This window comes from Scatophagus argus, chromosome 3 (assembly GCF_020382885.2).
Source record: "Scatophagus argus isolate fScaArg1 chromosome 3, fScaArg1.pri, whole genome shotgun sequence".
Classification (NCBI taxonomy): Eukaryota; Metazoa; Chordata; class Actinopteri; family Scatophagidae; genus Scatophagus; species Scatophagus argus.
This window is the reverse complement of record NC_058495.1, coordinates 16,750,715-17,283,398: the sequence shown is the minus strand read 5'-3', so window position 1 is coordinate 17,283,398 and position 532,684 is coordinate 16,750,715. Positions and strand designations below refer to the sequence as shown.

Genomic DNA, 532,684 nt, shown 5'->3' with positions numbered 1-532,684 from the left:
ACACAAATACAAAAAAACTTTATTGTCCGCTTATGGAAATTTGCCTTTTATTTCACCATACAACATGCTATAAAAAACATAAGGACATAAGACATAAAACATACTGTCATCATAGGACATACTGTACACAAAATGCATTTGATGGTATATGCAAAAAGGAAAAAAAATATAAAACTATATTAAATAAGTACAAAAAATAAATACATAACACATGTTCAAAGAATTAACCTGCTGTGTCAGAGTCTTACAGCATCCACCCTGCATCAGGTGCAGATCCTATTTTCATTTATTACCTAAATAATGCTAGTGACAGAAGACTTAAAGATATTTCTATTAGCCATCGGTAGTCTACAGTTTCCTTGTGCAGTGGATGAGAAGGGTCATATACCCATAAACTAGAGAGAAAATGTCATATACAGCTGAAACAAAGGAAAAAGAAAGTACTTCCATGAACATGTCATGGCCTATATTGCACTGCACAGAAAGGTGCATCATAAATGCTAGACTACAAACCTCACCACCTTTTCTATTTATTTATTAACATAGACATAGTTCAGTATTTGTGGGTGTAATCTATGCCTTTTTTGACAACAAGAAGGAAATGAGGGGACAGGCAGAGAGAGAGAGAGAGAGAGAGAGAAGATAACATTTCTGTTCTTGTCTTTAGTACATCTGCTTCATATAACACACAACTTGTATTTATTCTCTGGATTTGTTTCACTCATGAATACCCTTTCCTTAAAATTTTCTCCTTTTGAGTTTTGTAATTTGGTCTTCGTTAACAAATTGAAAATATTTTGCATGCAATCATTGGGCCACCAGATGGCGCTGTCTCGTTACATGCCTGCATGCCTTCACTGACCTAATGACCTCTCTGATAAACTCTGAGGTCAGCCTGAAACAGTTGAGACCGTTTTGGTTGTACTGGACAGCCTCACCACAAAGTTGTGGTGGTGTGTCTGGAAACGCAACAGTGCTGGTGAACACACACACACACACACACACACACACACATACGAAGCAGGCCTGTATGTAGAAATATCTGATACAGCTACAATATGTCGGAAGAGATTTGAACTCACCTCCGTTCACATCTCTCTTGCTGATCATGCATGAAGCAAGATTGCTCGGTTGGCGATGTGCAGGAGGAACAAATAAAAGGTTATCAGAGAAATCCAGTCATTGCGCGACAGTTAATTGTCAACCCTGGTACGAAGCAGAGGCACTTCTTTTGCCTGCTGATAAGGTTGCACTCCTGCGGTCTGCTGAGCCGTTGGGTCTGTGCACGAGGTTTGATGAAGGAAGAAAAGAAAGGCTCTGGTTCCAGCAACATCCCTTAGGTGAGGCCTTTCTGGCTGCATTATCTCACAATGGAGGGACGAAAAAGTGCACACACTGTGCTTTTCCACAGGGGACACATTTCTGTCTGCACACACTTAATAATAAGAAAATAAGATAATAAGCATTACTGTGAAGTAGCAGCCTTGTGCATCATTCAGGTGTGTAAAGGTGAACCAGCGATGGTACAATTTTAGGATCTCCAATGGTTCTACGAAGAGAACAGCCAAACTGCATTCATTTTATCAGACAGTTTAATCAAATGGCACCATTTGTTGTGATTACATGTGCTTAATACATTGAGACATGATGACCTTTACAGTGAGCTGTCGAGTAGAGACAGTCTCTACAGTTTTCTTTCTACTGACAGAAATCAGTTCCACTCGGATTGTTTCTGAGAAAATCCAATTAATTCGACACGTCCCTTAAAGCTGCACTAATCAATACTTTTACACAAACAACTGGTTAGATCACATGCGTAATATGTGAGGGGTCACTCGTTGTACAAACCCGCCCATGCATTCGGTTCCCCTCATGTCTCTCATCGGCATCCCTTTGACTTTAAAAGCAACTCTTTTGTGAATAAAGTACCCAGCGCCAGACTGCAGATCAAGTTAGCCAACAGTGGGTCAACACTGGGGAGCGTATAGCTGGCAACGAGTGAGATATTTTCCTCAGGAGTTAGCAGACAACTAAAATGAGAGTCAGTACCGGACTTATGTTCTCACACGGACAGAAACACGTCGCTAAATGAATAATAACGAATGCTCTGTGTCTCATGTATCTGTGAACAGGCAGCTGTTGGCGGACACTCTTGCCACAGTAATTTTATAAGGTGATAATATGTCACAGTTTGGTTTACCGTTTGGTTTTCAATTAATGCAGCTTTAAAGTTCTTGCTCAGCAAATTCAGCCTGATGCTTAAAACTTGGGACACGGTGTAAAATGTAAATAAAATGTTCATATGAAAACACACTGTGTTTACTGACAACAGTTTTAAGAGGTTTTACTGCAGTAATATCTTTTATATGGTCATGTTTCACAAAGTGGTGAACCTTTCATGCTCCTCTAATCATGATACTATCACCAGTTAAGCAGCTCACCTGTGGAGTGTTTCAGACTGGTGTTTTCTGAACATTCAACAACTTTCCTGGTCTTTTGTTGCCCCTGTCCCAAGTTGTTTGAAAAGTGTTGGCGGAATTAAATTCAGAATAAGCATATATTTACAAAAAAATAAATAAATAAATCACAATTTGTTAAATATATTGTTTTTATACTGTTTTCAATGATATGCAAATGATCCCGCTGCTATTTGATTTATATGCTTTTTGGAATCACAGCTGCAATTTGAGTTTAAGCCTTTAATTTAATTTATTTATGAATTTAAGCCTGTCAAGGGCGTTCATTTTTCTCTTTGAGGTACAATTACATTTTAAATAATGTTACAGAGGTGTGATTAAAAATAATACGCAACCAAAATCTCAAAATATGATCTCATCTCTGGCTTTTCTGTGCACCTTCTGAGGACATCAAAACTGTGCACTCGGGGACCAGGTTCGCACCAGGACAGTTTCCTGGAACGGCACTACGCAATGTGACTTCGTTAGGTTTTTGGGTGAGGCGCAGACTGGTCACGGGTACCAGATAAAGATGGACACACACACACACACACACACACACACACACACACACACACAGAGTGGCTTCAATGTACAAGCACAACAGGGTGGTCCAAAAAGGCATTTATTTCTGTCTATGGGGGTATAAATACTAACGGGTGGTGCCCTCGTGTTATCAGAGACTGATACTCCGAGCAGCACGTGTGCTCGCTGATAGTCCACTGCCTCTACGTGAAATGTAACTGCACATTTTGCTCAGAATGTCAGAACGCCGTGGCATAATAAGGAGTGTTTTATTTTTTGCGCCCCAGCTTGAGATACGACTGTTCAGTTGGCACATAGTCGCCTGCAGGGGGATGTCAGTTGTGTCTTTCCAGTAATAACAAGGGTGTGTTGTTTTCAGTGTGCATATCTCTTCTGCGAGTGTGTGTGTGTGTGAGAGAGAGAAAGAGAGAGTTTTATTTCAAACTAAACAGCGAGTCACAATGAGAAGACAAAGAAAAAAAAAGATGCAGTCGGATCAGTAATGTGAAGCTTATGTTATGAATTGAATATCTGTGTGCGAGCCCTCGGGGTGAAAGAGAGAGGACCTTTTTTCTCTCTCTCTCACTCTTTTCTATTGATTCTGTGCCCACTTATCTATATTGGATGTTCGATGCCCTTTATGCAAGTCATCCAAATATCATTAGGGCTAAACCCACCATGTGGTTTTAGTTCAGAATGTGAGGAACGCATGCATGGCCCGTGGATGTTTCTCTACTCTCAGGCCCTCCATGGGGCAAAATAACATTCTCTGCTCTCACAGAGCCCAAGGTGGAGACAGACAGAAAATACATACATACATCCAGAACATCAATAAACCTGCATTTTATGAGCCACTCGGAGGAGGCATAAATCGCTCCTTCACAGTTAACAGTGGCACAACAACACATTTTTGCACATTTTTAAGAGGAAAAAAAAATTGCTGGGAACAATACCTCCCCCTGAGGTGAACGCTGTTCCGTTGAGGAAAGAAAAACATCTTGGCTTTTGTATATTTCTGTTGTTCTTGTGCCCTTCTTACTTTCCAGGGAAAAAGGAAGAGGGCAGCACTGGAAGAAGCAGTCTGTATGTAAGGAAGTGTTCGTCTTGGAAAATAATGGCTGCAAAGTCACATTAATGGCCAACATTTCCTCCGTGTTTTCCCATGCCCTATATTTATACTTTCAGTGCAGAACACACACACACACACACACACACACACACACACACACACACAACACACACAGCATGCCACTGTGTTTATTCACTTTTTAGTCACCTCAGTCATGTGGTTTCTATAATGGCCCTGATTTCATTATACATGGAGTTTAGGTGGAAAGTTGGAAGACATGCCGATTTATTTCTAAGGTGTGTTCAATAAACATAGAATTTAGCTTAAACTGCGGTTTCCGTCCATAGAAATATAGAAATATTTAAGTTACAGTATTTAAGTCAAATATGTGCTTATGTGGTGGCCAAACTTGGCCCAGAAGTCACATCCAAGTCTTCGTTATTGCTGTTATTGCTTCACAGTTGTATTTGTTGTAAATCTTCAAGCTAGGTTGACTTCCCGGAGTCCAGCAAGCAACACGTGTTCTTACTGTAAAAGTCGACTGAAAGTGAAAGACATGAATCTGATGAGGATTTTGCTCTGCTTGGTTCAAAGGATTTTTGTGCTTATGTTGCTTATGTCCTAAAATGGCATCGCTGCATACAAAATGCCTGTGTTTCCATTCTAAGAAGTGGGGAAGTTTGACAGTGAAAGTGAACAAACTGCTGCCAGTGTGCTCTTGAATGAGAAATTTAAGAGCCGAGATGCTCCAGCATGGGACTGTTTGCACCAGACTTAACATGTGCATATTTATGAGAATTAGAAGAGGGATGTTGCTGTTAAAATAATCCTGCACGCACAGAAGAACATTTCTGGATAAATAATCGTAGGCAAAAGGATCTGCTCTTATCCCAAAATCAACCGCCTCATTAACGTTTCCTAGTTAAAATTCTACTTAAGTGGAAAAACAAACTTGTGCACGTGTGTGATACTCTGAGAGGTTTCAGTTGATTTTTCTTATGACATGAGTGCATTTATGGGAATAAGTGAACAAAATCAACATATTTTTGACAGTTTTCTCAGTATTGCCTTCTGCAGTTTGTTGTTTACTGGCAGTTCATGTAGCCCATGGTTGAAATATTCCCCGTGGTACCAATATGAGTTGTTACGTAGTCTGAGAACCAGGACATGTCTCGCACCTTTATGATGTTTAGAAAAAGACTGAAAGTTCTCAGTGTTGAGTTATGAAACTGAGAACAAGAATCTTTGTAGGTTTCAATAAAGTTCACCAGTTTCATGATTCACACGGTTTCCAACCCTGATTTACATGATACTTAATGTTGATTGTACCATACAGTCAGTATCTCAAGCTGGTAAACTGTCTCGCAACAAACACCCAACAGTCGATCAGTCAGTTTACTTTTCTTTCTTTGTTTTTCTTTGGGTTTTTTTGTCCACTCTGTCTGTGAGTTTTTGCTTGTCCAAGTCTAAGTATAGATGGTGTCCTGTTGTTGTAAATCCCTTTAAGGCACTTTTAGCCACAAAGCAGCTATGCTTAAGGAATGGCAGCGTGAGTCAGTCCACCACTTTGGTGCTGACTGAAATATCGCAACAGTATTGGATGGATTACCATGAAGTTTTGTGCTGACATTTATGGTCTCCAGAAGAGGCATCCTTCTGACATTTGTGAACCACTGACTTTTTTCTCTACATGCCATTGGCAGGTCAAATATCTCATTGTCTACTTGATGGATTTGTGCAAAATTTTCATGGCATCCATGTTCCCCTCAGGCAGTAACTTTGATGTCATGAACAATCATCCAGCACCATTATGGGCTCAAAATTTCTTTTTTAAAATTAATGACATTCCCATTAGCTTTGACGAGCTTCTGAGTCCGAAAAGCGAAACCAATGCCAAAGCGCCTTAAACCTGCATTCTTTGGAGTGGCCAGTTGGGGGCAACTCCTCTGGCTTTAAAAAAAAAAAGAGAGAGAAAATGATCCTTCTTCTTCCTTGATTTTTTTCTTCATGCGTTTATGGCCTCAGTTGCTCGTTTCAAGGCTTCTCCAGCATATCTTGATGTTCATTTTGAAATTTCTGGTCCAGTTTAGAGTTAAACAGACGATAAAGCAGGGCACGCATTAGGGGATGGCCACCTCGTGATTGACGAGTCGCAACCACGGTGTGTCCACAGGTTCACAGTCAGATCCAATCAAAATGTCCTTCCCATTTCCACCCTCTTGTCCAAATGCGGTCACTTCTAGCACCAAAAAACAAACAGCCTTATCTTAAGCTTTCAAAACAGTAGTCAACAAACTTGTTATAACTGCCAGTATTACTTGCCTGCATTTTACGTGTCCTACTTTTGCACGATGCTGCCTCACTCCTCTAAGCTCCTCATCTTGTTCAGCTACTTCAAATTTTGTTTATTTTAACTTGTTTTAGTGTTGTTTTCTGGCTAATTTAGCTTCAAGCCTCACAGCACAACCACATAACAAACACAGAACCAGGGAAACAGCCTTACTGGTGTTTACACTACAGCAAACACTTTGAATGAAATCGAATGTGCAGCGTGAGAAAAACAAGCAAAAAAAATGAAAAAAGAAAGAAAAACAATAACAGTAAATCAGTTGGGGCGCTTGTTTAGACATGTTGTACTGCAGTAAATATCAAAGTTTAAACACTGAGGTGAAAGTTAGTCACCTGACTAGTATGCACTCATTACGTGTGTGTGTGTGTGTGTGTGTGTGTGCATGTGAATAAAAGCGTAAATGTCACTGTGTGGTGCCTGAGTGCGTTTGTGGCTTCCTGAACATTTAACATCTCGGGCTTGTTAGAGATCACACAAACATACGCAGACTCACACACACACAGAACAGAGAAAACTTTGCCGTAAGACGAGCCACATATCAGATGAACAGGTCTGTGGATAAACCAAAATACAAGTTTCATATTAAAGTGTGTTACGAGGTGTACGAGTGTGTCTGTGCTTTTCTGGGTTTTTCTACAAAGGGGACAGTGGCCGTGCAAACCAGGTCACAGTGGTAACATTGAGTGTATGCATGTTGTGATGGTTATATGCATTTGTGGGGGTTACACTGTGTAGCCAGTCAGATGAAGTTTGAATGTCCAGGTTCATATATAGTTTAAACTAGGCGTGCAAAGTGAGTAACTTTTTTGGTTAAAAGTTGTGTGTTTACGGCAGTGAGGCATTTTCTCAGTATAAACCACAGCCAGTTTCTGATCACAGCTGGAGGCAGAGGGGGACACCTGTCGACCTCCTCATCCCTGTGTTCACCGTGACCTACATGCAACAGAGACACAGACAGAAAACAGATCTGTCTGTGTCACACGGGGCTACCAACAACAGGGTAGAAGAAAAGATTGACTATAAAAGGTCCATATTATAGACAAATTCTGCTTATTTTTAAATTGAAAATTTCAAATAGGGGAGGGCAGGATACATTTATAAAATACATCCTTGTATATTTCAATTTAAATTTCACTTGCAGTACGTAGCATGTAAAGACCTGAAGGCAGCTAATTTTTTGTACCAAAAGTAACACAAAGTATGACGACGTCGTCTTCCTCAATCCAGACCTTTCTCTCACTGTCTTCTGAAGTTTCTAATTGCAAACACACACACAGGCTGGAAGTTTTATTTCGATTAATACTGTATTCTTACTTATTTTCATATCAAAGAGTGAGAGAAGGACGCAAATTTACTGTTAATTTACTGCTACTGATTCATTTTAAGTGAAGCACCGACTTCAAACATATGTGCCTGTGTGTATGTCTCCTTCAGTGTCTGTGACTGTGTGTATACACTGCAAGACAATATGGTGGCGTACTACTGTGGCGTACAAGCAAACAGTAACTGATTTATAGATACAGAGCAGCATTCATTTGGAGCAGCTAATGAGTGTCCAATATTCTCTTCTGCACCATTTTACTTTTCCCCACTAAGTCCTGAGTCAAATACTTGGCTCTTTACCTGCTAAATGCTCCACTATGTTCACCAGCTAGTTGCTAACTTTGTCTTTTTGCTGTTTGGTGCTTGGAAGCGGATTACCGGAGCTTTTTCGCTGAGAGAGCAATCAATCAGAACGGTAAAAGTGCAGGCTGTAAAACCAAAAGGATGTGTTAAATTTGCTGAGGAGAACTGCAAAATTGGTGATAACTCTCCCTGGAATCATCTCCGTAAGAGACACATGTACTGTTGTTTCATCTATTGTTAATTTAAACTAGTATTTGTTATAGCAGCTTATAAAGGAAAAGTTCCTACTCATTCATTTGCACAGATTTGCACAGTTGTCCTGTCTAGGCTACACCCTGCTTCTGATTAATTCCACCTTGAGATACACTCAGTTAACCCTGAACGTTCATTTAACAATATGAGACATAAAACGGATTTTGTTAACCTAACTATTATTGCAGTGAGAACCTCTTCAACAACTCAAACACTATGGTTACAAGACACACAATAGACAGTACAGGTGGCAAACGAGTGTGTGTGTGTATGTATTGTGGTGGGGTGTGGGGGGCAGCACTTCCGCCATCACACAGGTGCATCATGACATGTAGCCCCTGCACAACCTTGATCTCTCTCTCTCTCTCTCTCTCTCTCTCTCTCACACACACACACACACACACACAGACTTCAGATGCGGTGATAAGTGTCATCTCCAACCATGGCGACAGTGGTATTTTCAGTAGCGATAGGTGGAGGGGATTTCACAAGAAGTGAAGCCTTGGAGGTAAAAAAAAAACAAAAAAAAAACCCAAACTCTCGAAACAAAGTGTGCAAGTGAGATCCAGGTGTGCGCTGAAAATGTAATCAAAATTTCAGGAGCAACAAAAACGAGAGGAAATTAATTTCATGTTGAATGATCCCTAAATCTCACATCTGTGTTGTGTGTTTGCTTGTGTCTCCGTGTGCACGCATGATTCTGCATATTTGACTTCTGACTGTAACTCGAGATTGTGGTTTTGCAGTGCTGATTTTTTTTTCAAGCTATTTTCTCTCCCCTCACGGCATTTACGCAGAACAAAAATGTAGCTCATCTTCTGAAAAATGGGAGTGGCACAACAAACCACATGCAGATGCTTTCTAGCATAAAAATACAGACAGCGACAGAGACGCAGAAACATAACGTACAGATGTTTATCTTGGTCAGGTTTTACCTCAGAAAGGTGGTTAACAGTTCGTAAAGGAGTACGTACATGCAAATTTATATAGTTAGTAAATGCACACCAACATATTTCTGTGGTCCAGCTTTAACATGTGAGGGGGGCCCAAACCAAAAAGCCGGTACCCCTTCAGCCGGAATGACCTCATGTTATTTCCAGTACCTCACACACACAGGATCGACAGTTTGTCGTCCTTCTTGTGTGGGTCTTGTTCAAGTTCCCAAGGCTGTTTCATTACAGAGAACCCATCCATCCAGAGTCACATCCACCCAACAGTGGATCAGCTCTGCAACAGCTGAGCAAAACATCTGCTGGGCTCCCAGTCCCAGCCAGGGCGTTCTGGGGTTGATTTAAACCAACGTTTGACATAAACCGATAAATTTGTTGATTCCACTTCCAGAAACGTCCACCCTCTCCACATACTGTTACTCTTAGTAACACCCCACCACCACCATCGCACACACACACGCCCCCTTTTCATCATCTCTGCTGTGGCTGTGCCTTAACCCTCTTCGACGAACCCCCCCCCCACAAAAAAACACCACCACAACACCACCACCACCCTCCAGCCCCCCCACCCCTCTATACAGCTGTTCCCTTGCCTCATGTTGCACATTCTTTCATTCTTCAGGACTGTGGCTGTCAGGGACCCATTACTTTCCTTCCTGCTGTGTGTGTGTGTGTGTGTGTGTGTGTGTAAGAGAGAGAGAGAGAGAGAGAGAGACAGAGAGAGAGAGGAGTGAGAGAAAGAGGCATTGTAACAATTTAAGAGGGACCTCAAGCCTGAAAGACAGAGTACTGCTGCATGAAGTACACACACACACACACACACACACACACAGAAACTCCCCCAGCTGTTTGTCTCTTGCCAATTACTGCAGTCCTTGCTCGTCCTGTCCCCTCCAGTCCCCCCCCCGGTCCCATAACCACCTTCCTGCTCTGCTCCTGATATTTTTAGCTTCAGAGACAAAGAGAGATGTGTGTGTGTGTGTGTCTGTGTTGGGGGGGTCCATGGTCTAATCACGACATCCACCGAGCAACCGCTGCTTTCATATTTTCAGCGCTCAACCTCCCCCTCCTTTGTCTCCCACTCTACAAAACTCCCCACTCCATCCTCCCCATCTTTGGCCCACAGACTCAGGTAATATACTTGAGAATGCTAAACAAAGGAGAAGTGCAACACAAAAACAGGCACCGACCCAACAAACAACAAAGTAATTAGCCAATGTTTGGTCTGCTGGAACAACCGTGACCTTTTGGGAAACTCCCCCTTCCTGTGAGAGAAGGTTCGGCTCGCCGCTCAGGCTGATTAAAGGCTGAGAGGCACAACAGCCGCAATTCTTGTGAACGCGTTTGACACAGTTTTTGAGTGTATTTCTTAAAGACACAACCTATTTATGAGTACTCAACTTGTAATAATAAATAATTTTTAAAATAATCGAAAAGTGTCAACACTGAATGCAGTCTTTTTTATGTAAAGGAATAGTCTGGAAGCATTCCATATTTTTGTTATTGCCAACAAATCCCATGACAGACCAAAACCTTTGTGTTGTCGAGTCCTGATATGGAATCCTCTTCGCCACAGACCTCTATTGTTGTCTGAAAAGCATGTTCCTTCATAACACAATTAACACCAGTTTATTTCATGTAAATCCCACATGCATCGTCCTGCTGCTGTAAATACTCACGATATCACCAAATGTGTACTTTGAATTTATATTTCAATTATTACCCAGGACTAACAACATGCAAACACAATGTGAAAGAACTTTTGGAGGCAACAAACAGAGGCTTTGAAGCTCTGTTCACAATGCAGAAATTTTCTTGCAAAAGCCAAGAAGACCAATCATAAAGTAGATAAGCTAAAACCCATAATGGGAAAAAATATGGTCACTCACATGCTGATAAGACATTTCCAGTATTTTCCTATTCTTGTGATCTGTCTCGACTGTTCAGGCAGATAAAGGCCCCCCCACCCCCTTCCTACTCCACCTCCCAGCGCTGATCTTTAGGGACTTTTAACAGTCTGTGTGCACCTCACGTTTCCAGATGATGCAGATCCCATTGTATTCCTCAAGGACTCCTAACCTGCCTCTTATCAGCAGCTCCTTTTCCTCTCTGTGCTCCAAAAGGAACAGGTTAGCTACAGCTACAGCCTCCCTCTGATCACACCAGTTTGTGAGGGGTTTGTGCTCACAGGGCTCGAAAAGTACGGACAGTTGCATTTCTTTAAATTTACGACTGCTCGTTCTAATGAGGCAGAATCTGCATCCGCCGTAGTTTCAGGTTTTGTGCTTTTTATGCTCTTGTATGTATAGATTCAAAAGTCACAATCTTCCTCTATTCGAATGGTTTGTTTGAGGAGAAACTGAGACCAGGGCAAGCCGACCTCAGAATCCCTCTCACTTGCCATGAGGACAAAGGGTCATAATCTCCAAACATGAATTTCCTTTGGTCAGTATGTTTTCCCAACGGATGAAGTTACATTTGAACCAGAAAGCTAATCCATAGCTGCTAGCACACTACTGGAAGGATCCAGACCACACAGCAGCTGAGGTCAGGAAGGTCGTCGACCTTTTGAGCTGCACATCTCTTCCACAGACAGAGAAAATCAAGGAGCAACTCAGGTTGATTCAACTCAACGGTGCTAAAGTGTGTTGCCTGAGCCGCCGTATGCGACTACTCACTTGTGATCATTACGTCTGCTGAGAAGTTTGTGGTCAAGAGAAAGACGGCTCAAATCAAAAATGATGTTGATTGTTGTCTATGAGCAGGAATCTTGGCATCTCACAGAAAAAACTGGAGAGAAATTCAGTATTTTGACAATTAAATAATTGCTTAATTTATTTTTCAAACAAAAATGCCCAACATCCATTGGTTCCAGCTGCACAGACGTGAGGATTTGCAGATTTCTTTGTCATGTATGATCTGTCACATCGCTGAACATTTTGGGGATTTGGACTGCTGGTCAGACAATCAAGATCTCTGACACTCAACTAAGGGAACAATAAGCAGCACATGCATTGATTTTTATTGTTGAGTTTCTTAAAAACCTTCAGTAGCTTAGAGAAAACCACATTTCTTCTCAAATTGTTTTCTGTTAAACACAGGTTCAGCCTTTCTGAGCTTGCTGACGTTGTAGTTTTACATGAATGAATCTCCAGCTCCTCACAGATCTCACCGGTGACAAATCTGTGAGAAAACCACATAGTGTTTTTTCCCGCCCGGAAATGTGCATTTACAAGAATGACTGAGGCTTAGAATGCGTGTTTATACACAAACACACACATATATATATATATTCGCAGAGATAAGATCACAACAAAACAAACTATTATAATTAGCTAAACGTTCACAGCGCTGCTGAATGTTAATGTAACTGTAAATCTCCGACATCTTGGCTGTTAATGCCATTCAGGCTGAAATATCATCGCTGTGTGCAAAAATAGACTGTGTGGATTGTCACAGACATCTTTCCTGTTGAAAGAATTTACAAACAGAAATATAAATACACATTTTCAGCTACACAGGATTATTAATTACATCAGTTTTTCTTTATTTGTTTGTTTGTTTTTTAAGTAATTGGTCTATCTGGCAACAAAACTTATTAAATTACTTAATGATTATGCTATAATGTCAAATAAATGATGAAAGCAACACACACTCTTTTCTTAACTTTTAACAAGCACAGTATAATAAGGCTATGGTATTATAGTCTTTAATACTTTAATTCGCAAAGCAGCTTTCTTTTTTTCAGCACCATGCATCCTTAAGCAACACTTCCTGCTATTGTCTGTCAGAGGCAAGCGACAATCTGTTGCCCTCTCTCTCTCTTTCTCTGTCTCTCCAACACACACACACACACACACACACACACACACACACACACATACACACACAGAGAGATACACACATACACAACATGCAAACCCCTCTCCCTCCCTACATGCCCAGAGCTTCTGGTGCAGGGGCAGCACTGACAAAAAGTTACAGGAGGCCTGATAGGGCAAAGCAACTGTGTCTTCTTTGAAAAAAAAAATTAGGGGGAGTGATTAAGTGAAAGGGGGAGAGAGAGAGAGAGAGAGAGAGAGTTAAGCTCACATGAGAGGAAGTACAAGACACAGAAAAGTCAGAGGGAGCCTGTTGTGTCAAACAGTTGAGTGTGACTCTCCGTGTGTCAGTGCACAGCCGGGTTTTCGCTGCAGCACCACTCCCCTGTCAGAGCAGGATCTATCTTCTCCCCGAGCCTCCCAGCCTGTCTGACTGCTGCCTCACTGATTGACTTGACTGCTGTGGGAGCACGGAGCGACCTCTCACTGGATGTCAGCACCCAAAACCGGTAGGAAAAATGCCCATGAGTGACTATATATCAACCGTTTATGTATTACACACTGAAGAGAGGGATTTTAGTTGTTTTTGGCAGATTTGTACTGCAGTTGTGGATACAGTTTTTCTCAGATGAAAAATTGTAGGTGCAGCTGTAACTTTGGTTCATCTTCACTGTTACTGGCAAACGGTCAGCTGTGGTTGGCTTCAGCTGTGAGAAATTTGGGATTTGTTCTGGATTCAGTGCAGCAGCTGCCCTATACATCGATATCAGTACAAAATCATGTCACATAAAACCTCCAAGACAAGCATTGTGGCATGCAACAGTGAAAATAAAAAACAATTGCACTTTATTTTTTTATCATTTATTTTTTGGAGTTTTATTTGTTTGGTTTTGGAAGTGTCGTTTCTCAGGACAGAGAAGAGGGAGCAAAATTGGAAACAGACCCAACCACCCTGGAGAGCTAGTCTGTCCACGAAAAGTATTAGAGTACAAAGAATGAGGAGATACACAACAACAGTCCCTCATTGCACTGCTGACGGAGTCGAGCACAGGGAGATGAGGGAGGAGGGCGAGAACTTGCTCAGAAAAAAAAAAAAAAACGCTGGAAAGATTTGGGTGACAGTGAGAGTTAATTAAGTTGTCACAACGCTGACTGCTGCGAATACAGCAGGGAGCAAACATCTAAAAAATGTTGTATGAATCTTGGTTGTACACCACATCACCACTGCCACAACATTAATATTACATTAGAAATTATTAGAGAGTGGAAAATCAAACTTAGCAGCATCTGCTTGGTAGAAAGTGTTGCTTTTCATGTCCTTCTTCCTCCTTCTTGTGCGCTCTGCATAAATCTTGCTTCATAAGATGAAATGCTGGGCTCAGCCTTTGCTTGCTCTCTCACCCAAAACACTAAACTTTCACTCTATTTTTACTCTCCCGTGCTGCTCCATTTTTAGAGACTTGTCTACGTGGTTTGTTTGGCTATAAATCAGACAGTAACTCCTCTGTGTTCTTGCTAGAAAATAATGGGGGTATGATGACATTCGTGGTTCATTTGACCTTATCCCTGCAGTGATGAACACAAATTATTGTTTTAGGCAGTTTAATACTGATTAAAACTTGTTCTTAAAGACTTGCCTTGGATGGATCCCATCCTGTTCAAACTTACATGCAATGCTTTTATAATTTCTATTCAGCAAGACCACTCAGCTGTGCTTCAGATAATCAGATCAATACTTTCAATGTGTCCCAGAATCAATTCACAATTGAGATTAGGTTCACTCAAAATTTGAAAAAGTGATCAATTGAACTAAAGCCTTTACAATGAGACCTTTAGCAAAATGTACCTTGGTGTCACATTGTAAGATTCACACATTCACAGTTAGAGCTAAAATTATTAGTCCAATGATCATTTAGTTGATTGACAGAAAATTAACACACAACAAACTAACTGATCAATTGGAATGCATTCCTAATGAATACACAGCTTTTTTTCCGTTTCTGACCATCTTTGGACTTGGGAAAATTGCAAATGACAAAAAAAACAAACAAAAAAAACCTAAGAAAAAACTGGTGTATCAATCAGTAATGAAAAGTGAGAATATACTGAAAACTTTCGTCGTAATTGATTTTACTGGGCAAGAACAAAGAAATGTCCCAGTCTGTGTTCCCGTTGTGATAAATCATCAAACTCTGAGTTTGTTTGGTTTGAGGGGCAGCAGGTTAAGAGGCAACAGACAGCTGGAAGTGGCCCTCAGGGACTCTCCGACTCACTGAATCAGGCTACACTGTGAGGGAGTCACTAGTCACGAGTGGCTATCGACTGATGGCAAAGGAGGAGGATTGGTAACATATGTTTTTATATATACACATATATGCATCCGTCCTATTCAAATTTCATGTTTACAGTTACCAAAGTAGACAGTACAGTAACTTGTCAACACGGTAGGCCAACAGCATAGCAATTCGAAGCAGATGACCTCTCATTTAGTCCTTTCTGATATTCAGGGTTCACACGGCAGAGGTCAAGTGAACGCTGATGAGGACAGAAGAAGGAACTTGAGATTAGCAGTTGATGTGCGCAATACTGTGACCAATAGTAGGTTCGCTTCCATTTCTTACCTCTGAACAGGCTGTTGTTTGTGTTTAGATGACAAAAAATAGATGCATGTCATTTATTTAAGTACCACCCCCTTGTGTTAAAGAATTTTTACTGCAACAATTAGATCTGATTTTAATGCAGGCACTTGAAAGTGTACAGTGTAAAACTATCAGAAAGATTTTGTCATGGAGGAAGTGGTTTGACTGGGTAGCTTCAGAATGTATAGAGATGGAAAGCACTTTTAGCAGGATATATAAATGTTTATGATACCTTTATTGCTTTTTCCACATTCCTCTGTTAGAATTATTAGTCGGGCCAAGGATTTTTGAAAAGATTTTGTGTCTCTCATTATATTTGGCTATGGGACATTTTACCCAATCAAAGTTCATAATTTCTGTGATAAACAACAGAACTCAATGCTTTCAAATTTAGCACTGAGTTCACAAGAGTTTTCACTCTGCAGGTTTGTTCGGTTTGACGTGTACAGCACTTTCACTGGCATGATACAAAACCTTTTCAAAGGGAGTACACACTGTTCTCAACTCCGTGTTTTGACCTTTTTCAACGTGTGTGCACGCAGGAGTGTGAAGGCGTCGTACAGCAACACTTTCCAGCATCACAACGAGTTTCCAGAAAAACTAGGTGAGCGCTGTCTGTCTATCCCCACTGTGGGTTGACTTTGCTTTGCTGTTGGGAATGGAAAGGCTTTAGAGGCTACCCACTGCTCTGAGCAACATCCATCGCCTTCTGGGTTCAAAGTCACCACACAGCTGCTAGCGAGAGCTGAGCGAGGCCTACCTCAACACGTGCAATGGTCTTTATTATACAGGATTGAGGTGCACGAAAACTTGAGTAATGATGCATTTCCACAACCGCTGTTTTACATGCGTAACGGAACATTTTTCCTTCTTGTACACAATAAGACAATGATCTGTATATTCTTAGTTTAGCTGAAATTCTCTTTTCCTCTCTGTATTCCACATTAACTGGTTATTTAAAGCAGCATTAACAGATTTTTTGTGGCCTCTTTGGGGCAGTTGAACAAGCTGTAAACACAACACTGACACCTTATAAAGTTGTTGTGGCAAACATGTTTTGGTCTCCACCAACTCCTGAGGGTTCTAGCTCTTTTACTGCTAAATGCTCCACTATGATTAGCACCTAGTTGCTGCTGTAACTTTGTCCGGTGCTTGGTGCCAAGCAGGAGATGTTTTTTTCTCTAAATAATGAGCTAAAACATCATTTTCAGATAGAGGTCAAGAGATAGAGATTGAAATTTTTCTGTTAATTATACTGTTATTATTATGTGGAATGATGATCCGTTTCACGTACCACTGTAGTATTTGATCCAGTTTCAATTTAAAAATACTGATTACTGCAGCTGATTACTGCATACACACAGTATGTGGTTTAAAGCCAGACGGTCCCCTAGTAAAAACAAAACAAAGGACTTACATAGTGTGGGATCATGGCAGTTGTTGTTTTCACTGTTAAAAAAACCACCATATGCTGATGAAAATCTATCTTATGAGGTTTAGGCAGACATGTTTAAAGACGAGATAATGTTTTAAAGTGTTATGTAAGTTGCCTTTAGTCACATTTACAGACTCCCTTCCTCACTGTTACCTTCATTAAAATATGGATTATGGATTTGAATGTTGCCTGAAACATTTGGAATAATGTGAGTACACAACTCAACAAAAGTTAACAAAGGTAGTCATTTTAGACATTTTATTGTGGAAATGCTATGTTTGTCCAATCTATTTCTTCTACTACTACTAATTCTTTTAGGTCTGTCTATAAAACACCTATTTTATGTCTGCCAGTCTTGGAAGATGTATTTATCTTCTATTGATTTTCCTGTTCATTCTTCCCTTTTTCCCTTCTTTTAAAGGGTTTTAAAGCAAAATTTCTACATCTGAAACATGAGCCTTTGGATAGGTGGTTTGGTATGCTGCACATATTGTGAAGACAAATTTGTGATTTTGACAACAAACAGCAAAAAAGGCAACAACTGATGCAATAGTATGACAGAGTGTGCTGTCCATGTTGAGACATGGACATTCATGCATGTGTGTGTGTGTACGACTGTGTGTGTGTGTGTGTGTAAGGTAGAAAGACTCCCCTGGATGGTAAAAAACAGATTTTTGTTTGCAGACCCTCAGCTTCCACCCCTCACCAGGAAATCTGTTTGTCTGATAACTTCACACACGGTGCAGGTCACTGTGGATTTCCTTCAGAAACTCCTATAACATCATGCACGTCAAACTGTCACTATCAGAGAGAACAATTACACCTGCACCCAATGAAACTTCAAAAGCCGCTGCTAGCCTTTTGTTTTGGTATGTGAGAGGGTCTATGTGATGTCCCCCGGCTGTTGCCTGGTTGTGGATCTTAATTATTTGCACCCCAGTCTTTTCCACTTTTTAATCACTCTCTCACGCTCCCTATCTTTTCCCCCAACTCCCTCCATTTCTTCACTTTTTTTGGCAATCTGCCCTGCAACTGCTGCTCCCTCCATCAACGTATTGCCAGACTGCATTCCTCTCATTCCTACTTGCTTCCTGTGACTGGAAGAGCAGTGAGCCCTACTGGCCACAAAACTCCACCTTGGAGTACTACCCGTGTATGCCATATGTGTCTTTTTCCCTTCTTTACTCTTCTGGCTTATAGTTTAAAAACAACAAAAAAAAGTCTCTTGGGCATTCTGCAAAAAACTGCATCTCAGTGACCATCTGACAAGATTTTGAGGATGGCTTTTCCACAGCTGGGGGATGGGGGGATGTAAGGGATGTTGTTACTGAGGGGTCCCATGACTGTCTCTCTCTCTCTCTGTGATCCAGTGAGTCACACATGCAGAAAGGTTGGCTGACACACCCACATTGAAACCAAATACTCAGATGCTAGCCAACAGTGGCACTGCCCTTATGACGGCAGAGAGAGTGTAGAAATTGTGTGTGTGTGTCGGGGGGATAAGAACGGACAGCTCTGTTGATGTGTTAGTGACGCAACATTAAGTGAGGTTCAAATGTTGGTGCCGACTTCACCAGTCCTGTTTGTAAAACCTGAGAGATGACAGAATGTCCTTATCACATGAAACTTGTGTAACTGTGTAATTTTGCATTGAAATGCCATCAATGGTGTATTTACTGTTCACAATCAGCTATCACACATTGAATATTTACGTCCACATGAGTTCTAAGAGATATATCAATAACATGAAAGACCGGCAAGTTTCAAGTTTGGAATCCTGGGTGGAAAGCGGCAATTTACAGCTGCTCTAACGGTTGTTCTTGTGTAATTTCTGAGTACTATGCAAAATCTATGCTTAGCTCCTACATGTATCATTCTATATAATGATTGTATATAATGTGAAGAACATTCGGCATAATATTAACGTAGCAATTCAGAGACCTATGTCAATATTTGTGCAGGTCGTATCAAAACACTGAATAAATAAATACATATGCTTAAATACAACAATCAGAAATTCTTTTAAATAAGGGAATTTCTGTGAAAATGCAACCCAAGTGGTCACAGCTAACAAGCACATCTGCAAATAGAATAAGCTCTGTCTCAAGTATGTGCTGTTCAAAATGGAAGATCTGCTATGAAATTAAATTTGCTTGTGTGTATCTCAAATCATTGAGGCCACAGTAACCCCGTGACAGTGGGGTGGACGCTATGTCTTGCCAACGGCACAGGGGAAAAGACACACTGTTGTTGAAATTATACTGTTGATGATTACACTTTTTTTAAGCCCAGGCCATAATTTTCCTCTTGAGTACACAATTTATCTGAACAACGGCAAACCTATTGACTATCGCATTGGACCAGGCCCAGCCTGGGTCACATGAAATGAAAGATTGGCTCAGCTCACCATGCTTTAATAGTTAGTCTGGCTTAGGCCAGTTTATCTTAATGGATCCAGTGATGTTGACTGTTTTTGGCAGAGGGTGGATTTGGCCACAAGCAGAATGAGGAAAGAGAGAGAAATAGTGAGAGTTCAGTTTGGGGGAGGGCATGTGAGTACTGTGTAAATTAACAGTGACTTGGATTTTGTGTGTTGGTATACCTATGTAAAAAGGTGAGATACCAAAATAAAAAAACAATAAAATCAACAAAGTATCAACAGTAGAATAAACACTTTGGCCTCTTGTTAAGTTAGCAGCACACATAAAGACACTCCCACAATAAACTGTTGCAGGAGAGGTGCAAACTGGTGCATAAAAATATATACTATACACTATAATGCGGGAAGTTAAGTTAATATCAGGTCTCAACAAAAGGAATTGTATGCTTTCCCAGGCCAAGTAAAATGCCATCTCGGGGTGGTGAATCTAGCCACTCACTTGCGCCCTTGCCTCCCATTTTGAGAGCTGATGATGGAAGTACTTAAGGAGTGAGCCATCTCACTTCGTTCTCATCTCTGTTGAGAAATGTCCACGTGTAGTGGGTAAGGACGTTTATGAGGTGAAGTGCAAGTGAAGATTTTAGTTATCCTGGGAAAAGGAGTTTATTTAGGTGCTGTTGAGGATGAGGGCAGTTTGCCAGAAGTTTTACAGCTTTGCGGATAAGATTAAACTTGATAATTAACTTACTTTGAAAAAATTGATCAATTTGTAAAAAACAATCAATAAAACCTCAAAACATTAAAGTTGAATATGAATAAATTGCATATGCGCCCCCCTCCCCCTCCCCAGATGTTGAAACAATGTCTACGCCCTTGGTTGAGCCTTTATATTTACACACACACACACACACACACAGGGCATCCTTACCCAGCTGAGTTCAGCAGATGGAGCCCTCACGCCAGCAGCACACACACGGATGAAAGTGAGACTCCGGGCAGGTTTTATCAGCAGCTTCACCACCCCACAGTCGGACTCAGCGAGGAGGAGACCGATAAGTGGAGAGCGGCTTTTTGTGACGGTGAACGGTCCTTTCCTCACATATTCACGTTTCTGAAGTGCTGAGCTGCATGTACGGCGGTCAGTCGTGACGGCGGCGCGTGCCGACGGTTGGAACCAACGTTTTTCATTCCACTACAGAAAACGGACAGCTAACTAGAGACAGAAACGACCAGTTCACCGTCCCTTTCTGTCAGACAATAACCTAGATGACAAGGGCAGACAGTCGGAAGTTTTTAACCATCTTTTTCCTTTTTTTTCTGGCTTGCTATTGCTGCTTTAAACCCGACTGTAAGCCGCTCCGGTGTCGCAGGAAATTGAAAATGTGTCGCATTTGAACTTCACCTCCAAAAGGTAGGCGATGGTTATTTGCTAACGGTCAGTGTAAAACAGCTAGTAAAAACGCACTTTAAAGTGTGACTAGTATTTTTAAACGGCCATAACTTTATTTAAAAAAATATCTTGCTTTACACCTGTGTACAAGACCCCATGTCAGCAGAAACACTCAGCACTGTTTGCTTTTTTTGTGGTAAAAAGTGTGCGCTAGCTAATTTTCAACTGCCTACTGTAAACTGTGTTAAGACTGAATTCACGTTATCCCTCCTCTGGCATGCGTCCAGACTCAACAGGTGCAAAAGCTCACCTGGCTGAGGCTTTCAATTATAAGAAATCCAGTTCAGGATTGGAAACAATGGCAATAATAATTTCCAAAATTAGAGGAAGTGAACATGTCATGAGGACATCACCCAGAGTCAGCTGCTGCAGTTTGAATGAGTAAATACCTCACAACCTGATTTATTGCCTATATGTTGATTGAGTGTAATGCAACGTGCTCTGGTAATTATCCTAATCTGGCAGGCATCAAGACCATTTAGATGTGATAAAGAGGGCAAATAATTGTGTAATTATGGCATTAAGGTCTCATTGTGAGTGCAAGTGTAAAATTTCCTATTGAATGTTTTTCTGCCCATAACGTCATTGAAAGTTTGACTCACTACTAGGCAACAAATGTTTGGTTGTTTGATGGACCGTGGGGTGGGCAGCTGGGTTTGAAAATGTGTGCTGTATTATGACAGAAGTCATAAAAATTGTTAGATCCCACCCAAGTCCCTTCAGACAATAAAAAAAACACACACATACACATACACACACACAAGGAAGCCATGCGTGGAATAATGTTCTCATGTGTCCAGGTTCTCTCTTCGGACAGGATGAGGTCATAGCCTCAGCGTTGTTGCGGGGATACAGTTACATTAGTTTCATGTGGGCCATGCCAAAGGAATCGACACCACCTACACTCCTCTTCCCCCTTTCTGATGCCATTTAAATCCCTCCCTCACTCCTTCATTTTTTCCTCTCATCATCTCAGATAGCTGGCAGTGATCACTATTGCTTTGAATAGGTGCATGTCTACCTATGAGCATGTACTGTTGTCTCTGCAGCTTGCAAATACTGTATCCAGGTGTGTGTGTGTGTGTGTGTTTACACAAGTGTATCACTGAATAAAGACTTAGATCATAATAAGCAGCCCTTTATGCTACTTGATCTGTGTCAAACTGCTATTCACAAAGGCCCTTTTGCTCCACAAGTTGTGACAGCCTGTGGGTTTGGCTTTGCCATGGTCACAAACAATGAACAGGCCTCGTATGGCTGAAGGTTCAAGTGAAACCTGACCACCATCATCTTATAGAAAAGGTCAGATATTCTTACTTTCACTGAAGATGTTTGCAGAAATTCTTGATTTCTGTTTGTCTCTCTGTCTGAGGCATTTTTCCTACTTTTTGCACACCAAGACATTTTGATGTCAAATTGTTTGTCTTTTCCCCTCCAGTTGGCATCAGCTGTGAGTTGTGCTTTGGCAAAACTAGTTGTAAGGTAATGCTTGCAATTCATGCAACTCCTATTCATGTAACTTATTAGTTACACCGCATTGTGGTTGCCAGCAGTCAGTGTTGTTGAGGTATGAAGCTTCCGCAAGTTCAGTTATTTAAAACCCATTAAATGATCATGTTTATTTTGAAGCCTTTTCATTCAGCTCACTGTGTGGTTTAATGCACACAATTGTAAAAGAGATGTACTAGTTGTTTTTGTTAGTTTTTGAGTTTACTTGAGTTGCCTAAGAAATGAAAGTACATTTATTCAGAAAAAAAATCACTAGATCCAAAATTAAGAATCCTGATTAATTGACTAATCAGCTCAGCTCTAGGAGACACATTCACAATGTCTTTAATGTCTTCTGCTTGACAAGTTCAACAGATTAAAAGTTCAGTGTGTCATTTCATTTTTACTTTCTATGCTGCTTGGATGACTAAGATGACCACTGAGGGGCCTTCCACCACCAGTGGATTATTCACTTGCTTTTCAGTGCTTTGTTCACAACTCTAGCCATGCAAGCAGTGGTGCAGAGGCTTGAGACTGGCTTCTTTATTTACCCCTCTACTGAACCCTGATAGGTCATCACATGAAGAGTAAGAAGTACAACAAAGCCAATGTCATATTTAGTGATCAGACCATCATCAGATATTGATTTTGGGTACACTGCAGGCTAGTTGTGGAAGTGAATATCAACCTTTTCCCAGGACAGATAACCTTTAAAAGTCCCCAGTGTTTTCCCAGTGTGAGACACAGCAGTGCACTGACAATAGGGACAGTGTTCTGGACCAGCCAGAGCCCCAGATCACATTTCCTGTTCCTGATTTAAGATCAGCTCAGCTGACTACTGATACACTCCACTCCTCAAAAACACACAGCAACAGGACCATTTCTCTGCTTGTGTATCATGCATGTGTGTGTGTGTGTGTGAGAGAGTGAGAGCATGAGTGGAAAAGATGGAGAGTATTAGGGAAATCAACAAAGTTCAAACAAAGACAGTGACTTTATCAAAACCAGCAGTAAAAGCAGGCTAGTACCAGAAGACAGTAACCTTATTCTTACTGACTGCAGGGTGTATTTGAAAGAAATAAACTCTTTTGTGTGCATGGCTGTCTACCCTGGTGTGCAACAGCAGACAGTTAAACTGCAGTATACTACAGGCACATGGGCAACTTATAGTAGGAAGTGGGCATCAGAACCTGTTCTCACAGTCAAATCATCCTTAGACCAGGTGTTGGATTTTTACATGTAAAGTACAGATATTCAGTTTTACTGTCTGTGAGGGAGGGTGTGTAAAGGCCAGCAGTGGTGGATATGTGGAGGTGAGATGTCCACACCACTGCCCTCAATCAATTCATGTTTTAGATATCAGTCACTGTTTTTTTCTGAAGCACAGAAAGGAAAAAAGCTGGTGTTTCCATAAGGTCACATGGTGGCTCATGTCTCGTTTTGCATAATCGAGGGCTATGTTAGTGTGATAATTTGTGTGTGGTATGTCTGAATGAGGGTGTGTATGTGTACTAATGTACACTGTTAACTCTTATGAGCACATGCTAGGTCATGAAAGTATCTGTTCTTTTAGCAGGAGCACATGTTGTGCGTGTGCTCGGCTAAGACAGCGTTTCAGTCTCATGCCAACCTTATGACAGCACACTGGCCAAATTTAGCTTTGTTTTCCCCTTGTGAAAAATATCACCCTTTTGAGCCCACATGAGAAAAAAAAAAAGAATCCATTTCAACAATTGTCACTCTGTTTTGGTTATGAGAAATCAAGCTCCAGAATCACCCTAAAGAGCACACCAGCTTGTGACACTGTAATATACACACAACTCTACAGTGAGCTGGCGACCCCTCATCTTTTTCCTGTGCCGCCTCAGGGACACAACATCAAGTGAAGTCTGTCTCTGTCCGACCTCTGAACTTCTGGTTGAAGAGGGAGGCAGGGACAGTACAAAAGGGTTACAAATTACTATGAGAGAGGGAAGGAAAAGGCTGAGCATTCAAAGAATTTAAATCACCAATTGCTTGTGCTATTATACTGTTGACAGTCAAGTGTAGGAACGCATGGCTTACGTTGTGTTATAATAGGTTGTTACTTGATGAGCCTCAGGGGGTGGGCGGGCGCAAATGAGCTGTGCGTTATGCTTTACACTGCAGAGTTTGTTGCAATGTTTTTTGTTTTTTGTTTTCTCTAAAATATTGTATTATTATTAATAACTTCAGATGGTAGCAAATAAAAATATTAGGCATGAATCAAGACAGGTGAGATTCAAATGCACTAAAAAAAATGTAGTCTGTTAAACATTTATGTGCTGCAATTTCTGTTCACGTCTCCCAACAATATATCAATACTGAGATGGGTCAATATCATCAACTCATTCAGAGCAGTTGGCTGTAGTAAATTCATTCTCTATCCCCGTCTATGTGTAGTAGACTTGATGCACATATATGCTTTAGGTTCTCTGTACAGCACCTTGAATCTACCTCTGTGTATGAAACGTGCTTTATAAATAAAACTACCTGATCTTGCCCATTAATCGAGAAATACAAATGTACAAACTCAGTGTCATCAGACATGTGTGCAGTTACACACGATAACACAAGTGTTTACTGACAGGTGACACTAAAAATAAACCAGCATGGTTACATATCCTGAAACTTGCACAAAGAGCCACAGTGTTCTTCTAAAAGAAACAAATGGGCGCTATTAATACACTGGCACCAACACACCCGAGCACTGATGCACTGATACACGTGTACATGCACCCTCAACTGTCGCACAAGCAGATCCTACTTATGCAAACACAAAGACCTGTTGTGTACACTCAAAAGAAACAGCTGCTAGCTATTAATACCTTGGCACTTATAGGATGGACACACACAAGCAAACACACATATGGATGCACACATAAGGAGATTGATACTCCAGCTGCTCGGAAGCAGAGGGACAGAATGTCCCCAACAGCTGTGGATTCCTCTAAACGTGTGTGTGTGTGTGTGTGTGTGTGTGTGTGTTGGTTGGGGGGGAGATAGGTGGTGGACTGCAGGAGCTGCTGAAGGTGGCCAGCATGGTGAAGTCACGGTCATGAAATTGTGATCATGTGTGTGAGGCAGTCTCTAAACATAACAAATTTACACTCAGTAAATGTTGGCATACTTAATATCTTATTTTATTTATTTAGTTTTTGCAAGATAATGAAATTTTTATGGTTTAATGTATGCATAATTGCACCATTATTTTTAACATTATCAGTTACAGTGACCTCACTGTGCTGCAACCATATAAAATTTGTTTGTATTTCAAATTACATTTGGTCTGTGAACTCCTGCTCTTTCTGCTTTGTTGCTCATCTAACCAGGCATAAACCTCAAGTCTGCTGTCTGTGTTTATGTATACAAATAGCAACTAGCACTTGACCTGATGTGCGATTTCCAGACATAACTCCATCCAGTACCACTGCAGAGTTCACTCTTGTCCAACAATAAACAAAGTACATTTTATGGCTGCAGTGTGGAAATAAATACTGCTGAAAGACATCTGCAATACTCACGCTGTTGAAATGAGCCAGTGAAGCCCTTCAACCAAAATAGAAGCTTCTTCTTGCCTAAACGAACCAAGAGGATGTTATGGTGCAGACTAACTTTAGAAACAGGAAGTCACTGTTTCTCTGTAAGTGTGGGTTTGCGTATGTGTGTGTGCATTCGCCAGTAAAGCCTGTGCATGTGTGCAGGTGTGTGTATGTGTGTGTCAGTGATTCAGTGTGTTGTTGCAGAAGGCACACAGAAAGAGGATGATGGTTGTGAAACGAATATGCTATTACAGAAACCAGAAGTTTGTCTCCTGTCTATTTTTAGCAACGCTCAAATGAGAGACAGAGAAGCACGCACACAGATCTTATCTAGATGCAGTTCTCCTTATTTTTAAAACAGATTTTATCTTACAAATAGCATCTCTTCTCACTTTTAAAATATATATCTGCATTTTTAGAGGACATTTGATGAATACCAGGTCTTGCAACACAATAGTTGTCTAAAAATACCTAAAGAGTTGCAGCATTTTTTCTTTCAATATAAGGTTGAAAGTTGTGCATGCTGTACTATTGCAATGAGCTCTTGGTAAGATAATGAAAAGTGATAAGCAGCTTTTTAAATCTTTCAGGATTATTAAACCCTGTTTGGCTCTTTGAACACATTGTGTCGTAACTGGGCTGCTTTTTGTCCGGTGATATAATAACTCACAATGTAAGTCTGTGTAAAGTTACAGCTTCAGTGTCAGTGCAAAAGCTAGTGATACATTGTTGTAGAATACACTTACGTTTGCTGCAGCCTGGTTGTTGCTGCATTTTCAGGGTAAAAATGTACCACAGGTGTTTCTTTTCTGCTCAGATGAGAGAGCTGACTTCCTGATTGTTTCCTTTCTCTCAGGGGAGCTGACTTACTTAGTAATCGAGCCTGTTTGTGTGTATGCTGTATGTGAGTGTGACAGAGCACGTACATATTATTTGAGTCCCCACAAAATACCACGGTGCCACCACTCCTATGTTTGTCTAATTTCCTTTGAAAACACACAGTATTGCCAGTTTTCTTAAGGTTAAGACTAACTTTACCATTTTTACCACAGTTGTTCTGGTAATACTGTTTTGCAGTTCTGCATACATCCTGTTTCACCTTTCACTTTTTTTTCAACAACAGCAAAAAGAATCCAAAGCTTAAAGCAACAAGCCCTGTCAACTTCAGTAATGACATAAAGCCATGACTGAACCAGCTGAAAGTGGAACAGGTTGAAATATTTCTGAGTCTCTGAGATTTGTCTGACACGTCTTGGCATCCTTGAGTTACCTGGCAAGGTAAGATTCCAGTGAAGCAGTTGGACTGTGCAGAGCGCAACGCGTGTAAATTTCTGGCATAATTTTTTAGAGGAGACATGTCATCCTGTGTTTTCTTGTCTCAGTGATGAGCTACAAAACAATCATGCATCAGATTTTCAGATTTCACATAAAAGCTTGTTTATTATTTTTTTGTTTTTTTTGTCTAACACATACAGAAACATGAAAACACAGAGATGTCCCCATGGACCAACAGTGTTATTATGAACTCTATTGGGCTGTTAAGTAGAGCAACAGAACTGAAACCACTTGGCTTAAACTATACAATATTATCATGTACTGTAAATAGTTCTGGTCTTATTAACTCCCTGTCTGTTTTTTCATGTTCTGCTGTGTGTGAGTTTCACTTGAACTGCAGTAATAACAAGGAGTGTTTTCTTCGTAAGAGGAATTCTGTCAACCTGAAACACCTTCACAGACAGGATTATTTCTCTCTCTAAGTAATTCTTGCTGTTGGACAAAAGGGCCAGCTAATTTTGCCTAGGTCTTTACAACCTACTGCATGGCTTTTGCGGGATGGCAGTTCATGGAAGTATGTGGAGGTTTGTTTGCTGAAAGTTAGATCTGATAATGTTGCCTCTGTAACTTCTGGAAGTGTTGTGGGCTTCATTTAAGCCTAATGCATCATTTTGGGACCCTGAGACCAAGCCTACAAAACGTTGTATTTAATTAGAAACAACATCTACTTGATTAATCTACATCTGATTTGGCATTTAAGTTTTTTTCTTTTCTTAGTGTATCTTATCAGTGTAGTTGGTTTGAGAATGCAGTCTCCTGTTGTTAACTCCTGGATAACTCCCAAAACAAACAAATAATTGCAATGCAAGTATGTTTTTCAGAGATACTGGCGTGAGAGGTAGTGTTACACTGCACAGTGAGCAGCGTAATTCAGCAGTGCTTGCCAGCAAAGAAGTGCCTACTCATAGGAATTATGTGAGTAATGTTGAGTAATATTTTGAGTTTCGGTAATTCCGGCAAACGGATTCAGTAAATTTCCAAGTCCTTCCCTCCCTTCTTCTGTTCCTCTACCCCAGAGGCAGCAAGGTATCTCCTTCCATACTGTACTTGTCCACACTTTTGTATCAGCACAGAAACATTCCTCACCATGTTTGTTGGTGTCTGGTATCGGTTGAATTGACACGTGAAAACAGTATTAGGTTATCAGTGAGTTTGCCTATGTTTTTATCTTCTTGTTATGATGTGTCACAAAATTGGAGAGAAGGCCAGTGTTTCCTCACTACCAGTTATCACTGACTGATGTTTCATGTCATACCATCAATCCTGTATTATGCCACACATGCTGTAATGGAATCATTTGAAGTGAAAAGTAAGGATTTAGAGGATTAGGTTTGGATTGCATGAATGGATCATAATGGATCATAATCTTTTTACACTCCTCTGGTCTTATGAAAAATTATCTGTCTTTCATTAGGGCACTGAAGCTTGGTTCAGTTGTCTCACTTGTGCTAAATTTAGTCTTTCGTTTTTGTAAAGCCTGGAAGGGAGATGACAAATTGATGTACCTGACCCACATGCTTTGACCCAAAAACCTTGACCACAAATCCAACACCCCACCCTGTTTCCTTCATTACTTGGTTCTTTTGTGCCCTTCCAACCTCAACACACACAATTATCCCTCTATTTTGTTTTCCTGAACACATTGTTGGACAATGGCCCGTTCACTTGAAGCAGGAAGACGTGAATGAAATGAAATATGTGCAGAGTTCAAGTACAGCTACCCATCTGGGCATACACATGCCAAGTATACTGAGGGTATGTAAAGCACAAGCAGTAAACAAATTTTTCTTTCTGAATCTGTTAAAAACATGTTTCATCAGGTGACTTTTTTGTGATTAACTGGACATCTAGGATGCACTACTTTTGATGTCTATGTTGATGAACTGTCTTTACTAGATATTGAAAAAAGTCACAAATAAGATAAAGTAGACTGTGATTTACAAAGCTGTGTTCCGAGTGACAAAATGATTTTTCAGTTCACGAATAATCCCCACCCCACACTGACACCCATAATCACAGACTGCATTGCCATTCAACTTATGCATGTGGGGGCTTTTGTCCCTCTTTCTTCTTCTGTAGTGGATGTGATCATCAGCAATCAGGTTTCATTATCCACAAATGGGGAACACCCCATGGACCTGAGTGTGACCCAAAGGTTATTGCATCCAGGCCCAGATTTGGCCATGCTGGCTCCCGGCTCTCCCTTCTTCCTGGGACATCTCAGCTCTCAGCATTGCTCCCAGTTTTCTCAGCAGCACTTGAAGGTAAGTACAAACTTCAGCCTTGAGCAAGTTTTAGGCTGGCAGTGACTAAGGAAATCTTCAGCAGCAGCAAACATAACCAGCATCAAAATGTGAAATACTGATAAGTCAAATTAAGGACTTACTGTTGAGCAAATACATTGGCTAAACTGATGACAACTTGACTGCTTTTGCCACACATGATTAAGAAGCGCGATAGATTACAGTAGACAGACCACCTTCTTTGCACTGGATTCTTATGGATGCTGATCTTGGTTCTGCTGACTGGGGCTGCACCACTAGTGCTGTATTCCATTAGTTCAACATGAAGTCTCATGTGGAGATGTTTGTTTTTTGTCAGAAAATGTGTCAGACGCAATGTTTGTCTCTACTGGGCACAACTGATATGTAGAGTTCCAGCGGTCTAGACTGGTCAGTGTTAATAGTGCTTTATTTTTTTTCTCAGTATAACATTGAACATAGGCAAAGAGAGATGGAGGAAGAGAAGAGTGAAGAGCTACAACAGCTGATACGAAAGAAAAAAGACGAACAGAGTGAGTATCACATGTCACGTATTTCTCCATACTCTAATGTGTTTTTGCAGGTTCCCTGAAGATCATTTGTTGACGTTCTCTTCATCTGAGTCATAGCACACTGTAGGTTTCAATGAAAAAGAGGGGGATTTCCAACAGTACTGTGATGCATTTTCAGATTCCAAGGAAATTTGTACACACATTAGAAAAAAAAAATCACTTCATTCAGGAAATACTTGCTGTTTTTATCTTTAACATGTAGAGGAAATGAAGAGAGCATACAGGAAAGTCACAGATATCCTAGATCAGACTTCAGAGGTCTCCTGGCTTCTTATTTATGCTGCTTTCATGCTACAGTAATATAAATTTGTTGTGGTGAACTTTGTGGGGAAAAAACTATTTTCATTATCGAAAACATTTGGTCATAATTTTATATTATCTGTTCTACTGTTGGCTGTAGGTATGCCTCTTGTATGGAAATTCATGACCCAAATCACAGTCTTTTTCCTGATGAAGTGACTTTATTTACTGGTAGGTGCTGTAGCCAGTCCTCTTGTAAAGCAGAAACTCCGGGAACACATAATTATGAAGAGCCAGCCCACCCATGACAGAGTTACTCCCAACCACTGGAGTCATAAACTGGGATACAGGTAAGTCAGACAAACAACCAGTTTTTGACAAAAAATACAACTAACAGTTTATTGTTGTTGTTCCTTTCAGATTTTAATTAATACATAGAATGCTAAATTAAAATTAGGATAATATTAAATTTAAAATTAGAAAATAGGGCAAATCTATTTATACCCATTCATGAGTGAAGCAGTCTGTCCACTATTATTTTGGTTACCCAGGCTCCCTGTTCCTGACATGTCCCCGAAGCCTCCACTCTGTGACCAGCGTAAAGACCTCCCCCTGCGCAGGACAGGTGAGATACCTCCAGTTGTTTGCGTCTGTGATGGGGCTTCCCACACTGAGGTTAAAACTGTGAAGGTCACGGGTGATTTTCCATTACAGGTCTGTTGCGGTGCATTCTGTGTAATTTGAGTTCATCTAGCTCAATGTCTCAGCAAACTGGACTAGAAAATAAGAAAGTGAGGTAAAGGATGAATGTACCCAGGAGTGTCCTTTCCAGTGAGACGAAGGAAACTCATTAAGCATCAGGCCTGCAGGGCCAGAGAGAGACCGAGCAGTCATAAAAACAACAGTCACAGCGAGACCAAAGCAGTTACATAACTTTAACTAAGGTATGTGTAAAATGAACTGCGTGAGAGTCCAGAGCAGGTCTTACTCACCAAGTGAATGAAAGTAGGAGTGGTTTTGTCTTCTGTACATATCTGCAAGTACACTAACCATTCAAAAGGCCATTATTTATTTTCATTACCCTAGAACCCTTAGGTGCCAGTAGGCACACACCCTCCTGCGCATTGTAGGCTCAGTGACAACACAAAGGTGCCTTTTATCTGCTCCGAGTCAGCCACTGATTGATTGTTTTGTTTGGGCTTATTAGAGCCTGACCAACATGGAACATTTTTATACTTTAGATCAGGGTTGAGCTATTGGCTTGGTTCAGCTGTGCTACAGATTGCTTTAACTTGGTTTTGTTATGGAAATTCAGTGCATCGTTATGCTGATAATATTTGCATTATTGAGTGAGAGAATACTAAGATAGAAAATGTCTGACATCAGTCAGTTTATTATCTGTGAGTGTGACAGCCAAAAGTATTTTTCCTTCTCTCTCTTCCCTGCTTCTTCACATATTCATTTTTGTACATTTGTATGTTTGTGCAGTCTCTGAGCCCACTCTGAAGTGCAAGATAAAGAAGCTCATCAGTACAAGGCCAAACCCGCTGCGGCGTAAGATCAGTGCCCCTCCAGCTGTCAAGCACAGGACAGAAACCTTGGGTAGTGTATCTATATTTAGCTGGGAGACCTTCTTGATGTCATGCCTCTGTTTTATTTTCACTGCTCTTTGTTAATGCTAACCTAATGCTACTTTGATCAATAATTTCTGTCTCTGTTCCTTTTCAAAAGGAGACACTTGAAAGATCTTTTAAGCAAAACACATCATATAATTTCAACACATACTGTGCAGGCACACTTTGATTAATTTTCTGATTTGTCATGTTCATCTGTTAATGCTGTATGAACAAGTCTGTTCTGACAGTTTTGGCTATCATGAGTTGAAAGGTATGTCTCAATTCTGTTACCCAGACTCCTCTCCCAGCAGCAGCAGCACTCCAGCATCAGGGTGCAGCTCACCAAACGACAACCACCATTCGGATAATGGCTCAGTGGTTCATGAGGTGAGCCCTTCTTTTAAATAGCATATATATATATATATATATGTGTGTGTGTGTGTGTCTGTGTGTACTGTATAGATCATGCCGGATGATATGATCCTTTGTGATTATTTGTATGGATAATGTCTCTAATTAATATTTCTGTTTCATTCAGGCACAGAGGTTGCTGCTGAAGGATGGTAGTTTGGCTCATTTCACCATGCCCCCCAACCCCACTGCCATGCCCAACATTACTGCTGGACTTCCTGCACAGGTGAGAAATAGTACCTTCTAGGGTTCCCTTCAGAATCCATGTTTGAACTGGTAATGTTTTTATTTCACAGCGAAAGCTCTAAATATGTTTCTGAGCCACAAATTAATTTAAAGGATGACCTAAGTAAATTTGTAGATCACAGAGATACACATTCAGACTATAAAAGAATGTGTATCTTAAGACTGAATTTCTCAAATAGTGCCTGCACACTCGAACACATATAGAAACATGTGGTATTTTCAGGCTTTCACTTCCCTCTTGATCTTTGTGGTGCTTTCATATCTTGTGGATCAGTCATGTGGCAGTTTGCTCACTTCATGACATTGTGAATGTGTTTTTTAATGAGTCTGCCACCACACTGCCGACAGCCCATTAAGCCGTGAAGGCTGTGCACCATTTTGTCTCTAATTCATAGTAACTGCTGTCCCCTCTCCTGTGCTCTCTTTCCAGGCTGACCTCCGAGTAGCAAGGCCATTGCCAGTATCTGGACTGCATCAGGTCTACATGCCTCTGGAAGGAAACAGTCCAGCCATGGCTCAGCACATGCAACCTGTGCTCATACTGGAGCCACGTACCGGTCTGGTGCATTCTCAGCTTGTCTCTTGTGAGTTACGTTAGTCTAAATCTGTTGTAAATCTCTAAAGTCTGTTGTACAGCAGAAAGAGAATCACCTCTATATAGGACACAGGCACTTGGACATGCAAGTAACAACACAAGAAAACATCGTCATATATATATATAACATCCACATTTGAAGAGTCTTAATTTTAATGCTTAATTTTAGTGCTTAACCATAAAAAATCACAGGACTTTATTGTGAAGCCACCTGTTGGGATTACAGATGATGCAGGTGACTGGAAGTCCTACCTTTTTGTCAGCCAAGAAAATTCATTCAAAACAATCGACAGTGTGCATAACCACTGATGCCACTGCATTGTAATTATTAAAGGCAAACTAACATGAAAGATCACTTGGAACTCACACAAGAGATTGCAGATAAAATTAAGCTGAACTGGCGTCACCTGGATTGGGACACACATCTGCCCACATAGAAAACTCATAGAAGAAGAGAGATTGCAGGTCTCCAGGAGCTCAGCTGTACCTTTTTAACCTTAAAACAACTTCTTCAGAGGGTCCCACCAAGGTCAGTTTAGTTCTTGGCAAAACCAAATTAGTTTGGCATTTGGCAGAGTCGCCATCTATAGATTTATGCTGCAAATCAGGCAGTCCAACCACCTTGAACAGTGTAGATATGTTCGCACAGAGAACAATCCTAAGTACTACCTGTGCTTCATGAATAGAGGGTGTGAAGGGAGTGTTTATAAAAGTGTGATATGTAAGAACCCTTCTCAAGGTAGAGCAGCAACAGATGTGTGTCTTCCCCCAAAGTGTTTTTGACAGGAACCTACCCTTAAGTATGTATGGTTGGATAGTTATAGTAAGTCATCACCGGTGGACTATAGCAGCAGCAGCACTGTTAACCTATATGTCCTGAAGAGCTGTTCATATCAAGTTGTAGAAATGCACTGGCCAGATTTTTTTAAATTAAGGGACTGGCAAATTATCAGCTTGTGTCCAAGTCCATTGGTTCTTTCAAATATTTGAAGCTAGCACTCAGATATATGAGAACTACCTTCTCACTGTAAATCATCTTTAGAAATAGACACATTCTGGCCAAGGTGGCTCAGAGAATATTTGATTACTGCACAAAGCAGGTAAATGTTAAAGGTGTGTTGTTGCTAAAAGATAAATAATCCAGAAGGAATGGGTTGTCCATAGGAAGGGCAATTAAGACAGTAGCTGGGATGTTTTAGTTAGGATATTGGTAAAAGTGACATCCAAACCTCCAGCGCTTACCTCAGATCAGTGTGATGATGTCAGTATAGTATCTGTGTAGTATCGTTACACAGAAAGTGGTGGGGAGTGTGCTGCAACCTAAATATCCAAAATTGGGTCCCTTGATTTTGGATATTTATGTTGCACCACTCCACTATTGTAGAGTGGAAGCTTTTATTTTGTTGAAATGTAAATGGGAAGTGATGATATGCTGAGTGATGGAAATTTTTCACCTTACATTTTATGTTTTGACAGTCTGTTACCATCCTTCTTGAGTTATCTTGCTGTGCCAATGGCGGAGAGTACATTTTGTTTTTTAAACACATTGATTAATATTTGATCTATCTATTAAAGAAATACTGTTAGAGAAGCATTACCGTTTATTTTAATTTATTTTTGGGATTTTCCGTTGCAGTCTCACCATTTTCACAGCAAACCTTCTGACTTGTATTTTCCAGGGAAAGCACAAGTGTAACGAATGACATCAGTAAGAGCTGCATTCCATTTAGCTGTGCTGTCTCAGGGTTGTAGTGTTGTGTATCCTGGTTCGCTGGGCTAAAACAGATCAAAATGTCTACTGTGAAAAAAGGCAATTCATTTAAACTGCTGACTACAGGAACACTTACTACTACTACTACTACTATTACGTTTCTTCTGCCTGAATATTATATTCAGCACAAGGGTGCCCTCTACCAGGCTTTTGTTGCTGATGCAGTTTTCTGTGTAATTTTTACTTTCTTTTATGTATTTTATTTCTGGGTGTTTCTTCTGCTTTTATTTATGTAAAGCTCATTGAATTGCCCCTGCTAACAATATAGAAACACATTGTAAGTGCAAGAACATGCAATAGAATTTGCTGCTTTTATTTTTCCTTTTCCTTTCATTTACATCCTATAATTCTGCTGTAATTCTTTACATACTTCTCCCCTTTTCATCTTTATTTCCTGCCTATTTTTTTCCTCATGTATATCCCTTCTTATTATGCTTCTTTGTTTTTTTCTCAGGCTTCACATGTATCCTTACCCTCCTGACTTATCTCATCATTGTCAACTGTCATCTTAATTAATCTGTTCTCTCTCTGTTCCTCTCTGCAGTTCATGGTTTGAGCTCTGTTCCTCTGCAGCAGCAGCAGCAGCAGCAGCAGCAGTCTCACTTGTCCAGAAGAGAAGGTGTAGTCACCATGCCATCGCACAGACCCCTGGAGCGAACACGTTCAGAGCCTCCACCCTACAGCCACTCACCCCTTGCTCTGCATGCCACTCATCACTCACACACCCAGCACCACCTGCCCCAGCAATACCTCAAGAGCGGGCTGGAGAGGTTCAAGCAGAATGCACTCCCAAGCAAGGTGAAAGGACACAGGCGTAGCACAAGCATGTCACATACAAATAAATAAACTAGTCAGATATCATACTGACAGTGCCAGGTATTTATAAGTTGATTATGAGATAGTCTTTTGTGTACTTGTGCCTGGAAATCCTTCATTAAAATAAGATAAAATTTGAGTTCGACCTAACATAGAAATCATTTTCATAATCAGTTGTAAAGAAGAACATTAGCATTTTGAGACTTCTAAACACTTTATGCCTTATATTAGCTGTCAAGCAAGTCCATTGAGAAGCCTCGTCTGACACAGATCCCATTGGAGGACATGGACCTGGAGGAGATTGGTTCAGGATCTGGTTCAGGACCAGGGTCTGTGTGTGGCTCAGAACCGGGCTCCGTGTGTGAGGACAGCTACCGCAGGAGACAAAGCACTGCCAGCTCAGACTCAGTTTACGAGACAGAGTCCATTACCTCCTCACGGGAGAGCTTGCTCGAGCCCTCGCATTCTCTCAGTCAGGTATTAAATTGCAGAACAATTATATTTATAATTAGCATTCAGTTTGTGAAAAAAGAAAAAAATTGTATTTAAAATTTTTATTCCTTGTGTTTCTGTATATGCACTTACTTGTTTGAGTCATGACATGAGAGGGCGCTGTAGCTTTACTTATACAAGATGAAAAGAGTGAGAGTCACAGTGTTGTGGCAGCATGCTTGGCAATGCTGACTTTTCTTCATCACTTGCTTGTTCTAGACAAGCAGTATTAAATTGACCAAATAATGAGTAGCTGCAGTGTACAACAGAGAGGCATTTGGCTAATGAGTATGTGGAAGTTTAATCCAGGCAGTCTTTGCCTTGGGCTGCTGTTGATAAAAGCTCTTTCGTTCCCTGTTCTTCTTTTCACCCACTGTCCTGGAAACCACAGAGGCAGGTGATGCTTAGACCAAGTCTCCAACTGGACCGCCTTGGTGTGCCGACCCTGATTTGGCCTCACCAGCCTCTTGTTCGGACCCAGTCCTCCCCGGCCTCCACCTCCCTACCTCCTGCTCCACATCCACCCACCACTATACCTTCCCTGTCATTGTCCAGCCCTGCTGCAGCAGAGCTCCAGCTGCGCTTCACTACAGGTAAAGGACACTTTTTTGATAAGGAAACTTAGAAAGATAAGGCATGAATTGCATTACCTGGTGACGTAGCTTAGTTAAAGTACATGCACAACTGGATCATGAACCACTGAAGAGGGATAATAAGGTTAAGAGATGATGTGTGTTTGTGTGTGTGTGTGCATGTAGGTCTGGTTTATGATGCTCAGATGCAGAAGCACCAGTGTACCTGCGGGGACAACAGTCGTCACCCTGAGCATGCTGGAAGGGTACAGAGCATCTGGTCCAGACTGCACGAAAGAGGTCTCAGGAGCCAGTGTGAGGTATGCCGTGGCACACACACTGCACATGGACATGTAACCAGAATTAAAATTGTATGCCGTATGTGCCATATACTTTTGTTTCTTTCTGTGTGTATAGCGCATCCGTAGTAGGAAGGCCACTCCAGAGGAACTGCAGTCAGTCCATTCAGAAAAACATGTACTTCTGTTCGGCACCAACCCACTTAACCGCCTCAAGCTGGATAACCGCAAGCTGGCTGGTAATATCAATAATAATGGTGAAAAATATGAATATTAAGTTAATGTTAAGTGAATGTTAAGTTGTTAAGAAGAAGAAGAATGATCATTGAATACCATAAATGATCTTTTGCAGGAATCTTGTCTGAACGGATGTTTGTGATGTTACCGTGTGGAGGAGTTGGGGTGAGTGCCACACACACATATATCGCAGACTTCTTTATAACACAAGTCGTGTGGAAATCTTACCACTTATCTAATTGCATTACTGAACAGCAAACATTACATGGCTGATTATGCCTCATTACAGAATTAAACTAATAATACTGCTACAAATTGCTAATGTGATTGTTTTTGGTTAAGACAGCTTTGAAACCCTATTGGAAGTCAAAGGCTGTACAAAGGTGAGATGTAGAAGAAAGAGAGGAGAAGAAGGAGGGAAAAAAGAGGGTATACAGAGAGAGACTGCAGCTTGGAGGTTGCATGCCAGTGAAATTGGACTTTATTTAGAGGGAATGTGTGTGGGCAAACAAGGAATGAAAACAGAAGAGAAGAAAAAGAACATAAGATGTGAAGGTAGGAAAGCTTAAATTCAGAAGATTAAAGAAGATTAAATTCAACAATTGACTATGAGAGAAGGAACAATGAAGAGGAAGGACATCTGTTTACTCTGATAATCCAAAACTGCCCATAAGAAACTGTTGTAAAGCACAGTAAGAGGGTAGGAGAGTTGAGGAGAAGAGGTAGGAAAAGAAGAAGGGGGCAGGGTGTCAGTTGATAAGACGACTGATCCGCCTGGATTTCCGGGCCTTTGGCTGCTCTGGTGAAGAGGGGTGATTGGAACAAGATGGCAGTCTGTGATAAAAGAAATTCCTCTGATTTCATTGTTCCTCTGCAGCACAACACCAAAGTGAGTTTCTGAAACATGGAGTAACATTGAAAAGATCAGTTGTCACACATTTTTCATGTTTTTTAGATACACAGCACTGACAGGATAGACGAAGCAAATAACTAGACTACAACTAACTCCATGTTGCTTATCATTTCAAAATAAAGGAAGAACAGTAAAAAATGAACTTCAGTTAGCTGATGAATGTATTGATAGAAATGTCAGTATTTGACTCCATGCTGACCGAAAGCAGCTTTTCTAAATGCATCAGTGGTAAACGATGGACTTCACTAAATGTTGCCAAGAAGTCTGAAAAGAATTGTTAAAAAAAAGAAAGATCTTTTTAAGAAACATGCAGCGACTTTCAAAACCTTTCAAAGCGAAGTCGTTTTTAATGGCAACTTCAGTTAACATCTGTGGCTGACCTTTGAACTGACTTTACGTGTCTCTTGTGTATTTTTGCTGACAGGTAGATATCGATACTGTCTGGAATGAACTTCACACATCAGCAGCTTCCCGCATTGCTGCAGGATGTGTCACAGACCTGGCACTGAAGGTGGCGCAAGGAGAGCTGAAGGTGTGTCTTTTTCTGCCAAGTACTTTATCAGCAGCATGTATTACAGTGCAGCATAGCTTCGGTAACACCCCCTGTTGTCTACAGTGTTTAACATCAATAACAGCACAACTTAAAAGCTTAAAGATGTGAACTGTGATGATTGGCCTACTGAAAGAAGCAAGGTGTTACAGTTTTTGTTCTCCTCTCACAGAATGGCTTTGCAGTAGTGAGGCCCCCTGGACACCATGCAAACCACTCCTCCCCTCTGTAAGTACAGCATGGACACAGTCACACACACACATACCAGGAGCCAGGAGGTCTTTGCAAAGTGTTTCAAAAGATTTACTACAGATCACCTACACTCCTAAGCAAGAGAGTGTGTGTGAGAGAGCCTGTGTCTCTCTGTCTTAATATGTATGTGTGTGTGTTTCTGAGTTTGGGTGATGTGTGTTACCTGCCTGATGCCCGAGGCAAAATACCTCCTCCACTCAGTTTCTTTTAAACTTTCAAGACACAGAGCAAGGCATGTCAAAAAGAACAGTGCATGTGTGTGTGCATGCGCATGTGTGCGTGCATGGATTATGTCTGTCTTTGATAGGAGACTGTCGCCAAGTAACCACATTCAGCTGGGCCTTTGTGTGCTCAGCAGTGCTTGTCACTGGTTATTTATGGGATGATAATGACTTTTCTTGATGAGTAGATTGGACAGCATATATGATATACTGTCCACACGCACACACACACACACACACACACACACACCGAAGCACTCACAGTTTATGACCCATGCTAACACTGCTTCTTCCAACATTCTTTCATTGTTTTTAATACATCAACACTTTTTTGCATACCTTTAGTCAGTGTGTGTTGAGGGAACTGCTGCGAGTTCATTTCTTTAAAATCATCTCACACGTCCCGCCAGCACTTCATGCTGTTATCATTTGGAATGTGAAGTGAATTTTAGGATGAGCTTGGTTTTCTGTTTGTCACAAAATCTGTGGGTTCTGCATTCCTGAAAAGTCATTTTTGTTTGTCAGCAGTGGAAGATGAGATACAAAACAGCTTAAGATGAAACATCCTTCTTTCTCAAATAATTTCTCAAATATTGCCTGGCAAGAATTTCCGTTTATGACTTTCACATTAGATTCAGTGCTGTCACAACCTGGAATAAATAGCCACCACAGACCAGGGGACATGTCTCAAAGGTTCCTCAGGTCCATATGGTGTTTCTTTTTTATTGATTTGCTAAAGATGTCCTGATAAACACATGTGGCTGCTCTCTTCTTTTACGTTTGTCCACAGGGGCTTCTGTTTCTTCAACTCTGTGGCCATCGCTGCCAAGCAGCTCCAACAGAAACTCAACGTCAGCAAGATCCTCATCGTGGACTGGGTGAGGACCATCCGTGTGACCACTGTGACCAAACAGACAAGAACACACATTTGCAAACACCATACAAGCGTACGGCATTTGCAAACAAGGTCTCAGAAGCAGAGCAGTCGTCTACAGAAGCACTCCTATCTATCATTTAGTTCATTTAGACACTATTATTGCTGATCTCCGTGTGGAATCTGAGCTGTCACGTATGCTTAGAGTAGACGCAGAGTCACACGTATTAATATGAATATACACCCACACACACACGTGCAGATCTGCAGCCAGGTGGTCGCCTCTGCTCACCATGTGTGTGTGTATGAGTCTGCACCATATCTATATACTGTCCTCTCTGACATATTGCTGCATCAAACATTAATTACTAGCTGCTTTATGTAAAACACATTTGCCATCGACAGGGAAAACCCTTGCAGGTTTTACAGATCTTCCTCCCTCTCTTTTGAGTTGTGTGTTTTATGTATACGTAAGAGAAATGACAAATACGTTCTTTTAATGTTTTTGTAATATGTGATCATGTAGATTTATTTAGTTTTGAAAAATATGTGAATGAGTGATTAAGTGAAATACCTTCTTTGATCCTTAGCAGCTTCTTAACCTGTCGTCCAATCACTGTCTAGGACATTCACCATGGCAACGGTACCCAGGAAGCCTTTTATAAGGACCCGAGTGTACTGTACATTTCTTTACATCGATATGATGATGCCAACTTCTTTCCTGGGAGTGGACATCCCAGTGAGGTAGGCGGTCCTGTGTGTTTGTCTGCTTTTGTTTGTGTTGTCATGGTGATGTCTGGGTGTTTGTGTGTGTTGGTGTGTTTCTGCATTTATTTGCCTTGATTTTTGTGTACACAACAGCTTAAGAACAATACATGAGAAACATTTCTACTTAAAACACAGCACAGGAAGTCTTTGTAGAGTACATGATCTGAGTGAATTTATAATATATTCTTTACAACACAGTCATTTTTCATTATGCTTTATGCTGTATTCCAGAAGGAATACAGATTTCTACCAGCCATGTTTCTTGAAGATAGACGTGTTGGCATAGAAGTATTCTGTAATTATGTGATTCCTGTGGGACATTAGGGAGCTCAAGAGCCTTGTGTTAAGCATATACTTGTCCAAAACAGGAAAAATTATTGTAACTATAAATCCAGGAATAACCTACATGATTTAAAGCCCCATTACAATTGTGATTTGGTCATAATGACTGATTTTTCATGATTGTGGAAGAAATTGAAGCAGGTTAGTGTGCAGGGATTCAGGATTATTTAGGATATCCTGCCTACGATGGGCCTCAGACCAGTCAAAGCTGTCACAATTAGACCAAACGTATTGTAGTTATACCACTGGAAACTATTTGCCTAGTTTTAGTTTATATAAGAAACTTCAGGGCTTTTGGATGTCAGAACCTCACAACAGGATGTGTACAGTTGAATTGCATGCCTATGTTTGAGTACAGGAAATTGAGATGAATATGAATACTGCCTGCGGTCTTACCAGAGACCAAGTGTGATGACTATCCCCAGTCAGACGAATTGACCCGAACCCACGGTGGCATTCACCACCCATTTCAATCCCCCACTTCCCCGCCTCTTACTCTCCCATCCTCCCCCACAATAATGAGGCTAAAATAGTCAATGTTTTCCCATAAAATCCCCCGATGAGGGACGGTACATAAAACGCTCTGCTGGCTTGGATGTGGCTTTGCCTCAAGTGGCCCCTCAACCTCTTTTGAGCTGTGCGGTAAACCTCTGGAGTCTCGCTGTCCCCCGTGTAGGTATATAACGCACCATGGGGTAGGGGTGTGATGTCATAGCCATAACAGAGAGTGCCGAGTACCACACAGAAATCAGCAAAGGCCTAATCCAGTCCAGCAACTCTTGAAACATGAAAGAGAGAAAGAGACAGAAGAGAAGACTTGGAGCAATAATGTGTGTGCGTCCGCATGTGTGTGTGTCCATGTGCATGTGCGTGTGCATGCGGGTACATTACTAGTTGGCAGAGGACAGGAGGCCTCATGTGTTTTTGGTTTTGCCCTGTGAACATCCCGTCCACTGAGAGAAGAATGGAGACAGGCGCTCTGCAATGCTCATCAGCATTCTTTCAAACATCCTCTCACACCCATGCACACAGATACACACACACACACACACACATTTATACACACACACAAAGGAAATTACCACGCCTTGTTGCCAAGAGTATGTCAATCAACCTCCTCATTCTGCCCTCAAAATGACACATTGACTGATGGTGAAGGGCTTAGAGAACAGCTAAATGGCTGCTAGCAGGACTACAAAGAGAGAGGCAGGAATGTTTAAACTTTCTTTCCAAGACCCGGGCCTCAGTTCAGTTTCTGCCCCAAATATGTGAGGTCAAACTGAGAGAACCCCTAGCGACTCTGCCTGGCATTTTGGAAGTACACGCCAATCTCAATCGAGCTGAAAATCCACTAAAAAAAATTTGCAGTATGTAGTCTGAGTTGTATACCGTCTTAGTTTTATTTGACGTGTCATATATACAAAAACCCACTAAACTTCCACATACAGAACGCATAGTTTACATTAGTCATTCCAATTATATGCAAATAATATATTTTCAGCTTATAAACAGAACATTTTATATCTTCCAGAGTATGATTGTAATGCATGTTTTTTATATATCATACAGCAGTCGCCAAATGTGAAATATTTCCCATTTTAACTGTAGCCTAAAGTTTGGATCATAAACGGGTGTAGCTCTGTTGTGGCTCAGCGTGATTTATAAGACCGTTTGACAAATTGTATCAAAATCAAAATGGAGGGACAGGGGTGTTGAATTAATAGCCATCCGTCTTTCATTTAGGAATCATAATCACTCCCTGGTGTTGCCTTATAGAGATTCAGTCACTTTTCCTTGCATGCTGCAATGCAAGGTTTTGCAACAGTTGTGCTGATTTTGCAAACATTTGACACAAATCTGCCATCCTCGCACAGTTTCTCAACTTGCACTGGGACTCATAAACTTTATTGACATTTACGGAGGTTTTCTCTCTCTCTCTCTCTCCCGCTCTCTATCTATCTATCTTCATCATCTCTCTCCCTCCGCCCAGGTGGGTGCAGGTGCAGGCAAGGGCTTCAATGTGAACGTAGCATGGACAGGGGGGTTGAACCCTCCAATGGGTGATGCTGAGTACCTGGCTGCATTCAGGTAAAGAGTGAGCTCGAACTGTCTCTGTCTTACATGTCTGTCCATACTCCAGTCCTCAACAGTTTAGATGTACTAGCATATGTTACTTTACAAAAAAATTACATTGTTCTCTCATTGGTGAGTATGTTTCCCTGCCTTCCCTGAGAACATTGTGCTGTTGTCAGTTACACTGCACGCTGTGACATAAAGTGTTGGTTTCCGGGTGCATTCACTCAAATTCTGGTTTGAAGCTCTTTGAGTGAAGAGTCAGCTGCTGATCATCAACAATTTAATGCAATTATTTGACAGTATCCCTTTCATGACAACAGTTTGCATGCTGCAGGAGTCTCCATCACATTGCTAGAAAGCTTCTAGGTCGCTGCCTGTTTTTGAGTTGTTCTCTTAAAGGTTAAAAGAACACAACTTAAAGTCTGACAGAAACAAATGCACCCGGCAAACATGCCATTTCCAGTTCAATCAAAAACACAGATGTCTCTCTTCATTTCCACGCAAAATGATTATCTGCCAATCAGCTTTGAATCATATGCATTGCAACATGGTCAAGGCTGATACTCATATCATGTCAGGGATGTTGTCAGAAAAGACAGAAAACATATATTTTTATTAGGAAAAGGAGTTTATTTTCATGCCTGTTTGAATTACACTTGTGTGTGTGCCAAGAGGACAGTAACAAGACTATTTTCTCATCCCGGTGGAAGCACACCCTTAAATTGTGGAGGTCAGAACTTTCCGTCTGCACTGGAATGCAACACCTGTAAGACATACAGCACTTTTGATTGTATTATCATGCTGTTATACAGTAATGTTGGGTCTTGTTCGGTTTGATGGATTATCTGTAGTCTCTCAATCAGGTTTCATAACTGATTTCCTTATTTCCTCCTAAGAAATGGTTGGCAGTTACCAATGTCTACACAGTTTGTGGTAAATGGACAAAACACTGATATCTATACCATATGTTCATGTGTTAGTGAAACACACCTTTGCTGTCACTACGCTTTTGATTTTGTACTAGCTGTTTTTCCTGAGTGAATATAGTTTGCTTCTGCTTTCCACAGTAATGAACTCAGAGTGTGTCTATCAGCAACATTGGCTCGCCACCAGATGATTAAACAGTATGTGAGCTCTACACAGTTCTGCGTGCAGCAAACACAGTGGGTGGGCGTCTCGTCAAAGGAAGGGATGCTAATGAGCTAACCCATACTGGTAAAATCCATAGAGCCAATAGGCTGTCCAGTGTTTGCTGTAGCTCTGGATGCTAATTAAGAAACAACTGGTCTTTTCCTGAGCAGGCGTCTGGTTTTGGTATTTTTCATCCAGTTTGGGAAATGTTTTCCTGTGTAAAACTCCCTCAGTTAACCACACTGTAGTACTGTACCGTATTGTGTGTTACCCCTAGAAACTTGCCCTGTATCAAAGCTTTGCGGAGAATGGTGTCCTGGTGGTCCAGTGGTTTGAGGCACATACCATTTAACTCTGATGCCCAGAATGCATATCCGCCCGAAGACCTTTGTCACATGTCATCACGAGGAACAACCCTGTATTTACTGCCACTGCCAACTATTTGATTAAGGCAGAACATAAAGAAAATTAGCAAAATTGTAGCAAAATTTACACAGTACATGAAACAACATGGAAGGAATTTCAGTAAAAACACACCACACAAATGTTTAAATAGATTTTTTTAGTGCACTTTACAATTTTGTGGATTAACTGGTGTGAATAAGTGCATAACACTCCATACAGACAAAATTTAATGCATCATGAATTCATGCTTATGCAATTAGGTATCTAGCCTGGTGCCAGTTGTGTAATTCAATTTGAATACATGATTTAGACGACTGGGTGTTCCAGACTGTGTGTTTCTCTCCAGAATGGAACAGAAAACTAACCGGAGTGCGGTTGTTGATGATGTGTCTCTGTTTCTGGGTGTGTGTTACTGACAGGGGAAATATTGTGGTCAAGAGTGCTGGTGGCTCTCTTGTACAAGAGAGAAAGCTCAGCTGCGTGGAGATTAAGTGTCCTGACGTAGTATGCGTACGTGTTTGTGTATGTATGTAGAGGATCACTGAGGTGGTCACAATTCAAGGTCATTATAATCACCAGTAGCACACATGTAACATCCAGTATCTTTTGGCCTGTGCATGTCATGTATGCGTGCGTGCACACATTTTCATGTGCATTTCTAGGTGGCTACTGGCGAATAACAATCTTAAGGGGGAGAGGAGAGCAGAAGAGAGGAGAAGTGGGGGGTGCATTGTTAGGGAATCCAAAGGCGGCGTAATTAGGCCCAATGGATCCCAGATGGCTGGCTGTCAGTGACGTGAGAAGAGGGACGAGCTCCTAATAGGAACCAGACGCACACAAACGCCTTTGAACTGCCGCTGAGAGAGAGAGTGAGAGAGAGAGAATCAAACGCGGCATGGGCTGTGCGCTCTTGCTAAATAACTGGCAGCGGGAGAGGAAAGGAAGTGAGGAGGACAGCAGAGAAACGAGGAAAGTGTTCTCCCCCGAGTAGGGTATACAGTATGTGGGCGTCTCTGTCCAGATATGTCAGCCGTCTCATTTTTATCTGTTTGTGTCACAAAAAAAAAAAACCAAACTGTTCAGGGTTTGCCACCTGCCTGAAGTTGTATGTGAATCTTTGCATTAACCAGGAAAGGTTTGCACAGCTCTCATGTTTCTTTTTTATTAAGCAATGATCTGTTTCACATTTAAACAGTTGCACACATTCACACCTGGGAGCTACTCCACCTTCTAATGCTGGCTTTTTACCAGAAGTGGATCAAGAACAGAGATCAAGCGCTTGGAACATGGCCTTTGATAATTTATGTTTCATCATTTTCAAATGGATGGAGTTTACGATGAAGTAAATGTTTGGAGTTAACAATCCAGAAAAAAATGCATAAGTATTCCACTCACAGATCAATCGCTTCAATTATGCTGTGATTTTAGTTTGATGTTATTTGATTTACTTTACAGGCAACTTAAAATTCTTTTAATTAAAATAAGTAATTGTTTTCAGTCTATTCTGATGTCAAATCAATCCCACAATGACTTCCTCTCTCACGTTATTACGTTGTTTTCACTTCTCATTTTTCTCAAATTATGAACACCTGTTGAAAACACGATTATTTTTTTTTAAAACGTACATCCTAATTTCAGCCGGGCCACAGGGCTTGAATGAATGTAACATACAAACCTCTTCCTCTTCAGGACTGTGGTGATGCCCATCGCTCACCAGTTTTCGCCCGATGTGGTGCTGGTGTCAGCTGGCTTTGATGCTGTCGAAGGACATTCGCCATCGCTGGGAGGCTACAAGGTCACGGCTAAGTGTAAGGCCTCTCATTTACATGCGGCACGTTCACATAAACGCGACAGATAGGGCACACCAGGCCACACTGTGTTAAGGCAGCAACTGTGTTGTAAGGCAAATTGCAGAATTATGAAGCGTGGCCATTCCTCACAGACCATTTTCAGGTAGATAAACACTCATTCACAGCTATACAGCCTTATCAATGTCAGTCGTTAGCACCACTCAGACGACACTGTGTAGTGAAAGAGTTTGGATCAAAACTAACCAAACCTTCCCGTATGCACCTACGAAGACAAAATTTGTTTGCGCGATTATTCGGGAAAATCTTTTGGGAACTGCCTTTTCATTTTTAAATAAAATGTAGACTCATAACTCTTACTGTTATGAGCACTGATCTGAATAGAAGTGAACAGCATCTACGAGGCACGGGGCGCCGCTCTGTACGAAAGATGATGACACCAACGCGTAAACACTCGCCACAAGTTTGAGGCTTAGAGGCTGCTGTGGAAAATGACGTAAACTGTCACCGAACGAATCCTTTAATGGTGTTGATCAGTGTGTGTAGAGAGAAACCCCAACCTGCCATTACCTGGTTCAGCCTGTGTAATGTGTGTGTCTGTGTGTTTTCCTCTACCAGGTTTTGGCTTTCTGACCCGTCAGCTGATGTCACTAGCCGGGGGTCGGGTGGTCCTGGCTCTGGAGGGGGGACATGACCTCAAGGCCATTTGTGATGCTTCTGAAGCTTGTGTCAGTGCCTTGCTGGGCATGGAGGTAGGTGTGTGTGTGTGTGTGTGTGTGCATATACAGTAAAGAAGATGTTCCATCCCCTAACCACTTGTTGCAATCCAGGTGGAGCCTCTGTCTCAGTCCGTGTTGGACCAGAAGCCCTGTGAAAATGCCGTCCAGTCGCTGCAGACAGTCATCCAGGTTCAAGGTGAGACCTGACACCCACCGTGAACAATATCAACATGCGTGTTCTTGAATGTTTTCCTTTGAATGTTGTTGTGGCAAGTCTTTCATCAACAAAGAAATTCCAACAGCGAGTGGAACAACCGACAACACAATGTGCTGATTAGTGAGTGAAAACCCCAGTCAGAGGGGAGAATGTGAGGGTTAGGTGTTAAATAAATAATTTTTTTGAAAAAAGAAATTTGTTTTAGTGAAAATATATAATTATTTTTACCTGTGATTCCTCAGCAGACCAACTAAATTATGTTTGTTTATGTCTCTCAAAGTTTACTTAAACGCCCTCAGGGTCGGTCAGAATCTGCTTCAGTCGACAAAGAAATGTCACAGTTTTAAAATATAACAATAAATTTGAGAGAATAATCGGCTTGTGGCCAGGTTGATGGTTTCTCAGGAACTGATTTATGTTGGCCAAAGAAACACACCTCTTACTGGTGCACCAGGTGAGGTCATACCACCATATAGGATTTCACATCATGTCAGCGCAGTCCCAAATGACGATGAGGCATCTGTGGGACCTGTACAGCATACAACATGCTCAGTCTTTGCACCTTAAGTTAATTCTGGACAAGGAAGACGTTTCAACGTCAACATCATTTCATGACGTCCGAATAAATGTTTTTACAAAAAGCTTTTTGTATTTGAAACCAAATCTTGTTTGCTTCTGATGCCACTTACTTGTTCTACTTTACATGAAAAACATTCTTGGTTTGAGAACAATTTTTAAAAAATGTTTTTCAAGTTAGGCACAACACTTTCTGTTTCACTCTCTGTTACTTTTATGTCTGTTTCTCCACGTAGCAGCAGCTCGCTGCGTCTCCTCATCACTCCTGCTCTCTCTGGCCACCTCTCCTCCTTTACATCCCTGTCTCCCATCCCTCCCTCCAGCCGTCCCACACACAGACAGACAGACAGACACACACACACGCACACACATGCAGGCACACATATACACACTCAGCTGCCCTGGCTCTAATTATCTTCAAACACTTCTCTGGCACACGACCTTCGCAACATCCCCTCCTGATTGCACACAAATGTTATCCCAACCAAATTAGATTAATTAAAAATATTTGCAAAGCCACAAGAATGTTAAGCCTGTGATTTAGGACCGGGGTGAAATATATGTGAGTTGCATTGCACAGCCAGAACACACACGCTCATAGATGAACACATTTGCAAACACTGATTGATTTTACTTCCACTGTGTGTCACAAGACTCCGGCCTGGAGACCTTGAGAGAACAGATTGAACTTGAGTTTACATTTCTGAAATGATCAAAATGGACATTTAGCCCGGGGGCTGTTTATAACACAGTCAATGCTCATATTCAGATCAAACAGCTACAACTGGTGGATCAAACACCAAGTGCTGCTTTTTAATAATACAATGCAGACACTTTGCCCAAAGAACCATTCAGGATGAAAACAGCATTGAAATACAGACATGTGAGGCCATTAATCTCTCTCTCTCTCTCTCTTTCTCTCTCTCTCTTTCTCTCTCTCTCTCTCCCTCCCTCCTTCTCACATCTTCTTGCCTTCTGCAGGTAAGCACTGGCAGAGTGTGAAGGACTCGGCCACCACAGTGGATCTGTCCTACCTGCAGGCGCAGAGACGACGACTGAGACGAGACTCGGACAGTGAAGCTGTCACCTACATCGCCTCACTGTCCATGGGAGCTGTCACCTCCGACAGGTAAGTACGATGTCACTTTTAATATCTTCTGCTGTAGCACCAGTTTATCTAATATAAAATCTTTTTCTTTCTCTTGTTATTTAAGGAAACAGTCAGAAAAACTGACAGAGCAAGGTGATTCTCTCTGAAGAAACGCTCATGAGAGTTGCCTTCAGCCAAGTCTTAGTGAAAAAACACACACACACACACACACACACACACACACACACACAGCTATGCATTTGGACCATCACTGGAAGTAGATGTCCTCCTCCTCAGTTTGACCACTGTATTCATTACCTCACAAAAACTCCATTACAGCTGGCTGCTGTCAGACCACTTCGATTCAGACACACAACATTCACCTGGACAACATTTGTGTTGTCACGACGCCTCTACACGTCACCGAGCTGAGAAAAAAATTCCAAAGAAAGATGGCCAGGGACCGATTAATGAAGACTTTCTCATATCTTACTTTCTCTAAATTCTCTTATGGCATTGGGAGCATTGCGAGCACGACGTAGCATGAACACACACTTGACAAAGCACAGGTCTGCGACTTTAAACATTCACCTCGCAAATGACTCACACAGGACCCGCAAGAGACCGCTTGGACTGCCGTAACCTTGAAGGAGGGGGTCAAAGGTCACCTCGACTTAACTGGAGCCAATCAGTCAGTGCGGAAGGAGTCGTCCCTGCTGAACGTGCCGGTGAAGGAGAGCAGAGCAGACTCGTCCCGCTGCAATGATGTCATTTGTCTGTATGTGACAAAGATCCCATGAAGGAAAAGATCAGGAGTCTCTGATCGATTTGCACTGTACAGTTCTGTAATGTGAAGTGGATGAGACGCATCAGCTCTGTTGACTATCAGACATCTTGTTCGTTCATACTTTTAGTTTATTTGAATATTCATTCATTTGACCTATGGCATACGTTTTTGTGAATGTCAGCGCGAGATTTATTATTATATATTTTCTTTCTTTTTTTAAAAAAAAAAAAAAAATCCAGTAAGAGTGAAGCTACAGTAAAGAGATGAGATACATATGTTTTGTATTGTTTTGTATGTCCACATATTTTCTTAAATCTTTTTTTTTTTCCTTTCTTCTTTCTTGGCTGGTTGGGCGAGCACATGCAGCAAGACTCAGATCACTGCAGTTATTGTTATGGCTCCCCAGCAGATAAAAGAAGACACGACAGTCTTTGTAGAAGTGCATCTCAAATGTGTAGACATACTGTAGTGTGTATCGGTGGCGTGAGTCACAGTGTAGAGTTTATACCTCTCACACGCAGAAGCGATTGTATATGAGACCACAAAGATCAATTATTGTCTTTCAGGAAATGGATTTAAACATTTTTGGATGAGACTCATTGAACGACTTCATGAGAGTCAGAAGTTTCAAGCGCACTCGCAGTGCCCTCAGGATGGGCGGATCAAAAAGACTTGGGTCTTAAAATTAGAACTTATCAAATGTTTGTTAAGTGGACCAGAGTGTCTACCTGTGGATGAGCATTCCTGCTGTATTTTGTACATTTATTTTATTCTTGTATTTCTTTCATTACAAGGACGAGTTTCATCTTTCTTTGTTCGTCACCGATGTAGCTGCGTTATGTTTACCGTCAGCATCGGGGATGTTTTGCTTCCCCGGACCAAACAACGACATTTTAGCAGTTAAGGCGGAGCAGTAAGACTGAGATAGCCGAATGTCCTCACAGTGCAATTGGACACAGGTTAAGTGCAACCAAAGTTTATGAGAACAATGTGCCGTCTCTGGACTGGCATGGCTTAAAGAACTTCAAAGACTGTGGAGAATTTGTGAATGTTTCTCTTTTTTTCTTTCCAAACAGTTGAACAGCACCAAAAGCACAGGATGGACACGTAAACAAATTCATTTCTCAAGAGAAAAAAATAAATAACTACGTGACTTCTATTTATACATTCAAATTCTGTGCACTTTGCATGTCTAACACAATTTTGACGGTGCTATGGACAACATTTTTTAAGTGGAGTATGTCTGTAGATTTTGTTTCTTTCTTTGTGTTTTTAACGTAATGAAAATGTGAAAGCAAGTTATGAGAGTGTGGAGCAGTTTTAGCTTCATTTTATGCAGGACAGTCGGACAGTGTAGCTTTACTCGGTTTCAACGTTCATGACAGTGACCTGACGTATCTGATGTCTTATGTTTTGTCTTAATTCATGCAAATGACTTATTTTTGTATTTCAAAATCTTAAAAAAATGAACCCTGTGCATACTTGGAGACCAAATTAATTAATTATGTGCCTTGAAGTATCATGCTGACCAACCTGTATGGAGCCTCAACAAACTGGATCAAAATTAAAACTGCAGGCACAGTCCAGTTTTGTCATAACTGACTCTCTGATTTTATTTCTGTACAGTGTACATAATGACTTTGTTTTGGGGGTTTTTTATTGTTTGCCTCTGACATTTTACTATTTTTGTCTTCAAAAACATCCTTAATAAAGGTAAATTATGTACATTTGAGCGAGTCATTTATTTCTATCAGCCTGCTCCTTTCAACTTTGTTCATTCTGTAACATTGTATCTTAACAAATTCACCACGACTTCCTCTCATGTCTGAAATGCTACAGAACACTGCACTTTATTCTTTTGATTATTAAAATACTGCACTCATATACAGCATCGAGAAAAGTTTTATTGTCCACAGGAGCTGACACAGTAACGGTTATCAAAAGCAAATGCAAAACAGCACAAAAGAAACACGATCAAGCATTAATTAGGCTATTTATGGTTTCAAATGAATCTTCTGCGGTATGGATGGATTCACTTCATGATTTTCGACATTTTGTAAGAAACTTCACACTTTTACTTCTGCATTATTCAGCGAAAGCACTCCGAGCAGGTTTGCAAAGATATCTCTTAAAGCTGCAGGAGAAACACAAACAATCAGATTTTCTTGCATTTTAAAATAAAATTTTTCTGCAACCCTCACCAATAATAGAAACACTGAAGTGAACGTAAACAAAAGCGGATTAGTTGCTGATTTGTAATGAGTGGTTTAAGACATTTTCCCATGGACATTTTTCATTAAAGGCGAGTGTAATGCACGAGCAGAGTTAAAATAATACAGTGTGAGTACACCAAATTCACAAACAGATACACTTTGAACCCCCCCCTCCCCAAATACACAAAAAGCTATCAAGTTACTACAGCACAACAAAGTAGAAGATCTGTGTCAGATTCCTCGTGCTTTTCTTTTTCCCACAAGACGGGGCTTTGAGAGCCAGCGCCATTAGCTTATTAGCATTTTAGCTGTAAACATTCATTGGCTGTGACCGCCCTCTAACCATCACTGTGCCATTATCGTTAGTCATCCTAATGTCTGTCTGGCAGTGAGTCACCCAACGCGAAGAGTCGGAGTGGATGATGGTTACCACGGTGTTACCCAAGGCACTCAAACCAGCAGCCATTTTGTTTCATTGTCAACGCAGGCCAGCTGTTTTGTTTTGTTTTGTTTCCATCACTCAAAGTGTTCGTCGCTTGACTGTCGTGTCTCCTCACCAGTGTTTCAGAAACACAAAGTGAAAAGTCAAGCTGCATGAATACATCTCAGTGTCCTGAGTCAAGCACGTATCCAGAAAGAGATAAAAAAGTTTTGGTTTTTTTTTTTTTTTTTTTTTTTTTAGAGGATTAAAAAAAACGGGCGGCGGGGGGGTCGTCTGGTGAGGCAGCAACACATTTCGTCTTTGAGCGGAGAGAATTTTCCATTTGTCGGTTTTCTGCAGAGACCAAAAAAAAAAAAAACAGATATGACACAGTTAGATAAGTAGACTTTTCATGCTTCATGCTGTGTCTGAAAGTGGTGGCACACAGAAAAATATCTTTGAGAAGCGTGCTGAGGTTTTAAGTTGTGTCTACAAACAAACAAACACTTTGGTGGAAAAATCCCTACAGCTCTTTCACTTCTCCTCTCTTGTTTTAACAAGCAAACATTTCGTCTGGAGCGTTCTCAGTTCTCCCTAATTACAGTGTGCCTTTCCATGCTTCAAGGAAGACACACAGAGAGAGAGAGAGAGAAGACGTCCAGCGAGAAAGGGTCAGGTTTAAAGTATGTTTGTGGGTGTCGTCCCATCACATGACTTCCATTATCCCGTAAAAGCGTGAATGTGTAAATTGTCATGAAACGTAACAAAGTGCGGGGAAACCTCTGTTCTGTTCTCATTTTATCTTTCTATTTAAAGTTACAGTGCTAAAGATTTTAAAGAAATCAAACATGCATTTGCAGTAGCAGCAGCCATTTAATGTAACAACTCTATATTGTAGTTTTTAACAGCAGTGGCCAGTGGAGTCCGCCACACCTGCTCTGGATTCATGCTGAGAGCTTCATAAGAGACAGCAAACCTTTAAAAGATGCCACTGGAGGTTTGGATTTCTTTTTTACTTTACGCGTGAGAAAATTGAAATAATAATCGAAACCTTTACTTTAAATCACATATAAATGTTTGTGTTTCCGTGAATTGTGGGTGCATGCAAACGTCTGACAGATCCCGCTGCTTTTTGGACCGGATTTATGTGGCGTTTTGTTGCCTACGTGTCAAACCAGAAGTCGTTCTTCTGGCTTTGTGTCCCCTGCAGCTGTCTGAGCAAGGTCAGCACACATACAGATGAACGCACGAGCACATGTGCAGCCGTCAAATGTACACACACACACACACACACACACACACACACAGGAAGAGAGACAACCCTCCCACCTGTGTTCGAGTCACACTTTGGCTCTCTAAAAATAAAGATGACTATCAGAAGCCACAACTTCTGGATGAGGCTTTTAAAATGCAAATGAGCCACAGAGGACTTTATATCTGGTCCCAGATCAGTCCGGAGTGACAGCCAGAGATTTATTATGCACAGAGGAGCATCCAACAGCTGGTCAGCCCAAACTGTAAAACCCGCCCACACACACACACACACACATGTATGAATGCAGCAGAGGTTCCAGCAGAGGAAAAAGCAGTGACAGGCATTTTGATTGTAGTATAAACAGTATAAACATAAGAGAGATTATTGTTTTTTGGGGGTTTTTTTCCCAACTCTCACACAGAACAATCCTCTTTCTTCTCAAAGTCTCATTCTGAGCCAAACACCCACACTGCCTAAAATCGTGCTCATCAAAAAGCACAAAACTGTTCAATGTTCATTCAGGTTCACATGTGTGTGTGCGTTATACCCTCAAGAAACATATTAAAGGCTTTTCTACAATATCGAGGATATTTTTCATGAATATGCTGATGGCGTAAACCCGAATCAAACCAATGATCTGGTTACTTTCTTATTAAAGAGCTGTGTAGTGGAACACCTTAAAGTTTACCGCAATCTAATACATCGACACGAATTACAGCCTCACAAAATGAGATCTTTCTGGTTCAGTCTGAAAACAACAACAACAACAAAAAAAAAACAAAACAAAAAAAAAACAACTGATCCACTTTCCGCCGTTCAATTACTGTGTCCACATGAGAGGACACAGAGGACAGGACAAAGAGAAGCAGGATTTTTAAGCTTTTAGAAAACTCAAAAATAGGCTGCAATTTAGTATTTGGACATTCTGTAGGTATAATCTGATACACATCATTTGATGCATTTATAAACCCTATTTTAAATTTCACCACACACACACACACACACACACACACACACACATACGCACGCATGCATACACACTCTGTCTTTAATGTTTCTCAGATTCCTTCTAACGTCATATGAGCATTCAGGTCAGTTTCAGGCCTTGAATTTCTTTGTGTTTTGATGGCAGCCCCTGCAGAGCTGATGACCACAGGCAGTGCAGGCAGAGTGGTAGGCAATAACTACTGCGCTGCGTTCAAGGACACTTCGCTCCACGTGCAGGGGCCTTGGCATTCAGCGACTGGAGCCCTCGACGTCTGCTGCAGAGGCCACTGGAGGTTTGGTAATAACGCAGAGTGGAACACCTGCAGTGTGCACATGGCCGGAGGCTGTGTGTGTGTGTGTGTGTGTGTGTGTGTGTGTCTGGACAGTGTAATGTATGTGTTGCATGTAGCCTGTGGAGTATTACTGGTGATATCATTTGTGATTCACTGATTCCTGCGTGGTGAATAATGTGTTACCCTGTGCAATCATTTTTATGCCTGTTCAAAAATCCGCAGCGGCGTGTGTGCCTGTTTGAAATGTGTTTACCTCGACCTGACATCAAGCTCGCGACAAAGTGTGTGTGCGTCAACGCGGACTCATCTCCACACAGCCTCTGCACCTCAGCCTGTCGCTCTGTTTTCATTTCAAATCTTATCTTGTATGTTGTCATTTTATTTTGAAGTTTTGAGTCCCTGGCTGCCCTTTCGCAACAACAACAACAACAACAACAAAAAATATACATGAAACTTTAAGTCTTTTAAAACTAAACGCAGGAGACAGGAGAGATAAAATCACTGAAACACCCTCTGCAAGTGTATTCCTGTTTACTAATCTGCAGATGTGCTCATATATACACACACACACACTGGTGCACACTGCTGCACAGGTAATTAAAGCTCAGCACACACACACACACACACACACACACACACACACACACACACACAGGCCCTCATGTGCCTGACCCCAACCCTGGTGAGCACACCTTCCTAATACCTCACAACTGTTTCCAATCTAAAGGTTCCTGCTAGTCTGGGCCCCGGCGGGGCCTGATTGCACGATACAAGATCCTGAGGAAAGAGGGCAAGGCTGAGAGAGAGAGAGAGAGAGAGAGAGGGAGATGTGCCTCCACTTATTTCTCTTTCTTCACCCTCTCTTTCTTCTTTTCATGCTGTACCTGTGCTGGAATGTGGCGTCTGTTAAAATGGCAGGAAAAAACAGACCCCCGTGGGAAGCTGATCCTACAGATTCTGGAGGACAACATTTGTCTTAAACACATCAGAGGTGTGTCAGACACCGGAGGGGTTAGATTATGGTGATGATAACGTGCTGTTGGTTCATTTTGAAACGATTAAATCAGCCTTTAATTAAATTCTGCCTAAGTTATCTTTAATGCGACTTATTGTGTTTATTAATTGTTAGTCAAGCTAACATGTGGCTGCTGATCCCAATGTTTTTTATTTCTTATTTATTTTTACTTTGTCATCACATTTTTAATTTATCATTTAACTTTAATCTCATCTTTTTTTGTATCCCATTTTGTTTTTATTTTTCTAATTTCATGTGAAACATTTTGTATTCCTGTTGTTGGCTGGGATCTGGTTTTTGCTTTTGTTTTGTGCATATTTTTTCAAAATGACTTTATTTGACAGGAGCAGTCTCTTGACAGCATTTTGTTTACTTTTTTTTTTGTATGATTGAAAATGAATATTTTAACTTTCTTGATGTATTCAGCCAAATCAGCTTTATGTATCAATAAAGAACCAAATAGGCAAAAATTAACATATCATAACAATATTTCATTTTACCAAATCAGTAATAAAATATTTTCAGCGGTTATTTTGATTATATTTTTTATGTAACTATTGAAGATAGCGTATTCAGTTGTTTGAACAAAACATTTTTTCCATAAGAATTTCAGAATTACATAATAAATAATGTGTATTATATTACAGCTGTGATGATCTTTTTCCAAAATATTATCATACATTTGGAGGTATAATTTTTAGAAATTTACATAAAATTTTAAAAAAGTTTAAAATATACAAAGTTCATGGTTTATCTGTATATCTAAATGCAAGGATAAACACGAGGGCGGCCACCATGTGACGTGTGATCACACACATTTTAACCAATCATTTCATAAATGCATCTGCTTTATAGAACATGTTTACCGTAAATCTCTAAAGTCTCCTTTAGTCTGAATGCATCTGTGACTGAGTCTTCCACAGAAAGTCTTTTCATAACGGGCTGCATGCCTCACAATGATTTATAAAATCAAAGTTTAGAACATACTGATGTTTTTATTTCATCTTTTATTCTTTTATTTTAACAGGATACTTGAAGAGATCCTTTGAAGCACAGATTTGTAGAACGTTTTAGCGGCTCTTTGTGATATTTATCTGTCGAGTTGTGGTGAAACACTAATGAATCCACTCGTGTCCATGTGCAGATGTCACGATGAGCGTGTGCACACGTGTGCATGTTTGTATGATTTCAGTGTGTGTGTCTGTGTGCCATGTGTGCGTTTGTATATTTTGTCCATACCTGAGGGGCTGCAGCGGAGCGTCTTGTTGCGCTGGACTAAAGTGTAGGACAGAAAAGGGACAGTAGTGGAAGCAGAAAAAAATGAAGTGGAAAAAGGTGAGCTGAGAGAGGTTTTAGTTGCAAGGAGGAGACGGAGTGAACCATTATGGTGCACAAAGATCGAGAACTAGAAGGTTTGGTGTGAGAAGATCAAGATCAGCCTGGAAAGGAAGAATTCAGAGGTTCAGGAAATGGGTGCTGACACAGACAAAGGCGGTGGGATGAAGATGTGGACACGAGGGGGTTTAGGAGAGAAGTCTGAAGGGATCCTAGTGGCTGGTGGACATGGCCCAGGCCCCCTCCATCCTCCAGACGGAGAAGGCGTAGCTCAGTCTTTCGTGGGCCAGGTAGTTGCAGCTGGCCAGCTTGGCGTCCATCTCGTCGCTCTGCAGCACTTGGTAGAGGAAGTCGATGTAGCGCGAGGCCAGCTTCAGGATCTGGATCTTGCTCAGTTTGTCTGAAGGTAGCGTGGGGATGATCTTGCGTAGAGAAGCAAAGGCGTCGTTCAGAGACTGAGTGCGCTGGCGCTCCCTCACGTTGGCAATGATGCGTTGAGAGTGGAGGTCCTCAAAGGGCTGATCCAGCCTGGGGGCCAGCGACGTTGGGGCCAGTGACACAACTGTGGAAGGGCTTTTCTTCGGCCTCTTTGGCCCTGACGGCAGTAGGCTGTTTGGGCTGCCGGTGCTACTCTCCTCTGCCTGACCAAGGCTGTCCTTCTTGGGGTAAGGGGAACGTTTTCGATTTCCTGACTGGTGGGTCTTCTTCGATCCTCTTTCCAGTTCCTCTTCGCTGGCCCCGAGACCTCCTTCAGGGGAGTTGGTGCAGGACACCTCTTCTCTCATTGTACTGTCCACCAGCAACCGATTAACCTCCAACGGATGCTGTGATGCTCTTATCAGGCCACAGCAAATCTAAACTTGACGAGCTTGTTTGACCAAAATCTTCTCTATTGTCAAAGAAACTTACGGCTTCTGAAGCTCCATTGGGTTGGGCGTCGCTCTGGCTGTCCTATTTCCTGGTTACCTTGTTGAATCTCTCACTTTCACATTCCCCTCTCAACCTGGCAGACAGAACAACAACAAACCATCTGACAGGCAGGTCCACCTCTGCCTCTTTTATACCCAAACGCTAGCCCGGGGCCTGCGGGCAGTTCTCTTTGGCTCAGCGGACTTCCAGTGGGCGTGGTTGGCCGGGGCCAGGCCGAGAAGCAGGAAGTGTGCGTTAGCTGGGCGGGCGAAAGAAGAAAGGGGTAAGTGGCTCTCCCAGCCAATAAGAAGAGCTGTGTCTAATGTTGCAGGGATGTCTGAGGCTTTATGGGTTCCAGATTCGGGCTGGAGCGTCAGTCTACATGCACCCTTGTGTCTGCATGCTCGTTCATCTATTCATCATAAGGACAGAAGTCATTCAAAAGCTTTATTTTCCACCAGTAATCAGTGTAAACTTTAAAACTAAATATTTATTGTGAAATATTTTAATAAACACACATTCTTTAATGTTTTTTAACTGCAACGATTTTGCAACATAAAAGTGGCAAATCATTTGTATTGATGTAGTGCTAAAAGTTTTTCATTTTGGCCTTTAAAATGAGAACAAGAGTGACAAACTTGTCTGCTATGATTTTTAGCATACTGACAAAACAAATCTGTTAAACCAATGAAAATACTGCAGAATAAAAGGCTTATTGAATTATATGTGCTATAGATTGAACAATGTACTTCACGATGTGGAATTTATATTTAAAAATAGCACATGTTATAAATTTTGCATGACAGACCATAAAGTCTTGAAAAAATGAAAATGATAAAGATTTTTCATAACACTGTTTGGCTGTATCGGTCTTGAGTGGATCTGTGAGATTGTGCAAGCGTACATCCTGGAAACAATTTCCCAAGATGAGCTTTTCCCTGACATATGATTGTCTCTGTCCCTCATTCACGTCCACTGACATCAGCTATCCAACACCTGAAAAATGGAAAAACTGACCTGCATACAAGATAATGAAGGAGGACGTCACATGGTGCTTTATAAATAAAAGTTCATGGAAGCATTGCCTAGTGTGCGGGCTCCTTCCTCGCATTTATCACCTTTGAATGTGCGTGTTTTTGTAAACTTTTGGTGCTTGCATGGTTTAGAAACGTCCCAAACAAATAAACACCCCTAACATCGCCGCTGAAGTCAGCTGTCCCAGCCGTCCACGTTGGGTCGGGGAAAGGAGCACAGACAGGACCCTAAATAACCCCTGACCTCAGTGGCCCGGTGACCTCAGTCTGCAGAGGTGAGCGAGCACCTAATTGTGCCATCCACGGCCTCGAGGCAGAGCCGACACATGTTCCTCCACACCGCAAAGCCATGTGGGTCTGCAGCCACTTAAACACATTTTCTACACGCTGGCAGTCATGACGCAGCGCGTGGGTCTTCCTGAGAAAATGACAAGACAGGAGTCCATGGGGACTTATGTTTGTCCAAGCTGTGTTTTGTCACTAACGTGAAGTTACTTAAAATTTGAACAAATGACTAAATCTCTTAGAATCCGGATCAGTTTCCCAACATCGTGTCTGTTTATACCTTCATGCGTCACGACATGAGTGACTCATGTGTGCATCACTGCAGAGAAATCTTGCACGGAGTTTTCCTCATCTCCAGGCTGTAGAAATTTGGTACTTTTTGATGACAACATGCTTAATGATAGCCTTTACGTTTAAACACCTCCAAGCATTTATTTTGAATTTTTTTTTTTTTTTTTTACAAGAGTTGTCCCCTCTTTTCAGTTTCCAAAAACTGATTATAATTTGGTGTCCAGAGATGTTACATGAGGACGCAGAGACAAGATGTTCGGAAACTTGTATTATTTACTAACAGAAGTTTCCTGGGTTGCAACTAAACCTCATATCATTCTTGACACGCTGCTTGACAACTTCTAGCCAACAATTTGGGTGTGATTACCACAGCATTTGAAGGAGCGTATGTGCAGAGAGCAGTTCAGAAGATTTTTGATGAGCCCCATGATTGCACTGGTTTACATTTCATTCAGAGAGGGATGTTGAAGGAAAAGTAGCTTGATCCCAGTTGGGTTCAATCAACTTGGAAGGAAAAAAAATACTCATCTGGCCATCAAAGCAAGGCCGTGGACAGAGACAGTGAATTATATGAGGTTGTATTTACATAACAGGCCAAGTCATTCCAAGGATTAACTGGTATTAGAAGCGGGACTCACTGGGAGCTCTGGTGGAGACGGAGGAGGGACAGGAAAGTCACTGTTGCTGAGGCTAATCGCGGGGGAACCGCTGCTTACCTTTAGTGAAAGCGTGGCTTCAAGCCACCATCATGGAAAAAATGATCTAACAAAGCGAGTAGGCCTGCAGGAATGTCGTGGCGCGTAGAAGAATAGAAAGGGAGAGAAAAGAGAGAAGAATAAGAAAAACAGGGGGAAAAGAAAAGGAGAAGAAAGGAGAGGGAGAAGGGGGGAGAAAAGTGAGGCTGTCCAAACAGAACCAGATGCAGGAGTGTGGAGGCTCGTTTGATCTCTGTCCTCGTAGGCTGATTGATGTTGCACATTTCATTTCCTTGTCAGAGTCTTGACATAATGTTTCACTAAGCACTCAAGTCCTGCTCTCATCTTCGTTTTATTTCCATGGGGGTCATAATTAACTGTTTCTGGAGCTGAAAATAGATCATGCACATATCAGTATATATCAACATATATTGACTTACACACACATACGTGGTGGGGGTGGGGGTGGGGTGGCTTGGATATCAAAGTAGACTTATGTATTGTCTGTTTCTGTTTCTGCAACATATGGTTTGCTCCTGACTGAAACACTGCACTGAAGAGCGGCCATCTTTGTGCTTTTGAAGTTCTCCAGAAATAAAATAAAGTTTCTTTAAGTTTGTAATGCAGTCAATTCAATTACCGTCACACACCGAAAGGTCGAAACGCTGCGGTGACGTACCGAGCTGGTAGGAACGACGGGTGGTGTGACCAATCATAAATGATGTGTTTGGAAATCCACACCGGCTTGACAAAACGAACTAATCATTAGAGTCCCCCACACCTTCACCCTGGCAGTTCCTTCACCCTCCTTGCTGCTGTTATTGATGTTCACCCAGAGCACACTACACCCTCCTACACCCAATACACCACCCTCCTACGGCTCCATGTCTCCCTAGGAGCCTGTAGTGGCACAAAGACAGACATCTGGGACCCATTTCCCCCCCTGGAGAAGCCCTTCCTGTGGGGTATCCACTTAGAGGGGTTCTGCAGGAGCGGGGGTGTGGCTGGGGGCTGAAAGGGTGAAGGTGCATGTTATGTGGGGGATGGTGGTGATGGGACTGGGTGAATGGCGGTGGAGAGGTGTGGATGATTAGCAGATCTAATGCAAAGTGTGCAGGGGTGCAGTTACTGTGGAAATGTTTGACCGTCAGTGAACACTGAGTGAAGAGTCGAGTCTTCACCTTAGCCTGATTTTTGTCACTGATGACCTGTTGAACAAAAGGAGAAGTTCAGCATACGGTCTGGCTCTGTGCAATGATACACATCAGCCATCCAGCACATCCAAAGCTCACTGATTAACACAAAAATAAAAGAGGAAAAAAAGACAAATTGTACATGAGAGCCATGCTAGCTGTTTCTCTCTGTTTATAGTGTTTGTGCTAAGCTAAGCTAAACTAAGCTGTAAAACACAAAGGTGTTCTTAATTTCCTTGTGTTTTGTCTGTCCGTATGTGTTTTCTCAAGCTGCGGTGCATTGAGCTGTCTCAGCCACCGTAGAGAAGGAGTGGTGGGTGTGGGGGGGATGTTTGTTCATGCTAGACCTGTCAAAATCAAATCTGATCAAACATAACCCACACAGTCCTAATGAAGCAGATCTTCTTAGCGCTAGCCTCTCAGTAAATGAAAACTTTCTATGCTCGTTGCTCTTTCAGTCACGAACATTTGATGTTGCAGGGATTTAGATTTGAGCTTTCAGGGTCTTGAAACTGCTCAGTAAATCAAAATTCAAACAGCCACGACAACATAACAACTGGCAACCTCCATCAGCTGATGAAGATCGTGTGACACAAGTGAAAACTACAGGACAGCAACTAAATGGGCCATGAGTTGAGACTGTCAAACGTGTATAAACACCAAAAAACAAAAAAGTGCAAAAGTCTGCGTTAAAAACACTTGCTTTCCCTCGCTGCGTGTAAGCCTGTATTATTCTTGTTTCGCTGTGACTTATCGTCTTGTATTAGACCGTAATTTATCATAATATTTAGTGCTCAAGCTTCCTTCAAATGTCTCTGCTTTCATGTGTAATTTAGCCAATATCCTGCTCTGGCTCTGATTACAGTGTTTAAATGCTGGGGTTCGTCCATGGCACATTACAAACAGTCCCAGTGGAGCTCACAGCTGAGCCGGGGATACAGCATGCTGGGCTGCTTTACGCCGAGCAACAGGTTACACTAATTCTGGGCTTCATCTGGGACATCCAGGGAAGAAGCAGTGCATGATGGTTACGAGCAGGCAGCCACTATGTGCCACCGAGACAAAGTCAAGTTTCAACTTTCTTTACAAAGAGCTTTTAGGTTAGTTGTAATAGCCATCAATGGGAGCACATTTAGGGTTGCCATGTTGTTAAAAAAAACAAACCTTTAAATACAGATTTCAACTGTGGTATTAGTTATTAATACACAGCAGCCCTTTTCCAGAGGATTTGGTGATTGTATGTCACAACATGACAGGTCAAAAATAGTTAATTCTAGCTGCTTTAAACTTTGAGGCACCGGTAAATGAACTGTTAATGAAGTTATTAGCCACAAGAAGTAAAGTCTTTGTAACAGGTGCCTCATCGCAATCCAGGTTTGCTGGGCACAGAAACAAATGACATATATTAAATATACAGTTAAAGGCACACATAAACTTTTAAAGATTGGAGGCTAGATGTTTGTGTGCGTGTGTGTGTGTGTGTGTGTGTGTGTGATATAGGAAGATAAGAATAAGTCCTTCTATCAGAGTTGTTGCTGTACATCACAGGCAGAAGAAAACCACCGCTTATTTTCAGATAATGCTGACTCTGATGTGCTGGGCAGAAAGATGCTGACGTGATCAAGCGCCACATATCGCACATCATCACATGAAAGTCATTTTCGCTGCTGAGTCAGCCGTTCAAATTCGACATGTTAGGTTCACTTTCTTTGTAAACACCATTAAGACTCCCAGTGAGTCAGCAGATCAGAGCTGACCATGTGGCCGCTCGGGTTGGAAAATCCTGCTTCAGTGTGAACTGAATACTGTTGCTTTTTTTTTTTAACTAAACTTGTGCACCTGAACACTGACAACAAAACAGAGGCAAAGTCATGATGAACAATAACAATGTAAAATGCAACAAAAGGTCACGGATAAAAAGGAAATCAAAACCACCATTATGTTCCCTTGTTGTGATTGAACGTTAGGCACAATGTGCTCTCTGCTGCAGTGCATCTGAATACATCAATATTGGAAGGCCAAAAAAAAAAAACCAAAAAGTTTTGGACTTTCTGAAAGCATGGCTCCAAAAAGGCCCACATCATAAATCAATCTGAACATAATTTCTTCAGATAAAGAAGCCTGTCAGATAAAGAAGGGCGTCAAACACTGCTGTCTCCAATCTCGCACTTCAAACACTGGTTACTGGAAGCAGTGTCAACCTGGGATCTCCAGGATTAGGTGCTATCACGCATCCACTCCTGTCAAACGTACAGTGAAGCACTGTCTGCAAGGTAGAGAGGAATGCTGCGTTTCTGCAACAGAGCTATTGCATTAGAAACATCAACAGAGCCGGCTTCAAAGGGGCGCGCCTTCACATTGAATCAATCCCCACTTCCATTAGATTAGATGAATGTACCAAAGTTACATTGCGCTAATGTTTCTTTATGGTTTCTCAAATCCCTCGCTCTGGTTCTGGTTCCCCCCGTGAAGCCACTTCAAACGGCCTCTGCCATGGCATATCCCTTTGTGCTCTAAAACAGCAAATATGTGTCTCTCTAAAATGTTTCAGATGCGAGTTCGCAGTGGTCCCAGAGACACAGACAGCATCGCACACAGAAACACACACACACACACACACACACCAAAAATAGCTGAGTGTGAAGTTAGGACATCTAATGTGCTGTTAACAGGCAGCTCTGGAGGGAGAGTCTGACTGACTGACTGACTGATGGGTGATGGGAGAAGCTGGCAAAGGAAGACAAATGTGGGGGGAAAAGGGGGGAAATGAAAGGCAAGTAAAAAGCAGATAATGTGGGAGAAAGTTGCAGCAGTAAATCAGTGTGGTAATAAGGAGAGATGGGAAAAGAACGGGGCTGCAAAGGTCTAGGAACATGTGTTTCAGTTTGTAAATAAAACAGTAAATTGCTATGGATATTGCTTAAATATCTGTGGGCTTTGTACCACGCTTTGCGGAAGTTCCTCGGAAATCATTCTGGGACTGCCTTCTTAAAATGCCAAAGCGGCTTCTTAATGTCAAAGAGGCCATCTGGTTCTTGACCAATTCAAGATGTTTTCTTTTCATTTAGTGTTTTTTTTTTTTTCCACCCTCCTGATGCTTCTTTTTTTAGATCAAATGATTCACTTTTTGTATTAATGTTCATATTTCACGATGGGACTGTTAGCCAGCTCACATCACAGGCAAAGCTGTGAATCCCAGTTCACCTTTCATTACCGATGGAAAGCAATGAAGTACTTTTACGCAAGAACAACTTCAAGGAACCAGAAGGAGATGCGAAAGATTTTATTCCACTGCGTTTATCAAACAAATACAAATACTTTGAAGATCAACAACATAATCAACTTACAGAATATGACGCACTGGTGTTGCAGGTTGAACGGCCCAGTAGTATATATAAAGCAGCTAAAATTAGCTTCACAATCACAATTACTAAAATGTTGCTTATGCATCAGTAATATTAACTGAGTACTACAGTGAAAATGAGCTGTTTTGCCACCCAACATGTACTTTTCATTTTGATACTTTTAATAAATTTTGTTGCAAACACACTTCAACTGAATTAAAATTATGACAGCAGATCTTTCTATTTTAATTAAGAATTTATTAATGAAAACCAAACGTAAAAGATGTCAGTGCTTCTTCCACAACTGGTTTTGGTAAATCAGTAAAACAAACAAACAACACAAACAAAAAACTACAAATACCCAACACAGGGAATACTGTGGAGGAAATACTCAAATTAATTACTCCACTTCCAACTTAAAGCCTTATATTTACAGAATTATTACCAAAAACAAACAGACAACTTCAAGTCAGAGCCTGCATCAGTGTTGCAATATCATGTAACTCGATTGTGGTGGTTTATGCATTAATACGTCAGCAGTACTTCAATACTGCAGTTGCAGAGCTAATTTTAACTACATTCACTGTTGGGTGCTTTAATCTATAATACAAATGAAACTATAATCTAATGGTAAGAAAATAAAAATTCATCTGAAAGGTAACTAAATCTGTCAAGTAAATGTGAAGAGTCCGGCTTTCGCGTCTGAGCTGTAGTGGACAGAAATACCCAAGTGAAGTACATTAAAACTGTACTTTCTACCACTGATTGACAGACAAAGTCGACGTGTCCCTGATAAAAGAGCGTGAAAATCTGCTGCGACTTCTCATGTTGGTGTCAGCAGGTCACAGAACGCGCAGGTGGACGCTTTGTTCTGACATCCTGTGCTGAAAAGGTGTACATGTGTGCACTGCAAGAGGACTAATCTCGCCTGAAGGTTGTTTGTTACAGATCTGGATTCAGCTGCTGCCGCTCTTTAGTATGTGATTATGCAGGATGTTTAGGATAGTTGTGTTGTTTGAACGTATAAACTCTTGTTTCCAGGCTCACCGCACACCGCCAGACTGCCAGTCAACACTGCGGACAACTTCCTTCCTTGATTTGGGTAGAGAGGAGTCCCATAATTTAATAAAACGAGACCCCTCCCTTTCTTTACATACCGCACACACTCACACACTCACACACACACACACACACATTTTACAAGCTGGTGTATAAAGTTAATAGGACGCATTTGGTTCCAAAGCCCCCAGCTCGCTCAGTGGAAAGTGAACCGGATTGTTTTTCAGTTTCTTAATGTCGAAGTTTATAACAGCCAGATAAAAAAAAACGTTGCCATGGTGATTTAACCACAACATTGCAATTACCTTGATGCAATGAGACTCTGGGGGCTTACAAGCAAGCCAGTGTAATGCAATTAAGATATAAGTACCACCAAAAATGTCCTTAAAACACAGAGGAAGGATGCAGGAAAGCAGCACAGAGTGAAATAATGATAGTGAATTTTTAAGGATCAAAGTTGCCGATACTTCTAGTAAATATTAAACACTGTGCCAGATTCACTTTCCTTTATACTTTGCTTAGTAGGAGTTTTTTCCTTTAACAGCTGCAGGGTGGGTTCAAGAGTCACATTTTTCCACCAGATATTGTCCTGGTAAATGAACAACTTCATGAGTTATAAAGCACCAAACAACTGATTGCAAAGGAACAATTCGGTGACATATTTTTCACATCAACTTCAAAGTCTTTCTATCAGGCAGCTGCTTTTTTTAAAAAAAAAAAGACCAGAAATTCTCTGTGCCCACCAACATCTTTCCCTTCGAGGGACAAAATAAAAGTGTGGATGTGTGGAACAATTGCCTGACTTCAAAGTTCAGCTTTCTGACCTCCGTTTACTGTTGTAATTGTGCAGTGCTGTGGTGCGTTTTTCTCTTTATAAACGTGGCTCAGGTGGGTGGGAAAGGCGGTTCATTCCTTTCATGGCGCAAATCTCTCTCTAATGGCCAACAGTGACCCTCCAGCCCCAGGCTAAGTTGGAAGAAGAAGGTGTAGCACCTTCAATCTGCCTCTGTGACACTTTCACACCAAAGTCACAAAGCTTATGAAAAAAAAAGCTCACCAATGCACAGGGGAGGTCAAAAAACAATTTATTAATATGACTGTCAGGTACACTCTTACACAAACACACACTCCTACATTCAGTCAAGTGATACGTGTGTACGCGTCATGTCTTTCTTCACATGTAACATGAGAACACTTAAAGGAAATAAGAGACAATAATCTCACGAAGCAACAATAAAATGAATGGTTACGATGAGGTCAACACAAAGCAACATGAATGCACATTTGTGGTATCACTACTGTCAGGAATTAAAGCCCACACTTATTCCCTTTGAGTGTTTTACCACACGAATAAAAATAATTCAAAAAAAATATATCATTCTTAACATTAAAAATGCCCCTTCAAGGTTCAGAAGTACATCCAACCAGGACGTGTGTCTGCATATGTGTGAAAAATTGCACATGAAAGCCTTCATATTGATGCTGCGGGACTGGATGACCTGCCCACGTAAATGACCCTGTGGGACATCAACTTTAAAGTGCCGTGTTCACCGCAGCGCTGTTATATGCATATTTTATCACCTGACTACTGTGTGTGCAGCTGGCGATGGAAAAAAAAAATCTCTTCACTGAACCAGAAAAAAAACCCAGAATACATAGGATGTAAACTGGGATGTCAAGTAGACATGCTGTACACTGTGTTTAATTGTTGAAAGGGTTGCACCCTCTAGTGGCTACCATGTGACATTGCAAGTGTTGAAATGCAGCAAGTCTCCCCACTGAGTCATGGTTAAAAATGACAATATTTTGGTTTTATTTTGTCAGGAGGAAATTGTGCAAATGCATGACTAAGCAGAATATGAAGGAAGTGAAAATGCATCAAGGACCATAGAAAATAGGGCCAGATTACAGAAAACAGAAAACCCTGCATTAAAAAGGAAAAAGGGAGGAGGTCTGGGAGTCAGCAGGAGAGTAACCAAGATCAGACTGCTCACCCGCAACATAAGGTATTTCATCTTATCTTGGGATTCCTCTGCATATCTGCTCCGCCATGGACTGTGACACTCTCAGGCTGGGAAGCCAGCACAGAGCGTGAGCTCCAAAGTCTGTGCAGTTACTGATTGAACTCAAAGTGCTCTTAGAAGTCACTGAGGATGCTAATATCGGCAAACTCCTTGCGGTAGCGGTGAGAGCACAGGGAGAGCAGGAAGGACCACTTGAGGCTCATGAAGCTCCACACACAGGACAGGTAGAGACTCTGAGGGTCAGTCAGGGCTGTGGGAGGGAGAGACACAGATCAGCCTTCAGTGCTTCAGTGCCCCTGCCCAAACATGCAGTGAAATGCACCGCAAAGATCTGTGCAGAATCCCTATGCTACATGGCTAAAGAGCATGAAGACATCCAAACAAAGTCTGTGGGCTTTACACCTAAGTGTGAGTGCTCAACATCTTGATCTCAAACCACAGCCATTACTCTGCTGCTTATAACAGCTTCAAAGTTGTCTGTGAAAGCTTTCCACAAGCGTGAAGTTGGGAATCTTTGAGAGCTGCTCTTGAGAGACCCCATGATTGATCATGTGGTTGGGTGCTCTGAGAAGGAAATGAGGATTTTACCCTGCGTCTGAAATAATAGTCAGTCATGAAAATGGAAAACAGAAAAACAGAGACAGATGACAGAAACTTTCCTGCTGGGAGTCTGAATGAAGATGTGCTGATGTTGCCTTTCAGTTATTTTGTCCTAACTTGTCCTGAATCTTTCACTATGTTCGCTCATTGTGACCATTTACAGCATTGCATGCTTTGTTGCAAAACACTTCAGCATTTAGCATGTGTAGCAGTGAACATCCGCTGTAAGATATAAATCAGCTTCTGAGTGAAACAGAAAACTGATAAAGAACTTACACTCCTTGTTGTTGATGGCAATGGACAGAAAAGTGATGAAGGCCACGACTGCCAGCAGAGAGAAGAAAACCCCGATGAAGAAGAAGAACTTCAGTCCCTTCAGCCATGTTCTCCAGTAGTCCTGCAGATACATGATGTGAGTGATCAGGGTCCAAAGTGCCAGCACACCTGAGGGACAAACAAAGCCTACGAGTTAGCTTGCAGTGGTTGGGCGAAGAGCTCTTTGGTTCCCAGTCATCGAGGTCTGCTCGTCGGTGTTGCCCTCAGCTCAGTGTTGATAAGGGTCCCTCCCTCTGCCAAGAAGGTGGACGACATTTTAAGCCTTGTTTCTCGTTTCAGGAGAGGCACAGAGCCAACATATGGCCTCCGGCTGCTGGGTGCACTGACATCAGCAACAGCAACCGTTCCTCTGGAGTAACCCTTTAATTGTGCGCCTCTGCAGACTCTGAATCAACAGTTTGAGCCTTTGCAACAAGAGGCACCAAAGAAGAATCCTAATCTCTGAGGCCAGTTTCTCTGGGCTCTAGAACCCTGGAGAAACAGGGCTTATCAAATCTGATGGCATGCTTCTCCTAAACTGAGCGCGAGTGAAAGTGTACAAGGAGCTACAACATCCAAAACCACAGTTTAAAAACAACACACTCGCAGCTGATATTAACTGATCATATGTAACAGCCCCTGATCATGACTCAAGTGGGGTGAGTGACAAAGCAATTTACCAGCTGCTGAGTCAATAAATCACACTTCTGCCTTCATGTTCCTTTTTTTCCCCTCCCCTGCACCCACAGTGTCGTGAATCTCCGCCACATGTAAGACTTAATAAGACTTTTCACCAAACAGTAACAGCCCTCACTGAGTCTGACACTTTTGGCTTATTTTGTTAGAGGGAAGAAAGGATAAAATCATTTATCTTTATTTGAACAGATTGCAGCCAGAAAATGAAAACATAACCCCGGGAGTGTTGAGTTCAAGTTGGGTAACACTTATGTTTAACAACCAACCGATCACAGTACATCCTGTGAACCAACGGGTGCAGAAGCCACAGATATGACGAACTAAACGATGGCTCATAGGTCAGATCTAAGGACACCCATTACATAATTGTCCTGAAGGTCAACCGTTTCTTCGACTGCACAAGACCAAAACCTTTCATTTAATTTCTCCACTGTGGGACGATTCTTATCTTATAAATCACAAACCTGTGCCCATTGTCATGTGTAATACTGCTGTCTTACCACAGCAACGTTTAGTCTCCACTAATAACAACCAGCAACTTGTAGTATTTATACAATACAGTTGTATGCATTTTTGTACCTTCCAAGTAAACTGCAGTTTCTATTCATCCAAGTACAATATGAAAATTGTAACTGAAAGATTGACTGTAAAGGTGATTTATGTCTGCAAAGAATGTACAAAACACTGCTATTGTCCTTTATATAATTTCTATTTTAACATGGGAAAACGCTAAATATGTAGTGTGTGGCCAATGCTTTTTATCTCTACTATTATTCTAACTAATATAATGGCTATTTTTCTTTCATTTCTAAAACAGAATTTGGTCATTTTAAAGTCAAAACCGGACATTTGTGCGCGAGAAAAGTTGAAACCAGTCAGTTGAGAATGAGACGGTGCAGAATATCCCTTAAAAACAACAACAACAACAATAATCATAATGATAACTTGACTTAATTGCATGACATTTGAAGATCAGTTGACATCTTTGCGCTTCAAAAAACAGTTTGAGCTGTGAACTCTGTCTAAGAATAGGCTCATTGTGCAACCAGTAGGTGCAGTAAATGGGGCACCTTCAGCCCGAGGAGGCGGAGGTTTGGTGGCGGCGGCGGTGGTCGCCGTCACGGGTGTTTAAACTGAAATACAAACACGCACACGACGGGACACCTCTGGCTTACTGTCACACACACACGCTGAGCGGGGAAACGCGCTGTCGCAGGTACACACAGTGTTTACTTTACCTGACAGTCCTCCCATGGCTGCAGTCCACGGCTGTGTGAACGCGATGTTCCACACCAGGAAAGAAGAAAATCCAATGAGCACACCAAACGAGGCATAACCGATGCTGATGTATGTTTTATTGACACCCATTATCACAAAAAAAACATAAAACAAACATAAAAAAGGGTGACAAAGTAAAGGTGAGCACAAAGCGTGCACACCAGCACAAGACTGAGTGAGAGTGTGTGTGTGTGTGTGTGTCAGAGAAAAAGCAGCGAGCTGCTAATTTCAAAACAACTGCATCCGGTTAATCTTCAAACTGGCCAAAGAGGACAAAATGTGTCAAACTGTGTGTATCCTGCTGACTAATGATTACTGTCACACACACACACGCGTGGTAGGCGTGAAACATGACTAAGCGTTTCTAATGAGAAATGTTGTCTTTTTATTCAGTCCAGTTGGGAGAAAAACATGCTCCACGGTACGTCACCTGATATTAACCAACGAGATCCCGCCCAGTCGTGCAGTTTATGTCGGGAATGAGCGACCACAGCGCCCCCTACAGGAGAAGAGGAAAAACAACTTAGTTACAAAATATAGACAGAAGTATTGGTACACCTGACCATTACACCAACAGGGACTTTAATGACATCACATTCTGAATACACAGACAGCTTTCCACTCTTCTGGGAAGGCTTTCCACAGGATTTTGGAGGGTTTCTGTGGGAATTTTTGCCCATTCATGCAGTAGAACATTTGTGAGGTCACACACTGATCTCGGACCAAAAGGCCTGGCTCACAGTCTCTGTTCCAGTTCATCCCAAAGGTGTTGGATGGGGTTGAGGTCAGGGCCCTCTTGTGTGTGATTCTAACACCTTTTCCAAATTTATATAATTCTCACGGATTCTGATTTATAATTACAGTTTGAGCAGTGTTAACTCTTTAATAGTGTTGAATATTTGACACCCTCGGTCTTGTCTTGTGACACCACATAAGTGCACTTTTAACTTGAAATTGTGTTTTTCCCATTCACCGTTAGTGTTAATTTTTAACATACGCCATGTTATTTTATGACACATTAAAGTGTATTGTTAACCCTAAAATTGTGTTATTTCCTTTCACTAGAGCGTTAATTAACATTCATTGTTTTGTTTTACATTAAAAGGGCAATTGTGTGTTTACTAGCCTAACATACAAGTCACCAAATCTGAAAGTCACCTGCAAGGCTACAGGAAGTTAACATAAACACACACTCTCTTTACTGTTACATCATAAGTTCAGTTTTATTCAAAAAATAAATAACTTCCTAGCACCATAGGAATCAGCACAATAATACGATCAGGCACAACTTAAACATTTACAAATAATGGCACAACATATTGGCTCTCATCTCCACCACAAGCACTTTGTAAGTCGAAAGGCTTATAAATCGCAAGACTGTCTGCTTTAACAACATCTTCCCAAGTGAAGCACAAATATTTTCTGTATTTTCTTTGTTTCTTTGACCTGATCCATCGTCCTCAAAACACTCAGACTCTGGGTTCTGCATGACACTTGTTCCGGCAACGTCTGAGGTGTCTTGGAGCATGCGGAAAACAGTTTGAAAAGACTCTGGCCTTGCTGCATCTCCACTTTGACAAGAATCCTTCTCATGAGAACTAATTAAATGTTTTTTTTTTGAAAACTGAATATGTTGAAAACTGAGGCCTACAACAATCTTGTGCACAAACTAACTGTGATCGAGTCTTAGATGAGAGATCAAGGACTGGCAGGGAACATGCACAGCTTGACAAATGAAACACTTAAACATTTAAGTACTTTAGTTGAAGATTTTTGCACGAAACTCACGAACTCTAGGAGACTCATTTGTTGTTGCTACATCAATATTGTAAACTGTTGTTTGCACAAAGGTGAAGAGCTGGCCCAGGTACTCATCGTACGACAGGTTGAACACGTAGTGGGATTTAAACAGTTCATCAAATGCACCCAGTGAGCTAGTGGCTTGGCAGGGGATGAGCTGTTTGTCCACAACAATGTAGAAAGTGTCAATCCTGTTCCTGGTTCGACCAACAGCAAGGATGTATGGTTGTCTACCTTCTCTTCTCTGAAGGTGTTCATCCAGGCTGCAGGATGACTAAAAACAGAAGGGTAACATCAACACCTTACACTATCAAGTTTTCAACAGCTCACTTGGGTCTATACACCAGAAAAACTGAGTTGTTAAACAAGCCAAGACACACTCTGTGTGTGTGTGTGTGTGTGTGTCCATCCCAATGAAGTCCTCGCTGTTGAAGACTTGTTAGAACTGTAGCCAACGTGAAGACATTCAGTTAATCCTTTTGTCTGACTATGCCTTTCCAAGTAATTTCAAATTGAGTTAAAACATATAAAATACTGGCTGATTGGATAATAAAAAAAAGACATGCATACCTTGTGAAAGTGCAACATTTTGTCCACTGCATCGCTGGGGCTTATCTTGGTCCTCCTCCATCCAGCTGTGGGTGGCAGAAGATGGAGAAGGAGCAGCAGAGAAGCCATGTCACTGTCCCAGGCTATCAGGAGGGAAATGAGGTGAAACAAGCCATTAGTATCAAGCTGGAAAGCCCAAAGTAACCAGCACTTGCTGTTAGGAATAAAAATCAATCATGTCGATTAGCTTACTGGTGTCATCGTTCTCTGTCAGTTTCTCAGCAGCTTTTAGAAGTCGGCACAGCTCAACTGACTGAGTCATGTGTTTGGCCTCATCGATAACCTTGGGCCTGAAAGTTGTGTCCCACCTCTCAAGCATCTTTGAGGCTGTTTCGGCTCCAAACAGCAGAAGGAAGTCTTGATTCAGCTGTTGATCATATAAGCATATGAATACACAAGATTCAAAAAGGTCAGAGTATTGTACTTACATGCAAGCAACAAAACAATGAAGTGGAAATAAATGAAATGAACAACTCACCAGCCCCTTGACATCCAAAAACCGTGGAAATGTTTTAAAGACATCTGTGGCTCTCTGTGGGTCATGCACTAGGTCTTGGCGATATTGAAAGGTTATCTTCATCTTCTGAAACACACTTGCTTCATCATGAGAGTGAATGAGAAATGATATGGCTTCCCTGCAGGCGCCTCCATCAAGCTGCTCAGGCAAAGTGGCTGCCAATCTTCGGCGCTTTGGTCCTTGTGCTTGAGCCACCGTAGCCGTCTTGGCTGGTCTTTTTGCTGTATTCCTGGACATGGTCTTAAGGCGCCATGCTAAATATCCAGTGCCTTTCTCTGCATCATAGAAGTGCTCCTGTTAAATTATTCATAAAAGATCATTACAAAAGTCTTATCATTCATTGATTTTACTACTGACCAAATTTATTCTGATTCCAAGACGAAGCATTTCACTCATTTGATGTCATTTTGCATCCTAATGACAATCTTTGAACTTTGTAGCACACTCATGTTTCAACTATTTTGTCAGACTTAACGTCAATACTATTTTGATAAGTAGCTGCGATGCAGCAATCATTTTAACATAAATCCCAAAACCATTGTCAGTAAACTAGAGTGTTTTCTGGAAATAATCATTTTTTTAAACTTACATAGCCCTTTGGAGAAAAAGGATCCTTTAGTGAAGGAAAGAGTGCTATAATTCCCAGGGCATACCTCTCCTTATGTCTACGGGAAGGCATCCTCCTTTAGAAACAACATTCCAAATCAGTTTATACTGAGTCAAACCCCCATAGATGTTATCTGATCTGATACTGCTCATATAAAACAGGTAAAGACCATATTCTTAAAATACAAGAACATACAACTAAAAAATGCCCCACTTGCTTTGTTAATTCAATGCGACGTATTTTGAAAATTCATTATAATCTTTCTTAATATGATATTTACAATCTAACAATTCACTTAACACTCACCCATGGCTCTCAGTCATATGGCCAGCCAGTATGTTGACAAGCTGTCTCCGGGTGCGGTGAGTGAGTGACTTTTCTGCCTTGTACTCTTTGATGACATCCTCACCCCCAGGTTTGCAAAGCAAAGCATTTTTTACCATCTATTCGAGTGAGAGAAAATAAAGTTTTCAGTGTACAAGTCAGTCTTTTATGATAAAATCATTTTAACAATATACCACGAGATTAAGAGTAAAATCACTGAATCAGGAGGGTTTCTCACACAGAAACTGGAGCAGCAATTTCAGCAAACAAAAAAAAATAGTTTGACACTTTATAATTGCCAAAAATGTAAATTACATCTGCTGCCCTTGAGCACCTCTTTTGCAGCCTCTGATTCAGAAGCCTCTGTGGCAGGCCTGGGTGTGACTTCAGAGCTGGATGTACGTCTGCCTATGGGAATCCTGTTTTCTATTCGACTGGAGCGGTCGTTGTCACTTGCAGAAAGTGATGTGTTGGTATCCGTGAGGGAGGATGCTGAATGATCTAAAGGGGAGAAGTCTAACAAGAAATACAACGCAACTGTGACATGCCTGAAATGTAGCATTTGCCCAGACACTGGTTCAAAATCACACCTGATCCCACATTTTCAAACTGTTTCATTTTTGATAATCTACTTTGTTAAAGTAGTCAAGGCAGAGACATGAGATCTCAACTGATATTTGTGAAGCAGAAAAACCCAGAACATTGATTACAACTGATTTTACAATGAGACATACCTTCCTCTGAAATGTCGTCTTGTGTTGTTGGACTTGGACCAGAATCGATCTGTACCTCAAGAATGATGTCTTCCTCCAGTGTCTGAGCTGGGTAGTTAATATATTACATGTGATCAGAATCAGGTTACTTTTTCAAATAGAAGATGGAGTAAAGAATACAGTTAGAATATAAAGGATTACACTTAAGTGTTTAAAACACAGCTATTGTCAAGAAATGAAACAGTATGATCATACACTTTTAGCAGTTGTTTTTTTCACAGCCCATTGATTTGGCTAATTCTAAATGATGATTTCATTCTAATGAACATCAAAGTAAGTTACTCCTCACTTTTCACTGATGGTGACTTAACCAATATCTGATTTTCTAACAATTTATGGATCACAGAGGAATGTACCTACCTGCATGAGGAATTCTGTCACGTACTGTCAGGCATAGATCTGGACTGGCCTCTATCAGCTCAGAAAAAATGTCTTCCTCAACTACTGTGCTGGTTTCATCAAAAGCATCAAGTTCAGTAGCATCAGGAAGCCCAAACTTGTACTTGACTGTAGGAAGAACATCATGAAAACAGATTGAAAATACATGACGCTGATTTTAAGGTGCAGTAGGTGATTTGCATTTGTGAATATAAGTGTTGAATAGCTCTACTTTTCAACAGCTGTCAATGCTTTAGGGTGTTTGTCAGTAACATAGACCTCTCAGTCTCTCTGCTCTGCAGTAAATGGAGAATAAGTTCCTACTAGTTTGCTCCTGATTGGCTGAAAGAGGGTGTAGGATAGCAGAAAATGTCTTTTCTGTTTATTGCAGAGTGGAGAACCCATGTTTCTGACATAACACTCCGAGATAGTGATGGCTGTCACAATGTAGACCAATTTAACACTTTGAGGGGACAGATGCAATTACTTACATCACCTTTAAACTGCACTTAAAGGATGACTGATCAAACTTCTCTCTTCAACATCTCTGAAGCTACATAATGCTTTTATTTGTGCAGTAACCGCAGCCCCAGAATTTTGGTAATTACCAACACCAGTGTGTACAATGCAAAAAGCTTTTATTAACAAATTGATACCCAAATAGCCATCCTAAATACATATATCCTTGTGTATATTTGTTGTGAGGCCAACTATGAGATGGCTACTCACCTTGAGCGATGAAATCCAAAAAGGAGAACCCTGACAGTAATCTGATGTACTTCTTGGTATTTTGGTACTTCACTTTGAGCAAGATTGCCACATCTTTCGACTGCACCTTGCATAGTAAGTGGAGAAATATGCACAGACTTAATTTTTGAGACTGAGATGAAGGGAGGGAGCAGGTGGCGAGATGTCTGCTGCACAATTTCTGCATCCTCTTTGGTATGAACAAGTGGAACCGATTTATTAAAAAGCAGACAGTTTGAACAGTACTTCTAATCACAAATTACCACAGCCAAAAGTGATCTCTTAAAATGCTTACTTGCCCTGAACATCATCTGAAAAACCCATTCAGTTTGTAGTAACAGACTCGAGAAAACAACACACAAGTCTTCACATCATTTCGGTGGTTGTTACCAGGAAATGTCCGCTTGTAAACCTTTAAGCGAATATTTTCACATAACAATAACCCCAATACCTTACCATCTGTGTAGCCGTTTGTTGTGTTGCATGTTACAGTCGGATTTATTCATCAAATACTTTTGATCGATGAAGTTTAAGGGCATCTAAACAAACTTACCTTTTTTGTTGACTTTTTCTTGTGTTTCTGAGGTTCCTGACATTCACTTGTGTCTTCTTCGCTCCTGGATAGGACTGCATCTGTGCCCAGTGATAAATGGTCCTTATAATCGTCCTCCACTTCATCAGCCAAGAGTGTGGCTGAACAGCAGGGGTTCCGCTCCACCACTTCAACATTGAAAGAGTCAGTGATGGGGGGCATGACTGAGTCTTGGTTTTCTTCTGGGTCATTTTTCACACAGTCTGGAATAATTAATTTATCGCTTTCCCCCAGCCTTTGCTGTTGTCCTGATCCACAGCTTATGTCATATTCAACTCTTTCTTCTCTAGATTTTTTAGGCAGCAGCTTTGACATTTGCAGGTCCATCTGGAGATTAAACTCTGGAGGCTGCTCTCTGACACCAGTGTTTGCTCCAGTGTATTGACCAATACCTGTATATATCATGGGAGAAAATAAAAACACAGATAGTTATCAGTCTATAACCAAAGTACTGACCCCTTAAAGTTGTAATTGCTTTAGCACAACGCAGAACAAAACTTTTCTGTTAGATGCTTAGCATTAGTGGGACCAAAATAAAAACAGAACTCACTGTGCAAAACGCCAGGCTTTAGAGTGATACATACACTCACGTGACTTGTAAAATTACTGATAATTAATGAGTAAGGTCTCGGGGTAAATCGCAGAAGAGAGGGGACTTCGCCTCTCTGTTGCACTCGTAAACTCTTAATGTTTTGTGTTTTGTTGTAAGTCAGGCTCTGTGTCTTTACCATTTGTTTAAAAAAACCACAACAAGCTACATTTAGATCTAAGATCCTACTAGCTAGCTAGCTAGTTCATTCCCTGGTCGTTGCAGACGCACTTTAACTTTGCCATACCGAGATTTAACAACCCAAGTTAAGTTGTAGTAATTAACAAATAGTCAGCTGTAATGTGTAAGTTAACCTAAAGTGACACACCGATCCTCGGTAACTTCATCTCGGGGCTGAGCACCATGTGAAGTATGTTCCGCAGACGTTTGTTTTCCTCGTAGTATGACTCCACAATAGTTTCAAGTTCTCCGAAAACCTCCACAGCCACGGCGGTAAAACGTTCAGTCAAAAAGTTCCGAAAATCCCGGTGCCTGTTGCTGTTCGACATATTGAACACCGTTTAAGTCTTTGGTCAGTTTTTCAGGTTGACTTCTCGACTGCTGCAAACGTACGCGCGCGGAACCTCCTTAAAATCACAACCGGAACATGAAACACGGCACTTCCGCTGAGAAAATTCCTCTCCTTTAGGATTTGCAAACCAGTTTGTCGATTGACGTCCAAGTGGATTTAAATATAATGTCATATAAACACGTACCAGATTGCTACTCTATTGATAACATGTAAAAGTAAGGATAGCAATAAGTGCGTGAATAGTAAAACAGGGTTTAAATACAAAATAATAATCAAAACATTTCTGAAAGATTATGTTTTCAGTGACTCTCATAGATTATATTTGAGACAGGTGGGGCTAAAATGGGATGAATTAGTCAATAAATTATCACACCACGTTACAAAGAGGATTAACTTGAATGTATAGTGTGGGAATAGTGAAAAGGAAAAAAAAATCAAGCACAGATTGAAGAACAAGAGAGCAGGCTGGGCATGGCTGGATTAACCTGTTTTGGATGGTGTGTGGGGAAAAAAATAAGTGTGGGCCTTTAACTGACCAGTGCATGCCGTTTTTCTCTCAGCAGTATTCCGTTTTCTTCATACGAATACAAAGTTATTATTTAGTTTTGTGCACTACGTGATTACAGACTCAAATGACAAAGGTTTGGTGGAAATTCTAGTCCTGCTTGATGGTTTTGTAAAATAAATGTCATTTGTCATGAGATGCGCTACCTACAAAGAAATGAAATGGGACATTGCCAAGAGAGTTTCAACTGTAAGTTTTATCCATCTTTTTTCTTGAATTTCCCTCGGGATCAATAAAGTATCTATCTATCTATCTGACTGAGAGTTTTTAGTACCCCCCTGCATTCAGAAATGTATTTTCCTTATTCTTGCTTCACTTGGATGTTTGACCCTCATTGTGCAAAGTTATGCAGATACAACTATACAAATATTTTTCAAATCAGTGTTTTTACATTTCTTTGATTATGTCCTGGGAGGACCATTAAATAGTTGAGCCACGACACCGACCGGAAGATGGCGACAACGCACCGTTTCGCTCAATAGCAGCCACACATAACAAAAAGATGAAGAAGAAGAAGCAAGCAGCTGGTGACAGCCGAAGTGAACCGCTCCCCCAGCAGTCAGTAAACTAGATCAAACGAAGACATTACTGGACAGCACTGTGGAAGTACAGTAGGAACATTTACTAACGTTTACTGTTCACGGGAGGCGCGTTTGACAACTTCATGTCGACTAGTGGATTGGCTGGCTCCAGTAGGCCAAGTAACATTATTGCTGGAAGTGATGGCATATTGAGTGAACACTGTTGCTTCGAGTATTAGCATAAGTAACGTTGACGTTAGCTATAACGATAGGTAGCTATCTAGCAAGCAAAAGCTAGGTAACCTCAGTGTTTACGGACGCGTCGAGTCGCCCGTTGCTCTAGTCTGTCACGTTATTGACAAAACGCCAGGTGGTCTGGTGCTTACTAAGGATGGGTGACATAAACCCATCGACATCCCATGCATTTCAATCTGAGGTAAGTGTTTTGTGCAACTGTTTTACAGTGAGTAGTTTGCAATCACGGCTAACGACGTTAGCGAACGTCAACTTGATCGAGATTGCACACGATGTAGCAGCTGCTGATTAGTTAGCGTTAGCTTACGGTGTTACTGTTGACATAATGTTAGCTACTGGTGCAGAAATTAGACAAGTTATACGAGCTAAGCATTCAAAGACAAGCTCAGGGAAACTGTCAACTTTCACGACTAAAACTTGACGTTGCGTATGAGAATCAGTCATTAACGTAACTTCAGATGGCACTGATGTCGTTGATGCTAACTTAACGTTTCATCGAAAAGAAAACATTCCATCATCATTGTGGAGCATGCTAACACAAACCTTGGCTAAACATGTTTAGCATCATATTCACGTAATCCACCTTTGTCGTCAGTTAACAGTTGGCCAACACCGATGCTTTTATGATTCAGTGTGATTATTTGTTCGCCCTTAATGCGAATTCATTAATGGCTTCAATGTTTTGTTTGTCGTTCGAAGATAAACTCAGCCTACACTATCCAGCAGCTAGCTTTTTAGCATTAGTTACTTAATTTCTGTGTTTTGCTAACCATCCTAGCTAACATTAGCTGTCGTTTTAGCTGGGTTAATCAGTGGGGGGTTGGAAAGAAGGTTCGCCGACGATTTCAGGTAGAAATGTGTCCATGCGATCAATCAAACTTTCGTTCGTGTTTGTCAACATGTTGGCGCTAGTTTCGTTCAGTTTTGTTACGTCGCATCAAGCCAACCCTCAGTGGTAGTGTGTACAGAGCAGCGTTACGGTTGAGTGCCGATCAGCTCGCTCGTGTCAACGCCATGTCGGATTGTGTATGTTTGATGCAGCTAATGTTTCATTGACGTGACTGTCTTCCAGGGTTTCAGTCCGCCATACAGGAGGAGGAGGACAGTAGAAGATTTTAACAAGTTTTGCACTTTTGTCTTGGCCTATGCTGGTTACATCCCATACCCTCAGGAGGTGAGTTGAGGCAGTCAGTCAGTGCCTGTATACACATCTCGATTTAAACACCTGTATTATTGTATTAAATGTTAAAGAAGTTAATATAAAATGTGGATAACAGGGTTCAAAAATGTAATACCTTTTATTAAATTCCTTCACAGTCTGTATGTATTATTAGGACTAATCTGAAGCGCTTCAAAGCCTCAGCAGTGCAATGGTAATCGAAGTCCATAAAAATGCTTTTTTCTTTCTTTCTTTTTTTGTTTCTAAGAGAAAGGAGAAATAGTATAGTCTAATAGAAATAGTCTCAAGACTGACAAAGAGCTAGAGATTGAGCTCCATTATGGCGTTTAGTCTCCACATACATAATAAACAAGCACGCCAAGTTAAATTGATGTGCTAGCCTGCAGTGCATCTCTTACTTGTTTGTTTGTTTGTTTGACTTGCTATACCATTTTGATGGCTGCGTTTTGGAACTTTTACCTGTCAAATATTAGAGTGAACTACAACAAATTTTCAGTGAGAACAGTTTTTATAACTGCAGCTCAGCAAAGGTAACTGTGTCTCATGTGAACATGTGTTCATAGGCGCATGCACGTCTGTGGGAACCTTTCCAGACAATATGTGTGTGTGTGTTTGCACTCCTTATAGGTGCACCTAATATTTAAACCATTATTATTTAGTATCTTAGTCAGCGTTTGGTTAGAACCGAGTCAGCCCTGGAGGATGTGATTGCCATGAGGGCAACAACCAGTGGCAAGGCGGCCCAGTTAGAGAAGAAGAGCATACTGTTTAGGAACACCCACACAATCGTTTCATCAGTTCGTATGTGTGAGAGTGAGAGGGAATGTCAATATTTCCAGTAAGAGTTTAAATATTAACTAATATTAATCTTGTTTTATTATTTGTCACATGCAGTTACACAAGGCCACCAGTTAAAACAAGAAATTGTCTGTGAGTGGCTGGTAGATAATATCACAATCATGATCCACTATCTAAACTGTGATGTTTGTTTTGATTTTTGAATCAACTGTATACTGTAACCTGTGATTCCATTCATTTGCACCTTTTAACACACAATAGTCCACCATGCTGCTAGCTGTAACTCACACTGCATGATTTACAATATGCCACCCAAAAAGAGACACATGAAATGATTTATTTGTTCACATAGTGTGAAGGTTAGGTGAAATTAGAGGACAATAAATACCACAGTTTCTATGATGTGCTTGAAAATTAGATTGCAGATGCACACATGATGATCTAAAGTCATCAGATTGCCTACACAGAGGTGACATCCTGCTATTCTGCATCCCTGGCAAAACACTGCTTGAAAACAAGCGCTTGACTGTTGTCGCTTTCTTCGAAACCCCCCAAAAAAAGACGAAGAAGGGTGACACCCTTTTTTCAGTATGAGCACAAGTGATGTGAACTGATGTTTGACAGATTAACTTCCTCTTCCTCCCTGCCAGCGTGGGAGTGGGGGGGGGGGGTGTCTTGATTTTGACCCATTTTGTTCAAACTGTGGTTGTTCCGTTTTTCCATCTCTTTTTCTTCTGTCTCTCTCTGTAACACATGCTATGTTTGTTTTCATTTCCGCTCCCTCTGCCTGTGTACATTTTGTCACATGGTACAAAGCTCTCTTGTCATTTGTTGACAATATGATGAGTTTTACGCAGGAGATCTCCTTGCTCGTGCAGATTTTTTTTCACATAAAAATGAGAGCTCACAAAGGTCTGAATTTGAATTAAAAAAAATGATATAAATTGTGCAGTACCAACAAACAAGGTGAAAGGACAATACATAAGCAATGCCAGTCTCATAGCTGATCGCTTTTTTATTTTTTGGATGGATTCACAACACCAGCCATGCTGTATTGTTAAACAAGAGACTTTATGAAAATGAGAGCTGAATAGTCTGAAGCTGCACGGACCTTTGAATTTGCACTTTATATCATGCACAACCTGGCAATTGCCATGATTGGTAATTGGGAATGTTATACATATGCATATTTTGAATCTTTGAGTCACCAGCCTTTTCTCCTGACCTGTACTTCTGCATTTATTGTTGCAGGACTCCCCACTCCGCAGTAGTTCCAGCCCCCCCAACAGTACAGGCAGCACAGCTGACAGTGATGGTTGGACTCCTGGACCCCCAACCTCTTGTCCCCAACGCCCTCCCAAAGTGCCCCAGGACAGGAGTAGGAAACGTCCACAGTCAGGAGCCCCACTGTCCAGTCACACCAAGAAGGATGTGAGTTGAGCTGATGTGACATCATTAGCCTCATGTGTTCATCTTCATCGCTTTTTGACACGCTTTTTTTCCCCCTCTTCTGCAGCACACAATCCCCAGCCTGCACCCAGATGAACACAGGAAAGCTGACAAGCTGAAAAAGAAGAAAAGGAGAAAGGAGAGGGAACATTCGGCTGGGGAAGAGAGCGAAGTTCAGCGGGCCCACTCAAGAGAGCTGCAGTACCCTGTCTCATTTGGCGGCCGAACAATCAAAGAAGAGCCTGATGATGATATCAGCATTCCCCTCCACCCCCAGCATTTGCCCAGTGGAGGGCCCTGCAAGGAGGAACCCAAGGAGGAGCGTCAACACTGGGATGGCCAAGAGCTTGAGGAAGGGGTGGTAAGAATACAGAAGGTGGAGGGCTTTTCAGGAAACAGAACGGTGTTCCGCCAGGGGAAACAGGTGGTGTTCAGAGACGAGGATGGATCAGGAGAGGATGAAGACATCATGGTAGACTCAGGTAAGGCTTTTCATATTGCTGCATGTATTAAATAATTACAGGTTTGACAAAGTGACTAACCTTAACATATGCATATGCTCTCTGCTACGTTCTCAGATGACGACTCGTGGGATCTGGTGACGTGTTTCTGCATGAAGCCTTTCGCCGGCCGGGCTATGATCGAGTGCAACAAGTGTCACACCTGGATCCACCTGTCGTGTGCTAAGATCCGCAAGAGCCACGTGCCAGAGACATATGTGTGCCAGAGCTGCCGAGAGACACACGGACCCCCAGACACCCGCCGCTCCCACCGCTCGCGCGTAGCTCCCAGCAAACATCTGCTAGACTGACCCCCCCACCCCCAGACTGAACACTGAACTCTGACCCCTTCCACTCCTGCCTTCCCCTGCACCTGCTGGACTGACCCTTCCTCAAATTCAGGTCTTTCACCCTTCACTGTCTGTCCGTCATGGTCAGCCGGGAACCCATATTTTCTATGAACACTTTGTTGGACCTATCCCAAGCCTGTTATCCCATTTGAAAACAGTATGAGTGCTATTTTAGATTTAATAAGGTTTGGTTCTGCTTCCCTACAGATTCTGTGCGTAAGGCAATCACTGAATGGATGTCCGTCTGTAGATGACATTAGCATAGCAGCAAACCGCTACTGTTGGGACTTGGTGAATCGTGAACACTGGAAACGTTTGAACTGCCATATAAAGATAATACCTTCACAACTGCCACCCACTAAGGTGCATGCTGGGATTTGTGGGAAAGACAGTTTGCACTTGTCTCACCTTTTTTTTTCTGTCAGATGGACAGCTGTGTCATTCTGATTAAACTGGATTTGATTTCTCTTAGATGCCTCTATTACAATTAACCGTTTAAAATGAGAAAACAAGATAAGCCTTGTGTTAATTGCTTCAGATGGTGCTATAGTATTAAGCTGAGGTATATTCCAATAGAACAAAGATGTAGGATGAGAGAGTAGCATCTGCATCTGCTTCACCTGTTTGTTGTTCTGTTTTGTTATTTAAGACATCGTGAACGAATATCACTGAGGCTTTAAGCCCATGCAGTGGAACCAAGCCCTCGTTCCTCTTCCTTCTACTTCACAAACTGTCTTCCAGCCTCGGCTACCCCACCGAATCAGTATGTTACTTGGCCACACATGGAGCTTTTCACACACTTTGCTTTTTGCAGAAGTGTTCTTATTTCATTCTGTGTCTGAGGCGGGGTTTTTTTTGTTGTTTGTTGGTTTTTTTGGGTCATTATGCATAACTTAAAAAAAACAAACAAAAAAAAGCCAGATAACTGACAGGATTCAGAAAACATGTTTTCAGTAAAGGTGTTTTTGCTGCATTTCATGACCTGATCAAACGTTGGTATTGTTCATGAATACTTTAATTTTCCAAACCATTATTAAAATGTATGTTTTTGTTTTCAGCTGTTTAATGCTGATGACAACGTTTTCAGAGACAAGTATATTTATAGAAGGGAATTCCTGAGGCCGTCCTGTTTAAGTATCAACAGATAAAAAAAAAAAAAGCTATCTAACCTAACCGGAATAGTGTTAGAACGATTCTCTCGAGAGTCCAGTTGAAATTTTGCATGTAAGTGTGTGTTTGTTTGAGTGGTTAACACTACGTGAGAGTGTTGGCAATGCATGTGCTGCTATGAGTTGATCTCAGCTAAGCTCCATGGTTTTTGGTCTTTTCTAAGATGGTGAAATGGATGCCTTCATAAAGGACCACAGCCAAGGTTGGGTTTTGTTGTTTGTCTCTGAAGGGACAGATCAGAAGAACAGATCTCAGTCTCTTATCACCCCCTCACTAACATTTTCACAGCAGTATTCAGTTGCTTCCATATGCAGCAGGTTTAAAATATATATTTTTAGGGCTTTTATCCCCTGAAATTTGCAATTTGGATGAAAGATTTTAAACTTATTCATGTGCCATCTGCTGTTTCTGATTATATAAAAGCCATACTGTAGAGTGACAGATTTTAGACTCAGAGCTTTGGATATTAGTCCAGGATGGGGTTTTACAATGCAGAATCAATGACTTGACCAGGGAACGACTAACACACACAATGAATGTTTGGTTTATAAAGAACACTTTTCCAAGAGTTTAAAAGTGGTTAAGCCCATCTCTGCACTCTTGTCTTCTGGTATTGACAAAAGTTGGTTAACTGGTTCGTTCCCAGCAGTCACCCAGGTGGTGATGGGTTTTCAAGACGCACACAGACCTATCAGCGCTGCTGTTTCTCGGGACATTCATGTCTCGATGAGAACCTGAAGACAAACTTCTAATTTTAGTCTGCATCTTTAAGACATCATTGTAATTAATGTTAACAATGCTCATTGTGCTACGGCTCGTTTATTCCGATCCTGGGTTGTCCTATCCCCTTATTGAGAAAGCGTTGTCTGTACTGTGGTGCAAACCGTTTCTGTGAAACTGTTGTAAACTATTGTAAATAAAGAGTTACCATTTTAACTTGCTGCTTTTTGTCTTTTACAAAAGTGCACAGTGCACTTTTTTTTTAAACTTTAAGACACGTGTATATTGCCTTTGAAATGAAACAGGAATTCAACTCGGCTCATATTTATTGTAGTCTTAACAAGACAGAGAACACAGGCTCCTCAACCATACAGTACATTTACCTACTAATGTGAGTCAGTTTGGGTGATGGACTGGAGTGGAACAGCAGGGAGCAGTCTTTCTGCTGGCCTCATGGTGGCACTAGAGCAGATGTGAACAGCTGACCTGTCAAAATACCTTACAGCACACAAAACAAGAGAGAAGACAAACTACGAACAAAATCAGTGCAAAAACGGCTGCTGTGATCGTGGGCCAAATGCCAGACCACCGAAGAGACGGTCACAGTAACGTGTACAGCTTTAATTAGAGGTTTCAGCACCACTTTCATGACAACTAGCCTCTAATGTTTGTGTGAAATACTGTACATTTTGTGCAAAATATTACCTTTGTATTCAATAAAATACAATTTGCATCCTACAGTAGTGGTTTTGTTTCCAGGGAATCCCAGTGGCTCATTGCAAGACATAATTTTATGTTTCCCTTTGTAGTTGGTATCAATCCACATTTATGTCTAATGAGACACAAACAGATTTGGATAAAGAATAATGTCTGACCAAACAGGAGTAGCTGTACTGTGCATTTGATATTAAAAACTCTGGGACTTCTGTACAACAACACCTGTCTACATCTTAACACAAAGTGCATCATAGGATAGCAGATTTCTCCATGCTATAGCAGAGGTAAGTTAGTGTGTAGATCATCATGTAAAATAAGCCCTGGCTGACAAGTATGGTTGTAGCATCTACATTACGATGTATAAGACATTACATGGTATTAGCTCAATAATTCAGTATTTTTTAATTAAATAAAAATTAGAATGGCAAAATAGATGGCACAGTACAACTGAAAAGTGAGTAAAACAAATGAAAGTTGTCATGTAAATGTGCATGTAAATCAGTAAAATATTTTTAGTGTGGCTCAGGTCAGCTCTGGTAACAAGTTATTGTCTGTCACAGTGACCACCTCAGCAGCACACACAATGTGCATGAGGAAGAGCGTCGACCTGTGCCCCCTACTGGTAGCACCCCAGCCACAGCATGCCTTAAGAATTATAGCAAAAAAAAGAAAAAAACAGCTTGGGCTGCAACTGCACAGAGGTAATCAATAAGCACTGACGCAAATCAAATCGAAGTGGAATTTCTGCCCTTAAATTGCTGTCTAGCCTGGGATATTAAAAAATCTGTATGGAGAATTCAAGCCTGCCTCTCCTTGGTTGAATCACTACCATCAAAGGGCATCTCTATCACTTTCCCTCCCTGTACAGTTCCTCCCCCCAACTTCTGTATCACAACCTCTTCACATATATATGTTTTGAGCACCAGTTTACAACTGCTGACAGGCACCCCAATGAGCAGCAGACACGTCACTAAAAGGCATAATAAATTAGGGTGAGACATTTCAACAAGTAAACAAAAACATGAATTACGCACTCAATCCCAGTCAAGGCCAGCCTCAGGGTCACTGAGACATGAGCCTGCAAAGTGTTACTCTAAACATTTGCATGAGTTAGTGAGATAGCCGGCATGTTTTAACATTGTCAGATTCAAAAAACATACAGGACAAAGGACTACGATGATATGGGGTAAATCTACGGCTCATCTGTAAATACTCGACATAACAAATGTCAAGACACATTGTTAAATACATCACTTTTAGCTCATCATTGATAGGAATGGTTACCACGTCCGCAGTGACCTTCAGCCCCCCACGTGTAGTGCATATATAAAACTATGTTCAGGGCCAGTGTCTGATCTCCCGCAGCAGGCAGGTATTTGTTCAGCCCCGTCAAGTGTGGCAGACTACAGAGACACAAAGGCGTGACACCTTGTAGAAGCTGACTCCTGTATTCTGCTGAACCTCAGAGATAGCCCACAGGAAAAGGAGGAGTGAAGGAACTCAATAAACAGATTCACTAATACCATGACAGAGGAGGACCAAAGGAGAGGAACAGACTTATTGTTGATGTGCCCCCTCTGTTCTAGGGTTCCTCTGTTTACACAAAGTCTGTTTTTCTTTTCTGCATTTTCCCTCTGGTGCCCCAACAGTGCTGGGTTCCTAGGACTCAGACTCTATTCTGTGAGCTGAAAATACAAAAAGAAAATAGAATTCCAACATGAATACGTGCATGGACTGTAGGCTGTGGTGATGCTGCAATTAGTGTGCAGCTACATTATAATAATGATGAACCTTAGGTAAAGCGGCTGCATACTAACATTGCTTGGGTATCCGTAGCGGATCAGTGTCTGCAGAGATGACTTGGTGCATGACACCTCTGAACTGGTACAGTAATTTAAGACTCTTCTCCTCTCCCACACAGGGGTCATAGAAGCCCGGCAATCCAGCCTGCACACAGAGACACAATTGAATGTATGGAAAGCAAATGAGACCATTATTCATCTTCTTTTCCATGCTGTTTAGTCTGTTATATTGTTAATACATACAACCAATAATAAATTGTTAAGGTAGTTTTATATCACCAGCTGGTCTATAAATGTCAATGCAAATGGAAATCTGTGTTGGTGAACCCAGGTCTATGCTCCTGCACACATGTGCCAGCCAAAGGCTCACTACAGGACCACAGCTGTTGACTGCTGCTTATTCATTGATTTGCATATTTGAACACTGTCCTATACTGCGACTATGCCAGTGTGCATCTGTTTAAGCTGCTGAAATGTAAGGAAATAATGTGAGAAACACATGCCGAGTAGTAAACAGCAGTCGGCAGCAGGGGTTCTAGCGTGCCATCCACGCGTATGCAGGTGCATAGAGCGGCGTTCACAAACACGCCTATATAAAACCATAGTAACAGATGTATAAAACAGCAAGCAAAAGGAGGTGAATAATGATCTCACTGGTCTTCCATAGCTGTAGATAATCAAATGGACACACTGACATGTAAACACACAAACACACACACACACCTTAGAAGACTCTGTGAGGATGAGTTTGGAGTCTTTGACCAGGCACTGCAGAGGCACAGTGACGTCAATCACCTTTGCTTTCTCCTGCTTCTGGCTAGTGTCTGACACAAACTTTCCATACCAGGCATTCAGGATGATTAGACCTAGACAGTAACATATAATTTAAGTGTTAAGTACTTTCATGTAACTTCGAATGTGTGCATTTAGAAACAGAGACCGAATACCAGTTGCACTTGATATGAGGAGAGGAAATTTATTGTGTTACTGTGTGAATTCTTCCTGCAGCTGTGCAAACACAGAAACTATGCCAGCTATGTCACGCTGTAGCATGGCAACAACACTCCTCCTTCTATGTTATCAATTTCTATCTCTATTTCTTAGACAGTGCATCTAGAGGGTGCTGTGAACACATTCCAAAGGGTGACAGATCCATGCTGATAACCACATGCACTCTCTACACAAACCCAACAGAAAATCCATCAGCACACTGATATCGCAGTTTTGATTTAGGCCAGTGTACAGTGTTCACTGGTGTTCTGTGCACAGACTTATGAGCAGCATGAAGATGAACTACTTCATCATCACTTGCTCCATGGCAGTAGATGATGGAAGTCAGACTTAGAAAAACAGGATCCTGGAGCTACAATACACAGTCTTACACAGCTAACAGCAACCATGAGATATGTGTTTGAGTTACACACTTGGATTTTTACCAAGTTCTGATTGCTGGCTGCAAACTAAAAGAAAGTTCTCAGTGTCTCACCCTCCTGTAGCAGCTGTGTGCAAGTGTGTGTATGAGTGTGTATGAGTGACTGAGTGTGTGTGTGTTGTTCACTCACCCATCTTGGATTCTTCCGCCTCTATGATTCTCCTCACAGACTCCTGCATCAGCAGAACCTGCAGAGGAGCCAAGGGAGAAAGACGAGGAGAGAGACGAGGAGGAGGAGGAGGAGGAGGAGGAGGGGTGGAGAAGAGCAAAATAGAATAGCATAGGAGAGAAGTTTTCAGACAAAATGAGGAAAGCTGAACCTAGAAACAATGATCAATGATCCCCCACACACAACGAATAACTGTGTGGTTGCATGTGAGTGCGAGTACTCACGGCAGACTCTGCCTCCTGCTTCTTCTTGGCGATGTCTGTGGCTGAGCTCTTCCGCTGCAGCTCCAGCTCTCTGAGAGGCACAGAGATACAAAAAGGAGACATCAACACTAGGATTCACTGTGGAGGCTCTCTATGATGACAGTGTAAGTGTGAAAGAAGCCCTGATAGTATGAACAACACCCATGCTCAATTTATGGCGGTGTACTTGCCTCAAAAACTATTCCTCACACATAAAAAAACAAATATAATAAATTAAAATGTTCTACTACTGTGGCTGCAGATTAAAATGGGAGGTAATGAGGACAGGAGGTGTACTGACTGCTCTTTTTGTGCTCGTGTATATGGGATGATGATCAGTCGGTGAAGGGCCATGTAGACCAGAAGGGGTCCCACAGTAGCATAGAAGACAGCACTGGGCAGAAGCTGATCTGTCAGGTGGACTGGAAACAGGTATGTTTGACTGGCACGTGACAACCTGCACAGAGACATCAGCACAAACATACACACACATTGGAAAATAATTCATAGGGAGACAAGGACTCGCGAGAGAGTGAGATCATCTTTTGGATTGGCCAGTACTTGATTTTGAGTGTGACTCCCTGAGGGACCCCGATGCTGACAGTGGCTGACAGGACACTGTGTCGGCTGATCTTCCTCTCTGCTCCGTATTCCACCACAGTACCAAACCAGCCCGTCCTGGAAAGGGAGGAAGACAAAAATGAACAGAGACCATCGGTGGACTAAAGTCGGACAGAGTGAATGATACAGCCAGGAGATTAAAATATTCACATGCTGTTGTTGTTCACTCAAGATCACATGTGTGTGGCCAATGGCTTTCTTCTTCCCTTTGTATTAAATTTTCTTTTATTTCAAGTTTATGTATTTTTTCCTACATTGTTGCATAACTGTGTAGTGCTTCTTACCTCCTACAGTGATTTTAATGCTGCATATTGTCCTAACTCTGTTCCTGCATAGGTATAATTTCGTGTTCCTTTGTTGAATTAAGTTAATGAAATATGTGGTTTGCAGACCACATAATTACGTGATTTACTCGACACATAGGACGTTTGATACGTAATGTTTTGTTCATTAATGATCACAAAACAATTATTTTTTATCTTGACATAACAAGGATTATGAGACAATCTTGGCAACACCAAGGAAAAGAAAGCTTGTTATGTAACAGGCATGTACAATTTTCTTGCAATAACAAGAATATTAAATTAAAAACCACTTTAAATCCTTCTAGTCACTTAAAGAAACTTAATACCAGGCAGAAAGGCAGTATTTTCAGCTGGTGTTAAGTTGCTCTTTAACAAGGAAATTCCACCAACTAATCAAAGTGAACTAATCAACAGAATCTTTTTCATATAGCTGAATTTTTTCACATCACCTGCCTGGTAAACCAGCTGATTTAGAGAGAGGATCTTTGAGAAAGGATAAGTAGTCAGACGTACTTAACAGAGCCTTTAACTTTAGTCTGGTCCTCATCCTGGAACTTGTACTGGTAGCTCATCATTAGGTAGGAGTGAGGCACACCCAGCTGGAAGATTCGGGGACATTACAAGCAGTAATAAAGTATATAAAGTGGAAAAAAATCTAAGGGTTAAGTAAGTCACACGTCAGTTACAGTAAAGACGGAACTGTAGAGCACCTGCAGAGCCAGAGTAAAGTGGCTGCTCTTCGTGTCTCGGACAAGGCTGGTGGTCATGGCGCTGTTGGGCCCCCAGCGCCACTGCAGATAACCCATGGTGTTCTGGTCCAGGTGGCGTGCTGTCATCAGAGAACAGCTCGGCCTCAGACCTCGAGGAGAGAACTGCAAACCGCACTGGGCAGTCAAGAAACTGGACAGAGAGAGTAGATAAAATTGGAAAACCTCCAACAGACTCACAATGGTGTCCATATGTGAATAAAGTACATATTAATCCCCAATATCAATCTGTTCAGCCTTACCACCGTGGAGTGACGTTACGAAACACCTTTAACCCAATGAGAGGTCCAAGTATGTCTCCTGCGCCAAATTCCACCTGCAGAGGCGAATGCACAGAAACCAAGTGATTGTAGACGGGAAGGTTGTGCCAAAATGACTTAAAATTTTTATTATATTATCACATTCCAACTTCACTTCTAACTCTCTATGTCTGCCCCACCTCTGGTTTTAACATGGTGGCCTTGTAAGAAACTTTCTCATACTGTAGCGAAACAGTACACTAAAATATAGTTCTGAAAACATTTTAATTTTATTTTATGTATTTGACCTTTAACAAAGCACACTCAAAATCCCTCTTAAAAAAATATCTCTGTAGGCTGCAGCTCATATTTGTGCTTTGTATGATGTATTGTGCAATGCCGTTCAGGTGTGTCTGTGCGTGTGCGTGGATGCAATTGTATGTACCTCTCCCCAGCCCTTGGCTGAAGTAACTCTTCGTACAGTCATGTTAATGTTGCCTCCTCCAGTCCCATTGTGTGTAGAGAGGGAACCAGACAGAACTGCTGTGTCAGAGTTTGTCAAAGGAGCCTGAAGAAAGACAGGAAAGTTGCGCCTGATAAAACAGAGAATAACACGGTGACCCTGGCCCAGATAAGTAGCTGTGTGGAGGGTAAATGCTAAGTGTGTGTATGTTTTGTTGTACCTCTATGGACTGGGAAATGTGCATCTTGTTGATTTCAATATGGGGAAACCCTCCTCCTGGAATCTCTTCAAAATCCTCTTCGTAGCGGTCAAACAGGTCTGTTGCATCCACACCCACGCTGATGGTGCCCTGAATGATGAGGGAGTGAAGGGACGAGATTGACAGCATCAAATGAGAGAAGAAGGAAAAAAGGAAAAGGGTGAAGGATTATCATGAAATGAATGTAAAAACCATCCGCGGTCAAAACCAAGTTGTGCTACACAATTTATTGAGCACATCTGCATAAAAGTGGTGGCCCAAACAAAGACACAGTGAAAGTAGTGAAGCTGACAAAGGGATGAGGTTTAGTTGTGACTGAGAAAACCTTGGGGTTAGTTCTTTGCTGCAGTCTCCTCTCTTCTCTTTCTCTCTGCAGCCTTTCGTACTCCTCTCGAATTTCTGCTGGAGTTCTCTTCCTCTCCACCACCTACAGAGAATCACCACCGTAAGTTATCAGTAGTGAAATTATGTTAACACTGTATGTCTAATACAGCAACAAACCACTCAATTTTAAGACCAAAACATTATGTTAGACAGAACACATACCTCCCAGCCTTCCACCTCAAGCCCTTTCTTCCCAAATATGTCATAGATGGCTCTGGAGTGATCATCACTCAGCACTGAGGAGAAAGAGGGAAACAGTGGTTCTGTTTATGTAGGTGTTTATATGTTTTGTAAGGAATTTTGTCCATTTTCATGCCCTGGTCCTGAAGAAACACTTCTTAATTTCACCTGTGCTGTTGAAATAAATGGTTTGAATTTCAGCTGGTGTATGTCTGCAAGCATCCTTTACCTTCGTATGCCTGGTGCACCTGGTTAAAAAGCCGTTCAGCCTGACTTTTCAGCTCAGGGTCTCGATGTTTGTCAGGATGGTAGAGCATACACAGCCTCCGATATGATGCCTTCAGCTCCTCCAACGTAGCCTGTGACAAGAGAGGAAACAGGTCTAACTCCTGTAGAGGGCTGAAAATAACAATTATTTTCTTAATTAATTAAACTGCCAAATACTTTTGAAAGGGAACCAGCAATTTAGTGGCATTTTGCCTTGTAAATGATCGACAAAAACTGTTGCATATTAAATTTTTACAAGAGGTCATTTCAGCGTCGCTCCTGAGTACTGAACCCAATGCAGCTACATTTGAGGATTTTTTTTCTTAAAAGAAATTGGAAAAACAGTGCATTACATTAAGCAAGGGATTAAAGGTGTGACAGTATGCTTCCTGTTAGACGACCCGATGTTACCTAGCGTTATCCGGTTGAACGTCCCAACATAAGTCCTAATCGGGCCTCTCAGTCTGCCTACTGTATTGCAAACTGTGATTTGAGAAAGTGCTCCTCGATGCAGACACATGTCTATTTTTTTGCAAATAGCAATCTTAAACTTCAAACAATGCATGAACTCTAGTTAAGATGAAACGTCCTGCTCGTTCATGCTTTTGCATCATCAACCGGTCTTAACCTCCACGTATGATGGTGCTGATGAAGACCGTTCTGAACTGATGGTTGATGCACCGACTGCAGACCACTTCCTCAATGGAAATCGACCCGGTAGTCACGGCGAAAGGTCCGTCACCATTCACTGTCAGTATAAAACTGAATTAACCGTACCTCTTTCCTGACGTTGAGTAGAGAATAGTAGTCCTGGTTATTAAACTCAAAATCATCATCTAAGGACGCCGCCATGTTTGCGTTTTTGTCCCGTCCCGCCCACCCCACCAGTGTTCTGGAAGCTCATTGGCCAGAAGGAGAGCCGCTTGGTCGAGGAGCGGAAGTCGTTCTGTCGCTCTCTGCTGGCTGTGATTGAACTCAATGAGAATGAGGTTTGACACTTTCATACAAAAAGAGAAAGTATTGCCAGGAGCGGCTTTTTTCATTCAGAGGATGTTGGATTTGTCACTGAGTGAAAAAAACAACACACTGTCTTTTCCTCTCCTCTGTTTCTCGGGGAAAGCAATCGGTAGGTTATCCTTTCACGGCTAATGCTAACTGGACAAACACCATCGACTCACAAGAACAGGGGTGCCTAAAGCAAACGCGTGTTGTTTGGTGTCGATAATACGCAAAATTATATTAGGATCCTCATAAAGTGCAACTCTAGAGCTGCCATATCATGAAACATAATTAATAAATATGTGACTGCATATTGACAGTTGCCCACTTTGCCCAGTTGGTAACCTTGAACCTTTAGGTAAGTGAACGTATTTGCATTTTATGCTGCTTTATATTTCTACTGCACCATACTTCTATAGGAAACATCGTACTGTTTATTATGCTGCATTTGTTTGACAGCCATATTTCTTTTGCAAATTAAACAAAACATGTCAGTTTATTATCGGTTGACAGAATAATATGCATTGCTATGGGTTGATCTACCAAACATAAAGCCATTAACATGCGCTTCCTCACAACCAGCTTTGAAATGCTGCTCATATATTAATGTATCATTAAAAATAATTCAGAAACATGGTCAGGAGAAACAGCAGATGTGCAGGTAAGTAGCCTACTTTTTTCTGATAATTAATTAATAAGTTTTGAATGCAGGACTTTTACATGTAAAGAAAATCCTATTTTTAGTACTTAAGTTTTAGGATCTGAAAACATCTTCCCCCTTTATACATCACATAAATTGAACATTATTACTAATGCATCAAGATATAGGAGAGAGTAAATTTTTGATGTTGCATAGTGGTCCTCATTTTTATTACAAATGACGTGTATAGCTGTCAGACAACTGTAATGGGGTAAAAGGTACAGTGTTGTTATGAATAAGACTCAGCTCCACATTAACTGCAGAGCAAAAATGACATACAGTGATGCTTATTAGATCATTCTTTATTGATTACTTGTCAGAAATTGGATACTTAAGTATGGATGACTAAAAATTAGACTGAAGTAGTGTAGTACTTGAGTAAATATGATTACTCTCCACCAATACTCGTACTCATGTGAGTTATAAGAATATTTTTTTGTTATTATTTGTCACACTCTCCATTTAAAAGTTGTACACACCAACCTCAGTGTTGTGCACTGCTGTGCTCAGACATGACAATTATATGAAATGTCTTTTGTACGTTTTTGCATGCAGCATCACTCCTTTCAGCAGACAAGAACACGCGGTTTTGATAGTTTAAGATATTTTTTTTGTGACTACATATCTCATATATCTGTTTCATTTATTGTCATTCATCTTGCTTGCAAGAATCGTGTGTCCCTCTGCACTTTAGAGACGACGCAAAACATACGTCGCTGTAGATGAACCAGTTCAAAACCTCACATTTTCGTGAAGCGTGTCAACGGAGAGGATCGTCTCTGTCAAGCACAAGTCTTTGGTGCAAAGGCGATATTCTACCCCGAGGCACACAGTGACAGTGTGGGTTTGAAACGAGAACACAATGGTCTCAGTTAAGCTCCTCTGTTTAGAGGGGATAGCATCTGGTTTGGAACGGTAGTATCAGTGAGAATGGTGCGATAGAGTCGTTACAAACTTAACTTCCCGTTGGGAATACTAGTCCAGCAAAAAATTCAACCATTTCCTTCCGGAACCAAAAGAGATAACAACAACAAGAGGAGACGGGTGGGTCATATTTTTCAATTCACCCTGTAAGTTTTCACCTGAACTGTCACCACTTCAGCTCAATAACACGGCTCAAAGGAGGCAGGTAGTGAGTGCGCACTGACTGTGTGGGCGCGCGGAGCTGTCCTTTCAGCACCGCGAGCTTCAGCACCACAGCGAGTGACAGCAACCCTCCACCAGCCCGTCTAAAAACCCAGAACCCTGATGGAGAGTTTTTAGGTGCGCGGTTTAGGTTTTGCGCTATTGAGATTCAAGGTTTTTTTTTCTTTTAGGTAATTTATGGCTACATGCGACCTTACATCGCATGGCTTTGCGTGTAAAGAAATGAGCGCGCGTGTTTGTATGTGTGCTGTGTATGCGCATGTTGGCGTACGCTGTGTGTGTGTGTGAGAGAGAGAGAGAACGAGAGAAGACGATGATGAGCATGATGATGATGCTGTGGGAGGCTGTCAAGGTGTCCTCGAATACAGACGTCGTTCAGTGACGTGAGAGGAGAGAGAGCGAGAGAGCGAGAGAGAGGAACAGTGCGCGTGTACGCCAGGGGGCGGGGCCAACGAGAATAAACTGGGGGGGATGGAGAATTCCGCGAGTCACCATCACGGATCCCCGCTGTCAGTCCTCACCGTTTGGTCCAATAGTCTCGCTGAACGCGGCAGGCTCGCCCCGCCACCCCTTCTTCTCAGCCCCGCCCCCCTCCTTGAGCTGTCCTCTCTGTGCACGCGCGTGCCCCCCTCCCCTCCCCTTCACACCCACCACCACCACCACCTCCACCACCACTAGGTCGAGTCGAGGAGGAGGAGGAGGAGGAAGAGGAGGAGGAGGAGGAGGGATGAGGCGCGCGGCGGAGGGGAAATGGCTGCCGAAAACAAGCCGGAAGGTAAGAGAGAAATAATGGTTTTTATTTGAGGTGGCAGAGTCCTGCTATTCGGGGTTCAGACGAGGCGATGAAGGGACGACGCTTCAGAGGGGGAGAGAGATAACGACAGGGCTTTCCCTTTCTTCTAGCCCGTCCCGAAAACACGGACGCTGGTGCTGAACCAGCGACTGTGTGGAGCACGGTTAACCGACAGCAAATAAATAACGGAAGGAGAGTTGTCCTGTCGGTAGGCTCTGAGTCAGTCGGGATAGGGTAGTTTTTCACCGTCCAGTGCTCGCCAGCGTTTCCCCTGAGTTGCTGTTTTATGAGTGCTTTTGATGCGTTTAGGATGAAAGGGATGGGATGAGAGGGGGTGAGAGTGGTTCACGCTGAAGGAATTCAGATGCTTTCTGTCCGTGCATAAGTGCGTGTGTGTTGGCGCGCGCACGCGCCTGTGTTTATCTGTCTCTGTGTCTTTCATTAAGCACAAAACAGACCGATGAATCATAGGTTTCATTTCCTGACAGGTATGACACCTCCCTGACCAGCTGTGCATGTATTTATTCTCAGTTCAGTGTTGGTGTGTGTGTGTGTGTGTGTGTGCGCGCGCGCTTGTGTATTTACATGCGCGCTTATATTTGTGTTCATTTGGTGTTGATGTGTAGGCTATCCGTGTGTGTCGGGTGGTGGGGGGATGTGTGTCAGTTTTAGGTCATATCTGGTAAGAATCGAGTTTAAATTTTCACTCACTCAACTCAACTTATTATTGTCACAAAGACTCTCTCTCTCTCACACACACACACACACGTGCACGCACGCAGGCACACGTACGCACGGTTAACATTCATGCATTAATTATTAAAATAATGATCAAAATCTCAATGGCAGTATTATTTCCATTTCAGCTTGTAGGTTAATGAAATCTTCTTCGTACTCAGTGTGTTTAGCATTTGTTTATAAACATCCCCTGGTCGTAAGTCTGCACTAAGTATGGCTTTCTTTTCTAGTGAGTACTGACATCACACATCCCTAAGCCAATATAACAGCTGAACAGCTGTGTTGTTATGGATGACACAGTTCCTCAGCAGCAGCCTGAGAGCCAGAATGACCTACAGCACTTAAACTATACCCATAGACATCAGATTTGTTTTTTTTTTTCCTGAATTGATTCCTCTGATTGCTTCCTCAGCAAAGTGATTCTGAAAATGGCAGAAGGTGTCACTATTTCTCTCTCCGCTAGGGGGCGATGCTGAGCAAGATTTTTCTGACACGTAATTACTGAAAAACTTGAACCAAACAAGTAGTATCATATATCTGTGAAGCACATTTTCAGGTGTACAGCACTCACACATATATATACGAGTGTGCAGGCGAGCATGCGGAGGGTAGCCAGAGGCAAAGGGAAGGCCGTGGGTTGAGAGTCCCATTGCGTGAAAACACTAGAACTGTAGATGAGACAGATGGCCCATGGGCCGATCAGCAGGCACTGTACCACATCAATTTAAAACCATCCCCCTGCCTCTACTGTACAGTACCTTCACTCACACGCAAACAGACTCACACATTCAGAGGGGTTTTCGGCCATTGCCCCCTCAGTGTTGTGTAGAGAGGACGTAATAATTTACGAGCCTCAGCCATGCTGAATGAAAGCCAGATGAATCGCAGGGAGCTTTTCCACTCTTTCCATTGCCTGGCAGTTGTGCGTGGCGCTGATCAACAGAGTACACTAGTGGGCATGAGAACAACATCCACCATATAGCGTGGAAGACCATCTCCCTCTGTGCTGGTTGGTCTACTTTGTATCATAGCAACAGTGGTCAGGGAAACAGAGAAATGATGAGAGAAGAGAAACTAAAGCTGGATACAAGTTAGTCACACACATGGAGGCAGTGCATCTACTGTGGCCAATCGATCAGGGGACACAATGGATGCAAGTTAGTGGATCAGAAAATGGATCAGCCCGCATGCATATCACTTGGAGTTTTGTTTCTGGGCTTTAGAGGAGGAAGAATGAGGTGAGGTGTGCGACTGCCAAGGAAACCGAAGTCTGGAGCATCTTCTAAATATGTCTCTCTTTTTGTCTGTTCGTAGGACTGAAGAAGATAAGAAATCCAGAGCGAATGGTCAGGATTGCTGTGGGTTACACAGGACACGCCCCTCCCAAGAGTGACGACACTGACGCCAACAGTAAGAGACACACAAACACTCCTCACACTGTTTGTGCGTGCGAGCATGCATTTGTCTGTAGCACAGGGTGACTCTGGGAGCAAGTATAAAAGCCTTCTGGCAGGATGATGTGATGCGGGAGCTGAGGTCTCCTTCTCATCTGCTCTGTAACAGATCACACTTACACGTACACACGCACACACTGAACAAGCACACACACACGCTTTGCTGAGACGTCATTCCTATTCAGCTCTGTTACACATCATGTTTATTCATGCATGCCAGTACAGTATTAGTGGGCACACACACACACGCACACATTCACGGCTGCTCATAGCCATAGAGTGGCAGAGCTTACTTTGGCTATCAGTAGTTTATTGTCACACCTAATCTGTACACATGGCATTATGTATCTATAATCCTCAATGGGCCTGGTTAAACTAGAAGTGAGATGGAGTGTGTAATCTGGGGTCGCCGCATGGTCGTGTATGCGTGAGAGCGTGTCCTGGGCATGTGTGTCATCTCTGTGGTGTGTTAGTTGGGCTATAAAGACAATGATTGCTTTGATTGGTTATTGATTTTCGAGGACACAATGGAGATGTATGTTTCTGCCTCCTTGTGTGTGTGTGTGTGTGGGAGGGGGGCAAATTGGCAAATTGGAGGAAAATAAACAGATGTGAGGAGGAGCAGACAGCACACATGCTGCTTAGTGAGGTGGTGATGCAGGTGGGGGTTATGGGTATAGCGAGGGAAGGTATGTCAGAACACCCAAACACCCCTCCACCACCGCACGCACACACACACACACACACACACACACACACACACACACCAATCCCCTTTTCATTTCAAAAGGAGCAGATGGCCTCGTACCTGCACCAGACTCTCTTATTTTGTTAAGAGTGATGGGAGGCGCCGAGACCGCCACAAAATAGCAAATAAAGAATTAAGAGAAAATCTGAAAAAACAACAGAAAAGAATAGAACAGAGAGTTCTGTTTGGGGTGGCTGTTTAATATGAGCTGAGACTTCCTGAGCCTATCCCTGTCTCCTATCTGTTCTCACGTCCCAGCTGGAGGATTACTGGAGGAAAAGTTTATCAGCAGAATGATAAAATTAGCATGCACGCCCATCTCTCTACCCCCCCCCCCCCTTTTCTCTCGCCTCTCCCTCCCTCTTCCTGCACTCTCGCTCATCCCATGTTATGCTCCCCTCCTTTCTTCTCCCTGCCCCGGCTCTCCCTCCTGCCCTCCCACCCCTCTATCTAGACGCTGTGCAATGAGCCTTTCTTTCTGTCACATTAATTTCATCCCGAAAAGGGGGAAAATGTGAAAATTTCCCCCGACGCCTCCTAATATCAGTAGGGGGAGAGTTAAGAGTTGCATTTGGAGCATTTTTCTCTCTCTTTACTGAGGAGAGTTTTATAATTAACTGACAGCCATCTCACAAGGGCATTGGCTTGTTTCTGTGTTAAATATGGAGATGGCAGTTTTATGAGGTAAAATATTCATCAGTTGGAGGCCTCTCTTCTGCGTGATTCCAGTCTACATTATGGTATTTGATAGGCTACCAAAGCAATGTTTCACTTTGGTTGAACATTTTAACTTTTTTTTTTTACCTCTACATGACTAAATGAGCCAGCAGTTCCACATTAGCATTGAGGCTTTGTGTCACTGCTTTGGACTTTATTTTTTTTTTTATCATTTTCTTTTTCTTTTTAATACTACATTAGCAAGTGAGTGAGTGATATATGAATTTGTGGCTGACTGCCGAGTGACTCACATGAAGCAATGCAGGTTTTGAAACAGTTTTATTATTTCAGATATAAATACAAATGTGAACAGCACAGAATTTCCATATTCATATGTGATTCCCCCCCCACACACACACACACAGACACACACGTCCCAGGATGATTCATTTTCCTGGGTAACTGGAAACAAAAGAGAAGTTTTTGCCCCATGTCACACCACAGTACAGCTCCACCGAGAGCCATTTGGAACAGATGGAAAAGACGATTGCGACAGTACCCAGGCTGAATTTTTTAAAGCAGGGACACATTCTCTGGTTCGGGATTGTTAGAAATACAAGATACAACCCTTTGGGGTGTAAAAGCTCATCAGCATTCAACAAATCTGTAAAGTTGGTCTTCCATCCTACGTCGGTGGGGGAGAGTAAATGTGAGGATGGGTTAAGATGATGGTCGTGTCCGTGAAGGTGTGCTTTGAAAGGGATTTCGGTACCAAGGTCACCGGCAAAAAACGCCACTCTGGGACAAATACTGTGATGTTTGTCCTTTCATCGGCAGGCAGTGTGTGTGTGTTTGCATGTATGAGTGTGCGTGTGTGTGTGTGTGTGTGAGAGAGTGCGTGCATGTGTGCGGGTGTTTGTGTGTGTGCCTACGCATGTGCAATGGGCTTGTTTGATGTGGTGGTTCTGGTACATTTCAAAGGCGAGGCTCTGATGAGAATTCTTCAGAACAGCAGGGGGAGGGGAGGGGGTTATAGCCGGGAGGGGTGGGGTTTAAACACTGATTGGCATTCATAGCAGAGAGGCTGGAGTGCTGCTAAAAAAGAAATTAGGCTTTAACTAAGCTGCACCATTCAGCTGTTTAACTAAGCTGCTGCACCGTTCAGCTGTTTGAAATTTTGTCTTCTCAGGCCTTCTATTAATAAATGCATAATTGATTAGGGGGGAGCATACGTGCCTGAACACTCTTCCTACTGACACAAACAGACTTGTGCTCAGACACCTACATACTCCCACAGACCCCACTCATGTCTCTACTTTTCCGTCTTTGTGTTACCTTGTTCCAGGTCTTGTCCTTGCAAATTTCTCACTTTCTAAATCTTGTCTCTTGCTGTTCTTTTTTTCCTTCATTAGCTGTCTGTCTGTCTGTCTGTCTCTCTCTCTGGCTCATTGTCTCTCTGCGTCTTTCTCTCTCTCCCGCTCTGACCCTCCCACCCCACCTATCTCTCTTTTTCTCTCGCTCTGTCATCTACCCTCAGGTAGAGTATAATTCCTGTCTTCCCAGGGGAGTCATGAATGGACGCCCTCTACTCAAATGCTTATCAATAACCTTTGAGTGCTTGCTCTCTTTGACTTCTGAGCAGCACACCCGTTGGGCACGAACTCACAAACAGGCACACACACGCACACACACACACACACACACCAGGGGCTCTATCTTTGTATGGATGCTATGAGCCGGTGAAGTGGTATTTTCCTGAGGCTCAGTAGGATTTTTTTTCCCCCCTCGCGTTCACCTATCCTGTATCTGTTTGGCATTTTGGTGATTCTCTGCACACAGAAGTGGGAGGAGAGGAGCAGTAGGGCCAGTTTCACTGGTAATCCAGTACCAACGTGTTGTTTTGGTGGTGGTCCACTCTTATATCAGAACTACACAAACCTCATATTTTTCTTGCCTGCCTTATACCAGTGGTCACGTCATATTATGCTGAAAAAGGACAAGACAGGCTATATTTTCGTTATTATCAACAAATCTCATGAAAAGACCAAAACCAGCGATGTGTTTGTCCATCTCTCAAAACTTCCCTGTCTTAATGACTCAAATCTGAATGGGTCACGAATATGTAGTTAAAAATGCTACATTTTAAAAATGCTAAACATTTCCCACAACAGCTGGGTGGTGTGGTTTCTAGCAACTGTTACTTAAGCAGGAGTAAATATTGCATTTATTGGAGTGTTCAGCTGTGGTCTTTACAGCAGTGTGTGTCAAATAAACTACTACCCATGTTCATCATAAGACAGGAATATGTCACCTAGTGCTTGCGTGGATCACTGATGTGAAAAGCTAATAGTTTTGGACAACAGCAGAGGTCTATTTTCAGGGAGTACTAGGCTGCATCAGACTCTGACTACACAGACAACACTTGCTGTACTTAAATCCAACTGAGGCGTTGTGGTTTCTGATTGTGAACTGAAATGATTGCTGACTTGTTATTGGGAACAATTCATTTATGATTTTGATTTTGATTGAAAACCTCCCACCCCCTCCCCCCACTTTGCCCTTTAAGGCAATAATGCCAACAGGGTAAAAGTAGATCGTTGTTATTCTAAATAAAATGTTCCATCATTACACAGAAAACATTAAGCTCCCAGGACTTTGAGTATTTCCAGAAACATAATTTAAATCTCAGATTAAACATCACCTGCTTGTAGCAACATTTGGACTTCTGTGTGTTTGCACTTGCAACTCTCCTGTCCCCCCTACAGGAATATTAGTTTCCTCTCAGGAGGAGCTAGTCTGGAGTCTCTACCCCATTACCATCCTGTCTGTCTGACGCTGTGGGGAGAGTGTTGCTTTTAAAGGGGATAAAAGATTCCCATGCTATTGGCCATGATTGTTACCAACCCCAAATGCACTGATAATGTGTGATAATGGATTCTTCTTAATCCAAAACGGGTTTCCGGGTGGACCTCAGGTGTGCTGTGCATGTCCACCTGCTGTCCAAAAATAAGTGTACTGCTGCTCCCGTTGCACCCTGCACACTTGAGTCAGAATAACATACAAAGGAACAACCTAACACTTTTTTGCTCTACTATGCCAAAAATTCTCCGCTGTATTTCTGATAAATCCCAGAAATCCCAGAAAATTATCACTGATCATGTACTGAACTGACCAAAATTTCTTTCAGCAAAATTAATTAAAGCTTACTGTATGTCCTTCATAGAGCTGAATAAGTTTACTTGCTGTAGGCCACATAAAGCCATTAAAAATGCTGCACAGTATTAGTTTGTTATGATTTTATTCATCAAGACCACTGAGATGCGGCCTTTTGGTATTCTCCTCTCGCTGGTGTGTCTGTGTCTGATGAGAAATTTCTCCCCCCTTTCTGCACATCCCTCATTTATCTTCCTTTATCTGCACCCCCTCTCCACCTCACCTCCCCTTCTGCTCCAGATGAGCCAGGCCAGTTGAAGATCTACCTTCCTAAGAAGCTGCTAGAGTGTCTACCCAAATGTTCCTCTCTGCCCAAGGAGCGCCATCGCTGGAACACCAATGAGGTGAGAATGAGACACACACACACACACACACACACACACACACACACACAAGGGGGGAATATCCGTGATATAGTGAGACAAACTTTTGGCTGTTGACTCGTCTCTAGCTAATGTCACATTGAGAGATGAAGAGGAGGCAAACAAACACAACGACAGCTTTTCATTATGGGACCCTAAAACTCTGACACCAAGAAATAAAAGAAGAAATAGCAACCTGAGCTCACAGCAAAAAAAAAAGAAAAAAAATCCCACAGACTGTATATTCCAGTTTGGGTGTTGCTGTCTATTTCACTTTGTAATCCAAACAGCTCTGGGTTAAGGTGCGGGATTGGGGCTCCTGGGTTTAAAACTATATAGGGCTTACAGGCTATGAAACAAGAAATGAGGCTACAGATTGAATGTTTCCACTCCTGATTGTTACAGGGTTCAAAAGCCCTGTGGTCAGTCGGATAAAGATTTTTATCTGAACCTAACGTTGTTGCTATGCAACTATAGAAAGCTGTTAAACGCGTGGCGCATTTCTGCTCCTAGGTACCTTTTCTGTTTTGTCTTGTGTGTGAAAGTGATGCTCTAGTTACATTGTGTAACGTTGTCCTCCAAAACAACAACAACAAAAAGAAAAAGAAGAAGAAGAAAAAAATAGAGGAATAAAGACAAGCTGTCTGTGAGGTATAAAAAGCAAAATCAGTGATCATGTACCCAGAGGATTTGATCATAAAAACATGTTAACTTACCTTAAGGAAACTTAAGGGCTTTTTGCACTTCATTTTGCTCAACGCTAACCTCATTTTAGAAACTTTATTATGCTTTGCCTGTTGAAGGTTTAACACAAGCTCGTTGCTACCACTCATTAATATAGGGTTGAGTGTGCCCTGTTCTGTGCCAAAATTAGCATCTTACTGCATTTGCAGCATGAACAATAGATAACTTCAGTTGTGCTCCTGGCTAAGTGGTACAGTGGAAAAAGGAGGCCAAATTAGGTTGGGACAACGCTTTACTCAGGGCCAAAGATAATCCTGAGCTAAACATGTTGGGTGTGAAAAGCTTTTCAGAGTTGCATGTTGTTCCAGACTCAAGCTGTTAGCTTAGGGAAGTGTTTGATGGGTGGAAATGGATGCAGACGTTTATCGTCAATAGCTCCTTGTTTATGCAATGCACAGCTCTCCACTGGTGGTTTGCTCCATCCATTGTGATGTGGTTGGCCTCTGCTGAGACATTTTCTCCATGTGCAGGCTGTGCACTCCATTACAGATGTGTGTTTGTGTGTTTGTGTTATTGATTACCAAGTCCAGCATTATTATGCAATGCAAAGCTGATTTGGCCTGTGGTTTTTCTCTCAGGAAAGTCATTACATTTTTCATGCAATCCATCTCAATGAAGGTCATACTGGGAGTTAAGCACGGTGCCTACTGAACAGCGTGCTCACATGAATAGGCAGTCTGTGTGTGTGTGTGTGTGTGTGTGTGTAGGGTTCAGAACAACATGACCGCTGCCGGTTAGGGACTTCCACACATCATCCTAACCAAGAGCAATTGTGCACAGGGCGCAGAAACTAGACCAAAGCACCTTGTTGCTGCCCCCTTTCCTGTCCTGTCCCCCTCTTTCATTCCATCACTCTCCCTCCCAGCTTACCATCTAGTCCTCTCTATCTGTGTCTTTCATTTCCTCTCCTCCTTCCCACTCTCTCTCTTTCTCTCCGTGGCTCTCTCTCTTTCTCTTTCTCTCTCTGATGAGGAGGTACAGGCTCAGTTCAGGGGGAGGTTGGGTGTCCCTCAGCGGATTCCTTCAAAGCTCCTCTTCCACCCAGGCATAAAGTTTCCTGCATACTTAAACACTCCATTGTGTCTGCTGCTCCTCTTGCTCGGTGCTTTCACAGAGGGAGTGGTGTGTGTGTGTGTTTGCGTGTGCTCGCTGTGCGTCTAGTGCATGTATGCATTCCAGTCTGCGTCTGTGTGTTTCTGCCGTCATGAGTGAGTGTCTGTTAGGGATGTGTACATCTCCACGTTATTGCAGTCAATTATTTTGTAGCTGCTGCTGTAAAAGAATTGATTTTTTTTTTCTGTGTTTGTTGATTTTTATCTGTCTGTACTGCAGACATTGCAAGAAGTGTAGTAGTTTTCGTCAGGAGTGTATTGAAAATTGAAATCATCATTGATCATCAGATGTAGAATTTGTACATCCACCACAGATTGCAGTGTAACACAGTTTTATAGCTGGGATTCCAGACCCAGCAGCTGTCTGATTTGAAGCTTTCAGTTTAGTTGTTCAGTCACATTCCTTCAGTTTGAGTGTGTTTTTGTTATGAATAGACAAAATAACAGCAATTTTTGGGCTGATATTCATCATTCAGAATTTCATGTCTTACTGCCAATAATACAAATTAACTTTAAAATTTTCTACTTTAGCACTGATGCAGCATCATCTGTCTATAATATTCCTCCCACAACACTACTGTTGGTGACACATCACAAGTAATAACTTATAAACGCTGAATAATATGAATCTGAAAAGTAATCAATAAGTTATCAAATAAATGTAGTACAATATACACATATATGCCCAAAAATGTAGCAGATAATTGAAATGCAAAATTGCACTTAAGTAGAGCACTTGAGTAAATTGTACTTAGTCACACTCCTTCACTGGATATTCAAAATTTTGAAAATGTATATCAGGTTCCAGATGTCAGTTCTCAGTCTCTTCTATTACTAATAATCGTTATCGTACAAGCCCTGAAATACACACATGCCTAGTTTGTGTGTGTGTGTGCATTAGACTGTAATAGAGTTCTGGTCGAGATATTGCCCATATTGTGTGGTGATGTGTTATCGACAAACATGTGTTGAAAACGCCCAGTAATTATTCGGTGTGTAGACATGCGTGCATGTATGTGTATGCTTTAGTGGGTTTTCATAGAATTCTTCATTTCCATACGCTTACGCGTAAAGAACTCAAAAATTGGTTGTGGTTTTCCTGATCCTCGCTGTTTAAGTGCTGAGTTTCCACATGCTGTTTATGTGCATGTAGAATTAGGATTATCCTTAGTGTGTTTGTGTGTGTGTGTGTGAATAAGAAGAGAGCGTGATGTATAAAGAGATTTCCTTTCTGTATTTGGATGAGAATGTTTCTGATTTAGTCAGACCAAATCTTTACAAGTCTTCATCTGATATGCCCTTATTCTCACCTTTGTCTTGGCATGTGTGTGTGTGTGTGTGTGGTGGTGGTGGTGGTGGTGGTGGGGGGGGTAACTGTGTGTGTTGGTGTGTGCAATTGCATATGATCCTCTGATCTCTGTTTTGTCACGCATGGCTCCCCACGACACCTTGGCCTCCCACAAGCACTGAGCTGTGACCCCATACATTTTTACCCCGTGCACTCCTCATCCTCCTACTCCTCTCTGTCCTTTCCTCTCCTCCTTCTCTCTCTTCCTTTCTCTCTCCCTCCCTCTCTCTCTTTTGTGTATCTACTGATGTGTGAAATTATTCTGGGATGGAGGGATGGATTCCTCCCTGAAGGGCTGAGCGGAGGCGTGAGCCTTTTGTTCAATAATAGATTGGGGGTGTATGTGTATCTGTCCATTGTAATAGACTATAGACTAGTTTTAGATAACAAACCACACTCAGGTGGACAGACTGAGAGCCTGTTTTATCCACCTATCGGGAATGATTTGTTGTTTGGATTCAGCAAATTCTATGGAGCACTGAAATAAGGAGACTATCAAACTTTTTGTAGACAGAGAAACTTTAGAGTCTGGTCCTGGGACTCCAGCTCATGAACAGATATGATTACTCTTGTCTGGATCCTTGACATACAACTCATATTTTCAAAAGCCAGACTGAGTTGAATACTGAGTAAAAATTCCCCTTCAAAGGTTAAATTAAAACAATGAAACATGCTCACCAACACCATGCGGATGTGCAAGTCATTGCATGAGCTAATGTGCATTTTAAAGGCTTCTACTTCATAGCAAAGCCCCCCCACTATGATTCAAATGATGCAACTGTCAGACGGGTTTTTGCAGACTTCAGTACATCACACAGACGACAGCCGTCTGTGCCACAATGCATGTGAGTCTCCTCTGTGTCACTCAACTGTAGAAAGCAAGTGTTAGAGGATGCCGTTATTTTGATGTTAACGATATGAAATAACGTGATATGAAACATTGTTTTATTGTAGAACTCTGTCTGTCATGTAGTGATAATATTGGTAGCTGTTTGGCATTAAGGCAGCTAGTTGGCAGTTCACACACGCTCATGTCTGGCTGTGCCGCTGCGTGGCACTAACATGATTGCTTGAATGAGAGGCAGATCAAAAAGCGGCATATACATTTTAGGCCACTGCCCCATCTGCCTCCTCTGTCTGTGTGTGTGTGTGCGTGCGTGTGTGTGTGGGTGTGTTCATGCATCCAGGGTTAGTGTTGCCATGGTAACAGATTGGGTGTGGGTGCACGCGCGTTTTTGTGTGCAGATTCCTGCTAATGGTGTGATCGATGCGTGTGTGACACGAATGCCGTGCGTTAATGTTCAGTACATCAGAGGTGATAAGAGAGACGTGGCACAGTCAGTACGTCTGCTTGTGATGCCAAAACGTGTACGATGGACGAAAACAACAACAGAAAAAAGCAGGGCAAAAGCTCAAGCTCACGGTAAAAATGTCAGATAGACACCCAGTCACACTCACCTGTGTGTGTGTGTGTGTGTGTGTGTGTGTGGATGTGAGGCTCCAATTCCTAGCCTAAACAAATGTCTGTGTGTCTCTGTCTATGACTGTGTTTAAGTGTGTGTACATGTTATTATTCATACCGTCATTGTTGTTTGTGAGCCATTAAATAGATACATTGAATTAAATACACATGCATCATATTTCTACATTTCTTCATACAGATATTTCCCATTTTCCATTTCCCTGGAGGTAAAACATGAGGTAGCAGAAGTGTCTGCAGAGGAGGTTACTCCGAATCAGAATCAGAATCAGAATCGTCTTTATTGCCATGTAAGTGTAGAGGTTTCACATTACTAGGAATTTGTCTTGGTGATTGGTGCATACATAGAACGTAAGAACGAGTAACATATAATAATAGGATAAAATAAAATAAAGTATAATAAGGTAAAACAAAATAAAATAAGTAAAATAAATATGGTTCTGGAGGTAGTACAAAAGTGAGGTTGTACAGAGTGGAAGTAGGTGAGGTACACAGGAGGGAAAATATTAATGTCACCTACCAGACTATATGAAAAAAATACTATGGATTCATTATGGCAACCCAGAGTTAGCTGGCAGCCAGTATCAGGCATCTGCGTTCCATTTATACTGTTGTGAAGGGTGTCCTTGATTTGTGAATTTGATGTGTGAACTGCCGATGTCCAGCTCACACTGGCACAGGGCCAGGAGAGGCTGACACTCTCCATTTTGTCTGCGGTGTCAGAACAAAGGCAAAAGTAACGCGCCTTTGGAAACTTACCGAAAGTTTCATTTTTAAAATGAAATGGGTGTGCTGTGCATGCATTTGTCAGATAACATGTTATAAGAGAGCTGTATTATCCGTGTCATTGAGTGGGTGTGTGTGTGTGTGTGTGTGCACGCGTGTCTGAGTCTGTCTGTCCCAGAGCCTGCCTATGGCTGTAACCTCTCCAGTTGACATTGAGCTCTATGCTGTTGCCGTTTACCAGAGTAAAGCATGGTTTAATGAGGGGGCAAAAAAGCCAGCACACATGCATGCTTGCACATGTGTATATGCATGCACACGCACACACATACACACACACACACACAATACCAGAGGGTTGTTTCACAGCTTCTTATATTTGATTCCTATTCTTTTATCTTTAATCATTCCTCTGTCTTTTGGGTTGAGAGATATTTTATGTTTGGAGAGCGCCAAGTTATAATCACTAATTAGTCCTCCAGGCTCTTTCTCCCTCCCTCTCTCTTTTTTTCTCCTCCTGTTTGTCTATCTCTCCATCTCTCTCTGAGCCAAGCCTAGCCCAATTAACACCCAACGTCATTTTGTGACTGTTGTGACTTCCATTTCCGCTCAAATTCCAGATGTCTATACATATCCTGATGACCTAACCGGCATTATGAACCAAATGTGCAGCAATGCAAAGAATTAATTAGATCCCCTCTGTTCATGACTGTAATTTCCTTGTTGATTCATTTAATTATCCTGCAAGCTTTTCATTGGCAAATGAGACTGCGTGTGATAAATTGGACGTGTACATGCGTAGATGCTTCATACGTTGTTGGCATCAGTATTTCAGTGGTTTTAAGTCACGCAGGTATGTCACCTCACACGGGTTCCCAAAGAGCTGAGATTAACCAGGTTTTACAGGTCTAGTCAGGGAAAGCCAGGTGTCTGAGATAGGAGTTAGTGTTGTCTCTCCCCTCCTCTCCTCTCCTCTTTGCTCTCCTCCTACCCAACTAGAAGCTTCATATTTTCATCCTGTTCTATTTTCTCCATGTCACACAGACCCACTATTTATCTTGCCCACTATAATTTGACACAAAATATTGTTAACTGGAGACACAGAAATATATTAAACAGCGGGAATGTGTGACTGTGAGTGTGGGGGTGTTGTGTATGTGCCAGAGCTTGTTTATGTGTGCCTGTGTGTGTGTGTGTGTGCGTTTCAGTGTGTCTTTGTATTTTAACTTCCTGTTCAATTCCGAGCCCGACCAAAAAGAACTGAATGACCAGCAGTGTCTGCTGCAATAAGAAGCCCGGCTGTGCAGTGGAGACAATACATTTTGGATCCTTAAATGTCCCCACATAGAACCTCTGTAATATCTGAGTCCTGTGTAAATTAGATTTAATTCATTGGAGACAGATAAAGCATGAAAATGTGTTTTTGTGTGAGTGTGCACGCACACACGGACGGTCCTTGTACTCCTATTTTGGGTGCTCGTATTGCATGTGTAGAGCTTTGTCTAAATAACTTTCTATAACTTTGATAACTTTCTTCTCCTCGGTTATAGTAAGGGTTTTAGGAGTCAGATATATTTTACAGCAGCACAAGGCAATTTTGCATGCTTACATCCCAAATAACAAAGAGGTGTCGGAACCCTATCGATTCTAACCAAAGTTTTTCTTCAGCATTTTCTGACTTAATCATATCTGGTACTTAGAGATATATAAAGGAAAATACCTAGTTCATGATTCCTGAATTCAATACATATTTTATACACTCTGCCCATAATGTTGAAAGGTAGGTTTCAGTAAAACATCTTTTTTTTTCATACCACAAAAGCAGTTCCAGCTTCTCGTCTTGGATTTGATGCAAATAATGGGACACAACTCCAACAATACTGAACAAGAAAAAAATAAAATCAAAATATCTTCTCCTTCTCACAATATCTGTGCTTTTTTTGTTTCTGAAGTTCAGGTACTTATTTGTATAGTCTGCAGGCAGCATTACCACCATGGCCACTTTTTCTACTAATGCTCATTTTCTGGTGCTCACACTGTGGCAGTCCCCAGACACACATAATTACTTAGAAATATTTGAGTGTAAATTCATATGATCAGTACGCACTGATTGCGTCTGGCATGAGATTTTATATGAGTCATTTGATAGGTTATTATTCATTGTTGTGTAAGGGTTATTGAGTTGTCCATCAACAATAGTGGGCGGGAGCTGCCACAACAGCTTTTCTTATGTCATAAATATATATATATATATTTTCTCTCCTATTTTTTGGATATATTTATATCTTTCTGACCACTCAGCTAAGTCTTTCTGAAAACAAACCAGACAAGTGCACGATACCAGAATCCTTCCAAAACATTGATCAGCAACTTGTGAGTGGTAGTCTCGTCCACTTGATTTACACCAGCAAGAATTTATGGTTTTCATTGGTTTCATTTTGCATCGATAGCATTTATCTGTTTTACTTTTTTCTTTTTTTTTTTTGCTGTTGCTGGCATAATATTAATTCAGTCTCTACTGAATTTTTCCACACTGCTTATGGCTCTCTTATTTCTGCTGCAACACAATATTTATTCACTTGAAGTTGGAGAAAAACCCAATTTGCACAAACATTTGGGGTGCTCTCTTGTGTTTTTCATGCAGAGTTGCCACTTTAAACTTTACGCACAGCATTATTAACTGCCTACCTCATAGCTAATCCAGACAGTTAAGACATGCAAACATTGGAACAAGCTGGCAGAGAAGAATATATGCAAAAACAAATATTTAGTGCTAAAGCAATCAGACTTCACAGACAAATTTGCAGAAGGGCTGCAAAGTGTATCATACCAAACTTGTTTGGGTTCTGTAAAGTTGCTGTGGGGTCAAATTGTCAGTTTTGTTGATGGGATATGGATCTGAGCATGTTGGCCTCATATTAGGACTCAACCCACTAATGGCCACTTGCAGGCTGCAGTTTTATTTTTAATTAAAATCGGTAAGATTATGTGGTTATTTAATTGCAAAATCAATGTTGTTTATTGCTGAGCAAAAAATACAATAAAAGAATAAACAATGTCAGCCGTTGCTCTTTCAGAATACTTTAATTTATTTCCACTCATTAACAATTTACTGTCTGTACATTTGATTTGATAACAGTGTACAGGAAAATATGAATATTTGTTAGTAAATGTGAGCTGTCACCCACAAAGTTGATTAATGTTTAGCATTCATCGGTAACATTTCTCAAGGTAAATCTGTTAATGTCTGTGTTTCTCTGTTAACGGGTTGAAGAGTCATATTATTATGGAGCTCTCCTGCAGTGTTTACTGCACACTGTGAACAGTGTTCATCATCCACTGGCTTTTGGCCTCATGGAGTTTTGTCTCACAATTAAAGACTTTAATTTTGAGGCGGCCTTGCTTATATGCACGTTTTTATACATGTAAGGGCTTTGAATGTTTTTCAAATATCTAAAATAAATGAGGTATGAATTTCTTGGTCATATGCCACGTGCTGATAATTTAAAGTACATCTCATCTGCCAGTTAGATGTTAAGAGGCATAAGAGTTATAAAATTTCATCAAATCACCCCCGTCCTCATACAATGATCTCACTGTGCTGGCATGTGTTAACACATTCCAAAGATACGTTTTTAACTTTTTGGCCGTTTTTCTGATGCTTTAATGTTACACAGTTGGATCTCCCGTGCTTCACAGATCTCATTTTATTACAGGACTCTAGCCAAAGGGGTAACTACATAATATCAACAAAAAAAGCCACTGAGAGAACTGTGAATATCATGGTGCTGTGATTAGCATTTTCCACTAACATTATCCTGGCTTACCCTGGGAGATGTATACATTTACTGGTAAATATACCATTTCCCACGTTTGCCATAATAGACGCAGGGCATGGACACAGTGTGCGTGCAGTATGTGTGTGTGTTGCATTCCACTCAAGAGACCACAGTATGTATCCAGTGTTTTTCCTCTCAAACTGCAGTTCTACGCAGCATTGTGTACTTCTCCGTCTCCCTGTCTCTACCCTCGTCTTCCTCGCACTCCCTCCGCCCTCCTGCTGATGTATGGAATGTCTACTCTCATATGGAGTGTGTTTGTAAAAGTCACGGTAATCAAATTTCACTGATTCCTCGGGGATTAAACAAGGTGGCATTTGTGTGCGTGTGTGTGTGTGAGGGAGAGAGTGTGTGTTCTGTGTCTGTGCATACACAATATTAGCTGTGTACAAAGTTGTGTATTGTAATGCAGCTGTGTCATTAGTCTAAACCAGCTCAGCTGTAGTATATCATCCATCACCTTGTACTCTAAGGAGACAATATGAGGGATACTGATGCCACATTTGCATACTGACAGTGCATATATTTAATTGTTTGGATGTACAGTATAAAGCGGTGGGTGGGTGGGGGACGATAAACACTCCACACGGACAGGAGAGCACCTCACTTGTTTCTCAGCCAAGTGACACACAGAGATCAAGAATAGTGTTCATTATTCAGTTTAGTTCAGTTCACTTTATTTATATAGTGCCAATCCACAACAAAAGTTATCTCATGACACTTTCCAATTAGAGCAGGTCTCGACCAAACTCTTTTATTAAATTTTGTAATACATGTCTCTCGGTCTTTAGCAGTGAAAGTTTTTGATGACAGCATCACCGTTTTCTTTAAAGCTCCTCCGTAATACATGGAGTAAAACCACCACAAAAATTAGATTGTCTTCCAGAGGAAGTGTTGGCTCACTACATCAGCAAACAGAAGAAACATGGCAACAGCAAAGTTTCCCAGCCCGAAAATAGGTATTATCCAGTGTTAAGCCTAACTGCATGGTCGCCTCCTGCCTGTTGGCAGCATATATGCTCTGGCAGTATGTTTGTATAGCTTGCCAGCACACAAATCTTAACACTGTCCAGCACAAAACATCAGCATTGGTTTCTTCCTGAGGCTTTAAGCCCCAGTCTCTGTCTGCTCAAAGGTGTCATTGCATGTTGAACTACAAAGTCACGGTCCATTACAGTTCATATGAGGTGGAGAGTTACCAGGACAGCATGGCAGGCAATGACTGATGTCTGTCTCCTCCAAAGTTTCTAAAAGTGCATTCAATTAGAGCAGTTATTAAATGACTTTGTCAGAACCGTGTGTGTTAATGGATGGAAAGCAACCAGATTCAAACAAACAAAACATCTCCCAAAGGTCACGATAGCTTCCATAGGCAGCGATAGTGTAAATGGTAATGGCTGATGTCTTTGTCTAAACAGTAAAATGTTGGTTGTATTTCTCATCTCACCCCGTTATTTATTTATATACATGTATTGCACTCTATATACGAGTTTAAAGATAGCTAACATACTTTTGCGCCCACTGCATGAGTCACAGTGCTTGAAGAGAGGGTGATGACAGATGCTGGGTTCTACCTCGTACAGTGCATCATCACTGTAAATATGGTGTAGCCTCAGTGAAGAGGAGCCCCTTTGGATCTATTGATACACTGTAGCATACGCTTATAAACTATTAATGGCATGTGTTCATCAGATATTATCTCTTGCAGCTTCTCACTACTCATGGATTTTGTTAGCAATGGATGAGTACAGGCTGTCCTTCATGCAGTGGTTTGCAGTGGCCAAGTGAAAGCCATGGAGAAATTTCAAGACGGATTGGGCTACATCAAGCTGAATTAAAAATGAAACAAATCCATACTTTTTTACCACAAGATGCAATGAAGAAGTTCCAGACACTGCCTAAATTCTGCGGACTCCTCATTTATATAGTATTCGGCCAAAGAAAAAAATAACATCATTTTAATCAAGTGCAGTCAAAGAAAAAGTGAATTCTGTGAAGAAAGGGTTAAATTAGATTCTACATATTTTTCTGTTGCTTGCTGTATTGTTTAATTGTCCGTAATCAATGGCAGTCGGCCAAGTAAAGCCGTATCATTTTGTTAGCTTAAAAAAAGTGCTGTTTTTGAGCTACAAGTGAATTTTTGCTCCTTCACTCCTTGGCCCCTTGAAGCTCAAGCTGGTAATCATCAGAATTGGGAATGCATCTGGGACTCTTTTATTAAACCACGTGAAGGGTGTATCGCATTTTGCAATACCCTGAAAGAGTGAGTGCAAGGCCCATTGTAACAGTCTGTTCAGGTCTACAGCCCAGGGCTTCGTCCCAGGCACAGGCAGATCAAACAATGGAAGCCAGTCACTGGAGCATGGTTGATAACCTTTAATGTTTACTTTTTCTTGTGATTGCTTTAACTCCTCCACCTGCCCGTCTCCATGTGTCTACAGGTCTGACATCGGTAGAAAAGATGAACCTGAGATTGCAGACAATTTGCACATCTGTAAATTGATGCTTGTCTTTGGCAGTTTGTTTTTGAGGCTTGAGCGGAGTTAAATATGCATGACTTCAACATGGGTGGCTCCAGTTTTTTTTTTTTTTCTTCTTCCCAAAACAACAAACAAATGACATGAAATCTTTATTTGGTAGAGACAAACAGAATTCTGAATTGATTTTCTTTAGAGAGAGTGCTCCATGTGAGCTCCAGCAGTTAACTAGATTTGTTTGTTTCTTCTGAAAAGGAGCTACAGTGATATTTACTGAGAGCACACTCACCAAACAGGTGCATAACCTCTTACACACACACACACACACACTTGCTCCCATCTTCAGCTGGCTGAGGAGGAGACAAACCTAAAGATCGCCACGGAGACCCATCTTTCAAATTTATTCATTAAACTCCCAAATGCTCCCCTTAACGAATGTAATTAGAATATGGTAATGAGAGAGGGCTGAACCAGGGAGTGTTGTAATACGCTTAGCAGCACAGAGGGAGAGAGGAAGAGAGAGAGAAGACAGACAGATCGAGACAGAGCGGGAACGAGAGTAAGGGAGTTAAAGGAGAGAGAAATAGAGAGACTGACTGACAGGGTGCCAATTTATGTCTTGTTGTAAACAAGTATTTATGCCAATGAGAGGTGGCACACACTATTTCTCTCTCTCTCTCTCTCTCTCTCTGTCTCCCACTACATCTCTCTCTCGCTCTCTCGCTCTCTCCCTCCTTCTCTCTGTGTCTCTTAGCATACCAAACCTCCTCAATAACAATAACATCAACAACAGCACAACAGCAGAGCAGAGACGAGCCTCTGAGGGCAGAGTAACTCACAGTGAGATGAGGCATCAGGGGTTAACACAACCACTGGAGACTCCTTCATTGAGGACCCCCCCACCACCACCACCCTTCTTCTTTCTCTTTCACTGTCTTCTTTCACCTCCCACTGGCGCACACACACACACACACACACATATTCATCATTAGAGATTTCAAATATCCGTCTGTGTGCGTGTGTGTGTGTGCACCCTTTCCTGGTTAACTTTGTGGGAGTTTTTGAGGACTCTGACAGGCTTTATCCGAGGCACCCTAGCACAATGGGGGTCCTGGCATTGTGTTTGACACCACACACCTGTTGCCGTCTTTGATGTGTTCAACCCCCTGCTGAGAGAGAGGGGGCCGTCTCCTCAAATGCAAATACAAGGCAGGAGGAAGAGGACAGGTAAAGTGCTCAAGAGAGAAGTCTTAAAAAAATATGATTGATGTTCCTTCAGTGGATTGGGGCTGACTTTTCCTTGCTCTCAGGTCTCTGCTAAAAAAGTTTGTGCTACTTTAAATACTGTGAGAGAGTGTGTGACTGTGTGTGTATGTCAATGTGTGTATGTGTATACCTTTCACTATTTGGACTTCTATATATCAGCGAAAGGGAGATGAGAGGGAAATAAGATAGAAAAAAGAGGGAAGTGGATGAACTGGAAGGAGGAGAGAGGGGCCGAGAAAGTGAAGAGGTCAAACTGAAAGGAGAGGGAGTGAGGGAGTGAAGGAAAGGGAAGAGTGACTGTTTCATTATAAAGCCGTCACTCACATGGGCAGCAGCCACCACATAGACTCTTCTGAGACCAAGCCTCTCTGGGTCTGTAAGTGTGTGTGTGTGTGTGTGTGTTTACATGCATATCGCTCCTTCTTGCCTGTGCATCCTACCATGCATTTGTTTTGACATGGAAGGTGTTTTTTGTGTCCACGCATGTCTGAGTGTGTGTGTGTGTGTGTATGTGTGTGTGTGTGTCTGTGTGTGTGTTTCTGTGTGTGAACACAGTGAGAATTGCAGTACGACAGAGATGGATGTAACACACATGTCTCTCTCCGAACCAGGTGACAGGGCGGGTTCTCTCTGAAGGTCAGACCTCGTCCTCCAATGATAGACCAGCACTAAAGTGTGCGCGTGCGTGTGTGTGCGTGCGCCCCAATGCGTTGTCCATGCAGTGTGTGTCAGTAAGAGAACAAGAAGAGAGAAAGCCAGAACAAGTTTGCTTTTAATTTATTTATTTCCTCACACTAGCAGCGTTTTTGTATTAATAGACCTCCCATTTGTATGCATGTGTGTACAAGTCTTTTATGTCCATGGGCGTGCATGTGTGTGTTGCCCAGTGTGTGATGAGGTGTTTATATGATAAACACAAGGCAAGCTTGAGAGGAATTCTGATCAGGGGCTTTGCAACAGTTGTTATGGAAACAGCATTAAGCAGTTGTATTAGCCAGTGGAGGTAATATAAAGGCTGTTGAAAGTAACACACAGCAGGGAGGGAGGCAGTTTGGGAATATAATACAAACTTCACATTATTGCTCTGGTTTACAATAGACTTGATGAAATTTTATTGTGTGGCTAGAGCAGAACAAAATTATCCTTGTCGTACCTCATTGTCGGGCTCCCTTTCTGGTCAGAGCTACACATTTTAATTAGCCTGGTCAGATCATTCACGTCAGCTTAAGGCTGAATACAACTCTTTATTCAGCTTTCTCACTGCAACATGGTCTTAAGTTCAGAAGAAAAACAGCCATCGCTCGGTGACATTGGTGATTTTGAAGGTCACGCGGGGCTGCTCAAATATTACAGGATTTCTGAAAGACTGGCCACGTCACATGACTGTGAACAACTGTGGATAATGACATGCCCGAAGGCACCTCTCAGTTATAATGAATTATTGATTATTGCGGTTCAGATCGAATTGTATAACGATATAGGTTTAATGTTAAATTTATTTTTGTTCTTCTTAATTTACATGATGAGCCGTTGATGGAGGCATGCTTAACAATAGACTGCGATCAATAAAATGTGGGTTGGACAAATGTCTGAGATAGTACTTCTGATCAAAATAAAAAAAGTTAGTTTAGTCTGCAGTCTTTAGTCCTTTAGTCTGCAAATAATAATATGAAGAATAATGATAATAATTACAATAAACACAAGGCAATTTTTGATAGTGTCTGTCAATGTCAGACACTGACAGGGTTGTTTAGGGAAGGAGCAAACTGGTGGATGTGCTCAGGAACAAATTACAGCATCAGCAGACCTCCCCTGGTAATGCTAATGCAGTTCTTTCTCCCATAAATGTATACATAAGACTTATCATGGAAAGAGGAAGGCAGAAACAGGCTCTGTAGTTGAAAAGGACGCATCAGTTTGCTGCCTCCCTGTACCACCAAAATAAACTGTTCAATGCCAAATGATTTCTGTGGTGAGGACCAGAGGCAGCCTTCATTTGAGGCACTTCGAATGGATGTGACAGTTCCAGTTTACAGACAACTCTGTTTTCCCCAGATCTCTGTCGGGGTGATGCTCATCATTAGACTTCAATCGTGCGCGCACACACACACACAAGCCTGTGGCTAGACCCTATAACGGAGTCTCCCTGGGGAAAGCTCCTGGATAAGTCAGTTGTATTGTAGGCGACCCCCCCCCCCACACACACACACATACACACACCCTTCCTCTCCCCTCCCCTCCCTCCTCTGGAAATCTCCCTGAGGCTTGCAAGTGTATGTGAATGTGTGTGTGTGTTTGGGTTTGTGTGTGCATGTGTGTGTGTTTGTCTGTCTGCTTTTCTGTACATGCCACCAGTTTCTTGGAGGGAGATGGTCTCAGTGATGCGTGAGTGGGAGGCTGATTTCCCCAACTGCATCGCTCGCTCCAGTCTAACTTCCCACACATGCGCTCTGCTTTGTTAGATATTTCTTAAGTAACTCTCTTTCTTTCTCACACTCAGACAGACAGGAATAGGTGTGTGTGTGTGTGTGTGTGTGTGCGTGTGTGTGCACTCAGCTGGGCCTGTCATAATGTATTATTACGTAGACCCACGCAGACATGCAGAACGTCTGGGTTTCTAGAGTAGATCCCTGGAGAAAGATATTTGTCCCTGTCCCTGTCCCTGCGTCTGGTGCAGCTAACACACACACACACACACTCGCAGTATTCCTGAAGGGTCAGTGTGTTGCCAGGCATGCTCAAAGCGCTCCATCACTGGTTTCCACTGGGACAATAACTGTGACTTCCTGAGGATCGACCTTCACCATCTCACTCCTGTCACTCTTCACATGGGTGTGTGTATGTGTGTGCTGGTAAGGGAGTGAGCAGCAGTGTGCGTCTGCAGCGAGAATGTGTGTGTGTGGGTGTGTTTTAGAGTGTGTGTCAGGCTGCCGTTTCAGCTGACTCTTCTGTTTCTGGCTTTTTAATGGCTCTTATGGGGCAGGCCTTTAATTGCAAGTCTCTCTCCCTCCTTCTTAATCCTCCCATCCTTCTGTCTCTCCCAGCCCTTCGTCTCTCTCTCTTCTTCTCCTCTCTCCTCCCGCCTCCCACTGGCTGACAGTCACTAGGGGAGCCCGAGCGCCTGGCCGGGGCTGTAGAGGCCGTATAGGATATTGACTTGCTGCGGAGTGGTTTGGGAGGAGGAGAGGTGGCTGCCTGTCACAGCTAATGAATAGATGCATAAGTGAATGAGGTGCTCCCTGTGTGAGTGCGTGTGTGTGTGTGTCTGTGTGTGTGTGTGTGTTGTGCCTAGCTTTGGCTAAAAAGTTTTATATGCCTCAGACAGACATTACAGACATTAACAGTGGCCAGCTTGATAATGATAATTATTAAGAGTGTGATGACAGTCCCCCACTCTCTCTCTCTCTCTCTCTCTCTCTCTCTCTCTCTCTCTGTCTCTCTCTCTCACACACACACACAACATATATGCAAACACACATATAAATGCAGCACAAGTCAGTGGGGGGTTGGGATGTGTGGATTGAATGAGGGATACTAAAAAAAAAAAAAACAATCCAGTTAAGTGCCAGCATCCTCCAGCTGAGCTCTTTTTCCGTCTCTCCCTGCCTTTCTTTCCCTCTCCCTCTTTGTCCCTCCATCTTGTCTGATCACTTCGGAGCTGGAGTGCTCTCAAGCCAAAATGGGACAAATACCTAAACACACGAACACACACACAGACACACACACAGAGAAAGAAACAGAGAGGAAGAGGAGGTCTGGAGAGGAGGCTGTTGATCTGAGGGGGCAGATGAAGGAGTGCTGGAGTGTTGATGTCTTCTTCACTATTGCTTTGTGGCACATTTCAAACACTGATTGCCTTAAGAGAACAATTTACATTTCATAGTTGTTCACAACAAGTGGCTGAGATGGGAGTCAGAAATAGGGAGGGAGAGAGAGAGAGAAAGAGAATGATGTTTCAAGGAGGAAGCCAGGGGTTAGAGAGTTCACCGAGCAAAGGGAAAAGGCGGTGTTGCATGTGCAACTAAAAAGCAGGAGGTATAAACAATAGTTTCTTTTGGCTGCGTCTCTGTGTGTCTCTGTCTGTGTGTATGGACGTTTTGTTTTGCCTTACTCTCGGTAGAATGCACCTGTATGATTTGAACTTTCTTTTTTCCTTATTGGATTCATGTGAGTGTGGAAGAAGAATAGAAACAGTGTGGAGAGTAGAGCTGAGGAGATGAAAAGAGAGCCGGAGGTATTAGGAATCAAGTTAGGAGCAGGCTTTATCTGACGGGAAACTGTGAAACTGCAAAGTACAAGAAAACTTTTCCTATCAGCACACTCTCTCAGCTAGTGTATAGGTCTGCACCCCCAGTGTGTGTACTTGTGTGTGTTTATGTGGCATGTGTGTGTGTATTTAGGAGATAGCTTTTCCTCCCCAGTGGAGGGAGACATCGGTGTGTCGGTGAGCGTGATTGGTTGTTGGCCCCTAGGGTCTGTCCTCTATATCTGTCTCCTGACTGGCTGCTCTGTGACCAATCAGCCACCCAGACCTCACTGTGGCAATCAGATAGTGACACACTCTCTGTGGGCATCGGCAGGTCATCTGGAAATACCTGTTATGTTTTATCTCCCTGTGACACACACGCACACACACTCATGCGCACACTCCAATATAACCTTTCTGTCTTGTCTTTGTCTCTAGGAGATTGCTGCATATCTCATCACTTTTGAGAAACATGATGAGTGGCTGACGACATCGCCAAAAACCAGGTGAGTAGAGCACAGACAGTGGTTTCCACACACACACACACTCAGATGTGTTTCTCAAACTTTTAGGGATATTACATAGACTTGCATTCATTTCCTGGAGGATTAACCACCAACTGACCATAACAATAAGCATTACTTGCCTGATCTTAACCCTAACCTCAAACTAAAATTAAAGCCAGTCTTCACCCTCATATTTAATGATTTACGTTGTGTGAACTTGCATTTTGTCCCCATAAGTAAGGCGAGTCTAACAATGTGACTGTGTACCCACAACTACTGGAATACACACACACACACGTACAAACACAGCATCACTCAATCAGCCAGTGACTCACATTAGTTTGATCCCAATGACTGAGTGCCTGTGTTTGATTAAAACATTAGTGATGTACATCGACTGTCTCCAAAGAGTCCTGCTGATGGCCTACTCTACATGTAGAGAACGCTCCAGAACATGGCCGGACTGTAAAGCACCTAGTCAGCTGGAAATGGAGTATTAATGAATGTAAATGTATTATGAGAAGTGATGTATAATTCAGACATAGGAGGGTTGGGGGGAGGGTTTAAAGGGAGGGGGAGTATGTGTTTATAAGATGGGGTGTGAACAGGGATTCACATGCCAGATCTGAATATTCATCGATCTGAATGAACCCTGGGTAGCTCTTTTCCTAGAGCGGGGAGAGATTATAGTCAGGAGGAAAGGAAGCAAAGAGTGGAAACTGAAAAAGAACGATTGAAACAAAAGGGCAGCTTGAATTATTGATAAATCACCTTATTGACATTTACTTTAGTTAATACCAATGTAGGTATGTTAAAAATAGAAAGAGAGAAGTACAGAGGTGCGAAAGAAAAGAAAAGAAGAAATAACAAGTAAAGAAAGTGAAGAGGTCATCTCGTGGCATCATTTCTGATTACTGACGGCGCTGAAAGCCTGAGGTGATGCCTCTGCGCTCCCTTTGTGCGAGCTGAAGGACTCTTCTCAGGAGCAGCCTGAGGACAGCAGCACAGTTTATGTTGTGGATGGATTTCTCATTGATTGGTTGTGCCGCCGTATAGCCTGAGCCTCCCGGCAGCAACAGCAGCAGCAGCAGTCATATTGGTGTTATTGAGCAGCAGTTAGATATAATCCCATTTACACATGACATGAAGCACGATTAGAACAGATTACACCTAATCCCATCAGATGGAAAGGAGCTCAGCTAACAGAGCCAGTGACATTTATGTGCGCATGTGGCTGTGCAGGTATGTGTGTGTGTTCATCTATATGTGCATTTGCACACATGCGTGGGGAGGGGGCAACATTAAGATAACAATCAACAACCTTCAATTCTCCCCTCACTGAAATACCTCATCAGTTCAAGCTAATGACTATTACCTCCTCTCTCCCTTTCCTCTCACTTTTCTCATCTACTCCTCCTCCTCCTCTCCTCCCTTTACCGGACTCACTCACTCGCCCACTCTGTCTCTTTATCTTGCTGTCTTTTTTTTTTCTCTCCTCCCTTTGCCTTCTCTGCTTTCGCTCTGCTACACTGTGGAACAGTGGAAAAGCTTTTTATATCCCACACATCACAGCCCAGTTACAATCAATAGCATTTATGTCTGCTTGAATCGGAGGGTTTGTGAGGAACACGGGCATCGTCCACTAGCACGCACCTCTGTGCACGCACACATGCATATAAACACACACACACACACACACACGCACACATCTGATCTCATCCATCTTCTCCATAATATAATTAGAATCAGCAGCTCTGAGATGACTCACACTGCTTGAGACAGAGAATAAACTCGGCTTTGATCGGAGGGTGGGGGTCTCCACTCCGCTAAGAAACTGGCAGGCTCACCCCAAAACAGAACAGATTTAAGGTGTCAAAGAAAATCAGCTCAAAGTAAATTCAATTTCACTACACACAGTGTTCTGAGTAAATTGCAATCATCTCAGTTCATATAGATGTGTCTACATTGAATTCTAGCAGGGAGGAGAGCAGAGGAGACAGTCAATAAAAGTGCAGAAACAGAGGTTAGGGCAGAAGTAGAAGGTATAGATGAGATGAGAACATGAGAATAAGTGTGAAGGAGTGGCAGATGGAGGGACTGAAGAAGCAGTAAAGAGAAAATGAAGAGATACTCTGATAAGAGGGATAAAGACTCGAGGTTGATATAGCAGAAGAGGACAGGGAAGAAAGACAGGATGTGTGTAAATGTGTGTGTGGTCGTGTGCTTACGTGCACGTAACTGTGTGTGTGAGAGAGAGAGAGAGAGAGCACTTGTGAGTATGTGTTAGTTTATTGATTGTTAACGGGCCTGTTCTCATTCTGTTGTCATGAGATAAGGCAGAGAAGCATTTTTCTTCCACCTACACGCACACACACACACACGCGCGCGCACACACCTGTCCTTAACGTTGTAGAAGTGTAATGATTGATTGCTGAGCAGCAGGTTTGACATTGAGCCCAAAGAGCACACGGCAGTAGGTCCTGCCATCTCTGATATCACTATGGTATCTCTGTCTTTCATGTATGTATGACTCCTGGTGTGTGTGTGTGTGTGTGTGTGTTTGTGTGTGCACATGTTCATCCCACCAGGTGTATATAGAATGGGAGCTTAGAGGCCAATGTTCCTGCTGTGCAGAAAAATCACCCTGCTAAAATATTAACACGCAGGAGTATGAGTCGACATATAGGAGGGAGGGGCAGCATGGGATCAGCTAACCTGACTGTGGGAGATTAACATCACTGTGTAAACCAAGAACCAAGATGTTTTTGTTTGTTTCAGTTGGTATTTTTGAATCAGAATTTTGATCAGGTTGAAATTACAGCATAAAAATGATTTCGTCCAGTTAAAGTGCTCTCAGTGTCCATCTGTCTCTCTAACTCTTATTACTTATTTTACCCTCCATCAGGCCTCAGAATGGCTCTATGATCCTCTACAACCGTAAGAAGGTGAAGTACAGGAAAGATGGCTACTGCTGGAAGAAAAGGAAAGACGGGAAGACCACCCGAGAGGATCATATGAAGCTCAAAGTCCAGGGTGTAGAGGTGAGAGGCTGCGATGATCACACTTGACATTGAGCATCGTTTCACTGCCAATCATGTCCTGAACTTACTTCCTTTCGCTCCAGGGAGATGCACAGTGTAGCACAAATGTATACACAAGCACACATGTTGAACCCACAGTGGAACGTGTTACCTGAGAGAGAACGGTCCTGCTCTTTCTTTACCTCCCTCCCAGCTCGTGCCCCTGTCTCCCTTCCTCTCTCTCTCTCTTTCTGAAGGATAAGAGTGTGTTTGGCCTGAGGCCAGGAATGATGTCAATGCCTCCTTCAGCAGAACAGAGAGGGTTATCGATCCAGTCTCAAGGCAGCGTCTGTGCGTGTGTGTGTGTGTGCGTGTGTGTGTTCAAGTCACATCAGCCAGCTCAAAAATTGATTATTCAGCAGGAATATACCAAGAGGTGAGAGGAGTGAGCATGCATGTGTCAGAAGCAGAAAGAATGAGGTAGGAGAGAGAGTGAAGGAGAGACAGCAAGGAGGCACATGGATGTTTGCAGAGGGCTCAATAGTTTTGCATTAAAGGTGAGCAGGAGACAGGCAAAAGAGACACAGAGGTAGAGGGAATAATTGAGATCAAGTATTCCCATCTGCACCTCTATTATTTACAACCCCACACATTGACATTCATCTCATATGCATTTTCCTGCAATTGTGTATGAATACATACACTCTCTCTCTCTCTCTCTATCTCACACACACACACGCACACACATAAAGGCAAGTGTTTCTCTCCCTGGTAGTTGCTCAGTAATTGTTTGTGTCACGTCTTCCCAGGACCCCCCCAAGCAAGCAAGCAAGCAACAAGCAGAGTGTAGAGCAGGGGACGGGAATGAGCCGAGCAGAGAGATGAGCAGAGGGAGAGAAGGAGGATGGGGAGAGGCAGGAAGCAGGAGAGAAAAACATAACCCTGGATGGAGAGTCTCCTCATATCGAATGGAAATATATGGAAATGCACTCTGCCTTTGGCAAGGCACACTTTAGATAGAGGGCGGGCTACTTCTGAGAAGAGGCAAAATGGCGAGAAAATATAAGTGTGTGTGAGTGTGCATGAGAACAAAAACAGGACGAGTTGTAAGTGCTGATTATATACGGCCTGATTGCTGAGTATTTGTGTGCAATTTTGTCTTTAAACACAACCAGTTTATTTGTATGTGTGTGAAAAAGCAGCAGTGGCGACCTTGATGGAAAGCGTTCTGTCATCATTTCACCTTCCTTTCGTCAAACACACTCTCATTAAGGCTGCCGATTGAACCTCAGTGCTTTCTGAGTACTGACCGAAATGTGTCCACAGGACGGAATATCAATGAAACTTCAGGAAGCTGGAACCTGGAATTCTTTGATCAGATGTTTTCTCCACCGTACTTTGTTAAATGAACTGTGTGTAAAATGAAAAAGAGGTTTGGTACAAAATCGAGAAGATAACAGTATTGCTTAACCATAAATTGGAATTATTCATGTCACGCTGGGAAAACTGTGTGAGCTAGGTAATGCTACATGGACCAGACAAATCTGTGTTATCTGTCTGTAATCTGTCTTATATCATAAAGAAAAGATCGACACTGTTTTTGTTTTATTTTTTTCCTGTGGTTATCACAAATCTCAAAATGGGGCATTTCACACAAACATGGACGAGGTGTGCATATGATATTTTAAACTCATTTTATGCAAATGTGTTTCACATAGTCATAGCTGTTTGTATATTATGTTTGATGAGGACTCTCAATAACAAGACTTAAGGCTTAAAAACATAATTTTTGGTATTTGGCACAATGACACACCCATCACTTCACAACACACAAAATCTTATAGACACTCTGAAGTAATCTTAAATCTGTAAATTCAACCTTAGCTTTCATAGTCACACATATCTACAGTGTTTTGTATGTAAGTATGCTGGATGGAGTCCATACTGAACTTCCTCTTGATCTTGGCTACCTTGACACTCCACTCTCACTTTCTTCCTCCTATCCTTTGTCCTCTTCACTGTTACTGATCGCTCTTGCAGTGTCTGCAAGCTGACAACATTGTGACTTTTTGTGAATTCCAAGTGGGTTATGTCTAGTCTTGCTGAGGCAGTAAATTTCACAATCTCTTGTGCTGTAATTGTCAACATCAGATTTATGGTATTTTAGAAAAGACATTAGGGGAAAAAACGCATACAGCATGTTTGCAATTTAGTTTTATCACCGCAATCAATACAACCTAAGTGGGTATAACCTAAGTTCTCCTCTCCTGTTCTCTCATTTCCTCTCCTCTCCTCCTCTTCTCCTTTTTCACTTTTTTGTCTTGCTTCCTACCTTTTTCTTTTCCTGTTTCCTTGCGTAATCTCCTCTCCTCTCCTCTCCTCTCCTCTCCTTTCCTCTCCTCTAGTGTCTGTATGGCTGCTACGTCCACTCCTCAATCATCCCCACCTTCCATCGTAGATGCTATTGGCTGCTGCAGGTAAGCCCACCCCCTTCCCCCACCTTGCCTTTTTTCACACATTTACACACTTACAAAACACAGTTTTGACATTTACACTATTGTTATCATTTGTTATCAGCTGTCATTTATAGCCATTTAGTTTTATCCTTCCAGGCCTCACATTATGACATGTCACGTAACATTTATTCCAGCTATGTTCAGCCTGTATTCGCTGTTTGACACAAAACTGGACAGAAATTATGTAGTAAATGATTTTACACAAAGTTTGCTCTGTTAAACTGTCCATTGCATTTTCCAAACAGAACACTAAGCTAAACCATAAACCAGCAATAAACATCCTCCTCCTCTGAAATAATGAGACAGACTATCACAAAGCCTGGGTCATAATAAAACTGGGTGCTGTTTGGCCGAGTGGACACACACACACACTTAGACCAGGAGAATATGCCATTCCTTGTATAATCTTGTATTATTCTTACCGATGGTGCAGAGTTAGAAAAACATTTCTTTGCCAGAAGTTCTGAACTAACTTCTCGAGCACAGTGTGTTATCAAGCCTTCATTCGGTGAGCATCAAGTACTCGGGCACTACTCTCCATGTGGTCCTCTCCAAGAAAACACCCTGGAGCTACAAACAACACACACTACATGCTCACACCAACACACGCGTGCACAGGTGTCCCCTGTGTGTAAAAGCATGTTGTTTTTCATAGAGATGTTGGACTCACCCTACTGCTTGCGTGACAGACAGGATAGAGCAGCAGTTACACTCACACGCACACGCATAGACATCTCTCTGTCTATTGGACACGCAAGAGATCGTCACCAGGACATCACCTTCTTTAGGCGAGCCTTTACATGACTAATCTTAAACATGGCGGCATACATTTACACTGCTCCTCTCTTCATCTTTCTGTCCATTTCAAAGGAAATATTGAATATCCAGCGATGTTCATTTAAAATATGGAAATGCATACATATTTATGCATTCTTCGCCAGAATTTCCTGCATAATTTGTCACATGAAATTCACAAGGACATTCCAGCCAACGGCCGTAAATTGAATATGCTCTAACCCAATATATTTTCTTTTTCAGCATGCCCGTAGCCTGATTCCTGCAGTCTGAAATTATGAGGGGAAATTCTACTTGCTTTATCCGTAAAGTGCCGTTTTTTTCTGCTCTTTGTGCAGATATCACAACACATCAGCGAATATGATCATAAATCAGTCTGTGAGTGCTGTTGCATTGCACAGTGTGGTGCTGTAGCAGCCCACTGTGCCGTCCTCTTCTGGAGAGAAAAGTGTTCCACCTCAGCAGGTCCTCCCCCTCACCTGAGTCTGTCTACTGAATCTTTCATCAAGAAGAGCCCCTCTCTGTCTCGCTCTCTCTCTCTCTCTCTCTCTCTCCCTCTCTCTCTCATATACACACACACACACACACACTCATGGATGCATGTGAACGCACCTGTTGAATCATTCATGTAGTAGAAATTCCATAGGTCTGCTAACCCTAACCCTCTGCCGCCAGTATAGTGAGAACTACTCTGAGACGCTCTCCCTCTCCCTCTGTTTCTCTCTGTATACGTATTACACACACGCACACACAAACACACATGTAGACATTTCCACAGCCTCTGCACGGTCAGAGAGAGTGATGAGTGGGCTTGAGTTGTTAAATCTTTTATGGGCAGGTGAGAGAATCTTATCTGACACGCTATGTTCGACCTCCTCACTGACCTCCACGTTCTCTCCCGCCTTCCTTCTCCATTTCCCCTCCTTCCTCCCCCTCTGTAAATACACTCTATCGTTTTATTCTCTCCCTCCCATATGCCGGTAAGAACATGACAATGAATTAATGAATAAAGGCCACACTAAACTAACACCATATGTGTGAATTTCCCTGTGTGTTTGTGCATGCAGAACCCAGACATTGTGCTGGTGCACTACCTGAATGTACCAGCAGTGGACGATAGCGGGAAGCCGTGCGGTCCTGTCCTCTGCTCCATCAACACAGACAGGAAGGAGTGGGCCAAGTGGAGCAAGGAGGAGCTCATTGGACAACTCAAACCCATGTGTGAGTTAGCTTTACCATCATTTCTGCACTCGCCTCCCTCCTACACTCAAGCTCTCATGTTTCAGCCCTCACTCTTTTGCTAAACCAGGGGCTATGAGTCACCTTGGGTCAATAACAATACCCCTTGTCATGGAACGGTCATAATGAAAAAGATGGTGACGTACCCCAGCCAAGCCACAAAATTAATCTGTAGGAAACCAGTGTTGTAAACCTAAAACACAGATGATTTGGTTCATTGGCTCGCTTGTAGGTTTTGTAAACAAATTGGCAGCAAAATGGGACGCAGTCTGGAGCTGTGCCACTGCTTATCAGATGGGACAACAGGTGATTTCAGCAGCTCAGCGGAGATGATATGAAAATTTCTCTTATGCATCAAAGAAAAATATCTAATCTTGGCAGTGTGAATAATTTAGCACAAACATCTTGCAGGTATGTTGCTGAAGGTTAAGATAAATCAGTAAGCCAAAAGGCAACAACTGGCCTTGCCAAGGGAAGTCTTCAGGCATTAACAGTGGCCTTACTTGTGTTTAAATTTTGATTAATCAAAATTCAGAACACCATGTTCTTCCTGTCAACATGACAACATTTGACAAAGTAGTTCTATATTTAAAGACAACATTGTCTTCCAAAAGGTCGCCTTATTAAGAAACATTCGACACATGCATACCATTCAAGCTGAGCTTTATACAGATTTAGATTTTTATTTTTGATGATTCCATTAGTCAGTGCCATGCTGCCACCTACAGGCAGATACTCATTTCAACCCATGAAAGGGAGAGATAGAGGGAAAGAAGACAGAGGTGCCCGAAATATCCAACATGTATTATTCATAAATGAGCATCAGGGAGTAAATAACTCCAGTACACACACTAATACACGCGCGCACACAGAAACACACACCCTTACCTCACCTCGCCCATCTTTTGATCTGGTTTGGAAGGGCAAATAAGGACAGATGCCCAGAACTAAACGGCTTGTTGACTTAAGTAGCACCTCATTTCTTGCTCTCCCAACTGATTCATATCCCATCTTGCTCTTCTGCCTGCCCTAATTTGCTCATACAAAATAGCTTTAAGCTTTATTCTTTTGTCACACTTTCCCCTTGGTTCACCAGCTTGATCCTTCTGTGGTCTTAGGGGTTTTGTATGGACATTAGGTCTGTGACACTTAAATTGTTTGTTATTCATTATTTTGTTCTGAGAATGAATCGGGTAAATCCCAAAAATGCAAATGAAGACCTCTAATTTGGAGACTGGAAATACCCTGGATATTAAATAACTGGATATTAGAATTGCGTCTAGTGAAAGAAGCTTACTGCACATTTTTTATATATCTATGTAAAGTTGTTCAACACTCAACCAGCTTAATGGGGTATGCAGGATCACATTTCTCATTTTACATTCTGAACACTTGAGGGCGCCATTACCCACTGTCAATGTGATGTGAGGTAATGCTACATTCTTGTAAAGACTTGAGTAAACGAATGGAGAGGAAATGAAGATAGCACACATTGTCTCTAAAGCTGTTTCCTTTGTTTGGCTGTCTTGTCTGCCAGGTGCTGGAAGCAGCCTGCATCAGAAATGTTCCAGTGTCAAGCAGCGCATAATCTCATCCAAGCAGGAGTCAGGGGCAGCAGCAGGAGGTGGAGCTGCAGTGGGTACCGGCGTAGCAGCAGGCCAGAGAGCTGAGGAAGTAGATGGCACAGAGGTCCAGAACAGTGATGTGTCAGAGGGCCAGACAGAACCCAGTCCTGGAGGGGGGCGAAGCAGAGCAGGTGCAGGAGAGAGGAGGAATGGCAGGATTACCAAACCCTCCCTACTCCCACAAAGCAGCATGGAAGTGTCCTCATCTACATCCACCAACCAGGTGGAGGTCCCTGACACCACCCAGAGCTCCCCGTTATCAATCACCAGCGACATGGCTGACAGTCCTGCTCTCACCATCGGGGCTGGCTTGTCACAGAGCACAGCTGTGTTCATGTCTGAAGTCACCACACTGACTGGGGATTCGGTTTACTCTGCCGGCCACACCCACCTGCTGACATCTGCCCACGAAAGCACTACTGCTGGCATCTTGTTGGCTGTTGCCCCTGAAAACCAGAGGTTTGCCTCGTTTCCCGGTGGCGTGGGCTTAGGGGAGGGAGGAGAATTGGTTCTATCCAGCACTCTAGACTCAGGTGGAGGAGTCAGCCTTCCTGAGACCACCATGACTTTTGACCCTGATTGCTTCCTCAACAATCCCAAGCAGGGCCAGACGTATGGAGGAGGTGGAGGGAAGACAGAGGGCTGTAATGGTGATGATGGAGGACTCCACTGTTCTTCTAACGGTTTTGTCTACAACCCAGCTCTTGTCAACAACATTAAAACAGAAACTACACCCCTCGAGCAGCCACTGGCCGCTCAGAGTAGCTATGTAGGAGAAGGGACAGGTCTCAGCCCCAGCACCACCCTGGAGCAGATGGACTTCAGCGCTGTCATGTCGTCAGCCTGCGTCCCGAGTCTGACCCAGCCTGCACACCACCCCTCCCCCAGCCTCTTCCTCCAGGCCTCGCCCCAGACGAGCCAGCCCTCCCAACTCCAGACCAATGGTGCTGAGGCGGCCCAGGAATCAGGCGAGGCCCAGGCTTACATAGGCCTGGCCACAGTGTCAACAGACTCTCCGGTCACCAATGGAGACCCACATACACACCTCCACCAAGCCAGCCCAGAACATCAGGGCCTGTGTGGAAGGAATGGACAAGGAGCAGCAGTGGGCTCTTTTCCTTTAACACCACAGGATACGGCCGTCGACCAGTCAGGCAGCAGGAGACATCGAGAGGTCGCGGGCTTAGACAAGGCTTCTGAAAATGGAGGGGAGTTACTACTCAAGCCTGGGGATCCTCATGAGGCCTACACAAGTGTTGACGCCGAGCGCTACCTGCAACCCACAGATGACAATGAAGGAGGAGAGGAAGGTGGGGGAGGTGGTGCAGCAGCAGCAGCAGCAGGGGCAGGAGGAGGAGGCGGAGGAGGTGGAGGAGGGGAAAATGAGATTCTCTGTAATGGTGTAAGCTTATCAGGGGCCAGCAGTTCAGTGGTGGCCAGTCCTCAATCTATAGCTGCTGGTGCAAGTATCGAGGGGGCGCTCTACAGCTCACCTCTTCCTCAGCAAGGAGGGGGGGTGTCAGCTACAACAGCTGGGGCAGGAGCAGCCATCAGCCTGGAAGGCTTTGAGGCCTCATTTGGAAGCCAGTTCTCTGATCTCATCAATGATTTCATCTCAGTTGAGGGGTCAGGAGGTGGGGTGGGTTCAGCTGTCACTGGGGTTCTAATGCCCCAGGAAGGGGCAGCGGGAGAGGAGCAGGGTGCAGGACCAGGCCACCTGCCAGGCTCTGAGGTGGAGCAGGGAGCTCTGGGACTACTCCAGGAGACTGGGAGGCTGTTTGGTGTGACAGACTACTCCCCAGAGTGGTCTTATCCGGAGGTTAGTAAACTCAACGTGATTATCATTTATTATTTATTTGCCATTGTTCCCCACAGGAAAATCAGTCCTTCCACCACATGATTGACATCATTAACAGCTTGTACTGATGTTAAACACTGAAATCAAGCTTGGAACAATTTGTACCGCGGCTGCCATCCTGGCTGTGTGGTCATTAAGGAGTCTGAATATCTCAGAGTCAGATGATTGGAATTTTGATGAAATTTCAGTGTTACACTGACTCCCCTGGGTGGCTTCATTAATTTACCCATGTACCACTTATAATATCACAGACACCAGGACTGTCCTTGAATTATGATGAAACTTGTGGTAACATAGCATCTTACAACTATCGTTTTCAAAAACACAGTTACTTGCCAAAGGTGATTAATACCATTGGTGGAAAAAACTGTTGAAAAGAACTATATTAACTAACCAAATCTCCAGCGTCTGCACATGGTTAGCTGATATTTTTCTGCAGCTTTCTCCGAGGTTCATCAGTGTTACATCACGCCGATTATTCCACACTTTTTAGTTTCTTGAAAAAACAATGCAGTTTTTCTCCAAAGGCTGAAACAGTGATAGTATAATATTTAGAATGAACTAAATATGAGCACTACAATTTCCAAAAAAAAAAAAAAAAAATCCAACTAAATTCTTGTAAATGGCTGTAAAAAAATCATACATTTATCATTTTTGTATACGCTAACTTAATGAAATTTTTGGAGGACAATATGATGTTTATCCATTATTTTTAGCTACACTAGATAAAACATAAGGCAGTGCCGTTCAGATGGTTCAAACTGCGTCTTTCCACTTAGATGTGAGGCGCAAAACACAGCCTCTGGGGGCTGCTAACAGGCCTTTTACGCCCATAGATTTGTCATTAGCAGAAGAATAACCACTTTGTAAATGAGGTAACTTATAATATCTACCACTTTAGATTTATTTATAATAGAAAACAAAAATTTATGTCTCTGAGGCTTTTAGTGACAGATGAAATGTAAAGATAGAAACACACTTACAAGACAGTCTGTGTATGCAAATACATGACGGCACAAATAAATTACGTGAACATGAAACGCACATACATGCAGTAATATGTCTCATCCTCACACAGACACTCACATTGTGCCTTATTCTCTCACAGAAGCCACACTGTGTCATATTAGACTGAGGCGTCTGTTTGTGTGCCGCAGGGTGGAGTCAAGGTGCTGATCACAGGTCCGTGGTTGGAGTCGAGCAGCGAGTACAGCTGTCTCTTTGACCACATCAGTGTCCCTGCTGCTCTCATCCAGCCCGGGGTGCTGCGCTGCTACTGCCCAGGTAACGCCGCTGTGTGTGTGTGTGTGTGTGCACGTACACACTCTCACACAACACACACTCCTTATCACTGCCTCATACCAGGAAAAACACCTTCCTTTATTTTTGGATGTAAACTGTACCCCTGGGTGTCACCCCACCAGTCCCTATAACAAGCACTTTGTAGAAAAACTGTTTTCCTTCAGTGCTCAAAGAAAGGGTCTAACAATGGTGGCTGTACACCCTTCTTGACAGAGAAGGACACTGAGGAGAAACGCAGGAGGGACAATGTGTAGTAGGAACTCAGTGAAACACAGTTGTGTGTTTTGGGATGGTGCAGTAAGTGTCACATCCTGCTACATTAAGTGTGATCAAGGGAAAACTCCAGTGCAAATAGTGTTGTGCAGGCACACGTTGTGAAAAAGCGACCTAGACATTCACTGCATATAATGACTAACACACTGCCCTGAAATTACGGCTCTGACTTCTCTCTAACGCCTTACCTGATGTCTGTTTCCAGCCCATGACACTGGACTGGTGATGCTTCAGGTTGCTATGGGTGGCGAGGTCATCTCTTCCTCTGTGGTGTTTGAATACAAGGCGCGTGACCTGCCCGCTCTGCCGTCTTCTCAGCATGACTGGCTGTCCCTTGATGGTGAGAGTATTTGTTTCTGGGTTTTTTGTTGTTGTGTTTTTTAAGCACACCGGAATGCACAGCTACACTCTTATTGTCTGGTGTTATTTACTCAACAAAGAGCAAAAACCATCAACAAAATGCGTGTCTGGAGAATTGCGTGTGTGCGATTTATTGTTTTTAGTTTAAGTATAGTTTAGTATTTTCTATTTTTACTTTTTTGTACCACCTTAACACCCAGCCCCCTGTCATTTTTGATCTGCTAAAACTTTGAGAAAACCTGTCAAAGTGAGTGTGGCTGTCACTGTGCTGCCTTTTCATGTTATGAGATGTTTTGACTACAGCCCCAGATTTACTAACCAGCATGGGGTTTAGCTGAATTTTGCTGAACTGTGCTGTTCTGTGCCTGGATGCAGCTGTCTTTTTTTCTGTTGATGCTCTTAGCCCACAAGCACATAATTCAAGTAGGAATCCAAGCTCTGAAACAGTTGTGACACCTGTTCAGTGAAAGGTGTGAGCGTATACATGCACCTGCCATCCTCCTCATCTCGGCTTTGACTTATTGGACTAATTTGGGGCACAGTCATCTATTATGGAGTCCGTAGTGAATGTTTGTATATTGAATAGAATTCTATTTAATCTACTAGTTTATTTTGTTAGAGCTTTAAATGTGGTTCCAGAGAGATTTCAGTGATGCTGAATCAAATTAAAACATGCTGTAGGTTGTTAGAGGACAATTAAATGTTCTTTGAGTCAGCTCTGGGGGATTGGTTGCAGATATGTGCACAGCACCGGAGGAGGATTTATTTGAGTGTGTGTGTAAATATATCTCCTGATGCAACTGCAGCTGGGAAACACGCGGGTCTCCTCAGCAGGCATGTCCCGTGTTGCTGTGTTCGCCCCCGTCTCTGCGTTGCGCAATGCGGCAATGCGGCTCTCCAGTCACAGCAGGCTGGCTGTGAGCTGGAGTGAAGGGCAAGGACATCACTGGCACAATCGCGGTCCGCTTGACGGTAAAAACGTTGGACACCACTGTCAGTGTGCCGTGCAGCCTCACAGTCGCTATATTTAGGCTCTCCCTTTGACTTTCAGTGGTGATACCGAGACCTGGATGTGTATGCGCTCTGGTTATTATTATTATTATTATTATTATTATTATTATTATTATTATTATTATTATTATTTTCGCTCACGTCCTTTGTTTGGATTTAAATGTACGCCAAAGCCTCACTGCCTGGCAAAAAAACAACAACATAGACACAGATAATAGATAAGATAAGATGAGTTTGTGCCGATGACTGCGCCTCCCGCAGCTCCGAGTCTGGCGGGCCGATTTGAAGCGCGTCTGCTCTGCCAGACACAACGTGGAGACTGGATCCCCCTCCCCTCCCCTCTCTCTTTCTCTCTCTTCCTCTCTCCGTCTCCCTCTCCCCCTTTCTCTCCCTCTCTCTGCACTTACACTAGTTGTATTTTGCTCGCTTGGAGTAGCAATGAGGGAGTCGCACACTTCAAACTAACGCGGTTGCGCCGAAGCGGGAACAAAGAGCGCAGCAGGTAGAGAGACAGAGAGAGAGACAGAGAGAGAGAGAGAGAGAGAGAGAGAGTCGCCGCTCGGGTTCGTAGCCTGTTTGATTTTAAACTGATCTTAACTTCAAAACGCGCTCTTGTACTGGACTTCAGGTCTGTGTGTTGTCTGTAGCTGAATGTTTTTTTGTTTGTGTGTTTGTTAGTTTGTTGTTGTCATGGTGCTGTAGCCATAAAGGTGACTGCTGGCTAAATTCATAGCTGTAAAGCCTTGGACTACTCTCGCCTTTCACGTTTCAGTGTAGATGTTTGTGGTATACATGTGGTAGCCCAGACTCTGTCGCTTGTAGACAAAGAAAATGCTGCAAGTCCTCAGCCTGGTTTGCACGCTACATGTTTGTTTTCATCGATTCATGTTGCAGACCTGATGCTTTAAAAGCTTGTTTAGCCTTACTGGTCGACCTGTTCAGGTTCAGCACCATCAGGAACGGACAGCGCCGCTGGACTCTTGTAACAACTAACGCTAATGTGGTTCCTGCACGGGCCCTGATAACAACAGGCCTGCAACCACTGACAGGTTGTTGTTGATCACCCAAAGTCTTAATACCCAAATGTTCTTTATGTGCACTTTACGTGTTTAACTTTCACTGAAGGTTTCTCTATGTGGACCCTGTGCTAATAGTGTTTGTTTGTCTGATGAATCATTTTCCAGTTAGGTTTGACTAAGGGGCTTTTTTCTTTTTAATTTGGAGTAACAAAAATGTGAATGATTTTTCAATATACAGAGTATTATTAGTGTGCATGTGACAAAAAAAGATAAAAAGCTGTAGTAGAAAACAGAAATGTACATTTAAAAAAAAAATCAATGTTAAGAATTTAACCAGTGGTTTGATTTAAATTAAAGGCAAAGCAACAGCATCAATTATTGTTAGCTTTGCAAACACAAACTTGTGTCCTCAGCCTGTTTTAAAAAACGTGGTTTGCAATGCAATCGTGTGTTGGTTTGTTTCACTTCAATCTGTGAGAGGATTGGTCAGTGGTCAGAACACGTGCAGAACTGAATCCACTGAAATTAATCATTGTTCAATTAAAAAATAATTAAAATAAACCTTGAATAGGACAAGTGTCAGCTGAAACTGTTCGGTAAATTAATGGATACCAAGTACACAACTACAAGTACTCATCAACTTAACTTTGAAAAGTGAACAGTAAGTGATGTGTAATCCAAAGAGGCTATGCTTTAATAGAAGTGTGTCACATGACCACAAAAACTTTTTTTTTAACTGGTTAATTATAATCCATTTCTTTTAATTGATAAATAAATAACAATTTATAAAATACTATATATTACACGTGTATTTAAATTTACTTTTAAAGGAGGGGTTACCAGTCTTCTAGTGGCCTTTCTTATATTCCTTTTCATCCTTGACAGTATTGACCTTCCAGCATCCAGACTCATGTAGCACGCATGGCAGGCAGAGAAATGCATTTTGAAAACCTCTTTGAAAGTCAGTTTACAAGCATATTTCAAATTAGTTTTGTTCCCTTGTCAGTAAAGGAGGGTAATTGAATGACCATGTCATCCCTCTTTAATTGCCTAATTTAAATGAAAGTTTGTCATCTTTAGAATGAAATTTTAATGTATTAGTTTAAAGGTTTTCAATGCAGGATTTGTTGGCTGCATTTAAATGTGCCGTAAGCATAAAGATAGTTGATTGCTCATTACTCATTACGACCTTGGAACGAGACGAAGCAATTAGCCATCTTCACAGCAAAAATAATAAGAAAGCAATATTGGTAAAGGGCAGGGTCTTTGTAGATACAGGCACCACCAAACGTTTCTAGTGGATCATAAGTGATGATTGAAAGGGATTATTTTTTATTTTCTATGACTGTTTGACTTCCAGATATCATAATGTCCACATCATTTTAACCCCAAGCATTTGCCAGCTGTGGTCTTCTCAATCATGCTTTTCTGTTTTTAAAGTGCCATGTTCCTGTAAGAAATGCTTGCTGGTTGTGTGACCAGAAATCTACGTTACTTGGCAGTCATGAAGGATGCCCACAGCTTTTGTAGTGGAGTGTTTTTGTTTTTATTCAAAGAAGCTGCGTTTCCAGAGAACTCTGCTCTTCTCCTGATTGGAAAAGTGGAGAGGGAGGAGCCTGAGCCTTTGTGTCACTCTCATGATGGCTTCACCCTTTCAGCTCAGTTTGTGTGCTGCAGGCAGCAGAAAGAAAAGTAGAGGAGTGAAATGAGAGAAGAGAAAAACAGGGAGACTGAGTGAGAGAGTTGCAGGTGGGATGACATAATGTGCACTGCAGCAAAACTGCAGCAGCGCTGAAACAAAGGGTCACATTCACACACAGACACACAAAACCTACATTTATTGTTAGAGGCACTGCATGCTTTCACATTCGCAGAAAAACACTTGGTTTTGAACTTTCCATTATTTGTAAGGGGATTTATTGGATTTCGGTCCTGATTTATTCTACGGAGAGCCTCTCTCTCTCTCTCTCTAAGCCTGTCTAAGTAGGATTTACTAAAACATAATACTTATTTGCTTAAATGTAGCTAACAACTAGCCAGTGCTAAGAACCCCATGTGTCCCACCTTCATTTCTGTAGATACCCAATTCAGGATGTCCATCTTGGAGCGCCTGGAGCAGATGGAACAGAGAATGGCTGAGATAACCAATCAGAACTCCAGCTCAGAAACCATGGCAACCAAGGGCGGTGGAGTGGAAGGAGGAGGGACCTCTGATCAGCAGTCTCAAGTAAGGCAATAGGAAGTGATTTAGTGTGGGTGAAAATTTCCTTTTCACAAAACAGAAATTGTGTTTGTTCTATAAAATTAAACAAAAGCAAGTCTTTAAAACAATGTTGAGTCACTGAGATTCCGTTTGAAGAAAAAAAAATGGTCTAAGGGTTTAAACTCCCACAGTAAATGTGGCCTTACCACTTTTTTTTTTAGCTCAAACAGAATTGCCCTTTAGAACAAACTTTACATCATTTAATTCAATAATTGCAAAATCTATCATTTTTGTAACAAAAGCACCCCCAGCTTCAAATTATGAGATCTGTTAAATATTTTCTCGTGTGGTCTTTATAAAAAACAAATCCATGTACAGTATAGTAAGCATCGCAAAACTGGATGTTTTTTTTGCAGGGTTACTGTACTAGATTGCATTATATTACAAACCTGTTTAGTTTATTAGATCGCCCCTTGAAAGTGTTACCTTTATGACTTCATAGCAGCCTGAGCATGTTACGGTTCAGTTTAGCTCTTAAGGAGTCAGACACTCTGCAATGTGTTTAGCACTAAACTGTTTCTTGGTAAAACAAACCTTTGTGACGCTTTGAAAAACATTTGAAGACAAAACTGGAAACTCATTCAGCCCTTTTTGTCTCTACGTTCTTCTAGATTTCCCCTGATCAGGGCTCATTCGAGGGTCGTGTGGTGGTGGTGTGTGAGAAGATGATGTCTCAGCCCTGCTGGGCTTCATCTAATCAGCTGGTCCACAGTAAAAACTCCAGAGGAATGACCTTACTGCATCTGGCTGCAGCTCAGGGCTATGCAGGGCTCATTCAAACGCTCATTCGGTGGCGGTGAGTAACACACAGACACAACACACCATTGTGAACGTGCAGACTGTGCCAGTTAATTTAATTTTCACTGTCTCTGCAGCACAAAGCATGCTGACAGTATTGACCTCGAGCTGGAAGTGGATCCACTCAATGTAGACCACTTCTCCTGCACTCCACTGGTGAGTGATCAATATTTCTGAATGGCATTTTGAGTGTTTGTGTTCTTATTTTCATGTCTGCACATGATCTGAGTATTCCTTTGGTCTCCCCAGATGTGGGCTTGTGCTCTGGGTCATACCGAGGCAGCGCTGGTGCTCTACCAGTGGGACCCAAGAGCTCTGGCTATTCCTGATTCGCTGGGACGCTTGCCGCTGAACATTGCTCGATCCCGGGGACACACTCGATTGGCTGAGCTCTTAGAGCAGCTGCAACAGTCACCTCAAGCTCATGGCCAGCCTGCTGACACTTGGATGGACAGGTGGAGAGGAGAGTCACAGACCAGCGGGATAAGCAACAACCCTTCCTCAAACCCCAACTCAGGTGCTTTATCACCTCCAGGGAAGCTTTTGTCTCAGGGTAAAGGCTCAGTTCATTAAAAATGCAAAAAAGAGTTTCTTACTTAGCCCTACTGGTATGTAATTTGTTAGTGGTTTGCTTGCTGTAGCCAGAGGCATCATGTTTTCAGGTTGTCCATCTGTGTGCTTCAACATTTCATTCTGGTCAAAGTCATACCTCAGAAATGCCTCAGGAGAATTTCTTCAAATTTGGCACGAATGTCAACTTGGATTCAACGATTTGACATATTTTGAGTTCAACAATATTTGAATCATTGTAGTCCACCGTGAGCTCATTGAGTTAGCTGATTTTGACCTTCATGGTGATACCATGTGACATTTCTGTCAGTCAGTACATGTATTATAGGAGTCTGGACATACATGGATATAAACCGCAGCTTTACTGGTGCACAGAGGTATACAATCATGAGACAGTAATTCTAGTTTTTGAAGGTTTAAAAACTCCACCATTGAGATTTGGCACATAAATGATTAACTTAGCTTAGTATGAAGATTTCCTTGAATCTCAGCTGAATGCCTGGCAACCCGGGTCAAGAAGTAATCTGCATGATTACCCCCATCAAACAGCAACTTGACGTTTTTACAGTTCGGGTATCGTACAGGTTAAACAAACAAGATTAGAAAAGCTATTAATGATATTAAGTGTTAATTAGTGAGCTTTAGAGGTGCTGGTAGGCGGATTTTGTTCCCTTTGGGCGGGCCCTGTTTCCACTGTTTGTGCTGACCTAAGCCAACCAGCTGCTAATGCACATGTGATTGAGGTGATCTGACCCTTTAATAAGTTAGTGTACTAGGAACTGATGTTTTCATTATAAGACTTGCTGTTATTTTACACCATCCTTATTTCTTTTCAGAGCTGAGAAGAGCCAGGGCAGAGAGCCAGACAGACAACCAGAACCAGAGCTGGAGCCAAGCAGGACACAGAGCCCAACAGGGAACCCAGGGAGAACAGGGAGGCCCGCCCCCAGCCAAGAGACTCAAGCCCAACCCAGACACCCAGCAACAGCTCGCTAACTCACCCTCTGGAACCAATACCCTCAACTCCCTCCTCAACTTGTCCCCCGGTCCTAACCCTCAAAATCATCCCCCCAACACCCTACAAACTCAACCCTCCAACCTCAGCTGTCAGAGCACACCTCCTGCCAGCTCCAGCCCTAACTGGCCTCAGCTCCCCAGCGCTGTATTCTCCCACCTGCAGGCCAGGATAGGGAGGTCTGGAGGGGGCACTAGGTGGAGTCTGAGACAGACTGTGGGGCAGCGTAGCCTAGCCAGGAGGATTCTAGGAAAAGAACGACTGGCCATGCACCTGCGCCAAAGAGTGCTGTCTGACAGGGGAGAGGAGACCGAGCTGCTCACCTATCAGGATAGCACAGAGGACCTGCAGGTAAGGGGGAATATTGCATGGGAGAGTTTGGTATGGATGTAATGGATGTATACAGGATACATAAAGAATGAACACTGAGATTTTACATGATATAGGAAGATAATTAGCCACTACTGGAAGACATGTGGTTGTATTCCCTATGATGCAATGAAATCTGGTAAAAAAGAGCAGTGCAAGTTCATACAGCTGTTAGGAGTTCCCCAATGTGACGCCTTGAGGTTTGACAAGGCACTCATGAAGAGAGGACAGAAGATGTAAAACATGATCACAGTGTGTCATTATGGTCAAGACTTTGGCCAAACAGTCTCATGAGCTGCACGCATTTAACGTGAGCATACAGAGTTAACTTGAAATATAGGTATGAAAACAAATGCCAACATGAAAGATATTTTTTAATCTTAAAGACAGCAGGTGGTAGGAATAATATAAGTAACGCCTGTGCTGCATGTCTTGCAGATGGACATAACCATGCTAGCTGATCACATCATGGAGGTTTCAACTGGCAGGCTTAAGCAGGAGGCTGTGGATGCCGAAACAGACTCCGGGAGGGTGGGGATCAGCAGTGATGTCAGATTACTGTCTGGTTATCTTGGTGAGGTGGAGAGGTGAGTCAAAGAATTTCCAAATTCACCACAATTACTTCACCTAACTCATGAAAACATTTAAATCTTTTCTTTTACTGTAAAACTTTTGCTTTGCTCCCTGCTTTTCTCCAGGTTTCTGAACTCCAAGCCACAGACTCCTAGCCCCAAACCAAACGCTCTCTCAGGGCCAGAGGATCCGCAGAATCCTCAGGCTAAGCAAGCCCTGTCCTCCCCCTTTGACTGGAGCTCCTTCCTCTGTGCAGCTATGAAAGAGGAGAGGTTGAAAACTGACTCATCCTGTCTAGCCATGACTGAGGCAGAACAGCGAGAACTATATGAAACCATCAGGCATGCTCTGCACTCCCTCAGAAAACACAAGGTATACTTACTTCAAACTTTATTCATCAGTATATTTTTACATACACCGAAATTCTTCTCTGCATTTAACCCATCACTGATTGAACACGCACATGCAGTGAAACACACAGGAGCAGTGGGCTGCCATTGTCAGGTGCCCAGGGAGCAATTGGGTGGTAAGTGCCTTGCTCAAGGGAACATCAGATGGCAAATGGAGGGGTCACCCTCCAGTCACAAGGCGCTTCTCCAACCTCTAGGCCACAGCTGCCCCCATAACATGTATAAAGAGGTGCATTGGCCGGGAATTGAACCCAGGCCTCCCACCTGGCAGGCGAGAATTTTACCACTGAACCACCAATGCCTGTACTTATGTGTAAAAATGCAAAGTTTGCCGCACACATAAAAGCATAATCTGATTTTTCTCTGTCATAAATCACAATCAGATCTGAAAAGGTTTAAGATGACCATGAGCATTCAACATATGTGATGTTTAAGCAAACTCGTCACTCCCCTTAGGGTCCCATTCAGGAACAACGCAAAGAGATTGCAGCAGTGATTCAGCGCTGCTATAAGAGATACAAGCAGGTAAGACATCACGCAGCGAACATCTGTCTCCCCATTACTTTCTATTATGTCAAGCTGACCTACAGCTCAAGTACTAAATTACATTTAACAAAAATATAAAGGCAAGACAAGTGTTTTTGCTCCCATTTGTTGTGAAAACATTTTGGATTGGCCCTTTATAGTGACTAGTACAAAGCACAACTGTGTAGATGACCAAAATTAATAGCATCATGTTCCCCCATATGAAGCAATTGTATTTTTATTTAGACTCTCTCTCTTTTTAAAAAAAAATAAACCTCTTGTCTTTCTCAAAGCGTGGATGCACTAATTTACTGTATAATGAAGTCTTACTACTTCATGTCATTTTGTGGTTCACGCCATGAATTCTGTTCATTAGGAAAGTTTAATTCACACTGAAATCAGTTTTATCACACTTTTCTGTGCTTTGACAGTTTAACTTTATATATTATGCCCATTTATTAACAAAATTATGAAGTGTACAAGTTCTTGAGCTGTTATTAGTCATGATGTGAGGTTGCTCAGGGAAACACTTATAACCACAAAACTTGGCATCACGTCAAAATGTGTTCACAAGCTGTTGTACCAGATTCTGAGCATTTTAGAAGAGGATGTTTTTTACAAACATGCTTCGAAAGGACACACACACACACACACACACACACACACACGTACGTCTGGTTTAGGCTAGGGCTGTATTCTCAGTTATGTACTGCAGACTTTACTGTATCTTCAGTGTATCATTGAGTTTACCTCAAGTCTGTCTCATTTTGTCTCAAGATTTTGTTTTTGTCCAGAGCCTTGTTCTGGAAGCACAACTCATGTGTATTCAAAGCTGCACATCTCATGATAGAGGGGTTTACATCACGCTGCCGTCTTGTCTCTCAGTATGCACTTTATAAAAGGATGACCTTGGCAGCCATCCTGATCCAGAGTCGTTTCCGGAGTTTCCATGAGCAGAGGAAGTTCCAACAAAGTCGAAGAGCAGCAGTCCTCATCCAGCAATACTACCGCTCCTATAGACACTCCCTCAGGTATTTCACTCACTCACACACACACACACACACACACATACACAGGGTATAGTTATGTTAAAAATTGTTTTTCTTACTCCTGTGTCTTTGCATACAGCAGCCTCCTAACAAAAAAACAAAACCAGGCTGCTCGCAAGATACTGAGGTTCCTGCTCCGATGCCGCCACAGGTGAGGCACGAAACTTTTCACACACCCCCCCCCCCATACACTCATCCAAGGACATACAACCATACACATTACACACACACACACACACACACTTAGAACCCACTGCCCCCATTACACCGGTGCTAATAGTTGGTGTTGTTTTGCTGTTCCTGTGAAGCCCCTTGATGGACCATAGGCCTCTGAAACGGGTGAGTCTTCTCTCTCTCCCTCCCTCTCTCCTGGTGGCTGATGCCTGTTTGCATGTCAGCGGAGGCAGGGGGAGAGGAGATTCTGGATGATCATCCTTCCCTCTCACTCTCTCCCTCTCGCTCTTCTTCCCTCCCTAGCTCCCTCTCACACTCTCTCTCTCCCTCTCTCTCTCTCTCTCTCTCTCTCTCTCTTGCTGTGTCTCCAAGGACTGCTGAATGATGTCGGTACTTCTGCATGACTGACAGATAGATAGAAGAGCGATTCTTTTTGCATATGGTTTTCATGGGGGCATGTTCTGACTGACATCACTAGGGGACTCAAAGTGTCTTGCTTGGCCTGCCGGTCTCTTTCTTGTGTCTTGATGGGTGGGGAGGATAACAGGTTAGAGTGTGTGTGTGTGTGGTGTGTGCGTGTGTGTGTGTGTGTGTGTGTGTGTGTGTGTGTATGGTGAACAGGAATTGCTGGGGGGGGTTGTTGAATAACTTGCCCTTTTGCTCTGAATATGGATTTTGAATATGAAAGTTGAAAAAGACATGCACAGTCTCACACACATTTAAAAAAACCCTCTCTGAGTGTCTCTGATGTGTATCTGTTTTCTTTTCCCAGGGCCAGAGAGCAGAGAAAGGCCAGGGGTCCTGAGAGCCCAACGTCAGGCCCCACACACAGCCCCCTCAGCCTGTGAGCAATCTATCAACCCTCCCCTCCTTCCATTTTCTCCTTTTTCCCTTTCATCCATCCTCCCAATAAAGTCTTTCCCTTTGCGATTCCCCAACCCCTTCTCCTGCCTTTCCGTTTCCCTTGTCCCTTTTTCTCTCTCATTCTCTCTCCCCTCTTATCTCAAGAGGGAAAAAAAAACTCTTCCCAGACAGACTGAGGACAGGATAGGTGTCCATCATGGCAGCTCAGACAGACAGACTGCTGGGTAGAGCCCAGGGACCTGGCTCTGCCCACAGCACTGATCCTCCTCCACAGTTTCACTGGGAGGCCATCACATTAACCTCATGGCATTCTTTGCACTCTTCATGGGTATGTTTCTTTGCAAGAGCAAGTCAACGAGTCAGAGGAGAGGACTCAAGGAAGCACCCAATGCAGACGTCCTGCAGTTCGTGTCAGCGACGGGATGCGCTGAAAGAGGAACAGCTGGCTCAAGATAAAAGCTACTTTGACATGCAGAAAATATACAAAACCTTTTGTGTTTTGTATCCAAACAGTGATCCATGAAAGAATAAGAAAACATAAACCAAAAAACTCACTTCTGTGTTGCATTTGCATGCAAGGTTTTTTTTTTTTTCGCTTATTCCTCCTCTCCATCATCCTGAAGAGCTATAGTGACAAGTCATTCAGCTGATTCAGTATATCACAGCACCACCAACCACTCTGACTCACAGGCTTATAAACCTACTAATCAGTCACCCGAACAAAAGGGGAGGAACTGCACTTGAATGTAAGAGGGGCATTGTTAGATAAGGGTTGGGGTCTGAATAACGATGTCTTAATTTGTTACATGGACTTTGTATGGAGTCGTTCTCAGAGGCAGCACTTTGCTTGCCTGACGTGGTGTGTCTGTGTTTGTTCAATTCAATGCATGTGTTTGAGCTACGAGCTCCTGCATGCTTGCCAAACTGCTTTAGTGTTGTTTCTTTTGTATTTCTATGTGTAGTTGTGTCTCACTTACGTCCTCATCAACTTATCCTTGCCCTGTGTAATGTGAACTGTGTAAGGACAAATGACTTATTTTGGGTGCTTTGTTTTTTTTTACTCTATTTATTTAAGGGTCTAATTATTTATTTAATTGGCTCAAGAGTGGTTTAACTTGAGACTGGTTTCCCCCCCTGTGTGGTAAAATATGACATGTTCCAATGGTTAAATGTCTCTGTTAGTTTGTTCTTCACGTGAACCTCTAAATCCTAACTGTGGTTTTGAGGAGAGAGTCACATACCATTGCCTTGACTTCTTCTTGACTCTGAGAGGTCTCTATGCTTGCTCTGTACAGGACATGGGTCCTATACCTGCCCCAATCCAGGGCACTGGTCCCCATATTAGCCCATACGGGCAATCAAATCCATATTTTGGACTATTGCATATTCCTGTATATAAACTGACGAGGTAAGGGGATACGAGGACCCTGAAACTTTTTCATAAGAGGACTGTATTTAAGATTATAAATTATTTTACTCCCATAATGAGAACTTGAGACAGAGACCTGGGTGCACAGGATGGCTGTATTGCTTGTAAATAATGTAGATAATCCAAACGGAGTAATGTGCATGAGATTTAAGACAAAGAAACAGCAAAAAGAACATGTTAGTGGCTATGGACTGTGAGAGGATTTTAATTGCTTCACTTTAAGAGTATCCAGTATAAGTGTTACTGAAAAGAACATTTTGTTAAAGCATGCAACTGAAAAATTTAATGTTAGAATTATAAGTGGGAAAACAAAGTTAGCTGAAACAATGATCTTTCAGACAAAACATTTACACTTTGTGCTTTTGTTTCTTGGCTAGCAAAAATTAAACCCTTTTTGCCAGTAGTGCCAATTATTATGAATGCTATTTTGCCTAACAATATGTTATGTTGGGGAAACCAACACCCAAAAGATATCAGTAAGATCCACAGAGGCAACACACACAGACAATAAACAGTAGAAGAGATCTAGTTCTAGCTCAACCGTAGACCAACAAGTTCTGAGGTTTGTCTAAGGCAGACTTTCATGTAGATGATGATGGTGATGATGCAAGTGTGGTGATGATACTGGTGATGATGAAGACGATGATGGTCGTTTAAATATGAATGCAATGAATGATGATCCAAAAAAAAGTTAAGAGGGCGCTACATTCTTTACAATGTGGTTGTGCTTCAGCAAAATACTAGCTTTTATTAAGACCATTAATCACACCTACAGCGGATCCAGCCCGACCTCCAGTCAAAGCTTTCCATTTTCCAAACAGAATGTCTCCTCCCCACTTTTTACATATCATTTGATTTCTTTTTCTCTTCTCCTCATTGTCACTGCCATTAATGTACAAAGTCTACTTTAGACATCTGGAAAGCTCTGTTTAGAAAGTGCCTGCTCAATAACAGAAAAGTGCAACCTAATATCAGGAAATATCTATTGTATGTCCTCTGACAGGTTGCCAGTCACCTGTTTATTTTCCTAAATTGTGTGTCAAAGATGACAGTGTTAAACTTGACCCGAGTCCAAGTTGAAACCTCTAATTTGTCAGTGGTATGAATGGATGCTCATGGCCTAATTGATTCTGTGTGTCGCTTTATGAGAGAAACCAGTAATTACAGTATCACTTTATTACCCCACTTGTTTGTGTCAGTTTTGCAGTATTAGAATAAGGAAACCCTCGAATCTGGCGTCTGTGTATGAAAGACGCTGTCAGGGAGTCTATTGGAAGATGTGTTCTTCTCGCATGGACTCGCTTTGCCTGTCTTTCCTCAGACACGATGTCGCAGCATTTAGACAAAAAAAAAAACAGTTTTCCAGAGGACAAAATAGCTGTCATACACGTTTTCATTCTTTGTCCTTTTCTTTCACTCACTCACTCTCATACAAATGTGCACGCACACATGCAAACACATGTATGCACAAATGTACACAATCAGACACACACACACAAAAAAAAATGTGCCGCACTCTTTCTCTCTGTGCTTATGTCTTTGGGAACAATTAAATCTCTCCCTTAGATTTTACTCAGGGTTGAAGAACAGGGAGATGGTATGTGGAGTTTAATGACTGCTGACACGGAGTTGAACCACCACTGATGACTGTGTACATTTGTGTGTGCATATGTATGTGTACATATTTGTGTACGTTAGGGATACTCCAGTTGTTCATTCACAAATTCTGCAAATTACGATTCAAGTCACGTTCTTGATTGACGCATCCCTCTTGATATTCCAGTCTGATGTTGTGAAGCAGCAAATGTGATCTGTTTAGTTCATCCAAGCTGTATTTGCATCACTTTTTCTATGAGGACAAAAATCCCCAAATCCTGCATTTTATAGTTTGTTTTTTTAAAATATAAACTAAATTCAAATCATATAAGAAACAATATTTCTATTTATACACTTTCTCTTGTCTTAAACGCACAAAATTCTTAAAACAAGCAATTCTTAAATAATACAAAAATAGGTAAAGGCCATGTATCACCTTAGTTTTTTTTAATCAAAAAAAATAAAGTTGTAAGAGATGATATATTCAAAGATTTACAATTGGAAGATCTCTACTATATATGTTTCACATGTTTCCACACTGAGAGACAGCCACACTGTCAGGAGCATTCATGCTACGGTATCACTTGAACCTCCTCTTAAACTGCCCCTCCTCTCACATCAGCACAACTAAAGTCACAAAGAACACTGCTTTGGACTCCTATATATTGTATGCGCACAGAGACAAATATACACACACTCCAACAGCCTATTGCTTGCACTTACACACACACGTACACAAAAATAGAATCACAGATTGCAGAAAATCCATCAATATGTTCATGTTTCTGGAGAGGACGGTGACTGTAAAAAAAAAAAAAACACAAAGAACGAAAAAAATATGTAGAGTAGAAGCAGATTTTAAAAAAAATAAATAAAGTAATATTGCCATAGTAGACAGCTGGTAGACATGCGCAGAGATGGCCTCTGTTCTCATAAGTCCGCCTAGAAGTGAATGATATAACCTTTCAGGCGCTGTTTTGAGAGGGCGTGGCCAAAAACACCACATTGCATGCTAGAATGGTAGACCCTTATAGATAATCTATGGCTAGACCTCTCCTTGCCTTCCTCTTCTTTCACCCCGTCTTCCCTCTCTCATTTCCTGCTGTATTCCCACCTTGCCTGCTGTTGTGTTCTCCATGCCTATCTCAGTCTTTCATTCCTCCTTTTTTTGTAGCCTAGTTTTTACTTTGTTTGTTTTACAAACGTGCATGCACAAGCATCACTAAATTGTTGATGTTTTTAAAAGAGTATTTTGTTGCTGAGGCCATGCAAAGTGTTTTGAATATTGCCCTTATATGTGGAAAATGTCTTCTGAATGCTTTACATAATTTCTGCTGTAAAATGAAATCAGAATAAAAAGAAAATTTGCACTTTAACTTATTTATTTATTGCCTGATGTTCATTTCTGTGATGGTTCTTAAAGAAAAGGCTGCAATATGTCTTCTTCGGTATCTCAAATGCAGGAGACTGCAGGGATAAAAACATGACAAGACTTTATCAAAATTTAGTTTAAAAAGCTGTCATATACTTGCACTTTCTCCAAACACTTAATATTTCCGGATTGAAATGTGGACCAGAAATCAAGGTGAACCTGGATGAGGTGCTTAAAATTGAGAAGTAGTTATGCATTAGTAATATTTAGGCATGTTCATCTGGACTGTACTTAGAAGTATTCGTGCAGTTCGGTTCTTGTGGTCAAAACATTTTGAATAGTTCGTTGACAACAAATAAAACAGGGAGGTGAGAACAGAGAAGCTGACAACTACCATGTGCTCAAACTATCCACAATGAGATAAAGCCAAACTGTTTATGCCAACATTATGAATATGTACCATTTATACACACTGTGCCTGTGAGCTTGAGGGTAACAGGATGTGTCCATGGAAGAAGTAGTCATGAGTTATTAATGGATTTTTCCTAAGGTCTTTTATAAATAATTTAAATTCCTGGGGCCGCATACAAAAACATTCTCTCAGAGAGCTCCAAACATTTCTAGCAAGGAGTTCTAGCTTAGTAGTGATTTAGGAAGGTTCTCAGGCAAGCTCTGAGCGAGGAAGAGACGGAAACTTCTGTCTTAATGACTGACGGTGGCTGACACTGTTGGAAAATGTGACATATTCTTTTAAATGCTGTGATTTGATTAGCCTGTTCCAGTGTTGATAGGCATGAATGTGTCATGCCTATATGCTATATACAGACATACACAAATGATACATTTTACAAGGACGCACTGGGTATGTGCAGGGGGGACATAATAAATACAAGGAGGACAAAGTGTATATAAAACAGCGTACTTGCTCCGTGTAGACATATTATTCATAGACACACGAGACAATAAAACAAGGAAAGTACAGACTATGTGCAGGACGAACAACGTATACGAGGTACATTGATGGAAAAAGGCACAGACGGTTATCTGTTATTTGTGAAGGTAATAGCGATAAGGAAGAAACTGTTCCTATGTGGTTCTCATGTGTATGGATCTGTACCATCTGCCAGAGAGGGGGGGGTAGCTGGACAACGCAATGACCAGTGTACGTGCGATCTCTAGTGATGCTCTCTGACTGTTTGCTTGTTCTTGATGCATGCAGATCATAAATGGAGGGCAGGAGAGCTCCGATCACTTTTTTCAGCTAACCGCACCTTGCGTATGGACTGTCCTATCGTTTAGTTTCAGTTAAGTCTTAGTCAGCTTCCAGGTTTGCCCCATTTGTGGAACATCTTAGTCCTGCCGGAAAATTACTACTACTTGCGTCACGACAATTTCTTTTACCGTAAAATGTTGTTGACCTTTTTATCTCGATGTGTAAAACGATCCCAAATGTGACTTGACCAAATCTTCTGACAATGAAGGCATCTTATAACCGTTCAGAATTACATTTGAGCTGGCCGAAGTCCTCGCTATTTATTAATTTAGTTTAAAGAAAACATTGAGCTCATCTCTCTGCGCATCGCCTGCGAAATGCACGGTAATTACCGTAGTAACCGGAAATGCCGTAAGTTTCGCAGCTGATATAAGTACGTGGTTGTTCCGGTGAAAAGTGGATTTTGCTGCTTCAAGGCAGACGGTTTTAGGACAGAATTTATAATGTTTTAATCAAGAAATGTATATATTTCTAAGATTAGCCGAATTAACGTAACAATACAATGAGACCTTTATGTCTTTCTTCTGTGAGCTCGGCACTGTAACGCCTTCTCCTGCTGCCAAGCTCTCCATCGACTGAAGAAACAATGCAGGCCTAGCTAGCATCTAGCGTTAGCTAGCGGAAGCTAATCGGATAACGCTGTTACAGCAGACTGCAGTGGGATTTAAACCTTGGATGAAGCAGTTTTTCGACGCTGTAACAACACCCAATCCGGTATGTTACAACATTTTTTGTATTTTCGATTGGTTTTCAGGTAGTCTAGCTATGTCATTTACCCTAACTTGCTTTTTGCGAGGCAGGCTGTTCAACATAACGCCATATTTTCGCAAAGTTAACGCGTTAGCTTGTTAGCATTAGCGAGTTAAGTAAGTCTTGTTGCTCTGATCGTAAAAGTCTATGCCAAAATGGGGGTATACATGTCGATGATCAACTAAGTTACTGCGAAACCTGTAATTAACATAATTTTCTGTCGGTGATAATGATAATTTTAACACATTAGCGATCACAGCAGCCCAACACTCGCTCTGTCAGCACCTATCTACTAGATACTGAGCTCACTGGCATATTTTGTTGCTGCTCAAGCAGCGTCGAAACTTACAGGCGACGTACTTGGTTCTCTCCTGACTGGAAATTGTTGCATTAGTTCTGTTTTCTTTATGTTTAGACCACAGACTACCATTGCATTGAAACACTCCCAGAAATATCCTATATTGTAGCGCACGTTTAATTAAGGATTTTGTTTTCTGTGGGTTGTGTTAATTTCTTTGGAGTGTGCCATTAAATGAACTGCATTACGATGCGAGATTAACGAGTTAGCAAGGTGTGTTATGAGACTTGAGCCATGGTTTTCAAAGTCACGACGGCAGCTCTCTTTTAACCTGGTTAGATCACCATGGCAACTTATGCTGCACACTTAGCCTGGTCCGGAGCAGGTTGTGTTCAGAGTTTAGGAGTAAAATGGCTAGAAACAGCGCAGCATCTTTTCATGAGGTTCTTCTCTATGAGGGATATAGACTCCCACTTGAGGGAATAAATTATATATACACACATGGTGAGCTGTATATTAATATTGCTGCTGAAAGAAGCTGTGTTCTTACAGCGGAGCAGATTGTCGTTGTACACAGTATTTCATCCATGCAAGAATGAAATACAAGAATGATGAAGGCACAGCAGTTCTAGATGACTTTGAATTTTATTTTTATTCTTTTATTCCTATTCTTGGTTCTCCACACATCCTTCATTATAGATCACTGTCAGACCTAAATGCAGTTCTTGCATATAATGTTTAAATATGCTGGATCATGTTTAAAGTTTAAGGAGGACATGATTGGTATATTTTTGTGCAGAGGAAGAATGAAATGATTCATCAAACATCCCTTTTTGTGGGTGCGCACAGAGCTTGAAGCAGGAAGCCTGGGTTTTCTGCCAGGGGTTGTAGGTTTTGTCAAGCCAAGCTACACAGTGAAAGCCCAGCAAAGTCGAACTTGTCTCATAGCATACCGTTTACCCGTTAGTACTATAAATCAGATGAAAATAAAGCCTGTTTCCACAGAACCACCCCCCATTTCCATTCCTACCTTACCCAAACACAGAAACAAGGGGTGTCAACCTAAATATCAGTTGAAAGTTATATATGTTTGGTCCAAAGTTGTCTACAACTGTTCATTGTCACAGTCATTGATCACTGTCTAACTCTAACTTAATCTCTTTTCAGCCATGAGCTCTCAGCTGCAGGTCTTCTCTCCTCCCTCCATCTCCTCCAGTGCCTTTTGCCGTGTGAAGAAGCTGAAGGTGGAGAGCAATGTTTGGGATGTATCCACCACTGAAACCTACAACTCCATAGCAGGCCAGACAGCATACACCTTTGCCCCAGCCATGGCTGTGCCACCCTTTGCACCATCACTGGTCTTCCCCCCTGCAGCACCTGGCTCCAGAGGTCAAGTGGTGGTGCGGGCAGCTGATAGCACTGGTAGTCTTCCACGCGGATCCAGCCGGCGTGTCACAGAGCAGCTGACGTCTTCCTCTTATGCTCATGCTGAGATGTCCTCTGAAACAAGGGGGCACAGGCACGGGCAGAAGAGAAAGCTCGAGGAAGCCAATGAAGGCAGCGGGAGTGGATGTGGCAGTGTCCAAATATTGGAGGAGCTTTCTGCTCCTGCAGCAACTTACTCCACCCGTACAGGTGGCGGTGGAGGGGGCACAGGCCAGTCTATACCCCACTCGGCCCCAACCACCAAGAGCAGTAGCTCCAATGGTGAAGGGGATTATCAGCTAGTGCAGCACGAGATCCTCTGCTCTGTGTCCTGCAGCTATGAAGTGCTGGAGTTTTTGGGAAGAGGCACATTTGGACAAGTGGCCAAGTGCTGGAAGCGGGGCACCAATGAGATTGTGGCCATCAAGATCTTGAAAAACCATCCATCATATGCGCGTCAGGGCCAGATTGAGGTAATCAAATACCTATTTTGTTGATAAAACATTTTTATATCATGCTTTGTTAACACACCTGCATATACATTGGTTACTGGTTTCGTTTGATAACTTTTGGCTGTGTTTGTGATTTATTAAGTTCTGGCCAGTTTATTGGCTAGCTCAAGAAATGCACTGTGGAGCAAAGCCAGTTCTGCCAAATTTGTAAATTTGCTGATATACTCTGAATGTTATGTCTCATCCATTGACTTTAGAAAATTTAATTAGATGGTGTTTTCCAGTGTGCTTGTTGATGACGAGGAGTAATTGCATAATAAAGATATTAATTTATGACCCCCAAAATACTCCTGGCTTAACAGTCAAATGTATCATGGTTGACTGACTTGAGATTTATTTTTACTGGGAAAATAAGGTTCTAAAAATATGCTATTGAGTTTTGTGTTAACAGTCAAAATCAGAACTTTTTATAGCTGTCCTGAACAGCCATAGTTGTATTCAGAGTTAACACTGACTAGCACAGATTGTCTGTTACACTATAATCTCCCTAACATGAAGTGTATGAGCTGTGTTTGGTTGGGTACCACCTTACCTGCAAATGCCTCACAAATTCTACCAGGATGTTGTGTTGCTTACTAGGGCTGTTAAAAAATGCAGCTGATGCGAAGTGACCCCCTGTTAGCAGGTGCGCCACCGGTGGCATGTAGCTTTTTCGGTCATTTTGGAGCCGACTGGCGAAATGAAACCTGCATGTGCTGTAACTGACTTGCTTTTTATAGCATTAGCGTCTACTGGATTTTCTTGTGATGAAACATGAGTGAACCTGCAGTTACATGGAGATGTTTGTCTCTCTTTAATAGGTGGGCATCCTGAACCGGCTGAGTGCAGAGAACGCAGATGAATACAACTTTGTGCGTTCCTATGAATGTTTCCAACACAAGGGCCACACCTGCCTGGTGTTTGAGATGCTGGAGCAAAACCTGTATGACTTCCTCAAGCACAGCAAGTTCAGCCCACTCCCCCTACGGCACATCAGACCCATCCTACAGCAGGTTGACAAATCCTTTGTCAGACATTCATCATTGAAAATTTGTAAATTTTAGTGTTAATATTATTGTGATATTGATAATTTTGTAATACAGAACTGTTTTCATTTTTAGTATTAATGCTGATTAGTATTTGTGTGTGTGTTTTATTGTTTTTTTTTTTAAATCAATAGGTGGCTACAGCGCTGATGAAACTGAAAAGCCTAGGTCTGATTCATGCAGACCTGAAGCCTGAGAACATTATGCTGGTCGACCCCCTTAGACAGCCCTACAGGGTGAAGGTGATTGATTTTGGCTCGGCAAGTCATGTGTCCAAAGCTGTCTGCTCAACCTACTTACAGTCTCGCTACTACAGGTTGGTGGCAAATCAGCTGTTTTGTTAAATCTAGACGCATCTATAATCTTATGAGGATTACTGGTAACAAACAGCCATGGTACTATGGCCTAACTTTGTAGCATTTTTTAATATTCTTTTTGCCTTCCAGGGCTCCAGAGATCATTTTGGGCCTGCCGTTCTGTGAGGCCATTGACATGTGGTCTTTAGGTTGTGTGATAGCTGAGCTGTTTCTGGGTTGGCCTCTGTACCCTGGAGCCTCTGAGTACGACCAGGTCAGTACTAACGTTGCCGTGTTATGCCTGATCTCTGGGAATATAAAAAATGCTCAAATGCATGGGAAAAGCTAACGTATGAGACAGAATAAGAGGTGCAAGGTTTTTTTTTTTTAGTAGGGCATGAAAGAACAAGCATAATTGCAAACTTTGAGAGTGCTGCAGGAAAACATTTCATTAAGTATATACTGTATATCCATGGCACTTACTTTTTTTGTCTTGCTGTGATTCTTAAACCTGAATGGGTTTTGTTGTTGTTGTTTGCAGATTCGTTACATTTCTCAGACTCAAGGCCTGCCCGCAGAATACTTGCTGAGTGCTGGCACTAAGACTGTTCGTTTCTTCAATCGAGGACCCGATTCTAGCTACCCACTCTGGAGGCTTAAGGTAAATATAACATCATGTGAGTCCTGCTGAGTATCTGGTTATTAAGTGGGATGTAAAGGATAGTTGTAAATGTTTATAACTATATGCGACATCTTGTGATTATTTGATTTCAATGTTATCACTAAATGTCTGTAAGAAATGGTTTTAAACACGGATCATTTCCATTTTCCAGACTCCAGCAGAGCATGAAATGGAGATGGGCATCAAGTCCAAGGAAGCTAGGAAGTATATCTTCAACTGTCTGGATGACATGATGCAGGTAGATGGCGGTTTCTCGCATAACAACTAATTTAATGTTATTTTATGGATGTATTATGTATGTATTATGTGATGTTATTCCATGATGTACAGTGTTTGTACTCTGTATACAAATACCACTAACACAAAACTATGAAATCACATTACATATTAATAGAGTAACAGAATGTAGTTGAATGTAGTTCAGCATCCCACAGTTTAGCATCATGTGATCTGCAAATAGACTGCAAAATTTAATCATTGTAGTGTGAAATATAATTTGTTGCCACTTTTGTAAAGTTATAATTACCCACATCTCGAAGCAGAGCTGCAGTGAAGAGATGGACAAGAGGGATACGTTCGGTGTTTTGTTGTGAAGAGCAATGAGTGACCTTTTAAAAGGCCATTTTAAAAAGCTTATAAAACAGTATTATATAAAATAAACAATAACACTTAGAATAATAGTACTTACGCTAATAATACTTCATTGTAATGACTACAGAGAGAGGCAGCTCTCAGAGCCAAAGTAAACCCTAACCTTTTTCCTTTGTGATGCAAAAAATGATCCGATCTGTGGCTCAAACCCATGATACGATCTGAAGTGTGAGTTTTGTGATCTGCTGCGCCCCTGTTATCTATCTTTCATAGTGTTTGTTTGACCTATTTGGATATTATTTTGTGCTTTCCAGGTCAACTTGTCTTCTCATTTGGAGGGGACAGACATGTTGGCTGAGAAAGCTGATAGACGAGAGTTTATTGACCTCTTGAAGCGGATGCTCCGTCTGGATGCAGACAAACGGATCACACCCACAAAAACTCTGGGTCACCCCTTTGTCACAATGAGCCACCTCGTGGATTATCCCCACAGCTCCCAGTAAGTGCACGATAATAATGTCTGATGGTGATCTTTTGGGTGCTGATGTGCATATTTGTTGTTTTGTGTCCATCTGTTATAACATTGTAAGAGTTTTATTTAAATCTAACCAGTGAAATTCTCCATCCTTTCCAGTGTGAAGTCCTGCTTCCAGAACATGGAGATCTGCAAGCGTAGGAGCTCCTACGATAGCAGCAAATCCCTGTACTCCACCAATGCAGTCCCAAGTGCTGCAGCAGGCAACCTCACTGTTACCTTCAGTAGCCAGCTCAACCAGCATAACCAGGTATGATTCTTATTTTCACTCAGTTTTATAACATAAAGATAGTCAAATGTGCAGCAATCCGTGGAGGGATTTTGTGTTATGTACAAAATTACTTCAACTGTAAATAATCAATATCTGCAAAAGTATCTGGTGGACAAACTGATATAAAGTGTTTTGCATGCAGAACAAGGCAGTAGCACGAGAAGAATTGTATCTTTCACTCATACTGGCACATATACCACAGTGTAAAAATATTCATAAAAAGTAATAAAGCATCACATTCTATAAAGTCTTTGGAAAATAATGTAAACAGAAGTATTCCGTGTCTGTGGTGTCCGCTGTTGTCATTTGTTCCGGGCCTTTGATCAGTGGTGCTTTTGATTTCTCCCACAGGTGCCTTCTGCGGGGGGAGCGGTTCCTTTGCTGAACTACCAGCCAGCTCTGTACCAGCAGGCGACTATCAACATTCCCGGGCTGGCTCAGCAGAGTGTCCCGATTCCAACACGACCCGCTGGGCTGTGCAGCCAGACAGAACCCTTCCAGCAGACTCTCATCGTCTGCCCTCCCTCCACTATTCAAGGTAAAGGATAAAGTTACATTAATGTTGAGCTGTTTCCACCAACATGTTCGTTATTGTTAGCATCACTTCAAGTGAAAACACGAGAGTGCAGATCACGATGAGAGACTTGAATAAGATGCTTACATGCTACATTATCCCACTTTGTCTTCAGGAACCAAGGATATTTAAAAAACTGATTTACGGTGTTAATCACTGATAGACGTGTGTGTTTGCTTTTCAGGGCTACAGCCATCCAGTAAGAGTTCCAGTTTCCCTGTGAGGATGGAGAACTCTGTACCCATAGTACCTCAGAACCAGTCTGCTCAGTCGTTGCAGATCCAGCCAAGCATGCTCACACAGGTAAGAGTTTGTAAGGTCTCTGAATGTGTTGTCAAATTTCAGATGACTGTCAGGAGCTAATCTTTTTGAAAATGGTCTTAATAAAATGAAATTTTCCTCCATGTTTGTTATGGGTGATCCCGTCTCTGGCACGCTTTCTTTGATGAAGATGGACAAAGAAAGTTTGTGTGTTACGACTGAGAGAGAACGAGTCCATATGGACGGATGGAAAGATATGCAACTCATACTTAACTATGACATATTCGGTCGTTCGTCAGTCTTATTCCTTTAAATTGTCTGGTTCATTGTAGTGTATGGAACTGTGCTTCAGACTGAAGCCTCTGAAGCTTTCTCATCTGAATGGTTCCAAAGTGGATTGATCATGCACCAAGTAGACCCGCATTGTATGCACATCTCCTGTAGGGAAGAGGTGTTAATTTGCATGTGGGAAAGGGTTTGTGGCTTTATATCATTAGCTTAACCAATTCTTTTTTTTAATACTTTTGTGACTTCAGTTTCTGCAGTTCCACAACAGTGCTCATGTGTGAGTGTGTTTTTTTGTATTTTTTTGTTCAGAAACCTAAACTCATGGTTAGAGACAGACAAAATCTGGCAAAAGATGATGATGTTTGCCCCAAGCTGAGAGTGGTGGTGGTGCCCAGAATTCATCATTCATGGATGCATGAGTGCGTCCAAAAAGTATCCCAACTGGATTTCAACTTCCAGTATCCCCTCTCTCTCTTTGCTGCCAGCAGAACGAGCCAAAGTTTAGCAGAGGCCAGGTTTAGACATTTCTTTTGATTTAAGGGGTTGTTTTATTGAGATGCGTTTATATCACTGACTTTGTAAATAACCTAATCCACACTGGTTTTGTTGTTGGTGTTCATGCTAATTGCACCTCACCTTGAATTTGCTCCTAGGACTGATTTGGACTGCCAGTCAGGGACAGGCCTCTGTTATTCTCAGTCTCCTATCTGGGATGGAGGCCAGATGTTTAATGTGAGAGACTCATCTGGCTTAAAAAAAAAATCACTAGTTAATTGATGTTTGCCAAAATTAGGAATAATTTCTCCATGCTGCAGAGGTCAGATGTCCAGATGCCCAGTATTACCAATGTGCGTCTCTTGTGCAGCTGGTTTTATCCACTCTGTCCCGTTTTGTCTGAGTCAGATACAGCCTTGAAGGACATTGCTCATGCCCTAACCCTCCCTCCCCTCCTCCCTCCCCTCCTCCCTCCCCTATCCTCCAGGGTTCCTGCACACCCCTGATGGTGGCCACCCTGCACCCACCCTCAGCAGGCATAGCCCCCCAGTATTCTCTGCCCCTCGGGCTGGGCGCCGGGGTGGGTCGGCCCGCCCTTCTGGAGCACACAGCCACAGTGCTGGTAAAGCAACAATGACATCCCTGAGAGAAAGACATGCATATGCACACTTCCTCTACCACTAACAATGCCATCTCTTTCCTGCCCCACTCTCCCTTTTCTTTTCATTTGTTTGCAACTTTTCCTGTCCCTCTGTGCCACACGTTGTATGGAGCTTGTCTCTGTATTATGTGTCATATTCCTTCATTTTGCCTTTTTCACATTCAGACTTGGTTGTCGGAATCGTGGTTGGTCGATGCTTATTTTCATAGGAAAATTGAAACATTTTCTTGGACTGATTTTGCAGTTATTCTTGGTATTATTGTTCTTTTAAATTCCCCCTATGTGACATTAAATCTGAATTGACAGAATTTGCAATCTCTTTCCACGCCAAAGGACACCCCTCCCCACACCATTCACATGCTCTCTCATTCCCTCCACCACAGTCTTTCCCCATAGGTGTACTGAAGGCATGGAGCGCATGTGTTGCTGCAGTGGTCTGCGCTTTGCTTGCAGCTGTTCTTGTCCTATCCTTCCTTGGTTTTAGCAAAGGAGGTTGCAGCTACAAAGCCCACTAAAATCCCTGCTCAACAGTCTGACTCTCTGACACACATCTTTTTGTTTCAGCGCCAGAACACGTGGCATGCCTTTTCCCGCGACGGCCTGTCAACAGACTGTTTGGCATTAATAAACTAAACTAATTTTCCTTCCTCAGTGTTTTCTTCTTTAACAGGCACCATCGTTCTGTGTAAATGTGTCTTTACACTTGATCTGACTGTTTACAGTGCTTCATTTGTTTGTGCTTTGCATGGTATCATCTTGTGCATTTGTTGCAGGGCAATGCTATAATAAGAGAATGGCTTGGGAAAGGTTGCTCGCTTATCTGGCTTTGTGCTTTTGCCTGTAGAAGAGATTAGCCAGTTGGTTTTCCTTATTTCTCAGCATGGCTCAGTTTGTCTGGCCCATTCCAGCCCTCAAATTTGTGTTGAGTTGGCAATGTCTGATCCCTTCTATTACATGCACTGAAATGTGAGTGTTGTTTCTTTCTTCTTCTTTTTTTTCCCCTCAGCAGGCCTGGCCCACTGGCACCCAACAGATCCTCATACCGTCATCATGGCAGCAGGTCCCAGGTGTGGCCATCCACAGCTCTGCCCACCAGTCAAATGTGGCTGAATCACCCCTGGAAACGCTTGATGCTTCCACACAGCAGGGACACAACTGGAGGTGGGTCAATAAACGATGGCTAAGTAGTAGCGCAGTAAAACTGATCTCAGTCATAGGCAGCTGCTTTACCATTATGTTGACTCATTGGAGATATAAATACTGTATTTCCTCAAAAGGTGACCAGAGCTTTTATTTACCTCAGCTGCAGGAGGTACCAGATCTTTATATGAATCAGGTGTGTGTTACAGGCAGGGCTTTTATTGTGAAACACTTGCAGGCATATCATAGGTTTGAACAGCAGCAAAGCCCAGTGGATCAGAAGCAATAAATCGGATATCACCGTTGTGTCACTTTGAACTGCACCAGGTTCATTTGTTGACCATATTGGAGCCTGATGCAACAAAAAACAGAAAAAAAAACAGATACTTGTGCTCCGGATATAAACATCAACTGCCATTCCTGTAATATTTCCAGCACAAAGATCTAACAAGGATCAGATTCAGCCGCAACCACAATTTGAACTCGAATAATAAGTGATGAGGGTGATTCTGTGGTCACTTCGCTCCAGTTTTCACACACAGTCTACACACTTCACTTTCTGATCACCTAAATGACTTATGTAATGCAGCCTGAGAAAGACGCAACAGTGACAAAACAGTCTTCTTTTTATTTATGTTTCATGTTCTCATTTCGGCAGTAGCGCCCACCACTAACTCTGTTTGATCTTTGACTCTGACAGGAGCACCACCCAAGCCAGAAGCCAGCAGGAGAGGAAGAAGGTGAAAGCCAGACGTGGAGAGAACAGAAACAGGTTGGTGGAGTCTGACTTATGATTTGATTTCTGATGCTTCGTCTGAGTTTTAACTCTTGCGCTAAATGATGGATGTCTAAAAAGATTTTATACTGCAAAAATCACATGTGCTTTGGAGGGCAAAGCTCAGACTTTTAGTTTTATTTCTGTCTCTTTAGGGGCATATCCACTGCATCATTACTCAGCAGCAGTGGCGTGACCCCACCCAGCTCCAGCGCCACGTTGTCCCAGCCAATCGTCATCTCCGACACGCCCAGCCCGGCGGTCAGCATCATCACTATTCACAGTGACACCGACACAGAGGATGAGCGCAAGTTCCATCCCGCCAGGTGAGGAAAAGATGCTCCTCTGCACTCTAAAGTGGGTTTTTCTTTTCTGAGCTGGGATTACTAAGGACTCCTGTTGATTTTGTTTACTACTACTACCAGGATGTATCTTCTGCTAGAGAACAAAAGAAAAACAGGGCATGTTTATTCACTTAGACCGAATAACTTTGATATCTAAATTGCTTGTGAAATAACTTGGTTTCTCTGTTCACACAGTGTCAGTCTGAGCCAGCGCACAAACGTTATCAGCTGCGTGACGGTGCACGACTCGGACTCGTCGACAGCTAGCCCCCTGACTCCTCTACCCCGCGCGCTGAACACAGCTAGCGCCATGTCATCGCGCCAGGCCAAGTCTCTCGCTGTGGTGGTTCCTTCGGTCAAAACCCAGGGGTCTGAGAGGGGATCAGCTTCACGTGCACGTTCAGAGACTGGTGAGGGCCGCTCACCTACCGTTGTCTGTGCGTGTGCCTTTTTATTTTATGTGTGAAAGCAGTATACTTTAATAATCCTTGCCACCTTTGTGTCACAGTTAACTACATGAAACCTAAGAGAACATCCAACCGACAGCCCTGCAGTTCTGGGGAGAGTGTGGAGCGTCACGGGCTGGTGCCAAGCCAGTCACACCCCTTAAACCTCAGCCAGGTGAGGCTTTTTGTTCTTCTTATGTAAGATTAGTCAATTAGAGCGTTGTCACTGCTTTGACATGTCGCCAATGAACTGAATTTATTTGCCAGACACAGGTCGGCAAAAGCAGGTGAGCATTTGATGGGAAAGGGAGTGAACACTTCAGTATTTTAATCATGGTGACGAGCACGGCTGCCAAAGTGACTCAGGCTGGAATTTCTGTCAATATGCAAATTGTCAAAGTGGTGTGATATTTGCATGTGTAGGACGCCGAGCCATGACATTTTATTCACCCTTTACATATTTTCAGAAAGGATTCTTAAACCCTGCTTATTAAAGAGTTGTCAGAGCTTGTCAAAGCGTTTACTGTGGCACATTTTACACATGAAATGCAAAGTTCATTAGGTCCAAAGTGCTCTCTGCTGGACAAAAGTTGGCATGGCAAGTGAGTTTGTAAATGACATAAAACTGACCTTTCTATATTCTGACACACACACAATTATTTTGGTCATGACTGAGGTCACTGTAACATGATTACTTGCTGACTTTTTTTATTTTATTTTATTTTTTTTGAGGAGGAAACGTGCATTCATTGAACCTTAAAGAACTTCATTGACAGTGGATTTCTTTAAACTTTAAATATCATGCAACTGAAAATCAACAAAAAAAAATCTAAACAAAATGGAGTGAGCAGCGAAGTCAGCGGACTGTGATTTATTTCCTACCTACCTTATCGTTGCATGTATACTCATGTTGTTTCTTTTCAGGTTCAGCCGGTGGTGTCTTCATCTCAGGAGCGTTCCCACAGTGACTCATCTTTGCGCCGCCAGCAGACGTTCCCTCCTGCCATCTCGGCCTCTCACTACAACTTCCCCGAGGTGTCCGCCTTGACCTCGGCCTCGGCCCCTGGTCCCAGCCTGTACACGTACCCAGCCTCCGCCACCCTCCCCTCAGCCTCTCAGGCAATGGAGCAGCTGCTGAGCCGCGGTCACGGCAGCCACGGCCACTCCCCCTCCGCCTATGCAGCAACGTACACCTCATCCTCCTCCTCCTCCAGGAGGGACTCAGCCAGTCGGAAGGACTCAGTCAGTAGTCTGCTTCACAACCTCCCGGCAGCCTACCAGCATCAGTTTGCCACTGGTTCTCCATACGTTAGTGTGACGCCCCGGGCTGAGGCTTACAGTGCCTACCAGCTAAGTCCCAGGCGCCTCACACAATACCCTTACCTATAGGGAGTCGCACACACTTTGAACAAAGAGAAACAGCAAAATCTACTTCCCCACATACTATCACAAATGAACTTTTAAACTGTTGGTCTCTTATTTGTTTGCTGCTTTTGACTTCAAGGTGATGTTTTGCCTCATTCACATGCTCTTTTGGACTGTTTTTAGTGTTTTTGAATTTTTTTTTTTTTAACATTATTATATAGGGTATCAGTTCATTTTCTTTTAAAAATATTGTTTATAACCGATATTTTATCCCAGTCCTAACCAGAAGTACAATTAAGGCATTGTGGTTAATGTATTTTACTCATCTTGAGGTTCTGTGTTAAGAGTTATTATCCTCCTGTCACAAGCTGCGACAACACTTTAGGCGAGCGATTTAAATGCCTGACGCACAGGGCTAGTGAAGGGCTAGCTGACCAGGTTAAAAGTCATTAGTTTTTCATTAGCCTTGTTAAAATGTTTTTACACTAATCCAGTGAGGCCCTGTGTTTTTACCTAACATAACAATGACTGTACCTTAACCATGTCCTTTTATTCAAAAATGTGTCTTTTACTGTATTTAAATTATGTTTTGTCAGTGTGAGGTAGGAAGAGGAAGGTCCATGAAGATGTCGAATGAGAGAACAGTGTGGTGAAAACTGTGATGGATATATGTTTAATTTAAGTGTACATGTGATAGTATGTTAATGTAGTGACAGTGTTTGTTTAGGCAGGATTAATCATTTCCTTATGCAATAGAAACTCTTTTTTAAAAAAAAAAGAAAAAAAAACTGCATCAACTAAGTACTGAATGTATTTATGAAGTACAGAGGATCACCATCTCGAGGAGTGATGTGAAAGACGTGAGCTTTTGTTTTGAAATCGCAAAAAAAAATAGAAAAACAAACTTCCTTCCCTACTTTCTCTCCTTGAAATATGAAAAAAAAAAAATCACATGGACTGAAAAATATTCTATATCTGTGAATCCTGACTGTGTAGTACCTGCTTTTAATGGAGAAAAAAAAAATGGATTTATGGCCAGTTTGTACTGTTACCCCTTGACACTTTGGAAAATCTCACTAGGAAGTTATGACAGACTACCTACACTGCTGTACAATGACTGATTTTAGAAAAGAAAAATGATAAGAATGATAGGAACCTGATCTGTTAGCGGTTGTTCATTGTCTGACAAGGAGCCATTTTAGCAGTTTCTTATAGTAAGTCAAAGGTGGCGCTGTTCACTTTTAACACTCACTGATGCGTTGCGAAAGAGGCCACCGCGGCTTCAGTCTTGTCTGAGGATAAAATGCTGAAAGTCATTGTTTCCCCCCCCACATAAAGATTACCACAGCGTGGATACAACAGTCACGCTATTTTGGTCTGAATTCAGACTTGAAGCCATTTCCTGCCACCATCTTTAGTTAAAAGAGGTGAATCTCGGGATGGTTTCTGTGGTTTATGAAAGCTTTTCTTTTCTCTTTTGTTTTTTTTCTTTCAGTTTAGTAAACCCCTTCCCTGTTGTGTTTGCATCAGTTTTGTGTTGTAATGTCTGAATATTTAACTGTATTTCATCTTAACGTAGTATAGTTAAGAGGCTATTTGGTAGAACTAAATTCAGGGAAAAAGGTTTCAGCTCAAATAATCCACTGTCACTGTTTTCAATAAAATAACCACAAATTCAGAAGGGTTTGTTATCGTTATTCCTCGTTGCTCGTTTAAATATTCACCCATGAATTAATCGATGTTAAGTAGATTTGGTTACAGACAAACTGGAGACGGGGGGCTAAAAGCTATGCGCCTTGCTGGAAATGAATGCCGAACTGCCCGGAGGGATGTTGTGTCTGTCTGGCTGCAGGAACATAAAAATGTGAAGTCAATAAGCTTGACGTGTCCTGACAGATCAGACATCAGATACACATGCGTTTGTTTGAAACACGGCGAATTTCGACAGAATTACTTTGTTTATACGTTTCTTTTGTTAATTTAGTGAAATTAGATTTTTAAAACATCTAAGATGGTCTAAATACAGCAAAGTCTGTGGGGTTCTAAAAAGTGGTTTCAATTGACGGGTAAAAGTTTCCTGTAACACATGAGATGAACTTTATTGATCCCGCATTTGGAAATTTACTTGTCAATTGGCAACTATGAAAAAACTTTAGTTGGGAGGGAAAAAAACCCTCAAACATTACAATTACATGTGGTGCTCGTTAAATGTTAAAAGTGAGAAAAGAAATGCGCTAAATGAGAACAAAGACATCTTAACTGTGACTTGATATTTAATATCCAACGTTTCAAAGATCACATTTAAGCAGCTCCAGAACACAAAAACAGCAAGAAAGACAATTACAGGCAGGGTCATGTTTAAATACTGAAATAATGCAAAATTTAAAATTATATTGAATATAAACTACATGTAGTTGAACTTTTTATTTACTTATTTAATTATTTAGTGTTTTCGCTGTGGTTTTCTCTAGAAAAATATAAAAAAAATTGTGCAGGTTTTCTTGCTTTTCAAGCAGTTGTGGGACAATTTTGATTTTTAAAATAATTTCTCGAGTTCATATCACCATTCAGATAAACTGATTCAATTTTTTTTTCTGCGCGGTGCTGAAATTCGCATTCACTTGTGTTAGAATTTACAATAACTCTGCAGTTAAGAATCCTTCACATCAGTGATCATCATGACATATACACACGCAATCATAAATTATTTGAGAATACTTTACATTATATACAAATATATATACAAAAGTACTGCGCCCTGAGAACCGTGCGCGCCGAATCCCAATGGGCTCTGCGCAGACTTGATATTTCACAGTAAGCTGCTATCTAAAGGCTGCAGTATTTTATTCACAGATCACAACTTGTTCACTTTCAAGTCAGTGCGGGTCTTTCCCCCCTCAGATGAAACCAACAGGAGCCTTAAACACAGACAGCAGAGCCTCACACAAAGCCGTTCAAGGCCTCAGCCCCTCAACCAGCAAAAAGGTGACCGAGGCGCAGTCCGTCCATGTGAGCCTGCAAACCGCATGGAGTCCTGCGCTGTGGGTGTCACATTAACCGGGTGTGTCGCGTTAAATAGTGATGAAAAAGGGAGATGTCGTAGTGATTTCTCCGGTTGTTTTACAGTCAACAGGCGCCCATCCCGTGTGCCGGCAGCAGCACGCAGCTGAACAGTTTTTGAAGAGCAGGCACGAAACCAGACTGTCTCGAGTAAGAACTGAAGAGGACAGAGAAAGAGAAAGAGGCTTGTTTGGTGCTGGGTTTGCGTAAATAAATGCGCTGAAATGTCAATGAGGAAAAGTGCAGTCACGGAAGTATAACAGCTGAGGCCGTTTTGAAGGGGTATACTTACGTGGAGCTGATGAGCTGCCTCTGTCTGTTATTCAAATCCTCCTCCGACCCGTCCCGCTCCTCCTCGGTAATCTGGTCCCATATCTCCGTGTTGACCCACAGGGCCCCGGACAGGGTCAGGCTGGCTTGGGTGCAGGTAATCCAGCGGCACAGAGGGCAGGAGACCCTGCAGACGATGCCGTCCGTCTTGCACAGTTTCTCCAGGCAGGGAGCGCAGAAGGTGTGCTTGCAGTGGAGGACGCGGGGGATCCTCCTGCTGCGTGAGTACTCATAGCAGCACACCGCACACTCGAGCTCCTCATTAATGAACATGACGACCAGGTGATGCAGGCTGGAAACGGAGCGCGTCTTTTCACCGGGCAACCTGCAGCACACAACGTGAGAACGTCGTAAAGAACTCACTACAAGGAACATAAATCACCAAACAGCTCCACGTAGCACCACCACAGCATCCACCAGCCATGTGAGAACAATACTCACTTCTAGGACTGTTTGGCTTCCTGATGTAGCACTGCGGGTCCTGCTGGCTTAAGTGAGTTCTTTCTTCTGTGTCGGGTTGCTGGTCTTCGCGAGCTTAAGAAGTCACCCCTGACGTGACCGGTCTTGTCACGTGGATTCACTCGCTCTTCCACGGAAGCGCCGCGCACAGGTAAACAACGTTCTGTGGAATTTGGCTTAGATGACGAGGCGGGAGCACAAAAACACGCCTACCCAGAACCGGTTTTACTATCTAGTAAAATTATTATACCCCCTCCATGAAATCATATTCGCATCTATCTTACGGTTTTATTCAGGAGGCCTGGTTAAACAACAACTTGCTTATTATTTCCGGATGTTTTTGAAGCAGATTTAAAAAAACCAACCAAACAAGGGTTTCTAAAATGCCCTGCCGAGCAGGGTGATTTATTTGCATTTACTATGAAAACATACAATGTCACACAAGATTAACTGAAGCATGGAAATTTGGGCATTTGCTGTATAATTACACAAACCCACTCCCATCATCAGCAGTTTGTCTTCTTTTTTTTCTTTTTTTTTTTTTTAAAGATGGTGCCAAGAAAAGAGCAATAGAAAGACAAATCTTCTGCTTTCCAATCATTTTTCTGTTGAAACATTAGATACACATTAGAACCACCTTGACTAAAACGCAATGCACAACAGTAAATCATCAGTAATTATGTGAGCCCGGGCCGAGCCCTGCCTCTGGGTATTTGCCTGCCCTGCTTAGCAAACACTTGCCACTTCTTCAGAACCATGACAAGCTGGGGCCCCTTTCTATAAATAAAGACAATGAAACACAAAGAACAAAAAAATATATCAAAAAAAAATAATGTACAGAAACAAAATAATGGTTCTCTTGATGTGTCTTCTTCCTTGGACCTATGTAGATTGGTGCTATACTGGTCAGCTAAGCCAATAAAAAAAAAATAGGTACAGGGCTTTATTTGCTGCTGTGCAGACACTGGGGTCACTGCTTGGCTCATGGGTTGACAGAAGAAAATGTCTGGACTTCTTTACCTGTTTCTTCACAGGTTATTTGCTCAGCCTGTGATGCATCATCGGGTGTAAGGTAGATCCACTACTGACAAGATACTGAAGTACTGACAAGTGTATGAGGTTTGGTACTTTTTTATGTTTTTTCTTTTGATTGTTATCTTTCTTTTCCTGCTTCCTGCTACCCTTCGCTGATGCTCATTAAGGACCAGGAAGTGGGTTTACCATGATGTTCCGTTTCATCACAAAATGTTCTTAGCACATAGGAAAACTCAGAGACACATTCCTAACACAACGCCCGAACAAAAGGTTGAACTGAAAGTAAAAACTGGTTCTTGTACTGCAGCTGCCTATTAATGGAAACCTGATGCCCTTAGGTAATATAAGGAATGCCAAAAACAGTTATTCAAATTAAGCTGAGGACGCTTCAAATGCACCACATTAATGAGGAGAACCACACCAATGTCCTGTATAGCACTCCTTCTCTCTTGACTTTGACAACCTCTGGGGCTGGAACAGCATCAGGTCCCACCCCGAGGAGTCGCTTTCATCTGATGAATGACTGGGAAAGGAAATTACTTTTTGGTGATGGACAGGGGATGCCTGCTTAACTGTTTAAGAAACAAGTTTTTAATCTGTAAAGTTCATGACAGTGATGACAGGAGAAGGATGGTGCATTTTAATACACCTCAGTAAAGCACACTTCTGTTGTGACCTGCCACCAGCACGGTGCAACACACTGTAAACCATTTGCACGTCTTTAGTTCTACACTCTTCCACAACCCATGAGCCGCTGCTGACATAAACCACTGAAGCACAGAGTGGATCACAACCGTTTTAATTAGCCCCTCCAATCCCCTGGCACTACTGCCACTCCCACCCTCTTCCCCTACCTCCTCCTCTCAATCCTTCCCGGGTGGATCGGCTTTGATTTTCCATCTTCCAAAGTCCATGGTGGTGGTGGTTGTGGTGGTAGTGGTCGTGGAGGGGTTTAACCCAGGACTGAACCTCCCTCCCCCACGTAGTGTGTTTGTAAGAATGTTGAGTCCACTAGCTGGCTCACCTGCAGGGGGGGAGCATCACCCTACAACACCAGCTTCTCTCACTCCTGGGCTATGCTCCTCAGCACGTACTTCACTGTGTAGGCGAACGCCGCAAAGCCTACAATCACAAACAGGTTGGCTAGAGCACCACCAAGAAGTCCATGGTTGCGGTTGGCCTGTTGCAGGCCAGGGGCAGGGTTGGCGCCCCCAAGTGGGACGGGACCTCCGTTGAGGGCGGGGAGGCCATAGTGGGCGTGCTGAGGGTCACCGTCAGGCACCACATCGGGTAAGGGGAGGGGCTGAGTCCGGGCGCTTAACTCCTCTTGGGCCTTCTGTTTCTGCTTCATCTCCTGGTGGAAGGAAAAAGGAGATATGGGTAAACATTCAACCAGCAAAAAGAAAGAGGAGAGAAGAAGAAAAGAAGTTAGAGATCATCTTAGACATACATCGACTACATCAGGAAACAGCTCACAGAACACCTTATCCTTGAGGTTAAAGGCCAGGCTTTGGGCTGACAGCTGTCTTTTCTAAGAAAAAAACAAAAAAAAACAAACATATGTGAGACATTACAAATCGTTTATCACTATGTTCTGCATTCACGGTCATTTGTTTGTACTCACTGTGTAGTCAGAGGTCTCAATGCTGCCAAGGGTGGGGCCTTTCTCCACCATGAAGCTGAGCAGACCTGTGAGGATGGTGGAGACAGACCACGCAGGGTTCCATGTGTCTGGATGGAAGTCTGTGATGGACAAACATAACCTGCACAAAAAAACAAAAACAAACAAAAAAAAAAAACAGGCAAAGTTACCATAAAGGACCAAAGCGGCAAACAAGTTCTAATGACCAAACTAATTTTCCAAAACTTTTGAAAGCCTGAATTCAATAAGAAAACGACCTTCCTCACCTTGTATTGCACTTAAATCTCCCATTTGGTGTTATCATATAGATACTTGGTGGTTTAAAAGGAAATTCACGAGGAAATATAAGTTTTCCATGGTAATATCCTCCTAGAAAAAAAAGAAAGATAATGACAGATTATTACATCAAGTCAGATGGCTAAAAGAAGCCAGACAGTGTAAAGAAGAAACTGTGATTTGGTTGCAGATCACTTCCTCAAATGCTCCATCATGCTTACAAACCACAGAGCCACTGTGGATTGTACCACTTTAAACCACTTTAAATTGTGTGATGGTTTATAGGCAGGAGGTTTTACCTTCATATGGAGTTTTCTCAGGACCTCTGACTACATAGTGCCTAAGGGAGACAAGAAAGTTTTATTTTACATTACAAACAAAGAGCCGATGGTTAAAGCTCCATCCTGCAACCCTGAACCAAGCTCTGCTGACTGTTTCACATCAGCTGCATATCATGCAAAACTCACAGGACTTTGATATGTTTTCATATCTCAAGAAGCTTTATCAGCAATCTATCTGAAATCTATAAATAGAGATGAAAGGTACTTTCTGCCATAGCCTAACTGAATTAGAAACCAGAGATGCACTCTTATACACACAAACATTAGCATTTTTAAATAATGAAGCTATGAGCTATGAGATGTGTAACTAAGGTGGAGCTAGCAGGTGACAAAAAGTAAAAATAAACTGCTGTTTGAAGGACACCACAAAGAGGAAGGGATCCAGGTAAACCATAAATTACATCACAGTGACCATTTGTATGGGCTAACATGCAATAAAGGTTTTCTCTGGAAAAGGAAATATGGCCTATCACTGCACTAAACATTTCACTTTGATCTACTACATGTTCGTTCAGATTTTCTTATCACCTTGTGCACTTGTTTTGACTGGCAAGCAAGCCCCTTTGAGACTACTGGTATTACATCTTTATACAACATTGACTAAAAAGCTGATGAGTCTGCTGTTATTCATTCACAGATAACATTCAATCAATACAATCCAGTTGCCAAAAATGAAAATCATTGCCACACATCCTTCATTATGGGACGGTGTAAGACCTGAATGCAATTCTTGAGTGTAAAGTTGAAATTCGATGCACCGAGTTTAAAGCCAACAGCTTCACATTGTGCTGTTTAAGAGGGATTTGAGAGGTAAAATAAATATAATAACATAGGAATTTACATGTTCAGTAATCAGTTTGTCAGCCCACTCGAAACAAAAAAAAGTCAAACTTGGTCATGCAGTTTTGTTGTAAATGCTGGTAGTCCAGATTTTTAAGATATCAATCTTTCTGCCTGATATATTCCTCCATACCAATGCAAAAAAGTGGGTCTTGCCAGAAACAATGAACCATTTTCTCAGGATATTTGAACTCTTTCTACCAGTGAAATACTTTGTAGACACAGTTGGCAGTGTGTTGTGTAAACACACATAATCTGGAAAGACATGTTAGTGTGGATTTTTTTGTTTGTTTTTTATGAAACCGTTCAATGCTGTGAGCACAGTTCTGTCTCTGACAAAGACAGATTTACTGAAACTTGAATTAACAAAAGCTAAACCTGTTGTTTATCGTTGCTGTCAAAAGAGTATTCACAGATTTTCCTCTTGAAAAAAAAAAGAGCTCTACTAATTTAGTCATTTTGAACTATGATGATAACGTAATAAAGTCTAATTTAAAGCACTGAACTGTAGCTTATAGCCTTGGTGATGATTTCTGGCTCTGGGACTTTCTGGGATGGAGACCTTACCATTCTAGGATGTTGGAGGGGAGAGGTTCTGCACAGATGTAAGGCACAGGGTCTTTCTTTATCCTGAGGTAATCCTGCTTAAGACGCTGAGTGGCTGTGGTTGGAGCTCTCTTATTCCCGTTGTTGTTCATCTGAGGATTCAGAGGATGTGCAAAAAAATGTATCTTGATTTGGTCTCTTGAAATGTGTTACTGATACACAGTGGCTTCTACAATCAAAATATATTCTCTTACAATACTAGCTCAAAGTATAGCCTTTACTTGTGATGAGCGTTATCTAATTGCCCATGGAGATAAATGTGTGCTCGGCAGAGACAGAAACTAAAAACCTAATGATGGATAGCGGTCATTTTACCACAATGTGTGAACCATCCTGGACTTAGTTCCCTGTGAAAACTGATGGCTGTAGGGCTGTAGATTAACTCGATTGCCTTCATACTGCCCCTCAGTAACAAATAGTGTCATTCAGAAGACTATCCCCTTTAGGAGTGAGATATACTTTTCTTATTTTAATGCAAGACTGACATTAAAGACTCTATGGATTATCTTTTGACTGAACGATGACTTATTTAGTTTATAAAAAGCCATTTAATAGTTGCAAGCAAAAATCCCAACAGTAGTTACAATGAAAGAAAACATAAACAAGTGGTATTGACTAAAATGTGTGGCTATTTATTCATGTTATTTGAACTGAACTGTGACCTTTTTCGCCCGACTTTATTCGCTTTTAGTTTATTTTCTCTTTTATTTTATTCTTATATAATCACTTTACAATGCCAATTCAGTGTTGCCTAGAGTTCCTAGAGCGCATTTTTATGTTCTGTAAATGACTTTAAATTGTCTTTTTTTTTTTTTTGAATGGTGCTGTACAAATAAACTTGCCGTGTGTAGTCAAATAAGAAAGTATCTGTATCTGGATTAAATGCACTTCTAACTGTTTTCTAACAGCCAGGTGAACTCAATTTCACCATCAGCAAACTGTGTCACCGCTAACCGCCTGCTGTCATGTGGCTAACAGCTGACAGTTTAACGCTAATGAGCTGTACGTGAACTGTAATAACGTTAGTGTTGAAATAATGTCAGTGTCACTTCCTTATAAATAACAGGCTACCTGGCTTTAACCCAACTTGTGTTAGCTGAGGTTAATCCGCTACCTTGCAAGCTACGTTAATGTTACATCTCTGGCTTAATGATTTGATTAGTGAGTTAGCTCGACATCGGACAGTTACTCAGTTATCGGCTGTGAGTAAATATTGCCAACCATCTTCAAACTACAGACCGACATGATATGTGGCTGACGATTTTCATTAATCACAGCGTATCAATACTATGTCCCGGCAGGCTAACTTGAAAAGGCGATTTTGATGATGCTAGCAGGTAAAGCTGGTGGGAAGTCTAGTCTGTGTGTACTGTGTTACCGTCAGTCACCGACGGCTAACACTAGCTAACGTAGGCCACAGCAATGTTTAGCTACGTAGCTTTAGCGCGAACAGTTCTGTTACTAGTGAGGACTGAGAACCAGTTCTCTCGCATATACTGTCTAGAGGGCGTGTAGTTCAGACATACCTCTTCAGAGACCCCAGTGAAAGTAGGTATTCGTGGCTAGACACGAAATACGGATACTGTTTCTGTTGTCAAACCCCAAACCGTTAAGACGATGACACCACCGTAGCTTTAGCTAACGTTATCGCCAGCAGGAGTACACTTCCGGTTTTCTTCTTCGTTTGTGTTACAGCTGTTGAAAAATGATATAGAAAGCGCACTACCGTCACCACCACCAGCTCAGCGAGCCTCTTGCTTGTGCTCCATGCTGCTGCTTAAAGTTTCCTGTGGTTATATTTGTTAGCCTAAGTTTAAAAGAAAACACAGATTGAAGTACACAAAACAGTGTCAGATCTTTTACTGTTTTTTTATTTAATGTTTTGTCATCGGTTGCATTACGGTTACAAAATCATCAGAAATTTGCAGTTGACAAAATAAAATTATTAAAAAAACACTGAAGGGGCACTGATTTTCCCAATTAAGTCATAGAGGGTATAACAAAGTCTGTAAGTTTTCTGCAGCTCTGGAGTGGATTAGACTTGTTATGTCTGGTAAGGTAATACAGAAACTGTCATCAGGACTATTTTGGCTTGAGCGTGTAGATTAGAAATTTACCAGACCTACATAATCATTTTGATGCCAGGAAGAGGGTTCAGGAAGTACGGTACAAGCAATTAATGATCAAAATCCTGCCAGCACTAAAACTATTTTATAACAGGCATATTCTCAGTTGCTCTCGTAAATATATGAAGTTCAAGGTTATCAACCTTATTTTAAAATGTTGTATAGTTCAACCAGTTGTTTTTGCACAGGTGTTATTTCAGCTGACATAACATCAGTTTGGGTTGAGGAACAAAATATGTCACTGTGTCACGTTATTGAAAAAACAATGAATCTTTTTAGGGCTTGATACTTGGTAGAGTAAAAGTCTCAGGCTCTGCTGAATTCAATACTAAAACACTGGGGTTCCCCTTGATAAAGATGATATATCCACATACCATCTGAGATGCCATGATGACTCTGCTATAGCCATGACCCAAATTGGATTGGAATATGTCTGTTATAAAATAGTTTTAGTGCCTGCAGGATTTTGATCATTAATTGCTTGTACTTGCTGAACCCTCTTCCTGGCATCAAAATGATTATGTAGGGGCATATGGTTGCCTCTCTCTTGATTCTAAAGTGACGGTCAGAAGAAGTTGTGGTCGGTGGTCACTGTGGCTTCGTGCAGAGGCTGAACCCTATGCTCCTTCTCCTCAGCTTCTCGGGCTGGAGAGACGCGAGGAGAGAAAACTCGCGAAAGACGTCAACACAGGAGAAGTCACCTGCAACAGGAGATATTGGTGTCAAGCAGGAGGGAGGCTGGGCGGGGGTATTTGTCCCACTGCAGGGCACCATGGAGTGGAGACTGCAACGACCAACCTGCTGGTTTTTGCTCGCCCTTTGTATCAGTGAGTGGCCCAGCAAGCCCTTTTTATTTACACGATTTGAAGGCAATAAACCAGCACGTACTGCAATCTCCAACAGCCCTCATTACAGTTTGACATAGCAGATAAATGAAAGAGCAAAGCCTCCTAAGCATCACGATGGTGTGAAGCCCCTCCACCTAGCTTAATGATACAAATATGCAGCTATGCAGCCATATGCAAGTGACTTATTCTTCTTTAAAGCATCCTTTATATGACTAAATGCTTTGTAAAGACCGCTAACTTTTTCTCACAGAGTACCCCTCTAAATATGAGTATGAATTAGTTGGCAGAACTAGAAAATCAGAAACTTGCAGGGAAAGAGTGGTGAGCATCCTGTCCATTTCACACCTACACAACCCTGGGATCCTTTTTTCTGTCTTGTAAATATTTCCGCCAATACCAAGTGATGGTATGTGGAATCGTGTGCTCAATATTTTAATATGAAGTATATTGTACTTACCCTTCCTGCGTGACCTATAGTGACCTGTTTGCTATATGCCTACTGCCTCAGAGCTTAGTCTCAAGGCAACTTTTTCTGAGGACACAATCCTCTGTGTGTGTGTGTGTGTACTGAATGCCTCATTTCTCCCTCAGAGACGAAAAAGATTCCCGACATGAAGACAGACCAAAATAGTTTCCCAGAGTGTGTGTGTGTGTGTGTGTGTGTGAGAGAGAGAGAGAGAGAGAGAGACAGAGAGGCCACAGACCGAGACACCTTAAAGATCACAACCACCAGAGCGGACAGAATCACAGTATCACCCTGATCCCCTAGTAAGGCGGCCCAGGATGCTTCACTCACTCTATCCCGAACATCCTTGGGTTTAACTCTCCTGCTGCTCGTGGCAAACCCTGTGGTAACAGAAGCAATATGTCAGTGTTTATTTCCTGTTTGTCTTAAGTGTAAAGTGAGGAATTTGACATTTTTAGCTAGAAAAATGTTTCAGGTGTGGTGTAACATGTGACATGACAGAAATGTTTCACACACTGGAGACACTGAATTATTCAAGGCAGAGTGTTGCTGCTGAACCATGTGAGACTCTGAACACATGTTGATATCTAAATGATTTGTTGATCTGCAAGTGTACGCCTCCTTTATAGCTGTTATCATGAAGCAAAGTATTTTATTGCTTTGAATAAGCCAAGTGCTACCCATCAGTTTGTTATTGACCATAAGACACACCAGACTGTAAAAAATAACCTTCTCTCAGCATCTGACAGCATTTTTAGAATCTTATCAACTGATTACATAGAGCAACTGTTTTCTGCTTTACAAATACACTTTACAAATACGCTCCTGCGATGTTGAGAGAATGCTATTCATAAGAGATGAAACAGGAAACAGAAATGAGAGGAATGAGCAGGAAGCAGGGTTAGTTCATCAATAGTTTCTCAGTTTTATTGTATGCATTTTGTTTCTTTTTTTTTCCCCTCAGTGCTTCTGAAGACAAGGAAGAAAGTATTCCAAACATATCCAAATGTCAGTGAACAGAAGATCACAGAAGAAGTAGAGCAGCGCTGTGTTACAGTTCTGCCTGACAGGTTGTTACTATTATTAATTTTTTTTTTTCTCCATTGGAAGAGAATTAAAAAGACAAACATAAAACAGATCAGACTGTTGGGTTCCGTGATTGAATGCTGAGAGGCAGGCAGTTGGCGTCGAGATAAAATACACAAGTGTGCTATTTACAGGATGTTTGCTTTGAACAGCACCTTTTAACCACTCCTATGTCAATACAAACAATGGACACAACATTTAATACTACCGCCAGGGCGAGGGCCCTGAACAGTTTGGTCACAGTAGCATCACATCACCCCCTAGACTGAAGTTCTACTCGCAGTACACTGAACTATTGCAGATTATTACCTGCTGTATCAAAATCTCTCTGGTATATCACATTTCCGTAACCTCTTTTGAACATGTGAGTACACCAAAAGTGTTTCTAACCACTTCACAAAGCATGGAAAGACTATGCTGTATCTATGCTGAACAGTTTCAGTTTCAGAAACAAAATAAAACAAAATAAAATCACACAACAATGTCAGGACACTTTCCCTTTAAAAAGTCTTTGGCAGAGGAAAATAAACTACAACATTTAAAAAAAATAATAATAAAAGTACTGTTTGTAACCTTTTGTGGAAGCTTAAAAAATAAAGAGATAGGAATGAGGAAGTCACCACAGATTTGGTCCGTGGAGAGAAGAATGGCACAGAGGTGCAAAAAGTAAGAAACACCAGAGGGGTCATGGTGGTTACATGCTTATTCCACAGGACTGCACTGTACGATGTGATCAAACCATAAAAGATATTTCATCATGCTCAAATTGCAAACAATGTTGAACCTCTCGAAAATAATTTCTGGCAAAGCATGCGGCGAGCGCTGACCAATGGGAGGGAAGAGTCAGATACGTCCTTTGAACCCACGAGTGTGTAAACTGTTCCAAAGAAATGTGCTCCTTTATCTCACCACAGGTACTGTAAAATAGATGAGTACTTAAAATAAAATGGATCATTTGTTCTGCCGCGACTGTGGACAGAACAATTATTGAATTGTGAGATGTTAATCCAGTTTTATACACTCCCTCTCTACGCTGCAAAACTGGTTTGTCTGTTCTTCGCATTCACAACTTGGCGAGGTGTAATCCTCACTCTTAAGTAATGAATGACCTCAGTTGATTTTAACAATTAATTGTAAAGCAAATTTCCATTGAAGGGGCACTGAAATCTCTTTCAGATGTGTGTTTGAATGCCAATAATCAACGTAAGGCCATTCCCAACAGGAAACTCCAAAACAAAATGTCTATTACATGACAATAAAAAGACTTCCTCTCATAAACTCCAACAAATGCTCTCAAATTAAAATGACAATCATTAATAGATATGCAAACAAACTGCAGCCATGAATGCATTGCACTGGTCCTCTGGGGAGAAAAACATAAATAGAATAGACAATAGATAATTTGACTAGACAAGAACAATGTAAAAACTACCTGAATGAAAATAAAATTATAATACTGTAGATGGGAAAAGTGCACAGTTTCTGTTTTTTTTTCTCCTTTACATAATGTATCATAGCATCATACGTTTTAACTCTGTCTGTCAGTATTCTTTGACACATGCACTCATTTATTCGACTCGCTCACTCACTCACACACCATGTCTGACAGTATCTTACAAAGCAGGCAAGGGTCTCTTCTCCATAAGCCCTTCAGTATCTTTGTCACAGTTTTACATTAAATCTCCTTTCCTGACCCCACTTTATACACAGTAAACAAGTCTGCCCACCTCTACTGCAGCTTGTCAGTTGCTCATTTTCTTCTAGTAATGGAACAAATACCATTTTTTTCACCTCATGCCACAGTACATAGTTTAAAGATTACCCATTTAACTTCTAAATATATATATTTACATCTCTGATTAAGAAGAGATGGGTAAGTTGGATGTGGTTTGGATAGATGTAAAGGGTAGGGAGTTAATGCAGCGAGATTCTTCAGAGGTAAGAGCTGTGAGGCAACAGTAAACCCACACCCTCACACAAGAGCTTATACCACGTTACGATAAGTTAGAGGATAACCTTGTTCGCCAAAACACCAAGAAAAAGCAGATGTCACTTTACTCTGTGTGTGTCATGTAGTTAGCGTAGCATGGGTGGTGCTGAGTAATGGCAGGCAGAGACATAGTGGTGATGCAGAAAAAAATGGAGAGTCAGTAGAGTTAAAAAGGTCCACCAGGCGTCTTCCCATGACACAACCCCCTCCCCACGAACGCCACCCACCCATAAGGAGTAAGCGGTGTGCTGTTCTCTCCTCAGACAACCCCAAGAAGTTGCCCATAAGCGCAGATCGTAAGTAAAAGACTTAAGATCAGAGTCTAGGGGCAACTTCATCTACATTATTTTAGGTTCCCAGTGAGGAGGAATATATGTATATGGTTAGAGAGAGAGCACGAGCTCTGCTCCTGGATACAGAAGTGACCCCTAGCTCTCCTCTATTGTGAGGCAGATGAATTCCTGGATGCACTTCCTATACTGCTGCTCAGTGGGGCTGCTGCTGTTGTATTGACCTGGTTGACCAAGTGGAGCCTCCGCTTCTCGCATCTCCTCGTTCATCCGCGCCAGACGCAATCTGGAGGACAGCAGACAAAGACCGAGGTAGAGGAGTGATAGAGGAGAGGACACACACAGGATGACAAGAGGACGACAAACAGGTGAGAAAAGACAGAACAAGGAGTCAAATGATTGAGATGTTGAGGTGGGAGGAGCCCGTGACAGTGGAAATGTGTTGGGGTGGCGAAGAGCAGCGAGGCGGAAAAACCACAGCGGAGAGAAGAGGAGAAAAGAAGGAAGGGAAAGAGAGCGTAAAGACAACAATGAGGGACATAATTCAACAATTCACTATTCCAGAAAAAATTGTTCTGTTAAAAGATTATTTTGTCAAACATTTATGAATGTTTCATTCTATCGTAATGGATTTTAAATGACAGGTTATACTAAGCACAGCCTAATGCTTTAGTCATTAGTTTGTTTAGTTGGTTTAGTTTCCCTAACTATCGCCAGTGACTGAATTGAATGTGATTATTTTATTGCAGATTGGTATTCGTGGGCACCTCCAAACTGAAAGTATCAACTCCTCTTGATAAATCAATGAATCATTTTCATAAACTATTTCTCAAGAATGAAGTTGCAGTGCGCAAGCATTTATGTGAACCTTGTGTTATTCCACGGGGATAAGGAAAAAACAAGCATCTCATTCTAATGAACTGAGGTTCACTCACAGGGTAACGATGTCTGCGTTGGCAGCCTGCACTGCGATACTTAAGGGATCATGACCCTGCTCGTCCACCTCCGTCTGTGACGCTCCTCTCTTCAGAAATAGACACACCTGTCTGTACCAAACAGACACAGAAAGAAGAGGAGAATATAAGAATTACTGACACCAAGCAATGCACCATAAGAGGTGCAATGTGACAGATATTGTATTAAGAGAGTATGTGCAAGTGGAATAAATAAAATGAAAATGGTGTATGTGAATGGATCCATTATTATGTAATTTGTTGATTTGTCATCTTTTCCCTATTGCTTCACACTGTAAGCTCCAGTTACAAACGTGATGTCATGATCTTTTTAAGCGGTCCCAAACAAGTCCAGGCAAACAAGTCAAGACTTGCAAAGAGAGGGATCTTTCCTTGGTTTTTTTCCTCACGTGGTACCATGTCACGTAGTGTCGTATTTTAAGGAAGAGCGAGGATCGTCACTTCTGAATAATTTGGGAAGTTCTGATCAGTGCCAGAGAGAGACAAAGACACAAGACAGTGGCAGAGGATCGCTCGTGCCAACTTTGTCTCGTTTCGTTTCTCACCCAGTGTGTCCCAGATAGGTGGCGTGGTGCAGCGGGCCTCTGCCTCTCATGTCCCTCTGGTTCACATCAGCTCCGTTCTGTAGCAGGAACTCACAAGCTATCAGCGAGCCCTAGTAGAGACAGAGACAGGCAGACAGACGGATGGACAGAGAGTGGCTTACATCAGTTTATTTGCTCTGGGAGGTCGAATTACTTGTAATTTTACATTTCTGAAGCTGATGTTTTAACTGTGCGGTTCATATAAGGAAACAAGACTTTTAGGGGATAAAAAAAATTCCCTTGTGTTTATGGTTTTACAGAATCTGGTTTTGTTACCCTAGAACTAATTTTAACAAGACAGTCTCCATTATTATGCAATATTTTAACTGGCACTGATATCAAATTAAAGGTTGAGTAATTCAGTCTAAACCATTGCTCATACTCTTCCAGTCAATGGTTAATCAAAACAATGTCTCACCCCTATTACAGCCTGAATGAGCGGCGTTTTCCCCTCCTCTTCCTCGCTCGCAGCGTGTACGTCAGCGCCGTGTGCCAGCGCCTCTGCCATGAGCGGCAGGTTGTGTAGACGAGAAGATCGATGGAGCAGCGCCCCGGGATGGAGCTCCCGGGGGTCTTCAGGGTCTGAGGACACTTCCTGTTCGATTTCCACCTCACCACTAGAGGACTCCTCTGACTCCTCTTCTGATGGTGGGTAAGGCGACAGGTAGATGGAGGAGAGACAAATCATGTAAGCAAAATTTTTTTAAACTTTCTGAGGGAGGGCATCATTGGTTTTATTCTGAGGACATGTCCCTCATGTTAATCGTTTCATTTGCTCATGTCCTTTACATGATTCCTGTAGACGCAGTGCCAGTTTCATACAATCTAAAAATCTAATTTCTACACCTTGACAACCCATAACAACAAACATTAAGTCTTATTTCAGGTTTCTTAATATTTCTGTGTTTAATCCTAATTGCTGGTCCTCAGGGTGACTGACGTTATTGTCTCAGCGGACCAAAATTTCAGGCTTTTGAATGGATATCGGATTGAGTGGATTAGAAACCACATCCACAACTTCTTCTTTAGAAAAAGGTTTTACTAGTTAGTCGCAAGTTTTAACATTAAAATACGTGTTTTCAAAACTCCAATAAATGAAACCCCAAACTTAGAAAAGGTAAATATCACAAAATGTTATCATATCACTGCTACACTGAACAGTGATGGGATGAAATGCAAACTTTCCATATCTATCTAGTCATAAAACTCTTATACTCTCAGCAATATACTGATATTCTGGCATCAACACAAAAACACACATACCTTCCTCTGTGACACTGTCCACCACTGAGCCAAAAACCAGGATGTCCGTGCTGCCGTCTGTACTTCCTCCCAGGCCGCTGTCGCTGCTAAGACCTGCGGGGCCAAGCATCGCCAAGCCACGGACACGTTAATGATTACACCGCATACGCTGTCCTGCTCATACACACACCACCAAGTACTGCTGCAGTTAATAGAAAATGAACTTCACTTTGTGAGATCGCGGCTGTATTTTGCTGAAAAGTGTATTCATTGTGTCTGTGTGTGTACTGACTGTGTAGAGGACTTACTGCGAGGACCAGAACCAGTGTCAAAGTAGGAAAACAGTGAATCCAGCTCGTCTGGACAGAACAGGGAGTCCCGACGGAACTTTGCTGCAGCTGCTGCCGACGGACAAAACGTTCACAGTGCATTGGAACAACATAAATAATCATATATATCTCGAAGCTATTGGTTTCTTAAGCCACTGCTAACATTTATGACCACGGGGAGGTGAATTCTCCACACTGACCTGCTGAGAGGGTTGCAGGTGAAGCGCTGCCCGGCTCGTAGCGATGGTATTTCCTGCGGGCCTTGTTGGGGGCCCGAACTGAGCTGTTGTGTCGCTGGCACTTCTTCACCGTCCAGGGCCGAGACTTCCTCTCACCCTCTACCAACGCCTCGCTCCCACTCATTTTCTTCAGAAAGCGTTTCTCCACATATTTAGACTTGATCCAGGCCTCTTTCTCCTGTCTGGAGGTAGATGATCACAAACAATATTACATGTACAGATAATTAGGACAGATTGAGTAAGAGTAAATCTATGACCAGCAGTATTTAAAGTATTTCCCCTTCTTGTTGCAATGCTCTTTTTCTAGCCAAATACTCCTCCTGGACTGACCTTGAACTGGATGGTCCTGGTTTTTTCGCTCCCAGTTCCTCACAGGCTCCCTCGTAAATTTGGTTGATCACAGTGTTCCCCAGTTCACACATGAGCTAGACGTGAGAAGAAGAAGGAAGGAGGAATAAGATGGGAGACAGAGACAGGGAAAGACACCATTAAAAAAAGAAGAGTAGTTCACTAAATCATAAATTATAAATACAGCTCAGGTGGGTGGAAAAAGCACAGCACAGACAGGAGGAGCTGGAAGTAAACATGCTGATGAGATGCACCTTGAGTAACTCTGGCTCCCACGAGTCTAATGTCAGTGAACGCACTTTGGAGCAATGGACACCTAAACTCCTGAAAGGAGAAAAAGACATTATATAAAGAAAGTGAAGTTTAAGAAGACGTTTATCTATCTACAGGATTTTGGCACAATGTTTTCTGTTTCTCCAAAAGACTGAATAACTCAGCTGAAAATAACTCTGACTTATTACGCACTTATATAATCTTTGTATCTTTGCTTTTCGCAGCGGACCTTTTCTGATAAGCTGATGTAATCGAAACTGGAAATGCTGCATATCAGAGGAGGCATTTCCTCTGATTGAAATGTGATGCTTAATTGCATGTTTTCTCATGTTTGCCAATGTGAGTTGCATAAATAAAACAAGTAGAAACTGGATAAATGTCACTGAAACAGGCCGTTAAGCCGGAAGGTTAGGGGTGTTGCTCTTGCTTCAATAACTTATTTTGCACAAACAAAACCAGTACATAAGCTAAAGAAAATCTGCCTACGCGTTATACATCAGCTCACCTGGGGTTGTTTCTTCTCTCGTTAAGCACACTTACCTGTGGATCCCTGAGCACTCGATGCAGAGCAGCACCCCCAGGTTGATGGAGGCCCAGCAGGGAGCCGTTTGGCCACAGTCACAGCACAGCTCGTTGCCCGGCAGGCTTTGCACCCTCTGGAGGAGGCTCTCCCCACCTCCCCGAACTCCCCTATCAGCCCTCTCCCCCCTCTCTCTGGGCTCACTGGCAGAGTCAATGCTGCTGGTGGAGGGTGAAGCTGTCCGGTCCAAACGCTTCAGAGAAAGGTGGACATGTCAGACGCTGCATGGGACTACTCACTTGACTGTTGCTGTATGTGTATTTGTGTGTGTATGTTCGTACCTCAATGTAATAATTGTCTGTGATGTCTTTGTAAGCAGAGGCAATGCTTGCCTGGACTGCCTGGATCCAAGCCTGACGCAGCTTCTCAGACTCAGCCTGCAGCATACAGCTCCTGCAGGTTTGTAATTGCCAGTTATGTAATACCCACACATATTTGGCTAAGGCTGCAAAGCTACATGTTATTTGACTGATTATTCATTTCAACATTTAGATATGATTGATAATGCAGCAACTAATTAGCAAAGTGAAGTTATTTTCTGAAAAGACAATAACTTTTAGAGAGGTTTAGTCTGGATGAAACAGGATGTCCTGCTGGGACAAACACACACACACGCACATACTTACTTAGTGGGTGACACCACCTCAAAGCAGAACCTCCTCTCATTATCTTCACATGGTTTTACAGAGCACAGCCTCAGGTCCTCCACCACTACCGTCAAAGAGTCCTGAGGTTGGCAGAGAGGAGTGTCACAAAAACAACTCTGCACATTTTACCTCAAGCTATACACAAAGCAGGTTAACCTCCTCATAACTGGCAAGAAGGGTGCAAGCCAGTACAAGGCTCCATGCATCTCTAACAATATGCAAATTATAAAACTAGAACAAGAAGTCTCAGACAGCTCTAAACTGTCAAAGACTGCTTTGTTAGATAAATAAACAAATAAATAAATAATAATTATGATAATAAATAAAAAAATTAAAACTCTACCTTGAGTTTCTTTTGATAGACCAGCTGGCTGTTTTGTATGGAAAACCACCGCCTTGAACGGGAATGAAAATGTTAAATAAGACAGTGAGAGAGACAAGATCAATAAACTGTTTGCATGTTGGAACTGGCTCGGGATGGAAAAGGCACTGCTCTGTGCAATGTGATTCATAAATCTATAGATGAACAATGACTGACTCTTGGACTAAGGCCAGAGGCCAATGGAGAGGATTCTTCTGTCTTATACAAACTACTTTGTACAGTAGAAGTCCAGAGTTTAGAAAATTATTCGAGGTCCTTGTCATTTTAAATCCTTAGAATTTGGAGAAATATATTAAATTTCTTTATTTAAAGAAACAAAATCTTTATAATACATGTCTTTTAATTGCTATGGGTTCGTTTTTTTATTGCTTTCATGTGTCCTGGCTTTCTCATTAAGGATGGTCTTCTGAATCCTGTGTGTGTTCCCTCTCTGTTATGCTGCCCCTCCCCATTTCTCTTTTTACCTGTTCCAGGTCTTGAAGGCGTTGCTGGCCCTCTTGAAGAGGTAGCCCTCCATGACCACACCATTGGGTGCATCCACATTGAATTCTAACTTGGGGTCATCATAAGAAAAGTCCTGCAGGGAGAAGACAAACGTGTTACAGCCAGGCTTCCTCTAGTCCACTGAACGACCTAAAACCAATGTGCCGCACAGTTTTCATCACTTAGTTTGTCCTGGTGGGTACGATATTCACTCCTGCTCTGCAAAAACAACACCTGTGTCAACGTGTCAAAAACAACAGGCATAGAACCATGGCTTTCATGATGGCTCACACTTTTTTTTTTCCCTCACGCCTGTCGTAAAACATTGCCATCATACTCATATGTACACACAAAGAGTTACTGGTCAATATAAAAGTCCACCTTAGCATATCAAGGAACAACAGAGATAGCATCTTATCAGCACCACATACAGTAGCTGTACTGACACCAAGCTATGGCTGAGAATCTCCTCTGTAAACATTTTCTCTCTGTAATATGTCTCGGCTTCTGTCCTCTCCATGCATGCCATCTGTTCATTAGTTTACCTTTTTTAAAAAAGGATCCACTCTGCACATCTCAACCTGTCAGCTAAGAGAGTCTCTATTTCCTTATCTGTTTTGTCCATGCAAAGTTAAAGCCGGACGTCACCTGCTCAGCGAGGTGAAAAACACAAGGACGATTTAAATGAGTTGAGGCTGAGGTTAGGTTTAACCGTTGTTAAAGAGGGAATTGGTTTGGGGTAAGGTAATACTGGGTATATGGCAAGCTGTGCACGGAGACGACAGAGGACTACACACACACACACACACACACACACACACATCCTTGTGTGTTCCCTTGAAGAGATCATTCAATAATTCTGTGTGTTCTTTGCAGAGAACACAGACTGTATAATGTCTGTGCACAATTGCACACTGATGTCATCATGCACTTTTGGTGCCCTTTGGACTTTATCAAAAGTATCCACAGCTTTTTATTGACCATCCTGGATGTCACAAATATCATAAATAGACAAATAGAAATTGATCATCTTGGCTGCTTTGTGTAATCAGTGTGTGTGGCTCTGAGTCACAGAGGGAATAGCAACATGTGAATCATCAGAAGTCGTATAGTTATTTTCAACAACACCCTGTGCAATTATTATGGGGCTGTGTGAAAATATTCAGGTTATATAAAGCAAAAACACTGCGGGGGTGTGACACACTAGTCTCCCTGCTGGCTGCAGAGGAACACACACACACACACACACACACACAGGCTTCAAATGGAACATGTGGAACAGACCATTGCACAGAAAGAGAGTCACTATTTATCAACTTCGAGCAAAAGAAGACAAAATAACAAGAAGACAAGAATTCAAATTCCACAAACTGGTTAGATAAAGCAATGATAATACTATCACTATCAGCTATTATCTGGTGTGTCTTATCTACCCAGACATTCATCCTGAGACAGTCCCAGTTTATGGCCATCTCATCGTCTTTTTTATTGGCTACTAAATGTGGCCCAATCATGAATGTAGTAGTAAAGTAAAATAAGTAGTAAGTAAAATAAAGTAGTAAGTAAAATAATAATAATAATAATGATATCAAACAAGAAACATTCATGTAAAATGACCAGACTGAAGAAAATCAAAAATCAAAAATCAAAACAAAAAGAAATAAATGACGCTGCTCACCAGTGTATAGTCAAGCCTGCCAAATATCTTCATCTTAACCACTCTGGCGTCCAACACCATCTCAAACTCAGTAAAAACAGATTAAAAACTCAATATCACGGAAATAAATTAAGCGGAGATGCTCGTGAGAGAGGAAAGGAACAACATCTCTCAGGTTATTAACGAAGCACACGCGCATCCCTCACGAGTCCGAGTCAACCGCAGCGCGCTCGTGGCGTTCCTTCACTCAACGCCACTTGCTGACTGCCCTAAGCGCGTGGATGTGGCTCGAGCGCTCATTATCATACAGCTGTCACGGTGTTCTCGTGCCCCCCCCCCCAGTCACGGCTGCCGGAGATCAAACATTTCATTGTACACACTGGGGCCGTGCGGTGCCTCCTGCCCGCCCCACGCCGCGATTTAAGGCCCCCCTCTATTCTGAGTCCCGGGCACATTTTTTGGAGGACTCGGCTCTCCATCTGTCTGCGGCCCTGGACACTATTCCTGCCTAATCAACCTAACGCTATTGCTCCCCAGACACCAGCCCGGGGCCGCCTGCTCCCACCTTAAATCATCCAGGACCGTGGAGGACTGCATGTGTCACGGCCTGCCCAAGAAAACCTCAAAACCAGGAACCAACAAAATATCTGCAGGCCTACACTGCAGACTTAATCATTCTCATACATGTTAAAATACCCGTGGACAGTGGTCTAGGAAGTATTCACATCCTTCACTTAATTAAGTAAATAAGCTAATTCCACAATGTAAAAACACTCTGTTACCAATAAACATGAAAAATATCAGTTAAGTAAATTATCAGTGCTGAAAGTATTAAAAGTAAAAGTACTCCGTTTGATTGTTTGGTAGCAGAGTTGAAGTGGTGTCACATTCCACTGCCTGTCACACTGTGTCAGTGGTGTTGATTCATATAATAAGGCCTCAGGTATTTGTTGTGGCACAGACGTGAAGATTTGCATATAAAGTGTGACTGCTGGATCTTCCGCTGGATGAACAACATACCAGACACAGGTGTAATAAAACACAACAGCACTGACACAGTTCAGCCTCATAATGCTGAATCAACACTTAGTAGTATATTAAGTGCTGCGTTTAATACCTATACTCATACACAGATGAAGCGTTCACTTCATGGGGTGTATGCAATTTAGCATCTCCACACATGTGAAATTACAGCTTCTGTCGAGTGTGTTTTGTCATGTATAATCGGATCATGACATGTTTGCAGTTTTTCTTACAGCAGCTTCCTCTCTCTCTCTTTCTCTGTTCTCTGACTTAAAGCTCTGCCAAAAACCTGCAACAATGGAGCGGGAGAGAGCTGAGGCAACAATCCCCCAGGGAGCCACAATGAAGTCCTGCACACATAAAAGACTGCTTTGAAAGAATAGAAAAGACAGGAGAAAGAGGGAGTGTGTGAGGCGAGAGGAAATTTACTAAGAATAGCAGAAGTAAAGGCGAGGCGGAGAGCGACAGAAAAAGTAGGAAAAATATAAAAAATATGAAAGGACAGGGATCATTGTTTTTGGCTTCATGTGTATGAGATTAAGGTTAAGAGGTTAAGACATACGACCCACACAAACACACACGTGTCTATCTGTGTGTGTCCTTTTTCATCATTAGAGATCCCCTCTCTGACACATATCACAAACCTCTTCACTTCTCTGGCATCAGTCTTAAAATAACTTGCTGTTATATCCAATTTAGCCTAAACTACATTCATAATGAAGCTCTTATTCTCATACGAATGTGACTACTGCAGATACTCAATGACCTATTAATAAAGAATGTAACATCTATAATTCACAAACTCTGCTGTCTCCTGGCTTTGGCTTCCTGCACCACCACATCTGCACACAGCAGGGCTAGTTTTTTAAAAAGAAGAAGGGGAGAAATGGATCATGGAAACATTTTCTCTTGAATCTTTTAAATGGTGCCTAACACCCCCCCCCCCCCCCCACACACACACACACACACACGTCGTTCCAAAGTAAGATTGCAGGAGATAGAAGAATATCTTACTGCCTAACAAGAAGACTGGAAGTTAATCTCGTTTGCAGTATCAAAAATTTAAGGGCTTTGTTTGTCCTACATTTAAACTGCGATAGTGGAGCAATACACGTATGGAAACTACATAAAAACATGCGGTCAGAAAAGCTAAACTGATTTTATCTGATGACATCAGATATCAGAAAACAAAGCTAATTTTAGTAACAAACCAACTTGCTATAAATCAAAATCTCTATTTTGCTGATCATTTTAGAAAATCATAAATATGAAACTGAGCCGGGGTAACATAACTGTGTTTACTCATCTATAGTTTTATTCCACATTTCTATCTGTCCTCGTCTCTTTGTCTCACCACTCGCTCTCACATTTAACAAACTCCTGTGCGTCGTAACGCCATCTGTTGACTTTGGCCGGAGCTGGCAGTGGACAGCGGAGGAGGTGGGCTGAGGCTGGCATCAAGCGCAGTCAGATCTCTACAGTCTCTAGTGACATAAATGACCTCCCTTGTACTGCGATCACCAGAGCTGGACCGGAAGCAGAGGACAACAGCCAGCTGTGCTCAGATCATCTTAGCCTCTTTATGCTTACAAGGCAACACCCTGAAGGTGGACGTAAATGTGACACGCTGCAGAAAATCACCTCCACGCAAAGCTTACATGAGCAGCCTTACTCAGAAAAGTTTCAATTCCAACTCCCAGTACTATTTATACACCAGCTGCAACAAGTTGGATCACTTGGGTCCTGTGCACTGAGGGTGGGGTTTCCAGGTGGGTGTATTTGCTCTGCAATATTTAGGTGGGTATTGTGTGTCACAGAACATTTGCATGATTTCCTGATGTGACGGTGCAGAACACTGCATTGTAAACGGATGATTAATGTTATTCACCTGTCAGTGGTGTTAACGCTGCGGCTGATCGGTGTAGATTATTGTTTACCGTACACCGCTTTCTACTAAATTAATCTTTGTAAGGAGAAAAGGCACAAGCTTCATTTGACAGAGACACGGCCTGCCACAGTGTGAATCACTGAGAGCTGATTTTCAAATGGAGGAAAATGTCACTAATCACAAGAAACACGGCAGTTTAGAATATTATTAACAAAATCTATTATCAGTTCAACTAGAACAAGAACACAACAACTTAACACAAGACATCACAGTGAGGAAACTATTTTTACACTCCCACTTTGACAAATGCAACTTCTCAACTCGCCGAAATGCTGACGAATCCCACGAGTTACATTCACAGACGAAACAAATTGGAGCAGCACAAAATGACAGGACGATATTTGGGAGGGCTGTGGTAGAGCTGTGTGTGTGTGTGTGCGTGTGTGTTTCTCTGTGCATTCATGACAAAGGAGAGAGTGTGTGGTTGCTTCCATGCTTGTATGCATATGAGGGATGAGGAAAAGCCGAAGACAAATACCAAATGAGAGACAAAAACCAGGTAACAGGGCCTGTACAGTCAAAGTTCCTTAGATGAGTATCGTGTGGCAAAACCTAACCACATCAAGCTTAGGCTGGTGCTCCCACACACACACACACAGATGCTCAGTGGAAGCTTGTAGATACACAAACGTCACTGAGCAGGATTAACGGACAGTGTTTTGTCTGCTGCGTCCTGATGCTTCCAGACAAACACATTCCTCTCACAGTGAGGCTTTAAACGACGAGGGGATCACCCCATTCACACACAAACACACAGCCAATTGATCCCTGCAGCAGGAGCCGGACTGTAACAACCATAAAACACACACACACACACACACTTATGAGCAAGTGTCAAGCTGGAGTTTGATGTAGACACAGGAGCGATCGGACCGGAAAAGGTACATATTCACATGTGTGGTGAGATAACAGTTAGGTGGGATATAAAAGTGCTTTGTGCTACATGGAAAAAAGGTTGGGCATGTGGACAGGACAGCATGTGAAACATTATTGCCATTGGGGGCCTGGTAAACAACACAGGATCAGGATTTGTTTCTCCTTCTACACAATCCTCTTGACATTTCCTCTGAATTTTTTTTATTTATTTATTTCGCACTACAGTACAGGAACTTTAATGAGCAGGTCACGGATCTGTTTCATTTAGAGATGAAAAATAAAAAACTCACCTGCATCAGAGTCTGGTGTAGGAACGGGGTCAGGTGAGGAGAAGAGGAGGAGACAGAGAGAAAGACAAAATGGTTAATACAATATCACCAGTAGTTGATTTTGATAACACCAAACCAAATAAACACATCCCAATCAATGTCAGAGAGTCCAGAAGGTCAATTTACACAAGGAGTAATTAGTTTCCTTGTTCAGAGTTCCACTGAAACACACACAATAACTGCTCAATAGATTTGACATATCAGAGCGCAGTAAGTGGGAAGTGCGTTCAGTGTGTTCTTTAAATATTGAATCATCATTATTAATAATAATATTAATAATGTCAAGTATCGTGACTCAAGGCAAAGTATTGTTTAAAGAGGAAGGCTGTTGATAGGCCAGGCGGTCGGGCACAAAGCTGCGTGCTGTGTCTGGCAAAATGCTTGCACATGGCAACTAAATCAGTCAGAAGGACGGGCCAGAGTGTGGCTGAAAAACAGACATGTTTTTGGCATCTTTTCAGGTAACAGATGGATGAATTTTGTGCATCTGTGCTTGAGCTTGACTGTTGAGCAGGGTGAGGATTCGAAAGAATTGTTTTCATTCAGCCAAGTGACCCACAAAATAAATATATAGTGTCTTTGTGGGAACTGTTGTCTATCTTTAAACTCGTACTTTGAGCAGTAAGAAATAATCCTGCGATGAATTTAAATAACAAAGGAAAAGATATCAGAAGGAGTCAAGAAACACGCGATACAAAAATAATCCTGCGCTTCCGTGGAAAGTCTTTTTTCAAAAAAGGAATGAGGCAAGATAAGTTATAATATCTCTTTTAGATTCCAGAGAGGAATAAGCGCATATCTTTGTGTAAGCTTCCTCGACAAAATCAAAAGAAACGAGTCATGCTGAGTGAGAGTGAGAAATGTTGATCCGAGAAGAATCTAGTTCAGCAGCCTTTTAGGAAACTGCTGTGTTGTGCCTGACATGCACATTAAGCCATAAAAGAAGAACCTGTGACACAAGTAAAGGTTACCCGTGTAACCACTAATACATTTCACCTTTTTGTGAAAAGAAGAAAAACTGCCTCAAGCAAGTCAATGACTGCTTGTACTAGCTGTTGAAACTGGAAAAAAAAGCAAAATAAATAAATAAATAAAAATGAAAATAAAAAATGGCACTTTGGTTAAAGTTTAAGTGCTGAGGGGAGATGTTATCAGTTCTTAACTTCCATAGCAACGGCAGGAAAATAATTTTGATCTTATTTGTCAGTCCTGAGCAGTGATTCAACTGCACAAGCGCTGCATGCAGATGACAGTGAGGGCGGGTGAGGGTCTCACTCTCTGCTGGATGAGGGCGTGTTTGTGCTCCATCTCCCTCTTCTCCATGGCCGAGTCGATGACCAGCTGATCCAGCTGCAAAGGCACAGGCAGCAGTGAGTCAGTGAGACATAGAAACACAAAGAAGAACGTAAAACCTTATTCTGAGGTTAAGTGAGGTGATGGCATTTTGCCACACTTAACACTTATGTTAGGGAACACAACATACAGCTTTTGGCAGAGAACGGTTTTGTTTCAGGGAAATTGTTTGGCTTCATAGTGCATTTTTAAAGTAAAGTAAAGTAAACAGCTACAAACAGCCAGAGTCTGTAACTTCAAAATAAAGTCACAGTTTCTACTGTACTATAGCATTTTATCGCATTCTACTTTGATCTAAAAAGGAAAAAAAAAGACTCAAACATCTGAGTGAAAATCAAATGATCTTCAGTTCTACAGCAGAGCATGTGCGAATATGTGCGTGTCTGCGTGTGTTTGATCTGACACTAACACTGTGTGTGTGTGTGCGTGTGTGTGTTTTCTCTGTGTTAGTTCAGTCTCACTTGCGTAGTCAGTTTTTTCATGTAGGGATCAATCTCATTCAGGATGCTAAAGCCTTTCTGGAACAGCGAGTACTGGGCACCCATGAAGGACAGCATCTGCAGGACACAGCGAGTGATGAGTCTTATACGCCACAGGGAACACGCATATACAAAACACACGCAATAATGCTGCGATTTATCTGTGCTACTCACTGCATCCAGGATTTCAAACTTCTTCTTAGCCTGAAGCACATTAATCTGCCAAAAACACAGAGGGAGAGCAACATGTTGCTTTTAGAGTGTAATTGATGACGATCTTGTCCCATTTTAAAACCACGGTTTCATGTATTTCCTTTCATGAGAGTTTTGTGTCTGCTTGGGCTCAGCAGCTGTTGGGTGTTAGCGCCACCTACTGGACAAGACTGGTAAAATAAACTGGAGGTTGCATTATGGTGTTTGTGTGTGTGTGTGTGTGTGTGCTTATTCCTGCGTTGTGGGGACAAAAATCTGTTTACACAGTCACATTGTGAGGACTTATGGAGACAAAATGCAAGTTCACACAATGTAAATTACTAAATATGAGGGTGAAGGCTTGCTTTAAGGTTAGTTTGAGGTTAGGGTTAAGATCAGGCAAATAATGTTTATTGTTATGGTCAGTTGGTGGTTAATCCTCCAGGAAATGAATGTAAGTCTATGTAATGTCCACAAAAGTGATGGAAACAACGCTGCGTGTGTGTGTGTGTGTTTCACCTGTAGCACATAGTCCAAGGCCAGGTGTCTAAAGGCTTTGCGGCTGAGGATCAGGGCCTGCGTGGCTTCTTCGGCCTCATGCACCTTGTTCCTGGGTGCCTGGGCGTTCTTCACCTGGGCCAGCTCCATGTCCTCGCGTACTCGGTCAAACTGCTTCTTGGTGTCCTTAAACTTACGCACATCCCTGAACAAGGCGTAGGAACAAAGAGTTTAATTCATGCAAGAGCATGTAGGGACTCTTATTTTGATTCGTTTCCTTGACATTTTCTGCATGTGCACATGAAACATTTTCATCACTGCACCAGTCGTGACACACTACGTGTAAATTTGAACACATATTACATCTTTCTGGCTACTCACTCTTTAATGAAGGTGTGAAGCTGCTGCTTGATTGACCTCTGAGCCTGGTCAAACAAAATCTGTGCACAGAAGAGGTAACAGAGGTGTGACACACAAGCATTCGATATTGTCAGTGCACTGCAAGTTAGAGAAATCGCACTTCAACTGTGATGGCCGGTTTACATCTGTAAACCTGTACTTGCTCCATCTCACCAGCAGATGGCAACACAAACCCTTCCATGTTATTGCTGTAACTGATTGTGCCACAGGCAGAGGAGGGGAAAGTAAGAAGACATGAGGACATGCACACACGTGCACTCACTCAGCTGCTGCCTCAACAGATTCCTCTTCCCCTTAACTGTGGGGGTCCCATTCCTCCTCCTCGTCCTCATCTCACACTCCTGTCCTTCGGCTCCCCTTCCTGCTCTATTTTTTTCCCCCCTCTAGTTCTTTTCCTGCAGTGAGAAAATCTTCTCTCCATCTAGACAGCCATTTCTCATCTACTTCTGACCAAACTCCAAATATAATGAACACAGAATGGCGGCAGCAGAACAGACCATCCATCTTTATTAAGGAAATATGAATGTCTTTTGCACGATTCATCCATGTGTGAGGACATTGAGAATAAATCGGTAAAAGTGTCACACATGCACTTAGATTAGACTGTCATTGTTTCATGGGCACAAACACACACAAACAATGTATACAACAATCACCGCTGACAGCCTGTGGATTAAACTTTCTATAGCAATCCCCACTTAATAAACATACACGTTGAGGATTACAGGCTTAGTCTGTGTGTGTGTGTGTGTGTGTGTGTGTGTGTGTGTGTGTGTGTGTGCTTTCATCCATATGACGCTGTGATGATGTGGTGATTTCACAGGCTGGTATGGAAGTTCACAAATGTTCACAGACGCAGTCTGCACTCACTGTGGGAATGCAAATCACCTGCTGCTCCGCTTTGTCTGTGGAGTTTATGAATGGCTTTTAAATGGCTGCAAAAATGTAGTGGAGCTTTAAGTGGTTGGTCAGGCATCCAACACTTAACTTCTCTGTACGTGTCTGTGCCCCCTTCAGTTCCTTTTGACAAATCCTGTCTATTCTTTGTTAATTTTAAATTCAACCATTCACACCTCATTCAAACCTGTGGTTAAATAAAAATCCACCTTTTCTATCTTGAACTATTCCAACGTCTGACAAAAATATCCCCTTTTATTGGGAACACTTTACAGGTTTGTAAACTACAGTATTTCCTGTAAAAACCAGTGACACACATTAAGTAGAATACAGGCAGAATTAAATTCCAGCCAATTAATTATAGTTAAATGTTACACAAGCATCACAAGTTCTTCGAGTCAGTAGGTTAGCTGAACATCCAAACATGCCTTTTTTCTATGTACAATCATGAAGAATAAAGCTTCAATAATAAATTAAAGAATGTAAAAATTAAAGAATGAATATATGTTAAGTTGGCTTTAACTTAATTAAATTAAACTGTGTTGTTTTCTTCACTTGAGGGTTTACTTCTGTGATCACAGGTGACCAACACAGCGGTCCTTAGTATCTGCTCTTTTCACAAATTACTAACTGGTTATACTGTAATTAACTACAGCAAATGTGTTAAAGCACCATCAATGATGTCTGCTATGCAAAATGAAGGTTTGGTACTTTCCAGGGTGCGAGTTGTACAGGAAAGAATTAAATCTCAGAAAAACATGTAAATCAGCTGCCATCAGACAGACTTTGAACCCGCATGTAAACTAATCCAAATGTTCCACCCAAACCTGCTCTGGATTATGGTGCCCTGGGTATGACCCAACCCTACCTATAAAACATGTCCACACTCAGTTCCCCTAGCGGTCTTGTCTCCAAAGATCTCAGCTCCTAAGAGCCTCAGTCTCTGCTAATGCAGAAGTCCCATCAGTTACCTCTCATGTATCTCTTCTGCTCGAGAGAAACAAACCAGCACGTTGATTTAGCAGGAGATAAGGCCACAATAATAGAGAAAGACGTACCAATATAAACTGAATACGCTACAGTCTCACCAAAAAATCTGTTCAAACCCACCATGAAATTATTCTCAATCTGTTAAGTTTTAAAAGTGCACATATTTGCTAATCTAATGATTTGCTGGGAGATTCGATTTTCCTTTATGAAGGGCTTCTTTTGTTTCTGTCGAGAGCTGAGAGGGTGCAGAAACTGGCATCACCCGGTGGTCAGACAAAGCTAGATTTCCTTTCACAATATCTTTCCCCTCCCTCCATCCCTTCATTTATGCTGTCTACCAGACAACCCATTAGTATAACTCTTGGGGTTCAGAGTGGAGTAGTATAGGGAGGCTGAATGGTGAGGTGGTAGAGAGGCAGAGCAAAAGGACCAGGTGATGACAAAGTCAAAGCAACAACACAGAAAGAAGCCAAACAACATGGCCAAAAGCTGTGCTGCATGGAGTTTGTAACAGTTGTGGGTTATGTGACAAGACTGAAAGCTAAACATGTCAGTAGATGTAATGGAAAGAAAGGCAGACATCAGAGGGAAACAGAGAGGAGAAGATTTCACTGGACTGATGCAACTGATGAATCCCATCTAGTGTGCAGAGCTGTGATTTGATTTTAAAAGGGATTTAAAGTTAAACAAGCTTGACCTTGGTGGAATGAGACAGAGTCTAAGGGAAATGAATGAGAAATACTGGAAAAAGAACAAGAGAGATTAGTGGGGAATATGGGAAAAGCAATGTTGGTTTTTCTGTTGTCGTATTTTAAAGTACATACTGCTCCTTTGAACGAACTAATGTGTCTTTACCCAGAGAATACTGTTTGGATGCCCCTTAAATACAACACACTTGAGCGAAGTTCATCTGAGCTGTAAGAAGTACTGTACATTTAGTAACGTAACAGAACTTCTTTCCATCTGGGCAGTGCAATTGTAAAAGCACAGAAGTCTCTGACAAGGTCAAAATACAACAGAGGTGAAAAGAAGAGGGAGAGTTGATAATAAATCTCTCTCATACACTCACAAACTGCTGAGGTCCTGCTCAGCAGACAGATTGGACATGTAGCCATACAACAAAAAAAAATCATTTATGTGAAAACAAGAAAAAGAAACAAAACGTATCCCAAACATAACATCTGGTACTCCTCCTTTTATCCTCCTTAAACTTCTTAATCGCACTTAGTCATAAAGCGAGTCATATGAATAAAACCTCTGAACGTATGTGTTTTGTATGCATGTGAATGTTTGTGCATTATAGCTGTCCTACACATCTGGTGAAGCATGTGGTTTAAATCAGACACACGCCTGGGTGGACAGATTCACCGTCACTGAGTGAAGTCACAGTTAAATTGTGTGCAAGTGTTGCGCAATCCTGGACCCAGGAGGGACTGGAAGTCTGAGAGACGTTAACACACCAAGAGGACCTGGGCGTGTCGGAGCAACACTCTACCTCGACCTCTTGCCTGTAGCTAAAGCTGATGTGTGTCTTACCATGTGGTAGTTGACGATCTCCTGGAGGCTTTCTCCACATTTTTCAAGCCATTCCTGCAATGTTGAAGACACACACACACAAGTTTCCAGATGAATGCAAACTCTATATACTCTCTCTATATATATTGTACTATAGTGTATACTGTATTGTTGACAAAACATGATCTGTAATAGGGTTCCAGGTTGTTTTGTTTTTGTATTCACTATAGTACTGTATAATTTTGCTAAAAAAATTATTTTGTGATAATGGCAATATTACAACTTGTTGGCCCACTGGCGTCATACCGTTACACACAACAACAATAAACATGGCTGAAAGTAACACTGCTGCCAGCTTCACGGTGGAGCACTTAGGACCAACTTCAGTGGTGTGGAAGTGGTCTGGTTACAAAAGGTCAGATGTACAACAAACTGCATGTAACAGGTAAGAAGTCCAAGGCTGTAACAACAAAAAAGGAACCATGCAAAAAACTTCAGTTCACTAATCAGAGAACCACCTGGCTGAGTACAAGAAGAACCAAAAATCTGACAAGGACTCTAAACAAAGAACATTTTCCAGTGCCTTGTCATGTAATCAAGAATATTGTTACATATATACATGCAATGCATACATACATACTGTACATATAGATATTCAGTGTAAAATAAGCTTAAAGGTGTATTGTGCAGATTTTGTAGGTTGCTGTTGGTAAACACACAACTTAAAGGTGCATTAAGCGTGAAAGATAGTCGATTGTTTTGTTTCATTTCCAGAATGAGCCATCGACTCAGTCTGGAGTCTTGTCTCTCCTGACCCAGAAAGTCCTGAACACAACAAAATAGAAATAAAATAAGAAAAAACAGGCAGAGAGCAGAACCTCTGCATAAACACACCCCGCCACATGCTTCTAGTGATGATACGTGTCGACTGAGAGGGATTATTTTTGCATGAGTCAGTACATTGATCATTGACTTTTTTCGGAAAACTCTGCATAGCATGCGTTTAAAACCGAATGGCTACTGACTATGAAATAAAAACGTCTCTATGGCAAAACTACCACCAGTACTGTTTTCTTAAATGAAAACCATAAAAGCAAGTTTCAGATTTCTCTGCTTCCAGCCATGTAACCTACCAGCACTAAAATCTCTGGTCTGCATGTGGTCACATCTGTCATGTTTAAAACAGCTGGATGACTCGGGGTCTGGACCATACTGTTTATACTGCTCTGCTGTTATTATTCATTTGGGGAATCACAGGAATGTCCCAGCAAAGACTGATGAGCGGTCATTTGCTGAGAAGCTAACAACATTCCTCGGTGAATGTTTACACTTTGGGCTCAGTTGTGAAAAGAGGGGGCGTCTTCTGCTCACCGATATCATCTCCTCTTTCTTGCACTGCTGGGACAGGTCCTTGATGCCGTTAACAAAGAGCTTGTTGGCGCTGACGTAGGCCCTGCCGGCCTCGATCATCCCGCTGCATAGCTTCACCAGCTAGATGAGGGGGGTAAAAATAATCACTTTAAATATACAACAGAAATATTATTGCTATTTAGAGAGTCACATGTTTTACACAATGTGATGGTAGGATATTAATAGTTGGAGCAATGATGTAAATCAAACAAAGCTTAAAAGAATTGTTAGTCACATGCACAATCCATGAGGTGGCTCAAATTTAGAATAATCCTCATGTCTGTATTTAGGACAGTTACTGGAGCTAATGTGCCTGGTCTCCAAACGAGAAGTGATTCCTTAGTAAGGATTCTGACGGAAGTGCAAATTTAAAAATGGCACATTTTAAAGATGATCAGGCACACATGACCTCATAATTCCTATCCATGTTTGATCAATTTGACAACATACAAACTTTCAGAGGAATCCGTCTATTTTAGTCTGGACCAAAGTGGTTGACCCACCAACTGATGGGCCAACTTTGGTATGCTTAAAGGAATGCAGTTAGCATGACTGGTTTGGTAGGTGATGCTGTATAGCATGTTCATTTCACAGTGAGAACTTAAGCAGAAAGTCATACAGTGTAAATATTGTGTCAAGCAAACAAAGTGTGATTTGAGCCCTACGAGAGCAAAACCTCATTGTTAAGATGCATATTACCAGGTGCAGACAGTTCACAGCCATAGTATGCACCCACCACATAAACTGGCAGCTGCTCCCACTTTCCCACTTTATGCGTTATATGATAAGTTATGGAGCAGTACACTGTCATTACCGCTGCACCAACACAGCTGGCAGCATATACTGCAGAACCAGAACATGTGTATGTGTGCGGGTGGGGGGAGGCGTTCAGGGGGTTTGTTGAAGAGAGACTTCAGTAAACCTTTAATTATCTTATTTGGTGTAGGATTTCCCAAGGTTTTCACTGTGTGAGTAGGGATGCACGTTATGGATGTCTTTCAGCCGATCCGGATAACCGATAACTATCTGCTTCTCATGACCGAGAATATCTGATCATTTCATATGCTCACATTTTTGTATTTTAAAAAGCAGTTCATAACCTGCAGTTGCACACCTGATGGCAAGAAACGTTAAGATGGTGAGCAAAGATGGTTGATTTAATATTCCATGGCTCTGATAAGATTTATTATTTTCATATTTTTCCCCCCTTTATTCTAAGACATTTTTCAAAAAACCCAATTGCACTGCTTTAATCTGAAGCTGTAAAAAAAACATCTACACCAGAAAGGACACATTTGACTCTCTAGCCTTCGCTAGAGCACCAACAGCTGCATCAGAGTGTGTAGATGTTGCATTGCTAAGTCAGTGAAAACAATTTGACTTCAAGCAACTCGACAAGTTACATGTGGGTGTGGTTTTCCCAGTGGCTGACAGTCAGCCCTTTACAGATAACTGCACAGTCTGTGACAGCATGACTAAAGAGAAGCAGTTGTACTGTACGTGTGACTATTGCTGAAATGAGTTGCCAGCTCCATGCGCGTGAGTTTGACCTGCAAAAATTTCCAGTGTGCACACTATATATATGGATGTAGTGATCTGATATGCATCATATATTGTTGTATATGTGTTTATGCTCAAATGTGACATGACTAACACTGTTATCAATCCACACTAAAGACAAGGTAGCATGTAGCCTGCTCTGCTGCTGCTCCCAGGCGGGTCTGACAACATATCTGTCAACAAATTGGCTGATATGGGGGAACTTGATCTCATCGTGTTCTGTATTGAGCCCTGGGGGCCTGTACACAGCCATTAGAGGCACTGTATATGTGTCAGGATTTGTTGATAAATGGGCTGGAAGAACCACAGGGGGTCCACTCGAAGTCTGAATGCCACATCTGGTACCACGACATGACAGACCTTGCCTGCTGCCGGTCAATGAGGTGTACACTGATTGTTTTTGGGAAAATTATGAAGGGTCTAAGTCACTCCCGTATAGTGAACTCCAACATCCTGTTAGCAAGGATTGAATCCATTACAATGTGCAGCATGTAATGTTTTCAGGCCAGTCAACATCACCGCAGGCAGGTTCAGATGTCATCAATCTCATAAATGTTCTTCTCTAAGAGCCTTCACTGATGTCGTTGTCCTCGGGCAGCTTCAGAGCATCCTAACAAAGCACTGCGAGGACCCCTGCTGAACAGAACAAATCACCCTGATGGAAAATCTCTCCCCCACCAACCGTAGTCATCTTTCTGTGGTGTTCAAATGGAGCTCAGGGTTCAATGGGGGGGCCCTGACCTGTTGGGGGCAGAAACAATCTGCGCATGTGTGTGTTTTACGTGTGACGGGGTGGGGCCATGGACATTTGTTTGAAATGTCAAAGTGTCACCTGTTGGGTCGCTAATTTAAGAGATTGGGGTTGAAACAACGTGCTCCTATTGATAAAGGCGGAAACAGGCTGCAATAACAAGAAAATGTCACAAAGTTCTAAAAAAAACAATTCATCACTTGGCAAAAAGGACATCAGTCTCTTTTTATCATCTATTGGCTGCACCAGATGGACTGTACAATTGGAAATTACCTGAACATATTACTGATGTGCATAAGCACACTGTTTTGAACACAAGCAGAGGTGTGGTAACCACTTATTAAGTCTGTTTACAGTTGCATCATCTTAGCTCATAGACCCCTGGAGACACCGACTCATCGTCTTTATATGTAATACAATTTGGCAATGATGAAACTAAGAAATTCATTCCCAGTGTCTGGTGTGTCATTAACTAATTTCACCATTATTTTTGATGACATGTTTTTCTAGGTGAGTGCAACTGATCCATACCATAAATCTTTAACCACCAATTGAGAACTCTGACATAATTCTATGAAAGGTTACATGAATATAAACATATAAATTATCAATACATCAATCTCTCCTCTAATTGATCATTGTGGTTTTCTTGTGAAACCAACCCAGAGACAATCTGCTGCAGAATGACTGAAACCTTACAAATATGGTGTCATCACAGTGATGGGTGATGAATAAGCCGAAACTGCCTCATTTCCATATCTGACAAACATTCGTAATGAACGATAAGCCTTTGTTGTGCCTTTGTGCATCTTCTCTGCTCAAAATCTCTCATACTACATACAGTGTTTGCTCAGTGTGCCCCAGCACCAATGTATGTGTGTGTGTGTGTGTGTGTGTTATCTAGCAGTGCATGAACCTATTAAATATAACTCATGTCTGCAGTGTTTCCTGGTTTAAACAGACTTGACATTTAGATAAGAGAGTGAGGGAGAGATAGACACACACACAGAGACAGAGGCACAGAGGGCTCTCTGATCAGGTTCACACTGTCTAAAGGAAAATACTCTTTATAGACAGTATAAACAACTCACATCTGGCGGTGAGCAATCCAGTCTACATGTTAGTGTGGTTCATACCTTGTCAAGCTTTGCCTCAATCTCCACCACATCTGTCTCCACATCATCAATGCCAGCCCTGGAGAGAGAACACAAGGTCACACAGTTCATCAGACCTGATCTTCAGTAATGTCGGAGTGCGTCCAAATTAGACAGACAGCCAGGAACCACACATTCAGTTGCAAGCCCTTAAAGTCACAGGACAAATTTTAAATTCTTGTGGCGCGAGATTCTTGGATTAGTGTTAAGCCACAATTTCACAGTGACTAATAACAAATAATCAGACATTGCAACATCCCAGTGTGAAACGCTGAAATGTGAAATGAACAGAAAAATGAACCAAGCTGACGGTGAAAAACCAGGTGCATGTCAAGTGTGTTATATTTTGCATTCAAGCAGGAGCCACAGTATTTACAGGGTCTGTATCTTTACTCCCACTGAAAATTAAGCTGCAATCAGTAGCCATGCATCACAGTCTCACACACTTGATCATTAATCCTGATGACTGGATCGGCAAAGGCATCACTCTGCGAGATTAGTGGCCACGGCCGAGCTGCAAAATCAATGAATGACATCACGCAGAGACACAGACTGGTGCTTAAGTATCTGTAAGGTGGGCTGTTAAAAGAAGCAGCAGCACCAAAATAGATTTTATGTTGGGTATCAGCAGCTGCAAATAGCAACAACAATGGAAGAAACAACAAAAATGGAAGGAAGTCTTCCATATTTAGGAGCAATTTCATACATCTTTTAAATCTGGAGTCATCATGAAGACAGCGGGACTTCATGGTCGTCAGCAGGGTGTGTGCGTGTGTCTCTGTGTGTGTGTGTGTGTGTGTGTCAGGTGGTTTGGGTGGACAGGAGGCCTTTACCATAATTCCCTTAGGGGTCTTTTTCCATTAGTGTGCAAGCACACACACACACACACACACACACACACACACACACACAGTCACATTTACAGGGTCAGTTGTTATGGCAACTCCTTGTATGTGTGTCAAATTCTACTTCTTCTTCCTGTGACACAAAGACCTACATACACCAAAAAAAAGCTCTTAAACAAAAAATCTAGAAAAGAAAAGCAGAATTCCTGAAATGGACACATATAAATTTATTTCTCACTCTCCAGTCCTCAGTTTGTCGGAGATGATGGACCCATGTGCCAGAAGATGTTGACCGTAACATAAACACTTAAGCAACAACACCTGCTTGCCTAGTTTAAACAGTGAGGGGTGGTGGTGGATTGAGATGTCAGTCTGCAGCTTCAGCACCTGCTCTGGAAAACAACATTCCCATAATTCCTTTTTTTGTTGTCTTTTTTAACAGTTCTTGAAGGTGTTGAGCTAATTCTTGACTTGGGTCTGTCCTACAATCTTTATTTTCTCTCATCAAGAAAACACACTGTTTATACAGACTGCAATACAAAGTGAAGCAGCATGCAGACATGTGAGTGTGTGTGTGTGTGTGTGTGTGTGTGTGGTTTGCATGGAAGGCTGATTTGCACCATTTCAAAGTGAAGAAGAGATCTATAAATGGTCAGAGACCTTCTAACTTTTTGCTCTTGAGCGTTGCTGCCAAATGTCGGCGTAATCCACCAAACTGTTTTACGGTCTCTGCTCTTTCGCCGCACGTCGATTAGAAACGCAACACGACAGATAAAAGACGTCACAGACGTCTTCTCCATTACGTCACTATGAACCAAGTTCATTCAATGTCAAACAGCTGTTCGAACGAGAGGATAAGCTCATTACAAGCGTGTCGTGTCTCGGGCAGCACACAATAAACAGTGACTGACAAGGATACACAGACAACATGTAACACATGAGCAGCCGACATCCTACTAATCAAGGCGAGTCCACGACAGGAAGTTTCTGGTATTAGTGCTTTGTGTTGGATGCGCGTAGTGTTTGTTTTCGACATGCATTGTTGTGTGTGTGTGTGTGTCAAAGTGTATCGGAAATTATGCAGACCTCTGAAGATCAATACACTAAGAAGGCTGTCAGCTCTGGCAAGGTTAAATACGCAAAACAAAAACAACACGTAAGCAAATGTGTGTGTTTGACCATGTGTGTGTGTGTGTGTGTGTGTGTAAGCTTGTCGGCGTGTGTTTGTCCTTATTTGTCCTTTCCAATACGCCCTGCAGCGTACAGTATCTCAGCTGTTAATGTGTTTCCTACAACTAAATGCACTAGAGAGTTGGGGGATTAGTAGATTATGGTTAATGCCACAAGACACGACAGCTGCATGGAGAGAAAAAGGGCTGCGAGGGAGAAGATGTATGTGTTTCAAAATCTGGTCTCAATGAAACTTGCTTCCTGTGTGTGTTCACTGGAGGAACACCCCAAAGCTGCTCCACTCATGACGATGAAGATGATGATGATGATGATGATGCAGCTCAGTCCAGAGGGGGGGATGGGCTCACACTCGCTGCCTGTGGTGCCGTACTGTACACGGTCTGACATCACCAGTGAGGAGGAGGGGGAGGGGAAACTCACATGCACAAGCTCCACGTGCACTCCCATCAGCCCCAACAACCGCCCACATCAGCGTGCAGAGTCTATTCTTGTCCCCCCACACCGTGTGGGTACTCTAGCATGAAACTTGCGTGGCTATCCTGTCGCATCTCTTCACACGAGAGCCAAATGCACACACACGCACACACACACACACAATTTCAGCCCATGAGCCCCTCCATGTCTTCCAGACTCGATGTGTCACATGGCATCACATCCACATCAGCATCTCTTCAAGGACCAGGGGAGCAGCAGCAGAGGGAACAACAAATCCTCTGATACCAGACAAGCCTGAACCCAGTGGCTAAAACAGTCACATGCAACTAGACGTTAGCAAAGATATTCACTGGAAATGACAAGATACATGTCTGTTAGACATTGTGTGCCTTGAGTAAAACAAACATTTGACTATGTGGAGTCAACTGTGTTCAACAAGGGGTCTGCAGCAACTGTAGCAAATGAAACTGGAAAACATCTGCCTCAGAAACGAAACCAAAGAAAATGCAGCATCTCATCGCTTTCATACAAGGGAAGAGTGTGTATGGTGTGACAGATTTGCATTTTGGCTGTTGCGTGCAAGCATACTTTGTTATTATTATTATTTTGCATTATTTGTCATCTGACTCAGCAAGTCGGGCTGTGAGGGGCAATGACCTCATTTTCTACTGACATCAGGTACATGGAAAGCAAATCCACTCGCTCTCTCTCTCTCTCTGTCACACACACACACACATTCAGTTAATTGTAAGTAAACAACTGAATGAGATGTTGGTTATGACAGATCGAGCGTGCGCGCACACACATACACACACTCAGAGATAAACTAAAGCAAACAAATGATTCAGAGGCAGAATATGACAGATGACACAGACACACACACATACAAACACACACAGACCCACAAACCTGATAAATAAAAGGTTTCGTTAGAAAACTCTACTCAAACACAAGCCAAAACTATGTGTAAATCTGCCAAACTTAGCTCCAGTCAAACAAAACTGCTAAACAGACAGGATGACTCAGCCGTGGGGCGCTTGCTGCTCTGTGTTTTTTTGCTGAGAGCTGGAACATTTATCTAAAACAACATGGTCATGTCTCAAAGAAGACAACCATGGATTAAGTTACATGATGCGTGTTTTACTGTAGTAACAACAACTTTAGGTTTTTAGATACACATGCATGCGTGCCTAATGACTGCTGGCCCTCACAGGCTGATAAACCACCACATCAATGAGAGCAGACATGTCAGATGTGGCAGATGCAGCCACAGTGGTGCGTGACAGGAACATTTACATATCAGTTTGTCATATGAGGTTGTATCAGTAAGCAACAAGCAGGAATATTTGGAATATTGGGTGTTGTGTTTTAGCAACAGTGTAATCTGATTTGTCATTTCTCATTGGATTAACCAAAAACACATCCTTGCCAGGATATTCATAGCATTTTCAGTTTCACAGTGGATTTTCGAGAAAATGTATAATATCGTGATATATCACAATGAAGTCATATTCACCATGACAGACTGTTTTAAGGATATCACTAACCAAAAAGTTCAAAAAAGAGATTGCAGACTCAAAACAAATAGGTTTTGTTTATCATTCAGGTTTCATTCTTAAATTTTACTCAATTTTCTAACCTAAAAAAATATTATCGATATAAAACACTAAAACCAGACTTAATCTGCTTTGCATTTTGATAATAAAAAGATGCTCTAGAGTAGACTGACCGAAGTTGTAATTCTTTTGATTTTCAAAAGAAAAGTGTCTGTGTGTGTCTGTTTAAGCTGTCTGTTTTGTATGTACACACACACACACACACACACACACACACACACAGATACAAACTGTACATTCTCATTTATAATATATATAAACGCTTTCATCATCTCCACCCACCCACACACACACAAATACCAAAATATCCCCTTCCCAGAATTCCAAGTGGGGAGCTCCATGGCAACCATTCATTGACCCCAATCACCATGGCAACAGGCATCAGCATTACTCACGCTTTTTTTTACTGACCAATTTCCTCTTTGTCTGATGTGTCTGTCCCTGTACATCTCACACTCTCAGTCTTACCAGCTCCCTGCTTTTCCACTGATGCGTTTTCTTCTTCTTTTGCTGGGAGGAAATCAGCCAGAACACGACCACTTGCTGATACAGTGTTTGTCACAGACAGGCTGGCGTGTTTACACTGTGTTGAAGGTGGTGGCTGTAGTGCGGACCGCGGCTCATCTGCAGTGCCCTTGAGTAGCATACTGATCCTGAAACGCTACAAAGGCTTAGTGATCAGTCATACTCGTTGCAAAGCACTTCGTTCTTTCTGCTGTACAGCTCGGAAAGTTATGTCCAAGTAAATCCTTTTCCTTGCATTGAATAATACAGATATTTTTTTTTTTACCTTGAACAAAGTGATATTTGCATTGATATTAACCACCTGCATTCACTTCCCATGATTCTGCATCCAATCACTTTTTGAAAAAAACACTAATCCTACATCGGAAATCTAAAATTGCGGTTTTTAAGGTCATCGATCACATGTCTCGTTAGGATGGATCATAGAGTAGATCATTGCTTTGTCTCAGCAGACACAGGTGGTTTTTGGGGTGGGGACAGTAACAGCCCATCTTTCATTTCTTTGTTCTTACATCCTAAACCACGCTCACTTGTATCAAAGCCAGTTTTGGTCATCTTAAACAAACATTTGCAGATTTTACACTGAGTTTCTGCATTGTCAAATGGTTCTCTTTAACAAGACAGAGACTTTAACATCATATTCTGAAATCATCTCAGTTGTCTGCTCTAATGTTGTCCCTCTGCCCCTCCCAGAAAACCTCTATTCCCCCAACTCTCTTTGTTTCATTTGTGCCCGCCTCCGTCTGTCCGTCTGACGATGTCTCGGCCGTCTGTCTGCCTGCTGTCTGTCTGTAACTCTCCTTCATTAGATGCCAGCAAGGAGCTGAGGATAGTGTATTTTTATGTGTGTTTTAGAGAGAGAAAGAGAGAGAAAGGAGGACAGAAAGAAAGAAAACTACAAATGCTTAGTTGAACATATATTAATGTGTATATTGATGTGTCTACAAGGACTTGGTTGTTGCCAGGTTGGCAGGAAGTGTTCAAACATTTGAAGCTGTTCAGTTATACATTTACCAAAACATAACTTGATTCATGTCTCCGCACCATTGCTAACACATGCACGTGTGCAGCAGGCTCAATTAAAAGAGCCTCCAGTAAATGATCCTCTCACAAAACACACACACTTCGCCCAAACAAACTGCCTTTTCATACCAAATAACAAGCCAAGCCAAACACTAGTATCTTATGTGTGGCTAACAAAGACGCCTTCACTGCTTCCCCTTAAACCCGCCTCCAAACACACAACAAACATCACACTCATTCCCTGAAAAAAGATTTAACTGCACCGATGGCTGATGAGACAAAGAAACCAAACATGATGCAGACAAACAGGAAGACCATTACTCGTGTGCCTGGCTCATCACAACTGCAGCAGCCATTTGGGCATGTTTTGTTCCTTGAAGTCAAACTTACTTGAGAGGAATATTCATACAATAAACAGATAAATAAATACACTTGCTTGCTTTGAGTTAGATGAAAACTTTTATACCACCTTTATATATTTATGGTAAATACCTAAAGCCAGCAGGCAGTTAGATCAGCTTAACATAGAAATTGGCCTACCAACACCTCTAAAGCTCACTACTTATCCAAGAGATCCAAGTTGCTGCAAGAAATAACCCTGCATATAACCCCATAAAACCACCAAGTGTTGCTTGTATTCTTCTGGTTTGTGTTTAGATTAAAGGAATAAGAAACTGCCTCTTCATTATAACCCCTTCACACTGGACAAAAAACCCACTAACACCCACTAACATCTGGCTTTGGTCGGCAGTGGAAAAGGGTACAATCGGCATTTATTCCTGCATCAAGTAGGCACGGGTATTAACTGGCTCCAGCTCTGTTTGGGAGTGATGGAAGTTATGTTGGTGCGTAAATACTTTTCCATCTGTACACAGCAAAGAAGTCTATTTATGCTAAACTTGTGCTGTAAACACTGAACTATAGAATATTATTCCTGTCCTGTGCTTCAAACTACTTTAATTTAAGTTAGATTAGAAATTTGACTATTTTGACTTGTAAAGAAGAGCCATACTGGTGATTTCCTGTTTCAAACTGGCGGTCGGGGGGCGCAGCACTGGTCAGAGATATTTGATTGAGTTCCAGTGTAACAGGATCTTATGAGCAGAGGAGGATAATGGATAACAGTGGCAACACATTTGTCCGTGCAGCTATATAATTTGACAAAGCATCACCACAAACACACCATTAGGGGGTGGATTCAGTTTCTCTCTTCTTCCCAGCAGCTGCCAGACCACCTGCCTGCTGGCCTCACTTAAAAACAGAAATATTAGATTGAATGTGATGCCTGTGTTATCATTTCTAATGAGCAGCCGTTTCACACACCACTCCCTATAAACAAAACGCATTTATAAATATTTCTTGTAGAGGAGTCTGGCAAAGCTATTATACCATTCCAGAGTACATTCCGTGCACAGGCCAACAGGAAGTATGTTTGAAGCAGACAGAAACTATTTCTCTCTAACGTATTGTAACCTCAGCTCATGCCAGGTGGAACTGCTTTTTCTTGGAAAGTACAACGTTTTCTACCCTCTCTCGCCAAGAGAGAAGGTCTGAGAGTGAAACAGGGAAAACTCAGCGACTGTTTTCCACAGGAAGCCACTCTGCTGACTTGGAAGAAATGCAGTGAGTTACATCATCATTGAGTGACCGTAATTGTTCTGTTGCCAGGGAGTCTTAAACCTGTGTGGGAGAAAGAAACAGAGGGTCATGAAGTTACAAACCCGTGATGTATACCTATGTGTATCTAAACACACACACACACACACACACACACGCACACAGCTGTCTCTTCCGTCCTGCTGATCCTGTGCTTATCCCTGCTGTGCAGTAAAGTGGTAGAAGATTTGAGCACATCTTCACCTTTCATCATTCTGATCATCATAACAACAACAAAAAAACCTCTTAATGTTATTCATGGTTTGACATGTTGGGCTCAATTCTCTTGCTGTGAGGATGCAGTGATTTGGCCACGATTCAGTCCCCTCATGTTGGCAGATGGTTTTTAAAACACAGTAGAAAGGACTGAAAGAAAAAATGCAATGACAAGTTAATGACAGGCACTTCAGACCACTACCTGTCATATCCTAACAAGTTTCAAATATTACAAAAAGAAAGTTGCAATGGACACTGAAAGCAGCAGGAAGCCAAAAAGGACGGCATGAAAGTGGGACTCCGAGCGCATCCCAGACTCTGACCTCTTTAACCTCCGCTGTCCCCCCAGTGGGGTATAAGCAGAAGTCGACACGCACACAGAACAGGCCTGCTTGAGAAATGCAGGGGAGGAAGAAGACCCCATGTGTCTTTTGCTTCTGTTCTATTTGCATCCATCCCATCAACAGCCAGCTGACTATGAGGGGTGAGACAGTGGAGTGGAGTGCAGTGATGGAGTCACAGTGGAAGACAGATACTGGCTGCAGCGGATAGAAAGGAAACAACACATTATCCTCTCCAGAAAGCAGTGGGGACAGGCAGCAAAGAACTGCATAGTATCTTAGGAACTGTATTAAGACCACGGCTAAATATTTACACCACATCTGCGGGTTACTCTGGGTGGGAATCAATGCAAGTCAAGTGTGATAAACACAAGTATGTCTCAGCAAGACTTTCTTTCCTCAGACAGACACAAGAAGCTGTATATACAGTGGATCCAGCAGCTCCCCACTGGCTATTGTACACACAGAACAAGAACAGTTCAGCTGGGCTACAAAGACCGACAGAGGAACAGTATCAGTTTATAGTGGTCCAGCATGTCTTTGGCTCATGTAAAAGATGAGCCATGAACCAAGGTTACTGTGTCTTTAGTATTTGTATTCAGCTGTCTCCTCACATTAGAGCAATCAGTTCTCCCCATTCATGAGATATATTGTACGCAGGGACACAAACACACAAATGCATCCAAACCAAAAAGAAAAGGGGGGGGTGATTTTTCACTGTAACCTTCTGTTGCAAACTTCCAAAAGATCAGTTTTTCAATGTTGTAATGCCAGTGACTAATCCAGCTATGCATCACAACCCCCACACAACACGAGCTGAAAGCCAGAAAGAGAAACTCAAGTCAGAAAGAAAGTGCATGTTACCCTTCAGGATATTTCAGCTCTTTCTTTCCATCAAATCTGCCTTTTGATGATGTAATGCAGTAATATGTTAGCATGAGGTTAACTGACAACAACAGTGGCCAGCCGCAAAATTGACGCACTGATCAAAATATACAAGCATTTGGATCCGAGCCACCTGTGCAGAGCACCTGTTAAGACTTGTGCTACCAAACATACAGGAAGTAGAAGCTCTACTTCATACACCTGTCAAGGGAAACTCAAGAGTCACCAGCACTTGTTCCCAACTAGTTTGTCAAACACTGACACATGACTGAAGGGAAGATAATACAGATATTGATGGACTGATACTGATTACAGGTGAGCTAAATGTAAGCAGTGCTTTGCACAAGGAGACGCCGTTCTTATTAACTCAGGACAGAGCATGACTTATTTCTTAAAGAATGTCTGGCACAGATAAGGCCTGTCTTTTGTCTCAGCCCTGAAACACACACACACACACACACATACACAGAGTCGTGTTTCCATCACTTTTGGGGACATTGCATAGACTTACATTCATTTCCTGGAGGATTAACCACCACCTGACCATAACAATAAACATTACTTGCCCGATCCTACATGACTACATGTCCACACACACACACTACACAGTATACATAAGCCAATGCAAACATATATACTGTATAAACTGTATACTGTTCTTGTCAGACCAGTCAAAGTCAAAAATCTGATCCAGTGTGATGGCTGCCGGACATCTGGTTTGTTCTGCCGGCAGTCTGTTTAACTTTAACGACTTTCTGAAATTGTCTTGTAGGGATGATTCCACCTTGTATGTATTGTTTTTTTTGTGTGTGTGTTTTGATTTTATTTGACAGTAGACAGGAGAGACTGTATCGACTGCTTATGTTTTGAATCTGTCACAAAATGAGAGCTAATTCTGAGATTTCCTTTAAATTAAACGCTGAAATACATTAGACTTAATGGGATGAAAAGCACCTAAAATTTTACTATGGGATTGTAATGCTTGATACTGTGAGGAGGTGACATTTTTCACTTTCCAATTCAAGTCTGTGGTGTGTGACTAATAGGTTTATAAACTGTCTTTGAAATCAAACTTTCCTCTTAATGCATCTCAGAAGTCCTCTAAATGAGAGCTTTGTGTTTGTCTCACTGAAAAGGTCACGGCTTGGTATAGAAACAGGTGAAGTGGTTTGACCGTATGTGTTTTAATATTTGATTATCTCCCTCTTCCTGCTCTTCCCACACTAACCTACAGTGGCACAACTAAAGATATATGTTCTAGGCTGAGGAGTCTATTTATGGCTCTGGGTGAGCATGGGACAGAGAGGAGATGCTGCCTTGATCCAGCTGTGTACCAGAAGAAAGAAGCCCTTCTGTTATCTTTGGCAGCACTGACCAAACACCAGTGGAATAAGCATCCTGCTGACATGACAGTCAGATCCGCCAAAGAGGAAACAACCACCGATTTACACTTTTATCCGTCTAATAGTGGTCTATCATTGCCAAACGCTCAGGAAGAGGCGCGTTTTAGATGTCTGGTTGACATTAAGTAATTAGTTGATCATGTACATCTGGCTCACGCAATTTGATCAGAACTTGGCCACAAAGTAAACTGAGGTCTGGTTTGGGTTTATCCTTGGTACACTGATATACTGTACTTGCACGTAAAGGACTCTCGACTCTCGATATCTCAAGAACTTTGGTTAATCAATGTAGATTCATATTTTTATGTGTCATGCCTGTAACTTAATTTCTAAGACATTAAGTTTGTAGTTCTGTCATGTAGGCAAACAAACATTTTAAAGTGCAAATCTGTTCCTCAGTTAACGCTTTAATGTTACCATCAGAGCATCATCACACAAGCGTTACTGAACATGAAGCTGAAAGTTTTACTCACTACTCCAGCTACACAGCCTTCATGTAGGCCTGTATGGGTGTGAAAGAACAGTTTTGTCCCACAGCTCAAACGTGTGAATGTCTTTGTCTTTATGTGTGTTATCACTCTGACAGACTGTTGACCGTGATGTACGCTGCGTTTCATCCAGTGCATGCTGGGATAGGCACCAGCCCTCTGACAAAACATCAAGTCAAACAATTTAAGAGTGAAACTAAAAGCCTGTTGCATCCTTGATGTGACAACTCCAAATGTAAAAACACCAAAAACACGACACAGTCCCTGATTTTGTACTGCAGGCTAAAAAAAAAAAAATTCATAATGAATGTCAGCACATTCTTAAACGTCACACAGACCCGAACGCTTTCAATGAATGGCTGTTCAATAAGTCACTCAACAAACAAACAGACCCTTATCTTTGAGTGTATGTGCGTCATGTAAGAAAGCAAATGGAATCTGCTGAAGAGGCCACATAGACAGATAACCTGGCAACCTCAGCTGACAGACCAGACAAAATTAGTCTGGGATAACATTTATACACCCAATGAACACAAGGATGATATGTTGAGTTCCACTCCCTTTTATAAATTTGATTGTCCAATTTCTGTTGGCCTGATTTGGCATAACACTCACTCCAAAGCAGAGCCTTCCTGAGTCACAATACCAGCGTTGTTCATTACAAGACCACGGTGACTTACATGTTACAACATGTAACATGGCTTGCATATGAAGTAATGGCTACATGCACTTGTAATACTGGTTGGATGGGAGAAAAGAGAGAGACCGGACAGAAAGTACAGAGAAGGGTCACGGGTTTTGAAAGAATGAAGAGATGGGTTTACATTAACACAACGGGTGGTCTTACGCAAATCCCCCCCCATTCACCGAGACAGCTAAAGAAACAGAGCATGCAGGACAGAGGGCTGGGGTCTGGAACATGTATGCCGTTTCAGTCGCATGTGTACTGTACACACATTGTATCCTGGTTTAGCTTATAAAGGGAGGTCTGGGATGATTTCATTGAATAAGGAATCTGAACAACAGTAAATGTAAAAGCTTACACTTCCTTGTGAATTTGTAAGAGCTTTCCTGACAAGAACTATGTGCTAATGATATGTGGTCAGGAGATTGAGTTGAGTTTACGTAATTGTACTGAGTTTATAAGCAGTTGTTAAACTTTGGAGGGGTTTCCTGCTAAAATCTTAATATCAGTAAAACTAATAAATCAAAAAATGTTATGTTTTTGAATGTTCAGTAGACCTGCTCAAAAAAAAAAAATCCTCATAATAGAAATTATTTGTAATGAATCTCTTGAACTTTCCCTGTAATTAATACAAAATAATAATTAACACAATCTTTTCTAGAAACCTTTCTTTGCATTATGAGATGAGATGTTACTGTTATAAAAGTCATTTATTTCAAATGCATCTAAAAAAAAAAAAACCTCCACGCAGCAACAAATAAATGCAAGAAGACCACACAACTTATTTTATTAACTGACTAAGCCTTGGAAATGATTAGTCATGGCACATCATGTCATCGCTGTTCACTATCAGGCCTTGTTGTTTACGTGCTCAGCTGATTATCATACCAACTGCTCTTCTACATTCAGATTGTTCCACATTTGACTATAAGGGAGTAACAAAGTGGCAAAAAAGCTGCATGCGCATGTTAAAAACTTAACTTCTAAGTAGCTGCACTGACTTGATTTGTGCTTCAACACAAAGTAAGCACGATAAGGACAGTTGTTATAGTCCTGTGCCATTTTTGGAAAGTTATATTTAAATTAACTATGCCTCCTCTGTTTGACATAAATTGTTTCTGTGGACAGTGTGGAAACACAAGGCTCTTGTCATGATGCGTGTCGCTGCCTCCTTGTCCAAAGTAAATCGCAATGTGCAGTATAGTTATGCTTGTTTCATGCACAGTTGAGGTTTCTCTATGGCCAACATTTCTCTTGAACCTCCCTGTTCAGTTAGCATCTGTCTACTCCACAGTGACATATTCACACACACACACACACACACACACTGTAATTCCCACCATGATTCTACACCCACATACTAAAGAGATGGTATATCGAACATCCTTCCTTTCTGCTCCAGGACACATTGTTTATTATCAGCCTGTGACTTTTGCTTCAGCTGTTCTGATTTTTCCACTTGTATGCAATGGGCAATCCATTGAACAAATGGAAGGAAGCACTCCCCATGTGAAAGAGTGCATGCGTGTGTGTGTGTGTGTGTGACTTTGTGGGGGCGAGAATGATGGATCCCAAGAAAGTGTGGGACTGCTGACACAGCAGATGGGAATGTTTTCATTTGGTTACAAGGAATTCCGCAGAGATCTGAGGCGAGGATGCAGGCTGAATAATGTAAGGACGAGGAATGTGAAAAGGGAATCCAACAGTTTTTAAGAGCGCAATCAGTGTTCCCGTGTCTCCTCATGTCTTTGTAGGAGATTGGCTTGTCAGTCACACTTGTGGTTTCAGCACTGCAGGGGTGTTTGGATTCAGTGAGGATCAGGACTGGTGAGCTGCCAAAGGCGCAGTGAGCCTGTGTCAACAACCTACAAGGAAATGGTCAGTAAGTAAAAAAAAAAAAAGTCTCAACACACTGTAGCTGAGATTACAAAGGAACAACACAGGAGATCAAACAAATAAAATAAGCTTAAACAAATGGGTGTTTACTAAAGACACCGGAACTCAAAGACAGTGGTCCAAAATTCTGACGCAAACCTGTTCAGCTTCCTCCACACAGCGTCACATACTACCCGGGGCAACAGGAACGTGGGTGGAGGATGAGAGGGAGAGTATGAAAGAGTCAAAGAAGGCTCACGAGTAAACAGGAAGAAAAAAGCAACTCGCGGAAAATAATAATTGGATTCAAAGGAAAACTACAGTGCACAAAACTAAAAGAGAAGAAATAAAACAAAGGCAGAGAAAGTCAGGCCAAATCTGAACCAGCTGCTCAACTGGATCCCAGATGTGAGAGTGAGAGTCAACATGCACACACACACACACACACACAAACTTCATTTCTCCTCCTAGCTTGCATGAGACAGCAATGAGCCAGATTGAATCGCGTGACTATTTCATTTGTCACCTTTGGGAAGCTGTGTCCAAGCAACGCCTGCCATTTGACACCACAGCTGTCCACTTCCTCTCCTGGAGTCTATCTTTTTGTACTAATTTAATGGGACTGTTAGCAGCAATGTGTGTGTTTTCATTCATGCTTTGCTGCTGGGATGTTTGTCCAGCCCACAATGTAACTCGTGACACATTCAGTGTATGAATGTAAAAAAGATCAGGCCAAGTTAGCAAGCACCAACACACTACAGTAACTATGGAGAACATAATCCTTCTTCACACCATGTCTTAAATCCTGTGTCCTTAGTCTATGCTGTGATTCATAAACACCCCACATCCACATGAAAAATAATGGGCAGAAGAAGAAAAGAGAGAGGAGGAGGAGGAGGAGGTAAAAGGGCGAGAACAGGACCTGTAGGACAGATGTCAAAAGAAAAAAAAAGGGAGACAAATGTGTGCAAGTGCTGCAGTGACAGACAGAATCGCTAAGAATAAACCTAAACGGGTTGACGGAAGCTGACAAAAGACCTCTCACTCTTTATCTTTTCCTGTCCTGTTGGTTGAACCAGTTGGGCCGTTTCTGAAGGCAAGCAGGGCTCAGTGACACCACATAATTTCCACACTGTGTGAGGATAACAAACATCCACTTGTGGCTAAATGTCTCCTTTTAAAAGAACACAACTGTTAGTCATACCAGCATCAGAGGCTGGGATTTCTTTGACCAACTATGACTGTGACTGATAAACAGATAAACAACACAAGAATGAGTGCATGTGTGAGTGAAATGACCTGAAATGAATGAATGAAACTGAGTCACAGGACGTAAACACTGGGGACTGCAGTTGATATTTAGTTTAGTTTAGTTACCAAGAAATGCTTTGGGATGAGAAGTTAGTTACTGATCTTTCACTGTACTCTGCTGTACAAAGAACAGCAAACTTTTGCATAAAAAGTCCATCAAGCCCTTTGGAGACACCACATTCTCTCCTCTTGGACTTTCTGAGAAACCACTGGATGACTGACCTCCTCACCCTTCCGAATACGACCATATAAATGGTTATGTCACACTGTGGTACCATATGCTCCATAACAACCCTCTTTAACATGAGAACTGTATGTGCAAACACACACATGCTGCTAAATGTTTATGCATGTGTGCATACATGCCCTAATGTCCTGAAAGATTTATCCATGAATGTGTTGTTGTCAGCACTGAAGTCTGGCCACATTCCACATATTCCACGCTGGCTGGTCCCGCTTGTTTCCTTCCAGTGGGAGTTAACGACTTCCTGGGGAGTCAACTCTCCACGGCAATTTTTGGGGCTCGCAGTTCAGACATGGCTTTCATTTTGAGCACTTAAAGTCGAACACCTCAACCAAAAGCCAGTCTGCTTGTTTGTCAGTCAATTTTAAGGACAAAACGTATAACTGCTGTAGCACGCCAAACCAGCAAACAGGGTTTTGAAAATGTAACAGCCTTAAAATATGCAGTATGTCGAAGACAAAAGAAGTGTTTTAACTGGGCAGGACACCCAAGAATAGACAAACGTTTCTTACTGAGAAAATACTATGTGGTGCCAAGATGAAGAAAGCAGCCCAGGAACAAGATGCAGGCAATTTACTTAATAGTTTTGATTCTAGTTTCAACAGGCCTTGGCAGGATTCTAACTCCCCAGCAAATCCTGATCTCAGTGGGGATGAATGATTGCAGTGAGGGCTGTGAGAAGGTTCAATTTGTGCCACATTTTTCACTGTTGTTGCTCATGGGAGAAATCAAATTTTTTCTGAGCCCTGATGGTTAAAGTTAGGACCAGCCTGACCTTGTAGCTGAGTTGTTTTCCAATGTTTTATATGAAGCCATTTCAAAAAAAAAATATATATATAAAAATAAACAGAATCCTTTTCATATTGTCTGATGTCCCTGATTTGAGTTAGAATGGCTGGCGAGCATTGCGAGGCACAAAAACTGAAGCTTACTTTTCAGAGTCTGTGCTGCTGCTCATGACGGTAATGTCTTTATAGGAGCAGTCATTACTTTAATTGGTGGGCTTTAATTAAGTGCCTATTACCCTAGTCTACCTAAACATCAATCATCGCTCCATAACTGGAAAACCGAGACCAGAGACAGAGGAATTACAGTTGTTACCATTAAATGGCCATTAAATCTCTCCCCTGAAATGCAACTGTTCAGTCATAGCTTAGCAAATAACTAGACATTGCAGGTCTGTCAAGCTTTAGACTTCTCTAACTGCTGAAATACTGGATAAAAAGTTTGGAGGTTGGTGTCTTCTTTTAGGCTTTACAAAGCCAAAAATACAACAGCAAAGAGTAAGGAATGAATTATATGTTTCTTCTTTCTGCTATAACACAAGGTGTGAATGTTAGCATGTCTTGCTTACTAGCTACATACAGTAGTAATTTTTTTATTGAGATAATGGGACAATTTACTAAGCAAAAACAACTTCATAGTTAGCTGTTAGCTGCAGCAAGTGAGCCGCAGAGTCCTCCAGTGTGTTTGGCTAACCAACCAAAAGGTGTAGCAGTGGCTTCAGGGCACACATATCTCTATACAAAGACTGGGACGTCTTCAGCTATGTGCTTTTTTTTACAGTTTACAGGTAATGCAGTTTTTATTATGTCACCTACAACTAACAGGTATAGATGATAATAAAGAAACATTTCATTGGTGATCAGTGGTCGGCATCGACTGAAAATCCTCGCTGGAACCTCTTTATTTAGATTGATGTTAGGGATAAAACCGTAAATTTATGGCGAATGCAACTAAACTAAACGCAATCAGACATAAACTGTGTCAAACCAATTTCTGCAGTTCTACATTATCCTGTGCACTACTGCTGAATAGGACGGGAAATTGTATTTATGTGCTCTGGGTAAGAGGCTGATAGTGTGTAAGCTTTAATAGGGTGTGTAGGCTATCCAGTTGATTTAATCAGAGAGTGTGGTTACTGATAATCCTATTTTATATATGGGTCCCACACTAAGTCCCCCGGCAGCACGTGCAGCAGAGCGGCAGAAAATCTGCTGCACCGTGGATTCAGTGGAAGTGTCCACGTGCTGGACTGATGTTCCCTCGTGAACATGTCAAACTGCTGCATGCCTGACAAGCAGGCAGAGACAGGAATATGAAAATGCGATTAGCCTACATGCTAGCCAGCAGGCACACTTACACATACATGCACGCACGTGTAACACAAATGCAAACCAGATAAGGACAGCGAAAACCACATATAGGCTCCAGTTACTGCACTCAAAGCCACCACTACCTGCTAAAGATGTACTCAGCATACATGAATGTTAAAAAAATCATGTATGTATGAATAATCACGTATTGGTTCAGTTGAATTAATTTTAACTGAGTGTTACTGGTGCACTTACAAGGGTAAAGCAAGTAGAAGGTATGTGTATCCAATAGTGGGTGGATGGGTTCTGAGGAAACAGATCCCAGTTAAGCCTTCTTGATGTATTGTAGATCCTGTTCAATCAGTCATCAGAGACAGGAGGACCACAGTGACACACCTGCTTTAAAGTGATGCTTTAGATTCAGGCAGAGCTTGAAGATTTCCCTAAATGTGGGTTTTTACTGTCATTCTTTTGACACGTGAACTGGACGTCTGTATGAACGATCGCTCTCGATTAAGCCATCAGATCTTGTTTATCTTGTTTCGGGAAATATTTAATCAATCTCATTTGATAGGCACGCAGGCAAGCAAGCAGAAATAGCAGATTTGTAAGCAGAGAAGCAAACAGCAGCCACACAAGATGCTGTGTGGGCAAATATGCAGTCTGTAAGCTCTGGGGTTGTCAAAAACTCTCAATTACCTTTTTTGTTTAGATCTTTGAACTCAACATTTGCAGCTACTGTGTTCGACTGTCTTTCCTCCTTCCTCCTTCCTCCTACCTCTTTAGGTCATTTGTAATGCAACATGACTCTAATTTACTGAGGTAACACGCTCATTTAATCTGACATCATCTAGGGGCATCAATTACAGGCACACATGCTTCCAAAACATCAGGGGTGGGGCTGCCCTCTTGGTTCAACTGATCTGCTTTCAACGGTGAATTTCAAATAGATGCTGGAGTGCTAGTAGGATCAGATCTGGTAACCCTGATACTCCTGGCCACTAACGCCACATCTTCACGGCCACAGCTCCTTTGAAGTAACCACAATTTTTCATGCCTCTGACATGAAAGACGAGTTTCCTGCAGTTCACAGTCGGAATGTTCCACCCTGGCCTCTACCTTTACTCACACAGAGGGAACTAAAATATTTATCTGAACTGATGGGGAGTGTCAGATATCATTACGAGGCCCTAGGCTCTACATTGTCTATCTGTCACATGGGTCAGTTATCAGAGTTTGAAAGGTCAATTGGTGGTTAAATGGCTGCTTCCCCTTTTGGGGTGGGGGTGAGGGTGGGGGGTAGACTAACTAATCTCACCATCATTAGTAGTTCACTAAAAACAGTCTTCTGTATCACTGTCTCCCTGTTCCTCATTCTACTGCAGCCCAAAACCTCTGAGCTTTTATTCCATAATACAAGAGTGTGTTATCAGCAGGTCTTCTGCACATGTGCAGGAGCTTTAAAGCTGTTGCTATGTCCATGACTCAATTCTTTATGTTAATTGCTAAAAATGTAATAGTCACAGCCACACTGTCAGATGTGTCCATATGCCGCATATCACAATGGTAAAACCATGAACTTGGACTGATTTGTTAGACCCACCATCGAGACATTAAAGATAAATAAATACATAAATACATCCTCTACACGTGTGGGACTAAGTCGAGCATGAATAAATACTTTGACCTTCCTATAGCTTCAAAGGAAAACCTATTGCTCTGAGGGGAAAATCCCTCAAGATAAAGGCCAAATGAAAGAGATTTGCTCACCGTTTTCTGGTGTTTTTCAGTAAACACTGATGAAAGTTATGGGACTGAGTGGTTTAGCAGCCAAGCGGAGCGATTTTGTTGAAGTCGTCTTTAGCATAACAATAAACAAGGCTGAAAAAAGCATTAAACTGGATGGAGAACCTCCATATATGGAGGGTAAGAGGATAGGGATTCTCGGCCAGTGCTGCCGTTTCATTTTCTCTCAGAGCACATCTCCTGCGTACGTGGATGCATTAGGGAGAGTGGTTGGGAATGAGTGTCTTGACATTAGCAACTTAATGTGAGTGGTCTGGAATCTTTCTAAACATTTTGCCAAGGACTTGATGTTGAAGAGAGGATCTATTTCTGGTGAAGTTCAGAGGGTCTGACTGAGATTTTCTCTAAAATAATTTAAAGACACGCAGACAAGGATACTGGGTGCAACCTGGCAGGTTATGCTTCTACACAGCTTTGGTGTGGGACATTTTCCAGGCATCATCGCATTAGCAAACACGCGGTACATCAAAGTCAGCCTACTTTGGCAATAGGCCATCTTATTCAGCATCTTAATGAATTTTCTCCTCTAATGTAAAATCATCTGCACTTTTTCAAGGTCAACATGTGTTCTTCCATTTACTCTGACACACAGCTGCGCTCTCTCCGCTGGAACACACTGCTAACAGCTGTGGGTTGAAAGGGACGAATATGAGCCTCTCTCGACATCGCTGACCGAGGTAGCTGCCATGCCTGCCAAAGAGACTGGTCACGTTTGGCAGCAGCAGTGCTACTTTCCCTCCACCGGCTAAAGGAGTAAACGTGGTGCATATTTACATATTTCACAGGCTGCTGACTAATGCGCTTCATTGTCTCCGAAGAGCAAAATGAAGGAGTGTGTAAAAGGAGGATTATAGGTGATGATGACACAGGTATAGAGACTACAAATCCAGACGCTTAAGAAAAAACTAGGGCACCAGACAAAAAAATCTAGAGCATCAAAAAGCACTTTAATCTGCCAATAAATAGAGGCATGCTTTTAAAATAATGTGGGAAATCACAAGGGGCAAAAGCCTCTTTTTACATATTCCTATTAAATATTTTCCAAAATCCTGCTCACTAATGAGAAAAACACCTTCTAAAAAATAATATTGTAATGTGGACTGTTGCTCTCTAGATTTTGACTGGAATTAGTTTGAGACCCCCAAATCTTCGAGGCTACAGATCTGTGATAACTCAATGATTCTGCAACTCGACACAACCAAACGGGACTGGAAAAGCAGCACAAACCATAATTTCTTGTATGTATAAATAAGAGAAGGCGAAAAGGAAGGGGATGAAAAAGGAATCCGTCAACATAATAAGACGTACAGTTTGTTTTTCTTTCCCACAGGATGTGGGATTTAAGAGGTGCTACCATCAACTGACTGCCGTGACAGCTTGCGACTTCTCATCTATTATTCCTCACAATAGCACCCACAATGGAAGTACACACCTGACCTGAGGAGCAAAATGGGTACAGTAGCTATCAGACAAGGAAAGAGTCCAAGAACGTGAGAAGTCACCATCAAAATTTCTCATCAAAATTTCTGACGATGCTGCTCAGATATGTTTAGATTGAAAAAAGGAGTGTGTGTGATTTCCAAAGTCAAAAATGTATCTTGAAATTATGGCTGGCTCAGTGGTGTGACATGCAGCAACCTAAGCAAGCCTAAAAAAATTATCTGAATGTGACGTACACTAACATGCAGGTTTGGCAACTCTGAAATGGTAGGAAGATGGTGAGTGGAACACAAGCCTGTTCAGTACTATGGGAAAATATTCTCCACTGATGACTACTGATAAACAGTCCAAATGGCCACTGGTTTAAGTTTAGTTGAACAAAATCATTTCTGCGCAGCTTTGTAGTGGGCAACTGTAAAACAAGATTCCAGTTTGTCTCTTGGGCTAAATATATATATATATAAGCCGAAATAGCTCAGTTGGGAGAGCGCTGAGGTGGGGTGATTAATCAGTTCTCCCCTCCTCCATTAGCCGGCTGATGTGCCCTTGAGCAAAGCACTTAACCCCCCCCGCCCCAATTTGCTCCCCGGGTGCCTGAAATGGCAGCCCACTGTTCCTGTGTGTTTCACTGCATGTTGCATGTGTGTGTTCAATCAGTGATGGGTTAAATGCAGAGAAGAATTTCAGTGTATGTAAAAATATACTGACAATAAAAGTTTGAAATTTAAGTTTAAATAGTCACCAATTCATTTAAAACCTGTCGTATTTTGGCTTATCTTTCCTTTTTGACTCATTCACTCCACCTGTCTGGATCACCTGGTGCTGTTTACTGTCTGTAGGTGGGATAAAGAGTCAGAGACAAAAACGCCAGCGACGGACAGACAGGTGAGGCTGCTTCTCCACGTCTGTTTAAATCCCTTGCTGTACACTCATTGATTTAACCAGCATTTGCATTTTGCAGTTAGTTCAAGTATGACACAGATGGATTAATGTAGTGGAGACACACCTGCAGTGAGCTATTACTACTCTGTGAGGATTTCAACATGTCACTGTGCCACCTCACCAGCTCCACTAAGAATCACAATAACTTACAATAACTACACTTAAGTCTTGTAAATCTAATCACCCTGACAATTACTTTTACTACTTGTGAAATGCATTTTAACAAAGGATAGTAGACTGATGGACAGAAAACTCGGATGGCTTGTTGGGCTCGTTGAACAGTCAACAGATGCTTCAGGACAAAACATTTGTCAAAATGAAACTCTTCTTTGACTGGGAAAATCAAAGTAATGACGGCGCCTTTTCAAAGCATCCACTCTGCTCTTCCATTCTTTCATTTTCTGTCCTCTTTTCTCTGAGCTCTCATTTGTCTCACATACAGCAGCTGTTGCTAGGCAACAGCTCACACCCACATATGCATATTAATACTTATATCATAACAAGAAAGTCAAAAACACTACATATAAATTGGAAAAGGATCATGTAATACTTTCCTTTACGACCACTAGGTCAGAAACTACGTGCTAATTTACTAATAACAACAATGTGTGGCACAGTCACAGTAATGTGTGTGTATTGTGTGATGCAGTACATCAGGCACTGTTTATCGAAATATCATCAAGCCAAGACAAAACGAAAACGTTTTGTGCTATCAAATCGAAACTACAAGCACGATGACGTCTGAAGCCTCAAAAACAGACCCAGAGCCTCCCGGGAATCAGATTACAGCCATTCAGCACCAACAACTACTGTACGGCAGGTGCACAGGCTTCATCTCAGGCTTTGCTATAGAGGGAATGAATGCAGCAGGTGAGTGCTGAACAAAGGGCAGGGCAGAGAACAAAAGTGTACAGTGCAAGTGAGGAGGAGATGTGTGTTATAGACACTCAGGAATACCATACAAATTCCCTCATGCTCACCCAGTCATGCATACACACATACAGGACTGGCACGTGTTAAGACTTGAAGCGAGAGGGTGTGCGTGAGCTGTTTGTGAGGTAGCACCTTGTGTGGGAAGACAGACAGGACTGGCTCTCTGCTGTTTCTCCAGAAAGACACACCGTGGATGAGAAAGGAAACCAGGGGACCAGTCATTCCGGTTTAAAGGAAAAATCAGCCTGTTGTCTTTAATTGAACAGCAAATTGACGCTACATTGGATAAAAGACTTGCTGCAGTTTGTTTACATCTGGCAGATTATGTGGCAGCTAAACACACTCAGGCAGTTGCTTTTCATGAGTGTCCACCAATGTGCTCAAAATTATTGTCACTGTTGTCATTTAAAGGGAATACTATGTGGGGCTTTCCTTAAAAAAAAAAAAATCAGAAAATAATCCCTCAATCATCACTTATGACCTACTAGAAGTGTATGAGACCTGCTCTCCGCCTGTACTTTCTTATTTCCTCTTTCTTCCTTATTTCTGCTGCATTGATTCTGGAGAAACATAGTTGATTAGTTAGATAGTTGTTGAATTTTATTCCTCAAAGGCAATTTCACAAACAGCTCTATGAACGTAGAGGACACACAGAACGCTACCAAAATCATCATTTGTTCATGCTTATCATCATGATCACAGTATTGCGCAACATTATATTTTCCCTACTGCTTGTCAACTCCAGGAAGCAACATCTTCCTTTTTCAGTGGTAAAATGTTCCAAACAATCGTCATAAATCCATGGGAAAGTGAACCAGGGGAAGCACCTGAATGAGTGTTGCTTCTCTGTCTCTTCCTGTCACCTTCTGCCTGGGCCATCCATCGCTGAGGTGGGATTTGAGCAACAAATTGAGTGTCTGTCTCCCTTAGTCTTTTTCTTTCATTCAACGGTCTGCTTGCTCACTCAAATCATGAACTATTTGTGAGTCACACGGTGTTCAATATAACTCGGGTCTGAGGGAAGCGACAAAATGACAAACAGAGAACAGAGAACAAACAGGCAACAGACGCTGACACGGAGAAACGGAAGAGGAGACAGAAACACAGAGAGATACAGAAAAGCACATGTCTATAAACAACATAATCTATCATTCTGCTCTACTGAATAAATATCAGTACCAGCATCTACTTGGCATAATTAACAGGAGATCCCTGGCCTACATGCTGTTAGAATCTGCTCTGCTAGCACAGGAGTGCAGCCAGACTGGCACGTGGACTGTGTGTGGCTACAGCCCTCCAGCGGGCGAGCAAGGGGCCGAACAGCTGGAAATGTGCCTGGGATACAAGCGCCATCCCTACAGAGAGACGGGTGTGCTCCTCTTCCCGCTGCCTCCAGGCCAGTAGGCCAAAGCTTCTGCTGCTGCTGCTGCTGCTGCTGCTGCTGCAGGGGAATCTCCTCTCCACTCCCTTACCACAGATCCACACTGAGTGACTGCAGGGCCGCCTCTCAGAGCAAATAAAAAGGCTGCAACCAACCTGTATGCCATGCTGCAACACTCACACACACACACAGGAGGATCTACTTATACTCTCACATGCCACAAGGCCACATTAAAGGAGTGCTTCTTTCCTATTCAGTGCACATCAGGGGCTTGATGGAAAATCCGACACCAGGACTGGAAATCACTTACAGTCTTTACACAGGAGCAAAATGGATCCACACTGTGCGTGTCAATGAGTGTCCCTCCTCTCAAAAAAAGCACTGAGCTAACGTCACAATCCACATTCAAAAACCAGACAATCACATAGCAGTCGCAGCTCTCCTCCAGCAAATGCATCACAATGGGAATAAATATTTTAATGAACAACCAAATACGGCATTTTTTTTAAAACAAATCCAAGGAATTCGATTGAAGATTTGATCAAAAATGTAAAAAAAATTTAAAAGAAGAAGAAAAACGCCATCCTGCTGAAGAACACATGATCGAATCAGACATCAGACACCACATCTAGTATGATTTACTCTGTTGATATCACCATGAATTTTGCAGGAAGGAAGGCGTTCAGTCACAGTCTAAAAAAAAAATCACGCGTAAAAGAAGGTGTGCCATTTTTTGCGCACCGCTGTGATGTGCTTACGAGGAGCAGCCTTACCTGAAACGGGGTGAATCTTTTATACATTCTTCAAAGTCCACCGTCATTTTTGCGTTTTCTCGTGTATTCCCACTTCAGTCTGCCAATGTCATTGCCCGCGGCGGGATGTCGCTTGAACCTTGCGGATGGTGACTGGTATCCCCTGACGCGCAGCAGTCTGTCGCTCTTCACCCGGTGGCACCGTGACACAAAATGCGAGCACAGCGAGCGGCAGGCAGATCACTACTACACTGCTGCCGCTGCTGCCGAGACGGGCGGGAGGCGTAGCTGCGCCGTGGAGACTGAGAGAGGAGAGGAGAGCGCCGACTAGTTACGAACCGCCGCAACACCCCGGGAAATCAGGCGGAATCATAGGAGGATGAAAGTCACTTGGAAGAAGGTAAAACCTGACTGGTGTACATCCAGACAGTATCACCACTCCCCGTGTTACAGTAATACTGATGTGTCTGTACACTGAACAAGTAGGCTAGTCCATGTACAATTTTTAATGAGACAAATAAGGTGAATATGAGTCATATTTCAGAATTAGGCTACATTTGAATAGTTACTACATTCCCCAGTTATTCTGACAAATCTTAAATGCAGCCAATCGGTAGAATAAAAGCTCAGTGGTTAAACAGCCTACTGTCATCTCCAACTGTGGAACACTTCCTTAATAATTTTGCCTGCCATATTATAAAATACGCCTAATGAACCCACGTGTCTAAAACATTTGGTAACTCTAATATCCATTGTGACAACCTAAATCATATTAGCCTTTAGAACTAATATATATCCATATATAAACCTTGTCAGATTTCTTACAGTGTATTGTGCAGTAATGATCTGTCTAAAAAAAATAAAAGAAACATTCAGTTCAATCATCCGTCTCAGATCTTCATTGTTGTCAGAAGTCTGTGGTCTCCTTCTTGCCATTTTCACATTGTTCTAATGGTCCTCCATTGATCGGTCTTCATCCCCACCCGCAGCTGACCCATCTCTCCAAATCATAAGCTCTCTGACCTCTGACTTCCAAGGCAGATGGCTTTGCGGCTGAGCACAGCGACATGCACCCTCCGTGGAGTGTGACGCCATCAAAAGGGGACCGGCACGACTAAAGCCTGTTCTTTAATGAGCACAAAGAAGAAAACGTCTTGTTAAGACATTTCACACTCGTGTTTGCATGTTAGTTTGATGTCACAGGTGTCACACACAGGAAGCGTACGTCCAACGCGTGGTCAAACCTGTTGCCAAAGATGGCCAGAAGTGAGATGTTCATGTGTAGTGTCGTTTATATTCGACACAATACGGTGCTTTAATCTTTGTTCTCAGTCCGGTTGTTGTTAGGAGAACAAAGCGCGGAGATAGCAGTAGTGGTATAATACTGATTAGAATAGTAGGGTGAGCCACTGAGAAACTTTACCCGGCGTCTCCAATGCTCTTCCGGACTACAAATTTGAATGAGCCTGCCCGGAAATGCGGTTCCTGTTTAGGCTCCCGCTTCTGTGTTGTCTCTGCCGTAGTCCGTCGCGTCCCCTCAGTCCTTACACACGACACGAGTGCTTCTGTGGGGGTCTGCAGAAGTCGCCCTCCAGTCTCTTGTATTAAATATTAAAAGAGGCGGTAGAGGCGATGTTTATGTCAGGCTTGTGCTGACGTTTGGGGAGACCATGAGCAACTGTGCACGCTACCTCATCTTTTTTCAGTACATCGGAACAAAGTACAGGTAAGTCACGCTGCTGCTGCTGCTGCTGCTGCTGTTACTGGCTGCTGTTAACGGTGACTTGTGTTATTGCTGATATATTCTTTCATTGCCGTTTTTGCAGTGGTGTAGTGAAAGTGCCTCCACACCAGGTGAATTACAAAGGGGTCCAGGATCACTTGGAGGTAAGTTTTAGCAACATTATTGTATTAAGAGACAGAAAAACAGGCTAACTAAGTTCTTGTTTAAGTGTTATTTGCCTTTTATTGTATAGTTGCCTCTGAAATGTGATCAGACACTATTTGAATTAGCTGAATAGCATTTACCACATGGACAACCACGTGTAATTTAAGGTTGTGCAAAAGCTTTCATGTCAAATGCCCAGTTCATTCAGAGTTTAATACAGAAATCCAACTATAACTCACACCTTTGTAAAAGTTATAATGTTCAGTTTTTTCTTCATTTGTATGGCCATGTTGGAGGATGTAGTTTGTGGTGTTGCTGAGTTGTTCTGAATTATACTGACAGGTGTTTCTGTTATTTTGTCCATCTCATTTGTATTAGTGATGGTGACTTAAACGCTGCAGACAGCATCGGCATCACAGCTGGGCTTCCTAACACAAAAGCTTGAATGTTCAGATGGCTGTGGGCAGTTGTACTCAGCAACAAGCTGACTTTATTTTTTCTTAGGTTGTTACAGCAGATTATTCAACTCTGGCTCTTGGTGTTGGTCATCAAGTGTGATTAATCAAATGATTTTGACTGAGGGATGAATCAGGAGTGTGAAAGGAGGACACGTGCAGTCTTAAACAACACATGATGCCTGAAACCTTTTCAAAATATCAAAAGTAATTATTTCAAAAGTTATTTTCTTTCTTTTTAATGTGCTTTTTATTTCTTTAATGTCCTCTGTGAGTGCAGGATGCCTTAACGAAGCTGCGGCCGGTCAACCCGGTTTCTCTGTCAATCTCCAGCAGAACAGACGCGGGTGTTCACGCTTTTTCTAACTCTGCCCACTTTGACTTACTTCGCAAGAACAACAAACCGCCATTTCCTGAAGAGATTATCACTGCGGCCCTTAACTTCCACCTGAGGCCACAGCAGATCGGGTGAGTCAGAACTCCTTGGATGAGTGCAAAAGTTATTTGGTTGTGGTAATCATGTAACTCATGATCAGCTTTCAAAATGTTCTTATTTTTGAAAGCGCCTACAGTGGGTCTGTATTAATGTCGCATTTTTACCTGAAACATAAGAACCACTGAGTGACAGGCGGCTCTTAAGAATGGTATACCAGGAGGAAATGAATAAATAACTTCATCATTTATCAGAGTGACAATGATAATATAAGCCACAGTGACAATGAAACAACGTCTGAGGGCATCTTCTGGATTGTGTACATATCACTCTGCACTGTTTTCCATGAATAACATTCTGTCATATCCTGACTGTAGCAGACACTGAGAGAGGGTGAGGAAAGACAAGGTTAGAGCACCAAACAGATACTAACAGAGTCTGCATTAAGTCAGAGGAGTGAGAGTGTGAAACAGGCGAGCCGTTTGGGAGACAGAGAGAAGAGAGGAGGGAGGAAAGGGAAGCTCCCAGCATCTGTTAATCCCTAAACCTGCAGAGAGAAGGTTAGAAAGGATTATCTCTGCTCTGCTTTTTGGTCTCCATCCATTAATACACACACACACACACACACACACACACATACTTGAGCTAAATTGAAACTACTGTCTTCATTAATATATGAAACCTGCAGTATTAAATGTTATGAAGACGCTTCATAATAGACTTGTTATGAAGATTTATAGGCTCTAAACTTTCTTATATACACAGTGCCAAATATATTAAACCACCAGTGAGGTTCATACACAGTTCCTGTGTTTTGATTTGATAGAAGTTTTCATTCTTTATCTGTCGTGAAAACTCATTGACCTGTTCAAATTCCTTGAAATCACATTTTCATGACTTTGTTGAAGGCAAGAAGTAGTCAGAAAGAGTTTCTGTTACAGTAACAATCAGAATATGGCTGCTGGCTCGTATCTTTGAGTCTGCTGCATCCCGAGAAAGGGCTTCCAATCAAGATTTAAAACATAAAGTGCATGGCATAAAAATTACACCTCCAGTCAGTGGTACACTTGCCCTGAAAAGGGCCTCAATTAGCCTGAAATGAAAGGCCCTTTTCCCATAAGGAGAAACTGCTGAGTAGCAAAATGGTGCCGTGCCAAACAATGCCCCAGTTCTGAAATGTGTGAGGCCACGCTTTGTGTACTGCTTATGAAAATTTTACATGTTTGTGTGTGTGTGGTTTAGGGGCCAGGCAAAGGTTTTCACTTCACATTAGAGCAGGCGCTAAAGGCAGACACAAGAGTTTCCTCTGCCTCATGTCACACCCAATCTCCTCCCCTGGAAACCTAACCTAAATTCTCTGTAACACACACACACACACACACACACACACACACACACACACACACACACACAGATGGACTGTACATGCACTGCTGTATACAGAAACAGAGATGCATGTACACATACATGGGAGGCGTATATATGCTTATCATCTGTCTTATTGTTCTGTACACCCGTACATGCTAACACGCTGTTACCCCGTGTCACCTCCTGCTTTATGTTACACACAACACACACGTGTATGAATGAATGCAAACTTTTTGTACTGGCATGTGTGGACAAACAGAGCAGGATTTCGGTGTGGTTTGTCCAGTCACAATCACACGGTCGCAGCTGGATGTAGCTGTTTTGTTTTGTCTACACATTAGCATTAAAGATTCCTCACTCGTCAATGTTTCATCACTAAAAAGTACATATCTGAGATTTTACTTTCATTATCAGCTATGATCATGTGCCAGTAAATGATTTAACATTTTCCAAAAGAAAAAGTTGAAAACAAAGCTGGAATTCTTACTCGATCACTTAAGCAGTTTCAGAATTTAGACACATTTGGCACTTTGTACGTGGATTCAGTTACATGCGTAGGTCTTTGATCAGATTCCAGTTTTTCAGTCCACTCTGATATGGCACACACACTCATAAATTGATCCACACTGGTTGATTGAATCATCAGAGGAAATTGGGTCTGACCACGTTAAGATTATCATATGAAACATCCCTGCTTTTGTGCCTTTATGTTTGCATAGATACCCAGAAAGTATACAGTGTCAACCCTGACTGAGTCACATCAGAGAGCTGCGGTTGTTTACTCCGTTGTGATGTCAGCTTTCACATTAACTGCTCTCTTGTCACCCTGCCAGGATCACCAATGCTTACCGCGTCCCTGATGATTTTCATGCCCGTTATCGGGCACTGTCTCGGACCTACGTCTACCGACTCGCCCTGGGCGTCCCCCACAACTCTCTGCTTCCCATCACAGAACAGAATCTCTGCTGGGACCTCCGCAACCCGTGAGCTATACCACGTTATGCACCGCCCCTCCCTTCATTCACTCATTTGTCATTTCACCCTTCATCCTTGTGTTTGTTATTGGCCTTGTAAAACCAAAAGCTCGAGCTCATACTCAAACTCAATCTAACAAGTATGTCCAGACACACCCTCAGTAAGCTCACGCCAAGCCTTGCAGAAACAATGACACATTAAACACATGAATAATCCACACGTGCCGTGTCGGAACTGCAAATTAGGGCCAGTCAAAGAAAGTATTTTATCTGAGCTGACATCCCAAAAACAAACAAAGGAAACGCTTGGGGGGGTGGCGCAGAAATGGCGAGCATTTCATATTGGAAGGAGGGAACAAACACATTTCAGAGAGCGTACGTATCAGCGTTTGCCTGCTCTTCACTTTTTTTGGGGAAAAGTAGGGCAAGATAAGCTGCAGGCTTATAGACATGCAGAACAACACCCACGCACAATACCCTGACTGTGGGTTTTTTTCACTCCGTCTTTCCCTCTCCACCCGTCTCCTTCCCTCCACTGCACTTTTTTCTTACTACCTCTTTCTACTTCTCCTTCCATCCCTTTTTTTTCCTAATCTCTCTGGTGCCTCTGCTTTGTTATCCTGTCTCTCGTTTTCAGCATCTATCTCGTCCTTCCACTCCTGAGCGTCTCAGTCTCAGCAGTCTCTCTCTCTTTGTCTGTCTGTCTCTCTCTCTTTCTCTCTCTGTCTGTCTCTCTTTCTCTCTCTCTCTCTCTCTCTCTCTGTCTGTCTGTCTGTCTGTCTCTCTTTCTCTCTCTCTCTCTCTCTCTCTCTGTCTGTCTGTCTGTCTCTGTCTGTCTGTCTGTCTCTCTTTCTCTCTCTCTGTCTGTCTGTCTGTCTCTCTTTCTCTCTCTCTCTTTCTGTCTGTCTGTCTGTCTGTCTCTCTTTCTCCTCTGTCCGTCTCTCTCTCTCCTCTCTTTGATCTGTCTCTCCCTCATCACCCCCCCCCCCCCCTTCTCCCACTGCAAAAAATATCCATTTCCACTCTTCATTTTAATGCTGAATGTAGTCTTGAAGTCCTTGAAGTTTTTCCAGTGAATTTTTCACACATTAAGAGTTTAATTTGATTAAAATTAATTTTCTGTTGGTTGCTGTTAGCTTTCTAATGTTTGCCTTTATGATATTGCATCATATTACAACGTATCAATGCTTTTTGGCTAAAATGTGTGCCATTTTCTAACTTTCCTTTAAAAGTATTACTGCTAAGTTATGGATAGAATGTAGTCTGACCTGATCTGGGGAGGATCAAGCATCTCTTGTAAAAATGCTCAACAAATCCGCTGTCGGGATTGCCATTTCAGTGGTCAACGTTTTCATTCGTGACTTTCAAGACTTTAATTAGTGACTCACTTAGCACACTCCTCCGTTTCCCTGCTCGCTGTATCGCTTCCTGCCTCTCTCGTCGTCCGTCAGATCACATTTAAGCAATGAGAGAACCACAAGAGTGAACACTGCCTCTCTCTCCCTCAAATGAGCTTGTCGTTGACATGCTCAGCTCTCTCATGTGCGTCAGAAAATTTTAGATTATGTAAGTCAAACAATAAATTATTCTACTTGGAAAGCAGGAACACGCAGGCCTGAAAAGCTGCCGTACTTAATGTGTGCACCACATCCCAGCTCGTCATGCAGGTCGCTTTCAAGTTTCACTATCACAATGAGCCTGCAAAAGTTGACTGAAGAAGTCTATTAACCTCAGAATGTTAAAAATCACTCATAAAAATGTTTTTTTGTTACGCCTCTTGTCAGGCAACTGGATGTGGAGGCCATGCGTGAGGCTGCTGCCTTGCTGGTTGGGCGTCACGACTTCAGCAGCTTCAGGGCAGTCAACTCTGACATACCTTTTAAAGACCCTGTAAAAACACTGGATGTAGTCGACATACAGCCAGGAAGCTCCTTTGGACAGCCGCACTTCCACAGGTAGGCTTTATATATTCAGGTAGGTTGAACACATTACCTACTGGCAATCTCCACATATGACCAGTCAAAACATTTATTTATGCAAGGTGTCACAATGAAACTGCATTCATTTTTTGGGGCCACTTCAGGTAAATGCAACAAACTGAAACAAACATTTGCATATTTTTGTCTTGTACAGATGTTATTGTGAACATTTCAAAAACAAGCAACATTAGCATTCATGAGATGCACTGTTCTTTTACCTCTGTTTTGGTCTCCACCAACTCCTGTGGACATGTCTGACTTTTAAGCTGCTAAATGCTTCAGTACGATCACCAGCTAGTTGCCCGTCTGCTGTTTGATGCAGCAGTCAGTTGAACAATTCAAAACAGCCTCTCAATTTCAAGATTTTATTTGTTTATCCTTTGACATTTTAGGAAATGCTTTTGTTTGTTTTCATGACAAGAGTTACATGAGAAAATCAATGGCATTCTTGCCTACCCTAAATGTGGAGCTACCAGCACCTCCAGCGCTGACTGCTTAACATGTTCTCTTGCTGTTTCCCCATAACCAAATGTGATTGATTCTCTCACCTGACTTTTGGAAAGAAAGCACATAAATGTAATTCCCCAATTTTCAAGCTAGTCTTTATAAAAAGTGATGTAGATGTGCAGAGCACACAGGAAAGGACTCATCTGCTACTACGGGGACCTTCGTTCAGTTCTTGGGTAGCAGTACCTCTTGTTTGTTTGTCTGTTTCAATGTACACATGTCTGAGTATGCAGGTGGGAAATCTTTAAAAAGTATTGTTATTGGAGCAGCACTTGTCGCTTTGAAATCTAGGGTGAAATCTAGAGGGCTAGCGTGGATCTGTGGCCCCCCAGTAGCTGCTTATTGCCGTGGGTTAAAAATAAAAAAAGGTTTGGCAGACTGTCACTGAGGTAACACACAGCTTTCTGCAGGCCTCCCCAGGCCAACAGTGGAGCAAGCTATAACGCAGTGACTAGAGAGATGATTATTCCAAATTATAGAAGGAAGCCAAGAAATTTACCAAATTATGAATGTGCTTTTCCACTCTCAATAATCTTCCATCAACTGATGCTCAAGAAGTCGGCCAAAGTTTTAAATCATTTACAGTCACTCAAATCAGCCAGCTGTTCATGTACAGCGAAGAAAATTTCCCTTTCAAGCTGTAATCGGGCTCAGTGCTGTGTTTGATGTGATACATAGGTGAATCACAGGTCAAATAAGACTCAGAAGTAGTCTTTTCCAAAGGAAGTGTCAAAAAACCTTTATTGTCTGTGAGAACTGAATCACATCCAGTTCAGAACAGTCTGTTCATTTATTAAAATAATAAATGTCACAGCAAAATCTATCAAACATGCTCTCTGGCAAGATAGCATGTTCAACTGTGACGCATTACTCAGGTAGAAGTGTTTTTGTTTGTGTTAATTAATGTGCTGTTCATGTATCTATGTGCTGCAGGTCATGCAGGTTAATGTACATTAGACAACATTGATTCAACATAATCCACACAAGAGATCAGTTGGGGGAAGGAGAGAGAGAGAGAGAGAGAGAGAGAGAGAGAGAGAGAGAGAGAGAGAGATGGGCTTCGGGAGATTACACACCCATGGGGGTCGCTCTGTATGCCAAGTACCACTTTCATGGGCATTAATTATTTGCCCTGAAAATATGGTGCACAATATGGACATGAGCAGACTGGTAGCAGTTCACAGAGTAAATGTCACGTAGTCCCTTAACCCCAACACACGTGGTGCAGTAATAAGCTGTGAGGATCAGGGCTAGAGACCCATATCATAGTGTATTTGTGCTTAAGTGTCCATAGTTGATGCCTGTGTTTATTTTCATCACTAAATTCAAGAGTTTGGTCTAGACCTGCTCTAATCTAATTTTGTATCGATTGCCATGAAATTTTGGTACAGACGTTCATGGTTCCCAGCGGTTGAATCTGTAGTGATTCAGTTGGTGATTCCATCAGTTTTCCTGTAGGGCCACCATGAGGTTGAAATTAAGTAAAATGTCTGGACAACTAGTGGATGAACTGCCATGAAATTTGGAACGTGCATGGCATATGATTAATCCATATCAAAATGGCTAAAAAGTGTATTTTCGGTCTATAAAATAAGTGATTAATCAATTAATCTTTTCAGTTTTATTTCAGCCAGCTTGTGTTGTATGTGTTAGTGTTTGTGTTAGTGTCTCACTCTTTGTCACTGTCAAGTCAGTTAATTAGTCAAAGGAGACACACACACACAGATACATAGACACAGCCTTCATCTAGTGCAGATGCTGTCCTTCACTGTGAGTCCATGGTCTAACAGACTTGCTGTATAAATCTGTCTCTACACTCCTTACACGTCGAATGTAATCAGACAGCAAGCGCTGAGTCAAATTTGCATTTGACCCAATTCCTCCCATGTGTCTGCTTGCTCAGTTCACTCTTTCTTCCCCAAAAAATATAATGTCAGTCAGTTTGGGGGAAAATGTGAAACAACAAAACATGACTGAAAAGAAAAATTGACTGTCAAATTGGAAAGAAAGAGGAGGAAATTCATATTGGTTATGGCAAAACAAATAATTCTGTTGTCGTCAGCAGCGTGTGACATTTAAATAAATCTGCGTATGAGGAGAATCCCCTGCTTAATCGGATGCCTGGCATGAGCGTGAATGTCACATCAGCCTACAACTCTGTTCACACAGTTTGGGAAACATCTAACAAAAGAGAGATAAATCACAGAGGGGTCAAAACACATAATGGACATAAGCGATAGGAGCCTTGTAGACTGTCATGCCTTCAGGACTTGATGTTATTATTGTATTGTTTCATGAGAAGTTGCAATGCAACAGTCAATGCAAACATGACATTTAATGACAGTATATTGTTTATTTATATATACAGAGTCAGCCAAAATAATGTATACACACATCAGGAAAAAAGGGTAATGCCATCTGTTGGGAAAACATTGTACAGCAGTACACAGTGTTATCGTAATTTGATCAAACTTTGAAAGAGGTATCTATATATATAGAAGTACTTATACAAATTAAATATTTTTGCACTTTTTTCTTTTTCTGATGTGTTTATACATCAGGAAAAGAGCTGACCTTTAGCTGACCCTGTATCTATCTATCTATCTATCTATCTATCTATCTATCTATCTATATATCTATATATATATATATATATATATATATATATAGCACACATTTGTACAAATTTAACTCTAGTTTTGTCTTTTTGTTTCCTTCCAGAGAGATACAGTTCTTGGAGCTGACTTTTAGAAGCAAATCTTTTCTCTATAGACAGGTTTGTTCCTCATACTGTCCACAAGTACATTAAAATCTGGAAATGTGCAGATGCGTTGCTGTTCATTGTTAACAGGCAGCACCATCTGCTGGTGATGACTGAAAAACATGGATCATAAATAAGCCATTAAAATTTTGAAGAATTTAGAAATGGCCTAGATAAGTGCACCAAACCGTTTTCGGTGGTATTTTCATTCTTATTAATCTATAAATTGGTGCTTTGGCCTTGTGCTGCAGGTGCGAAGGATGGCAGGTTCCCTGGTGGCGGTAGGCCAGAGGCGGCTGTCGGTGCCCCGGCTAAAGGAGATACTGGAGGCTCGAGACACCCGGGCCTATCCACAGGGTATGTCTGCGCCAGCCCATGGCCTCTTCCTCACCAGGGTGGAGTACAGCAAAGCAGGTGAGGAGCCTGCATAAAGGCCTAAATAAATCTAATTCAGCAGAACCCATTCAGGGATCTGTTTATAATATTGAAAAATGGCTGCGTAAAAGTACAAAAATAGCCTCAATGAGTGAACTGGGTAGGTTTACCACTCTAGCTCTGGGGAACAGAAAACCTGTATACACCTGCCTGGATGGATGAATATTGTAGGTTGTCAGCTGCTTTCCACTCAGGCCCTGCCATAAATACCTACCGAACTAACCTGACTGACATTTCAGTTAATGTCAATTATTTTATTGGTTAAGTACACATTTGTTTGGTCTGTAAAATATACAAAAATAGTTTTCTAGAGCCTAAGGTGACCTTTTCAAATGTTTGTTTCTTCCAAAACCCAGTGGTATTTATTTTATAAAGCACCAAACCCTGAGAATATGTAATCAGAAAGTTTGCTATAATAAAGAAAAAGATAAGACAATTAATCAATTAACAAAATAATCTGGTTTCAATCTTATCTCTTTACCTCTTGTATGCTCTTCAGACCTACAGTATTCACCACAGAAATCAGAGGAACAATTGATATCCAGTGGAAACTTGAAGGATTAAGTCTACGCCATTCAGTCATATTGGTAACGTGTTTCTGTGCTACTGAATGCAATGATTGTAATGAAGCTTTTTTATTTATTTGTATGTTGTTTTTCTCACAGTGGCTTCGCTCAGTGGCCCTGGTGGGTGCTTTTAATAAATCTTTTTCCACACTTATATAAACATCAGACCACAAACCGATGAACATCTACATGTTCTTTTAATTCAATATTAAGAATACATAACTGTGTCCATGAATGCAGCTCAGCTACAGAATACCACACACCTTGAACCTATCACTGTCTACACGTGACCTTCAGGTTACAACAGACAACTTGCTTTAAGCCTAGTTAGGCACTACGATGTATCAACTGGGTTTTCATAGGTTCTGACAATTACCAAAGAAGGTATACAACATGTGGAGAAGAGTGTTAAGCTCTATAGCCAAAACTGCTGTGTGTGTCCATGGCTCTTGTACAGTGGCATTACATTATGGATCAACAAAGTGCACACACTCTCACTAATAATGTATACATCCAAATGTCCAAATAAAACTGCAAACACTGCTTCTTTACCCAAAAGTCTTCACAGAGCATTCTCGTGGATTTTCAGCACACTCTCACTCGCTTCTAATTTGGCTGCATCAGCTCATTGAGTAGAGTGATTTTCAGCAAGTTGTCTGTAAACAGTCCATTAAAAGCGAACTGCCACCAGCAGTCGTCTCAGTGCCGGTGGGAGCTAGATGAGGTTTGTACAAGGTTCAGACTGACCAATCACTGCCCTTATTGTTCCAGCGCATTGATCACATACACCAGACATCGCACCGTTTCTGAAATTTTCATACGGTCACCCACTGATGAAAGGTTAACTGATTTAGGCTCACACGTATTCGAAGTGCTGCATCTGTCAAAATTGAACCTCATGAGGAATGTTTTTGCACTTCTTAGAAGTGTCAATAATTCAGTCACACTATTTCTTTAACCTGAAATTTTAAATATGTACACAAGTACATGTTTTCTATCCATGCGACCATGTTGGAGCAACACAGTGAATCTGATTGGCATAGGTCCTCGCGTCAATTCAGCATTTGGTTTCAAGAAGATAATTCACACATCCCAAAGACGCCCATAATTCAATATATAGTCAAAATTTCAAGTGTTAGCCAGAATATTAAGCCCAATGTCTTAGAATATCAGTAACAAAATCATATGTATATATAATGCACTTGAGGAAGGCATTGCGTATATATGTGTATATATATCTTTTTTTAAACTCACAATCCTTAATAACAGCACAATCTGGGTGAAGAATGTAGCTGAGCTTAAGTCAAACTGGAGACCCTGATTGAAAAGACTGTGTGGGACAGTGAGACACAAAGGGAAACTGATCATATCAGACCTTAATGACTACATGTTGAATTAGAACGAGGTTATACAAGACAGATGAAGGAAAAAGAAGACTAATGTTCAATGGTGGCGCCAAGCCTGTCCTGATAATGGCCGTAATCGCTTTTATAAAATGATCTAACATGAGAGCAAAACGTGTGGGTTGGCTGATGATCGATTACCGGCTGAACAGAAATATCTAAATGAGTTAGTAGTGTATTATCACTCTAGGCAGCCATTTTTGGCATTTGACTGACACACCCTGATGCTAAAACTGAGGTTAATTCAGGATTAATTTCTATCATGTGAATACCGGTTGATAGTATTTGATAACTATCACAGGTTGATAAGTTTGCATAGACCCTTGTAACCCAACCATCACCATCTCAATGTCATAATTTTAATGATTAAACTATCACTTGGAGCAGCATACCCAACTTCACCCTTTGTACTTTTGGTCAATACAGAGCAAAATAAATGCTGTAATAGTCTACATGATACAGTTACATTCAATTATACTTTGTTCTTTTTAAAATTATAAACTTTGTGGCACATAAAATGTTTTTTTTTTTTTCTTTTATAATCATGTTTTCTGTGAATCTTTTTACAAAGTAGTTTGCATCATGCAACCACTACAGCCAACACCTAAAAGTGTTTATTTTTAAAATCCAAGTGTGTTCAGTGAAAGAAAGTCCGCTATGGCTGCTTCTGCAGCATCAGGATACACAGCAATAAAATCATAGACTTTATTCAAAGAGGTACAAAGAGTGAAATGGGGTATGTTCCAGAGACTTACAAAACACTCGTCTGAGAAGAGACATATCCACGTGTAAACATGTGCTGTGTTTTGCTCTTTTCTCCGACGGCTAAAAAATAAAAGCATAAAACACTGTAGGAGCGTAGAGTCCTTGGAGAGCGAAGAGGGGAAGGGAAGTCAGTTCAGCATCCTTCATGCGATAAACAGCGCTCCCTTTAGCCGGCGATTTTCTCAATTTCATCCAGATCATCTGTGTCTAGTTTTTCGATTTTCTTACCTGTAGAGGGAAAATCATTGGAAATGGTGGGGTTCATTTAGAGGTTTGATATAAAGCCACCATCTTCCTGAATTGAGCAGTTAAAAACTGATAAGCATATTCACACTCCACCATATATAAATCAACTCGATCCTGCTGTGTGTGACTGAAGCAGCTGCAGACTTACTGAAATGCTCCTGGATCCTGTTGAGGATGCTCATGCTCATCCTGCTGTCCACCATGTTGATGGCCAGTCCCCTTTTGCCAAATCGACCCGTGCGGCCAATCCTGTGCAGGTATGTCTCGTTGTCTGGGTTACCATCCTTGTCTACTGGCAAGTCAAAGTTGATCACCACAGAAACCTGCTCAACATCGATGCCTGAATGTGTCGGACAAGCGAGAACAAAGACAAAATGTAAATTGACAGTACTGTGTTATTTATATTTTGACCCTAGTACACACACAAGTGTGCATATTTGGTCATGCTGTCATTTAATTTCAGTAATTTTTTTATTTATTTCTCAATGAGTTTTATCTCCCGACAAAATGTACCACAAACACTGCAGTGTGCAAATCAGTTAAAGCTGTTTACTTTTGTATCCAATGAACCAGGTAAAAACTGTAGCTCTTTTTAAACATAATGTAAAGAAGGCTAAACTTCCTACACCTCTAACCCAATATGAACCTGAACACCAGCATCCCTACATTTATAAAGAGGACTGATTAATATTACAGGATTATTATATATATTGACACACATGTAACAGCTAAAGATAAAGTCATATGATAACTTGATATGGATTCTGTTCCTTCTAACAGCACTTCGCTCTCACCTCGAGCACAAACATTTGTGGTCACCAGGACTTTCTCCTTGCCATCTCTGAAACGGTCGATGACAGCAGCTCTCTGCTCCACCTGCATCTCTCCGCTGAGCAGCGCCACCTGGTGGCCCTCTCTGGACAGCTCCCCTGCCAACCAGCCTGCAGTTTTCCTTGTCTGGATCACACAAAAGAAAGTGGCGTTACTGCTTCACCAGGTGTTCAAGTAGCCAAACGTGAAAACACAACTTGGCAACACTAGCTGATTTACAGGAAGGCCCCACGCTGAAAGAGCTGGTAAAATATACAGCGCAAAGATGATAAAGATAACAAACTCACATGGCAGAAGATCATGGCCTGGGCGATGGTGATGGCTCCATAGATGTTACAAAGGGCTTGGAATTTCTCTTCTTTGCTGTTGCACAACACATAGTACTGCTTGATAGTATCCAGTGTCTCCTCCTCCCTCTTTAACTTGATGATGTTGGGGTCGGGCACGATGCGCTGGGCGAAGTTCCACACTGACTCCTCGAATGTGGCTGAGAACAGCAACATCTGGCAGTTTTTGGGCAGCATCCTACATGTCAGAGAAGTGGTCTAAGTTTTGGCACGTATATCACAGAATTCATTTTGTGTGTGCTAAGATTGTTTCACCTCAAAGATGGTGCTTATTCTGACCTCTGGATGCGGATGCTCTGGTCCTGGTGACCCTGTGTGGCGATCATGACGTCAGCTTCGTCCAGCACAAACACCTTGATCTTCTTGGGGTCTATAAACTTGAATTTACCACACCAGTCCAGCATGGTACCAGGAGTGCCAATAACTATCTGTTCCTGTAGCTTCATGCCCCGCTGCACTGAAAAGTTCATAAGAAACGAGCACTCATCAACACACAGGGCTGCCTCTCAGCTGCACTTCTGTGTTCACAAACAGGAACAATTCAAACATCAGACTAGATTTAATTTAGTAATAAATAAAGCAATCTGTAATAAACTGTTTTCATTATCAACCAGAACATTGACATAGTGTTGTAGAGAGTAGAGAATCCATACATTTGTTTCCTCTGATGGCATAGACAAGCTTGACTTCAGGGTAGTATTTGCCCATCTGCTCGATTACCTTGCCGGTCTGTAGTGCCAGTTCATAAGTGGGTGACACACACAGGCACTGATGGACAAAAATAAAATTGGGGGGGTAAATTATGAAGCAGTGGATAATCTTGTCATTGACCTTAAGTTATTATGGATAATAATTAATGTGAGAAATGGGCAGGTGGGGGCCAGAGAACAGCATGTCCCACATATCAATTCTCAAACTCTTAAGTTTTAATTTGAGATCTTCTAGAACAAGTGAAGTGAAAACCAACCTGGGGATATTTGTTGTTGGGATCTACATGACTGAGCATGGCCAGGACAAAGGCAGCTGTTTTCCCTGTTCCTGACTGCGACTGGGCAATCAGATTTTGTGGACTAAAAGAAAGAAAAGGCAGTAAAACAGTTATTTTGCATTTTGAATCTAATCAAAAAAGTGCAGTTATGTTAATTTCAAAGCTGTAAAGAAACTATTCAGTTTGATATTTCATTGAGCCTTGATAGACATAAAGTTTTGCTTCAATATCTATATACAATACAATGTATACTCACGGCTCGGCCAGCATCATGGGTAAGGCAGTCTCCTGGATTTTGGATGGCCGGTTGAAACCCATGCCATAGACACCCTGAAGCAGCTGTGGTTTGCTGCAGAAAGGACAGAGTCAAATGTTATACTGTAAAAGATCTAAGAGTAAAAGGACAAACAGGAGAAACAGTTTTGGAGCAAGTATGGTCAAAGTATTGTTGGGAACATTTTGGTTCCTAAACATCTTTTCTGACTACACGTATGTGTCACTAATACTTCACATGATTGGTAACTGATTAATCATCTGTTGGGCAAATGTAAGATTTACTTACAGTCGCAACTCCTCAAAGGACTTAACCGAGTAGAGCGGAGAGTTGGGATCCTTTTGAAGAACTTCCACTTGATTCGTGTTCTGGACAAGATTACTCCGTATAAGCTTGTTTAACAATGACTGTGCCGCTTTGTCCTCTGAAAAAAAACAAAAACAAGCCATGTTACAGCTCAAGTGACGACCAAGTTTCTTCATGAAAGACAATCAGGAAGGACAGGCAGCTTAAACAAGGAATGAATATTATTTAGGACGTGTAACTAATAAACTTCCAACCTTTGTCATCGTCATCTGTGGGTGCATCTGACGATGCAGCTGCACTGCTGGAGTCTGTTGCGTTTGCAGTCGTGCCTGCAACATTAAAATAATACTTCCATTCACGTCAAAAACTTTGGGGATAACTACTTGTCTGTTTATTGTTGTTTACACACATACCGTTTTCCTCTGGTTTCTCCTTTAGTTGAAGGTGAGCAATCTGTAAGGAAGAACACAAGAAAGTTTAAAGTGACAGACTGACAAAACGATGTTTGCTGTCAGAACCAACCCCAGTTTGTGCCATTCGTTATATTGCTTTTACATACTACTATTACTGCACAAACTGATTAGCTCTTTATCAGCACAGCTATTTTGGATCCTCTTGCATCATTTTCTTACGAGCCAGCTAAATGCTAAAGCTAGTGACTCACTGAGCACGCAGCATCTCAAGCTAAAGCTAGTTAACTTTAGCTCGCACGACAAACCGAGGCTACCGATTAGTTTCGTTTTGGAGTGATATGGGCGTAATCGAGACAGACTGCAACGTGAGCCTATTTATTCGTTGGCGGCACTGCCGTTTCACAGTTTCAATCGTAAGAAATTTGCTTATACCGCTAATTTTCATTTATATTGTACTGGAACAGGCCAAAGCATCCTATACACAAGCTAACAACACGCTAGCTCGTGTTGCGTAAGTTAAGGTTTACCGATTCCGCCGCTGCTTCTTGTTCGTCCACCGCCTGAGCCCAGGAGTCCGTAGCCATTGTGGGGAAAAATGTTCCTTTTGTTATTCCACTAAAGATAACTCAACTATGAACGCAAGCTCAGAGCGAGAAGCCAATAGTGTCTAAGTGTCTATTTTTCACAATGGCGTGCCGAAACCGATTCTGGGCATGTGTGCAACTATTCACATGTCCGGGCAGAATGCGTGTTCCAGTCGATGATAGTTCCTAGTTCTTTAAAAGTTCCCATCTCTTACAAAAGACGGAAATGTGACTGTGTATTAAATGCAAAATAAATTAAAAATAAATAAATGTAATGTAATGTGACGACTTTAAAACCTTAATTTGAATTCTGAGATTTGGTAGACCGAAGGCTCAATCTCAAGAAACATCGATCTACCGAGCCTGTAGATGGCGCCAAAGCGTTCTACATAGACTCAACCTTCCTAAATACTTTACACTGTCTGCATGGTAAAATCGTAATACACACACAGACACACACAAACTGACAATAAAGACGACGCAGGTGTGTTTATTAATGGTCCAAATAAGGGGCTGGGCAGTGGCCTGACAAAGAAGATAAAGCTGAAACCCAACGAGGCAATACGGGTAACTTCCCCAGGGCCCCAGATGCTTAAGGGCCTGATGATTCCAGGTTCACTGGCAATTATTTTGTAGAAATTAGATTAGATTTTTTCGAATTTGTTTGGTAAAATGTTCCACTAACAAACAATATAAACATGGATTTGTAAGGGCCTTACAGTGGCTGCCGCATATTTACCTGAGGCCTCGTCTTACTCAGGCAGCATGTTCTACTTAAAATAAAAGTAACATATCAGCTGATATGATTAAATTAAAGAAATGAATGTAATCAAATTGTCACAAATTATCAGAGACTAACCTTGATGTTGTGGTGGGGGGAGACTTGAAGGAGCTCCACACCTCATTCTTGCACCGAGGCCCCCTAGTGGTTGATCCAACCCCGAGGAATGTCCCAACACCTGTGAGGCTCTGGGAAACGGCTAGCCTCAGCAGCCAGATGTGCAAAATTGAGTGTAGCCATATTTTCATGTTTCATGTTGCATTTAAACATGTTTTCAGTTTGTCACTATTTTTATTATTATTTATTATTGGCTATAAGAAAAGGTGAATTGTGAAAGTGTTACTGTTTTGGGTTATTTCTCTATTTTTCTTTCCTAATTTCTTAATCTTATCCTCACTCTTCATCCATCATCATCTTTGTATAATACGGGTTGCCAATAAGCAAAGTAGTATATAGCTGCCTTTAGTAAATGCAGCATCATTGCATTGTATTCAGTGGATTGCTGATACGTGTATTTTTCAGGAAAAAACGATCACTTTTACAGTTCACATTAAATTAATTCCAACATTCTAAAATTCAAAAACACCATTCAGTCAAGCAACTTATATCCTGCCAGCAATAAAAGGCCTGTACGGCTTCATCATCTGCTCGAATTTCACCTCTGTACATCGAACTGAGTCACACTATGATTAAGACTTTTTATCTTTGAAATACCCATGCATTACTTTCCAAGAAAGAGGAAAGTTTCATTAAGATTGGGGTCATGTTTTCACAAATGAATCACTGTTGATGTTGTTGCTGTAAAGGTTTACTTAGAAAGACTACATCAATGACACCCTTACTGCAATAATGAAGGAGGGAACCCCAGATATCAAGATCGCCAAATGAAGTGCCTCAGCTCGCTGGAGATAATCGCTGGAGTCGAGGGCCACGCTTTCTTCAGCTACCAACCAACCACCGGCCTTAAGCACTAACAGGAGATCCTAGAGAAGAGGTAGAGGAGCTGAAGAAGAGTGTTCCACGGCCTGCTGACAAGATCAGCCTGTTCAGCAATGCGTGACATCCAGTAGTTCAACTTGTGCCAGGAGCTCCCGGAGGCCACCATGCAGTCACTGCTCTTTTATTATATTAAGGCGCCAACTTTAAAGGGGGAAATAGTGAACTGCGAGATATATTCAATTCAAAATTCGGTGCCTGCCATCCAAGACCAGTTTGTAGCAAAACATTTTCCGTCCTTTTCAGTTCATCTACTTCTCCTAACTTAGGCAGGTCTTGGATAAAATGGTGCAACCTATACAGACAGCTCTCCATACCTTATTCGGAGCTCAGACCATGGTGGAAGAGGTGTTGAGGACATTCTTGATCAAGGCTCAGAGCACCCTCAATTTCAGTCACTAAGAACTCCTTGCCAATGGGGCAGGTGGACTTTTGCCACAAAAGTCCTGCCACAAGAAGTCTACCCAGAATCAGATTTGCTTGGCTGCAAGAGGCGGAGATGTACTCAAGCCCTGGCTGATTAATTCTGAAGGAATTTGCAGCTTCATAAGAGGTTATTTGCAGATACATTTAAAGGACAGGCGACTACCTTTAAGTTAGTCTTCCTGTAAACAGTTTTTACATAGATAGAATGAAGCCTTGGAGTTGGTGGTAGGCAGATTTTGTTACCTTATAACGGACACTTGTATCTTTACTGTGGTGCACCCATGAAGAATGCTACAACACAAGCTTGATGCTATAGTGGAAACTGGGCTATTAACCACAGCTGGCCTCCACTAAGGACCATGCAGGAGCACTCGGGGTCACCTCTGGAGCCAGACTGCTATGACTGGCTACTCCTTAAATGAATGCAGAATTGATTTCACACATCTCCCCTGTTCCACTGGGATAGACAGATAGATGATGACAGTGGCTTTGGATTGTGCTGAAGGAGATTACATTGATCTCTGTTCCGCTGTCATCCAACGGTCAACACTGCTCTGAGTGTGTGTGTGTGTGTGTGTGCCAGTTTGAGCTTATCTACATGTATGTGTGTCCATAGATTAGTAGGTGTGTGTCAGAGCGTGAGAGAGTGTCTTAGATCGTCAGTTTGGAGACGAATTTGTCAAAGGCTCCAAAGAGCTGAGTTTATTGTTGCCTCCAATCAGCTGCCTTACCGTAGTATCCATGGCAACTGAAAGAGTAAAAGTAAGGCTTGAGGTCTCCAGAGAATTTGGAGGAGACAGAGAGAAGGACTTTGTATTGCCACATAAGGACTCATTTCAACCGCTGAATATGACAGAAAGGATGCAAAAGTAGAGTGGTCACAGGAGAAATTGGTTTTCTGTGTGAACAATCTGAACAAAGGTAAACACTCAGCCCACAAATACATCATGTAAGAACGCTCAAACGCTACTCCACGCTCATAAATATACACCAAGTCACAGTTTATGTAGGCAGTTTATCTACTCTCATATACCCTTCATATATTTATACAGTACCACTTCAGCGGGGTGCTAACACAGGTGCTTGAACCTGAGTCCTCCAGTAAAAAGATGGTCTGCCTCCAGTTGAAAATAAAAATATATGCAATAGAATACAAAACATACAGTAGTTCGATGAGAATATAGACAGAAACAAATGAGGAGCTAAAAACTTTTCAGTATTTATGAGTATTAATGAATTAAATCTAAACTTTTGTTTTTGTAAATGATGATTCTTAATCAGTAAAAAGACTTTACTTTTGACTTGTTATTTGGACAATGCATGGAATCTTGTGTTTTTATGGGTAGCTTTCACGTTGTATGTTGTATGTTTCTTTTCTTTCCTGTTTTTGTTTTTATTTTCTTTTGAACATGAATTAAAACAGTCTGAAGTCTTTTGTTATTACCCAATATTACCATACCTCATCATATGGGGTGGTTCATTTCAATGTCATGACACAAAAATAAAAATTTTATTCAGTAGTTCATTCAGTTATTTATAAGAGGCAGGTAGTCTTAAAGCACTGAGGAACACAGAATAGAAATGACTGATAAGAAAAATTAGTGAACAAATGAAATGTATTTGTGGACCTCTCACATTTTATGATGGCCAGCAGATTAGAGCGAAGGTCAGATGTGTCAGTCTAGCTTCAAGACATGAACTCAAATGCAGACTGAAAAGGCATGAAACGTGTGAGAAAAAGTTTTTTTGGTCACATAACAGGCTTACAGTTGGCAATCTCTTCAATACCTTAAGGCTACAAGGCAGAGAGACAATAGACAACAGGCTGGCACAAAGGCATAGCGTTGTGAATAACATGGTGTTAGAGTCGCTGTTTTCCATAGTAAACAGCTTTTCAGTAGCTTAACTCTTTTCTTGACTGGGTAGTGTGGTAGGGTCAGTACTTGTTACTTATTTCTGACATGGATCGCGAAAAAGATTGATCAGTTAAGTAGCTAGCAGATCAGTCAATAAAATAAAATAACCATTAGTTGCATCCTTAAACCTTATATTCCAAAACCAAAAGCTGCTGAGTGCTGGCTGTATCATCAGGGAGGTCGTTACTGATGTTGGCCTGGCTCCAAAAAAAAAAAGTACACAAAAGTATGTGGACAAAAACTGATTTTTCCTAGCGTCCCTCTACTGGTGAAAAGTCTAATAGTCACACAAATGTAGGTGCTTCTTTGGATATTTGCATCCTAGTCAATATGGCTGCCGACACTGTTCCAGTACAGGTGCTGGCTGTGATGCTACTCTGTAGTGACGACAGCACCACTGGTAAAACCCGTACAGCAGAAGGAGTCTGTCTCCTCTGTCTTGTTCTTTCTGTCTGTAACATGGCAGCATTCTGGTCCTCGGTTGTCCATCGTCAGCTAATTAATCAGAATCAAAGGGAGACAAATCCTGTAAACACAGACAAGCTGCATGCGCTGGTCCATAGGTGAGAGAGACCAGCCAAGGGGGAAGGAGGGAGATTAAGGGCGGATTCTCCCCAGACCTCTTCTCCCCACTTTCTTCTGGTAGAAGTCATTAAGATTCATACCCCTGATCCTTCACTCTGTGCTGGCTCCTCACTGCTTGCTCCATGCATCTCTAGCTAGAAAAAAAAAGAAATAAAGAAATAAAGAAACAGAACCTGCACACCCACGCCAGAATTAAAATGGTGATGCAGCACTTGTTTTCTGTCAACAAGAGAGAGCATACAGAGAAGGAGAGAAAGTGCGATAGTGTGAGAGATGGGATGAAGCAGAGAGAGTTCGAGAGGAAGGAGCTGACAGCTGGTTGGTATTCCTGAGGCTTAGCCAGAGAGGCTGATGGTGCAGAGTGGACATCACCAAGGAATTTCAATGTGGATGGAACAGCTTGCTGTTGTCAGAGTCAGAGCTGTAGCCTTCGTAGTACAGACCTGACTGTTTTACAAACTACTGTGTGTTCAGTAAAAAATAAAAACTACTTGGAGCAGTAATTTTAGTCATAGAACTTGGATGTTTCTGCATGTCTTCAGATTTTAACATGTTGATACTAACCTGGTCTAACAGATGCTGTTGTTCCTCCTCGCAGACATTACTTTTATTTCCTATAGCATAATTTCTTTAATCTAATACATTTAATAATACTCATAAACAATGTTTTGGTATGTACTTCTGTTAGACAATTGAATTTTAACAAGCCGTGGTGTTATTTATTTGTTATTTTAAATGCTGTGTAAAATTCTTATCCTTTCTAATAGAGAATCCAAATTTCAAATCTATGGTGAAAGTGTCCAAAAGTATGAACAAAATACACAAATACACTATATAGTCAAAAGTATTGGGACACCTGACCATTACACCAACAGGAACTTTAATGACATTACATTCTGAATACACAGACAGCTTTGCAGCTATAACAGCTTCCACTCTTCTGTGAAGGCTTTCCACAAGATCTTGGAGCATTCCTGTGGGAATGTTTGCCCATTCATGCAGTAGAGCATGTGTGAGGTCAGACACTGATGTTGGACCAAAAGCCAAAACTCAAAACTCATCCAGCCATGTCTTTATGGACCTTGCTTTGTGCACGGGGGCACAGGCATGCTGGAATAGAAAAGGGCCTTCACCAAACTGTTGCCACAAAGTTGGAAGCATAGCATTGTTGAAAATGTCTTGGTGTGCTGAAGCATTAAAAGTTCCCTTCACTGGAAGTAAGAGACCAAGTCCAACCCCAGAAAAACAGCTCCATAAAGGGGTGTTTCTGGATACTACTTGTCTCTATATAGTGTATTTCGCTTTGATGGAATGGTACAATCATGAAAACATCTTAGAGTTTCAATAAAGTGTTGAAATAACATGATGAACAGTGCATGATACTGTCAGAGTGGAGTAACAACCTTAAACAACATTAAAGCCACTTAACAGGAAACAAAAGGGGTGAAAATGGCTGTTAAAGGGTTTTAATGGATGGAGGACTAAAGGAATACCATATTTCTGAAATAAAAAATGTACAAATTAAGACATTTTGGATAAAATCATTTCTGGATTAGGACAAGGAAAATTTAACAATACTGCTTAGCCATCAACAACAGGGACCAACAAGACCAACGAGACCGCTTACATCGTACATCTTTCATTCAAGTAAAGTACTGGAACAAATTTTGACCTCTATTCTATCTGTCTTAGAGTGACTGACAAGAAAAATTTGTCAGTGGCCCATCTGCATATTTCCCAAGTGAGTTCATCTACATTTCCAGTGAATGATACCAATGATCAGTTCATCATCACCAAGTTGTGGGAAAAATAAGGTGTAAGACTCAGTGTTATGAACCAGAATTAAACGCAGTTTCAGTCTCAAGATCACCCAGGCAACTATGAGCATCTGGTTCCAGGCTTGCTCCTTTCTCCAGGGGAAGCCCAGCTCTCACTAAGCCCAACCAGTTCACTCAATAAACAGCTGGATTATTACATAACATGAGGTGGGGGCTAAATAGCCTTGAGTTGTTCAGAAAACCTGAAAAAAAAAGGATTAAGCAGACTTTTCATTCACTTGAGCAGTTTGGAGTTCAACAGTTATTGACAATCATGTGGCGGCGTCCATTCATCTACCGGGGCCAAAGAGCTTTGAGGCTGTCAAGTCCCGACTCAACAATTTTCAATCCCTTAATAATTTATTAATGGCGGGCAGTCAAATTGCATATCAATAATGTAGAAGGGCTCAGTACAATGTTGATACAAAACACCCTTTCAGTCGGGCTCATTCATGCTCACAGACCTGCAGACATATGTACTATGTTTAGTCCCACGTGGTCAGAACTGGCACATTGTATGACTCCAGTCTGCATCAGTGAGCTGTGTAATGTAAGTTGATGATGGAGCAACTAAAATGCTTCTTATGTTTTCGGTCATTGAAAATGTACCCAGGATAAAGAGGTCCAGAGCCACAGAGGTGAAAAATTAAACTGGGAGAGAAATACGCTGCAACGACACTGAAGAACAAGGACAACCTGTACAGCTAGTAAACGGATAATAGTGTGATGCGTGAACAATATTTACAATGAAAGTTTAAATCTATCTCCTAAGTTATCACGTTTGTCATTTTCTATTTTACAGACAATATTTCTCCTACATTTTGCACACACACATGACCGCCTCGGCTCTCGGGGCAATTGGACGGCAGCTATATTGTGTGTTTGGTAACGAGCCAATCACGCATGTAGGACAAATTAAGTGACCAATGGTGGATTTCCATCTAGGTCAGCATCTTTTATTCAGGAGGCACGCGTACACAGTTACATGCCATCCCGCCCCGGGGGCCCTGCAGAGACCCACTCTGCCACAGAGAGATGGCCCACCATTTTGTTCTGTTTTGAAAATGATCTCCATGCATGAGATTAGCTGGGGGGCCCACAAGCTCTTCCCTTTGTTGTGCATCCCAGTTTGGATATTTCTCCGACTGGTGTCTACGATTGTGTGTGAGTTTGTGCAGAGGCCGTGCATACATGATGCCAGGCTGCATTTGTGAGAGTGCATACGCTCGTGCGTGTGATTTTTAATGGGGCTTTTGCTCATGGCGCCGGCAAATACGATCTCGAAGGAGACATCGGATGCCCATTCCGTGGATGAAACAGTAGTGCACCACTGCTGAGCCTGAGGAGAACGCTTATAGCATCTCAATCTGTCTGCAGTGTTTACAGCAATGCACACTTTGAAACACAAGCCTGACACATTTGCATATACAGCGGACGCCTGTGTGTCTGCGGTGAAGACAGGGTCAAAGGTATTTGTTAAGGTCACGAGAGACTCCTGCTGCTGCCTTTTCCTTGAACCATTCATAACCCTGCACTTCTGCACTGCGTTGTCATGCACTTAAACATACAGCAGCTTTTGCAGGGAATTGCTCTGTTGGAGGCAAACCATTGCATCAGTTGGCGTGGTGTTTGTGACAGACATCGTCTGTCAGAAAAAAACACATCCAGGAGGCATTAACTAACATCATGCTGAATCTACACTCGTGGCTACACAAGTATGTAAAGTTGGTTATGAGGTTTCAAGATGCCACTGCACCAAAATGTAAAAAGCTGTCTCTCTCAGCCGTTGATTTCCCTCCACAGACTTAAAGCAGCAACAAAGCAAGCAAGAGAGAGAGACAGAGAGAGAGAGAGACGGAGAGAGAGACTGGGGATGTGGTTGCTATAGTAACCATCTGGTGGGTCTGAACTGTTTCTCCCTGGCATTCATTTCATCATATTGAGCCTCTCTGTCTCTCTTCCTCTCCCTTCCTCTACTCTCACTTTTGTTTATCCCTCTCTTTTCCTCCTTCTCTCCCGGCTCTCCATCTCATCTCCCTCTCGTGCCGCTCTCACACTCCTTTCCGATCTGTCTGCCTGTCTGCCTGTCGCCCTCCTTCCTCCCTCCCTTCTCCAACTCTCTTTACTTTCCTTGAGAAACAGTGAGACAGAGTGTTTAATGTTAATGCGGAGTGGTCCCTGTCTTTGTTTGCTGTTTGTCCATTTTTATCTCTCTGCCCTGAGAGTCCCATCTGTTAAACCTGGACTCTTACCTCTTTTTATGAGCAAAAGCTGGACTGATATCTGAGGGGGAACTTGCTTGAAAGATTGACGTCATCTGCAGTCAGGGTTTAGCTGCAAACAAAGTGGGTTTTAACATCAAATCATAGGCAGGACTGTTGTTGTTTATTGTTTGTTTTGGTCAAACACCCTGATTCAGCTCTGCCAAAAAAAACGAAAAGAAAGGGAAAAAAGAAAGGAAACTTAATGTGGAACCGCACAGTGGGAGGATTCTGGTGTGGTATCTTAAGGGATATTCATTTATTTTTCCAACCAGGACTGCAAGCAGGGCCGCATTTCCCCTTTTCCCCTCTTCACGTCCTTGTGAATTCCCAGCAGAGTCTCAGCGAGAGAATACCTGATCTCAATGCCAATTGAGCCCCCCCCCACACACACACACAGAGGAGTATATGCACAGATATGTGTGCATGTCTATCCACACACACACACAAACGGCAAAAATCTGAATACGCAGACCAACATCAGCACACGTACACACGCACACATGAAGTGGAATGAAATGCAAATGCTGCTTCATTCATTTGCATGCCACACACATGCTATTACTGCATCATGTAAAGCCCATTGATTCACACCAAGAAAGAGAGGAGGAGATTTCCCCTGTGAGGTGACTCAGAATGTTGAGGTCACCTCGGGTATTTCCCTGCGATGACACAAAGGTCAAATTCACAAGTCCGGAGAAGACGCTGAGCGATAGTCAGTCAGGCCACAGCGCGTGTACAGTGCGTGTGTGTGTGTATGTGTGTGTGATGCTTACAGGGTGTCATTTTTCCTACTTGTGTCAGTGACCTATGAATGCTCTTTCTCCCATGAATATCTGTCTCTTGCGCTCCTTCGTGTTGCCCCTCTCCTCTGCCTTTTTCCTCTCTTCTTCTACACCTGATAGAGCATATGTTACCTAACAGCCGTCCACATCTCGACTTCCATCTGCCCCCTTTCAGAGCAACTGTCATCAGCCACTCATCAGTCCTCACTACAAAATCATTTTGCCACAATATTACCCAGACAGCAATCCACCAAGTTAATAAAGAGCTTCCCATTACATAAGAGCAATAATGGAGGCGCTCTCTCAGCTGTTAAGTATGAGTTTGAACCTCTTCTAGCAGCGACCAGCACCCAGGCCAAGACTGAATTTGACTCATCTGTCCAGCCCAAGCTGAACAGCGTCTGCCTCATCTCTGTGATAACATTAGGACTTTGCAGCATTTAAGTAAACAGCCAAGAGGATTTGTGTGACAAACACATAATCTGCATTTGAGGTGTTTGTATGTTTGTTGTGAATATGTGTTACATATGTCAGCTGGATATGTGTTATCTAAATTCACTGAGAAGTGTGTGTTTCGGGATTCCCACTGTGATAAAATGCATAATGAGGCTGTCAGTGAGCGAGGGAGATGGACAGCGAGAAGGTAAAAATGTGTGTCTGCTCTGACACTCATACTTGTTCTGTTTATCAAAATATCTGCGAGGAGCAAACGAGAAAGAATAAATTGAATGGATCTCGTAAAGGAGATGGCAGATTGGGGGCTCAGGCAGAAGTAAAGAGCGGGACTTTGATCTGGTGATTGAATTAGATTGTCAGAACATCATGGCTGGGCTGCTGTGCAGTGTTGTTGCAGGATTTCAACAGGATTGTAGCTTTAGTCTTTTAGATATCATGCATAGTGGTATGTGCAGCTGCCAGCTGGTGGCCAGCTGATCCTCCTCAGTGATGTGATTATATTAACAAGAGCATATTATTGATCGAGGAATTACCTGAAAAGAATGTTTGATAAACTCCAGATCAACTATCTCCCATTTTAAATATGTTTTGTCCTTTTTCTTTCATTCTTTTTCTACAAGTTAATTTGTTCATAGAAATGCATCAGTAAAGCAGGAGCACTGCTTACTCAAGACAAGTCAGTTATGAATCGGTCAAATACATACCGGTGCTCACAATCACTTCTGTTACCTTTTAAAGTTTCTTCAACCTTTCATTTATGTTTCATAAAGTCTCCAAGCTACATGTGAGCTAATGAATCCGCTGTCACTTCCCGGTAGTGATTTTGAAGGCTAATGAGGAAAATAAAAATTGTCGCAATTGTTGGACCAAAAGGCCTGGCTCACAATCTCTGTTCCAGTTCATCCCAGAGGTGTTTGATGGGGTTGAGGTCAGGACTCTGTGTGGACCAGTCAAGTTCTTCCACACCAAACTCATCCAACCATGTCTTCATGGACTTTGCTTTGTGCACTTGGACACAGTCATGCTGGAACAGAAAAGGGCCTTCCCCAAACTGTTGTCACATAGTTGGAAGCATAGCATTGTCCAAAATGTTTTGGTATGCTGAAGCATTAAGATTTCCCTTCCCTTGTCCTTTTTCCTGAAATGATGAAATCAGCACTCAAATGCAAAAGGTAACAAAGAAAATAAAGTACTTATTATAAAGTAAAATTTTCAGCTGAATGAAATTACTGAAACAAAATTAGTTTTCCGTAGGTTCACAACTAATAAAAATATAATGCAGTTAAACGGACATGTAGGCTGCAACAAATCACCTTCCTCTTCCTCTTCTTCCTCTCTGTTCTCCATGCTGTTCCATGTTATACACAAGACATGAGAGGTCACCTGAGGCTTCTTTTACGCTCTGACATGTGACTGGCATGTTTTGACAATCGAGTTTGAGCAGGTGAGAAACGAGGGAGCAAGATTGGTAATTTCAGTGTGGCATTTTAAAGGCTACTGTTTTCCAGGAGAACAAAGTGTGTCGATTGATTTGGGAGTTTTGCTAAAATGTGATTTAAGAATTTGTACTTGTGGTGAGAGTTTAGCTTTGTGGAGTTTAAAAGAAAGAAAGAAAAAGACATCACTGACATGTAATCACTCATACTGTGCAGTACTTTTAGTTCTCCTTCTGTAAAACTAAAACCTGGGTAGGCTTTCAGCTGGAACTGTGGTGAGCTGTGTTCACAGCAATTATCATTTTTCTTTACTGTAAATATTGTGACTTAATATGTTCTAAATATTTCAACACTGTTTGCTACAGAAATGTACAAAATTTCTTTGAACATGTTTTTGAAAACAGTGTGTATTCATTTGAAAAACGTACTGTAAATATGCAGTGTTTTTCTCATTCATACTGTGGAGGAGTATGAATGAGAAAAGACTTTCTGGAAAATGTGAATGTCACTGAATGAATTTTGTGTGACAGCAATGAAAACTGATTTACAGTTTGTCCCACACAGGCTTGTGTTTCGCAGACCGCGTGACGAGTGTTGACACAATGCGACTTCGGTTTTGAACAATGCATGTCGGCGATAAAAAAGAAACCACAATAAATATTTTAAATCTTACTTTTTGAGACAAACAGCTACAAAAACTTTATCATTTAGTGGTTTATCAGCCTGATATATTTCCTCTTACAGCAGAGAATGATCATTATCATATAAAACCGATGCATTTCAAAGTCTTGCTGCTCTGTAGTTAAAAGGCACGATCCATTTGATGGTACTGACTGATACTATTTAATTAATTAAAAAAAACGTCAACTTGATATTAACCCCTTCATAGTGTTCAGCAGTAGTAACAGATAGTGTTGTGTATGGATCATTCCAACTGATGCTGTGCAGTTCTACTGTCTGCTGAGGCTTATAAGCTTCAGTATTTGTTGATTTGACTTTGTGGCCCCTTTGAAGCTGCGGTTTGAGGCATCACGTGGAAAATATCCCTTTTACTGTCTTGCCAGTGCTGGTGTGTGTTCGCATGTGACAAGTGTTCCTCTTTGCTCACGCAGTTTCTTCTGTGCTTGGCACTTCGTCGTCAGGATTATTGAGACTCTGCAGCGTTTGTGGCTGATGCACCTGCAATTCAGCAGTTCAGGTGGTGACTCCTTGGCCTCTTTGTAACTCTGCTGGTCATCTTACGCTACCCTGAAAAATCCACTTTCAAACTGCTGCTTAAAGTGACTCATGCTGATAATTGCCATTCAGCTTACTACTGAATGAATCACAGGTGTGTGGCTGCCTGTTTTAGTATGGGTGCAAAATTATGCAGCTAATGTAGTGAGGAGAATAGTTTAAAAATTGTTAAAATGCCAAATGCAACAAAACCACATACACAAAGAAAAGTGCACCTTCAAATAGACAAATTAGCATTTCAAATTGCTCGTTTCTGCAGCACTACCGTCATGGGATCCTGTGATTTTGTCCAGCCCTGGTGCTTTTCTGCAGTACGTTCACTGGGTGAGTCCCACAGGTTTGACAGTGCGGGGATCAGTATATGATCCTGTGTTAAGGCTGATCAGAGCCAAGCTCGGTCCGATCACATCAAGCCTTTGCTGCAATATTTTGGATGAAAGGATCGACCATGCAGAAAATCATAGACCATTACTCCCTAAATGTAACATCCTCTCATTCTGTGTAAGGGCTGTTACTGCAGTAGGCGCCATCGTCATGGTTGACTGCCGTCTTAGGAGAAGGGACTATTTTGGCAGGATAATGCGGTCACGCCACCGAGTGAATAGGGGGGTCTTGAGAGACGAGGGCTGAGATAAGAGAATGGAGAACATTCCATTAAAGATAGCGATGCTATCAAGCCAGGGCTCAGGGAAGACTATTCTGCACCGAAAAACCCACCACGGCACCCATTGAGTGCAAGGTGCATCTGTTACCATGGTACCCAGCCCAGGCAGCCCCTTCCATGTCTGTCAAGACTGGGGAGGGAGAGAGGCTAGCAATATTTTAGTCTCGCCTGCAGTTGGAGCTGAAACAGCCATGTGCATGCCTCCGTGTGTGTGGGTACGTACTGCATGTATGTGTTCCCAGCGCACATCCCGGCGGTCCAGGTTTAAGACGCTGTACGCTGACAGAGGCTCGTCACACAACATGAATCATTTAGTCACCAGAGCAGAGTTGGAAATGTCACATCTCATCAGTGTTCCTCATGCCTCGGTGGCCCTGCACCATTTACATCTCTGGCACTGGAGTTAAAGGGAGGACTTGATTAAAGAGAGGAGCTGAGATTTTAGATGCAAACAGACATTTATTGCATTGGGAAGCAGTGGTGTACATTTTCCCCACAGAATCATTTGCAATACTGTAAGCACTTTATGAGATTGGAGTGTGTTGCGCAGTTGTCCAAGCTGAGCGTCTCAACTCTTCTTCAGACAAATCAAAACAACATGTGGATTTCAAATTCTTCAAGAGATTATTTGCTCGTCTTTCTTTCCACTTCTTCCATATCTGATCTTTCCAAGAAACGGGATGCTACTTCCTCACAGTGGAAAATACTGACTTGACCTTCCTTGGCAGCCAGATAGGCAATCCAATAACAACAGGGGAAACTGTACAAGGAAGATATGCAAAATTCAGCCAAGCTATTGTCTTTCTGTTACAAAACTAGACTTTTTGTGTTTTTGCTACAGTTTTTTGAACAGTTAAAAAAACAAAAAGCAACATCGAGTACACAATTCCTTATTGTAAACCACAATCAACACTAAACAGTAAATAGTACTTTGTCAGAATCTTTATTACAAGATATTAGGCCACCGTACAAATCAGTGAGAATCGTACAGTACAACGCAGAATTAAGACTGTTTCTCGAGGTTTGTCATTCAAAGCTGTATACGAGGTGCTTCAAGAATACACAAGAGTTTCAGAACTTCTGCCATGCATGCATGATTTCATATTTGCCATGCATGAGTTGGTATTTCAGTGTTTTAAGAAAGAGCCCTAAAAATGGCAACCCAACAAAACAACTGAATTATATGAGTAAATGTATAAAGCACAAAAAAAGAACAAGTTGTCTGGTACAGTATATCCCTCATGAGATTTTGGCACACACAATAATGCACAATGCAATATAAATAGTTTATCAATAGGGTGTGTACAGTCAAGTTACAGTATCAACCAATCCAGGTGAAAGCCTGGGAAGCTTACAAACAGGTGGGAGGTACACTGTATATAAATGACTCATTAGCTGCAAAGTATGGTAACAAAAAACACTCAGGCAACATTAAGAATTGTTAAGTGAAAAAAATGTCACTCTCATTCACTCAAAGTTCTCTCGACATACAAAAAAACACTCCCTCCAGCCTTTAGTCACTGCAAAAGACATATTCCAAAGGATCAATAAATAAAGTCTTCAACACAGAACAAACAGGTTTACCTCTTCTCACTTTGTGCAAGAAAATATGGGCTACCCTTTCCATATTTACAAGCTCTGTTATTCGTTTGTCCTTGATCAAAATGAAGAGCAGAAAGGATGGTACCATAGGTTTGATTGATAAGATATAGGAGAAGTGTGTGCTGTAGTTTTTATATCAGATTTATTTCTGTATCCTGTCCCTGATTTCTGCATTTCGACAGCGTCGCCTCCTTTCTCCACCTCACCCCCCCGCCACACCCCCCCCCCTCTCCACCTTGTAGTCTTCTCCCGCTTTTGGAATTATGGCGAAACCCTGTAATCGAGGGTGTGTATGTTTGCGTGAGTGTGTCTGAGTGTGTGTGTGTGTGTGTGTATGTGTGTGTTGGGGAGGTCCACCTGGGGGTCTCCTTTGCTGCCATCTCCCGCCCCTGCCAGTGTGTGTCACCCGGATGGCCATGACGGACTGGGAGAGGAGGGCGTGGAAGTGCTGCTTGCTGCCACATGAGAGAAAGTGCTTATATACAGTGTCTTTGGATTAAAACTGGTAAATATCGCCATAAAAAATTTCAAGAGTGTCTTTTGGGGGGTGCTGAGCGGAATGCTCTAAGCCTCTGCTGGGGTCTTCTCTGTTCCATTTTTCAGTGCTTCGTCGTCGCCATTCTCATCCTCAATCACAACTGTGGATGACAGGGGGAGAGAGTGTTAATGAGGGGGGGCTCATCTCGATGTGGCGTCTTCAAAATTCACCACCAAAGGACAGGAAAGCATTACAGCCCAGCAACAGTGGCACTGTGCTGTATGAGCAAAAGTGGTGTGTGTGCATGCAAGAGAGAGTAAGAGTATGCAAAAAGAGAAAGATAACCATGAGCGTGATTGGGTGCACGTGCGCGCGCGTGTGTGTAATGCACATTTGTGAATATGCATCTCTGAATGCGTGTCTTGCAGTGCACCTACAGGTGCAATCCTTACATGTCTGACTGTTTGCCATGTTTGTCCATGTTGTGTCTGTGCACTACTGTACGTGCAAAGTGTGTGTCTGTCTGTGCATGTATGTGCCAACACGAGTGAGCCTCAGTTTTCCCATCTCATGGATGTCGTCAGGAATGCAAAACCACAAACAGCCTGAATTGCTCATGCAAACATGAAAGTCATAATTGCACAGCATACGAATCTAAATCATTCCAACCATTCATCATTGGGGAGGGGACATCCAGCACAACTCCAGCATTCAGAAGGCATTTAACGACACGCAGTGCGCATCCAACTTGTGTTGCAATGCGAACAGAATATTTGAAAAGCCGTACATCCCACACGCATGCAAACAGCAGATCCGTCACACTCACACTCTACTGAACACCGTGTCAAGGCAAAGGTGTTGCCTATCCGGCCACACACACACACACACACACATACACATCCTTAATGCAGTCCACTATAACCTATGTGCGCATTCAACACATCACCATGCAAACAAAAACGCCTTAATTAGAGAATTACCCCGTTTGCTCCTGCCTATTTGTCCGAGTTTGGGCGGACGTTTATTCTGTGAGCCACTGAAGAAGTTGTTGGTGTCTTGAAGACGACAGGTGAAGGAAAGGTGTCCCTCGTCGCCCTCATTTCCATAATGACTCATATTTTCTTCGTTGAAAGGTAGCACTTCCGACATCTCCAAATGCGTCTTTATCACCAAGGCGCACGAACTAAAAATGTGCAGGTCGTCGCCAAGCTTGAACTCGACCGTCTACAACAAACAAAAGGGGAGGAAAAACAATGCTATCTGCTGACACGATCTAGCCCTTTCTGTTTACCCCGAAGACACGTGTCTGTCTCCGTAGGTACGCAACAGAAATAACAAGAAATCAAAATGTCCTCAATTTCCGCGCTCGCACAGCTTCGGTAACATTATTCAAAATTTCCAGAGGTTTCTTCTCTGTGCGTACTGCTTTGGAAATGGAGGCGCACGTACAATAGAGCCGTGGAGCGCCCGCTGGTTTCAAGCGGCTGAACCCGTCGCACGGAAAATCTGAGGAAGAAATGCAAATTGAGGAGCGATGCAAAACACGGATCCCGGGGAGACCTGGCGAGGGAGCTGTACGGGGGTTTTCTGGTGCAGCCCAGAGAAGCATCCAGTTGGAGTCGTGGTATACCAATGCTCCACTCTCCGGGTTCTAGATGCAATCAAACAAATGGCGAGCTTATATTCAAAGATGGCATATAAAAGTGAGGCAACAGAGATCTTTGCAAAACGTCGTTTACGCGCCACCACTCGACGAGAGATGGAAAGAGAGAGAGAGAGACAGACCAAATCTCTCAAACTTATAATATCACAGAATTGAGAATTTCTCTGGTCGTGAGGTTTTGAGCAGGTCCACCGAGTCAGACCTCACCAGAGGATGGCAGTGTCTTCATAGGCAAAAGATGAGACTTTTTGGCCCCATGGCGCACTTCCAGTTCAACACTCAGGGCCTGCGCTGTCTTCACCTGTTTTCACCGCTGATTCGAGAGAGCCACAATATCAGTGCGGAGGTGTTTGGTGAGAGTCGAAGATGTCGCAGTTGGGTATCAGGGATCTGCTCCAGGAAGCAGTTTGATCGTTTTATCTGGATGTTTGCTGGGTAAAACACGGGCTATAGATTATGACGATGTTCCAGGTGTAACTCGGTATCGAGTCAGCTTCGTATCACACCATAATGAGACCACAGTCTGATCTTTAGTTGGTCTCCTTAATAGAACAGAACACACATAACCTACATGACAAAACAGATGATATAAATAATGCTTATTCCAGTATTCCTAACATTGAGAACATTGTGGTGTTTTGTTCTCACAATAGATGTAAAGTTGTGAAATCAGAGGGCGGTATGAAAACTGGCATGCTTGGTAAATGAAGTCCCCTTGGGATTGTCCTTAGGTTGAACTGATTTTCACTGGGTTTTACCACCCACTGCTATCTGTACTGCTTAGATAAATCTGTCTCCTGAAGGAACAGCAGCACAAAGGTGTCTGACAAAACAGATAAAGGACGTGGACCAGTGTATGGGTATTAATGCACAGACAATGAGATGAAACTTTAACTAACTTTAATACGCCGTCAGCTATTCAGAGAAGAGGTGCAGTCATGACACACCTATTCCCCGTGGACGCACCAAAGACACGATTTTATCTGAGGCTCACCTTTCATATAGGAGCAGCTCAATAACAACTCAGTTTCACATTATGGGGTTGTGTTGTCATCAGAACTGGTTTCTGCATTGACTGTTTTAATTCATTCGTAAGACTTAACAAACCTGCCAGTGCTGAACATCAGACGTGCAAAAGAAAATATTAATATATATACTGTGTTTTGTTTTGTTTTGTTTTACGGTTGGCTGGAGAGCTCCTACAAAATTTGAATGAAAAAGGAAAAGAAATGAAATGAAAAAGAAAGAATAGCATTTGAGCACAAAATAGTGTAATACTAATACTTATCCCTGGGCTCAGAAGCTGAAAAAAAAAGACAAATAACTAAACCCAATAACGCCCACCATGACAAGTGAAAATCTCACTCGAGCAAAGCAGAGGACCCATGAACAGTCTGTCATCACAACAGCATCACAGTCATTTTTCTATTTATCTGTAACTTTTACACAGCAGCCATGCATAACAATTATGCCAAAAATCTCCTTTGACACTTGCTCAAGTGGCGTCACAAAGTTATGTCAGTTATACAGCAATGTCTGTCTAAAGTTTGAGAACTTTAGCCATAAGCTGCTGGTCGCACCAGACCGACTAAAAATGTAGCAGCACAACCTCTGAGTGTTTTAAAGTGAACTGAATTGTCTCTTTCAGGAGTTATTTATAGTCTCAGTTTAAATTACTTGCAGCATTACTTGATATTGGATGCTCTAGTGTCACGCTGTGTCTGGTGTAAAGCCCCTGAGCGCCGGTATTTCTTTATAACATTAAATATTTATGACAAAATGAGACAAAAAATTCCTACTTATTATTATATAGGTCAAATATTCAAAATGTTCCTTTCATATTTTCAAAAGGCTGTGGTTTAAAGGTTTGAGTCACACTAAGCAAATGACTCCACCGCCGTCGTCAGATTCTGATTCAAATGTTGCATTTTCTGTTCATGTATGACCTGCTTAACCTAAGACGCTGTTTAATAAAAAAAATAATAATAAAGAAAAGGTTTTCAAGGCAATTAAGGTGCATTATTTTGAATTTATTTTTTTGACTTGTTATGAACTTCACATCCATGGACTTACACACACAGTGGGCTTATAGGCTTATTAGGTGCCCGCTCTAGTGGAGCAGTCAGACCAGTGTTTACAGGCAGATAATTTGAGACGTATCACCATTATGACGGTGCTGAAATGTTATCAGAATAATCAGATCAGCGGTTCAGAGGAGGTTCTACATATTTTTCACACAACCACCTTTTGTCCACGATAGCACACACATTTTTGTGGGAATGACCCTTTTCAGACATAAATGGCCGCTTTCATTAGCTTCGTTTTATCATTATCTCCATCAGTATCTGGTACAGCGTAGGTATGAATGGTAGATGGTTTGGTCAATCCATCGGCGGAATTTGGAAACGGCCGTGTAGACTCCAGGAAACTTGGCATCACCGCAGCCGTTGCCCCAGGAGACCACGCCATAGACCCGCCCCCCGCACACCAGTGGCCCGCCAGAATCACCCTGCAAGGACAAGACCACGCCCTCCATCACCTGTCATGTGACGATGTACCTCATGAGAAAACAATTAGGTCAGACCTTCTCATAGTGTACTGTGAAGCTGTTTGAATGTCCTTAATATTCATGTTACAGGAAAACAGCAAAGCGACTTAGCAGTGGGGTCTCAGACGTCCACGGCCTTTAAGGGGACAGTCGTCAATTTTAACTTAAATCCCAAGCTTTAACAGAGAAGAATGTTTTCAAACTGTACACTGTAGAATCAGACCCTTCCTCACAATAATGACACATGAAATCACATTTTCACATGTAAAATGGGCCTGTTACACTTAAGATATAACGCATGCCTTTTATAACATGTGAAATTAACTATGTTCTCTTATATGTGGATTTATCATGTTTGACCCATACACATGGCACTGATGCTTTTATTTGTCTTCACATGTACCTGCATGTGAGTTTAACACATGTGAGTTGATGTCACAACATTTAAAAGAAACTTGATAAAGTCTTATGTGCCACAGGGAAATTTTTACCACACACACACACACACACATGCAAACGAGACGTGAGAAACAAACTGTATGGTTGGATTCACCACATCTCTTGTTGCCAATTGTAAAAGCCAACACACAAAGTTGACTCCTGCAGGATTAAATATAGCACATTTTAATTGGTCATTCGGCTCTTTACCTAAAGCACAATATTGCCTACTGGTATATCACACGTTGAATTTCATGTAATTTTTCTCTCACATTACGTAAAGGTTGGAGGAGAGTCGTGTTACAAATAACCATATCAGATGTTGTTGTCTGTGGCTGTGAAAGACAGTACTTCAAAATCAAAGCAGTGTTTTCAGTCCTGATGCTATTTCAGGGTTGCTTCTCCATCTCCTCTATAGCTATCACAACTAATATGGTTCCTCAGGGTGCACTGACACGTCTGCTTAATGAAAGATTGTAGCTGAACCAACACATGACGAACTGTACCCTCATACTGTCAGGGGATGAGCTTCCCAAAACTGTGTTATTGTTTCGCTTTAATGTGAACTGATGAAAAGAGGATGACTGCACTATCTGATATACACTGAGAACCAAGGCCGGCACCTTAGAGAATTTATTATTTCTAAATGGATTTAATGGCTTTTCACAGATCAAATGTTGGTGTTTGTCATGATGGAGCAGATTGGACATTAGTGTGCAACGCCCACTTACGGCACAGTTGTTTAAAATGACTGTTTGATGCAAGTGAATGAGGGTAAAATGGGGTTTGTAACTTTGTACCTTGCATGCATCTTTCCCCCCAGTCCTGTAGCCGGCACAAATCATGTTTGCTGTGATGTTTCCGTTAAAGGACTCGCTGCTGTTACACCTTGCAGTTGAAACAATGGGCACCGTGACCGTCCTCAGGGTGAAGGGGGCCTGGCCTCCGCCCAGACTGTTGTAGCCCCACCCAGACACCCGACACACCAAGCCTTCGACCACTCCTGTCCCCTGCCTGGGCAGAGGCGCCAGTGACACGTATTTGTTCAGCACCATGGGGGCTCGCAACTAGACAGAAAAACGGAAAAAAATCCAAATATACAATACAGTCGCGCTAAAAAGCTTCATCAGTGTTTTATGCTTTAACCAAGGATCAATAAGAAAATTATAAGAATTATAATTCAATCTGGTAGTCCTTGTCATCTCTAAGGAGTGAAAAATCTCCTATAAACCTACTGTACCCAACAACAAACAGCAGGAAAGTAAAGTTAGTGACCAGCTGGGGAGGGAAGTGAGGAAGAGAGCTAATGTTGCTCCGTGTCTGTGGTGTGTTTGAATTGGCATCTTTATGCTGTGTTTAGGATGAAATAGATTTGAAATAGACAATGTTTGGATTAGTTTGTTCCTTTATTGATTTAGAATAAAGGATTTAAAAAAAGGTAAAAAGATTCAATAAAGTAAAACAAGAATTGGAAAAGATTTCTTTTCTGACTACTATGGAATTATACATGGTATGTCATAAACATTTTTGTCACTGAAAGAAACTCTACAGATTATCACTCCACCTCTGCATATGAGCGGAAATAAAGCAGTAATCCTCCTCTACAAAATTCATACTCTACATATAATTGTCTGCACCTACACAAAAATATAAAATCAATATCAATAATTTACCATACAAAATCAATAGTTTGCCACACATCCAGAAAGCAATATTTCCTTTGCATTTATGCTGTTTTAAATCTTTACACATTAAGTGCTAAGAAGATTAGCACTTAATGTGATAAGAAGTATTTGAACGCTTAGATAAGATAAGAAGTATTTGAACGCTCCTGTAACTCTTGCAAAATTTGGAAAAATATGTCCAAAATTATGCAACGACATGCAAAATCGCTAAATCGGCTAAATCTCTGCACTATGTGTGCTGCACCTTAATGAGCATGATGTCCGCATTGTTGGTGCTCCTGTTGTAGAGAGGGTGGGTGACCAGCCTGTGGGGTTTGGCGTACTGCTCGGTGCCCTCAAAGGTGTTCACTGTGTAGTCACCTGCCACTATCATCATGTGCTCTGCCCTAAAAGACAGGTTATGTTCATTTTACATCACAGTTGTTTAAAACCACTAATAATCATCAGTTTATATTTCTGAAAACATTTTTAGTATCCTAGTTGAAATGAAAAACACACCAACAGGCACAGAAGACAGGAGTGATGTGAAATGACACTCGTGACAAATCATGACCAGGTTTCAAAGTCACAGTGCAGAGTGAGCACCAGGGCTGCCATGAAGCCAGAAGCGTCTGTCTGCCAGGGAACAGTGGCTTACTGTGTGCAGGCAGGGCTGGGACAGTATGACAGAAATACTGAAAGGCCTATTTCCTGGCTCAGACAAGATCACACTTCACTCACACACACACATACATACTTATGCATGCACGCCAATTATGTGCCAAGGTCAGCTGACTCGACCACATCTGTGAGCTGTTTGACTTCCCGGTGGTCTGTATACGGGTTTACCTTGCATCCTGATCAAGCGACATCGTTTTGACATTATCTTCCCATAGAATGGATTTTTGCTTTTAGACATCTGCTGGGACCATCTGCTCGCAGTATGAAACCATGCCAAATTAGTTTCTACGCAGTGACTTCTACAGAGGCCACTGAAAGAATGCCAGAAGGACGTCACTGTAAGTCTTTCAGAAACAGTTTGATTTTTACCTTGAGCAAAATCTCTGATAGGAATATCAGCTCAAGGGAAGGAGTATTTAAAAGAGATCTATTCAAGAAGCAGAAAACAGCCGTAATCCTTCACCGATGGTCCTACCCTCAACCAGTTAGTTTAGGGTTGATCAAATCTAAAGGTATCATGTTTGCCATCTTAATCGTGTTTAGATGCCATTATGCTTCATCAGAACTGCTTGTTTAGGAAGCCTCCTTCCGCCTACATGTTCCCGTTTCAAAACTGGGAGGGGGTGGCAATCTGACATTCACACCTGTTTTATGCTGTGATTGGAGAAAGTAAGCAGGATTTCTGTGCATTAATTCTTTACAAAACTGTTACTGTGCCCCATTATTTCAGCATTTAAACAATCAGCACGTCTCGCCCACTCCCCACCTTCAAGTGTGGAGCGGATAATAATGTGGTCAAACAACACATCATATAAACTAGCTGCTTTCCAGAAAAAATCCTGCTCCTTTAGTTTATCATGCTTTTAACACCTGCTGATTATCACTGATGGGACTCTTTTTAGTTTTGCAGGTATTATGAAATAATAAAAAATTTTGCCTGACGGTATCCCTCAATGAAAAGTCATTTCATGAGAGTTCATCACCTGGGGGGGACACGATTGTCTGTGACAAATTTCATGGCAATCTATTCACTAGTTGTTTCACTCCAGACTAAAAGCATCAACCTTATGGTAACACAAGAGGAAAAGTCTGGAGATCATCAGAGTCATTAAGATACTTCCAGACACCATGAATGAAAAACCTCATAGTAATACATCCAATACTTGTTTGGGATATTTCAAGAAATATCATCAACTAATTGATGACAAGAAGTGAAAATTCTTACCCAATGTTACAGTGTGCTGCAGTGAGCACCCAATACCTGTGAACCAACGATCCACCGCAGAAGTGTTGGCCCCTGGTGCTCTGCAGCGACACAATGTATTTGATGGAGTTTGGCGCAGCAGTGTGACCACCTACGATACGGCCCTGCATGAGCACACGGCCTGTATGGAAACAAAAATATTTACAGGATAAGGCATTAAAGCTGTGGCTGATGGATTCAGAGCTGTTTAAAACTTCTGTGAAGAATCTCAGTCATCCAGGTCACAGGCTAGTAAATATGAAATACATCTAGTAAATATAAGTGTAATTTAAGATGTTTTCGCCTCCCTTCTACAGTTCTGGTGGAGGCTGATAGTTGCTGTTCCAACTCAGTGCTCACAAAGCTGATGGGGTGTGGACATCAAAAACTGCTTTCATCTACAGTATGAAGTACCCAAAAGAGTCTGCATAGGTAGTTGCCTACAGCACCCCAGGTATGGATTTCAACCATGTTTTAAAAAAAAATATCCATCCTATAAAACACGGAGAGTCTTGAGTGAACAAAAGGGAAACATAAAGAGTGAAGCCGCCCTAATCCCCCCTTCAAGCCCATTGACCCAACCTAACAATTAGTGGTTTTCTGTCACCTGGGAGGCCACTGCGTAATGAGGGTAATCCAATATAACCTGACCTTCTAGAGTCACCATCTCACTCTGGGCTCTGAAACATTAGAGTGGGGGCTCTCCCTGGCTGCGTTATGCAACAGCTCGACTACTGTACATTGGCTTTAGCTTACACAGTAGGAAACATGATGGGAACAGTAAAGGGACCACTTCGTGGGAATATCCACAATTCCTTACTGTAATATATTCCAATGTAAATATATTTATTTTTTTTGATGAACACCTGAGGAGAATAATCACAAACTAAACTGCCAACACTGTAAAGTAAAAGAAAGCAATTTAAAGGAGCAGTTCAACATTTTGGGGAATTATTCTTTTTTGCACCAAAATCTCAATCTCTAAATCTAAAAAAAAAATGAGAATTCGCAATTTTATAGAGTTTATAGAGGTTACTAGATCAGTTCTCAGGCAAGTATGCACTGATCTTTTCATCTAACTCTCAGCAAGAAAATTAATATGCGTATTATTTTTCCATATCTTGCAAAAATGTCAACGTATTCCCCCCAAAAATGGTTTACAACTTTTAAATTAATTCCTTCTTTAACATTTACTAAATGAAAGACCATTAAACAGAATCCAAGAATTAAAATGTAACAGGTCATCACCTACTTTGTACACAAAACTGGGAAAACATGTACTCACTGTGGACTGTCAGGAGGTCCAGCAGCACACAACCTAAACATAAGAGCGGACTCATCGTAGCTGTGAAGGTCTCAGGCCGTTATCCTACACCATACCAGCAGCTGAAGCACTGCAGCCTGACAGCCAGTGTCCTCAGCATCCACTCCTTTCTGGAAACAGGAGTCAGTCATGTCAACCTTTATCCTCAAGTTTCCTCTGAAAAAAGGAAAAGAAAAAGTTTTTAATTTCATCCTTCACCATGACATGCAGCACCAGGGTTCAGCACCAGCATTGATTGAAAAGGAAAGAGAGCAACAAAGTTCACCTTCAGAAGCTGCCCAGCACCACCCTGCCATCCCGGCACTATCACAACTCTTTCTCTCGACTTGTCGAAAGGCCTTACATTGTTTCCATGGCAACAGAGGGTATTGTGCCGAGCAGGTTCATCTATACTGTATCAGCACGCTCTGTCTGTGTCATCATCCAGGCTTATCCGTGCTGAAATGTTTCAACAGCCTACTGTGTATGTCCATGTTTGTGTGCCTGTGTATGAGTGTGTGTGTGCGCACACACACATGCATGGCTTTGTTTTCTATCTGTGGAGAGATTCGCATCTGAGTCAGGACAACAGAGAAGTATTCTACGCAGCCGAGACGTACAACTGTTCCTCTGTGTGAGCATGAATCATCAGTCATTATTGAGACCATGTCTGCAATGATAATAACTCATTATCATCAGCCTGATCATCATCATTATTATCATCATCACCGTCATCATCATCAGCCTTCTGGCAAGTCAGCATCATCCACAGCATGGGAGGAGAATCTTGCCTGACCTCCTCTTGTCCCACATTTAGAGCGAGCTGAATAATTGATGGTTCACCCAGTGGAATGGGAGAGATGGCTTTGTGTGGCCTCCCGCTGTCAGGTGTTTCCTGGACCAACACCCGCCCGACCTCGCAGACAGTCGGCTTCGAACACAAGGTTACTTTTTGACGCGTGCAGAAATTTGTTAAGTCTTGCAAAGATTTAGCCTGAAGTTGGTTGTCACAATATGAAGATATTTTTCAAGGGTCTTTTCAACCAAAATATTTTGTCACTTACCCCCTTGCACACGGCCATGCATGTAGATTTCATTATTCCAGAGCTAAAGGAACTTTGGCTCTGAAAAGACATGTTAGTAACTCAAGAACCACCTGATTAGACTTGCTTTGTGTAGTTTCTTTTTGTTTGTTTTTTTAACTCTATTGTATTTGCAATTTTTACGTTGTGTCTCTGTTTTAGTTCTTGACTTTACCTTTTATTGTGATATCTAATCCACAAAAGGTGCAATGTACTCACTCACTATCGTTACCACTGTTGAATATTTTAAAGGAGTCGTATTTTTGAGACATGCGCTCATTCGCTTCCTTGACAAGAGTCAGATGAGAGGATTGATACCAATCTCATAAACATCCGATATTCAGTGCTTCCAGGAAGTCTAGAACTAGAAATAGTTTAAGCACGTAAATCCCCGTAAAAGCCACACCTGATACTGTTTACATTTCTGTTTGTGTACAGCCTGAGCTAACCTTTAGCTTCATACTTTACAGATAGAATTGAGAGTGAAGTGAAAAAGAAAAATGAAGTGAAAGGCCATTTCACAAAAACTGAAGCTATTCCATTAAATGTTTTTTGTTTTGTTTTTTTAATGCTGTGAGCCAGAGCTGAAGATATATGAGCCTTACTGTGAAGTGATATTTGCCAACCAACAGAGAATTTGCCATCCTGTGGCATCACAGACATTGTGCAGAATGTTAAAAATCCTTTACAGCTATGTTAGACCAATATTATGCATGGCTGGATGCTGTGTAACTGCGAGCAAATGAGAAGTATGTTTTACTGTAATTTGAAGACTCTTGAAGAAGACTCTTGAAGAAGACTCTTGAATACAGTGATTAAATCTGTGGACAAACTGAAAGATACTCAATCTTTTAATATCAACATAAAAGTCTGGATGAAACAAGCGAAACGTGCTCCTCTCAGACTCATCACTGATGCGTCCATACTGCACATGCAGTTCTGTGCAGGACATCTGCCTCACTATATCTCTCACTGTCTCTCTCTCTCACTCACTCACTCACACACACACACACACACACACACACAAAGGCATCCTATTTGTCATCTCAGCTTTGCACCTGAGGGAAAGCCGAGCACACTATCACCTTTCACTTTAACAGTTGGAATGACACCTTGGGGAGTGTATACTGTATGGAAGCTATGAGTTACACACCAAAAGCTCCTGTGTGTGGGAACTCAGAATGGAAAGAGAAAACAAAAAAAAAAACCAAAAAAGAAGGTGGGAACCAAAATGAGAGTGACTGGTCAGATGGCAATGCATGAGAAGTAGGACTAGAAGGACTAGCATCATTTGCTTTGATTGTTTTATGGTAACCTTAAGGCATTTTGAGAGGAAAACAGAAAGACAAAAGACACGTGTGGCCAGTCTCAACTCCAAATTCAACTGAACAAAATTTCAGAGTAAAAGTTCTTCCTTGTTCAAAGTGAGGAATCAGTGATCTTATGTCAGTGCTGTTGTGTTTCAGGTTGAGGGCAAAAATATCAGACATCATGTGAGCTTTTTCTCTGCCCTCTGTAACATCGCTGGATACACGCAACATGTTTGGCAAGTGTATTCTATCATTTCTCTGTCTTGTTGGGTTTCATCTCCATAAAGCTTCACTTTGTCTCCAGTAGTAGACAATAGGCTGAATCTGTGAGAACAAAGGCCTTAGGAAGAGAGGCGTATTGAAAGAAAAGGCTGCTGTTTTTTGCTTTTTTTTGCGTTTTGTGTGTGTGTGTGTGTGTGTGTGTGCGTGTGTGTGTGTGTGTGTGTGTGTGTACTAGGTCACACTCTCTGCTTTCTGCGTGTAAGAGACACTAAGATATACAGAGGACAATGGCAGGGAACAATAAGAGTGAGAGTGGTTACGGTATAAAAGACGCCTGAGAGTTCTTAAGCCATGTCCCGGTATGAGAGGAGTGTGTGAGTGTGTGTGTGCCAGTGTGTGGTTGCTGGACTTGGACTGTTTTCTCACTTGACTCTAGATAAGGTGAGACAGCTTTGTATAGAATAGCTGTTAGTCTGATTACCTTTTGTTGTCAGTTAGCTGTGGGACGGTGGATTGATGGCAGAGTACCAACTGGAGTTTTATGTGTAATTTGTGTCATTTATTTCACAAAGACTGTGAAGAAGCAATGCAGCGAACAGGAAGTCTCTTTTTGTTTATACTTCATTTCAAACTATGCTCTGTAATTACAAAATGCAAACCGCATAACAAAGATGAAGTTCACATCTTAGTGCACAGCAAATGTTGAGACATTGTGCTTTAACGTGACTTGAGATGAGAACGTTTTCCAGAGTGAACAGCTTGTATCAATGCTGTACTGTCAACCTCTATAACCAAAAATTTAAGAATAATTTTGGGATATGTGGTGTGGAGGAAGACTTGACCCCAAAACACTGATTAATCCTGCTGGGATGCAACTGAAGAAACCCCCAGAAGTGAAATTATCTCTAAATTATCTTGTGTTATTTATGATTAATTATGATCATCTTGTGTGAATGTAAGGTACTTCACTGAATATCGACATTTACTACTTTTTGGTTATTGCGGCTGAAGATACAGCATATTGTCATACTACATTCAGAGTACAGGAAAATGGAGAATGCAACAGAATTAAAAATCTTACACCAGGAACATGATATCAGTTTTGTGTTGCTGACGAGTGATACTGACCACCCCTTGTCTTATTTGCAGCTACTAAGATGAACCTGGCTCCATCCTGTCTCCTCTCACTGCTCCTTCTGCTGGTTGTAACAGGTGTTTACATAATGTCATTTGTACTTTCAAACCTTCAGTCACACAGGACCGACTTCGTGTAACTTCAAGTGAAAACGAAAAGCTTATTTTGTGTTATGGAACAGACCAATATTTCATTCGTGACTGAATTCGGTGTTTCGGGGCTGATCCCCTCCTCGGCTCTTAGGTGTCCATGGAGGGAGGATCATCGGAGGTGCAGAGGTACAACCCTACTCCATCAAGTATCAAGCCTCCCTTCTGTTCATGAACAGCCACTTCTGTGGAGGAACCCTCATCCACCCGCAGTGGGTGGTGTCTGCTGCCCACTGCTGGAGGCCGTAAGTTACTGCAGTTTTACACTGAGGGCCAGAACGAGAATTAAGAATTAATTAAGAATTAAGAAGAATTAAGAATTGCTTTATTGGCAGTATATACTGTATATATATTTACATACACACACTGCATTTAATCCATTCTTAGTTGAACACACATGCAACACCTGGCAAATTACATGCAGTGAAACACACAGGAGCAGTGGGCTGGATCAGGCGTCCGGGGAGCAAAGTGGGGGTTAAATGGATTGATGGAGGCTAATGGAGTGGGGGAGCATTAATCACTTCACCACACTCAACTGAACACAGTGTGCTTTGCCTTCTCGTCCCAAAACTATATCAGATAAAAACATTAGAGTGATGAGGAACAACTGCCGTGTGTCTTTGAAAAAAGTTTCATATTGTCTGATCTGTAACTGATGGCTGATGAGCTCTCCTTTGTCTTCTTCTGTGCTCCTTTAGGAGTCACATGATCCAGGTGGTCCTGAGTGAGCACAACATCTTCGTGGATGAGGGCTTTGAGCAGAAGTTCAATGTCTCCTTAGTCATCAGGCACTACCAGTACACACACTGGTCATTTGACAATGATATCATGCTGATCAAGGTAAGAGATGATTGTGGAATATAACGACAGGGTTGAGTTTCGTTTCATATGGGATCTGGCATTGATCCTGTCTTTCAGAGTGAAAGTGAAAGAGTTGAAACCAGTTTTGATTTAGTCAGGGTTAAAGTTCAGGTTAGAAAGTTGTGGAGCTGATGAGGGAAATTGACGAATATGATTAAATATAATGTTTCACTGGAGATTTTCATTGGCAGTGGTGGGTTTTTTTCTTTCTTAACAATTAAGACAATTCCCATGATCCCACACTACTTCATGTCATCAAATGACTGAGTTTTGACTGAGAAGAGAAAATTTAATTTTATGCCAAGACATTTTTATCTCTATATATAAGAAACTAATTTAAAAAATGAAAGAGTTAACAAAAGGGAGCTAAACAATGAATAATATTTAGAGGTTACAAATATCAATCATATTTTTTGTGAGAAATAATAAGAAAAATATGCAAATACCTAGTAGCTATTGATGCAAATCTGGAATGTAGTGATGTATAGAGTATAGAGTAGCATAAAGTGGAAATTCTCAAGTAAAGCACAAATATGTCAAAATTATACTTACTTTCTACCACTGCTGACAGCAAAACAAATAAGTTAGTTACCTCATCATGGACCCACTTGTGACACGAGGTGATCGTTAAGTAGTTTATTGACTTCATTTCCAGTCAATACAAATACTGACTCACTGCTCTTTATTGTGCATCTTGAGGTTTTTTTTTAGTGAGGTGTCAGTACACTGTAACAATTTAACCACTGAAACACTCCAAATTATCTCCGGCTTCCTCCCACAATACCAAAAACATGCACATTAGGTTAATTGGCTACTCTAAATTGCCCCTAGGTGTGAGTGTGAGAGTGTGTGGTTGTCTGTCTTTGATGTTTGTGTGTTGGCCCTGCGATTGACTGGCGACCAGTCCAGGGTGAACCCCGCCTCTCGCCCATAGTCAGCTGGGATAGGCTCCAGCTTCCCCACAACCCTGACGGATAAGCGGTATCGAAAATGGATGGATGGATGGACTTACATTCAGCCCCCTTTTTGTATAATCTGACATACTAATGTACTCATCTGTCCTTTCCTTCCTCCATATGTTCATGTTTTATTCACTGTATCCCATTTTGTATTGAGTTTTTCTGCCATCACCATGAGGCATCAATCAATAGAGCAGAGAGCAGGGTCATGTAGAGGAGCAATAACCCTTTAACACAGCAGAAATTGTTTGTACTACAAATGGAAAATGTACACTGCTACCTGTAGAGTTAGCATTTCATGTTGAATGACAAAAGCATCTGTCCTCTGTGGTTTAGCTGGACCATCCAGCTGTCATTAACACCATGGTGGAGCCGGCCTCTTTACCGGATCCAAACCCACCCCCTCTGGCCGACCTTGCCCGGTGCACAGTCAGCGGCTGGGGCGTGACCTGGCTCAACAGCTACAGCCTCTCGCCTGTACTGAGGTCTGTGGATGTGAACATCTTTTCCAACTGCTGGTACTACTACTACTTCAGGATCACTGAGAACATGATCTGTGCTGGTTCTCTCTTTGGTGGTAAAGACTCCTGTCAGGTGAGGCTCAGCATTGTGTGTTTGCATGTAAGTCGGTGTGTGCGTGTGTGTGTGTGTGTGTGTGTGTGTGTGTGTGTGTGTGTATTGCTACTCACATATTTTGCCTGTGTGCTGCCTGTTGTTCCTGGATGCAAGGCTGATAAGAGCTTCTAAATAAAAAATACTGATTGTTGCAGCTTTACAATCTTTTTTATTCCACCAATTTTGTAAGAAATAAGTTTTTTTTTAATTATGATCACTTTGGAAACACAAAATTCAGATTCACACACACTTCATTCATCTGTTAGGATCTTGGCTCACTTTACTATGTGTCAAATTACGCAAACAAAAACTTTCAACTGTCTTCTTTTCCGTCCCCAGGGTGACTCAGGAGGACCTCTTGTTTGTAATGGTAAATTTGTGGGCATTGTGTCTTGGGGCATCGGCTGTGCCTATGCTTACTATCCTGGCGTCTACTCCAAGGTTGGAAACTACCTCGGATGGATCAACTGGGTCATCCAGAACAGCTAATGTGACTCTACTGTGATGAAGATTTGAGTGGATCCTAATGGATTCAAAACATTTTTTGTTGACAGTACTTTTATATCAGCATGAATACATTTGCTAAGTAACTTTTTTCCTACTTAGTGAATGTCGTGTGAGAGGAAAGACTCTAAAAGATAGTCTTACATATAAGCATACATATATATATGCAACTAAACGCACTTTCTATTTTACCATTATTCTACTTTCCAGAAGTGATGCAAAACTATGTCACACCCATTTCAGGGACCATATTGGTCTTTGAAGTATCCATTTCCCCACTAAGTTAGCACTCAAAGAGAAGCTGGACTTAACAATAAAGGTGCATATTTTCTCAAAATGTCTCTGTTGTTGATCATCTGTCACACCCTGATACGCAAGAGATAAAGAATTTCCACAGAATTGCTTAGTCACAGAGGCGAATCAACCTGTTTGAACATCCTTTCAGTATCAAGCCTCCTTCCTGTTCGTGAACAGCCACTTCTGTGGAGGAAATCTCATCCACCTGCAGTGGGTGGTGTCTGCTGCCCACTGCTGGAGGCCGTAAGTTACTGCAGTTTTACACTGAGGGCCAGAACAAGAATTAAGAATTAATTAAGAAGAATTAAGAATTGCTTTATTGGCAGTATATACTGTATATATATTTACATTCACACATTCACACTCCTTTCAAGATTTCCTTTGATTCTCATAGCCAAATCAAATGAACAGGAAATGATTGAATAAATTACTTAAGAGTGTAATGTGACATGTAATATTATTGCTCAGCACAGTATTTTCTAGGAAGCACACTAGTCCCAGCATCATAGGATTAAAACTTACTTACTCTGGAAGTGATTGACAGGAAAGAGCGATTCATCTGAGTGATTTATTATTCTGATTTGGTTAAAGCTGCATTAATTGATTCCTTTGGCTTTTGGGGCAGTAAAAACGAGCAAAAAACACAACACTGACACATTACCGTCTTAAAAAGCTGGCGAACATGTTAGCAAACATTAACAGCATTAATTAGTTGGAGTCATGTTATTGGCCACCTGACAAATTTAAGCACAATAGTCACTCTCTTTGCAGCTGTGCTTTCATTTTCACCAGTTCTCAAAGAAAATATGGTGCTTTTTGCTACTCACATATTTTGCCTGTGTGCTGCCTGTTGTTCCTGGATGCAAGGCTGATAAGAGCTTCTAAATAAAAAATACTGATTGTTGCAGCTTTACAATCTTTTTTATTACACCAATTTTGTAAGAAACAAGCTTTTTTTAATTATGATCACTTTGGAAACACAAAATTCAGATTCACACACACTTCATTCATCTGTTAGGATCTTGGCTCACTTTACTATGTGTCAAATTACGCAAACAAAAACTTTCAACTGTCTTCTTTTCCGTCCCCAGGGTGACTCAGGAGGACCTCTTGTTTGTAATGGTAAATTTGTGGGCATTGTGTCTTGGGGCATCGGCTGTGCCTATGCTTACTATCCTGACGTCTACTCCAAGGTTGGAAACTACCTCGGATGGATCAACTGGGTCATCCAGAACAGCTAATGTGACTCTACTGTGATGAAGATTTGAGTGGATCCTAATGGATTCAAAACATTTTTTGTTGACAGTACTTTTATATCAGCATGAATACATTTGCTAAGTAACTTTTTTCCTACTTAGTGAATGTCGTGTGAGAGGAAAGACTCTAAAAGATAGTCTTACATATAAGCATACATATATATGCAACTAAACGCACTTTCTATTTTACCATTATTCTACTTTCCAGAAGTGATGCAAATCTATGTCACACCCATTTCAGGGACCATATTGGTCTTTGAAGTATCCATTTCCCCACTAAGTTAGCACTCAAAGAGAAGCTGGACTTAACAACAAAGGTGCATATTTTCTCAAAATGTCTCTGTTGTTGATCATCTGTCACACCCTGATACGCAAGAGATAAAGAATTTCCACAGAATTGCTTAGTCACAGAGGCGAATCAACCTGCTTGAACATCCTTTCAGTATCACATGCTGACATCATACTGAGTGATTGGCTGTGGCTGTTCCCTCTCCCCCCGTCATCCTGTCACATTCACATTTAAAGCTGCACCACAAGACTCATTCACTACTCAAAACAGCCTCAGAAACCCCGGCAAGCAAGCATGGATCAAGCCAATTTCAATGGGGAAGTGATGGATGAAGATGGCTCCACACACCTGTTAGACCAGGAAACAGTCGAAAAGCTGATCCACCAGTCTCAGGAGGCAAAGAAGCAAGCCTATTGTCCGTACAGTAAATTCAGGGTGGGTGCTGCTCTCCTGACTTCTGAAGACCAGGTAATTACAGGTAAGGCACATTTGAAACTTGTAACAAGTAAATATTTGGAATGAAAGTGAAAATTTTGGTTTAGGACAAACAGGAAAGTATGTTGACTAGACACTGATTTTCTATGGTTGAATATTAACTCTAACTTTTTATGGCTTAAATGTTTCCTAAAACTATTCTATCAAGTTTTGTTCTTGCCACTATCACTAAGTAGACTTACATATACTTCACAAAGAAATTATTGTAAAATTTTAATTGCAAGCATAGAGGACATCAGAGCCTCAGTATTATGTAACCTGTGTTTGACGGATGTCTTTTCTGCTTGCTTTGTTTTTGTTTGAGACCATTTGACACGTGAGAGCATTTAATTCAAAGTATAAGCAAACTGATCATTACCCTGATTTGAGTTCGATTTTACCATGTTAATGATTAGCTGACAAAAAAAGATCAAAGTTCAGCGTAAAGGTTTCATTTTAACAAGTCTCTTTTGAGCAGTCCATCATTAAATCCTCACCTGAACACATCTGTATCATTCCAGGTGGTTAAGTAATAAAAATCACATTTGTCATGATTAGCAAATCTTTCCCATGACTTCAGGTGACCTTTAGTAACTGCGTCACTTGCGTCAAACGCGCTGCATCCACTGACACAGATGTCAAATCCTTATCAACAGTAATGCAGAGACACAACTTTCCAGTTCATGCTGCTGGACTGTACAGAGCTTAGCCAGTCACGTGTACCTCAGTACAAATGTCTGGGGAGCAAATGGCTGGCAAACAGCTGCGAGTGCAAATATCCACTGAGTAACTGTTTGACCAGGACAGAAGTAAACGGGTAAACCTCTTTGATGGTGAAAAGGCCCCTATTTATAACTCTTTTTTTTACCTTACTGGAGTCAGACTTGCCAATTACTATGTTTGTGACCCCTGCAGGATGCAATGTGGAGAATGCATGTAACAACCTGGGTGTGTGTGCTGAAAGAAACGCAATCTCGAAAGCAGTGTCAGAGGGCTACAGAAGTTTCAAGGCCATCGCAATTGCCAGGTAATGTTGTACATCCGGAATATAATGTGGAAAGTTATGTTTCCTGTGAACAGCCAGCAAGCATCTGGTCCTTGCGCAAACACACATCATTCCTGTATTACCAAACCATGACAGACACTTCATTCATTTCTGGATACGTGCACATCCTGTGTGCATGTCACAAAATCTTACCAAACTGAGTCATGTTTCCCTTACGACGTTGCAAGTTTGTCTTACGTAAAAGTTTAACAGGAGATGAAAAGTTGACCAACAGGTCAGAAGAGGTCCGGTGTGAGTCTCTGTCACGCAGCAATCAATAGGCAGTAGGCTTAATTTTAAGTTAAACATTAAACATTGATACATTTTCCCAAGATGTAAACATTAGCCACATAATCAAGTACTGTTTGCCTTCCTCTCAGAGCTTGTGTTTTGTTCCTCACATGTCCTTTGCAGTGACCTGGATGACAAGTTCATCTCCCCCTGCGGTGGCTGCAGGCAGTTCATGAGAGAGGTACCATAAACTTTGCCGCTCTGCTGGTTTCTGGAGCTTTAAGTTCCCAGTTTATGATGATGTATAAGGTTCTCCATATTTCACTCCTGATTACAAAAAAATAAAAAAAACAAGTTAGTACACTGTGTAAAATGTAAGTCAAAACAGAATGAAACGATTTGCAAAGAGTGGGGCAGTCGTGGATCAGCGGTTAGGGTGTCGGACCCGTAACCGGTGGATTGCTGGTTCGATTCCCCGTCCCGGTGTCCATGGCTGAGGTACCCTTGAGCAAGGTACCTAACCCCCACTGCTCCCCGGGCGCTGCACGCGGTCGCCCACTGCCCCGGGTTTGCTGTGTGTGTGTGCACGTCACTTGGGTGGGTTAAATGCAGAGAACAAATTTTGTTGGAGTGAGTTCCCTCCAATGACAAGATATGTCACTTTCCTTTCCTTTCTAACAGCAGATTTTATATAATGTGCCCATCTCAGAGGAGAAGGGCTCTCTGAGGGCGTATACCTCTTGTAAAACCAACAGTCCACCCGACTATCACACCAACAGGGACTTAAATGACATCACATTCTCAATACACAGACAGCTTTGCAGTTATAACAGCTTCCACTCTTCTTTGAAGGCTTTCCACAAGATTTAAGATTTTTGCCCATTCGTGCAGTAGAGCATTTGTGAGGTCAGACGATTTGTGATGGGTCAGAGGTCAGATTTGTGATGTTGGACCAAAAGGCCTGGTTCACAATCTCAGTTCCAGTTCATCTCAAAGCTGTTTGATGGGGTTGAGGTCAGGACTCTGTGTGGGCCAGTCAAGTTCTTCCACACCAAACTCATCCAACCATGTCTTCATGGACATTGCTTTGTGCACTGGGACAGTCATGCTGGAATAGAAAAGGGCCTTCCCCAAACTGTTGTTGCAAAGTGTAGCATTGTGCAAAATGTCTTGGTGATGAGGATGATGATGATGATGATGATGATGATTTTCCCTTCACTGGAAGGAAGGGGCTGAGCCAAATCCTGAAAGGCCACCCCATAAAGAGGTGTGCCTGGATACTTTTGTCTGTCTATATGGTGTATGTCAAGAAGCATTAGCAAATTATCACACTCAGTGGACAGTGTGAGTGTTTTCAATGGGAGTTGTTTTACTTCGAGGGACTTGTGCCCTGCATTAGCATGTCTAACACATACTGATGGTAGTTTCTTATTAACTTTTTGTTGTCGGGACTACATACACAAAAACACTGAGTAAACAGTAAGAACAACTGCTTTACAACAGGGTTTAACTACTTGTGTTTTTTTTTTCTTTTACGCATCATATCCCTCACAGTTTGGGCTAAACTGGGATGTGTACCTGTCCAAGCCCGATGGCTCATCCCTGAAGATGACTGTGAACGAGCTGCTGCCAAATTCCTTTGGTCCTGAGGACTTGGCCATGAAGAAAGTGCCTAACATTCCTCATGAATCCTGAGCCTGTACTGAAGTACAAAACACACACATGCTGGTACTTTGAACCGCCCTGATATGTACTGTGTATAATGCTGCTGATAATGTGTATCCATGTTTTTCGGTGGCTCTATTTAAGGTAAATATTTGTTCTTGTATCATCTGCTGATTGTAAACGATGTCACATATTTAAATGAACTCCATGTAAAGTGTAATATTAATAAAACATTAATCTAATTGGCTACACTACCTACACTGACATACTGAACTGTATTGTTGTAGCTAGAAATGTTTCTTAGTTTAAAGAATAATGAGAGAAAATGACAGAAATATTAAAGCAGGTCAAACTTATATGCACATTTTAATAAATAAGCTGTGTCCCAATGAGTTTCTTTTAATAAGTTACAATTCATTGCTCTCAGTTAGATATGGATGTAAATGAAGTTCAAAAGACATACAAAAAAAAGAATACAAATTACAGTGTACTACAATTATTATTTGTTAAGCAGCAAATTATTCCATTACAGAGTAAAAGGAGGAAATGAGACGGCAGGAAAAAGTTGCCAGTGCAAATTAACCAGTTATTAGTGACTGACCTACTGATTGCATGCATAAACATTTACAGCAATTTAAGGGCAATGGCTTACAGAGGATAAGTACAGGGTTTATCATTTCTCCCTGATTCAAACAAGTGACAGGAACTTAAGCGAACTCAGACAAGAAGGCAGATTTTGGGTCTCACTTACCCAAAACAAAGTGTAATTTAATCAGAATTCAAAATGGACTGTTAGCCCATTCAGTGTTAAATCTCTTAACTAAACAGCAGCAACTTATGGCAACTTGGTCTGAGCAGGAAAAAAAAAACGCCACGACGAATCCTATTCAATCATCAAACATGTTTAGAGAACATGAGGAAAGGTAGACTGTGTGCATGTGAATGAGTTTATTATTACCGCTTACAATGCTGTGAGACTCTTAAAAGTAAAAAAAAAAAAGAGAAACAAATAAACAAAAAACATAATTTAATTATAAATTCAGTGCATCAGGCTTGGTCTCCAAGCCTGTATTCGTATTAACCTTTTTGGAGATCAAATCATATGGTCTGATCATTTGACATAATGCCAAAGCTCATAGGCATGAAAGATGTCTGTCAACTGCAAATATCTGCTTAGACGCAAAGTGAGTTTTAGAGACTCAAAGAGAGCAAAGGCAGCCAAAAAAAACCAAAAAAAACCCAAAACAAAACAAAAACTTTTTTCCCCATGTTGTCTGAAAGAGCCAAGAGTTAAAAGGAGATGAAGATAGCACGAAGAACTGGAGTTAATGTGTAACACACACATACAGGGATATACTCCACACACACAGCTGGCTACAGCTAACGTCCGTACCATGATGCTTCATAAACAGAGACAAGAAAAAAAAACACCAGTGGTCACATGTGAGCAATAAAGCAAAATGAAAAATGCTGTGGCTAGCTAAGAGAACACACCTGTTTGGGTTTGGGTGTGTGTGCGTGTGTGTGAAGAATGACTGTGTATGTATATGATACAGTCATTTTTTCTCTCCTTTTTCTTCCTCCTGCTTCTGCACAGAAGACATGAGATGGCATCTTGAAGCTCAGACTTTGCCTCAGTATGTACCTTCAGCACTTCAAACTACTCTAAGCCATCAACCTCCACCTGCTCCACACCATCTATCACATTCTGTGAACAGGCTGCAACAGCTCAGTGCGGCTACCAATCTGTGCGAAAAAAAGAGATCTTAAATACTAATTTGAAAACTGCATTTTTGTGTATCTGCTACCATTTGTACCTTACTGACTTTGACCTCAGCTCTCTGTGGAGGAGTTGTTAGTGGGTTCATCAAGGGAGGGCCACGCAGGGACCCGTAATCTGGGCAGAGTGCCCTCCATCAGCCTCTCCATCCACAGTCCCAGCCTGTCAAGCTTGTGGTGGACTTCTATGCTGGTGGCCCTACTGGAGCCTCTCTTGGGTACGGCCCCATCCTCCCTGGAATGGGACCTGGATCGGGAGTGGGAACTGGACCTAGACCTGGACCGGGACTTTCTCCTGCTGTCAGAGGAGAAAGAGGTCTCGGATGAAGAGTCGTTGGGATCGTCCCCCGTGAAGACGGGTCGGAAGAGGCAGAAGTATTTCTTGTGGCCATTGAGGGCCAAGACGTGGCCACTGTAGTCTGACGACTCCTCGTCCTCGTCTGAGTGGCCCGTGCTCTGCATAGCATCAGAGGTTGCGCGAAGGAGTGATGGCATCCAGTGGCGGTGCTTATCAGCGTTTAGGAAGGAGAAGTGGAGGGTCTGAGTCCTGTAGTGGCAAAAGGATTTGGGATTGAGGTGACTAGAAATAAAATTACAAATAGTATTTATTTGTTCAACAACTTCGCCAGTGTCTGTTTTTTAAGCAGAAAGAAAAAGGTTCAGCTATAGTCTGCACTCACAAGGCCTATTTATACTTTGTTTTTTGATATGTTCGAATAAACCAATAGAAACAAGTAGTAACAGAAACTAAAGGAATGTTCCTGCAGTGCTGAGTCTTACCCAGAGAAGGAAAAAACCTCCTTGGCAAATTTCCTGAGCAGGGCAGTCTTGGAGGCGTTGGTGAGCACCAGGACCACGTTGATGTGGCCCGGCCTGAGCTTGACCAGGTTGCTGGTGTACGTGATGTCCGTCAGCTCTGTAACTTCCACAAAGTCTTTCTTAGGAGGACGGCTGCATGGACCAAAGAAAAAGACAGAAAGAGGGAAAGAAACCCCGGGAATTACTTATATTTGAAAAATATACAAAATTTCAAAATCTGGACTGCTGGCAACATAAAGGCAATACGGTGACAACAAACGGCCAGTTAAGTGAATCCATAAATGAATTAAACACAGAAAAACACAAACAGCGACCAGGTAATGAGGTCAATGGTTTTATCTTCAGCAGATAAAGTTCATCGACGTGTCCACAAACAGCGATGTCTCACTGTGATGGGAAGTAAATTTGGAGGTTGGGTTAAACTCGTAATGCACGGCAACTGAGACTTCATGAGTATGAAATACTGTTTTGTGTAAAGAGCAAAAGCAAAGTGAAGATGGGGTGTAAGACTCACAGCAAAGTATAAGCCAGCGCAGATAAAAAGGGACAGATTTCTGGCAAACCACTGACACGACTTTATTTTAACAGCAGTTTGGCGATACTGTTCAGTGAAAATATGAAGTCATTAGCACTATACTACCAAGTCTTGTTCAATTATCGCTGAGAAATTTTCCTGTCGGGAATAAAGGGGTTGTTCTGACAACTCAGGGACGTGCGTAAAACAAAGCTACAAACCTCCCTTAGTGCTGCCAGCTGGATAAGCAGCTATTCAACTAGAAATCTTTTCAAAACCACAATTCACACAGCCTGTGTGAGAGTTAATAATGCTGCTCTTTGAAGTCCTTTTTTCTCATTTATCTGCTGTTGTGACTGATACTGTGCTGGGCATGTGTCCAGTGGTCAAAGTATTCTGTTTCCATCCTCCTCTCTCCACATTACCTTGACGTACTAGCTCGACTTGCAGCATCATCTTCAGTTTGTGGTTGCTCCCTCGGCTTTGGTTTCTGGGGTTTGCTCTCACTTGGCTCACTGAAAATACATCAGAGTGCGGCATATCATTAATCTGAGCACACGCTGCTCTGACTCCACTGAGACAAAGCCATCAAGCCTGCATTTGACCCAGCTGAGTAAAAAACAGAAATAGTCATGTAGAATTAAGGAAGAATAAGGTAAACTAAGGCTAAATATCACATTTCTACTGGCTTCTACAGTCAGCATCCTTAAGCATAAGACATTTTTGACTTCAAATCAAATGTTTAGGGGTATGATTAATATATCTTAGACAGAAACAGGGTCATCTCTCTCTCACCTGAAGGCCTGAATGATGACGGTGCCAAAAAGAATAAAGAGAGCTGAGAAGATCAGCGACAGGATGGGCATCATCTCTCGCCTTAAGAACAGAAGCATGTTATTATCATATGAAGGTTCACACAAACCAACTGAGTCCAAACCAGGTAATTCTGGCAACATCTTGAAACACAAGCATGATTCAGCTTCCAATACATTTCAAATGCACCAGCAAAAGTATCATCACTTTGTCTCTTTTTTGCACTAAATGCTTCGGACTTTCTAGGCAAGTGTCATCTTACCAGTTTGAGTAGAGAAGGTCGTCATACAGCTGAAGCATGTAATCATAGGCAGCATTCATCCACTGAATAATAAACATCTGGAAGAAAAGAAAATGGTGACGTTAATACAAAAATTGTTCCAGTTAAAAGGTTCACCTTCAGATTTCACCTGGTCCAGGTGCAGCCCCTGGCCAAGTGGTGAGCGCGTGTTTGCGGCGTCTTACGGGGGCCATCTCGTTGTTGAGTTCTGGCAGGGTGGCGTCTGAGCTCAGATAGGTGGGGTCTTTCTGAAGGAGCTCCAGATGTTCATAAAGCCTGTGCTTGTCTTCTTCACTGCCGTTCCAGCCACCGCTGACAGAGCGGTACAGGACCTTACCAGCCTGGCTCCGCCTCTCAAGAATCACCACCTGTAAGTCGTATTAAAAAGCACTTTCACTGTAAACTGAGTCTCATAAAGCACATCGGTAACCTGACACATATCAAATTCTGTTTATTTCTGGATGAAATGCCTGCAGGTGCGCATTGTCCTTGATGTTAGTTTATACTGGAAAACTGAAGAGCTTGACTTGATTATGGGAGCATGTTAGTGAGTTTGTGTATTGATGCTCGAGTCTGCATCATGCATGTGTTTCTGTCACTGACCTGAGGAGACAGTGCAGCCTGATTATGAAGCAGTGTCAGACAGAGAGGCTGCTGCTGGCGCTGGTAGACATACGCAAACCGCAGCACCTCTTTTTTGTTAGCTGATGCGAAGTCCAAAAAGGCCTTGTTGCCTGGGACAAAGGCTTGGTCTTCCCCTGTGATCAGCAGCACACAGTACCTGGAAAACATCCACGGTCAGTTTCACAATGACAACCACTTCAGTTTACAGTTGTCATATGATGATAAAAGCCTAATGCATATTGCCATTGGACTTGGATCAACTTATTCTGCTTTATTTCTTCCAGGAAGACACCTCCTTTGATCAAGACCTATTACACAAGAGACCTATATACGCAAGATACTGCATGCAGGACCGTCTGCTCATAAAATGTCATACTTCCTCCGTCGGTGGAACTGCTTGACAGGACACAGCTCATCAAAAAGCTGCTGGTTGACCAGGCGCGGCACCTGCAGGAACTTGTTGTTGGAGACAAACTCATCCATGATCTGTCGCTTCATTCCTCTGGCCTGAAAAGGTGAAAGGACAGATGGTGTGTAGGGTGCAAAGCAATAAAATGTTTGAGTAGAGTAGGCTTAAAGTTTGTAAAATGACGAAAACTGCAATGAGTAAAAAAAGTAATTAGAAAAAAAAATAATTCATTAATTTAACAGTTAATTATAACAAACGATGACATCAGTTGTTTCATTTTGTCAGACAGAAAGACAAAACACAAATCCAGCTTCACCTTTTTGGCTACTAAACACTAACTAAAGTTAGGAAGTGATGGTGTAGGCTGCAAGCTGAGCTGGATGTACCTGGATGATGTCAACAGGCTTCTCTGTATCCTCCTTAAACAGCAGCATGGTGGGGGCATACGTGTTTATGTTGAACTGCCGCAGCAGCCGACTGCTTTGCGTTTCACCCTGGTCCACGTAACCGAAGCGCACGTAATCTCTGAATGCAAACGCTGTCAACTGGAGAGCGGGTGTAGGAAGATGAGAGGTCAGGGCTGCAATCATAAAAACTCATAACTGTACACGACAGATAGTTACAACTAAGAAATCTAAGTAAAATTGTGTTCTCTAATCTACATTTACTGGCCTTAAGCTATTAAAGAAATGTTGCCGGTGAATTCAACTGCATTTAACAGGTTCAAATACAATTCTATGTAACAGAGGAGGAAATATTTAACAGAAAAATCATTTCAAGCTGCTCACACAGATGCATCTGTCTGTGGTTGCTGTTGGGGTCGAATCTATCTGCTCTCCATTGCACTGGGGGAAGCCACACCAGATCTCAGAATACTAACCAGCCTAAAGAGCCAGAGTGTGTGTGTGTGTGTGTGTGTGTGTGTGTGTGTGTGTACTCTTACTTTGTAGAGCAGGGGAATAACAGGGACTTGGTCAAACAAGACAACGCTGGGCTTATTTTCTACATGCCAGCTATCCAGAAAACCCTGGTAGTTGTTATCTGTGATCTGGAGAAACATTGGCAGTCAGTTAAAAAATATATTCTTGCTAAATTAACAGTCTACACTAACTGAAAACATGTTTTCTGTATCAACTGCACTTGATGAATCATACTTAATCAGGCTTTTATCCTCAATTATAAATCAGGAGTAAAACAAAATTTCTACTACTCAAAAAATCCATATGGTCCATCTGTAATTTCTGGATCTATAATTTCCATAACAACTATATGACTTTGACAACAGCACACAGGTCCGAGGCATTCACCTTTTCCACCAGTTTCTGGGGGAGCAGGTCTTCAATGAACTGTCGCAGGTGCTCCCGCACCACGGCCTGATGGAAGAATGTCACCCTGCCGTTCACTAGCCCGATGATGGAGGGAGCACGGTGAGCTCCCAGCTGGTTGGCCAGGCGACGCTCGTAACCAAGGTCCACAATGCCAATGCCAACACCTGGTGTAACAGCAGAAATACAAAATATACTGAGCTAGCACTGAAAGAAAGAAAAAGTCAGAGTTCACAGTGGCATGCATTCATATTTCTAGCTCCAATGGATTAAAATGGAGCCTCTGCTCTTCACTGACCTGTTGCCATGGTGAATCATTGCATCAGAGCTAAAAGAGTCTCGAAAAAGGACAACTGTAAACTGTCCAGTCTTCAAAATTAGTCGGGGTCTGCCAAATGGACAGGGTTCATAAAAGATGTATACATTTGTTTTTAGTGTCTCACAGAGTCCTGTGAATCAGGAGCACTGTATACCACAAGGACAAAGCAAAAGAGCCAAACCTGGCTTTGACATGACCAGAACCAAGTTTTCTTATCTTGATTTTCAACGCTTTAAAATGGAAAAGATGTTCAATGACAAGAGCTGCATTTGTCAATATGTTCATACAAAAAAAAGGTCAAAGGACTACAATGTGAGAGGTGTTGGTTGTAACAACAAACCCACAGAAACAAAATCACTCGATTCTGCAGTCCTCTGCAGTGCTCACTGTTTTGTCTTTACCACTGACAACTTTCCTGATGGTTCAATGTCACCACTCCAAATGCAGAAGGTGTGCACTTTCAGCAAAATAACAATAATAAAAAAAAAAACAGAATGCAATCATCTGCAAACCGTGTGTTACTGTTGTTATTGCCCAATTGTTACATGAGGCTGAATTCCTCCCACTTCTTTACCAAGAAGTACTAATAAGCCCTAATGAATAATTAAAGACATGATGGGCTCTCTTAAAACTACAGTTGTGTAAATTGTCCGTAACTGAGCAAACATTATCTTTGTGTTGTAATGCTTTTAGGAAAACTGGCCCTGACAGTGGCGGCAGACTTACCCAGTGGCTCCAGCTGCTGCACTGCCTCCTTCCACACAGGCTCAATGTGGACGCACGCAAAGCACCAATCAGAGGTCACTTTGATTAGATACGGCCTCTTGTGGCTGTCTGGAAGGACGTCGCTGTTAAACTGCGCGTGATGAAGTAGGTACTTGCTGTCCGCAAAGTCCCTGGACCTGGAGGAAGGTCGGAAGACAGTCAGTGAGTCGCTTTATAGACAGAGCCTTCGGGGTGCTGTCGTGAAATTGCTTATTTTGTTTGGCTGGCAAGCATAAAATCAGTAACAGTATCCCATTCACAGTTGTATGAAATAGAAAAATAACGAACAAATCCTAAGCTAGAGCCTGTAAATGATTGGCATTTAATCAATTTTCTGTTGACTGATTTGTTGTACAGCAGCATGTTGGGAAACATCCATTTATGAACACATTTATGGGAACCTTGAGACAATTTTGACAATGACACCTAACTGATGGTACAAGACAGACAAAACAAATCTGAAAATGGAGCACCTGGGGAAATGGAAAAAAGACTCATCAAAGTAGAAGCTGTTGTGGAAGCTGCGGAAACCGTGATGCTGTGACTGGCCAAAGGCCTGGTTCTCGTCCATCTGTCCATAGCGGTCAAAGTTGGACCTTCGCTCCTCATTAGACAGAATCTGTGAGAGGTGAGAGGACTGTTAATATTGCAGAAAGACATCATACTGACGGTGGAGCAGACTGACTTAGGCACACAGAAAACACAAAGCTTATCAGAGGTGGCAACTGGAGCGTTTAACAAATATGTTGCCCTACATGACACGTTGCGTGATGCATGTTCACCCACCTCGTATGACTTGGAAATCTTGATGAACATGTCCTCAGCTTTAGGGTCCTTGTTCTTATCTGGATGCCTAGAACAACGAAACCACCATGAATCACTACTGCGTCATACAGGGTTACAAATATTTACAATTTGACGTTTTAAATTAAACACCGGCTCAGCTGTCAGATGTACTCTGCGGGTTGAACAGAGTTGGTACAGCCAAGATGTGATGGCCTAAAGGACCTCATGTCAGTCACTCACCATTCTTTAGCAAGGTTCTTGTATGCCCTCTTGATTTCTGTTTGACTTGCACTCCTGCTGACACCCAGGATTTTGTATGGGTCATATTCAGTGGCTGCCTTCACCAGCTGCACACTCCAAATTAGCAGAAAGATGGCGAACAAACAGGGACATGTCCGAGGATGTCGGTTGGCTCTCCTGGTCGTCATCTCGCTTTGCCACTGGCCTCGTATACCGTAGACGGTAGTTAGCTACCAGGCTGCCAGATTAATTAATACTACGGAGCTATTCTGAAACGGAATAAATAAAAGAAGTTAAGGTACATTGATATAAACGATGTTAAATACAAACGACATACTGGCAGTTTATTATGCTGATGCCATTATTTTCTTTCGGCTAATGCAAATTGTCAGTGACATGCCCGCAATGAAAGATTGAGTTTCCTGTAGCACATTTCAAAATTATCCTCCCTCCCTAAACCCTAAGTGCCTGACTATAAAGAGGCTACTTCTGTACTTTTATTTTTTAAAAAAACGTTCTACAACATCCGGTCTTGTCCCGACTCTCCAAACTTGACGATGCGATAGTGGCTATAAAGCGCATGCTCCAGTGGACAGCTGTCCGGAAACTTCCCCTTTTGACTGTTTTTCCAGCGCTTTTTGATTTGATTACATATGTCATATAAGAAAAAAAAACTTTGCAATTCTCCGTTATTTTATATGTATATGAGATAACTGTGATGTCTTTTCAGTTCTTGACAAAAGTGTCTATTGTTAATATTTGATTTAGTCAGTTTCCTCCTTTTAAATGTCAAATTTAAATGTAAATTATTCTAACAATAATAATAGTCACACATAGAGAACTTTGCCCGTTTAAGTGTTTAATTTGTGTTATTTTAATTCTCGTTTGTCGAGTGGCATCACTTCCGCTTCCTCTTCGTCACCGCCACACACAACTGATGGTTTATACTAAACGAGACAAAAAAATGAAAGCATCGATAGCTGACTCAACTCTCCCAGCGAACGATTAGCTTGTTTGATATAACCTGCTTGACCGGCGCCGTTAACCCCGACTTTGTGGTTTCCAGGTCTTGTTCAGCCCAATATGAGCAACTCGAGTGTGTTTGCATTCAGTGCAGTGAGCTTAGAAAGTGCGCACAGGGTCCTATCACGGTAGCTAGCGTTAGCTCTGCAAAGCTGCTGTCCAGGGCCCGCTTCTGACTGTTATTCCTGGGATAAGTAACAGTTATTTTCACTAAGCTAAGGTACCCTTAACTAACAAATTTAAATTAATCTTTATTTTAGTACTGCTTCCAGCATTGCTGTGACGCGTACGGTATATACAGCGTACAGTAGGTGGTGCTAAAAAAAAATATTCATGGGTCTTAATCCGAAGCGAGGTTACTTAGCTAACTTGCTCTTTTGCTACTATTATCTGTGAATGAACTGTCAAACTTTAAAACACAGGGACCTCAGGTGTTACCTCGAGTGTAATGTACTTTGTTACTGTTCAGATGGGTTCACAAGACATCACGCTCGACATCTTTTCTGATGCTCGTACGTGTTTGTTTACGTCTGTACTGTCACAACCATAAAAAGCAAGCAACTGTTTAGTGATTTGTGATTACTAAATGCACAGGCATGTGAAACGCTTAGTTTTCTGATTATACTTGCAGAAATGCATGGCTGCAAAAACTAACTTACATGTTTTGGTGATTGACTTGAAATTTTGAGTTCCATTAATGCTAACAGTCTTTTATGTTTTTGCTACAGACTTAGCACCATGAATCTGTTGCGTCTACTGTGCCGCCACAAGACAGCGCTGGTCATTGGCACGGTGTGCAGCTTTGCTGTAGTTCTGGTCTTCTTGGCCAAATGTACTTCAGAAACCCTGAAACAGGCCCACCAGGATCCTCCAGGCTTGGCCCCTCATGCCAGCGATTTGCAGTCTTATCCAGGGCAGCAGGATGCCCCGTCCACATCAAAAGACTTGTCAGCATTCCTTGTGGTCCTCATCACAACCGGACCCAAGTACACAGAGAGGAGGAGTATCATCCGCAGCACATGGCTGACCAAAGACTCTGATGTTCTGGCCATGTTTGTGGTGGGAACTCAGGGACTTTCCAGCGAGGATCTTCAGAACCTCAACACAGAGCAACGGCGGCACAAAGACTTGCTCTTATTGCCTAATTTACAAGATTCTTACGAGAACTTAACACTTAAGTTGTTGCACATGTACTCCTGGCTGGACCAGAATGTTGATTTCAAGTTTGTCCTCAAAGCAGATGATGACACATTTGCTCGCTTGAACCTCCTTAAGGAGGAACTTAAGGGGAAAGAGCCAAGTCGGTTGTACTGGGGCTTTTTCTCAGGAAGAGGGAGGGTGAAAACAGCCGGGAAGTGGAGGGAAAGCTCTTGGGAGCTTTGTGACTATTACTTGCCCTACGCATTAGGTGGGGGCTATGTCCTCTCGGCTGACCTGGTACATTATGTGCATCTTAATGCAGGGTACTTCAAGACATGGCAAAGTGAGGATGTGTCACTGGGTGCATGGCTGGCACCAGTGGATGTTCGGCGGACACATGACCCACGCTTTGATACAGAGTATAAATCACGTGGCTGCAACAACAAATACTTGGTGACACATAAGCAGAGCTTGGAGGACATGCTGGAAAAACACCAGACTCTGCAGCGAGATGGCAGGCTCTGTAAGGAGGAAGTCAAGCTGCGTTTGTCCTATGTGTATGATTGGGGTGTGCCACCCTCACAGTGCTGCCAAAGGAAGGATGGCATTCCTTAAATCTTGTCCTTTTTACAAGGCAGAAGTTATCTTCTGATTCGCATCGTCCAAGTCGGGAAACATTTAAAGGATAATATTTTTTTGCCAAGTCTCTGTTGTTACGCCACTGAAGACGGTGTAATGGGCCCTAGATATTGTTATAATAAATGCCTTAATCATGTAAAAAAAAAAAATCTGTTTCAGATTTGGGGAGCCATTTGTATAATTGCAAGAACAAAAAAAGGTGATTCCAATTTTTTTTGTTTTTTCAGGTCAGGTGGGCCAAGAGCAGGTCAAACTTAAAAACCACTGTTTATCATATTTTTTCTCTTTGTTTGCCAATTGGACATTGGGTTTTAAAGTTTCCATGTCAATTTAAAATAGCTGGAACAGGTCTGTTATGATCTGTGATTCTGATGTCCACAACCAGTTTCACAACTTTTAAGTGGTGTAACAACATAGAATTACCTTAAAAATATTACCCCTAACCTTCAAATAGGAAGCCATTTTCAGCCTGTTGTCCTTTATGACGTCTGTACTCCTTCAGCCTTATTATTTGCACCCATGCTTATGTCAGTGCTCTCCTTACTGTCAGTTTACCATGTTGGTGGCCTACTTCTTTCCTCTGTCTGTGCTTCTGCTGTACCTCTTGCTTAATATTTGAAACACTATGAGATACGTTTTAAGGTAACTTCATTGTAGTAGGTAATACATGGAAACACAGATGGGAGGTTCTTACCCTGCCATGTTGTCTACATTTTTTTTTTTTGTATTTTATTTATTGTTAATTTATTCTGCAGCAAACATGACGTACTGGCATTAAGTTAGGACAGTGGCTGTGGTTGCTGCTTGTGAAGAGGATTTGTATTTATAAATGTGTTGGGGAAGAGGGGGGGGTTGCACATGTTTCAGAGCTAATGGACCAGAAATGTACACTTTGTAAATGTAAAACTTTTGTTTACATTGAACGATACGTTAGATTTCATGTATTTCCGAGGTGCAAAGAATGTGTAAGAGAAATGGTTGAATGTGTTTCATTCAACAGACCTTCCTATTCTTGCAGCAGTCTCACTGTAAAGGTTGGGTATGTGATTGTAAACGCTAATATGGCAGCACACAACTATTTGCTATGTAAAGATGTAGTGGAATTGTGGTTTCCTGAGGAGAGAGTGAAGTCACATTCCCCTCGGTGTGCGTTGTAGTCTGACCTTCCCTGTTCTTGTTTTGACAGCCAGGCCGGCTGTGTGTGTGTGTGTGCGCTTTTGGGTTGGTGGCCCAAAGGGTCTGTATTTGACGGCATGGGAATGAGTCCTTTCTCCTGTTGGGTGTGCACCTAGGTCAGTACATTTACTGTACAAAGATATCAAGTTTTTTGTGTATGTTTGCAGCACACCACAGGTTCAGACTGAGAAACTTCATATAGGCTACCACCCGGCACTTGGTCACTTTTTTTAAACCAGAAACATCATTTTCGAGTCCATGTATCAATGTACAATGAATACTTGTGTCTTCTGATGTTGAGCTCTCCAACCTGAACTTACCGTGTGATGTCAGTAGCTGTGTCCCAAAACTTGTGAAACGTATATAGCGACAATTTAAGGGTACAATAAGTTGGAGCACAAACAGCCGAGGAAATGCTGCAAAAAGAGCCACGAACAGAACTCATTTTTATGACTGTTGTTATGATGAATATTGACATGACTTTTCTCACAGTTGTCACTAGCAGATTCTGTTTCAGTACAGTTTAAGTTCCAGTGTTTGTTTGTACATACAAGTCAACCTCCCTGGATGTTTTATTAAAAATTTTAACTGTATGCAAGTCCATCTCTATATTCATCTATCATCTATATTCACTGTTTGAAAGGATATATCGTGCAGAGAGAGTACTTAAAAATACAATAATGTAACTTTATATAGCCTTTATAACAAAAGACCAGTTTGTAGGGTTTAGTGTGGTTGCAGATTGCAAGCAATTTGATTACACTTCCGCTCAGCCTTTTCTTTCAAACTCGTAGGAGAGTCTGTGGCCACACAGAGAAACCGCAAAAGGCCATCTCTAGAGCCATTGTTTGGTTTGTCCATTCTGGGCCACTGTAGAAACATAGTGGATTCTATAGAAGAGGATTGGCTCCCTCTGTGGACATATAGGGTTCATTCTCAGGTAACGAAAACATAATGATGATTAGCTTTGAGTGATAATACACTAATGAAAACATTTCTGAATAATCAGTTTCTGCCTGTATTCCATTTCTGAACCTAAATCCTGCACACAGGACCTTTAAGGAGTGATTCTCTTTTTGGCCTTTACACAAAGGCCAAAAAGCCTTTGCTGAACACAAGTTCAGCTATATGAATTCACATACTCTCAAATCAGTTTTGATTCTTCTGATTTGAAATTTATGCAACACCGAGTTAAGGACGACTCTCCTTGAATCTGACAGTAGCAACAGTGTTTTTTGTTTGTTTGTTTTTTTGTTTTGTTTTCTCCTGGTTGTCATAAGGAAAGAGTCTGGATCCGTTTCAGGGTTCCTCTCACGCGTAAAAACTCTGGAACGTTCTGCAGACTCTCGCTCCTCTTCTTCTCTTCCAGCTCGTGCTGCAAGACAGCAGACATCTGTGTTTGGACATCCCCCTTAAACAATATCTGCAGGCTTGCTCACACATTCCCCAAAAGTAAATTTATTATTTCACATGCCGTATTCCCCAGGCTGTGTGATTTTTCCATCTTTGCTCACATACTTACGACTTGTATTTTCTGCTGCCTTGTGTGGAGCTTCACCTCCAAGTCAGAGGGGGGGCAGAGGGCCAGCTCCCTCTGCTTGTCCTGCTCTCTCTGTTTGTGCTCCAGTACACACTGCAGCTCCGGCTTTCTTCTGGGCAACAGACCTCTGAAGGCACATGACAAATGTACTGTTAACTAGACGGATGACTGGTGTGCAACCCGAAAAAAGTATCATAAACTTCTTCACTGGAGTGAATAAACGTGAATAGTTTCTGGCTGTCTTTCAAAGTAGTAGTAGAAAGTAGCAGTTCTTAGTTAAGCTTGAGGGAATCATTTTGAGTAAACATGTATTCGGACAGACTGTTGATGGGTCTAAAGCACTAACCAAATTCAATTGATTTTTACGTAGCGATATACGTGACTTTTGCTTTCTCAGACACGAGTGCGAGAGCTCTGGCCTGAAGAGAGATTAGCAGTGATTTGCAGCAAGGTGTTGTACCTTTGACTTGATCTGTGTTAAACACCACCTTAACATGCTGTTTATCCGCGACCGCTTCACTGGACAGCTGAAGACAGAGAAAGCCTAAGAGGATTCTCCAGCAGGAGGCAAATGCTCTTCTGAAGTTGAGAACGTCTCTGATAGACGTTCCTTGACTCATATCCTTGAACCTGTATCAGTATGTACCCGCTGCTCTTGGGACCTGATCGTGGACAGCAGGTACAGAGCTCAGTGTTTTCTCACCGTCTGTGGCAGAATAGCAGTTCTCGGTGAAGCGCTCTATGTTGGTAAGAAGCCCGGACAGGATTTGGCAGCTTCCTGGGACTGATGAGGTCACCGCCCTCCTGTTGTTGTTGATTCTCTTTCACCTGGCATGGTGGGATCATCCAGCAGCAATGCCTCCCTGACACATAAATGTACACCAGCACACACAGTCGTATATTCTCCTCAGTCTTTTACCCTGTACACACTGTAAGGCAAAGCATCTGTTTGGAGCTGCTTATGTTCGAGTTAAATGTTCTGTAGATTGATTATAGCAATATAAGCTTGACTTTAAACTTGACTATTGTTAGGTTGTTATCTTACCTCCTGCATTTTGAAGATCCATTTTTTGTATAACCTGAACGAAGAACAGCAGGCAAGTAAGTAAATTTCATTTGTGGAATGCAATTTGAAAATTGAGACGATATAAAGATCATTCGTATGTATTTTTAGCAAACAACATATTGAAACAAATTAAGCGCAGGAATAAACAGTTCTCCGAGTGCTCACATCCACATGAAGAAGAAAAGTAATTATTGCTGATATCATGTGACGGCCTACCGATTAGTGTGAGCCAGAGGGGCTTAAGTGAAATATGACCAACTTTATAGTCGAGGCAAAACGACAAAACAGTAACTGTACTTTGTCCTGTCTTTTGATATATTATCCACATCATTACTAGAACTGCATCTGACTGCAAAAGGAGTAATAATATAACCAGTCTTACCTGTGTGCAGTGGTAAAGACGCATTGGTGAAAAGTAAGAAGTGCTAAAGCGTGTTCTTGCAGACGCAGAAGACGAAGGGCAGAAGCGAGCTGTTGTTCTCAGGGTGCACAACCAACTGCAGCAACAGTGAGGCTGACCTGAACAGGTGTGCTGCGCTGTCTTGTGATCAAATCTTATTAAGTGTCCCACAACCCTTTGTTCCACCCTTGTTCCCTTCTGGAGAGAAACTTCTGTTGTCTCTGAGGCAGGAACAACATATGGAAGGATTAGGATAATGTAATGTACTGATTAGGATAATGCAACATTGAATGCCCACAAAACAAATACGGCTTTTGTATCTCTACTTTTCAGATCCAACTATTATCACAACCACTGAGGAGAGTGAATTATATACCATATTCACATGTATGAAGCTATCAATTGTCTAATACAGAGTTAGACACCTCTGTCCTGCTGCCTTCAAATTATATTTAAGATGGAAAAACAATACACTTGAAACAAAAGACCATTTTCATGTTCCAGAGTCTGATATCGGGGCAGTGCTGCAAAGTTTCGGCCCTGCGACCACATATTAGATAAAAATGTGGGGACTGAGCATGAACAAAGTGTAAGATGATTCGCCAAAAGTGTTGCAGTGGATGTTGCTTTTTATTTAAAATATGCACATTGCACACTATTAAATAAATTACAGTAATAGATTAGGACATATCAACAGGTATGTGACATACTGTATAACATATAATTGACATGCAAAGTAAAAAAAGTATACATGCAGTTAATACTGGCTTAATGCCTCAGTTTAATGTAAGTATAAATAATATGTGCGTTACACAAACCAGTGTGACAAAGTGGTGTTTTGTGTACTGTTTTTGTACAGTATCATAAGGGAAACAATTCATTTTCTTCAGCCTGGTTGAAGGTTTATCCAGAGGGTTTGAAAAAGTGGTAGTAGAAATGAGCATATGCCCAGTTGGACAGATATCCTTTATTGTTTTTTCAACTAAAACATGTTATAAACTGTATAGGCACGTGCTTTGTGGTGCTTGAGCAAACCATCTTTTGTCACTATTTTTGTTACTGTATGGGCCTTCAGTGCAATGCAATGCAGATACACAGATTCAGTACATTCTTGACTGGCTGAGACTGCAGTGATTTAGACAGAAAGCACAGTGGAAGTGCTGGTGGCTCTCAGCACAAACTGCTTCATGGTGGCCCCACAGGGATGAGGTGGAGGTGGCTGCACAGTGGTGTCAGCTCATTTTAGTGTGGGTTGTAGCTCAGTTTAATCCTCATCCTTTCCTCTGTTCTTCCCTAAGGTGTGTCCAGGTTCAGAGCTGCAGCAGCCAGCATTTTTCACCACTTTGCTAATCCTACCCTCATCCTCCTTCAACTGTATGCCGCCTCGGTGTCCTATATGGCAGAGTGCAGCACGTTGGCCACATCATGTAAGAGATGTTGTTGTGAACAATGAAAGACCTGAGTGTCCCAGATATTTGTCTCTGCTTTCTCATGTGCACTTTAAATATCAGTGGCTATCAAAACTTTTTCATCATAAGGACCCTTAAATTGCCACAAATTATATCATGGACCCCCTTTTTCATAAGATTTTGTCCCATGGTCCACAGCGTGATATGAATTTTGTCTTCAGATGATTAATTACAGAGAGTGTATGAAACCCATGACCAAAACAGTCATACATTCTGCCATTGTCTTACCACATTGTCTTTTCCACTGGTGTATATGGCAATTTCTGTCCTTTTTTGTAATACGTTCTCCTAATGGTAAAGCTGCACTGAATTTATATATGATGAAATATAAGGTACAAATACATGATCTGTTATGATCTGTTTCTTGGTTGTCTTGCCAGCAATGCATGTTATTGGAAAGTTTCCAACAAAAAGGAAATTCTATACACTGAATTATATTATATATGATGAGAAGAAGTAAAGCAGATTTATGGAGAGAGTGCATACGATAAAACTAGCAAATATCAATGGTTTAGATTTAAAATGATTTTTTATTGGTAATTTTTTATCTTTTTTTTTTTCAATCAATAATCTAAACAAAGATTTGCGTATAGATGTAAACTTCCGGATGGTGTACAAGTAGTTGTAAATCACAAATTCCAGTAGATGGCAGTAATGCTAGACGGACAACAGCAAACATAAAACGCAAAAGAAGACAGTCGGAAATATCAACCGAGTGATTGCGAAGTACAGTGCGTTATATCTCCACTTTGCAAACATGGTGGACTGCTAATTTAAAGTAGAAACAGTCATATAATATCGTGAAAGAGCAAGCTGCGAATATGACAAATGGTAAGTTTACTGTATTATGCAACTAAGAGGTGTCAGAACGGGACATGTAAGTTAGGCTAGCTAACGTTACTACTTTGACGGAAGGCTAAAGTGGAAGCTAGGTTAGCTGTAGACGTGGCCCTGGCTAGCACTGTCTGTCTCTAGGTACCAAAGCTGAATTGCATTTAACTTACAGATTATTTTTTATGGTTTGGCGTCCTTAGTGACAAGCTTTTGTCTTTTAAGTTCTAACGCTAGTAACGTCGTATTTGTGGCAGGCTACATGGATTCTTGCTAACCAGCTTTGACAAACATTGTGGTATCAGTGTTAAATGCTACAATTTCCAGTAGGTTAGCTAACTAACTAACCACTACAATCGTCTATAATGGCAAGAAAATCTGCTGGCGTGTAACTAACGTGAGATTTTAAATGTTGCGGTGACTGCAAGCAATTCTGGACTTACCAGGTAATGCTGTTGATTGTCTCTGTCCACGCCCCATAAATATTTGTATGGAAGGGCACTATGTGCATCATACGTTATGTGTATACAACCTAAAGGTAGCCTACCTGTAGATATTTGGGAAAACACATGACCAGTAGAGATTTGTCAGAGGTTACGTGAGATCAAACTGATGATCAGTTCTGCTTGCTCCCAGCTTTACTGTTGGTTTGTATCACTCCTTTGATCATGGGTGAAGGGAAGATAAACAAATCTAATATATGAAAATGTTCCTGTGTGCATTTATATTTTACTTTTACTTTGCATATCCTTTTTTAACAGTACTTTTTGCATTTAACTTTTGCTGGTGTGGGGACACTAACATTGAACTATAGATGTTGCTTCAACTGAAAGCAAGTCTGGATTTACCAGAGTCAACAACACAGCTTGTAAATAAATTATAATCCACAACAAGACGGGCTGTATGTGTTATTCTTGCTTTGTTTCTATGTTATGTTTCCTTTCATCCACAGTGTACTCTTTCGATGGCATCCTGGTATTCGGACTGCTGTTTGTCTGCACCTGTGCATACCTCAAAAAGGTGCCTCGCCTCAACAGCTGGCTCTTGTCTGAGAAGAAAGGAGTGTGGGGCGTCTTCTACAAAGGTAAATGTATAATGAATTGATAGCATTCGGATGCAACAGACACATGTGATTTATACACAAAATGTTCCATATAGGAATGCGTAAAAGTTGGAAGCTCATTCTTTGAAGAGTGGTCTGATCAAAATTACATTTTAAAGGCTGGAAGATGTGAATAGTGATCCATCATCATTCATCCTCTATTCCACTGTAGTCATTGAACAGTTTTTATCTGTAACATTACATGTATGGAACCCTGCGTGAACAGCTTTTTATTTTAGTGTGTATTTTCATTTCTGTATACAGTGTACCATTGTGCCCCTAGTAAAAACAATTTAAACAAGCTTTAAGGGACATTTCACCCCAAAACATCTGTTCACATGGTTTGTGTATATTTGGTAATGCTTTCAACCTTCCATCTCTCTTCTCAGCTGCAGTAATTGGGACACGGCTTCACATTGCTGTGGCGCTTTCCTGTTTGGCCATGGCTTTCTATGTTATCTTCTTGAAATGATAAGAGTCAGACTGAACTGGAAAAGACTGGAGGGGCGCAGGCTGGGGATGGACTCGTCTCTGTGGTTATGTGCTAATCCTTGTGGAGGGATGCCGCTTGGATTACACGTCTGAGGAAACCCCATTGGCCTTGTGGACCTATGTGAAATACTAGGCTAGTGCTGCCCCCTTCTGGTGACTGGGCACAGCAACTACCCCCTAATGATGTGTGTGCACTACAGACCTGAAGGGCATCCTGAATCCTCTCCACAGTTATTACAGAGGAGAGAGGCTGTTGGCTCACTTGGTATCATTCTGTTGGGTAATACTGTTGGTTGTCTTTGTCCACACCCCATGAATCTTTTTATTGAAGGATGCAGAAGATCGAAAGGCGGTGCGTGCATCAAACATTGTGTGTATACCACCTAAAATTAGCTTAGCTGTATATATATTTAGAAAAAGATATGACCAATAGAGATTTTTCAGAGGTTATGAGAGATCAAACTGATGATTAATTCTGCTTGCTCCCAACTATGCTGTTGTTTCTGTATCACTTGTTCGGTCAAGGGTGGAGGGAAGATAAACAAATCTAATATATGAAGATGTTCTTGTGTACATTTGTATTTTATGTTTTTTTTTTGTTTTTTTTTTTTTGCACCTCTCATCTTTTCTTAACAGTGCTTTTTGCATTAAACTTTGGTTTAGATTTTAAATACACATTTTGCACAGATGAAGAATTTTCTTTGACCTCTGATACTACATAACATGGTTTAAATGTCAAAACTTATTTCAAATTGAACTGTAAGACACACTATCTCAGTTATAAAAGAAATAATTACTCAACATATTGTGAAAATTATATATCAGACTTGCCTGAAGATTTAAATGCAATGCCAAATAGAGATGGTGCTTTTCATGCCATCTTAATAATACTACTGTTAATCTGACTTTAATGCTGCCACATTATTTTTTTGTTTTTTAAAAGAAGAAGTTGTTTTGGAAGGGGGTGCATTGGAATTTTGAGTAAAACAGTCAAACAATTTCTGTGTTTGTCCTCTTTAAAAAACAAATTTCAAGATTTCTAGTGACATGTGGCAGATGGACTGTGTTCACCCCAGTGCCTTTGGAGGTTTTCACTATTTATTGAGTCACAGTCTTGAGTTACAGTAGATATGATTCGGTTTTTTGCTACTGATCGACAAAACACAAGAAAATTTGAAAAAATACTCAAGTGAAATGCAAATCTGGCAGTAATTGAATATGCATGTATTCACTTTCTTGAAGTTAATTTTTAGTTGAGGGAAATTTAGTTGGCAGCAGCTGCAGCCCTGACTGTCATGTAGTTGGTTTTGTGTAAGACCTTCACTTGTGGTAATGCACTTTGGCCCCCTGTCTCAGAGCAGCTCAAAGTCTGTCAAGTCACATTAGGACCCTTTTGGACATGGACATGGAACATAGTTCTTTTTAAAGTCATCTATATGCTTATATTTGTGCTGTTCTCACTATAAAATACATTATCTCATCATCTCAGACGTGCCCCCAGATGTCTCTGTATTTTGCTGCATTAGTTTTCCCCTCAGAAACCCTGCAGGACCTGCTGCAGAGAAACCTCAGAGAAATTTTCATAGCATAAGGATGTCCTCACCATTTTCCAGATTCTGTTAATGTGCAGTGTTATACTTCCATCAAACACAGCACTCAGTATAATGACCACATTATTTTAGTCTCATCAGGCAATAAAACTTTCATCTGCATTTTTTTTTCCATCTAGCACATAGTTTTTGTCAAACAAGCAACATATCATCTAAGTTCTTTTCCAACAAACTTCACATCTCACCCAGTGAACGTCATGACTCTTTTACACTTTGCCACTACAGCCCTTGCCACAGACATTGTCAGTTTTAGTGGAAAACGTGCTCCAGCATATTTGTACCTCTGCCATATTTCACTTTGGAAATTGTCTTGTATCCATCCCCTGACTGGACCTCTTCCAACCTCTGGGACAGCAGAGTTTTTTAAAAAATGAACAGTGGGTCTGTTTTATTCAAGAACCCCATTAAGCACAATACCAGATCTTGGAAACTAAAACAGCTAAATGGAATTCATTATTCATTTTATTATTTCAGAATTTCACCAGTGGAAAAAGACCTGTGTATGATATTCCTTTGTCCTTATGATGTAGCTTTAGAAATTGATTAAGCGGCTATTGGACCTTCCAGCCTACCAAGACACAGAAGATTTCTATTCGATTTATAATGCAGCCATTAAAAACAAATGACCAAAATCTGTTCATCATTATTGTAAAAACACTGGTAGTAAAACAAAGTATACGGGCATTCATATTATAGGTCAAGTGCATTATTTTGTATATTGATCATTTGTATGTATTAATGCTGCACTGCTTAGTCATGATGTGTCAGTTTCCAGTCACATAGCTTTCAGTAAACACCGGTGTGATTATAAGATGCTATGACACCATTTAAGTGAAATACATTCAAGCAGGCTAAACGCGTTCAGTGACTGACAGAGGGAGATTCCAACTCGAGCGTGATTTCCTAGTAACGACCCAATTCTCGCGAGAAAATAATTATTGTCCCAAGTGTGCACTGACGAAAGAACGTACGCGTTCCCGTTTGCGCGCGCCCCAGCAAAGCCCGACCAGAACGGGGTGAAAATTACAGCGAAAGCTAGTCCAGACCGAGCTTCCTGACCTGAGCGCGTTTTGTAGAGGAAGTTGTCTTCAAGCGTCCCGACGTGCACGGAGAGGTGGGGATATATATATTTTTTTGCACAGCTGCAACCGAATTTGCACGACGGGGCGGCTGAAGTTTTGTGTGATTCATGACCGTCTCAGTTTTGCGTTTTGCTAGGGAGCAGCAGCAGCAGCAGCAGTACACTACGTCGTGCCACACGGGGAGAGAGGAGAGAGGGCAGAAGTTTCCGCTGCCTTGTTTTGTCACTGCGCGGCTGGTAAATCCGCAGGAATGTCGCAGAAGGAGAGACCCACTTTCTACCGACAGGAGCTCAACAAAACCGTGTGGGAGGTCCCAGAGCGATACCAGAACTTATCTCCCGTCGGCTCCGGTGCTTACGGATCCGTATGGTAAGCAGTTGTTGCAGAGCCACTATCTAGAGCACCATTGCACAACGGCCAAACGGCTTTCCACCACCCACAGAGGCCCATCAGAGTTACCTCCCCACGGGCTGTTTATCGATCTGTAAACGGTGCCCGATGAAGAAATATTAATTGTGCCTTTTGTTTACATTTTCATACTTATGGTGTTTTGAATAAATGGCACGTCGTGCACTGGTCGGGGTGGCTCGCAGTTCTTCGGCGGGTGGGGATTATTTTTGCTTTTGTGCACATTTGCTCTGCTGTCTAACTTAACTGTAGTCTTGTAAACACCTGTGTGTGCACCGATGATACCCAGTAAGCACAGTGGCAGCTCCCAGGATCAGGTTCGACAAGATTCCCGGTGTTAAACGTGCAGACAAACTACCTCTTGATCGTTTATCGGTGTCTCTGAAGTGGACTGATCGGTGGCATGCCCATGCTTGCATCATCTGTCCAAGTGGTGCCTCCTCGTGAGATATCATCTGCGCTCGGTAAACAATGAGGCTTAACCCTAGAAGGCGAACATATATCATGCTCTATTATCCAACATCTAGGCAAAGAACCGCATACTATTAGAATAGTGTAGTAGTCCTGTAAGTACAACCGGGTGCTTTACATCCGCACATTGCATGCACTATGCATTTTCTAGTTGGGTGCAGCCTGCAGAGTACCAGAAGGTCACGTGGTTTTCAGAAAGTAGGCCCCCTCGTGCATAGTGAGAGCTTTCTATAGGAGCCCACTCGAAGAGGATGATGACTCTAGAATGATGTCACCCTTTCTCCCGTTGTGGTACACCCATGACTCACAGTCCCGAGGTTAGGTAGTGGCCTCAGCTCTGACGCCTTTTAGTCATCACAGTGTCATGGATGGGATAGTACCGTGATTTTAACTTCGCTGTTAGTTTTGTCCCCACATGCACACCTGCAGCTGTTGGCTATGTGTAGCGTTTGCAGCTACTGTTGGTGATTTAAGGGGTAAAGCATGTGTCCTTATTTTGGACTTAGGACGATCACAGGGCATACAGCTACCAATGAAATTATTATTACACTGTGAATCTGTGTGAATAGAATAGAATACCTTTATTGTCACTGTAAGCACAGCAGTAATCCTGTGACAGGAAGAGTTGTCTTTTCGTTATCGTTTCTCTTCTGATTAATAAGCTCGTGTATGCTCTCTGTGCTCCACAATTTTTACAAAAAAGTGGTAGATGTTGGAAAAGGTGAAGAACTCAACCACAAGATATCAACTAAGAGAGAAACACGGCACACTATAGAAGTATATTGATTTTAAAAAAAATGTTTGATTTTTAGTATTTTATTTTATTTTATTTTTGCATGAGGCAGGACAGAAACGTCAGCGTAAAAGATAGTTTGAACAGGCCAGCGGACCTAATTGCGTGTCTGCGTTTGATGCAGTAATAAGGGGTCACAAATCTCGAACTGAAAGCAGATGCTCACCTGTTTAATTTGACCTGGAAGTGAAGGGTCATCCTGTTAAATCCTGCCTTCTACTTTCAAAATAAAAGCTGGGGCAATGGCATTTTCTTAACCATCAGATGGAAAGAGCAGTAGTTGACGTCTGTAAAAATCGAAAAGCGTTGACACTAAATTACTAAAATCACATTACATTTTTAGCAAGTGATCTAGCTTTTCAGACATACAGGCAAAAAAAAAAAAAAAAATGTAAATCACATGTTGTCCTAAATGGTCACACACTTGCAAGTTGCTCCTTAATGAGTAGAAATATTTTGAAATGCTAACTCTTTTTCCTGTTGTGGGCTTGAGCCTGAGACGCGACCATAATGTCCAGATGTGAATGTGTGCTGTTGTATCCTTTCAAACTGAATTGCAGGATTCCCCAAGTTTCCCACCTCTACAAAAAAGGCCACCTGCGTCACTGTTTTTGATAACTTACACCTGCTTTGTAGTTGATTTTTCTGTTTCTCTTCCTCTTTCTTGACTGTATGCCCAACCAAGACACTGTGGGCCTTTCTCTTGGGTAAAATCACATCCTTTTTGAATACTGTAGCTTCCAATGAATTCTGCAGGCAAAGTGGTCCCAACAGCAGGGTGTCATTAAAACTCTTCAGAAGGTATCTTAAAAGTATAAATAACCTCACAGTATCTACTCCAGCATGTCGGTCAGCTGCACACATGCTCTCAGTCACTCAGCCGGTGGAGTCTTTGTTGTCGCTTTTAAATATGGAAAGCGTGTACTATGTGGATTTTGAATGATTTTCCTCATTAACCCGTCAGTCAGATACAAGAGTAATGATAAAAAAAAAATCACTACCTCTTACCTCTTATTTCTGACCTTTGTTATATTTCTTTAAACGTCAGACTTGGAGGAGGTCCAATATTTGTGTGGAAGGAAAGTGTTTGCTGTAATTGCTGCTGGCTGGGATTATGTTTGCTCATTTTCATTTTCAGAAAATTTACATTTTACAATTTACATGTTACGAAGCATTTTAATAAACATTTTAAAGGTCATTTGAGATAAAATACGATTTTAATGCAAAATAAGGACTGGAATGGCAATGCAAGAATCATCAAAAGCGAGTTATTGATAAACAACATGGAAATAATGTGGAAATGCAACGTTTCTGAGCCTGTTTTCTCTCAGGCTCAGTCATACAATCACTCCCCAGGCATTACCTCATTATGAAAACACACTGACACTAAAAATGCCATTAATGTGTTTAGACAACAGTTCTCGGCACATTGACATTACAAAGAGCCGTCCGTGCAAAACCTCAGCTTAAGGTGCCATGGTTAAAACAGATGCCTTGCTGATTGCTTCTGTGTACTCAAACGTCTCATACTTTAAAAATAATGTTAAGGTAACGTGCCAGGTTTTGCAGGTGTGTTCACATCTTGTGCTCTCTCACCCCAGTTATCCTTTAGCGGCACACGCATTTCTTCATCAGGTTGTCGTCGTTCCTTCGTGTCCCAGATAGCCTTGTTTTTTTTTTTTTTATCTTCACAATCAGTATGCAACACTGGACATTTTGCTGATTTAAAAAAAGGATTATAAGATGAAGGGTAACGTGGTGAGAGGATGCAACATCATGGAAAATGACTGTGATGCACTTGGCTTTAACCTCTGCAAAATGTGCACTGACTTGTCAGCTCTCCAGACAAACAGGAGGCTTAAGTTTAAAACCAGCAATTTTACATGACTTTACCACTTAATGCATTCAGTCTTGTGAGGTTCAGTCATGTGAGGTGTGGTGTCAGAAGAGTAAAACCTTTAATTTTGGTCTAAAGTTATGGATCAGGCTTCAGAGCCATTGGCATGCAGACATCATGAGTGCTGACTGAGAGACCTACAGGCAGGGTGTCAGGCTGGATGAAAAGTACGACATGTGAAACTGTCTGAACAATTGATTTATCCCTGAGATCCCCTTTTCATACTTACTATATCCAGTCATGTAGATAAATGTTCTGTATAGATTGCTATATCATTAAAATACATCCGGTGCACAATTTATATTATACAAAATCTATTGGTCAGCCATTCTATAAAACGTTTTAAAAACACATGTAAGGTGATAAACTAGAAGACTCATTTTCCATTAAATATTGTTAAAAGGACTAATCGCTTGAAATTCACTCTCTAATCTCTTAAAAATAATGTTCTGTTATTATTATGATTGTTGTTGTTACTACTTCTCCTACATGATATCAGCCCACCCATGCATGAAAATAACCCAAACTTTGCACAGGTCCAGTTCTAGTACTGATAGACCATCACTGCTAAATTATGAAACTTTGACTAACAAATTAGTTATACATGCTGTAACTATGCAGCTTTCACCAAAACGTAGGACCAGTTAAGCAGGTCTCAGGTCCCCAGGACCAGGAATGACAGCTGCTGGATTAGAGCGACATGGTTTCAAAAGCATTTTTGATCAATTTTAAATAAATAAGAACCGGGTTGTTCTGCTGATGGACCCTCATGTTTTGCTCATTTGTCCTCCTCCTCTTTCCTTTTTCATCTTCCACTTCCTCCTCCATGCCCACTCCCAGCTCACTCCTGCACAGAAGCGATAATTAAGGTCAAATATTGAGGCATTTCTTACTCATCAGTCTTGATTCTCAAACTATCTGGACCACTTAGAATTGGGAATCAGTGTTTTTTTTTTGGGAGGTGGTGGAGGTGTACTTGAGCAGTTACCTTCTTTATCATCATCTCTGTCAGCGGAGCAGATTGGAAAATGGCCGAGTTTATATATTAGCCTGTGATAATTTAATTAAAGCCGAATGGTGCAGATTAGACAAGGTTATTGCTACTGCCGTGTAAACATTTTACCAGGTTCTCTTACCGTCACTCGGGTCATATTTTCAGCAAGCACCTGTCTTTTAATAGAGCCAGATTAGTTAAAGATCATGTTTGTCTTGTGTACAAAGAAATAATGGCGGTCTTAAAGCCAATTTAGATACAGGAAAGCAAGAAGACGATAGTGAATGTGGAACAAATTACTGCTGAGTGTCTCAAAAACAAAATCAGAAATTTTCTTTTTTTTCATTTGCTTCTCGCCACTTCTTGTATTTGCTTCTTCTGATAGTCGCCTTTACTTGATCACAGACAGACTGTTGCAAGCAATGCCTGGTGGATTTTTTTTCTCTGCCGATACAGACAAGATAATGATAATTGATTCTTTCTTGTAGCTGTTGCTGATAACTGATAATATCACATGTTTTATTGTAAAAAAAAAAAAAAGTTTGTAAGTTGTAGTTTATAAGATACAGTGAGCAAAGATTGATGTCTCGATGCTCTAATAAGAATTGCTGCGTTAAAACTCATAGGTTTTTTTTCCCTTCTCTCAAAAAGTGGAACATGTATTGCAAATTTCAGTTATGTTGTCTTCTTCTGAAACTCTCACACCAACACGTGTCTTGTAGTCTACGCTGTGTGACTCTGTCCAGTTCCTCCTCCTTTTCGTTTTCTCTGTAATATATATTTTTCACTTTTGTACTCTGAAGCAATTTATAATCAAGTTGGTGTTAAGAGCGACCACAGTACAAATGTGTTCATCTGTGTGAGGAAATGTCAGGAAGCGATTGTCAGATTCTACAAGGCAAATCAAGTCGGTCACGACCAACTTGAAATGTATGTGCCATTCAGGTTAGATGGCGCAGTGCTGCAGGTGACCTTTACAGCCAGTCACCTAAAGTAGTTAAGCCTGATGGGTTATTACCTCCATTCTTGTTTGACCTGCGTCATTCCGGTATGTAGTATGCACTTTGCAGTACAGAGGTTTAATCAAAATGGTATTTCCTGAGTGTTGTGACCACCAAGATGCTCACAGTTTAACAGGTGGCATGTGAACATTATATGAGAGATATGCTATGTATTGTAGTGTTAAAAATGATGATGCTTATGGGGACACAATTCTCATTGAGGCTCGTAATGTGTGCGCCAAGATTTTATAGTGCTGATAATTTTCGTCGGTATGAATGCGCCCACGTGTCACACTCTGATAAGGCATCTTATGCACACAGACACAAGCGCAGACTGGATGAAGTAGAGGAAAACATCGTTCGTGTGCCGGTTCGTCGTTAAAAGCTGCACAAGAAGTGCATCACAGTTTTGGTGGCACTGGTGTAGAGGTTTTTCTCTGAGAGTGGCTAATGGATGTGTGATAGCCTTTTATACTTCTGCCTCTTTATTGTTTTGCCACTTCTGAAATGAGTGGATGGCAAGACAAAGGGCAGGGCACTCACTGCAGACGTGTCATGGAGTCATCTGCAGTACATGTTTGCCTGTGTGCTCATTCTGTGTGTTGGTCTCCCCTCTGCTGCTCCCTCCCAGTGATCCCAGTCTTATAATGCTGCTCCTTTTACAGCCCACATTTTTATGGCCATGTGTTCTTGCACTTCCATTTATTACACACTAATTTGATGGCGTACGCTCGGAGCCAGTCTTGTTTGTCCTTTTAGATTAGCAGCAGTTTGAAAGGCACACTGCATGTGACTGTGTGTGTCGTTTGACTTTGTTATAGTGTGTGTTTGGGTTTTCCCTCACAAGTGACACACATACAAGTTGTCCTGCCAGCCTGGATCACAGAGTACACTGGGTGTGGAAGATTATCTCTTACTGGAACAAACACTCCGCTTATCTTAAAGTTTTTATTCTGGATGCGTGTGTGGGACTCATGGCCATGATTTTCTGCTCTCACGCAGATTTATTTTTAATGATACGGATCGAGTTATACAGCAAACACAGGTATGCAGATTTCCCAGTCAAGTGTGGTGTAAAGGCTGAAGATTCAGATCTCTCCATCAGTTTGTGAAATGTATTCAGAGGAAATGATTCTCCCCTCCCACTGTTGCAAGTATTGCACTTTGAATTATACTCTGGACTGTGCAGCTCAACACTGGGTCAGTGGTTCACATAGTTAAAGTAGCTTGCAGCAGTATGAATGGATTCTAACCACTCCCTTCTGCTACTATGAGGTAATTTGCAAAAGCAGTGCTAACATTTTTCACACCCCCACCCCTCGCATGATTAGACCACAATAAGAGGAAACAATACTTGCCGGCACGAACTTTGCACAGATATGGTTGGGGTTTTTTTTGACAGATTTTGCAATCATCCGTTTGTGATGCAGCTTAAGTGACTGACCTGGAAGGAATGTGGTTTATTGTAAGTGTGTTGTGTTCCCTCACTGGTACAAATGCAGCAGTGTCACGCTTTCTGGGGAGACAAAGCCCATCTGCCTCTCGTCCTTCCACCCTCACAGTGTCTGTCTGTGGACAGTTGTCTTGGTTTTTACCGTCTGAATTGGTTTGATCAAACCCATGTCCTCGCAAAGGAATCGTTATTATCTGCCTTCAGAACAGAGCATATTTCACTCTCTGTATGTTTCTGTGTTTTTACTTTTTTGTTTATATTCTTTTCATCGTACTTCCTTCCTCGCCTTCTTCCCCTTTGCACTGGCACTAGGGTGACAGTAATGAATGAAAGGGTGAATGATGACTAGAGCAAACACACTCCCATGAACAGCTCCAGCAGGATCTCAGGGGAGATGCTGGTTTTCACTTAACTTAAATTCACTTGGACACGCTTAAATCAGCTGTTGCGTTAGCGGCGTTAAAATTGGCTGATGTAGCTAATTACCAGAACGTGTGTTATTTTTGTGTTGGATCTCATTTCTTTCATAAAATGTTTTGTAATTCCTCAATTGTCACAGTTTTGATCTGGCAAACATTCTTTTAGTTATTGGTTCTACAAACAGACATGTTGCAGCCAGCAGTTCACTCACACAAATGAGTCAGCAATGACAAATACTCAAATGAAGCTGTAATAAACAAATTTTTTGATGGCCAGTGTCAAGAAGTCCTGGACATTATGTGCTAAGTTGGGGGGTGCGTTACATTTATAACTACCAAACCTCTGGAACACATAACTATTAATATAAAAAGGAGCAAATTCTGAACTTTGTGTAAGCACACATTCACCAAACGACATGTTGTTTTATCGATTGTGTTTCAGAGTAAACTTTTGGTGGATTTTCACACCCTCATGCTGTTGTACACAGTGCAGCTGATATTCGACAACACGTTCAGTCATGTTCCGCTATAGAGCTTGAGGCTGCAGAGCACGATGAGAAGCACAGCCAAGAGCTCTGTATTATGCAATTATTTCCTTTGTTTACTGGGTTAAGGCCACCTACACAGTCTAGTGAAACAACTCATTCTCAGAATTTTTATTTATTTATTTTTTTTGATGTGACAATTGCTATTATCATGATGTTAATGACTTTACGTTTTGCAATCGAGGCCTTGCCGGTTTCAAACACTTTTTAATGTGTCTTTTAGCTCAGCGTACGATGTGAAGACAGGCCTGAAGGTAGCGGTGAAGAAGTTGTCCAGACCCTTCCAGTCCATCATCCACGCAAAGAGAACCTACAGAGAGCTGCGGCTGCTCAAACACATGAAGCATGAGAATGTGAGTCACCTGCAACCACCTGACCCACCCGCACTCACCTCCACCCTCTTCCTCCTCCCTCTGGCCAGGGCCTGACTTCTGTCTCTGTGTGTGTGTGTCTGCATTGTTCTGTAATACATCTCTTAAGCAAGGATTGCATACGTGTTGCACAGTGAGTTCTAACTTGCACTACTTATGACTGCCTGCACTGTTATGCTTTCTATATCCTTGCCGGAGCTTATTTAGGTCTTTCCTCAGCTACGTGTGGGTGAGTGTATGGAGACCCGTGTGACAGGAGTTGATAGAAAACTAAAGCTAGAAACACAAACAACCTGCAACAGCAGAGCTCAGGCAGTCTGACCGCTCAAGATGTTGTTGAATTTCTGCTGGGGGAGGGGCTAATCTAAGCGTAAAATCATGCTTTGAACCACCAAAAAAAATTACAGTTCTGATTCACATGGACTCATTTTGTGAAAAAAGAAAACAATAAGCCCCTTTTTGAAGGCAGTAAGCTAATGTCTGTATCGTATAGACACACAGTGTGTTTTGGGCACGGTCACTCAGGTCAGTATTTACTTGTCCATATGTACATGCACACATCATTGCACAATCATCTCAGTCGGCTGTAAAAGCCCTCCTGCTCACATCACAACAGCAGAGGTTGACGGACAGCAAACGGCAACAGCGTTTTAAAACGTGTTTTTTTATGTTGTCCTGTTAGAAGCGATCAAAGCACGTTGTGCTTCATCACTTAGTGAGCAGTGAGTTACTGAACAGGTTTACAGCTGCAGTCCCATCATCTTCTGTGGTGTCTTTTTTTTTTCCCTCTTTCATCTCACTTTCATTGCAACAACTTTGATTCCTGTCATTTTAATTTAAAGGGTTACTTCAGTCTTTTCCAGCCTGGATTCAATCATGTTATGTTTTGGGTCTAAGTCACTAATGGGGATAACTAATTTTTGAAATTTAGTATTGCACAAGAGCGCTGCAGCCAGCAGCTGCTAAATGGCACACCATCAAAGTATGCCAACTTTAAGTGCTTGTGTTTGTGACAGACAGGCTCAGATTGTTATGTGTTTGATAACAATATGGAAGGGACTCCCACAGAGGTAGACCTTTTTCATAATGAATACTTTGGTTAACCAGAAAGAGCTGCTCACCAAATCCGTGAGACTCCATTTAGCTACGCACAGCAGCCAAAGATCCAAACACAATATTGCGTTAAAGATGTTTCTTTTTCTGTTGATATAAGCTCCTCACTTGCCATGCTGCTTACTAAAACTCACGCAGCATTCCAAGCAGGAGCCACATGAAGTAATTTGTCCAATCGGCGTGGCTGTGAGGTTATTGGGAAGTTTGGAGAAGAAAGCTTTAAGTATTGCGATCTCAACAATTTAAATGAAAACTGGATTGTGGACGCCTTCAATGTCAAGAGTTTAAAGTTAGTCGTGAATTGGTTAAAGTGAAGCTGAAGGTTTGTTTTATGCTGTCAGCAATGAATGGAAAGGTTTGTGTCTGTGTGTAGTTACTGTTCATGCAGATACTTGCCCACATGCAAAAAAAAAATCCTCATTCCCACTTCCTGTGTTTCTTTGGTTCCTCCGAAAAAAAAACTTTGACCAAATAGTGTGGATCCTCGTGTGTTATGTAATAGCAGTGGTTATGATTTCTCAAGCTGAAGTGCAGGTGGTGGGTTTCTGTGTGGGAGTAAGGCAGCTGGCAAACTGTGTGTGTGTGTGTGTAAGACTAGAGGTTTCTGTTGGCTCTGAGACCTTTGCAGGGGAAAAGGGGAAAGTTGGGAAGTTTTCATTGTAAAGAGTTTCTGGAATTTCATTTTTTTTACGTCATTTTCGCGTAACTTTGTATTTCTTGGATCCTATTTTCTTTAGGGGCCCTTGTTTCACTACTGGAACCGCTTGAACTCTGTAAACAGTTTGGGGAATTAGTGTTGCGTGGTGCTCTGGTACTACTGGTAAAAGACGTCATTCTCTGCATTTTTGTTTGAAAAACGAGTGGGACCAGGGATTATTCAGGATTACACAGAACAAGTGCCTGTATGTCTCTGCTAAATGCAAAATGTCAGTGTTGTATAAAAACGTCGGTGCAAGAACTTGCATAACGACATGCAAGTGTAATCCATTTTTATCTGCCTGTGGGGGTCTGGGCAGCTCATTTAAAAGGATATGTTTCTGTGTGATCATTAATGAGCCTGTTGTTGCCAGGTTCTATTTCACCTTAATGGAAATATTGCATGAAGCTGTCTCTTTTTGTTCTCAAATCACCAAAGTGTTTTAATACCTGCCTATGCTTTACACGGAGAGGAATTCTGTGTTTTGCTCGCGCTGTTGCCAGGTGACTCCCTGGGTTTTGATTTTGGAAAGCACGAGTGGACCAATCGGCTGTTTGTTGTGGCTCCAGCCCACCAATCAGCTGTGCGTTTTGTGCCCTGTGTGGGCGTGCTTGTTCCTGTGTTTTTACAATATCTATCCAGCTCAGTGTCTCTCTCTCCAGGGGGACGGGGGCAGGGCTAGCACTCAGGGCTGCTCTCTGCCAGCGCGCTACCATGTGTGCATTTACATGTGCTGTAGATACACAGACGTACACATATGCTTTCCATTTTTGTCTTACTTATTTATGTCTGTGCCTGTTTGTTCTGCTCAAACCTGAAATCTCATAACGCCAAGTCTGTTATGTGTACACAGCTTTTCATTCTGTATATGCAGCGTGTCGTAGTTTGTTGCTCTCACACATTATTTTTGGCTTTCCTGTCTTGCAGTCAAAAGCTTAAAGATCTTAGAAAAGGCCTGTTCGCCAGCTGAAATGCACTTTCACTTCTTTCAAATCTCCAGAACTGTTGTAATGTTAAGAGCATAAAAAAACAAGCTCACAGAAAGTTAGAAATAAAGAGGGAAAATCAGGCTATAGTTAGAACAAATGTGTGAAATCAGTTAAAGGTAACTCATTCCAATAAGCGTCGTCCGTTTTGGGTGTCTTAAATCTGCTTTTTAATTCATTCACACTCAGGCACAACATCAACGTGCGACTGGTGCCTCTCCGTCATTGTGATGCACAAACTTTCTCAGGTTACATTCACAGCTTCACCTGAAATCATATCAGTTGTGGTTACTATCTGCCCCGTTTATGTTATTTAACTGCCTGATAAAGTAAAGGGAGCGTAAGGGTAACCCAGTGTACGTCACCACACATAAATGCTAGCATCCTTGACACTGGATTGATGTAATAAGACAAGACTTTCCTGCTTGTTTCACTAAGTGAAAATAAACTTTATATAAACTTGATGATATATCGAGCTCAAGTCCTTTAAATGCATGCATGTGTAATTCAAATTAATCAACGGTTGTTTGTCAAACACTAAATGAAAACTGTATTTTTGTTCATTTTTGTTCGTCTCTCACATGAATATTTTCTGACCTATGACGTCTCTGTCTGCTTTCAGGTGATTGGTCTGTTAGATGTTTTCACACCAGGGACAAGCTTAGAGGAGTTCAATGATGTGTAAGTCCCTCCTGTCTTGTATTTACTTCTCTGCTTCTCTGGATTCTTGGGGTTTTACTGTGTCTTTCTTTGCCTCCTTTTTGTCTTAAGCTCTCCCACAGCTTTATTTCCCTTCATTCTTATGCGGTGAAATCTTTCATATCACTAACTACAGTTACAAACACATTGTAACCTCTGCAGCTCGTAACTTCATGCCAGGCCAACGTGTGGCAGGCTTTATCAAGGTGAATGTAGGGAGGACACGTGCACTGTACACATCACAGCTCGTCTCCTTGGTAACCGCCATCTGGCGGCCTCTGGGGTGTGTGTGTGTGCGTGCATGCATGGAATACTCAATCAGTGTCCTTGAATTCACTACATGGTGTAGCGTCATCAGCATGTGGCACTTTTGTAGAAATGTGAGATGAAGCTGCACACCCAGCACTGGAGTCGTACAGCGAAGATGTGACACTTTCCTTCTCCTGTGACTTTTCGTGTAATAAAGACAGAAACACAGTGAAGGCAAGCCTGCTATTGCAATGCAAGACGAGCAGATGCATCCACATGTTCAAAGGCCAGACAATCACTTCTTTCTTTGGGTATGAGTGTAAACGTCACACTATCCAGAAATGATAAGTGAAACAATCCTGCCATTTTCATTTCTGCACTCGCCATATTTCCTCTTCTTCCCTCCTTCAAGTGTATGAATTATGCATGAGCCACTGACTGTTTATTAATGTGGGCAAAGTTACACAGGATTGTCACACTTGTAAATGAACTCAGTGTTCAGTATTGTGATGCCTAATAGAATTATTTTAATAGCATTTTTTTCACATGCAAGCGATTTGTGAACTATAACACGACATTAATAATGACAATAATGACAAGAAAACCAATGAAGAGGGTTAAGAGAGCTGCAGAGGACGAAGACAAAGACAAGACATGCGGACATTTGAGGACCACATCTGATCAGCTGCACTGTTTGTTTTGTAGGTACTTGGTCACCCACCTAATGGGTGCAGACCTTAACAACATCGTCAAATGTCAGAAACTGACTGATGACCACGTCCAGTTCCTCATTTACCAGATTCTCCGAGGCTTAAAGGTCAGTGAAGTTTTCAGCTCAGCACTGGAACCATAACTCCGTCTTGATCAGTAGGCTCTTTTATCAAACCGATGTGAAACCATCCTAAGGGGCTCACTTCTCCTTTGTCAATGTATGCTGAGTATTGTCTTTTTTTTTTTATTTCTTTTTTTACAATTTGATGATTGTAGAGATGCACTGGAAATTTCATACGAAGTGGTCCATTTCAAGTTTTTTGTTTTTTCATGGTACCTGGCAACAAGCTCTATTAACAACTGAGCTTTGGACGTATGACCCAGTAACATAGTAAGAAGGGTTGACGTTAAGGTATCTGAGGCAAAAGTTACTGTAAGTCATCATTTCTGATGGCACACGATACTTTGTCACCAAGCTTGCTCTTATTTGTTGAGCCCTCTTTGTAATCGTTATCTCAATTTCTGTTTCTGGTGTTGATCATTTTTCTTAATGTATTCTTTATTATCGCACTGTGCAATGTGTGTACCAGCCTCCCCCAGTGAAGATTTAAAGTGTGATGAGTATAAAGGAAATAGTTTATAGAACATATTTTTACACATATATGATCTAAGTATCAAAATCACTAGTTAAATGTACTTTCAGTTGTGCTTATTAGTTTATAGTTTATTTTTTTCTTCTTTTCCCCTATAGTACATCCATTCTGCAGACATCATCCACAGAGTAAGTTACGACTCTTTCATGTCATTATTTATGCTTCAGTTATCTTGTCTTAGTGTTGTGCTGATCAGACCTTCTGATGTTGGTTACAAAGTCTCTTTGATCTCATTCATTATCAGAAGGCCAAATCGATGAACACCACACCACACTATCTATTCTATATGATGTTTGTTTTTCCCTTTTTATATTAACCAGACAGGAAGATACCCCTGTGCTGCTTCAGTATTCTTTCTTGACTTTTCTCTCTTGCCTCCTTCACTCTTCAGGACTTGAAGCCCAGTAACCTGGCTGTCAATGAAGACTGTGAGCTCAAGGTGAGAAACAAGGTTCACCACACTGTATATGATTTAGAGGTGATCATGTCGAGTAGAAGGTGTTCAGTTGTGCACACCGTTTCATCATCTTGCTCTTTCTACCACTCCTATTACCGAAAAAGAGTTTTTAAAAAAAATCCCTTCGCCCCTCAGATCTTGGACTTTGGTTTGGCACGGCACACAGATGATGAAATGACTGGCTACGTAGCCACCCGGTGGTACCGAGCCCCGGAGATCATGCTCAACTGGATGCACTACAACATGACAGGTACACACAGAGATTTTAATCATAAAGTTCTGGGCCGCAGCTCAGCGTAATATTACATCATGTCCAATTTCACTCTACGGAAATGACTTGCTGTCATCTTTGTGTTTAGTCTGTGGTTGTTGTAATTCACAAAATAAATAACTAAATATATATTTAAAAAAAAAAACACACACACAGACAATTTCACCAGACATATGGAGAGTGTTTTCTTTTGTAGTGTCGATTGTTAAGAATTTATTATCCTAGAAATGACAAAGGCAATTGTAGAGAAACTAGGCCGGCTTTTCAGTTTTCTGGTGGATTCAACTTGATGTCAAGGTACAACACAAGCCAAAGCCGCTGAAACCGTGGTCTTACATAGTCTGTAGTTTTGGCATGAATGCTAATAAATTGGAAATGTTGCCTTTATATGTCTTGAATATAATATAACTGATGTTGAATATGAATACTTACCATATTGCGAAGCGATCATTATGCTGAATGTTTTTCCTCATTAATAGTCGATATCTGGTCTGTGGGCTGCATCATGGCTGAACTACTTACTGGACGGACGCTCTTCCCTGGCACAGACCGTATCCTTTCAAAGCTGTTATTGCAATGCAAAAAATAAAACGGCTCCTTGGAGTCAACCCAAACTGTAGGTCTTTGGTGGACCTGGATGAGGTGGTGGACGGATGCATACGGTCAAGTCTGTAACTGAATATTCTTGCGGTTCGATTTACAGATGCGTTGTTGCCTGCGTTGAAGGCTCTCAAACAAGCTTTGTTGCTAAGATCACAGTGTTTGAAACTCACACAACTGTACGTAGTTCAAGCTGACTCAAAAGCAGTGTGTGTTGACTTTTGTGACTCCATGCCAGAATGGTCTTGTGTTTGAGATAGGAGTTAGAGTCCCCTGTGGTCTATGACTCAGCACTGCCCACTGTTGTCTCCACTGCTTCTCCAAGATACAGAACACCTTCCTGTTTTCCCTCCCACAAAGCTCCCCATGCACAGCAGCAGAAGATTACAATGTGTCAGTGCTAAAGCACACAGAAAGATGCTGTGTAATTAGGAAACACACACACACATACACACCCTGAGATGCAGAAGTTGGTACATTGCTGAGCTCATGATCCTGTGATAAGCTTTAGTATGATATGTTTTTGATTCCTGCTCTAAAGGATCAATCAAACCATTCATTCCTTCACTGCATGCTGTGTGTCTGTGGTTTAAATGTGTTTTGAATCTCACCAAATCCAAATCACCCAGGGAGCTGGTGGAGCTGCCCTCCTACAAAGAAGCAGGGCTGGCTAAAGAGAGCACAATAGCCCTTCTGGTCTGTCTCATTTTACCTGAAACGTGATCTGTGCACAGCTGTATAGATGCTACAGGTGGGAGGAAATCTGCTAAACGAAGCAAAACATCCAGAAGGAGTGCAGGAGCTGTGCACTATCTGTGCCTTTTAGTATTAAATCTAAAGGACAATCAGATGTGAAAAACACACCTGTATTAATCCTTTGCTAACATTTTCTTATTTAAATAATAGATCAGCTATTTGCAGCGGGTTTTGTTTGGTGTAGTACATCGCCAACATTTCACCAGATCTCTGCAATGTGAACAGTTAAGTGATTTTAAACACTCACTTTAGCAAGCTGTTTCCTTGCATTTCTGATAAGTCTTGTTTATCTAAGCTGCAGCGATTAGTCCATTAGCAGGAAAACTAATCTGCAACCATTTTGATAATCAGTTAATAGTTGAAATGTAATGACGAGTTGCTTTTCACATACGATCAGTAGATTGAATACATTTAGGTTTTGAGATAGGTTAAAAAGACATTTCATTTTCTTGACATTCGATTGTCCACATGCTAAAAAATGAAAACAGTAAGCAGATTGATAATGAAAACAGTCGCAGGCTAGTTGCTGACTTTTCTTCCCCCCTCTGAGTGAATGAAGGATGCAGATGACAGCTTTGACTGTTGTACCTCTCACCCCTCTGTCCTTCTCCACCACCCTCCATCCCTCCTGTTTTCCTTCATGTGAGTGTGGTAGACATTGATCAGTTGAAGCGTATTATGATGCTCGTCGGAACCCCAGGGCCCGAGCTCTTGATGAAAATCTCTTCGGAGTCTGTGAGTGTCAAGTATCATCCCATCCAGCTTGGTCGCACTGCCTCTTCCTGCCTGTGTTTGTGTTGCCTCTTGTGTGTTCACTGTCAGGAGTTAAACAGTCCACTTTACCACTTTGTACTGCTACTACAACTTCTAAGATGCACCTGTTTTGTCCTGAAATTGTGTGTTTTCTTAATGGCTTAATTTGCTCTTGGGCTTTGGTTGCCACTTCGTTCCAGCATGTATGACCAGTCTTCTAATCTTTTCATGTGACGGAATACAAGGCCACTCGTGAAGCGTTGGGTCACAGCGTCCGTTTATCTCTGTAAATACCTCGATACTTCATAATAGGTGATAGTCAGGCGAATGTTGCTGTACTCCAAAAGCTCAAAAACTGTCTTCCTCCCCTCTTACATCCTCTTCATCCCCACCCTGTGTGCGCCCCTCCCTCTCCTTCCACCCCATACACAAACCACCCTAACCATCCCTTGCTCTTTGACATGCTGACCTCACTGTTATGATGCCCCTTGACTCAGAAGCTATAGACATAAACCAGCTGCAGCAGATAATGCGCCTGACGGGGACGCCCCCAGCCTCCCTCATAAGCAGGATGCCCAGCCATGAGGTGAGACACGAGTCCTTCGTCTTCCCACGTGCCCCGGCTCCCCAGCCCCAGCTGAAATCAGGGCAGCAGTCGATACCGTCAGAGACAGATACCTTTCGAGTGTTGTTTTTAAGTGTTTCTTGCCATTTGCATTGCGCATTAGCCTCTGCTCTCACCCTATTTAACTCCTTTTTCCTGTCTGACTCACTGTGTTTGTCTCGGCAAGGCTTCCCAGAGTGTTTTGCCAGTGTATTCTGATAAGCTTATCTGCGGTAACACATCGATTCTGAAATTTAGGCCACAATGTTTGTGTAATGCATGTAATTTGGGTCAGAATTAAAGTGCTTGAAGCATGCATTACTCGTAGTTTGTACAATCATGTTAATTTTTGTAAATGCACTGAATCAATGTAAAGTATGTTTTTGTATTTTGAACAGTAGCATGATAAAGTGCAACTTTTTACAACTGTATATCTTTAAGATTTTTTTAGTTTCATTTTTTTCTATACCTTTTGTCACAGGCGAGGAACTACATTAACTCTCTTCCCCACATGCCCAAGAGGAACTTTGCTGATGTGTTTATTGGTGCCAATCCTCTTGGTAAGTTCCTGTTTCGCCATGGCACTATGACTGATGCTACTCCTGGCTCACCGAGTCCCTCTAGTGGTGGCACAAAGTCACAGTCACACTTAGACCTAATTACTGTACATGCTTGACCAATTTAAATCGTCCACTTTCACCAATGGCCACGATTTCAACATCTGTACAGTAATGTTAGACCATACATAAAGGTTTAAATGGATTATTTTGCTCTCTCTCCGTCTCTTTCTGCTTTTCACATACTAATTGTTCTCTCGTGGATGCGTTCAAGCGGTGGACTTGCTGGAGAAAATGCTGGTGCTGGACACGGATAAGAGGATCACAGCATCTGAGGCTCTGGCCCACCCGTACTTCGCCCAGTACCACGACCCGGACGACGAGCCTGAGGCAGAGCCTTACGACCAGAGCTTCGAAAGCCGTGAGCTGGAAATTGAAGAATGGAAAAGTAAGTGGGCACATTGTGAATGCCTGGGTTACAACCTGAACTTGCGTGGGAGGGGCAGAAAATAAGTAGATGATTGAAAAAATATTTTGTTAATAACCTCACATACCATTTATCTTCGTCTCTTAGGGTTAACCTATGAGGAGGTACTCAGCTTTGTGCCGCCGTCGTACGATGGAGACGAGATGGAGTCATGAGGAGGCCGAGACACCTTTTCTTCCATCTTTTTGTTTAACAAGGAACACTTTTCAAGGACTATCAGTCTCATGTGACTATCCACCACTTTCCACACACACTCACACAACCATGACATTCAAGTGCCTGCCGTCATTCATCTCCGGAGGACGTCGCGATATCAGGGATAAAACTTGACATCCTGTTCCTTCCGTCCCCAACTTTGCTGTTTTTGTTACCCTGCATCCCAACACCCTTAATTCAACTTATGTTTTTAGTGAGTTTTTTTTTTTGGTTTGTTTTTTTTTACCTCAGACATTTATTGACAATATTGATCCCCACTTTGAATCTTAAATGCAAATCAGAGAAACTGAACTGCAAATACATATTTTATAAAATTGTACTCCATCGCAGTAATTGATATTGTAGGAAAGAAGATTCCAACTGCAGTGTGTCTAAAGTTTCTTTCCTCCACACATTAAAATTAAATGTTATTTCTATGAATGCATAGAACAGTGTAAATACGACAAACAGTATTTGTACATAAGTCAAACTAGTTACCGTATGTGTAATAGTCATAATTGCTGAGTCACACCTCAGCTGACCCCTTTGACAGTATGAATTTTATGACTAGAATTTAGCCTAAAGTGGCATATAAAAAAAGATACAGTATGTAATTTAAGACGATGTATAGGATAGATTAAAAATATATAAAACATTCACCTCCGCATGGCAAATTCAAGGCATCATATTTTTATTGCTGGATTTTAGGGCTTACAGCGTCCATTTTTTTAAGCGTTAATGAGTTACATATCCATTTCACCTGCTCTGTTTATTTTTTTTTTTACTCCTCTCCTCCACATCAGAGCACTTCTGATCTGTTGTTTCAGAAGAACGTTTTCACTCACAATCTACAGTACCACAAACGCATGATGAAGCCAGATTTGGTTTATTAGTGTATTGAAATGTGATGTTTCGCACCACAACAACACCAACTGACAATGTACTTTAATCATATTGCTTATATAAAACACAGTACTATTAATGTTTATTGAATGTTGGGGGGGGCTCCAGTCTGCCCTATATTTATGATCTTTTGTTATGTTGTTTGTATATCGATGTAAGAGAATATTATTTGTCAGAATTTAAGGTTCTTTTTATTATTTATGGAGAGCTTACTGTATCAGAAACCAAATGTACCATCAATAATCTCAAATGTCAGTTAAGCCGTGGCGACTGCAGTTACAGCTTGTTTATCAGAGCCAACAGTATAAACAAAATAGTTTTAAAACAGTTTGATCAACTCTCTGCTCATTTTGCGGTTGTTTCGGTTCATTTTTTTATCTGGGATTTTTTTTAGTTTTTTGAGTTTAAAGGGGTTCTTGAACATTTATTTATTTTGTGATTCCTGATGAACTGATCACCCAAAGTATCGCGATTTCAAAAGATCTCAATAGGAAAACTTGCAGAAATCAAAGCAGAACATGCATTATGCCAACATATTGTCTTGACATACGAACCACTAAACATTAGACTCCTAGTGCTGAAGTGTACTACAGGCATTGACAAAATGTTTTATTTTCCTATGATAACCTTTTTAGTAGTCGGATTACATTTGACATACAAGCTATATCCACAGTTGCTCTGGCTAAAGTCAGCCAAACAATTTCCGTGTCTTCATAATTTCATAATTGCAACTACTTGTTTTCATGTAGTGCTTTTTCCTAATGTATTACTTTATTATTTTTTTCTTTGCATTTTAAATCAGGATTTGATGTTATTCTGTGATTCTTTAATATTGTTTTCTTGAGTAATGCTAGAACTATATTTGTCATTAGTTTGAATAATTTAGCAGGGCACATGTTAGTGGGAAAGAGTGTACGTTTACTCACTGGATGCTGAAGGGCAATGCTGAAGTCTAGTTTTTTTGTTTTGTTTTGTTTTGTTTTTTAAAGGAAGTGCATAATTTAGATTATTTATCTTGTCCATATCCCAACATCAGTAGTTAATTTGTTTTTTTTTTTTGGCTCTGCTTTCTTTGCCTGATGTGTTCATCATGTTTTTACTATGTTCTTTACGACATGTAACAGGACAGCACGCCACACCACCTGTAAATACCACCATTAGAAAATAAAGGCTACTATTTTTCAAACCTGTACCAGTGCTCAGCATGTTGGGGTGAGTTGTAGTTGTCGGTGTGCCACCACTGGGTGGCAGCACAGTCAAGCATAACCTCTGCCAGCGTGTAGGATGCTCAAACATGTCGGGAAAGAAGGAGAAGCACAACAGAAATGACGAGTTTATTAATCTAAATAAATCTTCACCCCATTTAAGAGGTGAAATGAAGACATTATACACACTAGCGTGGGTACTTAAAATCATACAAACAGACTGAATCCTAATCGTCAATTAATATATCGACACAACATTAATCAAATCACTGGCATTAGTTATCAGGTACATGTCGGTAAAAAGGTATAAGAAAGAAAACAGATTAAAAAAATGTATCCTCAAAGCGTTTCAACAGCTTTGTGTGAAATGAATCATCACTGAGTCATGTGTTGGGGAGTTACAGGGAGACAGGGACTGTGATGCCCCTCGCAGCTGCTCTCATCCTTTTCTCCTCTGAACTCAGGGTCCTCATGGGCTCCCTCCTCTGATACGGCATTATACTGTATGAGTCTTAGTTATGGAAGCCCCTTTTCTGCTAGGAAAAAAACAAAACTGAGATTAGAATAAATAATATAGCCATAGTAAATGATAGTTATGATGGATATTGAATAAAGACTGGGAGTCAGACTTTTGTGTTGAAATTGTGACTTAAAGCAAGACTATGTGACAAATGAAGATGAAGTAAATTGTTAAAAGTTGTATTTGTCTAGTATGACCTAGAACCTGCTGTGGCTACTGTGGCTACTGTTGGCAAACTTTTACAACTTTTACTTTTACTTTTGTGACTGCGTCATTTGCGTCATGTCTGGGATCTGGTTGTCTTGTATTTTAAATTTAAGATAAGATAAGGGGACAAGGGACCTGCGGTAGCGTTCCTTCCTACACTGAGGGTGCGGCAGTCTGTAACTGAAGGAGATACTTCTGGTTCCCACTGTGTGGTCCCCACCGTGTCATACAGAGGATGAGAGGGGTTGTTCAAGATGCCCGACAGCTTGGCCAGCATCCTCCTCTCACCCACGACGTCCACATAGTCCAGAGGACTACCCAGGACAGAGCTCGCCCTCCTTATCAGCTTGTTTAGTCTTTTTTAAAAACCCTATATGGCCTATATGACACATTAGACCCTTACATCAAAAATTATCTACATGCAAAACTGTTTCTGGGTCCTTGATTTAACGGGAATTTGGCGACAGGGTACACACATACTGCATATATAGCGGTGGAAGTGGGTCAGTAGGATCACAAAAGCAAAAGTTTCCAGCAATGGACACCTTTAAGGAAGTTAATAACAGGTATGACCGAACTGTTAATATCCATGTGGTAGATATTTAAATTTGTTCTCCAAAAGATACCACATACATCTCAAATACCATTAACAGTTTTCATACACTCCGCCCCCTACAGTTCAACTTCGTTGGTTCGTTCATTTTCGCGCACTTTAGAGTTCCAACATTTCCGACTGTTCATGAACGCAGCGTACCTCCTGACTGGGTAACAGCATGGAAAGAAAAGGTAACGCTGTAAATATTTCTAAACGCCTTTTACACATAGTGCTCGAAACACATGCGCTTCTCTGTGGCAAATAAATTCTCATAATTACTTGAACAACTGTAATGAGCCACGTGGCAGTTGATGAAAAGTAAACGTAGACCATGCGCTCTGCTGTGTGTGTGTGTGTGTGTGTTAACGGTATATGCTAGCTTTAGCCATCTGACTAGCATCTTATTGTGGACAAGTATGCGCCAAAACTTTTATCCAGTAGAGTAAAACATAAGCCGTAACATCCCTTAAAGTATTAATAAGTGTACCAGAGCTCGTCACGGCAATGAACGTGTTCGTAGTGAAAAGCACCACGTTGCTGTTAGCAGCTAACTTTAAGTGCCTCTATAGGGCAACACACCGCCCAGGCCGGTTTACTTAGCTTTTTGGGAGGCTGTTACTCCAGCTAAGTAACCTGTTAGCTACTTGCTAATTTAATCCGTAACTACGAGGTTTTCTTTTTACACCCCGTTCGCAACATGTAGTCGTTTCTCTAAAGTCAAAGCAGCGCTCACAGTGTCTGCGAAGTTTTGGGGTGAGTTATAGTGTGTAACTGTTGTCTCTTTCTACTTGTTAGTTCTCGCAATGCAGGCAAGGAAGAAGAGAACAAAGCCAAGGAAACCTGGCAAAAAGTAAGTTGAACAGCACTTCCTGCTTGTTTTTAATAACACAGTTTACCTTCTCTGGCCCGGAAACGCTAAGCTGGAGATCCACTCATGAGATCTGCTCAGCTGCATTTCTCACTTGAGTTTCGACTTTGTGAGTCTTTTATCATTTGTCAAAATAAAATGCGTGTTGTAGAGTTGTCCCGTTTCAAGTCACGTGGTTTGCTTTTATTGTCATTTCAGCTGTTTACAGTAGTACACTAAACAGTGAAACGAGACAGTTCCTCCAGGGACCAGGTGCTACACTAACACTGCAAGAGAGGTTAAATACAACCTGTACATAACTGTATATAGCACAGACAACTCTGACTATACATGAGACACAAGACGTGTCTGATCTTGCTATGGCAGTATGAGTATGAACCAAATCAGTTAAAAATTGCACAGCAACCCAATAAATGGCACAAAAAGAGCTGTTTAAGTGTGTGGTATGAGTGTGTGTGTGTGTAAGAGAGAGATTATGATTGAGGCAGAATTGCAGCTATAACTGTTTACGTGTTGGGAGCAAATGTAGTAGCACTGGCAGTTTGTGATTAATTTAGAAGTCATCACGTTGTTGCTGAGGACTACAAAACGTTAACAATCGATGTGCTGCATTATGTCAACAAAAATCTTGTTTATCATGTCCAAGTTTGGACTGTGTCAGGAAGTGTAGAGAATGTCAAGATGGCCTCTTTCCTTCCACTCTTGGAAGATTTATTGTTATCTTGTGATTTAAAAGAAATTCAGCAAAATGAACCAATTTTTTTCTATAACAGATTGTTCAGGTCAGCAGTTCACCATTCAGTCAACTTCAAGTAGCTAATTAGGATGATTTTCTTTTGGTTACACATTAAATACAACACCTATGAAAGAACAGTGCTCTGCTTAGTTTTAAGAGCGTTCGGTACCGTTGACAGAACAGTTGAAATAAATTAACATTTGTATATGAGCTGCTGGCAAAGGATGCCAGTTCAGCTGGAAATTGTTTATATTTTCACACTCTTGGTGCTTCTCAAACAGCAGAATTTCAAGGATGCTACAACATCGTATGTCCAAGATCCTTCATATTCTACAAAGGACTGAATCCTTCACACAGAGATTTCTCAGGGATGCCTGTGTGTTTCCTCGGCATTGCCAAAAGTAGCCATCATTCTATGCCCACAGTGCTTTGCTGGCTTTTATAAAAAAAATGGCAAGCAGGTATGCATTAAAGGCGGGACCTTCTCAGTGATGCACACTCGTTAGCTCATTATCAGTATCCGAAGTAGCCTTGCCAAGCCTCTGTAGGACCTGACTTGGAAGCTCCCTTGACTTTGAGAAGCACTGTCTGTATATTCTTACTCTTTTTGATGTTAGTTGTTACCTCGTGAAAGAAAAGAAAAACAGCAAATTTGACTTTATGTTTATTCCATATGAACAAACGTCACACAATTTCACATACATTAACAACAGCAGGAAAACATTTCTCTCCTTTCTGACATAAGGCACAGACCGCACTGCCAAAAACTAAAAGCAAATACAAACATGTCGTACCAGACTGAGTCAAACGGATCAGCCTCAGATAAACCAAGTGTCCTCTGCTCCCTGAAGTCACCTTGTTCTGCTTGCAGAAATTTGATGACGATGACCAGGAGATTATGTTGTTATTTTTATGACGTTAGAATTTCTCTTTTCATTTTTAATTCTGGTCTCCCCATTAGACCTCTTCTCCTATTTCACTTGTCTTTCTCCATCAACTCATTTTCATTTCCCTCCTCACAGGTGCTTCAACAGAGTACTGAGTATAAGGCTCTGAGTACTTGCATGAGTGGGATATTTCAGTTTTATCCTTTTAAGAAGTAATCAAAAAAACAAAAATCTAAACCTTCATGTTTGCACTGTCATCATGTGGTACTGAGTGTTGAATGGTGAGGACGGGTTTTGGGAGGGAAGAAATTTAAATGATTTTAGCCTAAATTTATAACGTACCAACATGTTCAGTGAGGGGGTCTGAATGCCTAGCAGTTAATCTTCATCCTGGTCCACACATGGTGGAAGAAAATACAAAATAATAAAATGTTGAGTGTTATATTTATGTTCATGAGTCATATAAGTGATATTTTCTTATTTCCTCTGCCAGCTTTTAAAAAAAGAAAGTTATGAATATTACCACGTTATACAATAGCCTCAGAGAATACCCAGGTTGGCCAAAGGTTATGATTTTCCTTTTAAAATAACTGCATAGCTTTAGCACAGCTGTCTCATCCTGCATTAAAACTCACAGCTCTGACTTGTTGAAGTAATTTAAGGTTTAAAAGTCTCGCACCATTTTATGATGACAGAAAATGCATACTTTCTGTCCATAACCATCAAGTAAGTGGCGAGCATTCAAGTATAAATCATCCCACTTCTCTCTCTCTCTCTCTCTCTCACCCCCTTTCTTTCTCCCTCTCTCGCCCCCCCTCTTTCTCTCTCTCTCTGTCTGTCTCCCTCTCTCTCGACCCCCCTCTTTCTTTCTCTCTCTGTCTGTCTCCCTCTCCCTTTCTCTCTCTCTCTCTCTCTCTCTCTCTCTCTCTCTCCCCCATCTCTTTCTCCCTCTCTCGCCCCCCCTCTTTCTCTCTCTCTCTGTCTGTCTCCCTCTCTCTCGACCCCCCTCTTTCTTTCTCTCTCTCTTTCTCTCTCTCTCTGTCTGTCTCCCTCTCTCTCGACCCCCCTCTTTCTTTCTCTCTCTCTCTCTCTCTCTGTCTGTCTGTCTCCCTATCTCTCGCCCCCCCTTTCTTTCTCTCCCTCTGTCTCTCTCGACCCCCCCCCTTCTTTCTCTCTCTCTCTCTCTCCCTCTCTCTCTCTCTCCCTCCCTCCCTCTCCCTCACCCTCCCTCTCTCTCTCTCTCTCTCTCTCTCTCTCTCCCTCCCTCCCTCTCCCTCACCCTCCCTCTCTCTCTCTCTCTCTCTCTCTCTCTCTCTCTCTCTCTCTCTCTCTCTCTCTCTCTCTCTCTCCCTCCATCTCATGCCCTTGCACCCATCACCCTCCTTCCCTCCCACACTCTTGTGTCAGTCGCTCTGTTGTGGCTGCTGTGCTGAGAGGAGGACGCAGCAGCCACTGTTCAGTTGGAAGAGCCAGGGGAGAGGAGAGCAGACCTGGTCCAACTGCCACTCGCCTTTTGCCAACTTTAGCTCAGTGTAGACTGGTGTGTGTTCATTGCTTTTGCCTACTGTCGTCTGGGTCATGTGGCTCCTGGACTGGATCTTCTCCATCAACACAGCTGTGGTGAAGCTAGCCAGTGGTCTCACATGCAAGTGAGTAATGCGAATAAGTCTATCAAACCGACAGAGACAGACAGAGTTTTACGGAGTAGTCATTTTGTTTTTTTGGGTGTGTGTGTATGTGTGACCACATGCCAATTTCCACAGACTTGGGCTGACTTCTTGATGGACTGGTCCATTTTTCATTAAGAAGCAGATCCTGACTGTTGTTGCTCCATGAGGTACCTGACCACCTGCATCATGTGTTTTAGTGTATGTGTGTGTGTTCGTTTGTTCGTTTTCAATCGCTTATGATTGAGAACACACACACACACTGACAGGACAGATGATGTCTCTGTGAGGGTTTGCACTGCCAGCTCTTGAAAGAGCTTATAGCCCACACACACCCTTCTTTTTTTTTTTTTTTTTTTTTTTTTTTAACTATTTCTGCATTTGTTTCTCTAACTTTCTGTGCCTCAGATGTAATTAGGACTACACATGCACCCAGGAGATTGAACAGGAATAGCCAGCACTGCAGAGTTATTTACTAGCACAGTTGCTCTGTTGTGTTTTGTATCTCTCCCTCCTCACTCCTAGCCAGAGCTGCAGCTCATTACATAACCCGTCAAATCTTTTATCATCTGCATCTCGCTCTTGCTCTCTGTCCTCAGCCTGCAGGTTAACTGTTACCCTTCTTTCTCATGCTGGCAGAAATACATGAGTATTTTTGTGTGTGTTGAGGGTGAACTGTAGAATGGTTGCTTCGGGCCGTGAAGATTTGGATTTTCCAGGTTTTGTGAAGGGAGGTTTGTTTTTGTGAACTAAGAAAACCTGCAGTGGTTTAACTGGTGCTGTAATCTATACAAAGATGTATTTTGTCCTCTGTCTTTTTCTCTTATGTCATGTTGTATCTTCCTCAGAGGCTCTCTTTATACTTAAAACTGTGCTTCCAACATGAGACACTGTCTCGATTTAGATAGTATTCTCCAGAATTAACCTGCATAGCATTGCACGTGGAAAAGAACATGAAAGTTTCTTTGTATACATTAGTAACATGCTATCTAACTTGAAAATAAACCTAAAACACTGTGTCTTGCATGACATGCATATACTTTCAGCGGGTGTTTTGGGTGCTAAAGTAAAGGTGCTGCAGCACCTCATTTACACTTTGTGTACAATGCATCCTTAGCACAGTTACCTTGTGCTACTGTTTGATTCTGCTGCTCAGGCACTCGCCATTGATTTAATCTGGAGGGAGGGGAGGAGCAGGAGGAGAGGCAGACATAAACATGTTGGCCACACTTCGTCCCCAAGAGCTCTTCATCCGCTGTGCCCTTGTTTATTTTGCTCGAGAGATGTGATAAAGCTGGATGGGTGGAAACAATACAGCCAGGGGAAACCCAGGAGACACTGACACACTCTGTCATGTCAGATGTGTGATGGAGAAGTCAAGTGCTTGTGGTCCTGTATTAAATTTCAGTGCTCATTGGCACAGTCAATTTCCTCCAGGGAAATGTGGCCCAGACTGCAGCTGAACCATCTATTATGGCCGTTTATTGGGCTCTTTGTGTGTAAGACAATTTCAGCATTAGGTTATGAAAATGCTTCAGAGAGATATAAAAGTTTGACCAGGTGGGCAGACTAAACCACAGTTTGGCTGTGGGATTGTTGTAGTTGGACTCAGCGAGGCTGCAGTTAATATCTTAATATCTCACAAATGCAACATGGAGGCTTTGTGCTTCACTTTTTTCATTAGCGTCACTGTACATTGTTTTACTTTATCTAGTGTTTTTCTAATTTGTCAATGAAAAAGGGGGCAGAGGGATCAGATCTTCACTTTAGACAGTTTAGTGGAGGAATTAACTTCCATTCCTGCAAATTCCGTTCCTCCTACATCAGGCTCCACTGCTGGCATGTCAAAAACCCCAGTTGTACAACTAATAATAATTTAGTGGCTTACTGCTGAGAAAATACTCAGTTTTGGTACTTGAAGACCTTGGTGTTTGCTACTGGCTCTGAATGAGGAGGTGTTTATTAAACTCATGACATGAGAACAGAGTATGGCTCGTCATTTATCAAACCAAAACTTGAGCTCTGTATAATGAGCAAAGTAAAGGGTTGTAATCGGTGAAAAGAATTACACCACTAAAGCACTGATGCAAAAGTAAAATAAAAATTAATGAAGTCCAGGGGCCTCATTTATAAAACTGACTTGTGATCGGTTGTGATCTTAGATTGGACTTAAACTGAAGACGACATATAAGTCGTTATATATATTTATAAAACTCGTTATTTATAAAATGAAAGAGTTCATTGTCAGGCTTCACATGCAACCCTCACCAAGTCTTTGTTTTGTTCTGTGTTTTAAAAGGCCAAATGATGGCCATAAAAATTAATCAATTTTACATGAATCGCTGCATAAACGAAGTCATGACAGTGACACTTTAACCTGAAGAGCAAATCATACAGAGGCTGGGGCATGATGCATGTATGGTCTGAGCATTGTTGTTTCAGTGCAGAAAAATTATGGTTGAAACATTGTTGGAATAGCAGAGATGGCGATGATGGACAAACAGACAGAGGTGGGGCAAGAGAAACTGTGTTGTTTTGGTCAGACATGAAGGAGGAGGGGGTCGTCCCTCACCTGCAATGCAGTGCTGGGCTGCATCAGCCAATCGTCTCCCAGCTGTCAGTGAAAGGGGCCGGGCTAGAGGCTGACGACAGCCAAGGAGAGTTCTCGGTCAGACAGCCAGAGTGTGAGAGAGAAAAAGTGAGCGAGAGAGTCGGCGAGTGTGCAGTGTTGCCTTGTGCTCCAGGACTCAGCCCACAGCAGAGCCTCTATGTTTCTCCTCCTCCTCTCTCTCTTCTTCTTCCCCAGCTCTTTGCCATCCTCTTTCCTCCTGTTCTTTTTCTCGTCTTTTTGCCACCCCTTCCCATGTAATATCTGCTTTTCAGTTCTCAACATTGATCTATTCTCTCCTCTTTGCCCTTCACTTTACTTTGCACTAGCCATCCATCTCCCTTTTCCTGTTTTGGTCCTCTAATCGTTACTGTTTCTCATGTCGGATGGAGTGAGGATTTTTTTTTAACACCTGCACTCTCTCCTGTCCTCTTCCCTCCATCCTGTCCCATGGGCATCCGTGCATCTTGCAGGTAAGAGCAGTGTGTGTGCCTGCATGTGTGTGTTTGCAGGCGTGACAACCATAGACAGTTGGAGGTTTGTTCTGAGACAGCTCCAGGTGTTTTAAGTGTTGTAGAAGTCCTTGAAGTATTCTGCTGTTTGTTCATGTTATGTGGCAGTCAGAGCACGTTGAATTGTCTCTGCCCGACTGTACTTGTACTGCAGTGAGGAAAAAAAGAACTTGCATGCGCGATCTCAAAAGGCACGATCGTCTGCTGTCTCATGGCGTTAAACGTGTAATGTTGTTGGGTTCAAAATGATATCATTTATATGTTGTTCATATTTGCTAAGTATTCCTGCATTTTCTCTCATGTTGACATTGTCTGTGCAGTGTCCACCATCCTGTCCCTTAGTAAAATTAGTGTTCATTTGGCAGCCATATTTAAATGTTTTAGTCCTTTTTTGCATGTCAGTCAGTAAAATCTAAGTGGACTTTCTAGGCTTGTTTTATTCAAGACCAAGTCCTCCTTCATGTATATTATGTAGGCCATAGGAATGTGCAGTGCAGTGACTACTCTGATCTGTCAACATCCAGTGAGACTGATGCAGACTCTTTGTAAAAATGTTGTTTTTTTTAATACATGTGCATGGTCTAAAGTTTGTGTAAGTGTGTTTTTGATATCTATTGGGTATCTTGTACGGTGTCCTTGTTGAAACCAACAGTCACGGGGACCAAAGACCAGTTCTAGTGCAGCAAAACGTCATTTCTGAGGTCCTGATTAAAGTTTGGGGTAACCTGTGAAATTGAAATTAAGGTTAGGCATGAATTGGTTATGATCAAGTTTAGGGTTGGGCTGTCCACAGTGAATGGAAAATCAATACAATGTCCTATCAAGACTAGTTGCACAAACTTGTATGTGTGTTAGTTTTTTTAGGAAAAGGGAACAAGGCATCGTCTTTGACTTTCAAATGAGGGATGGCACTTAGGTAGTGTTCAACTAATTTTGTACATTGTGTGTGAATTTGAGCGAATGGAAAAAATGTGATGTTTTGCCTTTATCGCACAGCGTGTGGGCTGACAGTGTTATTGCAAGTAAGCACCACAGTTGCTTAAGAAACAATCACAGTCAAGCCAGACTGATGGTTGCACATTTGTCTGTAATTGTAATAATATATATATATATACATTAAATGTACATTAGTTTCAAACCTAAAAACAGTTTCGGTGGCTACTGACCTCCTTCATGATGCTGACTTTTGGTTGAGCACATGAAAAATTGTGAGGATGCCCACTCCAGTGACACCTCCTGATATAAAGAACTGAGAGAAAAATCTCACAGCAGATGGGTGAATATGAAGAAGCATAATCACAGAATGAATAAATATCTAAATCTTTGCCTGCTAGACACAAGTGCCAGACTTGCAGGCATATCTGGTACAGCAGTTGCAGTACATATATTTCTCTTTGGCTGCATTTTTTGCATATTTTTTTTGATGTGTATGTCTATCAAAAACCCTGAAAAAAACAAAAACCTTAGACTTACTGAACTCCAAACCCTTTGTTGTCCAAGTAGTAAAGGACTGAATTTCTGACTACAGCTCAGCTTCGATAATTGCCTTTTCCCCCCCTCAAGAGGGGCAACAAACAGTTGAGTTCTGCGGGCATTTGAGCATGACACAGCTTTGTAAGTATGGTTTTACTGAGATGTATTCAAAGTGCCCCTTCTGCTCAGACTTAAGATAATGAACTGATTAGGTAGTCATGTTAATCCTAATGACTTCAATGTTGTTTGCAAGCAGATCACAACAAAGTATCCCCAACCAAAAGCAATCAAACCAGCGTTTTTGCCTTTATTATCAAATTCCAGTGTTAGAGGGAATGACAGTAAGCACAGTAACAGCCTTTTTTTTTTAAAATCACTGGTTGTGTGGCGAAGTCTGCTTCTTAGACCCTCTCAAGACTTAAGAGATCATATGTGACTTCCTTTAATTAGCTCCAAATCCTCCTCGGAACCATCCAGAGTTTACTGTTTGAAGTCCAAATGTGTAGCACACGGGGCTTATGACGTGCTTTGTAAATGGCTTGGAGGACTTGGTATGTTAGAGCACCGTGTGTTTATTCAAGGCTTGAAATAGTGTGCAGAAAAATAATGTTGCTTGTGACAGGAACATCTGTTTGCACTGCATGCAGAGAGTGGGATTTCTCGCTGGAAGCTGTCAGCTGTCTTTACCTCCACAGAGCACCACGATGAGGCCTTTGCAGGAATACACTGAAGAATCAGGACTGACAATGAGATTAGTTGGATAATAATGCTATATGTGTTTGCTCAGATTCTTGGTCTTGTCTAATTATTCTTCAAACTTTCCCGATGTATTTTATGCAGGCTCTCTTTAGTTTCTATACAGCTGTTTGTGTGAAGACAATTTACGAAGCAAGTAACAATCAAACGGCTAATTGTTGTAAAAGGTATTGTTAAAAAATATATGTTTGGTAATGTTAAGGCAAAATAGTGTTGGGTTTTTATGTTCATGTAGTATATAGACGGACCCTGTGGTCAGTGCTACTGATTGAATTTTGGCAAAACCTTTGGGAATGATGCATGTCGATACATTATTGTGTTCTTTTTCAAATTGGATTGAATGGCCTACGGGGAAAAGCTTTTACTGACTGGCTGAAAGGCTTCAGCGTTATTCATCTGTGTTTTGTGATTGTTACTCTGTAGGTGGGGTTCAGCAAGACATTGCAGTCCCTTCTTTCAGAACCACGGACAGCACCGAGAGAATAATCAGTAGAACAAACCAAAAGCTATTCAGTTTATCCATTTCCTTCATGGCTCACAAAATGTGGAAGAGTCGATGATGATGATGTGTGATGATGATTTGACTCAGTGTGTGCTAGTGCACTGACTCAGACTAGAGTATTAGATGTTCCCAGTTATTAGATTGTGCAGCAGGATCTGTGAAGTAGATGCTCTCCTCAGGTGTCCCAGGTGTAGTTGCATGCTGGGCCTTGTTTTACCTGTTTGATTTCTAAGTCGAGTCCTGTGTTTGATGTTTTTCATGGAAACAAACATGTTCTCTGTTACTCTCCAATGAGCCGTTCTATATGAACTGCTGGAGGTTTGCTTTTAATAATTTATTCCGCCATGTTCGGCTTCACACAACACAGCATGCTCATTTAAGCATCACAGCATTACCATCAGTTATTCAACAATACATTTAATGTTTAACGATATTAGGTCTTGGTTGAAGGAGTTTAATATTGTTTGGTTTTGTGTTGATGCTCCAGCCTCAGTAGGTGGGCTTGAAGAGAAATAAATCTCTACTTCTAACTCAACCATTGGTACTTATTATGTAGCAGCAGACAACACAGATTCCTGAGCTTGAAAATGTTCCCTTTCTCACTTCTGTTACTGACACTGCGTCCTACTCATCCATCCGAGTTAAAGCTAATGTGTAGAAGAAGAGATACAATGTTGTGTTTTTATATTAAATTTGGGTTTATCACGGGGACAAGTGGAACAGAGGTATTTTAAGTGAAATTTCTGGGGGAAAGAAGCCCTTGTGTTTTCTAGGCCGTGTGTTGTCTCCGAGTCATTTTTCTTGTTCTTTCTTTTAGTGTGAGCTTCCTCTTTGTGTGTATGTGTGTGTGTGTGTGTGTAACAACTAATAGGACTTTGGATTTGTAAGCTTGCAGAGGAGGAGAGGTGAGAAACGGTTTATGAGTTGAAAATGTCCCTTGCTGCAGCTGCAGCAGCTCTTCTGCTAACCAGGACACTTAGCTGGTGTGATCTACATTTGTACTGCAGTGTTTCTGTGTCCTTCGCAGGCACACAGTGTGTCTGTGCCAGGCTTTCTGAATCCTCGTGTGCATAAACTTGCTGTACATAATGGCAGTGTTTTTCCACAAATGCTCTGATTAGTCAAAAAGGAAATCTGTCTCTGTGTCTGCATTTCTTAGCCATAAATACATTATTGCGCTATTATATATATAAGAAATCATTTTAATATGTATTACCATGACTTTTTAGGGCTGATAAAATCGCCAAATGGTTTAAATATAATATATTAACATAGTTGAATATTATATTAGCATTGAATTCTGACATGTAGGCAACCCTGATGGATACTAATTGATCTGTGCTGCTGTAGTTGTCCTTAGAATTATCAGGGCAGGGTCACTCCCATTAGCCATAACAGCATTTAAATGTTCACCCTCCTTGTTTTACTGCCCTGCCTTTAAAAAAAAAAAAGGTCTACATGACTCTTCTGTCATATTCTGAGATATATTAAACTAGCTCCTAATCTTTGCTTAGTGATTTATTCTTATCTGCGATATCACTTATGAATTTGTATGGATGAAAACATATTGTAAGCTTTTTGATAAAATGCCTTGACTCTGAAAATGGAAAACTCTTTCCGATCCGTGTTCCACTATTAGTATTTCTCCTTGTCAGCCAATCTTTCACCCCTTTTCCCACTGTCACTCTCCATTGCACTTACTTCTCTCCTTCCTTACTTCCTTCCTTCCTCTCCTATGTTCCTGTCATGCCTTTTTAATGTCTCCCTTTACCATCTCCACCTCTTTATGTTTCTCCTCCCCATTCAGACCAGAGCCTCATGGTCGTGGAGGTGGTTCTCAGCCAGGTCAGGCAGACTCTCCGCTCCCAGAGCAGGATGAAGAGATCCTGGGCTCTGATGATGATGAGCAGGAGGACCCAAACGACTACTGCAGGGGTAGGATGTCTCTCTCATTTAATCCCTGCTCAGATTTCAGACCTGTGTGTATATCCAAGCGAGGAAAACACAGTAGATTGATGTAAATAGCTACTTTTTTAATGCATTTGTCGTGTTGATCATAGACATATATGCTGTTGTATGAATCGTGATTTAATGGCTAATTTGAAGTTGACCCAAAAGTCTGTTTATGTGTGTGATCACATATACTCAACATATAAAGTGATTGCATTATTTGAGTGTGTCTGTATGTTCGTTTGGTCAGGTGGATATCACCATGTGAAGATTGGAGATCTGTTCAACGGGAGATACCATGTTATCCGTAAGCTGGGCTGGGGACACTTCTCCACTGTGTGGCTGGCCTGGGACATCCAGTAAGTTTTGCTTCCAAACTTGAATACCGGCATGTGAAATTTAGACGGTGATGCGGCGATTTGCTGAGGTGAGGTGGTGCTGAGGTTGTGATGAGTGAAATCATAGATTGTGTGTGTGTTTTTCAGGGAGAAGAGGTTTGTGGCCATGAAGGTTGTAAAAAGTGCTGAACATTACACAGAGACGGCTTTGGATGAGATCAAGCTGCTCAAATCTGTAAGTCACACAGTCGTCACGGCTCCCGTACCAGTTTTTTTCCCCAGTGGCTTACACAACCTTATTTCCTTATTTGTCTATGTTTGCCTTTTTTCCAGGTGAGAAACACGGATCCCAGTGACCCCAGCAGAGAGAAAGTGGTGCAGCTTCTAGATGACTTCAAAATTTCTGGCATGAATGGGACTCGTATCCTCTTTTGAGAAAGAAATAACAGAACATTTGTTCCTAAAATACAGAAATCCACTGCTCAGTTTAAATGCGCATCAACGCTTGTGCCTACTCATTTTGTAAGCGCAACAGTCAATCTGAAACACTCGACTGACCTTTGGTGACCCTCCATGAACTTAAATATACGGTCTCCTTCCATTTTGTCCTCCCTACTGTTGTAGTGTTAGTGTGATGGCTTGGACATACTAATTGCACTCATCCCAGGCCAATTAGCTTCTTTAGTGTCAAACATCCAAGGGTACAACTGCACCACCTCAGGCTGGACATTAATTTAGCTTATCCTTGTTATTGTGCTTGAAGGCCACATTTGTCTCCATTACTTTGAAGCACTAACATATCAGCCTGGCTTCTACCAAAATTATTGAGTCTGAGTGCAAACTGCAGTGACAGGATACAATTTGAGTGTCAGTCCAAAGTCTTCAGCAATTGATTTACACTCCCAGATTCACAGTCTGCCCTGCTATTTGTGGTTCACAGATGTGTGTTTTGGACACATGTTTTAAGTGCCAGAGTCCCTGATGCACTGACAGCATCTCTCCCACCACGTCCGGTCTACAGCTGTGTGCTCAGGCAACATACCCTGAAAGTCTATGAAAAATAAAGTTTACATGTTGGGTGTGTAGTGAAAGATTGTTGTCATTAGAAAATGTGGTTATATATCTCAAATACAAGGTTTTTTTGTAATTTCTAAACTATCGGTCCCACAAAAATGATTTAAAAATTTAATCAGTTGGTCCATTGTAGCTCAAGAGAGCTCAAATGTAGTGTCGTTTGAGTGTAGTGTTTGAGAAGTGGTGCTCCTCTAGTCCTTGACCTTGTGTTTCCTCAGACGTGTGTATGGTGTTTGAGGTGCTGGGATATCATCTATTGAAATGGATCATCAAGTCGAACTATCAAGGCCTGCCCCTACCTTGTGTTAAAAGCATCATACGACAGGTACTATGCAGCTGCAAAGAAACAATCAATGTCTGTAAAATATCACGTAGTTTTATGACTGCTATTAACAGAAAAATGATGATTGCATGTTTTGAGACACAAGACAAGTACTTGACTCATCCATGATGGGTGGAAAAATCATACAGCCTTTATTTTGATACTTTGACTTCTCACCACTGCAGGTTCTGCAGGGTTTAGACTACCTCCACACCAAGTGTAAGATCATCCACACAGACATCAAACCAGAGAACATCCTGCTGACTGTCAACGAGTCCTACATTAAGAAAATGGCTGCCGAAGCTACGCAGTGGCAGAGGACTGGCGCTGCACCTCCCTCGGGTTCTGCAGGTCACAGCCTTTCTTTTCCTCAGCACTCCGCCAAACATCTTTTTTGTGGTTTGATCGCCATGTTGCTGACAGCAGAGGTTTGCGGGACCACTGCTGTTCAGTGTTTGGCTAAGATGTGGTGGGTCACAACATAAATGTGAGCTTGTGAGCTGTTATCCTTAATGTCATTGATACAGCTAACTACTTAAACGGTGGTAGTGTTTTTAAATAGACTCGGTTGTTGGAATATACTGATTTTTCTGCTCTTTATGTAATCCGCCTCTGTTTGTGCATGTGAGGGTTTTGACTTTAAAACACGTGGAGCTTTCTAATAAAAGAGGAGTACTTAGCCGTGTGTCAGTATGAGTCACCACTGAATCCGTTATGGAAATTACCAGCTTGCTCAGAGGATTGTGTGACTCCTGCTGAGTCGGGTGTCGCTGCAGAGACAGTCTATTAGTACAGCTTGGTATGAATCAACTGAGCCACCCGGACAGAATGCTAATTATGAAGAGTCAAAGGATACGCCAAGTGTCATATACTAATGTAATCCTCTGATATTTCCTATTTCCTACAGTGAGTACAGCCCCAGCACCGAAACCAGTAAGTTATGTTTGATTTATTTGTTTGTTTGTTTACTTTTACCAGATTTAGTGAAATGAGGACAAAATACATTTAGAGTTGAGTCAGAATACACTTTTTTTACCCTCTCTCTCCAATCTTTTCCAAGATGGCCAAAATGTCGAAGAACAAAAAGAAAAAGATGAAGAAGAAGCAAAAGAAGCAGGCAGAGCTGCTGGAGAAGAGGATCCAGGAGATGGAGGGAGGAGCAACACCTGAAGGAGTAGAAGAAGAGGATGAAGAGGAGACGACGACGACAGAGACAACTGAGGACACAACCTCTGCCACCACCCTCTCTATGTCTGCCACACTGCAAGACATTGCTGGTCATACTGTCACAGGTGAATGACCGACCAGATCCAATGAGAATGAAGACAGCGAAAAACTGTTTTACTTCAAATGTTTTAATTGGTTTAAGAAATCAGAATAGATAGTACCTAATGTGGGGCCTGAAAAAAGCATTTACCGATAGTAAGTGAAGCTTAGGCAGCAAGAGTATCTTTTATAAGAAAACAAATTTAACAGAGTTGAATCATCCACAGGCTCTACTCCTGACGAGCAGCCCAAGCAGATGCCAGAGGAGACTGAGCGGAGAGAGGAGAACAGGATGGAGGTGAACTGCAACGGTCACACCTCCACACAGGAGAGCGAGAGCAACCTGGAGGCACAAGGGACCAAGCAGCTGACAAAGGAGCAGGAGGACCAACAGAACGCAAATCGACCAGAGAGCAACACGGAGACCGAGGGTACTTTGAGTAACGAGAAAGAGCATCAGACCTGCAACGGTTCGTCTGAGGACCCCGAGGCTGACCTGCAGAAGCTCCCTGCCTCTGTCACCCCGGACTCTGTCACTGTGGAGCTGAAGGAGGGAGGCAAGGAGGAGGAGATGGACGCCAAAAGAGAGGCTGAGGAGGAAGGCGGGCAGAATGGTTAGTTAAATTTTACACTTTGGTTGGTTAAATTGCTAAAAATGCTGCACAAGTGTGAAAATATATTTAATATCATGTAATATTATATTTAATATCACATTCAACAGCATGAGATTAATATTATGTTAGAGCACAAGCCTTTATGGATCAGAATTTCTTTTAATATGCGCATTTTACAGTGAGAAACAAGCATTCAGTACAGGTTTAAATGGAGTGGCACAGGAAGCGTGGGTTGTCCAGTTTTCAGTGAGAGCTGGAGGTAAGCAGGCTGCATTAGAAAGGTTGTGCAAGTGAGGCTAATACATATGGATCACATCACTAACAGCCACGACTCACCAATTACCCAGAGGTTAAAAAAATCTCCACTGCAAACTGTAAACATTTGTGCCTCTTACAGCATCGTGAACACAATGCAAACCCTGAAGCTGTCAAGTTGAGTGTGATCAAGGGAGTTTTATTCCCAACTGTCAGTATGACCCAGTGAGCCATGGTTCATTCCCTCTGCTTCTGTAGCTTATCATCCTCCGCCCTCTTCTCCCCATTCTTCAACAGGAGCATCAGACAGTTTGTTAGTAAACCCCCTGGACCCCATTAATGCTGACAAGCTGCAGGTTAAGATCGCTGACTTAGGCAACGCCTGCTGGGTGGTGAGTGCAATAAATACGTTTGCAACGTCTTTTTATTTTTCAATGACTGACTGTTATTGGGACCTTGAAAGGTTTTCCACTCTAAAGTTTGCCTGTGCTTTAAATCTGATCTCATTCAAAAAGCAGCACTTTGTCAATACCAGCTCAGTTGTTGTCGTCCCCCCCCCCTTCTTCTCGCAGCACAAACACTTTACAGATGACATCCAGACGCGGCAGTATCGTTCCCTTGAGGTGCTGACAGGAGCAGGCTACAGTACACCAGCAGACATCTGGAGCACGGCATGCATGGTAAAACACACACACACACACATACATACACACACAGTCACAAATAAAACACTTGGCTGGAAAGTTATTTCAACTCTCTAATGCTCCATGTCCAATGCAGCACACATCACAAACTGTGAAACTTAAGTCAGCCTACACTGACACATTCACAGCTGCTGAAATGATTGTATGTACACATTATGTCAGATGAGCCATAATTAATGAAGGCCATCAGAAGGTTGCTGACCCTTCGGGCTTAATGCAAACTCACAAGACTGACACCATCTCATGTGTAAGCCTGAATTTCAGATATTACCATTTATTGAGTTCATGCATGCGTGTCTTTCCTCAGGCCTTTGAGCTTGCCACTGGAGATTACCTGTTTGAACCCCACTCTGGTGAAGACTACTCTAGAGATGAAGGTTAGTGTCTGCTTCGACTGAGACTCACACAGGATTTTATTGTGTAATGCTGTTGAGTTGAGTACTTCAGCCCTTTATTGAAATGGTTCTGTTTGCCTTGGCGGAGCTTCATCAGCTGTGTTTGTGTGTTTTCAGATCACATAGCGCTGATCATCGAGCTGCTGGGTAAAGTTCCTCGGAAGCTGATCTTGGCAGGCAAATACTCCAAGGAATTTTTCACCAAGAAAGGTATACACACCTGCTCTAACACCTGCTGTCTGCTGCTGTAGCTAAATCCAGTTCATCTCTCAAAACATGCTCGGGTATTTGGTGCAAAAGTTGCTGTTTCACAATGAGCACCCGATTGTTCAAGGTTTAACAGCCGTCTGCTCAGTCTGAGGTCAGAACTTGCAAATTAGATTCGGTGCAGCTATTACCAGCTCATCGAGATTCCAACAAAAAACACTTACACATTATCTGAATAAAACCATAATTTCACAGACTGCAGTATATAATATGTAACACACTAACACACACTGTAATTATTTAATTTTCTCCCAGGTGACCTGCGTCACATCACCAAGCTGAAGCCGTGGGGTTTATTTGATGTGTTGGTAGAGAAGTATGAGTGGTCCAAAGAAGAGGCACACAACTTCAGCAGCTTTCTGCTGCCCATGCTGGACCTGGTGCCTGAAAGGAGGGCCACTGCAGCCCAGTGCCTCGCTCATCCATGGCTCACATCCTAGAAGCCACCCAGGGACGCATTCACCCCTTCCATATTGTAAAAGGATAAATTAGGCTTGAATACAGTAAATACACTCATGTCTGCAAACCCAGTGACTGCATCGTGCCTGCATCTTCCTGTCATGGCTCTCAGAGGCTACCTGCACACACTTCCCATGAAACCATTAAAAAGAGAGTGACTGCTGCTGAGTCTTGGTCCTGATTTGGATTACTTTTGCGATGGAAGGAACTATTGCTCTTCTCTCTGTATTTATTTCATTTTTTTTCCCTGATTCCAGCTCTTTCTCTACAGCACATTATTTTTAGCTATAGATAATGGACTCTAGTCAGATTTAAAATGAAGCTGCACTTGTCTACAAATGTAGAAGAAGGCAGAATGTGAACAGAAACAAAAAGATGGCCACCAAAACCACGTACTGTTTGGTTAAATAATAAGCTAAATCTGTCTGTTGTTTGCCAGTCATCACGTTAAATGTGCTTTTATGGCTGTGGCTGTCAAATATGTGCAAAGTGCTCAGAATTAAGAATACCTGTGTAATGCTAACGGGAATGATGTGATAATGGCACTGTTGGCTTTATCTTAAAAACCTTTTGTACATTTGTATACAGGCACAAATACATAAATAGGAAGCATAAATTTCATACATTTTAAAATTGTGCACCAGCTCTTAAGAGAGAAGAAATCAAATTCTATTTTTCAGGGAGCTGTGGAATATCAACTGTTATTGTTAGTTTCCAAATTATCTCATGTTGTCTTGAAAAACAGCACTTGGTACAATATAATGTGAAAAATATTCTGATTTCTTCTCTATTTCATGTGCGAGTCGGCGGACGACAACTTCATGCTGTTTCATACGTGGATCCGTTTAGAAAGGCTTCACATGGCATTTCTCACATTAATAGTAAAGAATATTTCCAGTGTACCAAAGAGCTGGCCTTCAGTCTCTCCCTCTTTGCACAGTTTATAGAAGAGACTGACTGCAGTGCAGATTGAAGGCACAAGCTGAAAGTTACGCTTTTTTTTCCCCTTTTCTTACAGTTTTTGGAAATGCCTCGAAGAATGTTCATCTGACTTCAAACTTGTGTGAAACTTAGTGCTTCATTTTTAGTGCACTGCACATGGAGTTTGTCCTAAAAACAAATGCTGTAATGATGCTTTGAATTGACTCAAAATCATTTTGCTTGTTTTTCTACAAGTCTCATCTTCCTTTGTCCATGTCTCCCCTCCTAATTTGATTGTGAATTTTTTTTCTGTAGGTAATTAGAATAAACATTTTTCAAAATCTAAATAGATTGCATTTTCCTTGTGAATCACCAATGTAGTGTTTCCATTCTCTGTCACACATGAACATGTATCGCTACAAATCCACAAATATACTCATGATTAACGTAATGCATCACGGAGAAGGCAGATAAGAGTGGTTTAATAGGAAGATTTTATATTTTGAAGACCGGAGCATATTTTCTTAGGATGTCCAATCAAAAATACTCAACACTGACACTGCAACAGACAGGTTTATTTTACATTTTCCTTCATGTTATTTAAGACAGTCTGCTTTGCATTTGTGACGTTTATCTCACCAAAGTAACAAGGAGCAGTCTACAAAATGTTCATTGACTTGCTTTGGTCCAAACAGTAGCAATTAGCTTAGTCTAAGGCCGTAAGGTCTGAGCTGGAGGCAGACTGTGTTAATGAAATGTCACAATTTCATGGATGAACTTCTTGTAGTAAGTTATTTTTGGATTGTAATTAGATCTTACTGTCCTGAAGCCTCTGAATAGGTCTGAATCAGTCCAGTCAGTGGTGCTTCTCTTCAAGTGTCCCTCTTCCTTGCGTTGTCCACCAGGGGCCTACGCGTTATCTGTAGCCGAGAGAAAATCATTACCGACAGTGTTCAGACAGTGGTGTAGCTTTATGTCATTATGTCAGCGATTCAGCTGGGTTTAAACCTAACCTTCTATACCTTCTTGTTCTATAAAACAAGAATGATGTCTGTGCCGTGTATTACAGCAATCCATCACACAGTTGCTGAAATATTTCAATTAAAACCAAAACTGGGGTTACGGTGGCATTCAAGAAAAAACTGAAGGGTTTCCCCAAGTCATTTAAATAAATTATCAAGAAAACATAGATATCAGTAACAAATGTGAATTAGTGAATAATCTCCTCTATGGAGCTGGATTATCTGTAGCAAATATCATGACAGCCAAAGTAGTGATGATATTTCACACTGGATCACAACGGTCACCTTCATGTTTGTTTCTAGAGGAAAAGTCAGAATCACACAGGCCAGTGGGGTTTATCCTCTTGGAACTGTGAATGTATAAAAAATAAAAATGTATAAAATTTTCTTTACAACCCATTCAGTGGTTTTTGTGTATTCCAGTTGAACCAAAGTTGTGGACTAAACAGTAAGGCCACCCAGAGCTATGCAGAGTTAGCACGGCTAAGTTAAAACATCTGACAGCATATAGAAAGAGCAGAATCATGACAAAAGTAAAAAAAAAAAAGTTTTTGGATTGTTTTGCCCTCAATTCATTCAGGCCTCCTGATTCGTCGCTTCAAGGCTGAACCAGCCCCTGCTTCACATTCACACGCACTTTCCTTCCAAGTAAAGAAGATCGAGCCCTCTGAAACTGACACCTGTCCCCCTGCTGACTCCCTGGACTGTTTCCCCTCAATAAAACCTGATCTGTTATTTTTCTCCAGCTAAATCCGCACCATCCGGCCTGTGTCTTCCTCTCCCACCCCATTGTTTTCCCACCCCCCCTTAGCTTTCACTGGTACCTTTCTCCTCCACCTGGAAGTCCTCAGGCAGCAGCTTGTCCTGCCTGCTGCCCAGGCTGAAGGCCACCATGGAGAGGATGAGCGAGTCCATGATGCTGATGATGGCCAGGATGTAGGCCCAGCGCACCGTGCAGTTGCCCAGTGTGTATTTGTCGGTCCGCTGGCCACACATACGCTTCACCTCATCCGAGTCCCAGCCGTCAGGGTAGATCATGCAGCCAATCACCATGCAGGTGCCTGGGAAAGAGGGAGGTGCTGCAGTCATTCATACTGAAAACATTTCTGAGCTGTTAATTTATTTAAAACAGACAAACTCAAGGAATATATTTAAGCACAAATTTGAGGTACTTTACTTGAATAATTTCATGCCACTTCACAGCTGTACTTTTCAAGGGGAAATGATTTTAGTGCGCTACATTAATCTGACAGCTTTAGTCAGCATTTAATTGACAAATTAAGATTTTTGCATACATATTATTTATAACAGAAACCACCCCACAGTAAGTACTTCTAAGAACACTCGAAACCAGTCAACTGAGAGAAATCAAAATGGCTGCGGCTGTGATAATTGTTCAAGTCATTTTTGATGTAAAAACATTCATGCTTCAAGCTTCTCAGATTTGATGCTCGTCCTTTAAATAATCTTATTTTCTTCATTTTGTGGTTTAAACAAGAGATTGAACAACACAGGCGCCGTGAAGTTGTCACACCGGGCTCTGGGTAATTGTGAGGACATTTCTCACTACTTTCAGATTTTTTTAAAAACCAAACTATCAGTTGATTAACGGCGCAAATAATCCGCAGATTAATCCAGAATGGAAACGATCGTTAGCTGCAGTCCTGTAAATAGCAAATAAGTAAATAAATCAACCAACTACAACAGGAAAATGCTGATTTTAAGTTATTGCATGAACAAAAATAAGCTACTGATATAATAAATAATAGTATAAAAGCCACAGGAGACATTTTTCTGCACTGAAGAGCCCACTTCTATCCATTTAAGCACATTCAGTAACATTTTCAATGCAGGACTTTTGCCATTATTGCAGTATTTTTAGAAGTACAAATTTTTTTTTTACAAATATTAGTAGTTTTACTCAAGCAAAGGATCCGAATGCCTCCTCCACCACTGACTGTGTCTGACTTTTACACTGACATACTGACTGGTAAAAAGAGAATTTTGCTGCTATTGAAAGGCAACATCAGACCTTCACCACCACTGAAACAACAAAACAAAGAAGCCACCAGACTAATGAATAGCTTACAGAGATTACACTCCACTCATTCAGGTACATAAAACACACACACACAAGCAGGTGAGTTGCCTAGCAACACCACAACGTCCAGACTGATTAACTTGTACATGCATTACTGACTCTGCGAACAGACAGACAGTCAGTCAGACACAGACAGACAGACGGCATCGTGCTGCCCGCCTCACCATGCAGAGTTGTGTTAAGAGTCAGTTGACAGACACACACTTAAAACGTTAGCACACAAACACACGTGCGTCACCTTCGCCGTCTCAACGCTCTCTCACTCACTCCATCAAGTCTCTTCCTCGTGTCAACATAATCATTCAACGTCAGCTCTTCTCACCGTGAGGCTGAGCGTTGACACCACCTGAAATAATTAGGCCTCAGTTATCCCATCACACCAACACTTTCCCTTGTCACTTTCAGTGTTTCAGACCCTAGTAAACGCCTCTCAGGTTTAGCTGGCCCTAATTAACTGTGCTCATTTCCCTTTTTAACTTGCCGTCTACCTTCATGGTGCCCTGAAGTTCCATTTGCAAAACATTACAAAAACATAAAAATAATCAATCAAATTTTCCTGATCCACAATATCTTTAAAGGCAAAGTCACGTCCAAATCTTCTGCAATCTGATCCCCAAGGAAACATTTCAGCCTAATTTAAAGGCTAGCGTGGATTCCAAATAAATTACTTAGTGTCAAATGTAGATAATAAATAATTTAGAGGCTTAAATAGATGCAAACTGACTGATTAAGTGTGTCATATACAGACATAAAAGAGTCTGCCGTTCACTGGACACACACACACACACGCACTAAACAGCAGGTGTGAAGGAGGACAGGAGAAAGTGTAACAGCACACCTCAGGGTTACTCTTGTCCTTTCACTTACAGCTACATCTGTTCCCAAGCTGCTTCATGTTTCAAACACAGAATCAGGTTTCATTTCTCTGTGTGTGTGTGTGTGTGTGTGTGTGTGCATCTGTTAACCTGCTAAAATAATGGCGGATGCTGAACTGAAATTACCATCTTAAGTCCTCATTTTAGACTCGGTCTTTCCTGGATAATCTGGTGTGCCCTCACATTTGTCTCTTTAGCTTCTGTATTATCTTGTTTCTAATTGTGTGTGATTCTTTTATGTATTTCTGTATGAGGATCTTTTTGTCAATGTATAACAAAAAGGCGTACAATCGTGTGCCAGGTGTCTAGAGTCTCCTCTTTCCAGCCAGTGGTGGAAACTAAGCGGCCATTTACTCCTGTGAAATTTTTAGTTTACTTGTACTTTACTTGAGCATTTCCATTTTATGCTACATCACAGGTCCACTTCATTACTTACAATATCTCACTTACTATTCCACTAACTTGACTGAAAACTTTTAAAAACCCAATATTTCTGTCATTTTCACAGCCACTGGAGGCCTACTTGATTAAATGTGCTTCATTACATGCCAGGTTACTCAAAATTTTGACACTAAGGTTTCAATTTTTGTTCATTGTTCTCCTTGGCGCTATAAAAACAACCCCTAGTTTTTTAAAGTAACTTTTTAAAAATAACTTCTACACAATCTCCACTCAAACCCTGGAGCTCACTCGAGGCCAGCTGCATCCAGGCGCAGATCTTGTAGACGCTCCCGGCGTTGCAGAAAAAGAAGAGGCTGAAGCACACGATGCTGCCCACCACCAGCAGCATGGAGATCCCCACGAAGAACATGGCCGTCTTGAAGGCGCCGGACGGGATGGAGCCGAAGTCCAGCGCGCTCCCTTTGCAGGTGAGCTCCGAGGTGAGCGCGTTCCCGATGCAGTAGTGGAAGAGGCCGAAGTAGCCGGCCTGCGGCGTGTTGACGCTGTCCCCGATCCAGTAAGGCTGGATGAACACCACCACGGTGATCACGGCGAAGGTGATGGTGAAAACCGTCCACAGCACGCCCACGGCGCGGGCGTTTCGCACGTAGTTGGTGTGGTAGATCTTGGCGGCCTCCTGAGCCGGGAGCATGGCGGGAGGGAGAGCTTCTCAATGGGCTAAACAACTGAAAAAAAAAAACCCTTCTTCTTCTGTAAACCCGTTACAGAGTGATCACATATGACGACAAGATTCTCTTAACACATGCAGTAGCACCACAGAAACCCATATGCCAATGCCAAGTCCTGTAGCAGCAGTCCGTGTGCTGCAGGGTTTCCTCTCCGGAGAGGCTGCTGTCCAAAATGATGAATGATTCATGGTTAAAAGATCCACAGAGTAGAGTAACACGGGTGGCTAACGAGACTGTTCTCCTTTCACTTTTAAAGGCCACTTTTCTTAATGATTTTAACTCAGCTAGGTGTTGGGTCAGACCTGCTTTAATTCTCATGGAAGTTTAATTGCAAAAGATAAAGGTTCATATTTTATCACCTCTGGTAAAAGAAAATAAATGTCTAATACACATGCCTGGGTGCTCATAGAGAGAGCTTTTCTTCATCTGGTCGCAAGGGAATCGCTTCTTTAAGCAAATCTGGTGAGATGGGGTGTCAAAGCTCCAGCAAGCCACACATTTTTTCTGCCACATACTGACTCTCCGGTCATTTCACATGCTGCCCTGTAGTAACCCTTTCTCACCATTCAGCCATCACCTGGCCTTCCCTGCATACCTGCACACCACTAACCCCTCAACCCGGCCCATTTCTGCTCATCCCTCTACCGTCTTTTTTTGGGGGGGTAAATCTGTCTGTTTTTATTTGCCCCACTTGGTTTTGAATTTTGTTTTTGTATTTTATCCCAGAACGAGGACTGTGGATTTTGTGTGGACAAGTCGAAAGAAAAGAGTGTGTTGATTTGGAGTAAGATTTCTGATGTTCGTATTACTAAATTGTTTTTACAATATGCTCAAAGTTCACACTTGTGCCAAAGTTGACACTGATTCCTTGAGATGAGATGAACAGGGGATTCAGTCATTGCAGCCTTCTTTGAAAAAACTGCTGAGCCAGTGATGAATAACTTACCTGTATGTACTAAAGTCCAACCCTAGATGGAGCTACAGAGCTTCAGTCTGACGACATACACTCTGTAGACAAAAGTATTCGGACAGTGTAGAATTCAGTGTGTGTTAAGTGTCTGTTTTTCAGCAGCTGGGTTGGGCTGCTTACTTCCAGTGAAGGGAAATCTTAATGCTTCAGCATACCAAGACATTTTTGCACAAAGCTATGCTTCCAACTTTGTAACAACAGTTCGGTGAAGGCCCTTTTCTGTTCCAGCATGACTGTGTCCAAGTGCACAAAGCAAAGTCCATGAAGACATGGTTGGATGAGGAAGAACTTGAATGGCCCACACAGAGCTCTGACCTCCTTTGGGATGAACTGGAACAGAGATTGTGAGCCAGGCTTTTTGGTCCAACATCTGCGTCTGACCTCACAAATGCTGTGCATGAATGGGCGATAAGTCCCACAGAAACACTCCAAAATCCTGTGGAAAGCCTTCCCAGAAGAGTGGAAGCTGTTACAGCTGCAAAGCTGTCTGTGTATTTAAAATGAAATATCATTAAAGTCCCTGTTGTTGTAATGGACAGGTGTCCCAAAACCTTTGTCTATAAAGTGTACCACAGGTTCTGAAACCCGTTTTCCACTTTGCCCCACATCCTTCCTCACCAAACACCAATTTGTTCTGTTCATGATCCTCATCATGAATCTTTGGAAAAAAAAAAAAAAATAAAGACATTTTACATCTGCAGCGGTTGTCAGTGTTTTTGTTACAGTCACATGTAACAAAAATTCATTTCATACACAATAAAATTTGCACTACCTTTAATGTAACGCATTTAGTTGTCTCATGGTGTTTTTCCATCTTCCTGTTCCATGCATTTGTTGCACTGACACAACATATGACTGCATTGACTTGAGTAAGCCTTTTCACATGCTGACATATTTAAGCTTTTGGTAGCTTTCAGACATTAAGCCAATGAAGCCAATGATTAGCTGTACAACCCTCCCAGAAGCCTGAATAATGCATTCTCACAACCTGATTTTGTTCTTAGATCATTTTGCCTGAAACGTGTCTATTAAGTCCCAGTTCGTTATTTTTTTTCTACTCTTGGTCTGCTTCATGTAATAGGTTGATATACAGATCTACAGTGGCACGAGTGCACGTGTGCCTCTCTGTGTATGTGAATGGGCACTTAGCTTTATTAAGTGATACCACCCCAGAGTGAGAGAGAGGCTGTTTATAATCCAGTTATTCTGGAACAGCAATCCAATTTTCTGATACAGAATACACACTCCACATGTGTGTGTGTGTGTGTACATGAGACAGAGGTCAGGATTTTATGCCTTCCTCGCGCATGTTTTAATATTGTGTACATGCCAGAGTTTGTTCTCGCAGTGGATGCATCAGCTATAATGGTTCATAACAGTGAAAAGAGGGCAAATCAAGAGTAAGATCCTACCGACACCAGTGTGATCGCATACAGTATATGTTGTAATTAAAAATAAATACTATTAGTTTACTACAGAAACACAAGCTGCACACTAAGAGCTCTCTGTGGAGCTGTTTCTATGGCTTCGAGGGGAATTCAGGCGTCTGGTGATGCTCCCTCTCTTCCATTTTGCCTCAGGTCGCAGTCGCGTGTGTGTGTGTGGGTGTGTGTGATTGTGTGTGAGAGATTAACCCTTTATACCCTCTTTAAGGCCTATTTACTCTGAGAACACCATTTCAGCATCCCTTCCTGCCTGCTTTCTACAGCAGCTGTTTCCAATAGAAACAAGTTATAAGATCATCCTTGCAGACATGAGGGAAGGTGAAAGGGTTAAGATGATATGAAGGGGCTTCGGCACACAAAATAAGTAGGTAAATTTGCTAATTTAATGACAGGTTGCTACTGGAGTGAGTCAGTGAAACTAGCATGTGATCTCACTTTCATGTACCATTAAAATCACAGCGTTGTTATGAACACACTCTGGTGGGGCGGGGGTGCTGTCACAGATGGACTCCATTAGTTTTTTTTTGTGAGTGTGTGAGTAAAAGCACACAGTTAGTGGGGCAGGGGACCGAAGAACAACCACTCCTTGTCGACCTCCTCCTCTAATTTCACATGCTTGCACACACTCTGGTCTCATGCCCCGTGATGCAGCGACAACAACTTAGACCATGAGTGTCACTACCTCTGTGAAACACCCCGAGGCTGCAGCAGCCACTACGAGCCATCAGTCAGCCTCCACCCTGTAGCCGCCTGACGGTCACAGCCCAGCAGGAAGGAAGGACAGGAGCCTGGGCAGGAATGGAGCAAAGTGTGGGTCAGCATGTGCCCCGAGGACTGAGACTGGAAACTAGGTCTTGCTCCACAGGGGATCGTGGTCATGACTCATTACTGATCACTCACCACCGTTAACATCCCTTGGTGACCGGTGATCCGTGTGTGAATACATGTATGATATAGCCTACACGCAGACTTGTCTCGGCTCACATACATGTGCAGTTTAATGCTTTTTCTAAATATGCTATATCAAGTTTCATATTATCAAACTGCGATACAGTTTAAATGTTTGTTTCCTTAGCTTGCACCAATCAGCCACAACATCGAAACTACTTTGTGCTGCCAAAACAGCTCTAACCTGTCAGGGGAAGGAACACAGGACCTCTAGGGGTATTTTGTGGTCACTGGCACTGAAATGTTGGATCCTGTACATTGAGGGTGGGGCCTCCAGGTGGGAGGCTTATTCTGGTGTATCCCACAGATTTACAGTCAGGTTGAGATCTGGGCAGTCTGCAGGCCATCACTGGGATCCTTGAGACATTCTTGAGCTGTTTTCGAAATGTGATGAGGTACACTGTCCAGCTGACGGGAGGCTACTGCTGATGGGAAGAGCTGTTGCCATGGCGAAAGAGGGGGGGTATTTGGTCTGCAATGTTTAGGTTGGTGGTGTGTGTCAAGAAACATCCACATGATTGCCAGAAGCCAAGTTTTCCCCACAGAACACTGCATTATAAACAGATGATTAATGTTATTCACTTCACCTGTCAGTGGTGTTGATTTTGCGACTGATTGGTGTATATTTACCACTTGACCGTTAATTAGCAACTTAAGTCCAATGCAACAGCCCTGCTATAAATTCTGCCTTCGCGAAGGTTATAATGTTCAGCTTATTTTTAACTGTTGAGAGGCGTTGCTGTAAGCCTTATTACAGAAAATGCCAAACATTTTGCATGTGTGCAAGCATGACAGAAAACTGTGAAAGCCAAGCTCTGTGGGCTGATGGGACACAACACTATGGGGGGGTTGTAGCACCGCGCTAGTAAGGACCTTCTCTGCTTTACGCCACTGCACATGGCACATAAATCTAAAACACATAAGCAGCCCTATTGTCACACACATGCAAACACAAAGCACAGACCCCGTTAAATGTCTGTGCACACACTCATTAGACTCAGCCATGTATTATTGTGAAGGAAAATGGAGGGGAACAAAAATAAATAAACATAAGACAACTGTGGACAATTCAACTGCCTTACTATTCACGTTGAACATCTCTCGCTCTCTCTCTCTCTCTGCCAGCCAGTGAGTCGTCAAACGTGTGTGTTGAGTAATCCTGGCCAATTCAAACAGTTTTGTTACGGTAAAGAATGGCCGATTAGTTCATGGAGCTTCAAAGCCAAATATAGAAAGCGCGTGTGAGGGATTATAGATACATCAAAGAATAAGGATGGAGAATACGTCAGGGTGCAGTTTCATCTTCCCTCTCCCCATCTCTGTGTTGTTTCTCGTCTTTTTCACTGACGGATGGCAACGTGATGCATGAGTTGGAGCATTGGAAGAGAACATACTTTACTGGCATTAAATGCATCATAGTCTTTGGTTCATTTAATACACAGAGATGGGTTTAACACTTCATAGTTAATAGAGAAGAAGAAGAATCACTTTATTGACAGTACATATATATTTTTACATACACACACTGAATTTGTCTTGTGCATTTGACCCATCCTTAGTTGAACACATGCAACGCCCGTCAAATTACATGCAGTGAAACACACACATGAGCAGTGGGCAGCATCAAGCGCCCGGGGAGCATATTGGGGGTTAAGTGCCTTGCTCAAGGGCACATCAGCTGGCTAATGGAGGGGGGGAGCAATTTTTTTGCATTAATCACTCCACCACACCCAAATTTTTCCTGCCCGTCCGGTGGGGGAATCGAACCGGTGACCCTCCGATCACAAGCCACTTCTCCAACCTCCAACCCCATGTAATGTATGGTGTTGGAAATTTGGCAGTGGATGATCTTGGTTTTTGTGCATTATGAGTGTCTTTTACATTAATTCCCATTAGTCTAACAATAAAAATAGCTGCAGAAATGAGAATAAGGGCCATCAAATAAGATTTACGAATTGTGTGTGTGTGTGTGTGTGTATTTCTGGAAGAAAAAAAGTGCCAAATCCAAGCGTGAGAATGAATTGCCGACTTCAGCGTGACTGACAGAACCCGAAGGCGGCTGGAATGATTGTATTTGAATGCCTCTTATGTAATTATGTTATTTCGATGTAGGCCTAAATATAGGGATTATGCTGCAGTTTGGCAATCGAAATATTAAAATATCTTCAGGGTTTTATAACCCACACAGTACGGTTATGAAATGCGCTTTTTACACTGTAAAATGGAGAGGAGGTGGCATACAGGGGGAGAAATTAATCAGAGTGGATTTGAAACTTGTAAACATGCCTGAAGAGTAATGAAAGGGACTTAACATGCTTTGGAAAAACAGTGCAACCTAATTATGTAATAGCTGTGCGAGTTGTTCTTAAAAGTTCATCAGGCGCAAAACAAGGTGAGTGTGTGTTTGCGCGAGTGCACCGTCCTTGTTTGTTTGTGTTTTGTTGGTTCCCAGCAGATCTAGGAGGATTGCAGCTTTGCCCTCATAACTGAATGTTAATCTTGTGCGGAATCCAGCACGGCTTCCGGAGAACGCAGCCTATGCAGCACTAACATCGCCACCTGGTCCTCAGGACAACAACGGCAACACACACACACACACACACACACACACACAGTCAGAGTCATAAGCTCCTCTGTGCTCACAGAATGGGTTTATAGTTCATGCAACCATTCACAGGCTGTGCTTCATTACATAAAAGTGACTGTGACTGTGCAGGGACTTTTCCTCCTGTATTCAGTCTGAGAGCAGGGTTTCTTACCCAACACTATGGCTGGTTTAGATGGCTTCTACGAGGTCATGCCAGACTAAGTACAAAAAAGCCATCTTGATCAAGTCACTTTGCATGTCACAATTTAAAGCAGCCCAACAGACACCTGACTATGTCAGCCAAATAGAGGAAACTGCACAGGAACCGGACAAATATGGAGGTTCAGATTCAAAAAATACTTGAAAGAAGACAGCAGAGAGAGAAACAGGGGAGGGACAGTAAAAAGCAGCATGTCTGCTTGGCTCAATTCAGAGAAAGGATTTCAATTTCCTCTTCTGAAGAAATCTTACTCAGGAAGTGAGCAGGGTGCAACTTCCCATCTTAACCTGAACAAATTAACTCCATCTTCTGCTGGAACATAATAATCTCAGTATGAGTTCGACCTTTGACCTCAAGGTGTTTGAACCGGCGGGCCCCTCCTCTCCGTCACGGGAACAGCCTCCCTCTGTTTATGGCAGTTTAACGGACCTCAGATGTCGCCGCTGGCGCTCGGTGCTGCAGGTTTGTGAGCTTTCACTACGTGATGTGGGTGTGCTGCTGGGCGGGGCCAAACAGGCCCGTAGAGCCCCTCTGATTGGTGTATTGTGTTCAATAAAGGCCGAGCTAACTCAGCAGTTAGCTGAAATGCTTGTCAATCGAATTAGATTATGGTGCCTTCATGGACTCCTCGTAGTATTTTTTGTTTGCAAAAGAACTTGCAAACAAGTGAAACAGTATTTTATTCCTCCGTTCATTTGACTTTTGTGCAGTGGTGAAATTAAGAACGAAGCAAACCAAGGCCCAGTAGTATTTACACAAAGTACTGTTTTCAAATTAAGAGAACATTTGCTCAAACTTAAACTTTTCAACAGAACGCCTTTGGGGTTTGGAATAAGTGGGCACCCTTATGACACCTTATGATCTAAAGACAAATGCTCTGGTTGCATTTTGACAAATGTAGGATTCAGTGTTTTTGGAACTTTGGGAGTAAAAGTCAATCTGTATCAGCCTCTTCTGCATTAAATTTGAGCTTATCTGCTTTAATGTTTCTCTTGTGAGCCTCCCAACCTTAAAGAGGCAACATACTAAATAACTGGAATACCCCTTTCAATAACACCTTTGAATCCATCGTGTGTGGCTGTATAGTAGATGCTTATTATTTTGGGAAGCTTTTGTATTTACATCAGTATCCGGGCTTGGGTGAGGAGAGTGGTAAATAATTATTTATGTACCATTTTCTCTTTCAGTTTGAATTTGGGGGAAATGATCATCCATAACCATCGGAGAAGGACTGTTAGTTGAAAGGTATTGTCCTTTGATAGGTAGAGCTCTACATGACAGCACCTAAGTAGAACTGAATGTGTCCGACGGCCCGTGAAAGCAGCATTACCTCCTCCAGTGTACGGTCTCAGCGCCGCTTCAACGTGATCGCGTCTCACTGAGTAGCGATGTGGTTTATGGGGAGCGCTTGTATGTCTCGCTCATACGCTCTTTGAACAGGATGTAGCGACTCAGACAGAAAACGGAAAGAGAAAGAAACCGCGTTAAACTTTGCGATGTGACACACACCGGCGAGCCAGAAATGAGCGCAGCAGCGGAGAGAAAGAAGAAGACAGGAGCCGTCACGATGAAGCAGCTCTCCGCCGGCAGGTCTTGACGGCTGCTCCGGCTGACCCGAGACGCTCCCCGCCGCCGCACCATCGCACGGTTTACAAACACACCGAAAATCCAACACGGCCGAAATAGTCCACATCCCGTTGTGAAACTTGAAAGCAATAATGGCGAGCCAGGGCGACTGCTGTGTGAAGGTTGCGTTGAGGTAAGCCTCCTACGTCTGTCTGCTGGAAATCTGCCGACCTTAGCAGACCACATTGTGTCTGTGCCTTCTGGCGATCAATTAAATGCATCCTGCACACCTTTAAGTCTTATTTTGCTCTGAACTCTCCTTAATGTGTCTGCTCCTTGTACAATAATGTGGGTTATACGACCAGAAAGCAGAGTATTACACCTTGTTTTGTAATACATGGGTGGTGCTCTGCACAGTATTGATAAGGCAGCACCACGCTATCGCCATATGATTGTTTTCATGTATGGGGGCATAAGTTCTTCATAGCTTTAGTCCGTTATATGTGAAGGAGCGGCTTGCAATCGAGGTTTAACATTGGGTGAAGTGACAAGGACAGCTGCAGCCAGGTGCAGGGAGGAGAATGGGCGTTTCTCTCCAAACCAATTTTTGCAATATTATTCTCACTACCTGCAGTCTCACCTTATCCTAACCGTGTCTGATGAGCCCCTTGTATGGCTAAGGTAGCTCCATAAGCAGGTTCTGAAAGCACAGGCTTAGGTTGTTTTTTTTTTTTTTTAACCCAGCCTCTGCAAATGAATTGAGCACAAAGAGATGCTCTCCTTCAGAGCTGTGTCATTCACTGCCTTTGTTGGAAATGCACCCAAAAAGCTCGGGCAGCACAGCAGCTTCTGGCTCCTATCAGGAGATATTAGCAGCCCATCGATTGTGCGTGCCAAGACTGAATGTCGACTTGAAAGAGCTCATATAAATATGTGCATGTGCTGGCACTGGGTGGCTCTGAAAACTGGGAGACATGACTGGGGCTGCATCTGTAATCATGCTCATTTTGCAGTGTTTGTGGAGCTGAGGCGGTGGTCTGAAAAGACCCACTGCCCTTAAACTCATAGCCTCTCAGACTTGGCCACAGCAGCTAATCATCCTGCTAGGTCACTCTGAAAGTCCTTTGTGACAAGATAAGAATTAGACATCCTTAAACCCTCTATTAAGGTGCAAATGTAAAGCAACTACAAGAAAGTAGCAGGAAAATTTAACTGTTCTTCATCGAGGACCCTTTTGAGGAGCTCCAGTAACAGTTTGGGACCCATTGATTGAACCTAGTGGGGGGTTTAGGATGGGGGGCGGTGGCCCAGCAGAGCAGCCTTACAACTGATGGCCCCATTTCCCCAGGGGAGGTTTCAGAGTCACTTGTCAATCAGCCGCTAAGTGAATCTCTTTTGTGCTGCAGCGACAACTGTAACAGGAAGTGGGGTGGGTCGCACTGAGAGGAAAAAAAAAAAAGCAACTAAAAAAAGGTGAAAAGAGAAGTCATAGAGACAGCTGGTGGCTGCTGCTCAACCGAATTTATTGATCAAAGTCTGGAGAGCAACCCTGAGGCTTGTCAATGGACTGTAACTGAATGAGTGAAGGTGGCAGATATTGCTACACACACACACACCACACGTCTTCCTGTGTGTTTAGTTCTATTCATCTTCTTTTTTTGTGTGTGTAAGCTGATTTTCATTGCTACCACCTCCTAAGTGCACATTTACCTCGGCAGATCACAGCAGTACCTTTTTGAAATGCGTTCTATTAGCATGAGCCTTACATTGCAATTAGAGTTTGTGTAATTACTTGTCTACGCTGGTGGGCGAGCTAGCACCGCTCCTTTTCATCATGTGTGATCTGTGTGTGTATTTACATGCCCTGTGAGTGCCACCAGAAGTGTCTGTGTGTTTGACAGGAAATGGGAAGCCCACAAATAAACGCACGGAGAAGGATAACTTCCTGCCGTACAAGCGTCAGTTTTCCCAGTGACCGCAGAGCGTCTTTTATTTTAATTTTTTTTTCCTTGGGAAAGTCGGCTGCTGATAACGGGGGATGGTGTTCTAATTGCTCCCATGTTGTGCAGACCCTCAGGCAGACTGCACACATAGCTCAGGACTCTGCATATAGACTCTGTGTTTGTATGCATTTGGAGGGCAATGAGGTTTTTGCGAGAGCCAGTACATGCACACACGCACACACACACACATATACTCACAAATACACACGCACAGTCTGAGTCTCCAGCATCCATTTCCTGAATGTCTGCGCTGCCTTTCCCTAAACAATGACCATATAACCAGTGACTTGACCTACAGTCCTACATACGGACCTGACTGCCTGCAGATTGGACACACACACACACACACACACACCTAAGTCTCTGGTTCTGCATTGCAGTCAAGTCAAACATGGTGAAATGCATGTAACTCCCTAAGTAACCTTTGTTTGTTTCGTCTTTATGCAGCTGCACTGACTTGCAGGATAAGCTTAGTTGGATGCAAACAGGCTGTAAGATTGACTACATTTTGTCAGTCATTTGAAGCCTCCACATACAATCACACTCACACACAGACTTACATGCAGTTTCACTTCACCTCAGGGGTGCCCTCTCCCCTCGTTCGTCTCACTTGTTGAGTGCTGCCTTTTCCCCCCATTGAAAGCATTTTGACAGGGTTGGCATGTCAGTAATTCAGCTTTTGTGTGTCTGTATATACGTCAGGTGTGACTTGACATGAGAGTTATTGGCAGTTTGTAAATTTCCATTTGCAGATCGATCTCTCTCTTGCTGTTTCTCGGCAGCGAGTTCCTTTTGTCTTATGCCAAAGTGCTAAGTCAGCCTCCATAGCTGTACATAAATAGACACAAAGACAAATCTGTTTAGTGCTGTTGTGGTCCTTGACCTTGTGACTGTTGCTTGACTGTTCTCACCTTAACAGACTTTTCCTGAAGGCTTTCCTCCCTAACGCATTTGAATCCACAACAAGACCTGAGGAATCACTAAGAAATGTTTCATCAATCCTTTGTTTTGTGCATTTGTGGTTTGAGATGATGAAAGAAATGAAAAAAAAAAATGAAAACACAAAATATTCAGTGTTCTTTCAGACCCCACATGGGGACGACGGGGGTATTTAGGACACTTGTGACGCATAGCATTTTGACTTCAAGGCGATGCGAGCTCAGCTGTGGAAAAGGATCATCTTTTTACCCTAAATAAGATTGCTGCTTTATGACCAAAACACTGGCTTCAAAACAAAACAGGAGCAGAGGAATACAACTGCGGAAGAGGCCCCTCACAGCTGATACACAAAGGCTTTTAATGGCAGTTAAGAAAAAAAAAAACGGTGGTGTTTTGTTGTTGGACGTATGTCCTGTGTAGGCTACCAGTCTCGCCTGTTTCCTGTGTGTGTTAATCGTTTGCCACAGAGGCTCTGTCTGGGTTACACGCCTCCCAGGGGGTTGCCTTTAAATGGCTGGATTCTGGTGGGAAATTGTGCATGTGTTTTTATGTGTGAGTTACCGGCCTGCAGTGTAGACTCACAGGGTAGTGCTGCAATGTAATCTTCTCATGAGTGTATTCTTACACTCAGTCTCAACATTCAACCCCCCACACCCCCATACACTCACACACACACACTGACCAGCTTTGCTGCTGCAGAATCACTGGCCAGGAAAAGTGAAAGCAGTTTTGCTTTGTTGATTGGAGTCGCCGCTCAAGTTTTTCCAAACAACTGGATTCGGCCTCAGCCAAAAGGAAGAGGAGCAGGAAACATGACAGGGCATACACCCAAGTTGTCCACAGCTGTGCATCACTTCCTCCTCATTCTGGACTGCTGGTCACAAGTTCTTTTATTGTTGTTGCATTTCAAAACTGTCGGACCTAACAGTTCTGTGTGAATGTCTTTTGTGGCATGAGTGCTAAAGAGGCTGCCTGTCTGGAACTGCTTAGTATTGTGCGTACATCATGTGTCACTTCAGTGTAGCTGAAAGAAACTTAAGACCTGAAGTTGACAGGAACATCATGGACAATCAGACTCAGCAGGAGATTTGCAAGCAGTTTGTGGTCAAGGGGGTGAAAAAGGCCTGCAGGACAAAGAAGTTAGTGAGGTTGCTCAGCTACATCTGTTAATCCTACTTTTCCAAACAGTAACACAACTCCTCTAAATGACACATCTGATGACAGGTGTATAATAAGGCTATTTGATTGTGTTTATGGGACGGCCTGACTGTCAGGGAAGTTGCGATTGTGTGTTGAGCATGTTGAGCACAGCACAAACATTAAAATCAGTTGTGCAACTGGTCTGTTGATGAACTTCTCCCTGTGAAGTGCATCAGCACTCCCAAATGGCGTGCTGCTGTTGCAGAATGACTTCCTGTAAGGCTGCTGCTGTGCCATCCACACGGTCCTGTTCACTTCCTGCTTTGTGAAGTGCTGATGAGCCCGTTGACACGATTCAGTTGAGACTGAATCCTCAGCGAGAGCATAAAACTCAAAGAAAATGGGCTTAAAGTTAAGCCTCGGGCCATTTTTTCATAAACCTTCAAGGAATCAGTCAACTGCTCTGTAGCCTGATTGAGCGAGTTGGATGAAGCCCTTCATAAAACAAAATGTTTTACTGCTTTTCTATGACAAAAAAAGGCCATTTTGTTCCTGACTTAAAAATGGAAGAAACAATTGATCCTGCGCTGTGTCATGTGATCACACTCGCTCCAGCTTGTGTGAGAGAAAAATAAAGCGTGAAAACTGTGACCAAAATGCTGGAATGTCACCAGCCCCCCCCCCCAGTCGCTACTTCCACCTCCTATTCGCCCACTCTTGCATGTGCGCACACACACACACACACACACACAGATCTGTATTTATTTGAATTCATCCATTTGAATGCAGTAAGGAATGAAAGGCTCTTCAGTTTGAACATTTGCATTTTTCTGTTATCAGGGTCTCATCATATGTCAGCTGGAGCTTTGCTTCTGGACAGTTCAAACTATATTCAGTCATGCTGCTTGGACGCAAGAAAACCTTTTTTTTTTCTTCTTTAAACAGACTTCCTCACCCATTCATTTAAATACATTTCTGTGGTCTGCATATTTTGATATACCATTTAACCAGTTTGTGTGTGTTGACATTATTGTGGTCACTTAGAAATCACAGGGGATCTCTCTCTCTCTCTCTCTCTGTGTGTGTGTGTGTGTGTGTGTGTGTGTGGGAGGGGGGGTGAGACGTAGCAGAGGCCCTTTAAACAGAGCACCTCTCGGGTGAGTGTAGACAGAGGACACAGTGTGAATGAGTCTGATGTCACTGCACGTCTTTGTGCTCTATGCTGAGTTAGCACACACATACACACACACACACACACACACACACACACAGATAAAGACACACTGAGTAAAGGCAGAGAATTGGAGGGTAAACTATTCACTGAGGAAGGGGCAAAAGAAAAGTTTGTACGATTAATTTTTGATGACATCTTTGTTTTATAAACTGCTCTCTTGCGTTTGAAAAGAGCAATGCTTCCTGCGATGCTTCCTGCAATTCAACACAACAAATACAAAGAAAAATCAAAGAGGAAAAGAGATGGAGGAGGGAGGCGGACAGAGGGGTGCGGCAGAATGGAAAAAGGAGCAAGTGTGTCTTCTGTTGTCAAAGGGGCTACTGTAGCGTGCAAATATGAGCTCTTAGCCAAACATGCAATCAGTGTGTGTCTGCATGGGGTGTGTCTATGAGTGTGTGTGTGTGTGTACATCTGAGCGTCGTGTGTATGAATAATTTGGGCACAGCTGAACGTGTTAGCCATATTCCCGTGGAGGGAGGACGAGGCAGAGGGATGGAGGCCCTGTGGTGTTGTGTCTAGACTGTACAGACTTAATTCTCTTCCAAATGCACTCTTTGTAAGCAGTTTAAATAATATTCTCTTCTGCTTTTTTTTATCCATGAACTTTAACAAAGCGGTAAACAAGTGATAGGAGTGTAAAATTAAAGAATCCCTTCCTTCCTCCTATTGTCTTTCTAATCATTTTATCTGTGTTGTTCCTCTTCACACTTACACTTAAACACACGCACATCTTTCCTTAGTCACCTACATGTCTCCTTTCACAGCACTGCACACTGTAAGCAGGTCAGCATTGCAGAGGGAGAGCTTTGCTGTGCTCTGCCTCCTTATGCTGCCACATTTTTCCCTCCTCAGTTCATTTAAGTGGATTTTATTTAAACTGGAATTGAATTGCATTTTGCTTGTTGTGGGAATGTAGATATCATAAACAAGACAAAAATGTGAACATCTGTTAATTTGAACTGAGTCCTTTGTGTTCATGTGAACGCTTCAGGAGAGCTGCTGTCAGTCTGTGAAGGGGTGGAGTGTGTGTGTGTGTGTGTGTGTGTGACCAGCTGGCCCATAATCACCTTCAGCACTAAGTAGCTTATTCACTGCATGAGTTTGTTTAATGTTGTTGTGTCTGAATGGAAAGACATGACAGGGCAAGGCTGTAAAACTGCTGAATTCAGCAGGAAATAAATAATTCATGAACTGAACCTATGCTTTAGAACTTAATTTGTTAAATAGAATTTTAATTTATTGAATGCTTCCAAATAACTGCAGGTACTAATTAGCGAATTTTAGCAAACATCAGCATGTTAGCATTGTCTTTGTGAACGTGTAGCATGCTGATGTTAGCATTTACCTCCACTGCTTTGCCGCGCTGCTAGCTGCTAGCTGCTAGCATTTAAAAAATCCATTAGACATAACAATTTTTTTTGTTTTACAATGATGAATATAAAACTCTAGGACAACAATGTTTGACACTTGCTAGATGGTTGTACACACTTGGCTAATCCCACACAACATGGCAAAGAAGCTGAAGATGCAGCAGTTACTGCAATGTGCTGCATTCATTTACTATAATTATTTTCACTATGTCATGTACTTCTACTGATTAGCACGGTGAATGAATGATTCAGGAAATGCTGCTCTTTGGTATCAAAGTACTTACTGTGAGGAACAAGTGTCTGGAAATACACATTTTCCTCACCTGAGTGAATTAATATTCATAGAAAATGGCACTGAAGGCTTTGCCTCTGAAACTTTAAGCCTGCATAAGAAAGACGATGCCCAACATCTGGAACCAAATAGAGAGGCTGCCATTCAGAAACAAATACCTGATGGACACCCAACAGTAATTTTGTCCAGCTAGGCTCGCAGAATAAGCCAGCCTAAAACGAAATTGGCGTTAGCTAAGATTAACTGAAGCTCATCATCTTCCTCATCCTCTCATCGTCTGCTCCACAGCTGGTCAGAGCAGTAATCATCGCTGTAAGGTCACAGCCCATTTTTTGATATAACCCCTTGCCTCATTCACTACTGCACAGACATTTAAGGAGAATACACATGTGTGCATGTACCTGACGGAAAAGCAAGGCCGTCAGCCCCTGGCTACGTTTACATTCCTACAGACAGACATGGCGGCTGGCTATATTAGCACTCGTGCTGAATCCTGTCTGACAGAGTGGGAGGCTGGGCTGGTGATAATGCTAACCAGCCCTCCAGGGAGGCAGACAGACAAGCAGAGTCATGGCAGCAGTCTGCAGCTCAGCCGCATGTGTTGTGCATTTAGTGTGAAAGAAAAAGGTGAACACAGCTACAGGTTTTGGTGGCTGTGTGTTTGTTTGACTTGCAACCTTTATATTCTTGAATTATTTTTGTGTATCTGTGTGTGTTGCAGTCGAAGTCTTCTAGACCTGTTCATCAGTTAACATATGAAACAGCATTTCACATTTGAACAATTCACATACAGTTACACATTTAATATCATGTTAAACACATTTTACATGTGATGAACTCACATACAGTTTTGCATGAGCCCACATGCCCACATGTATTTTACTTGTGAAAAAATCCATTACAGGCACATGTGGCTTTCATACATTACATGTGAAAACAATTTGCTTGACACAGGCACATATATCATTTTTCACATGTGAAAACATTTTTATCCCAAGCTTTTCTTGTAATGTGTAAAAACCTGGATAATTAAAAGCAAAATGTGAACGCCGTATTTTTGGGTCTTTATTAAGGACTCCAGAATCACTGTTGCCACTTTCCTTTTAATCTTTTTATGAACTTCACACTGGGTCTGTCAGAGCCACGGCCACAAGTTAGTGTCACACTGAATCAATTAGTGCGTATACCTCTAACACTCTGCAGTTTATAGCGGTCCATATTCAAATTATACACATGATGCTAAGAAGCACTTTGGCTTCCACTATCCATCTAAGATAGTTCATCTAATGGCCAGTGCTTGTTGAAGTTAATTGGCATCAAGCAGACATAGACTAGCACCTCCCTGACCTTGACAAGACCGTCTGCCATGAAAATATAGGAAAGGAAGCTAATTTAATTATTTCTTGTGCCTCCACCTCCCCCCATGGAACAGCAGACAGAGCAGATGAGGTGGGAGGGAAAAGAAATGGGAGGGCAGATTGACCCAGAATCAGCTCCAATGATGTGGACTGATGAGCTTGTAACAATGAAGGGTGTGCAGCTGAAACTGAATGATGGCTACTCGTCTTTGACAGCGGTGAGAAGTTAGTTTCTTACTGAGTGGCACAGTTTACACTGTGATGGTCAACACTCGCTCTGTTTTTACACAGTTGCTACTATTATCAATATGAATTACATAGTCAGGAAATTATTAGTTCATTTACATCAAAGACCTTTCAGATATGGGGAGTGAAAGTCTGAGGGAAGGCCAACATCTCTCCCAGCTGGTGTAATTCATCAGTTTGTGTTGTTTTCCAGTTTCACGCATAGCCAGTTCAGCTTTCTGCCCCTCTTCACCTGATATTATCAGCATAAAAATGTGATATCTGAAACCCTTGGAGTATCCCAAAGATCCCAATCTGAAGTGTTGGCCTCATTCCACATTTTCTTTGGTTTGTCATCACAAGACATGGATCTCTTCTCATCTTTTTTGACTGCATGGGCAGTAGACAAAAAGAAAGCACAAGGACAAAGCTGTGAATTGAGACAGACCTTAGACTTACAATGACAGTGTATGTCTTTTGGAAATAATTTCCTTATGGAGAGGGAGAGAGATTACAGCTCAGTTAGTTGATCTTTCTTGAACAGTCGACCTAGCTCTTTCCAGACAATGTAGGACAACTCTGTCTTTGAAGTCTGGCTCCGTTAAGGAAACGCTCATGTTAACATCGATGAACCAGTTCGCTCATTTGTGCTCCAGCCTGCAACACTACATGCTAACACAACCAGTCAAACCAATGAGCACAATATATGTGAGCCCTGCGCTCCCTTATCGCTGGTTGCCAATCAGCAGCAGTGCCCTGGGCTACAGGGCCATCAGTCTGTGAAGATAGTTTGATAGATAAGGTTAATACGAAGGCTCTGAACAGTGGCTGTCATGTATGTCTGAGTGTGATGGTGAATAGACTGCTCGTGCAGTATCGTATGAGTGTGTGCAAATGCCTCTCAGTCTAATCCAGGAAGAAGAGACTGTCCTCTGCTGATGAAGTGGTGTGTATGTGTGTATGTTTTCAGTTCATTCACTATGCTGCTACAACAGAGTCTCTGTCTTCATGTTTCCATGTCGTACGCAACTGAACACCAGCTGATGGACTCGATTAATGCTTTTATGACGCTGGATGTAGTTTGAAACTTGAGTCAGACTGCAGCTAACGTCTCCTTTCAGTACTGATGAATCTCTAATTTAAAATTGTAGTGAAAAATACGATTTCTCAGAGCCTAAGGTCACCATTTAAAAGCACTTACGTTGTCCTCAATTGTAATAAATCCTCACAATTGAGAGCATGGAACCAGGCCTACATTTTGTTAGAAAATTCTGAAATATGTCCATCACAAGGTCATGAAATTACTTATTTTCTCAGACCAACACCAAAGTTAAGCTTATCTTTTTTAGTAGTTTGCTACTATCTTATTATTTATTGATTCATCAGTTAGCATATGATCATTACATTGGCCTTGTGGATACACTGAATTACGCCAGGCCCGGCGATGTGGGAGCATCGGCATGTGTGCATCAGTGTGGTAAGACGGACACCAAATGGGAGTGGCAGAAGGTGTCCACTCTGAGTCTGCCTACCACCACCTGGGAAAGCCAGCTGTCCAGGCCCGGCGCCATCCCCTAGTGACCACTGTCCCACTTCTGCTTTACACATGCCTGCTTATAATGCACAGTGTCTTCTTTGCTTTCCCATTAACATATTCTATACTTAGTCTGCTCTCCCCTCTATTTACATCATGCATCACTGCCTCAGTTTGTCCAAGTGTTTCTCATTAGTGCTCTCCCTTCCTTTGCTCCCACCTGAACCAACCATTTTAACTGTCTGAATCCTGCTGCCTTTGTGTCCACGCGTCTCTTTCTCGTCCTGGTATTTTTTTTTTCCCCTCAAGCTAAGGTCAAAGCTAGCCACATGCAGTTTCTCGCTCCTCATTCATTTTTAGTTGATGCCAGCTTATTTCATTCATAGCTCACACGGTCTTACCTTGCCAGGGACAAGGCGCAGTCAGGTGCCCATTGCTTATTTCTGCCATGGATCAGCATATGAACTCCTGAGTGTGTGTGTGTGTGTTTGTTTGGCTATCAGCCTGTTAGCCTGCTGCGACGTTGGGCCCATTTGGAGGATTGGAAACCGAAGTGAGAGACAGATTTTGTAGTGAATGGCCTCCTTCCATAACCCATTATCGAAGCATGTGTTGTTATCTCAGTCAAACATAGACACTTAACTGATTACTGTAAGAGCATGGCATAGACGTTATGGGAAAGGTGTCTTAGATGGATTGTGCCAGATAGACCAGCTGATGGATGGAGAGACGGAGAGACGAGAAGGCCAACTGGAGTGAGGGAGACGGTTGATGGTTTTATGCATGGAATCACTCCAGACAGCTGGTGCAGTAAATCAATAGGAGCTCTGATTAAATGGAAAGCAGGACAGAAATGCCTACTGTAGCTCAATAATCAAAAATGGTGCCTTTCAGCTGCGCTGTGCTTATTTTTCCAAAGGAGGTTGGTATTACAGTAACTCTTTGATGAATAGGTTTTAATTAGGGAAAGCTTTAAGATACGAGAGGATGTTCATTAGTGCTGAATTCATGTAAATTACGACGAATTGCAATCAGAAATCTAATTAGTCTAACTAGATTGGCTAATTATGAAGCAAAAGACCATTTACTATGGATATGTTTTGTTTGTGATTACATTTACTTTGCCATATATAAAATATGATATTTATATATAAATTAAAATGTTGGATTTGAGAAGAGACAGAATATTCCTGAGTTGGTGACTTGTTGGTCCATGTCTGTGATGTAGATGAAGTTTTGTACACACATTCATGGTTGCCAACGGATGAATCCTGCTGATTTTGACGATCCTCTGACATTTCACTGCCACAGTGAAGTTGACATTTTTGGCTTTTAGTGAAATGTCTCAATGGCTATTGGATAAATTTCCATGAGGTTTGGTGTGCACATTCATGTTCCCCAAAGAATTAATTGTACTAACTGTGGTGATCCTTTAATTTTTAATGTAGCTCTGTCACAAGGTCAAAAATGTAATCTGCTTAAACACAGGAGTTTATGACCAGAATTCCTAAATTCCTAATGACATTCCCATCTGACATTATGTTTACTGTTAGCATGCTAACATGCTGAACTAAGATGGTAAACATTATACCCATTAGCATTTTGCTCAAAGAATCTCTGTGTCCAAGTACAACCTCACAGAGCTGCTAGCTTGACATGTGGGCTCCTGTTATTTTCTATAACATACGTGCTTCCTGAAATGATGCTGACATTTGGCGTTTTCAAAATGTTACAGTTTTTTTCAAATTAACCAAATTATATGAAAATACCAGTTTAATAGAGGAAGTTTCTGTGCATTTCATTCTTAAAATCAAAGATATTCTAGAGCACCTTTGAGTATCTGTGAACAGTACAAGTTTGATTTCTAAGTCTTACTTGTCATCTACGGGATAATCAACTGATCAATTGACCTTGAAACAGATCTACTTCTTCTCACCCATTCTGTTTTAATCCTCATTTCGTTAAGTGGTTTTTCCTCCAGTTTTGACCTTAGTAGCCACTGGTCTGCTTCCCGTCTATCAATTGCTGCACCGCAGGGCCTCTCTCATTTCATCCCACAGTCACTGATATGCCCAGAGCTCCTAACCCAAAATAGGCCAAGCCAATTTCCTGTGTTCTCAGGGCTTTTCATGTCAAACATACAGCAATCTTCATGAATTGCTATATTGTCCCTCCTCTCCTATTTTTGTTGTCATTTTCCCTTCCCTTTGTTGCCTCTCTCTTTGTATTGGTTTGACTCTTAAAGAGAGTCCTGAGCAAGACAGTGAGAGAGCAACAGGGAGGTAAATGGTTCAAAGAGTGTTAATCAGCTCCACCTCAACAGTTTTGTATCAGGTGAACACGGTGACAAAGGCTGCTTTCACGTGGGTGGATGTGTCACAGCAAGTCAAAGAGAAGAAAAACACGCCACTTGCTTGGTTCAGTTGGATTTATTGCTGGACTTTTCTCTTCCTAATCTTCAAAATGGCAGATTTTTTCTCAATGTGTGATTGAAATGAAAAATGACTTTACTGATTTTGCTTCCACATCCTCTATTGCTGTCTGTTTATGAATTATTATTATACCTAGGGAATGAATATCCCTTTGACGCACACTCTGCTGTGTCAGTTGGGTTAATCCTAATCTGAACTCTGACAATGACAAAGCAGTAATCGGAGGTACGGTACAATGCAAACAGAACTTAACCAGATGGAGACACTGTGCTCCTGTTCATGTAATCTCTGTTGTGCTGGTTCCATGAAGTTAATCTTTTTCAGAAAGAGAAAAACAGTTCTGCTTGATAAATAACCCAGCATTGTGTTAAGGTTATTTCAGGTGTTTTTTCGTGCCCATCATATTTCAAACACATCAGTTATGTCATCTTACTTGGTTTGTTTGGTCAGTCGTAATTAAAATGGAATTTGAGAGTTTTCGACTGTTTGTCGCAAAGAACTGATGTGACTGTGACGCAGTATTGTTTCTTGGCCGTTGGTAATTATAATTGGGCATACATCTTACTGTATGCTTATAAATATGCACTGCTTTGAGTTTGGCAGCATTTCAACAAATGAGCTTCATGTTCATTTTTAAATCAGTTTGAGCGACCTGTTTGATAAATGGAGGCCACTGCTGTAAGTGTTGGTGCATTAATTCTTGGCAAAGTTCTGTTAGGGTTTAAGAGAAATTGAGCCTGTGATGTGTGTGTGTGTGTGTGTGCATGTGCCAACACCTCAGCAGCTGACAGTGTGGTGGGATGAGGCAGCAGGGAGTCATCAGCAGGGACTCATCATGAAGCAGTTTGGAAAACCACTTGGCTGCCACCAACAGTGACAGGCACAGACAGGCATGGAATTAGAAGGCCACACCCCTTATTTACTGTTAATGGGCTACAGAAGAATGATTAAAGATGGCTTTGACCTGCAATAAAGTGATTCACTAAATACGAAAGTGCTTGTCCTCGTCGCATTGTGTTCTCAATCTGGAGGACTTAATAACACAAATCCATCTATTTTTTTAATGATACATATGCAAAGAACACGAATTCCTCCTGCCTGTCAGCCTCCATTTTGGATGTTGTTTTCCCCCAATACTGAGCTGTTAGATGTTGTGTTATGTTGTGTCATGGACACGGCTGGCTCAGTATTTAGAAGCCTGTGGCCACTGTGTGAGCACCTCGCCTAAACCAACAGTCATTATACATAGGAAATGAGGTGTGTGAGAGAAGCAGAGAGTAGGACAAAGGATGTGTCGACAGGTTTTGCATTTGTCTCTCTGCTGAGTGGCTATTAATGAGTGGGATGACAACCGGGTGGATATTAAGTCTCAACACCTCCTCCTCCAGGGCAGGGCGTGAGCATGGGCCAAGGTGTGGGGTACTGCATCTGTTGATCCAAAATGAAATGTTATATTTTGAGCCACACATTTATGTCAGTCCACTTGTATTTTAGCTAGTCATTTGTCCAAGCAGTTGTACATTTCATGTAGTTCATGTAAATGCTTTTCAAGGAGCTTGCAGTTTTTGTTGAGATAAAACAGACTTTTGTTTTTACTTTTATTGACATGGGGCCATCACAACAAGCTGTACCTACATTTATCATAAAATATTCATATAGTGAATATGGCCACTTGGCAGGTGCAAGTCAACATGTGCCCAACACAAGCTGTGGGTATCTTATGTGGACAAAGTTCACCAGATAGCTGCTAACTTGTACAGTGTACAGAGGATTTATCATAGGTTATTCACTGAAAACAGCTGCTGCGCACCTAGAAACTCTGTTTGTTGTTCAGTCCATTCCCCGGTGAACCAGAACAGTAAAGCTGTGGGCTGTAAAACCAAAACAAAATGCTGAAAGACAGTAAATGCCAGTAAATGCCTGTCAACGTGGGGGGAGCCTTCAGAGTCGGATGAATATCATCTGTGGGTTCATCTCTACAAGCCACCCTTTCCAAATAACACATTGTACACATAATGTTAATGATTTGGAACAGAGTTAAGGAACAGTCCTTAACTCTGTTCCAAATCATTAACTGAGGTAAGGACTGTGGTTCCCATCAGTCAGGACAGTCTGGCCTCTGTGATACTCATGAATAAGAGGATATTGGGGAACAATGATCTGAGATCAGCAAACTCTCATCTTCACAAAACCTGATCCCTAAAACACACAATCAATTGTAATTTACAGCTTCCCTCCCTGTACAGGATTTACTGTGTAAACAACAGTTTCTACTGTATCGTCCTTCCTGTCCCACTCATCAGTGTCTTTACAGCACAGTTGGTCACCTGTAGAGCTTTTATTCTCTACCTGTCAGCACAACCTTTCATGGATGGTAGACTGACTGTGCAGTAGTCTGACAACAGTTATTGAATCTGCCGTGTGATGGGGGAGGAAGGGGTGAGGCCGTGTGTTTGCATTTTAAACAGTTGTTAAGGAACAGGCACAATGTGTTGCAACTTAGGTCAGATGATGGATATACAGTATGTTTTTCCATTATGATGGTGATATTTTATTGATAGAACGAAAGGGAGCTGGAGGGAGAGGAAGCGAGGCAGCGAGAAAAGTCCACATTAGCGATTAGCTGCTGCTGTTATCAGGAGAAAAAGGAAATGGAACGGGCCCCCCCTCCTGCTTCTGCCATTCGAGCCTATGTCCTCATAGTTTGTTTTCACTGGCAACAAAAAGTGAGGGAGGTCTACAAAAACTGTGAGGATGAGGACAGAGAGAGAAGGAGAGTTAAAGGACATGTCTCTGTATAGTGATGATAAAGCTCAAAACATAACACGTAATGAGGAAGGAGGGACGTGTAACAATGGGACAGTCCCTGATTGAGAAACTTGATGCTGTCCTCTGATGAATGGACAGAGTGTTTAAGGAAACATGGACACAGTGACTGGCTTCCTCCACTGGCTCAGTGCCAGAGAGAGACAACAGAGCTCTGAAATGCTCACAGCTCAGGAGAATACGATTAGCTCTCTCTGTATCTCTCTGTGTGTATTGTGTCTTTCCTCAAGTGTTTACATTAGGGAAATTAGCTCTTTAGCTATCACTGGCTAGTCCTCTGAAGGTTGAATGAGCATGAAAACACAGACACACACACACGCAGAGGCATTACTGGCACTCGCTGTCATTGGCAGCAAACACAGCGGCCTGATTTTATTGGTGATCTGGCCTTGTTGGTAACAGACTTGGCATTTGGCCCTGGCTAGTTTCTGGATTGTGTTTGGATGGCAGGTCAGTTTTTGATTTTCCGGTGAGGACTGCTGTGTAATTGGCACATGATTGGGTATCAGAGTTTAGTAATTTGCAATTTGCACAACTCTAGAATGCCATTATGATTATTTTACTGGTGCAAACACAGACATAATGCTCACATTCATCCAGTCATTGCACATTAGGAGTCTCTGAGCTCTGTGGGCAGTTCCCAAGGAAACTGGACCCTCCTAAAGTGTTCCAGCTGAAGGAAAAAAGACTGGAAAGTCGTCTCACACTCTTAAAGTTTGCTAAAAAAAAAAAAAAAAAAAAAAAGTATTCAATGACATAACATGTTTACAAAGTTAAATACATTTATAGACACAGTTAAATATGCCAAACGTGTTAATGTGTGTGTTTAATATTTTAAACAAGCAGACAAGCAAAAAGTTAAAGTCTGAAATTGTTTCATGATTTCCTTAGTCGAGTGAAATATGACCACACATTTAATACCAACATTCAACAGTTGAAACATGTTGATAATTAATGCTACAGACACATTTCAGTGTATTATGTTTCAGCCCGACACACACGTATCACAAATGACACCATCTTGACCCCATGTGGACCTTAAATGGCACTCAGTGAGGCCAGTCTGGTACTTATCAATCAATGAGGCAGCTGCACCTCCATAAGCAATCACAGTATGTTTTGTGACGTTGAGCATTAGAGTATGGAGAGATTCATATTTTGTTTCATCACCCCTCAAAAGATCGGTTTGAGGAATTTTATATTTTCAGAGGCAGGAATCTGAGGAGTGATGCTGCAAATGTTAAAGGGGTCTTGAGGACTGCGTTCGGTATTCTGAGGGGTCCGCTGCCTCCCTCCTGCTGCAGATTACTTCACTCTCAAGTCACGCATCAGTGACTTTTTCTGTTATCAGGATTTGATATGGCAATTACTGTGTGTGTGTGTGTGCGTGTGTGTATGTTTGTTTGTGTTTTTGTTTTTTTTTTTGCTCCTAATTAGCACTGTTGGGTTTGATAATTATTGTAATAAGTAAATTCCCTCAGAGCTTATGGATAATGACTTTCTGACTTCTGACTTTGTCTGTGTGTGCGTGTGTGTGTATGTATGTGTATGTGTGTGTTTGGGACTATGTTTGGTCCCCAGGGTATTTAAACCATTTTCCTATTAGTGTGCAAAGATGAGAAGAGATAGACGCCTTAATTTGCTGCATCAGGGATCAACGATATGCTCGTCTGCGTTTCTCTGTCTCAAACAGACATATGATCGTCATGTTATTTTTAGCTGCTAGATGTCTTTTGGTGAGTGTGTTGTCTGAGTCTGGATCTCTCTCTCTCTCTCTCTCTGTGTGTGGGTGTGTGTGTGTGATTTTTGCTGTTCTGATCAATGTTATGGATCCCATCTTTTGTTTGTCTTAAATGTTCATCCAGCTGAGCCATGGTGTGTGTGTGTGTGTGAATTGATTATTTATAGCTGTTCCATTTCCTGTCCCCGTGGATTTGACAAGCTGTCATTGTTGTTTTTGCGTCTCTTTGTTTGCGTTCCTTATTTGATGCAGAGCTCGTCAGGACTTTTCCGGATTCAGCCGCACCCGTCTTCGTTTCTCCTCTGTGATAACGGAGAGGACAAACAGAACAGGCATCCGGAGCATAAAATTATTACCATTATTTGTGTCATTGTGTTGTCTTTCTACAATTTTCAGATAAATCAATCACTTAATGTATAAGGTGTCAGAAAATTGTTTGTCTGGCTCCTTGTGTTAGTGTTTCGAATGGCAGAGAGTCAATAAACGGTTGAATTTAAAGTGATATTAAAATGATTTGAGAAACAAAGTAGATTGAAACCAAACTGCTGTGTTGGCCTAAGTGGAAATGATGAACTGGCAGCGACCAAATTGTCTGTACTGCATCAGAGATTTGCCAGCAGAGACAAATCCTGCTGTGGCTTCCCTGTAAGTCAGTCAGCGGAGATGAAGTAGACACAGAAGTGCTCTTACTCTCTGCAGGAAACATGCCAAATCAAACTTGAAAATATTGCTGTGATGTTCTTATTTTTTTTTTTATTGTAAGTAGTAATGAAAAGTTAATTACCTTAATGGGGGAAGGAAAATGTGCTGCCTCAAATCTCAATTAATGGATGCCACACTTAAAGATGTCATGTACTTAAACAACTGACTCGCTGGTCTGCTTTCTTTCTTTCTTTCTTTCTTTCTTTCTTTCTTTCTTTCTTTCTTTCTTTCTTTCCTTATTTCTTTCTTTCGCCTGCTGTCAGATGTTACACCTGATACTTCTGACTTATAAATATTGCACACAAATGAATGAGCCACCCGTCCAACAGCTGCATCCCGCACACACACACACACACACACACACACACATGCACAGAGCCAATGCACTCCTCCTCTGCTGTATCCACTTCATGTTCATAATTGGCTTAAACAGCACTCTTATGGGATCTGTGGTTTTAGATACATTAACCTCAGTGTCAAGGTCACCTCCAGTAATAAAAAGGACTCATCTGTCTGCAAGCTGCTTTCTGTGCCGTGCTGTCAGGGTCAATATGCTGCTGCTGAATTGCTCTTTTCTCGTGTCTTTCATTCTTTCACGGAAGACCTTCTTCAATGACCGCACCAGGCTCGAAAGAGGGACAAAAAAATTGCTGTTGTCAGCTCTGCGTGTGTTTCTGCAGCACCACAGCGACGTGTGGTGAAGGGATTATTGTGAGTGTTAGTGGTGGGTGTGGTTCTTAATGCACGCTTGAGAGGAACCATGTGTGAAGTGAAGATAGCACAGTCAGATGTTTTTGGACTGAGTGTGTGTGGGTGCTGTATTTGTTTCTTAAGTTACAGTGTGTGTCTTTGTGATTAGCCCACTACCCCTACAGCAGCTGTGTGTGGTTGGGGATTTGCCTTGCTTTTTCTGACTGTGTACGTTATGTGTGTGTACGTCTTTGTTGCATCCCAGAGGGAGTCACTGATGCTGTCTCAGTGTGCAGGGGAGTTGATCTGCATCCCCTGAAGATTGAACTGGGGGGGTTTAGCGTGTGGAGAGGTGGACGCAGTGCTCGGATACTGCTGGCTCATGGTTTTTTTTTTCCGCAGCTTGAAGTGATTACCTCCCCACTGTGTCCACATTGTACCACTGAAAGTCCAAGATTAACCGCGCGCCATGTGACATATCTTATGTTTTATGTGCATTGCGTTATGTAAGAGAAACATTATACCCCGACTTTCCTCTCTGAGGTTTTCTCATAAGCAGAAAGTGTCCCTTCTTTAACAGCTGCATCTCATCTAATCAACCCCCCAGACTTTCTGCTGTTCTGCTTCAACAAGTTAATGTGATGCTAAATTTAAATTACTCGTGTCACTCAGTTTGATGTTAAGGCGCAGTGCCTTCCTTCCTTTGGACTCATCTAATCAGGGATTATTTTAAAGCTGGGATGTCAGGTGAAAGCAATTAACTGCAATGAACTACCTGTCAGGATGGGAAGTCCAGCAGAACTCCTGAGCAGGAGGATTAACAGCCGTTTTGATAATGACTTATCAGCCAAAGTCGGGCTTGTCATCAGCCGTGGTCCTACTAGTTTCTCTCAGAACTGTTGCTTTTATAGCTCACTTCTGATTTTCTACACATTCTCTTAATCAGCACCACAAAAAAGTGTGCTATTATTGTTTGTGTTGCATTGTGGGTAATGTAGGCACCTGGTTTTGACAAGAAAGGTATCTCTGGTTCTCCAATTGGATTCCAGTAGAATCCCAGTTTCGTGATAATTTAAAGTTTCAAAATGTCCTCATTGTCTTGAAAACATCAGACGACAGAATACACGAGTTTGGATTTATCTTCCCAGAGCCACATTTTGTCAAATGCCTTCTGTAATAAATCATGTGGGGTTTTTTTTGTAAAGGTCACATTTGTTAAACAGATTATTATTTCACAGTCTTAGATGTGGATGTTTCCTTTATCCTTTCATAGTGTGGCCTTGTATTCTCACTGTTTCTTGCTTACACTTTGAAAGCCGAAGCGGAACGTGTCTTGCATGTGAATCAGATAGTCATGCTCGATCTGCATAGGGCGTTAAAATGCATTGAAACATTTCAGGCACGATCACAGTCAATGCCCTGTCTTTTGATATACAACGATACAATTGTTTCTCGTCTTTTCTTCTGCCCTCTTAGGATTCGTCCTCAGATGGCCAAGGAGAAGATAGAGGGCTGCCATGTGTGCACACTGGTCACTCCCGGAGAACCGCAAGTTCTCCTTGGAAAAGACAAGGCCTTCACCTATGACTTTGTGTTTGATGTTGACTCGGAGCAGCAGAACATCTACCAGGCCTGCGTGTACAAGCTCATCGAAGGCTGTTTTGAGGGCTACAACGCCACCGTGTTTGCTTATGGTCAGGTATGACATGAAGCTTGGATTGTAATATTTAGCATTTTTATGTTGTTGCATGTTTTTTTTAATTTTAAAACTGAATTTCAAAATGTTTTTTTTATATGAAAAAGGTTTATGTGACTAAATAAAAGTGAGACACATAAAAACCTCAAAGATGTCGTCATGGTTGAGGAAATGTGTTTCAGACGGGCTCGGGGAAGACCTACACCATGGGGACGGGGTTTGATGTGAACCTGAGCCAGCAGGAGCAGGGCATCATCCCGCGGGCCGTTCACCAGCTGTTTGAGGGAATCCAGAACCGGAGGGTGCGCGCCCAGGAGGCGGGCAGCCAGCCGCCTGAGTTTAAAGTCAGCGCCCAGTTCCTTGAGGTGGGCGATGCACTCACGTGGATGCAAAGCACACGTACAACCACACTGTAACACGTTCTGGCTTGATCTCATGTTGTAACAGTGCAGTTTTAATACTCTTGCTCGCGTGTGTGTGTGTGTGTGCTGGGATAGATATTGGTCCATATTAACTCTAACCAGATGGGATAAAGTAGGGAGACAAGAGGATCAGCCCCCTCTCCCACAAACAGGAAGTGACAGCCCAATGACAGATGGGCAGGAATGTCTGCATGTGCTTTGTTGGTCCTGATTAATGTTGTCCATTACCTCTGACATTATTCCTCATCACTGCAGGGTTAGAAGATGGATAAGAGTGAGGGATAAGAGGGAGGGAGGGATGCTTTTGTAGGAGCAATGAGATAATATGACAAGTAATCATTTCCCCCAGAGGCTTCTGCCAGGCAAATATTTGGGTTGTGTTTGGGGGTGCAGATGATTGCATATGTGGGTGTGTGAATGATCTGATTACTTGAATAATCATTCTGTGTTAAGACTTCTGATACAAAGTCTTTTTTTGCTCTCTTTCTCTTGTGTTGTTGTTTCTGCCTGTCCTGCTCTCTGCTGTCTGTGTGGTTCTTTTTTTTTTTTTTTTTGAACGTTTTCAGTTCAAAGGGTTATCTTTGTTGATGGTAAACAGATGTGTGCATGTGTGTGTATGTGTGCGTGTGTGTGTTTGGCAGGAGGTGGGAACAGCTGAGCTTTCAGCTGACCTCTGTGACCCCTGGCTCTCGTTGGTCCCTAAGAGGTCATTCTTTTGACCTCTTGTGACCTTTGTCCTTTTGCGTGTAAATAAGAGCATGGCTCTGAAAAATGGGGAGACTTTAATGGGTAACATTAGGCCGAGGTGTTGGATATGTATAAATTGTATAACAATGCATGTGTGTTTATTGCAGTTGTACAATGAGGAGATCCTGGACTTGTTTGACGGAGCCAGAGATCCAGAGAGTCGGAGCAGGAAGTCCAACATTAGGATCCATGAGGATGCCAGTGGCAGCATCTACACCACTGGAGTCACTTCCAGACTGGTACACTCGGAGGAGGAGGTGGGTGTACATGTGTGTGCTGGTGTTTGTATTGTAGGTGTGCATCAGCTGCAGTCATCATCCTCAGGTTTCATCCTTAGAGTTAAAGTTTCTAACTTTTATCATATAAGTTGAGTCTGTGTTGGTCTCTGTGATACTGGATACTTCTTCTAATGCAGTATTTTTTTTGTGTATTCTTCTTTGTAGTAAACTCATTAGGTTTTTTTAATGCCCTCTGGTTTTCTTAATAAATTCACATCATTTGTCATTTGAGCTTATCGAGTGCAAAACTCAGATCATAAATGTTTTGATAGGTTTTCTGTGACCTCTGATGAGAGGTCACAGAAAACATTTAGAAATGGTATGAACTGTGACGACAGGGATGAAGGCTGACTGGTTGAGGCAGAGCATAGGAGCTGCCAGAAATTCCCAGCACCCTGAAAAGTTTGCCAAGAACCATCTTGTAGTCTGTTGTTAAAAACAAGAAACAGGTCGGGGATAATAAGGGAGACTTGGCTCCAATGTGCTGCCTTTAAGCCAGATTGCTTAAACCCATGAGGCCATTTTGTGTATTTGCAAAACTGTTTGAGGTCGATTTATTTAGAAGTTGCCAGATATCAGGAGTGAGTCACGTCTGAAGGGGAACAGATCAGAGGTGACAGTGTGGAAGGAGGAGGATTTGATTGGGTCAAGATGGCAGGGGGAATGTATGCTCGTAGAGATGTGACAAGCAAGTGGCAAAGAGGCTAACGGAGGTGGCAGGTGGTGATTTTCGGGGGAGGGCTACAGTAAATTGTGTCTGGGAGAAGGCGCTTGTGGTGTTATCTGATTTTCTCTCTAATGGGTGACAGAGCAAAAAGAAAGATGTGAGGAGAGAAATTTGTGAGAGGTCATCTGTGCATTAAATTCCCCAAAACTCAGACAGCGGGAGAGAGAAGTAGAGACAGATGGGCCCTCCTGTGGGAGGGAAGAGAGAAAATGTCAAAATAGGGTGAGGGAGGACATGGAAGCGTGGAGGTGATGGAGCATGAAGAGAGACAGGGAGTCAGGTTGAGAGTTAAAAGGAGGAGAGGACTCGTTAGTAGAGAGGGCAAAATGAATAAGAGAAATTTGGCAGCATTTTGAGTGTGCAGAAGTGCAGACAAGCTCAAAGAAATGAACGAATGGTTTCTCACAGTCAAAAAATATGCTGACAAAAGTGTTGTTCTCAGACATCAGCAACTGATTGTGGGTGGTGAGCCAACAAAATAGCATGATGTGTCAACAGTTATTATTTGTCTTTTTTCACTGAGTCAACATCTTTTTTTGATCGTAACACAAATGTCCTCCATGTTGTGTGTGCGCTGCAGCTGCTGCAGTGTCTGAAGCTCGGCGCTCTGTCCCGCACCACAGCCAGCACCCAGATGAACGCCCAAAGCTCCCGCTCGCACGCCATCTTCACCATCCACCTCTGTCAGATGAGAGTGTGCCAGCAGCCTCAAATGGTGAGAATTGAGTTTGAAGTGGAGGGGTTGAAAGAAGAATAAAGGAAGAATAAGGATAAAGAAAAGCCTGGCAGGCTGGTTCACAGTGAGGTGTTTTCACAAAACTCTTTTAGGTGAAAATCAGAGACAAAAAACAAAAGTACATTTTCAAGAGACATTCTCATTTTTGTCTTCCCGTCCCCTGCTGGCAGAACGGAGAAGGAGAGAACGGGGAGATGAATGGTGTGGACTCCAGCCCCATCGCCCAGCCGGAGTACGAGACGCTCATGGCCAAGTTCCACTTTGTGGACCTGGCAGGCTCTGAGAGGCTGAAACGCACGGGAGCGACAGGAGAGAGAGCCCGCGAGGGAATCTCCATCAACTGTGGACTGGTGAGACAGAAATAGAAAAGCGTGCATCAGGTCTTCCACTGTCTGTGTGCACTGAGGTGTATTTAAATGTGGTATTTGCATTTCTTCTTTTTAAAAGTCAGCATGTTAAGAATGCTAAAAAATATAGCTTGTAATCAATTTCTGAGCCTGTGTGTGTGTGTGTGGGCGTGTGTGTGTGTGTGTGTGTTTGTGTGTTGTAGCTGGCACTGGGAAATGTGATCAGTGCTTTAGGAGACCAGACTAAGAAGGGAGGACACGTCCCTTACAGAGACTCGAAACTCACTCGTCTGCTACAGGACTCACTGGGAGGCAACAGGTACACACACACACACACACACACACACACACACACACACACACACACAGGCGTATGATAGAAAATGAAAAATCTTTGTGTTTTTTTTTTGACTGTTAGTTGGATATAATAAATCACTTTGGTCTTTGGGAAATTAAAACAAGGCTTTTTTTCACTGTTTTCTGACATTTTACAGACAAAATGATTAATCAATACAATGAGCAGATTCATCGATAATGAAACTTAAATAGACATAAATAGTTGTTGTACTCAGTGTTTCAGCATTGTTAAATTGTATGCATAGTTGTCTACAACCTTCACACTTCCCTCCTCCCCAGTCGCACAGTGATGATCGCCTGCGTCAGTCCGTCAGACCGGGACTTCATGGAGACACTGAACACACTGAAGTACGCCAACCGTGCCCGAAACATCAAGAACAAGGTGGTGGTGAACCAAGACAAGACCAGCCAGCAGATCAGCGCCCTGCGGGCCGAGATAGCCCGCCTTCAGATGGAGCTGATGGAGTTCAAGGCGGTGAGAGATGGACGGCTGGACGTTGATAAGAAAGCGGGAAACACTGTGGGGGAGAAAAGTGGGGGGGGGGGAAAGAGGATTAGAAAAGAATAAAGAAAAGGAACAGAAAAGGATGAGCAGGGCTGAATAACGGTGGGGAAAAGATGAGGAATGAAATGTGGCAGGTTGAAGATGAGAGCTAACACATGGCTGTCAGTGTAACTGATGCAATGAGGCTGTAAGAGAGGGGTGAGTGGGGTGACATGATGGATGAAAGTGAGAACAGAAACTGAACAGAAGAAGAAAAAAGACAACACTAATGGGAGTAAGAGAAGATTGCATGGGAGGGTGCAAAAGAAAAGCAGAGGCCATGTCTGCATTACTGTCAAATTAAATATCTTTGCTGGGCTACACACGTCCATTTATACATTTACTGAAGTGCCTGCACATGAATGAGATTAATCAGTGTACAGTCAGCATTTTACAAAGCAACGCAGACATAAACTGATCCTGTAGCTGATTGTACCTGTGTTGAGAAGCTCTGTATGTGCTCTGTGTAACACGGTTTTAAGGGCCATTATGCACTAGGAAGACAGGGGGATGGGGAATCATCCAACAAAATGTCATCAGCTTTTTCATCAGTTTTGAAACAAGCCATCATTTAGCACCCTGCTAAATGATTCAGTGTGTTATGCAATTAAGGGAGGTTACCACGGTTACCAGAGGGAAGTGAATGTGTGGACTGCGAGTTGACCTCTATGTGGCCATAAGGGATGTGATGTGACTGGAGTCTTCGAGTAATGGAGTGTTGTGTTGGTGGAGGTAATGATGTCTGCGAGCTACGAGTGGATTAGATAGTGACTCTGTTCGAAGCTCACACAACGGGATGCTTTCAGGGTCAATCATTCAGGATACGACAATAGCTGCTTGGGGAGCCACAGACAGACCATTTTAAACAACAGCATTGTTGTTTTCTTGGACTGCAACATCAAGTATAAGTACGAGAGTGGAGTTAGCATCAGTTTTGTGTGTCTTCGTGAAAATGCTTGCGGTGTCCAGGGTGATGGTCATTGTTGCTCATGCTGACTGCTTGCCTCTCTGTGCAGGGGAAGCGTGTGGCATGTGAGGATGGTTCAGAGGGCTACAGCGACCTTTATCAGGAGAATGCTATGCTGCAGAGAGAAAACGACACACTGCGCCTCAGGGTTAAAGCCATGCAGGAGACCATTGACCACCTGAACACCCGTGTCACACATCTGCTGGCCAACGAGGTCAGCACTCTGCTGACCAAGTCAAGTACGTGAACTCTGTTTCTCTTAAGTTTACTGTTTTCAAACTTACTTTAATTTAACTTCATGTATTAAAATTATGCTTTCTGTGACCTGAGCCTCCTTCTGCCTTTGATCTGTAGGTGAAGGCAATGAGGAGATTGGGGCTTTAATCCAGAACTACATCCGAGAGGTTGAAGAACTTAGGTGAGAGCTCCAAATCTTCCACGATGCATTCACATCTTGATATTCTTTGGTTCTCAAAGGATTAGTGTGACACATTTTGGGAAGTGTACTTACTTTCTTGTCTGCTCTCATTTCTGTCCATGCAGTATTGTAGCTGTAGCCAGTTGTCGGTTAGCAAAGTTTAGCATAAAGACCAGAAAGAAGGGGCTAGTCTAGCACCTAACGACAATTGACATAACTTGTTTGTTTCATGTGAATAACAAATAACAGCAAAAAATGTAATATTTTGTTGCTTTTAGGACAGAACCTGGCTAGCTATTTCTCCATGCTTCCAGTTTTAAAGCTAAGTTAAATATATCCTCGCCAGAAAGACCGTGTAATGTTTACTGATAGTTTCAAAGTTAGCTGACATTGTCTAAAATAAGCTATCATATGCTACTGGTCACACCAGACCAAATAAGACTGTGGAGGTCAAACCTCTGAGTGCACTAAATTGAACAAGAGTTCATATTTCTAGTTCATTATTTCTTATGAATTTAACTTTTCTAAGAGGAAGAACGTGTTGTTTCCTCTTTAAATAAATCAGAATCTGTGGCTTTTAATTAGCTGGTGATAATTCGGTTTAAAGGTTTTCTCTACATCTCCTCCCCTGGCAGAACTAAGCTTCTTGAGAGCGAGGCAATGAACGAGTCGTTGCGAAGGCAGGCGGCCCGAATTTCCTCGCGTTCCTCCTTCCCTTCCTCCAGTCTCAGCCCTGCCACCGGCTACCCCCCTGGCTCCTCCCCTGCTCCCATGTCTATGGAGGCTGAGATGACGGACGTGTTACGTCGGGCCAAGCTGGATATTGAGAGGCTGAAGAAGAAGGAGAGGAGGCAGAGGAGGATGAGGTGAGGAAAGACCCACACATTCGAGACCTATTTATATTTCAATTCCAAAAACCAGATTATACAGTAAAAAACAATACAGGTGATCAGAACAGCCCCGTCATCGGCATCATGTCGAAACATCTCAGCTTGATGTAAATTTAATTTCTCCTGTCAATGAACCAGCACATGTTTTAAAAGCCAAAAGAGCATGAGTACATTATTGCCCCTAGACTCTTCCCTCCTCATTGCCTCTGTCCTGTAGCTTAAGAGCCACAGCACAAGTCGATTAGGGCTTTGGGACGGACAGCTTCTCAGTAGAATTGGGATGTAGCCAGTGCTGAGTAGTAACGTTGGCTTGGATGCAAGAAGGTCTAATTCAGTCGGCCAGTGGGTCATGAGAGAGAAGAGTACAAAAGCCTAACAGGCTAATTGAGGTTTAATGGGATAGAGAGGGACGTAGACGGGAATTTAGACATGGGATGGGTGGTAAGCAGGATGGTTGTAAAAAGATGGAGCAAATGGGAGGATAAAATTGGCAATAAAACATTAAGAGCTAGAAGGGCAAGATAAGGGGTAGAGCAGACGAAGACTTTGCTAATGACTTCAGAGGTCTGATTTTGCTGTGAGCACATCATTTGGCAGCACTCCCAAAGTCCTAATGGTGCTTGTTAACAGTGTGTGACATCTCACTTAAATGGAAGAGAGTGTTTGTAATGCATGGTAATGGGAAAGAAAAAACAAAAAACTCTCGTACTTGCTGTACTTGAACTGGAAGAAGAGTCAACTGAGGTGAAATCAGTATAGGAAAAGAATTTCATATTTTGAAAAATATTTTGACATTTGAGTCTTTCCTCAGTGCCAGCTGTAACCCGACTGAACAGATGTGTTTTGTTTTCGTCCTGTAGTCCAGAGTTGGAGAAAGGCCTGAAAAAACGAGTGAAACTGCACGCTCACGAGAATGGAGAGAACGGGCAGAGTCGTGAAAACGGACAAAACGGACAGAATGATGAGATCGATTCGGATGACAATTGCAATGAGGTAAACTACACGAGCTTAGGAGTTTAACACATAAACAAAGAGGACAAAGTCTGATGCGTCTGTGTGTTTCTGCGTGTAGGACATCATGTCTCCGCTGCAGGAGGAGAGTGGTTGTGATGAAGATGAGGGGGAGGATGAGGAGGAGGGCAGGGAGGAGGAGGACGGGTTTGACAGTGACGAGAGCCTGGTGGATTCGGACTCGGACTCTGATGAGAAAGGTGTGTTTCTGACAGCTGCTATAACAAGATGTCCAGACTTCTCGCTCTATGGTGTCGTGGTTTTACTCAGTGTCAGTTGAACACTGATGAATCCCAACGACTCTAGCACCACCAGCTGGTCAAATTGTAGTGAAATTGAAATATCTCAAAAGCTATCAGCCTAATTGGCACACTTTTCATATGATCTTCCATCATCTGGTCTTTAATTTGTCGTTTGTGACCACATACTTGGAAAACTAACCACGTTCCTGTCAGCCTCAGCTGTGCCTTGTTTTTGGTGCTAAGTAGCGAATGTCAGCATGCTAACATGTTGAGGTAAGATGGTGAACTTGTAAACATTCACATGGTAGCATTTAGCAGTGCTGTTGTGACTGAGTACAGCGTCAAAGAGATGCTAGTATGGCTGGTATGGTTTGGTTCTACTTTACCTGCATCTCCTTTTTTCTCAAAGACATTACTCAGTTTGCTAGATGGTTAACATCAAAGACACCAGAAGATATTTTATGGTGTTGAAGTTGCTGAATTTGAATCTGCAGGCTAAATGAAAATTTCCTGAACAAGCATAAAGAAGCAACAGATGATTCAACAATATCAAATGTGTGGGTTTTTGATATCCGAGAATAAAAGAAACAAATAATTGTAAAAAAAAAAATAGTATGTAATTGTAATTTTAGCTTTTCTTTAAACAGCCAACTTCCAGGCAGACCTGGCAGATCTGATGTGTGAAATCGAGATCAAACAGAAGCTGATAGATGAGCTGGAGAACAGCCAGCGGAGGCTGCTGATGCTGAAGCTACAGTACGAGGAGAAGCTCATCCTACTGCAGAACAAGATCCGCGACACTCAGCTGGAGAGAGACCGTGTGCTGCAGAACCTCAGTGAGTCAGTGCTTAATGGGATTTGTAGTTCACAGATGTGGTTGGGTAGTTGAAAACCCAAAAGTTAATTTAGTCGTTCAGTAGAAAAGTAAGTATCATGAAAGGTTAAGCATCCTGACAGCAGGTGATTGACACTACATGGCTTCACAGTGTCCATGGAAAATTACACGGAGGAGAAGGCCAACCGGATCAAGCAGGAGTATGAGAAACGTCTAAAGGAGATGAACCGAGACCTGCTGAAGCTACAAGCGGCACAGAAAGAGCACGCGCGTCTCCTCAAAAACCAGGGGAGGTACGAACGGGAGCTGAAGAAACTCCAGTTAGAGGTCAACGAGATGAAGAAAGCCAAGGTGAGGGGGGAGGAAGGGGAGTCAGTGGGCAGGATTATGAATGAACAAGACCAAACCCTGACCTCTTTGCTATTTCAAGGTCGCACTGATGAAGCAGATGAAGGAGGAGCAGCAGAGGAGGAGAATGGTGGAGGCAAAGAGGAACCGTGAGATCGCCCAGCTCAAGAAGGAGCAGCGGCGACAAGAGGTCAGACTGCATGTTTAGGACACTGCAAACTGCATTAGACCACATGCTATGTATTTTATTTTATTTTATTATGTATATAATCTATGTATTTTACAGCACGGTCCAAATCCTAACTCCATTGCCGTATTTAAAGAATTATTCATGCTGGTGAGGTTGTGTTTGCTTGCATACATGAGTATGCACTCAGGTCCTCCGTTTGTCTGCCAGGCACATTAAAAGCTTGATTTATGTATCATGAACACACTGCACACAGATTTTGCTATCGCTTTTATGCTTTGAAGATTAGTGTATTATTTGCTATCCCTGGAGGAGAAGGCTTATTAATTATCATGGACACATTTACACTGTCAGAGTGTGGGCTTCATATATAATCCTGTTATTAAGACTTTCAGCCTAAGTCTTAAAATCCTTTCACGATCAACACTTTGTAAGCCTGTTGTGCAAGAAGCTCAGGAATCCAATTAACATTTGAAGAAAAATTGAAAAATGTACATGAAGACTGAATAACGAAGATATTAAAAAACTCTCTTTGTCCCTCCTGTCCTTCAGTACCAGATTCGAGCGCTGGAGTCTCAGAAGCGGCAGCAGGAGCTGGTGCTGCGCAGGAAGACCCAGGAGGTGACCGCCCTGCGACGTCTGGCTAAGCCCATGTCAGATCGCGTGGCCGGGCGTGTGGCCCGCTGGAACCAGACCCCCCCAGTTACAGACTCTGGGGCTGAGTTGTCAGCCAGCACTACTGCAAGCAGTTCTGAACCTGAGACTGGCAGGACTGTGAGCGGGCTGGTGAGACAGTGGAACAGCAAGAACAGTGTGTTTGGATACATGGCAGAGAGTGAAGGGAGCATGGATGGAACCAGGGTCATTGGGTAAGGCGGGTTGATGTGGTCGATGCATAGCCTCTGTTCTGCATGTGCTCGTGTTAACGCTGTCTTTGGCTTTACCAAGCTTTGCTGTTTTGTTTCAATCTCACTGCTGTCATGTCGTGCTTTACGGCTAAAGCAGTCAGCCGTTTCGAGTGAAAAAACTCTAAAAACTCACACTACCTGCTGAGCAGCGAAAGACAGACACAGTTAGCAACTAGCTGGTGGACACACAAACGTCTCCATGTGAATGATAATGTTGCTTCATAACTTCAGGATGTGTAATTTAGCAACTGATGATGTCCTCTAGTGACCAAAACGTCAGTCTTTGCATGTTCAGTTTAGTTTCTCATCTTTTCCACCTCTGATGAGTCCTGGTACATTTTTCATCTCCTCTCCTCTCCTCTCCTCTCCTCTCCTCTCCTCTCCTCTATCCAGCAGCAGGAAGAAGTTGCAGCGTAAGCCAGCAGGACTGGGCAGTACTGGAGCAGCTGGCAGACCCAGCAGTTTCTCAAAGTCTGCCCGTCAGAAGTGGCAAACCCTGGAGCGACGCATTATGGACATCGTCATGCAGAGAATGACAATCTCTAATGTGGAGGCTGACATGGATCGTCTTATCAAGGTAGGAATGGCGTTTGCATTTTTCACTGTGGACTAAGATGGGAAGTAGGGCTGTTTGAGGTGTTGAGGTTTTTGTATCACTTGAGAGGAAAACGTTTTTTAGGTGATAGGTTAGGGTTAGGTTAGGTTAACCCAAGAAAATATGGACTATGAGATAAGCAAGCATTAGTATATTTTACGTCCTTATCCTTTGTAGATTTTTTTTGTAAATTTAGCTCTGACTTTTGTGCTCTTTGCTGAGTCAGAAGCGAGAGGAGCTGACAGTCCAGCAGGAATCGCTCTCACACAAAAGGGAGGTACTAATGGCGGACGGGGAGGGACCAGAAGCAGAGGACCGTCTCCTTCAGGAAATTAACGAGGAGCTCGAGGTGCTGAACGCCAATATTGACTACATCAATGACAGCTTGTCTGACTGCCAGGCCACCATTGTACAGATAGAAGAGACCAAGGTATGCCCACCCACACACAAACACACACACACACACACACACACACAAGGATGCTTGCTGTCCACCTGTGAGCACTAACAGGAGGCTCTTAGTAATAAACAGGACTCTGTTTTCTTGCAGGATGAGCTGGACTCGGTGGACACCTCGGTGGTGATCAGCTCCTGCTCGCTGGCTGAAGCACGCCACCTGCTGGACCACTTCCTAAAGGCCTCCATTGACAAAGTGAGTTTGCATACAAGCCCCATATGAAAGCCCAGAAAGCTTACACAGACAGTCAAAACTTACACAGCCATAACTGTTTGAATCAAGTAAACTAAAAATAGCTTTTTACTGCCATCATATTATGCTACTGATAAAAACATATAATGTGAACAATGTGATTTAATGATGTTGCAATGATATGAACTGTAAAAGTGAGTGCAGTGAATAATGGTTGGGGTGCCATCTAGTGGTGTGTTTTTGTACTACATGGTGATGTCAGATAGGTGATGTAATGTAAAATGATTAACACCCAGTCTAAAAGTTTTGTTTTACATTACTGTGTGTGTGTGTGTGTGTGTGCACGCAGAGTTTACAGGTGGCTCAGAAGGAGGCTCAGGTCAGACTGCTCGAGGGTCAGCTGAGGCAGACGGATGTGATTGGCTCATCCCACAATCACATGATTCTTGATGCCCTGAGAGAAAAGGCAGAATGCATCCCTGAACTCCAGGCTCTTATCCACAACGTACAGCAGGGTGAGTTATGGTTTTGTTTGTGTTTCTGTCTCTGTGACAGTGTGTAGGACTTCACACAGTATGTTGTTCTCTTACAACTTTCCCTCTTTGTCTTTCTTTTTCTTTATTTATTTCTCTTTTTCCATTTTTCCTTCAGTTTGTCTTTGCAGAATATTAACACATTAGCTTTGTGGTGGGATGAAATTATGTATATTATGTATAAAGGCATTAAAGGTTGTTATTGATATCTTTAACCATGCTGCTTTAATAAAGTTTCCGATTAATACGTCCCTCTCAGTCATCCTCACTTCTGTTCTTTTTGTTCTTTTCAGCAATGAGCCTAAATCACTCATAAAGAATACAGTAAAACGGAAAATGAAGTGGAAGATGTTATATTGGAAAATGTGGTAGCGAAGTAGGTTGTGGCACAAACAGACATACTGAGTGTGTAATATACTGTTTCGTGTGCTTTCAGAAAATGGTTACGCCAGCACAGACGAGGAGCCGTCTGAGTTCAGTCAAGCCTCTGACAGCAGGTGAGTCTGCAGCCTGCTCACCCACACAGCGTCCTCCTCTTTCCATGGCCCTTTTTTATTTTAAAGACATTCACCACAATCTGCAAAAGTAGGCTAATTTTGCATGAAACATGGAGCACATCCTCATCTGAAAAGTATGTAGTCTATTTCTCTTTTTCTCTCTTTCTCTGCAGTGTATCTCAAATGAAAGAATCCAACAGCCAGGATGATTTCAAGATTAAGGTACGGCTGATTTGTGTTGGTGAAGCTATAGTTGTTATTAAGCTCTGTTACAGATGAAAGACACCAGCTTTAAATCCACTTTCCTCCTGTTTTGTTAAATCCAGATGTTCATATTACTTCCATGTATTCTTGTTAGTGTCGGTCCTCAAAACATCAGGGAGCATCCAAGCCTGTCAGACTGTTATGAATCACACTGACGTTACACGTTGTGGTAGTTAGTCCCTTGTTCTGACTTTCAATGAACAAACAGGGTCATAGCAGCTGCTATTCTTATTTGAAGCCACAAGGTGGCAGTAAAAGCAAAGCATTCTTTCACTTCCTAATGCTTGGCTTAATATTCTGCACAGAACCCCTGATTTGACACCAAACCCTCTCAACCTCTTGTTAATGTGCTGTTCTCTATCGTTTATTATGCTTTTTTAAGTTATTGTTTTATCCAGACTTTGATCGATCCCACAATGTTTGCTTTCTTAATTTTCCTTTTTCCTGTTTTAATATTATCTTTGCCTTTTTTCCCTCCTCATTGGTGTTTTCAGACTAATTTCCTCTTACAACCAACCATTATCATTATTTTACATCTTAGTTTTTGCTTTCCCAGTGTCCTTCCTCTTTCTCAGTTCATTCTCCCGTCAGTGGCCGTCTTTAACAGGACTCTTGTACTTTTTTCACCCAGATGGAGCCTCGTCTGTCAGCTCAGATGAAGGCGGTGTCAGCAGAGTATCTGGGTCCTATCCTGGACCCTTCTTCAGGCAGCAAGCCACAGCACATCACCAAGTCTCTGGCTTCACTGACGGACATCCAGGAGGACGGCCTGGGCCTGGCGACAGCAAGTCTGGGGCTCAGCTTGGCCCTACGAGACCCCTACCACAGGGACAGGGTGTCCCGCACCATCAGCCTACCTGTCAGAGGACACACCTTGTAAGTGAATCATAATGATCACTGAGATGAAGCAGTGTTGTCAGGAAAGAGGAATGGTGCAGGCTTGACTCTTATTATGACAACACATCACAAATAGTAGTTAGTGCAGTTTTTTCTGGTGCTGGAGCATTTGTTTGATCTCTTTCAGATAGGACCCCTTCACAAACAGCACAGCCATTTACTTTCAGCTAACTATCAACCATTTATCCTTTCATTTTAGCTATCAGCCATTTATTCATTACTGGACTAACTGTTTAGGTTTGTTAACGAACTGCATCCCCAATTAAAATTGAAACATGCAGTGTTCAAGTATGACTGAGCATAGATATATTTTTAAATCAAATCTTATCTACAGATTTTGTCAAATTTGTTGAGCTATTCAACAAGTCTTTCCAAGTGTCATGTGGGGACTTTACAAGTACCCCCTGAGGTACAAGTACCCCTGTGAATCACTGCTCTGCTGCCTGTTGAGCAAGATGAAGAGCGGAGCCATTCAACGAGGATGACATGGGTTGAACTGGAACGTTTTCGACTATTTAAACATAAAACATGTTGCTGAGGAAAACAAACAAGCAGGATAGAAACATGAGGATAAATGGAGGAGCGCAAGTAAACACCCGAAACATCTTTTTAGGTTCTATTTCCTGTTAACGGAGACAAAGTTGTCGAGAATTTTTGCGTCTGCTCGCTCTCTCCGCCACCTCTGAAGACTTGCCTGAGGCCTGAAGTTTTTGTAGGTTAGAAATCTGCTGCAGGGAGGAAAAAGGAGATATCAGTGAAACTTGCATCAGTCCTTTGGGATGGAAAGTTTGTGTGTGGATTGATATTTAAAGAAATGAGCCTGCCCGTTGCTTTAGTCTGCTAGAAATGTTGTTCAGTTGCATAAAACCCTTGTTGACCCTTATAGATTCCCAACAGTGTACATAGACGTGTATCATCCTGTGCACACCTTTGAAGTTTTGCTTAGTTTGCTTTTGTGTATGTGTGTGTGTGTGTGTCAGTCCCAGGCAGTCTCGGGGTTATGACACTTCCCCTATAACAAGGAGGAAATCTTACGACCGTGCGTACAGGTACATGCACTGTAATGCTTTAATTTATTTTCCAGGCAGATCAATCACATTTTTTGAATATGTAATGTAATTTACATACTCATTCCTTCATTCCTTCTCCATTCCTAACCTTCCTCATTCTCCTGCTTCTGATCAGGCCCACTGATGGCTATACTCCCCCCTCCTCCCCTCCTCTGAGGACCAGGAACGACCGCAACGTCTTCTCAAGGCTCACCAGCAACCAAGCCCAAGGTTCAGCTCTGGACAAGTGAGTCTGCTCTTGCACAGATCGACACATTCAAACGCTGCTTTTGTTCTTTTTGTCCCCACTTTCTCATCTTATCAATTCAGTCTCACTTTGACTGAATGAACCATCCCTTTCTTTTCTTCTATTCTCTTCCATGGTATAAGGTCCTCTCAGACCCTATCGATATGCTGAAGGTCAGGCCTTTTGAGAGGAAAGTGCTTCTGTCTGTGGTGTAGATGAGCAGAATCCAGGTGTTATATGTGTTGAAGATATGATCATCCAAACTACAATCACAGGCTGCTCAGTGCTGCATTTAACAACAAGATGTAATTACAGTGTGTTTCAAGCACACATATAGGAGTTACCAGGAAACAAATGTAAATCAGGAAGAAGGCATCCTCTGTAGAAACAAACTGTCAGGACAGCTGTGGTTGGAAAAATAAAACCCAACAAAAAACAAGATGTGATATCCTATGTCTGTTTTGAGAGGATGTGATGTGCATGACAATGAGGCACATGATCTGCACTTGGGCGAGAGGAAGAGAAATCATCTTGTACAATCTAATGTAATCCGATAAAAGAGAAAAACAGCCCTGCAATAAATTTTATCTTATAATCATTTGGTTTGCTGCCACTCCGTCTGAGAGAATTTGATTCAGATTTGTGGTAATTTCTGAGGCTGTAGTTGCTTGTCGTGTCGAATTTACTCATTAAAATTTTTTTCATCCTATTTAAATACGTAAAGTTAAAATAATGTAATAAACACCTCTGGATGTGGAAGCATGTAATCCAGCTACATCAGATGGAGACACGAGGTGGATATGAGACGCATGTTAATGTCAGCCGCAAAGGTGCCAAGACTGGAATAAGCAACCAGCCTTTTCACTTCCTGCTCACAGTCAATTCCAGCTTTTCTGCTCTGACAAATGATAGCAGTTAATTTCAGTCGATGTTTGGTTCTGCTGTAAAGTGTTTGTCTTGTAATCTTTATTATTGCGAAACATTTCTCAGCTTTATTGACCCCTAATTGTTAGTGAGGATGCCGTGCGAAATGAGTGAGGGTGTCGTCATGTTTGTGTGAATGTGTGTGAATTTTATATATAATGTGTGTGAATGTGTGTATGGGGGGCCTGTGGGTCCTTATTATCTGGAGCAGGGGTAGGTTAATGACTTGGCTCTTGCCATATTTTCTATGCAGCTGGTGTCGTTTGTTGGCCATTTTGAATTGACTCCGGGTGACAGTGTGGGAGGATATTTATGTTTAGGGTCTCACGTGTAGTTCCCTCAGGACAAGCCTTCCTATAGAGCATGATGCAGGAGGATGAACATGGTGTAATCTTTTGTTACCCAGAGTATTTGCATTTTTTTCCTCTTTGATGAAAGGTTTAAACATCATTCGGGCCAAGTAGATATTTTGCTTTCTGAATAGGAATTTAGCCAAAGATTCATTGTTTGATTCAGATTGTATTTTTCTCTTTTTGATTTCATTGTCCTAAAATTGCTGACACTGACCTAAGTATGGCACTTAATTCATCATCGCAAGCAGAAGTTCAAAGCTGAATGAAGCGAATCTGTGAAGAAATAATTAGAAAACCAGAATGAACCGTCTTTATGAATTCTGTGTAATATAGTGAGGCTCTTAAGTACATCTTTGCAAGTTAACAAGACCTGTTTATGTGCAATTAGGTAGTTTTTGTTATTTTGACTGTATGGCTGCATTCTGTTTTTGTTTTCGGATGATTTGTATTTGAAAAGACTGATTGCCTATGAGACTGGGATCAAGCATTTGCCACAGATTCAAAAGATGCACGAAAAAAATGAATTTTGTACAAAGTTTTTTTTTTCTTCTGTCGAGGAGGCTTTGAAACTCTGATCTGTTTTTTTTCCCCCATCGTCATCCTTTCTTCAACGTTTGCATCCTCCAAAACCAGTGAATTTAAAAAGGATTTTTCCTTGAGAGTCTGAAAAAGAGCAGACATTGCTATGCTAATAGCCACAGTGGTCAGCAGTAAACACCAAGAAATGGAGTAATTTCGATCACATTTTAACACCTTTCCTCCCCCTAGACGTATGCACAACCATTTTGTTTTATTATTTCATGCTCATGAGTGTAAAGTACAGGCTCTCGTGGTGACAAACCTGGGGCTATAAAATTTTTACGATATAATAATACTTTTATTGCGCATATACCAATCTTCCCCTTTGAGCTGCTGTGAGGCACTGGATTGGTGTGGTCTTTTTTGCCCTTGACAGCTTTGAGCGGGCTCGCCTCTGAGTTTGATTGACAGCCTTATCCTACATTCTGGATTTTCCCTTCTGTTAACCCTGTTTGCGGTCCCTTGTATTTTCTGTACTAATTCCCTGAATGCGGCTGGAAAGAGCAGATGTGGACACTGGAATCAGAGGAGTCATACATCGGGGATAAGGGCAACAAAAGTATAGAAACTGTAATGTGCAGTTCCTTGGGCTCCATGTATGGCTGCTCTGGTATCAGCGTTTCCTCCTTGAAGAGTTCCCTTTTTCTTTCAGTATCTTTGTTCTGCTTTGTTCAGATGGATAGTTTGATGGTTTCTCGAGAGTTAAATAAGGAAATTGATACCGCTTTTGTGTTGGTGGACAAAATATGAAGCCAGCAGCTGTCTAACTTAGCTTTAGCATAAAGAATGGGAACAGGAAAACAGCAGAAGGTAACAAAATCCACCTGCCAGCACATCTAAAGCTCACAAATTAGCATGTTTGCTCCTTTGGTTTAATCTGTAAAACTGGGCAAAATGACAAGTTGCGGTTTTAACCCAGCATATAAACCCACAATGTCGCGCGTCCAGCTTATTGTTGAGCTTTAAAGGTGCTGCTCAGCAAATTTTCTTACCTTCAGTCAGAGCCAAGGTAGCTGTTTCTCACTGTCTCGAGGATTCATGCTAATCCAAGCTAAGCTTAGTTTACAGCCGCCAATTGCATTATACTGAAGCTTACGGTATTTTGAACTATTTTCTTTTTTTTTTAAAAAACATTTAACTTTTAATGTGAGCCACTAAACCAGCCACTGCTCACTAAGGTAAACATCTGCAGACAGTGGTCAAGGAACACGGCTTGTTCAGTGGTTATCTTTGAGAAGAAGCACATTTCGTAGCAAACGTCCTGATAATCACTGGACAAGCTGTGTTGTTTGACTGAGCTCTCCTGCCTGTTTGCTCACTGCTTTACATCTAAATCCCTTTCTCGAGTCACTCCCCCTTTTAACCCTCTGCCAGTAACCCTTCTGTCTTTCCTTAGTGTGGTTAACCCTTTCCTCTTCCCGCCCCCGCCCTCCCCTCTCCTGCTCCTCTTCTGCCTCCAGGTCTGATGACAGCGACTCCTCGCTCTCCGAGGTGCTCAGGTAGAGGAACTGTGTTTGTCACTCTCTGTTTTCCCATTTGCCTGTTAACTCACCCCGTGTCAACTCGTCTCCACCAGTAGCCAGTGACTCGCCTCGCTTTTCCTCCACTTCCTTTATTCACGTCAGTGGGTGTGGTCGCCGTGGTGCATGTTTTAACCACACGCGGCGTTCTCGACCCGCCGGCCATTCTTACATGTTTGATGTTGTGTTTCTCTGTGATGTTGCTTGCACACGGGACCCGAATGAACCTTATCACTTTCCTACAGGCTGCAGAAAAAAAGGCAAATATGAAAATGTTATTTAAGGAAACATCTTGTGACCGTAGAAACTGCCTGATATTTTGATTAATCATTGCAGACGTGATCAGTCAATAACCACATTTGTCATAACCTCACTTCAAGTAAAGAGTGAAGTCTTGATAGAAGGTTAGAAATTCACAAGTTAAAAGAATAGTGAGAAATGTGGCAGAACTCACCTGCTCGAGTGTTAAATGAGAAGTTAGAGGGAAACAGCGAGTAAAGACCACAAATTGTGGTTATTCAAAGAGTTATGTGCCAGACCTTTTCTTGGTTAGGACCACTGTGAGAGTGCCATGCAGCCAGCAGGGGCTCTAGTTTGCATGGCTTAAACACAACACAACATGTCATTAGTGAGCATTAGAGAAGCCGGTTGGTGGGTTTTGTTACTGTTGTACAGATCCAGCCGAGCCATTTCACTCTACTTCCTGTCTTTAGGTGAAGCTAAGCTAACGAGCTCCTGGGTGTAGCATCCAAGAGGCATCCATCTTCTCACCTACATTTTGGCGAGAAAGCAAATAAGCATATTTGCCAAAATGTCGGACTGCTCCTTCAAAACAAGTGCAATAAAATGATATAGTAATGACAAAAAACAAACCTTCTCCTCTTCTTCCTAATCACTCCTTTCTATTTCTGTGTCTTCATCACACACACACACACACAAATAAACTGATGCAGCTCTCACTGTGGCTCTTCTGTCTGTTTTTCTGTGTACTGCTGAGAGCACACACTGATCTCCCTCCGTGTTTTTATTAGTCTGCTGGCCTCATGGTGCTTGGCCCTGCAACATCCATTAGCAGCCCTTACATAGTGCATAACCAAGCACACTTATGATGTCTTCCACAGGCTCTGGTAGAGAGACACTTTTTGCCATTTGGAAGAGCACAGTGAATAGGGTGCTGCATTAAGAAGTGTTATAGTATGTTAAGTATATGTCCTTTTAGATAAAAACTGTAAAGGAAGTACTCAAAATAATGCAACATGGTTTCCTGGCAGGTAAAAAAGTAGCTTGGTACTGTGAGTAAAGAGGTTCTGGTATAATAAGATAAAAGAAATGATGTTTTGTTCATTTTCATGTTCATTTTAGTCAAACGATTCAGCGCTTTTAGACCAGAACAACAGTGGGATTAACTGACTTTCTATTTTAACCAATGAGAGTAAGGCCTCATATCATAAGACAACATAATAAGGTTAACAGCCTTCAAGGTGATAAGGTTCATTAAGATTAAAGTGCACCTCAAATTTTACTTCTATCCCTACTTTTCAGAATCTTCCTTTCCCTCTCATCTCCATTTATTAAAAAAACAAAACAAAACATATTAACAGAAAAGTCACATGCAGGGTTTTCTCTTTGTTTTTAATCAAATAAAGACCCTGTGTTCTGTCATTAACCTTTCCAAAAGAGAACTGGAACAAAAAGAAGGTGGGACAGATCAGCTGTGCTCACTCTGCACTTGTCATCATAGTCAGGTTCTGCAGCTCTGCAGAGGAGCAGAAGCTGATAATCTGGCTGTGTTATCAACGTTACACCTCTCTGCTTACCCACAAGGGCCAAATACCCTTTTCCCTCGGCCCCAAAAGGCAATTGGCTGTGAAGTTACTGAACTGGGAGGCAGCTCCAACATGACTGGCTGGGGAATGGATGCAGCATGTGGTGATGACAACATCTTGGGACTTTGTGTTGTGAATTATTTTTGAGTTTGAGGGCTGTGGTGATGTTGCGTTCAGGCTGTTGTTAACTTTTTTTTTTTTTTTTTGTTTTGCTTATTCTGTGCAAGTCAGTTCTCTTTTGTGTTTCATGAGACAGACTTGCATGCTTTTTTTTTTTCCACTGGCCGTTGATTGACAGTCTTTGATTTTGTTTGCCTTTTCTTGGACTGTAAAAAATATACACAGAAAGTGTGGTTTGGTCTTTAATTTTTGATTTGACGTGTGTATTTGTGTGTTTTCACGCTGGGACATCAGCGTACATGCAGGCACAGAAGAGGCGTATGTTGTCAAGTTTTAAGCACACCCGTCTGTATTTTGCTCACACTGTGCAGAAACAAACCTTGTCCCAAGTTTTGTGTGTAATCACAGATTCTCTTTTCCCTCCTCATATCCTCTGGCTCCCTATCAGTGTTTTCCTCTCTACCTCACTCTCTCTTTCTCTCTCTCTCTCTCACACACACACACACACACACTCACACATTCACATACACGCATTAGGAAGCCCACCAGGGACCAATTTTCCCACATTCCTCCCTTTTCTTCTCACCCTCTGCCTGCTCTGTCTCACTCTGCTGACTGCTCTCCAGGCACTCTGCGACTCTGGCCTGTCAGCAGGACATAGTTTGGGAGGGTGAGGGGGCACAGGTTCAGCTAGAGAGATTGAGAGCACATAAGAGGCTCTGTGTCTTTGTGCATATGTGGGCATGTTTGTGTGGGTGTGGGTGTGTGAGAGAGAGGGAGAGGGAAAGACAAGCTGAATAGGAAAGCAGCTCTTATGGTTGCAGAGGCTTAATTGGACCGTTCTGTAACAAAAAAAAAGGAGGGGGAGAGTGGAGATTGGTCAGAGAGATGGAGCAGAGGCACACCAAAAATCAGCAGGAAGTTGTGTGTGTTCATGTGTAACTGAATATATGCAGTTTTTTGGAGAAGTACATCCTCTGTACCCAGCGAGGTTTTTATGGGTTTGTATCATCTTTGTGTAGTGGAAAGATTGTTTTTGGTTTTCGTGTGCATGAATGTGATCAGACCGTGTTTTATAGTGCATACTCCTGTGGAAAACACTCTCACCAGAATATGTCGAAGAGACTTTAACAATGTGTATGATCTTTAGGGGTGTGATCAATCCCATCGGGGGTGTGAAGGGGGGTCGGACGGCACCCCTGCAGTGTGTTTCTGTAGCCGAGGGCCATTCAAAGCCGGTCCTGTGTGTGGATGCTACAGATGAGCTACTATTCACTGGATCTAAAGGTACACCTGTCAGCGACTATACTATCAGCTCTTTCCACAACAAAGTACACTATATAGACAAAAGTATCGGGACAGCTGACATTACAGTAACAGGGATCTTAATGGCATTGCTGTAACAGCTTCCACTCTTCTGTGAAGGCTTTCCACAACATTTTGGAGTGTTTCTGTGGCAATTTTTGCCCATTCATGCAGTAGAGCATTTGTGAGGTCAGACACTGATGTTGGACCAAAAGGCCTGGCTCACAATCTCTGTTTCAGTTCGTCCCAACATGTTTAGTGGGGTTGAAGTCAGGGCTCTGTGTGGGCCAGTCAAGTTCTTCTACACCAAACTCATCCAGCCATGTCTTTATGGACTTTGCTGTGTGCACTGGGGCAAAGTCATGCTGGAATAGAAAAGGGCCTTCACCAAACTGTTCCCACAAAGTTGGAAGCACAGCATTGTCCAATATGTCTTGGTATGCTGAAGCATTAAGATTTCACTTCACCAGAAGTAAGAGGCCGAGCCCTACCCCTGAAAAACAACCCATCCCAATACTTCCGTCTATGTAGTGTATTTCACATAAACCTTTAATGGCTTAATGGCTGCTGTTTAATGTATTCTACATATAGATTTCATTCACGCTGAAGAACAACATGATGACTAACTAATCATGTGGTGACTTTGCACAAATACAATCATCTGATCCACTTGATGTATCTTCTTCCCTCCTTCAGATCGCACCTGTAAGATGTGGAACTTGGTAACAGGTCAGGAGATCATCACCCTCAAAGGCCACCCAAACAACGTGGTGTCAGTCAAATATTGTCCCTCCTCCTGTCTGGTCTTCTCCGTCTCCACCTCCTACATCAAGGTGTGGGACATACGCGACTCTGCCAAGTGTGTCCGCACGCTTACGTAAGTTTCCGCCCTGCAGTAAGCCAGATATAGTGGCTTGAAGCTGTTAAATTAAAAGACTGAACCTGATTTAGGAATATGCATTTTCTTTTTAGCCATATGCTTCCAGTTGCAGAAAAGTGACAAATGAAGTGAGGGAAAATGTGATGTGAAATGCTTCAAGAGGAACTGACAACTGTGAAATTCTGCTCTTTACACTTGTTTTCATCTCTTTCACTCCTGTTTGTTTCTCCTTCTCATGCACCCCTTTTATTGTCTTGCCATTTGTTGCTTTTTCTTACACTGTTTGGATTCTGTCTTTCCCTTCACAGCTCATCCGGGCAGGTGGTTTCCGGTGATGCGTGTGCAGGCACCACCACCCGCACAATAACCTTTGCACAGGGCGAGTGTCAGATCAACCAGATAGCCCTCAACCCGTCAGGATCTGTGCTCTACGCCGCTGCTGGAAACACTGTTCGAATGTGGGACCTCAACAGGTGCGTTCATCAATCTTTTCACTGATCGGTCGTTCATGTACTTGCATATTCAATAATACCCTCACTGATTTTTATGCTCAGTCATCCCCATATTCATTGGTTCATGCAGGTTTAGTTTCATTGCAACCACCTCTAAATTCCTTTACACATGGATCTGAATGTATAGATTCACTTAATTAGAATTAAAGGCTGTCAAAAGAAAAGCACGGGAACTGGTGATATGAAATGTGTATGTGTGAGCTTGTTTTCTGATATCTTGACATAGTGTCATCTTCTCCTCAGTTTTTATGCTTCTGGAGGTGATTAACAGATTGGACAAGACAGTTTATGCTAAGGGGCTCAGACCTACTTAATGATGCAGAAATTTAAAAATGGCATTGCTGTATCTCAGCAGTTTTACATCACCCTCGAGACAGAAAGTGATTTCATTCCGTGAAACTGCCACCTTGAAACTCAAAATTTTCAAAGTAATGAATTCTCACAATCTGTGCTTCACGTCTCTGTGTGTGTTTATGTGTGCAGGATGCAAGGGATGGGGAAGCTGACAGGCCACATCGGCTCTGTCATGTGTCTGACAGTGGGACAGTCTCTGCTGGGCAAAGACCAAGTTATCACTGGCTCCAAAGACCATTACGTCAAGGTACCACACGCACACACACTGTCACACACATTTAGACCAGTGTCATACATGCATACACATCCTTTACTCTCTTCTCCTCCCTGTTCTCACCTCAGGTGTTTGACGTGACAGAGGGAACTCTGGGTAATGTAGGCCCCGCTCATAACTTTGAGCCGCCCCATTATGATGGCATCGAGTGTTTGGCTGTGCAGGGAGATGTGCTGTTCAGCGGGTCGAGAGACAACGGCATCAAAAAATGGGATCTGGAGCAGCAGGAGCTGACTCAGGTATGAGGCTGGGTTAAGATTTGTGTTTTATTTTTACCACACTGAGGACATACAGACACTCCTTAAAGATTATTTTAAATTAAGGCTGTGTGTATTGTATGTTCTTGCACAGTATGTGAAATCAGTAGGGATGAGTTAAGCACAAAGAGCAATAATGTTATATTCATGTGAATGTCGAGTTCGTAACATCAAAGTTTAAAACCTTGACTGTGCCGCAGTTATGTGCTGTGAGCCTGCAGGTAGAAAAACTCAACACAAAAAAAGACTGTTAATTCATGATCTGGCCCTTATCATCTTGTGATCAAAGCTGTTCTTTTCATATAATGTATGCAGGGCAGAGAGACTGTCAACCCAGTATAAAAAGGCTTTGGGAGATTATTGTGGGAAAATTATTCCTGGCAGTGAGGCCACATTTAAAGGACAGCTGTGCTACTTCTACTGTGGGGTAATGATTTTGATGATCATTTAAGTAATTCATCAAACAACATGACTGAGAGTCTCGGCCATGCTAGCTGCTCAGTGAGGCCGTACTTGGCCGCAGGGGTGGATACCTGCCAGCACAATGACAATGTTAACTGATGTTTTGCAGGTTTAATGTTTGTCGTATTTTACCAGCTCAGTTCAACGTGTTAGTATGCTAACATTTGCTTATTAGCGCCACAAACAACACAACAATAAAATATGAATCATGTAATGTTTTAGAAAATTTGACAGTTTATCATAAAGCACTGGACAAATGATTGACATGATAAGGAATTCATCATGAGGATGGTATAAATGTTTTTGTTAGCACAATAGTTGTTTCAACCTCCTGGTGGCGCTAGAACAAAGTTGAAGGGATAACCAAAGTCAGTAAGATTTATCCCCTGGAAACCATAAATGTGTGTACAACGTTTCATGGCAATCCATCCAATAGTTACTGAAATATTCCCGTCTTGACAAAAATGGACCAGCAGGCTAACTTTGCCGTCAACATTTGCTGGTTTGAGCAATGCAAGGATTCTCTGCTTTTCTATGTTTTATTTCATTTCAACTGTGTAATGAAAATCACAAACTATCCAAAGAGGTCCTCTTAGGCTATCAGATCATGTCATATTAATTTATTTTGCTGTTTGAATCATTAAAGAAATAAATAATTTAGAATTTAAAAAAAAATAACCGAACTAAGATTTTTCTTCATGATCACCTGATTTGATCCATCAAGGCCAGTAAGTTTAGTAGTGCAGCTTCCTCTTTGCCAAACCGCAGACGTGACCATGCACACATACACACCTGTATGGTATTGCTCAAGACTGCGTTTTGCTCGTTATGCGACACTGGCTCGGTGGTGACAGTGGAAAGCTGTGCTGCCAATTGAGCGTTCAGTCGGTGGACAGCTCCCTTCATGTCTTATTTCACCCAGAGAGTTTCGCTCCGTGGAGAAAGTCAACACACGGGAGTCGTCATGTGTAATGTGGCAGGAAAGCACTGTGTCAACATCAGGATGTTAGCGCCCACACGCATCACACCAGTACCAGAGAGGAAAGTCAGGGTGTGTCTGTCTGTATTGACTTCTGTGGTGTCTCTCGTGTATCCTTTGCTGTCTGCACAGTTAATAATACATAATTGTGCCCCGTGTAGGTGGATGAGGCTTACTCATTTGCACACACACACAGTAATGTGCATATTCAGCAGCACTTTCTCAGGTTGTTTGCATAAGTTCTGTTGAGCCTTTGTTTATCTGAACAGAGCAAAGGAGAACACAAGTCATTATTATTTGCACTGAAAGGCTGAGTTAAATCCTCTCAGTCAGTGCTGCGGTCTGTGGTATGTGACCTTAACCTCATTTGTGAAGCAGCCAACACAATCCATTTTACAGCCTCTCTAACTCAGTAGTCTCTGTCTAATTATGTAATAGGATCAAATTGTAGCTTGGGGTATAATTGAATATATTAGTGGAGACTCTGGATTGCTTCTGCGAGCTGTTCTGCTATGACCCCTCTGTTAAAATGCCTACACTGCAGTGTATTTCTTGGGAGAGTACGTGGGGCAATTTGTTTATAATTACTCAGCACTGTAGCTTAGTGATTCCCAGCTGATGTTTACATCTTAATATACCTCCCAAAAACAATTTCAAGTTTTTATGTTTTACTGGTTTGATGACTTATGCTTATGCAACTGTTGCTGCAGTGTGGTGTTGCACTGAGGTGCTGGAATGCATTAACACCTTTTTATCCCTCTGGTGTCAAGTAGTTTCATGTCATGTGCGTGAGAACTTTCCCTTTGTTTACTGTAATAGCTCTTCCCCATCTACAACTCTTATTGCACTCCTGAATATCCCTTAATAGGAGGCATGGGTTGGCAGGTGGGGTCTCTGAATTGCCTCTCCCATGATTTCTTGCATTTTCCTTTTGATTTAAAGAAGGATTTCCCATTGACTATTGATCCTAACTAAAAATGAAATTCTCTGTTGACCCCAGAAATTAGGGAGTCAAGATGGAGAGAGCCATACACACACACACACACACACACACAGATGAGAGGAGAACCTCTGAGGTTTCAAAATGTTGGATCCTCTGGGTCCTGTGCATTGAGGGTGGAGGGTGGATTCTGCTTATTCTCAATCAGGTTGGGATCTGGTCTGTCTTGTTGAAAGAAATTTTTATTTGACCCAGCAGCTAAGAAAAGTAACTGAAAATAAAGGTACACCTACATTTAACATCACTGAACATGGCTTACTGTAATCATGGATGCTAGACGTGCCAGCTCCTTACACAAAATCCTTACACAGCAGACAATAAAAAAGGAGCCCAACACACACTGGATTTTTGAGGCTGATGGGAATATTGTTATCTGTAAAAAAATCTGATAACAATATATTGACCGATTTTCATGTTTTCCATGAACACATAACATAAACAAAAGTCTGACCACATTATGTTCTGAGTGGGACATTTTTACAGTTGAACCATGAACTTGTCAGGCCTCTCTGGTGGACAAACAATGTAATGAAGACACCGCTTCCAAATTACCTCAAATATATCTTTGGCACTTGGTACTGACATTTCTTGTTACTTATTAGCCAACATAGACTTCAGTGTAGTGGCAGTAAGCTAACATCAGATTGTATCTGCTATATCTGTATCTGCTCAGCCAGTTTAGCAGTTTGGCTCAAATAGAGAAAAGATGAAATCAACAGAATCTACTGTCTAAGTGGCAATGGCCAATAATGGCTGCAAGGCAAAGAGGAAGGCCACGGAGAGATCCATTACAATTAGAAGCACTTAAAGCGTCTTCTTTCAAAGGAAAATTTTATAATAATCAACTCTCAGATCATGCAGATGTTACAGCAGCACAGACCTCTACTGGGTGTCACTGTAGCCAGTCCACAAGAAGACGTTTAGACTGCAGCAGCACAGGATTATACTACACTGTAAGCACCCACTGACTATTTACCATTTCTGTTTCTAAATACATGCTACTGGGGATACTTTTTATGTTGTGCTGTCACTCATTAATTCTTAAGAGATGCTGAATCATACCTTTAAAAAAAATACACACCTTTGTTTATACAAAACAATGTGTGTGATATATGCCGTAAAATATGTGGTGCAAAGCAGATTATAGCCATTTGGATAATGTCAGTCACAGTACTGAAATGGCTCTCAGCTCACACTGAACAGACACAGATTTTATAGCCTGCTGAAAATAAAAACTTGAGAAAAACAGCAGAGGTACAGAAAATTATTGACCTGATGGAAACAGTTACAGAAAGGACCTCATTTTGACTGAAAGCTAATCTCAAAATGCAACATGAACATATCATTTAATGACAGAAGCAAATAAAACAGGAAAAAATAGATAGATTAATTTAGCTTTTTTTCTGCAGTTCAGTTGGTTGAGACTAACAGAATTTAAAAAAGAAAACAATCAACAGTAAAAAATAAAAAAAGTTTGATAAAGCCTCCTGTAAATTGCTTTTTGTACATTTGTTCTGTATTCCAAGGCCGTGATTATGTTTAACATTTCACCTCTGCAGTGCCGCATGGTTCACTCTGTTTTTCATTTGCTCTTCAGTTCATGCAAAAAATGTGGGATAAAAAGCTTGGTGCCAATTTGGAAGCGTTTTTGTCAGGTGTGTCACAGTTTGTTCCTCGCAGCAGAAGTGTGGAGCTGAAATGAGGCACAAATGAGCTGACACAAATAGGAGAAAATAGTGCTGCTGCAATCCAAGATTTTGTATAATTGTGACATAAACTAAGCTCCTACATAACAATTATTTGTGTGAAAACTCTTAAAGGTCATATAGTGATTAGTTCTGCCCGTAAGGATGAAATTGCTCATAAATATTTAAATATCGACGACAAAGGATGAGTGTAATAGCTGTCTTTCTCCCTCTCTGACTTCATGACTCTCTACCTCGACTCCACAGCAAATCCCCAACGCTCATAAGGACTGGGTGTGTGCTCTGGCGTACGTCCCGGGCAGGCCCATGCTGCTGAGCGCATGTCGGGGCGGCATGCTGAAGGTGTGGAACGTAGACAACTTCACCCCCATAGGAGAGATCAGAGGTCATGACAGCCCCATTAACGCCATATGTACCAACTCAAGACAGATCTTCACTGCATCCAGGTAAAGAAGAAAAAAAAGTTGTGTACTAAAATTCCACAATCCGCAATCTTTTGATGTAGGGAAGGGATTAATGGGCATGTCTTAATAAATAAATACAATTTAATTACTGTTATGAGAGTTTGTGCAGCACCATCAGCTTTGAAGTAAAATAACACACAAGCAGTAAAGGATAAGACTGACAATGTTCTGCATTTTACTTTTTGTCAGTTAGCTCCATGAAAAGACCCATCTCTGCTAAAATCTACTTCCTGTTGGATGTAACTTATTCCTCTGCACCACAGAGCTTGACTGCCAGAAAGTATTCAAAAAACCCGAACAACATGTTCCTTCATCATCACAGACATGGGACTTGTCATTTATTTATCACGTATACTGTGTGCTGCATTAAATACTTAGCAGAGCACCAGATGTGTGCTAATCTTGGCTGAAAATAACCTGGAACAAATGCACTGTTTTCTCCTGTTTGGGTAAAGTTTTCTTCCAATTACAGTGCATTTTGTTTTAGGAAATTACTTTGCCTTCTCAAAAAAATGAAACATTCTTGTTTTTAAGAATTTTATCTTCAGTAGGTTTGGAGCTGAGTGCCATCGACAGAGAAAAGAAATAAAAAAAGTAGAGAGAGATTTTTAAAAACATCATTTTTTTGTCTTGGCGTTTTTCTGGAATTTGTTACCAATAACAAAAGCCTTATCAGAAGGGTGTTTGGAGGGGTTTGTAGGATGAAAAACTGAGAACGTAATGTTTCTTTTTTGGTTTTATGAACTGCCACGCACACACACACAAACGCACAAACACACACAGAGAAATGTCTGCTCTTTCCAAAATATCATAAAATATATAGGATATAAAAACCTTTCTCTGAGTGAAATACTGGATCATGATTCATGCTTGCTTCATCTCCAGCATTAATCTGCAGGTGTGTGTCAGCCTCTTGTAGCTCGGACAGGGTCAGGCTACATCCTGTTTGTCCGAGCTTGTGGCTGCATCAGACAGAGATAATGCGTGTTTACTGTTTCCGTGTCTGAAGACGAAATTATTGTTTCCACAACCACGAAGGCTCAAGGGGTCCACATGACGTCCTCTGTGCTATGAAAACGTCTGCTCGTATGTGGAATGTGACCACCAAGTGAACTCTGGAAAGCAGCATGAACAGAACGCATCCACGGTGTTGTCCATGCACATATCCGTTTAGAACCCTAAGTGGGAACTTCAACAATCTCAATAGTGTGTTTGGGTGTGTGTGTGTACGTGGTCATTTTCGCTTCTCAATCAACTGCTGGGTTTTCACTGAAGTTCTGCTCTTCTGTCATCTTTTCCATGGACGAATCTTTGGTCTCTCAAACTTTGCCTTCCTCCTCCTGTCCTTCACCCCCACCTTCTACCTGCTCCTGTGCTCCTCCCTCCCTCCCCCCTTGTCGACCCCAGTGACTGCAGGGTGAAGCTGTGGAGCTATGTGCCAGGCCTGACCCCATGTCTTCCTCGACGGGTCCTAGCAATCAAGGGCCGAGCCACCAGCCTCCCATGATTGCCTCTTCTGTGCTCACCAACCCTCCCTTCCTCTGGTACTCTCTTAACTAATTTCCACCTTCTTTTCCCTGCTGTGTTTCACCCCACTACAACCCACTTTTGTATTTCTTTACCTGGGTGGTACCTGCCCCTTTTCAGTTTGTTCTTGTTCTTTCTCCATCCTCCATTTTTGTTCCAGTTGTTGTCATTTTATTTTCTTTTATTTCTTTGATTGTTTTGGCTGTTCTGTTTGGCTCAGTTTTTTGGCTCTCTTTGATAAAGGTTGCTGGCTCATTTGCGGACAAAAAATGGTTAGCATAGCCTGTCTAGCACTATCCAGTTAGCTCACTGTCTGTAAAAAGTGTATTTCAAAGTCAAATCCTGTTTATTCAAGCGTCCTTTTAGACAGAATCTACTCAACTGACATTTAACATCTCCTAACACATACACTAATTGCACACCTATCTTCTTAAGCTACTGTTAATGAAATGTGCGATCTCTCCGGGGTTATTGACCATTGCACAGTGCAATGACTGTGGGAATTTTTATAAGAAAGTGAAGATTCAACTGCCTGGAGAGCTGGTGGCAGAGTTATGGACAAGCTGATTAGATTTACTTGTTACAGAGTTATGAATCATACTTACTTCTGCACTTTTAGAGAGGTTAGAGAGGTGTTTTTTTTTTCACTGACACCATGGAGAAGGGTCTTTAATGAAGTGTGTGTGGGCAACTGTGTGTGAAGCCTACTTTGAAGTCAGTCTCTTTGTGTTGTGTCTGATGTACAATGGGTTTTTTGAAAGGGAAGACTGTCTGATTGATGTTCTGTTATTTTCTGCCTTTGTTGTATTTCCCTTCTTTCCTTTGCTCATCATCCCACCTCTCTCTCTCTCTCTCTCTCTCTGTTTCCCGCTCTAGCGACAAGACAGTGAAGATCTGGTCGTCAAAGGTGTGGAGGAAGAGGTGACAACCGAAATGGTTCCTTTGTCGGCTCTCTTGCTGCTACTTCAGCCACTGATCTGTGACCTGCGCTCTTCTAGCAATGAGATAGGACACTGAAAACAGTTTCCAAGGCAATCAAGGGTTTTTTTTTTCTTTGTCAAGGTCCAAATGACAAAGCTGAAGTGGAATATGTATTCAAAGGCAAAAAACTATTTGCCTTTCAGTTTTTCAGTTTTTTTTTTTTACTGACAATTTGAAAGTGCCATTCAGGTGTGAGGCATCTTGGACAAGATAAACTGCATCTTCCTGGCAGTGGGTACACAAGACTGAACAATTTCTCACCTGACATAAAAACTACCACAGCCTGATATTAAAAGGAAAAGTGTCCTTCTGTCCTTTCACCAAGGTTTCAGAGTCCTTGTAGAGCACAGAGAGATGAGTTTGGTCAAAGACGTGTGCGTTCTGTCGGAGTCGAGATGTGGGCTGAATTTGAACCAGAGGGACGTTAACTTAAAACTGCGACCTCTGTTGCTTCATTCAGGATGGTGAACACATTGGAGGATCACACCATGTGTTAATCATGGCGGATGATCAATAGACAGTTGCTGATCTTGGATTAAACATCACTGGAAAACTACACAAAACACCATCAGTTTTTGCTGCGAGAACACCCTCCTGAGAGCTGAAGTCATTCTCAGTATATCACGGAAACTTTATTGTGTTCCACAAGTTGTGTCCATTTCTGTTAATAACTTATCCTAATTTATTATTTTCCCTACCTCAGTTGTTTTGGACTTCGGCGTGAGGTGGGAGGGAACATTTTTACGGGTCTCCGTGCACAAACACCTGGTGCTTGACATTTTTGAAGTCTTTTATTTAACACCTGGCTCTTCATCTCTGTGTGGACGTATCCTCTGTGGCACTCGGGCTATCAGACTGTCTAGCTGCTGACCTTGCAAAGAGGAAAGCTCCTGTCCAGTAGCACAACATAGGTAGCACTGGCTCCCGGGGGAATCTGACCGGATTGTATTATCTGCAAAGTGCTAACTGCGGCGAAAAGAAGAAACACCCCTGCATATGCACATGACACAAACAGTACACACTCTTAAGCAGTTTGTGAGTCGAGTGCTCCACTGAGGCCAAAGTGCCCGGTCATTATCTCTACCGTCCTACAGTACATGTGCCCCATGCCTGCCATTTATCCTCTGCACAAATGGAAATAGGAGCCCTACCGGTTTTACCCCCTGCTGGCTTTCAGCTCCACTCTGATCTTTAAGGTTAGAGACTGTGCCAGACTGACCAGCCTTACTGAAGAGTCCTCCTCCTTCCCCACTACTGAACTTCTCCGTGAAGCCTATGTAATTAGAGGTCTCGCAGCTCTACCAGCTGCTTTTCAAGCAAGATTACTTGGGTGAAAGTAGGTCATAGCTTAGAGGGATTTCTTATTAAAATCCCAATTTTCTTCCACCCACTATTTGCTGCTACATTTAAAGGCGGGAAGAAACTTCCTGTACCAGTGCACTGATGTACAAATCTGTTTATGTGGCAGATTATGCGTGTGGGCAACACACACATATGCACAAACTGTGGACTCACACAAACACAAGACTTCAGTGGATGTTGCGGTTATCCATCTTGCCTGATAGGTCTTGCCATCCCTCACTGTGTTGATTTAGGGTCTCTTTAATGAAACAAATTCAGCACTGCAACACTCCACATACACATTCCCACAGTAATAACCCAAGTCTTAAAAGTCAGCTGAATTATCTTTTTGTTATGAACACAGATAACAGCATTCTCATCATTTAAAGTTTATGAACTTTTTTTTTTTGCGTGCCAGTCCAAAATGACACGCAGCATTTTAAAGTTCTACTTCTTGATAAAAACCCAATTCATGTCTGTTTGTAACAGTCACAGTTTTGTTGTGCAGCTCTGAAATGTCACTGCTTCTGTTGGGAAGAAAAAAAAAGAGCTCTTTGGTAATTTAGTGCACTTTTCCTTAGGACAGACCCGGAGACATGTAGTTTGATTAAACAATGCTTGTATCTTAAAACAGCAATCATTTGTGCTGAAACTAGCTAATACTTTCCACATACTTTCTGCAAATTCTCCTCTAAGAGGGAGTATGTACCGCCAACATGAGTTTGAAGCTGCTTACACTCTACAGCAATCATGGGTTGTGGTCTTATTCTGGTGGGTGGGAAGTGAATGCAAATGTGTGAAGAGGGTTGGGCGATTTGCTGAAGTATTCTTAGGTTTAATATTTTTAATGTTTAGAAACTCAGGTAAAGGTTGAAGGAAAATAATGTTGTTCATACTGAAGTCATTAGTTGACCCTGTGAATTTAGGTAGCTCTTTGAATTGACCAAATGCCTTGTTTGAGAGATTTTTATTTTAATTTTAAGTTTTACTTTAAAGGTACTATCAGTGTGCCACCCCTGTATGTAAAAGACTCATTTCCATGTTTTGCTTTTGCATTTGATTCCCTTTACCTATTATCTATGTACTGTGCTTTTCTGTACAAAACGTACACATCTTAAATTACATCTTCCCAATCTGGCCAAAGCTGAAAGTCTTGCAACTCTTGAGAGGATATGCACTGATTTTTGACCTTGATGACATGTTTAAAATATGGTAAATGTATAGTAGTTTGTCTATAAAAACGGCATGAGTGGTACTAGATTTAGTCAGTAGGAAAATTAACCTCCATAACATGATGGGTTATACACTTGACCTTGGGTCAGACTCCACTGGACCCTTCACTGTACACTATGTATTTATCTGTGCTAATTAGCCAAACTGACCCTGCTCACCAGTTCTGTGGTGTGTTTCATGTGATAACAATGCTAAGACAGGCTTTATCTCTGTTTTTTCCACTTCTCCAAACTCCTTACTTATTGCTAGAGAAAATGTTGTAGTACTATAGCTTTAGGTACTCTCTGAGGTGCCCCATGCTTGTATATTTGCTGAAGGATGCATGATAGAAGTGGTGCTCATTGGTTGATTGGACTTCTCAGAACGAACCAGTTCAGTTGGCAAATCATTCCACCGTTTACTGTCAATCTTAAACCACTGAAGTGACAGTGGATGTGCAAAATCTTAAAAGGTTTTGGCCATTCTGAATCTCAGACAGTAGGAGAATTATTTGTAAAAACAAAAACGTTCTTATTTATTGAAGCCAAACAGAAGCCCTAAGTTATTATCTGGCGTTGGACCAACCCCACCCAAAGTTGCCCCTTGTCTTTAGGAGGCTTGAACTGTGCCGATGCCAGCACCACGTCATTATTTGGTGATGTGTGTAAATAGGTGTGTCATGCATCTTTCAACATTACAGATGTGATTTAGTCGAGGTTAACTGACTTCTTTTTTTATTAGCTGGTCTCAGTAATCTCTGCAAGTTAGGATTTACATGCACTTTGGATAATGAACACTGCTGTGAATACTCTGTGAACTGCATTCCAGATATTTATGAAGATATATATTAAGCCTAGTTTTAGACTTAGTTTACAAAGGCAGAGTCTCACATGAGGCTCAAAGCACTGAAACTGTACTGAAAAGAACACATCTGTTTAGCTCTACAGTAGGTTTAGAAATCAATCATAATAATGTTGTGCTGATACAGTATGTAAGATAACAGTCGCGGCATAGAGAGAGACAGTCCTCTGTATGTCCCTGCCTTTAAAACCTGCGTTTTTTTTTTCTAGCAAATCCTACCCGAGGATGTCGATTTTCACTGTAGCTCAGCAGCATGCGCACAGGAGAGTCCAGCTCCATCCTTATTTCCCTGGTTGTCTGTGGCTTTCAGCCATTTTTTTTAATAATGCTGACCACAAACAAGTTATATTACTCTAAGAAAGATATAATCAGAGACACAAGATGACAAGATCTAATCTTAATCTGTTTCTCCTGCAACAACTTGGGGAAAAATCTTACCTGATGAAATGTCCTTTCTGTAAGGGATATTATCACACAAAATATACCAATGAACATGTAGTAAGTATTGTTTGATCAGTCCAATTTTCCAATCTCAAATTGGTACACCAGCTGGTGGCAATATTCTGTAGTGAAATGTGAAAAAAAATCTATAGTATGTCCCCATAGTGCCTATTAGCATCTGGTTTAAATTGGGAAGCTATTTGTTCAAAGGCAAAGATCACTTTCACGTTTGATAACTTGCTCAATCTGTGTGTGTCTTTATGTGCGCCCCCTAATGGTAGTATGAAAAAAAGTGACTGTTTGCAAAGCCCCGCCTCCTCGTAGTTATTCTGACTACACCTGTCAAGCTTTCGATTCTCACCCTGAACTCATGCAGTTGTGTTGAAAATGGAAGACAGTGGTAGCATAAATTTTACATTTATTTATTTAAATTAGACGTCAGTTTTGAAACAATGAGTTTCACACAGCAGTACACAACAAGCACACCTGGACAACAACACGGTAGTTAGATTCATGCTGTAATGTTTGTATTTTTCTAAGAAAAGGATTTGAGGATAAGGAACGATGACAAACGGAATAATTATTAATGCAGGTTCATTTTATGTTTTACCCCATACAAAACTGTTGTTACAGAAGACCCCTGGATTACTTTTGCTTCTGTTAGCCACACACACTAACATTTATGGCTTACATACGGACAGATAAGCACATATACCCATGCTTTTGCATGTGTTTATGGTTTTGGAATTGCTTACAAGCCATCCTCATATTGCATAATATGCAAACTGGCACTGGGCTCAACATGTGGCGAAATTCAAAGCTTGACAGGCTTGCTGTGCTTCATCATGGTTGCTAAGAGGTTGCTGGAGATGAGGCCACAGAACAGACAGGGGGTCGAGCTGATTGTCTGATTACCACCTGTAGCATTTCCAGCCCAACCATCTTATGACTATTAAGAAGTGAAACCTAAGTAGTCAGCATCTCAGATACAGCCTTGTGCCTCAGCCAACAGGCCTTACTGCTTTACAGAAACAGGGCATGTGTGGAGGACAATAACGATCATTCCTCTGAGGACTGTAGATTGTCCTACAGATTGTGAAATTTCTGTTCTCAGTCAGGTGACGTCTCTGCTCAATTTATTAGTATGGCTGACTTTCAACTTTGCCTCAGGCTGCTGAGGAGGATGGGATCGCATTTAAACACAATCAAGAGGGCTGCAGATCAAGAGGGCACTTTACTGCTTTGCAGCAAATCACACACCAACACACGTCTTCTCCTCTGCAGCTGCTCAAGGGTGTGTGCCCCCACATCAAGCTCACGTATGCTAATACAATATTAGTCTGTGAACTATGTACTCACGGGACATAAATGCAGGGTCAAAGGTCATGTGTGCCTTTTTATTGCACAGACTACTCCCTCTCTTAAATGAGTGTAAATGTGTGTACAGTTTTTTTTTTTATATTCGACAGTGTGCATGTGACCAAGCCATGTAAAATATCTCACTGTAAATAATGTAAGTAAATATTTAATGAAGGATCCAATGTTCCCTAAAGAAAATAAATAAGTTAAAAACAACTCTCCTCTATGTCTTCTGGTGTGATGAATTCAGATCTTTTTGTATATTGATTCTTATGTGATTTGGATCTTGAAGAAGCTTTTTCCTGACATCACACTTCTGTGATTAGCTTAAAACAAATTTGTTCTTTAACCAAACTGATCGGGACTTTTATTTACTCGGCTGTCTGCATATTATAACGCTTAACTCTTGATCTACTCTGTTTGATGTTCAGACTAAAGCAGATGAGAAATGAAATGATCCTCTGCCTTTACTTTTTTAAAGATGGATGACAAGTTTATTGATCACTCAGAATGGAGGCAAAGAGGCTATAAGGGATTAGATGTAGATGTGGGGAAATCTTGCTCATCCAGATGCATTTGTTTCTACTTCAGAACTAGAGATCCAGACTAGAAACTCGTACATCTTCATTTCCTCTGCAAACTCTGAGCATTAACTTCTGTCGAGCTGTGCTTGTCCCAGCAGCGACGGGAGACACAAGCACTGTGATGTATGACGGCCATTAACGCCCCCGAGGAGGCAAAAAACCATTTGACGATGCCAGTCACAAACAAATAAACATCCATACACAAACCCTGTCACGTCCCAGCTGTGTATGTGCTCCGTCTGCTCTCTCCGTATAATAAACTCCTGAAATTTGATTTGAATGTCTTCCTCTGTTTCATTTCACTACAATGCTCCAGTAAGTCTACTCTTAATTGCTGATCCATCAGTCCTTGTCCTACTCTATCAATCATCTTGTAAGTATAAAAATAAATTGAAAAATTCAGCCAAATACCCTAAGAGAAATGTCCCATATTCATTCTGCTTACTTGTGAGTAAACTAAAATGAATTTAATTCACATTTGAAAACACTTTAATTTACGAGGGACAGCCATGTCAGTGGGCTGGTCCATCATTTTCCACAGCCTACAGACAGAAACATCTTGACAAATATTAAATGGATTGTCACGAAATTCCATACAAACACTGATGTTCCCCGGAGGATTTATTGTTAAAACTTTGCAGGTCCATTTATCTTGCACCAACATCAGGTCAAAACTCAATACATCCAATTCTTTGCTTTACTACCAAATGAATTACTGACGCGAGACCATCAGTCTCGGCTCCGCTTTGTGCTAAGGAGAGAGCCTCAAAGACTCACTAGCATGATTGCAGCTTGTCACAGTAGGCTATGCCAAGTCAAATCAATATAACTGTATCAATAATGTATCAAATGACTGCGTGCATGTGAAAGGAAGTGGATGATCATCCACCCGACTCTGTAGTCACAGCGTGTTTCAGCTCCTAAGTGCTGATAAACGCACTGCCAAGCTAGCAGCTAACTGCTGAACTCAGTGAGCATGTGATAAAACAACAGACATTTCCCTTACTAATTAGCGGAGACCAAAACATAGGAAAAAAGGAGTTCATCTTGCATTTATCGAGTGGACACAGACACAGTATTACAACTTTCCAGTCCCTTTCTAAGTCGCTGGAGAGGCAGAGAATAGGTCCTGTATATTTGTATGACGCGCTGCTGCACGTAGCACGCTGAGTCCAGGTAAATTTCAAGGCATTTAACGAAAAACACAACGGCTACTACAGCGGCTTTCAGTTTATGGTAAAACTGCACTGTTTGTGAATGTGTAACAAAAGCGATCAAACTGAACAAAGGCGGTCAACAAAAACTACGACTACCTAACTTCCCTCTCTCCTCCCCCAGTGCAGGTGAGTCGGCCCCTTATATAGCCTACGGCTGTCATCTACGGTGCCCACGTGACCCAAATCATACATATCACCGTGGCAACCAGACCAAACAAATCAAAAGACGATTAATCCTCCAGTGACACAATATACGGCTTCTACCACAGTATACACAGTAAATCCATATTTATTTTGTGCAGTTTGTTTCTGCTGTGGTGCAGTGGTTAGCCTCACAGCAAGAGGGGTTCCAGATGTGCGTCTGGGCCCTTCGGTGCGGAGTTTTCATGTTCTCCTTGTGCCTGAGTGGGTTTTGTCCGGGTACTTCTGCTTCCTCCCACAGTCCCAAAAACATTAGCTTAATTGGCTACTCTACGTTGCTCCCATATTTGAGTGTGTGTGATTGTCAGACTTTGTGTGTCATCCCTGCGGCTGACTATCAACCAGTCCAGGCTGTACCTCACCTCTAAAATTGCTTATAAAGTTGATATTCTACATACTTAAAAGGCAGTTGTTTGTGACTCAGTCATAGCTTGTGTAAAAATGCTATTGAAAGTTAGTAACAAGTGCAGGTAATGGACCACAGAAGCAGGGTAGACAGCTTTCCATCATAATTAAGTTCAACACATCTTATTTGAATGTGCTCAAGTTAAGTTAATTCCCGGTGCCAAAAAACAGAGTGGCAAAGAAAATCACTCACTTATCTTCATTTGAGTCCAACATCTGTTGCTTTTATCCAATTAAGGCAGATTCAAATATCAAAAAATCTTCCTTTTATATTCATTTTAAAAAATATAAATGGCAACCACCGCCCAAAACGTTCATTACTAAATGTAATCATAACTAATCTAACTAAACGAATTGACAAATTGTAGTAAGCTGCTGCGTATCTGAGTGAGGTTTGTGGATGAAGTGTTGATGCTGTACGCAAAAAGAAGCTTTCTGCCTGACAGCTGCTGGCAGGTACAATCGATGTGAAGCACTAAAGTGACTCTGTATTGCTTTTTGAACATGTATAGGAAAAGACAAAAGGCACTGTGCGAAACAAACAACACAATCAGAGCCTGGAAAATGACTTCATATGACATGAACTCAAAAAGGATTTTAATGCTTAGGAAAGTCATAAACATTGTTTTTTTTTTTAAGAAAAAAACAACAACAAAAAACTGTTTCTACAGATACACACAGTGAGAATCTGCACACACAAAGCCTGAGACTATCAACTAAATAGCACAGTCTAATCCCATTATACAGTCTTCCTTTGAGTCCGGTTTTATAAAGCACACACACACACGGCACTACCAGATTTAACCACATCAGAGGGACATACAGTCATTCATTAACATGGGTGGATAATTAAAAAACACAATGCTGCTTTTTCTCCCCCAAGTGTTTGTAATAATTGTGTTTTTGTGCGGAGATTTGCGGGCAACATTCATGAATGTGTATGATGTGTTTAATATTTCATTAATTCGCAGATGAGACGCATTCGTGTTGAGTTAGGTATACACCGAGTTATATAATGATGTTTAGCAGAAACGGAAGACGGAAGCAGGCATTCGGTGTTATTTTATGGATGAGAAGAGGCGATCACTTCATTTTCCTGTTTTAGAGCGATACGCTTTCATATAAGCACACACAATTGTGATCCAAAAACAGCAATATATATATATATATATATATATATATATATATATATATATTACCTGTCCAGGTGTTTTGCTGGTCATGAAGTTCCACATTTAAAGGAATAGTTTCACCTTGTTGCCTGTGGATGTTGCCGTTACCTTTATGTTTACCATACAAACATGAGAGCGGCATCAATCTTGCCATTTAACATTCAGCTACATGCTGAAAATATAAATCTGTTGTCACTATCTTGGATAAGTTATGTTGAATTACACTATAGTTTCTTCAGTTGTTTTTATGTTAGATTTTCAGTTGATGACATTTCCCAGTATTTGATGCATCTCTGTTTGTCAGTTCCTTCATTACCATTAGTAGGTGTTATGGAAACTACGGAGCGAACCATCGATTTTTGTCTGAAATAAAACCTATTGCTGCATCAGGAATCATAAAATTAGTCATTTCCTTCACAGAGGATGACCCTGGATAATGTACTTTCTCACAGATATTCACAACTGCAGATGAAAAACACTTTAGTGAGAACAGGTTAAATAGCTGCAGCAAAGCAAGGCAGCAGGAGAATTTTCACATTAAATGCTTATTCTTGACATAAATACATTTCTCTTTCGCAATCTGTTGAGTCTCTTCGCCTCCACGCAGTTTAAGTTCCTTTGTCTCACTTCGTCTTCTTCTTTGATTCTTTACTTTTTGCAGGCTGTTTTGTCTCCCTCCAAGGCAGGAAGTTGTAGGACACCAGAGCTGTGAGGAGGTATGTAGCCATGCCGGTGTATCCTCCCAGCACTAGACACAGCGGCTGTACTAGCACGAACAGACAGAACACGTTCATTGACGCTCCATCGTTCAGCTCAACCCGATCATTCTGTGTGGCTCTCATCACTCCAAAGAAATACATGAGTGCGACTGCTGGGTAGAAGGTCAGTTCCAACATGATGCTGCAGACCAGGATGCTTCCACACACTAGAAAGCCTTTGGATTTAACATGTGCACATGTGTTGGAAAATAGTTTGTAAGATCCACAGAAGTATTGAGAGAGCGTATGTTCAGAGGCACACTCACCCGGATCAGATTTAAAGTCACTCAACCGACAGAAAACCCTCTGAAGTGTGAAGGCTGATCTGACAGAAAAACAGATTTGGACCTTTGATCTGTCATCCCAACAGTCCTGTCAAACATTATCCACCACCTGTACTCCTTATCAGGACACTTCACAGCGTTCACCTTCTAACACAATCCTCAGTTTTCTTTTCCAATAAAGGACTGTTTAAAAAACCTTTCAAATACTAATAAGACCAATTATACAGTGTTTTCACATGCATGATAAAAGCCACTTGGTGTGACTGTGCTGAGGAAATGCCAAAGTGACCTAGTTCTTCAGAACATGAGTGAGGTGGCTTGACAAATATAATAGTCGTAGTCATAAACGTATTATGTTGTAAAAGCCTGAACTTTACATCCACATAACCTTAGGGCAGATTTTATTTTGCAACGTGTTTTGTAATTTGAAATAAGTGCTGTCAAGCCAGAAAATATTGTCAATTTTCTTCTCAAATTACACACGAGCGATAACAGAATTAGTGGGAGGATGTCCAGTAATTTACTATGATACATACATGAAGCTCAAAGCTCAGAAAACACAAATAAAAACAGAATTAAGACTGTGGTACATTTGCTGTCCTCTTTAGTTTGAATAACTAGCTTCTTTAATTTGGCTTTTGCGTATCATGTATTAAGTCAAGCTTAAGTTGTTGATTTGAGTGTGTTTTAAAGCATTTTAAATAGTAATAAATAGTTTCCAAATAGTTCAGTATTTTGGGAAATACACTTTTTCACTTAATTGCAGAGAGTTAGATAAATATGAAAGATGAAGTTACAGTCCAATGATAGTTAACTTAGCTTAGCAAAAAGCATGTAAACATTAGGAAACAGATCCCTGGGCTCTGCTGAAAACTGGCCTATACCAGCTCCTTTGAAGCTTCTTAATTAACAGGTGGAAATGGACTCACTACGGTGTAAAAGTAACATGTTGTGTTTTTATGGAAAAGGCCTGGCTCACAGTCTCTGTTCTAGTTCATCCCAAAGGAGGTCAGGGCTCTGTGTGGGCCAGTCAAGTTCTTCCACACAAAACTCATCCAGCCATGTCTTTATGGACTTTGCTTTGAGCACTGTGGCACAGTCATGCTGGAATAGAAAAGGGCCTTCCCTAAGCTCTTGCCACAAAGTTAGAAGCAGCATTGTCCAAAATGTCTTGGTATGCTGAAGCATTAAGATTTCCCAACCCCATCCCAATACTTTTTGTCCACAGTGTAAGTCCCTGTTGTAAACTTTGCCTGCTGGCAGTGTTTTTTTTTCTCAGTCTGATATCATCTTCACTTCATTTTCTGCATGCAAACTCAGTCACAATATATGGTTATTGGCAATGAGCTAAACCTACTGAACATATGCTTTATTGTTAAAAATAAAGAGGGGTGCCAGAGATGAACTTCCCTCAGCAGAGAAACTACACATACCATTAAAACTTTTCGAGTGAGCAGCTACTCATTTGATTAAGGGGAGCAGCGAGTGCTAAATCAAGAAGTTCATAATTAGCTTGAACGCTTGTGAATCTACTGTGGACCTGCTCAGGAAAAATGTGGTTATTTTTTTGTTATTGTTTTGCAGCTCTAATCCATCATCCAGTTTTTCGAATCCCCACTGCTGCTGCAGCCTGAGGGAGCCCTGGGCTGTTAGCCAATCAATCAGCCACCTAGGCTGATGTAGCCATAAATACCATATGTATGTGAGTGTATGCGCCTATCTGTGGGGCCTCCCATCTGTTTGTTTGTCCATCTCAGAGAAATCATTCGTAAAAGGTTTCTCTGGGATGTTTCCCACCTCAGGAGGGGTTTGATTCCGGATTAAACCGCTGGGCCACAAAGCGGGATTACACTCCGGGAGGGAACATGTGGCCCTTTGGAGCTGCCGTTTATCAAATGCGCCTTCTCTATGAATCAGAGTTCACTGTTGTTCACTTAAGCTGCACCAAACAGGCATTAATTTAATAATAAGACACCATTTAAGTGTTTCTCCATGAAAAACATCTGTTCCCTGTGCTGTTTTTTGAGTAGGCTGCTTTATTTCAAATTTCAAGGTGGAAGCTTTCAGTACACCATCTACTTTCAGGAAGGATTCCAAAAGTTTTCATACAACAAATGAGAACATAGACCTACTGTATTAGCTGTTAGTGATATTCCAGCTCAGTGGATATTCCAGTGTTATACAGTGTATACGGTTATTGATAACAGTCTAGTATGCACCAGGGGTTTAACAAAAAAGCTTCCTAAATACTGACATTTTCTTAGCCAAAGCACAGTATAAAAACACATCTTTGTTGTGCGTTTAGCTTGAAAGTTCCTGTGTTTCACAGAAACACCTCTGAAATCACTAGCTGAGTTTTGGATGGGAGCTTGGAGCATTAAGCAAGTACTTGAATCTTTTATTTAAAATGTAACAGCACAGTTCCTCAGGCTGCTGTGCCTCATGGTTTGATATGAGGTAACTTTTGAATAATTTCATCCACCATGATATGTGTCCAAAGGTTCATTAGTGAGTACATATACTCTTACTCTTTGATTGTGAGGTAGTGCAGTGTTTTGTTTCAGCATGAAATCAGGTCAACTTCATTTGGCCGGTTACATGTGAGAATAAGAACAAATCTCCGCTAAAATGACCTCCAGAAGTAAAAATGTGTTGTGTTGTGGGAGATATTTTCTTTATGAGATGAAATACAACACAAATTTCTACCAAGCAGAGTGAATACAGTCTATCAACTGAAAACTGCATTTACCATTTATCGCTGATCCTTTTCATTCTCTCCACCAGCAGCCACAACACTAAGCTTGACAAAGACGCAGTCAGCTGATGTCAAGTTTGAAGGAGACTGCAAAATTGTAAGTCATTTCCTGTCTGAAAATGCCAACAGATTCCCTGATTAACAAGTATTAGCTGACCACTCCCTGTGTTTAGGAAAAAGTACAGTAAGATCAGACATTTAAAATGTATTAATGGGTGAATTTATTTCTATTTTTCACTTTTAAATAAGGTAGTTGAGGAATGAAAATAGAGGAGTAAACAAATGTCTTTATTTTCCAGGTTGTGGGAATTAAAAACACATATTTTGTTGTAAGGAGCTTCACTTGCTTGACAGGGCATTTATCTGTTTTTGCATAATTGCTTCCAGAAAGGCGATATTTTTGGCCAGCATGACGCAAGTAAGCATAAACACTGTAATTAGTGCTTAGGAAACTGCAGGAAGCAAAGAGAATAGGACAGGGAAGGAGGAAAAGGGACAATTGAATCCACCATGGTGTTATTAATGTGACCAGCAGCACAAAGCATTGACCACCTCCAGGTCCATCCACTGCAAAAGGATGGCAAGAGCATTTAAAGGTAATATCCAATGTTTTGTTTTAAGTCTTTGGATTTGATCACTTAACAAGCAAACATCTTGAGACTTTCAGAATTAAGCACCACTCAGTGTTTTGTTTGTTAGCAACTGGCAGCAATTAATAAACTCTTAAAGATGAAAAGGTCTTTCCAGTGGTTCTGTTGGCAGGTTTTAAAAAGGTGGTATGTTTGTAGCCAGACAGAGAGAACATGAGAATATCCAAACCAGCCTTTGTTGCCTAGCAATCAATGCACCAACTTTTCCAGCATTAATGAGTGTTAGTTTTTCTGCATTAATTATTCTGAATAATCAACTGGTTATTGGGATGCTGGTTTGTGACAGACCTGATCAGACTTAAGGAGCAGTGCTGAAAATCACCATATTAATTACTGTGAATCATTATTAATTTAGTTTTGAATCCCGGTTTGTGCTCATTTCATAGCACAGGTTTTTGACTCGAGACAAATTAGCTGTTGTGAAGGTCTTCTTTATGCCCTTCCTCTGTTTGTTTTCTTCTCTTTTTGCCCTTGTCCTCTGGCCCTGCTCCTGCCAACCCACTCCTCGGAACATCTGCAATAATGTGCTCACCCACACTAAACAGCAAGCGCTTAAAATACATGAATCATCCTAGACAGAAAAGGGTGTGTGTCTACGTGTGTGTGTGTGTGTGTGTGTGTGTGCGTCTCTTTATCTTCTGTTATCTTCTGTTTGTGGGTTGTTCAGTAACATGAGAGGAAGCAATTTGTGTTTATTTGTCCACCTTGGTATGTACGTTTGAAAGAATGATTGTGTGTGTGTGTGTGTGTGTGTGTGTGTTCCTGATCCTGAGCTGCAGGGCTGTGTGGGCAGCAGTGTCCTGTGCTGCTATAAAGTGATTTCCAGAATCCTGACGGTATAGATGCTCTATGCAGGAAAGAGCTGTGTGCTTCTGCACCCATTTATGAAAGGAGGTAAAATGGTTTATGGCTCTGTGTCTTTGTGTGTGTGCATGTGTGTGTGTGTGTGTGTGTGTGTGCATGTGTGTGATGTGTGAGAGTGAGTATGACAGAAAGAGAGAGAGAGAGAGAGAGAGGAAAAAGACAGAGGCAGAAAAGGTAGAATGATGTGGGAATTCTGATGTCTCTGTTTCCATGTTGGCTCACAAGTGACAACTGTAGTTTTCCAAGTAGGTCAGAAGTGATTTTTTTGTGGAAGCATCCAGTAATCTGTGGGAAACATCTGGTTATTTGTTTACTGGTCACAACTAGTTTTAACTGCAGTTCATATGTGTCCTTTGTATAAGCGTAAAAAAAAGACAAAAAGAGATGTGGTGAGTTAGAAGGAGAGAGCAATGAAGAAAGGATAACACACACACACACACACACACACAATATTCAGGAACTGTAGTTATCCAGAAATGACAAATCCATCACTTTCTTGGCAGGCGAATGCACCAGTTTAGCATATTCATTACACTGTGGTTTACAGGGCAGGTCTTAACTCCATACAACAGGCTAATGATGGACGGCGGCCATTAAATCTCTATGTAATTCCCTTCCTGTAATTAATATTGATTTTTAAATCAGCCAGCATGAACACATTTCAATTGTTAACTGCATCTCTGAAAATTTCTTTCTTGTGTCTCCTCCACCACAGGAAACTGCTAAACTCCACACGTTGGAGAGCTTCCACATTCCCACATCCATTTGGAGTGAACACCTCTGGCTGGATGTACAGTTATCACTCAGTGAAAGGCTAAAGAAAGTTCCTGAACACCCTTTTTTGAGCTGGGTGGTTTATTGAGGGAGCTGTCCATTGTTGTGGTGCTGAAATCTTTTATTTTTTTTTTTTGCACCTCCAAAGTTGCTCTGCAGTGGCCCCTTTCCAACGTTTTTTGGCTTGTGAGGACCCACTGAAACGAAGCTATTTCTACTTCAAAGACCTTGTCAAATACACTGAAAGCAGTTCAACTGATTGGCTCCTCCTCAGAATGAATTTATATGACAAACTTTTAAGAGGCTGATGGGCTAAAATGATCCAATAATCCATGAAAACATAAAAAGGAAGTCACTGCAGCCAAAACACAATACACTGAAGCCATATTTCTTCCCTACTATTTCCAGACCCCTCAGACTTACCCTGTAGGGGTCCAGACCACCAGCTCTGAAACCTCTGTTCAGCACCATGTGCCTCAACAGCAGGGTGTCACAAGTGTCTGTTGACAAACTGATTTTTGTTTCACGGTTTTGAAGGATTTCGCGCAACATTTCTTTTTTTTTTTTTTCTTCCACGCCTCAGATAAAGTCTTAAATATGAAATGACATCAGTGCGCAATTAAATGAGCATGACGGTCAGCACCGAGGCTGTCTGCAGCAGCAGCAGCAGCAGCAGCATGCAGCGGGGCATGGGCAGGGTTGCCAGCACTTGAGTGTGGGAGGAGTATGGGTGTGTTGGAGAGTATCTAGCCTTTTCTCTCTCCTCCCGCTCTGCCGTGAGCGCAGACTGAAGACAAAGAGCAGAGAGAAGTCCACCTCTCCATGTGATGTGCAGCCGGTCGGTGAGGGTGCAACAGTAATCTCAGATACTGTCCTAGCATTTTTTTTTTTAAATTAACGCTGCATGGACAGTTAACCAAGTGCGCCTCTGCCTTTAGCTTCTGTCCACTCACTCAGCCACCCCCCCACACTCCCCACTCATCCTCCTCCCTCCTCCCTCCTCTCCAGTTTCAACATTTGTGAAGTGGCTGCCTCACCCGGTCGGACCGGAGACCGTCTGGTCTCTGATCTGGTCTCTGGAGTCACCGGAGACTCGACGCGCTCCGTCAGGGCCAGGCTGTGCGGCTCCCGGATCAGACCCGAGCCATCCCGAGATCTGGCCATGGAGATGATGGAGGGAGACGTTATGGACAAGCTAGAGGACATGTCGTCGGTGTACGACTTCGATCCGATCACCGGCAACATCCCGGCCACCAAAGTAGAAATCACCGTCTCCTGCAGGTGAGTTGAAACGTCCGCCAGAGAGCCGAGAGCGCAACCGACGGGTCGGGAAAGTTCGGCTGTGGAGATGCTGGGTGGAAAAAAGTTGTGACGGCGCTCCACCCTGTCTGTGGAATTGAGTTAAAATGTTCAGTGAGAAGGTGATCTGCACTGTGACTTACTCAGTGCAGTGATAAACCGCATTGTAGCCAGCGTGGCTCTAGTTTACTTCTCACGGAAGTTTTTTTTATCCAGTCTGTCTATGGTAAGAGTTTTCGACTGATTTGTGTACATTAGTGTCAGAAGAAGTTCGAAAAAGAAAAAAAAAAACTCCCACTGAATGTCACATTTGTTCATGCATGCAGGCGTTTTACAGACAGATATCAACGGAAACAAAGGTTGTGTGCACCAAGAATCATGTGAGACAAACTTATTTTAATGCTGAGTGATAACAAGCAGAACAACCTGATGTGATTGAAAGTGTTGCACCTCATGTCACAAAACTCTGAGCACCTGATAGACCCTGCTTTGTGTTCATTTTTGTGGATGTGCGTGCGCATGGTGGTGCTTATGTATTGCATATTTTGCTGTAAGGCAGAAGCCTCTTTCATACTGAAGCCCATTCACTGTATCCACTGTAACCGCTGGCTGCTTTCAGCACAAGCAAATCACAGAAAGCTGCGTTCATCCCTCTCCTGCATTGATGTGAGAGATTCCACCGTTTACATCAAATTCACACAGTGCTTGTGGCCCACTCTAAATTATCCCGTTCTTTAGTCTTAGTCTCATTCTTCATTATTCAGTTCAAAGCTATTTCTGTTTTTCGAGATAGCACTTCAGGAAAATAAATCCATCTTTTCCAGATGAATCTCCTCGCAGGTTTTGTTCAGTGAACATAAACAGTCACTCCCCTTCCTGTTAGAGGAGGTTTTCAGTGCTTTCAACGCCTTTCCTCTCAGACATACACTCAAGTGCTGGAATGTGTGCTCATCCACACACAAACACACACACACACACACACACATCGCTGGTCTTTGATGCTGGGTCTTAGGTTGGTGAGCCATCGAAGCAGAGTGAGTTTGAGCTATAACAAGCTGTGTGTGCATTATTGATGGGCTTTCTGATGTTCAGAGAAGCTCGTTGCTACATCTCTCAGCTCAGAGCAAAAAAAAAAAAAAAAGTAGAGACTGGAAAGAAATTGAGTGTGTTTCAGTTTGCTGAATGAAAAATCGTTTGTCTGTTTGTGTCGTGTAGGAAGTGGTGGCCGATAGTGGAGAATCAGTTTAGAAAGGACGGTTAGCAGAGTGTTGCGTATCAGTCAAAGCCACGCATGGTTTTGGTTTTTGTGTTTTCCAGCTTGTAATGATGAGACGATTGAGATTATGCGCCTCAGTGATATGCAATTAAGCACCATTCAGGTAAATTAGGAGTATTCTGACAACTCCCTGCATTTATGCAAATTCTCTGACAACGTGTGTGTATGTGTGCTTTTGAGCTGTTAGACAGACAGGAGTAGTGGGGCAGGTGCCTCTCCTACCAGAAAGAAGAGGAGTTTAGGAAGAAAAAAATCATTAATCGAATAGGGAGGGTCAATACATTTCCCTGCTGCTTCACGGCTGCTGCTGCTACTGTGAGTGTGTGTGTGTGTGTGTGTGTGTGTGTAAGAGAGAGAGAATATGATTGAGAAATAGCAGCAAGAAAAGCTGAGATAAGCAGACATTTGGAGTGTGCAAGATTCCAACTTTAAATGAAATGTGAGTAATTATGATGTAACTTGTATGGAATATGTATGTAACATAGTCTAAACAAGCTTACTGATTAGGAGGTTGGTTTACTGTGATTGTGCTTGGTATAGGATTGAAATAAATTACAGCCTGATGATCTTTGAAGACACCTTAAGTATGCACAATGTCCAATTTTCCTACATACACTGTCATTCCTGTGGAGTTATAATAAATATTTAATCTCCCCCGAAGCAGAAGAACTTAACAGCTATATATTTCTGTCCCATTCAAACACTTCCATCAACAGTTCAAGGCCTCACAAATCCTCTAAATCCTCCGTACAGATGTTGTGTGAGTCAGATTTCTATTCAAGAGAAGAGGCTCCCTGTTGGGTCCTCTTCACTATTCTTCCTTTGTCATCATGTACATGCACAGCTCTGAAACCTCCAAATCATGATGATAGCTGTTCTCTCTGGGTTAATACCCCTTATTACAGGCTACAGCCCCTGCTTTTGACAGGGTATTATTATCAGGACCAATGACAAATGGGGTGGGGGGGGAATTGGGCTCTGTAAAAAAAGGGGGGGAAATGATAGGAATTGGATTGTCATTCATTAAGGGAGGGGGAGGACTGAAGGATTTGGTGGCAGGAAGTTGCACAGAGTGTTTTATTTGCGTGGAGTTATTCTGCATTTGTTGCTAATTTTTTGCTAATGCAAAATGCTAATGCGAGAAGTCATACTCAGTTCCATACTCAGAACCTTTAACATGTGGTTTTAGATGACCACCCTTCACCATACAAACAGGCCATCCTTGAAATATGTCTGTCACCTTTTTCACAGTTATCACTATGTTTAATGTGTTAATTCCAGCACATTCATGTTCTGGGAAAGCTTAAAACAGTTTGACACGACAGGAAATAAAAAGGATTCATGAGGCCAAAATCCGGCCTGATTTTCTTTTAATTAGTATTTACACTCCCACAGGACTTGTCAGTCAATGGTCTGGCTCCTGGGTAGAAATGAAAGGTACAACTGGCATGTAGACAGGAAAGCGGAGGTGTAAATCCTATGCCACAAAGCCAAGCCACAGTCCTCTGTTCAGCCTTTTGTTCGATTTCTCCATTTCCATTCACAGCAGTCAAAGTCTGTTGTCCCATTTCTGCTCCGTTGTCTGACTGTCCAGTCAATTCAAACATCATAAAGAAGTGCTCATGCGTCCCGATGCCATTTACCAAACGGTGCAGTCAGCTGAGGAGAGACCGTCAGGCTTGTGTGTATTGAAGAGAAGGCCAGTCAATGGAGGAGCAGCAGCTGCTGAGAGTGATATTGATAAGCAGTGAGCTCACCTGGCATTACTGGTAAATGTGCTGGGGTGTGCTGAAGCCAGTGCAAGAAATCCGCAAAACTGAGCAACTACAGCTCAGGGTTTCCAAAGCCAGTAGCTGACTTTTATTTTACTACAACTGTTGACCAACAGCCACAGTTTGTTCCTTTCTTGTATCATCATTACATTTAAGGTGCATAGTGTTGTAGGCTGGTAGCTGATTAAAATGTGTGTATTGGCACTAAACCTATGGCATAAGGGCCAGTAGAAGTTATATATGTTTTGTGATGGTGGGCTATATTCAGCTTTAGGTCTATTGTCAGATACTATATAAAGCTGACCAATAAAGTCAAGATCAAAAATCAAAAGTTTATCTTTGCTTTTGCTCTAACAGAACATTGTTAATAGAGGAGATCTCTACCAGATTAAATTGACAACTCCGGAGCTATTCTTCAGTTGTGGCAGGATGCTAATTTGAATTCATTATAATAAAAGATGGAAAAGAGTCTCATCTCATCAATTTTAAGTATCTGCAGGCTGTATAGGAATATTGCTAAATGCATCTTGGCCCTTATATGTATGTAGAAGGTGAAGATTGACGGGAAACAAACAGGGGTCAGGAAGGGTGAGGTGTCAAAGTTCACATTGCAGAGAGAACCAATTAAACCTTTAATGATTTGCTGATAACTTGAGAGTGACACCTAATTTGGGATCTTCAATAAGGTCATAGTGGCTGACTTGTGGTTGTGGTATAATGATTCTGTTCCTGTAGCAACTGGATGGCTTCCTAAAACTGGAGATGTGGGATTTCTCAGCTTGTTTTCTTCAGACATCGAATGAGTTGCTATGATTAAACTCCTTTAAATGTCTGGATGGCCTGCATTTGCATTTAGATTTGAGCTTATGAGGACCCTCTTTTCAGCACCTGATAGATTTCTTTATGGATCTGGGACAGATATAGAAGCTTCACGGTGTATAAAACCCCTCGGGAGACCATCACTCCCATTTCCCGTACTCTTTCACATCACATCTCCAGGTCAGAGCAGTTTAAGTGTGTATATATGCTGCACTGCAAGCATCACTGAAGCTAATTAACTATAAGAAGAATGTGGTGTTTAAAACATGAGCTCAGCTTTGCAGACTGCAACATAATTATCTAGTGGATGACCCACCCCACACATCAGCAACAGTAAGATAAACCTCACTCTCTCTCTCTCACACACACACACACTCCCTCTCTCTCTCACACATTCTCTCTCTCTCTTTTTTCCTCACTCTCTCATGCTGTCAGTAATTTTGTAGCACAACAGACTGGGCAGCCTGCCTAATGTCACACAGCCTAACCGACTTTACCTTTGACTGACTGGTGAGGGAGCAGATGAACAAAGACAGACTGAGATGAGAACCATATGGGTGTGGGCAGGCTCATCATTGTACAATAACTCAAAAGTGAATTCATTAAGAAATGCAAATAAGTGGACAGAGTGTTTAGAGGAAAACCAACAGACAAAGTGATAGAAACATTAAATCTCTGCTCTCGCAAGTGATTTAATTTTATTATCACTAATAGCACAGAGCCTGCGAGAAAAACTGAGACATACATTTCACCTTGTCGACAAAACCTCGTGAAAATACATTTTGGTAATAGATAAAAGCACTTTAGTGCAGTTAAATAATTGTTTGTGTTCTTTAAAGTGTAATTGAGTTTCTCATGGTCAAGTGTAGACCTTTTTCTCTGCCAAGAGAGTTTACTTCCACCATTATAACAGCAACCTAATTTCCCCTGGATGCTAATGCCAAGCTTGCTATGAACAAACTACATGCAGCCATTCACAAACTACAGATTGCTCAACCCAAGGCTGCATTTATTGTTGTGGGAGATTTTAATCACTCACACTTAAAGACAGTGTTCCCCAAATTCCACCAGAAACCTTTTCCTGCCACACCACAGGAAACAAAACCTTGGAACGTGTATACTCAAACATAGCTGGAGCTTACACGGTCCCTCCCTCACCCACCTGGGACAGTCAGACCACCTTTTCTTGTTTCTCACCCCCAAGTATTCACCACTCATCCACTGGGTGAAGCCATCAGTGAAAACCATCAAGGTGTGGCCAGCAGGGACAGACTTCAGAACAAGTTTCAACACACGAACTGAAGTATGTTTGCCTCCCAGGCCACCTGTGGCTCTCACACAGACATTAACACCTACACCTCCTCTGTGCTGGACCACATCAACACCACCACAGACAGCGTTACAACACTGAAACAGATCACCACGTACCCAAATCAGAAGCCATGGATGAAGATCAAAAATGCCAAGTACTGCTACAAGCTAAAGGTAGAGGAACAGTTCTCCAACTCCGACACCAACGCATGTGGCAGGACATCCTGGCCATCAGTGACTACAAGCCCAGCAACTCCACCCTGACAGCCACCGCAGATGTCTCCTTCCTCACTGAGCTAAATGACTTCTATGCTCACTTTGACCGAGACAACAAGGAGATGGCTAACAAAACCAGACCCTCTGCAGACCACCAGCCCCTCACACTCACCTCCACAGACATCTACGCTGCACTGAGCCAGATCAAAGCATGCAAGGCTGCAGGCCCAGACGGCATTCCTGGACGTGTGCTCAGGGCATGTGCTGGGCAGCTCACAGGAGTCTTCATGGACATTTTCAACCTGTTCCTCATCCAAGCAGCTTGCCAGCGTGCTTCAAATCGCCCTCCATTGTGCCAGTGATGAAACACTCCAGCCCCACGTGCCTGAACGACTACCGCTGTCATGAAGTGCTTCAAGCGGCTGGTCCTGGCACACTTTAAAACCTGTCTACCACCCACTTAGGACCCCCATCAATTTGCCTACCGCAGAAATAGGAGCACAGAGGATGCAGTTTCCACAGAGCTGCACTTTGTGTTCACACATCTGGACAATAACAATGCATAAGCGAGAATACTGTTTGTCTACTTCAGCTCAGCATTCAACACTGTCACCCCCTCCAAGTTAACCACTAAACTTGTAGATCACGGCATCAACACCTCCCTTTGCAATCGGATACTGGACTTTCTGACCAACAGACCTCAGCATGTTAGGTCAGGCCACACCTGCTCCACCAGCATCACAATCAACACTGGTGTACCACAGGGCTGTGTGCTGAGCCCATTCCTCTACTCCCTCTTCACCCACAACTGCAGACTCAAGTATGGATCCAACTTTCAGTCTGTATATTGTGTCCATAGTACATCCACCTGGATATTAGATTTATAATATATCCAACCTGTGATTCCATAATGTACATATTGTAGATAATATATATCCTGCACTTGCTGCTCACTGCACTCCGGTTAGATGCTAAACTGCATTTCATTGCCTTGTACTTGTATATGTGTAGTGACAATAAAGCTGAATCTAATCTAATGAAAAATTTTATTTTGAAGACAGTACTTTGAAGAAGGGCCAAATTATGTGTGGTGCTTAATCATATTTTTAGAAGCCATCAATTTTTTATGGGTTCTAGCCCTGTAACCACACGCAGTGAAAAGCTGGAGATCAGTTGAAAATATATAGCATATATAAGATGCTATTATAAAGAAACGTGAAATCAGACAGTTATCATTTAGATCTTTAGAAATATATGTTTTCAAGGGTTTTAAAAGCAAACATATCTTGGATAAACTTTGTCAATTTAAGACAAAGCCTCCTCTACCTCGTAGAGTAGACGTGTTGATCAGGACTTTTTCTAATTTGACCTTTAGCCCCTCAAAATAATGCAGCAAGCTAATCAAAGACTGTGAAAGTTACTTGTGTTTGTACCTCAAAGTCTTTAAATAAAGAGCAGTGCTCTAACCTCTGGCAGTACCTCATTATGGTATTATGCTAATTATGGTTTCTGAGGTATGATTTGATAATCGCTGTTCCGGGGAGTGTTTAGAAGTCAATTGGATGATATTTGCTCCAAAAACTCTGACATAAACCACAAGTTATTTATGAATTTTACATAAAGTTCTGGCGCATAATTTTCAGAGCATTAATATTCCATTAACACTTTGGGAATTAAATTGTGCTAGTTAAGCTTGATTATGGACGTATGTAGACGAGAGCAAGAAAAGGGCGGAAGAAAAGAAGGAAAACAGAGAGACTTCATCAGCAGAGACAGGATTGGATTAACAAAGACAAAACAGAGGAGCAAAATCAGAAAGCTGATTTTCCCTTCTGTAGATAAACAACTGAAAATGAATCCACGCACTTAGCAACGACCATAAAATCTCCACAGAGAGACAGACATGATGTACTGTTTGACCTGAAGCTTTGTGCAGCCATAGGGGATATCACACTGCCACCTCTACCCAGTGACTCTTCTCACACACACACACACACACACACACACACACATCTGCTTATACTGTAGTCCCTGCATTAATTTTTTATTGGAGTAGGCTGCACTTATGGGTTTTTTTTCGTGTTGGGGCCACAAAGATCTTGTTCCTTCGACTACACACTGTATAAGCTGCAGTGTTATTAACGTGGACCAGGACACTCTTACACCGACAACACTGATTAATCTGCTTCTCTGCCAGTCTCTTCTGGCTCCAACCATCTCTTGCATGGACCTGCCCTCTTGGTGACCGTCGCACAAAATGTGTTGGTGGCAGCTCAGGCCCTTTTCGGTTCCACTTGTTCTGCCTTGCTGTGTTTTGCAGACGCAGCTCTGTGGTTACTTGTGTGCGTATTGAGGCTGTTTTGTCACAGCAACACGGTTCGTTTGGGAGGCAAATTAAAAGACTTTATGAAGCTCAAGAGCGGCAGAAGCATATTATGTATGCACCAGAGTTGTTGTCTCTGAATACAAAAATAGTTTTTTGGATTCAGGACTGCATTGATCTACAGAAAGCATACAGTTCATCAGCGTGTCTGTAGGGAACTGTTTGCATACAAAAGACATTTGGATGCCTTTACAGCATGAAACACTCTCCTCTCCTGACCTGGCAGAAATCAATCAAATATTTTCTAACCTCTTGCTTAGTAACACCTTGAGTGCATAGTAGACAGCAAACATCATTTCTGAGCACCATATACCATCTTTCACAGTTCAATGCTGGTGTTTGCCTTTTAAAATGCCTTCTTTTCAGTGCCCTCTGTGTGCTGACAGACAGACTGTGACTAATGCTTTTGCTAAATCAATAAGGTGGACTGTACGCATGCTGAAAAGATTATATGTGCACATGTCAAGAGCGGACACACTTTAAAAGCAATATTTCTCCTTACTTTCTTGTTTCAAATGAATAAAAATCCTAATTTATTTAAACAGACTTTATTCTTATTTTTTACTTTCGTTACCATGATACTATGAAGATGTGTGATTTTTATCCGTCACTCCACAGCCAGTAATCCCTTCCAGCCCTGACAGCAGCACTGTTCAGTTGTCAGCATCTTAACACAGCAATGGCTATAATCAGCTCTGTCAGCTCTGCTGCTGAGAGTTAACTGTCTCATTCCTGTACCCATCAAATTCTTCCATACACACACACATATCGAGTTCATATCTTTCAGCTCCTGGGGGAGAGAATCTTCTTGAATACAAACTTGGCCTAGCGAGGCGGTGGTCAACAGCAGCTGAACATAAGTGATGCTAAGTCCAAAGGAGGAAGGGTAACGCTCTCTGTGTGTGTTAATGATGGCTCACTGTCATGCTGGCTTTAGTGGCTGAGAGGCTGAAATGGGGCTTTGATCTGTGCTCTCTGGCTGACAGGCTTGCTGGCTCACTGGCAAGAGAAGAGGAGTCACGGGAAGACAAAGTCAAATTTATTGGTCAAGGACTGGAGGTCTCTGTCCTTCTCTGTGTGTCTCAAATACCTAAGACTGTGACCAGTAAACATGTTAGAAGGCCAAAATGAATTTTGGTCTCAGTTTGGGGATGGGAGTTTGTTGTGAAACAGACAGTCAAGTACACATTTTATCTGAGGAACATAAATACAACAATAATGGTGAGGATTTTTTTTTTTTTTTACATTAATCTGCAAAAAAACATGCATGCCGCCTGAAATGATTCTTCACTGCAGAATACATCCCTTAAAAAGTTCAAAAAGTTTTTTTTTTCAGGAAAGATTTTTTGTTTGAAAGTGATTCTCCAAAACAGAATTTCCGCGTGTTTCATTATTTATTTGATACTTTGACAGTGTAAAAGGCCAACCTTCAAGGCTGATCTCCTATTTGTGATAGTACGTCGGACACTTTCCATTTCATTTTTTTTATTTCAGTTTGGTGTCAAAATTGTATTGTATTTTTGAGCCCTGTGCTATCAGTGATGTTACAGAAAGCTTTTCTGTGATGGGCGAAAAGCTCTAATTTTCATTCAGGCCTACACTGCCGCTCAAAAACCAAACTCTATACGAGTGTTTAATATTGTCCATTCAGGACTATGACTTTCAAATCTTGGTGTTGGAATAACACATGCAGAAATAAAATAATAATAATTATACTAATAAAAATAACTGAAAGCTGTTTGAATTTCACACAATAAACACATTCAAACAAGGTATTTGCACATTTGCACGCATACTGTTTCTACTGCAAAAGTCAGAACTTTGTTTTTTAATCTTGCCTCAGGTCAGGGACTGAGGAGTGTTTACACATATTTGATCTGCATGTGGGAAATCATGGGTCACCTGAGTCATCTGTCTAATTGCAGGAGCCATTATTAACATTTGACCAGGGGTCTACAAATTGCTTGTCTCGGCTCCCTTGCTAGCAATTTATCAAGGACTTAACTGCACTCCACTGGACTTAGCGATTGGTCAGGAGTCTTTTTTATTTTAATGCGTAAGTGGCTTCATTTGGCTTCTCAGTTGGAGTTACTGACAAAAAGAGGCCACATCTCTGCAGGCACTAAACATCATACAGTCTGTGGAGGAAATATATACAGTATTTATATAAGATGGCCTGTTTAATGCTCAGAGATGATTACACATCAGTGACCACCAGCAGCTTTAAAGTAATTTACTGTTTGTTCATTTTTGCTCAAAGGATGCACATTGCAAGTTCTGAATGCTAAATTTACTTAATCTTTTGGCACCGTTATTGTACTTCATGAGACCTGATGCAGGAAAGTTTTTAATCTACTGTAGGTTCTGTTAGTATAGGGAGTGAATGTGCACACATATCCTTATTTCCAAAAGCACAAGGTCAGAAACAAAATGTAAGAAATAAGATGCACACATCATTAAATTCTCTGTATCACAGATTTGCTGCACTCTGTGCTGCAATAAATCACTGTTAGTACTTTAAACATGCGTGATATGTGTGAAATTGCATATAAAAGACTTTTTTCCAGCAGAGGTATTTCAGTGCCGCTTTTATTTTATTTTATTTTTTTCAAACGATGAATATCTTGTAAGTTTCCAAAGTCATCTCAAAGACGTACCTGCCAAAGAAGCTTTTATATTTTTTCACCTGAAACCTAGAGGAAGAGATAAAGAAATACAATGCACAAAAATAGTCTGAGTATCAAAACCTTCTGGTAAACAAGACAGGTGCACAAACAGTCATTTAGCTGTGTGAACTGCACCCATTGTGCAGCGGTAGAAGCATCTGTCCTCAGCATATGTGATGGAGTAATGGGAGCTTAATAGCTCTCACTCAGAGCTATTGAGGAAAGTGAGTCACAGCTGTGGACCGCTGCCTTCACCTGGCAATTAGAATAGCAGGACTTTTTCGTCCTTGCTAGGACCACATTCACCACAAGCCGTGCAACATAACCTAATACAATGAACTAATTTATTTTGAACCGTAGGCCAGTGAACATTGGTGGAGCAACAGCAAGAAAGCTTACAGGTGTCCAGACTTTGGTGATGACGTCTCTTTTTAGGAACTAAAAGAAGTATCAGTATCAGTCGCTCACTTTGTGTGTACGTCTCAACAGCCAACAGCCAACAGGCAGCCTATCATGAATTACATTCCTTTGCTAATAATAGCATCATGGTTATTTGGACAAATTTTCCAGACAAGGTGATGGTAATTTGAGCCTGTGGTGCTTAAAATTAAAAACAGTATCTGGTACGATACAGCTGATGAGCTCGGCCTGCTCCAGGTATGTAGCCTCCGGTTTGAACCTGCCAGCATTTCTCCCCGTTGGCATCTGATGGAGCCAACAACCAAAGTCACGAGCTCTCATAATATGTTTTATGTTGATAGGACTTTCAGTCGAAGGCGCGGAGCATTATTTTCAAACTGAAAGCCCAGTGTTCTTTTGAAGCATCATTGTGGCGGCTGTGGCTTTATTTGTCAAAGCAGAGCATTGGTGCTGTTAATCTGAGATAACAACTTATTTGCAAATCCTTCACATGTTGTACCTGCGTAACCTTTACAGCTCATCCTGACACTCCATACAAATCGTCAGAACGAATTCAGACAACAAAATTAATCTCACTTTGTATTTACACAAAGTGGTACCGAAAAGTGAATGAAAACAGTGTATTGCTGTCATTGTTTCAAGCTTTACCAACTGTGGGCTAGTCAGTAGTGAGTGGAGTGAGTGATTCGTGATTGAGTTCACTGTTCAGAGTAGATGGTAGATTGTTTGCCTTTTCTGGGCCTGTGGTGCTATTTCAGCTCTGGCTCTGTGCCCCCCAGTGCAGGGTTGACAGATTGTGCGGTACAGCAAAGCTGGATCTGTGTGAAAGTGTGTGGGTGAGATGACTGGATTTTTTTTTTAAGATTATTTTTTTTTGACCTTTAGTTGATAGTGACAGGTGAAGAGGCACAGAGGAAACTGGGAGAGAGAGGAGTATGACATGCTCTAACCATTTGGCTACCAAGAGACTGGATTTGATTATGGAGCTACCAACCCTGAGGGAAAATAGTTAATGGATGTGTGTGTGTGTGTGTGCCTTGTTCTCCTGGCTGCATTCATCAAGATTCATGATGGTTTAAGACAGTTATTGTTCAGGATTTTAATTCAAACAAATGACTGTAAATAAGGCTGCATAAACATTTTTGTGTTGGCTCTCAAAACGACTTAGGTCTCTCATCAAGGCATCACTGTAATTTAACTGTAATGTAAATTTAAAATAAGCAGATTCTAATCCTGATAGTGTTGGTTGAAAGCTTTTTAAATGTGTTTTTCTTTTCACACAGTCACTGCTAGTTTTGTAGCACTTGTCTTGGTCTTGTTTCAAAGGTCTCAGTCTCATCTCAGACTCATGGTAATCGCTGTATTGTTCTGGAAGGTTAATGAATAAGGAAAAAAAATATGACTAAATATCACATACAGTATCTCCAATGTACATCATGTACAATATACGTACAAATATGTGCTAATTCGACTTCACTTTTTTGATCACGTTAAAAGAAACTCGAGCCCTCCTCTTTTTTTAAAGAAGGACCTTTTTTTAAAAAGGACCCACATAGAATTGGGCTGTGACAATATGCTTTTCACTATTTAATCTTAAAAATTCCAACCATCTGCTTTTGATTTAACAACTCTACTGAAAATTGCAAGGTCTATGGTTAGTGACTGAGATTTTATTAAATATCTAGATATTACTAGATATTTCACTTTGGTTTCAGATATAATTGAAGCAATAGTGGACTCTGCACATGTATATGGGAAGTAATTCACATTTAATATTAAGGAACAATCCTGGTGCTTTAGATAATACGTAAATTGTATTAATTGTATTGGCTTTAAGAATGTATTTATCTGTGAATTGACTTATTATTTTATTATTTCTTGTTAAAAATTGCAACAGCTTGTATATTGGGATTGTTACTGATAAGCACTGTTAGCACTGAGTGGCCAGAATAAAAATATTTGGATGAGGATGCACAATAATCTCAGTATTATCAATAATATCAATATGTCATAGGTATCAGTGCATAAAGACTTGAAAATTAGTTATCAACATCGGCATGAAATGAACATTTTTGTTGATATAACAGACTAAGACAATGCTTTAATTAGGCTCAAATGACACAAAAACAATAACAAAATAGTTTTCGTGTTTTGGTATTGGCATTGGCAATCAACCAAACTGAGTTTTTTTTCAAATCCATTATTGTGCATCCCAAATTTTGGAGACAAGTGAGCTTGGGCACCCTTGACGCAAACACCAGACAGGACCTTGAATCTAATGGTCATTCCAATATGATTACTTATTCTTCTACATTGACATTCATTGACATCTTGCTTGATGTAACTCATCAATTCTAATTTTATCCTTCATATATTGCTTAAATGTATCATCTATTATTATTATTATCAAAGAAAAAATTGCTTCATTTACTTGTTCTTGATTTTCCATAGCAACAGCCTTATTGAGAAAGTTTGATTTTTTTTCTTTCTTTGTTTTTTTCCGACTGAAGACATAAGAAGAAATCTTTTCCCTTTCTCAATCCAACAATCTTTTGAAGAAATTGAATGGTGCTCTTCTAGTCTAAAGCCCACACAAAGAGCTGTACCACACCTGCCACATTCACACATTCATACACTGATGACAGACGCCATTCAAGGTGCCGTCCTGCTCATTAAGAGTGATACAGAGCTTTCTGTCCAAAGTGCCCCATATTATATTTCTATGCTCAGCCCTCACACACACACTCACACACTGACCAAACAGCTGGAGCAGTTTGCGGTTCAGTATCTTGCCCAAGGACACTTTGACATCCAAACTGCAGGAGCCGGGGATCGAACCATCGACCTTTAGTGCACAATATGACAAACATTATAACTGCTAAATACCACTGTGTTAGCATTGCTAATTTGTGTTTGTTAATAAGCTGACATTTATTGTAGCTTAAAGCTCAGCTGCGTCTAAGCACAGCTTCCCAGAGCTGCTAGCATGGCCGCACTTCCACTCTGCTGCGTGTTGTGTGTGCCAGTGACTGATCTGTGCCACGTCTTTTAGTGAGAGCTTGTATCTCATTAGCTAAAGTAGCACGACGAGCATGCGAAGGAGGGACATCCGACAACGCAATCCTCTCTTGACAGTGACCCACTTCAGTGAAACATTCACACATTTTACACTGACCTATTTTGAAGCTGTTTGCAGAGTTTTCCTCTGAGGATGACATTTTTACAGCATTCAGTATTAGCTCAAGAATCCTGCTGCATTCACTTCCAGCCTAATGTAATAATAATAATTAATAACATTAATAACAATAATGTGTTCTTCTGAAAATTTCAGTCAAAGAGTGGTGTACACATTATGTTACTGTTTCTTGTTTTACGTGAGCTTCTGTTGTCTCTGACTGTCTCTAAAAAACACAACATGAAACCTGTAATGTTTGCCTGACAGTTCTTTTTTGTTTGTTTTTTAAAAGTTTCTGTTAGGGCACTAACCATGCACTTTGTAATGCTGACTGTTTTCTGACCTGTGTTGACTTGGGCTGTGGCACAATTCGTGCAGCTGGTAATTTTGTGATGATCCCGAGCTTCCCTTGAAGGCTGCAAGCTCGCTGTGTCTGTCTGGCAGGCCGAGCAGGAAACTCCCCAGAGGAAGTCCTGGCCTGAATAATTCAACAGCTGGTGGGAAAAACGATCCTGCTTGATTCTGCCTTCGATCCAACACTAAAGCAGTCAGCTCTACAGTTTGGATTCATATGATTGAGGCTGAGAAAAGAGCTTTATTTATGAATTGCCACTGCTTGTCATAGACGAATATAGTGACTGCTTTAGTGTACATATATGTACATATATACACACATATATGTGTATATATATATATATATATAGCAGTCAAGTAATAAGAAAGCACAAATGAGAAAGACAGTGATAAGATGAGAGACAGTGATGAAGGGCCTGTGAAAGTTTATTTTGATCACCCAGCTGTAATAACACTGTGCTGCATAACGCTTCTCCCGTCGCTATTATAAACCGATTACTAACTTCTTCCACCTCCACATTTTCCTCCATGTTACCTCCTCCATCTGTGTGCTCCTTCCTTTTTCATCTTCTTTTTTCATCTTCCAGTATAACTCTTCTCTCTCTCTAAGCTCACTTCTCTTCTCACCTTGTTCTTTCCCCCTCATTCCTCATTAACTCCTCCTTTCCTCTGTCATCTGCTGCTACAATCCACATGTCCCTTTCATTTTGCCTCACTGGCAATGCTTTTTCATTCAAGAGCGTGAGGATAGCCTTCTTATTACAATCCATCCTGTGTTGAATGTCCTTGAGGAAAACATTAAGCCTGTTTCAGCTTTTCTTCAGTGACAAATTGTTACCGCTGGATGAAAACCTCATATTTTCAAAGCATCAGGCTCTTAGGAGGCAGAAAAAGAGTTTTGTTTTTAGCTTCATCATGAATTTTTATTTTACCACAGTGGATTTGAAAGTATGTGTATAAGTCAAGGATTCATTAAACATGCAAAAACATAACATTGAAGCTTCAAGGTGCATTTATTTATGTTTGCTTAACAAATGTGGTTTAACCCTTAGGTACAGAGGCACATAGAGCTCTTGGTCTGAGAAAAGCAGCTGATTGTTATGTCATCTTATGATGACTAGCAGCAGCAGTAGGAAATACTGGATTGGCAGTAACAATGTGCAGGTCAGATATCATATTACATTTTTCTCAGGAAACAAAGCACACATGTCAATAGGTGAGTAACCTCCAATGGCTGCGACCTACAATGAAAACTCTCTTGAGAGAAGTAATTACAGAATACATGTAAATTGAATGGCCGTCGCTGAAAGAATGCAGGCAATAAATAGTCTGAAAAACACGATTTAGTGCAGCTTTCTCCTAATGGACAGCGTGTGTTCTGTTGTTTAAGTGTTGCATTTCCTGTCTTAAACCCTGTCACAGCTGATTTGTTTGGCCACTTGGGAACAGGAAAAGTAAGTTGTGAACGTAACACTGACATATTAAGTTAGCATTGACCTGTTAATTTGGGAGCGAGCAGCTTGTGGCAAGTAGTTGCTTTTACACAGCAGCAGTTATGGAGCAACATTATCATCATCATTTGGAGCTGTGTTAGTCCAATATTCACTCCTTTTTAGCCCGGTGTTCACTCTCCACTAACTCCTGAGGGAAATATCAGGCTCTTTAGCTCCACTATGTTCAGCAGCTTTTCTTATGCACAAACCTGCAGTATATTTTGCAAAATCTGTTTAGCTCTGCAGCCGTTGTGCCTCTCATTACCCATTTAGTGATTATCCAGATCTATTTCTTCTATTCATTTCTTTTTTTTTTCCAACAAAATTTTTTTCAACAATAACATGCGCATACACGCACACTTCCCTCGTTGCTGCATTGTGTGCAAACAAGAGGTCAATATGAGGTCTGTATTAACACAGTATAGTTTCATTCTACACCCACAAACTGTCCTCCACAAGCTAGAAAAACGCACAATCGATGGGAACCTTTCACCCTTGATGCACACATTCATTTCACTGTCTTTTACTTGCTTGTGATGGTCCAGGGAACGCTATGTTCGAAACATTTAAATGCATGCAATAGGTTGATATGTTGGCGACGTTACATAAGACATGGCAAGTCAAATGTAACTAAAAATACATGGCAGAAACAATAGAGTGTGAATGCATGTATCTGGTGAGCAGTACCAGTAAGGAGTACTCATTTAAGTTAAAATGTATCAGCTCCAAAAGTTTGAATGATTAGCCCCTGGCAGTCTATTTATGCTGACTTGTGCTTTATTCTAAGTCAAGAATTTCATCAGCTCAATTTTCATGTCTTGAAACGCCTCTTCAAAAAGAACCACTCATCCCTAGATGTTTATCACGCGTTTCTCAGCCTGCGAGGAGAGCAGTTAGTGTTGGGGAGCTGAGGAACCTCCTGCAGGTTAGAGTGAAGGAGCCAGCTAATTATTGTGGCTCGTATCAGATCTCTGTAAATAAAGTCAGCTACGTCTGTGTGTCTGTCTGACAGGGACTTGTTTCTCCTCACTGTGCGAGAGGAGCTCCGTTATACTCTATTTCTGATCTTATCTCTAAGGAATTCATTTTTCTCTCCCTCTCTTTCCAGCTCCCCCTCTCTCACACAAACACACGTTCTATGACACGCATTTTTTTCCTCCCCTTTTCTTGTTCTTACATTTGATTTTCTCTTAATTCCTGCTCTCATGATTTCACAATTTCCCCTGTGCACAGAGACATACATACCCATATCCTGCCCCCGCTGCCTCTGCACATCTCAGATCTTTTCATAACCTCATTTACATGAGGGAAGTTGTGTTTCAGGAAGTTAGTTTGAAACCCCATTAGTATTGCCAATCCCTTTGAAATGGATTATGCAACACCTAATGCAAATGTGGTGACACATTTTAAATATTTAATGTCATGGCAGTAGTTGTTATGATGCCCTGGCAAAAACTTTATTCTTGTTCTGAAAGGCATATTTAAGGCAAACTCACATACAATCCTAGAAGGATGTTGATTCTTTCATATTCATCAAACATTTTTTTGAGCTTCTATGTGTTCTTTTCCTTCTTGCTACTTTTTTCAGGCTACATCTCCTGTTCACTATTAATAAAAGAGAACTGTACTTTACAGTAATTACCACAGACAGCAACCCTGAAGACATGCACTCTTTCACACCATTTTCAAAATCTCTGCTGATTTATGATTTCTCAACATTGGTTTTCTTGTTCTACATGCAGCTCTGGAGTAAAGCTCTTGGGGTTTTGATGTGACTGCACATTGCTGTTGATGAGCACTGCATCTGATGAAAATTTGGGTGAGGTTTTATTCAAAATTTAGGGCAGGACCATTGTTGACTTGGAGCTGGTGTGTAGGAAGGCATATGCTGTGGTGCTGTGAGGGTTGCACTTGATGCAGGATAATAAAAGAATCACTTTGATGAGGTTTTGTTTCAGCAGACCTAGATTTGAATGCACTCAGGTTGAGTTCCTGTCCCAGTTCCTGGTTGAGTGTCTTCATGAACATCCCCGTGTACTGCAATTGACCTAGTCTTTTATTTCTAGTGTTCTACTATATACCTCCAATTATGTATTTTTTACTTTTCTTTTAAATCTGTTCTTAATTCTGTCCTCATGCTGCTGCACAACCGAAGCTCACAGGGTAAATTCATAATGATGTCCATTTGCTCAGCACTAATTCCACCAATACAACAGAGTCGTGTCTGTTTGTCAAAAGAAATAATGTTCACACACTCTTATTGCAGTTCTTTTTTCTTTGTAGTACTCCTGATCAATTATATGTTAATATGCTGTCACATTTTTCTCAATAAAAGCCTCAGTGTTAAAATTCAAGGCTGTCCTAAATAAAAGCCTGGTTCTCTCAAACACAGAGGCAAACTGCTTGAGAATTTTACTTCGTCCACTCATATACACAGAACTGGTGGGAAAAATAATTACAACGTTACAATAATTATAAATGCATAGCTTGTATGTAATATGTACATTGTGTACTATTTGTATATAGCAGATTGCACGGGTGGTCAAAGCATCCTTTTTCAGACACGGTCGATGAACCTACTCTGACACAGAGGCCTTTCTCTCAGTAGCAACACTAATTGCTATTTTTACTTGTGTACTTGAAATATTTGTGGCATGCATGTATCAGACAGGCTCAGAAAGGAGTTGTAAGGATGAACACCGCTTACCTTCTTGTCAGCTTGACTCGTTGTCCTTTATGACATATACACAATAACGAGTAATGTGTAAAACCAGAAAATAGTTATCATTTATGTTTCCAGGCTGCAATTATCCTGCTCTTCAGATTGAGTGAGGCAACATGAAAATGGTTTTTGTTTGAGGTCTAGAGCACAAATTCTAAAATGCACTCGTCAGAAAGTAGAAGCTTTTAATAACTTAATGGCACCAAATGTTTTTAATTGCTTATTTACCAAATGCTGTTATTCTGTTGTATTTAAAGTAATGTGTAATTAAGATGTAATTATGTAATGATTTTCATCCTATTGCATAATTCGCTAATGGACATAAACCAAGTGTCTCTAATTGTGTCACTTTCATGAATATTAAAAGTTTATCTTTGAATAAGTAAACATCATGTTGGCCATCTCTCACTTAGTTTTCAGAACATCCCTTCTGTGTAGCATGTGTCAGTGATACAATTAAATGCACCAAATGAACCATCCAATGATCCATCCAAATAATATATATGTATATATATTATATATTAGTATATATTTGCTGTGTTTTCTGTATTTGCAGGGTTTTTATGTGTTTGGTCCTGTCACAATGCACTGACCTCTCAGGGCCATCATACAGTCAAAGAAATGACCCTCAACCCTCACACAATATGAGACAACATTAAATAACAAGATAAGCCTTCTGTTCCACAATGTTAGTTTAGTAGCTTATTGTGCAACCTATGGGCTTAAAACAAGATATATTTTCCTTCACAGAATGACTGAATTTTAAGCAGATCACCATGGCAACATAAGCTACTCATCTATCATGCTCTAAAGAAAATCATGTTTAGGTTATTGGATCCAAAGCTTAAAAAACATCTTCCTCCCCAATTATCTCCCTGGAAAGATGGCAACAGCACTCCCAGAGGACCTCATAGCCCAGACCACACATGGTAGGTAACATATTTTCTGCCTAAAGCAGAAAAAAAGGATGTAGTCCCTCAAGAGGATGTACTGTGTTTAATTCACAGAGGGTAGTAATCTTTATGCAGTGTTGTTTACTGTGCCAGATATAGTTTGCTTTCCATCACAATATATTAAACCAAACATGAACTGTATTTACTGTACGTGGCCATCCTCTGACTATAAAAGGTGGCTTCAAATTAAAAGCTCCCAGAGCTCCCAGAGATATCAGTCCTGAAAGAAAGTTACTGTTGGCCTGAAATTTGTTAATAGGATGGAAAAAGTGACTGAACCATTACATTACATCGACCTTGCCTTAGCTGGAGCAGGAGAGGTGATTTTGTTGCGAGAAAATCTTTTATCACATCAATGTAACACTGCAATCGAAAGTGAAAACTGTGTTTGCTTTAATAATGCATGATAGCGCAGGGACACATTTATTCCATTTAGCAATTTTTTGAGATCTGAACCTGTGACCTCTGGCATGTCAGAGTAATTTAAGCTGGTTGCTGGCCACACCTAAAAATACCTGCACTGAATGAGTGAAACATTTAGGAAATAAAGAGTAATGACACAGGGATGAAAGCAAGTGGAGGTTACATTTAACATTTTAACATTTAACACAAGAGATAAAGGAGAGGGATAATACAAATACACAGCTGAGAGATAAACCGGAGGTGCAAATGACAAAGATGGAGAGGAGGCAGTGGTGGATGACATGTGGGCTGATTCATTTTGAACCAGTGTGCTGGAAAAACATGAAATAAATTAGGAAAAAGAAAAAGCAAGGGAGGTAATACTAAAATAATTGGTTGGATGCTTATATGCTTGGGTGATAATGTCACTGCATACACACACACACACACACACATTATACACACGGTTAAAGTTATAACAGAAAAATGCAGATGGTGAGTGTCCAGTGTGAATATTGCTGGACTTTTTCAGGGTGCTGACGGTAAAATTTAACGATGCACCACAATCAGCTTGACATCAGTGTTGTAGCTCACTTTTACAGGAGCAAACATGGGTTACAGAGGAACAGGAAAAATGCTAAAATACTCCTGACGTTTACAACGTTTAGTACATAAAAGTTCTTCCCTGACAATTTTTCACTTGTGCTAACAGGAAAATAATTTAACAGTTATAATTAATTTGTCATTATTATACCTGTTTTAAATGTAGGAGAAGAAGAATCTTAAAATGTCCTGCACCAAATTAATAATGCTTCCTGTAGCCCATTTCAACTATGGTCATATTAGTTCAACTTCTAGTCTACATGGGTTTCTACAGGATCTAAACTGGAGAAGGTGACTGTATGACAATTATTTTACAGACACTTTCATTTGTTCAATGAGAAACTGAGTCACAAATTAAATACATTAGATCTTGCAGGTCACTTTGGACACTGAAATGTCTTATTTTTTGTAGTATTACTAGGTTTCAACTAGCCTACAGACAGTCCATGACCGTTAATTATCTCCTCCAACAGCAGTGTAGAACCTTTCCAGTTGGCTCCTTCAGCCTACAATAAAAATTGCTTTGACATTTACATATTTTCTCTCCTTTGATTTCCTCTGGTAGACTATAGGAAGTTAAACACTATCTGATGCATTCCTGGCAAATAGTTTCAGCATAAAAATAGAATAAATGAAAGGTTAGGTAGACTCCCACACTATTCTCATTATGATGAAACATAAGTTTAGATGAAGTGAGAAAAATAGCAACCGCCTCCACCACATTCATGGCTATCTCTGTTCGAAGTGTCACAAACTGGCACCATACAAGCGTAATTTATTAAAACTAAAGTCAAAAACAAACCAAACAACAGTGATGTAGGGCCTGGATGACAAAATGAATGAGGATAAAGTTTCTAATTTGCCATGCAACTGCTCAGTGTAAAAATAACAAAACAGGTAATGAATACTAGTGAGTGAGCATTCAAGTTAACTTTTTTCTTTTCAGGTATAAAATGTATGTAAGATGTTTATAAGCAACCAGCTAACCTTCCATCATATTAAACAACACATGGCTTTGTTAGCATGTGGGTCCTCCCAACCAGTGAGGGGCTGCATAGGACAGAGGTGTGCATTTGGATATCATCAATATCATTATCAATATCATCAACAACAACAACAACATTATCATCATCACCATCACCATCAAGAACAACGTCATCAACAACAACAAAAGAAAATGTGTGGTCAGTTTGGAAACTAGAGGCTCAGGAGTAGAAGCCCTATAAAGTTTTTTGAAATTTGCCCAAACATTTTGTTTTCTTTTGAATTTCTTACTGTATTTGACTCCAATCTGTGTTTTTGATTGGCTCATACAAATAAGTCACTGATTTTCTGGTCTCATATTTTTAAAATATCACAATACAACAATATACAATATTTACAATCTGTTACATTGCAAGTGAAATTGGTTGGTAATGTACCCTTTGAGGGCTGTTAGGATGGTTTGGTGGATGGAGGGAATCCAAATTTAATTGAATATGTATTTGGAGAAAGGTTGAATATAATAAAGAAAACAAAGCATCGAATTATTAGAAACAATACATTCCTGAGACATTTAGGATATTACAAGTGTGATAAACTGAAAAGAACAAGATTTTTTCCCCCCCAAAAGTATTTTTTTCTGCTGGAGTTGTAGCAGTGAAATGTTTCTGTTTCTGATCAGGATAAAATGACTTTTAAAGTCTGTGCTGTGTCTGCTCCAATTACCTTGTTTAATTATCTCGCTTTAGTAGTGCCAAATCAATTTTCCTTCTCAATTAAATCAAATTGCAATGAAAGGCACTTTTGCCCAGACCTTTGACTGTGCAGATAGAATTTAAAATTCAAATCTTCAACTGCAGGCACTTCGAGAATCACATAACATTGAAAAGTATTGTCTTTGTAATTTTGAACATAACAGGGGGAAAGAAAACAAGATTTCGGTATTTCATGTTTTTCTTTTTTCTTTTTCATCAGTAATTGTCTTTTGAACTTGCTCTTGAAAGCTATAAAGGGAGGAAGAAAGAAATACAGAAGCAGACAAAAGATCAAAATAGATTGAGGCTGATGGAAGAACAGAGCTGAAGATTTAGGACAACAGAAAGAGAGACAGAAGAATCAAAAGGAGCCAGCAGGCTTTGGCATCTCGCCTCTCATGTCACTGTAGTGACTCAGAGAACAAGAAGGGTAATAGTGTTGGGTACACAGTAGCCTCTGGCAGGCATTATGAAAAGGTCAAGCAAGCATGATGGAGGTGTAAGACAGACACTCGAAACACGAGCAGAGGTTGAGAGATTAATTTAGAGGGAGAGTGAGAGAGAGAGAGAGAGAGAGAGAGAGAGATTTATAGAAAATGCATTAAAATAAGGCTCAGGAAGAGATCAAGAAAGACAGAATGCAGAGAAGAGGAAAGTGCAGGAAAATGTGATGGCAGTCGCACAGATGGAAGGAATGTAATGCACACATCAAGCAGGCCAAAAAGCTATGCATTTGGTGAATAAATTCCAATAAAAGGTGCTGTCATGGAGAACTGCACACAATTCTTGTATTAGATGCATTGTTTCCCCACACACAGGCTCTGAGATGGAAACACTTTTGTTTCAGTGTAGATTAGACAGGATTTTTTCTTTCAGATGCAGATTATTCAGTCCTTTTATTGTCTTTGGATCATATATAAACGCAGCAAGAAACCTGTGCTTTTCTTAACTGTTTCCACATGTTTATCAAGACTAAAACGGAAGTATCTATCTATCTATCTATCTATCTATCCCATTTTGTGTCACCACTGAACAGTCTCATACAAGTAATATTGTAAAAGTTAGGAAGCCCAATTCAGTCTCTCATCAGATACATTAGTTATATGTGACACTGTATAATTGTCAAATAAAACAGTAAAAACTGGGCTTATAGGCTTTCGAAGATGATTGTAAATGTCATTGTGGGTCTACTCAGAGAAAGAAGTCTTAACAAATCTTAACGAAATGTGCGAATAGATCAAGCAAGCTGATTAGCTGACCCACCTTCTGTTTTAAGATGGGATTGCAGAAGAAAAAAAAACATGTAAATGTTATAGTGAAATTCCTACGAGTATAAAAGAAATAGTTATATGAAGGTCTTGTGATGCAGCAGAGAAAAGCAGCACTCTGGCACCCACACAAGACATGTGAGAGGTTGTCAGAGGTGATTACATTTTCAGTGTTTTCTCAGATAAAAGACTCCTGTAATGTATCTATATCTATATCTATATCTATGGACATGTAAGGCACATAAAGCAAACACAATATAATCAATAAGATCGAAACATCTAAAGGCAAAATTAAAACGTGAGTCAAAGTTTTAAACAATGCCTGAATTTCTGAATGGGTTTTAAAATAGAGAAAGATCAAATTTCTTGCACAACACAGAGAGAAGAAATTCTTATCTTAAATGTATTCCTGCACCACAGTATTTTGAATAACACATTGTAACATAATAATATTTTTCTCAGCACATAATCTTATGATAAACTACATTTTCCATTCACTCTCAAACGACACACAAAAAAAAGCAAAAATTTAGAAGACATCACTTCACAGATTAAGCGACAGAGACTGGATGCAGGGGTGGGACAGACAGGCGGAGAAGGACACAGTTTGAAAGAGACTCTTGTCAATGACCTTTTTGGTCTTTTTCCTCACATTACACAGCCTATAATTTCCCGTCACCAACCTTTGCTATAAATCAATGTTCCGGGCTCGAATCAAACTTCATGTTCAGAGGATTCCTTTAAAATGTGATCTGTAGAGAAAATGTGATTCTTGATATTAGCTGTCATATTTCTCAGTTGCTAATAAATACCATTTTTGTTTTTTGTACCAAGTCTGTTACTCTGCAACTGTTTCCACCTTAATATGAAAAATGTGAGGTTACACAATGAATATCTTTGCAAAAAGGGAGGTGTGGCGGATGTTTGGACGGCAGAGAAAGAGATGAGCACTCAGTAAACATGAACATGTTGGTAATCAGGTAGCAATTGTATGAGACAGCAAACCCACCAATTTTCTCTGCTGATATTCCTGCCTGCCGACCAGGTGTGTTTGTGCACATTTACAAAAATCAGACTTGCATATGCAAAAGATTGTAAGTACGAAATAATTTGAGCACCCAGACTCTTCAACACTGTGGTGTCATGTTCAAGTGCTTTCTTATCTCTCAGACATACAGAACTCTATCCATACTTCTATCTCCAGTCATGCAGTAAACTACCTTTAAATAGCTCCAGCCATTGGTTGAAACTATACCCAGAGGGATATATTGATTTGAACTTGATAATGCAGCAATGCTGTAGGGTCATTATCATACAGTAGCGCTTAGTAGCATCTTTAATGGACTGGTTGCACAGCAGACATTCTGACTTGTCACAGCAGGATAAACACGAGTGGACTTAATAACAATATCGATGGTTCAGTTCCATTAAGTGTTGCATGAACAGTGACTTGAAGCAGCATCCACAATAGCAGGACCTCCTCTAAGTGGAATTCAACAACCATGCAATATAATGCACGTTTGGGTTTTCTGCTATGACATGTCAAAATGTCTGCCGTGCAACCAGTCCACTCAGGCTCCTGAACAAGGCCCCTTTTCCCAGACACCTGCGGGAATTTATGTGTTTGTGAGTGAGTTTTATTCTGCCAGAATCATTCAAAACACTATGTTGTTGGGGTACACTGGGCCTTTAAGATCCAGTTTAAATTACTGTCGTGAAAGTGTACTTGAGGCACTTTAATAACATATTTTGGATTCTTTGCCCGACAAGACTCCCCAGAAACACTGCTTGTAACTCGAACAAATGATTAGAAGCAGAGCAGGAGCCAGTATAAAAGATTAATGTTGAGGGTGTAGAGGGACATCTCTTTTCTTCCTCTTCTGTGGAGTGTTTCCACTTACATTTTCACCTACTTTGTGTGTTTATTTTTCTTTTTTCCTTGAGTTATTTGTACGGTGTCATGGCTAGCTTTTGATACCAAGAGTGGTGATGAAAAATCTGAAAGGGCAACCGGGGAGGAGGGCTGAACAGTCGCTTAAAAGGATAAAATTTTACACGTCTCATGTGAATCTTCAATTAGATGGTTCACCGAACTTCAGTTACGTAATCACAACAGCAATATACATGTATGCACAAAAGTCAAAACACAGAGGTTCAGATGTGAGATAAAAGCATACATAATTAAAGTGGTTCTTTGTCACTGAGTAACAACTGACTCTATTCTCTTTTCTCGCTTTCCAGAAATCTACTGGATAAAGACACGTTTTCCAAGTCAGATCCATGTGAGTATGTCAGCTGTATGTTTGTCTTTGCCCCTCTGTCATGCCTATGCAGATACTGATAAATAAATAAATAGATAAACCTTTTCTCGGTTTCATTTGGTTGATGTCTTTGTGGATATGTCGCCCTGTGATTTGGGAACAGTCACGGCTGTTCCGTTCGGAATCTTATCTGATTTGTTTCTCTTTTTGCTTCTCATTTTCTCTTTTGTCACATTTTGTCTCTTTCTGTCCCCATCTGGTACTTTTCACAGTATGTGTGCTCTACACGCAAGGTGTTGAAACCAAACAGTGGAGAGAGGTAAGTGAACACACACACACACACACAAAGAAGAAGAGAGAACTGCAGTCAGTTTGGTTTTTGTCTGTGGTGTTTCTGTTGTAATTGTTTGTGTGTGTGTGTGTGAACAAGGTGTGTTGGCGTGTCAGGTGAGGAGTGTGAGGCTGTAGTTAAGACATGTCCGCTCTTCTATTTTTTCCTTTTCTTAGTGTGCATGCAGTAGTGGACTTCAGCAATTCATTAAAGCTGTACAGCCATCAGTTGTCTGAAAATGCCAGGGAAATACTCTCTAATTGGACGCTTGAGCCAACAAAGAAGAAACTGTCACGATGTAATGATCAATACGCTGACACTTGGGGAATAAACAGCACAATGGGGAGGCATTAAGCCAGACATCTTTCTGAGCCTTGTTTGATTCAAACAGTCCGTTTCCGTCCAGCCTCACTACCTATCATCTGCAAAATCGCCATTTATCCATCAGTTCTTTTGTTCTGTCAAGGTAAAATAAAACCTAGAAAACATTTAATGATAGCCAGTGAGTAAAAGAACAGAAAATTGACACACTAATAAGCTCACAAACATATCTGAAATCTGTACATCTTCTTTACCTAACTACCCTCTTCAGCAATGTGGAGGAACTGAAGTAATTGCAGAACCTCAACTGAACATCTGTCAGGAAAGGTTGCATGGAAGCCTGCCATTTACTTGAACAAGCCACTGCAAAAACTGTCAAATGTGTCAAAATGAACTGATCTCACTGACAATCTGAACTTCGATATACCTCATCCGTCTGTGACAAAGATCACCGCTGTTGTTCTAAAACTAATAAAAACATAACTGAGCCACATCGTTCTAATGGGTGACCTTCAGCATGATGAACTGTTCTGTGGCTTATTTTGAGTCAGTTCTGCAATTATACAATACAATACAAACCTCACAACAACAACAAATCGATGGCTTAAACTGAATATTTTTGACCCCTTCGTACACTATATAGACAAAGGTATCCAGACACCCCTGTTTGTGGAGCTGTTTTTCAGGAGTTGGGCTTGGTCTCTCACGGTCTCTTATTTCCAGTGAAGGGAAATCTTAATGCTTCAGCATACCAAGACATTTTGGACAATGTTATGCTTCCAACTTTGTGGCAACAGTTTGGTGAAGGCCCTTTTCTGTTCCATCATGACTGTGTCCCAGTGCACAAAGCAAAGTCTAAAAGGACATGGTTGGATGAGTTTGGTGTGGAAGAACTTGACTGGCCCACACAGAGTCCTGATCCAAACCCCATCCATCAGGATGAACTGGAACAGAGATTGTGAGCCAGGCCTTTTGGTCCAACATTAGTGCCTGACCTCACAAATGCTCTATTGCATGAATGGGCTGCAAAGCTGTCTATGTATTTAGAATGTGATCTCATTAAAGTCCCTGTTGGTGTAATGGTCAGGTGTCCCAGTACGTTGGTCTATATAGTGTAGAAAACAGTTCAGCTTGGGGCTGAGAGCCACAGGCAGGGTTTGAAGATGATGAGAGCTGGACCAATGCATTGTTGCTTTTGATTACTTTCTTCTTTTTTTTCATGGGATTAGTTGACCATCACAAAATATCAAATATTATACCAAGCGGCCACATATTTGTACAGTTGTGGTTCGCTGTGGATTTATAATGGATATATAATGGATTCATAATTTAACAGAAATCATATGTATTTATACAATCAGATGACCCTCATCTCTTGCCTGTGTGTTTCGCTGCTCTCAGCAGATGGCTGTGTGGGCTGAGGCTGAGATGTATGTGTGTGTTTGTGAGGGAATGGGAATGCATATGTGCATACACTTAAAGCATAGGTGGACACATATGTAAAGATCTTCCCATTTTAAAACCCATTTCACACTTCTCACAAAAGGCGCTTTGTTTTTTTTATGGTCTGATAACCATCGACTGTGAGGCAGGCTGTTACTCCCATCGAGTACACCAAACATAATTAATATAACGAGCATTTCACTCTAATTATATTTGAAATTAAGTACACTTCATTCTGTCATGTTCACTACTTTGGTTGTAAAAATAGAAACATATAAAGCAGTCATTTCCTTGAGGAGACGAACTGTCGCATCCATAGTCATGTGGCTAAGGACAAGTGTTTAGATACATAGACAGTACTGGGTGTTGATGCAGCTTCAGGTAACGCTGTGTGAGACTGAACTCTCCCAGTTCTCAGGCAGCTACACAGGTGACTCACCAGGAACTTTCAAATAACATTCTCTGACATGGACCTCTAGTACACTGGCCAGGCTCAGGTCACAGTTAATGAGGATTTCCACCTCCTCTGGTATTTGTCATGCAAGCCTTTGTATCTGTTCTGTTAATGCAGCTGGTGCTTGTTATGAAGGTCTTGATTACGAAAAAGTATGTCTCCATCTTTTTTGTAGCTGTGCAAGATCACAGAACTAAATCATCTGCACATGTTCATTCTCCTGCAGTAAAGTGTTTTGCTCTGGAGTTGGAGGGAGACTATTTTGAGAGGGATTTTACATTTGGGTTGATTGAAGGTTTTTGGGGTTTTTTTTTCCCCCTGGTCCAAAGGTCATTTCCCCTGAGAAGTCAGTAGTGAAAGATTTTAATGTCTAAACTAACTTGAGTGCAGGATAGAAAGCCAGCTTCAGTCTTTGTTTCATGCTGGTATTTGAATAACATGATTGTTCTACGTTCTACGATTGTCTGTCATCATGTACAATATAATAAGATAAGGAGATGTTTGCCAGATAGGGCTTCAGTCCTGCTACAACATACTGATGAACAAAAAAGTATTATTGACAAATGAATGAGTACTAGGAGTACAATCAGAAAAAAGTGCCACAAAATAATTGATAAATAAAATAGACTTCTTCTTAAACAAGTTATGGACACATATATATAAATAAAGCACATTGCTTGACCATTCTCACATGAATTCAGCTGAAGTGAGCTTTCAAATGCAAACTGACACATAAAAGCAAATTTGGGGTTTTTACATATCGGTATATTGCTTGGAAATATCATATGTCAGAAAGAATTTATGTGGTTTTTACCCTCAAATCCATTCATCTTCAACCTCCTCCCATTCCTTCATGCATTCATATTTCAACATTCTTAAATCATTCATACTTGTTACACAATCCGAGTTTAAATTTCATGTAATGTCCAGCCCTTCTCAGATTTTGCATTCATGGGTTGTACAAAAATATTCAGAGCTAAAGTAGTTCATTAAAGTTTAGAGGAGCTGTAAAACAGTCCAGAAATCTTCTCTTTAATTTGTGCTCACACCCACAAGTTCTCTTCAAGAATATGAAGAAGACCCCGAGCGGCAGGAGCACAAAGCAGCTCCCTCATAGGCACCCATTTTAATTAAGACTGGAAATGTCTGCATGAAAGCAGCCAGTTTTCTAACTCGCAGTAATGTTCAAGGTTTAAACATAATCCACTCAAATTACATATCCACACGTTCAGCAACATCTTCGGTGAGGTTATCGGTTGATCATTTTGGAATAAGTGAATAGATTCAGAGCTTTTTCAGGACTAATTCTCACTTCAATAGCCCTAGTACATCTGTCCCTCACACAAACATGCCGAGAGCGACACTTTTTTTGGACCCCACACAGCTCAGGGCTGTTTCCTGGGAGCTTGAAGCAAACCTTATTAATTTGTACTCATTTGACTTACCGCCCAAACATTTAAAACATCTGGCATATTGCTGCCTGCGAGCCGGAACACCACAAAATGGTGAAAAGCTGTTTCTCTGTCATTCTGAGAGAGAGAGAGAGAGAGAGAGAGCAGGAGAGGAGGTGGATGGCGCTAATTTACACAACAGCTTTATGAAGGCGTGATGTGGCTGACCTTTTTCATCTTTTTCCCATTGTCTAATTTGCTTGTGACATCACATGCTACCACATGCCGTCGGTTCTCTGCGTGAGTGTGTGGCTGCACCTGAGTGTGTTGGTGCATGTGTTTATGTGCCTGTTTCCCACTTACACAACCACAGCCCTGAGGTTCATATTCCCATTAAGACAAACCACTTTTGTCATATGTGTAAGGAAGAAATGCTTTTTAGTTGGTCGTTTGGCTCTTTCTCCTCTCTAAACAAGAAAATTACTATTACCTTCATAATTCCTGGGGACCATTAAATATTCTGTGTGTTTCCCTCTCTGTCTATACTGGGGAATTTAAAACACACCTCAGTGCTTTACACTAATGACACTGGAAAAAAAACAACCCTCAGTCGACACAATTTCACTCCATCGTTTTTACCGCTGCTGTCTCATGAACATGACCAAAGAACTACAGGACATTCAGATGGCACAGATCCCCAGTGGTGGTGCCTGTTTGCTCCAAGGAAGAAGATAATGAAATCTTTGTCAAGTTTGGAGCAAAAGAACCACAAAGATAATGAGGGATTAGACTCATGCAGTTATCGCTCTGCTGTGCGGAGGCCTTTTACACCATGCACTCTTACAAGGACACGTCCACATTTCAATACTAGACACTGTAGGTCTCAGTAGTAGTTGTTGCTAATCCAGAGAGTTCAGTTTGCCATATGCATGGGTGTACTAGCTGCTCTGTGTGTGTGTGTGTATGTTTGTGTACATGTCGAGGGTGCTGGTCAGGGACTTCATGCGAGAGTCTCATTAGCCAGCTCCAGCAGCCCAGCAGTGTCTAATGAACTCTGCAGCACAGTATTGTCTCTTCCACTCAACTGGGAAATCACATTATGGAGCTCATTTTCGCCATCACTCACCTTGTTACTAACATGTGCTCAAAGCCTCATCAACACCTCAGAGTCTCTTGGAAGTCCAGGTGGCTCACAGATTCAACATTGGTGTCCTTTTCTCGACTTTTTTCCCTCCCTGGTGTTAAAATTAGATCTTTAGTGAGTGGGCTGCAAAAAAATATAACCTTAAATAAAAAAGGCCTTAGAGTTCCTTAGAGGTCTTCAGCATTGTGTAACAGCACAGAAGTTGTTTGGTTTCATGGCAGTTGTGTTGTCCTAATTGCTCACAAAGTATTGCGTTTGTTGTTTTTACTGTATTGACTGAAAAGACAAAGTTAACTCACACATCCACCTACAGTACCTGCCGTCCGTCTTACGGAAAACAAGATCAACTCCTACTCACAAATGGCTTCCTTGACATTGATTGAAACTGTATATTTTGGTAGCTTTCCAATAAAACAGGGCACGTTTGGCTGAGTATGATCTGAACCATTGGATTTTACATTTTTATCTCACGCTGCAGGCAAGAGAGACAAGAAATACTCTGATTCAATTACTGTGTGAATTGATTCACCACTAGAGCACTCGAGTAACAAAATTAATAAAGCAATAATAATAAGATAAATTCATGAGGATTAAGGCCAATTCGATAATTAATTAAGATGAAAAAATATCAAACTGTAAGTACAGAAACAGTGATTATCATGTGAAAGAAGTTCCCCCAACACATGCAGAGATGAAGTTATATTTTACTTAAATGCATTCATGTGGTGTTGTAATAATCACATAAATTATTTCCAGAATGTTAATATTCCCATGAATGCCACCTCATGTGCAAATAATAACTTGGACACTGTGTAAAAATCTTGCAAAATGGCTTGCGGACTTTGTCTTCACAGACACATGGCAGAAGAAAGGAAATGAAATTAGTTTCCCTGGTCCCGGTATAAGCCCAATAACCAATACAACTACTATAAATATAAAACAGCACTATATAAATATAAAAACTACCAGAATAAAAAAATATAAACAATGTCAGGGATGACAACAATATTTACAGCGGTATTGTGCAAATGACAGAGTAGTGCAAGTGAAAACAGTAGTGCTAAGCTCTTGTGCAAGATGGCTGCATTGTGCAATGTTCCGTGGGTGGTTGTCAGGGAAGGGAGAGGGGCTCACAATCACACCGAAGTCAGAAGAACGGTTTTCCAACTCAGGAAATTGGACCATTGGAGGAGAATGGGAGTTTTTTTGAGCTATCAATCAAAGATGGAGTACCAACCTTGGCATAAAATGCTTCTCCCAAAAGACACGGGTTCACTAATTTTAGATTATATTGTACTAAGGTGGTTCTTATCCCAAAATAAGGTTGTGTGTATTCTAATTTCCTCACACTAACTGACACAGAATGCCTTGAGCTTGTTAGTACTCCAGAATAAGACGGTCCTCCGTGTGTGCTGTACTTGCTGGGAACTGGGAACTCAAAGTGACAGGGTACATGCACAAAACAAGAGGGGAGGATCTCTGAGTAGATCACCACTCAGAGGGTGCACTCTTCAGCCATTAATGGTGTTGTTCACAATAAAAATGATGGAAGTAGCTGTGTAAAGAATGAGAAGGAAAAGCTTGAGTGAGGAGCTCAAAACCTGACATTCAAGGTTCTTTGGTTCCTCTATTTGTTCACCAACTATGACCATCTGATCACACTATCGGTGCTTGTGTTGAAGCTTATTTTTATTATAAATAACTATATTAATATATAAATACTATCAACATTATTAAATATTGTTTTGAAAGAATCCAGTCTTCATAACTGGTCTATAGATGTGCTACATCTCACATTTGAAGCTCTTAACCAGCTTTTTGAACAGTATATGCAATGTGGCATCACTTGGCTTATTTCCCTGCATTTGGCACTTTGGGAGTGAGAATCTCACTAATTAGGCCTTATTTATTAAGCCTTGCTCACTGCCTTTTCTCTCCTCTGCTTTCCCACTCTTTTCCCACTCCCACTCTCCTTTTCCATCCTAACCCTCCACTCAACACACAATTATGCCCTCCATTTCCTCCCCCTGCTCCTCACACCTCTTTGGCCATTTTTCTTCCTCTCTCTTTTTCTCTCTCTCCAAGTCTGCCCATGTTGTTTCTCTCCGTATACATTTTCCTCACCTCTTCCTTTATTTTTTTTTCTCTCTGTTGGATTGATGAGCGAGTTATCCTGCCGTAACTGATGTGGGAGAGGATGAGGATCAAGGACGCAGGATGGCTTGACTATCTCTGGCTTACTCTGCACAGCAGCACAGTGTGAAAGCACCTGCATTAATCAGGCTGTAAATTCATGTATATGCATGTGTAATAAGCAATAGTGTGAGAATGGGAAGAAATGAGCGATAACAAAAAAGTGCAAGAAGGCAGCCACACTAACTTTGTTTTTTAAAATGTGCTTTAGCACCTTGCTCTTCCTCTCATCATTTTTCTCTCCTAACCTCCACCCATCTTTCTCCTTCCACAGTTTGGCAGAACGGAGGTGATAGACAACACCTTAAACCCCGACTTTGTTCGAAAGTACATTTTGGATTACTTTTTTGAGGAGAAGCAGAACCTTCGCTTCGACTTGTGAGTGACTTTGAAGTCGTTTCATCATGACACCTTTTACATTATTTTGTGCAATCGGCTTATCAGAGTTGGGAGCAATGATAGTCGCTCTGTACTGCTTTTTATTTGGTGTGGTGAAGTTTCTGCTCCAGGAACTTCTAGCAAAGCTTGAGTTTCATATACCAAACAGATTGGCGATTCCTCCTTACCAAATCCTTCTCTCTTCTAAAATGAGGTATACAATATGAACATTAAAGCACCTTAATTCTGTCCCAAGAATATTTTTATTATTTTCATTATGTATAAGCATCAAAACCATCCAAGTTATGTTAGAACAAACATTGTGTAATTCTGTCCTACTATAATACCTGGGCTAACCAGATCAACCCAGCAATAAACCCTGTTATCTTCATGTCTTTTAAATGGATATCAACTTTTGAGGATGCTAACAATTTGCCTGATCTAGCTTTAGCCTCAATCATGTAGCCTGTGTAGCCATCAGGTGCATATGTTAGTTTCTGTTAATTAACTAACATTAAGTTATTACTGTGAAATCTGTCACACTTTCTGTTCTCTCTTCATATACCACAATGATACCTGTGGCATATTCACCAATTACAATTCTCATTTTTAAACAGTGGGTCTTCGATTTTGTGCAGAATTCATTTGGTCTCGACAGAGATTACAACCATTGCTAGCATATTACATTAACTTTAGGTAGTTAGCTTATGCTAATGCTAACACTAATGCTAAAACACCTTGAGCAGGTGAAACTTCTGCTTCATTTTACTTTATGTGTTATATGATATTGTACATATTCATTAGCACTATTCCATTTTAATCAAGCTGTGTCTGTCTCTCATTGTTGATCTGTCAGTCCAAGTAAATCTTTTCAAAACGTATTTCAAAATGTGTCATAAATGCATGTATTGTAAATTAGATGCAATCTGGGAACTCTGTATCATTTTGATCTTTTTTTTTTTACTAATAGTGAGAGAATCTCAAGACGCTGCAGTGTGTGCAGCCTATTAGAAATATTTTCTCATGTGCTTTTACTCATGTGCTTTTATATTAGACTATTAGTTAATTTCTGTCTATTTGTGCCTGATTCATCTCCAGGAAAATAGGACCTTTTTTCCCCCATTACGTTTAATCTTGGTGCATCACATATGCTCCATTTCCTTCACTTTCATAGCTTTATATTCACATGCAAATTGAACCAGGGCTACCGCTTATGATCATGGAAGAGAGAAGAGGTCTTATTGAACCTTTGCCCAATTACATTGTCCCACACGCAGAACATCTGATAAGATACAAAGATCCTGTCCTCTTTTTTATCTTGGCTTATTCTAAATTTTTCTGACCTTTGTCTTTTTTTGATTTCTCATGATGTTCACCCACATCTTCACATACTTTCGTTTTCTGTTCAGAAAATTAAAATAGGCTATTATATATTTTTCTTTAATTCTGCTGACTTTTGAGACACACAATATCCTTAAACTTACAAACAAATATCTGACAAGCCAAAAATGTTAGTGTGGTTGTGATGACAGATCACCGGGGTTCATTTTAGGGGTTTTCATTTAGCCAGTCAGTATGTTCCACTTAGATAAGAGTCTCCCCCACTGTTTGTAAAAGTAAAATGGCTTTGCTTCCTTGCATTTTGCCTCCTTTCAGGTACGATGTCGACTCTAAAAGCCCAGACCTGTCCAAACATGTGAGTGCACATTATTTTACCTTGAACCACAGATAACTGGAGGCCAGTCTTCAATACAACCTGAATTATTAGCTTGAATGGCTGAAAAATATGATGGAATGGAATATGGTGTTCAATGTAATTTGAAACAAGCCAGACTCTTTTTTATCAGTGGTTTAATGTTTATGTTTACCTTTATTTTCTAAATTGATGTTTCCTGCTGCATGGTTTCTTTCTGATGGAATAAAGCAAACCCTTTTTATTGCCTGTTCATGGAAATATCCAAATGCAAATATTTATTTTACTTCTCATTTAATGTTTTTGCTTTTACAATTTAACAGGGGTTATCCATGGCTTAATTATGCTATAAAAATGCAATTTCTTCCTGTGTGATGACAGTCTTATATAGTCTTATTATTGTATCTCTTCTGCTAGTATAGTAGGCATCATGCAATAAGTAGAAAAACCTTAATTATGCAATGCTTTTATCTGTTAGCTTCCATTTTAAGTCATAAATTAGACTCCATGATCATTTTTATTTTTTCTTGTTAAATGTTTTTTTTTGTTTTTTATCCCCACAACTGGAAACTATGGTGACAGAAAGCATTGACAAAAATTAAAAAAATAATCAGTGCTGGTGATTATTTGATGTATTTGGATGACCGGGGTTTGCGTTTTTTCATCACTAGCTTTTAATAAACCTGCATGCTTGGCGTTTGAATTCTGACACAGCATGTTGTCTTTCATCACTCTCCTCACCATCTGGAACAGTGCTAGGATTGCTAGGTATCTGGTACAGTGTTGTGTCTTGGTATATGATGTGCTCTATTGTTGTTGTTGTTATTGTTGTTGCTGCTGCTGCCCAACCTTTCTGGAAGCCCGCAGATCTCAATGTAGGTCCCAGCATCTTTCTCACTTCTGACACTGCATGGCTGCTGTCTCACAGTAACGATTCTTTTCTCAGGATGAAGGATGTGTCACTGACACAATCGCTATAACAGCCAAAATATTAAATTAGATATGCATTCATGTCTTTCAGCAGTTTTTACAGCATGTTTTTCTAACATGATGGAAACTGTAAGATTTTCCTGGTTTTTCCTTTATAAAAGTGAATGGAACCAGTGGGCATAACAGAGCTGAGACACACTGATATGAAATACGATAACCTGATGTTGAATTATTTAGTGTTCCCTGTCTGCCAAGACCAAATTCAGTATTTGGTTTGGATTATCAAGCATACTTTCTGTGATTAGTCAAGACCAGCCCTGGAATTTTTGAATTGCAGGGGCAAGGCCACCAGCCGGGCAGGTTCTATGAGGACAGAAAAGTCACATAACCGGGGCATCAAGGCCATAAGTGAAAAAGTGATTTAAGTGATTTCACTTAAATATTCAAATCTATTTCTAGTAGCATTAATGCCTTTTTTAAGAGACAGGGTAACATTTCTCAAGAAATAAAAGCACAGTTTTTATTATTTGAATAATTTATTAATTCATATTCAGGAAAAGGTTTAGGATCTCCTATCATCAGTACAGTCACTGAAGCCTCAATCAGAGCACTGAAATGTGACAGATACTTCCAGATACCTCCTTTTAAAATAAGTTAATGTTTTCTAGGTCCAGTCATTCGATTGTGAGACACACATAAGATAAGATAAGATAATCCTTTATCTTATCTCATTTGATTGTAAGACACACATGTAGATTTATAGCTAGATAGATAAAAACTTTATTGATCCCACAGGAAATTGTTGAACACACTGTATGTAGTTTACATATTTTGTCATATATGAAATGTATGTATAGCATTGTTCCCTGTAAAGAAATAGTCATTAACATTATTTTATAATTAACAACTTGAATAACATTTAAAAAATTAACAAGTTAAGTATTTAGACTGGTAAATATAACATGTTCCTGCGTAATATTATTACATTTACTATGTCAAGTAACGTGTTACAAATACAAACAATATTATACAAAGTTTATACAATATATTAACCAGTTGCTGCCAGGCAGACTTTGTGGGAAACAGCAAAGAGGCAGATGGCGGGTGGTCATTAAATTTTAAGAAGGGAATGAAGGCTGAACACGCCACGGATCTTTTCCTAAACCTAGGCAGTTTTTTAGGCAGTTTTTGTGCCTAAATTTAACCAAAAAGGCATTTGATGTTAAAGACGTGTTAAGGGTTTTTGTGTTGGGCCACATACAGTGCACTAGAGAGTAACTTTTGTGACTGTATGAGACGTAAAAGGTGTGAGGGACGTGAGCCGGACAAGCATTTACACTTCGAATGCAGAAGTTAAAGGGAAGGCTTTGTGTGTCAACCAGAGACTGCAAAAGGAGAAACCGTTTGTCCAGTCTAACGTAAAAGATCAATGCTGGGTGATACTCAGAGACTTTGTCTGGTTCAAGACATGATTATGACTGAAACTATGTCACTCTGTCTCTAAAAGGGCAATAATACTCTGTGAAGAATGTTTCTTGTCATTGTTCATTGTGCTTTGAATCCCTCCGTCTTCTCCCTTTTATCTGGTATCCTTCACAGTTTATTAAACCAGTGGTTCCCATGAGGTGGGTCACAGTCCACAAATGGTATCTGTTCTGAGTAGGTCACAATAATTTTGGTCAAAAAAAAAACCTTGTAAATTTACTTCTGGAACCATGATTTTATTTTCCTACTTTTCAGTGACTTAACTGAACAATATAAATAGCCTACTATTTGTGTTGAAGTTTATTTTTCTTATTAATTTTTGTTTCTCTCTTACTGCAATGCACATTTGTGCGTTGAGCCCTCACTTCTAATTTGGTTAATTTGGTTTTAATTTTGTGAAATAAGGGTTGCACAATGGTTTGCTCTGTGTCCTCACAGCAAGCAGCTCCAGGCTTTGAATCCACAGACAGGTGAAATGGATGAATTAAAAAAAGAATAAAATAAAAAAAAAGACTGAATAGGTTTTAAGTTGGTCTACCGTACTGGGCCCTGAGGCTATACCTGTTGGGAACTACTGCAATAAACCATGCTTACCACATATATGAAGCCTTCATGATTACAGTATGAAAGCATTTGAGTTCAGTTTTGTACACAATTAGCTTTACATTTCACACCTAAACCGGATATGATGTCATATTGTTGAGCAAACAGGTATGGTGTCTTAAAGCTAAAAGGGGCAGTACTTCTGTCTCACAGCTGACAGAAAGCCATCAACCAAGTAGTCTGTAGTCTGCAAGTGGAATATCAAAAGGTTCATGTAACACTGCTTAAGTCCATGGCTCATTTAGGCTCAAAGTCTTACAGTAGTCTGGTTTGTTGTTTTCCCACTTAATATGTGCCAACCTGCCCTTCCTGCTTTCTTTCTCCAATTTCTTTCTTCCAGGACTTTTTGGGTCAAACGTTCTGTACTCTTGGTGAGATTGTTGGATCACCAGCCAGTCGACTGGAGAAACCACTGGGGTGAGTTCAAGTCAATTTTGAGTACCTATGACTCCAAATGTAACTGAGCAACACCATGTGGTGCTAAGAGAGGAGCTAATAATGCTAATGGAAAAAAATGCTTCAGATGGTGTTTGTCCTGGGAAATTTATAGAAATGGACTAAAGATGGTGTTCATTTGTTTGGAAAGGATAAAAATCTGAGAGAAACGGAGTTTGGAGGCCAGAGAGTGGTAATTTAGTGAGACAGAGGAAAAAACACTGACAAAGAAGGAATGGGGGGGGGACAACAGCACATCCTACAGATGTTTTCCACAGATAATTATTGTCATTAAAGAAAAGGGTGAAGCACATAGCAAAATTACCCAAATTACGGTTCGTCTCCTCAGCATGTGCTCTCACACTGGCTGAGGAAAATGGGGTGTTAATGGGGTATCTTGTAATGTGTCTTTATGTATCTATCATCCATCTTCATCGTCATCACTGGCAGTGGCTGTGCTCTTGTGTAATTCGGGTCAAATCATTAGAATGTCAGTTTCAGTTGAGATTTGTGGGCTCTTAGATGCCTTGGAGATCAATAAGTAAGAAAGTTTATATAGACTACAACTGTTAATTAGCTTTGAGTCCGATGAGATGGTGTACTGGGACGAGTGGCACTTAAGTACAGTTAAAAATGTATTCTAAGCTGATTTTGGTGCAAATGGAAGTGTTTAACATATAATATTAAAGTTTAACGACACAATGGCCTTCATTCATCAAGCTATCATATAAACAAAGCATAATTCCTGTTTATCACAATGTGCATCTTCCCTCCCAGTTGGTATGCATGATTTATGCAAAGGCCTGTGGCTACCGTTAGATCACAATAACACGGAACAAAATGCACCTCTTGACGCCATCTCTAAAATCTGTGCTACACCGTGTGCGTCTGTCCGTGTGTGTCCCGTGAAAACCATGCATCTTCAAAACATCAAATTTTCATGAGCTGATGAGGTGCTTTTCAGAAACTTTTTCACAATGTATATCATATAAATGTTTTTTAAAAATACTTTTCTCAACCCATAAGATACACATAATTTCTCAGTTTGCCACAAAAATTCTGAATCACCAGATTTGGAGATACATTTTTTCAGTTGCACATGTTTAAAATGGAGAACATGGACTGATTACTTTATAGGTCTGTTGATCCTTGCTTGTCCAGTTGATTAGAGTATTTGGATGACCGTTCTCCTGCTCTGGGTTTTCCTCTGGCTTTGACTTTTCCAGTCTATTCTGTTGAGACACCACTATATAGCATACATTTGATGCAGTGACTGTCGTCAACACGGAGGGGCAAGAGGGGCACGTATCGCACATGAATGCAGTAAGAAGAATGCATCATGTTAGTAAAAGTGCGCATGAAGCATACCAGAACTGTTTCTCCCAGCACATATCGTTGAGAGCAGTGGTGGTCAAGTGAGCTACAGAGTGAATGAAGAGAGGAAGCCGCATTAGCTACAGCAAAGCAGTGAACTAAACTCAGAGAACTAAAACATTATTTTCCTCCTCTGCACAAGCCTGCAGGAAGAAACCACATGTTTACCAGATTTTGTGTGAATTCAGATGAAGCACATGTCAAACACATGCAGCCCTGCAGGTCTTCATACATCTCTCAACCCACCTGTTTTTCCTGAATTTAGCCAGTCTGTTACTTTATTTCTCTTGCTGTCTTTCATGGTGAATATTTTTACCACAAATCTCTCAAATTTTAGCCTTTCTAAAAGAAAAAAAGGTAACGGTTGATGGTTGGTAGAGGAGGTTGCAACATATAGAACAGTAACATCTAGTGACAAAAAGTCATTGAATCAAACAGCCCAACACGACAGAAAGAGCAAGAAGCAGAAGAAGAAGATAATAATGTTAAGAATATAGAAGAAGAAAATAGAGGCACAGGCAGGGTGTCTGCGGATATTGCCACACACTTCAAGTAGGTCATAAGCGAGGATTGAGAGATGATGCTGACTCTTCAGTTATGCCCAACCACAGTATAATATATTTCCATCACTTTTTGGAAAGATATCCAGACACATAGTGACTACACTTGCAGATTTAAATAGCATAGAAGAGTAGACTGTTGACTGTTGGCTCTCTGAGTGCACCTTATGCCATTCATGTCATGACTGATCATACAATGCAGGTTTCATGAACCAGAGTTTAATTAATGAGTGTTTCTTCGAATTCAGACACCGTCAGATATTAACCTCCAGCGTGATTACATTCAGGATTTGAGGTTTACGTGAACTTGACCAATGATGTGGAAATGAGTGATTCATGTTTCATTGCTTGAAAATGTCAAGACATTTCTCTGTGCCGAGCCAACTGAAAAATGTTTTAGAGCATGTGTTTTTCATGGTCAGTCCTCTGCTGCTTTCTTCACACACACACAAGACACAAAATAAAATAAATCTTTGTCTAAAAAGTGATCAAAGGGATCAGCGGTAAGATTATGGTGCTGGACTCTAACTCTCCCCTTACCTAAATGTGTGCTGTACATCAAAAACACACAAAAACCTTGACTTTATAAACATATACTATACACACACACACACTCTCTCTCTCTCTCTCTCTCTCTCTCTCTCTCTTTCAGAGTTGTACACAATTTATTAAGTGATTTAATAAATATAAATATATTCGTTGGTTAACGGGCATATGAATGTAAACAAGTGTATTTTATTCTTGCCCCATGTCCTCTGTTCTCTGGCTAATTGTAATGGCTTTAATCTTCCTGAAATAAGTGCTTGTTTAATTAGGCAGTAGCTGTTTTCATTATGGGGGAATAAAAAAAGGTCCTGATGGGAGGGCGGGAGGAAGAAAGAGAGAGAAAGAGAAGACAGAAGGAAATAGTCTGACCGTACACCAGAAGCACAGAGGTTGAAGTGAGGAAGCAGAAGGTGGTAGACATTATTCAAAGAAAATGACTAAATGCACTAATATTGCACAAGGTTTTCAAAAACGGGGCATATTTATTCATCATTCACCATATTCAGTGAAACATGGTCCTAACAAACACACAATGTATTTCTATTTTGCTGAGCTAACTAAAATAATGTCTTGACGCGACTGCGATTTTTATCCATGTGTGGGACATAAAAGAATTTTCCCACATTGTTTTACAGCCCTTCATTTTGTAACGGATACTGATGAAGCTTTTGCTTCAGCTGCAGAAAAAGTTGCACAACCCAGGAGGTCTTGATGTCAACAGCAGCTGCCTCCAAGTTGATTGATTTTGCATCTGTGTATTCAGGTATCACACCAAGAAGGCAGGATTGTATTGCACGGAGTAATTAACACTGACCAGTAATGAATGTATCAGCTTGCATGGCCTCTCTTGTCAGTATTTGATTACTGCACTTTTATTTACAGATTCCCTTTGAGGCCACTCAAGCACACACACACACAAAGTCATACAAACACTGGCACCAGAGTCAGCTCAAAATAATTTAGTGTACATGCCAAAATGTGTGTGTGTGTGTGTGTGTGTGTGTGCGTGCGCATTCATGACTATGACAGCAGAAGGGTTAGGGTTTGTAGAGGCATCCTCGGAGTCGTCTCCTGTCATAAAATTACAAATAATACGTCTCTGATATAAATGAGTATTGTGTCTATTGTAGGGCAGGTCCCTGCACTACCAGCAGAGCACCTGGAAGTTAAACTTACATGTGTTGTCATGTGGACAGATGATTTGTGAAACCATTAATCTAAAAATTTAGATTACTTCACTCTCCGTGATGAAGGCCTCATGGATGATCATTTTAGACAATTTTAACAAAGTGCTGCAGGAACTTCCTGTTTCTCAGGAGACCATGCATGAGCCAGATTTATTAATAAAGGCCTGGTCATCTTTTCTGACATGTGGATGTCACTTCTCGGCCTTTTAGCTTAGATCAAGTGAAGTATCTGTTCTCATCAGTTTAATATCTGATATGTCCTCTATAAGGGGACAACGTATTAAATGGGTTTTTAGCACTGGGAGCTGAAAAAAGGGCTTGTTTCCTTCGCTCCACACATCGACCTGGTGTTGCAGTGTTGCCGGGAACGGTGGCCAAGTGGTCTGAGGTGCTGCGTTCAGGTCACAGTCTCCCCTGGGTTCGAACCCCCCCCCCCAAAAAAATTAGCCAGCTGATGTGCCCTTGAGCAAGGCATTTAACCCCAATTGCTCCCCGGGCGCCGGACAATGGGAGCCCACTGCTCCTGTGTGTTTCACTGCATGTTGCATGTGTGTGTTCAGTCAGGTGTATGTAAAAAATATACTGATAAGTCTGAAGTTTTTGAAGTCGATATTGAAAAGCCCAGCCAGCAGCCTGTCTGTGACCTGTAAACAACGTCTGAGTGTCACCAGTAAGGACTGTGTCCTTGGCAACATGAACTACTTTCTCATTCACTCAGCAGGGAAGGTGCACTGCAATTAACCCTCACGAATGCAGACTGTTGGTTAGACAGAAAAACAAAAAAGACCTTGCCAAGCTGATTGTGCAGAAACTCATCAATAATTAATTTAAAAAGCTTATATTTTGAACTGTACCTTTGGCTTTAACAGCAGAACCTTAGACTGGTGGTGGAATATCAGTCCAATAGACCTTGTTTGTGGCAAAGACCAAGCAGAGAAGGCACAGATGTGATCAAATCATTCTCATGATTATTTTATTGAAGTGTTTCAGTGGACATTGTGTGCGCTGGTTACCTGGAAGGTTTAGTGAGTGAGAATTAATGTTCATGCTGTGTTTTTCCTGGTGTGACAATCAACATCTGCCATGATTATAAAATACTGAGACTTGTGTTTATAATCTCATGAAGCTTGAGAGTTCTCCACTGACTAAAATGTTAATGAAACTAATTCTTAGTGTGTGTGTGTGTGTGTGTGTGTGTGTGTGTGTGTGTGTGTGTGTGAGTGAGTGAGTGAGTGAGTGAGAGAGAGAGAAAGAAACAGAAAAGGCAGCACTTCCGCCAAACAAGACGTTTGTTTCATCTGAACATCAAAGGGTTTGACTCTTTTATGCTTGCTTCAGATTTTACAGTCCTCTCTTGCCACAGGCCTCAAATGCATATTTCATTAAAGAGATTAAAATTCTCTTGTCATTTATATTTACATAGGAAAATTATTTAAACTGAGAGTGCAGCGATGACGCTGGCTGCACATGGGCCATTTGTTTACTTTGCTCTTTCATACTTGGGGAAAATCTGAAAAAAGCAAATGCAGCATGTGTTACATAATTCAAAATGGTTTTCTTCCTTAAAATACAATGATTGATATTCATGAAGTAGTGTCCAGCATTAATAAGGAACCAAGTTATCGATTTGTTTCATTTACCTTTGTGGCCAAATGTACAATATGAATAATACAGATGCACAAAACTGAATGCACCAGTTCCCACACATAAACTAGTATACATTAAAAAAACAAACAACAACAACAACAAAAAAAAACAAGCTGAAAATGGATGCACCTCATGCATACTTCATGAGTATATTAGTAAGATGTGTCATGTGCAAAATTATTCTTTTCTGTTGTTCGCAAAATTCCACTGTGTGTGTTCTACACATTTAACAATAGAACATGCAAACTGAAGTGCCATTTATAAACTTCATTTTGAACAACTATGTTTGTGTACTCAATTGCATTTTTAATTTTTAATTAGTCTCCTCTACGAGTTCTCACTTTGACACCATTATATATCTCTTGTCTTTTGTTTTTGTCATTTATTTTTAAGCGTTTGATGATGAATGAGAAATCACTACTGATGATGGTTTACAGATACATGCATTATGAGTTAATCACACTGAAGTCTAGCCACAGCTATTGAAAAGTGATAAAACTGGGTGGTGTAGAGTTTGTAAATCCAACATACTCACTGGGTGAAAACGCATCAGACTGATCAAGGGCTTGTGTATGTGTGATTGAGACTTATAAAACAACAAAGCATACAGATGGCTAGGAGTGTGTAAAAGCGTATCTGCCTTTAGGCTCTAGACTAAACCTCTGTGTACAGTATACACACTGTGCTTGTGTGAGTGTGTGTCTGGTGGGAGAAACAAAACCATTTTCCTTCAGTTAGTGTAAATGAGAGGGAAATAGAGCCTATTATATTAACAAAAGATGTATGACTTGGAATTAGCCAAACATCCCACTAGCTAATTTAGCATGCTGCTGACACCCTGCTCTACTATGGCAGTAAACAGCATGTTTTCAGAAGTGAGTATTTAATTGCACAAAGGATATTTACGTTTTCGCTGTGGTGGCAGTGTAGCAGTGTTAAAAAAAAAAAAAGCCCTTTCGTCGTAGAGAATAGTAAATTTGCCAGTCAATTGCAGGTTTGCGAAAAGGTCTGAATGCAAACAGTTTGATTACCAGCTAATTTCCATTCTTAATTTAAATCCACGGTTATTCGTTCTCAAAAAATGACAAGAAGCAGCACTGGTTTACCCTCTATGCATTAAAAATCATTTGGCCATTTACTTAATTTTCTTATCTTTTATTTATTCTGTGTTTATCCTCTCAGAACAGTATGGCTCCAGGCAGCTGTGTCTTTAGTACTGAGTTTTATCTGTAATTCAGAAAACTTTTGCCCTCAACAGGTCATGGACACAACATCATTAACACTCAGTTTAATGCAGTCCAAATACAACCGCTCTGCAAGGGGTGCTGACTTCACAAAGCTTTGAACAATAAATTTTCATTTACATACTCACAGCTGTTGATCTAACTCAATCCACTGACTTTTCATGTAGTGCAGCAGCAAGTTGAAATTTTATCACGTGAAATATCATAACATGCGCTAGTTTTTTTTTTTTTAATCCTACAAAACTTTGACGTTTTACAGACGTGGTCGCTTTGACATTTGGATATAAAAATGTTTGAAATATTCATGCTCCCCTCAGAACAATTTAAAGCTTTTAAAGGCCCTTAACTTTTCGAATAGTGCCATTGTCAAGTCAAAATTCATTTTTTTTCCTCCAATATCTTGGTTTGTGACCAAATTCCTGCAAAATTAAAGATATTCCAATCACCCTCCTCTATAGAGTACCTTATTAGTGCTAATTAGCAAATGTTAGCATGCCATGCTAAACATGAAAAACTCAAATGGTGAAGCCTGAGAAACAGCAGCATGCAAGCATGGTCACTGTAGGCATATTAACATGCTACCATTAGCATTTAGCTGGAAGTGCTGCTGTGCCTAAATGCAGCAATATACATGAAGGTTAAAATATAAAGAAGGATGAAAGCAACAAGACAAATCAAAGGCCTATCATATGTTGAAAAGACTGTAAACCTACTGAACATATCAAGACCAATCATAACCACCAACCTCAAACCCTTAGTATAGATGACAAACAACTTATGAATTAAAATTAATTAATGAAACTGTGAGTGGAGCAATTCAGAAAATTTCAGCAATTTCTTTTCCTGATTTTATTTATTCAAAGTTGTTTGACTCTGTACACAAACTCATTTTCTGCAAAGCGCTCCCTACATCTGCACAGTTAGCATCCTGGAGCTGAACATAATACCACAGGTTGTTTTCCCACCAGAGAGCAGCTCCATCGCGGTTAGATAAACACAGTGATGATGGACAAGCAGCCAGAGGAGAATCATTGTCATCCTCTTTGTTATTTCCTCACAGCATCACTCAAACTCAAGCATTCATTCTGCATGTTTTCTTCTTCAATACCCTCTAAACTCTAACACCAACACACTGTACTTGTTTCTTCAATTTTTCCTCATGCATATTCTACTGAAATTGCATTACATCCTCATTGTTGGCTCTGTCTCATCAAATCCATGTGATACTGGCACACACAACAGATTATTAACCCTTAGGTCAATGCAGTGCGTGATTGCTTTGTGGCATTATGCAGAACACTCAGTACAGGACTTATTGAAGAGAGGTGTACAGATGTAGAGGGCCATGTTATTAGAGACCACAGAGGAGAGGATGAATACAATGAAGGTGAATTAGTACAACAGTGCGAAGTGGAGTCCAGATTAAGAACAGAAGACATCGGAAAGATCAGGAGGTAGCATATTCTGGTATTCCCTGAATGCCGACGAAAATTTCTAGAACAAAGCAGCAAAACAGAAGGAAATGATTTGTGAATGTGAATAGACACATGTGGGTCCAGCTGGGTATGATGACAAACCGAGCCTGACACCATAGCCTCAGTGTCTCCAACAGCTGGCTCCAGGCGCTCCTGGATGAAGTGACAGATACTGTATCTGCAGCCATTATAACTTTTGCAATGGGACAGTGATCTATTTATAGACATAAACTGTTACATTGTTAACTGTTACAGATAGCTCAGTGTTGCACTTTCAGGGATTAGAGATCACCTGCACATTTGTTCTGAATTTAAAGATTCAGTTGACAGATCAGTTTCCCAATTGGTACAATGGAGGTGAATAGATTTTTGTTTGCAGTCAAGCATAGTGACTTTTAGAAAACTCAACAGCAACCTGTCATTGCAGAAACGTTCTAAATCACAGACCACTCTGGCAACAGTTTTCAATGGGATTCTTTCTTTGGTAGAAAGGTTTCATGTCACTTGATGTAAACTTGACTCCAGACACCTTTGAGTTTATCTTCATAACACTGCTATCTGCTTTAGCAGGTACACTGGTACAGTCTGATGCAATCCAATGCACAGGTGTTGTTGTCTTCACTGCTAAACACCAACCATTACATTTAGCTGTGTACACTGACTCCCCTTGTTTCTCTCTATCTCTACGAAGCTATGGCGAATGTCACTATAACTTTGTCAGAACAAAGACCCAGGAGGATGATGCGGTCAGAAAGTTAAAGTAGATGCAGCGAAAGTTAGATGGAGATGGCTGAGTGTTGCTGGTCAGGAGAAGTGTGCGAATAGCAGGAGGACGAGCTGGCAGGTAGATAAGGCAAGCCTGGGGAAAACTAGTTAGTCCAATGAAACTCAAATGTAATTTCCCAGTAGAAGCACAAACAAAGCTAGCCTGAACTATAACTGTCAGTGTGGCAGAGCAATGATCTGGCGACGCCTGGGAGAACAGCTGGGCTGGAATTACTGCTGGGTTGATGAGTGGACTGAGGGCAGGTGTACTGCTGGCTGAATGGACTGCAATCAGGAGTGAACCGCTGAATGCCAGGAAGGAAGTCACACTGACATTACATGCACAGAGAGAGAGTTGAACAGAGAAAACACAAGACACAGGGGAAGAGAGAAACCCTGGGAAACATGGAAAATAAATAGCCAGGGCCACAGTTATAGACTCTGCAATTTGGCACAATGTAAGTACACAGCTCAACAAAATATTTAACAATGGTCTAGTCATATTTTGATACTTTAGTGTGAATATTATATCTCAAAATCACCTGAAATACAACAAAAATAATAAGCAGCTATCACACATTTTGTGCTTTTATGAGCCGCTTAGATTATTGTGAACTGTGCAACATCCTAAGCTGCTGGGAAGCCACACTGGGAGTGGATGCTACAAATATGGCCTCCAGCTACACCTCTGTCCCCCTGTGTAGTGTTGTTCTACATGCACTGGTGATGTGTTTGAGCTCATGTGGTCAGTGAAGAAATGTAAGGGGATATGTGTCAGAAACTGGCCTTAATTTTCGAACACTATATCAACCATCTAAAATCCAACATGCTAGAAATATTTACACCGAATTTGTACACGATGAGGACATTTTTTATATATTGTCTCATCCACTCTGCCCTCTTCAACTCCCCTCAGACCTTATTCTAACTTGAGGTCCACTTACAGTAGCCAGAATAATGAATAATGGATTCCCAGTTTAACACAACTGATTTGTGAAGCACACTGTAAACTTATAACTTTAAGATTCAGTTTAGATCTGAAGTAGAAGCTGTGTATTTCACTGGTGTTTTCGTTTTCTGCATACAAAAAAAGAAAACACTGCTTTTATTATGCCCACAGAGGCAGTAGTTCATACTGGCACCTATGAAGCCTGCATCTTAATCACTCTCATCACCTATAAGTTACTAGTAGACCTGCTGGGCAGCTGGGACTTCGGTGCCCTGCTCAAGAGCAGCTCAGTGACAGTTGTTATAGAGCAGGATTTCATTCAGCTTATCTTTCCAGACATCTCCAGCAGGTTTAAAAATTGAACTATTTGATTCTCCCTGCAGGCCACGTGTGTCTGTCCGACTGTGTCTATTTCTTTATACTCTGTTTTCCCATTCTTTGCTTCTTGTCTCTGCTGTCTCTATTCTCCCCTCACCTCACCTCATCTGTCCTAACACCATATCTCTTTCTGCTGCTATGGCTACCAACGACATTTAACCAAGTGTTTTAGTGAGCTATGCTCCACTGTACCTCATTGGTACCCATCTAGGATATGCAGATGCAAACAAACACAGACCCTTAAAAAAGTCCTGCTGTAACATCTCCTGTTGGCGTCGTCTCTGGGTGACATTTTTGTGTGATAAGGCTCTTGTGTATATTTTGGCTCCTGTTGCAAAAAGTGACATTTTGTTCTGTTTATGAGAATTGAGTTTTCAGCTTTGTGAACAATGGACTTTATGTTGTTGGCTGCCTTTGTGCTTACATTATTTGTCTAGTTGCAGGTGCAGTTTTAAAGTAGGTGGTGTTACCTTTGTAACTGGGCCAATGTTTCAAGGCATGATCATTAAGACTTTTTTATACTTGTGTGTGTGTGTGTGTGTGTGTGTATGTGTAGAATATAATAATAATAGTAATATTAATATAATGTAATGGCAATCAATGATGAATAATAATGATGTAAACAGCAAGGGTTTAAAATTTAATTTTGCAAAATAACATGCATACTTTGAATTATATTCTGTAATTCTGTAACTCTGTAATTTCCCAGTTATGGGACTAATAAAGGATTATCTTATCTTATCTTACATTCAGTTCTTAAAGGTTTGGTGTTCTGTAAGCAGTTTCCCACCTGTTGGAGAAACGGTTGACTAATCACAACTTTATAGGACAGAAATATGATTATCATCATCCTTCATACCTAGCTAGTTAGCCCCTAGGTTCATTCAATAAAGTTAGTGGCAAAAAATGTGTGCAAAAAACAGTACAAAAAGACTGCAAGTGTGGATGGAATCAACTGGTTAGTATTAAAAAAGAAAAACATGAACCTTAGCCTGTACGAGGCTGAATAAATGAAGGGTGAGGAAATGAAATTGTCTAAAAAGCTGAAATTCACACAAGCACGCACCATTGACTTCCTGTAACCAGACATAGCAGACAAAGTATGAAGACAAGCGAAAGGCGATATTAAAATCTAAATGAAAGAGCATTTCAAGTGTATGTAGCTTCTGCATGCTGATGTATTTCCAGGTGAACAGGTGCACACTAAAACCGGGGGATGTCATCTAAAAGGGTTAAGAAGAAATTTTTCATTTCATGTGAAAGTATGAGCAATGTGAGCACCAACATGTGGACAATACATTCCCATCTGTTAAGGAGTCATCCTCCAAAGTGTCCAAAGATACACACACACACACACACACACACACACACACATCCATCTGTATTTTCCTCCTGTGGCACGGTGAGCTAATGGAGGTCTGGAACAGTGGACTGATAAAGCTGTCATACCGCCTCCCTCTCTGCTTCTTTCTTTCTCTACCACAGAGTGATAAATCAAGTCTCTCCAATGGCATCACCTTCACAGAGAGACTGCCGTCTGCTAACACATGCGTACCCGCAGATGTGCACACAACACACACACTATCGCCACAAATACATTAGATCTGTGCTCTTCTGCTCGGGCTTTGAGAGTGGCTATTCATAGCTTCTAAACACAATCCCCTCACCTACCCCTCTTTGTTTTATTCTGTCATGTAGGTTTCATTTTCTCACCCTCACCCTCTATCTCTCGCTCACACACACTGACACACTCGTGACTCCCTCTCAGATTAGACTGCATTCCCCTGGATCTAGTAGCAGTGCTTTTCTTGCTCCCAGGGGAAGCCTTCATTGGTGGCCTTGGTTGCTGTCACAAGAATAATGTCTGTTCTGGGAATAACCAGGTTTCCTTCAAGACAAAGATCATACAGTAAATATAAGGAAGACTTATTTCCTTGGGGGGAATTTCAGTGGTCAGAAAAGAGTAATGACCAAGAGCGTAATTACTACTAGAGGGCTCCTTTTCCACATGAGTACCTAACCTCTTCCTCTACTCTCTCTGTCTCTCTTTAAGGTCGCGGCTGATGGGAAGCTGTCTTTTTTTCTAAGGCTGCACCTTACTCTGTCTCCTGGGAAGTCTATATTTAATATAACCACTGTAGAAGTTTGATGAAAGGAAAAAGACCCACAGATGGCTGCAATCAGTTCACCCTTAATGTTTCTTTGTGGTCTGGTAGAAATTACAATAACAGAATTTGGAGGAGGATGACAAAGTTGAGTCGTTAATTGCGATGAATTGAAGATGAAGATGTTCACATTTTGGGCTTTTAAAACTCACTTTTGAACCCAGGACGTAAAAGCTTTGACCAACTGACCATTGCCTAAATCGTCTCCGAGCAGAGATTATCTGATCATAGTTTAGCTTTTATTTCTGATGCCCTACTTCTGTTAGATCAGGCTTTCATCTGTCTGACATCCTGTAGTCTGAATCCACCCTTAGAAATTGATGAAACAGTACATTTATCTAACATATGCTGCAAGCATTAGCATGTCTGGCTAACTTCAATATTGACTGAGCAATATTTCTAGGGCCAAGTTCAACACCATTTAATAACCTAATTAGTTTGTGGGGTTATAGATTAATGGATTACGAGTCACATCCACTGTGTAGTATTCATCATGTATGCAAAGCATGTAGGACACACTGAAAATCCGGGTTAGAGGGTTCTTGATTTTAAACCAAATCAGATAGAAATATTAAAAAAATGAGCCAGGGATGGCATTTTAATCCAACTCATGCTGCTAATATTATGAATAATACTTTAGTTACCTCAGTACAGGCACTGATATATGCTCATGTCATTATCCACCTGCTGACCATTTGCACTGTTTACCTCACCTACTTGCACTATGCTTCCACCCTGCACTACCTCACTTTTGTACTACCTCCAGAACCATATTTATTTTACTTATCTTATTTTATTCTTCTATTATATGTGTAACATGCCTCCTACTTGGCTAACTATAGCTGATGAAATCATTTGCCATTTCAGCCGACCTGCTCTCCCCTGTCTGAAATCATTGGAGCTGCTGTTTCAAAAATTTTGAGAAGTAAATCTGCAAAGTTATAACTGTAAACTGCATTAGATGCCATGCAGGAGAGGAAAGCTTGACAAGCGTGGCAACAGCTAGCGGGCCAGGGCTTAGTGTACAGTCAGCTGGAACATTTCAGCTCTCTGTATCACCTTTTCGTGTCAGTCACAAGCATCAAGAGGTCCAGCAGTAAGCTGCTCTAACAGAAATCTTTTCTCAGTGTGGCTGCAGTTTGTCTCATAAATTAATCAGTGCTCTTTTCAATATTTGAAGTACAAGCAACCAGTGCTTCCATCAAGGAAGGAAGGAAGGAACAGGAGAGGGAAGAAATTTTCCCACTAAGCCCTCCAGCTTCTGCTTTACAACTGACAGGGAAGTCTTTGATGCTGAGATGAAAAGTGACGACTTTCATGCCCAGAGAAGCTCACGTGTGAGGGACTAGGTGAAGTGAAACGGATGGTTCAGTGGTGACGAGCTCCATGGCAATGTGCTCACCAGGGAGGGGCTCAGCCCTCTGGAATATCATCAGCTTGATGCAGGATCAAATCTGATAACACAGGCTGAAATACATGCAGGAGCTGAAGGCAGCATCATACACTGCTCACTGAGTGAACTGATGCGGAAATGCATTTTAAATCAGAAGTACATGTTGTCTGCGTGACTGGTACAAAGTGTTGGCATACTGTTTATCAGACAATCTTGTGTTCAGATTCAACACGTTGTATGTAAAAACAGTGCTGTGTGACTGATCCATCTCCTCATTAAGGTCAATATTTAATCACATTTTGTAAGAGGCAAGGATGATTGGCAAAACATAATATCTGCTGTGCCAATTTTGTTAGCTGTGTGGCAAAAATAGTTAAAAACAGGAGACCTTGGAGCAATTGTTTGATGAGAATATATATTTATATATATAAAAAAACAAACTAGGTAATTAAACACAAATTGAATGTTTAAATGAAGGGAATATGATACGATGTTGAAAAAACATAGTTCATCATGAAAAAAAAAGACCTAAGAACATTTGATCAGGAGCAATAACATGGATAATAAGAGTTTTCTGTCTGACTGCTCAATTTAATTTGTTTTTTTACCCTAGAGTTTGATTCATTTACCTCAGTGCAGAACTCACTCTAACCTCATTTAAAACAAGTAACCTCAATAACAAGAGAACACAACATGTTTTCACACTTATGCTGTCCCTGTAGTCTGTCGGGAGCATGTAGATGATGATTAACCGCATGAGACTATCAGTGCAAAAAGTTCAAAGTGTCCACTCTGATGGGGAGCACTCAGAGCTAAGATGGCTAAAGACACAAAGTCAGTAGCTGCAACAGTTCAAATTATGCAAATTTCATAACCTGCCCGTGTTCATAAGAGTCTGTGTGATCCATCCCCATGAAGGCTAAAATTAAGGAATTTTGGACCGTACATTACATTATGACTCAATTAACCCACTAAATGACATGATGTAAAAAAATTTGCCGCAACGACCTCCTGTTTGTGGTTATTTGAATAAACACAAAGTCTTTATTAATGGTGCACATTCCCAAACAAATTTGCAAGTAAAATGTGACCTTTGTGGCCCCTGAGGCTCTGGGGCAATTGCAGACTTTGTCCAGTTGGTAATCAAGCCCAGGCAGACAGATTCACAATTTGCATCTTCATCCATTCGCTATATAAGATAAAGAGAGAAGCTGTGTTGGGGCAGGGCTACAGGTGCTCCAAAGAAGCTGAATTATGAACCACGACTGATATTTGAATCTGAAAACTGACACCAAAATGCTGCCCAGTGGTTTATAATTCAGTGAAATAAGACTCTGACTCTGAGGAATAATGTTTGTTTATTGCCAGTCTTTATAACTATGATGTAAGCAAAAACTACAACATTTACACTGCAAAATCATCTATCAGGAATATGCAGTCAAACATAATAGGCACAGTGTGTCACTGGATGGAGATGAATAATAAAAATTGGACTAATTGAAATTCTGACCCTGCACTAACACCCCTGCTGTGTCAGTAGTTGTCTCATTGAAGTGAATGACGGGATTTAATTTCCCCTGTTGTCTGTCTGGACATGGCCGAACTGTGGTGATCATCCCGGATGTGAGCAGGATCATGAAACAGGTTGGCTAACCCTGGCAGACCCATTAATAGCAAATGGCAAACAGCTTTTTCCTGCATGTTGCTTTGGAGTGAAAAGAATGTTTGTTGTCTGGATGAGAGCTCATCCGGTATTGATACCCTTGTGTCTAATATCTCTGAGCAAAACTCTGTATCCGCTGTCTGCGGGCAGCAATTGATCACGGCTCACTCTCTATCCAAGCTGAGCCATTTGTTAGGAAAACAATTTTTCTGTCATTGTGGATTCAATTGGAGTCATCCATCAAGCTGACAGCAGGTTTCCTGCACTAAATTAACAAAGTCAGGAATGCTGCTGAGGATTAACTGTTTTATCAAGTTACAGTGCACTCTGAATTTAAATCTTGCAGTCATCTGGTTGGGAATCAGCAGACTGATGGAAATCCACAGGACACACGCTACTCCTGCACTAAGCCCAGGCTGTTTAAACATTTGGAGACAGCTATTTTGGCAAATTGCATTGATTTTCCTCCAAAACCAATTTGAGGACTCAGCAGCATTGATGGCAGACAAAGCATTACCAAGATTGGCTGCCACTGTTAGGATGCTAATTACTTGAGGTGTCATTTGCTTCCCAACAGAAAGAGGGGGGAAATACTTATGTTTTTCCATTTTACCTCCTTTGTTTGTGGCTATCAACAAAAGAGAAGAGAGTGAAAGGAGAGAACACGTAATAAAATCTGTTAAGTCAATTTAATGTGCACCTGTTTGAACACTGGCTTCTCCTCAACATACTTTTCTTCATCTGGCTTGTTTTGAAATTACATTTCCAGATACTCGCTTTGGCAGCTTCTGTTCAGGCAGATGAAAAGGCAATAGCAGAAATGGAGTATGAGCTAAAAAAGCAATAATAAGAGACATCAATGAAGTACCACTGCCCCTAATTACTGCGTATCTGTCTCTGACTAACTTTATTTCCAGGTGTGAATGAAGTGCGCCACAGACCACAGCTCCTCCACCTTGACAGACATGGCAGTGCTGCCTTTTGATGCAATGTGTGCTTCATTTGAGACATGATGAATGCTGTCTCTCTCTCTTTTTCTCTTTCTCTCATGCATACGCAGCCATTTCACTTCATTTCTTGTCTTTCCTGGGTGGCTGCTCACTCTGTCTATCTTCTATTTGATTAATGGTACCATCTCTCGAGTGGCTGCTGTAATAAAGTCAAATGAGGTCTCGAATGGCTGAGGCTTTGTAGAATCAGCAGTGGGTAATTGAGGAGGTGGATATCTCAGGTGGAGGTCTGTGTCTGTTCTCTGTCCTCATGGCACTGAAATGGTGTTTCACTTTTCCCTTCGGTGAAGTTAGTGAAGTCAGTAATTGTGTAGAGTGGCCCTGCTTCACTGCACATTGTTGTGCATTTGGATGGTTGTGCTCGTGTCTGAGAGGTTGCAGAGCTGGTGGGATGGAAAAAAAAAACATGCCTCCTCCCTGAATGCATGAAAGTGTGCTTAGTTTGTCTCCTGAAGAGTACAGTGGCACAGGAGTGATAATTGAAATGTTGTAATCCACATTACCTTCTTGAACGAACACTGTTGTTCCTTTGTCAGGAAGACATGTTTGGCTTTCCAGGCTTAAATCTGTCAGAGGAATTTCCAAAGACATCTTGTCCGAAACCTGCCTGGTAATCCTATCTTCTTTCACCAGGCAAGATTTTACTCTTTTGTGTACATACTCAGCTTTATACAGGATTGTCTGTGATACCAAATAGGCTGTTTGGGATGTTAATGGTTAATAGGTACAGCAAAGCTTTCCATTCCTACTGGGAATATGGCTGACCAGTTGCCCCAACAACAGCCAGCCAAGAAAGCACAACACCACACACAATATGACCTCAAGATAGACTTCAGAAAGCAATCCACGAATGTGTCAGGTCTGACATTACAACCTGACTGACTGTTTATTGTTCTGTCGTGTCAGTGTTTGACAGCGCCAGTCAAAATCCCTGTGGTCACTCACACTGAAGACATTCAGAAACTCTTTCATGCCATGTGATGAGGTGTCCATATCTTCTCGTGGTGGATATTTTTAATAAGCCTTTTGTGAACCACTGTCATGGCCACAAAAGTTTACGTTATCTAGTAGGGCAGAGATTTTTGGGAGATTTTAGTTTATTTCTCTAAAGTTTTAAACCCCTTTGACGATACATTTCATTGGTCCTGAATTGACGGCTCTTGTAAAGGGAATGTTTTTGCTGCTATATTGCGGCCGTAATATCACTTTTGATGGGCCAAAGGCAAACTCACAAGATTTCATTTTGAGTGTATAATCAGAACAATCATGTCAAGCTAAGCAGAAACTAAAAGGCTAAATGTTTTAAAACAAGTACATCCAACACTTGGCCATCACAAATGTCCTGTCCAGTGACTCAGAGTTTCAAGACAACAGATGTTTGCCATATTACACTTAATGAGACAAACTCAGCAGGCACTAAAGTCCCAATCACCACTGTCCTCATTTGTTATCTCCAATACATCCTTTACACACAAAATGACAGCTGAAAAGAACGGAAACACACCTAACAGTGTATCATGTTTATTTCTCACACACTGCATTCCAGTGATTGCAGTTACTATACAGCCAGTACTTTGTTGTATATCCTAATTATAAGTACATTTAAATAATTCCCACAGTCATACCTCTTTGGCTCATTAGTCTGAAAGGGAGCAAAATGAACTGAAAACATTGATGACAAAGACTTGTCCCTCTGCTCTGTTGCCTAATTGGTATCTCTTTGGTGCTGCTGAGCTGAGGGTGTGTCACCAATTAAGGCAATTAAAATGAGAAAGGGAGAAAAGACGGGGGACTTATTCCAATAAGGTGTCACACTTTGTGAAACATCTCCCATGGAAGAACATCCTGTACTGGGCGAATCTGCAAAAGCCTGTACATTCAGGCATTCAGTCCAATTCCCATGATTTGTTCTTTACCTTGTTCAATAGCATGACAGATACCCTGTGGTTAAATTTAGTAAAAGGTTACATGTAAGTTTAATAAGAACGCAAATTAATGTATTAACTCTGGGTTTTCGACAGGACATGAACTTCTTACATGACCACTGAACATTTTCACTGGGCATAAATCAGAAGGTGCAGATTTATATGGATGTGGCTCCTAGGGACACTTGAATAAAAAAATAGCCCCTACTTTATGTTAAATAGAGTTTAACACTGACACTGTGGGCATCTGCATTTATCTCCTTTGGCAATGACTATATTGTTTTAATTTGTATTCATTACTTCCTTTCTCTGCCTCTCCATCTCCTTTAAATGTTTTTTTCTTTACATATAGAGCATAAGCTTCAACACTTGGCTGAAGCTTTAAATCTTAAAATGTCTGGTGTCTTGTGTTTGCACAAATGGAAATATTTTAGGTATGTTTTTATTGACCCAAGTTCGCCCAAAATTACTGTTTTCAACTCTAATTTAAAGTTCTTTGTCTGAACAACTTTTGGCTTCACAGCATGACCTTTATGTCATCCACAGCACAATGCGAGCTGTCCACCACAGATTTGACTCATTACATTGTACAAAGGGAAACGGACCTGACAGTACCTGACCTGCATGTGATCCTGAAGTGATTAGATGATGGGAGATGCGTTGAGTCAACCGTACTGTAACTCTTGTCCAATAATAAAAAAAAATTTGATCTGTCAGCTGTGTTCAATTTGAGTTTGATGCTTGGCATTCCTATATTTTTTCACTCTATTTTATATTACTTGCCATAAATGTTTGTTGTACATGTGCTAAATGACCAGCAAGTTTCTTTCTTTTAATATTTAATGTGGTGTCTTCTTTACAAGATAACCCAAGTTGCAAAATTTGGTAAGCATAAGTATCCATAAAGTGAGGTATTCTAACAATAGCAAGCAATATTCATCATCAGTAAGTGCCAGAGTTGAAGCCTTGCTTTCAGCAACCATCCGCCTTTATGCTTCCCAGAACATGCTGATGAACATTTGGTCCATTTTAATAGCAACTGATAATCACCACCTCCAATAGGCTTGCTAAAGGAATCCCCCACGGTGCTTTTACTTTCCTGCCTCCCACTCAACTCAGCCCCAGAGTGCAGTTTGTGGCCTGAAGATCAGTAAAAGCCACCAGGAGGCTAAATGCCCTGCTTTCTTTTATTCTTGATCACCATTTTAGACAAAAGCTGCGCAGAGGAATGGATTAGGTAACCTGTGGGTGAGAACCTGGCACTGAGACAAACCCGAACACTGGTGCAGCTGGAAGACATTTCACTGACCAACATACGACACACTGAATTTAAAGTGTGCACTTCGCAACATATTAAGGGTTGTGCCTCTTTTCTTGAGATTTTGTGCATGTACAGCATTCCAATCAAGATGGACAAGTAAAGATAATTGTTTATTACAGCAGAGGATGTGATAATTAAGTTATCAGTGAGCCTTTGGTGCTTGGACTCTACAGGGAGATTTTATATTTGAGGTCCACCTGCCCCTGACAGCAGCAAGATAAACCCACCAGTATAGCCGAAACACTGGTGGTGGCGGCTGACGCTGCTGAGGCTGATAGTAACACATAACACATAAAGTGTCAATTAGGAAATCAGCCTAATACCATATTAAAAACAAAGCCATATATGAACAAGATATAGAAAAACTTCATGCATTTATTTTCTGCAAGCTTTTGTAACGGTGTCTTCACAGGTCTTGGTAAATCAATCAGACAGCTGCTTGTCCTGAACACTTCTGTTGGGCTCCTGATTTCGCCGTCCTGAAATCAAGCTGTACTGGCTTCCTTTGTGTCAAAGATTGATTTTAAAATCCTATCACTTGACTATAAAGCAAGTAATATGCCTAAATACATCCCTGATTTACTTAACTTATGTTAAGATCAGTAACAGCTGTTTCCAGATATTTTTGTGTCAATAGAATTGAATTGTAAGTTTTGAGAAATATTTCAAGAGTTTTTGCAACAGATTGTTGCCTGACTAGTGGCCATTTTTCCTATCACGTCCTTAACAAGTCTGGAGTTTTGCAGGTCCTCATTGGCAGGTAGCTGATAGTAAACAACATTCTCAGGAATGTGAACAACATACAATACATTTCAACTGATCTGACTGATTTGAACCAAGACTAATTATAAATGTTGAGCCTCTCATTACCAGCAGAGGAATCTTCCTTTACTTGACAAGGCAGATGATGTTCTCCCTGTTTGATGGGGTCATGGATTGCAGTCCACAGGAAAATGAAAATCTTGGTCTTTTTCTTGGCAACTCGACTGCAAGTATAAATGAGCAAAAGAGTTGTACTGGAAGTGAATTCTTAACAAGAATTCAGCCGAAGGTGATGACAGCACCCCATGCTGAAGAGTCAGTCTCCTGTGCTTGAAGTCGTCATTCTTAATGACGAGGTCCACAAGAGCAACGTGATTTGCAAACACTAATAATTTCACTGATGAATGGCAGGGTGTAATCATTTCTGTGGTTGGAATTAAGGTGGTAAGCACGTTTAGTTGTGAGAAAAGATGGTGTAGGAGGTATGTGTCAAGTTCTAACTCAGTAAATTGCTTTCAGCCTGCCAGAAAATGCCAGAAGATTGATGGACGATGTACCATCAGACAATTTTCTATATCTCGGTTCTGAATCTGAAGTTCTCCTTACAGGCAAACTGCAGGCTGTTGAGCAATGAAGCTGAGACGTATTCAAAGTCAGGATACAACAAATAGGGCTTCATTATGTCTGAGATGTCTGAGCGGAGTGCTGCTGGCACAAAGTAACAGCAGAAACTTGCTCCGGATATCTTAAAAAGACATGTAATTTTTTACAATCTTTATATGCATCCCCTTAATGGGAAATACAACAGCTTTACCACACAACCCAATTCACTGTTTTGCAATCATTCCAAATAGAAAGCCCAACAATTTAGAAAACTTTTGGATATTAATAGCGATTGATTGAATTCAACAAAATGCCACAGCTCTGAAAAACTCTGCTCAGTTCTTACATGTTCGACATGCAAAGTTCCTTGTGTATTGTGACTTTATTCTGTGTGCCTTGTACGCCTATATGTGCATCATGCAAATGTACCAACTCCAACAATGGAAAAGGACATGAGCATTTACAGACTACAAACATATTGAATGGCTAGTAAAATATCACCTTCTTCACTGTTCAACACTAAGAAAAGTGTTGCTGAAAAATTCTGTGCATTTATCCCCTGTGTTGAATTTGACATTGAAAACGGGTTAAAAGCCACAATGTCATTGATTTGGGTGTGCAGACCCTTTCTGCTCCCTCTCTTTATCGCTTTCATTCTCTCTTTGTCCTTGAGTGCTCGAGTTTTTTTCTTCTCCTACAATAACATAACATACTACAACTTGTGCAAACTGAAAATCTTCCATAGATGTTGTGTCATGCTGCCCTCAAGCTCAATTCACTCTTCAACCTTTTTGCCCTTCTCCCTCACTTGAAACCTCTCATTTTTCTGTGTTAATCAGCGGTGAATTTTCCAGCCTCTCAGTCAGGCTGTTGTACAGAGTGAATCAATGAGGGGGCTCTTCTTTACTGTAGATCCCTCTGGTAGAGTGCTCTTCTGGAAGGTCTCCAGCACAATCTCACTCTCAAGATGTTTGATTATTTACAATGGCCCTTGGCCCTGGATACAAACTTCTGAGCTTCAAGTTACTTGAATGCTTTTGTGCTTTTACTTGGACCCTTGTTTAGGTTGGAACAGTTGCAGGTGTATTCATTCGTACAGTATAATAAGGTGAATATTGTACTGCAGCGTGAATTATGAACATTCAGTCCAGTGTGAAATATCTCAGGAACCTCTTGAGGGGTTGGGTTTACATTTTGTGCAATGATTGCCACAGAATGAATCCTGCTGACTTTGGTTATGCTGTGACTCTCCCTTTGGTACCATAAGGTGGAGATTTGTGTTTTTTAGTGAAAGTCTCACCAACTTTTGTATGAACTGCCATGCAGTTTGGTTCAGATATTTTTATGTCTCACTCAGGATAAACTATAATAACCTTGGTGATCCTGTGATATTTCATCTAGTGCAAAATTTCCCTTTGTCCACTACTTTCTCCACACTGTGACTCAATAACCTGCAAAACAAATCACATTCCTGTTGTTCTCAGCTGTTGTTTGTATTTGACAGTAATTAGCCCATCTTAGCATAAAGGAGATTGTGAAAATGGTAAACATTATACTTGCTTAGTATCAGCATGTTAGCATTGTCACAGTGAGACTTCATCAAGCTGAAGTCAGCTCATAGCACCACTATGTCTAAGTACAGCCCCAAAGAGCTGCTAGTATGGCTGTAGGCTCTTATTCTTGCTAATTGTAAGCTGGAAAGAGAACTGAGAATAGATTGAAAAATTGCCCAGTAGTTACACACTTTCAATCCTCTCTCCTTTTCTTGTCCATCTCATATCCCCGTTGGCAAAATTAATTTAGCTGTTCCTTATTCACAGCAGCTTTGTTAGTTAGCTTTAGTCTTTGACTCCCTGAAGACTTCTGTAATTGCAGGTTCTTACCACTGTGAATAAAAAGTGTGTGCATGTGTGTGTGTACGCTTATTCTTGTAGCTGTTAAGACAAAAACCTGTTTACACAGTCACATTGTGAGGACTCGCCTTACTTATCGGGACAAAAAGCAAGTCTCCACAATGTAAATCACTAAATATTAGGGAAGACTTGCTTTAAGGTTAATTTGAGGTTAGGATTAGGATCAGGCAAGTAATGTTTATTGTTATGGGCAGATGTTGGTTAATCCTCCAGGAAATTAATGTAAGTCTATGTAACGTCCCCGAAAGTGATGGAAACACAACTTTGTGTGTGTGTGTGTGTGTGTGTGTGTGTGTGGGCACTTTAACATAGAACCCTCCTCTGTTTAAAATCAGAGACTCAAAAGCGCCCCTGCATGTACCCTGTGGGTCTTTGAAGCATTGTGTTAATTGATAGGTTATATTATGCATGCACCACTGCTTTGACTCTTCCAAGAAAAAAAGAAAGAAAGAAATTTTCTTTTCAGGCATTTTAAGTTATTGCAGGAAGAGCTTTCTAATTTACCCAGGTGCAGTTCAAAGAATAAAACTAACCTAACGCATTTATTAGATTATGCTTTCAGGTTTACAGTAATATGATGGAGCAGTATCTTTTATTTGTGGCACCCTCAGGAGGTCTGTTCTCCATCACTAAGGGAAATTAGAAATCAAGTCTGAGTGTGAGTCTTTTTTCTGTTGTTGTTTTTTTGCTGTTGCAAATCAATAGCAAGGTGCAAATGAGATCTTATTCAATCGTTTTCATCTCCTCCTTCCAATATATTCTTGAGCGACAAGATGGGTGGGACTCCTGGCATGCACAGGCATACAAGATGGATCAAATCCAGCAGTAGACAAATTGCAGTTTAACATCAACTAATTTGTTTTTGTGTCTGTGAGTTATCTAAAAATAATACACTTACAAAATATGGTTTTTTACAATCATGGCCACAGAGAGTGAAAGGATGTTTCACAAATGAAAATAAACTGAATAGATTGTTGTTGGTTTGGAAATGTGCAAGTGAGCAAACATCAGCTTTTAGGACTTTTTGATGCTCACATTTCACCATTTATACACATACAGTGTTAAAGCTTATGTGCATGAAAGAGTATTATTAATCAACATAGACCTTATAGCACTGAGGAATTTATCAGCCAACTAATGACCAGTAAACATGGAGTTTGAAAGACAGAATGTTTGAAAGCCTGTGGCTAAACACTGTGCTGTTCATGTAGTTATTGCTGCGTTGCGCTGCAGCTTCTGTGTAGCCACAGCTTGTCAGCACAGCTCGGGTTCACTTGTGTAATCCAAACTATTTTGTTCGTTGATTTTCACTTTTCATTGAACTTAAGAGAACAGGCTATTTCTGGGAAGTCCAGAGAGGGAATTGATTCGGTTACAGGAGGTGAAGGAAGGAATGAGCTGAGAAGGATGTAGATATGTAGGAATTTGTCTTCAGAAGGCTACACTGCTGGATTGAAAGCTGATGGGGTGCCAGTGTGAGTGTGTAAGAACTTGGGTAATAAAAAACACTCACTGTTTCCTGCTTGACTCACACTTTCAACCGGGATGGTTTCCCCACCTGAAGATCGATGGGGACTTTTACTGAATGGATCTCCATCAGCCTCTTAAAACACACTCACCTCTGCACATAGAGTAGAAAGCATTTATACACACAGCTGGGGAGCACTTTATCCAGTCTTTTCATCTGTGAATCTGTCAATCTTTCGTGGAAGTTGATGGAAAGAAATCCTAACTGCAGTACGTTACGTGCAACTATGTTGTTTGGAGACAGCAATTACCTGGAAATTACTAGTGAGCTTTGACTGAAATCTTTCAGTTCTCCTTCAAGACATTCATATTCAGCTTGACACTGGTGCATATTACTGGTGCATATCAGGGCATGATGCACCTTGTGTATTTTTAGTTTAAAACTAAAAAGAAAACCTTGGTTGAGGTTAGCAAAAAGATCACGGTTTTATTAAAAATTGTATTAGTTGACATATCTCGGCACATTTCATCTCTGATCTTTCCCTAAACATAAATACTTGAAGTTGGCTAGTTTAATCATGCATGCCAAGAACAGATACTGTGGCAAAAAACAACTAGAATGTGTTCACACTTAATGTTTTGCGTATATATATTTGTATGTATAAAACACAAGTAACTGATTACACACAGATTTATTAGGAGACAGGACAGCCCTTTCCAAAATTAATGGAATGTCTGCCATTATTAAGGTATGTGTTTATAGGCACATCAATAAAACCAACCCGTGACTGCAGTCTATTGGGCAGGTGCATGGGTCATACCAGCATGCAATGGGATTCCTGCATTGATAAGACATCAATATTATATGGTGACAATTTTACTTTAAAGAAAGGTGGAAAATTACATTTTCCCAAAGTTGTGCAACTGCTCTCCCACCAGAACTTGAATAAAATATGCATGGCAGAAGTTATAAGGAAGAATGGACATACAACACTTACAAATTCATTTAAGCATCCTAGTTGGCTCTGCAGACTATTAGCAAATGTGAATAGCTTGCAGGTGAAAGTGTGTAAAGTTCAGACTTTAAAGCCTGCAGTTCACTGATCATCCCTGCACTGTGGGACAAAGGCCCAGTGACTCCCTATGCAGTCCCACTTTCCAACTAATAGGCCACATTTCTCTTACTTTGACACACAACTGAAGAATGAGATAAATAACACACATAAAGAATGATCACGATAAACTTCACTATCCTCAGGTAGGCCAATGAGATAATGGCTTGGAGGATCTCATATGTCGACGTTACACATACAGATAAATGCAATATATGTTCTGGAGAGGCATGGGGGATGTTTTATTGATAATGTTATAGACCTTAAATGGCAGCATATTTTATATGGTAAAGCTCTATACATTTCTCACCCTGACAAAGGGTTGGATGGATTTTGTTTAGATACAATTATTAACTCAGTTCAAGCTATAAGACCAGCATGGTATTAGGACAGGAATTCACTTAGAGGCAAGACTATTCAGTACTTTGTAGACAAGAAAACAAGCTTTTTAACTTAGTTCTATAAATGGTGCCAGTGGGAGGGGAGAGTTGGAGTAATGTAGTTTTATCTTTCTTGATAATGTAAAAAGCCTTGGCAACACAATTCTGGAGACAGAATTAGAATGTCTGAACGACTGAGTTGCAGTAGCATAATAAAGGGGTTGGATAAAAGTGTTGACAACTTTCTCCAAGTGGAAACAGCACAGAGTCTACTGAAGCTGATTTTACCTGATATCTTTTTAAATCCAACTTCAATGCGGAATCTAATTTCATTGACAGATTTTTCCTTGTAGTTTGAAGTAAGAGCAGGCAGTCACACCAGCTTTTTAGACAACAGAAAATCTACTACTAATGGAACTGGCTCACTTAATTTATCCACACAGAGTGAAATCACACCACTGACCAACGAGCCAGCCTTTTCAACAGTGTTGATCCTTGAGGGGATGGTGAAACAGAGAATCCAAAATGAACAAAGCTGTCTTAGCATAACTTTACCTTATTAGCTGCATTACAAAACCACTTAAATAAGTATAAACTGCTCCACAAAAGACTAATGGCTTGCTGAAAGCAATTAGGCAGGAGTTGATGGTAAAAGTAAGCCATCTGAATTAAGTTTTTGAACTTAGATTACTGAACCCGCTGTCGACCAAACTACCTAGCTTGCTAACTTGGCAGATAGCAGTTGGTGGTTTGAGACTTTGGGGACCTTGAAACCTTGAATTACAGGGTGTACTGTTCTGAGCATAAGATGCTAGAGGGCAATTTTTAATTTTAGCTAGCATGTTAACTCACAGATTTTGGAACCATATGAACAGCACAAATCACATAAAATCTGATCTTTTTAATACAAGAGGTTTCAGTCTTATATCTCATTGTTATCATCCGTTAACAAGGAGATAACAAGGAGATAATGAGGAGGTAACAGCTTCTTTTGCCTATGAGGGTTAGTTCAGGATCAGTTCTGTGATCAGTTCACAATAGAATCTCACATTGGTCACATTTGAAAAATTATTTGAAAAGGCCAGACAAAAAACAAAAATCAGATCTGAGTAATAAACAGAAATGGAGCATTAAGGATTACAACATGAGGTCAGACTTATTCTCTTTCATCCTTGTGTCGTAACTATGTTTTTTGAGAAATAATAGTTGGAATTATGGTTATAAATTTGGGTGTCATTAAAAAACTGTTACAAGAAACATTTTCTTTTCAGATCATTTACAGGTAGCTTTACCACCACAACTTCTCATACAGCCTCTCGTTTGTTCTAATCTATGAACTCCATTTCATGGGCATTACAATTCAATTCCACCTGTCACCTTGAGCGGGATAACAGTATGAGGAGATTTGGTCTTATTTGACAGCCTGCCTGCACTTGAAATACCCAAACACAGAAATAGATACACACTGTAGAGACATTACTAAGACACAGGCTACATCTCCTCTTGTATTAAACAACAGAATAGTGTTAATTGAGACAGTAACAGGAAAGAAAAGAGAAAAAAAAAGCTGACCACGAAATGCAGAGAGAAGAAAAAACACTGAAGAGGCTTCAAAGAAATTAGCCAGACCCCCTGCTCTCAATTTGAGTCAAGTTTAATAAGCACAACAAGGGGGCTGAGTTTTTGATGGCCTTTCTGATTCTCAAATCAAATCATCTCCTCTTTGCCATCTCTTCTTCCTTTTGAAATTGAGAGATGTGAAAGATGTGAATAATCACATAACCTCAGCTCTGCAATAGATGATAATATGCAGGGATGTTGTATTCAGTCTACAGCTTCACTCTAGTACAGAAACCAAGAGATAAGAATAAACCCTTATAGAATGATCTGGAAAAAGAACAAAGAAATACATATACAATTACACGTTTCCAAAAGAGTTATTTTGTTATTCTGAGTTATTTTGGATTTCTGCCTTTGTTGACGTGATTCCCCATGTATTCAGTATTGGACCTTGCAGGACAAGCATGATCAAAACAAATTTCATATGATCTTACAATAAAGAAAAATGTTTTAATGTAGACTAGAAGATGCTGTAACAAGATGAGGTTAAAGCCTTCTGCCTCACTGTGTTGAACACACACACATGCATTCACTCATGAATATGAAGTGGCCATATAACATGTTTGCAAGCTTCAAGAACGGGTAAACCTTCCTTGAAACGCTCAGTGTCTGTTTCAAGAACAGTGAAAAAAATTAAATCTTCATAGTGGACTTAACACATTATATTAAAGAACTTATCAGCTATTATAGATTTTTTTTTTTACATTGCGGGCAGTTATATCTACTTTCCCCAGAGTAATATAGAATAAATAAATTTATTGATTAAAAAAGACTTGAGACTTCCTGTAAATGTTAAGAAATTTCAAGTATGAGTTAAATCAATATGCATTTTTGTTTCTGAGTGTAAGGAGGACCAAATCACAGTTGGAAAGTGAACTTGCTTTTGTCCTTGCAGTGGTCTTTGTTTATCACTTTAGACCACCATGAGTGGACAAACAGAAGATTTGTTTCCTTTCATTTCTGTGAGACTCTTAATGTTTTCTCTCTTTGCTCCACAGTGGGATCCCAGGGAAGAAATGTGGCACTATCATCTTGTCTGCAGAGGAGCTGAGCAATTGTCGAGTGAGTAAACCATGATAATCTCCCCTGCCAAAAACACGTTAGCAGGTAAACATCTACAAGCAAAGTCTGGTTTAACAGACCACAGATAAAGTGAATTGAGAAGTATGGAAGCTTAGAAGGGCAAATGAAGAGCATGCACACAGCAAACAACAACGCAAGCTTCATGTTGACTTTATTTAGCCCACTTTAAGAAGGAATCCCACAACAATCAAAGAGCTAAAAAAAGTCAGTGCTCAGTCCATCTGTCCATTAAAAAAGTGCCTTGTTTACTTCTTTTTTTGTCAGATACTCAATCATTAAAACAATTTAACACCATATGTGTTTGTAAGGGTTATTTTTCTATTATCATTATTATTATTGTTCACTGTTCACATGTAACATACAACGTATGTATACACAGCTGTGGTGTAACCCCTAACACCCTAATAACAGTTAGCAGAACATTTAAAAATATATATATTTTAATATTATTGAGTATTTTTGGAAGAAAGCTAAATTTAAAAAGTGACTAATTACCCGATGGTCACTAAGACTAGCTTTGTGGCAGACCCTGACATCTCATTCTCTTGGGCCTCCATAGACATCAACATCTAAATAGCAGCTGCAAAGGCAATAGGTCCTCCACCTCATATGATTCTTCTGTGGAGACAAGTACTGAGAGTTTTTTAGAGACATCAGTATTGATCTTCAGTGATCCATATCAAATAAAAGTATTGTTTTGCTATCATATATCTACCTACCTAACTAACTACAGCACCAGTCACACTTACAGACCTGAAACGCACACCTCTGAGAAAATAACGGGCAGGACAGCTGCTCTCACTCTGCAGAGTGTCCCCCCTGCCTAATGAAATGGCACAAGAACATGGTGGGGTGAATGCTGACAGCCCCCTCAGCCAACACTGTGCTGTACAGCTATGGATGCTTCACTGGGTTCCCAGCACACACATAAGGAGAAAGAAATAATGGCTCAATGAAAATGAACAAGCAAACCAGCAGTGAGAAGATGGAGAGACAGATGAGTGTGTGTATGAGTGTGTGTGTGTGTGTGTGATAGACAGAGAGAGAAAGAGCATGAGTGACAGTCTGACAGACAGAAACAGACACGAACACACTAAAGTGAATCAATAGAGGATTATTTCACATCCGGCATGTAGCAGCTCTTAGCCAGAAGAGCAGCAAGGCTGATGATAGTGTGAGACTGAGGAGAGGTTAATTAAAATGCAGGCCTGCCTGACCTTGTATCGTGTGGGAGACTCACACACACACTTATAGATACTTTCTCTTTGATAGGCTTGTTCACAACCCACTTTGACACATTTTCATAGACAAACACTCCTACATTAACATTGTTGCATTTGATGTCACCCGCACATCCTGGAATACTAAACAAGAGGGACTGTTGTTGTTGTCAGTAAAAAATATATATACATATATAATATGACCACTTGTGTGACGGAGGTTAGGGATGAACATACAGAAAAACAGCACCCAACTCTGCAGTTTCCATCGGCACAGAGCTTTATGGCATCTTTCAGCTCAGCTCAAGTCATATTTCTTTGGACTGCTCTCAACACGCGATCATAGACAGCTGGTTTCAGCGTGAAAACTCTAAAACCGACTGTATGCTACCTGCCTAATCACCAATCAACCGACAGATGCCGACGTTGTTCCTGGCAGATGTGTAAAGAAGAACCTATTTGCTAGCAAGTTCGTCATATTAGCCTGTAAGGTGACACATTGTGTGGTGTGCAGTTTGTCTTTCTGTATAGAGCTCACCAATGCAGTTTGAAAGGAGACCTCACAAGCAACCATAGCTGGTGCTTTTTCAGTTGCTCCAGTGTTTTATATGTTATTAATCTTAGATGACTAAAGGATGAACAATCTTTATTATCCACTCCTCTCAAGGGAAAAAATGTAACTGAATGTTAAACTCATCATCAGAGTTAACTATTAAGTAACAACTGCACTAAAGCTCAAATACTGCAGTAACTTAAGTTAGAAACGCAGCTCAGTTCTGTTTAAAGAAATGTGGTTCTAGAAGATAACAAAATCCAACTTGCCAACAACACAGCTGAAAAAGGGAAAATTATTATTTCTTATTCAGGGTTCAACTTTAATGCTTTGTTTTTTTCCCCACTTAAATCTACTTGCCCAAAGATTGTTTGTTATGTTTACTTGACCCAATACAAATAATAATGGTAATAGTAAAGACCTGAGTTAATTGTTATGTTTAATCTTATCAACCTTGCACTCAGATTGTGGCAAACTTCTAATTACTCCCAACTAAACACAACTGCTATTTGTTTTTTTAGCCAAGATTTTGATGAGAAGATCAGTCACTAGACGAAATATGATTAAAGTGATTAAGCTTATTTCTCAAAATGCCAAAGTATTTCTTTACCACAAAGCTTTTAAACTAGAAAAGGGGAAGAGAAGATGTGTTTTGGTTAAAACATCATCATCTCATCTGTGATTACATGTGAAAACCAATCTATTAAGGAGGTCCGTAATAGCAGTGACTGTTATAATAGTGCAAATATAACACTTCTCCGCTAACCGAGCCTGTAATTTGAAGACAAACTGAATATGAATATTGCAGTAAATGATTGATGTTGTAGGCCACTGCACGCTCTACACACATACTTAGTTGAAATTATTTATCATTGTGAAGTTGCAATCGACTCAACAACTAAACACTGTGGGGAAAAAAACATTTCTGATCATTCTGAATTAACTTGAGTTCCTGGCTTTGATATAAGCGATATGAACAAAATACCATGAGAGTTTGAGAAGCAGAACTGGCATTTAAAATAAGACTGCACTCCCATGTGACCAATTTTACAAGCAATATATATGAAATGAAGTAATCAATTTCTCCAACTCCATGTGCCGGTTATTAAAAGTTTTTGCAGCTATCTGAACACCATATGACTAGCACGCTACTGTTACATAAATGTGATTAACTGCAACTTGAAAAAAGAAGCTATCGACACACCCAAAGCAAATTGTGAGGGTGGCTACGACATTATACAACAATTTTTGTGTGTGTGTGTGTGTGGAGGGGGGGGTGTTCACTCTTAAGTGACTGTAATAGTAAATCCTCCAGGATTTCTGAGCCCACTCCCTCCGAATCTAACAACAATGTTTCCCATTAAAGTCTGTTTAAAGTAAAAAAAAAAAAAAAAGAAAAAGAAAAGAAAAACTATTTTAATTTCAGGAAGGAATGCAGTAGATCCACTCAACTGAGCTACTTTAAAAGATCTGAATTAAAAGTAAACCATTAATTGTCAAATGTTTGATAATAAACTTAAAAAACTGCCTTTGACAGTTGGTGTTGTGGCTTATAGCAGAAGATACAAAGTGGATCTTGAAACCTCAGGCATATGTTTACAGTTATGTTAACAGCATCTCACACTTTCATTTATCAAATTGCATGATAATACTCACTGCTTACTCCTGCCCACATTAAAGGAATTATACTGTATTATTGTTTCATGATCCTACCGGGCCAGCTGGATCCCTGTTGCAGCTCTCTACTGCAAAGCAATCCAAGACTGGTCCTTGTAGGAATTCTTATTAATTTTATTTTTCTAAAATAACTGCAACAGGATATAAGCAGTGTAGAGTGGGAGCAGAGCAGTGTAATTTTGCCTGCAGCATTTCTCTGTGTTCCCACTTGCATGGAGATAAAGCTCCATCAAATGAACAAGGTGATAGAAACCCAGCGAGGGTTTCATTTCGCCTTATTTGCACACATTTAACCATTAGACTGTTTTACTGGCAGGGTCTTTTGGCCACTAACAGCCAATGGAGATGACTAACTGTGGAATTCTTTGCTGTGACAGTGTGATGATTATGCCACTGTGTGTGTGTGTGTGTGTGTCTGATAACTCCAGTTTTATTTGCCTTTCTTTCTTACAGACTTGCTACTTTTTTTGATCCTTTGATGGCGCATTTATGTTTTGTCAGGACAGCTGCAAATTTAGAGCAGAATGATTTCCTCGCCTCACACAACAGATCCATGATGTCTCTTTGCCTCCCTTGCTCTTTGTTGTCTTCTTTGACGCCTGTAAATTTCACTTCACATTGTGCAATAAAAATCAGAGGGGCAGCATTCACCTCATTTGCGACGATGTAAACTGGGAGAGGTTTTCTCTTAGCGTGAGCAGAGTACAAGTAGGACAGAGAAAATATCAAATGTAGAAAACCTGGAGCAGCTTGAAGTGGAGCGATCAGAAGATGCTTTGAGTGGGGAGCAGAAATTGTTGCTGCTCCTTTCCTCTCACGTATACTGTCTGATGATTCTTATTAAATGCTACAAACCAACAAAACAACTAATCCTGTGGCTTTAAATCTAGAAAGAAAAAAGAGGGCGCGAATCCAGGCAAGGAATTACCTACTTGTGGATTTGCACATGTAAAACAATGCAGTGAATCAAAGAGGGATCATGTACTGCATGTTACCCACCATAAATCTGAATGTGTGCTCATGGCTGTACGCTGTGAACACACAGAGAACCGCCATGCAAACGGCAGGGAGCCATTTGTCATTGCTTATCACATTAAGGCCATTTTCCCTATCTCCTTTCCTCCCCTTTTTCTCCTCCTAACCTCATCACTTTGGCCTTTAATTGAGTCAGTCCACCCACACCCTCAAAGCCCCAGCCCCCTAACCCTTTTTCCTCTCCTTTCCACCTTTGTCATTTATCTTATTTCCACATTTAAGCCCAAGAGACACAAACACACTGGCTGACATTAATTCATGCCTATGTAATTCTAATGTAAATTCACTGGTTTGGCCCTTACACTCTTCTCCCCTTCTCTCTGCACACACACACACACATACACAGCTCATCTCTCCTGTCACAAACACTCACTCTTTACTCCCCTGAGGGTGTGAATGTCTCTCTATCCAGCCTGTGCCCCCCCACCCCACCTTTAAATATTGATACTCTGATTCTCTCCATATTAGCAAATGGCTGTTGATCACAGACTTTTGGAAGAGTGTGCGTTCGTGACACAGAACCTTAATGAGGCAAAAGCAGATGCATATTTAATATCCTCAGCACATTCCATCACCATAAATGCTTTTATGTGCCTGTTAGAGCTGCATACATTGCCGCATGTGTCCTTCCATTCACGGACTCAGAGCAGCAGCGTTCCCAAATTCTGTTCATTTGAAAACTGAAAACTACAATTACTTTGTGAGCAACCTGATCGGCAAGTCACTGGTAGGTCTTTAAATTCCTGTTTAGCAAACCAGTTTGCAGTTCAGATGTAAATCTGACAGAATAACAACATTGGCAGATCATTTGCTTCAATCCATGTTGGCTCTGCTGGGTGTAAAAAGCTGCACTAAATGAGCTTTTAGATTGTTGGTACATATCAAAAGGATATGCTGTGATGAAGGTTTGATGTTGGAATCACACATGTGAGTATAGTGATGAGTTTTTAGAAGATTATACATGTATTTACATGTAGGTATGTTGTGTATATTAAGGGTTGACCAGTACTGAGGGTCAATAATGTGCTGGCCCATTATTGTATCCAGTATTCATTTTTTCTTTTTAACCTGTCTGTTGATAAAATAAATAAATTATGAAAATAACACCAAGTACATATCCATCCATCCATTTTCTATACCGCTTATCCGTCAGGGTCGCGGGGGGGCTGGAGCCTATCCCAGCTGACTACGGGCGAGAGGCGGGGTACACCCTGGACTGGTCGCCAGTCAATCGCAGGGCCAACACACAAAGACAGACAACCACACACTCTCACACCTAGGGACAATGTAGAGTAGCCAATTAACCTAATGTGCATGTTTTTTGGTGTTGTGGGAGGAAGCCGGAGTACCCGGAGAAAACCCACGCAGGCACAGGGAGAACATGCAAACTCCACATAGAAGGACCCAGACCGGGATTCGAACCTGGGACCCTCTTGCTATGAGGCGACAGTGCTAACCACTGCACCACCGTGCCGCCCCCAAGTACATATTTGCCTCCAAAATGTAGTGGAGCAGAAGTGTAAAGTAGCAGTAAAGGAAATACTAGTACAAGTACAATACTACCTGTACTGAGAGTTGAAGAGAAGGAGAACACAAACAGATGCCAAGCAAAACACTGGAGTACTGGAACTATAGATGATAGGTAATAGTCATAATAGTAGTAATAGCAGTAGTCAAAGGAACCAAAGGAGTGATATAAATCTCCGAGATAGATGAGCCCTGGAGAAAACATCAGTTTCTTTAATCAGTTTTAGGAGGTGCAGGGACAAACAGTGTTCATTATGTGTCTGTAGAGTATTGAGAGCTGTGCTGCAATCCAGTACAGCCTAAATTATGAGTTCAAACATTATTTCATGTACAGAGAGACTACAGTGTCACAGTCTGTACTTGCTGAAGTTATGTACTTGTTGAAACAGAACACACACACACACACATCCAGTATCCAGGGATAGAAGACAGAAAACAGCAGAGATTAGAAAAAATATGTTGCTACAGTAAATATTTCTACTTTCACATGTTCGGATGACAAAAGCATTCAGCTGCTTTTGTGTCAAAAAGTAAGCAGCATGGGAGCCAGTAACACCCGGGAGAATTTAAAAGAGTGTTTTTAAGAGAATGAATCAAAATCAGAGTGAGTGATTGAGTCTTGTGTGTAGGAGGTTTGTGTGAAATGGCAGATGTGTGGTGTGTATGTGTCCTCAGGATGAGGGTAGGAATACAGATAAAGTTCCCTTCACTGCTGGAGTGGGGTGAGGTGTTCATGAGTGTTTCGGAGGGAACTGAGCGCTGTGCCATGGCTGGCTGTGTGCGATAAAGACACAGAGGAGACACCGTGGCACACAAGACACACACAGGAATTAAAATGGACATCAGCATATGTGCACAGAAACGCTCTCGCTCTCACTCATAGTCAGGTCATATTCAACCTCACACACATTTGCTGATTTGCCACTCGGCACACAGCCAGACACAAGGTGCAAGCTGCAACATTAAAAAGCTATTAAGCTATCATTAGTGGCACCATGGCTGCCCAGTGTAAGGCCTCGGGCACTGACAAGCTACTGTTACAGCGTCTGAACATACCGTGATGAACCCACTGTCTTTCTGAGATTAGCTACAGCCCATATGCCAGAGAAAAGTACGGCCCTTCCTTGCACACAGGGAGAGCCAAGAACAGGACGAATAATAACAAACAAGTAGTACAGGCCTCAACAGCAGCCAAGTGATTTATATTTGCGCTTGGTAAAAGCGCTACATCTCATGATAAACAACTGTTGGAGGAAATGCACGGTCAGGATTATTTGTAGAGAGGTTGTATTACAGAGAAAGGGTAAGAGTTAGTTTGCATAGAAAATTAATCTCCTACCATCTGCTGCTGGTCTTTGATTTATTTAAGCTACATATTATGTGTTTTCTTTTATGGTGCTTGTTAGTTCATTGTAGACTTAGGTCACGGTCAGACACATAAGTACACCATTGTGCACTGCAAAGAGTTTTGTGAACTGATAAATTATTGCTATGCTAATGAAATGCAGTTCTAGTCATAAAAGTTGAAAATTTCCTCTGCTGTAACAGCAGTCATTTTTATTTATGCAATCCAGATGATAATGCAGAACAAATTTTAAAAGTCTCATTTAATCTGCTCATGTCGGGGGCAGTTGTGGGATAGCAGAAAATTTACAGTAAAAATGATTAGTCATATGTCATTGGCCTACTGATGTGAAAAGATTGTAAAGACTGCATGCTTGTGGTTTCAAAAACTACATTTAACAAACATGGATTGTGAAAGAAGCAAACTTTGTTTAAAGTTAGGCTTTAACCCTAAAGAACAACTTAACCGATCGACCAGGCTTGGGGTACTTCTGCTGAGCTGAATTTAAGTTGACTGTTCAACTAACAGCTTTGTTTGTGTTTATATTTGAATTCGGTTTCCATTTTTTTTTACTATTCATACAAAACAGCAAAGGTGAATTAACTTTTTCACTTGGAATGAGTACGCCACTATCTGTATCTGTTCAACCAACTAAATTATAAGTATCCATGCTCAAAATGGGTGAGTCTTAAACCAGATGTGGGTGGTGGCTGCTCAGGACTAATTGGAAGTTATTCATTTATGCCTGAAATTGATAGGGATACATCAGAAGTTGAACTACATGTAGTAAAAAATATGACTACATTTCCTCAGAAAGTTTTGGACATGCTTCTAAATTGAGAGCAACATTAAGTGCATCATCACATTATGTAAGAATCAAAACTGCCCTCCAAACATATTAGAAAATTACAAAGCCCAAAGCAGAAACTGTGTTCTGTGTTTGATGTCTCTCTGAGGCTGAAATACATTTGAAGCATCTGATGCTTTCCAGATGCTGTGACAGGTATCAGAAGAAGTTAGCTTGATGGCCGTTACTCATGCTAGAATTAGACTTGGTAAGCAGCTGGCACTAATGTCGGGAGGAGCGCTGGTGGGTGGATACAGTACCATGGTTAGGGTTTACAATGCCTGCACACTTCAACACACACCATTAGGCTATGTTTATAGATAAAGCTAGAGTGTGTGGTGGGCTGACTGCCAGTAGTTCAAAGCAGGTGACATTCACATTACACATACCAAAACAATGAACAATCACATGTCTACACCCACATCCTCATACAAAATGGGGAAGAGCATTTTTCCAATTGTCAACTTTTTGTTTCTTTTCACAATGTGCAACTTTTACCATTTCTCTGAGCTGTGTTTTCTTTTTCCAGCAGCTGTGTCACGTTGGTGGGTATTTGTACAATATCTGCACATGTATGATTGTTTGTGAGGATGTACTGGCAGGACATGAAGCCTTACTATTCTTACACTCCCATACATAAAAGAGATTGAACTAAACCCCCTAAATTGAACAAAACTGGACCAAACATTCATAGGGCTCATAAGTAACACCTTCCCTGAACCTACTGTATCTCACTTCTGTGCCTGCATCTCCATGTGTCCCTGCAGGACAGTGCCACTATGCAGTTCTGTGCCAACAAGCTGGATAAGAAGGACTTCTTTGGCAAGTCTGACCCTTTCATGGTCTTCTACAGAAGCAACGAGGACGGCACGTGAGTCTTTGGTGTGATTTTGTTTTGTCATCCCTGTGTTTCAAAGGGTAGCTGCAAGTGCTGATGCTGCCAGCGGAAGGTTGTTTGAGGAAGTCCTGTGAGACATGTACAATCCACTGAGATGTAGTCTTGGTACACTGATGTAACTGCCATCAAAAGACACAGTTATAATGAGAATTGCTAAATTTTGTGCTACCAAATCTTTGCAAAGCCCATGGTGAGAAGACACTGTCAGATATTACGTAGACTTTCTTAAAGCAGGGCAAATTAGCTCCCATGAGAGCCTGCAAAATAAGTTTTGCAGCATGAGAAAATTTTGTTTTAAAGTACAATATCATAAAGGTCACAGTAACATAAAAAAAAAATCTAGTGGAAATTGTCTGGGAAAGAAGGAAAGACAACAACAGAGGGAGCATTAGAGGAAATAAAGTAGAGTCAGGAGGAATGAGAATATGTGTACAGTATGAGAAGAACTGCAGTGCTTACTGAGGTATGCACAACTTAAGAGGCTGCATACAGGGGCAAGTACATAACAAAACCCCAACTCCCATGACTTTGTCTTACATAAATGACTCTAGGAGAGCAAATAGGAAAGAGAGGCAATTACTGTAGAAAGCATAAAAGCAAGAAAAAAACAATCTGCATTTTCCATCAATAGGAAAAAAAAGAAAAACAGTCAGTTTCTGAGGCAATCTACCCAACCCCCCCCACACCACACACACACACACACACACACACTTTCCCAGAGTGCTGTTCAGCCTCCCAAGGGGCTGTGCAGTTGTCGCAGTGTCAGCCCTATCTAGTCGGAGATGCTTTCACAAGTGCTTCATTAGCTGTCTTCTAGCTTTTCTCAGTATTTTTTCATATATAACCGGGTGGGAAATGGATCCCCACAGATGTGCTAGAAGTAACTCTTGTTGGTGCCAGAGGGGGTTATAAATTAGAGGCCTGTGTGGCTAAAGAATCGCAGGGTTTTAAAAGGCTTGCGGCACTTAGTGGTGCACAAGAAATCTGAGGCTTTAGGTGAAAAAAAAAAAAAGAAATAAAGTGATTCAAGTTGTTGCTTTTTGCGAGGATATTTTGGGGGCATTTGATAGGAATTTATGTGTCTGAGCTCTGTGAAACAGTTCAGCTATCACAGAAACCATTTGCATATCATTGTCCCACTTGTGGTCAAGGGAAAGGATTTAAAAGCCAGACTGAAATATTAAATGATTGTCTGTGGTCTAAAACACATTATAGCTGGGAGACAAGCCAAGAGGTAAACAAAGCTGGGTACGGCCCTATTTAAAGCATCTCTCCCCTGTGACTGCTGGATTTGACATTGTCTCTCCTGTTGCCTTCAGTTGCATGTTCCTCCCCTTATTTCCATATTTATCTCTCTTCTGGACTTGCATAATTAACAAATAATAACCTCTGCTTCTCTTTCAACATATTTTTTCCTGAATTCCCTCCTCTAGGTTTACTATCTGTCATAAAACAGAGGTAGTGAAGAACACATTAAATCCAGTGTGGCAGCCTTTCACTATTCCAGTACGGGCGCTCTGCAATGGAGACTACGACAGGTATGAAGTAATATCCCCCACTTCTTTACATTTTCTGACCCCTACCTTTCACTCGAGCATTTGGCTTCATTCATCCCCTCTATTTCCACCTCATCACACACTTGAAATAGTGTGTGTGTGATGATGATATGGGTTAGTCCATAATTTTGGCCTCATTGCTATCTTCTGCCTTCATCGATTTCTGATGGGTCGATCTACTGAGTGCCTTCATGGTCCCTAATCACAATCCATCTGACTGATTAAGTACATACTGGTGACAGCCATTACCACACAATAAACGTTGATAAGTGTAACCAGTCCAAATCAATACCAGTACAACATGGTGCAGTGTTAAGCCTCCCATTCTTTGTACCGTCACATTATTTCTGCTGCTGTGTGCTCAGGACCTCCCTTGGTATTGATCTTTGCTAGAATAGCGCTGATCAGACACAAGCTTCTCTAATCTCCAGTGATCTCCTTGTGGTGTTTCTTTTATCAACACTAATCTGTTCAGATCTCTCAGCAACGATTATTATATTTAGTTATAACAATTTATGTAAACTGACTACCCAACCAAACCCCTGCCTTGAAGACCAGTTGTCCAGCAATTGTTTAGTAACTGTTACTAGGTGGATATCTCCACATGTTGAAGGAGTGTGCATGTGACTGCTATAAAATCAATATTTGGCATCTTTGACATTTATGGGTTTACCTGCACTTCAGGCATTGTTTAGCCTTACCAAAAACAAAAATACAAGAGGAGCAGTGTAAATGGATTGTACTGTGTGTCTATGTGCTCTAATGTAAGCTGTAAATGTTGCCATGTTCTGCTAACTACATTACTAATAGCCTAACCAAGTGTTAAGACCATTGATCATTTCATACTGTGTTATTTTGTGGGGTTATGGAATATGCCAGCATCCTGGATGATACCTACTATATCACAGTTCTAATATTATCCTACACCGGCATTCTCCAGCAACCCCAGCCAAACCTATCTGAGGGAAGTATGTAAGCTAAGCAAACAACAACCAGGGTACATGAAGTATGAGTTTGATCTACGGTTCCTTATACTTCAAATGCTATGACTAACAAGCTCTTCATTGAAATAAAATGCTACTTGTTATGTAGGCTACATGTCATGGATCAGTGTGAGCATAATACATTTTGCCAGTTTTTAGCTCTATAGGCTATTACCTATGTGACCAAGTGCATAAGTTTATTTGATACAAGAGATTCTACTTTTAAAATAAATCAGCTGGAGACTAAATATGCTGACTAAATACTTAAAATAATGATGGGTTGCTCTTCCCTGTTGGCAAATAATTAATGCAGACATGTTGTGTCAGAGGGGATACGAATTCATTTTTCTCCCAGCTTGCCTGTGTGCCTCTAATTTAAAAGACGGTGCTGGGACGAAAAGTTAAATCATGAAGGAGCCACGAGGGAAGATGAAAAAGGAGTGACAGACAGATTACTTTTGTGGTGGGAAATATTTCATGTGGCATACTATATCTTTTTTTCTTGCCTCTCTTTTTTTTTCCTCATCTCTCTCAAAGGTGTTTGCTCTATCTTCTATACATGCAGTCAAATTCTAATTAGTGAGAATGGTGAGAACGTGGTGCGTGCTCAGAAAACTACGATAAATCCCAAACAGACAGGAACGGAGTGACTGATGGGGTTGTCTCACGGATGTATGGGGTTGCCTCCAGAAGTATTTGATACTTGGGGAATGTTAGGTGAAACTGTGTGAGCCAGCCAATCATGTGTGAGCTCAAGAAGGGGTCACTACCCTGTCAAAGCCAATCATGCGCAAGAGACTGAATCGGGCATCATAGTCAACTCCTAAAATGCTCCTGTTTGATAGAAACATGCACACACACACACACACACATACGCCCACACTTGGAGTATAATAAAATGTGACAAGCCACAAGCTAAAACAGCCGGAAATGCTGGAGGTCTTGAAATATCACCAAGACAGCGCTATAAACAGGGTACATACTTGTGCGTGGGTGAAGAATAAACTTTGCATGTCAGCGCTTGCTTGTTTTTTTTTTTTATCCATATTTCTTTGAGAGGGGAGTGAGAAGGTCTGTCTGCCTGTCTTGTTAATTATATAGTTCTTGAGACTAACTAATAAATAATTTCTTCCAGCCTCTGCGATGGTAGGTGTATTCAGCAAACAAGCTCTTAAAGGTTGTCAATGCTTTTGATCTAAGCCTTTGTAATTACTGTTTATATGCATCAACTGAAGCTTCTAGGGATCTGAAAAGTGGTGTCCATACACTGCAGAGCCAGGGAATAAAAATGAACTAAATCAGTTCAGAACGATTTATTAACAATATATCAAAGATCCTACATGAAATAGGGATCAAATCCTTTCAGTTGTAATAGGTCAACCAAAAAAAGTCCTCAACCACATTCCTAAATTAGACCCTAGTACTCCTGCCCGAATGTCCCAGACTTAGAGATATGAACGAGACCTTTGATAGGGCAACATCCATGCATATTGTTGTTTCCTCTTTTGGGTTCACTGAGAGACCAAAAGAATTCTTGTCAAAGACTGAATCCCAATGTCCACCCTCACAGACTCCTGTCATACATACTGTGACACGCACCCCATAATCACATCAGGCCTGCAAGGGCAATGGACGCAAGGGTGGAAAAAAAATACATGACTTAAGACCAGGTTGTTTCCATGGAGTATTCCATGAAATAGATACCTGGGTGAATGGTTCTTCATTCTACTGATATTGGTAACATCTACAAACTATATTCTACATTGTGCCACTCAACCTTGTGAAGAAGACGATGACAGCGCAACAAGATGATGTGATGAAATGAGAAAAATCTCAAATCATAAAAAAAAAACAGTGGAAAAAGTGGCATTTATGCTCTTTTCATATATTAATTTGAGGAACAGCCTGGTCATTGTTCCACACAAATTTGAAATTTTATGATTGGGTTGGTAATGTGTTTTACAAGCATTTTGTGATATGGTCTGGCTGCAGGTAGGTCTACCTACATACCTGCCTACCTGTGCCCTCATTGCACGTGACCAGCATTTTCCACAAGGCTAGGCGGATATATTGCCAGAGTTATTAGCAAGGTAGTTGTCACAGTCAATTTCTCAATGCAAACATGTTAGCCCAACAGCTGTGACTACAGACAACAGCCATGTTCATTGTTTATGTTCATTATGATGTTGTTAGGTCTTAGATGTAAAGATTCAAGCTTTGTTGGACATTAAGTCATGTATGCCATGATTTCTGTTTGTTTGCATCACAATTAGTCACATACGGTTTTTTTATTAACACACCACCATTTCCACCTCGGCTAAGCATAAAAACTTTTTTGTAATATTTAGATCTTTTTATCACACTTCCATCATTTCCACTCAGTTTTTTTGTCTGTGCAATCAGAACATGTGCCGAAAACAGCTGGACAGAAATGCCCTTTATAAAAATAATCTGAAGGAGATGTGCTGTTTCCTTATTCGGTGCTTGATCAAATGGGATACAAAATTATTTTAATTAGAGTTGTCAAAGTCGCAAAAGATGCAGATTAGTTTGGTGAGAAACACTGCTAATATGTTTATTGCTGTTTTTTTCTGGGTGAAATGCAGTGACTCTGGCTCCAACTGATTGTCATTTTTGTGGCATTTACTCTTCTCTGTCTCACTCCGAGTCCAGCACATGTTGGAGTAGGCATCTAAGAGACTTTATCTGCTGAAGTTACTAGCCCACTCAAGTATGTCAGTGCATGACCTACTGCTGACGCACTTTGCTCCAATTAGATCAGTGCTTTAGCTTAGACATGTTTTTCTTGTTCGATGCATCAGAGGGCAAAGGGAGCAACTGGACCAAGTTCAACAAAGGGGTAATCTGCTGTTCCAACTGACACAATGTCTTTACTTTAGTTCATAAAACAGACAAATAAGCACTGGTACATGAATGAACTCTTATGATTTTATTCTGTGTCTGACTCTTCATACATGTTGGAACCCTTTTAAATAAACTCTGACAGACAGAAGAAGGAAAAACTAATTTTGCATTTCAGTTCCATGGTCTCTCTCAGTGTGTATCCTACAACAATTAGTTGCAGTCAACAATTAGTCAGCCCCTGTTGAATGCCAGTCCCTGCTGGACCTGTATGGAGGTGGCCGTAAACTTCTCTCTAGCAGCTGCATGTTTGAACATTTGTACTGACTGCCTGCCCTGTCGATTCACAGACCTTTTTCTTTGTTTTTTTTTAGCTCAGTGTGATGTTGTACCTTCAGGTTATTATGCCTGTATTGCATTCAAACCAGGTTGGGTATCCAATCCAGTTTCCAAGACGTAACGTCTTTGCTGTGCTCTATTAAGGCTGTTGCAAAAAATACTCCATAGGAAGTGGATTGTTAGATGACTTAAATCACCTAAAAACAAACTTTACAATACATTTTTATTGTGGTTGTTATTTAGTCCGACAGCTGATGGGTTGGTATTTTAGGTAGGTTTATTTTTAGGTTTATTTTAAGTATTTGTAGTTGAATGGGTCAAAATGTATTTTTTTCAAATACAAGATGACCACCTACTGAGCAAGGTTTTATATGTTATGAGGTGATCCAGTAGACAGAGGTTCACTTCCAGGCCAGGTGCTTTGCATTTCCTTCGGGAACAGTATTATTAAAATTTACTCTGTCAGACAGCATATGTCCTTTTATAAAGTATGTTGCAGTTACAGCCTCATCTCAACACATAAAGTAACACCAAGCAGCCCCCCATATAGTGAGACACAGCAGAAAAATGACAAAAAGAAAAAAAGGCACTGGCACTGAAATGGTACCAAGTATCAGCCAGTATAATTAGCTTTAACTTAGCATGAACTTTTTGTTATAGATAAAAGTATGAGGTTAAATTCAATTTTCTCCCACAATGGCAACAACCATGACAATATGCAGGCACACTGAACAAAACCTAAATTTGACTAAGCACAAACATGGCTGCACAAAATCTGTCATTGGGAAAGTGTTGCTTGTTATTGCTGGGAAACAACTCTCGTAAATCCCTGATCTGAATCACTGCCAAAGGCTATGCTTCTACCATATTTTAGTCAGATCTCTCTAGGTACCTTTTAAAGTAACTTGCATACTCACAGACAAGGATATAAACACCTCCACCCCCCAACTTTGCTGCCTGGCAACATGGTGGTGCAGTGATTAGTCTGACTGTCTTTCAAGTGCCAAGATCCAGTTGAGTCTCCGGTGACAGCAAGCATCTGAGGTATCCTTGAACAAATCCATCTCTCCTTACGCACATACACTCTGCTCTGGGAACAACAGACTACGGTTTAACAGAGAATCAAAGGAAGGAAAGCAAAGCAGTGAAAGTGACAGAAGAGGAAGACAGGAGGAAAAATTAAGGAGAGGAGGATAACAACAGGTAGCAAAGGCAGATATATTTAGTTATGATCCATGTGAAAAAACCTCTGTCAGATGAGTGAGGAAAAGAGGATGACAAAGTGTGAAGGAGAGAGAGGAAGGAAATGGAAGGTACTTCCAAGTTGTTGTATATTCTGCTCTACTGCTGTCATGTGAAGAAATTTTAATTCCTTCCATATTTTTTTTTTATAAATACTTCATTCACACCCCCTGTATAGTGTGCTTCCACTGTGTAGGTGGTACCTAAGGTACTTGAATGTTTTGATGCTGATAATTCATTAAAAACATGAAAAGAATCAACTCTTTCCCATTAACATGCTCACCCAGGTGACTCAAACATAGCCTATTTTCATCCCTGGCAAGAGATCACAGAGAGATCCGTGTAATTTGAGCTGAAGAATTGTTCAGTGTCTTTTTTCCCCTCAATTATATGCGCCTCCATTACTGAACATGAGTCATGTTCATTAAAGATGTCTTAGAATAGTAGCTGAAGATATCTGAAGATCTGTGGCAGATTGGTTTTGGAGTGTATATTGTTCTGAGAGTTCAAGGGGCCACTCAAGGGTGTGATCATCTGAGTCCTTTGATGCAGCTGTAAGTTAGGATTTGAAATAAAATTATAGCAAATGTGTTGAGTCGACATGCAGACAGCTTCCTTGTACTTCATTTGAGTAGCATAGCCTATACTAAAACTGTACATCTTACACCTGGCACCAGCGCTGCTTATTGATTGGTCAGGGGAAGGAATACCATTTCCTTGTCTCTTTCTGCTGTCTCTTTCTGTATCTACCTTACTTCTACTTTACCCCCTCTCATTTTCCACACGGGAGGAGAAGCATCATGTTTCCACCACCTAGGTGACAAGCACATTTTCTCTAGCTCACAGCCTTGAAGATAACCTCAAAAGAACAAACTGTCACCACAGAACGACAGGGGCCAGGTGGCAGGGAGGAAGTTGGGCTTATTTCAGGGATCTTTCAATTCCACAGTGACAGGAAAGACTCTCTGATGTGCCGCTTGCTTCTATATTCTTTGGATCTGGGCTGGTGTCAGTACTTGTGTAAGACGAAGTGGGGAGAGAGAGGGGAGACATGGGAGTGAGATCAATGTGACTCAGGAATGAAAGTGCCAAAAAGTTTTTTTTTTTCCCACCTTTCTTCACTCTGCTGGGACATTGTTTCTGCTGCATTTGTGTAAAATGTCATCAGTGTCTTTTTTCTGATATTCTTTTGAGTGTTGGAAGTTAACGTGTGCTGTAGTTTGAAAGTTACATTTTTGAGATGCAGTGCTTTATACAAGTTGACTTTTTCTCTTGCAAGATGCTGCCATCTGCTTCATCTTGTATTAAAGCTGGCAAGTATCCCAGTTTTAGTACAAAGTAACATCTGTTTTTATTGATTGTGGGGTTCCCTGAGTACTATTTTATTAAAAACACTATTTTCATCTTACAAAACTATATCAATGGACACTAGTATAATACTTAAACTTAGCTATGTTTTTTTTGAGAAAGCTACTGATTACTGTACTTAATAAGTCCTACTTAACCCAATGACTAGTGAGGACTAGTGAGGAATGAATTGCTCAGAAATAACTAACATTTTGACCAGTGAGAATTGAGTGGTCGATATACTTAAAAGTATATTAAAAAAAACAGTACTCTCACTTGTCACCTATGACAGTCTAGTAGTGTGTGGTGGTGTCTGTATCTGCAGAAACTCTGCCTGTATTTTCACATTTTCTTAGTACTTTGCTGTGCTGGGACATTTTTGGGTGTCAGCTTTTGTGTTGTGCTGTGTAACCTCCAGCCAACAGCATGAGGTCAGGACAGGAAAGGTAGCAACCAGGTTACAGGTTGCTGAAGGTCTATCATTTGTTCTGGAGCTTTCCGTCTCTTGATTAATAACTGGACATGATACAACTGAAAGCTCCAGAACAAGCTACTGAATGCACTTTGCGATAAGATTGTTTGCCAATTAACACGCTGCTCAAAAATCTAACCAGACTGCATGTGTACTCTTTTTTTTTTTTTTTTTCAGAACAATCAAGGTGGAAGTGTATGATTGGGATAGGGATGGCAGGTGAGTGTGTTTAACAAGACTTGCCATAACTGCTATTGAATCAAATTATCTTTAACCTGCAGTTCATTGTTCAATTAAAGATTCATCTGTCTTCAATTTACAAAATAAAACTCAAATGTAAGATAAGATTAAACTTTTTCCACACATATTCACCCAACAAACCAATAATTTCCCAATTATCTGTCCTGTTATTTGTACGTAATAATTTTTTCTTGCTCAGGTGTTTCTCTCTTTTCATTCCCTCTCCCAGCCATGACTTCATTGGGGACTTTACGACCAGCTACAGAGAACTAGCTCGAGGGCAGAGCCAGTTCAATGTGTACGAGGTGTGTCTCTTGTCTCCTGAGATCTGGAATCCCTCTACGCTGGGTGTCCCTGATCAAATTTCTGACATGAGTGATATTTCTATTTCCAACATCACTGTTGCACGATTTTCCATTCCTGGGGCACTTCCCTTTCTGTGGATATCTTATACTTCTGCAGCAAACAAATTCATTTATTCCAGAGTTGCAAGAAACATGATGAAAAACGTATTCCATACATTCCTAATTCATTGCTTTAAAAGGACACGTTTATAGTACAGTATTTGTGCATGTCTCCCTACCTCCCCCAAGCAGTTATACATCAAATTAAATATTTATTCTGGACCTGTTGTTCTTTTCCAATTTCAGGATTTATTTTGCCACAGTAATCACCTGGATGCTGACGCACATAGAAATGGGGCTATTAGCAGCAGCACTAAACAGGATTAATAGAACAATCCAGGGATTTAGAATGATCATAGCTATTTCTCAGTACTTCTCATGGGATAGCTTACCATACCTCTTATTAGTACACAATACAGCACAGTATGCAAATTACAAACACAACTCATTTAAATGTCTCCTACCCGAATCAAAGGTTGATGGGCAAGGCCTGAAAATGATTTAAGTATGTCCCATGTTTACCAAAATCACAACCTATTTTAACAATAGCAGAATGCATTATGTTAATTCACGAGAAAATGTTTCATCTTGAAAATCTTGAAAATCGAAACCACGCAAGAGGGCATGTCAATTCCTTCATGCCTCTGTGCTTTGCTGGCCTTCAGCCAAAGGACAAATACCTGTCTTTTGGATGTCAGCTCCATTATACGCTACTCTTGATTCCACTCTACCTCCCAGTGAGACTGAAAGGCCCTTTAGTTTTTGCATCAGCAAATTGTTCAATGTGTCAGACAAATTGCCATCCCTCCATGTTAAATTAGAGGCTGTCACTTGCATACCTAGCAGCCATAGAGAAACAAGGTAATGAGCTCAGACGTCTTTGGTTGCTGGATTGACATTTCTCTCTTGTTCTGGAGCCTGTAGAATACTGGTCTTGCAAAGCCTGTCTCACCCTTCGATTCTTTGTAGTCTCTGATTTGAATATCCAGCCTTCTCCCTTTTAATTGTGTGATGTGTGACATATCTACGATACTCAAGTTGAAGTGTCTCTTCATCAAGCATTTCTAAGTGATCCTATGCTTAGCTTTCCCCTGAACACCCATCTGTTACTTCTTGCACACAGACACACTTTTCTTACTTTCCTCAAATTGTCCTCTGCATGGACAAGCTCATTGTTCACCCCTCCCTCTCCACAAGCCACATACAGCTATGTGATGGCATGCCCTTCTCCTCAAGCCACCCACATATATGCCTTCATTACGCGTACTGCCTTCATTACATTCTATTTTTAATTTGTGTAAAAATACATTGCTGCAAGTCAACCTCCTGTTAGTCAGAAAACAAGGGTGGGAGTTTTACGATTATACACTTCTAATGCAGTTATTTCCTCAGATGAATTAATGACTGACTTATTTTTGATTCTTTTTTATTTGATTATTGTCATATATTTTAAGCCCTGGCAAAACTAAAACAACAATTCTAAAATCTTATTACTGGCACTGGCTGATTTTATACACCTTGATACTGCATGTGTGCACATAGTAACGTAAATTTTATATATAAATACCTATGTATGTAAGTGAATAGTTTTTATATGAAACAATTTTGTATAACAATATGTTCTTATTTTGCTTTTAACCAGCATTTATTATAATCAGTTGTGACAAAATTCTGGCCAAACTATGTTCACTTTGGATCACCTGTACCTCTTGTTGTTTATGTTTTAGGTGATTAATACCAAGAAGAAAATGAAGAAAAAAAAATATGTCAATTCAGGAACAGTAAGTATGGCTCCAGCAGCGAACCAGGACTGGCACTGTGCCTCTTGTCTTCTCCACACCTACTTCTCTTTTATTAAGTGACTCCCTCATTAATTATCGCAAAACTGTTGACTCCTTGGAAAAAAGATGCTGTGTTCTCTAGGTTGTGAAAAAAGCATTTCCTCATTAACTCTCATATCACAGACCAATTATTTAAAACGTTTGGTAAGAAGCAAAAGAAGAAGCTTTGTTAATTCAGTTAAAGCCAAAACAAAATAACCTAAATTTGCCTTACATCCTTGTGTATATGCATCCTTTTTGGCCATTAAGTATGGAAGTGCGCCAAAATGAAAGATGAAGGCAGTGCAGAACTTGGAGGACATAAGATCCGAGAGATCAGAGTGGGTGACACCAATGACCAATTGAGACACCAATTTTCACACAACTTATCCAGCAGTGAGGGTGTTTGCAAGCAATGCATATAAATAGATCTCATCCTCTCTTCACACTTGTCCTCTGGCAATGTAAATGAGTCGGTCAACAGAAACCTGCCAGCTCACATCTTTTACCAAAGTGATTGTTCAGTACCGAACCACCTATAGAAGTAGAGGGTTTTTTTGTTTAAAAAAGTTTATCCAGGAGGAAAAGATTGTTACCTCAACTTTTAATAAAATGTTTCCCTTTGTTTTTAATTCCAGGTGACCCTGCTCTCGTTCTCGGTGGAGTCAGAGTTTACATTCTTAGATTACATCAAAGGAGGGTGAGTGGGAATGACCAAACCTCTACCTGTTTATTAGATTGCAATTCCTCTTAAGACAAACAAAGTGCAGTTAACCACAACATGGTGTAAACCATTGGGATATCAATTAAGGGGGTAGATTACGTTTTGTTATTGTGTTACTTTGTTGGAGGGGTAGAACTTTTTAGGGAATTGAGATGGTTTTAGTGGTTAGATTTTATGCTCACATCTACTTGTTGTCACTAGATTCATGGTTTTCCACTGTAACTGTGTCTCTTTCAGTGGGGCATTGAAGATCATGATGAAATGCTTAAATCTGCATTTGTGTTCACAACATGCTCTGGATACAACCCTAACATATAGTATTATCACCTTTAAAAGTTGTTATTGACAAGTAAGCAAACAATTAAGCATTTACACGTCCAAAAGACACTGAACATTAGCATTGGAGTTGTATTTGTAGGTTACCTAAAAAATAGTGCAATTTAGTCCAATTTTTACTCTCCTTTTTGCTCTAATTTGCTCTCTATCAGTTTCCCAAAAACATCTCTCTTTAGCTGTTAAATGCTCAGTGTACACCAGCCACTTGTTAATTATGTCTGCTGTTTGGTACAAGGCACATGGTTTAACATGCCCTGGGCTGCTCAGTGTGGGTGTTAATGTCTCCAGAAGGTCCATGTAAACATGTATTTCTGCTGTGTAGTTGGGCATTTTAACATGGGATCTCATGGGGACTGACTTGCTTTTGGAGCCAGCCTCAGGTGGTCACTGGACAAACTGCAGTTTTTAGCACTTCTATGTTGGTTTCATTTTTGAAGTACAGAGAAGGTCAGAAGGAGCTGCATTGTGGCGCACTTAGGGTTAGGGTTAGGGTTAGATCAGGGTTAGGGTTAGGGTTAGGGTTAAACAAGGTGCCAAGATAGGAGCTGCGTTATTGTATGAGGAAGTCTGGAGTGGGAGAGAAGTATGTTAGAAGAGTGTAGAATATGTATGAAAGTAGCAAAACAGTAGTGAAGTGTGCTGCAGGTGTGACAGAGGAGTTCACGGTGAAGGTGGGACTGCATCAAGGATCGGCTCTGAGCCCCTTCTTGTTTGCTGTGGTGATGGAAAGGTTTACAGATGAGGTTAGGCAGGAATGTGCTATGCTTGCAGATGACATTGTGATCTGCAGTCAGGGCAGGGAGCAGGTGGAGAAAAATCCTGAGAGGTGGCGGTTTGCTCTGGAAAGAAGGGAAATGAAGGTTAGTCGAAGCAAGACTGAATACATGTGTGTGAGCAAGAGGGACCCAAGTGGAACGGTAAGGTTACAGGGAGCAGAGGTACAGAAGGTGCAGGACTTTAAGTATTTAGGGTCAATGGTCCAGAGAAATGAAGACTGTGGAAAAGAGGTGAAGAGGCATGAACAGGCCGGAGGAAAGAGGAACAGCCAAAAGGAAAAGAAGATGTTGGTTTCATTTTTCAGGTTCTTATTTGATTAGTTCACATTAGGTGGCGTCTATAGTATTTAGGTCCCAAACATATTTTGTCCTCATGGTGGGCAACAACCCTTTAACCTCAGCTTAGTTTATAAGCTTGAGGTTGACATGTGAATATCAAGTCTGTCTCAGGTTAAGTTTGCCTTTCAGGCAGGTTGGGCTGCACTTTGATCTCCACTGTCCCATCACAGCAGCTGTCATGGGTTTTATGGGCTGTGGCAGAGCTGACAAGTGTGACAGATTTCACTGACAGTTGCTGGCGTTGGCTGATCTATGATACAATAACCTTAAGGTTTAGTGGTCTCACTTCAAAAATATCATTCTCATCAGTCTGCCCCTTAACATTACTCTGGTACTTACTGTGCCATTTGCTTTTTTTAGAAAATACATCTAAGTTAGGAAAGTGTGTCACAGCTCTTTACAGCAAACCAGAAGAAACACTGAAGAACTTGTAAAAATCTTTTCAAAACAAGCTGTTGCAGCACTTTCCTGTAATTCCTGTCATTATGGCATATTTTTTGGGCGGTCCAGTCATCTGTCCCATTCAGAGTGTAAATAATTTTGGGCTGTTTCAACCTATAGAAGTAAGTTTAAATGTCATTTTAAATATTTGAGTTAACTCAAGTTGAATAATTAGTTCAAAGTCTTCAAGTCATCTGATGAACGTTACAAACATATTTGATTTCCTTTTCTTTTTGTCAGTTTGAAGATTCAGAATTCACAATTCTCAAAATGAGGTAGCTATTGAATACATGAATGTATTTTACTATTTATTTCAGTTGATTTCGTTATTTATCGGAGAGGGGGGCACAAAACAGAGGAGGCACTTACAACTTTGAACGGTTGCATTTTAGTATTCACATCTCAAGCTGTAAAATTAGGCTCTTGGTGTTCATGAATTAATGAAATCAAGTTTAATTAATGCTAAGGTTAGCAGTATCAGGTTGTGGCATATTCTGTCCCCCCCTCAAACTGAAAGGTTAATGTGAATCTTTAACACGTTCATTTTATTACTGTATCATTCTTTAGCCTTCCTCTCTGATGGCTTTCGTTCAGTAGATGATGAGAAGCTGTCATTCAGGCCCCAAAGGCCTCATCTCATTCTCATAAATTAGCAAGAAGAGGGTAGTGCTTCATAAGCACGGAAAATTGGATTATGATTTGACTTAAGAGCTCCATCAGTCTAATTACTTTTTACTCAGCTCAATGTCTCAAAGGCTCCTTAGTACCTCCTGCCACTCCTCACAGAGGTGAAAGTCATAAATCGGAAAGTGGAATCAATGAAATCTTTTTTGACAAGTTAGTGACTGGACTTTGTGTCTTAATGCTGATGAAAAAGACAAGAAATGGCAATTAAATATTGATTTGTTTGCAGTTATATCATCACAAGAAATAATTGCCATATGTTGTGTATGTTCCTCTGTTTTAGTTAGCATCTTTTCTTGTATCAGACAGAAAGTGTATGTGTTTATGTGTGTGTGTCACTGGGGGTGAGAGCACTGAAATTTAATGAGGCCTGGCATGTTGTTATTGCTGGCTGGCCTCTGTCGTTGATTTTTTTTCCCATGTCCCCCTCTCCATACCCCATTTAGGACGCAGATCAATTTCACTGTGGCCATCGATTTCACAGCATCTAATGGTGAGTGATACTCACGGCAAAGTGTGTGTGTGTGCGTGTGTGTGTGTAGGGGAGGCGAGAATAGATAGCAGTGCTCTTTGAATGTGACGTGCGATTTCAGAATCAATCACACAAACACGCACAAGCAGTCGACACAGGCACACAAACCTGTGCACTCATTGGCACCTATAAGTGATAGCCTTTCCTGTATAGCTCTTCCACCTAAGTGCTCTGCCAATACAGTCTAAATAAAAGTTATAGCAGGCATTTTAGCAAAACTAAAATAAAGCAAATGGTGTAAAACCATCCACTCAACTTAAAAAAAACTTCTCAAAGGCTGAAAGGACCACACTTAAGTGAAATTATACTTAAGCCATTGTGCCACCTGAAGCACATCATTTAGAGACTGACATGTTTTGAACAACCACACACAGAATTCTGAAAAGCAGTAAACGGCCTGTGCGTCATGTGGTTGCAGAAGGCTCGACAGAGATAGCAGTAACAGTAACCTAACAGTAACAGTAACAGTAACCTAAGCAGGTGCTGGTCAAGGTGACATTTGTGACATTTTGTTTTTATACTCTGACCTCCAGATAAGATCACTTTGTCCCATATAAGATCACTTTGTTCCATATTGCGAGTACACAGCCTGACCAGACAAACAGCAGGCTTTCTGCCATCAGATATCAGGGGTAATAATCAGATGGTGAGCACGTCACCCACAACCTCACAGGGTGCACATTTTCTGAAACATCCAAAATATCCAAGCTGGGATGTTGACAATTACATGGTGCCATTAACGAGAAGAAGGGTCACAGTTATTGACAAGCTTCCTAGATGCTCCATTAATTTATGATTTGAAAGTATTCAATTTTCACAATGGCTTTCCTCCCACTGTTTGTTAATGATACATCATCTCTGAGGCCTGAACATGAAAGCTTTACCTGACAGGAATCATGTTAACTCTGATGTATGGTTGCAGCAAACAAAATTCATTTTATATATGTCATGTCATTGCAGCGGAGGTGCACAAAAACTCTGTCTTGCATTCTCAGTCACATTTTTCTGCTCCCCATCACCCACAATGACCTCGTGATTGATGGATTTGTCCACAGGTAACCCCTCCCAGTCCACTTCTCTGCACTACATGAACCCCTACCAGCTGAACGCCTACGCCATGGCACTGAAGGCTGTCGGCGAGATCATTCAGGACTACGACAGTGACAAGATGTTCCCTGCTCTGGGCTTTGGAGCCAAACTGCCCCCTGATGGACGGGTGTCACATGAATTTCCACTGGTGAAGTCAACCTCCTCTTATTTCTTTCTGATCATTATTTCATGCTTTTTGCGTCCGAATTCAACACCATTGGATTTTCTCTCTTACTTTATTGTGTTTATTTACGGATTTTGTGCATGACCTGGTAATAAGAAAACAAATGACATTTGAGGTATCCAGAGTGCTTGGATAAAGATCTTGACATTTTCTGCCTATAAACGCTTTTAACAAGTCCATTAAAATTGATTTCCACTGTTTTTCTCCTTGTCAGAATGGAAACATGGAAAATCCGTACTGCAATGGTATTGAGGGTATCTTGGAGGCATACCACCAGAGTCTGAGGACAGTGCAGCTCTACGGGCCAACTAACTTTGCTCCTGTGGTGAACCATGTTGCCAGGTCAGAAAGCAACGCAGCTGCTGAACAGCTTCTTCTTTTTGTCTCCTATTAAAGTGGCAAAGTATCAAAGAAAAAAATTGCTATTTAAACAACAGTGAGATCTTTCAACATACTTTAGGTCTGCATAAATCAATCGCTCCCTCCTTTTATTCACTCTATAGGTGCAAAGAAGACTGATCCTTTGTTCTTTATATTAATGAGGCTGATACTGAAACCAGTTGCCCCAGCCTCTGTAAGACACTTCAATGGCGGATTTTACTGATGGAATAAATAAGAAAAGCCATTTAGAAAAAGCTTATAAACTGTGATAATGATCCGAGTGGATTCATACGCCTCTGACATCCACGTCCACCTCTCACTGTCACCGCTTCGCTCACAATCTCATTTGTTGAGCCATAGCCAAACAATTCTCCATCTGATTACGCCAATGTTCTGTTGTAATTAAAAATGTCATTTTGATAAAATGGAGTCACACATTTTTAAACTGTGGCAGAGAGCCATAGCTGTGAGAATAAACAACCATCAGCACTGGTGTTTAGCATTTGAATAGGTGAACTCAAGTAGAGAAGAGGTTTTAACAAAGGCGCTAATCTGTGAATCAAGCAGTGTAAGGCAGCTTTGTTTTAAACTTGATTGTTTGGACTGATTAATCTTGTGTATTTGTTTTAATGAGCATTATCTGAGGTACAGCAATGACAAAGAATGTTTTTATTGAATGTTCCTGTGGTGAGAGTGCACGATAACACATGTGTTGTTATGGATTTATTTTCTATATCAATGTTTAGATAAGCCCATCAATAAATCCTCAAATCAGATTGTTTTTTGTAGAGATTATACAGCATCCTCTAATTTCTTTCTGCATCTGTGTGTGTATGTCTGTGCAGGTATGCCGCTGCAGTGCAGGATGGTTCTCAGTACTTTGTGCTCCTCATCATCACAGACGGCGTCATTTCTGACATGGCCCAGACCAAAGAGGCCATTGTAAATGTAAGAATGGAAAAATGGGGAAATGAGGGGGGGTTCTTTATTGCACTATATAAAGGTGTATGCCCTGTTTCATAAGGTTTAAACTGGAAGTATTTATAAAGTGAATGATGTGAAAATCACAACTTGTCATTTTTATCCCTCCCTTCAGACAGAGCCATGCTAGCCATTTTCCCCATTTATGGTCTTTATGCTAAGCTAAGCTAGCCAGCTGCTGTCAATAGCTTCTTATCTACCACACAGACACGAGAGTGGTGTCTTTGTTGGCTGAGAGCACTCGACCCTCCGCGACATTAAAAAAAAGCATGTGCAGAGAGACGAAACACGAGCAAATAAAGAAAACGTCTTCATCAGTTTAACAGCAAATGCAGTGCAACACACTGAACAAAACCAAATAGATGAACGCGCTGCAAACACACACAAGACAACACAAGAGGTTAAAGGTGCATTACTGTCACCCACCAGATGGATCTGTTTCAAGGGAACACAAAAAAATGATAGTTGCAATGATTTGCTGAAATGTAAGTGTTTTTGGCTGATTTTAACATGGTGATGGCATGATCTAGATATTACAGCAGATATCTGCTTTTAACATAGCCTTGGTCTTTTACTTATTATTATGAACCTGCAATTTCAAATAATCTGACAAAATACACACAGTGATGGGTGTGTTGTGAGTATTTGCAGCATGCTTGTTTATTCGGTTGTGTTGTTTGTGTTTGCAATATGTTGCCAAATTGATGTTTTCTTAATTTGCTTCAGTTCGTTTAATATAGATGATTTTGCCGCCACAGGTATCACTCATCTCACTCTCAAAGAATGCAAAGTGTGTCAGACTTGCTCTTTAAAAGGTATACTCTGCAGGATTATACTCTGCAGAAGACCTATCCTTGTCACAATCCATTTTACTTATAATAAGCAGGCAGGACACACTAAGTTATACAATGACATGCAACTTATTGTCATGTGATTGTAATGTGGAAACTGGGGGAGTCTGACACCAGGGAGCACCACAGTACCAAGAGCCAGCTCGAGTCAGGAGGAGGAGAAGAGGGTGAATGTGTGCACCATTTACATATGAGGCCCCTGGTGTGCTTACAAACAACTGTCCAATCCTGCTCAGTATGCCTACCAACCAACATAAGACAAGGCAACAAAAGGCAATTTAAAATTAATCGACAAATTATTTAGATTTATTCAGAATTATTTAGAAATAGAGAAAAAATGTCCATCTTAATTTTCTTACAGTGATGGGTGACATATTTAATTTGTTTGTTTAGTGTGATTCCAACCAGAAGATATTCAGTTTATAAAAATATGACAAAGAGAAGTGTAAATAATAACATCAATTGATCATCGTCAGCAAAACGATTGATCAATTAACTGTTTCAACACCAGTAATGGATACTGTGTTTTCCCTCTGGGACAAAAATATGTAGCCCAGATGTTCGTTGTGGTCATCACATCGATTTAGACAAAGCATTTGACAGCAGCAGTTGCTCTGCAATCTGGAAAGCAAAAAAATTGGCGTTTCACATAACTGACATTTTTGTGCTGTAATTGCTTGTTTTAGGCTTTTGGTGTGAGTGCAGAACTCACCAGAGCGATATTTAGACTAATGATTTACCTGACAGCTCCACCAAACATCCAGGTTTTGTTCTCAACAATGTTCAAATGCTGTGAAGGAATCCTCTATTGTCCCTTAGGTACAAACGGGTTCTCTTCTCACCCATTACAATTGTAGTGAACATATTTGTGATATTGCGTCAGTAAATAAAATACACAGCACTGTGCTTTATTCCTCTGAGTTTTCCCCAAAATGTGTCCTCTTTTTTTCCTCCCAGCTTTAAATAGCAGGTAGCTGGCATTCCTTTTCCTCTCTGCTTCCTTGGTCTCTTCCTCTTTTCACTCTTCCTCCTCCTCCTCAGTCCGCCGCAGGCACAGAACACCCAGCAGACTGGATTTAAAGGGAATTTGCGACTGTTAGTCAAAACATTAGAACAGCCACACCTTCCTTTTAAGATCTTGCCTGCTGCTCTGTCTCACTGACTCCACTGTGAATGTCTACTGATGCTTGCCGCTTCCACTGCTTTCCCTTTTACTCCCCACGGATCCCGGGCGAGGGAGGACACACTGCTGAGGTTATATAAGTCTTTCCTCATACTTATTTATGCTGGGAGGTATCTTCAAGAGAGAGCGAGAAGCAGAGTGAGAGGAAGCCCGAATGTGCACAACCTTCTGTGTGTTGTATATGAATTTGGAGTGGATTTGTGTTCGTGAATTCAGTTTGTGTGTGTGTGTGCGTGTTTCAGTTATATAGACCCATGTGATGGAACAAAGGGAGTTTATCAGTCACAACAGAATCTGCTACACTACAGAAGTCCACCTGTCAATCACTCAGCATCCCCCTCCTTCGCTCACCACTTGGGTCCCTCTGCTGCCTCATTCATTTTCTCTCCGACTCCATCGTTCACAAACACAAAGACTTTTGCTGTCTCTCTCAATCTCTTTCCCCTCTCAAAGATCAAAATCTCTTTGTCTTCATCTGCTCCCTCCATATGTCTGTCACCACATTCGGTCTATAAGAAAATCATCTGCCACCTTTGATTTTTTTTTCTTCTCATCTTCTATTTGTTATCCGTCAGGGCTTTGTGCTCCATCTCTGTATCAGTGCAGGGACACATGACTTCACAAGCATTTTACCTCTGGACTATCTTGTGAAACTGATAGTGGTGGTGTGAAACCAAGAAAAAAACATCTCCATATATACACAGAACAACAACAAGTACAGCCCTCTCCTTGACTAAAACAGGCTACACATTACGTTGCTCTATATTCACTATGCGCTCAAAAATTATTCCTAATTGTATTGGTATAAGTTCTTATGTCATGACTCTGACATGATTCTGTATGTCCACTTTCCTCAAGGTAATAAAGTGTATCATACAATAGCTTGCTGAACCCTGCCCCCTCAGTTACTGCCGTTACGCTTACCTCAAGCACATCTGCATTTGACTGCAACGCTGGCAGCAGACTCACAGTTAAAAATTCGGTGTTATTTCTGAACAGATTAGTGACTGTTTCTAGCTGAATCTTGAAATGAGAACCAGTAAAAGCTATTACTTATTTATTTAGTTTAGTTATTTTGAGATTAATGATAGAGAGCTTTGTCAAATGGTACAATCACCAAATTCAGTCAAATTCCTTGTTCTTCGTGTTTACATTCTTGGCCTATAAAACTGATTCAGATAGAATATGAAGAAGATCCAAATTCTACAATGCTGAGGCTTCACGCGTATCTTCATACCTGCAGCACAGAGGATCTAAACAACCAGCCAAGTCTGAACAAACATGAAATATGATCCCAGTCTCTTCAGTTCATAACTTATGGTGCTGAATAATGGCCAGAAAACATTGTGATGTCACAGTGAAGTTGGCCTTTGACCTTTTGGATCTAAAATCATCACTTGATCATTTTATCCTATTGGACATTTGTTTGAAATATTGTCATAATTAGTGGATGAACTGTCGCTCTGTGGCTAAAAGGCATGTTTTGTGAGGTCACAGTGACCTTTCATGTTTGAACACCTAATTCTAATCAGTGTGGAAGTTTGTGCTTAATTTGACAAAATCCCCTCAAGGTGTTCCTGAGATATTACGATCACATGACTGGAACGAATGACCAACCCAAATAGTGATGTGTGAGTCATGACTCAGTCATTTGAAACAAACAGCTCTTTTTAATGATTTGGGAGTGACAAGTCCTCATCAACTTGTCCTTCCTACTACTAAACCAGTGCAAATTGTGAACACAATATGAGACCATGTGTCACACACTAATGTGCAACTCTTACATCAACTCTATTTGTGGAAAGCTAATTATTGCATTAACCTTGCTCTGTGAGAAAAGCAACCACTGTGGTGCTTGTTTCAAGTCAGTACCTCCTCACTCTAACTGCCCTGAGTTGCTTTGACACTCGTGTCAACTCAATATTTGCTCTCCCAGCCTGAGCTCAAGGTCTGATGGGGCTGCGTGAAATATCAGTCACTCAATCAATTTTCTAAATGTTAGATAATAACATGATGTTGATAGAATGTAAAAAGTGGAACTCTACTGCAAGGGAGTGCAGCAGATGGAAAATTGCTTGTTTTCTCTGTGCTGCACATGTCAGAGTTGGAGCAGATTATTTACTTTCATCAAATAGTGATGTGTGTGTGTGTGTGTGTGTGTTTGTGCATGTGTCTCTCTCCCCTTGTGGGTTTTTAGAAGTTTTTTACTTTAACTACAGGCTATGATGTCCTTGCAGTGAATTTTTGTGGTTATTTGGCTAAAGATTTCTCCACCTACCTTTATATGGTTTTAAGTGATCTCACCCTTGCCGTTACTGACAGGCATATGATGCAATCTGGCAACTTTAGCGACTTCTGGAGCTAGTGCTGGCTACTTTCTTTGGCTAGCATGAGAGTTGGCAACACTGCTGTCATCATGAGTCGAGCAGCTCTGAATCAGGTTGAGCTGACTGAGCAAGTACTCAAGAGGATTAGCCTTACATCGTCAAGCCTTGTAGTTACAACGTCAGTCAGTCACTTCAATGTACACAATCGTGAAAAAGAACGGCTGAAAAATGGTGAATGAATTTCTGTGAGTGCCACAACCTGCCCAAACAAATTGTTTCACTATCAGAATTTGATCCATAACATTTGGAAAATCTGGATGAATATGATCAAATCATTTTATGCCATTTTTTAGTTTGAACTCCGACAGCATCCGGGATCAGTTTCCGCACAGTGGAAAAACAAACAAACAAAAAAAGACATGCTAATAGTTTTAAACATAACCACTAATTCCACAGACTAATGTACTTAGTCACTGGTATGCACTGGTGTTACATAGGCTAATACTTGGCTAAAGCTGAAGGTAACAGCACATTAGGACATCGTAGAGATTGTAGGAGACACTGGAGCAGATGAACACACTCTTAAATTTATTTTTTATACTTTCACTCTTGCATAATGAATTACTATGTACATTTACGTAGATTAATAATAAAGGAGTTATACAGCAGCCGCAGTCTGGAGCAACAGTTGAAGCCCCATGTCCATTAAAGTACATGACATTGCTCTCAGTTGTACCATCACTGCTGTTACATTATTGTCCAGCATTTGCCAACATGAACAGGATTAGGCTTCATTAATGCAAGACCTTATGTACATATGTGACTAAATGCAGTACCTTAATTGGAAATTATTTTTTTAACAAAGATGGTCACAGCCGGCAAGATTATTTTGTTTGTTTGTTTTTGGTTATATAGCAGGAAAAGTGTGTGAAAAGTGGGTCTTTGAAATAAAAAAATATGTGTATTTTGAAGTTGTCCCTTTACATTATGTTAATTTGGCAGAGACTCTAGTTTCAGATTTATGGGAGTTAATTTATATATAATAAATCAAAACAACTGTTCTCTCTTGGTAGAAGTGTGCACTACATTAAAAACAAACATTAAAAGCTTTTATTTACATTAAGGGCTTTATGTCACTTTCAACACAGCTCACTTTGGATGTAGTGCGTCATAACTGCTGATTATTCCTGATGCTCTGTTCTAACAATTGGGTTTGCTTAATGCCAGTTAATATCAGCATTCAGTGGTAGCTGGTTTAATGTCCTGAGACAGCCAATGCGAGATGGTCTAGTGACTCACTTGAGCCAAGTGCTGATAGGACCATCACCTCTTCAAACATAACCTAAAGCCATTTTTGTATGCATGAACATACACACACACACACACATCTATCAAAGCATCCATATGCATGACATATGAATTTAAACAGCACATCCAGAGTGAGTTGTTGGAGTAATGAATGTTGATTGATGCTTTGTCTTGCTGTTACATCCATTATACCGGATCTCGGTTGCCAGTCAGGGTGACAGGAGGATGGCAAAAGTGGGGCATGGTGGATTGCCAAGTTATTTTTGGTGGCATTTAATATTCTGGTGTGTGTGTATATCTCTGGCAAAGCGCACACGCATGTCTGTAAGCGTGAGTATTTGTGTGTACATGTGCGTGGGAGGACAGGCACTGACAGGAGTTGTGTTGAACACTGATAATCGTGTTGATGTGCTGCAGCTGAGGCGGTGTCGACAGAAAGTGCTCTCCATCTCCGTGGCAAAAAAAGAGTTTGCCTGATTTGCCAGTGCATTTGTCCTGTGCCGGAGATAAAACTCCACTTGTTGTAAGTGTTTTGTTTAAATGTTACTGCAGAAAAGTTGTTGCATTTAGCATTTATTGTGGGTTGCCATCTATCCTGAAATTAGAACAACAGACATAAGCATGGCCTGTCAGAGTGCAATGCAGGCACTGTTGGTCAAGCAGAGTGGACATAAAATCACTTTACTTGCATTTATTACAAATCACATACAAACTTTTTTAAAGAGCACCAAAGGAGCTGCTGACTGTTATGATGGCTGGTTGGGCTGAAATCAACATCAAGATCTTGATTTCTGATATATCTCAGTATGACAAACATGCAAATTATTGTGCATGTAAATAAAAGAAGAAGAAGAAGAAGAAAAAGCAAAAGAATTATGTTCAGTGCAATTAATTGTTAAACCAAGTTTTCATATATGTGAAGTTAAGTCTTTAGCCACGCTAGCACTGGGTCCAGCACTTTTGTCCAGACTACAATAGCTCAACAACTATTGGATGGATTCCCATGAAATTCATGGTGCCCCTAGGATGACTCTGCTGACTTTGGTGATCCACTGTCTTTTCATGTAGCGCAACTAGAAACTCAAACTTGTCACTTATCCCATTACATATCTCAATGTCTACTTGATAGACTGGTACCAAATTTTGTATAGATTTCATGTGTGACAATGTTTTTTCTAGCTTCTAGCACCACATTTGTGTAAAATATCTCAACAAATACAGGTTTATTTATCTCATCATCAGGTCAATATTTCAGTATGAGCACAAAACCTGTAAAAAAAATAATTAACTCCCACCAGTCTTGACTTTTTTTTTGTTTAATGATAATTAGCAAATGTTACCATGCTAACACAATCGTCAACATACTGCTAGAATGGTAGGGGCATGTCATCACAATGCATTTCCATCAAAAAAAAACCCAACATACTATAATATCAAAATTATTTCTCAGTCCTACGTGTTTCATAAATGTTGGCATCTTTTGTTGTTTGAATGATTTTGCCTTTTTTGTTTTTAAAGAGACAGTACACCTGCACAGTAGAGAAACTAACAACACTGTTCTCTGACCTGAGGTGTGACTAGGGAGTGGCTGGGTGGGTGAATGAGGAGGGTCGCTGTACTGACTGAAGTTGGCTCCTCCTCCCTCACCTTCCTCTCCCAGTTCACAAATGCCTCCATACCACACCTGCCATGTGAGACCTTATCAAGGCATCTGCCAACAGATTCATCACTTTATTCATCTACCTGAATGTTGTCAAAATACGGTTCTTTTTGCAGGTCAACATTTTGTCAATCCAAGCGGGGAATTCCTGGGATAGATTTGGCTGCATTTTTAGCTGTGAAAACAGCTTTTGCACTGATACTACTGACCTGTTGGCCCAGCATCTCTGGGGACGCCGTGAGTGTTGTCAGGAAGTTTAATCTCCTCTGCCCAGCCTGATAACCAGCATTCAGTGGGTAAACACAAATTGCCATTACAAGATAAGAGCCGGGGAGCATTCATATGGCTGAAAATTGGATTCGGAGACAGAAAATATCTAGGATAAGGAAAGCAGAGACAAAAACAAGTTTCTGTTGAAACATCTAGTTTCCCCTGACTTCCCGTTTGGAAATCACTCACTTTTTCTCTCTGGAAGCTTTGTCTTATTAAAGGTCATTCAGCTAGTTAAAGTGTGAGACAGAACATTAGTGTGCTTGTACCCTGCATGGGTGAGCACGTAACTGCTGAAATGTCTGATAATACAGTAACGAGTGCCGCAGGTCAGTGGTGATGTGGACAAGCTTCTCTTCTCTCTTTAAATAAAAGAAATGTGGACATATGTAAATTGCTGCTCAAGAAGAAAAAGTCTTTTCACTTGCTCTTGTTCTATCTCTCTGCAGGGTGCCAAGCTTCCTATGTCCATCATCATAGTTGGAGTGGGTCAGGCAGAGTTTGACGGTACAGCGATTTTCATTTTTTAACCGCTGCATGAATGTAATTATTAAATAATCTGATAATGTCATAGTGCAGGGACACACAAGAGGTAACAGAAAAGAAAACATCTTGTAAAACTTCAGCAGCATCAAGTCAGTTAAACATATTAAAACATGAGCCAATAATTGACATTTTAATTCACACAATTCACAACCTATTACTGTTACAGCCAATGCTCTCCGGCAGTAATTAAGAGAAATACCCAAGAGAAAATTACTGAGTAAACTCATTTGAGTCAGTTGAGAAAGGAATGCGTAGGTGGATGCAAGCATAATTGTAGAAGAAATGGCTGAGGTTAATTGCTAGGCTTGCAGTGTTTGGTAGAGATGATTCTAAATTGCATAGAAGCTACAATAAAGGAATTATTAGTTGATTAGACATGGAATAAAGACAGATTACAGCTACACAGCTCAACATCCTCTCTCCTTTACTGATGCCTAAACAAAACTATATTGTATTATTATCATGTATCATAACTAAATTTACAGGAGCAGTGCATCAACCTTGTGCTGCCATAAAGTCAGCTGTCTTCACTTGGTTCTCGTACTGTGTGTGTGTGCATATATACACGCGCGTGTGTGTGTGTGTGTGTGTGTGTGCATGTGAACTTGTGTCTTCCAGCAATGGTGGAGCTGGATGGCGATGATATCAGGATCTCATCTCGGGGCAAACTGGCAGAGAGAGATATTGTTCAGGTGACTGCACTTCACAGCCTGAAAGAATCTTTCCCTGACACAGTCTATGGCAATGAGATTCCGATCATTATTTATAAGTACTGTGTTCCCAATAATTTTTGTGTCATATTTTTACATTTGCATTGTATGTTCACACGCATTTGTGCTGGGACATTCAAATGTCTCTTCGGACAAAAGACCATCTGTTGGCACTGACAAGCCAACAGATTAGGACATCTGTGTAGTTCCTGTGAATTCCCGTGCTAAAAAGTTTGTTACTGTATGTCACTGGGAAACTTTGTGTCAGAAGTATCCAGGTGTACAACTGATCATTTGTCTGTTTGCGTAGTATCAAAAGTCAGGAATTAAGTGACTGAATACTGGGCAAACAATGATGTGCAGGGTTTATAGCGGAGGTGACGATGCCAAATGCAATATAATGCGATGGGTCAAGCCCTTTGATGAGCTAACAGGCGACCTGCCCAGGGTGCACCGCACCGTTTGCTCAGTGTCAGCTTGGCTTGGCTGCAGCCCCCAACCCCACAGAGGACAAATGGCGATAGATAATGGATGGAGGGTTGGGTGAGACATGCAGGGTTTCGGTTTCTTACCACCTCTGCTAAACAATTCGCTGCAGGAAACCTTGAGGTACAATGACAAATAATGAAAAAGATGGAAAAAAATCCAAAGTTTTTTGTTTGTTTGTTTGTTTATGTCAAATCCTGTGAGAAAAACCTTTTCACTTAGGCTGATTTATTATCTCTCACTCCCGAGGGAAGGCAGAGCACAGGATTAGTGACAGATCAGCATCCTAAAGCTTGCAGGATCTGGCAAATGTTTACTAACATGGAGGCTTAAACATGAGCCCTCTGGATTTCTTCTTTCAGTATACCACCCTGCTCACAAAAACCCCACTTGTGTACATTGTCAGAAAGTATTTAAAGCTTTTCATGGATCACTACAACAGAAACCCTGATGGTTTTATCCTAGACAGAAGAAACCATATGTTGTCAAGCAACTTTCTATGAAAATGAAAGAGGTTAACATAATGGATTATTTTATCCAATCACAACATTTTTTATCCACATGAGGATTAAGATATACTGATGTTACGCTTTCCTCTCTTCTTCTTCAGTTTGTTCCCTTCAGAGATTACATGGACCGAACAGGCAACCATGTGTTAAGCATGGCTCGGCTTGCTAAAGACGTGCTGGCAGAGATCCCTGACCAGTTCATCTCTTATATGAAGAGCCGGGGGATCAAACCCAACCCGGCGCCACCTCCCTACACACCTCCTGGACACACGCACCATCACACTCAGATCTGAAGCCCTCCTCCTGGCTTTTCACTGAGGACTAACAGCATGAAGCAGTCCAGTCAGAGTCCAGTAGGAACTCTCTGCGTCCTTTCTGGTGCAAACAGAAGCTGATGCACCAGAAAATGGGTGTTAAATTTTGTGCTGTATCCTCTAAGTGACAATTGGAGCAGCATTTGTTTGGTTTTTATTTTTGGTTTTCTGTGATTTATTTATCTGGCCAGTTTCTCTTAAAGAGAGGCTGCAAACTTTCCAGGACTCGTTGGTGAAAGCCTTTTAAAATCGACACTTGGGCAGTGACTGTTTCACGTCTGATTTGACAGCAGGTTGGTTTAAAAAGGTCATGTTGTGGTTAAAACTTGTGCCTGTCTGTGGTTGTTTCTCTAAGTGTATCAGGACACGTCAACTTTGACCTAAGCCTTGCTCGTCAGTCATTGGTGTGGCCTATTACAGTGGTATTTTTTAGATACCTTTTCCCTTCTGGAATCAGTTTTTATATTTGGGGATTATCTCTATCTGCTGATGTATTAAGTTATGATGGAGGATCACAGTTTATTACATTGAACATTAATCAGGACTTTCATACCACAAGGTGTAATATCTTCTCTTCTTTATTATCTAAATGTTTATGAGCATGTTGAATGAATTTCTTGAATGTTATTCAGAGTGGCATGGGCATATGATAGATCTGTCAGAAACCTGTCAGTTATTTTTAAGTGATTGTGTATGAAAAGCACAAGAGAACCTGTCTCTATACCAAGAACATGATTATGATATTTATACAAGGTAAGTCATATTTAGTCATTTGGAGTGCTGCCATTCATTGTTTCTGATCTGTATGCAGCTTATAAGTGCAAGTCAAGTGTCTTTGTAGTGCAGCCCCAAGTCTACACAATGACCCAGGCTTCCTGTCCTGCAGAAAGGATAAATTCCCTTCACAAAGGATGATGTTGCATAAGGAGCATATTAACCATTGTATGATAACATCTGTTTCTTTTCATTTTTATAATCCACAAATACATTATATACAAGACAGACTATGAAACAGGACAAAGACACAAAGGACACAACAGAAAACAAAAACATGTCAGAAGTAGCTGGAGTACCAACCTGGCAAAGCAATGCCCCAAATTACTTTGTGGTAAATTGATTAATTGCCACTTTTCATACCTTCCCCATTTAAGTTGGTACATACAGTAATATGTTAATAAAATGAATGCATACTTCATGAAAATATTACTCACTGTCACAGAGAAAACATGGGGGTAAGGTAACGCTCCTCTGCAGGGCCACTTGTTAATTTATATTATCCAAACACACCAGCTCTGCAGAGCACCGACCATGTCAGTACAAATCCGTAAGCCTCCAGCAGCTACATAACCTCCACCGTCACAGACTGTGAGTCAGTAGGATTGCAGCCACAGTGTTTATCCCTTGAGATTTACATTTTATACAGCCCAGTCCTCATTGCAGTGTATTACAAGTCTCTAGGGGAAGACACAAGTAGTCTCCATAGTTTTAGAATTTATGTTAATTCAGTACATAAGTAAATCTTTCAAACACATTAACAATCTGAATATGCTTCCACAGGGTAAAGAGGGATCCTTTCGTGCTAATTTTGGTCCCTCCTACCATGTGCGACATCAGTTTAGTGTGAAGAATCAAACAAAAACAAACTGGCTTCTACATAGCAAATCTAATTTTACCGCATCAGTAAGCTCATAATGCGAGATGCAATTTTGCACAGTGATGCAACAATGATCCCTGACAGACTTATGATGTGTCGTCTTACAAATGCATGATCCATGTAGGGATGTTTCGATCAGGAAGCACACGGGGTACATAAGTAGGAGTAAAACAGCCACACGGAGAGGAGAGGAGAGTTAATGCTCAAAGTGCAGGAACAACGTTAATAATTGTGATGTTTTCATCATGTTTTGTTTTGTTTCTCTTTATAATGACAGAGTACACTCGCTACATAATTAGCCTTTTGACTTTAGACTTTGTACTGAAAGGAACAGGACACACAAGACATCCAGGCACATTGTGCATAAAACAGATTTCAGTGGGATGCAGATCCTCCATTTACTTTAACTTTACTTTAAGTTAGTTTACTGAATTTCTTTAGTTCAGACATCATTTTCCACAGAGGCTGTGTCCTAATGACTGTGGGGATTGTGGCATGTTCAGCTCAAAGTAAATCATTGTGGAGCCTCACAGAGCTGATTGGTATGGCTGTATCATAAACATGTAGTGCTTCTGAATGTTACTTTTCTGTCCTTGTCACCATCACTATAGTCATTGTTCTTCTCATACTATAATTATTGCAGTTTCACTTGGTTTTACTATACCATGACCTTCACACCTCACTGCAGTAGAGAATAATGAAACACATAAACAATGCTACAGTGAGTATAATAGACTGTAAAAGTTGTCCTCTCCATTTAAACTAACAAAGCAGTGCAGAAGCTGAATTAATCCATGCCGAAAAGGTTCAATTGAAATGTCTAATGTAGCAAATTAAAGGCCTTAATAATGTGAAATACAGCCACTCCATCTCATTTAGTCCTGTATTGGAAAGCTGTTTGGGTATATAATTGTGGCTCTTAGCTGGAAGAGAGAAAACGAGTTAATAGTAGTTAAAATGGTGAACAACAATTTGTTTGAAAATCTTTGTGTTTTGTAAGAGAGGAAACCATTAGCAATGAAATGATAAGAGTTATGTAATAGCTGGTTTGCATGTAGATCTCAACTGCACTTCATCCTAGGAGAAGAGTGCTTATTGTTTGATATGTTTTTGGAAATACTACGGTTTTGAAGCTATTTATTTATTTATTTTTTATTTTTGGAGTTTGTATGACAAGCCATCAGTCTCCTCTTACAGCCCTGATTTTATTGGTATGATGGATCGACTGCATGTTTTCTTGGGGTACATTGAGTGTTTAACCTGCACCATCTGTAAAATAGGAACCAGCCCAACCAGATTACATGCATGTCTGTGCCAAACATGGCAGTAAGCTCTGTGGACTGTTTACTATTTCTTCTCTCTTGTGCCTGGTTCTCCAAACATTTATGTCTCACCAGTGGGTAAAACTGTAGCTAATTAGCATGTTACAGTTAAGACTTTTTTATTTTTGTTTTATTTTTGTTTTGTTTTGTTTTTTTTTTTTGTCAAATTCCACAATTTCTCTTTGTTGTTTATATTTTTTTTTTTGCATGGCTCCCTACTTTCCTTTGAATGAGTTTTTATTGTATATGATTATGGTCATAGATGGGTTGTGAAATGCTTTGTATTGGATTGCCTTAACTGAAAATTATTAAAAAATGACTACTTTTATAAATGTTCTTTGAGTGTCATGCTTTGATCTCAGTGATCAGTGTTTTAATTTGTTACTCAGAAGACACAATGATTCAGTTAATGTTCAAAATTTTGTCAAGCTGCTGGTTGCTGATGAGTGGCAAAGGGCTGCCAACTGTGCGAGGGAACCTCACGTTAGTTATCACTTTCACAACATTTTTAGAAAAAAAGAAGAATCTGTACACTGAATGTTCTTGTCAGAACACAACATCCTGTTTGGAACAATGTGACAGGCATGTTGTCAGTTCCATATTTCATATTTTTATCATCAATATAGCTGAATTTCCACAGAACCACATGGTAGAGAGCTGTGACATTTTAAAAAGACATCAGAGGTCTCTTATGCCTTTTTCGAAGCTTGAATTAAGTCTCTAGTCAACAAAAAAATCCCCCCCCCCCAAAAAAAGGAAACATACAAAAAGTTGGGTCATGTCAATAAATGTGTTAATAAAAATGTTAATATAGGATTTTTCCATTGAGGGGAACAACCAGGATATTGTTTGCATTTTTAGAAATCACCTTTAAATTCACAGCCACTAAAGTGATCATCTGTTTCCATTGATAATTTATTTACTTTTGCTTCCTTCCAAATGAGAATAGAAACATTAGGCTTCTTACTTCAGAAGGAAACTAGATTTTTTTAATGCACAAACTTTGTCTAGTTCTTAAATTTCTTTCCTGGTTACACCAAGTGGTTTACCTTTAATAAAAAACTGTTGCTGATTCTAACATCTCCTTCAGAACAAAGGCTAATGAGACACCAGAAGTGCAGAAGTGACTTTGTTCTTTTAAGTCCCAATAGG

The 532,684-nt window shown here is 41.4% G+C and overlaps 26 protein-coding genes, 2 long non-coding RNA genes and 2 other non-coding genes across 57 annotated transcripts; 15 read left to right on the top strand and 15 right to left on the bottom strand.

The window, feature by feature from the left end:
• The first annotated feature begins 13,318 nt into the window (after positions 1-13,318).
• LOC124056645 (histone deacetylase 7-like) lies at positions 13,319-50,453 on the top strand. Of its 5 annotated transcripts, XM_046384289.1 has the most exons (26): positions 20,403-20,914; positions 27,125-27,279; positions 29,416-29,600; positions 30,043-30,130; positions 30,645-30,759; positions 30,961-31,034; positions 31,898-32,011; positions 32,321-32,412; positions 32,564-32,662; positions 33,113-33,266; positions 35,593-35,846; positions 36,096-36,341; positions 36,748-36,949; positions 37,115-37,248; positions 37,346-37,466; positions 37,580-37,629; positions 38,802-38,909; positions 39,100-39,155; positions 40,191-40,278; positions 40,899-41,018; positions 43,375-43,472; positions 46,686-46,804; positions 47,423-47,556; positions 47,635-47,719; positions 49,298-49,445; positions 49,531-50,453. In XM_046384289.1, exons 3-26 carry the CDS (start codon positions 29,469-29,471, stop codon positions 49,571-49,573), a joined length of 2,874 nt encoding a protein of 957 aa, XP_046240245.1. In that variant the 5' UTR covers positions 20,403-20,914; positions 27,125-27,279; positions 29,416-29,468; the 3' UTR covers positions 49,574-50,453. The 5 variants fall into 5 exon arrangements, with proteins under 5 accessions (XP_046240243.1, XP_046240242.1, XP_046240245.1 ...); XM_046384287.1 differs by lacking the exons at positions 20,403-20,914; positions 27,125-27,279 and adding an exon at positions 13,319-13,558 and having other exon boundaries at positions 36,135-36,341; XM_046384286.1 differs by lacking the exons at positions 20,403-20,914; positions 27,125-27,279 and adding an exon at positions 13,320-13,558.
• A 1,626-nt stretch (positions 50,454-52,079) lies between these two features.
• Positions 52,080-58,784, bottom strand: twist3. Its single transcript, XM_046384291.1, has 2 exons — positions 57,617-58,784; positions 52,080-53,181 (listed from the first exon to the last, which is right to left on the bottom strand). The coding sequence occupies exon 1, from the start codon at positions 58,495-58,497 to the stop codon at positions 57,925-57,927; it is 573 nt and encodes a 190-aa protein (XP_046240247.1). The 5' UTR covers positions 58,498-58,784; the 3' UTR covers positions 52,080-53,181; positions 57,617-57,924.
• Positions 58,785-67,590: 8,806 nt separating this feature from the next.
• On the bottom strand, positions 67,591-71,838 carry LOC124056644 (heme transporter hrg1-A-like). Of its 2 annotated transcripts, none has more exons than XM_046384283.1 (3): positions 71,396-71,838; positions 69,423-69,590; positions 67,591-68,796 (listed from the first exon to the last, which is right to left on the bottom strand). In XM_046384283.1, exons 1-3 carry the CDS (start codon positions 71,523-71,525, stop codon positions 68,660-68,662), a joined length of 435 nt encoding a protein of 144 aa, XP_046240239.1. In that variant the 5' UTR covers positions 71,526-71,838; the 3' UTR covers positions 67,591-68,659. The 2 variants fall into 2 exon arrangements, with proteins under 2 accessions (XP_046240239.1, XP_046240240.1); XM_046384284.1 differs by having other exon boundaries at positions 69,423-69,543; positions 71,396-71,531.
• A 794-nt stretch (positions 71,839-72,632) lies between these two features.
• Positions 72,633-78,995, bottom strand: LOC124056643. Of its 2 annotated transcripts, none has more exons than XM_046384282.1 (12): positions 78,700-78,995; positions 77,744-78,174; positions 77,173-77,278; positions 76,426-76,572; positions 76,027-76,113; positions 75,627-75,793; positions 75,275-75,411; positions 74,951-75,044; positions 74,323-74,655; positions 74,037-74,211; positions 73,806-73,927; positions 72,633-73,509 (listed from the first exon to the last, which is right to left on the bottom strand). In XM_046384282.1, exons 1-12 carry the CDS (start codon positions 78,878-78,880, stop codon positions 73,195-73,197), a joined length of 2,295 nt encoding a protein of 764 aa, XP_046240238.1. In that variant the 5' UTR covers positions 78,881-78,995; the 3' UTR covers positions 72,633-73,194. The 2 variants fall into 2 exon arrangements, with proteins under 2 accessions (XP_046240238.1, XP_046240237.1); XM_046384281.1 differs by having other exon boundaries at positions 75,627-75,808; positions 78,700-78,994.
• A 962-nt stretch (positions 78,996-79,957) lies between these two features.
• Positions 79,958-86,253, top strand: phf13 (PHD finger protein 13). The gene is made up of 5 exons (XM_046384280.1): positions 79,958-80,425; positions 81,317-81,418; positions 83,474-83,653; positions 83,739-84,153; positions 84,250-86,253. The coding sequence occupies exons 1-5, from the start codon at positions 80,381-80,383 to the stop codon at positions 84,480-84,482; spliced, it is 975 nt and encodes a 324-aa protein (XP_046240236.1). The 5' UTR covers positions 79,958-80,380; the 3' UTR covers positions 84,483-86,253.
• A 466-nt stretch (positions 86,254-86,719) lies between these two features.
• LOC124056640 (dnaJ homolog subfamily C member 11-like) lies at positions 86,720-95,127 on the bottom strand. The gene is made up of 16 exons (XM_046384279.1): positions 95,036-95,127; positions 94,221-94,350; positions 93,974-94,047; positions 93,753-93,854; positions 93,389-93,517; positions 93,151-93,273; positions 92,709-92,782; positions 92,410-92,599; positions 92,213-92,298; positions 91,335-91,451; positions 91,075-91,230; positions 90,756-90,825; positions 90,493-90,550; positions 89,654-89,796; positions 88,946-89,075; positions 86,720-88,813 (listed from the first exon to the last, which is right to left on the bottom strand). Exons 1-16 carry the CDS (start codon positions 95,108-95,110, stop codon positions 88,788-88,790), a joined length of 1,683 nt encoding a protein of 560 aa, XP_046240235.1. The 5' UTR covers positions 95,111-95,127; the 3' UTR covers positions 86,720-88,787.
• A 2,293-nt stretch (positions 95,128-97,420) lies between these two features.
• On the top strand, positions 97,421-150,851 carry LOC124056639 (calmodulin-binding transcription activator 1-like). 4 transcript variants are annotated; one of them, XM_046384278.1, is made up of 22 exons: positions 97,421-97,878; positions 99,949-100,044; positions 104,947-105,050; positions 122,742-122,809; positions 125,715-125,850; positions 128,235-128,306; positions 130,208-130,361; positions 131,917-133,823; positions 135,020-135,146; positions 135,643-135,777; positions 139,906-140,054; positions 140,702-140,886; positions 140,966-141,044; positions 141,138-141,405; positions 142,295-142,824; positions 143,281-143,429; positions 143,541-143,787; positions 144,282-144,350; positions 145,236-145,381; positions 145,482-145,550; positions 145,708-145,738; positions 146,346-150,851. In XM_046384278.1, the coding sequence occupies exons 1-22, from the start codon at positions 97,854-97,856 to the stop codon at positions 146,376-146,378; spliced, it is 4,779 nt and encodes a 1,592-aa protein (XP_046240234.1). In that variant the 5' UTR covers positions 97,421-97,853; the 3' UTR covers positions 146,379-150,851. The 4 variants fall into 4 exon arrangements, with proteins under 4 accessions (XP_046240234.1, XP_046240233.1, XP_046240232.1 ...); XM_046384277.1 differs by having other exon boundaries at positions 145,479-145,550; XM_046384276.1 differs by lacking the exon at positions 145,708-145,738.
• On the bottom strand, positions 144,056-144,126 carry trnag-gcc. The gene has a single exon. It is a non-coding gene; the product is annotated as a tRNA-Gly (tRNA).
• A 1,621-nt stretch (positions 150,852-152,472) lies between the features above and the next one.
• On the top strand, positions 152,473-166,522 carry hipk1b (homeodomain interacting protein kinase 1b). Of its 4 annotated transcripts, none has more exons than XM_046384271.1 (18): positions 152,473-152,821; positions 154,323-155,053; positions 155,893-156,084; positions 156,252-156,433; positions 156,564-156,687; positions 156,955-157,074; positions 157,247-157,333; positions 158,001-158,185; positions 158,321-158,471; positions 158,844-159,030; positions 159,251-159,369; positions 160,598-160,732; positions 161,781-161,932; positions 162,612-162,683; positions 162,842-163,012; positions 163,226-163,440; positions 163,539-163,651; positions 164,401-166,522. In XM_046384271.1, exons 2-18 carry the CDS (start codon positions 154,325-154,327, stop codon positions 164,863-164,865), a joined length of 3,399 nt encoding a protein of 1,132 aa, XP_046240227.1. In that variant the 5' UTR covers positions 152,473-152,821; positions 154,323-154,324; the 3' UTR covers positions 164,866-166,522. The 4 variants fall into 4 exon arrangements, with proteins under 4 accessions (XP_046240227.1, XP_046240226.1, XP_046240230.1 ...); XM_046384270.1 differs by having other exon boundaries at positions 161,778-161,932; XM_046384274.1 differs by lacking the exon at positions 160,598-160,732 and having other exon boundaries at positions 152,474-152,821.
• A 574-nt stretch (positions 166,523-167,096) lies between these two features.
• On the bottom strand, positions 167,097-168,833 carry LOC124056636 (RING finger protein 208-like). The gene is made up of 3 exons (XM_046384269.1): positions 168,673-168,833; positions 168,194-168,556; positions 167,097-168,058 (listed from the first exon to the last, which is right to left on the bottom strand). The coding sequence occupies exons 2-3, from the start codon at positions 168,502-168,504 to the stop codon at positions 167,968-167,970; spliced, it is 402 nt and encodes a 133-aa protein (XP_046240225.1). The 5' UTR covers positions 168,505-168,556; positions 168,673-168,833; the 3' UTR covers positions 167,097-167,967.
• Positions 168,834-169,065: 232 nt separating this feature from the next.
• Positions 169,066-175,140, bottom strand: ube2j2 (ubiquitin-conjugating enzyme E2, J2 (UBC6 homolog, yeast)). Its single transcript, XM_046384268.1, has 7 exons — positions 174,957-175,140; positions 173,392-173,522; positions 171,943-171,983; positions 171,634-171,736; positions 171,350-171,488; positions 171,176-171,256; positions 169,066-171,079 (listed from the first exon to the last, which is right to left on the bottom strand). The coding sequence occupies exons 2-7, from the start codon at positions 173,520-173,522 to the stop codon at positions 170,789-170,791; spliced, it is 786 nt and encodes a 261-aa protein (XP_046240224.1). The 5' UTR covers positions 174,957-175,140; the 3' UTR covers positions 169,066-170,788.
• A 143-nt stretch (positions 175,141-175,283) lies between these two features.
• On the bottom strand, positions 175,284-228,317 carry acap3b (ArfGAP with coiled-coil, ankyrin repeat and PH domains 3b). 5 transcript variants are annotated; one of them, XM_046384262.1, is made up of 26 exons: positions 227,480-228,316; positions 203,352-203,409; positions 199,866-199,985; positions 198,516-198,569; positions 195,054-195,112; positions 194,694-194,877; positions 194,157-194,201; positions 193,965-194,060; positions 193,426-193,500; positions 192,112-192,123; positions 186,299-186,411; positions 185,796-185,847; positions 185,432-185,532; positions 185,087-185,198; positions 184,766-184,998; positions 184,207-184,276; positions 183,935-184,029; positions 183,566-183,786; positions 183,345-183,434; positions 183,058-183,159; positions 182,213-182,436; positions 181,756-181,865; positions 181,172-181,282; positions 180,461-180,522; positions 177,201-177,250; positions 175,284-176,257 (listed from the first exon to the last, which is right to left on the bottom strand). In XM_046384262.1, exons 1-26 carry the CDS (start codon positions 227,524-227,526, stop codon positions 176,189-176,191), a joined length of 2,565 nt encoding a protein of 854 aa, XP_046240218.1. In that variant the 5' UTR covers positions 227,527-228,316; the 3' UTR covers positions 175,284-176,188. The 5 variants fall into 5 exon arrangements, with proteins under 5 accessions (XP_046240218.1, XP_046240220.1, XP_046240217.1 ...); XM_046384264.1 differs by having other exon boundaries at positions 183,058-183,150; XM_046384261.1 differs by having other exon boundaries at positions 183,345-183,437; positions 227,480-228,315.
• On the top strand, positions 185,094-189,786 carry LOC124056637. The gene is made up of 3 exons (XR_006842990.1): positions 185,094-185,204; positions 186,308-186,512; positions 189,274-189,786. It is a non-coding gene; the product is annotated as an uncharacterized LOC124056637 (long non-coding RNA).
• A 168-nt stretch (positions 228,318-228,485) lies between the features above and the next one.
• Positions 228,486-238,976, top strand: pusl1 (pseudouridine synthase like 1). Its single transcript, XM_046384267.1, has 8 exons — positions 228,486-229,184; positions 229,285-229,345; positions 230,082-230,269; positions 232,436-232,585; positions 234,361-234,531; positions 237,784-237,838; positions 238,075-238,237; positions 238,758-238,976. Exons 1-8 carry the CDS (start codon positions 229,129-229,131, stop codon positions 238,820-238,822), a joined length of 909 nt encoding a protein of 302 aa, XP_046240223.1. The 5' UTR covers positions 228,486-229,128; the 3' UTR covers positions 238,823-238,976.
• A 1,596-nt stretch (positions 238,977-240,572) lies between these two features.
• Positions 240,573-245,147, bottom strand: LOC124056632 (ATP-dependent RNA helicase DDX19B). Its single transcript, XM_046384266.1, has 12 exons — positions 244,925-245,147; positions 244,398-244,437; positions 244,239-244,313; positions 243,967-244,102; positions 243,661-243,753; positions 243,384-243,486; positions 243,070-243,184; positions 242,696-242,873; positions 242,357-242,594; positions 242,033-242,195; positions 241,387-241,578; positions 240,573-241,220 (listed from the first exon to the last, which is right to left on the bottom strand). Exons 1-12 carry the CDS (start codon positions 244,979-244,981, stop codon positions 241,159-241,161), a joined length of 1,452 nt encoding a protein of 483 aa, XP_046240222.1. The 5' UTR covers positions 244,982-245,147; the 3' UTR covers positions 240,573-241,158.
• Positions 245,148-259,264: 14,117 nt separating this feature from the next.
• On the bottom strand, positions 259,265-262,298 carry camk2n1 (calcium/calmodulin dependent protein kinase II inhibitor 1). The gene is made up of 2 exons (XM_046384259.1): positions 261,401-262,298; positions 259,265-260,580 (listed from the first exon to the last, which is right to left on the bottom strand). Exons 1-2 carry the CDS (start codon positions 261,567-261,569, stop codon positions 260,507-260,509), a joined length of 243 nt encoding a protein of 80 aa, XP_046240215.1. The 5' UTR covers positions 261,570-262,298; the 3' UTR covers positions 259,265-260,506.
• Positions 262,299-264,373: 2,075 nt separating this feature from the next.
• LOC124057188 (trypsin-like) lies at positions 264,374-270,087 on the bottom strand. Its single transcript, XM_046385323.1, has 5 exons — positions 269,943-270,087; positions 268,640-268,799; positions 266,999-267,140; positions 265,870-266,136; positions 264,374-264,592 (listed from the first exon to the last, which is right to left on the bottom strand). Exons 1-5 carry the CDS (start codon positions 269,995-269,997, stop codon positions 264,422-264,424), a joined length of 795 nt encoding a protein of 264 aa, XP_046241279.1. The 5' UTR covers positions 269,998-270,087; the 3' UTR covers positions 264,374-264,421.
• A 3,639-nt stretch (positions 270,088-273,726) lies between these two features.
• LOC124056623 (anionic trypsin-1-like) lies at positions 273,727-276,950 on the top strand. Its single transcript, XM_046384254.1, has 5 exons — positions 273,727-273,786; positions 273,953-274,103; positions 274,560-274,701; positions 276,018-276,275; positions 276,636-276,950. Exons 1-5 carry the CDS (start codon positions 273,732-273,734, stop codon positions 276,783-276,785), a joined length of 756 nt encoding a protein of 251 aa, XP_046240210.1. The 5' UTR covers positions 273,727-273,731; the 3' UTR covers positions 276,786-276,950.
• A 1,927-nt stretch (positions 276,951-278,877) lies between these two features.
• On the top strand, positions 278,878-282,449 carry cdab (cytidine deaminase b). Its single transcript, XM_046384257.1, has 4 exons — positions 278,878-279,120; positions 280,032-280,143; positions 280,576-280,633; positions 281,947-282,449. The coding sequence occupies exons 1-4, from the start codon at positions 278,937-278,939 to the stop codon at positions 282,085-282,087; spliced, it is 495 nt and encodes a 164-aa protein (XP_046240213.1). The 5' UTR covers positions 278,878-278,936; the 3' UTR covers positions 282,088-282,449.
• dnajc16l (DnaJ (Hsp40) homolog, subfamily C, member 16 like) lies at positions 282,405-291,170 on the bottom strand. 2 transcript variants are annotated; one of them, XM_046384247.1, is made up of 17 exons: positions 291,068-291,170; positions 290,731-290,999; positions 290,491-290,557; positions 290,178-290,323; positions 289,666-289,841; positions 288,603-288,787; positions 288,239-288,343; positions 287,682-287,840; positions 287,263-287,393; positions 286,866-287,043; positions 286,448-286,630; positions 286,245-286,321; positions 285,965-286,045; positions 285,595-285,684; positions 284,617-284,787; positions 283,875-284,383; positions 282,405-283,755 (listed from the first exon to the last, which is right to left on the bottom strand). In XM_046384247.1, the coding sequence occupies exons 2-16, from the start codon at positions 290,916-290,918 to the stop codon at positions 283,891-283,893; spliced, it is 2,430 nt and encodes an 809-aa protein (XP_046240203.1). In that variant the 5' UTR covers positions 290,919-290,999; positions 291,068-291,170; the 3' UTR covers positions 282,405-283,755; positions 283,875-283,890. The 2 variants fall into 2 exon arrangements, with proteins under 2 accessions (XP_046240203.1, XP_046240202.1); XM_046384246.1 differs by having other exon boundaries at positions 290,731-291,138.
• Positions 291,171-291,623: 453 nt separating this feature from the next.
• On the top strand, positions 291,624-295,301 carry b3galt6 (UDP-Gal:betaGal beta 1,3-galactosyltransferase polypeptide 6). The gene is made up of 2 exons (XM_046384253.1): positions 291,624-291,973; positions 292,482-295,301. The coding sequence occupies exon 2, from the start codon at positions 292,492-292,494 to the stop codon at positions 293,506-293,508; it is 1,017 nt and encodes a 338-aa protein (XP_046240209.1). The 5' UTR covers positions 291,624-291,973; positions 292,482-292,491; the 3' UTR covers positions 293,509-295,301.
• Positions 295,302-295,452: 151 nt separating this feature from the next.
• On the bottom strand, positions 295,453-300,671 carry si:ch211-160o17.6. The gene is made up of 6 exons (XM_046384255.1): positions 300,458-300,671; positions 297,697-297,935; positions 297,294-297,327; positions 296,952-297,111; positions 296,231-296,375; positions 295,453-296,083 (listed from the first exon to the last, which is right to left on the bottom strand). Exons 1-6 carry the CDS (start codon positions 300,492-300,494, stop codon positions 295,982-295,984), a joined length of 717 nt encoding a protein of 238 aa, XP_046240211.1. The 5' UTR covers positions 300,495-300,671; the 3' UTR covers positions 295,453-295,981.
• On the top strand, positions 299,856-302,606 carry tmem167b (transmembrane protein 167B). Its single transcript, XM_046384258.1, has 3 exons — positions 299,856-300,014; positions 300,967-301,098; positions 301,506-302,606. Exons 1-3 carry the CDS (start codon positions 300,005-300,007, stop codon positions 301,586-301,588), a joined length of 225 nt encoding a protein of 74 aa, XP_046240214.1. The 5' UTR covers positions 299,856-300,004; the 3' UTR covers positions 301,589-302,606.
• A 1,572-nt stretch (positions 302,607-304,178) lies between these two features.
• Positions 304,179-324,535, top strand: mapk14b (mitogen-activated protein kinase 14b). 3 transcript variants are annotated; one of them, XM_046384251.1, is made up of 13 exons: positions 304,179-304,332; positions 304,437-304,669; positions 312,505-312,634; positions 316,071-316,129; positions 317,102-317,213; positions 317,859-317,888; positions 318,152-318,199; positions 318,353-318,467; positions 318,968-319,039; positions 321,104-321,183; positions 321,683-321,761; positions 322,033-322,206; positions 322,333-324,535. In XM_046384251.1, exons 2-13 carry the CDS (start codon positions 304,551-304,553, stop codon positions 322,398-322,400), a joined length of 1,086 nt encoding a protein of 361 aa, XP_046240207.1. In that variant the 5' UTR covers positions 304,179-304,332; positions 304,437-304,550; the 3' UTR covers positions 322,401-324,535. The 3 variants fall into 3 exon arrangements, with proteins under 3 accessions (XP_046240207.1, XP_046240208.1, XP_046240206.1); XM_046384252.1 differs by having other exon boundaries at positions 304,201-304,332; positions 304,421-304,669; XM_046384250.1 differs by lacking the exon at positions 321,104-321,183 and adding an exon at positions 320,500-320,579 and having other exon boundaries at positions 304,204-304,669.
• Positions 324,349-326,947, bottom strand: LOC124056629. The gene is made up of 2 exons (XR_006842989.1): positions 326,767-326,947; positions 324,349-325,081 (listed from the first exon to the last, which is right to left on the bottom strand). It is a non-coding gene; the product is annotated as an uncharacterized LOC124056629 (long non-coding RNA).
• On the top strand, positions 325,944-344,791 carry srpk1b (SRSF protein kinase 1b). Its single transcript, XM_046384248.1, has 16 exons — positions 325,944-326,061; positions 326,666-326,720; positions 337,687-337,814; positions 338,080-338,188; positions 338,315-338,402; positions 338,501-338,588; positions 339,460-339,566; positions 339,749-339,914; positions 340,471-340,496; positions 340,624-340,855; positions 341,057-341,443; positions 341,996-342,090; positions 342,271-342,378; positions 342,710-342,779; positions 342,915-343,007; positions 343,320-344,791. The coding sequence occupies exons 1-16, from the start codon at positions 326,049-326,051 to the stop codon at positions 343,502-343,504; spliced, it is 1,950 nt and encodes a 649-aa protein (XP_046240204.1). The 5' UTR covers positions 325,944-326,048; the 3' UTR covers positions 343,505-344,791.
• Positions 344,792-344,998: 207 nt separating this feature from the next.
• lhfpl5a (LHFPL tetraspan subfamily member 5a) lies at positions 344,999-349,790 on the bottom strand. The gene is made up of 3 exons (XM_046384256.1): positions 349,133-349,790; positions 346,291-346,527; positions 344,999-345,364 (listed from the first exon to the last, which is right to left on the bottom strand). Exons 1-3 carry the CDS (start codon positions 349,533-349,535, stop codon positions 345,354-345,356), a joined length of 651 nt encoding a protein of 216 aa, XP_046240212.1. The 5' UTR covers positions 349,536-349,790; the 3' UTR covers positions 344,999-345,353.
• A 7,281-nt stretch (positions 349,791-357,071) lies between these two features.
• Positions 357,072-413,638, top strand: kif21b (kinesin family member 21B). 6 transcript variants are annotated; one of them, XM_046384241.1, is made up of 35 exons: positions 357,072-357,501; positions 377,271-377,493; positions 377,673-377,855; positions 378,767-378,916; positions 380,245-380,379; positions 380,571-380,750; positions 380,951-381,066; positions 381,384-381,579; positions 382,665-382,854; positions 382,970-383,033; positions 383,669-383,899; positions 384,784-384,916; positions 384,996-385,134; positions 385,824-386,012; positions 386,163-386,362; positions 386,442-386,549; positions 387,099-387,415; positions 387,851-388,031; positions 388,276-388,479; positions 388,600-388,701; positions 389,048-389,213; positions 389,668-389,728; positions 389,902-389,950; positions 390,624-390,868; positions 391,870-391,938; positions 392,075-392,185; positions 395,502-395,540; positions 398,658-398,794; positions 399,509-399,689; positions 400,001-400,165; positions 400,688-400,805; positions 400,901-401,071; positions 405,483-405,682; positions 407,108-407,244; positions 408,104-413,638. In XM_046384241.1, exons 1-34 carry the CDS (start codon positions 357,461-357,463, stop codon positions 407,205-407,207), a joined length of 5,094 nt encoding a protein of 1,697 aa, XP_046240197.1. In that variant the 5' UTR covers positions 357,072-357,460; the 3' UTR covers positions 407,208-407,244; positions 408,104-413,638. The 6 variants fall into 6 exon arrangements, with proteins under 6 accessions (XP_046240197.1, XP_046240196.1, XP_046240200.1 ...); XM_046384240.1 differs by having other exon boundaries at positions 387,848-388,031; XM_046384244.1 differs by lacking the exon at positions 391,870-391,938 and having other exon boundaries at positions 387,848-388,031.
• Positions 413,639-423,647: 10,009 nt separating this feature from the next.
• On the top strand, positions 423,648-532,023 carry cpne5b (copine Vb). 4 transcript variants are annotated; one of them, XM_046384236.1, is made up of 20 exons: positions 423,648-424,367; positions 450,196-450,236; positions 450,488-450,534; positions 457,767-457,870; positions 459,527-459,566; positions 462,922-462,998; positions 491,474-491,537; positions 500,530-500,633; positions 502,094-502,198; positions 509,639-509,680; positions 509,931-510,006; positions 511,833-511,886; positions 512,564-512,625; positions 515,672-515,718; positions 516,813-516,994; positions 517,245-517,372; positions 518,257-518,359; positions 526,441-526,498; positions 527,156-527,229; positions 528,344-532,023. In XM_046384236.1, exons 1-20 carry the CDS (start codon positions 424,249-424,251, stop codon positions 528,533-528,535), a joined length of 1,719 nt encoding a protein of 572 aa, XP_046240192.1. In that variant the 5' UTR covers positions 423,648-424,248; the 3' UTR covers positions 528,536-532,023. The 4 variants fall into 4 exon arrangements, with proteins under 4 accessions (XP_046240192.1, XP_046240191.1, XP_046240193.1 ...); XM_046384235.1 differs by lacking the exon at positions 528,344-532,023 and having other exon boundaries at positions 423,648-423,928; positions 424,095-424,367; positions 527,156-528,040; XM_046384237.1 differs by lacking the exons at positions 502,094-502,198; positions 528,344-532,023 and having other exon boundaries at positions 527,156-528,040.
• On the top strand, positions 466,874-467,064 carry LOC124057210. The gene has a single exon (XR_006843085.1). It is a non-coding gene; the product is annotated as a U2 spliceosomal RNA (small nuclear RNA).
• Positions 532,024-532,684: the final 661 nt, after the last annotated feature.

What these genes read in the sequence shown, in the direction of transcription:
- LOC124056645 (XM_046384286.1), top strand. An exon ending in TTTCTCAGCAGCACTTGAAG is followed by an intron (nt 29,601 to 30,042) that starts GTAAGTACAAAC and finishes TTTTTTTCTCAG; the next exon opens with TATAACATTGAACATAGGCA. An exon ending in AAAGAAAAAAGACGAACAGA is followed by an intron (nt 30,131 to 30,644) that starts GTGAGTATCACA and finishes ATTTACTGGTAG; the next exon opens with GTGCTGTAGCCAGTCCTCTT.
- twist3 (XM_046384291.1), bottom strand. Translation starts at nt 58,497, where the DNA reads ATGAGAGAAGAGGTGTCCTGCACCAACTCCCCTGAAGGAGGTCTCGGG.
- LOC124056644 (XM_046384283.1), bottom strand. Translation starts at nt 71,525, where the DNA reads ATGGGTGTCAATAAAACATACATCAGCATCGGTTATGCCTCGTTTGGT. An exon ending in AGCCATGGGAGGACTGTCAG is followed by an intron (nt 69,591 to 71,395) that starts GTAAAGTAAACA and finishes TTTGTCCCTCAG; the next exon opens with GTGTGCTGGCACTTTGGACC. An exon ending in TGCCATCAACAACAAGGAGT is followed by an intron (nt 68,797 to 69,422) that starts GTAAGTTCTTTA and finishes TCCCTCCCACAG; the next exon opens with CCCTGACTGACCCTCAGAGT.
- LOC124056643 (XM_046384281.1), bottom strand. Translation starts at nt 78,880, where the DNA reads ATGTCGAACAGCAACAGGCACCGGGATTTTCGGAACTTTTTGACTGAA. An exon ending in AGAAAAAGTCAACAAAAAAG is followed by an intron (nt 77,279 to 77,743) that starts GTAAGTTTGTTT and finishes TTACTATGCAAG; the next exon opens with GTGCAGTCGAAAGATGTGGC. An exon ending in TGACAGAATTCCTCATGCAG is followed by an intron (nt 76,114 to 76,425) that starts GTAGGTACATTC and finishes TTAACTACCCAG; the next exon opens with CTCAGACACTGGAGGAAGAC.
- phf13 (XM_046384280.1), top strand. Translation starts at nt 80,381, where the DNA reads ATGGGTGACATAAACCCATCGACATCCCATGCATTTCAATCTGAG. An exon ending in CCAGTCACACCAAGAAGGAT is followed by an intron (nt 83,654 to 83,738) that starts GTGAGTTGAGCT and finishes CCTCTTCTGCAG; the next exon opens with CACACAATCCCCAGCCTGCA. An exon ending in AGACATCATGGTAGACTCAG is followed by an intron (nt 84,154 to 84,249) that starts GTAAGGCTTTTC and finishes CTACGTTCTCAG; the next exon opens with ATGACGACTCGTGGGATCTG.
- LOC124056640 (XM_046384279.1), bottom strand. Translation starts at nt 95,110, where the DNA reads ATGGCGGCGTCCTTAGATGATGATTTTGAGTTTAATAACCAGGACTAC. An exon ending in GGCGGAAGAATCCAAGATGG is followed by an intron (nt 89,797 to 90,492) that starts GTGAGTGAACAA and finishes GTTACTGTCTAG; the next exon opens with GTCTAATCATCCTGAATGCC. An exon ending in TCCTCACAGAGTCTTCTAAG is followed by an intron (nt 89,076 to 89,653) that starts GTGTGTGTGTGT and finishes CTCTGTGTGCAG; the next exon opens with GCTGGATTGCCGGGCTTCTA.
- LOC124056639 (XM_046384275.1), top strand. Translation starts at nt 97,854, where the DNA reads ATGGCTGCCGAAAACAAGCCGGAAG. An exon ending in GATGCTATTGGCTGCTGCAG is followed by an intron (nt 128,307 to 130,207) that starts GTAAGCCCACCC and finishes TTGTGCATGCAG; the next exon opens with AACCCAGACATTGTGCTGGT. An exon ending in TCCTATAGACACTCCCTCAG is followed by an intron (nt 145,382 to 145,478) that starts GTATTTCACTCA and finishes CTTTGCATACAG; the next exon opens with CAGCCTCCTAACAAAAAAAC.
- hipk1b (XM_046384270.1), top strand. Translation starts at nt 154,325, where the DNA reads ATGAGCTCTCAGCTGCAGGTCTTCTCTCCTCCCTCCATCTCCTCCAGT. An exon ending in AGCCAAGCATGCTCACACAG is followed by an intron (nt 159,370 to 160,597) that starts GTAAGAGTTTGT and finishes CCTATCCTCCAG; the next exon opens with GGTTCCTGCACACCCCTGAT. An exon ending in ACGTGCACGTTCAGAGACTG is followed by an intron (nt 163,441 to 163,538) that starts GTGAGGGCCGCT and finishes TTTGTGTCACAG; the next exon opens with TTAACTACATGAAACCTAAG.
- LOC124056636 (XM_046384269.1), bottom strand. Translation starts at nt 168,504, where the DNA reads ATGTTCATTAATGAGGAGCTCGAGTGTGCGGTGTGCTGCTATGAGTAC. An exon ending in AGGCAGCTCATCAGCTCCAC is followed by an intron (nt 168,059 to 168,193) that starts GTAAGTATACCC and finishes TGTCCTCTTCAG; the next exon opens with TTCTTACTCGAGACAGTCTG.
- ube2j2 (XM_046384268.1), bottom strand. Translation starts at nt 173,522, where the DNA reads ATGAACAACAACGGGAATAAGAGAGCTCCAACCACAGCCACTCAGCGT. An exon ending in CCCTCCAACATCCTAGAATG is followed by an intron (nt 171,984 to 173,391) that starts GTAAGGTCTCCA and finishes TGTCTCCCTTAG; the next exon opens with GCACTATGTAGTCAGAGGTC. An exon ending in AGATTTAAGTGCAATACAAG is followed by an intron (nt 171,489 to 171,633) that starts GTGAGGAAGGTC and finishes TTTTTTGTGCAG; the next exon opens with GTTATGTTTGTCCATCACAG.
- acap3b (XM_046384261.1), bottom strand. Translation starts at nt 227,526, where the DNA reads ATGACGGTGGACTTTGAAGAATGTATAAAAGATTCACCCCGTTTCAG. An exon ending in CTTCACACCTTCATTAAAGA is followed by an intron (nt 194,878 to 195,053) that starts GTGAGTAGCCAG and finishes CGCCTTGTTCAG; the next exon opens with GGATGTGCGTAAGTTTAAGG. An exon ending in AACGCAGACATCGTTACCCT is followed by an intron (nt 180,523 to 181,171) that starts GTGAGTGAACCT and finishes GCTGTCCTCCAG; the next exon opens with ATTGCGTCTGGCGCGGATGA.
- pusl1 (XM_046384267.1), top strand. Translation starts at nt 229,129, where the DNA reads ATGAGCAACTGTGCACGCTACCTCATCTTTTTTCAGTACATCGGAACA. An exon ending in AATCTTTTCTCTATAGACAG is followed by an intron (nt 237,839 to 238,074) that starts GTTTGTTCCTCA and finishes CTTGTGCTGCAG; the next exon opens with GTGCGAAGGATGGCAGGTTC. An exon ending in GGTGGAGTACAGCAAAGCAG is followed by an intron (nt 238,238 to 238,757) that starts GTGAGGAGCCTG and finishes TATGCTCTTCAG; the next exon opens with ACCTACAGTATTCACCACAG.
- LOC124056632 (XM_046384266.1), bottom strand. Translation starts at nt 244,981, where the DNA reads ATGGCTACGGACTCCTGGGCTCAGGCGGTGGACGAACAAGAAGCAGCG. An exon ending in GGAGAAACCAGAGGAAAACG is followed by an intron (nt 244,314 to 244,397) that starts GTATGTGTGTAA and finishes TTAATGTTGCAG; the next exon opens with GCACGACTGCAAACGCAACA. An exon ending in CACAGATGACGATGACAAAG is followed by an intron (nt 244,103 to 244,238) that starts GTTGGAAGTTTA and finishes GTTTTTTTTCAG; the next exon opens with AGGACAAAGCGGCACAGTCA.
- camk2n1 (XM_046384259.1), bottom strand. Translation starts at nt 261,569, where the DNA reads ATGTCGGAAGTGCTACCTTTCAACGAAGAAAATATGAGTCATTATGGA. An exon ending in AATAGGCAGGAGCAAACGGG is followed by an intron (nt 260,581 to 261,400) that starts GTAATTCTCTAA and finishes TGTCATCCACAG; the next exon opens with TTGTGATTGAGGATGAGAAT.
- LOC124057188 (XM_046385323.1), bottom strand. Translation starts at nt 269,997, where the DNA reads ATGAGTCCGCTCTTATGTTTAGGTTGTGTGCTGCTGGACCTCCTGACA. An exon ending in GCAGCACACTGTAACATTGG is followed by an intron (nt 267,141 to 268,639) that starts GTAAGAATTTTC and finishes CCTGTCTTTTAG; the next exon opens with GGCAGAGCACATGATGATAG. An exon ending in CGGACATCATGCTCATTAAG is followed by an intron (nt 266,137 to 266,998) that starts GTGCAGCACACA and finishes TTTTCTGTCTAG; the next exon opens with TTGCGAGCCCCCATGGTGCT.
- LOC124056623 (XM_046384254.1), top strand. Translation starts at nt 273,732, where the DNA reads ATGAACCTGGCTCCATCCTGTCTCCTCTCACTGCTCCTTCTGCTGGTT. An exon ending in ATGATATCATGCTGATCAAG is followed by an intron (nt 274,702 to 276,017) that starts GTAAGAGATGAT and finishes TCTGTGGTTTAG; the next exon opens with CTGGACCATCCAGCTGTCAT. An exon ending in GTGGTAAAGACTCCTGTCAG is followed by an intron (nt 276,276 to 276,635) that starts GTGAGGCTCAGC and finishes TTCCGTCCCCAG; the next exon opens with GGTGACTCAGGAGGACCTCT.
- cdab (XM_046384257.1), top strand. Translation starts at nt 278,937, where the DNA reads ATGGATCAAGCCAATTTCAATGGGGAAGTGATGGATGAAGATGGCTCC. An exon ending in TGAAGACCAGGTAATTACAG is followed by an intron (nt 279,121 to 280,031) that starts GTAAGGCACATT and finishes TGACCCCTGCAG; the next exon opens with GATGCAATGTGGAGAATGCA. An exon ending in GCAGGCAGTTCATGAGAGAG is followed by an intron (nt 280,634 to 281,946) that starts GTACCATAAACT and finishes TATCCCTCACAG; the next exon opens with TTTGGGCTAAACTGGGATGT.
- dnajc16l (XM_046384247.1), bottom strand. Translation starts at nt 290,918, where the DNA reads ATGACGACCAGGAGAGCCAACCGACATCCTCGGACATGTCCCTGTTTG. An exon ending in AAGAACCTTGCTAAAGAATG is followed by an intron (nt 290,558 to 290,730) that starts GTGAGTGACTGA and finishes TCGTTGTTCTAG; the next exon opens with GCATCCAGATAAGAACAAGG. An exon ending in AGTCGAGCTAGTACGTCAAG is followed by an intron (nt 284,788 to 285,594) that starts GTAATGTGGAGA and finishes TGGTCCATGCAG; the next exon opens with CCGTCCTCCTAAGAAAGACT.
- b3galt6 (XM_046384253.1), top strand. Translation starts at nt 292,492, where the DNA reads ATGAATCTGTTGCGTCTACTGTGCCGCCACAAGACAGCGCTGGTCATT.
- tmem167b (XM_046384258.1), top strand. An exon ending in GTGGGGCGTCTTCTACAAAG is followed by an intron (nt 301,099 to 301,505) that starts GTAAATGTATAA and finishes CTCTCTTCTCAG; the next exon opens with CTGCAGTAATTGGGACACGG.
- si:ch211-160o17.6 (XM_046384255.1), bottom strand. Translation starts at nt 300,494, where the DNA reads ATGGGGCGTGGACAGAGACAATCAACAGCATTACCTG. An exon ending in ACAATCAACAGCATTACCTG is followed by an intron (nt 297,936 to 300,457) that starts GTAAGTCCAGAA and finishes TTCCTGCCTCAG; the next exon opens with AGACAACAGAAGTTTCTCTC. An exon ending in CTGCTATTCTGCCACAGACG is followed by an intron (nt 296,376 to 296,951) that starts GTGAGAAAACAC and finishes ATGTGCCTTCAG; the next exon opens with AGGTCTGTTGCCCAGAAGAA.
- mapk14b (XM_046384251.1), top strand. Translation starts at nt 304,551, where the DNA reads ATGTCGCAGAAGGAGAGACCCACTTTCTACCGACAGGAGCTCAACAAA. An exon ending in AACACATGAAGCATGAGAAT is followed by an intron (nt 312,635 to 316,070) that starts GTGAGTCACCTG and finishes GTCTGCTTTCAG; the next exon opens with GTGATTGGTCTGTTAGATGT. An exon ending in TATTGGTGCCAATCCTCTTG is followed by an intron (nt 321,762 to 322,032) that starts GTAAGTTCCTGT and finishes GATGCGTTCAAG; the next exon opens with CGGTGGACTTGCTGGAGAAA.
- srpk1b (XM_046384248.1), top strand. An exon ending in CCCAAACGACTACTGCAGGG is followed by an intron (nt 337,815 to 338,079) that starts GTAGGATGTCTC and finishes TCGTTTGGTCAG; the next exon opens with GTGGATATCACCATGTGAAG. An exon ending in AGACTACTCTAGAGATGAAG is followed by an intron (nt 342,780 to 342,914) that starts GTTAGTGTCTGC and finishes GTGTGTTTTCAG; the next exon opens with ATCACATAGCGCTGATCATC.
- lhfpl5a (XM_046384256.1), bottom strand. Translation starts at nt 349,535, where the DNA reads ATGCTCCCGGCTCAGGAGGCCGCCAAGATCTACCACACCAACTACGTG. An exon ending in CTGGATGCAGCTGGCCTCGA is followed by an intron (nt 346,528 to 349,132) that starts GTGAGCTCCAGG and finishes CCTCTTTCCCAG; the next exon opens with GCACCTGCATGGTGATTGGC.
- kif21b (XM_046384240.1), top strand. Translation starts at nt 357,461, where the DNA reads ATGGCGAGCCAGGGCGACTGCTGTGTGAAGGTTGCGTTGAG. An exon ending in AGGAGCAGCGGCGACAAGAG is followed by an intron (nt 386,550 to 387,098) that starts GTCAGACTGCAT and finishes CCTGTCCTTCAG; the next exon opens with TACCAGATTCGAGCGCTGGA. An exon ending in TAAAGGCCTCCATTGACAAA is followed by an intron (nt 388,702 to 389,047) that starts GTGAGTTTGCAT and finishes GTGTGCACGCAG; the next exon opens with AGTTTACAGGTGGCTCAGAA.
- cpne5b (XM_046384235.1), top strand. Translation starts at nt 424,249, where the DNA reads ATGGAGATGATGGAGGGAGACGTTATGGACAAGCTAGAGGACATGTCG. An exon ending in AGAAGCAACGAGGACGGCAC is followed by an intron (nt 500,634 to 502,093) that starts GTGAGTCTTTGG and finishes TCCCTCCTCTAG; the next exon opens with GTTTACTATCTGTCATAAAA. An exon ending in CCAAAGAGGCCATTGTAAAT is followed by an intron (nt 518,360 to 526,440) that starts GTAAGAATGGAA and finishes ATCTCTCTGCAG; the next exon opens with GGTGCCAAGCTTCCTATGTC.